Consider the following 576,716-nt stretch of genomic DNA (forward strand, 5'->3'; position numbering starts at 1 on the left):
TGGGAATTTCTTTGTCTCTCTGTTCCCTGGCTGTGAAAGGTACCAGAGCTTTAGCTGGTTTCCCGTTCCCTGCCCAGGCCATGCGGCCCGGGCGGGGGCTGGGCTGGGCCCAGCGGCTCCCGGCCGGGAGATGGGGCCTGCGGGGCTTGCCCCGGGCTCTGGCCGGGCCAGGCCGGTCCCTGGCTCGGCTGCAGTTTTGCTGTGACTGAATTCACCAGAGACTGCCGAGTGAAGAAAAGAAAAAAAAAGCTCTTGACCTGCGGCAGGCTGAGACAGTGACCACACTCTCCAGAGCAGCCATGAAGAATCTTCCATCGCAGACAACTCCAGCCACTGCTCCGGCAGAGATCACAGAACCATCTACAAAGCCTGGGCAAGATTTTAACCTTTTCATTACCCAGATGAGACTTGCAGATTAATCTTTTTATCCAGAGAAAGAAAAAGAGAGTAATCAACATGTAAAGAGATTTTATAAACTATCAGAGACAGTAAAGAAAAGAATTAAGCTTCAGAAGAGGTAGAGAATAAGGAGATGCTTTATAAGCTGAAATATTTTTCTGTTAAAGTTATGGAGATGGACAATAGTGTCCTGAAAAAACTCCTTTAATTCATGACAGAGTATATAGGGAGGAATAGAGTGTTCAAAGTGTAGATTTTGAGCAAAAGGTGGAGTAATTGTGATACAGTGAGGTGCTGGAACAGAGGGGGAGAAGTAATAGTTGAAGATTTGAGGCCTTGAGAGGCAATGAGAAAACTTCTGTTTCCAGGGAAGCTCACAGAAACAGATGAAGAGAACTTTTGCCTTTGAATAACTCATCCTTAAAATGGCATCCCTAGACTCATGACCCATACACACCTCAGAGTGATGTGAAATGGGAGGAGAAAATCTGATGACAGATTTTGGGGCAGCTGGCATCAGAGAAATAGAAAGCTATAACAGAAATAGTTTTCTCTTGAGAAACTCCATAAATTAGCAGAAGAAGATTTCTGTTTCTCTACAGAGACTGATGAAAAGACTCTAGCAGGAATTGGGATTGTTTAAACACCAAAGTTCCAAAGTTTTTTGTCTCTATGTTGTCATGTAAACAAAAGAATGGTTGCGTAGTGGGAGAAAAAAATGTTTTCTGGAAGTTTTATTTTAGTTTTCTTATTCTTGTAGTTTTGTTAATAAACTTTCTTTATTCCTTTTAAGTTTTAAGCCTGTTTTGCTCTTGTTCTAATCCATATCTCACAGCAAGAAATAAGTAAGTGTTCTAGTAATTTTTTAGTTACTGCTTTAAAACCACGACACAGTCACATAAAAATGACAGAAATTTACTGTTTTCAGAAAAAAATAAAAGAGCATGTTAAATTAAAATAGGGAAAAAGTAGGCTATCACTGGCAGAGAGGTAAAATAGAGCCACTCCTGGTAGAGATGACCCAACTCTATGAATAAAAAGAGATAACACAGAAGGGTAGTTATCTAATGACACTTTATTATGTTTTCAACATCAATATTTGAACAGGAACATGAAGTACCAAATGCCAGGACCACATGGTATCCTCACCCAGTCCAGCATAGCTCCTAGTGGATTTATCAGAACTCCATCAATGGAGACTCCATTCCAGGGCAGTGCTAAGTATCACATTTTGAGCTACTAGCCTGTCTCATTTTTAAGCAAGATGAAGAACTGCTCATTTCAGAGTATTACTACAGCACCCATGTAGGCAAAGGTACTTGTTGGGAGAGGCAAACATAAAACAAGAGATAACAAAGTTCAGATTCTGATTTACAAGTTAGTTACAAAAACTGGCAAATCCATAAGGAGAAACCTCTGGGGTAGCATGGATGGATTACCATTTTTTTCACTCCAGCATCTATTTGGAATTCTTGAAAATTCTGAGACTGTAGACTGTTGTGAATAAAACAGCAATTTTTAGACTTTTACTAAACATCACAAAATACTGATATTTAGCTATTATTGACAATAGCTTGGGATCTTTTCATGAAACTCTTTCCCCTTTACTCTTCAGTATTTGCATTTTGACTTGTAAAGTGGCATTAGGAAGATTGCACCAACACACAATATTCAATGGTCTGAGGAAATAACAAATCATGATTTAAAAACATGTAGTTGACGTATTGTTCATAAGACTAACAAAAATGGATTTAAATCCATGAGCCAAAAGGTCTCAACTACATAAAACTAAACCATTCACAGAAATTTAGATTATTTGTGGAAAAGATATGAAGCAAGATATAAATAAAATAGGATGGTAAGCAGAATGTGATGTTATAAAGTATATCATTAGTATCTGTTCAGTTTTGATGAAGAACAGAAAAAAAAAATTATTGAACCATGGAATATTTTGGGTTGGAGGGGAATTTTAAATGTAATCTACCCCAACCCCACCCTAAAATGAACAGCAAAATCTCAACCAGATTAATTTTCTAAGGCCCAGTGCAACCTGACCTTGAATGTTTCCAGGAATGGGACATCTACCACCTCTCTGGACAGCCCGGACAGCTAGATAAATTGTGTCCTTTGTGATGAGAACCACTTATACAGGAATTGAAAAAGGTAAGAATATTGCCAGAGGACCAGAAATGGTTAAATGAATTTCATATTGGATTTCCACAGGCTGTTGGAAGCCAGAAGATGAGGTACTGTATTGATTCAGAATCTTCCCATTCAAAAAGCAAAGTCATAAAGACTATGAAAAAGAAAACTTTTTTCTTTGGACAAATACCACTTAGGGAAAAAAGAAAAATTCCTCCACAAATAATAATGAGAGAAAAAAGCTGTTAAATACCGCTTTGTCACATCTAAGTGCCCTGTGGTCTAAAAACTTCTGGTCTTATTTAGTTGGCATTTTTGTTAATCATGCAGTCTCCAAAACTCTTGATTTCAAATATTTAAGCCACCTACCACACATATACAATATATTGACCTGTAAGGATACAACTGACACTGACCACCATGAGACTTTATTAATTCCTAGCCAAAGGACATAAATTAATCAAACAAACAAAACAACAATCCTACCCACCCCCTCCAAACATGCATATACATTAACTATTAATTATAAAATATTCCTGCTGTTCTGTGTAAAAAAGCTTTTAAATCCTACAGGTGATATCACAACTTTAAAACTTTGCCAAGTGCAGCTTTCTCCTCTTGCTAAGTAGAGATGGTAGCACAGAAACAACAGTCCTAATCTCAGCATGAGCAATTTCACTGCATTGACTTCAGACATGGAAAATACTGAGGCTGAAAAGAAGAAGCATCCTGGTGATTATTCATACAAGGAGTAACAAGCTGTCCTTTTCAGAAAGGAAAGACTTAAATTCTTGTTCTACATTCACTGCTTGACTTAATACCTTAATTGAACCAAGAATAAACAAACGTTTCAGACAAGGATGTGTGCAGAACAATAATTTACTAACACCTTTATCAGTGTAAAATTAGAGGGAAAAATGTGAGAAAGTCAGTGGATCAATTTTCCATCTCTTCTGAAAGTCTGCTACTAGACAAAATGTAACTTAACAGGTGAAGTTTTTTATAATCACAGCAAATTTGAAGTGGAAAAGCGTAAGGACCTATTAAAAAGCCATTAAAAAGCTAAGGGATAAAACGAGGCTTCAGGAGTTAAAAACATCTAGATAAGCAGAGTCAATGAACATCAAAACATTATTAAACAAGTGAGAAAATGCTAGGAATTTTTTAATGAAGTAATTGTGCAGAAGTTAAACCTTTTTTTTAAAAAAAATTCTCTCAGATGTAGATGAATCTCTGCAACTCTGTACAGAAAGGGCTTGCTGTTAAAGGTACCAGAATTTATTTTTATTGTGTTTTAAATCCTTTTTATTAATTAAAGAAAATCAGAAACTAAAATGAAAGCAAGCCTTCCATTGACATTTCAAGTCTGAATATAGCCTATACACATGGAAGGGAAATAGAACATAATATTTAACAATATTTAGTGGAATTATCAGGAATCTGGTCCTGTTTTTCTTTGCAATGAAGTAATACAATAAATCATTTGGAGGTTTCAGGAATAGGGCTATCTTTCCCTTTTTTAATATAGATGCTGTGAAAAAGATTAGTGAAGTTTAAAAAAAGGAAATTTAAACAGAAATATTAAAGAGAATTAGATAAGGAAAGGTGGTGGAATAACACTGATTTGGTTGCTTTGGTTTATCTGTGCTTTATTAACACTCATTCCCCACCCCCCCACCCCCCCAATAACCTTTTACCACCTATTCACTTTTGATTATAGGGCAAAATTTACAATTATATCTTTGTTTTAACCAAGCACTCTGGGTTAAAAAACACATACACAGATTTGTGCAGAGAAACTGTTTGCTTGGCCCTACCTGAATGTCAGGCACCCATCAAAGCTGCTCTTTGTCAGCTGTACAGGGGAGAGAAAATAAAATAAAATACTTGTGGGTTGAGACCAGGACAGGGAAAGATCACTCACTAATTACCAACATGGGGAAAAATTGCCTCAGCTTGGTGAAATTAGTTAAATTTAATAAAATTTAAATAAATTTAAATTAGTTAAATTTATTACCAATCAAATCAGCATAGGGTAGTGAAAACTAAAACACCTTCTCGCCACTTCTCCCTTCTTCCTAGGCTGAGCTTCACTCCTGATTTCTCCATCACTTCCCCTCAGTGGCAGAGGAGAATGGGAAATATGGTCTGAGACATTTCATCACATGTTGCCTTTTTTTCTTTCCTTCTTAGGGAAGAGACTCCTCAAACTCTCCCCCTGCTGCAGCATGCTGTTCCTCCTACAGGGGATAGATCTCAATGAACCTCTCCTGTGTGAATTCTTCCCACAGACTACAGTTCTTTACATAAAGGGTCACAAGTCCTGCTCTCAAACCTGGTCCAGCATGAGCTCCTCTCTCCTTGGGGCCAGAGGTGCTGCCTTGGCCCTGCTCCAGCATGAGCTTCCCATGGAGTCATGGTCTCTTTGGGTGTCCACCTGTTCTGCAGAGGGAATCTCTTCTCCAGGGGCTGCAGGGGCACAGCTGCCTCTCCATGTCTGCACCACAGCCTGCAGGGTGGTGGTGATGAATTTCCCCCTCTTTCTTCACTGACCTTGGTGTCTCCAGAGTTGTTTCTCTCTCACTCATACATTCTCACTCCTCTCTTCTCTTGCTGCAGTCACTGTTGCCATCATTCCAGTTTTCTTTTTTTCCCTTCTCAAACATGTTATCCCAGAGGTGCTACCACCATCAATGGGGGCTTGACCCTGGCCAGAGGCAGCTCTGTCTTGGAGCTGGCTGGCATTGACTATGTTGGACATGGGGAAAGGTTCTGGCAGCTTCTCTCAGAAGCCACCCTTGTAGCCACCACACCACAAAAATCTGGCCATTCAAACCCGATTTAGAAACACTTGTCTTTTTGGGCCATATTTTCAGAATCTGTAAATTTGCACTCTATAGTTATCTAAAAAAATTGTACTCTTATGTACTTCAAAATTGTATTCATTGTAACACCATAGGCATAATAACTGTTCATTTTGCTAAAGAATTCCTAATATTGATTTTGATTAAGAAAGGTAATTTCCAATGTCAATAAATTTAATAAAACGAGAATAAAAATGTCTCTTCAGAGAAAGTTGCATCAACCCAGCCAAATGATCAAGAGAATTTTTCTCATGGGCACAAGCCTTCTGTAAAAGGTGATATTCGTGGCCTGTTGATGCTTGAGCATAAGATCAATAACCCTGTAAATGCTTATCTGCGTAGTTCATACAGTTTTATACAGACTATTCAGATGGATCTCATAATTCAAATAGATCTTAGACACATGGAGTTGCACAGGTTGTCCATTGGTTTCTGTCATGTAGACTCTTAAATATCGCAACTACACTATGCCAGCCTCATTTGAGCACCTGAACCTAGACAATATTCATTCAACACAGATTCAGTCTCTGATAATACATCCTTACTCATGACCAGAGTTTTTAGACACAGCAGCAAAACAATATCAGACTCCCTTCGTTGTCACCTTATTGTCATGTTGCAGTAAACTCCAGATTTGGAGTGTAATAAATAATAACAATAGTATATTTACAATAAAAATTGCATGCAATGCTTTGTGAACAATTTGCAGGATAGAATAACTTGCATGATAGAATACCATTGTCATTCAATATTTTAATTTGCTTCCTTCCTAAAGCTCCAATTAAGACAACTAAAATCAAGTGGTAAGGTCTTATTTTGAAAAACAGAGGCTGTTTCACCATAGGTTTGTGTCAAGAGAAATGCCTCTGCAGATATCAGTAAACGAGAGACACCCCTGACAGTGCTATTCACAGTCAATACAAATATGAGCTTCTAAGAGAGACTTTTCAAGGAAAAAGAAATCTGATGCAATAAATGTCTGCACATTTACACCCTACATAAAGCAGGGCTTAGAAAGGTAAATGCCCCATTGCAGACTGCAAGTATTCTTTTATATTCTTATTATGCTAAAATATGTACTGACAATAATGTGACTTAAAATATCCCCAGTGACAACAAGCAAGTATAATGGAAGAAAATGTATTATTTATTTTATATTTAATTATTATTGGTTTTAATTATTAATGTTGATAATTATTATATTATCAACATTATTAAAATCTATTTTCTGCTGCTTTGATAAACATATTAGTCTTTATGTGTTTTAAGCCAAAGAACTTGAAAATTAGAATCAGCAATGACAGCTATGTTCTCTCACATTATCCTCTGCTTCTCAGAAAAAGTAATAATCATTTGAAAATTAATATAAGAAGGTAGTATTTATATCTCAATTGGCTCTCACTAAAATATGAGAAACTCATATCTTATAGGAAATGACAAATGCTTTAAATGCACTTTCTGTCTAAATAAGGGTGAAAATTAAAAATCTGTCAGGTGGTTGTTTTTTTTGTTCAGTTACAGAGAGTGTACAGTAATGAAAATATGTTCAATAGCAATTAAGAAGTAATTCAAAACCAGAAAAAAACCCTAAATGCTTCAAGCTTTCAACAGTCAGGTACAAAATGATATTTAAAATTTCATTGCAATCCAAATGTTCCCAATGTTTTTTTTTAATGGAATTTTCCTTTCCACTGATAAGCTTAATCCTCAAGTTCTGGTGATCTGGGACAACACCATGGAGTAATGGTGACTTAATCCATTGCTGTCAATAAACACTATGTATTTTACTGTGAAAAACACAGAGAGAGAACCAGCCAATATGAAGACCATAATGCAATCATTCATGAAATATGAATGACTATCTAGTATGAGGACAGCAGCTAAACTTGACATAAATAATGAATATTTTTATTTTGTAAAGAAAATTGATATAAGCTTATTTTCTATTTTGCAACCAAAAAGTAAGTTATTTAACATATTAGTTTAATCACTTCCAAATTATTTTTTTTCTTATCAAGCTGAAATTGTAACAAATCATTAAAGAGTAACTTTTAATTATTAAGCACAACCTTTATTCACTCAACACATTATTTTCTATTATTTACAGTTTTTCATATTTTATCTATTCCCATATAATCACCTTCTTTTACTCACTCCTTTTGACAGTCTCTATCTTTCAAATTCATGTTTGAATTTATGCTTACCTACATCTTAGGAATTGTCAGAATGTGAAGTTCTACTATAAACACAATTGCACTGATATAAAGAAAACACTCTGGGTGAGTTTCCTCTTAACAAACTTTATCTAAATAAATAGGCATCTGACCTAAGGCTCATTAAGAGAGAAATGAGCTTCCACAGAGTTATTTATGTTACTGTTTTAAGAAATTAATTTTAGAACAGGATGAATCACTTTCTAGAGTAGTCTACATATTTTTCTTAAGAGAGAAGTCTTATCCTATTACATATTTAAGTCTAGGAGAGCTCAAGTTTTGTGATCCATAACAGATGATCTACAGTTACTTTATAAACAAAATTACTTTGAGGACCAAGAAAAGGATCACTGCAGTCTTATCTGTACAATCTTGTCTTTCTCAAGCCTCTTCTGGATAGTAGACTGAGGGAAACGTGAGTCATTTCTGAAGACTGCCTCCCTCAGTGGGAAGGGTGACCTGCCTTACAGTAACAAAAATTTCTCAGTGAGCAGGTCGACTCTGTAATTTCCCTCCTGCCAACTATAGACCTCTCTCTACTACAGTCAGCTCAGCTTAATACCCAAAACCAAGTTTGTCAGCCAGTTGCCTTTTTCACTTGATTTCTACCCCCTTCCACAAACCATGTCATTTGTTGCGTGTTAGCCCAGGTGCACTCAGTTCTTTAAAAGGTAGTCTGTAATAGCAGTTGTGTGCCTAAGGATCAGGTGTTTATTGGTTCTTTTCCTAAGAATGTTCAGTGAGTCAATTCAGAAAATCCATGCAGGTTTTTTATCTTATTTTTTAAAACATAAAGCTTTTAGTGAACAACTATATGATAAATATGAAATCAAGATATAAAGTCAATAAAACCGTGGCAAATGGGGAAGATTGAAACAGAGATTGGCCATTATTTCAGAGGGAATGAAGGTGGTAAGCAGGGTCAACATGGGAGGAGAAAATGGTAAACTATAGAATCGTAATTGTAAGGTGCTCTTGTTGACCATCTCTGCACAAATTCAGTGGAGTTCTGTTTACAGCAGAACAAAAATATATGTAATTTCTTTGACACTTGCATCTAATTTCACCCTTTGTCTCTGGTGCCTGGGTTGCTCTCCCTAATGCTGGCAAGGGAGTGAGAGTGGATGAGATGACTTGATGTCCTCACAACTGACATGGACACAAACAGCAGACATAAGGTTAATTATCTAAAGAAATTCTGTTGAGGTGCCTCTCTGGCATCTCTTTCTTCTTTTACTAGCAGTTGTTTTTGTGTTTCACATTATCATGCAATGATTTATGTGTTGTTAATTCACACTTTCATTGGTCTGAGGTAAAAATCAGATGCCAGCTGAGTTCCTGTCCCACAATATTCCCCTAAGGCTTTGCTCTTCACCGTCTGTCTCTCCTGCAGCCAGGTATCCTGCTCAGAGTAAATGTTAATTGTTAATGTTTTTAAATGATGCAACTTTATATTGAAATTAGAATAATATGGAGTGATCAAAATGTAAACTGAGTTTTCACACTCAGTGGCAATGCTTTTCATAATTGCCATTCAGTCTTATCTGTGCTCTTGCCATTACCAGAGCCCGGTTGAGGATAACTTTATCTTGAATGTTCTCCTTTAATAGAAGAGATTCAGCATGGGCTGATAATTGCACAGGGAGTTATGTTATGTCTTTCAAAATTTGTGGTAAAGGGTTCCTTCCAGAATAAATGAGCATGCCCTTACCACATTCTCACATTCTGATAATTTCTGCTTGTCAGAATGGTGGACTTGGAGTACAATTAAAATAGTGACATGCAAACATAATTGGGTGTGTGTTACACACAGAGGTTGAATGGTGATAAAGTTCATTGTACAGTCAGTGAAAATTCTCTTGAGCTCCTGGTGTGTTGATGCTAAACCTGACAGTTGACCAGTTCAGCCAGCTGCAGTTTCCCTTGTCCTTGTTTGTATCTGATTCATTATCCAGGACTTCATCAATAATTTTCATCTACTCTATAAATGGATGCTATGTCTAACTTTTTTATTTTCTTTTTTTTAGGAAACACAAAGTGTGCTTCAAAGCACAAAGGAAGAACAGTGCATGTGAATTACACGCTTTGGATGGCAGGTGATTTATGAGTCTTGACAAGGCAATTTACAGATTTTCTATTTCTGCATTCAAAATATAGTTTGTGTCTAACAGGAACTCCTATTGCTATTAATTACTACATGAAACAAAAACATAGTTGCTGTGACATAAAATATGGAGGATTATTTTGAAAAGTACACACTTAATCATGTATCATAGTTGAATGGATTCAGAATCAGTGTAAAGGAAATTTGATAATCTTTTGCCCAAGCTTTTGGTATACAAACTGAAGCAAAATCCTGTTTCTCAGACAAGTAAAAATAAAGGGGACAATAAAGGGGAAAAAGAGAACATCCACAGCAAGTTAATTAATTAAATATATCTTGGCAGTTTCACTCATATTTAAAGCCAACTTTGGCAGATTACAGGCCTGGATTTGTTGCATTTCTATTCTAATAATAATAATGCAACATAATGTAAGAGGATTGCTTCACTGGAGTATCTACTACTGCAGAGAAAATTTGTTTTATAATTATATATCCCAAATAAAATTTACAGAAATGTTGAAGACCATAAAGGAAGTAATCAACAAATTATGAGGTTTGAATTCTTCCAGTTATATGTGTACAACACTTCCATTACTGTTGAAAGGATTTAGGAACCTACACTGAAGCATAAGTGTAGCTGATTGGAATTTTCATTGAAATTTGCATTGAAGTTTTTTCCTGCTAAGGATTTTCTACTGTAAAATTGTGTTTATTATAATTTTTCATTTTTAATGACTATAAAAACAAAATAGATATTAAGTCTCTGTGATAGACCATAGGTGAAGGGCTCCCAAGAACTTAATTTCTCTCTTCTTTTATTCACTCCATATGTAAAAACCAGTATTCCAGGCATGTAACATATTGTCTAACTCAAAAGGAGCTGTTTTTGGTGTATATATATATGCTAAATATTCTCATTCTGAAGCTGGAATAGTAATGATATGTAATTTTGAAGAGGATTATTGATTAGTGACAAAGGAATATTTACTGGCTGACCATTTGTTATATCCATGCAAAGAAAGGGGATTAGGTGCCACATTTGTCTGGGATGCAGAGGGATTACTGTGCTCTGAACTGTCGATCTGCTAAGTATAGAAAAGGCCACTTCTTGAGAGACATCTGTTAGTTTGGATGTTACTCAGCTTGTTTCCCACCAAGATCATTGCAAATGAGAGAATGGGTAAGTCACTGGCAGGAGATACTCTGGCTGTGCTAGTCTTACTCTGTTGAGCATATGGCTCCATTATCTGTCACCACTTAGACCCATGCCACTTTATTTTGTTGAAATAAATTAAAAGCTCCTTGATTTCTAAATGCTCACGGGATACAAATAATTCTCATGGATAAATTTGATCATGAGGGCTTTGTTTTATGGGCTTCATAAGAATATCTTTTTTTCTTGTAAAGCCATGAATTCAAATTAAAACATGTATAAAAGGTTCTAAAGGAATGTGTTATGCTTAATGCTATTAACTCTACTTTTTTTCTAACAAACGTCTCTAATTAACCAGGAGCTGCCCCTTGAGACAAAAAATTTTTAAAACTCCATTCAAGCACTATTTCCCTGCTCTGCCAATTCTTGTCTAGTTTTTCATGTGTTCATGGTTTTATAAAATAAGTAACGGACTACATTTTGTTCCCTAGGCATCAAAGCAATTCATTCCAGAACTAGTTCTGTAAAGAGTGGTCTGTAAAATAATTGACCACACAGAATGTGAAATTTTAAAGGATATTAGAAGACATTCATTATTTTGAACACCTTACTAAGTATACAACAGTGAGGAGCTGAAGAGATGATTAAGCCAATAAATAGTCACAGAGATGACCATATATTTGCAATATGTCATCCTGGCATGACCTTATGTACTCTTGTATTGATACAACATCCCAGTGAAAACATTGCAAGGCATTATCAAGGCACCCTGTTGTGCTTACTTTATAATTTTCCATAACTATTTTACACTGTTTACTTATCTTCCTTCTCTTTCCTCTTATGCACGACTTTTTAGAGGAGCCAAAGTATTTCACATTTTGTATCTTTTCCCCACTTTTTATAACCCCTTTTTCAATATGTTTTTGTGTTGTTGTTGTTTCTTGTTTTGTTTTATTTTTGGGTTGATTTTTTTTTTTTTCTTTTCATGGATGATTATCAGTGACCTGGTTTCACTTGTTCATCATTTTATGACTTTATTAAGGCAATGGCAGAGATCTTACTCTCTGGGTATTTTCTGGTAATAAAAGAAGAGCTTTATAAACTCCTACTGACTAATCAGGAATTATAGTCGGGGATCAAAAAATATACAAGTCCCTGTATTCCAGAAGGATCCAGCTAACTCAGCCCTTTGTGAGCCTTGATAATATAATTTAAGGAAGTATGTTGACTTTTTAAAAAGGCAAATTTCAAGCATTCAGTATCTCAACTTTCAGCCCAAATGTGAGAGGTACAGATTCAACATAGCATATGGATTTAAAGTTATTGCAGATTTAGAGCATCGAGCCATTTCCAGTCCTGTGAAATTACTTCCCATGAAATATAATCTTCAATTTGCATTTTTTCTGGTTTCCTCCATTATTTTATTCTCCATTTATATTTTAACTCCCACAGCACTCACTACTGGATAATGCCAGCTGATGAATCAGCATCATGAAGGCAGCACAGACACTATGATAACTAAGTTTCATTTTCTACTCTCTGAAGACACAGCCACCAGCCTTGTTGCAAAGAAAAATTATTCATATTGCACATATGATACATGGATATTCAGAATGAGTTTTATATGATGTTCTGTATGAAATTAAAAAGGGAATGTAATGATTTTATCCCACAGAAGGTGTAACAGTAGCTAAAGGTAAATTTGGGAGATTTGTGGTTGATGAATATTCAAATAAAAACAAGTGCGGTAAATTTTACTCTCTCTGTCTTTTGACATGGTAGCCTGAAACAGTCTAAACACAAAGACTGGAGAAAATTTGTGGAATATGGAAGCTATGAGTATCCTGGATGTCTTTCTGCCACATAAACATCAGTGCTGTTAAAAGGTCAAGACTAAACAATGATAATTTTGAGCTAGGAAGATTGTGGTTTGGATTCTAGGAGATTAAATGAAACCTTAGCTGCAGTAAAACAGGTTACATATCTGATCAAAAGCAATGGGTATAGGAGGATTGTAGAAAAGCAGTGAAATTATGTTTTTCAAAGCCATTCACATAAAAAAATACGCATTCCTGTTAGAAACTAGAGAAACCAGAGTTTGAGGCTGAAATTTATCTGATGTAAACCAGCTGACTTCTAGAGCTTAGCTGGTCGTCTGTGGTTTCATTTACTGTAAATGGAGATGAATCAGAATAACAAATTAATCTCATTATAAAATAAATAACTAAAATAGATTAGATTAATCACACAAGAAAAGCATTAATTTCTCTTTTTCAAGAAAAACAGCCCCTCTAATTAGCTGTTCTCTGGATGTATACATCACAGGTTTTTAAAGATACATCTCTTCAGTACACAGTTCTTTCATGAATGCTTGAAAAATTTCAGATATTTTTATATCTATAGCAACTTATAAATTGAAACTTGGAAGATTGAAACCTTTGTATCCATACATTTTTTTTGCCCACAATGTAAGAAATAGTCACAGATGTAAATAACAAGTGGGATAACTATTTCACAGATATATTGCACCAACAATGAATCCACAAAACACTTTCTGAATGTTACAGATAAGCAAGCAAATATTATTAATAATGGTAATGGTAATATATCAAAAGCTTCCTTCAGTTAATGTAAGAAAATCTGATTAAAATTTCCCTTTTTTTAATCATTTGCTAAGCAGAAAGTGATAAAATCTATCACCTGCATTCTTCTCTGTTCTTCTATGACATGCTGGCACCCCTTATTTGTTTGCTTAATATTTCTGCAACAGGAGAATAAGGGAAGCAGCAGTCCACAGGAAACCCACAGAGAGATAGTGAAAATTATAAAGAACTGGTTTTTTTTTTGGCTAGGTGGGAGAATATATCATAGCTTTATCTTCTGGTAATATATTTACACAATCTATTACAATATAATTTTAGGCTCAAAGCATGGCCTCTCTTGAATTAAACTGATATCAGTCAGTTGAACAATATTGTTTTCAAGGGTTAATGCTGTTAATTTTGAATATTCTCACAGGGATTATTTGTTCACAAGGTTTCTAAAAACTAAGGAAGCTTATTTTAATTTAAGCTCTGAAAAGTCCAGCTGATAAATTTTACATGTTTTAGCCAGAGTATGAAGAGTCAGAAGTCATCTCAAGGCAAAAGGCAGCAGAGAGAAATACCTACTGCATGTGTGTGTTAAAGTGAGCAACTAAAATTATTTTATTAGCCTTTAGTTTTGAAGATGTGCAGCAAAGAATGTTCATAAATAAATTTCCTAACACTTTTAAATTTAAAAGATTGTGATTCAAATCATACTTATCAAGCTTTCTTTCTTACTCTCTTTCTTTCTTATTACAACTTAGCTTACTAAGAAAAAGAAATTTATAATGTTTTGAAAAGTCTTGACACTCACAATTGTCCAGATGTTTAATTGCATAATCATGAAGATGAAATTTTTTTAAAAGAAATCTGGCTCTTGATTTAGCAAAGATTTAAACTAAGAAGCATAATTAGAGGTGCTAAATAATTGTTCTTATGTGAGATATATAATAATATGTGAGAACATAATAATAATGAATGCTAAATAAAATTTTCTATTACCTAACTAGTCTAGTAGAAGTTATGCCTTGTGATTAACTCACAGTTTACTCTCTTTACCCCGAAAAGCAGCAGTCTTTGATAAGTTTCTTGAAATCCCTATTTCCCTAGCTACTGGTAACTGACATCAGCTGAAATTTCCCCATATGCAAGACAGAGCAAGTGAGCTCTCTGGCCTGGCTGGGGTTTATGGTCTTTCCTATTTCCCATGGCTTAGCTGAGTCTAGGTCTCCTTTCAAGCAGGCTGTGACTGTTTTGCTTTTTGCTGCAGAGAATCATCTGAAATGAATTTTAGGTGTTTTCTAATTTGTTTTGCCTTCCAAATCCTTTCCTTTCTCTAGCATGCTTCTTTCTTAGCTGGAGATAAAAAGAAGCTAACCACTACGGTACCCATATTTTTGCAATTGTTTTGTAGACTTTAGTTCATCTCTCATCGTATCTAGAGTAGAAATGAAAGAGTCCCAATCCTATTACTTTTTTCAGTCATTATGAGGGAGGCAGAAGTAAAGGAATTCTGTAGTTTACATGAGAAAAATGTAAAATAATTGCATTTCTTAATAAGCTATTTCATTCTTTCATTGTCATGGATTAGTTTGCTCAAGAGACCAAGAAAAGACAATGCATGACCCACAGTTATTTCAATAAATCAGATAATACAGTGAGTTAATTAAGTCTGTAATATTAACAATTGATAATTTCTAAGGGTAACTGGCTCCTTAAGATTTGATAATGTCCTGGCTCAAACAAATAGGCGTTTAAAGCTGACCCCAGTTTTGGGGTCCCTTGGTTTTAAGTGTTTGACAGAGCAGCTAAAGATCTCTCTCCCTCACAATGTTCTTTCTTACTGTTCATAAGTTAACACTTCACTAAACATTTCTCAGATCAAAGCATTTGTTTAACCATAGTTCACTGATGGAAGTGAGAGGTGGAAACAGATAAAGTGGAAAAGAGTGAACGAGAACATGAGCATTGCTCTGGTTCTCAGGGAAGGCAGCAGCCTTAGAGGTAGTCCAGGAAAGAGATCTGTCTCATTGTTTTGCAAATGTTGCTACTGTCGTGTAAAATAAGCAAAAAACAGATGGATTTTATTATCACTCAGTTTTCTGTTTTAGGATTTCTTAGTCAGGAGAACTAGGTATGTTTAATGCACTAGTGTTACATGAATAATGGTGATACAACTAGGAGGCATTCCTAAAACTTCAAACAATAATACCTTCAAAAAGTAAAAGAAATTATAGGAAAAAAAAAAAGTCATGCAAAATCAAGAAAATAAGAGAAAGCTTTCTAACAGATCTGAATCTGCTGGGTCAATATATTATTTTGAAAGGTATATTTTGGATTCCATTGTCATTCCTAATTTGAGATCACAGTGTAAAAGGAAGTAAAGCAGTCAAATAGGAAAAAAGATTACTAGAAGTTCCTTATAAAGATTTTTATTAAAAGTATAGTAGGCTGAAGAACAAAATGAGAGCAGACTGGAAGTACTATCTGAGAAACTAGATGATATTGTGGTAGAATGAGGTACGAGAGGGAAAATCTGCATACATACATAACTCGAGAAAACCAGCCTGTTCTTTCCTTTTTACTTTTTTTCCAGTGATTCATTTGGAAATGATCAGAGGGACTTTTTTACTTCTACTGTTGTATAGCTTTGAGGGACAAATTATTTTTTAGTTAAAAAGACAGATGTAGCTTTCACAGAGTGTAGGTTTTTTAATTGAAAAAAGCCATGAAAAAAATTTGAGTTAGAGGAGCTTTTGTGTCATCACCACATAATTGATACTCCTCACTGAAGAATAGGAGTATTAATTTAAGCTTAAAAAAAGTCAAGATTCTAATGAAACTACAGGACACAAGTTGATTTCTTTTCTTTTCTTTTTCTTTGTCTTGTATCATTAAGGCAAAGGCTGTTACTGCAAAACCAATTTACAGAGCAAGAATATGCTGTTGATTAGAGAAGCTGATTTCTTTAAAGCCTTAAATACAATCTTAATATTTCAATGTCACTTAGAGTTGTGTCAAAGTCATAAGTTATTGTTCAGACAATGGGAAATATCAAGACAGATATTCCTGGGAGTACTGAGCTATACAGTTGTGACAATAAGCAGTTTTATGTCTTTGGTGTTTTGTGATGTCTATAGCATTCGCCTTCTCCAGAATGGGCTCCTCTCTACAGTTCTGCAGGTCCTTTTGAGGCCCTTGACCCAACACGAGTTTCCCATGGCTTCACAGCCCTCTTTTGGGTATCCACCTACTCTGGCATGAGTCTGCTCCAGGGGCTGCAGGTGGGTCTCTGCAGCCCTGTGATCCTCCATGGCTTCAGGGAACAGCTGCTTCACAGTGGTCATCACCACATCCTGCAGAGGAATCTCACATCCTCCCCCTCCTTGGTATCTGTAGACTTCTTCCTCTCACATCTTCCCATTCCAGTCTTCTCTGGCCACAAACACATTTGCACATGAACCTTTTTATCCTTCTTAAATATGTTACACTCAGGCTTTGCCACCATTTCTAATTGACCCAGTCCATTTTTGGAGCTTGTGGGGACTGGCTTTGCTGAACCTGTAGGAAGCTTCTGGCACCTCCTCACAGAAGCCACCCCTGTAACAGCCCCACCATCAAAACGTGGCCATGCAAACACAATATAGAAAACTTCTCTGGCTGGGATGTTAAGAATCCTAGAAGTTATAAAGTATCTGAGTTTATACCTGGGAAGGTAGACCCAGATCATAGCTTTGCCTGTTGAGCAGCTGGGTACTTGGAGTTGCAAATACAAGTTTTGGGGAGGTTCTCAACCCTCCACCAGGCAAACTGAGAGGAAGCCAAAAGCCTTGAAGCCTTGGCTAGACAGAGCAACCTGGCAGCCAGGACTCACAGCTCCACAGCATGCCATGTGGATACTGGAGAGTTGGTAGCCTGGAAGTCCACCAACAGGCTTCATAAAAAGCAGTTGGGTGAGCTAGCATTGCGGATTCCTGTTGGAAATGTGCCTTCTTTCTGTCACAGCTTCGTCAAAACTGAACTGTCTCCTGAAAACACTTTAGTTTTGATGAATTTGCAGTCTCTGCTCCATCTAACAATTTCCAAAACACTGATTCTGGAGTCTGTAATTTGGGGAGTAAGGCTCTTCAGCAGGAAAACAAACGTTCTTAGGAAATACATACAGTTTTGTACAACTGGTAAACAAAATCCACACTAAACTAATTGAGATATTCTTTCATGCATGACAAATGAAAGCTGCTTTGCCTGGCTTCTTTTTAACATTTTAGATTGTTGGGTTGATCAGCTACACTTTTGAAACGGAGAATATTGTTGCTCGCTTGTGCACTTATTCATCAGATATTTGTCTGTTCTCAGCATTATTTTGGAAGAGGTTGCCACTAGTAGAATTACTTTGATGAAGTAACTCAGCTAATGGCTCCATCATTAAAAAAAATATAGATATTTTGATAGATTAAATGCTCTATCTATACTGCAAGGAGGAAGTTAAGTACATTAATATGTATTTTTCTCTTTTTAATAATCTACATAAATATAGGATTTATTTAATCTATATTGATTTTTATTTAATCCAATATTTATACAAACTTGAAAGACCAGGGGTAAAGAAAAGAAATTGTTTAGTAAAGTCCTGATTTTTGAATATGTCATATTTTTAGGATAATTTTTTCCGCGAAAGAAATTTCATTTTTTTTATTGCCCTTTATTCAATAAATCTTTCTATAGAAGTTGGGAACAACATAAAGTGATAAATAAAGTGTGAATAACTGTACTCTTCCACCTTTAAACACAGAATGGCATTGAGATTTTGTGGGGGTTTTTATCTCTGGTCTCTGTAAACATTCTTTAAAAGATATTCTCTATCTGTAAAACAGATTTCAGAGAGTTCACATGAGTATAAATAAATGCAGATAACACAATGGAAGTATTTCAGCAGAGGTTCAGCTGTTCTCAAGAGTATTTTTCACACAAATGTAATGTCACTGCACTAGAAATGTCTGAATATTCTGGATTTCAAAAGGTCTGTGTGCTATTCATTATGGCTGGGAATTTCAAAGGGACAAAGGAACTGAATTCAAAGCCAGTTGTTGGTTTGGGTTTTTTTTATACATCCTCTCACAGCATTCAATTTTTTTCCCCCATAAATTATCATTTCCATGAGAACTTGTTTTTTTTTTTTGAGCTTTGGGGTTTATTTTGTTTTAGTTTGATTTTTTAGAATTCTGTGATTTGATCTAATTTGGATTTCACTGTGGTTTGTTTGCCATTAACACTGATGTGACCCTAAATTTTATAGTTATTGTGCATTAGTACCTAATTATATCAAGTGCCCAGCAACAGAGATAATAAGAGATCTTTGAAAAAAAGACACCAATAAATGCACAGATTCATTTATGTTATTTCAGTGACATTTTATTGGTTCTATCAAATCTGAAATCACCAGAAATGTTATCATTTATAGCAACATGGGGACTGTGCTGATTTTTCCAGTGCAGAAAACCAGGATACACTCACATAACTTCTAGCTGCCTAAACTTACTGTAATCAAAACTATGCTCATTTTTTCTCAGAGAGTGGCTATGGATCACATTTACTTTTCAACTGGTGTAGACTGTCCATTTCAAGAAGGCTGTCAAATCACCTGGCCAATCCAAGTATCTAGACCTTTCTTTCATGGTTCAAAGCACCCTTCCCTGAGAACGTAACATTTTGGATTAAACTCTGAAAAGATCATAAATGCTGTGCAAACATGCTGCAGAAATTGTGGCATCAGTTTGATATATGAGTACTTTAATGTTAGCTTCTGGTGTCTCCTGAAATAAAGAAAAGAAAAATGAAGGAGGAAAACCAGGAAACGTGGAAAAGGTGTGTAATACAAATATATTGACCTTCTTTCATGGGAAACAGAGAGAGAATTGGGCTGTTAAGGTCCTGTTGAATCAAAAAGCTTCAACAGGATCTCTGTAACTAATTATATATTCTGATCAGACAATCTCCTGTTCCATTTTTGATCTTTGAACAGTGAGCAATTTTCTGTGCGGGCTAAAAATATTAATTTCTTTCTAGTTTCTATTTGGATTTGATCCAGAGAATATTTTGTAAAATATGACTAATAGGTTTTGACTGTGGAACAATTTGAAACATCAAAACAGGGATAAAACTGATTGTCCTATAGGTAGTGGTTTTGGGAAACCCAATTTCAGGGCCAATTTCCTGTTGCTTTTGCCTTTTTCTACTTTCAAGAAAAAAAATCGAGGTATTGGATGGTCATTACAGAAAAGCTCCTTTTAATCTCTTATGAAATTTCAAGTGAGAAATATAAAGAAATAAATTTTGCATTGACAACATCAAAGGAGTTATTTAAAAAACCTCCTTAGTTACCAAGTTAAGTGTTTCATATATTTACTAATACTTTTCTGACTCTTGCATTTTCCACCATACTGTCAAATTTTGTCACTAAGTTGCACAGATCATATAATGTAAGAGTTTCCTAAAAGCTTTTGCCTGAATGCTTCAATAAATACTCTTGTATTCTAAAATTTAAAAAAAAAACCACACATTTTTTAGTGTAATTTTTTAGTTGTTTTTTTTTCTCTACCCTCTTCTCTTCATCCTGCTGAATAATTTCCTTCATAAACTAGGTGACTGTTCAGTTGTTTAGTAATTACTAAACAGCTTCACTCTCTTTTTGCATTTTCTTGATTTGTTTTAGTTTTGTTTGGCTTGGTTTGGTTTTAGTCTAGGAAAATTCATGCCTGGTTTTGGGATTTAAATTATGTGAACACAGGGTAAAGTAGATCTTGTGATAAGTATTCTGATCTAGACTTAATAGCCTATACAAATATACCAAACCATCTTGAAACATTTAAATATTTTTGATAGCATTGTCATAGTATTTGTTCTTTGCCTAAGTTTCCACTGCACTCATAGTCAGACTATGAAATGAAAGATTTTATTTCAAGCTTCTCCCACAGACACTATATATTTTTGCTGTCTATTCTATTTCTAATTTGCCATGCAAAGCTAAGTCAAAGTGAATTAATCCTTCCTTTCCTAGCTGAAGAAGGATCTGTTAAAAGGTTCCTAATAAGAAAGAATCCTCAACCTGGCTTTCATGAAGACCTTTCTAAAGAACTTCCAAAATTATGCAAGTGCAGCCAAGGAATCCCTTATCTGTTATTGAGATGTATCTGTAAACCCATTTGCCTAAATGTGTCATCCTATGCAACCACATCTCTCAGGTTCACACATTTCAGGCTTACAAAATGTTTGGACTGCACGTACAGCTGTTGAACATTTTGAAGGCTAAAGGAGAACTGTGGTACTAAAGACTAATTTTTCAGTGTGAACAGGTTAGGTCAGCATTTCAGAAGACACTGACACATGGTTAAATACTCTGTAATCAACTGGATTTCTCTAAAGGGCTTAGCAACCAGTAGCTCATGGATCCAAACTGACTGCAGGTACAGAACTAATCTCTGAAAAACTACTTCTAGTATCATAGAGCACCACAGTTAAAAAGCAGCTGAATTTCTAGTCCACATTCAAGTTTCATGAGTGTGTTGTCTTTGTTTTGATTAGAACTTTTCTAAACTGACCAAGAAACACAGCATTTTAACAATTGTGAATCTGTGCAGATAATGATTTGCATATGTAAATGATTGATAAATGACTGTATAGTTGTAAGAAAATTTTTGGTGCAATACCTATATGAGATGTATGCATATGAACTTGATTTGCTATTTTAACTTCTCTGTTTGTTTTAGTTAAATGTAATTCAGCTACTAAGTCCACCCTATCCACCTCCAGGCCCCTGACTTATGTAATAGATTCAGATTAAGTTTTTAGAATTTTTAAAAAATTTTGAAAATCATGTTTTATAGTATTGCATATTTATCTGGCTGAATGATCCTTTCAATTGTGAAGCATGTGTTCTACTTCAGCTTTCATGAAGACTCTTATGCTGTAACTGTGACAACATAGATAAACGGAGGATATTTTTTTCTAAGGTGAGTTCTATAATCATCTGTACCATATATTTGCATGCAACATTGAACAGTATCAAGCTACAAAAAAAAAAAAGCATATGTATGTATCCATTTAAAATATCTAAATAGCTTTTACTGGATAGTAGAATGTAATAACAAATTTTCATTTTCTTCCAAAAAAGACAGGGCGATGGGTCAAAATATGATCATGCTATTTAAATATAGGGAGTCAGGTAAAATCTAATCAATTAACCCTTTCTCACAGTGAGAAATACAATTATAGAAAAGCTTTAATAAGTTGTGGTGCTGGAAAAAACAAAACATTACTCATTTCAAATAACTAACAGTAAATACAACAGAGAAGATAAACAAGGAATGAGTTATTTCCAGCCTCAAACTATCCTGAACTTGTTTCAGTCTTACATATTTTTGTATTTGTTTCAAACTGGATTTAAAGGGACTTAAAAATAGTGCAGTCAAGGCGAAAAAACCAGGAAGAAAACCAGAAAATAGAGAGCTCTGCAAACAAATGTAAAAGTAGATCACGTAAAGGCTTAGATAAGGAAGTTTAAAAATCTAATAAAAAAAGTCAGATCACCTTTTACCACAACATGGATTATTTGTATTTGTTTTATCTATGAATTGTGTTTCATCTATATATATGACTTTCTCTTTCCTCTAGCTATCTTTAATATTAGCTTTAGCTTTATTGACTTCCCTGGTGGGAAATTAGGTTGGTTGAAAAATTTACTCTTCCTTCTTATTCTTTTTTTTCTGGAAAATAAGCAAGCAAACAAATATAAAGCCCTAACAAGATTTCATAGGAACAGAAATTCTTTTGCTTCACTAGTAGTTTAAAAATTATTTCAAGAATGAGTATTCCTGACTGTTATTTGATTAATTTCCATGTGGTGTTTTCCCCTTGTAAGAACAAATTAAGCATGTCACATATGCTGGCAGGTATATATTTTAAGGTTTATCAGTAATGTCACAGAATGCCCATAGTCTTAAATTTCAATTTTTCTCTCTAAGTGGGAAAGTACCAAACTACATTATTCAGTGCTGAGAAAAGATTAACTGACTTTATTATCTTTCTTAGAAGAAAACCAGAATGTGTAGCCAGATCAAAATATTGTAAAAGGTCTGTCTAAACAGCATATTTTCACACCTCTAAGAGTTCTTCAAAGTTCTCTGAGAAAAGAGTTCAATGAGATTTTTGTGTTACCTTCTGTCCACCACACAAAAATCTCCAGCCAAACATTCAGAACTCAGTTTGGGATTAGCTGAGGATGTCCATCCAGCTGTAGGAAATATGTTATTTAATTTTAACTGAATATTTTTATTATCTTTAGCACAATGATTTTTTTTAATGATGACTATAAAATCATATTACACAAATATGAATTATGTCCAAGGGTCTGAATTTTCTTACTAAGATGGGAGTGTGCTACAGCTTGAGATAAAGATTTGCAATTACAGATTAAAATTATTTTAAAGAGTGGCTAACAATTGGATCCATATTTCTATTACTGCTATTTGGAAGAAGAGGGTTGGATGTGTTTTCTGAACTTATTGCCAATGTTGAAATTAATTCAACAGATTTGTGCAAATCTATGCTAAAGTTTTGCTTTTCTGTTTGAAGTGTTAATTTTCTCCAAATGGGAAGTACAGAGGAGGACTTCAGAAAGGACAGAGGGGTAACTGAAGGGACTATTAATATATAAAGTGACAAAGCAATAAAGCAGTAAAATTAGCCTCAGTCTAATGAGCGATGATAAGGATTAATGTAACAGCATGTAAAAGGGAGGTGGGAGAAAAGTCTGCATGAAAAACTACATTTACCAGTAAGAAAGTCATTTTTTCATTACTAAAAATAAAATAAAATTAAATTAAAAAATCACCTGGGAAAAATGTGGGTGAAATTGTGTCCTGCTATTCTTGTCACTTCATCTCACTCTCTTTTTCATTACCATACTCAGTTCTGTCTCATAAGTGGCAAGTTTTCTGCCTCCTCTCAGTCCCAACAAGCTGTTCCTGAACATCTGACTGGTCATTAAGAACTTTCAGAGCTGTTGTGCTTTTCTACAAGGTCTGCCATTTTCAGTAATTAATATTTAGGGACTTTGAATTACAGAAGCCTAAACTAAACTGGACACCAGAAATGTCACTCTTGTTTCTTTCACTGCGGTACTGTGGCTAGAATAACAGAGCAAAGTTTTGGCAAAATGATGGAAAAATGATTAAAAATGTCACAGTTCAATGATGAGAATCTGAATGTGACAAGTGAAATTTTTCTTTCTTTATGGCTTACAATCCATTTTTACATAGAGATGACTGCAGATTTGGAGCTCCCAATTGTATTTACACAGCCCAAGATTCCAGATCAAGAGTTTCAGCCTTAACTTATTAGCCACTGTTTTGATATTATCTTTTGAACTATAAATAGGTAGTATCTAAGCATTAAATAGATCTAACTAGAAGTAAATACTTTTCTCCAAATCCACGTTAGGGCAGATTAATTGCATGTTTGCTTTTGGGTTATTTTTTCCCTCAATAATCTGTTAAGGTGTACATTACTTAGCATTTCTCAGCCTTGTATAACATGTAATAGGTAACAGTTAGCCACTATATTTAGTTTTTCTTATTAGCTACACTTATATCTAAAAATACTTCTTTGATATTAACAACTTTGATATTTCCTTTTTGATATTAACTTTGATAAAAGTGATCAGGTAACTTCTTAGCATCATTAGCAAATTTAAAAAGTCCTTAGCTGTCTGTCAAGCTTCTGAGTGAGTCCTCCTTGTCCTTCTCATGTTTGCTCCATTCTGAGCTCTTTTTTTCATGAGCATGAGTAACAAGAGTTTTATGTGCATTCTGCAAGACTAAGATGGCATAAATTTACAGTGAGATCAATATCTTGCTGCCTCCACTGGAAACCTTTGTTTTGCTTTACTGAGGTTTTTTTTGTCTTTTTCACAGACAGATCAAGTTTGCAGATGGAAATTATTCTGTAATCAACAAGCAGCACTAAAGTCCTTTCATCTGTTTTTCTATAGATAAGTTCCTAGGCTGATGTCATAGAAGTTTATCTTATTAAACCTGAAGCATATAATCCTGCATGATTACCAATTGCATTACATCTTAAATTTTCTGTCATTCCTATGGTTAGTTCCTTCTGTATATGTTAATTTTTTTTTGTAGACAACATTTTACAACTTTATTTAATCACAAATTCTCTGAGGCAAATCATGTCCTTTCTGTTTTAGGTAACAGTACTAAATAAATCTGTCCTAAAAATTGTTTCTTGTGAAAAACCACTGAACTGATCCTTCAAAATCCCTTGTCATCTCCTTTTCAGGTTGTTTTTCCTTTGCTTTTTAATTAAAGTATAATCCAATCTTTACTACTTTTTTTCCATTAAGAAATGAAATAGATGCTTTCCTCTGGTCCAAATACAAAATGTACTGCAGGTCTCATCTATCTAAAAAACCCCAGAAAACCACAGTAATTTATGTTAGAATATGTTATGATTGATATACCAATATTACATATTTCATTTTGTATTTGTTAAGCCTTTACATATTATTAATTCATTGTGAGACTATCCAAACTACAGAAGTCAGAAAGCTTCTGACTATATCTGTTGTTCTCAGACAGCAAAATCCAAATTTCTTTACTAAGCTGAGCTAAGTAATATTATTCTTGCTTCACCTGAGTTTCTGTTAGTCAACTCATATTTTTCTCTTATATTCAGTATCTTCCTCCTTTTTTGAGTGCAAAGACCAAACACGCTTTTAATATGCATCTACATCCTAAATTTGAGGAAACTTCATGATTCTTCCAGTTTTAATTGCACAAGCTACAACTTTCAACTGATTTGATTTGCTGGTCTTACTAATAATTAGAGGTCACATTTTTAAAAAATGGATTTTGCACACAGATTGTTTTGTTTTTCTAGCTGAATCCAAGTAATTTATTAAACTTGCAATTATTCTGTCCATTTTTTATTGCTCATTCATGTGTCTTATGAACCTGTGGAAGACAGGTTTATGCCACTGAGCTTTGAGACTCCTCTGTAACATAAAGTTTCCCTAACTGAGATATATTTTTGAAAGCTAATCAAGCTCAGATTCTTCACTAGAAACTGGGCTACTTGTTACTGAGAATGTATTGTCTGGATTTTAGATTGCTAGAAGAAAATAGCTATGAATAAATTTGTCTCTGGATATCTCAATTTCCACTTCAACACAAGAGAAAGATTGTAAATGGAAATTTAGGCAGAGTCATTGGAATGCTTGTAAAACATCCCTGTACAAATGAATCTGACATCTGTTAACTTGAGTACATATCTGGTCCTGTATTGAGGTGAGGAAGACTCTACCAGCACACTCTCTAAACCACCATTTGTTAAACTTTTTAATGAATATAATGTCCTTTTTAGAGCCAGGAACTTGACTGTTGTGAATAAACTTCATTTTAACTGTTTTAAAGACTGTTAAATTTCACTTAGTCAGACATATGTGTTTTCTGATATATCTGTCCCACAGGACCTTCTGGATATGAAACCTTATATTTTAGACCAAGGATCTATAGTTAGGCAAGATTTTTGGGAAGGAATCATTTTAGTTCACACTCTATATAATAACAGAAAACAATCACATGTAAGTGCACAATGCATATTCAACATCTTCATTAGCAGTGTCCAATTACAATCTACTTTAAGTTTATTATGGCACAGAACTATGAACAGAAATTTGAGCCAAAGGTGCCTGTAAGATTAATAAAAACACAGTATGTGATGGTATGAATATTTTTAAAGCAGTTTCCACACATCAACTCTATTAATAATGTGATGTAAAATATCAATATTCTTTATTTCCCAGGTATGTGAAACCCTTACACCCATTTAATAACAGCAGAGACTGTTCTCTATTACTGCAAGGTGTGGCCTAAGCATCAAGTAAAGATGTGTCATGGTTTAATCTCATCCCACAGCTGAGCCCCATGCAGCAGTTAATTCACTCCCACACCAGTGGGACTGGGCAGATAATTAGAAGAGTAAAATCTAGAAAATTTTGGGTTGAGATGTAGATCATGCATGACAGTGACTTGGAAATGAAAATGCCATCACTCCAAATACCCTCCCCTTCCTCCTTTTCCCCCCACTTTCTGTACTGAGCATATTGTCTGGGATAGCCCTTTGGTCAGCTGGGATAACCTGTCACAGTTGTGTTTCCTCCCAGCTTCCCTTGCACACCCAACTTTTGTGCCACTGCACAAAAAAGCTTTTTGTGGCTGCACAAAAAGCAGACACAACCTTGGCTTTGTGTAAGCCCTGCTCAGCAATAACAAAAATGTCTCTATATTATCAACCCTGTGTTCAGGGTGTTTAAATCCACAACATAACCCCATGCAAAGCCACTGTGAAGGAAATATACTCATTAACCCAAAACCAAGTCAAGAAGATAAACTTTTCTTGATTTTGATTTTAATTTTAGTTTTAATATTAATTCAGTTCCTTTAAACAAACTGTTTATCAAAGAAAGAACTGGTAGATAGTTGGAATAAGGAGAAAACACAGAGTGTCTGCTGAGGCAAATTTTTAGCAATGTCTTAATTTCTTTTCAGTTTTCATCATTATCAAGTGATTTGCTTACTGATTTATTAATGATGTTGTGAAAGTAATATTATTTATTTTCTGGACCATATAGTCAGTAATATGCTTTTCAATGAGAAAAAACACTTCCTAAACTATGACAACTTTTCTTTATAGAAGAGCATCGTGCTGTTTTAAGAACTGTATGTGAAAAACAGCCTTTTGCTCTTAATGTTCATTATAATACAGAACTGTCTCACACATCCCATGTGTAATTAGTTCTAGTGAAATTCAGCCATTTATGATATCCTTATATTGGGCTCTTCTTGTGAATGACCAACATTTTTTCTATACTCAATGTGGGAAAATAATTTTACGAGATAAAACTCTTATCAAAACTAAGAGTTACTTATTTACAAAAGTTGCACTAATTTCTTATGTTGTCCCACAACAATTTTTGTTTTAAAGCTTTTCCCACACACCTCACAGGTCCATTCTCCAACGGGAAAGAGCAAAATACATTTTTTTAATCTTATTTAGTGCCACCGCTGGCCAGTGAGTCCAAGAAAAATGGAGAGATTAGTTATAACTACATATCACTGCGACAGAGGTCTACTCACTTACCCCAGGGGTATTTGGTGGGACTACAGGGGGATGTGACCTCTGCAGCTAAGCCCAGTTACAACCACAGTCCTGTCTTAAGAGAGTCATAGTTATTCCTGCTATCAAATGGGGTCTTGATGCAGTCTACAGACCACCCAAACCACTTCTCTGTATATGTTTTTTTGTCACATCACTTCACGTTTACATTTACATGGGGCCTGGACTCACTAACTGAGTGAGCTCAGCTTTAGCTGAGGATCTGATGCAGATCAGCTGTACAGCACCAAAGAATCTGTCAACTGATGCATATTACATTAATCTTATGGGATCTGCTGCCTCCTCACTCAAGGAAGTCCCCAGTGTTAGCAATCCAGGTGGAAGGTGATTATACAACACCCCATTTGTTGTACGAATATTCCCTTGTCTCCTTCGTGGTTATTTGGGAAGGAAAGAGTAGGCTCAGACAGATAGATAGACATCACTTCTTCACCTGTTTTTTCAGCTTCAGTAGACACAGCTTCAGCAACTCATCCCATTCTACCATATGTTATGACCTATATCTAGGTCATATCTCTGGAGAGTCCAGCTCTGAGTGATTTTCTAAAGAACTCTGATTACAAATTTAAAATGTTTTTGTATTGTTTATAAAATAAAATCAATTGAGGACTGCTTCAGGAATGATCTTAAGATGAATAAGTCAGATAGGAAGGGGTCCCAAGGCCTCCAATAGTGTTAATATCTTTGCACCTTTGGTAGAGGGTCATCCAGAAATAAAATCAGATTTATTATAATGAACCCCAAGATATTGTCAAAGGTTTTTAGAAAAGAAATTATGTGTTTATCTATGAAATTTAAAACATTTTACTGAAGTCTCTAAATACACATTTATGCTATCAGCACACCAGGCCTTTAAGGAAAGTAGTGGTGCTTTTAAAACATTAGTAATAATAGTGAATATTTTTTCTTTGTTTTCAAGGGGGTTGTGTGTCTGTCCTTCCCCTTCCCCCTTGTTAAATAAACTGTTTTTAATAACACCATAATATACATTTTTGTTGAAAAAAAAAACAAAGGAAACAAACTGCCCCCCCAAAAAAGCCCCTCAGAAATAACCAAAAACAAAACAAAAAGTTCCAAACCACGTTAAAAACCCATATCCTTTTGAACCTTTGACTAGTTTGAATCTTTTTTTTCAGAGGAATATGTCACAGAAACAAAGGAAAAAGACTAGATAACAGCAAATTTTACAAGAACTAGTGGCTAAATGCTGAGAAGAGACACACTAATGCCCACAGGCAACACTGCAAGACAGAAAAAGCTACAGCAGTCTTTTGAGGATCCACACAGAACCCCAGTAAAAAGAAATAAAACCTGCAGTAATCAAAGTATTGCTGGTTCCACTACTGACAGAAAGAGCCATTTTGCAAAGCTTCTGTGAATGCATTGTGAGAGGAATTCTGAAGGTTTAAAGTGTGGATGTTGATAAAATAAACTACAATGTGATCTTTCACTGTTTTTGGCTTTTCATTCTTACTAGATTTTCTTCTCATACACTTGAATATTTATATTTCATTTGAAATAAAGATTTGACTGACTTCATTGACAGCCAGTCTCTTTAACAATAGAATGAAACAATTTACAATTGAGAGATTGAGGCTGATGTGCCAAGGTTGAAGAGTTCCACCAGTGTAACTATGTACAGATTATTACATGAGAGGCTTAAAACACAGGAAAAGTAATGTCATGCTCCACATAGAGAAACTCTCCTGTCATTTAAGATAAACTTTTTTTTGTGTGTTATCCACAATAGGCTAAATGCTTCCCTGTTTGCTGTTCTTAGCAGGAGGGGTAACTTCATTGAGGTAGCACTGTTTTTTCACGTTTTCTGAAGCACTGAAAATTTTCTAAAGCTATCCAAGTATTAAAAAATCAATCTGCTTTATACCTGGTTCATATAGATTCCTTTTCTTTTAAATCTCTGTTCATTCCATGACAAGTAACAGAATGTCAGCTCATTCTTAACATATTTAAAGTAGAAATAAAAATGGTTTATTTTGTACTCAGAATAATTTCATTTTATGTTTTATCCATATTACTTTACACTGCAGTAGATTAGGTAGGTAATTAGAGAAATGACATTTTCACTGAGAAATAACTTCTTAAGCTGTTCTCCAATGGTCACCTATAAATATCCAAATATCTCTTAATGTTTATTGCCATGGGTTATTAAATACCTGATACATTGTAATAGAGATTTGCCATAGAAAATTTGGTATGTATTAGATATTTTCATGTTTCTTTTTCCAGTCTAGCTGCACATCAAATAGATAAACTATATCCAGTCAAAAGAACATGCCAGCTAATGGTTAATTTGGTCTTTAAGAATATGCAGCAGTAAATTCAGAATAAAGTGTAAAGTCAAGCATTTTACTTCATAAACATACTTAATTTACATGTTCAAATGCCTGAAAAATTTGACTTTAAAGATATTTTGTAGCTTAGAAAATACTTCATAATTCATTGCTTATTTGATTATATTATCTTACTTTTCTCAAAATTTATTGATTGGTCTCCAAAAAAGCAATATTTCTTAGCATTTCTTTGGAAATAGTTTCTTAGAGAATTAATGCCTTTTGATTGGTATTTGATTTTTCATTCATGCACACACATGTGACACTGTTTCTAATCTTTAATAAGTTAAGCTTTATCTAGAAAAAGCACATTGAGAATTCATTGCTCATTAGTCAAAAAGGGCAAAGATTTAAACTGTTCTGTGAGGATACAGAACATTGATATCAAGTCATATGAATATTGGTGAATGTCTTGGCTGGTGATAGGACAGGCACTCTAAAGCTGTGTATGCTTTGCACAGTGCTTCCATGAGCAGGCAGAGCAGAGAATGCCAGGTAGGTGCCATGAGCTCCCTTATCAGCAAGTGTCTTTTCTTCTTTCTTTCATTCCACTGGTTCCTTTTGACTGACCCTGTAGATGGAAAGTGGACATTTTTAACAGGATTAATCTGACCAATGCAAAGCCTAAAATAGAGGCTGCTCTGTCTGAAACTGACATCTGAACTTCCTTTATAGTCAATAGGAACAGGAAAACACTTCTGGATTAAATTAATGCTATATCATCTGAACGTACTCATCTATCAGATGACACCTTCAAAGAGCCTGTTCTCTTCAGTAACTTTGAAGGGTGCCAGTGACTTTCTTGGATGCAGACACTTTCTAAATTTAGGTGAGTTAAGGTTTCTCTATTTGAAAATGCACAACAAGAGGAAAAAGTATTTTTATAATGGCAGGAAATTGTTTAATTGTCATAAACCAGCTACAAGCATAGCAGTCTGTAACAATTTACAGCATATTTCATACATCACATGGGAAAGGCTATACTTCCAAACTTTGATAGAATAAAATAACTCACATTGTAAGAACTTTATTGAAAAGGAAAAAAAAAAAAAAGAATGGAAATTCCATCCTTCTTTTTCATCAACAGACAAACATACACAAGTCTTCAATCTAACAAGAGTGCCGACTCACATTCACTAATAAATTGTTAGTTTTAGAACAATATGCTGTGGCAGATTCTTGTACATGTTCTCTCAGACCTATAAAATGTGAGCAGTCCTAGTTACCATGTTATTGTATAGTTCAGTAGGAGAGGGAACACAGGAGGGTTTTTTGCCATTAAAATTAAAGAAGTTATATTTTATTATTAACTGTAATTCAGGTTCTCATCTTATTAAACGATGCATGAAAGATTTCTGACAAGGACATATTTTGAAGCATTTCTAACTGGGTATTTAGTGAACCGCTGTAGGCCTACCTATCCCTCTGTTATTTCAGCTTTTAAAGTTCTGAAATGGAAATGATTTTCTGTCATGAAGTGCTAGATACTATTTAAAGTCAACAAAATATGCCCAAGGACATTGAGTGTGATGTGTTCCTCTGTCATCTGTTATACTCAAGCAGCAGAGTCTGTTTGACTAGCTTGCTGGATGGGAAAAGCAGAAATAAAATAGAAGAAAATTGAAGCCAATATTAGTCTTTTTTACTTCGAGGACAAGGTGCTTTCAAAGTTATGTGGAACTCTGTGATTCTGACACGTACCCACAATACAGAGTTAATACTAAGCAAATAAAAACAATTTTATCCCCAAGTTTGAGGAAGCTGTGGTCACCACCTTTTTTCATGTTAACAATCTAGAAATCATTTTATCCAATAGATGAAACTTCCTCTATCACAAAAAATTTACTTTATTTCTATAAATAGATATTTACTTACCCAAGAAAGGTACAACTGCACTTCAACTATTGTCTGGATTCTAACCTAATTTATATTAGTTAAAATAAGGTGAGTCACTGATGCTACACAGTGTGAATCTGGGGAGAAGCAATATGTACATAGCTATAGGAACTTGATATGCTCTCCAATACATAATGGGCACAGCATGCTCTTGTTTGAAGAAATAGTGTAGCTGTAAGATTTTGGCAATCTATAGACCAAATGAATGCTATTACTGTGTACTTTACCCTTAAAAGTCATATTTGGAATTCATTGCTGCTGAGGTACCCCAGACTATTTTCATTGTTTTGACAACTATTTTATGTATTTTGTGCATATACATGTACACTATAACATAAATGAAACAAAACCAAGCAAAAACAAGTTCAATTGTATATATAGACCTTATATCAATCTGTATATATATATATTTATAACTGTATATAATTATATACATACATATAACAGTGTTTTTTACTCCTAAAAGAAAAATAATTCAGAGGCCATAATCAACACCAGTATGTTCATATAGTGATATGTACATATGTGTTTGCCTCTGTGTGTGTGTCACTTGTTCTTAGAAGCCCTTTAAAGGCCTTGGATGAGTAATAACATTGGGAAAAGTCAAACAAAAGTTATCTAGTCCAATTCAGATGCTTTTTTTTTAGGATCAAACAAATTAAACTCTTTTTAAGAGGTACTTTTCCCACATTTTCAAATGTAAAGCATTTGTAGGGTGACTTGTTTAGCCTTGAATATCTACTCATTTAACTTTGGGAGAATATCCAAAACCATTATCAATGAATGAATTCCCCACCTACACATAAATATCAACAGATAGGGATACCAATAGAAACAGAGAGCAACCAATTCTACAGTAGCTACAGATAGAAAATATATAGATTTAGACATAAATATAGATAGAAACAGATATATCAACATAACCACCAAACCTTTGTAATCTGTTCTGGGAACAGAAATTTTTGACTAAAATTTCTTTGCCTGCAACCGTAAAAATATTTATAAAAAAATATCAGTCTTATTTACACATTTGAATTGCTGCATAACTGCTGAGGCACTTAAAACTGACTAAGATGTTTCTTCTTCAAACTGAGAGCTATCTAGAACTCACCTGTTTGTGACTTTTGAAAATCCTGGTCTGAACAGCAACCCCCTTGAAAAAGCTTTCTCTAATCTAAACACACCATAATTCCTTGGGTTGGTAATGGACAATACATCAGCCGTTTCAGTCGTTTCCTAGCAAAAGCCAGGGCCAAAAGTTCAGCACAAAGCACAAGGGATGTGGCTGATTTAAGCAAACTGGATGAAAGATCTGGACATGTTGGACAACAGCCTTTGGTTTAGTGCTCCCTCTGAGGAAGCAAGTGAAAAAAAATAGGTACAGAAAGAATTCAAAACTAGATTTCCTAAGACAGTGATCTTGTCTAATACTTTCACTGAGGAAGGTTGATCCTTTAGTATTGAGGCTATAGTTTTGGGATAAGGATATTATTCTCTGATCTTTGAATATATGCATTTTCAAAAATGTTAAAGATATTAAATATTGCAAGGCCTGGGAATTTAAGTCAGGTTGCCAGTGTATGCTTGAACAGTTCCCAGAATCCAGAACTTCTTTTTTGTTCTCTTATAGTCCTTTTTCATACAGTGTCATATACAGGAACTGTACAGATAGCCTATTCTCTTTTTTTCATATCTAGAAATAACATACTGTAATTGCTGTTCTGGAATGCAGTTCATTATTCATTTGAAAAACCCAAATATCCCATTTCTTTTATGATATGTAAAAAAGTGAGTACTATCATTAATATGCTCTGTTCAAAAACATATTTATTCTCCAAAGATATTTCAGTGCTCTGCATAGTAGGTGGCCCAAGATTTAGTAATCTAAGCTCAAATTAGGGTTGAATTTGAGAGGTTGCTGTGCCTGGTATCCCCTATTTGTTGCTATGCTGGTTTTCCATATTTCCTTTCACGCACTTTCAAATCCCCTGCTGCTTTGACAATTTTGTGTATGAAATCTGTTTTTACACTAACATCCAGTTTAGCCCCAAAACAGAATTTTTGAAATGTTTTGTTGTACTTCATAAAGAACTCTATAAACAAAACAGCTAGTATGAATCTGTGAAGATGCAAACAATACTGAAAATATCAAATGAGAAATTATTAGAGGGGACCTGTGGATCTGTATAGGTAGGTATTACCAACAGCTAAACCCTCCTTTCAGTTATGATGAGCATGCCTGTTAATAGGTTCTCCAAAAAAAATGCAAATGTCTGTCAAGACATGAAAGCCTGAACCTGAAACAACATAACCAACATTGCAGTGCTATCGCAGTCATAGAATTATAGACTGTATAGGTTGGAATGGACCTTTACAGATCTAGTTCAACCCCCAAATGTTTTCAAAAGTTATGAAATGTAATTTATATGGCAGGAAAAATAGCATAATTTTAATGTTCTTACGCTTTGATATAGTCTTCTCTTATATGGTCACATTTTTTCCTACATGTTTTCCCACCTAGCCTCTCATTCACTTAACATCATAGAAAGCTACATTTTATTAATACTAAGTTTTTAAAACTAGGTATTTTTCTGTTGCCCAGTATCCAAACCATGATTTGAAGGAAGAAAAAGAATTTCCTTATGTACTTTTTATGGCACTCATCACTTGCTAGTACGCTGAAGTTTTTAAAGGCATCAATACATCCACTTTTATAACACTACTTTTCCATTATCTCTCCAGTAGGTAAACTGAGATTGATGCTAGAATGAACAGTGTAATGTTCAGTCCTTATTTAAACAAATTATGCATGGGCTTTTGCACCTTACTTTTCTTTAAATACAATATGTAACTTAAAATTATTGAAGAACTTTTGTCAGATTTTCTGCCAGAAATATCCAGTTTTTTAAGGCACTCATAAGCAGCACATAGACTGTAGGGACCCAGAAAAATTCAAGTAACTATTTTGCCTAGAATACCATGGAGCTTCATGGCACAGTGAGTATAGGTCATTGTCCAACTCCCCAAACTCCATTCCTCAATTCTCTGTCTTGCTTACTAGAAAAACCACTAGAACCTCTTTTACTGCAACCTTATTCTGCCAGAATTTGTTGAGATCAAACTTGCAGAGAAATGTGATATTTCCATGAGACCTGCTAACAAGACAAATGAGTTTTGAAGTTCACTTTCCCATCTGTGTTTTACTAGCTCTCTTTTTGCTTGTTAGGTTTTGGCTTGTTCACACCCTTTCCTTGTGATTTCCTTAGGAATCACAAAAACCTCCATCCTTGAGTTCCCAAGGACCCTTACTTTTCAGCTGCCTCATCCCAGGCATCCTGAACTAGGAGACTAGGGATTTTCCAAAATCTCTTGTCTCTGTTTTGAACATCATTTCACTAAAAATTTTCCCCACCTATTCACCTGGAGATAGACCCTTAGCTTGCCACCAATTTAATCACATACAGGTGAAATCTTACAAGTTTAGACGCTCTTACAACGAGTTTATTGCCTCAGGCATGAAATTCAGCCAGTGGTACTCCAGTCCTCTCCTGCTCCCAATTGCTGGCATCTTCTGCAGTGGCCATGTGGCAGCCTCAGCCCTGCTCTGGGTGCCAGCAAGCCTCTGCATGCTGCTGGGAATTCCAGCTCCTGGAAGAGGTGTTTGAGGGCAGCAGAGATGACCTCCAGCTCCAGGGAGCTCAGCCAGGAGAGTTGGTCCCCAGGGGCAGCCCCAGCTCAGTGAATATGAAACTGATATATATGTATTTACAGTAAATCGTTTTGCTCTTGGTTTTGGATTGGGGTTTTGTTTCTTTTTTGTCTAATTTCTTTCTTTTCTCTTGTTTATTTTTTAGAGTTTCCATTTTATTAATTTATTTATGTACTTATTTATTTATTTATTTGTTCTTAGGTAATGGCTTCTTTTTCTTTGGTTGAAGTTTGAGTTACTCAGTGTCACAACAGCTTAGCCACAAAAGCAGCTTACAAGATGTGGAAAAAGACAGCCAGTGATGCCTTATAAACAGTCATTTTAAATGCTGGCAAGCTGTTAGAGAAAGTGAGGGAAATTAAATTTCCCTGAACACTTGCACCCGAAGAACATTCTCAAATGTCATTGATTGCTGCAGAAAAGACAACATGATGTGTCACATGGATTAGTGCCTTTATTTACTCTATTATTTTCAGTCTTGAAATCTCTGTGCAAGTGTCCACTGGGAGATCTTGGTATTAAGATACAGAGGATATGGATAAGTGGCGTTTGTGCTTATTCAGAGCCAGAACATGGGTCATCTCAGAGGTGGTGTCACCATCATCTGGATATTCTTCACAGTGTAGGGCTAACAAACATGATTTTAATTTGCATTATTAAAATCCAATAATTTTTCAGTGGACTTTCTTAGGGGAAAAAAAAGTATTTTCTGAGAAAAAATGTTTTTCTGTGTCTCACAACTTTTATAGCCATCTGTAGAAAGGAAAAAAAAAGGTTGCAATTGTAACAAATCAACAGAACTCAGAAAAGTCATGTGCAAAGTAGAATTCTCCACTTTGGTTATACTTCCCATAACAGAAGTAGAGCTGTGTGACATTGCTTTTACTAGCCTATTCATATATTTTTGCTGCTAAATCATCTATATTACATCTTGAAGTTTATTTCTTCAAGAAGCACGATTTATAGAAGACTAGTGGACTGAATTAGAGCTTCTGTAACACAAGGACATAAAAAATATACTCTAATACTCTAATAATTTCAGTTCTTTTGATGAAGTGGAGGTATTTGCTTAAGTTCAGTATTTAGGATTATGCCCATGCAGAAAAATATTCTCAGGTCAAGCATACTTAAATAATAATAATAATAATAATAAATTTATTTCTTGATTTTTCATTCCTTCACTACCAATACATATATTTATATATATACACATATATATATGAAGCTGAAGTTGTTAATTTTTTAAAATTTACTATTTTTATAGTATTTTAGAACACTATGACTACTGTGTACTCTAGGATGAGTAAATTAAAATAAATTTAATATAAATAATAATAAACAATAATTATTTCAGTATTAATAATAAATAATTTATATGCTCTACACTGTGAAAAAAGCACAGACAATGTGAATTTATATATTATTTAGTTACATCACTAGGAAAAACCCACAAAACTATCACTCTTCATGGCTCAGCAGAATACAGACATGTTAAGAAATATAACTCTCTAATCATATGTCCCAGTGAGCACTGGAACCTAGTGCTTTCCTAAAATGCATTGGGAAAATTCAGCGCCTTGTAATCTTCTGTCTCTCTAACTTCAGTTCTTGTTCAGAGCACCTGCTTATTAGAGGGAAAATGGTGCAAAGAGAAGAAATGCATATATGGTAATTCCTCATTTTTCTTAAGTATTTCTTTTAACCTTAAATGTATAATGTGTAAACTCATGTTTAGCAAGAAGGAGTTACACTAGGACATTTTTTCCTTTCCTTTTTTGTGTTGAAAGAATTGGTTCACATAGAGACCAAGTAGCTTGATTTAACTAGGTAGAAGTAATAGCTTTTATACTGAGAGAAAGAATGCAGAATTAACTGGTGTCTAAAATAAATGACATTTATGTATCTTTCAGATCTTCATACACAACCCTCTGGAAAGCAGGCAGACAAAATCCTGGGAATACTGAATAAAAACAGCAGTTGATGATCCGTCACAAAATCATTTCCTCTCCTCAGTAAAATGATATGATTAAAAGGTGATATACAGAGATTAAGACAATGGATGATGTTACTATCACAGTCAAAAAGTACTGGTCATAAGTGTAAGGATGAAAGTCACCTGGAACATCATCAGTTTTTGTCTCAGCGGTTTTCATACATTTTGTTAAAGCCCAACACAAAAAAAAAAACCCTTAAATTAAAGCAGCCATACACAATAATAATAATACTGATTTCTTATTTTTCATGTCACATCAGAACAGTGCTGACTGAACACTTAATAACTTCTTAATATAAACAGATGGACAAGTAATGATTCTGCTTCAGAATTATTTGCTACACAGAGAAACCGCTGTTTCTTATGAAGGCCCTTCTCTTTTTCCATTTTTGTTTATCTGTGAAAAAAACCACTTTTTTTATATTTTAACTTTTGTGATAAAGAGTCTTCATTAATGACTTGGGTGATGTGATGGAGTGCTCTCTCAATGAGACCGCAAGCTTGACTGGGTGGAGTGGTCACTATGCTGTAGGTTCAGAAGGGTTTTGCCAGGCTGGAGAAATTGGTCGATAGAAGAGTCATCAGGTTCTACAGAGGAAAGTGCAAAGCTTTGCATCTGTGATGAAATTACCACATGAACAATAGAAATTGGATAGAAAGCAGTGCCAAGGAAAATGAGCTGATGTACATGTTGAATGAGTTGAACCCTTCTATCAAGAAGCCAAGCTGTTGCCAGTATCCCCAGGGAGATGAACCTTTCCACATGTTTAACACTTGTGAGCGCCCATCTGGAGTACTGTGTCCAGTTGGGGTCTCTCCCACACAAAAAACACATTGCCATATTGGAACAAGTCCAATAGAAAGCCAGCGAGATGATTGAAGGTTCATTATTTGTAAGGAAAGCATGAGAGATCTGTTTATTCAACCTCAAGAAAACAAGGAAACCAATGAGGGGTGAGGAGAAGACAGAGCCAGACTCTCTGTTCCAAGGCGCACAGGGACAGGAAGAGAGGTCATGGATAAAAGTTGGAGCAAAGAAATACTGACTGAATACAAAAGGAAAATTTTTTCTCATAAGGATGGTCCAACACTGGAACAGGTTGCCCAAAGTTGTTGTGGCATCTCAGACACTGAATTAAAAACTGATCTGTATATGTGCCTGAGCAACCTGATCTAATTGGACCCTCTGTGACGGGAGGGTCAGAATAGGAGATCTCCAGACATGTCTGTAACATAAAATACTCTATGATTCTGCAAAAGGAATCTGTGCTTTGTCCTTTAAAAGAAAACACTGTTTAAGTGCGGTAACAGTCAATACCTTTCTAGATGTGTTTCCTTTTGGTACTTACAACTTTTTACTTCTGCAACTTTTATTTTTTCCATCATTCCATCAGAGCTGCTATATAGTATGTAAATACTAGTTGCTAGTCTTGAAATAGCCAACAACTCTTCCCTTTCCCTCATATTGTATCACTGTCTTCAAGCCTTCTGTGCTGCTAAATAATGAAAATGCGAGGGAAAAAATTATAACATGACAGCAATATGAGATCTCTGACTCCTGCTGACTGTAAATGTATATGTCTATCAAAATTTGGATCATAGTCACTTGCAGCTGAAATCCTCTAAAACACGAAATTCATTATTTTTGCATTTTAATAGACAAATTTGATTTGTGAAATCACATTACAGTGTCTCTTTACAGTGTGGCATCACATACACTGTCCACTTTATTAGTGTCCTTATAGACAATCAGACTTTTGAAAGTCTGTAGACAAGGAATCAGAAACCTGGTTAGAATTTATAGGTTTTGATCTTGCCAGTATTGTAGCACCACTGGTTAGTTACCTTTAAACTGCTACTGTCATCTCCTATAGTACTCATGCATACACAGATATCAGTGGTAGACATGCCTGCTGATGCACTTTTCTGTTCTTTGTATGACTGGACTTGATGGATTTCGGTCTGGATTTCTGCTGTTGACTGTGCAGTGTGAATATGAACTGTTGGTACAGAGAGATAAATGCACGAGCATCAAGGACTCTGGTATCAAGTCCCATTAGAATCAATGGGAATTTATCATCTGAAAGCAACAAAATTTCAGTCAGAACTAGGTCCTTAGAGTCCTAGAACTCAGACAAAATATTTTTCATCTCATGAAAAACTGACAGCATTTCTCCTCAAACAGACAAAACCTGAAAAATATGATTAACAGTACCTGGACAGAGATATTATGAAGCCATTCCTTCAGATGTTACAAGGAGCAGAAAAAGAAAAGGTGAGATAACACTATTACTGTGTTGCTGGTGCCCTATGGGAGAGTAATAGTGAATAATAATAGGGTACTGATAGCACTAATTAACTGGGGCTATCAAGCTGCTGAGTGATGTAGAAGGAAAAAAAGTATTGAGGAAAAATAGAAACAAGGAAGCACAATAGGGTAGAAAAAGAGCTAAGGAGACAGGCAGAGCTGACATGGAACATTATTTTTCAGGGACGAGAGTGCTTGAAAAAATTGATCATCTTGAAGAGGAAAATAAACCACTGATTCAAAAGCAAAAGAACATGGTACCAAAATTAGATTGAACATATGTATCCTCATAGAGATGAATGGAAGCAAGATGAAAAATGTGAGAAGAAAAAGAAAATTGTCATCTTCAAATTTCCAACTCTCCAGTGATACAGGGACACATAGAAATGGTATAATAATAGTCTTTCTTCCCCCAGACATACTAAAAATCTGCAAACCGGGGAAGATTTTAACAGCAAAGGCAGAAAACCTGGGCATCGATGGATGGCAGCTCATGCAGTTTTAAATAGTTTCAGCCATGTAAATGGCAGTTTCCTACAGATATTATTTAGCCTTGTCTGCACCTTTGAGTGTCTAAGCCAAAAGCTGTATTATAAAATCAGATACTGATTAAATGTAAAGGTTTGGAAAGAATATTAGAAGTAATTTAGTCTCAATTTCCACAGCTGAAAGGGACAGATGTCACTTGACCAGGTTGCTCCAGTCCTTATCCAAACTGGCCTTGAACACTTTCAGTTTGGGGCATTCACAATCTCCCTGGGCAATCTGTTCCAGTGTCTTATCACCCTCACAGTGAAAAATTTCTTCCTAATATCCAGCCTGAATTTTCCCTCTTTTAATTTGTACCCATTACACCTTGTCCTATTATCTATTACAATTATTCTGTATTGTAATATTCTTTCCAAATAGTAGTCAAGCTGTATTACATTTTATTTTATTTTATTTATTTTATTTTATTTTTTTTTAATTTTATTGTGAGAGTTTAATGAGACTAGCTGTAGTCACATATATTTCATCAGCATTTCTCTTATCATTGTTATGATGCTAAAGTCGGGATAACTTGAAGACTGAGACACAGGGAGGTTGCAAAGCTTTTCTTTCTGACAGTGTAATTGAATTACTGGGCTAGACAGGCCCAAATAATACAATATTTGTGTTGCAAAACAATATGGACTCCTGGGGTTTTATCAGTTTTAGTTTGGCTCTTGTTAGAGGCCAAGGTATGTTTCTCTGAATAGAAAACAGCTGAGGATCCTCAGAATGACACAGCATATTTTTCGTAGATCATATTACTTTACCTACTGATATTGCTAAGACCTAAAAAGACCTTGGGTAAACTTGAACATGTCCATTTTTATAAATAAACTTATAAAAATGAAAACAGGCTAAATAATGATTTTCAATTAGCCCTTATTTGGGTATTTTCTTCTATGATCCCTCAATAACAAACTCGATAATAAAAATAGATATAGAGCTGATTGTTAGATAAGGGCTTTGTGAAACACATCAGCTCAAAATGACGCATTACTTTTTCAGTACTTTGTTTAGTTCACATAAAAATCACGAGTGAAATAATGCAATCTAAATATATCATGCAGAGACTATAAAACTTAGAAGGGTGACGGACACGCCCCTGTTGGAAGTGGTCACACCTCACAGGTCATAGTCCAGAAGCAGGTCAGGCATGTAAGCAGTATATTTCTAATGAGTAATATTCCTCAACTGAGAAAATCACTTCCTACTTTGGCTGGATCTTTAAAGCTAATTTGGAAACCAAAATAGTCTTTGAAGTAGTTTACGTGTTTTGATTATCAAGTTCTTCAGAAACTCTGATACTACTCAGGCTGTGTTTGCTGGAGTTCAGATCCTCTCAAAATAATTAAAGAAAAAAAGGAATTAGAAATTTCAGATTATCCATTTACTAAAGCATAGGTTGTGCTCATTCCCCATCCTGATCACGTCTGGTTCAAAGGCTGGTGACTTCTTTTGGGTGTTTCATAGTCCAAAAAATAATCGTCTACTACCAGTTTCTCATATAGAAGATTTCCTTCTCTCATATTTTTGGTAGGAACAATTTAGTTCTGCTGTTGCTTCATGGTTGATCCCAGTAAATATTGGAGGCAGTACCTTGTGCTAGTACAAATTATTAAAGTGTTCTTTCAGACCGCTATGACCACTCAGTTGCTTGAAAGATCAACATGTTTGGATCGTTGTCTTCTGCAATATAGAAAACTACATTTCAACAGTACTTTTGTTTTACTTATGCTTAATTCCTCTGAAAGACAGTATGACCATTGTTAGTTTGAAATACTAGAATTTTCCACTTAATCTGGTTTTCTAAGAAATGCAGTACTGTAGAAAAGAAAGGAGGTGAAGAATCAAAGTCTCATTATTATTAATCAGTAACTTGCATATGTCTGTTCTTTTGCAGAGGCATATGTGTGCATATATGTGTATTCAGATTATTTATGATAGAAAAAATTTATTTATATTCAAATTTCTATGCCATTATCAAATAGCACCTCCCCATATTAAAAACATACTAATACCAAATGTATCAAAATATTGTCTTATGTATTTAAGACAGTTTAGTGATGGACTTGCTAGTATATGTGTTATATAGTATTATAAATATGGTTGAACTCAATGATTTCAAGGGTATTTTTTCAATTTTCATGATTCTCTGATTCTATTTCCTTTTCTTCCTGAGAGGGCAGCTGAGAGAAGTATTACATGCTAGATTTCTCACTGACAGCATAAATGACTGAAATTTACAGTAGCAAAATCTTGCACAAGTATTTCATAAGCAGCAGGAGCTGTATTTCACAAAGACTGAGTTACATCAAGTTAGTGATTTCAGGTTTCATGTTTTATTATTATTTTCAATTTAATTTTGTGGACATGATAATAATATATATCAAATTAATATCCATGCAGAAAAAGCTGTTTCTTATTCTTAGGAACTTATTATTCCTTGAAATTGTCTTTAGTATTATGAACTTTGTTTTTTAGTGATTTGTATTTTCCAACAAATTTTATTAGCTTACAGCCTTAAAAAACACATGCACAGAAGAGAGTTCTTTTAATATTGAATAAATAATATATTCTTATTGATATATGTTGATTATATCTTTGCAATATCTGAGTTTTACTTCTCTCCTTGTCTATAATATTTAATAAATCCCTCTAGTTTTATTAAATCAATGAAGTCGATCAGTTATAGAGACTAGGATTCTATTCCAGTAAACAAATATATAATACAGAGGAACTATCAATGTATTGAAATATCTATTGCTATAGCTACCTATAGGGCATCACCCATCTGGTTCATCTCTATGGTGTCAATCACTTTGTAATGTATAAAAACTGGAGCAAAAAAAAAGATCAACTTTTAAAAATTCTTGATTTCTTTACTAAGTGTAGTGTAAAAGATCACACTATGTATAATTAGGCAGAAAAATAGAGTACATGCAGATGAAAAAAAACAACATTCTTTGTCTGGCAAACAGAACAGAAGAATTGCTGCAGATAAATAGTGGTATTGATGAGGCATAGCCTCCTTAAGCCAGGGGCAATGCTAGAGGTATTTATATTTCCTCTCCTTATTTCATTCATCACCTGTTCCCTCAACATTTAAACTTCCATGTTATTGTCTTTGTTTTGACAGCATATGGGGTGATTTACATTGCTGCATGTATGTTTTTTGTTCTCTTCATTACTCTATAAACCAGCTCTGCCCAGCTTTCAAGACTGCTTTCCTCTAGTGATCAGATATTGACTGTCTCTGATTTGCAGCTGCATGTCCAGAACCCTGAGATCATCTGTACATATATTCTCAAAGCATTTGTTGTTATCTTGTGCTCACACACTTCGGGTACCATGTTACAACCTGTATTGTATCCACCTTGATAAAAAGATATGCTGTATTTCTATGTATGTGAAATTGCAATTGTTGTGGGTTTTTGCAAGTGTTCATCTTGTATTCTACCACTCTCTGCTGTCACAAAAACTTCTGGGTGTAAAACTGAGGCTTGAGCAAAAGAAATCTTTAAAGAGAGAGACTCTCTGGGTTTTGAGTGAGTAGGAGCATAAAAAGAGCTGATCTGCAGCATATGTTAAAAAAATGACAGAATTGAAAGACTGGAGTGTTTGCTGTGAGTATGCTCAGACAACTGAAAAGATATGCAGGTCAGCACTCCCCCTGGAATACTGTGAAGACCCATCAGCCTCTTCCTGCTTATGATTTTCTTTTAGCACAGAACTGTTTACTGTTTACAGAGCTGGCACATGATAGTGGATCCAGTTCCACATCCATGATCACGACCGAGAAAATACTGCTCTGTCTCACTGCATATACAGAGAATGAGCAGTTGTACTGTCCCAAATTCTGGACTGACTAGAACTCTCTCAGAGAACAAAGATGATTGCATGGTAAATAAAATATAGGAAAAAAACTCAGGAGTTAACAAAGCCATATTTCAGTGGAGGTTCTGGAGGTATTTTGCCACTGAGTTGTGTTACACACTTCAGGAGAGTGCACCAGAACTACTAGTGAATGGACACTGTTGTATTAGTCCTGTCCACATGCATCTGTAAAATCACCGTTTTTTATAGGATGGAAACTGGACTATTAGAGAAGTAAGAACTTGAAACATGATTACTTTTCTGGATGTGTTTTATATCTGCAGGAAAGACATTCATCTCACTTTGCTTCACTTCCTCATACTTTTACAAATTTTGATAAACAGCAAAATATTAGGTCTAGAATGACACTGTCTAAAAATCAGTGTTGATATGGAGAGGTTAAAAAAATGCCACAATCCATGTAGAGTTCCAAAAAGTAGTTTGGCATTGGTATTGAACATTACAACATATAATTTACTGGCAGGTGGTCAATAGAGCAGGGTTCACAGCTCACAGATGTCCTCAGGAAGCGTTGACTGCATAAACACCGGACAGGAAATGACTGGCTTGGTTAACAGTTCTTCAGAAAATATTTTAGCTCATGAGTCAACAGTATCATGCTGTTGAGAAATAAAAAAAGCATCACACAGATGTATAGGAACAGGGAAAAACAATTTCAAAAAAGGAAAAAAAGGAAAGAAAAAGAGAAATACAGGAAAGAGAGAGAGAAAGAGGGAAAGAAAGAGAGAAAGAAAGAAAGAGAGAGAGAGAAAGGGAGAGACAGAAAGGGAGAGAGAGAAAGGGAGAGAGAGAAAGGGAGAGAAAGAGGGAGAGAAAGAGAGAAAGAAAGAAAGAGAGAAAGAAAGAAAGAGGGAGAGAAAGAAAGAAAAAGAAAGAAAGAAAAAGAAAAGAAAGAAAAGAAAGAAAAGAAAGAAAAGAAAGAAAAGAAAGAAAAGAAAGAAAAGAAAGAAAAGAAAGAAAAGAAAAGAAAAGAAAGAAAAGAAAGAAAAGAAAGAAAAGAAAGAAAAGAAAGAAAAGAAAGAAAAGAAAGAAAAGAAAGAAAAGGAAGAAAGAAAGACTTGCTTTATGCAATTCTCAGAGGGATGACATCCAATCCCGAAGATGCTCCAACTTCAAGAACAGAAAATGTTTCCAAAAGTAATAGAATAATCTCTCATGGCAAATGGGAAATAAAAAACAGCTTAAAGTGCAGTAAGACAATACAAATCTTGCTAATAATAAGGGTGACAACCATTAAACAGACTGCATGGCAAAGCTATAACCTGTGTCACTGAAAATCTGATGGGAAAAGTTTATAAATGAGGGAGAAGAAAAAATAGCCTGAAAAATATATGGAAAAAGAAATGGAAATTAGAGACTGAAAAAGGTTTTTAGACCATATTAATTTTTATTAATAAATATCTGAGTTTTGCTCAAATTTCAAATATGTATGTTTCAGTATTGTATTTAGTAACACTATATCCAATGACCATTTCCTAAAGAACGTATCATTCTCTGTTTAGCATCAAACAAAAAGTTTCATGATTTCTAAAATAATGTCCTAAGCATGATCATAGAAATAATTTTATGCCTATTTCATCTCTGTGGTCAAATGAATCCTTAAATGTGTTTGCTTAAATAGAGTGTTATGTATACTTCCTCTTTATAGCCAGCCCCAAATCTGGTTGTTAGGGTATTCATATGGAGGACAGAGCTTTCATCTTCCTCTTTCTGGCAGAGGAAGATACTGAATATGGTCTCCTGGTATTTGAAGTTTGGATGTATGCTCTAGATCAATATGAGATATTGAGTTATATAAGTCCCAATTCTTTTATCTTTATTTTCCCATTAATTTATTCAGTATTACTGCTGTTTCAAAATGACACACAGACACAAATTAACACTAAAAATCCTACTGAAAGTACTGCTATTTCAGTGACATTTGCTGATTTTAGCTTGACATAGTCAGTTTACAACTCCTATTAACGGTTGCTGAAGTTATAGATTTGTAATCCAAAATGGTTTGACGTCATTGTCAATAACTACTCTTTACAGATGGTTGAAATTAAAATGTCATTCTAAAAAGTAAAAATTTCAATAATAATTTCCATGAAATGCTGATGTTTAAACAGAATGCCATTTTCAAGAATAACCTTGAGCTCAGCTTTGAAAAGAGAAAATCTTTCCTGTTTTCTGTGACAAATGTGAAGAGTTAATGCTTGGGAAGTGCTGAGATAAATGCTTATTGATGACTCAGTTAACATCTTGGAGTGAGCAGAGTATAAACAGGCAAAATATGTCCTCTTTTTTTATAGCTCAACAAGCAAGGGAATGCAGTCATAAAAAAGGAAATGTAATGAAGTGAAATCGAAACAAACAAAAGACAAACTCTCATTTGGTGCCGATGACTCATTTTCAACCTCTTTTTCAAACTGTCATTTTAATTTCTAGGTTGGACTCCTCACCTGCGACCGCTTGTGTGACATTTATAAACGAAAATGTGAGATTTAATTAGGTAAGAACTCCTAAAGTTTCAGGCACATCTTACGTGTATTTAATCCCACCTTTGGATGCTCAAGAGCAGCTGTTTCTGGCTAAGGCGAAGGGGTCCCAGGGCAGGTGGCCGGGGCTCCACGCACGGCCCAGGCTGGTGCGGGTGCCCTGTCCGTGCCCGGGGGAACCCGGCTGCCGGGAGCCTGCTCCACTCACAGCCTGAGACATCCAGTAGCTGCTAGACTGTTGGGAGGCAAAGATTTAGTTTCAGATAAGCATTGTTAAAATGGAGGCAAGGCTGTAAAGCCCAGTTAGCGCTAACTTTGACCTCCTGCATTGGGGGATGGGCCGTGTGAGGCCTGGATGAAGTTGCCCCACCCCAGACCCCTTGTGAGGGGCGGCCCAGGAGTTCTGATCGGGTTTGAGCCCCTGGAGTTCCTCCCTAATTGTGTTTTTAGTGGTCCCTGACCCTAAACTCCACCCTTTTGTCCATCAGAACCCCTCACCCTGCCTTTGTTTGGGGCTCTCTGTCTCTGAATGAGTTTGTTCCCAAATTTCATGGTTTCATGAAGAGAAGCTTGTCTCGTTCTTGTGCCCTGCTGGTTCCCAGTGACTGTAGCTTCTCCGAACATGATCCTGCGGTTGCAGACTGCAACACTAGAGCGATGAGTGAAGAGGCCGATCAGCCCCACAGCAGCCCGGCAGCAGCTGGCACTGCAGAGGAATTTCAATTAGTCAGGTGACAATCAGCTGCAGTCCCCAAGGAGACAGCTACCACCTCTTTTGCACAGTGCTCGGTCGCTGCTACAAAAAGCTCGCTTGTGACACCGCTTACAACATCAGGTGTAAAAGTAGCTGCTTGGAGACACTTGTCCTGTCTGCATGGTTTAATTTAAAAACTGAGGTCTTCTATTTTGTGCTTGAATATGAATGAGTCAGTTGTAAACAAAGAACTAAAATAGATGAGTCTGGCGTGGAGAGGTAGCTGAGTCATTCTATAAAACGTGTCCCTTAAATGTAAATGGCAGAGGTTTTCTTTTTTGACACAATAATTGCTATTTTAGCTTAATGAGCTATGAGGCTTTTGCAGCGAAATGGCTCCTGAAGGATGCTGTCCCAGTCAGTGCCTCCACTTTTAAACTTTTCTATCCATGATTTTACTTCTTGACCACTGTGAAGAGAAACTCAAAATATTTTCTTCAGGAGCTTTCTTTTCATTTTAGCTATTTATTTTAATAAAGATAGTTTGAATTGTGTACCTCTTTATCTTGAGAAGATAGCATTTCTTCATTGAACTGTGCCTCTAATACATTTAAAAAGGGGACACAATCAAATGTTGGTATTAAATCTTTGGAGTTTTGATTCAGAAGAAGAGGTTAGCACAGAAGAGGATTGTTTATAGTTTGGATTAAAATACCTAAAAATAGTACTAGAAAACATTACAGGTTTCATCAAATATATCCACTATTTGAATGAGAAAAACTTCCCACAAATATTAAATAAAATTTCTTTTTCCTTCCTCATTACAACTTAGTGAAAAGACACTATATTAATAAAGCAATATTATTCCACAGCAACTGATAAAATTTATCTTCTTAGTATTTTACTGATATGATATGTTGTACATATGCTTTAAAAATAAAGAAAAAAACCTATTTTCTTAAAATACCTTACCTAGATAGATTTACTGCTTTAAAAGGCTAAAGAAATTGTAATTAATCTAATGAAAATGTCACCTGGAAAAAAAATTAATACTGTTTTGGATGCATATTTCCACTAAAAAATGCATTGCAAACAAAATGAAAATTTAATCAGAACTTGTTCCTCCTGTTACCTTTGATAACATTAATAGTAGCCACATAAGACAGGATATTTAAAATAGGCAGAGAAAAGAATTCTCCAGAGCAACAGGTAGCAATATTAGTTGGCCAACACTCTTCTTGGGGTCCACAAGTAGAAATGTTGAGTATTAAACAGGGATTTTACTATGTTCAGAGATGACAAATCCTTGGCATTTTAAATATGGAGCAATGCAAGTTCAAAGGAGGGGTTCAGCTGAGGAGATTCTCAGAGAGAGCAGGAGGCTTTTCAAAGGTCTGGAAAAATCAAACACTGAAAGATGAAAGGTTTAAGTATATTTAAACTAAGGAAAGGAAAAGATAGCAGTTTTTATGTATGTAAAATATAGTTTCTAAGGAGTTTATTCCCTTTTCAAAACTCATTTCAGATCAGATATTAAATAAGAGAAGGTCTGTGTTGGTATGTACAGCAGTGAGGACTTTACGGTAGTCTAGCCGTTTCCTGGGAGGCTGTGGCAACTCCCTCAGATCCTCTTCCTCAGAAAAGGTTGTAAAGGTGTTTGTTCAGAAATGGCACAGATATAGCTGAACCAACATTTGCAAAGGAGGTGGGAGTAAAAACTCTCCTCTAATTTTGTTCAGCCTCAATGTCTGCTTTTTTGGTGATTTTATTATCCAGCTTCATAATACATATTATTATGCAGAAAATAACATCATGAAGTAATTAATTCTGAAAGTTGAATTCAAAGAAAAATTTTTGGAAAAAATGAAACACAGGGCTATACCCTGGAAATTAAAAACATGTTCATTTAAAATTTTCAACAATTATTTTCAGATAGCAATAATATTTTATCTTCAAATAAATTCTCCCATAATTACTATATTATTACTCAATATAATTATTTCATTGCTTTCACACTGGCTTTTTACACATCATATGTGAAAATACCAGTATTAGGCATTAACAACAAGGTTGATAAATGTAATTTCATGGTGCCAGCTTGGGTTAGTGACAGGTTTAGAAATTTCATGCCAATCCAACTAAATGCTGCAAAATATAGCTGTGAATTCTTTTTCTTTTTTCAATCTCCTTAAATATTTTACATGGCTCAATAAAGATGAGACAAATTATAAGTTAATTTTAAGAATTATAATGGATGGCAATTACATCTGTATTATTTCATATTTTCACTATTCTAATTATCCTTACAATAGACGTTCTGCCTCATTGTTCTCATGACAGTTTGCCAGAGAAGTGCTGCATCAGAATGCTAATAACTTGCCACATCCCCTGTTTGACAGCTGATAGTAAACCTCAAATATGTGATTTTACTGATGTTCAATAGTTTTGTTCAGTGGGTCCATATCACTTTAAAGTGGTAATAACCCACATGGAAGAACCAAGAATGGAATAGATATCAAAATACAGAAAGGGCTGGACCATGCTTTTTAAATTACTTGTTACATTTTTTTAAAATACTAAATATAGCAATTTAAGTATATTTAAGTTTATTTTTTAAAACTATAATTTTAAGGATATACGAGCCCATTTTTTAAAATAAAGCATTCCCAGCTATAGTTTATCTAGGAAATTTATGTGTGATTATTGAGGCCCCGTGTATTTTATCTGATAAATATTCTTTTCTATTATTCAACCAACTAACATCACATGTGCTTTTAATCAAAATCGATTCAACCTTTGTCTTGCCATGTACTTCCTCAATAATCAAGGTTTTCTTTGGCTAAATTCTGTTTAGAAATATGGTATCTTAGTATATAATTATATAATTGGTTTATTTAATATCAATATACTCATGTCCATAGTCCAGAGCTGTATCCATCTCTGGGGTCCCCAGCAGGGGAAGGACATTGAACTGTTGGAGCAAATCCAGAGGAAGGCCACCAAGTTGATTAGTGGGATGGAGCACTTTTCTGACAGAGAAAGACTAAGAGAATTGAATTGCTCAGCCTGTAGAAGAGAATGCTGCAGGGTGACCTAATTGTGTCCTTCCAGTACCTGAAGAGCCTACAAGAAAGCTGGAGAAGAACTTTGTACAAGAGCATGTAGTGACAGGACAAGGGGGAATGGCTTCAAACTGAGAGTAGAGTGAGATTCTATATCAGAAAGAAATTCTTTGCTGTGAGGGTGGTGAGGCACTGGAACCGGTTGCCCAGAGAAGTTTTGGGTGCCTCATCCCTGAAAGTGTTCAAGGTCAGATTGGATGAGGCTCTGAGCAACCTGGTCTGGTGGAAGGTGTCCCTGCTATGTCAGGAGGGTTGGACTCAGATGACCTTTAAGGTCCCTTCCAACCCAAATTGTTCTAAGATTCTATGATATCAATTGCCCAGGATAATTTTGCATATTCATTTCAGCATGCACATAAATGAAGCCGGTATATAATCATCCCACTCTGTAAAATATAAATATTCATTTGATTTTAAGTTCACTGTCTTAGACATTCTGGCTTTCTTAAATGTGAGAATTTATTTAAGTGCTATGCAGTGATGGGGTCCAAAATATTTAATGAGTCATGTATTCGTGTGAAAGATAAATATATGAAGTATGTTGCTAATCATCTAACCTTTATTTCTATGATTCTCCAAACCCCCAAGTTCATGAGAAACAAGACCTTGGAACCAGACTGAAAGTAACTGTTGTGGATCAAAAGTTGATTCTGTCTGGATGAGAATAAATTAACTGATCTTTATGCAGTGAATTATTATGGTTTAAAAGAAAACAGCTGAAGGAAAGGACAAAAAGAAGGATTCAATTCATCTTGGATTTGACAAAAGTTTCCTGAAACAATAGAATTGGTAGAAGACATAAAACTATCTTACTACTTTATCAGTATCCTTGTTCAGGGAAAATTTCAGCATTTCTTATGGGTTTACTAGAGGCTGTTGACATAAAACAGAGGGGTCAGAGGGGTTGCATAACAGTGCTGTGTTGAAGAATTGACTTTGAGACAAGATCAGGATATTCATCTACTTCATTCAGCTCAAGATATTGTTTTTGATGGAGACATCCTATCTGCCTAAACATTTTGCACAAACATTTCGTTTTATTAATTTAGTGTTATTTGAAAACAGGAAAGAGCTCAGGGCAAAACATGAGATATTTACACTTTTATAGATCTGGGTCATAAGCCTGTTCTCCTTCTATTTCTTGTCCTAACATAATTTACTTTGGAATATAATTCAATAGTACTAAATTCAGCCTACTGAAGCACTTCTGCCTGTTGAATCCTGGATATCAGATGAAGCCAAATGTCATAGGAGTATGAATTAGTCATGTTTCTGCACTCATGATCATCATGAACCTGGAACTCTTCGAAGCAGTAGTAGTGAAATAATTCATCTCTCTGGTCCTTTTGTCAGTTAATTCAAATGTCAATGGACAATTAGAGTTTCTGAACTCCAAAGTTCTTTACTATATTAATCTTCATGGCTCTTCAACAGTCTCACCCGACTGAGACTCCAAAAACTTACAGACATTTTGTGAATTCTTAATGAAAGAAATTGTCCAAATACTGACATAATTCACATAGCAAAGTTGTATATTAGCCCAACTAAAGTGACTATATTTTGTACTCAGTTACCAGATCCATCCTTTTTCTTGAGCAATAATGTTAAATCACCTCTTAAGTCTTCAAAAGTCTATGAAAACATCATGATGCTGTCACCTAGGAATTTTAGTTGTGTAAACTCATTGAACCTCAATGACTATCTTTCACTTTGTTCTATCTTTCACTCTTCATCATTTATCATGATGTACTTAATAACTTGGAGTAAAACGCAGCCTAAATCAAAATATTTAACATTTTCTACATTTTATTTCTGATATCTGTCTGCCTTTATAGGTAAAGTGTCTTTGTATATTCTGAAAAAGCAGAAATGCTGAGACATTCATGATACCAAGCTTAATATCTGTGGTACAACAAAGTTAAAAAGAAATACCAAAACCTCAGAATAAGAAAGCAGTCATGATCTCTTGCTTAAATTCAGTTTTGTAGCTATCACTTTTTCCTAAATTCCTACTTTTGAAATTCATTTGGAAACTTAGTTCATACTCTACAGGAGTTTGAAATTTTATGTAAAACTGTCCCAAGCAGTCTTCAAAATACTTTTTTCTGAAGGTGTTAATGAGTGATGAGTTATTACTGTGAATGACAACAGCATTAAAAGGAAAAGAAAGTGCAAGCAATTTTTATACATTATTTGATTCTCTAAAACCTGAAAATAAATAATACAAGAGTTCAAGGACAGAAATTAAAAGCTGCAGCACTAAATGCAGAATCCTCTGTCAAAAATTACTTGAATTGTTTCAAAAATATATAGTGATATTTTAATATTTCAATATTTTAAATTCAACTTCAGGGCTACCATTTAGACAACCTAGTGTAAATGTGATGATTTTTTGTATAAATTTCTAAAGAAAGGAGAAGATAGACACATTATACAGTCCTACTCTAAGTGTCATTTTTCATCATTTTATATTTCATTTCACATAATATGCCAAAGAAAAAATATGCATAGGCTATTATCAGCGGTGCTATTTTCTTTGTTCTGTTTCTGTGTATTTTTGTCCTGTTTCTCCTTTGCCAAACTGACATAACTATTACTGTAATTATGATTTTTAAAAAGATTTCTGAGTACTTTAATTGAATAGTCAGAATATTTTTACAACCCAACTCAACTTTGTATTATATATTATTTAATCCACGAGATGCTTTAGGCCATTTATGTAAAAAGTCAATTCAGCTGTTCTAATTTCACCAACAAAGGGAGAAATACTTTGTTTTAGTTATCGAAGAAAGCTCTTACATGCAAATTCCCATTTTAATTATGATGGGCTAAGCACATGTATTCCATTTTCATCTTTTATATAGTAGAAAAGGGTGGGTAGTAAGAGTTGTGAGTCTAGCCAGCAAAAGAAAATAGGAAACTTTCAATATTTTAGGTTAAACATTTTTTTCAGAGTTAGAAGGCTTAAGTATCTCTGATCAGGCTGCCTGTTTAGCTCCTTGTTATGGCTTCAAGACTTTTATCCTTCTCTGTGCAGATCAACACACATTTGGCAATGCTTGCTGTTTCATCTTCATGTCTGGATGTCCTAAGCCATACATTAAGGAAAAAAAGTCTCCCCTCAGAATATACTAGAAAGCCTTCCTGCAGGGGCAGATCATTAGGAGAAAACATAATAATCAGTCAGAAAAAAAGTCTTCTTTAATGAATTTCAAGGAGACACTTTTGAGGTAAGATCTAACTAGAGCTTAGGAAGCAGGCAATTACTAATGGAATGTTGCAATTGAAGGTAATGCTGAACAGCACTGCTCACTGTGCTTCTATGGGATAATTCCTCTCTACCATTAAGTGAGGTATATATATTACACAAAGAAAACCTTCTGCAGTATCTAGTAATAGTGATAGTTAAGGGCAGTGAGAGGATGTTATGAGCACTTATCTGTACACAGTAATTGCAGAAGAACAACTAGCTTTCATCCTGATAGCCTGTCTAAAACTTACTGCCTCAGCTGAGAGGCAGACCTTCGTTGTTTGCAGCATGACCACAGTCACACTGGATAATGACCATATAATGAAAAGTCAATTTGCATCACAACCTCTCTTTTCATCTGGAAAAATTTACTCAGAAGAGGTAATTTAACAAGACTTTTAATTCTTCTAGAGTCAGAATCTTGTTCTTATTCTGCTCTCAAATCTCCTTTGCAGAGAAAAAAAGGCTCACAGTTTTCTGGAGATCTGAGACTGAATGTTGAGAAGAGATAAATAATGACCATTCGTGCCTCTTGGGGAATGCAAACAAATTTATAAACACAATTAATTGGCTTTTTTTCCAATAATTTATACATTCCTAGGAGGCTTTTTTTTTCAGAATCTTTCTGTTCTGGCCATACAAACAAGAGTACAAGCATTTAGACTAACAGATATGATTGATTAATAACACATTTTTATTATAATATTATCCTGATTTTAAAAAATGTTTTTATTTTATTGAATAAAAAGCCTCATTTTTATTTTATAGAAGTTTCAGTTCTAAGTGATTCCATCAGCAAATAGTTTTAGCTTAGCCTTCCTACTAATCACATACTCACAAACCTTGATTTTCAGGAAAGAAAATTTATTAACCTGAGTCCAGTTTTCTTACTTTCTTGGATTTTATTTATTTCTTCTGAAAAGAGGTGAAACTCTTGCTCCTTATTTCCCAGTATACCTGTACCCTAAAGCAGTAAACTTCTCTGCCTGAACAAACTGTGCCATAGCTACACTTTTGAAAGGTGCAAGTAACGGAGTGCTAAACTGAAAAAGAAGAAACAGAAATGCTGACATCCATGAATCACAGTTCACTGAAGAGCAAACATGATAAATTGTTCACAGGAAATAAAGTGGTACTGAGATTCTGTGTGAGATGGCACAGATGAATCATCACCAAATAGAGAGCTTCTGCACATGTCTGTTCATCAGAAGGGACAGCTGAGCAGAGTACACTGTGAATGTGAGGCAATGACATATAGACCTATACATGGAAAAATGAGCTTTGCAATCGAGGCTTAAAGCTCCCTTTGGTGTAATAAAAGAGCGGTTATTTAGCTTTCTTGTGTTATCTTTAAGTGTTTTAGTACAATTTATTTATTTATTTATTTTTTTGTAAGATCACCCACACATGAAGGTCTCATTTATAAAGGATAGCATTTATTCAGTTGATCTTTTCTGGTATGCTTCATATATTTTAATTTTTTGAGACAGGCAGGTTGCCAAAGTATATTTTCCTCAGTAGTTTCACTTTTATAGTGGCAGCTGCAAACCACAGAAATGTTTTATTCTTTGCTCAGTGTATAACACAGGTGTTATAATATCAACATTTTCTACTCACTTGAGAGACCTATTGAAAGGAATATGAAAGGCACATTGACTGAATAGGAAATGTAATGCAATAGAACTAGATCCAAGCAGAAAATGTAGATATTTGTCTTCAGTGATTTATGCTTTGAAAGAGGGCAGATCAAAAATGTATGGGTTTATATGAGGACAAGCTATACCCAATATACACATATGACTGTTCTTGTAGCAGTTTGTACTCCAGTGTAACTTTGCTGGTTAACTGCAAATATTTTGGATTAAAGAATAGATTTTATGTTCCATATGTTCATTAAAAAATGTATTGACTCCCAATAAAAATGGTAAAATGTATTTCTTTCAAAATAATAACTGAACAGTCTCACTTTAAATATGTCTGATTTAAAGCGTTTGTGATTCTTCCTCATTTCTTGAACCAAACATTGACCAACTCAATGTGGATATAGAGATAACTTCAACAAAACCAGATCTTTGTCTTCTAAAGGACAAAATTGGTAGATAAGACCTTTTTTCAGCAGATTATAATAGTTGGCACGTGTCTGCCTTGCTGTTTAAACACTTCTGAAGTCTATGCTATTGAAGTTCTTTGCAAGAGCTACAGAGGAAGTTTGCAAAGAATTAATGATAAAAATACAATTTAGGAATTTAGTAGCATAAATTTATTAAAATAGGTTTGTGGAGGGATGAAAATATATGCCAGGTATAAATGAAATTATATTTAATGTTATTAAGGGGATTCATTTGTTACTGGATGTTCAGACATGATGATTGAAAAGAGCTGATGATCGAAAAGAGTTGATGATCAGGAGAATTCTCAGCTTTACACAAGAGTGAAGAATTTTTCTAATTTTGTTTAGCCTCTGAAATGAACTCTTAAAATGTTTATTCAGTCTCTAAAAAAGCAAAAAACAACATGACAACCACTAATACACACATCAGATTTTACAATTTACAAACACATAACAGACTGAAAATATTTTATCTGGATTCTGAAATCAATATATGTGAATAGTGAATATATTGAAATGGAACACCATGGGATTACATATTTGTAACAATATTAAATATTCGTAGACTCATAAACGCACAACTTCTAAAAAAACCTATTTTCTGTTTTTGGTTTCAACATATCCACATATAGGCAATGCAACTTTTACAGTCAACACTAATCCATGGGGTTTAGCATCACAATGCATCCAGTAATCAAAGTCCACAAAAGCTGGTGAAAAGGATTTTTGCTTTTCAGAAAGTCTTGAATCTAACTTTGGAGAAAAAACAACATGCATGATAGAAGCTGAAGGTCTTGAAAGTTTAAAAAATTCTTCAACCATAGTTATTTTTTTCCCTTTCTCAGTTCTATAACTCTACAGCAAATTTAGCTTTCTAAAAGTCTTCTTAAGTGTCTATGTTATGATATTTATTGTTGGACTATCTCTGGGATCAACTGTAGATCAGTTACTGTAATAAATAATCAGCCTCCAAGAAAAAAACAGACTGAGCTAGTAAAACTGAATTCTTGATTTGCCTTAACATTTTTATATTTAGTATTATTTATATTATTATTCTCTCTCAGATAATTGTGTTCTTGGTTTTTATTCCCAGAAGCTACTGTTCGTGAGCCTGTAAATGTTTCTATTCTATTATCAGCACAAATGTTTCTCATACTGCCAAATGTTATAGCTTAGATGTGCAAACCTAACACTGTAATTTTAATCAAGTGTGAACTTTAATAAAAACATTACTTCCATAAAAAAAGAGCAAAAATGTCTCTGTTTTTCTTTAAAAGCAAATTTAGGTGATTTCTTTTTCTAGCTTATTTTTTATTTGGTCTATGATATGCTGCCTTTGAAAGGTTTCTTACTCTGTTTTCTTGAGCTGTTTTAAAACTCCCGTGTCAGGGACTTTGAACTTTTATCAGAAGTGAACATCACGTATATCCTTTCATTTTTGACATCTCTCATTAAAGGAGTTAAAAGAGCTTTTGCACAAACACTTCTGTCTTTGGAAGCTGAAATTAGATTTCCATCATCTTGAGACCTGAAAATCCAAAAGTTGCTCTTTGGATGCCTCCTGAGAATAAAGACTGATGCTATCAGCAAAAGCTACCAGCACATCACAATGTGTTTAATAATCAAAACAAGTTTAAATGAAGAAGAACAATCAAACCGCTGCAAAATGTATTTTGGAAGGGTTTGGCATCATCTATCAAAAAGAAAAAGAAATCCTGCTTTTCTTTCCTAATTGGCATTTGAAAAGATAAACAGTTTTTCCTGTTTATACATTGCCAGCTACATGCACCTGAGAAGTCTGGGAAAGCATTTGGAAATAAGAATTTACAAACTGAGAGAGAAAGAAGTAAAAAAATTAATAAAATAACAAAAGTAAAAAATCTCTAAACAAAAAGTTAGTTCGTTAAGTTCACCTGAGATATTCATGACAGAGTGAAAATAAATGGAGAATCGATATCTGTATTAGCAAACTTTGCATCACAAAGACATTCCAGGTAGTGACTCAAGACAAAGAGCAATATCACTGTAAACAAATGCATCCATTATTGTAAGTAACTACCTAGATGGAGAGGAATTCAAGCTGATGGTGGAGTAGCAGCAAGCTGTTCAATTTCAATTAAATTCTTTTAAGAGAAATAAGCTCTCAGAGCACTCCTTTTCCTAAGACAGCCTCAGAAACACAGAAAATCAGACTCTCTCTTCAGTCCCTCTGTGGGTTGCCCTAGCAGTTGCAAGTTGCAAAGTGCAGGGATCAAAATGATGCATCAGTACTGCATTATATGTTAACTCCAAAAAGAAGTGACATTATTCTGAACTTATAAAAGCCCTGGATGCTATTTATGGTTAATGTTGTTGTTAACATACTTGTTAAAGTGTTTTAGCCCACATAATTGTAAAGATAGAAAAGCAAGAAATATATCTTATCAAATAGTTTATTTTGCCTGTCCAAGAAAAAAATCTAGAGGAAGATTGCTAAAAATTAATAGAAAAAGATAATGAAAGTGTTTTATCTTGTAAACAATTAAAACAAAGGAGGAGTTCTATGATGATGAGAGAGTTGGGATTTTCAGCGTGGAGAGGTGGAGGCTCAGAGAGTCCTCATTGTGGTCTTCCAGTACTTAAAGTGGGCTCTTAAGAAAAAGGAGTGATTTTTACCTGGGCAGGTAGTGACAGCACAAGGGGGAATGGTTTTGAACTAAAAGTGGCTTGGATTAAATGTTAGGATGGATGAATTACCCAGAGGGTAGCGAGGCACAGAAACAGGTTACCCAGAGAACTTGTGGATGGCCCATCCATAGAAGTGTTCAAGGACAGCTTGGATGGGGCCCTGAGAAACTGGATTTAGTGGGTGGCATCCCTGCCCATGGCAGAGGAATTGGAACTAAAATGGTCTTTAAGGTCCTTTCAAAACTGAGCCTTTCTGTAATTCTGTGATTCTCTGAAGCTATTTTTAGCTCTAAGTACAAACCAACTTGATCTCCACTTCCCTCTGGTATCACAACAGGATTTTCTTCCCACATTTGCAAATGACATTTAATTTCTCTACTCATCTTCCTACACTTACACGCTTTCATGTTATCTTGTATTTACTTTGGAAATAAAGCAGTGCAGAACTTCTTAAATGGGATATGTATTTATCATGATTATTTTCACTAAGTTGTTTTATTTTTTCTTTAATCATGTAATTACAACACTAATTGGACCATTTGAGGATTAAGATATTCTCAGGGTATTTTTTAACAGTGTCTTCTATTTAACTAGGATACTGAATGTCCCCTTGTGGACATACTTGCTATTATTCGGCTTTAGAAGTTCTTTTCAGTTCCAAAGTATAAAGAAATTTAAGACTGTGTATACTACAGGGCTTAGGTTTCATAATATTGAGCACTAAATTAGGTGTCCAGGATCTCAAGACAATGAAGAATTAGATACCTCTGTTAAGGAGTCACTGACATAAGCAAAGAAGGTTTTACATTAAACAATAAGAAATGTTTAAATGCTGATATTCTTATATCTTTAAGAAATGTGCCCACTGCACTTCAGCTTTGGGTGTGAGCTAAACTTGTATACAGATTTACATACTTCTACCAGTCCAAACAATGAAATTGACTGTCAACTGACTAAAAGGTGTTTGCTAAAATCCTTGCAAGGAAATTAAATTCTTTCATCCATCAGGAGAAAGTTATTAGAGTATGTGGGAATAGTTCAAATTCAGAATGTGATGATAAGTTTTTTACTAACAAAATAACTTTGGATACTGTATTTGAAAAGCATCTCAATAATCGTGAGTACTTCATGTGGTAGGAGATATTTAAATATGTGGTTCTGTGAATGAGCCCATTTATCATAATTTAAAATATATTAATCTCTATTTCTCTTACTTTAGTGCACAGAACACAAATTAAAACAGTGTTATGGATCTACTGCATTTACTCTCTATTTAGCTTCTTGCCAGTTCTCATTAATTTTCCTTCACCCATAAAAACTGATCTTAAGGAAAATTTTAATAATCTTCATATAAAACTTGGCTCAAGAAGCATTTCACAGAACAGTATAGAATAGTATATTTATTTACAAAAGTCATAAGTGGGCTAAAAAAGGATGGGAATAACAAGTTTATAAAGTCTGATTATGGCCACGAGAAGCTGTAGAAACATTTCTTAATCATTATCACTCTAATGCAGATGACATTCAGTGCCAATAAATTACAAGTAAAGTGTATGAGGAGTGGGTATTCTGAACTAGGTATTACTCCTTTAGAAAACCAAAAGAGAAAATTTATAATAATTCTTTGAAGACTGTTCAATATTGATAAAGAAAAACAAGAAAAAGTAAGCAAAAATCCCCAAATGAAATTACTTATTCTCAGTTTCTCTAAAAGTAAGCAAGTACCAAACAATATTTTATGTTGCAGGTTAAAAACAAAAGGTGAAAGCTGGAGTTCATTATAACAAGAAAAGCATGGAAAGTTTACATGGGTTCAAAAACTGATTGTACAAATTCATTGGGGAGATTCTGATAAACGTTTGTTTCAAGCACTTCAGACTCAAATCTTAAAAGGTTGTGTCAGAAAACTGTCTGCTTCCCTTGTCCCGCACTTTTTCCTAGACATTCACTTATGACTCAGTGTCAGAAATCTTGGACACAGAAAAAATGAAGAAACCTCTTGATACCAGAAATATGTTCTATTTTTATTTGTTTAGCTGTGAGTCATCTGCCCTGTGATAACTGTTGAGAACTGGCCTTATGGGCTCTTTTAGACACATTCAGGATATAAACTTACCTGTTGCTTAAGTAAGCAAGAACCAGTAGCTCTAGGAGGACAGGTCAAACCCAGCTTGTCCTGTGCCTCCACCAAGGAGCACAATCCCATGAGGTATTGGCACAACAGGCAGTGCCAGATGTTGGTAACAGCTCCATCAACAGATGCTAATATGTCAAGAAATGACCTAGGTCCAGAGGATATCCAGAGACCCAAGTTCAGAGCAAGCTAGATGAGGGCTGGGACATAAAAGTGAGGTAATATGACTCAATATACCTTAGGGAAAGAACTCCAAGCAGTGTCAATTTATTTCCCAGTTCAGATGTGATAGGTGACAACTCTAGCATAGCCTCAGGTGCTGGGTCTAGATATTAGCTCAGCCCTTTGTGCTTGCAAACTTGTGTCTCACTCAGCTTTGTACAGAATCGATAAAAGAACAAAAGGCTGGATTTCAGTCTTGCAATGTACATATGCTAAGTATTTATCTGAACATCATAAGCATATAGAAGCACAAAATCACAGTAGCATTTGGCATTGATATAAGTTTACTCTGAATTTAAAAATTAATCAAAAACCTTATTCTGCAAACACATGGAGATATTAGTAAAACTGACACTTTAAAGACTACTGACAGCTAAAATTTAATTTAGTTTCTATAATGTCAAGAATGAGTTGCCTTACATCTAAATAGACCATAAGAAATCATCTTAAACTTGAGGGAAGCCATAGGTAATCTTTTAGAGAAGAGGAAATGAAAATCAAATTCTCAGTTCTAGTTCAATTGAAACATCCCAGGCAAAGGTGACAGAATAGATAAAACATTTATATTAAAAAAATGCCATGTTGCCTGGAGCTTATTGATAAATGCTGCTTTATTAGACTCAGCTATTCCTGAAGATAAATGCATACAACTTTCATTGATTTCCTTCAGCTTATATTTTGATAATCATTCAGAGTACCAGTACAACGTGACATTTCATGCTACTGAGTCAAACTGGTCTTACTGAACAGTCATAAAAACTGTAGAATCACTGAATCATTCATACTGAAAGGAAGCCTGACAAGTCACCCAGTCCACCTTCCTTCTCCAAACAGAGACAACTTTAAATTCAGACGAGATTTAGAACTTTTTTCAGAAGAGCCTTGACTTGCTCAAAGAACCCAGACCTTCTCAGCAACCTATACAAAAGCTTATTAAATTTGATAGTGATTCTGTTTTGTTTCAGTTTTTTTGGTTTGGTTTGTTCTTTCCTAGCTAGGGTCTCAGAACCTCTTCTGTTTCAATTCATGTCCCCTGTCTCTTGTTTTTTCATTGGGTCCCTTAGAAGAAAGTTTGGCTCTATTTCTTTGGTTACCCACTTGTAGGTATTAGAAGGCTGCGGTTTAATGTACCCCTACATTTTTTTACTTTTTCAGACAAAAGAAACCAAAACTCTGATCAATTCCCAGAAAAGCAGAATAACATTTCTTAATTTGACCTATTGACAAGTCCTGCTAGCTCAGGAGTTGTTGGCCACCTTTCTTGCCAAGGTACTCCTGGCTCCCACACGCACACCCAGGTCCTTTTGGCAGCAGTGGCTCAGCCAGCCTGCCCCAGCCAGGGCCACTGCTCAGAGCACCACATCTGCAATGCAGACTGCTGAGAAGGCTGTGGCTGCCAGTTTTCCTGGGGTACTTTCTCCACTCACTGATGGGGACTGAGCCCTGTGGGTTATTAGCACCACTGTGATTTCACAATTTAGAAAATTATTTTTAGTACCATTATAGCTATATAATATTTATTACTATTATAATTATATATGACTATTCTACTATTATTTGTAACTATTATTATTGTTATATAATCTTTTCATCTTTATTCCTTGTTTTGCCAAAGTCAAATCACACAAAGCATCTACACATACACACTATACTTAATTTCACCTTCAAAACCCTAAGATTGTATTTTTAAAGTAGCCATTTACATTTTCTGTGATTATTGTTCTGTTTAGCGTAACAAGTGTGTGCCTCACAGGAAGAAGTGCAGAAAAAAGACAGATTGTTGCTTAAATAACAAGGTATCAGGGAAAAAATTGCCCCAGAATCTCTTGATGAAATTTTATGTCTAGTCAAGAAAATGGTAAAACTCCTATTAACTCTGATGATAGTCATAATTCCACTTCATCCCACCACATAAAGTCTGTGTCAACTCTTGGGCACTGTAAAATATTATCTTGGGAAGCAGCCAGTAGAGAGTTTTCTTCTGCCTAATGCTCATAGGGAAGGACTCAATAATCTAACCTAAACAATGTCCTCCTATAATGAGCAGCAGCTGGACCTTGTAAAAAGGTGGCTATACTTTAAAGCATCCTTCCTTAATGCAGAAGTCATGTCCCTGTACCTGTCCTGAGCATGCCTTCTGACAACAGCCAGAACTAAAAGCTCAAGAGGGGAAGACTGAAACATCTTCAGTTTAAAAAAAGAAACTCGGCTGCCAGGAAATGACACTAACTTAAAGTTTCCATATAAAATGTATTTATTTTTGTTGATGTGTTTTGAAGTATTTTTGCAAATATATTTTATAATTACAGGCTTTGAACATACTTATTTGTTTATATAGATAACATCCACATTAGTGCTAGGAGAGGGAAAAAATACCAAAATCAAGAGAAAAGTTTAAAAAAAAGTCAGAGAAGTTCAAGCTATAAATCAAACATTTGCCTGCGATATTTTACGAGATAAGAGGCAGAAATGTAACTTCACTTCCCATTTGGCATTCATATTTCCTGTTAAGCATCTAACCACTTTCACATAACCTCAGAGGTTCATCATTCTTTATGAGTATTTTTCTCTTTGTGAGCAGTAACCTATTATTGCTGCTACAATCCTTATAACTAAAGAGACTCTGATGACACAGCTGCCGCAGAAAAAGGTGGCTGCAGTGATTATGTAATGAGGTCACTAATTCTTGCATATATATGCCTTAAAACTGTTGCACTGCTTCATGTGTCACTAGCTGGGTTGATGAAGTATCTTGAACAAAATATGAAAATGTTGTTAACTCAGTTGTTATTTACTTGTATTTCAGTGGCACCTACAAGCCAGAATAAGCTGAGACGTCAGCCAAAAATATCCTGTTTCCCTATAAAAACCTGTATAATCAGACTATAAACATGACTTTATTCTCTCCCTCTTTGTGCTCTTCTACCCTTCTACCTCCCTTTTATAAAACTCCAGCTGGAATAGTGCTTCCAGCTGAGGTCCCCAGTCCAAAAAAATACACAGACCTGTTGGAACAGGTCCAGGGGAGAACCGGAACATTATCAGCAGGCTAGAGCAGCTCTCTTGTGTAGAAAGGTTGAGAGAGATGACATTGTTCGTCCTGGAGAAGAGAAGGCTGCAGAGAGAATTCTGGGGCTTTCAATATATAAAGGGATAAAGGGAATTATAAAAAAGACAGAGGAAGACTTTTTACAAGGACCTATAGTGATAGAACAGGGTACAATGGATTTGTTCTGAAGGTGGGTAGATTAAATATAAGGGAGACTTTTTTTTTCGATAACAATGGTGATACTCTGGAACAGGTTGCCCAGAGAAGTTCATCTTTGAAATTGTTCAATATGAGGTTTGACAGTACTCTGAGCAACCTGGCCTAGTGGAAGTTGTCCCTGTTAATGGCAGGTGGGTTGGAACTAAATGAACTTTACGGTCCCTCTCAAACCAGAGTTCTATGATCCCATGATGCTATGAAAGAGACATAAGATACCACAAGGATATAGAGATATAATGATCTTATCTACCTAAATACACCATTTAACAGACCATCAATAGAATGTTGGAATCCACTTCACTCCTAAATTTACCATGTAATAGGGAAAAAATATTTGTTGCAACATCAACAAAAGGAAAATCATTTCAGGATGCAAGCAGGTCAGTTTTCCTAACTGTAAAACTTAATTCCATGAAATATTCACCATCTCTTCTATCAATCAAGATACAGGAGAGATCTAGTTCATGCATCTGCTGACTCTGGGACTTAACAATTTCTTTTTTCATTTCTGCAGACATCAACATTTCGTGGTTAATTACCTCCCATAGACAAGAACTTGGGTTGTCAACCAGTCCACAGGACCACTGCAGAGATATATACATATAGATATATATAGATATATACAGGCATGTGATATAATTCTTACTTTAAAGACTTTCTTGAGTTGGCCACATCAAGACACAGTTTTCATATTCTTGAAGTACATCTGTTTTTTGATGACAAGAGTTTGTCAGGCTTTTTGCCACTGACTATAAAAGAAGCTCAGTTTGGACAGCTGAAATGTGTCTTAAGCTAGGTGACATGATATGCATATCTGCCTTTTAACAAGGGAGTATTAGGTTTATTCTAAGCCCACTTACCTGTTAGTATTGTTGATATATTCACATTCAAAACACAAACTTAGCCTAAGTTCCTTGGAAGATGACAGCAGTTACAGCAAAAGACTAAAAACTTACCAATCTCATCTGTAGGTAAGACTTCCAAATATTTAGAACTTTTACAGTTATATCCCTTCCAACTAAGCTTTCCAAAAAAATGGGTAGGAAACCAGGGTAGTTCAGCCATAGCCTGTCCTCAGCTAGAAATGTGATTTAGGTAGACAGCATTCATGGTGGGCCTTCTGCATATTTTGAATATGTACACTGTGATGTATTTGCAGAGAACATCAGAAACTTATAGAGCAAGTGTGACAAGCATGGATAACTGAAGGCAATGCCCATATCCAAAGATGAGCCCAAACAGAGATGAAAATCTTTATTCTGGTGTTTGCTGATTCTTGCACTTCTAAAAGTTTTTAGGCTTACTTTATACAATGTGCAAACACAAGCATGTATACAGACATAATCTAGGGGGCACCATTACCACAGAATCTCTTCCAATAGTGACTCTTTTCTATGTGTTATCTGTGCTTAGACTTTGGCTTTTAAATACTTCAGTCTGCCTCTTCAAAGATGTGATATTCTCAATTGTGATATTCTCCCTGCCAAAAAATTTGTGTAGCAGATTGTATCACCAGTTAAGTGAGGAAGACATATAGATAATACCCAGTCTCAAAGTAAATATGGAAAAATGAGAAGAAAAGTAGCAACATAGTCTGATCTCAAACAGCTGAAAAATATTCTAGTAAAGAAAAAACCACCATAAATTAACTGAATAAGCAAATCAGACGATTTGGTTTATTTTTAAATTAGTTTTTTTTCAAGTCCAAGTTTGTTCAGAAGTACCCTATGTACTTCTAAATAAAGTAGTCTGAGTCTTGAAGAGTACCTGTTCTTCATGGAGTTTTCTAAAGTTATTTTACCCCATTTCTGATTGATCCCCATGGGAATACTACCACAGCATTAGTCAACAGCTAAACTAAGTAGTTTAGAGCTAGGCCAGGCTGTTTTTTACTCTGTACTGGTCTGTGATGATGTCTTTCCTAATGTATTTAATAATTAATTTCTTGGCTACCTTCAGCATTTCAACCATTAGTGAGCCTCCCTGGAACTAACTATATGTTAGTATCTCCATCCATGTTGGACTCTTCTTTCAAATTTACCTCAAAATATATTTCAAAAGCAATTTATGCTGAATTTTTTTCAAGCTCCTTTTAGACACAGCTTCTTCAGTCTGAAGGATAGTTAGCTCTGACTTTGCACTGTCTGAGAGTACCTATACAGCATGCTATACATTTCCATCATATTTTGAGAATGAAGTCATATTTTTGCTGTAAAGTTTTGTGTCCTGTTAGAAATACAAGCTGAATGACAGAATCTCCCACTGGTAAAAAAGCAACTCTACAGTACTTCAGTACTTTACTGAACATTCAGTCCTCACAAGATACTACAAGTAACCTTTCACCCAACTATTCATTGTTTTTAGATTATGCAACCCTTGCAGTGAATTCACATGAACAATTCCAAAGTACTCCTATAATGTGACTTGAAAATTGCACAGTTGAGATGCAAATACATTCTGATAAAATCACACCATTTACTTCTGGAAGCATCTAAAATATAGAAATATAACAAAATATTTAATATTGGCATATTATTCTCTGACTTCAGTAGATCTGATTATGTGAGGCCAGAAAGAAAGGCAGGCAGGCTGAAACATAAGTTCTTCAAGTAAAACAACAGTTTGCTTCTTTTACATAAGCCTATTTCCTTGCAACTTACTGGAAATTGTATGCTCTCTGGTTATGGCAGCAGCAGAGCAGACTTTGCAGTGACAAGATAATGTGATTTATGAATTTGATGGTGTTGCAGTCAGATGGTTCATGTTTTCCAAAAGTTGTCTTAATAGCCCAGATCGGTCATTAAAAGTCAAAAATTGTAACAAAAAGAGCTAGAGAAATTTCATCTCAATATGGAAATAAACTGATGTGTCCTGCAGGTTAAACCATTAAATATTTGGATTACGTCTAAAATGAAAATAGAATTTTTTTGTTTGGATTTATAGCTCCAAAAATTCCATTTTAAAAACTCCAAACAATCATGAAAAGGCCATTGATTTCTTTAGTGAATCCTATTGTGCTATGGATCACAGATCCTATGCTCTTAATGGATGTTGAAGCTGACTACATGCCAGGTGCCCACCAAAGCCTCTCTATCACTCCCTTCACAGCTGGACAGGGGAGAGAAAATATAACAAAAGACTCATTGGTCAAGATAAGGACATGGAGGCCATTCACCAGTTACTCTCATGGACACCTCTCACAGGAGACCATCCTCCATGGATATCTTCTCAGTGCAGGCCCCTTCTCCTGACTCCAGCTCCTCATGAACTGTTCCAGTGTGGGTCTCATGCAGGCTCACAAGTCCAGCCAGAAAACATGCTCACTGTGGTCTCCTCTCTCCATGCACTCACAGGTCCTGCAGGAACCTGCTTCAGTGTGATTTTCCCACAGGGTCACAGTCTCCTTTGGGCATCCATCTGCTCTCGTGTGAGGTGTCCTACAGGCTGGATCTCTGCTCCACTGGGGACCTCCATGGGCTGCAGGTGGATATCTGGTCCACCATGGACCTCCACAGGCCTGCCTCACCATGGTTTTCATCACAGACTGCAGCTTCTGGGGAACCTCTTCCTACATCCTAATATTTGGCATTTGTATTTTTATTAATTTAGATAGAGAGCCATGTTTCTTTCAAAGTAATTTTTATTTTTCCACTGATGTTTTATCCTGTTAAAGTTTCTAACAAGATCTGTACAACAAAACATTCAGAGAACTCATTGGGAACCTGGTCAGAACCTGTTGCTGTTGTGCCTGAAACAGCCAAAGTTCTGATGTAGTGCAAGGTGACATAAATAATCTGCCAGAGCAGCATTCCTTTCTAAGGAAAGCTCAGTGATTAAGCATCTGATTCTATGGTTCTGTTGTATCTGTCTAAAGTTAATTCAGGAAACACTAACTGCTAATACTAACACTAACTAGGATGCACACTTATTATTAAATATTTTAATTATTATTAATTATAATAACTAGTTAATTCCAGACTTCTCTTTGTTTTCCAGAATTGTTGGAAATATCTGAAGTCTACTTGTACAATCTCCTCTGGAAACTCTGTCTGCTTCTTTCAGGTAAAATCAAAGTCTTTTGCTATCTGGGTTCCATTGGAACACCGGATACGAAACTTGATTCTTCTGTACTTTCTAAAGAAATGTGGTTTATGTTTTTCCTTCTTTTGACAGAAGACAATAAAGTCACTTTATTGCAAGGATCTTGACTTCAGTAGACCCTAACTCACTTTGATATCAAATTTCCTTTTATTTAGGCAATTTATAGTACTGGTATTTTTCTGACCAAAGAACAGTTAGGAACAGTAATTCATCCTGTATAGCTATAATTTCTATTTTTACATAGGTATAAAATTTTATCTTTCATATTTTACATTTTACAATGAGTGGATTGGCAAATTTTTGCTCCTTAAACAATTAAACATGAGTGCAATACATATAAAGCTACCAGCCAGCTTGGCCTGCCTTGGAAAATCACATATCAGTCTCAATTGCTGAAACCTAGAGTTTTGAGTACTTCCTTTTCTGTATTCAGGCTTGCTAATGCCTTCTTTTTTTTGTCTACATTCATGTACAGAGTTTATGTTTTTCTTTACAAATATCCTGTTTTATTTTAGGCGTTCTTATTGAGATACACATATGCTCATTTACAATTTGTAGACACAAATCAATAAAGAATCTGAGATTATTGAAGCAAACTTTCAATACATATATTTAGAGGTATTTATTACAACACCTGATCTTAAAAAAATAGTATTTTAAAATAAGTCTCTGCATACGTTTCCTTTCTTCCTTTCTGCTACTTAAATTTGATTTGTGGGCCCTGAAGGTGCTATTCTACAAGTTCAGAACCACTATGGGTTTAGACATTCCTATGGGAGAGTTCAAGGTCTTTTCCACTGTTTTCTCCCTCCTACTAGTTCAGTCCTAAGCTATATGAGATTTTATTTAGAGGAAACTGAAATAATTAGATTCTGTCATTTAGGATCATATCAAATTCCTATTTTGTCAAATTTATAAAGACAGCTGAATTTAAAAAAATTAAAGTTCTAAAGCAATATCTTTACATCTAGACTATTAACTAATATGATTAGCAATTTTTCCAGCTGAGACACTTTCCCACTCTATTAAATAATTTAATGTTCAATGGGACTGAGAAAGAGAAGGAGAAACTACAAACCTGAATGTACAGCTCGTTGTTTGGTGTTCTCCTTTGGGATATAAAAAAGTCAGGTTACAAGTTTCTGCTTCAAAATCCGGTTTAATTATTTATACAAAGAGAAATAGATTCAATTGTATACTGAGAGGAGTTCACACTAGGATATCCAATATCTTGATGATTAGGGTTCTCCCATGGGATACTGGAAACCTCTTCTTCCATTCCTATGCCAGTGAATACTTAATAATTTATACACAATAAAATTGCTTCAAGACAAACTCTCAAAAGGTGATCCAGTACCACAAAGATTGTAATACTTATTGGCAATTAAAACAGACATGATTTCAACCTTCTCATCAAATCAGGAGCCCAAAATGAGTAAGCACAAATGTTTGGAAAGAGATTCCTCTCTCCTAATGCTTTGAACTCTGGACTGCAGGGTAAAATAAAGAGTTTTTGTGGAGCAGAGGATTTATGAGACAGCTGAACTGGAACTGGGTATTTTTTTCCTGAAGAGGATACTTTATTGTGAATATATAACACCAAGTGTTCTTGATACCTGTCAGAGTGCTCACATATCTTGGCATTCTCATTTTGTAAACAGCTGCTAGCTTTTTGTGAGTCTTACTTGTAGACACCTTGTTTTCTATACTATGCATAAGAAGTCTGACCATTAAATTTGGGAGCCAAGGTTATAGCAGATTGCAGTGTGCCTAAAGGTTAGAAATGCTATAATCCAAAATGAATCTGCTTCATTGCTATGCACAGAAGAAGAGAAAATATTCATTTGTATCCGAATTGCTGGTACCTCTATATCGCAGAAGAAACAAGGCTACTTCAAAATGTGTAGCAGCAGAGACAAATTCCAGATGGCCCCCAAAAGAGCATTTTACTTAAATCTATTCTCTGTGTAATGATATGGAAATGTTTAGCAACTAAAATTTCTTTTAAGATTGTATAAAAATAAAAATAGGCTATGGAAAAGCTATGCTTTTTCTGATCTATTATGGCTCACTTAATCCTTATAGCCTTTATAATGTGGATTTATTTATATATTATTTGTATACTTATATATGCATTTACACCTATTAATTAACGTATAAGGTAAATTAAACCACCAATAACCTTGTTAAATACTGGAAAACAAAACAAAGAAAAGAAAAAAGAAAAGCCTTCTTGACTAAAGGTGAAATACATTTTTTTCTCTAGAGAATATTAAGTTCTGAGTGTCAAATTCATAGTATTCGTGAGTCAATAGGAGTCAGGTAATTGTATAGTCCATAAATATGCTTATTCCCCTTGAATACTTATATTACTTAAATATACATAAATTTTTTTTATTATCTAAATTGAGCTATTCAATAAGCACTCAGAGCAAAACAAGAAAAATGGAAACTTTGAGCACTATCAACATGAAAAATGTCTACAATTTCATAGAGAAGACCTTGGATTTTACCTTACATTACTGTTACAGAAAAAATGGAATTGCACAGCAAACTACTATTCAAAATTATCAATATCATTGTAAATAATAAAAGGAGCAATAAATATAAAATGTACATCATATTTTGTTTTTTTATTTCTAGTAGGTGTATCTGAAACTCCTAAATGAAAGAGAAACTGCTTGGAAGAAGCTGCCAATTTTAATACCTCCTATGAGAAATGAAATTATTTACTCAACAACAAAAAAAATTTGAAATTATCACCGTGAAACAAAATGTATAATCTACACTGTGAAGAGAAAAAATTGTAGTAATAATAGTAGTAATAGTAGTAATAACGTTGCCATCCATAAAATGTATCTTCCCCTTACAGCCACCAAAAAAATCTGTAACACTTGCTTATAGGGAAAAAAGTGCTTTCATTTAACATATTTTTTCCTTTGTACATGCCTACTGTGTTATGTCATAGAAAGTGTATAGCTCATTTTCTTTCCAATTGGTCTGTCACATAATTTTCAAACTGCATTTATATTTCAGGCTTTGATCAGCATAAAGGTAAAAAATGTAACTGGAGAACACAAATAATTAGAGGTGGATGTGATCCCAATACTCACTATCATCACATCAATTTTCCAAGAAGGCTGTGTCAGCACATGTTTAGAGTGCTCTTATTTAAAGCTTTTACTGTGTGACCTCCTCCCCACCCAGGAGCTGTTAATTTTTTTGTCACTTGCCAGGCAAACAGCAATTGAAGTACCTAAAACACCTGTTTATACATCTGACCATTATGTGTTCAGAACAGCCAGCAAAGGGTTGTCTGAACTGAACACATTAAGCGTGAAACTGCCTAGAACTAATTGATGAAGATGAGGGTAAATATTGACATAATATGGCATTTTATTAGCAAATCAAGGCAGCCAAGTGTATTGCTTTCTGCATTCTCAGAGATGTGAAAAAATCCACTGAAAATGTGTCAATATTTCTTTTAAATTTTTGAATACAGCTTGAATAGAATTAAAATATGGTCAGTAGTTCATACTACCCCTACAAAAACCCTTAATCTTATACAAAACTTGAAGGGAGGTTTATATCAAATAATTCTTAATTGTCTAAGACCAGAATGTACTCAGTCAAATAAATCACTTTTTACCACGCTTCAAAGTCTCACAAATAGACCTCACAGGGCAAGATCTTTGTGATGTCTTTTGTACAGCTCAAGACTGATGTCAATTATTACTTTATAGGGAAGAAGATGTTCAATAAGTGATTTCTGCCTTTAAAAAGAGAGACTATGCTAGATCAAAATTTCAAATACTAAATACCACAGTTTGAAATTAAAAATTGCCAAAAACATTGATCTTCCTTTGTTCCTTCTTCTGGCCTTGCTACAATCCCACATCATTCTTCAATGACAAAATTCTTTTAATATGTTTCTACCTACTTGGTCACCTGTTTCCATGAAAGCCATGAAATTCTCTGAGATACGAGAGCTCACTGTGCATGACAGATTTCCTCCAGAGCTCCTCAGTAAAGCTATGGCTATGGCTTACTTTGCTTGGGGAGTACTATTAAACAGCTGTTGAAAGATAAGCATAGCCAGGTGTCTTTTTTTGGCAAAAGCAGGTCATAAAATCCTTATGCTCATTCGGGTTAATTGTGCTGAGTATTGCCTCTGCAATCCTATCAGGAAGCATAGACAAGTAAAGAATAAGACCTAATGACAAACCTGGAAACATAAGCAGAGCTTTTCAATCAAAAATATGAAAATCAAAAATATTGATTTTTCTTGTGACAGAATATTCTGGATTGAATATTTTGGCACTGGGCAGGTAGTTTATATGAAACACAGTTTGGAAAATGAGCATCACTTGGAAATAAGCCTTTTTCTCATTTTGTGGCTAATGATGTAAAGCATGGGAGAAAATCAGTCCTTTACTTTCCTAGGTTAAGGAAACGGCAGATCTTCATCAAGAAAATCTTGCTTATCTCTGTGATTTGGCAGAGACAGGCTACTAATAGTGTTTAACAATCCCTATCGTGTTAATTCTTTAAACCGTCCAATAGAAAATGTACTTAACATCTTGAAGTAAAGTATATGGGAAGCTATTATTCAATAAGAATTGATGTCCAATGCACAGTTCAAAGAGCGGTTCGAACTTGAGTTTGAGATTTTGATTTTTTACTTGGGAGAACTTTTTTTGTATCAGTAAATTGGTGAAGTCATCAATTTAAAAAGAAAATGAGGGGGGAAATGGGAAAAAGATTTAAAAAAAAGAGAACTTGCAAAGAATCTAGCAAAACTCCTGTTTTAAATGTTTTCTAAATTACTCTCCTAAATAATTCCTCTAAAAATTCTAGAGTTTGCACAGCATATTCATACTATGGTATATACACACAGACTGAAAGCCACAAAACTATTTCAATGAAGAATCTTAAGCTCTATGATTCATTTGATTATGAATTTATACAGGAAGTTGAAGTGGACGGGGGAATATTAAAGTTAGTGGCTTATAACTTCAATTAATTATTTATTGACTGGCATGAAAGTTAAGGAGACATCTTTGTTCCAGGAAAGCCTACATGAAGACATATTGAAAGGTATTTTCAATCATAATTTGAGAAAGATTCTGAAATTCTTCTCATTATATGAATTTTTAACTGTTTCTATTGTGCAATCTCTCTATATAGAGATCAGCACACAAAATATCATTCCTTGTGTCTGGAGAGAAGTATGATCATCACAGCTGCTACAACCCTTTATGTTTTCCTGAAAATCTTAGCTGGTTTCCTTCACTATGCTTCAAAAGACCAAATGTTGAACCCATGTAAACATTGCAGATTGATAAGTGAATGCCAGCCACAGTTATGTTAAGTGCTTAACAGTTAATTGCTTCACAAGAGGATCATGTACTTTGAAAAAGTGGAAGTTGGGCATTTTTTTAGGTGTGAGGGTAATTACTTGTAAATAAGACTGGCAGAATTCACCCAAATGATCTCCTGAGACAGCTTTGCAAATGAGACACGATCATAGTGCATTTACCTTGCAGATGGCTACAGTGTGAAGAGCTAAACCAATGTCTAACAGGGTTAGGACTGGATGATGTATCACACAGCATTTTATATTGCTGAATACATGTACTGAAAGACACCAGCTTAAAACTCCCTGAAGAATCAGTGAAGACAAAGAGAATAGGTAATCCCATCTACTTCATGCATTTGATTTAGGGTATAAACTACCTTGTAAAGCTTCTTTGCTCTCCAGCAAGCATAGAGGAAGTTTCCACAGCTAGATTAGATGGGATACTCAGTATTCAGAAGATAAAGCTGTTTCATGATCCCTGTCATAGAGGTTTTAAGGTCTTCTTTGATGCAGCAGCAAAATGTAGTACTAGTTTGGCCGTTTGTATATTTATATTTACTAACTGAATATTGAATGGAAAATTGTTTAGCATTTCAGATGAGATGAGATTGAAACTATGCATTTCTGTTTTATTTGATAATTCATCTCATGTATCATTAACATTTTGTTTTAATGATATCATATAGCTCTATATAAGAGAAAATTCTGTGGCCTATTTTCTTGTCCCAATCATTTAAGAACCACTGTGAAGAAGGATAGTGGACTACAAAAATACATTTTGGTAAGAGTGTTTTCTGTGTCAAATGAAGGCTTTTGGCATGTCTCATGTGTCCAGTATAAGTGTTATCTCTGTGTGAGAACTGAATCAAAATCAGCAGGAAACAGAAAACTTGCAATAAGAAACACTGTCAGGAACAAAGGAAACCAATAACAATTGACCAGTAACTAATGAAAATGGATGGAAAAAAGGAGCAGAAAGAATTGACAAAAGAAGATTGCTCGTACTAAGGATAAATAATGAAGTTGCACTGTTTATCTTCATTTGGCTACCTATCTTAAAGGATAAACCCCCAATGCTGACACAGTAAAGAAAGAGAAAATATGAGCCCTTTCTAAAGTTGCTCTACATGCAACATTGCCTCCTGTTGTGGAATCTTCTACTGCTTCTCTTCTTTTTCCATGTTAAAAGTTATTTTTATCATGTGCTACAGATACCTCCTCAAAAAAATTTCCAAATAAACCAAAAAACCCAAACCCAAAAATGAATAACTAAGCAAACATGAAGATTTTCTGGGTTTGTTTTGTATTTTGCAGTTAAAAAAAAAAAAAAGTTCAGCTCACAAATAATTTTGTTAATTTCCTTTTCTCTATTCCATTTTTAAAATTTCTTACCTGTCATATCTTTCTAAACTTTTCTATGATTGTAATCAAGAAAAAAAAATGTTTTCTTTGTTTTCTAAACTGAACATATTCTTCGAAACATCTCATTTAGCAATTCTTCATTTACTTTGGGTGCCAAAATCCACAGAGAAATCTGCAATTTTGCTTTTATTTGGCTTATAATTTTAGGGTTGTCAAAGATCAGTAGAAAAGGCAAACAATTGAATCACATACTTTTATAATCTACCAGCTGCTATAGAATTACTCTAATACCTTTTTGTTATTGCTGTGCTCTTATTTTTCTTTCCTGATTTTAAATGACAATCTGTGATCACAAAAATTAAGACATAAGCAACATTTGAAATATGTCACCTCTTCCTCAAATATATATAAGGAGAAAAAGTGCACTGCGGACTAATATTCCTGGAGAAATTGGGCATCATCCTTTCATTACTCTAAAAATGTAATAATTCTTGCAATGACAGGAAAATGTCACTACCTAGGATTTATGATCCATATCTAAAGACCTGCTAGACAGATCTCAGTGGTTCATTCTAGTTGAAAAATAGGTCCAAAACATGAATTAATCATGATTTTTTCTTTTCTCTAAAAACCTTAAGGGTTATGTCCCTTGTGCTGTTTTTTGGCTGGGATGGAGTTAATTCTCCTTGTAACAGCTACTGTGGTTTGCCAGGGGGAATGAGTGAATGACTGGGTCATTCTTAGTTGTCAGCTGGTGTTAAACTATTACATCCTTGGCAACTCAAAAATTAATCAAGTTTGTCCACTAAATGTTTTTGAGACCTTAATAATCACCACAAAATGCTTCTGCTTAAATACAGGGTAGACCTCTATTCCCAGTGGAAATCTGAAATCACAAAAAAAAAGTTAATTTTTACATACTGGGAATATGCTGTCAGTTATTATCAAATCTTGTTTTGACTCATTTTTAAAAAATAAAAATAAGCACCTTTTAAAATATGACTACTCTTGAGGTATGATTCATCTCACCTAGACTTTGCTGTTAAATTCATACATTCTTTATTCTTAATTCCACAGTGTAGGTTATTCCAGTCCCTCAAGAAGCTACCTCCAAAATATCATTCATCCTACCAAAGACACATAGGTTAGGAAAGTATGAATTAAGATCTAGAAGTACCTGTGTTGTTTTGTCTGCTTTGAGAGGAAGACAGATTGACACAAAATGCAATGGCTAAAGATGTGGCATGAGTGCTACTGTTCTACCTGTTCTACCTTCCCATGAGAATCAGAATTTGAAATGTCTAATACTTTAGACAATATACACATACCTGGGCCAACCCGTGGAATTGATCTGTCTTGATTTTAACTCCACTCCGGATGGATCATTAGTTAATTTAAATTTAATTTAATATTTAATGTTAATGCTTGCAGCTACTGACTTTTCAATATATAGATTTCTTCTTTCTCAGATTCAAAAATGTATGTGCTGATCATTCATGTGCAGTTGTCAATGATGCAATTTTGTCCTAGATTTATGCTTCAGGGTATAGTTTTCTTTCATTTGCTTAGGACTTGCATTATGTTCTATGGCAACTGCTGCTGTTTTTAAAAATAGTAATCATTTAAATCACATTACCTGGCATTATTTGAAGAAGATAATACTATTAATAAGGCAAGCGATAGTTTGCTAGCAGTAATTGAATGAAAACTGATTTCTTACTTTATTTCTGAAAGATAACTCTAGGTTTTTATTTACGACAATAAATCAAAACATTTCAAGAAATCCATTAAAAGATTATGCTGTAAAAACTTCATAAAACTGAGCACAAACAGTTTGCAGTTTTCCTAAGTCAATAAAATAGTTTTCTGGTTCTATTCTGATCTACTGTATCAAGACAATAAAATCTCACAAAGAAATGCCATCATTCAACCACTATCTTCTGCTTAGCTTTAGGGCACAGCTTTATGACATCCAGCTTGGATTTAATGTGTTCTGACTTACAACAAAACAAAACAAAGCAAATCCCCAAAGATATTTAACTTTAGACTGAACTTTAAGGATAAAATTATTAATTCAGTGGAATGAACTGGACTTTTGCCACTGATGCCTTTCACATTAGTATATCTACAGAGAAGATTTTTACATGCATAAAACCATGTCCCAAGTCTGGGAATCAAACGATGAAACTTTTATGGTAGAATCAAATTGGTTCAAAGACCTGCTTTCTACTTCCTTCCAATTTATATACCAAAGATATACTGATAATTCTTCTGTAGTACCCTCATAATCACTGAAATGTTGTTACATCATGAAAATTATTATCGGCTTTTAAAATTCTGCAGAAGAACATCGGCTTTTAATAAATTTCATAAGACTTTACTATACCAACTGACTTATACAACACTGTGTTTTCTGCTGCTAATGAAAAATACTCAGTAGTTTTAAATAAGATGCTTTGAGACAGATTTTTTTACCTTTCCTGGTCTCCATTTAATGAATATTGATTTTTCACTACAGACTTTCTAATGAACTGGAAGACAACCTATCTTCCTTTATTTACCTTTCTCTTCTATATAGCACATTTGCATTCTCAAATTACATGTAGATATGTGTAGTGCAAAATATTATTTTAATTGAATTCAGAAAGAAACCCTTTTTGCCAACAAAAAAAAGATACAGTAACCCTTTTTTGTTTTTTAAACAGAATTATTCTGATCCTATATTAATTGTTAAAATTAGAATGTCCTTGCCTTCCATTCTGTTGCCTTTAAAATGGCTACTACTTAAGAATTAGCATTTTTATTCCGGACACCAGCCAGTATTGAGGATATTTTTGTACTCTACCACAAACAATTCCATAATGCAGACATAAGAGATTAAATGCTAACTCAGATATTAGCAAAACACCATGAGCAGTCTGGGTCTCAGTGAGGCACAACTGATCAGACAAGCTACACAAGAATTGCTGAATCCTGAGTTGTCACAAAATTTAGAGAGATCTATCCCAGCTCACTATTTTAGTTCTTGCCTTATATATTTACTTCAAACAAGCAATAAGGCAAGGACAAATGGGTATAAAGATATAACAAAAGAGCAAAGCTGCTTACTGGTGTAGGATCTGTATGAAAATATTCTGTTGTATTACAGAATTTCAATAGCATTTTCAGAAGTTGATGCTGTCAAGAAAAAAACAAATTTTTTTTATTATTTAATGTGAAGAAAACACTGAAATTTACAGAAAATGGAAATTCTAAAACAAATAAAGGTTAAAGTTCTTAATGCATTCAAAGTTTTATGTATTACCTGGCAGAACTTAATCCTAGCCTGAGAATATGGACAGACATTACCTAGATTACTCTAATGGTAAATTAAATCAAAGCACTAATAAATCTTTAATGGAGCAAAGTTTCAAGCAGTAATGCAAAACATGTTTAAGACTATTCTACAATTTAATAAGCTTCAGTATATTATTGACCTCAAACAAAAAAGTGGAGATTGCAAAGCTAATTCTATTTCTGTATATTTTGTTTCAATAGAAAAGAGAGAGAGAAACTTTGAAATAGAAGAAAGATTGTTGGGGACAAACCCCAAAGAAATGAAAAATATATTACCAAAGAAAGACAGAATTCTGAAGAGAAGTTCTGCTGTGTTTGTTTCATGTGTAGTTCAAGTGTCAGAACAATACCTGATAGAGCATGTCAGTGTAGGAAATCTTCATTAAACCAATTCCAGACCACACATAGAATTGTCATTCTTTAATAGAGATAGTGGATCACAAGCATTGACTTTTGAAACAAAGGAAATAGATTTTTTTGAGCTTTAGTTGTGTTTTTTTCCTATTTTTCTCTGCTTTGGACAGTAACAGAAATACGAGAAATTAACATTTGAATATCTTGTACATCTTTGATGCTATTAACTACTCATTTCAAGAAAAGTGATCATTTCAAGTGATCCTGCTTACCTTGTGTGTCTATCTAAAAAGCCTGTATCAAGCAATTTCAGAAAATGGATTCTCAAACTTTTGTCCTAATGGGATGTCTTTCTACACAGAGAACACAATTTGGTTTTAGACAAATAGGAGTTTCCTGTTACTGCCAGTGTGAAATCAGTGCTACACAAATACAGAAGGAGAATCTTTTAGCACCTTGAGTATTTAAAATATAGCCAATGTTGTGCAGTTTACACACTTCCACAGTCATATTTTAAGGTAGTAGACACCATCAAGATTACAGGATTAGCACTAGGTCCCTGAGGTCCCTCTACTTCTTTTGTCAGTCCTAATACTTGAAGAGTTAATTACTGAATTTCCTAAGGGAACAGATTAAGATATTTAACTTGAATTTTAACTTTCAACACATGCATGCGGTTTAGTTTACAGGTTTTCTACTTAATTAAAAAATCATCAGTATATAATTTTCATTATGTTGTGCTTAGATTTATTCAACAAAGCTTCAACCGGCCATTAAAAAGTGAATAGACCAAAATTCCACCCTCCAATACATTTAGTGCCAGACATTCAGTGTGCCATTACTAGAGCCAGTGACAACTTTACAAGGTTAAAACCCATTTATTATACCGATAGTAGAGATCCCATGTCCATCAGAATTTACATGTGGAAATGATAATTTGGATAAGCATATAACATTATAACATTTTGAAAAGACAAAAACTTATGGAAATTCCCTTCCAGGAATTCATCGAAACACCTCATATGTTTTATAGGAAGAATAAATTATTCAGAAAAATCACATATTTAACATTAGTCTTCATATTAGTAGCTTAAAACAACATGAAATTGTTTACACCATGAGATTAATAACTAAGATACTTAGATGAACAATGAAGGACATTTATCCATTAATGCACCTCCCATTGGGCTGTTTAGAAGAAGATTAATTGGAATTAACATCAAATAAGAAAAAAATATAGTTTTGTGTGTCATTTTTCTGATTAAGAAAACAAGCACTCTTCAAAACTTCCTTTTTTTCTTGAAAATATTCGGAAATCCTTTGCCATAATCTTCTGTGATCTTAGTGATGAATGCAAAGTTATCCAAGATCAAAACAGGCAAAAAGACACAGGTTTGGAAGTGTTACAATTGTGTTTTCACACCAGTGTCCATGGGTTTTTTCCCCAAAATGAATGAGAGCTGCTTGCAGTATTTTGACAAGCTTTGCCAGAACAGAGTATAAATGCACTTATGTTACAGTCAGGCAGACAAGAGGTGAGGTATAAAGAAAAAACATATGTTTGCTAGGACAACATGATTTATTGACTTCTAGAATAAATGATAGAAATAAGAAAAAGGAGAAGCAAGAAAGAACAAAAACTCAGATTGTAAAAGTGTTCTTGTTCTCTGTTGATATAAGAAACTAGGGACTGCCTTGCTATGAAGAGCTTTCCTGTGTGTTTGGGTGAATAATCTGAAGTAATTAGTCACTAGACTAACCACTAATAGTTTGGATTTTTTAAAAATTATATACAAACTTACACTTTTTTTATTAATTATTTAAAAATTTATCAACATCATGTTCATCTGGGAAATATGTCTGAAATCAGGACAAATTATTTGACTCCCTTCTCTTCTGTCATAAAATTTTGTTTTGTGAAACAATAAACATCACTTTCATATAGTATCACAGACTACATAAACAACATACTTTTTTCCTCTTCCATTATAACATCATATACAACTTATTCTATTGTTTTAATATTCAGAATTTCGATTCTAAAAACAATTGCAGCAGTTTTAAGTTCATTCTCTGAACATAATCCAGCAAACAGGTAATTGGAAAATTTGTGAGCAGAAATGCAAAGCAGTTTACAAATGGCATAACGGAATTTATTTAAAAAATAGAAATTAAAATTTGATGTTTTGTAAGTATGCAATTGCTTTGTTATATTGTTTGCACAATGCATTTTGAGAACTACACAGTAGTTATGAGTCAACATTTATTAACTTTTCTATTTTTCAGTTGTTTAATTGTAAATTTTAGACACTTTCTTGTGAAGAAAAAGGTCTGTTTAATTTTGGTATGTATGGTTCTTTTTCTAATACTCAGAAACTTCAAGTACTAGTACACAAAAAAATATATTATTTTTCTACACTGTAATAAGACCACTTCATTGAAAAGAATACCAGTGTTTTGATTTTTTTGCCTGTTTTGGGGACAAATTTAGCATTTGTTGTTAGTTTTCTAGTTAAGATTTATTGAATAGGATCCAATGCAAATTTTTTTCAAACACTGGGGCATGAAATTATTTGTATTTGACAATATAGAACCTAGTTCAAGGAAAAAAGAATGGATATACATAATATTCCCACAGGCTGCTAAGACAATTGGATAAAATATCCTCCATAAAGCAATATGAAAACACATTTTTTTGTTCAGGATCCTAGTTGTTCTGTTATTCCCGAAGAGGCTTTGTAAGGTCAGATGCCTTCAGCAATAACCATCGCCTGTTTCAGTGTCAGCAAAGGCTGTGCAATTCCTGTGGCCATAAAGGCTTTACAGTATCATAGTTAACAGGAAAGGTTAACCACAAGGTTTTTACAAGTTTGCTATCTACCATTGTGTTTGCTGCTGTACATCATTGTATATTGAACAACTTTCAACCCAAGGCAATGCTGTCAGCTCATTTGGAATGGCAGAAAAGTGACTTAAAGAGTGAAAAAATAACATCACTCAATATGAGTGACCTATACACCAGAAATTTAGAATTTGTAAGACAAAAGTCTTTTGCTTCACTAGGCTTTGGATTCACTGGAAGACATAATGTAGAGGCTATCAGGGGAAACAGAAATAGATCCATGTGGCAAATAGTGACACAAAACGCTAAAACATTTACATATTTTTTAACTACCTTGGTATGAAACTCTTACCTGAAAAGAAATTCAGATGTCTGTTCCCTTTATTAAACATATCTGTGGAATTGAAGTGTAAATACTCCATACTATTGCATATTTACATTAAAAATTGTTGCATAATTCTATATTAATTAATGTATAAAATCAGTCTGGCTTAATCTTCGTCTGTATTTTAATGTCTTACCTCATGAAGTGTGAGATGGAAGCCTGCATGCTACTGACATATTCAGTTCAAAAGATTATGCTAGTCCTCTTTAACAGCAAGGAATGTTAGAATTAATCATTTACAGCTTTTTAATAGGGTCAACTGGAACTATGCAATGGGAAGGAGAATATTAGCTTATACTTAGGGGATATCGCATTATCAGCCACATATTAGAGCATCAGCAAGAGTCATTTGCAAAAGTGATTGAACAAGAAAATTTTGCTGAAGTGTCCACAATTTCTTCTATGCAGAGGCTTTCTGACAACTCCTTAGATCAGTTTGACCCTTGACACTTCTCACTTGGAATTGCAGTTTATAAGAAGAATACTAAACATTTTTTTTTATCACTTTCCATTTTTGATTTCAGTTGAAGTTGTATTAGTTTAACCTTTGAGATCCAGTATCACGATGCTGGCTTTCATACACAGAAGTATGCTTTTTAGCATATGCTCAGAGAATGGAAGGATTTTTTTTAAAGTATTTAACACTTAACATTTTTTTCAGAATTAAAATTTATATTCAAATTGATGAAAATGGGAAGCCATAAAAGGAAGAATGAAAGAAAGGAAAAGTGAAATTTCAAGAACTAAGCTCAATTACTATTTTTGCTTATTTTTCCTCTTCTCCCTTTTATCTTATGAGAAAGAATGCATCAGCAAATATTTTTTGTGTCCTTGGTTTTGTGGAAAAGTTACTCTAAAGGGATTGTACTTCGATGTTGTTCCTGAGGTTGAGTTCATTGGTCGTTCTACTGTCTTGCAGGAGAGCAGTGTCTGCAATGTCCCTTACAAAGGCTGTAATGAACAGCACAATGTCAGTGATGTTCCTTGGGATGTCCATAAGTGCAAAAGCTGAAATCTGCAAAGTACTGTGGAAGAAAGGACCATTGGTACTGTAATAGTGCTTAGAGCACTCGGCACATGCCAAAGAGTACTCAGCACCTTCCTGGATTTTCCCAATGGTCAGAAAATAAAATAGGATGATAAAAGGCATAATTTAGCATATACACTGTCTGCAGCACTAAGTACTACCCAGTTGCTATTACATAGAGAATTTTGCTCTCTTTTTTGGAAGAAAATATACATTATTTTGATTCTTTGAACTGTCTGGTGTGTTTCTTTGACAGAAATAAGTTATTAGCAGTGTAATTCTTCTAGCACTAGTAGCATTACGACAAATGCAGCAAAATTAATTCTTTGTTCCATATTTTTCAATAAAAGAAAAATTGAGTTTAATCTTCTATTCTATCCTCTGTCATATAAATTATTTGATAAACATCAAAAACAGATAATTATATATTTGGCTACCATGCAAAAGATCAAGCAATCTATATGGCAAATTCTGGATAACCAGTGGCTGGTTAACTAAGGTTATTGAGTACTCCACTATGTTCTTGGGACACTGTTCTCAAGTTCTGATTTAAATGGCAGTCAGTAAATGTGTTTATCTCTACTACCTTTGCAGTCCTATGCAGCTTACAAGGATTATTCAAGTAATTAAAATGCTATGTGTTCTTAGGTAACATGTAGAGTCTGAGTTTAATCTTTGTTTTCAATACTCAAGTGGCTACTGAAAGAAGATTTTGGGTTTACATTATTAAAAAAGTAGTTGCAACTTTAATCCTTGATTAATTCTGAATCCTAATTCAAAAAACAAAAAAGAAAAACCAAAGGCCCACGCTTCTCTTGATGTAACTATCCTGAAAAATACCTCTGCACAAGATACCAGATTCACACAGCATTCTATTCCTCTGTTTTATCCTTTTGACTTTGCAGGTGAGGTTAAGCATTCATAATAACTTAATCTGCTCTTGCAGTTCCTTCTTTTTTTTCACTTTGGATAAGCGAACACTGACTAAAGGAGATTTACAGTTAGGTAGTCTTGGTCTGAAACTGCTGAAAGTTATTAAATATAAACTTACTTTTCTATCCTCTTTTATGGACCAGTGATCAGAATAATTGAGCTTCATGAGCAGAAGGTGTCTGTCTTCTTGTCTCCTAGATTCATGGATGCACCAGCTAGTAGAACATTATTCATCAGAATATTTTGGACACTAGTGGTAATCAAAGAACAATTGTTGTTTTCAAAATTTATTATCAGGAGAGCATGTATCCTAAAAATATCATAGTTTAATAAGTCATGCTATAAAGGTTGGAAGGCAGAAAGAGTGAAGCATTGGTTTAACACTGAAGTGCAGTAGCTCCTTACCAAGGAAAGGATTTTCTAGGCATTAAGTCAGCAATGTGTTCTGAAAAAAATACACGAGAAATGAGAATCAGTATTTTTATATTTCCTAGCCATGCAAGGGTACTCCTTTTTAGAGAATGCTGAAGTGATTAGTGAGAGGCTGGAGTGTTAGAGTAATAAGAGAAGTGAAAATGCCTGGGATTAATTAAATTAGTTAAAAGACAGTGCAATGATTGTGTATAGTGATATCTGAGGCAATTGGAAATGACCATTAAAATGCCTGGAATAACAGATGCTGAGGCCTGAAAATGATCAATAACATGACTGTGAGACAGCTGGTTTCATTAATTGAAGAAATTAGCTAACTGGTTAGGAACTTGCTTCAGTTAGATCAATTAAAAACAACTAATTGAATAGAAGGAGAATCGTGCTTCATTGGTTCAAATAAAATAAGTTTAGTAAAAGATTTAAGAAATCACAGATGGGTGTCTAATTAATAACAGCAACAGTGACAAGAAAGGTCTTCAGTGGTTAAATGAGGAAATAAAGAGTTTGAGCAGACATAAGGGCTTGAGTGCATTGAGGGCAGATACCTGAGGACCTTAGGGTAAAGGTTAGGTTAATTGAAATCCATTGGATCTGACTATAGAGGAACTGAATGGCTGTCTCATGTGCAGACTTTGGGGTAGCTTATTCCTCCTCTACTTGTCCAAGAAAACAGGATTTGGGAATATGTGTCACAAAAATAATGAGAGGCATGTTTAAAACATCTGCTAGGGTGAAAAAAAGTAATTGTGGACACCATTAGTTTCTGACTGGAAAAATATGATCCACAAAACTTCATACCATGGATTTCCTACGAGCAGCAGAGTTAAATAACAATTTTCACTTTGGTGTGAAAGATGTTTAAAACATAGAAACAGGTCCAGTAGGAGCTTAAAGGAGCCTGCTAGTACCTAAAAAGGGCTACAAGAGAGCTGGAGAGGAACTTTTTAAGAGGTTGTGTAGCAGCCTGGTCCAATGAAAGGTGTTACGGCCCAAGGCAGCAGGGGTTGGAACTAAATGTTCTTTAAGGTCCCTCCCAAACTAAACCATTCCATGACTTTTTTTAATGTAGCTGCCTATTGCCCTTATGAGTAGGTGGTGCCTGTGAGATATGAAAGTGTTTTCCAGATATTATTTACACATACATAAAGCATACAAATAAAATATAGAATATGTATAGAATACATTTTAATGTATATAGAGAGTATAGCATATAGTACTAATATGTTTTGAAAAGTGCCAGAAATTATTTTTTTCCATTTTCTATGTAAACCAATTAATAAAAAATAAAGAAAACCTTTTAAAATTGTAATGTGTAGAAATCTCAAGTAGCTGTTTTGAACTTGTTATTTGAGACTGGAGGATGGAAAAAGATGCACAAGTTTATTACTCCTCCTACTCTAGAAATAATTATACTAATTCATTTAACATTTGTGCTATGTTCTTTTGATGGCTCTATAACAACCTTCCATTTGCATTTATTCTCCTGGTAATTATGCTTATTATAACATCATATATTTACAACAACATTACAAACACCCATCTGTTAAGGTCACACCATATAATAAAAGTGCAGTGTTTTTGGGTTTGCCACATTGCAAATACTTGACTCCAGACTTGACAAAATGCATTTTGTATTCAATTAACCCTAATGATGAGCTATCTGTAAAATTCTGCTATACATTGCATTACCTAACACAGCAAATGAATCCAAATAATCAGCAACAGTGTGGTCTGATTCAGAAAATTTGCTCTATATCAGAGCTTAATTCTAATAATTGTTTTTATACAGAATAACCCTATCATGGCATTCTGTGCAAACCCAGCTATACACTAGTGTTCTGTTTTTAAATTCCAGTCTCTCAAAGTCATGCAAACAAGAAACGTTTCAAAACTCTTTCAAATTAATTCTGCATTTGTACCTCTGAGACAAGACAATAAGCCCTATGACTCACAATAAACTTTTTAGGTTCTAATGAGATTGTTCTATATCCTTCAGGTACATCTTCTACAAAAGGCTTGGAAAGTATTCACCTTGAGGAGGATAGAACGTATCTGCAAAGCAAGAACGGCAAGTCTCTTCTGCAGAGGGAATTTTATTTTTTCTTTTTGAAGGCAAAGGGAAAGAAGGAAAGACTTCATTCTGCATGAAAATTGCTGTGACACCCTGTCTTTGGCATCTGTTTCTAGAACCAACCACTGCTTGTTCCTATGATAATGACAATTTTGTATTGATCCCTTTCCAAAAAATATCAGCAGAAAGAGAGGGAATTAAATGGAGGGTCTAAAGTCAGAAAGTTGAAGTCTTCACCAATTAAACTCATCAGAAGAGAGCTCTTGCACTCTCCTTAGAGGAACTAGAACTTCATTCCACACATTCCACAATTACAAAGCCCTAAAATACTACCTGTGCAACAATGAATTTCATCACATCAAGTGAATTCTTTTAAACAGACCAGAGATCCCATGAATAGGAAAAGAGAATTTATAACTCTGAAATATTGCAGCTATTAAAAATAAAAAGACATACAAAGAAATGGACATTATTTTCAAGGACATTTGATTTCTGTTTTCAATATATCTGGATATTTCTACTTTCTGTTAACCACCTTTGTCCTTTTTTGCCATCTAAAAATATTTTTGGTTTTCCTACTGAATTTTCAGGTTAACCACCTATTGTTTTAGGGGAAAAATACTTTTACTACTATTTAGGCAGGGTCAAAATACTTTTAGTACTGAATTTAATTCCTCTTTGTCATGTATAATGGCTTCTTCACTCTCCTATGTCTCTTTTTGAAGTCTGTGAGTCTTTGAAAGAGTGGAATAACTCTTTTGACCTGTCTTTAATTTTTTTTCTTTTTTCTTGTTTTTTTTTTTTGCTTTGCATTTTCTAATCCCAAGGGTGATGAATCTCTTAAATTTAAATGTGAATAACATTATAACTTTTGATTTCATATGTATAATATTAACAGGTTAATTTTTTATTTTACCTTCAGCAACAAAGCATTAATTGCTGCTCTAAAGTTAATGTATTCCCCATGTTCTGTCTGTTCTAATATGTATATTTTAGCTATGTGTCCTCAGACCACTCTGGATACCAATTTGAAGTGCTGTTCATTAATTAATACAGGGTACTAATTACAATTGTTCCAACTAAGTTTTTTATGTTTAAGCTTGAAACTTTTTGCATTTTATTTTATGAGATAGACCAGGTGAGGGATGAAGAACTTACATTACAAAACATTTTATGACAAACACGTTTCTATGACACTAAGCATACAAAAACTGGAGTGGTTTAGATCTGCACAACTTCTGGAAAAAGTTATACATTTGTGACTAAATGATGCCATTTTGGTACACATACACATAGTTCTAAAAAATATACTGAACTGTGGAGGTTTTGCAATATGAATAGAGATTATATAATCCCATTTCTAAACATCAGTAAAGATATACTGTTGACACAGAATGAGGATAAACAAAATTCCCTTTCTGAAGTTCAGATATGTTGCTGACACTGCAGGAAAAGATCTGGTGAAGGTTCCACAGGTCTCATGCCAAAAACGCCATTGAAATCTTATTGGAAAAAATCACAACATATGTCCTGCTTGCATCTTCTGATTTGAAATTAGAAACTCGAAGTAATTTAGTAGTGTAAGAGTTTTTTTAGTCCAATAGGTTTAATCTTTTAATGTATTTAAATATCAATAATTTCCACCTTGGAAATTGGTGATGGTTTATCTCTGATTTCTAGGTATATAATTGAAATAAAAAATTGTATTTTGATTTCAGCAATCATTCTGCAAAAGCTCCCTATAATGTGCATATGCCTTCAGTTTTTCTAGTACAAACATTAGCAGGTACTAGCCTGGATTTTACACAAAGAATATTAGACCCTTTCATTAGCTCCCACCAGCAACACAGATATCCTTGGAAAACAGTAAGTGAAGTCCTGCAGAAACTGCAGATGCGTATTCTGAAGCATAATGATAAAGGAACCAACACAAACCCACTTTCTTTCCTCTGGCATTCTCATTGATTGCTCAACCATCAGAATTACCTAATGTTCTCTAAGCAGGAAATTTTATATGCACTAATATAATTAGATTCACTTAGCATAAAGTTTTAAGTAAGGTACTGGGAAATCCAGCTTGAGAAGATATATTAGGATTGGTTTTCATGGATATCTCTCTACCTGCGGGAACTATTTGCATGAAATTCAGTATATATTAAAGGATTAATGACATTATGTGAAAGAACCAACAGAAAAAGCTCTTCAAATATATATTTATTTTTAAAGGGTTTTAAAAATTGCTGTATGTCTTTATAAGTATAATAATAGGTATTTCAGCTGGGATTTATATACAAATTGGAGTAGCATCTAGGTGGGAACTTCAAAGAGGGAAAGATGCAAATGTTCATCAGTGCCATGACAGAAAACTAACCCCATAAGGGTTTTTCATCACTCTAGGTAAATGGGCATATGACCTCCTCCTCCTGGGAATGACTGAAAAAAATGGATCTAACTTTCCTGGTATGTCAGACTGTGTAATACATTGCTCCTTAGCCTAAACCTACTTTCTGTCCTTCCCAGTCCTTTGAAAAGCAATGCAGATTTTGTCAGAGTAAGGAAAGCAGAACTGATCTCATAAGTCCTGTAGTCACTTTTATTCTTCCATCTGATGACACTAAAACAAATATATATTGAATGTGCCATATTGCATTTAAAATAAAATAAAGTAGGGTGTTTATTTTTAATGAAGCAGCTAACAGGTGAAACTCACAGCCTCGCAGAATGGTATGAGGCTTCTAATTTTTAAATGTGATTCAGAAAATGGAATATTAATCTTTTCTAAGATTAAAAGAGTAACTATCTATAAAGATACTCAGTAAAATATCTTTGCAAGTTATACACAGCTGCTGTGAAATAGCTCTAAAAATCTATTCATCCTCATGGCAGAAATTATGATTTTCATCAAATGAAGAATGAATGACACTGGCTTTCTATATAAACTGATCTAAGCCCTATTACACTGCAAAAATAATTATATTTAAGTCATGAAACTTATTTAATTTTTTTTAAATTCTATTTCTTCCCATTTATTGATGAAGTGCGTCTTTACGTACAATCACTGATCTCAAAATCCTTTTGTGATTTCATTCAGGCTTTCCTCACTTGAATATTCACTGTTAAGAATCTGCTAGTGGAGTTTTCATCTCTTTCTACTCTATGTTCTTGAGATGCACAAAAAATTTGACTCTACCACGAAATATATGCACCCCAGTGTTGTTTTCTAATGCAGAAAGTGGCCAGCAAGCTTTCAGATGGGTCTAGAGTTCAGTGCAGCACTACTGGACACTACAGTCTGCTCATCACTGCACAGAGGCCAGGCTGGGAATTGCACAGATTTGATTTTCTCATTTCAATATCCTAAAACACACTAAGCAGTCTGACTCTGTCTTGTTTTCCAAATTGTGGAGGTGAAGTCAGTTAGTGATTTTTATATATATGTATATGGTAGTTATTATGGTATGTATTTCCATAAACCAGATAGACAATTTTAATTATTATCTGGTACCTGTCTACCTTATTGACCTGGTGATCTATCCAATCACTGTTAGGTAAGAATGTTCCTACATAAAAGACTTCTATATCTATTCTCCATTTAAGCTTTTTTCTGGTACAAAGTTGTATGTCTGATCATTTCATTTTTATTTGGTTTTTCACATATTTTATAGAATAATTTTGGTTTTAGAGAATAAAAAGTGATTTGTAACAATAAATAAATATCAAGAAGGATCTAGGCAGAAAAACCATATCATATGCAACAGATGGCATAAAATCTCTTGAAGGGCCTAAAGTCCTTCAGGAACAGAAAATTATACTACCAAATCTGCTTGAAAATGTGCCTGAATGACTGAGCATCTTCATGCTGCACAACACAAGCCTCATTGATTTAAGGCATCATATCAAGCTCTCAGTATTATATAACTAAATTTCTTTATCTATCAATACATATTTCTTTTAAATAATTAAATTTAAAATATACCAAATAATTTTTTTTCTTCAGTTATGTTTATTTAAAAGGTCTGCACTAGCATATGTTACACAATATCCATTTGGTATAGATATTTTTTATGTGTTTCTTATATGTTTTCCCCCATAGTTTTTGGTACCTGGGACACCTGTGTTAGAATCATTCAGTACTATACAGAATAAGGTTGACACCACCAGAAACAGGTTCAGGTCCTGTGGTTCATTCTCTATAGATCCCTTTCTCTTTCCATTTACTAGTTATACTCCTCAGGGTACCTAGAGTCTTAAAAAGACTGAAGTCTTATAAAGGAGTTCTTAATAGCAGTATATATGGGATACCTTAGGTGAAATAGGTTTACCTAGTTCTAATTTTTGCTATAAAGCTTCCTCAGTGTCGATATCTGTTCTAGGAAACCAGAAAAAAACCTATCTTTCTAAAAGTCACGACTTTCTCAGTTAGAAATCTTAACTGAGATTATTGAACTACATTTTCATTCTCCAACATATTATTACAAATCCTAAATTGTTCTCAAGACTTAGAAGTGATATTAGTTACATTAAAATTCAAAACAATAGTTCTCCTGATTTGCCCTTTTACCCTTTTTCTCCCTTCTGTGTCTGTTAGTAATGAAATGGCAAATACAGCACTGAAAGTTTTTCATGACAGAATAAAAATTTTTAGTCATTGGAAAAACAGTATGGGAAAAGCCCACAAGTTGAATGTTGATTTCTTTTTTCAGACAAAATAAAATGGATGTGTTTATACAATATGCTTATGTAAATAAAGAAGAAGTGATAGAGTATTAAGATTTCATCCCATTAAGTCAGAAATCCCTGATACTTTATTAAAGAATCATAAGGAAATTTGGGAGCTCTTTGCTCAGATCAGTTTTAACAAGTCTTAGCAAACCAGAACAATGATAAGGAATAAAAGCCTAGTGACATATGCTTAATCCTATAAAAAGATAAAAGAGGATAAACCAGAGGACAGCAGTTTGGTGTTACTCCTCTGTAAAATAGCCAAATGGTTGTTTTTGCACTGTACTAATAAAGATTTAAAGCCAGCATGGTTTCACAAAAGGGAGGTCTCAGCTATTTTGGTAGGATTTTTGTTTTGCAAAATTGCACATTCATAAAAGTAATTCTATTGCTTTGGCACACCCTCTCCTCCAAGGCATTTTAATTCCACATAACATTTTTATTAATAAGATTACATTAGGGAATAGTCAATAACACATCAGAAAGACTGAAAATTGTCTCACTGATATATCTCAAAATATAATTTTAAAAGAGGAGGTAATAATGAGCAGGGACAGTTCTGCTGGGGAACCTTAAGTGACAGATTTTTGGTTTACTCTTTAATACTTCCTCTTATGATCTAAATAAATATAGAAAATGTTAATTGAAAAAGTTTGAAAATTACACACTAGAGGATATAAAATATTGAGAAGGAAATGTTATTCATGCATACTATGTGGTCATTGGATTCACTGCCATACTCATATCCCTCCTAAAGTCATAACTGTTCTCAATGTACAATCATACTGCCTCTTACTGAAGTGCATGGAAAGGCACTGGGAATTATTTAAAATTGCATTTATACTTTTTTTTCCCACCTGAAAAAGAGAGGATTCAAATTTTGAGTTAGAATATTTGTGCAATATTGGGGTTGGAATAGTTTTTTGTATTCCCAATTCCTTTCTATCATTCACCACTGTGAATGGATTTGTGACCCCCTTAGTGTTTCTCTACATGGCTCCCAGGGATGATATCATCACCTGGGCTGTCAATAAACATAACATGCAAATGGGTATAATTATGGTTTGTGTTTCATGGTTACAGCTTGGCTCTTGTAGGAGTCAGGATTATTTTTTCTTGCTTTCCCTGCAGAAATGACTTGAAATAATCAGCTTTTCTTTCTTTCTGTCTTTTTTTATCCCTATGAAACATTACAGATTTTGGATTAATAGACTATCCTGAAGTTTACAGAGAGAGCAAACAACAGTGTCTCAAGAATTTTATTCCCTTGACCGACTCAGCAAGTTATGATCACAATGAAATCCCAGTCTGGGAATGAAAACAATTTTTCTTTAAGATTGGCAGAGAAATCACCATTTCAGTGACAAAATTTGGATAATTTTCTTGAAATTTTTTGCTGTATTGTATTCCAAACCATGATTTCATGGTCCTTGATTTTCTTTCTCTATGGTGCAATCTAAAGCTTGAACCTTAAGCTCAAGCTGACAGGCTTTAATCAAGATAAAAGCTTTATTACTTTCTAGCTAGCATCATACCAGAAATTATGATTAAAATATCCAGGTGTGCTATGCTTTTAACTCTATGAAACAGTCAAAATCTTTCTTAGTGTCTAGATCATGTAAATTACCAGTCTTGTGTTCATGGAAGAAGTTAAATTGTTCCAAAAAATGATATGTAAAAAAGGGTTTGAGAACAGTTAATTCTAAATAATTTCTAAAAATTGTATGAGTCATTTTGGTTCTTCAGAATATTAAAGTTTGCCATACAATCATTGGGGAGGTAATTACCCTCTTTCCTTGGCATATTTAAGCTAGAAGACACTTTCTGAATAGCATATGAAATCTGATTTCTACTGCCCCACCTGTTCGATGACCTTGGCCTCTTTAGAAAATCATGAAACTGCCGTCAACTTTACCTCTATAAACGGAGTACAAAAGCAGTGCTTTTGTATCCTGTATTCCATAAAGCAGAAGCTTTATGAATATAAAGGATACCTGTACTCACCATCTACAGACCAATAACTAATCAGCAAATTAGAACCAAATCAGAAATTCCAAATTAAAATCTTTTTGAACAAACATGGAAGTAGCTCTTAAAATTTAATTCAGTATGAGTCATAAAATGGATGTCAATGTTAATGGACAGAGAATCCTAAACCCACATGAGACAACCTAGCAATTTATTTAAATTTTGGGGGCATCATAAGGAGCTGAATCATAAGGACATAATTATGTATGTATGTATGTATGTATGTATCTATCTATCTATCTATCTATCTATCTACCATCTGCCTGTCTGAATAAGAGCCTTGGGTTCAAGGTGAAATCAAAGCTCTGTGTAAGGTTTCCTACATATCTGGGTTCTTTGCAAAAAGTGTTAACTCCCTCTCTTCTGATCTTATAATAACAGGATAAGTAACAACATAACATCCAGGCCTGTAGCCCTTTCATTACTTAGCATTGATACAGAAGTCTGAAAATGCAAAGAAAACATAAACATAGCCTACTTTTAAAAGAATGTAAAGCACGTTAGCGAACCATCATTGCCTCTCTACTGCCATTCTCTGTTTCCTTTGGAAGAAAATTCAGGGACATCATGATGTGATGCTCAGGGCAGTCTCTTCTCACTAAGCACTTGGGATAAGCTGTATAATTGGTCACAACTGGAGTTCTGAACAGGAGGACTCTGCTTTAGAAACCAGGTATGCCTATTACTTTTTAATATTATGATAATTTATACTGTGATTTTAAATATTTATGTAATATTGATTTTATAACTGTTTTCCTTGGACAGGACAGAGGTCAGTTCACTATATTAAACATGGCCTAATTTGGCTGTATTTTTTCTTCTCCTCTGCCTAGTTCCACCTTAAAAATCAGAAAAGTCAATATTATATATGTGGCTGAAATATATTCAGAAACATGAACTCCTGACCTGTCTGTTTTGTGTTTGAAGTAGTAACACAACTCCCACAGAGTGGATTGTGTGGAAAATCAGGCAGCACAGTATCATTAACACAGTGACACCACAACTGAGAATTCTTCTGAATATGACTTAAACTTCAAGTTATACTCACTTCTAGATAGCACTAAAAATTACTAGAACATAATTTTCTACTTTTTTTTTTGTAACAGCAAGAAGACTTAATTAAAAGTTTGTAATATATAATTATCTATTGCATGTCATAAATTAAAGCAAAGAGTATTTTCTCTTTGTTTGGGTTTTCCTTTGTTTTATCTGATTGGTTTCTCTCCAAAGTGATCATCAAAGAGTAAGGACCTGTTAATCTCCTACAAGTGACCTCAAAGTGTGGTACAGTGAATTTTCCTTTTCTACTTCATATATACTGTTCTAATTGTCAGAAAAAAATAGACTGTGTGATGACACGTGTCTGTGCTCTAGCTATACCTTAGGCAAAAGGACAGCTTAAAAGAAAAAGTGTCACTAAGTGATTACAAGCTAGAATGCCTGCAGTGAAACCTTCTTTTTTTTGTTCTTGACCCTCATGAGTCACCTAGCTGCCAGTAGTGCAAATCATTTATTGATTATGTTGTATCCAAGGTTTTTCTTTTCTCCTCTTTCACCTATATCAGAAGCATCTATGACACAGCATCTGTTATTTTGACTAGCATCATGAAGGTACATAAAAATATAATTGCACATCAGGTATGTTTATTACAGTATGAATAAAACACATGAAGACTCAACAATTGGAGGAAAATGTATTTACCTGAAGAAAAGAAATTTCATAAACAGTGAAAAATCCTCAAACACTAGTAATATCAAAGAGCCACAAGGCTCCCTAGTCTATTTTAAATGCTTGGTTTCTCAGTGGAAGTAGTACTCTATGTTTCATTTTTCATTTTCTGATGCAGAGTTACAGATGCAAAGCATTTATGAGAAATTTTAGATATTGCAGCTGGTTACAGTGTCATTGCTATGCACCATATACATGCATCACGTTACCTAGGCTGTTTGCTACAAGTATGCCCATCTCCAAAGAGCATTAAAACTGTTTATAGCATTTCTTCTTTATAGATTTAATATATTTGAATTTTTAAAAAGGCATGATGGATTTTGCTCAATCCAGTTTTTTTTTATTATTTTTTTTGAAAAATGGTGTGCAGAGAAGATCCACAGTGTTACACTTTAATTCTGAGATATAAAAAATAAAATACATTTATACAAATCCATTTTAAGTCTTTCTATCTGTCTTCTGGTTTCACACACAGAAGAAATCTAACACTACATTTTATTGAGGACCTACTGCAGGCTATTGCTAGCATTTTAATAAAGTCCACGCCTGGGTGTCTTGATACAGAAATACAGAGAGCTATGCTTTTAATACCTCAAATGAGATCATTACTCATATTTCTGTGTTAGTGTGAATCTCGTATTGCTTGTCTCAAGCCACAAAACTCCCCTCCTCTCAGGGCGCTTAAATCATTTATTGGCATATCAGTACTATTTTATTGATCTTAGTACAGTAGACTAGAGATCTATAAATTGGCATCCGTCTTCTTTGTTTAATCAAATTTCCAATAGTACAACATTCAACCATTTTTAAACAGTACTTCAAGACTGAAGCATTGTGCTTTTCATAAAGCAGTAGAGTGCCTTGTGTCATGAGAGTGAATATATACGTCGTTACCCCATATGTATGTTTACTTTAAAAATGGAACAATTTCCTCTTCATGGTGTACATTAATTTTCACATCCACTCTTGCAATATGAGTATATATATTTAATGACCATCATTTATATTTTAAACACAAAGAAGTTGTCTGTCTACACTTTCTGCCTTTAAAAAATTCACTCTTAGCTAGTTTTAAGTGTCAACCTCATCTATTTTCTCAGTGACAAAGAAACCAAATGTAATTCTGCAATTCTGAAATTTGTTATAACTGGTTTCCTTCATAAAAAAAAAAAAACTGCTTTCATTAATGTCAGACTAAATTTCAATCTCACACATATACAACAAGGGCCAAGACAATATAGTCACTTTGATGTCGATTTGGACAGATACAGAAACTTTCCTGGCTATTGCCATAGATATATGTAAAAAAAGCAGTCAGCATTTTCAAAATCTGGTGTAACCAATCTGACACCTTCAAGTCTGCAATAATCAGTTGAGTGCATACTTGTCAGTATTTTATTTGGTAAGTGCTTTTGCAAATGATGGTTTGAGATCAGCTTCTGCTCCTCTAAACACTGGAATTTCTTGCAAAATTGACAGAGGAGGTGCTTTAATGAGAAAATGGTTATTATGCTTAGAGACATTTGCATTTCCATGGGTGTTAAAGCTGCCGAGGGATGCTGTAAGGAGCAGCAGAGGAACAAGGGATTCCTTCAGCCCAGGTGCTGGGGCCCAGCCTGGGTGCCCTGCAGCTCAGGGTTATCCAGAGCTGAAGATGAGCACAGGTGCTGCATTCCCATTTACATGTCCAGCCAGCAGCAAGGCTGAGTGTCCCTTCCAGCCATGAGCAGAGGACACTGACAGAGCTGTCTGCCTCATTGCCAGGTAACAGTGGCATTTAACAACATCCACGGGCACTGGGTGTCTGTCAGTTACCACCACTGATGTAACACAGAACCTTACACACGCCTGTTCTTCAGGCCTGAAGCTCACACAAGTGCCCCTGTGCTCTAGATTTACACACAGACATGCACACACATTCCAGCATTTGAGCATCACTGTCCTCTGTCTCATTGCTGCCCTTATTGCTTTCCAGACACTCTAACCACACACACTGATGTTCCACCCACTGGCTGGTCCAGCCTGGTGATGTCTAGCAAACAGATGTGAACTCTCCCACTTTTCTTAGTCTCCACACTCATTTTCCCCCCCAGTACTAGCATGGACCCTCTGCACGGTCCTGAGACCACCCTCTCTCCACACCCACACCCACGAGCTCAGAGGCAGTTGTGTAGGCAGTGGTGCCTGTGGCTGCAGGTATGTGGGTCCTACCCGTACTCCACCTGGTGCTGGCATCCTCACTTGCTCCAGCTGCCCGGCACCCTGGGCACAAGAGCCCTGTGGTTTGACTCTGGTTTCTGGCACTTGCACCAGTCACTGCAAAGCTTTAGCTGCTCTACAGCAAACATGTGGAAATGTATGACCCAGGTGCCTCACAGCTGCTGACTCTGAGCTCCTCACTCCTTCCAGTGCTGGCACCTTGAATGCATAGGTTTCTTCAGCTACTCCTGTTACTGGTACTGTGTGTATCAACCTCTTAGACCCTGCAGTACCCACACACAGGTGGAAAAGGCACCATAGAAAGACCATTAAGAATTGGTTCAGAAAGAAGATTTGATGGCTGCAGTTATTGAGCAGACTGGTAACTGTTTACATTATCATCCCTTAAATATTTTCTTCTATCTGTTGTTCCTCACTAGTTACTTAAACATTTCTCAGTAAGTTTTGTCTAGTGTCACGGGCTCCCTCAAATATCCAAATCCTCATATTCATATTATTTCTGCCTTCTTATCACTCATAAAGCCCAGGTTCTTATCAGTTATAAAGTTCAGGGAGGCCTTCCCCAAACCTGTGCCACATCAAATGGCAGCTGAACAGTTTCCATTATGGTTTGTGACTCTGCAATTTTGTTTATTACTTTCCCTTTCACTGATTAACCCACTGAAAGGAAAAGTTCCTTGATCAGCCAGTCCTACTGAAGCAAATAGCCTCACAGACCACACATCCTTACATAAACATTTTCTCAGTTTTCTCAGGTGGGGACTATCCCTACAATTGTTGCGTGGTCGCCTGATGCTGAGAAGTGGAAGAGCAATCATAGCAACCATCCTTTTTTATTTGCAGTTTGAAATATACAAAACCTATTTGCTTTGATATATTGTAGCCCACCTGCAGATGATGGTGGCACTTTTTTTCTTAATAATAAAGGATGGGGTCATTTTATACACCTATAACAACAGTAAGTTGTTTCTGAGTATTCAATGATATATATCATAGATTTAATGTCTATTTTCAGGACTTCATTTATGACAGAGCAAGCTTGAAGCATGAAAAGCCTTGATAGAACTAGAAAGAAATTAATTTCTCATAGGAAATCCTTTTACAATAAGTACTTTAACATATAATTAGGAATTCTTAGAAGAAAGAATCATCCATTTCTCAACATAAAGACATTTTAGTGAATATTGTACATTTCATGGCAACAATAGTAGTTACAAAATGCATGTAGTGTAGTAAGTTCTGTAGAATTATGACTATTAATTTATACTATCATTTAATTTTGAAGCTATGGAAGTTTCCTTAACTATAGTTGGATAGTAAACAGAAATTAATCAATATTTATCTATGTTGCTGTTCTTTTCTATCAGTATCAGCAGTATTTTAAAGGCACTTGTGTTTATGTCTTCCATCAACATATAAGCTCTAAAAGCTGATAAAATATCCATAAGTGAAAATCTTGATGCTGATTTTGTGAAGCGCTGCTTTAGACCCCTGCCCCATATCTTCTCCATGTCCTTCCCATATGTGAATTGAGTATTCCCAAAAGTTCATTTGAAAAAGAAAAGGACAGAAACAAGGGTAACTTGTCAAAGTCCCCAGTCCATAAAGCTTTTCTAATACACAGAAAGAAATTATCCTCCCACACATAATAGCAACCTGGTGAGTGCCTGTGGGACTGTAGCTTTGCAACAGAGATTGGATCTGTATCTCCCTACACAAATCTAAACCAAAGACAAAATAGCTTGGTCTTTAATAAAGGCGTATAAAGGTTAGCTGCAGAGGTACAATGGCAGTATTTGTTTCTTCAGGTACAGGTGAATAAACATCCACTTCATAATATTTAAAATATATATTGAGAAATAAAAAGGTTATTTCTTTTTGACAATTCTAGATTGAACCTATTATTATTTCTCATCTAAACTGTAATATCTTTTTTCTTCTCCATAAATACTTAGGAGGTCTCTAATCAAAGCGTCCTGGAAAGAGTTATTACTGTGGTGTTTCAAAGCTTGTGATTATCTTTTGGCAAAGATAGTGTTGTGTTTATGCATACCATATTCTGCTAGTACATACATTCAAAATAATATTTCAAAGTGTCAAATGGAACAATTTCTTTTAAGTTTGAAATCAACACACTTAGTCCTTCATTATGCTGTATGGAACACATTTGATTTCTGGCAGAGAAAATAACATGTTACCGTAAATGTTTCAGGCAAGACCAATATGGAAATAGCACTGATTTAACATTTTAAAATTCAATAGGAGCTGTAGACTTTCCATATTCAAGACTCCCACTGATTTGGAAATGGCTGGAGACACATGGCATGAATGTAGGGATTTAAGAATGGTCTCTTCACTCTTTTTCTTTTTATTTTTTTTGGTGCCTATTCTATAGGCAGAAAAAAAACAGTAGCAAAAAAGTGTCAAGACTTCTCTGTGTTTTAGAAGATATTAACGTAGAGTATTTCTGTTATTGTCTGCTACTAATTTTTTTTTTTTAGCATATGCATTTTGGTACAAGATAATTGTGCAGACAATGAATGATGTGCTCACTTTTACACATTACAAAGTGAGAAAATACAATTTCTTGAACATTAAAACCCACTCAGAGCTTAAAGAGGGATAAAGAAAATGTTATGTTTAAACAGAAATTTCCAAGAAAATGAGACAAAGGTTGACTTCATCAATAATAAGAAATTTAAAAAAATATGAATCATCTGAAGCTATGTAAGAATCTGAGGGAAAAGAAGAAATTGTATGAGGATTTTTTCTTACTTGTCTAGACTTTTAGACCTCTGTCTAGCATATCAAAATATAGAAAGTGCTAATATAGTTTAAATGATAAATCATATCAGTAGAGTACAGAGCTGTAACATCATGTCAAGCTGTAATATCATAGTTGCCATTAGTCTCGTGAATTATGCAGAATGACCATCTGTTTGTTCCTTATACACTACAGAAGGAATCACACTGAAATGACATTGACCAGAGAAGCTGGACAAGCTCCACAAGTGGATGCCCCAGCCCTGGAGGTGTTCAAGACCAGGCTGTGTGGAGCTTTGAGCAACCTGGTCTCATAGAAGGCATCCCTTCCCATGGAAGAAATTTGGAACTAGATGATGTTTAAGGTCTTTTCTAACTCAAACCATTCTGTGATTCCATGAGTGATACTTGATCTTTAAAGGTGTTCATGGCAGCTTTACTCTTTTCATGGGTAACAACACACTTTCACACCTGATGGAACAATTGCACTTAAAAGCCCAACTCCCATAGCTTCTGAAGAAAACTAAAAATGAAATTTAGAAAGGAAATGAGATAGGGAACAAAAGAAAAATCCAGAGCCCTGAGCTACACAGTTTATACAATACAGGGGAAGAATCGTGTATTTCAGAAAAAAAAAATAAAAATCCTGCAGAGTCAACATGGTGAGCAAGAGCTGAAGAATGTGTTCTAATATGGTCCAGCTTGTGGCTTGAGCTGGAGGCTGATAATGTTTGTGCTCAGATGACTCCACCCTGCCTTCCTGCAGAGGAGCAAAGGAATACTGCACCTGCTCCCCAGCAGAAAATGTCGTGTCTTCCCCACCTGCTTTGCTGTGTGGTCAGAATCCTACCAACTCCTGTTGCATCCATTTGACAGGAGAAGCTGAGGTGGCCCAAGGGAGGTCCAAGTTTGCCTTTTTGGCTAATGGAACTGCAAAAATCCTCCCCCTCTCTGGGCATCTCTGAGCTGTAAAGACTCTGCACTTCACTCAGCCCTTTCATTACTCAGGCATCCCATAAAGGGCATAGCCCAAGTCTCCTCTGCAAAAGCAGAGGTCAAGTGTTCCCTTCAAATCAAGGCCAAGCGATTTTAGGCAACATTTCAACAGTTAGGAGATTTAGATAGGGAGTTGTATACCTCCATCCAAATTTTTTAGGTTTTGACAGGAATTAAATTCACATTTTTTGCCTCAGTAAGGTCAGTCTAAAACCATTAAGCTATAGTATATTTTTAAAAAGAGATAAAGCAGTTGTTCACCTTTGCTTGGCATATTGGAGGATGAACTGGAATCAGAGGAAGAATGAACACTCATAAGGACAATTGATTCTCTGACCCAGTGATAAAAGCACTTTTTGGAGAATGAACTGTGTTCAATTCCCCATTTTTAAGAATGATTTGAGCTTTTTGTAACCCCTGTCTCTATTTTTATATAATAATGCACTTTTGTGAATTAACTTTTTATAAAAAGAGGCATAATACCTACACATTGAAACACAAATTTGCAGCCCATTTTATTTCCTTACCAGGCATATTGGGTGAGCTTTAGCTGACCCAAAGGCATGAAAAAAATATTACTTTAACAAAGTGGTGGTTCATATTATGATTACAGAGGAGTATGCAAGATTCTTGTCGTAAGAATGTATATTCAGTGGAATAATAATATTATTTTGAATCTTGAACCATTTGTGTGTCTCCTCTGTGGTATTTCTGTGCCACATGTGCTTGATCTCATTTTTGAACTACGTAGATATAGCAGGCCATTTTTAGTATCTATTGTACATAGTCCCCTCATTGTGGTGAAAATGAGAACAGATACAATGCTCCTAAAATGAAACTGAGCATTCTCTCACTCTTAATTCAATTGTGTGCTGGAAATCGATCAAAATACCTGCTCCAAAACAAGGACTTCCACACTAGCTTTTGCTGAAATAATAATACACCAGAGTAGACATTTCCACACCTAGTCTGCTGCAGAAATCCTGAGACATATTAATCTTAAATTCCCTACTCCCTCATTATTATTTTTGATCTTTACTCCCTGCCTCCACCCCCATTTCCTCTAAATGATTAATTGGTAGAAGGCTTAATAGGATAATAGAGGTCTACAGAATTCTGCAAACCTGCTCTAAACAGTAATAACTTCAGGATGAGTTTAGGAGGAACACAGGAATGCAAAGAATTTAATTAACAAATCTTTTAATAGTGCTAGCAGAATAGACTACTTTTTCAAAAAATCCATCACTGATAATTACTTTCCAGCCCAAGCAAAAGCTTTGTATGTTAGAAAAGGTAAAACAGAATTGTTTATCTTTTATGATTATATGGAGAAATAAAAATATTTTCAGTGATAGGACTAATCACTTCTGTTCAGATAAAAAGGCAGACAGAATGAAAAAAAAAAAAAGAAGTGGGTTTTCTTACTGGAGTAATTGCAGTGAAGAGCTGACTTTAGCTAATAAGACAAGTAATAACTTAAGAGAGAAAAGAAGAAAAAGAGGAGAAAACCCAGAAATCTGTGTGATGTTAGTTGACAACAGAACTCAGACACTCAGTATTCTTATGTGTTTTCCCCAAACAATGTGTCAGTTATATAGAAGTAAACTGTGCACTAAAAGCAGAGGAATCCTAGGCCTCATTACATCTCAAGCTTCCCAGTTGCAAGGACACATATTCACTAGTCCACCCTTAAAAAACAAACTTGGTTTTTCTGTGCTCTTAATTGGAGCCCCCAGCAATTTAAGGTGATGGCAGCAGCACAAGTCCTCTGGAACAATTCTTCCAGCAGTTGGTTTCCGTGTGCTCTGTCTGAGCAAGTCACAGAAAACAATGAGGTTGCCTCCTGAAGCCTATTTTCTCAGTCTAGTAAATTCTCCAACAGCTACCAGATAATGACTTATTTGGACTCTCAATTTCATCTGTTTTCTGAATTCCAGCAACGTGAACTTTTTTCATTTATTAACTCTTGCAGTATTAATTTAATCAGTACTTCTTTCTCCCCTCTCCCTCTGTTTTTCAATTCATTAATGAGGAACAATTTGCTGCTTCTGGAACTTATAGGTGAGCTAGGCAGAAAAATACACCTATCCCTTTTCATCTGCATCATCTACCCAGAAACTAGTTCTTGTAACTGAACTAGTTAATGTTGTTTCTTCATACTGTCTAGAGCAGTTGGTTATTCTTCTGAGTTCAAGACACATAAGAATTTGATGCATTTAAAGCCTCCCAAGAAAAGAATTTGGAGTGAGTGGGTAAATGGAAGGAGTGTCAATTTCCCACCCTTATGTTCAATATCATACAGAAAAGCAGACAGCTGGGAATTTTTGCAGTGATAGATTAACATTGCAAATAGCCCTCCTTAAGTAGCAACATACACATCACCTTCAATTTAATGAAAATAAAAATATTGTTTGCTAATTTTAAATCATACCTCAAGTCCTTCTAAATCCTGGTCCTTCTATTATTTTTACACAGCAGCAATTCTGAATTAAGTTTGGACAAAGTAAAGCTAGTATGGGCCATTCTTGAGTGTTTTTCTTGCTTTTTGCAGTACCTGCTCTGCCACTGTTGAGATTGTCCCTGTGACCTGAGTGACTGCCTTCCTTCGTGTCTGGGTGCCAGCTAAGCTCTGAAAGTTAACCACAAGATGCTGTCCTTGGGGAACTGGGCAAGTCAGTAGCTTTCTTTTACATCCACTATTAAAACACACTTTCAGTTTCTCTTGGGGACAAGTCTTTCTAGTGATACATAACCAGAAGATGCATGTGTCTGTTAAAGTATCAAAACTGGCTCTTCCCCTAAGAACATAAATAAAATGTGTTGTTCTGCCACCAATGTTTTGGAGCACAGACAAGCAATAGTAAGCAGTTGGCAAGAAAAAAATGGTGCAACTCCCTCTTAGGGATAATAAAGACTTAAGATCTCCCAGGAAAGACAATTGATATCTGGGAGTTTATCACAGTAATTAATTTTCCTAGGCAGAAAGTAAGTCCAAATTCTCGAGCATGCTCCATAGAAGAGATGACAGATTATTCTTTGCACAGCTAATTGAAAAAATGCTACATAGCTACAGCAGCAGGATTAGCAATGTCAGAAGCAGAGTAGGGTGAATGGGTGAATTGCCCCATATTTACCAAAGTTCTTTACAGAGACTGGAAAGGTTTCTCTTCAGAAATTATGTTGTGGACTTTCCTGTTACTTCACAGTCAAACCTAACTAGCTATGGTTAAAACCATGAGAACTGATAGGCTTTGCTGTATAGCTGTTCTTCTGCTGCCTAGCATCTTATAATTTACCACATTGCTTAAGAGGAATCCCTCATGGAGTTCCTTATGGTAACAAATACTAGCAGAAATGTCAAATGTAGGATTGTAGCACATGAAAGGAGGTATTTGATTTGCTGTACTGATTTGTTTCTGAATAAAACCAGACTGTTTTCTATTTAAATGCAAAATATGACGTAAAGTCCAAGAAAAGTCAAAAACTTTATGTTTTGTTTCAATGGGCTTTTTTACCTACATTTGTTATGTGTGCACACCTATTATCATGCTGAGCATGAAATAACTCCTTTCAACCTGTTGATGTCCCCTTTCTGATCTTTCTCTAATCCCATTGCTCAAAAATATCATTAAGTACTTCATGCTGTCACAGAAAACACATCTTTGAAATTAAAAATAATCTTGAGGAGTTTACATACCTTTGGAGTTGTGTTCTGGCAAAATCTGTGGAAAACATCAAAATGGCAGTATAAAAGAAGAACCTTTACAAAGGACTGTTAGACTTGTAGAAGTGTTCAGGTACATAGAAAGTGTTTAGATACCTAGAAAGCTCGGATGATATATGGGATTTCCAAGAATTTTCTGATTTTCACTGTTTTAATGGAAAATTCCCTTCACAAGTTCCTTTGAAGATACATCTTTTAACTCCAACTGCAGTTAAACACTTTTGAAAATCCCTTTAGATACCAGTTTGACACTTCAGACATTTAACTAATTTTAAATTCTTGGCCAACACCTCTAGTAAACTGCAAGGAAAAGGAAGGGGGAAACAAGGAAGAAACAGACACTAGGAGCTCAAGGCTTTTTCCAAAGGTGACTTGACATTTGTTGTTTATAGAGCCAGTGCAAGTTGCTGCAGAGGGTGGTTCAAAGGATCCTGAGGTGGTTTGTTTTCACTGCTGGGATCCTGGCTGGCTACCTCACCTCGCTAAAGCAGGTAATGAAAGTTCCATTAAGTCAATAGATAAAATAAATATTTAATAAATAAAATACATATTTTTGACTATTAGGTTACAATACAAGACTGCTATTGTAACAATGGAAACCATTTCAGAATTTCCTATTGTGGGTAAAGCAATTCAGCATAGCATGGTAATTTTTGGTGTATGATTTAATTATTAAGGAACACCAGCATTATATGACCCATTACTATAATTGAAAGCATATTTTTACTTCCTTTCAAAGTGAGAAAATTAATTTTCAATTCCATCAAGAATAACTTTGTATTCTCTGTTCACATTTAATATATTTTAGATTTAATATAAATTCCCCTGCATGAAAATTCAGAGTTGAAAATAAGGTTACTGTGTTTTATATAAATTACACAGAAGCTTGTTGTCTTTCCATGGATGTAAAATTTTATTTCTTCTTAATCCCAATTCTTTTATTACAAATTAAAACATGGACAACATTTTAATTATGAGTTGAAATGCATAATGAACTGAAAAACTAATCTTACTTCTACAGCATTTGGCATGGAGTCCTATACATCTCTAGAATTTCATTATAGACAGAAGTAAACAGCCTACAAGTGACCCTGTGTTTGCCTCTGCTGAATTCCAGTATATTCTTTTAGATTTAGTGTCTTGAAAGCACAACAATTTCAACATAACTAGAGAAATGAGTGAAAATTGAAGATATATAAGCCCTGAGTAAATAAAATATATTGCTGAGAGAGGAGAAATGAGAATTTTATTTAAATGTCAGCAATATATACAGGGGTCCAGCCAGCTTCCTACAGGTATCAGAATGACTATTTAAGTATTTCCCAGAACAGATAAAACTCCATGAAGGGATTATTAAGGGTATTATGTCTCATAATACTCAACTCAATTTAATAGAATATAGAGAATGTAAGAAAAAAATATATTCTGCTCCTTCTCTTGCATTAGAGGAAGAACAAATTTGAACTTAGATCCTTTGCTTCAGGTGAACATCTTAACAGTCTTTCCATTCAGAAAATATTAAATTAGGTATGGGTGAGATGTCTCATATGGAGCAGTGAACTATCCTGGAGATTAGAACACACAAGTAGAAAAACTGAGTTCAAATTTTTATACATTCAGATTATTTACAGAAAGCAGAAAAGCAATGCCTTCATGGATCCAACAGAGAGGTTGGAGCCACTAACTCAACCCCAGCACAGAAAAAGAGGAGCAAGACAAGGTGGGATGCATTTGGCTGAGGTAGGTGGGGTTGTTTGAAGTACTGATTAAAAATGTAACTCTTTATTAATCCTAAATTGAACAAAAGTGTTGCCTTCTGAAATGCTGTATGAGATGTGTGAAGTACTATAGCTTCAATCCCAGCAACTTTGAGACAAGCCAAACTCTTTGTTTGATAGGGTGTCTTTTGGTGAATTAACCATTCACTAAGGAAAAACCAATCATTCAACACCACTGTACCTGCCTAGTATCCAAGAATACTGATTTGATATTTTCTAATACTGGGTAGCTGCCATTTGTCTTGCGATAACTTTTAGTGAGTGATGCAACTGTGAATTATATAAACACAAATGTAGTAACAAATGTCTCTTGCTAATGTTGATTGTTTCTTAGTAATTGTATGTATAATTCCTGTAATTATAATGTTATTTATTATGTTAATTTACTACAGAGTTCCCATTAATTATTTCTAAATGTGATTGGACTGCTTTCTATTTCTGATACTTGATGCAGTTAGGAATGACATGAACCACATTTTAATGAATGTTGCTCTTATTTTTTATGTGCAGCACGGCGTGCTTATTTTTCAAGTTTTTGTGGGTTTTCCTGTTTTGTTTTTTTCTGCCTTTCCTGGTTAAGTAGCTTGTTATAAAGATGCAGAATAGAACAAAAGCATTTGTGGAGCCTTTTTTTAAAAAGCAAGCAAAGAAACAGATGGAGCCTTAAAAAATTGTGTATGTATATGTATATAGATCTATTTATCTCAGAAGCAAGACATAAATTACACATGTAAGGTCTGACTCCTGAGTTTGGAAGTGGTGAATTAACCTCTTGGGGAAGGTACTGGAGGTGTTACTGAGCATTCTATTGAAAGGGTAGGAAGGGAGTACACATCTTGATTGATTCTCAAATAACTGGGAATAGAAGTAAAAAAGAGAAACTGCCTAAAGGCATTGCACTTTTCCATGTCTGATCCTGATTGTTCTTCAGGAAGTTATCTGGACAAGAAACAACATTAAAAAAAGATCTAGAAGGAAATCAGCGAGGCTGGACAAGCAAGGATAAGTTCAAGAGGTGAATGACAGCTAAAAGTAATGTGGATGACTACAAATGGAAGTTTTAACTTCAAGGATCTTAAAGTGTCTTACTAAGCACAAAATGTTTCTGGCCCCAAAAAGCCCCAGAAGACCATCTCCATGACAGGCCAACCTATTTAAACAGAAAGGTCAGACTGTCAAAGAAACTAAACTGCCTCACAGAGCTGTAGAGCAGATGATAAACTGGGAGGTAATTTAATGAACTTCTCCAACCTCCCATCCTTTGACATTTCACACTTGGCTCCACAGTTAGCAGTGCAACAGATATGGGTTCACTGAGTTCCAGGCACAAGTAATTATCCTGAGAAGTAAAGGGGGCAAAGCAAGCTTCAGCCCCTTTGTGCCATTAGGAGAGCTCTAGTTTCATAAACAGTTGACTTCCATAATCTGCTCACCTTTTCAGAGCTGTCTGGTTCATCCTTTGAAAACAATGACCTTTGATACTGGATACTGTGTTTGCTGCTGATACACAGGGAAGAGCAGAGCCCTTGGGGTAGAGCCTTCAGCTTTTTCTCCCATCACAGAGTTTCCCTCGTCAGGGGCTATATCTGGTCACTTGAGACAGTGAACATTGACCCTGGCATTTCCAGATGCAGCTCACAACCAATCATGTTTTCAGCTGATTGCATAGTCCACTTCCTCATAAAAACATGCACTGAAAAACACACAAGTCTTTTATTTTTTTGGTACAAAAATTGAGGTCAGTGACCAAAATTTAATTTTTTTTAACTCTCTCCTGTGAACTCTGATACTTTTTTTCATATTAAAAGTTTCCATTTCACCAAAATTAAAAATTATAAATGTTCAACTAAAATGCAGATTTTTATATACTACCACACTTTCTGATTAAATGGGCAGAAACAAACTTAAAAAATATGTGTGATTATAATAAATGTTTGATTAGTTACTACTATGAAATTAACAGTGACTTTTATCATCTTGCATGAACTAAATATCTGCTGGAGTGCAATAGATAGCTACTGTGATGAAATAAAAAGCACAGTTAGGAACACAAACTCCAAATACTTTCATCAATCTCAAACAATGTTACAATCTCATATCCCTGTATAATTTAAAATATTCAAAATTTTTATTGAAACAGTCACAAACATTTTTGTGCTTGTTTTCAAACTGACTCTGCATATCCTCTCCTATTTATTGCTTTTTTGTAGCTTTTAGCTATTGTGCTTGTTTAAGAACTATTTATTTTCTAAATAAAAATATCATTATCACTACCCTTCAAAATGTGAATTAGGAAAAAAAATGAAGAAACATGGGATTGATTGTGTTCTGAACCTTCTTACAAAACCTAATCATTCATCAATATGAAATTGTCTAAAAGCTAGCATTCAGAACAATAAAGAAGAATAAGAAGCTGTATCTTTATATATTCTTCTCCTAAAATGTATACAATTCATAAAATTTGTTAAGAAAATAAAAAGAGTTTACATTTTCTTTCATAAAATAGAGAGAGACAAGATGTAATTAGAGGTGCTCAAAATTACAAAAGGTAATAATTTTTATTATTTTATGTGTATTAATGTGTGTTGGGACCCTGATCAAAACTGTGTACCACAGTTTCATGCAGTCACTCACATCAGAGCAATTTTCACCATATAAAAGAGGACAAGGGTATCTGAAAAGAAATTAAATGTAATTAGAAATTGCATCATTGCCAAGGTCAGAGACACCAAAAAGCAAGTTAAATGTTATATGCTTCAAAGCCAAACTGGCCCTGGAGTACAATGGGATCTCCTGCCTTCCAGAAGAACCTGTGAGGAAAGCTCAGACTTTCACCTCAGAGACTGAAAGTTTGTTTTCTGAAGACTGACTGAACTGCAACTTATCTCCATTCGTCTGTCTGCTGACAGAGCTGTTACAAATATTCTGAGAAAATAATCAATCAAATAATACAAATGGTTTATGATTATGAACTCTGATCATAAGTAGAAAACTGTGAAGTGTCAAGCATAGAAATATCAGGAATGCTGTGTTAGGAGTGTGTAACTGTAGAAGCCTTGCCAAGAAGTTACTGGACCTCTATGTTTCAGTTAAGAAACTGTGAAGATTGTCATGCTCACCATCTTGTTTCTAACATGCTGCTTGGAAACCCACTACCCTTCCCATCCTGATTTTTATATCAAGGATTCCAATCTGTAGACCTCAGAAGAAATAGCCAATGATTGTTTTAGAATAAGAATATTGATGAAGATATTAACTATTGGAACTAATAAGGTAAAAGTGAAGGTTAAAGAATAGACATAGTATGTAAAAGAACTTATGCAACAATGATTTAGCAGAAAAAGGATATAAAAGGGGTGGGGTTTGTTTGTTGAGTGGGACACATCTCAGAAGATCTATCCCCCATGTCCCCAGTGCCCCCAATAAAGTATCTGCTTATTTGTATCAAATTGGTATTGGATTTCTTTGGCCCTGTTTGTTGACAGAGCTGCCTATGAAACAGGTGCCAAGAAGTTTATAGCCAAACATTTTAAAATCAACCAAAATAGGTGTGCTGCCCTAATCTGGCCTCAGAAACTCCACTTCTAATCACTAAATCCATGAACTAAATTCCAGTTCACTTAACTGTGGCAGTTCTAAAGCTACTTCAGGAGGGCAAACAGGTAAGGATAGAAACTCTATTATTCACCTCAAGGCAAGATATTCTCACCTGCAGAAAAAAACAACTCTATAGCTCTCTGTCTGCATTCTTCTTTTCATATGGCATGTTGGCTTTTATAACAATCTGCAGGGAAAGAGATATTCAATCAGAAAATTCAATTTTCCCACTTGCAGGGAACAGGGGAGGGAATTAGGATATACTTGCCTAACACAGTATGATGACTCTGAAGTCTAAAGGGGTTTATACGTCCTGTTGACCACACCTGCTGAATGTTTTGTGTGAGATACTGATTCTGCAACTACAGGTTCCTCTAAACATGTTAACTTCTGCTCAGTCCAACATGTCCATGCTATTTGTCAGTTTTCCTAATATTCTGCTTGTAGACTTGCATTCCCTAAGAGTCTTTGCAACACATCACAATCCCACCTAATCACTAGGAAATAGTGTTATTCAGACTGTGTAACACACTCATCACATTACACACTTATGTAACATAAGTGGTGAAGAAGAGAAAAAAAAGAATAAAAAATTGCGTGGAAATAACCCATTCTTACTATGTGAGCATAGGATCTGCCTTTTGATATTGTAATCAAAGAATATGATAGTGAACACTTAATGCTTTGAAATATCAATACTTTCTAGCCAAGGGTTCAAAACAAGAAAATGCTTTTAATGTATTCAAATCAAATCCTAAAAACACATAAAATTGCTAAAAATTCAGAGCTTAATATCAGAAAGGGGAAAATACTGCGAAACATTGATTTTTCAAGCCTTGAGGCAAAAAACCCCACTATGAAATCAGAAGAGATTATCACTAGTAACTAAGCGAAAAAAACTTACTAAATTGATCACATAAAAGTATATTTCTGTCTTTTATCATCATTAATTACCCAATAATCTGAAATATATGGGTGAAAGCTTTCACTCCTTCAGTAGGCTATATCTGATGCACCATTTTCTGAGAATTTAACACTATCACAGCTCTCCTGTTCATTTCTGGCAAAGCATGGACAGACTACATATGGAAAGAGGGCTTGAACCTATGTGTTAGAAAATGCAAACAGGGAAAAAAACAGAAATTGTATCTAATTTCGTTTAGTGGTAATTGAATTTACCAGGTGTATTTGGGCCTGTTAATTTCAAATAACACAAAAGACCTACAAAGCAGTACTACAGGAAACAAATCAAACCTGCTGATAATGCAGAAGTCCTTAAAACTGAGAGCCTAGTTTTTTTAGTAAGCAAAATTAAAAAGCAGTAGTAAACAAGCAGATAAGGCAATTTAAGTTGAAGTGATGAACATCAGGTCTAAAAGCAAATAAGCAGACATCTGTAAGACGTCTAAATTCAAATTTAAACCTCTACTTTCATTTCTGTACAGGTGAGGGAGTACACAAAACCTCCCACAGAAGGAAAAAATTCTTGCTCTGGACACAGACAGTTGTGCTGGAGGTAATTTCATTCTAGATGTGCAAAATGATGATGTTCTTTATTTGATGTGCATAGTTAATGGATCTCCTGCAACCCAAAATCCTGCAGCTATGGTAGGGACATGTTGCTGTCAATTTTTTTTCTTTGAGAGACAAGACATCCTCTGAATGCTTCTCTTCTGAGCTCATCAGATAGGGAGCAGGTAGAAGGTTCATCACAAAATTATTTTAGCCTTTGATGAAGCTGAAGGAAAAGCAACTTTCTGATTCCTCGTCACTACAGCTGGATTGTGGCATCCTTGGCATATAAATCAGCTCTTGTCACATAAATTGACATAAAACCCCGTGTGCTTCAGTTTTCAAGTGGCTAGAGTATTTTACTGTCATAAACCAGTATTTTCTGTGTTTGGTTTCTTCATTTGGTTTCTCAGTGAACTGTAGTATACTCTTATGGCCTTGAGCATCTGACAATTTACCAGAAGACCTGGTAACATGACTGCTTAGAACTGCTTAGAAGATTGAAACTGTTATGCTAAATTACAATAAAATAAATATAAACATTCTGTGATAAAATATAAATGAATGTTCTTATTATATATTCTTAAAATATACAGAGCTCAAGGATTTGACTCTGCTTTTAGTATGTTCTACTTTTAAACAGGAAGGCTTAAGAATATTAATTCTGAATGAGGTAGATAGTTTTCAGCTCAGAAATAACACTTGTGCTCATTATGTAATAAATGAGGAAAAATATAATGCAGCTACTCTTCTATCTATCTTACTTCAAAACAGAGGGTAACACTCTGGACCCATCCATTTAAAATGTTCTAGACCAATTTTTCCGTTGGACAAATAGCTGTAGGCTTTAACAAAGAAAATCAGTTTATTTAATAGAAGATTGTAACCTGTTCTCTAGGGTCTACTGGCAGTGTGTGAGATGCTGGTTAGAGAAGCAGTACTATTTTAGACTCTTAGTGGAGATTCTCTCTGGGCAAACAGACCAATACCATCCTTGAACACACAAGAACTGGCATGAATGACAGGATATAATCTAGATGTAGAACTCTCATTACTTTGCTCCAAGGACAATTCTGTGTAGGAAAAAAAGGAATGGAACTTCACAAAGTTCTTCCTACTTCACCCTGTCTTAGCCTATAAGGCCTACTCTGATTCTTTAGATTTCCTTCATGAAAGGAAAATAGGTACTAATTTTTTTACATATTCTTAATGTTATACCTGAAAAACAAACATATCACTTCTGAAAGCCAATGAAATACTAATTTTCAAGCACAGCAGCTTCATGCTGAGGCCAAGAGTGTATCACAGGAAATCCAGAAGATACCTTTGTCCGATACAGTGCAGTGTAACAGGACTTCATGATGAAGGGTTCATCACTCATACAGACACAGGAGATCTGCAACTCTTGGCTTGGAGGCCTGGGATCACTCCTGGACAGCACATCTTTAGCAGTTTAGTCTGAGTGTTTGTCACTGAGACAATGACTTCCACAGCTTCTGTCAGTATCTGATGCCTCCATTCAAGAATAGTCAAGATGACACTTTGTTCATGGCAGAATTGCGGAAATTATTAAAAGAGTAACTAAAAGTCACATTGTGAAAGACTCCAGAAATTCTGTCTCTTTAGCTTTACAAGAAGGAGGTTAAAAGGCAACCTCATTACATCCTATAAGTAGACACAAAGAGACCAGAGATGTCAGTGTGTTAACACATCTAAGCAGAAAGTAGAATATAGATATATTCAGGTTAGGAGAAAAAAAAAAACCAACACTTTTTTTTTTTAACAGTGAAGATATTAACCTTTAGAACATATTACTGAGAAGAATTCTAGATTTATCATCACTCAGATTTTTTAAACTGAGATAAGATTTTATTTCATTTTTCCAAAGGACTTGTCCTAGTTCAAACTGGAATTAATTTAGGAAAGTTCTTTCCTTCACAGAAGGTCAGACTATATGACCCTTTCTTGATGGGTAATCCATTAATCTAATAATATAACAGCAAATAATGCTGACAATAGAACTCAACCAGCCATTTGTCCTGTTGATAGGATCCATCCTCTGTAACATTTAGACTTATGATGATAGAACAACATTTAATTTTAATCACTAAAATGCTTCTTATTGGGCTGACGAACCATCTCTTTTCATTGTACAACCCACAAAATAACAGCATCCTAGTTCTGTCATTCCTACACATAATGCACATTTATTTCTATACTGTTACTGGGACTTGTATTGTGATACAATAAAAATATTAAATCTGTTTTAAATACTTTTCTTCTTTGTTATTTTTAGCTCAATTGACTCTACTTATCACCTTCAACATACTACCCTTTTTCAATTCAGAATTCTGGCCTACTCTGATGTAATAGTTGTTTTCCATTCCACAGCTCCCTTTTAATCACTTCTGTGTAGATCTAATATACCACACATAGCATGCATATTTTCTCTTCCTTTCACATTTTCCTCCCATCTTGCTAATTTCAGATTGTTCCTGCATGACTGAAAATCATCCAGAAGATGACATATCTTCTGATAACAGAAGAATTGATGTTAATATCAGATTACTAATTAATCTGGCACATGAAAACAAGATTTTCATTTGTATATATCTTTATTCATAATTTATCTCTCTCTCAGGGAGAAGTTAAAGAAGCATGTCTGAGTTTGCAGCAGGATAAAATTAAAGCATGGAAAGTTTAGTTTGCATGATTTAGAAAGGCTTGTGTTGAACTGATACAGATGACTGATAACCGTTGTTATCCTCCAACTTCCTTTCCTTTCGTGACATGTTGTGACTACAAGAAATCAGTTTCAGAAATCTCTTTACACAGCTCTTTGTTTTCATCTGCCATATCTCATAACCCTCTATATAAAGGACATTATATATGAATTACTATTCTGCACATGGATTTTCTATTTTCTCAACAAAATATATTAGCTTTGTCATTTACAGGTATCAGGAAAAACAGAAAAAAGTTTTGTCTGGCTAACTTGAAAACCCCCTTCAATTTCTTTTATAAATATAGCAATCAGACTTGATGTTTCAGAAATTGGGATGTAGTGACTGGATTCTGATATTTGTTTTTCTTATTTCACATTGTTCTATTCAAATAACCATAGAAAGAGGGATCTAAATTGTTGCAGGAATAGTCCATTTCTGTAGCAGAGATTCAGTGCATTGATTAGTTATTAGTTATTAGTGATTGAGTGCAGTGCTGTGATTAGTTTTCAGTGACATTCGTTTCGTCCATTTTTTCATTATGAAAGAGAAATATAATTTGAAATTATTTTGATTTTTTGATAGAACTTCTATTTTTTCTCTAAATATATGCAAAGGGTCCACACCATTCAGATTTTTCCATATCAGTCTAGTACATTGAGATGAGCATTATCTAAGATGTTGATTAAAATTATGTCTTTTTTTTTATTAATATAGTTCTCTGTAATTCTTACTAAGAATAATTTACAGGATACAGATACTACATATTCCATGACCTAACTACTCTTTTCACATTAGAATAAAACATTTTTTTCCCTCAGATGCACATCTTGAGTAGATTGGTGAGATTTATGTTCAGAGACTTTGTATTGCATTTCACCAAAGAATATTATCCATATTGATATTAGCTCTGCATTGATGCCAATTCAAATGGCTCTGGCTCATCCTTCATCTGTGTTCCAATACTAGTTCTGTAAGAAGGAGACAAAGAGCTTGTAGGGATTTATGACCTAGTAGTATCCATTTCTTTTTGGGATGGATATAGTACTGAGGGGCTGAACCTGAGAGCTAAAGTGTTAAGTTGTTGGTTGATACTGGGCAAGTGTGGAGGCAAGATTTTCTCTCCCAAAATAGCTAACCAGCTGAATATGAAGCAAAAGACAATAGAGGATATATTGAGAAATTGGTTTTTAGACAAAAATTTACACTTTCAAGATTCCTCTGCAGGAAATCAGTGTTTTTCATTGCATAAAACAATTCATTAGTATAAAACAATTACTCCCTAGCACACATACCAGGTTACAGAACATACTGATTTGGAAGGGTTTCACAAGGATCATTGTGTCCAACTCCTGTCCCTGCACTGGACCACCCCCAAGAGTCACACCATGTGCCCAAAGATTAACTGCTGGGTTAGTCATTACTACATTACTACATTGACTCCTTAGCCTGACTTTTTGCTTATCAGAATGTGTTATTCTTGAGCTTGGAGAAAGTGAACCTTATCAACTAACTTATTAATCAATATCAACCCATCCTCTTGGATGTAGCTTCCCTACACTGCCTCTTCCCGTAGAAGATCTTCCAAGAAGATGCCTGACAACACCAGAGTTAACTGCCCTGAAGTTCATGGTTGCAATCTTATTTGCTACCTTGCTTCCAGCTTGCCCAGTACTGAACTCCACAATCTCATGGTCATTACAACCTAGAATTCCCCCAACCTTTACATCTCAAACAGGGCCTTCCCTGTTAGAGAAGGCCATTACCTGTGGAGTACACCATTACTTGTGGGATCCTCCACCACCTGTGCCAGAAAGCTGTCATCAGCGCTTTCCAGGATCCTCCTGCTTTCCTGTGTACGTTCTCCAGCAGATGCCAGGGTAGTTAAAGTCCCCCACAAGAACTGTTACTGTGAGGCTGCCTCAAGCTGCCTGCAGAAGGCCTCATCCATTTCCTCCTCCTGCTCAGGCAGCCTGTAGAACATACCCGTGACAAAATCACCCTTACTAGTCTTCCCTTTTATCCTAACCTGTCAGATCTCAGCTCATTTATCAGACATCCCTAGACAAAGCTTGATATTTCACACAGAGGACAAGTCAACCACTATGCCCTCATAGTCTGTTTCTCCTAAACAGGCTGCAGTCCTTCATGACAGCATTCCAGGTATGGGAGCTATTCCACCATGTGTCTATGAACGCAGTGGGATCCAAGCCCTGTGACTGCACACAGATCTCTAGCTCCTGCTCTTTGTTCCCCATACTGCACACAAGTACAGGCACTTCATAGAAGCATTTTTCTGTCTCAGTATCCCAGTAGGGGTGCAAAGGGATGCTCCATAGAGCTGTCCTTTGGTTACATCTGTGGCTGCTTTTGTTTGACCTGAAGCATTCTGTAGAGTATTTCCCCTCTGAAACCCAAAAAATCTATCATTATTTTCTTCACAGTGAAGCACTTCATAAGCTCATCATGTTTCCTTCTGTCTCCTCCCTACCCCCATGTCCATAGCTCTCCATAGCCTGGGAGTTGTCACAGTGGGAAGAAGCATTGTAGAATGGAGTGCTTCCAAAGACAAGATCCTTACTTCACCAATGAGTGCCTCAGCACTGACATCTTCCTCTCGTGTCTCTCAGAAAGATGAAATTTAACTAGATTTCCATATCTTAGATTCCTAAAAAAATGTGTCTTACATCCAGAGCTGTAAATCACTGGCAGCTGAAAGATCCTACGCTGCCATGATAAGGCTTTTGGCGACCCTCTTGTTTTATTTCCTCTACTCTCTAGAATCCCCTACTAGTTAATGTTTTCATGTTACCTAATGGGACCCTGTTTTTTACAAGGACCATTCAGTGGCACTCTCCCAGTTCTGTACTTGAGGAATCTGTGCAGCTGATTTAGGTTTCTAGATTCTTCTGCAGAGACAAAAGCCTAAAGTGATTTCTATTATATACCATTTCATTTCATGGTTAATCAATGCTTACAGAGTTGCATGAATACTGTTTGTTGCAAATTATAATGTGGTTTTTTTCACCTTTATTTCCTAGCTGTGATTATTATCAAGATTGTGTAATGCCTTGCCCTTGTATAAAAAGATTTTATGTGGAATTTTTGTTGGTGTTTGATTTGGATAAATTATCTCCTGTACCCTTTTAGTATCATACTCTCGTCAACAGCTACTTAGGTTTGCAAGAAAAAGAAACCTCTTGCATTCCCAGATTTTCAGCTCTTCTGCTAAAATAAGAATTAAATTAGGAACAGAGTAATTAAAAGGTGATATATTATAGAACAAGCAAGTTAAAGTTATATCAACTCAATAGTCTTGAAATCATAGGAAATGACTGGCTCCTTTAACATTTTGCACAAGATTTTAACCTAATATTTTAAAACAGATGGCATACTTATTACAATTTCTCATTTAAATTTATGATATCTTTAATATTCTTAAGTGTTTGAGACATTAAAATGTACAAATTCAACTGTATATTGTATGCCAGCTAGACAGGCAATTAGGTGTTTGGGTTTTTTAATAAAAATATTAATGTTTCTTAGTTTCAAAATATCAACTGTAATAGAGAACACCTTCCTAAATGTTCACAGAACACGTGTCAAAAAGCTTGGAAATAAACATGACCCACTTCCTATCACCAAAGGGAAATCACAAATACCTACCTTCCCAGAGGAGAAAGGAGTGAGGGATTGCTATTCAGTAGAGAAATAAAAGAAGTATTATCACTGCAACCAACATAATAAAGAATCTGCAATAAATAATTTCATTTCTGTCACTTTCAAGCTTTCACATATAATTTGAGTACCCAAGCATATCTTCTATGGTACTGGAAACCATAATGCAATTTCTCCTGCTTTGGGCAAGCCTGTGACTTCACCTATTTTGCCTAAGAGAGAAATAATTATTCTGCCTCTTTTAAGTGAGCTTCCTTGAGCAGTCAGAAACATATTAATATGGCCCCACTTGCTATAGTATAAGAATGTCTTACAGCTTCTATGTTTTTGTCTTGTTTACATCCATGAAGAAACATGACTCTGTCCATTCTATGGCAAAAATTCATCAGATAGTTCCAGAAGGGTTTCTAGGTCTTTACAACCGACAGTACCTTCAATAAAATAAAGTTAGCACAAGTCTTTAAAGACCCAAGGTAGTACTCTAATCTCTATGATATGTCCAAGATCCAGTTGCACCCTGCCTTTCTTCCCTTTGGCATTGTGGACATCTCAAATACTTGGGCAGGTTCTTGATGAGTCATCTGTTTGTGTCATACAGTAAAATGTACAAGCCTACACGTAAGTGTGCAGCTCCTAATGCCTTCAGTGGAACAGCTTGCCTTCTTGAAGTTATGTACATATAGATATAACTAGCTGACACTATTCATTTATTTTCCTTAACACACTTACTGCTTTTCATGGTCATTTTTATCCACTATCTGACAGTTAGTTGATTTAATTCCTAAAGGCTTTTCTTCCACATATGAAAGCTATTCAGATTATGATCCTTCAAGGTTTCTAAAGATTTCATCGCTTCTTCAGATGAATAAGTGAATAAATAAATAAATAAATAAACAAATAAATAAATAAATAAATGACATTATGCAAAAATTAAAGAAAGTTTCGTTGAGTACTCCAGTTTATTTTGGTAAAATCCCACAGGATCAAGGTCTATTACCATCCCAGCTTTTAACCTGAACAATTTGAAGTCAGTCTGTTACTGATATTAGGTGTATATAACCATGTGCTTCTATGTTTATCAACAGCCAGAAATATTGCTGATATGTATTTTTATTGGAGATTTTAATATTGGTTTTAAATATTAATTTCTGCAGACTATAGAATTAGTTCATATGCTACTTTCCTACCATTTAAGAAAAATTCTCTTCCATACTTCAATTTATTCTCTCATCATATCCCCTAGCAAAACCTTGAAGTAAAAACTGAAGTCCAGAGACTTAAACCAGTCTTAAGCTGCCAGATGTCTGTTTTTCTGTTTATATCAGTCAGCGAAAGAAATGAAGCTTTAACAGAAAACTTGCCAAAATTTTACAAACATTTTCTAAGTTTAAAGATATTTACAAGATTTGGTTCCCAGGAATAGGCCCATCACATTTGTACATGTGAAACTACATTGATTTTTCTAAGTAGCTGCCTATGTAGGTAGTAGCTTGGCTTTTTAAAAGGTTGTTTTTGTGTTGAAACGGGTCTGTAAAAATTTAGTGGGTAATTTTTCACAGAATCACAGAATAGCTGACGTTAGCAGGCACCTCTGGAGAGGATCTTATTCACCCTTTTGCTTGAGGAAGGGTGTTAACCCTTGGCTAGCTGGCCAGGAACACAGTGCTAGAAGATCTCTAAGGAGGGAAGCTTCACAACCTCCCTGGGCAACTTGCACCAGTGCTTTGTCACCCTCCCACTAAAAAAGTGTTTCCTGGCGGTCAGAGGGACCTGCTGTGTTTCAGTTTGTGCTCATCACTTCTGCCTCTTTCACTGGTCACCACTGAAAATATTGGTCCTGTCCTCTTTACCTTCAAATTGGTGCTTTCTAGAATTTCTAAGTCCCCAGTTTTCTGAGTTAATACAGAAAAGTGGATTACATGATGTTGGAAAGCAAATAGAGTATTCTATTTTACCATGAATTTTAATATAACTGAACAGAAAAAATGCTAAAACTAAGCTTTTAAAGCAGCAAATATCTCTAAGTAAATGCAAATTACTAACAAGTTTGTGGCTGTGCTATTATTGTTATTATTATTTTATATGATTGCTTTCATCTTTATTGTTAAAGAAACATTTAGACAGATTTTTTTATCAACATTTTAAGCAAAATTATAACAAAGAGGTTGTTTAGAATGTGGGTAATTCATTGTGTAACAGCTGTGAGAGTTCAGATCTAATTGTAGATAATCACCTTCATAAAGGAAAACTCTATACACAGTGGGTAAGTTGAGAGTCTTTTTACTTCATTATGCACTTTTGTAATTCATATATTTTGTGTAACTTCTATATGCAATGGTACTTTCAGTTTGTCATTATAAACACAGTTGTGATACATTAACACACATCGTAGGCCTTCAAATTGAAACAAATTTTGGATTTTTGTTCTATAATCAAAATTCTTGTCAAATTTAAGACTTATCTATGTTTCACAAGCTTTATATTCTTAGCCATCATTTTATCATTCAGCTTAATTATAATATAATTTTTATACCCTTAAGCTGCACCACTTACTGAAAGAATATCTTATACTGTTCCAAAGAGAATGTTTTTGGTTTTTTTTTCTCAGACAAGTTCTATATAAATTAAAGATAACTGCATTCACAATGGAAATATCTGTCTGCACCAGATTTGCTCTCTGGATGCCTCTCAGTCTACAAGTATCTATTTTTATGAACAAAAGATATTTCAATTTTGCCAGTGAAACTGAAAAAGTGCATCTATTTGAGAGCTGAACACTATTTTACAGTTTCTTGGTAATATTTGAATTGCTGAACTAGTTCATTTATTACATATTAAAACCACAGTTCTGATAAAGGAACATCTTTGCAAATTTTTGCTTGTGAGAAAGGTTTTCCTTATGGAACAGAAGTGCATATACACACAGAGAAAGCATCCAGGCCATCTGCCCTTGGAATCATCATGTTTTCAGCTGAACTAGAATATTAGAGGATTACTGCAGGTTTAGCTTCAGTTTGTGTTCAATGAGGACCTTCAGTTCAGAGCCATTTAGAAACAATTTTTAGGCTGGTTTGAACTGGGCCTTAGTGGTTTTTAATTTTCAATGTGATCCTTTGAGTGTAACACCTAAATTGCTTTGTGTATTTACCTCAAAGCAGCAGCAACTCTGTGGCACTGCTACAGGTACCAGGCACTCTGCCCAAGTCATAACCTCCATCACAGCTCCCAGGTATTCATTCCCTTTCTATTTCCCAACTCTTCAGAAAATATTACTTCAGGATCTGGATGTGGCAGGCAAGCTATCGTAACAGCCAGGTTTATTTTTTTAGATGCTGATAATTGAGTGACTTGGAAATGATACCCTTCCTATTAAATTTGTATCCTGGACATTTCAGGATGGACTAGATGCCCCACTCTCTCAGGACACCCCGGGATCATACAGAAAGCCTTGGATTAACTCCACAGAGAGAAGAATTTAGTTGTCATAAATGATAAAACTAGCTGCATTCTAGAAAACATATTCCCATCTATAGAAGAATTCTATAGAAGAATAAGACATTCTATAATCATAATAAGAAATCATAATCAAAAAAGGTGACATATACATAGAATCAAAAATTTAAATTTTTCTCAGCTTCTAAGTTCTAAGCTTTCTAAGCTTTTCTTAGCTTTTAAAAAGAAGAAAACTCCAAGCAGAAACTACAAAGGATTTTTCATGGAAAAAATTTTAAGTACAAGGAGCATCCTAGCGGGCATTTCTATTAAAGCAAAATCACTGAAGCCATCCAAAAAACAATTACATTGAATGGCTCCCTGGGGGAGACTGGAGCTCTGAATAGGAATAAGTTCCTGAAGGAAGAAAAGTCTTCAGTCCTTAAGCTTCTTGTCGCATATTGTAGTTAAAAGTTAGTGGTTTACGTTATCAAAATCCAGGCTACTCTGACAAGGTCAGTTAATAAAAGTCTACTGCAGATAGATCACTGTGGCCTGACAAGCCCAGGCTGTTCTAAAGAAACAGGCAGGCAGACAGACAGACACATCTAGCCCAGCCATACAGTATTTGTTTGGAGAAATTCTTTAGTCCTGGGCTGTCTTGAAGTTTCTGATCTCAGACAAGCTAAGCAGACAGCGCTGATACAGAATGGAGCTGATGTTTGCCAATCACCTCTTTCCTGTTTTCTATGAATCACACACAGGGAGTTTTGCAAATCCATTCTGTCCCAGTTGCAGGCTAGAATGCTTCCAAAATCAAGTAAAATCACAGATTAGCCTCAGAAAGTGAATTGAAATCGACACATTACAGCAGTGATGAGTAATGGGATATGATCTGAAAGTCTCAGTATTGCTACAGTTATCTTCAAGTATAACTCACCAGTTGTGCTTCTCTGGATGCACCTTCTGTAAGCCCAAGCTTCTTCAGATACTGCTGACGAAATAGATTAATGTATGAAAGAGATTAATGTATGAAAAGTGCTGATGAAATACAGATTGATGTCAATAATAATAATAATAAATAATTAGCATATATTATCCTGACAAAGTATTCCAACTATGAGCACCTACATCAGAAAGTTAGAAGATACACTTCACTGATATGAACAGTGCATACCTCATTTGAAGCTCCTCTTCAATTTCTTATAGACTGTATTTTTTAGAACAGATTTTGTGGATTTATGTGCTTAGGTCAGCTTCTGAGAATGCAGACTGGGGACTTGTTGCCAGAACAAGACATTTTGAAGTGGTGATGGAGTCTATTATATAGAAGCAAAAACCAGCTTCTGATATCTCTAAACTTATTGTCTCTTGGAGGTCTCTGAGGGCTGACTTTCACATACTGATTTATCTTGATCCTTACATACACGGTAGTACCTGCTTGAAATTTTTCACCTCTGTATGAATCCACTTCTGCCTATGTCCTAGGCATCTGTTAGTGTCAGTTCTGCCACTAACTTATATGATCTAAAAGTTTTTTAAGTAAGGAGTAGAACTATAGTAGGAAAAAGTTGCTGCTTTATTGTGATTAAAATATTCATCAGGTTCAGCAGTATTTTAAATAAAATATGGAAATTACCATGTACAAAATGCCAACAGCCAGCAATTCTTTGTACGATATTCTAATTATTTCCCAGAATCTTAGATAATTTGTTTTACCTTACTGCAGGAGACTTTATGCCTCTGTTTTTTTTTTCAGGATGGTACTTCTGTAGATTTATGTAATTTTTAAGCGAACACCTGGCTTACTGAATACTTTGATCTCTTTGCATGTCAGCACATTGCTAGTTGCATTTTATATCAGAATAGAAACCAGGGACACCTGATATGCCAGACAACCTACATTTTTATACTTTTTACTTCCTTTAGGAAAGTCTGACTCAGTCTACCTAATGTAAAATTTGAAATCCTGGCTGTGTATTACAGATCTGATTGTGTCCAAATGCATCTTTCAGTGGAAAACAGATATGAGTGAAGACATTGCTGAACCTTGATAATGACCTTGAATACCAGTCTCTTCAGTTTAGTGTCTACATGTAATTGTGAGTTCATTTATTGTAAAATTAACTTCATAAACTCCCCTGTGAGGTTAGAGGGACTTATTGGAAATTTCATTATCCCACAGAAGGAGAACCCATGATCTACCTGTTACCATCACTTTATCTAATAAACACTAACATCTACATCCTGGGTCAGGATGTGCTGCAAGTCCCACTTTATGCAAATGTTTTTCAAACTTGTGTGGTTTCCCCACAGCAGAGAGCTGAGAATCTCATTTGCATCAGTAGCACACCAGCCCTTTGGCCCTGGCAGCTGGTAGTTCAAGTCCACTGTGCCAGGCAGGGAGGCTGACATTACACTTTTGCTCTCCAGAAAAAATCTTGCTTTGATCCCTGACTCCATATCTATGGGAAATTCACCCACATGGGAAATAGTTTCAGTGATGTTTTCTTACCACAAAAAGCATTCTGGTGTCATTGGTGCTGCATAGGGAAAAACTGGCTTTCCAGCAAAGCCTCATCAAACATAGGTCGTGAGCTGTGTCAGGTGTCTCGGTGTTCACAGATAGGATACAGTAGGATGCAGTGATGGAAAAAGTGCAAGCACGTGCCTCAACAATATTACTTCCCTCAAATGGACACGCAGGGTTGTCTGCATGCAAGCAGCAGTCTCTCCTTGTCCTTTAAAGGAAAATATGATGTATTGTAACAGAACTTATTACAAGTGATCATGAGCATCATTCTTTCAAGAATAAAATCCATGGAGGAATCTGTAGGACTTTGAGTATATGTAGCTCTGCTATGTGCATAGAAGAAGCAGAAACCATGGTGTGATTATTTCCCATGAGCATGTTATCTATACTATCTCATCTCTGGTCTCATGGCAAAGCAATATACATGAGTATAAAATTCCATGAATTAATCAGACTTTTTGAAAAAACAAGTGGTTCCTTCCTTTCACCTGTAATGTTCACAGTGTTGCCAGTGCTGTTTCTCCCTTTTCTGGTCTTATGTGCGGTCTGTCTCTTGGAGTAACAGCTCATTTTTCTTAAGTGAAACAACAGGTTCCGAAACACAGACATTTGAACCTATCTCTAGAACACACTTTCAGGAATCTATACTAAACTTCCAGTGCCTTAGACAGGCATAATTTATAAAGTGCCCTCAGTCTGGCATTTGAAATAATCACATTATTGTTATTTTATCTTTCAAACTATGTGCTCCATAGCTGTCATTTGGTGAAGAATATCCTGAATTTTGTATAAAACTAATCTTTCTGTCATTCCTTGTTCAGTCTTATACTGCAAACAATGACAGAGGATGGAAGCTCTCACCAGAAATGATAACCTCTATATCAAAATGATTGCAACTCCTTCTGTATTTTCAGGTAAGTGTATGAACCATAGAAATGAAGAAATAAATAACGTATTTTTTCAGAAATGTTTAGCAATTGTGATGAAAAACTATGTAGAGCTAGGACAGAATATATGGATACAGTTATATTTACTACTCTGTATCCTTCCAGAATTATGCACACAGTAAGAACTGAACTTCTGATTTAAAAAGAGTAAACAATATTGAGGTACTTTTTACAGCTGCAATATGTGAGAGATGTAGAGAAATGGATAGATAAATAGAAGTATTGATAGGTTCATCTCTGATTTACTGTTTTAATTATTTAATTTTTACTCTTTTGTAACAGGCAAGTCCTCAAAAATTTGGCAGTTCAATATATCTTATGCATCTCCAACACTCATTTTCACTTTTTCACTTTATTTTATTTTATTAAAATTCCATCAAAAGAAATACCATTCAAAGTCTAATCAAGTTAATATGATTTTCTAAGAAAACAGCCACTGAGGAAGACTTCCAGCTGCAGCCTATGGAAACTGTCTTTAGATATGGACAGTTATTCTGTTCCTCAAAAGAAAGAAATCAGATGTCCAGAGTTGCGTTACCTTCTTTAAGCAGTTTTCACTCTCTTACTCCTCATATTTGTCCTTTTCTTGATATGTATTTACTCTATTGATGTGTTTTCTTCCATGATACCAAAGCCAGTACTTAATAAAAAGCTCTAAATGGAGTAAGACAGAACTACTAGAAGCTGTATTGAAGAAAGACTGTGACTAGTCATAAATCAAACCATATCTGTTGAAAAGTTCATCAACTTGAAAGCAAGATTAGGAAAAAAAACTTGTAAGTTAAATAAATATAGTTTATTTTATTAAAGGTCATCCTTATTTGATATTGATGTGATAATGACCACAAAGACAGTAAAGATACTGCAGCTAATTTGGGGAGTACAGTAGGCTTCCGGAAACAGAGCAAATGCTGTATCAGGTAAACAGGAAGCAAAAAAAAAGCTTTCAAGCTAACAGTGTATATAGCACTTCTTAATGACACCAATCTTGCTGAAAAATTTTGCAGAATAATGCTTAACTTTGGCTTGTCACTATTCAAAGAACATCAAAGACACCTGTGCATGAAGCAGGAAGTAATACCAGCCATGCAATTTATATTTTCCTTCCTCTGAGATAAAGATGAGTGCACTTGCAGTGTTGTTCAATATATTGGTGACCTGGAAATTGAAAGTTAAGTAAAATAATTTCAGTTTCACAGGCAAATTTTCCCTTTATTTTGGAAAATATCATCCAGTTTCTTCTCAGACTAGGTTATGGTGGACCAGGAAATCTCCAGAGTTTTTCTGAAATCCTGGCACTGAATTAGTGATTGACAAAAGAGAATGAGCTAATTCATTGGAGGAAAGACAGGTGCTGTCTTATTTGTTATGTTGCAACCTTTGATCATAGCTTACATCTTGTGAAAAAAAATGTTAGCATACTTTTATTTGCAGGTCTTTGCAGAAGTTATGCATATTCCTTGGGCACCATCATAATATTTGCTTGAATTTTAAAGAAAAATTAGTCTATTTTGTCATTTGCTAGCTCATCCAACATTAACTCTGATGGCTTCCATTGATTATTTTGTCATGATTTCTCACTGCAGATCTGCAGAGCATGTAAGATGATCACCCACTCTGGGGATGGAATGTGCCCTTTACAGAGGTCACTGTCTGGAGTTGACACAGTCCTTCCACAGTGGCACTTTTCAGTATTTTGCACTGCTTAGGGAAGGCTTTTAGACACTGTGACTCTGCCACCGCTCTTTTTTCTTTCATGTCCATACTCCTCTTCTTGTCACATTATTCCACTTCTAGTGGAGTAATATGACGAATATCCCTCACTAGGAGACAAGGTATTTGTTTAACACAAACAGGAGCTTGGTTTGTCATTAAGGATGGTGTGCATCTTACTGCACTTCCAGCGTTGTTTCAGCTTTGGGGACAATATTATTTTCTCTTCCCTGCTGCTGTACCGCTTAAAACTAAGTTCCTGGCAGCTAGTGACCTGCTGTCACACTTAAATGTCAAATGAGAAAAAGTATTGTTCTCCACTATTTTAGTGTTTCAATGTGATAGAGGAATTTACAGTTATCAAAACATATGAAATGTGAAAAGACTTCTAGAGTAACCTTTTAAGACACTTTGAAAATCTTCATAAGATTCTGCTGAAGCAAGCTAAGCACACTCCTAATTTGTAGCTCATTTCCTGAAAAAACTTTTAATATATTCATTAGCAAGGTTTCCAATTTTCTTTTAAGTTATTATAACCAAAGTTATTATTCTATTCCAGAATAATTTTTCTTTCATGCCAGCCAGCTCATTTTTATTTCACAGATGCAACAGATTATTTCCACCAAAATATTTTTCATTTCTCATGATCTAAATTTAAGCCAAGAAAGAAGTTAAATTTTGAGTTAAGTAGGAGAAAATACAATTTACATATATTCAGAAGTATAGGATGCAGTTCACAGATAAGATCTGTTCCTTCTTGTATTTGCTGTAACCACTAATAACAATAATTTACTTTCCCAGAAAGCAGAATAAGAATTAGTGATATACATACCTTGCTCTCATATTAGCTACCGAAATCTCAGGAGAAAGTTTGAAAGAAATGACTTCTTGCTGAGAAAAAGACCTTTTCACATTTAGATTGCAAGAGGTAATATCCACAGCAAATGAAACACACGTGTGAAATAGTGTTTTCTGAATGCAAATAATTGCACTTTCACAACTGCTAAAGTTGCCATTAGATTAGATACCACCAAAAATGGGAAAAGTAATGCTTCCTTCATCTGACATTGAATTTTGCTCTTCAAAATTCAACCAGAATATGTAATTTCCTAATTATGCCACATGGCATATAAGTTAATTGAAAGCGTAATAAGCTATCATTTTATTTAATGGTTGATGTGATGGTGAAATATACTGGAACATTTATGTACATTTTCAAACCAAAGCCTAGTGCTCCCTACACCATTTTATGTCTTCTGCCTTCCCATTCTGCCTTGAAAGATGAATAAATGAATAAGTTGTCTTCCAATAAAATAGATTTACAAACTGTATCTCTTAACAATGCTTTACTTTCTTTATTTCCTTGTTTAGTAATAATAAAATATATATTGATTGGAAGACAGGCAAAATTATTAGTTAAAAACCCTTCTGTGGAAATAGTTATCTGGGCATTTCTGGAAGAGGGGATTTTAGATGCAGTGGCTCATTACTCCTTCTATGGAGGAGTTAAAGTATCCTCTATTTGTTCTGTTTGATTCCTGGCTCATTGACCTGATACACAGAGTCATTCAGATCTCATTGTATCTATCTTGCAGTCACAAAACAACATTAGGGATTTGTTTCTGCTGTCAGTAAAACACAGTTGTGTGCCCTGATGGAGTTGTTTCAGCATAATCGCACACAAATTATGATTAATAGCAATTGAATAGCTTGCTTCTCCATGAGCAGAACTAAACCCCAACTTTGTAGAATAAAGACTTTTTATAATTTTAGATAGAAAAAACACTACTGTACCTACACTAAAGTTTAGTTACTTCAAAACTTGAAGATCTCAGCTCCTGAATGACTGTGAAATGTGAGTGGACTGTTCTGTGCATTTTCACAAACTGCACATAAGCACCCTACTGAAGTAAAACCTGTAGATCAGTACTGTTCTGTAAATGTGTGCTCATTTATCTGATTAGGTGCATTAATACCTATGGGATTTATAGCCTTAATCTGCTCCACGTTTCAGACAGAAATACATGGAAAATGCACAAACTAATTTACATTCCATTTTTAACCTACTGTTAAACCAAAATAAAATGTATATTGATCCTGGCAAATCTGTTCACAGTAACATTTTCTTCAGACTACTGTGAAACTGGAAGATATTTATATATCATATACTAGTCTTTATGTATATGTAACATATGTTTATTTGTATATGCAATGTGCTTTAAACACGGTTCTCATGTACTGCTTTCTCAAATGCACGGGGTTATGCTAAAGTTAATAGGTACAGAAATTTCAAAGCATTTGAAACTTTTTGTTGTGTATTGAAAATTAAACTTTTCAAAGGCTTCTTGAAAAGAAACTCTGTCAAAATATTGCTTTTCAGATAAAACAGATTTTCATTCTCTTTTAGAAAATCCATCCTAGACATGGAAGTCTGTCTTGTTAAAAATTGATCTAATCAATTTTCACAAGAAAACTTCAATTTTATGAGAAATTGGCTAAAAAAATAGAACTAAAATTGTTTTATTTATTTTTTTTTCAGGTTTCACTGCATTACCTGCATCATCTATATACTTAAAAGTAAGCATATGTTCGTTTATAGTTTTGGCTTTGATGTGCTTGTGGCCTAGTCAAAAAAGGAAATTTCACACAAAATATCACTCATACCAAGCCCACAATACCACACTATTTTGGTATATCACCATACTTTGATAATATACCAAAGCAATCAGCAGATAATAGTTCAGACATGCAATTTCTGGGAAACAAGTTTTATCAAATACTTTGAAAATGGAAACTCACTGTCATACAGTTGGCAGGTACACTGAAGTTTAAATATCGGCATTGTAATAGAAAGAGATTCAGTTTCAGATACTCCAAATTTCATTCATGTAATTTAGGACCCATCACAGTTCCCTTAAGATATATTATAAAAATACATCTGCTGTGAGGATAAAATCAGAAGGAGCCATCCAGGCTAAGTCAGGAGACATAACATTTAATAATCAGCTGCATGTGAAGACCCATTGACTTGCTGAATGGTGAGTACTGTACAGAGTGGAAAAGTCTTACAGACTTTCATCACAGGTATAGTAACAAAGGGGACAGTCCCTATCTGTGTTTTTTTAATCATTTGGAGGGGTTCATTAACACCATAGATATAAATGTGATTTTCTCTTTGCATAGTTGTTTCTAACCTCACACAATGATGGAAATTAGAAGATGTGAAGAAGATTAGATTGTAGATTGGCATTTATTTCTTTGATTCGTAAGTGTTTATAAGGCAATAGTACATATATTCACTGGGCTACTGCTTTCCAAATTCTCCATTGATTTCTCTTCTGTTATTTCAAAGTCACCTTTATTGAGATATGCATCTGCTACATTCTCCTGTCAGAGACAGGGTACTAGGCTGAATAGACTTTCAGCTTAATCCAGTCTAGCTGTCATAAAGTTTTACAAACTGTAAGTTCCAGAAATGTAAAGGATGAAAATTATTAGTGGATACTCAAAAATAGAATACAATCATACAAAATAAATACTATCAGGACTCCTTTACTTTACAAACATATAAAATGAACTTACTTTGAGGGTGAGAAGAGGGAAAGAAATCCTTCCATTAGAAAATATAGTCACAAAGCTTTGAACAAATAAATTCACACACTGCCGAGTACACGCACACACGCATGCAGGCAGGCATGCACGTATGTACACACACAGGTGCACACATACACGCATACATACACACATGCTTAGAGTTTACACTGCATTCTTCTGATGCCATGATTATTATTTTATTTGTACACCCACCTTTACTGCACATTCTAAACAAACAATAGACAACAGTATAAGGACTCTTTTTCCTTAAAACTGCAACAAAACAAGTCTCAACATTTGCAAAACATTCCTTTATTATTAGAAATAAATTATTTTGTATAAAAATTAGCATGCATTGACCATTGCATTTATTTTAGCATAACCCAGGACTTAATTCAGTCAGCCATCACAAGAAACAAACTCATCTTCTTTTACGAGTTGAACAATGTAGGACAGGAAAGGAAATTGTCACAATCACAAAAAAGTACTTACAAATATAACATCAGACATGATTTATTTCAACAGCATTTTTTTTTTCACAAGCTAACATTTGTTTTCCTTTTGTGATTTGCTTCCTTTTGTGAGTGAACAGTTCAGAAGCTTGACACTGTCTCTGTGTTATAAAACTGGACTTTTCCTTCCCCTGTCTCTTTTTGCCTTTTGCTTTTGTTTAATCCTTGTTCTTTAGGAGACTGACTATTGATTTCAATGTAGTCTACTGATATTTTCAAGACTGAATTCTGGTGGTGGTAAAGTCTATGTTTGCAAGATCCAGTCCTGCAGATCTTCCAGTGAATTTCATCCCTGCTCAGTTTGCCTGATTGCTGTAACTGACATAAGTTGTCTTGGTAGAGGAGGCTGTAAATCAAAAAAACCAAAAACAAACAACAACAACAAAAAAACAAACAAAACCAAAAAAAAAAAAAAAACAAAGTTCAGGATTTTTAGAATCAAGAGAGGAGGAAAAAAAATTTCCATATTTAGCATTTGATCTCAGACAGTGTCCTACCACATTTCCAAACAATATGGTCCATGTTCATGGAATAAAGAATGTTTAAGGATGTATATAAGCAGTGTATAAACTGGATCTCAATTTCTGTGTTCATGCCCACTTATTTTGTTTATGAAATATTTATAATGTTTATTAAATGGGAAAGTAGAGGTCAAGAGAAGAGAAAAATGATGAGTGATTTCAGCATACCCACAACAGAATTTCAACACCTGGTATTATTTTTTCTGAATTCCATATAGACATTTCTTAATTTAGAGACTGGATTTTTCTTTCTCTTCTACCGTTTGAAGACAGCTTTGCAGCTAGTGGTGGTTTGCCCATGTAGAAGGAGGCTTATGGTCCTTGAAAGGAACAAAGTCTAACCCCCTCCAAATTAGAGAAACTGAGCAGACAGTCCCTACAGAACATATTATTTGGAGAAAATTAAGGTCTCCTTATATTGATGGTCAGCTGATCGTGCCTTCTTTTGGTCAAAGCTGATACTCCTTGTTCAGAATGAGGCAATATGTTGAGGGAATTAAACAGCTCTACTATTGCAAAACTGAGCAACTAGAAAACTTTTATGAAAGTTTGTTTCAGGTTCTAGCTCATACATCTTTGCTATTAAGAAATATAAAAAATATGCTATAAAAATATGACTCAAGTCATATCACGCAAGGTTAAGATAATGGTTGGAGGAGGGAAGTGGTTACATAAGGTCTCATAGTTCTCTAATTTTAAATCAATTGGGTACATGTAGAAACAGATTGCTGGGGGACTGAGTCTCTTTATTTCTCTATAATGTCTATGTTGCACTGCATAAAGAGGAATTTGACTTTCTAAATATGTTTTATATTCCGTCTGCTATAGACATGTTCTGCTTATGATAGTGAAGATTGCAGCTGGCAAGATGAAAATAAGGGGATGGCAAAAATGATGCCTGGTCTATAGATTCTATTTTCTATCTCCATACCTTTCTTCAATTTTTTTATTTTTTCTGTAGGGAGTCTGGTGAGAACAGCTGAGAGAGGAAAAGTATTCTTCATGCTAACTCTTAAATTCAGCCCAAAAAATCTGATTATTTGTGAAGAACAGACTACAGAATCTGAGAAATGACAGTTTCTTCTGCCTCATAGATTAAACTAAATAAAGGATCATTAAAATTGATGTAAATTAATAATGGTTAGTGTAAATAAATTTACTTCTGTATTTTTGTCATGTTTTCTTAGATTTTCTGAGCAATTTGCATCTAATACTGCATTTGCCACTTTTTTAAGACACAACAGAACCAGATCATTTAATTCACATATTACTATAATATTTTTTCCCTAAGAATGTATATATAAGAATGAATATTCAAATGCAAGCTGCAAAATATAATCTTTCTTACTTTCACTTGCATAGGTAGTTCCAGTACTTTGTGTCTAGAAAGAGCTAATTCATGAAAGGACTGCTTTTGGCACACAAAGCAAGTCTTTCTCATAGTTGATCACAATATTCAAGCACCAACATGAAATAGCTTTATTTGCATGTATTGGGACACTTGAAGCAAATATAGCCTCATCTACATCTTTCAGATCTTTCAGATGGGATGCACTGCTCCTGTCTGAACTCTCTCATGCTCCCACAGCTGGATTTCTGAGAGGATTCTATTTTTTCTTTTGGCCTTCCTACTCAAAATAATGCGGGACTGATGAAATGGCACCAAGAACTTCAAGCATAGAAGAATGTTTTCCCAGCTAATAAATAACAGATAAATGCACATCTGAAAACTCGGGAAGAAAAGGGCAGAAAGGTTAGAGCTTATTTTTTCCCCTTTCCCTGAAAGTAGGGTCACAGAGATGATCAGGTTAAGTTAGATTACCACATTATCCTGTATGAGCTGAGTTGAGTTCTGTGATCACTTTACATGTCCATGTTTTTAGCCCACAGCAATGTAACATAATCAGATTTTTCCCAACTCAGTAAGCTGAATTATGTGAGGACATTTGCAAGAATACAATACAAAATACAAAAGTAGTAGTTACCACACCTCAGCTGATATACAGTAATTTGCTAAATTGCTGTAACTTTGTTGCGCATGTGAGAATTAAACAGTTTTGATAGAATTAATCTAGAGTTGCTCAAGAAACAAAAATTATCCAGTTGATTTCTGAGTGCTGTTACTTTAAAAAATTATGGCACAGGAACTTAATGTAGAAAATAGTTTGAAATATATTAAAACTAATCTCATCTCCAAACAATGTTTGTGGTGGTTTTTTTTTTTACTTTATAAATATTGTATGTGTCTTTATAGTTCTGTGGAATAAGTCTACTGTTCATGTTTGGGGACCTGAAAGCTTCAGCAGCTGGTGTCCTGCTCTTTAAGACTGCTACCATTTCACAATAATAACATGAACAACATTTGGCATATCTAGATGGTAAGAAAAAGTAACGGACTTGGCTCAAAAAAATTCTGAGAATAAACATTCTTTTACAGCTGCAGTTGCTACTTTGCTGTTGGAATGAAACAAAAAGAAGAAAATAAAAGAGGATCTAAAGCAATGTAGAATGATTATTATTATCTGACCTATATTCATTTAATGTGTTTGTCATTCACTTCTGTAACCACATCTGAATGGGTTTTTTTATCCTGTTTCCCAGAAAAATTTGCTTTCCATTGAATACAGACCTATTTCCACAAATAAACACGTCATGTGGAAGACAACATAGAACAATGTGTATTATATGGAACAGGACAAACTAGATAGAGCAGAGTTGTCTCTGGATGGGAAGCAAAAGGGATAACGTGACTATCTCATCCTGTTTTTCACCTAGTTATGAGCATTGCTATCATGACTAGTGTTTGTGCTTGGTAAATGAGGGGAAACACTCACTGCCCAATGCGAGTATACTAGGAGTAGAATGATATTTTGTAATCAGTTTCATATGCTATCACTGAAAAGAAAGATCTATCTCACACGGAGTCAGTGCAAGAAGAAATTTTGTGGTGTCAAGAAGTTTGTTACAAGTGACACAGTGAAAAGGACTTCTGCTGCATTGTGCACTTAAAATTCAGGGGAACCTTCAAAAGCTTTGACAATAACCTTTCCAGGAAAGAGAGAAACCCATCTTGAGGCCTAGAACTAAATTACATAAGGAGAGCTATCTGGAGTGCAAATGACTGAATTGTTGCGTATGAAGCATTATGATGGATGAAAACCTAGTGAGGATATACTCCTATTGAGCTCAGAATTATATAGATGTGTTACTGTTAAAGTCTTGTTTAGAGCACAGTAAATAAGCATTACCCTGCATACACACACTACAGGAGAAGCAGACTTGCTTCCAGTAGCATCTGTTTCTATGAATTATGCATAAGCATAGTTTAAGGAATACCAGTCACAGCATTTCTTAATTAGGTTCAGTAGATAAACATCAGACTTCCATATTAACACTCTTTCTCACCCTACTGTGAAAACCCTGCTTTACCCTTTCCTTGGAAGTTTATCATTTTGCACACTCAGCAAAATCCATGTCTCTTTTCCTTCTGAGTTTTCTTTTGGTAACGTCTGAAGAGTTGCAGAATTACTGAGTCTTTTATATTCTTATTCTATTATTTGATCCACAAAGAATTTCTATGCCTTTCTTTGTCCTTTGTTACATGTCACAGTCTGAAGCCGTATAAACTCACAGCTCAAGCTAGCAGTTTTACACATTTTGAAGGGTCATGAGTTTTTTCCAGTGAAACAGTTTGTTCTCACTATCCTCCATGCATCAGCAACTGTAATGTGGTACAGTTATGGACTACTTTTATATAGTGTTCAATCTGGCAAACTGATAGATTTCAGTGTGGGGTTCATTTTCCAGAAATAAGTACAATATTTTAATGGAGACTTGGTACTGCCTTGTTTCAATGTGCTTAACCAAAACAGTACCATTTAAACATCAATATCATCCAAAGGCAATAAAAATTAAAAATAAACCATATTGTTTGCAGTAAAATGACTGAAAAGCTTAGCTGTCATGGCTGCTGCCCATCTAATGTAACATCTAACTTCCCAATAGAAACCAATTCTCCATTTCTAAAAACTAGGGACAAGATTAATGTCTTTGCTCATATTTGATCATTATTATTATTATTATGAAGTCTAGTATATAAAATGATATGTCATGTGGTGGAATGGGAGCTGTAACCTCTGTTTTCTTCTATATCAGAGCAACTTAGAGATGTAGTAAGGTTCAAGAACTTTCCTGACATGGGAAACAATTTTTTTCCCATTAAAAACCTACGATATATCAGAACATGTAATGATTTAGCTTCATATAAATTATGATTTTGTACCAAAATGAGAAAGACCAGAACAAAAACCCAGATGGGAAACATTATGCTGGGAAGTGTTATTCATGAGTTGTGATAAATGAACAATCCAACAGATATTAAGGTAGAAAGGTAAAAAGCATAATTTTCACTTCCATATCTGACTGCAAAATAAAAACAATGCTAGCTGTTTTCATTACAGATTTTTTCAACAGCCTTTGAGTTTTGAATATACAATGATGACCATAGATACACCTCATGAACTGTCAGGACATACCACTGGCACAGCAATGTACAACACATCAAAATAGCACTAGCTAAAACAAATAATTTTTAAAAGATGTGGTGTTTCAAAATCTGCTTGTGCTTATTTTTTTTATTTTTTTTTTCTACTAGCCTCCTGTGAAAATCAATTTCTTTGAAACAACTCTAGACATTCCTGCATTCAGCAGTACATGAATTCTGACACATCTCTGGATTCATGCAGAACAAGCAACAAAAATAATTAAGTTTATTATTAAAAGAAAGTGCATTCTTGTGAACGTACGTCTATTAAGATGTGCTGCCACTCTTGACCAAGTCTACAGATGACTTACTGTTGGTTTCAAGACTTTCACACAGTTCAGTCTTGACCTCGCCATTTGGTCTGTCGTTTCCTTTTTGTGTCAGTTTGCTTTGCATTGTAGCAGCTGTCACTACAGCCTTGAAGCTCCGCTTCCTTTTTTGAACATTCTGCTCTGGATGAAAAATGATAATATAAACCTTGGGCATGTAGAGCATGCCCAGAGACACAGAAGCACTTAAGCTCATGGAGATAGTAAGTGTTGTTGTCTGGATGTACATCTGGGGAAGGAAAGAAACAACAAGATAAAAATCATTGTTATATCGATTTAATATAAGAAGGAAAACAAAGTAGTAATCTTAGAAGTATTGCGTGGAAAGGGAACATCAAAAGGACCCTTGGCTTTGGTTGCTCTTAATTATAGCTGTTCTTTCTCTTTCTTGTTGGGTTTATAACCTTAAGAGTAGGTGGCAGAAACAACATAATATTCATGAAACTTCCTTCTCATAAAAGTAACAAAGATGCTGTAGCAAACACATTTTTAGAAAAAAAAAACCAGTATGTCTGGACAAGAAAACAGGAATGACAATAGAGCTAGCCTTGTGTCATCTATTTTAACAGACAGAAGCCTCTACACCAATATGCCACATGGTGATTCAACAGTATGTGCAGCATGGCTCGACTGACAGCAGCATAATGCAGAATCTAATGGAATCTTTTATATAGTCTGTGAGTTTCAAGCTGGAAAAAAGAAATTAGTTTTCCATAGTGATGCTTGAATATTCCTGAGTGTGTTGGGGGTTGGAGTTTTTTTGTTTGTTTGTTTTTCATCCTACTTTTGAATTCTAATCACAGTGCTCTGTTGGCACACAATAAAGTTATTAATATGTCATGGTCCTAAGTAAGAAATCAGGAAATTGAGGAACCATGAAATTACCTCACAGAAGACCTCAGTTCCCTATGGATACAAAGGAAAAATCTGGCATTTCAGAGCAAGTCTGGCTATTTTTTGTTATCATCTACAAAAAGAAGGTAATTCTGGTCTTCCATAATACCATAAAAGAAAATTACAATGATCACCCCATAAAAACAGCAGACAAAAATTTCTATTTGAAGAACTATTCAGCTAGTATATAAGCAATACTAATTGTAGCTCTCCTCAAAATTTATCTTTTCTTAGGAAATTATTTTTTATTAGCCATATTATGAACAAAAAATTCCTTTAGAGTTCTGTGTTAAGGAGGAAATCTCTCAGTAATCCTCGTTATACTGAAAAAGATACTGAAGTAAAATAGGCTCAGTGCCTTGGCAGATGACTCAGTGAAATTGTTGTCAGGCATGATTTTAAGCACTGGCCAACACTATCACATTAACCTAAAGATAAGGTGGTAAGTCTGTCTGCAATGTCAGCTTCAGATCATCATTTTTTATGAAGTGCCTTTGGGTGACTTGGCCCCTGGCAGAAAAATAGAGATATAATAAACTGTTGTGCACTATTATAGCAGAACATTTTCAATGTCTTTCAGCCTACAAAGTTTTTCCATTAGATACTTTCTCCTTAGAGATCACAAATAAACTCTGCTCTCTCACTTAAAGGAATCTTAGGTAAGAAAAAAACATGGGTTCTAAATGACCTTTTAAAGTAACTGTATAATTGTACAGAAATACAAATACTATGCCAAATACTACCGTAAAAAGATAGCCCAATCTACTCTTCAAGAAAACACAAAAAATCCTTCATAATCTGTAAAAAGCTCAACCTGCTTTCAGGCACAGCACCAGCCTGAAAAGAAAATCAGGGCTGTCTTTTTGTTGTGCTGAGGAAAGTTACAGGAGCAACACCTTCCTTCATTTCAATCATACATCACTTCAGTACTTGAGGAAATAATATACTCTTTTCTCACACAAGTGAAATAATTCCATTCCTTTCAATCTCCAAAATGACAGTGGTGTGCCTGAAAGCAGAGCTATATTGTGCATAAACATTTCTAATGAAAACATTATCTGGTCACATTAATACAGAGATTTTTTCAGACTTCTGTGGAATGACTTCTGTGCAGATGCATGATCACATGCAGACAGCACCAGCATAATTCTGTTTCTCCCTAAACCAAATTGACTGATCTCCAAACAAACTGGTACAGCAGTGGCTTTTAGGGTTAAGCATTGAATTAAGTGGCATCCAAAAGCAAAAGTATTTTGGTTCCTACATATGAATACATTTCCTAATGGGATTTTCAAAACTGAAATCATTGTAAGCAATACATTTTAAAAATTGTATTGTGTATGAAAGGTCCATTTAACATAAAAATTCTTATTGAACCCTTATCTTTTTTTTAAAACCCAAGTCATGGCAGTTAAGTGCTACCTAAGCCTCACCCATGCATTCTGTAGCAATGCCTGGCATTGAAATATTTTCAGTTTTTTAGTTCTTACCAAAGTACTCAAGTTCTAACACTTGTCTCTCATGGTTCAGTGAAAGAGTGACATGATAAAAAAGATAAAGCTCCAAAGGTTAGAGGATAAAATACATGCATTGCTTTATTAGTAACATTAACAAATCTATACATTAAATTATATCTTAATGATCGTTCTAGCAATAAGAGGTGTCACAGTGCCAGGATCTTCTCTTAGTGTGTCAGTGTCTGCTTGAAGGTTTACATTCAACTAAGCTGTGTGAAACAACTCCGAATCTCATTGTACACTGAAAAATTAAGATCCCATGGGCTTTAGCACAGGTATTTTTATGACATATGTCATTACATCTAATCTATTTTCTGTGCACTTAACTGATGATCAGTACAACAGCCTTTTTTAAAAAATCCAAATCACAGTTAGTTTCATATTGACAATTACAGTTCATATGCAATGGGGTTTATTTCTAATGATTGCTGTGGTTTTGAACCTGCCACTATAATTATTGAAATTTCAACTTTAGGGTGAACTGGGAGTTTTCAGATGGGACAGTTTTCAAATAGTGAATATAGTGTTTAAGCAGCTTCAGATTCAGGGATCCCCCTTACTACTTACTCTTTAATAAAGCCAGTGATAAAGAAGGGTTTCAAGACACTTGCTAGGCCTTGAGGGAAAGGCTTTGAACATATCCTGACATGCACACATTGTGTGTGTGTGTGCATCTATCTGACTTCATAGGCTAAAGCAATTGTATACTCAGCTGGTGGCGGAGTAGTCCATGACAGTCTGAGTCTGATTCCTTTTCCAGCTGTAATCATAGAATAGTTTGCGTTGGAAGTGACTTTTAAAGGTCCTCTAGTTCAGACACCCTGCAGTGAGCAGGGATATCTTCAACTAGATCAGGTTGCTCAGAGCACCTGACCTTGAATGTTTCCAGGCATGGGGCATTTACCACCTCTCTGGATAAACTGTTCCAGTGCTTCACCACCCTCATCATAAAAAAATCCTTAGTACTAGTCTGAATCAACCCTCTTTTATTTTAAAACCATTATCCCTCGTCCTATCTCAGCAAGCCTTACTACTTTTTTAAGTGGTTGTTTGCAAACTGAGACTCTGCTTATAGGAAAGGAATATCTCTTCCTTTTAATCCTTCCTGTCTTTGGAATCCCCATTCTTGCAGCCTGATGAAGCCCAAGTCTAGCAAACAGGATACCACACACACTTGGTTTGACTTTTGACTGACTTTTACCTTGTTTTATTCCTGACAAGAGGACAATGATGTTTTATGGCTGTGCATTCTGGGTAGTTTTATTATTCTGGTAACTACCTGTAACTTTTACAGAATTAGATGCTCTAAAAATCAAGGAGCAACAAAAGTAGTTCAGTTTAATAAGATATGAGGTCTGAATAATTTTTCATGTGTCTCACAGTGGTAGCTCACTCGAAGTTACAAGAGAATAAAGGTCCCTTTTTACAATGATTCATAGTTACACAGAAGTGAATTTCACACCTAAATCCCTTCTGAACTACAAACTTTTTGTCCAATAATGCCTTTCACAAATGTAACAAAGACTGCTATATCTATTCTCCTTGTTCTTGACAGTCAGAGGATATGTCAGAAAATGAAAATCACAGTAGTGCAAGGAGAAACACCCTTAAAACTATGGGAAATACTTGAGGCCTAAATAACTTCCTGTCTCTATCTTCCACCCCAACTCCAGCCCAGAACAGTTACAAGACTTTTTATGTACAATTTTAACCTCAATTGACAAAGGATTCATCACAATAGACAGGCTCCTGTGTAAAAGATTTAGATCCGCTCTCAGACACATGATTTCTCTATCCCACAAGTGACCTGGACCCTCTCCTCATCAGAAAGGTCCTACAAGCTTGGTAGTATAGCCTTCAGATTATCCTAACTCAGCAGCTATAATAGATAATGGCCATTGATTGCAGGAGTATCTCTTTCTACTTTGAAACCTAAAATGTTACATAGGAAACATTGGGCCAATGAAAAATGCTATTCTAGTAAAACACAGATACTCTAATGAGTTCTCCAGTTTGAAAGTACTTGAAACTGAATTGCCTCCTTGATAACCTGAAATAATTCCTATGCATCAAAGCAGATGTGTGCACTCAATTGTCCCAGTGAAGGTAGCTGAATGACTGCCTCTCAGCTAGGCTTCACTGCTTGGCAATCAAATATCCCCCAAATCTCCAGTAGTGTGGATCAGTTTGGTGCTTGCTGAGGCAAAGTTCAACACAAAGCAACTTCCTTCACTAAGGGAAAAAAAAAAAGCAATGCCACAGCCTTGTCCAGACTGCTTCCTTGTTTTGAGTCCTCCCCTATTTTTACATATAAGATAATCAGAGTCTCTCCAAAATTGTTGATTTTTCTCATGCAATTTATTTTTTCTTCTACTCAGTATTAATAAGTCAAACAGAGAACAGACTGTTACTCAGTCTGTTCCCTAATCTGGTTTTAATAGTACATACTGGAAAGGCGGGACATATGGCTATTGTGATGTCTTGAGTAAATTTAATCAGTTTTCCACTTTGGCACAAGCTCTCTAACTCCTGCTAGTTGTAACACAGATTAAAAAGTCCAGCAGTGAGTGAAGTGCAAAACCACTGAGGGAAGTCTTGGTACATCACAAACTGCAAGTGTGCCTAGCATAGACTCCACTCAGCTACTTGCAGTCCAAAGAGAAGTGGATGTTTGAAAAGACACAGCTGGTCTAATGACTCTCACTGGCTAATTCTATACAATTTGCCCTTTAGAAGCCTCTTTGTCTACAGGATGGAGCAATAGCCTTGGTATCAAACACCAGAGTTTGAACCATCCTGCTGAGACAAATAAACACAGGCACTCTTGAACATGTCCCACATTGCTAGTAATAGAGCAGAAGATTGAATTATGATTAAATTTTTCCTTTATTCTTGTTATCAAATTCTATATGTCTCTTAAGTGAGTCTTCTCAGCTGCTTCAGCCTGTTTCATATTATAAGGACAGAACTGCAGCAAGCTTTGTTTCCCAATAGGTTTTTTTGATCTCATTTCCTCCTTCCACTCTTCCCTTCATTCTCAGCTTCTAGAAACCTCTACCAGATCATTTCTATCCAGGAGATAAATGATACATCATAAAATGAAGACACATATCATCTCTCTACAGGCATCCCTCCTATTGGGAAAGACAGCAAAATGGGTCTTCTTTCTTTGTGGTAAAGACAGTATGAGTCTTTTTATTTCTAGGAAAACACTGAAAGCATTCATAGCCATCTTCCCTGTGCTGCAGAACATAGTAGGCTTAGAAAAAAGACAGTCCTTTTCTTCTTTTAAAGTAATGTGCATGCCATGCACTACAATTGCTTTCATGTGTGTTGCTGCTTGCTGAAGAGTTGACTGGCTGACAAAAATTATGTTTCACAGTCCAGTTCACAAATTAGAAAGAAATGCCATGCAATGGATTCCACACCAAAGAGCAGTGAGGAAAAGACTGGACACAGACAAATATATATGAAATTCATTTGAAGCCAGGAGAATGTAAACAAGAGGTAACAATGCTGGGAAGGTGCCAAAAACTAACCAAAGGATTCATGCTTCTCTGCAGAACCCCATAAACTGACACCTACAGGATTTTATTGCTTTCACTTCAAAGCATTCTTTTCTATCTTGACCTGTGGCAAGAAAATTTTTTTGAAGGAAAATAACAGGTAAGAGTCAGTCATTGCTTTGCTCATATAACAAGATTATTTCCCAGGCATAAGATAAACTTAACTGAATGAGTCTTCTTCAAACATTTGTTCAGTTAGAAAACATGGGAAGCTCTGGCAGTTATATATCTTTTAGCTTTTTAAAAACATTCCTTACCAAACTAGCAATTAAAATGAGGCTTAAAGAAGGAAGGTGAAAGTCTTCTCAGAAACATGAAAGTACAACATCCATAAGATGATTATCTCAAGAAGAAAATGTAGACTAAGTTTCTTCACACAGTAGAAGAAAACAAATCTTGAGAAAAATATGATCTTTATTTTTAGTTTTAAGTTTCTGCTGCTTTCAGAAAATTATGAGAAAGGAAAGCTCTTATAACTGTTTTCAATTAAATATGAGCCACATTTAAAAACTATGAACTTCCATTAAAGCTTGGATGTGAGAGGAGCTATAAAAGCTTGGAGGAGTCTTGGTGGAACACGCATATATTTGCATTTCAGAAACTGAATTATGGTAACTATTTCAGATTTTCCACTTAAGTCTAATTTTGACCTTACCTGCAATATTTATAAGGGCAGGGAGAGGGTCCAAGGAGACATTTTTGTGGTTTTTCAATGTCTAAAAGGGGAGCTGGGTGGGGGGTGGTTATAAGAGAGGCAGAGAGAGACTTTTTACCAAGGCCCATAGTGACAGCACAAGGGAAAGTGTCTTATCCTGGAAGACAATAGATTTTGATGGAACATAAGGAAGAAATTTTTTGCAGTGAGGGTGAGATACTGGCACAGGTTGCCCAGAGAAGTTGTCACTGTGCCATCCCTGGAAGTGTTCAAGACCAGGCTGGATGGGCCCCTGAGCAACCTGGCCCAGTGAAATGTGTCCCTGCCCACAGCAGGGGGGTTGGAACGAGATGTGCACTTAAAGGAGCCTTCCAACCCAAATTTTCTATGATTCCACGAGTCATAGCAACATGGTACCTTAACATGGCAGACAATAATGTCCATTGTCATTTCTATTAACAAACATAATCTCTTAGTTTCACATTCTAGAAAATCAAATTTTTTGATTGGTTTAATTCCTTGGTTTTTCTTGTCTTCTCTTTGCTTGTTTCAATCTGCCAGTTTCAGATGCTTTAGCTCCTCCAAAATTTCTAATTTCAAAAAGCTTTCTGTTGGGGAATAACCCCTGTAGATAGTTTTACAGATAACATCACAGAACACTGGCATCAGAAATTATGATGTTTTTTGCCAGAAGGTGGAGAAGATTAGACAAACCAGTGTTGCATTATCAAGCATTCTGCTCACTGGAAATAAACAACATTTTTGAAGGGAAAGAAATGTTTCAGCTTTACTTCATCTGCCACATTTATTACAATAATTTAAATATTAAACTAGTAATAAACTAAACTCTGATTCTTCACTGTGGTCCATCCTCAGGATATACATGTCAGGGAAAATCCTAAGTACTGCCTTGCAGACTTTCAAATTAATTTAAAATATCAGTATGTAAGTTGATTATTTTTTTTCTTCTCTTAATTTCTCATAATACAACTCATTTTTCTTCTCAGAAATCACACTATCATATAGCTTGCATATACCACAGCACACAATTTATTGCGGTTTTATGTTTTTTAAGGTCCATGTGAGCCGTATCTTTCATCAACATTATTGCAAATAGAGTCACAGTTTTCAGTAATTGACCAAAGACTAATCTATGTTATGTCAGTTGTAATGTGTATGTCAGTCCTGATATTCAGGAATACTGAGCTCCAAAAGATCAAATAGAAATTTAGTACTGATGTTTTGTAAAGCTAAGCTAAAAGAACTTCCAAATACATGTAAAAAAAAAAAAAACCAAACTGTAAAAATAATGGAATAAGATTGTGTTTCATGGGAAAACTGAGAAATGAGATTAATTAAATGAATTCTTATTTACGCATTAATTGAATCTTCAACATAATGTACAAGTAGGATTTTATGGTATATTGTGTTACACTTAAGATCTTATTGACAAAATGCTAAACAAAGAATTTATTGTTTGCCTAATTAAAATCTTAACAGCCTACTGAAAACCATAGCAAATCTTATTATTAATCCAGTTACAATTACACTAGCTTTTCTTTTCATATCATTTAATTATTACAGGAAAATCTCATTAATAATACAGCTAAATCTATATACACATAAACTTTTGAATATCAATCCCTTTTCTCCAGCTACACACACCTGGTCTCTGCTCCTCTGTTTTCTAAGGCCAACAGATTTAGCCCTCCACAAGATAAATAGAAAGAAAGGGAAATTATGTTAAAGAGACAGTATCCCAAGTCCTTGATGCTGATGTCTGGTATTCCTTCTCCCTTAGTCTTGGATCCAGCTGAGGTTGTATTCACACATTTTCTAATACCGTGTACTTATTTCCTCTTTTTTAAAATGAATTCTCCTCAAAAATCAGTCTATCTGCACCCATTAACAGCTTATTGATTGAAATTAAGTCCCAGTTGCTTTGTTACTAAGTGCTTTTACAGGTTTGTTAGATTTTTACCATGTACAGTGTTCAGAGACCTAAGCTGAAACAAGTTGGGCAGTACTCTCCCTGCTGCTGGACAATTGTTTCCACAGACATCATAAGCTCCAGATATTAAAAATTGTATTCCAAAAGCCTACATTGACACCACAACATAAAGTGTGAAGCCTTTTTCTAGTAGCAACACACACCCCCATACATATTTATTGAGCAATAGCTGGGTTCTCTGTAAAACCTTATTTCCTACTTTATTTGATAAAAAATACTCCTTTATTATAAGATTTCCAAAAGGCCTTCAAATTACTTTCATATTACTTTCAAATACATCAATATTAAAATTCTCTTTTGTCAAATACATTCTAACTTGCATGACCTATCTAGGTAAGATATTTATTTGATATTTATTTTATCTAGAATTTAGATAATAATTTTATTTTTGAATTTTTATCGGTTTTACAATAATTTATTTTGTATAAGTGGTTTATTATTAATTAGGTCTTCAGGTATCTACTTTGAATGCAGATTGAATTTACCCTAAATCTAAAAAAAGTAGCAAATGTGGCAGGTATACTATTTAAAATAAATGTTGATTGAAACATTTTCAATTATAATCCCTTTGAAAACCTGGGAGCCATATCTCAGAACACTTAACACTCAAGGACCCAGTTGGCAACCCCAAAATAGTCACTTTCATATGCACAATTATATAGTGATGAAAAAGAGAAAGAAAGAAAACTGCCTTATAGTGGTCTAAGGAAAGATGTTGCCAATAAAAATAAAAATATATTGTCTGAATTTAATTCAAATACCAGGATTAAAATAAGAACTAAATGTTCTGTATAACACAAAGGCCATTGATATTGACTGACACATTCTTATAACTAGAATATATCACTGAGTAGAATTTTTTTCTTGTTCAGGTTTGAAATACATAGAGTATTACATTTCTGTCTTTTTAAAATTCACAATGCTTACTGAAGATCTATTACCTATGCTCATGAAGCATAGAAAAAGGTTAATCCTAAGTGCTGGTTTATTACACTATTAACTACATTTAGTTTCTTTTTCTTCTGAAGTCTCTTAAATATGCATAATACCTGAGCTAAAGAGGTAACTGTGTCTAGAAATACTGTAAAACAGCCTCTGAATCTGTAATAATTAACTTACAACCAGTTGGTTTGTTTTTTTTTTTAATATGTTTGCTTATTTAGTGCACACAGCTTAAGTGTCAGAGTTTAAGTACCTGATAGAGACAAATATTAAGTGAAGTACACTTGCTCAGAAGATAATTTTATTTAACATCTTCAAGCAGGACATAATTAAGTTACTCTGTCATACAAAATGATGGAGGCTTAAACAAGTAACAGCTGGTTACCCCAATGGCTGTACAACTGAAGGGCAGCCTTTGGCAGGAAAAGCTGTGCAAACACAATCAATACATTATGCTAATGGGAACAATGTAATGAGCAAGGAAGTAGCTAAAACGGAATGACAAAAAGAAAAACAAACAATCAAACATGTCCCTGCAGCCCTTAGCAAGCATTTCAATTGCAATTTGTGAAAAGAAATCTTACAACGGCTGTACTCAAGTACTAGTCTTATCTAGAAATGTTTGTTGTGCTCATTCCTTATGTCAGAATAAATTTAATGGCAGCAGATGAATCCACTGATGGCTGCTCATTTGGCTTCAATGAATTTACACAGTATCATTCCAAGTGATGAACTGATCAAAACTTATAAACTAATAAAAATATTTTTTATTAATTTTCTCTCTGATATTTTAGAAGAAATAAGTTAACTAAATTGCCTTATAAAGTAGACTTAAAAATCTTCTTATTTGAAAACTATTTCCTCTCTGTTGCTACTAATTTCTAACGGTCTCACTTGAGTGTTTACTTGCCTTGGTGTCATTCTGATTTATTTTGTTCTGTAATTGATTGTGACATTACTCCAGTACAGATTTTCTGTTAGATTTATTCACTGCAGAAGACCCGTGTGAATTCCCTAGCACACTCTGGAGCAGGAAGAAACACCCACTAAGCTGAGCAGGATTTTAGAAGCAGAGGGTAGGTATGTTGCATGCTAAACACAGTATGTTCTGTGCTACAACTAACCCACAGCCCTTTCAAACTCCACTGTAAAAGACTTTCAAATTAAGTGTTTTCAAATACGACTTTTGAATGAACCTGTGTTGCATGCTAAACATGATTGTTCTGTGCTACTCTGATAAGTTTTAAATTTCTTCTTTGTCTATCTGGAGGATTCTTAAGCACAAAGCAGGATTCTGCTGACTCCCACAGAAATGTGCAATATTATCTTAGAGGACAGTCTCTGTACTGTCTCAGGAGGGGATGTCAGGAGAGCAACGAGGTAGAGCAGTGATGATGTATATACCTCCCCCCTCCACCCCTCTGCCCTGACCATGAAAACTATCCTTCTAACTTTCACCTTCTTTTTGCTATTAGTATGTTCAGGATAAATTAAATATAGGTTTTCTGGGTTGATTTTTTGGATTTTTTTTGGTGAGGTTTTTTTGCATATTTTTTTTGTCTGTTTTGGTTTTTTTTGTTTTTTAAATTTAACTGCAACCTTCTCTGGTGAAGTTTCAATTAGTTTATCACAGATAATAAAGGAGTGAATACAGTGTAGTCCTTCCAAAATTCTTATACTTTATTATTATTTATATATTTGAACCCTCAGAAGCTACAATCTCAGTTACCTATTACAATAGGTAATACTGCATAATAGGTACGGTAGGTAATTAAAATATGTAATGCTGCATACTAGATTCAGCATTAGAATATCCCTGATGTCAGCATCCAACATTTGCTTTTCCTGTGTCATTCCTACCTGTCAAGAATATTAACCCTGAAATAAAACCCCTAACATTTTACCTTTCCTGGGAGTAATGTCAGAAGATAGAAACATATCTATAAGGTACGCAGAAGTAAATGTGTATAAATTTCACTGCAGAACCAACACCAAGGTGGGCTTGTGACTGATTCAGAGCTGACACTAGAATGCGCTGGCTGTAGTATACTCAGGGGAAATATAAGTGACCCAAACATTTATGTTACTCTCACAAATGCAGTTAATCATACAAGGTGAATCTTCCACACTGGGATGTTCAGACATCCATCTGATCTTGCTATGGTAACACTGTACAGAGAAGATTACCCAGTGTATTTCCCTTTAGAGAGCTGAAATACTTCCTGTAGAGTCACTGTTATCATCTGCCACAAGACTAGGAGAGATTTGTTTCAGGAGAGCCTTTAAAGATGTTGTCTACAAGGGCAGAGCAGACCTAGATTCAAGCAGAATGTGAAGTATAGCTACCAAGAGATTTCAGTTTCCTGAAATCAGTTTCCAGCTGTTAAATTTGAACTCTAGACATGGGAATATGTTGGCCCGAACCATGAGAACTTGGTGTAAAATCATCTCTTATCTTTTTAACATCTTCAGTACTCTGATCTACTGTGTTATATCATGGTGTCAGCATTACTGCTGGAAGGGAAATGGCTTATCCCTTATTCATTTCTCAAAAGTGCTAAAAAGAGGCTTTGTACCAAATCAAGACCTGTTTTTTCCCTTGAGCTGAAAATCCATAAAACTTTACAAGAATCCAAATCAGTTTAACTGAATAATTTGATTGCATTCCTTCCAAAAAGACTTTGTTTCACTTATAAGTATAGTTAGTTCAGGGTGGAAGGGACCGTGGGTTTCTAGTCCAACATTCTCCTCAAAGCAGAGTCAGGTGGTGCAGTCAGACCTGGTGTCTCAGGTCTTCATCCAGTCAGGTCTCTCAAGCCCCCAAGGATGAAGAAAAGCTGTACAGCCTCTCTGGGCAACTTCTGGAACTTCACTGCCTTCAGAGGGAAAAACATTTTTCCTTTTAACCATACTAAAATACTTTTGTTTCAATTTATTTTCATGGATTCCTGCTCTCCTACCACCACCATTGTGAAGGGACTGGCTCCATTCACTCAGTGACCAAGATAAAGGCACAAGGGGCTGCTGTTCAATCTGTCCAAAGCTCTCTCTGCTTCAGGCTGAACAAGCCCAGCTTCATCAGTCTCTCCTCACAGAGCAAGGGCTCCAGCCCCACAATCGTGATGGTCCTTACACTGAACTTGCTCCAGTCTACTGCTATGTACCTTAGGAGGCAATGGGAGGTCAGTATTTCAGATGTCTCCAATGAGACCCAGGTGGAGAGAGGTAATCCTTTCCCTGTTTGCTTCTGTTAACAGAGCCCAGGAGGCTGATGGCCTTGTTTGTGACCACAGGTCTGTTAACTCATGCTGTTTGATGTCCGTGAGGCTTTTGTGGCCTTTTCTACAGAATTTCAGTCAGTTTTCACCCTGTACCACTGCAAGGTCTCTAGTTTTCCATGTGCCAAACTTTGCATCATGCCTTGTTAATTTTACGTGGTTTCCTGTTGGTTCATTCCTCCATCCAGTCTTTGTATGAAAATTTGTATTCCTCCATCTGTCTTTGTATGACAACCCTTTCTTTTAACAAATCAGCAATTATACCCCACTTTGTTACATCTACTATTTGGCCATTGGTAAAGATGTTGAGCAGGTCCCAGAACAGACCTCCTGTGGCCTTCAAATAAAGCATGACATAGATCCATGACCCTCTGATCCCTTTTATCCAAACTGACTCTTACCTATCTGATGTACACCCACCAAGACTACAACAACCTAAACCTAGGTACCAAAATATTGCAGGACAAAATATTGCAGTGTCAAAAGTCTTGCTAAAATCAAGGTAAATGACATCGCCAGCTTTCCCCTCATCCACAAACACCCATGTCCCATTGAAGAAGGAAATCAGGTTGGTTAGGTATGTTGACTATTTCCAGTAAATTTCTTCTCCTTCATGAGACCAGAAATTTGTTCTGAGAGGGTTGCTCAATGACTTTTCCAGGGACCAAAGTGAGACAAATTGACTCGCTTATATAGCTAAATGTTTTTAGCTTTCAAAAGTGTTGTTAAAATTAAGTGCTACCTAGTTACTTATCTGAAAATGTGAAAAGAAAAGGTGTCACCACAAACTAGATAATAGTAGTAGTTATAATTAGATGTTATTTCACAGGTCCTGTAATAGTAGTAATAGTAGTAATTAAGACATTGCTGAATTATCTGAAATTTTAAAAAAATGAGTAGTGTTACTGAAAGATCTAATGATTCTATTAATACTTTTCTTTCTTTGTCTCTGTGGGATATGCTTGACATTTTGACCTTCTTTCTGTCTTCTTGAACAAATAAAGAAGACTGAGATAAGGATCATATTTTAATTTGCTTTAATTGTATTCAATTTACTAATTATGGATATTTAAGTAACCTAAATAACAATTATCTCAATAATTTCTACTATAAATTAGTATTCAAAGAAAGACAATGGAATATGGTGAAACCTATGTAAAGTACACGGATTCTTATAAATTTGATTAATTATCCTTATTTTTATGGTATTTCTTAATGGAATACTTTACATAAATTAAGGGTTTCAAGTCCTCAAAGAATTTTATAAACGTTACTTATTAAAATTATGTCTTTTTTTCAGTACCACATATCCATTGCTCAAAGCCAACTCAGAATTCAACAGATTGTATGTTTTAAGATGTTGCCAATGTTTTAAACAGAAAATCCCTTTGGTTTATATTCCTATATATTCAGATTGTTGTTGCCCAGCTGCTGTAATGATTAAATAGGACATTCCATCTCTGGAGGAAAACCAACTCAGTTAAATGAAAGAACTAAAAGGTAGTTTTCCTTCCACTTCCTTAAAATAAATTTTAAAAGGCAGTTCTTGTTTTTTCTACTCTTAAACTATAATTAATATGTGCCACTGTATAACAAAATTACAAAGAGCAGTTGCATGCCAAATGGAACATGACCATGTAATTGCCAGTCACTAGACAGTGATTTTCTGTCATTAAAGAAAAAAAAGAGCCATCACTAGATTTGTTAGTTATGGTTCCAATGCATTTAAATACAAGGATCAACACTCTTTTTTCTTTTAAACTAATGACATGATCGATATGCTTTGCTTTCAGTGAACCTGATTCAACTGGATAGAATACAGCCTGCAGCCTGCAAAATGGTGGCCAGACAAAGCAGCCAACCTTGTTGGTTCCCTTAACTGCTTTCTTGGACTATTCTGACTTAAATACTTTATCTCACCAGATCACCCATTTTTCAATGTAAAATTTAATGCTTGTCTAAACTAAAAAGCCTCCACCACTAGCCAGTCTGCTGGGGCTGTGCTGTCAAATCCCCTCAGTGTATGCCGAAAAGAGATACTCTCCTGCCAGAACAGTTACATCACCTCACTGAATGACAGATGCAAAACTAACATTAGCTTTCCTCTTTTGGCATAACCACACATTGGGATTTTGCCAGTGTAACTATATTAGTCAGGTTTGGTATGTGAGTGTGAGTTGGTTAACTTTATTTTCTGCTCTCCAGATATGCTGGCAATTCTTTGTAGACATGGCCTAAGAATACTACTACTAATGGTCAAAATGGCAGCTAACAACTTCTACCTATAAGGTATTTAACTTACTAAAATGTCCTGGAAGATTAAAAAATGTACGCTTAAGAACCACAGATTTCTGTTTGATTTGGTCAGAAACAAACAGCTCACTGGAAATGTTTCTTCTAGATGTTTGATGAGAAATGCCATGTTTTTTATCTGAAGATTTTCCTATATTGGACTATTCATAGTTTTGGGGTTTTTTTTGTAGTGAAAGGATCCTACAACATCTTGTCAGGTGTAGCTCTCAACACAGCTTGTTTGTATCCTCTTTAGCTGTCAGTTTTGGAATTCCATTTGTACATAAATGTTGGCTGAACCAATTTTTTTTATATTTTTTTTCAATTGTGGTTGAATTGTGGTAGGGCTGGTCATATGTAAACTCTAAATATTTTTGATATACTACTGCATGTACTTTCTGTACTTTGTTCTGTCCAGCAGAACCTCACCATCCCTATGTTAGACTCACTGATTTTATTGTATTTCCTTCAATCATTGATATAAATCTGGAGAACCAACTAGTTGTCTCTGTTATTTTATCAATGATTAGTAAATCCAGCCTGTACTTCAGGCATCTACAATATTAATTTTCCAAAAGGAATGCAGTTGTTTTTTCATGCTTTGGAAATCAACATGAATAGCAAACAAAGAATAAGCATGGTGTAGTAAGATGTATGAAGTTATTTTATTCATTATTTAGCTTTATAACTGTATAAATAATCTGGCCTGGAGTAGGAGAAGTCAAATTTAGCACACCATTGTTTTTATGCAGTAGTAGTTTGTGTAAATTGTGTTTGTGACAGACTATTATAGTACTAGGCAATATTTTGTATGGAAGTAACAGATGACCCATGACAACTCTAACTAAAATATATTTTTGCTGGTGTTACATAGCTAATAAGCCCATCATATTCCATCTATTGAGCTTCACTAAGAGATAAAATAATATAAAATGCATGATAAAATACCTATGAAAAAGAAATCTGTTATTTACCAGCTACACAAATCCTCTAATAGCCACAAGTGATCCTAGCCACTGTGTCCCTGGTGAGCCTTTCAGAATGAACCCTTAGCTAGGGACACTGTTTCCCCGTGTCCTACCTTGTAACCTCTTCTGCTTTTATCTCTGAAGGCATTTTTAGATTGTTATTATCTGACCGGTTGCCTGCATCACTGACACAGTATCCTGCCTTCACTGCCTTCCCTGACTGGATGGCCTAATTTTTGCCAACAGGAGCTCTGACTGAAGTCATTATTAATGCCCTGAGACTGTTCAGGTGAAGGCTAAGAGAACTTTAGAATGGAAGATATAATAGGAGACAGGAAGTATGGGAACACTTAGAAGATTAAAAATAATTTCTTGTCCTTCCCCACAGCCTCTCCCCCCACCCCTGCAAAAACACTTTTTTTGCTTCTTTTGGGCTGTAAATAGGAACTCTAAAGTTTACATTAGCTGTGTTCCTACCTTTAAAGGGCAAAAAAGGAGAGTGAAATCTAAGTCAGATACCATATTTAGCAAATTTTGCAGACCCTTTCTCTTGTCATTTTCTTACCAATCAGATGCTATTTCTGCCACCATTCTCAGCTTACCTTTGCCAGTGTTTTCCACCCTAATCACTAGCAGCCCCTGTCTTTTACTCCTTGAATATTTCCAAGGCATGTTTAAAGGCTAATCAAAAGTGTTCATGGGGCACTTGCCCTCAAGTGATGAGTTCTTGCACCATAATACTGAGGAAAGGCTTGGAATACAATTTTTCTCTTCACAAGTAATTTTTCTATTGCTTGTACATACAGAAACCTTCTTTTATTTGATGTTGTATTGGAGATATTTTACATTAATCCACTTTTTTATCTATATTACTCATAATTTTCCTGCACTCATATGAAAATACAAAATCTAGAAAAAAGCGGGAATGCTAAAGAGGGGTTGAGAACCCGTTTAGTCTCCATGTATATACTCCAAGCAAAATTGCAGTTTTTGTAGTTGTAACAGAAATGAAAGAAAATAGGCAGAATGCTTACTGAATCACAAGTCAAATTGTATAAACGGAACCATAAATATATTATTCCACTGTTTACTCGGCTCTAAACCTGGCACTTAACAAGAAACGTTTAGCCACATGAGACAGGAAATTGAATCTTCTCACTTATCCACATTCACGCTCTGTCTCTTGCATTTGATTTGTGCCAGATTAACAGAAGAGAGTGAGGGATGAGGCTAAATTGTTCCTCCCTGTGCAGAGGGAATGCAGAGATCTCCCAACAGCCAGTGGCTTTCCTCACCATATGTGCTTCCTCATCATGGCCCAACAGGGCAGGAAAATGAATCTGAGGATTTTTAACACAACACGTTATGTAAGTTTTAGCTGCAGTGCTTTGCTCCATTTTGCTTTCAGTGCCTTACATGCATTTCAGAGAGGCTAAGCTCAAAATTTGGAAAAGATTCAAGCGTGGCAAGATCTATGGAATTCAAATTAATATGTTGCATGAGGGTGAAATTCAGGTTTACATATAATCATGATGTAGCTCAGTAAGCAGGGCTCTGTTTTTCTAGACATGAAGTATACTTAGTCATCAGTTCCCAAGTAGTCCAAAATAAACCTTGCAAAATGTGAGAATTTCATTAACTTGCTGAAGAGGTAAATCCAGAAAAAAAATAGTTCAGGGAATGTTATCCAAACCAGCTGACAATGCCATTGCAAGGAAATACTTGCATTCCCATTGCAAGGAAATACTGACATAGTCAGTGACAGACCATTCAGTTTGAAAAACTGCATCTCCACATGAGCATCTGCCTCTGCAACATGTTTCAGCCAATCAGTGGATTCTTAAAGAAGAATTCTGTCTGTGAAAGTTTGTAACACATGAACCAGACACTCCTGATTTTTATTTTTTTTTACTGGTAGACTATCATGTTGTAATCTCACTTGTCCTAATTTCAACATTTCAGATGCAACATTTAAAGTTGTTTATTTAAATGCTGGATGTTCATGTCTACACTGTTTACACCACATTGCATGATGGACAGCTTCAAATGAAGCACAAATCAAGTCATTGTCATAATTCTTCCCTGACTTCATCACACTGACTACTGATGATCCCCATTACAAGGGTGTATATATAGTATTGATACCAAAAGGGATGAGATGAGGAAGTGGCTATAGTTTTGCTGCCAGTTGTGAAGTCAGTGCAACTCAACCAATGCCCTTAAGACTACATGATGTGCACTGACCTTCCAGAAAACAAAACTGGAGCACTAGTCAGATAATGTGATGCATTTTTGCCTTTGTATCCTGATTCAGTACAAATCAACCTGCAACAGCAGATGCTGAAGCCTGTAAACCTTACCTCTGATTTCTGAGGAAACATTAAACTGCCTGCTACCATTTTTAGGAGCGTGTAAAGAAATTTTCTGAAGATAGAAGAGATCTAAGGGAATCCATCTAGAAGGTATTTTTACATTAATATATCTCTGCACCGCTTCATTCTTAAAAAAGCAAAATGTATTTTTTAAGTGGATCAAAAGAGCTTTCTTTCATACTTTATTAACACAATTTATAAAGCAATCAAATATTTGAAAAAGTCTTTGTTCCTAATCTATGGGTGAAGTCAATAAAGACATTTAATTTATTTATAATATTCTTAGGTAATTTCTTATAATATTTAGATCATATTGCATATAATTATCTTTATCACTTATAAACAAGTCCATGAAACAGAAAATGAAGTACAGTTCTGTTCAGAGTAAAGGAATTTACACATTATATTTGTGGGTTTATGCTTAAGGCTACTAATATCTTATAAATGATCCCACAAGTAATACCTCCTCCCTCAAATAAATAATCTATCTATGCCTATTCATATTTTCACATCTATTCAGAAAGGTAAACTAAAATTCAGACAAACAGAAGTACAAAATAAGGCTTATCTAGCTACCTATGCCTACATAACTGCTAAGCTAACTATATATACCCCTTTAATTAGGGATTCTAAAGTTATATATGAAGATTCCGAAATTTATTATTTGTAATTCTGGAAAACACTAAAGATTTTGATGGCACTGATTACATGACTGAAGAGAGTGTGAATATAAAAGTTTTTATTTGCATTAATTAATTGAACATTGAAATCAATTTAAATAAAGCAATAAAGAAAAAGTTTATGTCAGAACATTCCGAATCTCAAAGTTTCAACAGAATAGTGGTGCTATGTTATCATAAAACTCTCTAAACTCTCAATTGTGGCTCTCAGTGTACTTTAAAATCACAGCTGCCTCCTTTCTTCTCAGTGAAAACCTTTCAATTTAGCCATCATTTGAAGTTTTTATTTTCCTATGAGTACCACACTGTGAGGATTTGCTGACAATGCCTTTGGGGAGTGAAAAGTACCCTAATTTTCATTCTTTCAAAACCCTGTGATTCTGCAGCAGTCAGGCCTTTCTGAATACACAGGTAACAAAACTGGGAATTTACTTCCACCATCACCCTCTGACAACAAAATATCTTCCCAGTGTTCTGCCAAAGCTTACTCATATTTCTGCCACCAGATTTCTTCCATTGTTTCATTTTCTTTTTAACTTTTATTTTTCTTTCTTTTCAATACTAAAGTCAGATAACTCGGAACTACAAACTATCAGAAGTTACAGGTTGTTAAAGGATCTTGCAATAAAAACAGGACTTTAAATGGACAGATTATAGGTGTGCAAATATGATTAACTGAAACTGTGTGTGGAATAAACTATCAAAAAACTTATCATAGCAAAGTAATGCAGAATATCAGAGACATGCAAAAAAATTATAATATTTCTTAAAGCTATTTTTTTTTTTCCTGTGAAAGAATCCAACAGCCACAGAAATGTTCTCTATAAAAAACAGAAGCTGCAGGGTTGATACTTATGGCTTATACTATAATTGAAATTGAAAACATGATTGAAAAATTGACATAGCTAAGATATTTAGTAACATTATTGTACAATTTAGTAAGTGTTTGCTTGCCTAAAAGTCAGTTTCAGACCACTAAAGTCCTATGAGTGTAAAGACTCCAATTATTATACTTTTTTTTTTTTTTAATCTCAGGTAATTACTATATAGTAAACATTTTAGCAGATATAAAAGGGTAGCTCCTGTGCTATTGGAAAATTCATTTTATATTTGAAAGCTTCCACACACTGCATGTTCACATATCACACAATGTTTGATAAATACTGCACTTGTAAATGTAAAAAGATGACAGACAAGCCATTGGCAGGTGGACTCTGACATTTCTGTGGTCATTCTAAATGCAATTTCTAGCAAGAACCTGGACTTGGAATTCAGCATATTGACTAGAAGCCTAGGGTGACTGTGTTCACATACCCTACGTGTCTGCATACCATCAAATAAATCCCAGTTTATCTGTCTGGAGAAAAAATATTGCCATAAGGAAACTGCATTATCCAGCCCCTTTACAAGGGGCTCACTGTCATCTTGTGTTCCTTTATTTTTGTAGCTCTATCCACCAACTCTGCACACAAACCATGAGACCATTAAGAAGGGTGGGCGTTATCTCATGTACCTTTTCTGCTGAAATACACTGAAAACTGCTTTTCCTACAGTAATTATACATTTTTAATATTTTTAAAAAACCACAGCCCTGTAACAGCTACTGAGCAGAAGTTAACTGTACCCTAGGTGAAACCAGGACACAAGCCCTTTAACAAAAAAACCTCTGCGAGACAGACACAGCCAGAAGAAAGGCCAAGTGAGGGAGGCTAGCTGTCCCCATTTTACTTCCAAGGCAGTAACTAAGCAGTCTGTCCACAAGCCACACAGCACTTTTCTGTCAGAACAGGCCCCCAGTAGGAGACTCCTCTAAATGAAAAAGTACTTTTTAAACTGTTGGTGCCACAACAATTATGTCAGATTAGGAAATTTCATGAACTGCATAAAACCTAAAAGCTTCCACTAGGATGAAGAGTCATACATTATGCATTTGAAAGGTATTAAACCCAGTGGTTTGCATTATCAGATGAAAGCATCTTGGAGTAATCACAAATAATTGAGCATTTGTTGTCTCCTCTTAAAAAGTATACTGTTGCTATGGAAGTGGAAAATCACAGCATGTTTACAGATACATATTTTTAGCTGCAGAGAATACAAATTTCAAACTCCAGGATGAAGACATGAAGGAATGAAGACATGATTCTCTATGAAGAAATATTTTTTATAACCTCAGCTACCTAATGATTGTGGGTGAGGTGGTGTTTAGTTTTCCTATATTACTTTTGTATGGAATGATTGAGCAGGTCTCTCACAGAAAACAGGGCTGCAAAAAAACAGATGGGGAACAAAAAATTCAAAAGCTCATAAAAGCTTTTCAGGAGCTCATAAAAACTAAAAACAATGCCATATAATGGGAAACCAATAAGGAGAAAGTGGTGACATGAAAAACCTCCAGAGTTCTATTCTACTACCAACAGCTATTTTATCTTTAGAAATATATACTATAAAATGAAACTTTTTTTTTTTTTTTTTTTTTTTTGTTAATGTTATAGTATGTAGAAGTTACCAGAGTAGATTAGAAGTGTGATCCATGTGGTCAAATACCATTACTCAAAGAGTGACCAAAGCAAGGTGCTTTAGAGGAAGGTAAAAAAGAGACCTAGTCATAGAAAAAGGTACTCTCTTTTACTCTCTATTAAGATGAATAATCTTAATTATTAATAACTAGAGACTACACTAAGCCCTCAATATGTTTTTTTTTTCTCTTAAAATTTTCTTCTAGCACTAAAAAATGAGTCTATGCACTATATTTATCATATATTTATCATTATAATTTTTTTTTAATATCCTTAGATTCTTGGTTTCTGACAGATGTGTGAAGGTTTATCTTTGTATCTGCAGAATTAATAGCTGTTTTGGGATCTACCTCCACACTTTTATGAGTGCATAACATATTATGGTGGTGTGCATTGGCACTAAAGAGTCTGGCCTCTTATTCCTCTGCATTCAGGTCTTGTATTCATTATAAAAGTAAAACACTTATCCATCCAATAGACAAAACTCCTACCACAGCAGAATTCCTCCAGAGTTCGCTACAGCTGAGCACCCATTCTGTATTTTTATATTCAGGTACGTCTGGACTTTTGATCATGAAACTATATCAAATTGTTGAGGAATGTAGACATGGAACTGCTTGGGAATGCTAGGCAGAGCTGCAGGTGAACAAGTACAGCTTGGGCTGCCAGCAGATTTAGAGAGGGCTGCACTGAATTCTGTGTAGAATCACCAGTAATGAAGACTATTGTCTACTTAATGGCACTAACAGATTCAAGGGCAGCAATCATTTCAGTGGAGATATCCTGAGATATCCTTTATCTCCTGAGAAAGGAGCTGTGTAATTTTTCTATGTTAGTCATCAATTCCCATTTAGAGCCAGCTATAGCTGAAGGCTGTGTTTCCCCCTGTGCTCACCCTAGGCTGGTGTAGAATATTGTATACAGCACTCCATGATGGAAGGATGCAAGATAATGAACTTAAGTCACTGGCAATTTTTTTACCTCTAATTTGGCAAATAAGCTATCATTTTAAAATTGGTTGGGATTGAATCAGATTAATTTATTCTGGTTTTTCTCACATTAAAAACAAACTCAGTAATGTTAATCATTTTCAATTAATAATTATTTTATTTATCACTGCATAATATATTTTCTTTTCAGGCCCTTAAAAGAAAAACAAATTAAATCAAATAGAGCTACAAGAGACAGAAGAGGTGGTGGTATCCTTTCACATCATAAATGTTGTTAAGATTTTGTTGTTTTGCCTCATAACCATTCTTGAGAATGGAGGGACTTGTTCTAATATTTCACAGAATAGTAGCTTCATAAACTTGCTACAGAGCATCATGGAATTATATTTTTCCATAGAGACTCAAAAAAGCGGCTTAACATATCTTAAACCAACATGGAAAATTGTTAATTAAACTGAAATTTAAAAGTAGAGCTTCATGCCTGGACTTGTAGGAACACTGGCAACTGAGGTGAAGACCACTGACCTGGCATTCTTATGCTGTGAAAAAAATTGGGATCTATGTTCAAAGCAGCAACATTTTCTGTACAGTGATCATGTTAAAGTCTGTCCAAATGACAAACTTTCAGGATGATGACTCCACCAAATGTCCTGCCCACCTTAATTAACATTATAAGTGATCCAAACACCATTTGCTGAGAATTAATTCAATATTCCCACACGTAATTTTCCATCTACTGACAGCTACTTTCTCCTCATTTGCATAACCAAATCAGAACACAGGAATAAAAAAGAAAGCCATTACTAAAACATTCTCCCTGTGCAGTCCTAGGAGACCTCTCATAACAATCTTCAGCTAGTCACTCATTTGAAAAATGTCCAGGAAGGTTTTTCAGTGAAAACAGAAATCTACTGCCTCCAAAAACTTTCCAGAGCAGCTACTGAATACTTTGTTTCTTCTCAAAGTGATCTTAGAAGACAACTGAATATCTCAAAACAAAGACAAAGAAAAATATCATTTTTGCATATATTGAGCACAGAGAAACAAACAATATAAAGGAGCTGGACTTTGCACAATCTCTATATATCTAGTAGATAAAAAATTTTCAGAATTACGAAATTAAGTTCTAGATGGCTGAATTTATAGCAGACTATCTTGGGCATATTAAAATATTAGACTTCTAGCCTTTCCAAGAAAACTAGCTCCTTTTGTTAAGGTTTTCTCCAGCCATAATGGTTTCCTAAACACAACCTGAATGTTAAAATATTTTCTAAACAACTGTTCTGTACCTGTGAAATAGCTACATTTCCTGTTAGACAGCTGTTTATTCATCTGAAATAAGCAGACATGATACCTAAAACTGCAAACAAGTATACCTTTAATAGACTACATCAGGGGGACACTTGTGTAAGTGAAGAAACAAGACAACAAGGGCCCATCTTTAGAAAATGCATGGGCTCTAGTTTCCTTAATGTTCTCTGACAAATCTACGTACTTGAAACTTCTATGAAGTAACAGCAGGCTTTCTTTTCTTCTTCTCTTCCTTTTGTAACATAGGTATTATTCACACACTTAATTAGATTGTGAGCAAAATACAGTCATCACCTGAATAAGAAAACATGCACATTTCCTAAGGAAAGAGAGTGTGATCCTTCAAAATAAGTGAAATAGGCCTTGGTTACGAAAAGAAAAAAAAGAGACATGAGCTTTGACTATATTGAAAAAGTGATTTCAACAAGAAGTCAATAATGCATAGAGTTTGGGGCCTCTGTGAAATATACTTCACCCAAGTGGGTGGCTTTTAGGAGGAAGAGAGTATTGTTTACCAGTGCTGGAAAAACTAGAATAAAAAAGGAAAAATCACTGAGAAAATAATCACTCTGTTACTCAGAATCACATCACTGCTGGCTAACCTGACAGGTTAGATCTAAGTTACTTGCTTATACTCTGTCATTTTAAACAGCATGGTAGTGTTAACTGCAGTAAAAAATGGGTCTTGGCACTGGCTCTCAGGCATTGCATGTATTGGAGAGGTGCTGATGGCTTCATTTCACAACTGTAGGGGTCTGGTCTTCTGTCAACATGTGTGCACAACAACTTTAAGAGGAGTGCTTGTGTTCACACACAGGCAAAGAGGCCCAAAGAGCTTGTGTTAATATTCAGAAGACAATAAAAATCAGGCTTAATCCTTTCCTTCAATAGGTAAAAGTCTAGTATAATTTTACAAAAGCCTTTATTTCACTCATGTAGAGGAGACAGAAATTACTAATTAGGCCTATAGTCAAACAATGTTCTGCAAGGTATTAGTGCACTCTCTAAGATGAAACTGACAGCACTTAAAAATCTCTTCATTGCAATTAAAAGAAATCTGTCAAGTACATCTTCAGCCCACTGTCGCTGTTTTGAAACACAAATAACTTTTTCCAGCAGTGAGGTGTAGAAACCACATTAACTTATGTCATACAGAAGAGGCTTGCTCAACTGCAGTTTTGACATTTCCTTGTATGTTTTGGTGACCTTGAGAGGAAATGAATATAGCCAAATCCTAAACTGTCTGGCTCTGAACCACTGAACCAAATTACCTGCCAAACCACCATACAGAGAGACATGGGTACAAAGAGAAAGAGAAAAGCCAAAAAAAAAAACCCAAAACCAAAATTAAGTCAGTCAAAGAGATCTGCTTGTTACATCCCTGCCTAGGAGATTGGAGGAAGCGCATCACATATTTCTCACTCCTCCTTTTATGCCTCCCTTGTGCTTAAAAGCTTCTCCGCTAAAGCAATGTTTAAGGACATAACATACTTAACACTTACCCTGTTTTGGGTGCTTAGAAAACCAGAACTGTCTGTAATGTATTATTTATGCCTTCTCCTTTTGTGCAGGAGAATTCAAACACACATGGGCTGTTTCTTAAAACTACACAAAAGTACAGGATAGCCAGCTCAATTTTAAGCCAAATCAAATATGACCTATATTTTAGATAAAAAATGAAAAATACAATGTCAAATTCCACGGTTATATTCTTACATAACACAGATGCACAAAATTCCAACTTACACAGGTCTATTCAGAAAAACTTTTAGTAGCATGAAACATAGATAGGATACCTATACCAGACGAAGTATTAAAGGAACAGCGCAGGCATCAATGTTTCTTGATACCACTGGCAAAACTCTCACTCACTTGATTTTGGCTTTAACAGAACCTTTCAGAAGTAGAGCACTAAACAAATTAACTAGAACTTGGAAAAAATTGAGAATGTTGGGGAGGGGAGGGGAAGAAGGAAATGTTTGCAAAACAGCTAAATTTAAGAGTGGAAGTAGCAAACACCAATAACCAAAATGATATCATCTGTGTCAGTGAGGGAGAGGAGGGAAACATAGAGATAAGTTGAGAATTTTAAGTCCTAAGTCACACAGAAAAGGACTAGGAATTTGGTTATAAGACACTAAAGATATAAGATATTGGGATATAGGAGGAAAAGCAGCACTGGGTGCAGTGACTGCTGTATCTTGGACAATCAAGTAAGCAAGCAGGGAATCAAGAGAGGATTTAAACAGCAAAATATTGAAGGTTGAAAAGTTGGTGGTGGTTGGAAACAAAGAACTTACAAGCCTCATTGACAAAGCAAATAGTTTGGAGAAATAACAGAGAAATTTCCAACTTGGAATCTGGAAGCCTTGATGGAGGTATGTGATCTTTATAGATCAATAAAATTTTATGCAGTGTGATGGCTCAAAAGGATAGGAGGTGATGTGTTCTGGAGGAAGCTGTTTCAGTTTGTACAATAATCTAAAGCACCCTTTCAGTAGATAAGTTCTTAAGGAAAACATATGCTGCAAACAATTCCCTTACAGAGACTGTAAAGCAGTTTTGGGCTTTGGGACCAATTTCAGCATCATGCCACATTGGTTTGTCTGTGTGTTTTTGATGACTAGATTTAGAGATAGATGCTTTGCCTGCTGTGAGCTCTTCTGCTATACCTCATTCAGTTATGACTTCTTTCCAGAAAAGACATTTGCAAAATGTAGTGTATGCCTCAGCATCAGAGCTAAAAATCTTTTCCTTTATTTTCCATTGAACACTGTCTTGTAAGTAGTTCCCCTCTTCTCATCTAATCTCCTTCTGACTTTGTTTTGTAATTGGGAAGTGTTTTGCTGTACCTGAATGAATGGCATTCACAATACCTGTGAATACCTGCTCTTAATCTATTCCATCTGAGTTCAGTGGAGTTAGAAAATCAAGTACTTTGCCTTCAAAAGTACTTCATTGTTCAGTTATTCTTACTGTACAATTGTAGAAAAAAGGGATGCTTTCTGTAGAAAATGGATTTACTCAGATTCTGTGTCATCAGTTCTATCAATGAGCCTGATAACAGTACTTCAATCACGTCCATATGCTTCACAATATCAAATGAACATGACCTGGAAAATCACCATGAAAACAATCATTTGACCATTCTATTAGGGTTATGTTTCTGGTAAATTGACTGATTATGAAGTCACTCGCAAGTCTGGAAAGCACTGTTTTAGGAAAAGAAAAATTCAAAATCTATGTACACACCAAAAGTGAATGTCTAAACTTAAGATATTTCATAATTAATCTATTTTTACCTGGATTACTAAAAAAAATACCATGTTCTGATATGGTTAAATTTTCACTCTTGGATGAGCTTACATGGATCTCTCTATTGTCATTTCATTCCCTGTTGGGAAAATTCACCATAAACTGAAAGATAAACTTTAAAAAAAAGTTTATATGACCAATTTAAGACTTTTTTTTTTTAAATAGAAAATTCTTATATATGTATTAAAATTGTTGTTTTTGCTGGGATTTCTATACTAAATATTCTCATTTCATGCAAGAAACAGCTTATATAACATAACTATGTGAAACCTGTACACACACAGCCACATGCATATTCAGTATCAACAATCTAATGAAATAGTTATCCCATAATAGATTTTGTTTTGTGTTCTAAGAGTAAGGCATAAAGCTCACTAGTCATGGTGAAATCAGGCTTCCATCAGTTCCATCAGTGTATTTCTATCTATATGAGACATTAATTAAAAATTCACTGTTCCTTACATGAAATTTTAGAATTTTATTAAATTTATCAATTCTATTATGAATTTTACTGTGCTTATATCTCATTAGTTTTTTTTGTCTGGATCTTGTATTTTGATAGGATGTCAAATTTACTGTCATCTTCCCAGCTGTACAAATTATCACAATTCTTTACCAGAATGGTCACAAGGGCCTGAAGCATACATCAACCTACTGTGCTTAGAAAAGACTTCAGTTGAGTCACCATAATTGTGCTTAAAAATTTTATTTGTCTAAAGGAAATACAAGGTAATATGGCTTTCATTAGGTGCTGATCACCTAAGGGGGATCAAGTTTACCAGTGTGGTGGGGAACTGGTGTCAAGTTCAAGATGTGTTATGTGCTGAGCTTGTATGAGCATTGCTATTTAGGCTAAGCCTATCCATGACAACTTACCAGTCCACAGCATTTTATCCTGTCTGTAAGATCAAAATATTGATACTGGCATGAATCCTATGCAAAACTGGAATTATTTTAGGAGGAGGTAAGAAAGACAACAAGTTGAATATCTACAAAGAGCCAAGCTAAAAGTTGTCTTTGCTTCTTCTGTCTTTCAGACATGTGTTTACTTGCTTTCAGTAAGGTAAAAGCCTTGTCAAAGCTGCAACAAAGGCTATTGATGTACTGCTTCCAACCTGGCAAGAGATAGCAAGAACATGAAGTTTCCCAAGAGCATCCCAGAAATAGTACCAACACAATTTTTAGACAGTGTTCTATTTAAAGATTTTCTATTTGTCTTATAAGAGTAGAAGTGTTAAAGATATTTCCAATTAACTTTCTCTCACCCATAGCTTTTTTCCCCAGGATGTGGGTTTATCAAACCATTCTTAGCTGAAAAAAAATCCCTCTTCCTGTCTACTTACAAACATTTTTCGGTAAGTAATAAATTTGCTTAAAGATGTTTTCCATATGGTTTGTGTTATCACTGGTTTTACTTTACGCAAATTAAACCAGCCCTTACAGTGCCCAAAAAACCTAAGATTTTTTAAATGCTGGAAGGATTTATCTTAAACTGCACTTGTTGAAGACAAACAGATTTTTGGCACTGAAAAAATCAGAGCCAAAAAATCAATACTTTTGTGAGGTGAATCTGATTCCTAAAAATACTGTAGCTAAGTTATAATTTTTTCAATATTATCTTTATGAAACATTTCTGGTCTGTCACCAACTGCTTTTTGTGATTATTGATCATTTTTATACAAAAAAAAGATGATGAGTTATTTAGCTATCTGTGCTTCACAAAATTGTTTCTGCTTCTCAGTTAGGATTAATTACTTATCACAGAAGCCAGCAAGTAGCCAGAAAGATCTATTTAAAGTACTATTTAAAGCATGCAATTCCATCTTCATCTACATGTTAGCAACTCTCTGACATTCCCCAGGATGGGGTAGGAAGATGATCACAGACAAATTTAATTTTTCTGGCAGCTCATTCCTGACTTTGGGAGAAAAACCATCATTCATGATGGGGCCAGAAGCAAACATGTCAGACAAGTAAAATGCCAGTGTTTTCCATTATGTGGCAGGTGCACATCTTTTCGATGTATGCAACTAGGTATGCCACCTCAATGCTCATGCTGGAACAGACACGCAGATATGTAGAACTGAAAAGGGTTTTCAACCCACAGGTGCACACATGAGCACCTCACTGGGCTAAAAATACAAAAGATATATTTTACTAAATACTCCACTTCTTTCTTGGAGGAGCTGGTGTTGTCTCTCTCTGTGATATGTCCTAGAAAACTTATCATAGGTTGGACTAGGTGATCTTAAAGGTCCCTTCCAACCTAGATTATTCTGTGATTCTGTAATCAAAATCAGTACTCAGCATACATACTCTAAATCCTTGTAGCTTCATTAATATAAAAGTAAACAGGGAAATCAAATCTTGCTCTAAAGGCAATAGGCATATCTTAAGACAATAAAGTCTAGTCTTTAAAATTACATGTGCATTAACTTTGCACAGTCAGTCATTCAGCAAGTACACTTGCTGAAACTCAAGTACATGCTGTGCTGAATAACAAAAGGCAATAAGTTTCTGCATTCATAACGTGATTTCTAGTAATAAGGAGGGATATTTCTATCAGATAACCTGGTGAATTTAAACTAATTTTCTGTTCCAAGACAAAGAATAATAGAGTCATTTAGGTTGGAAAAGACCTCTAACATCAGCAAATCAAATTGTTGACTTAACACTGTCAAGTCCACCACTAAACTATGTCCCTAAGTGCCGCATCTATGTCTTTTAAAAACACCTCCAGGGACAGTGACTCCACCACTTCCCTGTTCAATGCTTGATCACCCTTTCAGAGAAGAAATTTTTCCTAGCATCCAATCTAAACCTGCCCAGCCACAACATGAGGCAGTTTTCCCTTGTCCTATCACTTGCTACCTGGGAATAAAAAAAAACCACCCTCCTTGCTACAGAAAGTTGTAGAAACAAGCTAAACAAGTTTGGTTTTCTGAGCTGCTCCTTATGAATCTTGTACTTTAGACATGCAAAAATTCAAATACTGATAGTTTTTTTAATAATCTTGCAAGCACTCCCATAGTCTAAAGATTCTGAATAAAACACCATTAGGAGCACAGAAATGGAGTTTTGAACAATGACAAACTGCTGAATGTGGAATATATTACTTCAGCAGTCTCCTAACTCCTGCTCCTGTAATAAGGAAAATGACGAACTGTTTCAAATATCCCTCAGATTAATTCTCATGCTATGCACAGTGTTGGCAGCAGAGATTCTAGTTTAATCAAGCCAAACATTATTCATAAGATGAAAGAAATGCTAAATTTATAAGTTGTCTTTCTGGACTTTTTCCTATGATGTGTACTGCATGGGCTACCTGCAGAGCTAGATCTCCAAGTATGATCAGGATTAGAAGAGAATGCTTTGAGGTGAAGAACGAACTCCGTGCTGTGCCCTTCATTAACACAGTCTAAGGAATTGTTAAGATGATGTTTTCTTGCAGTCACAGGAATACATTTAGTCAAGAATTCATAATGTAAACACACATACAAAAGATGATTTGTATAATTTTGTTTTAGAAATATGGGAGAAGTAAGAAGTCTATACTTGAACTATCATTAGTAGTTGTTTTCTTTAAGCTAATGAACATGTATTACTATTCTGATGGAACTACCTCTTCCTCCCACTGAGAATTTAATTTCTTTATCTTGACAATTACAGCAGTAATTTACAAGTCAAATTAATAATGTAATACTTTTAGTATTGTTTCTTATTTCTTTTAGTGTTACTAAAAAACAGATGGATAAAAGCATAAGATCCACTAAACAATAAATCCAGCATGAAAATAGCTGGGATAGTAAGATCATAAGGATAATAATTTATTGGAAAATTTCTATTATAAAGTTGGAATTTATCTATACTGCAGTTATGAAAAGAGAGGTCAGACTCTTCAGAATAATTGGAAATACATTAAAATTTATCTGCCTTGTTAAATTACACCTTGTAATTGCTTCCATTTGGAGGAGAGGAGAGAAATTATTTATTGTTTTTTTATGGTCTTTCCTTAGCCATAAAGTGAAACACCTCTTCTTTCACAGTATGGGAAACAAATATTCATCTTCTCTTTCAAGCAAAGTATTTCCAGATTAATATAATAAATTATGTCTGATAATAATGATATGTGATAATAATCTGTGAATAAACATGATTTATCCACCTGTCAAAAACGCTAAAAGGAAGGGAATTTACAAAGTTATGTTTATTAAATAGGGTTGTACTTCAGATAGCCATCTATCCTCAGAAGGTTTTAGTGCAGTCTGCCATTTTAACTTCATTTTACACAGGAATTCAAACACCTGTTGTAATCCCTCAGCTATTCAATATATTTTTTGGTGGCATTCTGGTCATTCTGACATTTCAGACGTCTTTATCCTAGATGATTCCAGTTCTTACAGTGTTGTTCCATATACATGTGCATGACCTACAGGAAAGCTATATTCACAGAATGCTTTCTCACAGGATTTCTCTCCTTTGTCTCTAAAGCACCTTACTGACATTAATGTGTCAGAAAATTACTGGTTTATCTCTTAGGGGGACATTTTTCATTCAGTTTCATGACACCCTGGAATAATTTAAATTTTTGTAGTAGGTTCCTTTCATAAAGAAGGGTCTGTCAAAACAGGCATGAACATGAATGGCCAAAATCATGGACTAGACAAAAAAATAAAAAGTCACACAAGACCTGAAGTCAAGGTTCATATTTTCTCTGCAGGACCTCTGTAAGAATTACAATCTCAAAATAGCGTAGTTAATACCATAGGGCATTTATATTCTGCTGCTTGAAAATAAGGACAAATTAAAAAACATGGAGATCAATGCCAGGCTATTTTGGATTAGTACTTTAATATGTTTTAAATTATCCATATATATATATATATATTTGATTTCTTCAATAATATACAGTAGTTTTCTCAATTTTACACTAGTTTCAAACTTACATGTAAACTGAGACAATACAAATTAAAAGTAACAGCATTTGTCATAAAGGAAAATGTTAAAAATGTTACAAATGTCAAGACTATAAATCAACATATTCCCATTCCATCTTGTCAAGTTACCTTAACTTTTACCATGTTTTTTCTTACAGATATGTCACTGCATGCAAATTCAGGCATTTAACGCAGCTGCATTCAGCAGCTAGAGACCCAAGATTTTTCATAAGCACAGAAGAAGGAGAGCAGTTTCTCATTCTGTGCTTCAAAGCAAGAACGTATCATCAAGATTCCTAGTCTGTCTGCAGATAAGTACTTATGCTTATTTAAATTACCTTCATCATGCATATTTGAAATTTGATTGATGCCAACACTCAGTTTATGGACTTGTGCTGACTCTAAAGGTTTACACTCTTCTAGACTTTATACAGAATCTCTTAGGACACTTATACTTTTGGGAGCTGATCCCCAAGGCCACTAAATGCAAGGCTAACTTTTCTAGGGTGAGCTTTGAGTTTTGGATCTAGATATCTGTTTTCAGCATTGATGGTACTTTTTTTTGTTCATCAGTGGTATTGACAGTGAAATAAAAGCTGCTAAGTAGGTTTGTTATTTAATTAGTGTTAGCTGAATGCTTAACTACAACCTCATTTTCAAGAAATGCTTGGTAACTTCTGCTATTATTGTAAGCACTGCTAAAGTCCAGGAAAACTGAAATTCCTCAAAACATTTTGGAAAAGTTTTAACTACTCGCTTTTCAAACAGAAGTGTATCTAAAGTTAGAAACTAGAAGTACCCCTGGCAAGCAATGAATGTCATGATAAATTATTGCTTTCAACATTTCATAAAGGAAACATTGCTTTAAAATAGCACTTTAAAATCCCCAGCTCTTATTGCTCTGTTCTCTTTGAGTAAGATCAAGCCATTAAAAAAAAAAAAAAAAAAATTTCAGGACTCTAAAACAACTGGAATGAGAGTAAGCACCAAAAAAAGTCCGTGTAAGTTTTTCATTTGTTTCATCCTCCACAAAAGATAATATCAAATTTCCAATAAAAATATTCTGGAATACATAAGCTTCTTTTTAAAATGCTTCTTATGGTGTTATGCATTAAGTGAGAAACTATAAGTTTATTCAGACCGTGCACATGTGTGCAGTAAGATACTGAATTTTTATCCCATTCAGAGAAGTATTTTAATTGTATGGAATATATAAACTGATGTAGAAGACATCTGTAAGACTGTGTGGAAGCATGTTTTTATTTGCAGAAAAAAGAAGAAGTACTTTGAAAATAATTATTTGAATTACAGAGCTACAGTATTAGCATTTTTCCCTCCATAAAGAAGAGGGAAGAAAAACAAGTCATTTAGAAATAAAAAATTGCAATTAACAAGTGAAATTTAGTGTTAGAAGCTGTGTGATTTAGCATCACTTGTGTGTTCAATCTTGGGTTTCAAAAAAGAAATGCAAAAGAGCTGTTCATTAATCTTGTCTTTTAAGGTTGAAACCAAATCATCCTTACTACAAGCCAAGGTGAACCAATGGTGTAAATCGAAGTCACTGCATGGTTGCCAGCAGAGAAATATTTCCTATTTCAAGACTCAATTCTTTTGCTTCAAGTATTTGCCATAAACCTGATCAGACCAAGCTGTTAAAAGTACCACACAGCAACACAGCATTTTTGTGACTTAAGCCTACCAATACAAAAAAAGTCAGAATTTAAGTACAATTTACCTAAACATGTGTTTCCTATGTCAAATGGGATTTTTTTAACTTTGTCTGTGCTAAGCCATTACCTTCGTACTCACTTCCTTGACTTAATCCAAAAAGCCATGAAAATAAGCCTGATCCAATTCAGTAAGCCTGCTTCAATTTTTAGTGAGGAAAATGTTTTTTCTGCCACACTCTCCGTCCCATACATATCTTCTACTTGAATTAGAAAGTGTTTCATCTAAGTGTACAGAACTGTTCTTTAATTCCACAGATGAGGCTGCCCTCTGAACTAGAGACATGTCAAACTTTTGCACAATTATAAGTGAACATGCTGAGTTTTCCAATTAAATTAAAATGAATAATTGAAAACATTATACAAAACACCTGCTAAAAAGAAAGTCAAGAATTTATGTGAAAGGCTGTTGACCTTAATTTCTTATTTTTAAGATTTTCCATATATCAAATATTTGCAGTTTTGAAGATTGATGCTAGTATCATTGCTTTTCCCTGCCTAACTTGTCATTTTCACCACTGTCACTTGAATAAATACTCGCACAGTCAACATTTACCTCTGCCTTCCATTAAAACTGAGAGGAGATTTACATGTTTTGCATCCAAGTATGAATCATTTAATTTCTTATTAAATTATCAGGAAAGTGTTTTCCTTTTGAATTGATATAATAATTAGTGAATTGTGCCTTATATTAATTTACACACACTTCATTCACCATTAATTTCTTCCTATTCTACTTTTGGTTCTTCTAAATTTTTTTAAAAGTTTTGTGTGTCAACCAGAGACAAAAGTAATTCTTTTCATTCTGCCCCAGCATTTTTCTTCATTATTTTTGACAAATGTAAGCTGATCTTCTTAGACTTGTGGAATGCAACCAGTTCTATCAGATCTGTGGATGATAACAAAGATTGATAGTGTTTCATGTAATAGGCCACAGCATCACTGAAGGGCAATAACAAACGTTAGAAGAAACAGTCATTTAAGGTTATATTGAGAAATTGTCAACATTTTTATGCCAGTCACACAACAGTCACAATCAGTTTCTTGTGTTAATGTATAGGAAACCTACCTTTCGACATATATACTTTATTGTCTGTGAATTCTGACCGTTTGTTCACCATTCAGAATTATTCATTTGTAAGAGTGAAAAATGTTTTAATGCTGTAATTATCAAGAGAGGAAAACAGAAAAAGAATAGTGTTTTATATGTAAAAACATCATCACTTACCTTCTCTGCTGATTGGGCCGTACCAAAAAAGATTGGAATAAAAGCTAACCAAATTATGCAGGTTGTGTACATAGTAAATCCAATGGGTTTTGCTTCATTGAAGGTCTCTGGAACTCCTCTTGTTTTAATAGCATAAACAGTGCATGTGACCATCAAGAGAATACTATATCCAAGGGAACAAATGAGAGAAAGATCTGAAATGTCACATTTGAGAACTCCTCTGGCATTTTCTGGTTCAAGTGTCCTCTGCTCTCCATAGTCTACAATGGTGTGTGGTGGATCGATAGCAAACCAGATGAAGACTCCAATAAGCTGCAAGGATATGAGGCTGAAAGTGATCACCAGCTGGGAAGCTGGGCTAATAAATTTGGGAGCTGTGACAGATTTTTTACCTTGTTCAAATATTCTGTGAATCCTGTTTGTTTTGGTAAGCAAGGCAGCATAGCTGAAACACATGCCAAGTCCTAAAAAGATCCTTCGAAATGAGCAGACCACCGTATCAGGAGCTGCAATCATTAAAAAAGTAATGGAGTAACAGAGAAAAATCCCAGTCAGGAGCACATAGCTGAGCTCCCGCCCAGAGGCCCTGACGATCGGTGTGTCATTGTACCGGACAAATGTCACAATCACAAAGGTGGTGGCAATTATACCGAGAATAGCTATGAAGACAGGCACGATGGCCCAAGGAGAATGCCACTCCAGTTTGATTATAGGGATAAGCTGGCAATCCGTACGGTTGGCATTTGGTCTTTTATTAATGGGACAGAGTTCACAGTTGAATTCATCCACCTGGTAATGGTACCCCTCACAGCGCTCACAGTGCCAGCAGCAGGGCACTCCCTTCACCGTTTTCTTTCTTTCCCCAGCTTTGCAGGGCAGGCTGCAGACAGATGCTGGATGAGTGTGCTCTCTGTTAGCCCACTGCATGTCTTCTACCTGTGGGTATAAAAAATTAATGAGACTTCTATTTTCCTTCATTTATAATATCCTAATCCTGGCCACAGGTTTGTCATAAATCACTGCATGCTGACAGCACAAATACAGTTTGCCATAATAAGAAACCTGTTTCTTTCCCTTGCACTGACTTTAAAAAAGTGTTAAACGATTGTGTCCAATAAATCATTCATGCCACAGGCTTGATGAGTGTCATTAGTTTCTATTTACCTCTTTACTGCTGACCAAATTGACATCTGTAAAGATATTTATTGACTCCAGGCTAGTTTAAAAGCAAAAAGTCCCATACTCAGTGATGTAAAAAGTTAATCACATGCAAATATAAATCAGTAGTTCTCAAACATTTAATTACAAAATGAGTCTATTTTCAGAGTGAGCTTCAGAGCAATTTCTGGTACAGTAAAGAAATAGATTAAAATCTCCATGCATCAGCCCTAGCAGAGCAAAGAGTGCCAGAAAAGAAAGATCTGTGATGCCACTCCTTCCACAAATGTGGATATTTTATACTTTTTCACCCTTAAAGCCTTGAAACGCTTATGTGTTGTGTTTACATTTCTAGAAGATTAAAATAAGTATATACTGCTTTCTGAATAATAATGGAAAAAGATGTCATGACTACTGCTTTAGTTCTTCTGATATAATAAGTCCAGAGATCCTTTTGTAGTGCAGAACAATGCAATCTTGTTTTAGAAATCCTAGCTTTCTCCACAGCAGCACATTAACAAAATATACTTTTTTTCATCCACTTATATATTCTTCCTGCATGCCCTGTAAATGAAATCTGAATAGGGAACTCTTGGATTTAAAGAATTTCCTACTTAAAATTATCACTCAGTTTTGTGGTAACTGTCCTTAGTTACTGAACTGTCCTTATTGAAGCCCTGTTCTGCAGAGATCACTGTGAGTGAACTGGGGCTGTGGGTAGAGCAGAGACCCTGGTGGGCACCAGAACCACTCCTTGTGTCTCCAGACCCCACCTTTCATTCCTTTGTGAGGCAGTGAGCACTCCAGGACAAAGCACTTTCCTTGTTCTTGCCTATTAAGTACTTAGCACTTTTGTTTCATTTGGAGGCTTTATTCATAAGCAGAACAGCAGTAACAAAACGTCAGGCGTCAGGAATGTTTTCAGTTCCTTCTGGAGGAGGACAGAATGAGGACAGCTTATAAAAAGAGGTAAATTTGGCCTTTAAAGTTTATTTTTTTCAGCAATTTTTCAACAGACTTGAGAGGAATTCACAATGTAGCATTGCTGCCCTTATTTGCCTTTCTCAGAGAGCCAGGGCACCAGTTACATCAGTGTGTAGGGTGAATAAAGTGGCAACAAGCAGCCAGACTCCTCCTCTCTTCTGTGCCCCTTCGGTGTAGGACTTTGATGTGGTTCTCCACTCCAAGGGACCACAGAATAACAAGGAGACAAGAATTCCTCATAAAACCAGCTCTGTGAACCCTCAGTCACCAGAGGATTTCAGTGGGAGAGGATCCTGGATCCCCAGAAGTCAGCCAGATTTTATATCAAGGATAGTGATGACTATGCAAAATACATCATCTGATGATTATGGAAAAACAAATAATTTAAACAATTAGCTCCTTAAAAAGCACAATAACCCAGTTTTGTATGAAACAGCTTTGATAGAGCTTCAGCAGAGCACTTGATTTACTGAGAAAAAATTCACCACTATTACAATCTCCTTGTTTTAATCACTAAAATCCTAAAAATTCACATAACCTCTTATTATTTCATCTACTAGAAAAGAGAAAAAACATACTATGATGAAGTCAGCATGATAGTAAAGACAATTTGCCTTCACGTTGTTGCTAGGAGAACAAATACAAGTTGTGATTTAGTCACAAACTACAACAATGAGGGCAAGAGTAGGCTGTGGTCATTAATCCAGATCTGTGGATAAATTTGGGACGACTGAGAAAACAACAGTATTACATATTGGCTAGATTATAGCACACAATACAGCATCACCAGGAGACAACACCATATCCAGCATAAACTAAGAATAGTATGGGCAGGCAATATCTCATCCAGCAGAAAGTCTGACAGGATAAACCTTAGGTGCCCAATTTTTAAACATATTTGAATTAGCAAGGTGATTTTATACCAGATCAGTATTTAGTACCATGAGGCTACAGTGATTCTTATCTGTCATTAAACATCCTAAGGTCACTTTTACTAGATTGTGAATCAATGACTTAGGTAAGTACAGGACTCTTTTGTCTTTTAGAGCTTCTACCTTACTAAAAAATAATTTAAAACTTAAAAAACCAAAACAAAACAAAAAAAAATACCCTTTAATTTTACAGCTTTTTATCATTTCACATACTCCTGCCTTGACAGTATTTTAATTGACTAAAAACACACTTAAAATCTCTTTGTGGTTTGCAAAACATTACAGTGGCTCAGGTTACCCTTCACATTGGCAACAACTAATAATAAGTTCCTACTTCTGAAGCTAACTGGTAAAGATTCATATACATTTTTCACTCTGATACATGTTACACAAACTAAAAAATATATAATTTCCAGCATATAAAGTTATATAAAATCATGAATGTTGAAAAACTCACTGGATAAAGATTTTTTTCCCTAATGAATTTATTATGAATATAAGCACTACTAACTGGTTAGCGATAGAAAAAGTCAAATACAAATAGAATCTTAAAACATAAAAAGTTCTAAATCAATGTAGAAAATAACCGGAATGAATGGCTGGGGCAGGTGGATTTTACAAGGTATAAATCCTATGTTTTAAAATCTGGATTGTCTGGATTAATTTTCTAGGCAGAAAAAACACATTTAGGGTGACCTAGATTTATCAAAAAGCTTTAAAGAAATGTTATGAGTTCTTGCTCATTAGTTTTTTATTTCATTTTTTATTTAAGAAGAAAAAGAAGATAAACTCCCAAGACACATTGGGCGGTGATTGAAATTGAAAATCCCTTCAAAATACTTGTATATCTGAGAAAATTCTGGCATTGTAGTATAACTCTGGAAGATTGTGGAAAGATGGGATTCTCCCATGAACACAACCATCTCTCAGTTTATAGCTACATTAACAAGCAATATGCAGCAGTAAGAACCAATCTGCAGAGCAAAGTTGTTCATTCTAAAGACTTGATGTTCACATTGGTCTGAACTTGAAATTAGAGTCTGCAGAAGGAGGTTTTATTGACCTAATTTTGACATAGTTCAATGGACTGAGCAGTGGTAATCATTAATGAAGATTAACTGTCATCTGGAAAGCATATTCTCTTTTCATTTCAGCCAAAAGCAACCCAGCCCAAGACCCACTCCACAATGAGCAAGTGTGCTAAGTGGGAATAATTAGTAGATTCATTTCACAAGCTGACTCTTGACTGAAACCAAAATGTTCATGTGTGTATATCCTCAGGCTGCTACTTAGACAATAGTGTAGTAGAGGCAGAGGATAGGGCAGGGGAAACTCCACCTCAGAGTGAGCATTGTGCTTTTATTACACTTGAACAGGTCTGTTAAAGGTTTCTGTATATGCAGACCTTAATAACTGAAAAGCCGTGCTAATTCTGGTCATCTGGTTCACTCCCAGTTGTCCACAACCTGCAGCAGTCTTTGCCTGTAATGTATTTTTGAGCTATTTCGCATAGTATAAAACTAATAAGCAAATGTAGTACAAAACATAAAGACAATAGTCTTAAATCTCTATCAGCTTTTTCACTGATTGTATGTATCAAAGTTTTCTAGTTTCTTGAACTTGTGCAGGAGATGTCATTACTTTTCTCTCTTTATGAGCTAGTACTGTTCATCCCACTTCTTCTCTGAGATTAGCCATATACAATTAATCAGAGCAGGAACTGTTAAGAACCTAGAAAACAAAGGAGGATCATTTGAGAACATAGGACAAGGGCCAATTATAATTTCCAAAACTACTGAAAACCTGCAATAGTCAAGCTTTAAAGGGAGTTGCTGGATGCTCATACTCTTCTGAAAATCGTAATTTTTTTATGTAGACATAAACACTTAGCAGTGGAACTTTCAAAAGTGCCAAGGGGAACTTGCTCAATATAGCTAATTAATTTAAATGAGAGTTAAGTGCCTTGTCTGTTTAACTGCTTTTAAAAATCCCACTATGCTTCCATCTGCAGTTTTCACAATATAAATACTTTGGAAGACTTGCCCTAAAGTGATCCAGAAGTTCAAATGTTACAAAATTAACTTCAGGGGATCTTAACTTTGGGGCACACATTTCTAAAGAAGATTCTCATGTGGGAAAGAAACTGTCAAAGTGGCCAAAGTCAGACAAAAGAAACACAGAAGAGAAGGTGCTTTTTGACATTGAAAAAGGATTAAGTTCTGCATCTCTTCAGCTCTTACTGATTAAAATGTCTGAGTCTGCAGCATTCTTGATACTGCTCAGACCCGACCAAGGCTGAGCAGGTCTCAGATTGTTTAGTAGCCTTGGGTAAACATGGTTTCTGGAAGACTATTTTGTCACCTCATTTTCATGAGGTGCAAACCATACGTCCTCTAGATCCAGTTCACTACAGTATATTACGAGGCCAAGTTCATTGCTAAATGTATCTGACATCATCTAACTCAGCTGGACTGGGATAGCCTAGCTCTGTACCTATTATTAGCAATGGTTTATACATTATTGCAATTTTATTTGAGTAGCTTCTCTGAATTTGGAAAGTGTCTGATAGGCCGATGTGCTATCATGAAATACCTCACATTTCCCTAAGATGCAGTTCCATTTCCTACTATTCCAATACTTACCAGAGTGAAAACATCAGAAACACTTTGACAGCATGTCTGTGAGACATGTATTCATTTTCTATGAAATGCATCATGATACAAAAAGAGAATGGCTTCATTGATATTTTCAATGGGCATAAAAATGATCTCTACATGAGATATCTGCCTGATGGGGCTGCAATTTGCTTTAATGTGCAGCATTAAGATTCACAGTTCACTAAACCATTAAAATACAGACAAAATGCCATTTCGTATCAAAACCAAATAAACACCTCTGTCCTTCATGAACATTACAAACATAATTCACTCTAATATCTAATAATAGAGCTAAAAAATTAATGATGTGAGAACTCCGCTAAAAGAATACAAGATTGACATGATGCAATACAAATAACACATTCACATTCCTGGAACCCACATTCTTCCAATAATCAGGCAACTCATTCATTTAGCAATGCCCTCCAGCAACTGGAGGAGACTGATCAAAAATGCTATTAATAGGTCAAATATAATTTCTGAATTATGTGTCCAATATATATGTACAAAACCACTCTGTTTCCCATTCCTAATTATCATGGAGAAATTTTTCACTTACTTAATTCAGCAACCCATGAACAGTACAAAGACACCTGGAAAACCATCAGGGAGTTTTTCAGAGTGCATCGCTTGGGTAATATTTAAATATTTTTGATTATGCTATATTATCACTTGCAAGACGTTTCATTTCTCTTTCAAATCTTAGAGCCAGATACTAATTTAAAAAATAAAAAATGAATGTTTAATTGTCTTATTGTAACAAATGAAATTATGTGATTTCTGGATAGGGAAATGCAAGTGGTATTGTGGGAGCCGACATTTTATTTTGTAATCAGTTTCAGAAGCATCAGGAGTCTCACATATAAATTCATATTACTTTTAGTAGATATTCAGGTTCTTAGCTATAATAATGACAAAGAACTGAAATATCACCTCCAACTATCACCAGGATTTTTTCTTATTTTTGTATCAAGCTTCTGGAAGTATTTACCTTCTGAAAAAAAGGTCCATCATAGGAGCATAGGAAGTGAGTGAATTAAGGGAATTTAATCTAGTATTTAGATTTTTTAATTATCTTATATGTCTATTCTCACAGTTAAAGTCTTTAATGTACCTTTTCCAATCAAGTCATCTGAACCATTAAAGTCCAAAATTAAACTGAAACTGGTTCAACTGAAGGATTTCATTATGAGTCTAAATATAATGATCATTGCATTCCATCAGCCAGACAGACTTATCCCACTAGAGAAAAGCTGGGTATAGTTACAGACTAAACTTACAACTATTTAAGCAGGCATGTGCAGAAGGGAAATAAGTCAATGACAAAAAATACAATCTATATTAAAATAAAACAAAATAAAACAAAACTGAGAATTATTCCAGATTGCCATGCCAGTATAAGATCACTATCATTACCAAATTTGCCATAATTGCTATAAATTGTTTACAACATTCACCCTATACAGATGTTTTTCCTAACAACTGAGATGTCATTTTCTGGAATTTTAGGCATAGATATTCCAAGAGTTCTGCAAAGAGCATGGAATTATATCTCTGGTTTTAACATGTACTGGTTGAAAAACAATGCAGTCTAATATCAGTTTGAGAAGGAGTCTGAGAAGCCTGATGAGTATTAAAGGATCAGTCTGAAATATTACAAGACAAATCATTTTTTGTGTTTTTTTTTAAGATCAGAAATACAGGTTGTTGTAAGAATCCAGATGGAAGCTGATTTCTCCTAATTGTAAATCCACCTGCTCAGATTTCCTCCTAGGCAAACCATTTACCTCTCTCACAGGTTTCTTAAAGGAAAAACAATTAAACTTAGCATCATTTTTATTTGAATGTTTACATTTGAATATTTACATATTATTTACATACATATGTATATATAATTCTTTTTATGCAAGTATGATATAAAATGTTCTGGAAGGAAAGAAGAAAGGAAGAAAGGAAGGAGACAGTGGTAGTTGTGCAGCTTTGGTCTCCAAGCCAAGACACAGCCCATATGACCCTGTGTCGTGGTTTTAAACCAATAACTAAGAAAATTACTTATTTCTTGCTGTGAGATATGGATTAGAACAAGAGCAAAACAGGCATAAAACTTAAAAGGGAAAAAAAAGAAAGTTTATTGACAAACTACAATAAGAACACCAGAATAAACTTCCAGAAAAACCTTTTCATCCCCTGTCTACCCACTATTCCCTTGTTCACATGACAAAAGAGACAAAACCTTTGGAACTTTGATGGTTAAAACAGTCCCAATTCTTGCTACAGTCTTTTCACCAGTCTTTATAGAGAAACATAAGTTTCTTCCTGTTAATTTATGGAGTTTCTCACAAGAAAAACTATTTTTCTTATAGTTTTCCATTGCTCTAATGTTAGCTGCCCAGAGCTGCTGTTATTAGAGCCCACTCCTCCCATTTTCACATCACTCTCAAGTGTGTATGGGCCATGAGTCTAGGGATGGGATTTTTAAGGATAAGTTATTCAAAGGCAAAAAAGTCTTCTTCATCTGTTTCTGTGAGCTTCACCAGAAAACAGTTTTCTCATTGCCTCTCAAGGCTTCAAATCTTCCAGCACTTCACTGTACCATAATTACTCTACTTTTTTACTCAAAATTTACACTTTGAACACTCTATTCCTCCCTATATACTGTCATGAATTAAAGGAGTGTTTTCAAGACCTTATTGTCCATTTCCATAGTTTTAACAGAAAGATATTTCAGCTTAATTAAACCATCTTCTTAATTCTCTACCTTTTCTGAAGCTCCTTTTCTTTCCTGTCACTGGTAGTTTATAAAGTCTCTTTTCCTGTTGATCACTCTCTTTTCTCTGTCTGGATAAAAAGATTAATCCGCAAGTCTCATCTGGGTAATGAAAGAGTTAAAATCTTGCCCAGGCTGTTGTAGGTAGTTCTGTGGCCTCGGCCGGTGCAGGAGCTGGAGCCGTCTGCGATGGAAAGCTCCTCATGGCTGCTCTGAAGAGTGCAGTCGCCGCGCCCAGCCCGCTGCAGGCCCAGAGCCCCTCTCCTTCTTCACTCAGCAGTCTCCAGTGAATCCAGCCACAGCAAAAAACCTGCAGCCGAGCCAGAGATCGGCTCGGCCCGGCCCGACCGGAGCCCGGAGAAAACCCCCTCCACAGGGCCCGCATCCCCCGGCCGGGAGACGCTGGGCCCAGCCCAGTCCCCGCCCGGCCGCATGGCCTGGGCAGGGAACGGGAGGCCTGAAGCTCTGCCACCCTTCACAGCCAGGAAACAAAGAGAACCAAGAGAGCTCTGGTTTTACACTTTAAGGTAGGGTTCACAAGTTGATCCCACTTTTCAATGGCCTAAACTGCTGTCAATTCTCAGCAATGACCGATAATTGGTCAGGAGAAAAGACGCCAGGCAGATCCCAGCAACTTAAACTTTCTTAAAGGTAAAGTAACTCCATGACACCCTGATACAGTCTGAGTCCACAACCTTGGGCAAATTATTTAACTTTCTTGAACTGGAAAGAAGCTGTCATATAAGCAGGCGTGGAGACACTTTAGTTAAAAATGTGAGTTAAAAGTTCAAATGAGAATATAACTGATGTCCATCTCTCAGGTTTGGAAGGGTTTTTGCCCAACAATTACTTATAGTTTAGAAAATTTGACTAAAACAACTTTTACTTTTTGAACTGAGAAATATGTTGTCAAAGAATCAATACCAAAAACATCATCATAATTCTGTACTTTCTCAGCATGTCATAATCCTTCTTGTCATCTCCAGATTTTAGAACTGCAATATCACCAATCTCTGGAATTACTAAAACAATTGCATTTTATTGTTCTAAACTTATTAACAAGTCATTCTTAGATAGGGAAAAATAATTATAGGGAAGGATGTTCCAAGGTAATACATAAAAATTAGAAAGAATGCTATGAAGATATAAAGACTCTTATGTTCATAAATAGAAAAGTTTAAATACTTGCCTTGCTTTATTAATGCAAATATGTTATTTAGTGGGCTGATACTGTAATTTTACCTCAAAGAAACCAACCCTACTAATTAAGTCATATAATTCATGAGTGCTGAATACTAGAAAGAGGAACACACTGTGTTAATCTAAAACGGGGAATAATTATACCATGGTATCACAATATACAGAGAGTGTTTATTAGTGCTATGCAGTCTTAAAACGCTAGCATTTATGTGACTTGGGATCTATCTTCCTTTTTTCTTTTAGTTGGTTTTGGCTTTTTTGTTTTTTGTTTGGTGGGGTTTTTTTGATGCTTTGTGTTTTTTGCTGTTTTGTTTGGTTGGCTGGTTTTGGTTGTTGTTGTTTGAGTTTTTTTTTACTTTTATTCTTCTCACATGATTTGGTTTCTTCTTGCTGAAATGCTGGCCCTAGCAGGTACTTGGTACAAACATAGGAGGAGCTGCAGTGTAATACCTTCTTCAATTTGCCAAACAAGAAACATTAATGTGAATGGAATACTTGGGAAACATAATTTTATTCTCAAATGCCTTGGGGAATAGACAGCACAAAGTGCAATGATTAGCAGGTCATCAAGTAAACAGCTACTGCTACTGAACTGTGTAACCATCAAATGGAGTTTTACAGAAAATTAGTAGGCACTTCTATTCAATATAGGCAATTTATTTTTTTCTTTACTGAAAGCATGAACCACAATTAATTTTTAAGCACTTGCTTCTGAATATAGCCTCTTTATTTACAAAGGAGACAAAAAATTACCCCAAACCCAACCAAAGAATCCAAACCAAAACACACCACCACAAAAATATCTTATTCTAGATAATACTGGCAGGCTTTAGATTTTTTGAAAACTCTTTCAGTGATCTACTTTCCATATTTTTAAAAGCATATAATTAGTATCAGTGTATCAGACTGAAAATCAGGTTTCCAGGGTTATTCTTTATGCAGACTACTTTCACATAGACAATCTCATTGCATATCCTTACCTAGAGGTCCTTGATGACCTTACATGTCCCCAGCATGCACTTGAAGAGAATTTTATGAGCATTTATAAATAAAACTCACAATGTACACACAGGGATTGAAGTCATTATGTGGTACCAAGAGCAGACTGTGCCATAATTTTGCATATATCATTAAACAGATGTTTAAGAAAAGACTGGATGTGGCACTAAGTGACACGGTCTAGTTGACAAGATGTTGTTATGTCGTAGGTTGAACTTCATGATCTCAAAGGTCTTTTCTGACTTAGATGATTCTGTGATTCTATGTTCACAAATACTCAAATTGAAAACAAACTAACTAACTAAATTCCCCCAAAACTTGTCAGATTTAGATTTGAAATAAATGGGCTTTTGAGAGGAAATCTTCTGCCATCACAATTTTTTGTCAGCTGGTTGGTTTTGATCAGCCCTAGTACCAAAGCCATGTGAACCATAATGCTTGAGGTACTTTTTTTCTTCCTACAGTTGATTCTGCAGAAATATCCTGCAAGCATACCTTAAAAAACTTAGTGCTTTGAGAAAAGAAAAGGAGCATAGTTTGGGCAAAGAGATTTTTATCACTTTCTTTGTGCCTGGAGAATCTCCTCACTTCTGCCCAAGGCCCATCACTATTTTAATAGCTTAGCTGCATTTCTTGATGAAAGTTTTAATACCCATAACAAACATGCTCCTTCCCAAATCCAGTTCCTTTAGCTACAGTTACCTAAGTTAGAGCTGGCTTGTCCCAAGCCCAGTGCTCCATAGCTGCTGTATATCCCTTCAATCTGTGCCAGGTACCTTTCAAACCCAATAGTCCCTAGATTCTTCCCCACTTCACAGCTCAGTGTAGAGAAAAGAAAAGATTCTTCCCAACTTCACAGCTCAGTGTGACACAAGGGGTTCAGCACAGCTGCCATTTGAATTTAAAGGAATTTAATACAGATTTTTTTTTTAAGATGATATCAGTTCAAAAATCCCATTGTTTCATGAAAAATATTCACCATGGCATGCTTTTAATTATTGAATTGGTTAGAGGTGAGTCTATCAAAACATGAGCTGTTGTACACAAATTCCTTCATGATGGGCAGTTAAACAAATGCACTGGGCTAGACCTTCAGCTGATTTAGTTCAGCCCAATAAGTTTAGTACCATTATGCTAACAAGCTATTATTTCTTAAGGGGATGACCTGTCAGTTTTTGTTGTCTTTAATTATTTTGAAATTAGGAATCAGCCAATCACACAAAGCCTCAGTTCAATATGAAGAAAAAGATGCTGGTAAGTTTAAGTTTTAATCCTCCCCCACTATTTTTAAATGGTTTAATCTTCTTCCTATTTCTTGTTCAGAGCAAAAGATGCTGTGTACGTGCAATGAAAAGTGAATGCTTCTGAATTCCATTCTGCACAACCCTTCCTACAAATTAATACCAACACATAAATAATATGATAATACATTATTTTTATTCCCACACTGCTCACAAACCAAGATGTCAATTGCACTAAGGGCTATACAAATCTACAAGAAAAAATTATGGTCTCAATCCCAAAGAATTCAGTCAAACTGTAAGACAAAGGAGAGCAGAGAGCAGAATACAGAACAGACCTTCCTAAGACTAATCAGGAAAACAGATCAGTATGAGAGTCAGCAGCCATCTCAAACTATCAAACAGGGGCTTTCTGAAGAAATTTTGCCTAAAAGGATTTTTAACTATGTAACTGAAAGAAGAAATCAGGGCAATTTTGTGTCTATTTACTGAGCTTTCCATCCAATCATATGCAACACTAAGACAGAGCACAAAGGCATTGGCTTCATCAGTGACCATACAAAGAGCAACATAAAACAGAGATGAAATATCCTGTGCATCTTAGCTTCTAAAAAATGATTCAGCAAAGCGAAGCACTTGAAATTTTGGGAAAAGTTACCCTCACCTCAGCAACCTTCATTGACTCTGACAGGGGAGCAGACAAATTCAGCTGAAATAAAGGGATCAAACTTATTTACTTGTCTCAAAAATAAGAGGCACTATACCTAAACAGCTCCTGACACATTTGTCCAACCTGTTTTTAGGAAAGAAAAGCTGTAGTACATTATACCCTGAAACACATCAAACTCCTACACCAGGACTCTAAGATGGTTTCCCACTTTAATGGCACATATCTTATTTTCCACCTCTTCTTCATGAAGAGTCAGATCTTTTCATGCTAAAGATTTTGAATTTTCATTACTATATAAACAAAAGAAATCACACTGGCCCTTTTAACACAGTTTCAGACAGGTAGCAAAATCACATACACAAAAAGCTTGAAAGTCTGAACTAACTCAGAACAGGCAGAAAACAGACTGTATTTTACACTGAGATTTCTAGCATCAGGGGAAGAGCTTTCACTGCCAAGTTTGTGCTGTTGTTTAGAATGAAGAGTCAATAATTAAATTTAAAATTCTGCAGAAAGACCTAGTGATCTGGCAGGAACAAAAACAAGCATGAGGAAGAAGTTTAAGCTAGAGAAAATGCCACACAACATGTTTAGTCAGGGGGAAAAAAACCAAACCAAACCCAAAAATACTTCTTACTAAGGAAATAATGGTGAAGATTTTCAAAATGAGAGAAAGTGAGGGGGTTTCATATGGACTGAAAATATTGGGATTTATTTTATAATATATATAGAAGAACTGAGTAGATAGAAAATTCTTGAGACTTTATGGGGAAGTATGGAGAATTTGCAAATGGGAAACCTAGTGCTTACATGCTGAAAAAGGAGGGAATGAGGAAGCCAGGGAATTATCAATCATTCATTTTGACTTGGGTTCCAAGAAAAATCCTGAAAGAAATAAACAAACACATTTCAAAAACACAAAGAAAACAAACAAGACAAGTAACAGCCAAAAGGGATCTGTCATCAATGAGCTGTCACATTTCCTTCAGTGAGAGGGTAACAGGCAATGTGGATGAGAGACAAGCAGCCAGGTGTCATTTATCTTAACATTAGAAAGATTTTTGACAACATCTCAAATTACACTCTCAGTCATAAGCAACCTAGTGAAACAGATTTAGCCCCTAAGGGCTAGGTGCAAATTGTATCAGAAAGATAAAATTTGTAGTTGATTTACTATCAGAAGAGAAGGGGATGGCACTGGGTGTGGTCTAGAAAGGTTTATTGCTTGTCTGCTACTATTCAATATTTGTAAAAACCACTCATTTTGTCTGGATCATAAAATAGAATATATGGTGACCAGATTTGGGCAGTAACACTGGAAAAGGCTGAAGCTATGATGAAGGTCAGAATACTTATTTCAGATGATACTGCAGAGTCTGAAAAAATGAAGCATACAGTTTAACAGGGACAACTAGCAGTACATTATGGGTCGGGAAGGACGGAGGCGGCAGCTCTTCCGAAGAAAAAGAGATCTCAGGGCTCCAGTAAATTGTGATACATTGAACCAATGTCATGCTCTCACAGAAGGGGCAAATGCCAGATAAATGCAGATAGATACAACAGTCTTCCCCCTCTGCTCTCCACTCATGACTACACGAAATTATGTTTCTCCTGTACTCTGCACTAGTGAGACTGCAGCCAGAACACCTTCTGAAGGTTAGGTGATTGTGTTTCCCTTTAAAGGAGAATCAAATGGGGAGTCCAGATGAAATCTGCAAAGATCAGAAGCACGTCTAGAAAACACGGTCTGTGTGACTAAATTGAACAAATTCCTCTTGTATAGCCTGAAGAAATAACATAGCCTAGGAGGTAAAACAGCAGTCTTCAAGTACATGAAAAGGATGAGGATGTGCACAACGTACACTGAATAAAATAAGCTATAGGCTTAAATTACAGCAATAAGAAGTAAAGTTAGATATTTATAAGACATTTCAGAGAGATAAGAGTAGCTAAAAAATGAAAGACAATGCCTTCAGAAGCTGCAAAAATCTTCACCCTTAAAACAACATAAGTGTAGAAGATGTTAACTTTATCCAAGGACTAGAAAGTCTCTTGAGATCCCTTTAGCTGTCTTCTCTAATGCAAAGGAAGATATCAAGTACTAAATATTTTGAGAGCAAATAAAAATATTGTAACTAGGCTAAGTAAATAGGAAAATAAAAAAATTTACTCTCTTAGCAGCTAAATTCTTTAGGCTGTCTTTTGTGATTTTACAGAATACCTGTTTAGGAAAAAAGTATTTACAAGAATAAAGTAAACAAGAAATTGTAATGCTCCTACTTTTCCTATATCTTGCATAATTAATGATGCATTTTAAATATTGTGCAGTAAATTGCTTTTGTTTACAGGAAAATGCTTCTTTAAGTGTTAGGGGAAGAAGGTCTCAGTAAAAGAAATCACCACTGCTGCAATAATAAACTGTTTCCCACATAAGGGAACTTAAATCAGTTTGGGATATATTAAACATCTAGCATGAAGTTCAGATTGGAGTCCTATATGTGAATGGAAAACGTGTAGAGAAGTTGTCCTTACCTAGTAAAGTGATGCACAACCTGAAGCAAAAGATCCTAAATAAGTAACTGGGTTTATAACTCAATAAATCTTTCATGGATTCCGTCTAGAGCCCTTGTAAAGACATAGACAGTCTTGTTTCACTCGCAAGACCGAGTATAGGAGTCCAGTTGATTGTATGCCTCCTAGCATTTGCTCAAGGGATACAGGACATTGCCTCTGAGGGGATTATTAGCAGATCAAACCCACCAAACAAATGAAAACCAGAAAATTTTAGAAGTGATGCCCCAAGTCTGAATCACTTATGCAAAATCAATATTTACAGCTCACCTGCTCTAACCAGCCCACAGTGCTGGAGATTGTCCATCCTCCCAGGGCAACCCAGTATTTAATTATCCTCATCCTTAGAATCTTCCAGCATGTCTCCATTAGATATCTCTCACTGTAATTCAAAACCACTACTTCTCCTAACAGCCAAATTAACTATGTCTAACAGTTTGTTCTTTTCCTGAATAATCCTTTCTGTATTGGAAGAGATTAACATAACAGCCCTCAGTGCAGATTTCTTCAGACTAAACAACCCTAGTTTGCTCAATCTTTCCCTAAAGGCATACTTTTAGATGGCTGATCATTATAATTGCTTGGAGCTGGACTCTCTCCAGCTACTTTACTTTTCCAAGTGAAGTCACAGTTCTGCTAAGGAGCTCACAGCACTGAGGAGAACAGATGAATTACATCACAAGTCTAGGAGCTCCCTGATGCAATGGCCTCTGGTGATGCAAATCAGTTAACCATTCCAAAGCTATTGCTTAGCTTTTTGCCTAAGTTTTCCATTAAAGGAGAGTTCACTTAAATTCCTGCAGTTACCAGAAAGAGCACTGCAATCCTCCTTTTTTGACCTAGTCATTTCAAGTGTATTTTATTGACATATCCAACACTAAATCTTTTTACTGCAAGCTGAAGTTACAATTAAATTAACTATGCATTCTTTATTCCCTGCCTTAAGCTGTATTAACATCACCACTAGATCTAGTGATACCATTTTGGATATTCAGAAAATTCTTTAAATCTATTTAAATTTAAATCTATTTATAATTCTTAATTTATAATTCTTTAAACTTATCTTTAAATAATTTTTCTTTTTTTTTTTCTTAAAGTGTTTGGGAATTTATCAGGATAAAAAGACCTGAATAAATATTAGATGACTATCCTAAAGTAATTAAAATAATATTAGTGCAAGATGAAGAGAATTGCAGCAAAGTGAACAGAAAAAAATAATCATAGAGTAATATTCTGCTAACTGCTGGTTATTCTCTTTCATTATATAATAACCATTGAAGGCTTTCTTCATTTTCCATTTCATGTTTTTTCATTTAGTGGTAGACTTCCATTATGTAACACAAATGAACAATAATTAATTTTATCATTTAATCTACAATTTTTTTGAAAGGACTTTTAAACAATTTGCTTCAAGATTTATAGGGCAGCTCAATTTTCATATCACAAGACATATATGAATTTCAGGGTGGAGGGGAAGGAGAAGGGGGAAGAGGCTGGGGAAGAAACATGCTCATACTCCGGTTTCACCCTAGAACCTCACAAAAACAATTCCCTGCAGACTTGCTGAAACTACCTGCTCTGCCAAGTAGCTGTTTGCCAGTGCTAAAACTCACATTAGCTTGTACCAGGAGAGTAGCTAACCCTGCTCTGAAGTCCCACACATGAATGCAAAACTCTCCAGGAGTTCCTTTAAAAACTCCTGAATTTTTATTGTTCTATCACTTCACACCTTTTTTTTTACTGTGAAAGAGAAAAGAATATTTTCAAACATAAGTGCTATGTCATTCCTTTCCCGTTGGTTGAAAAAACAGGAATACTCTTGGTCCTGTTGGTTATGGCTATTCAAAGAACAATTCATTCTAATCATACCACTTTTACAAAGGATGAACACAAAAAGCTATAAAGTTTCTACCACCCACTCAAGAATCCTGTGACAAATTCACAGCCAAACATACAACTGCAACTTCATGCTTCATTTGAGGAGCCTGACTTTCGCTCACCGTGACAAGGTGAGAAAAAAGTCACTATTCATCCTAACTCTCAAGCAGAGACTGTTTCACTGGCAATTTACTATCATTCTAATGAAGAAAAAATGGTTATTCAATTCCAGGATATTTTCTCAGCAGCTATCTTTTATCCATTTTCTTTTTTGTTTTCTTGTTTGTTTTTCTCCAGAGGATCAATCAGGAAGTCTGTTTCATTGACGGGGAAAAAAGACTATTAGGACCAAAGAAGTGAAAAACTTCAGAAGGAAGACAAGTTGTCATTCTTCTTGGGTTCTACTAACGTCATTGGTTCTTGAATCCAGGTTCTGTTTTGATTTTCAGTCATGTCTGAAATAGCTTCTGTATAATATAGCCACTTCTTAAAATCATTTAATGCTCTTTCAACATCTGTATTCAGCCTATTTCCTCTCTATTACAAAGCTTTTTATATCAATACAGCCTGTAACCTTTCAATATCATGAAATCCCAATTTTATTAAATGGTTCTTGTATTTTTTGTCTTTTCTCCACTTCTCGTCTACTGTAGCCTGTTGACTTATTTTTTTAATCTAGAATTGATCCTTAGCAGATTCAATTTTCATATTGACCTTAGACACCAACAGTAGGGAAGAACAAATCCTGAGTCATACTACTTGACCAGTGCTAAGATGAGGACTAGTTTTGTGAAACCTAACTAGTCTAAAAACTTTAATTGTCTCTTCTATTTTCAGCCGTGTGTAGAATAAAGGAATAAAGGAGCAGTGTAATTTTGAGAAGAATAAAAGAATTTTTGCTTGTCTCACTGAGTTTTAACCCAGCTTCAACAATCTTTAGTCAGATAACATGGGTTTGTTAGAATGAAAGTCTGAACTCTACTGCCCTGTTACATGCAGGCAGAAAAACATCCTGCAGGCTGTATGATTGTCATATTTTGTTTATAGATATAATCATATACAACACTAAGTGCCTTGTGTGTTTCATTTTACTGTGTTCTTTCGTTAAACACAAGGCTTAGGTTCAGCATTTTAAAAACATCTATCAGTTATATAATAGCTACCACAGGAAAAAAAAGAGGCTTTCTGACTTTTTTTAATGAAAAATAGTGGCCTACAGCTAAGCTTGAGACTTATTTAATACAGTTATGGAAAACATCAGAAGTTTTTTGAGTCATTTTCTTTTACCATGTCTCAAGAAAGGGAACTAATGCGTTTTGAATCTGTAACTTCCAAAAATAATTAACTAATTTCAGTGTTGATGGCTTACTTCAGTATTAGATACAAGACATGAGGCCTAGAAAAAAAGAGAAATCAAATACTGATTCAAATCTCTTCAATATCTGGCTGCCTGAAGGGAAGCTCACTGTCTGTGTGAGGTTCCCAATTTTTACTAGTTCACCAATCACTGTGCTTAAGGCTGATGATGGTTATGGCTGTCTCTCTGATAGTTCATCACATCAGTGTAATTTTAATTTATAGTTTTCATCATAAATCAAGATCATTATGGAAAAATTCATGCCCCTGAGTCATTTATATCCTCAGTGCATACACTACATAAATCTGAAAGCTTATGCATATTATTATTTCTAAGAGAACGTTAGAAATCTGCTATTGTAAAATCTCTTTTTTATTTTAACAGAATTCTTGCGCTCTGGTGCAAAACAAAACAAAACAGAACTTGCAAAAATCCCAAACCAAACAATGAAACTCTCTTTAAAATTCACTGTTTTCACCTGAAACAGTCCTGAGTTGAAATCAACCTGAAAGATCATCTAGTTCCAGCCTCTCTGCAGTGGGCAGGGATACCTTTCACTGTGTTGAAACTCTGAGGTTGCTCAGAACCCCATCCAACCTAGCCTTGAACAGCTCCAAGGAAACATGCAGGGTTTTTATATGCTTTGGATTTTTCTAAAGCAATAGTATCATAAGTTGATATCTACTTGAGCATTTTAACTGCATCAGCTAAATGTGTGATTTTGAAATCACCAATAATTGTGTCTGCCTGAAGACTCATCAAAATCACTAACGTGGAAGAAAATGGATTTATATCTATATATTTCTTCATATTGGGGTCTTTAAACACAGATTTTGGTAGACAAAAACAATGTATAAGATTGAAATGCAATCTGAGATTGTTTCAACCTGTATTTAAAAATATGTGGGTGTTTTGTTTAAAAGTCAAATATTAGATTTTAAAATTCTTTAACCTACCAGCTTTCCTTTTTCCAGCTGGTATTTATCTTTAAAAACTGAGCATTTTTAAGAGGAGAAAAAAAAGGTTCAGAAATGAACCAGAACCACCTGAATGGGTTTCTAGGGAAAGCAACTCAGGAACTCACTGTTAAAACTTTAGTACTGAGACAATTTCCATCTACTGCCACTGACAAAAGCCACCAGTTGACATCTCAGTCTAGCCCTTATAACAACACGTGCAATGTAAAAAACAGTTTCTAAGGGTGAATTCATTATTAATCATAAAAAGAACTTTAATTCAAATCATACGTGCAAGGAAAAGCAAGCTTGTTTATAACAACTTTCCTTGTACAGGTATTACATGGTTGAGAGCTCAAATTTTCTAAATGCACACATTTGTAGAGAACTTTTACGTGTGACCTGGTATGCAAAATCCTGTTACAATATGAATAAAACATAATTTTTGCAGGAACAGCTACCTTCGTCTGCATTTTTATTAATCATAAAAAACAGAATATTTATTTTGGAAAAAAGCATTTTAACTATCAGAATTCCCTGAAAATTAAGATAAAGAAGATAAAAGAAAATTATGAAAGTAAACAACAGAAAACACTGACAGTTAATGTATCATCAATAAGCAGAAGTTATAAGGCAATTATTTCTTCCTTTAAAATCATACTAAAAGTTTTAAAGGTTGTTTCCAGTACATTATGATCACTTAGTCAGGAAACCTTGGAGAGTAAAAGGACTTTACTAAAAGAGGCATAAATTTACATGGTCAGAATCATCAGACAATCAAGTTCTTTGAGATAATTGTTCGACATTTCTAAATACTTGCTTTCAGAGTTTCCTTGTGTCTGTCAAAGACTGAGATACCTTATTTGAACTTGAGAATCATGCAAAAATTTAAATTTGGAAGATCATTATTGTTTATTTAATTTATGTACTGTATCAGCATTGTCATGCATGTGTTTGTTTTGCAAGAATTACAAGAGCAGGACTGATCAGTAGTCATGAAGTGCCTGTATCTGGGAGCTACAGTTGCTTCAGAGGAAATGTAAAAGGTCAGTTAGCCTAAAGGAAAGCATTAATGCTACTGAAGAAACCAGCATCAGAGCTGGAAGGGTCTCTGCAGCTGGTGAAGCCTGCTGAGACTGAGCCCCTTGGGGAGTGTGATACAGAGCCTTTATCCACACAAACCCAGCACTTGCTGCCCACAGGGAAATCAGCACTGCATCGAGAAGGAACAAGTCTGAAGCTTGACAAGGACCCTGCAGAGTCAGTGAAACTTTGAGGAGCCAGAGACATCAGCAGAGCAACCCTGAATCCTGGGGGATGGTGGCCATAGACAGACGGGGGCTGGCTACAAGGTGAAAAGCCACAGCCCAAACAACAAAGCTGCAGCCAAAACCTGATATAAAGTAGCAAAGAGCATATTAAGGAAAAGGAAAATTGAAAAACCTAGCTTACAAATATTCACTAAAAATAATAGTTACCTGTATCTTCATTAAAAAGAAACTAGAGGAGAAAGGATACAGAGGGGGAAGTGTTATATTTTATAAGCATCTTCTTTAAGGAACAGCAGGGTAAAAATTGCTCTACCATCTTAATACTGCTTCACTTTCAATAAATATAGATGTTTTCACAGAAACTAATGAAAACATCCACTGTGCTCTCTATGATTCATTGGCAATCAAAAGCACTTCCTAATTTGCAGTATGATGATCTGGAGTATTGACAATCATTCAAAAAGATTACTTGGTTTTAATATATTTTGTCTAGTGAGAGGAAGTAACAGTTTTGCCACAGCAGATCATCATCTGTCATAGCTGCCATCAACACCTGCTAAGGGTTTGGTGAATGTAGAAGCAGGGGAGCGAGCCCTGGGTGCCTGCTTGCATCCTGGCCCATGTGTGCAGCAGAGCAGGGCTGGTGGAGCAAGAGCAGGACCCTGGCACAAGGCTGGGAGCAGAAGCCTGCACTGCAGGGCACTGTGCCAACCCGCTCACATGCTCGCAACTCCACACAGCAGACAGCGCTTGCATGAGAGTTTGAACAACCCATTGGATCCAGCACATGAGCTCATGGAGATGAAAAAAGAGAGCTGAAAAACATTCTAACACATCCTTAAATAATGAGAGTTAATGAGGGGCATTCTAAGATAAATCCTTTTGATTGGATTTGTGGTCAATATGGTTAGCATGGTGTGGTTTCGGTAGGATGAGAAGCCATCAATCCAATCATATTTCAGAGTTCCCCTGAGTACATATACATGAGGCAGAAATAATGGAACTGAAAAACTGCAGCCTTAATGAAAGATTTAGAAACCCAGGGGGAGAGAGAAAAAAGCAGATCGTAATGGAAGTAAATCTGAAGCAAATTTTTTGGTAGCTTTTAGATATTACTATATAAATGTTATGTTAGTACTAGCATTTTTCCAAAATGTGTGTATCAGTTTTTGAGTTCATTTAATAAACACTAACTTTTCAGAAAAATGTAGCAATTATCCAAATCTGGAATGTATTCCATAATAGTTATGATAAGGATCTAACTGTTTTTCAGAAATTAATGTTTAATATTAAACTTTTCCAACCAGTTTTGTTTTCTTTAATGCCTTTCAACAGACAGATATCAGGTTAGTGAAGCGAAATAACACTGCCACACAATCTGCAACACACAGCTTCTGTTGGTAGGATTTTTTTCTGTTTGGGCAGAATAACTAAATAAATGAGTCCCTGACAAGTAGTTACAGATATTAAATCGTAGATATGCTAAAGTGGTTTAACAGCTGTGGATGAAAATGGGGAGCTATCATATGTGCTATTGTGGATAGCACTCAGATAATTATTGAAAAATAGTCTGAACAGGAGAATAATTTGTAAATATTTCCTACGCTGTCTTTGTTACTCTTCATCAGGAACCACTCACATGGAAAACCAGAGATATTTGAAACCTTTTTCTGGTTTGATTGAATTCACTGCATAAACTCACTTTGGTGTATCTAGTCATCAATTCACACTGTTGCCCTTCTCATCAGCCTTTAGCAAAACAGCATTGGTATTTCACATTTACAGAGGTAACCAAATGGCTAACACAACTCAAGTATATTGCATATCTAATAAGGAAAGAGATTAACTTCATTTTTCTTTTTCTCTCTTTGCATAAAGATGTCTTCCAGAAAGAAGTGCTTTGACCCAAAAAATTATCAAATTAAACTTTGATGCCTATCTGTCATACAAATACTATGTAATATATCCTCTGAATTTTGTTGGGATGGCAATTTTCATATAATATATGCATATAATATATGCATATAATATATGCATGCAATATAACTCCATGCACAGGTAAAAGTTAACTACCCCAAAACTTGTAAAACACATTAAGACAGCAATTAAAAACACCATCTAAGGATGGGTAAATGATGTCTTTTTATTCCTTCTGCTATGAAGAAATAAGGGACAATACAAATCCTAGTTATTTATACAGAAAAACACCAAAGTCTCCCTTTATATTCAAGGAAGACTTTTATTGCAGTAGTTCATCATCCCAATGTTTTAACTAAATCAGAAGTGGTTAGAATCCAAACTTGTCTTCTATGAAATATATTTCCTTCCTCTTATATTATTTGAAATACCTGGGCAATTTACCTGTCCCTATCATTTTGTCTGATACCTTTTTTTAAAGGAAGAGTTATTATTTTCCTGCCTAACTTATTAATAACTCTGAGGAAAAACAGATGTAAAATGATTCTAAAATATATTCTGAAGGAGCTGACAACCCATCTGACTTGAAAATATAAAGAATTTGGTTCAGATTATTGTGCTCTCTTTTACTGTCTTCTCAAGAACCGAGGCGAAGTGCTTTCTTCTGCCAACTGTCAGAGAAAAAAATAATATTTTTTAAGAGTTTAAATTAATTTACTACTCAAATGAGCATTCTCCAATGTCAGTAGCACAACCAAATTGGTAGAACCATAGAATCATTTAGGTTGAAAAGACATGTAGGATCATCAAGTCCAACCACTGGCTTAACATGGCCAAGTCCACCATGTCCCTAAAGGCCACATCAATATATCTTTTAAATACCCCCAGGGATGACAACCACTTCCCTGGGCAAACTGTTCCAATGCTTGATCACCCTTTCAGTGAAGAAAGTTTTTCTAATGTCGGATCTAAACCTCCCCTGCTGCAACTTCCAGTTTCCCCTGTCCCATCACTTCTTTCTTTCAGGTAGTTTTAGAGAGCAGTATGTTCTCCCCTGAGGCTCCTTTTCTACCTAATAGAATAATGAAGCCCATCTCCCTCAGCTCCTCCTCACAAGAGCTGTGCTCCAGACCCTTCACTAGCTTCATTGCCTTTTCTGGACATGCCCCAGCACCTCAATGCCTTGTAGTATTCCAGGGGAACCTTATTGCACTCTACCAGAAAGAAGGTTGTAGACAGGTAGAGGTCAGTCTTCTCTCACAGGTAACAAGTGATAGAACAGGAGGAAATGGTTTCAAGTTGTGTCAGGACAGGTTTAGCTTTCATAATAGGAAAAACATTCTTCCATTGTAAAGGTGGTCGAGCCATGGAATAGGCTTCCCAGGGAAGCGATGCATCACCATCCCTGAAGATATTTAAAAGACTTGTAGATGTGGCCTTTGGGACACAGTTTAGTAGTGGTCCTAGCAGTCTTTGATTGATGGTTGGACTCAATGACCTTAGGGGTTTATGCCAACCTTAACGATTCTATCAGCTGCAGCTTCTCCAGCGTCAAGTACCAAGGGACAACCTGTTCTTGCTGGCCTCACTATTTCTGATACAGCCAAGATGCCATTGGCCTTCTTGGCTGCCTGGGCACTCTCTGTCTCTTAATCAGCTGTGTCAACCAACACTCCCAAGACCTTTTCTGCTGGACAGTTTACCAGCCACTTTGCCCCCAGACTGTAGAGATGCCTGTGGTTGTTGTGACCCAAGTGCAGGACTTCACCTTGTTGAGCCTCATGCAATCGGCTGTGGCAAGCAATCCAGCCTGTCCAGAGCTCTCTGCAGAGCCTTCTTACTCTCCAGCAGATCAACACTCCTGCTCAACTTGGGTCTCATCTGTAAACTTACGGAGGGTGCACTTGATCACCTTGTCCAGATCATTGCTAAAGACCTTAAACAGGACTGGCCACAGTGCTGACCCCAGGAGAACACCACTGGTGACCAGCTGCTAACTGGACCTGACTGCACTCATTGTCATCTCAGGATGGCTTGGCCCTCCAGCCAGGTTTTTACCCAGTGAACAGTGTGCCCATCCAAGCCATGAGCAGCCAGTCTCAGCAGGACAATACTAAGGGAAACGGTGTACTTACGTTTAGATGAAGTTGATTACTCCACTGACCAATTACTTTGTATTCTGTACTCTTGTTGGTGATTTGATACTGAAAAATATCATAGCGCCCAGGAGCATCTCCATTTTCATTGAAAACAACAGGCGTTCCAGCACTCCCTGAAAAAATATTAAAAAGCAATAACCAACTTTAAAGCAATTTTTAAAATATATATTTTTAAAAATACTAATTAGAAATTGAACAGGTTCTTCATAAAGCAAGATAGTATGACAATAAATTCAAAAACCTCCCAGAGACAAAATGTATGCTATTATCATCATCACAAAACCTATCCTATGATTCTATGAAAATAATTTTAAAATATAATGCTTTGCAGTCTTTTTCTCTGGTTGTTTGGTTGGGGGTGTTTTTTGTGTGAATTATAGAACATTAGGAAATTCTAGGATAAAACAGAAATGAAGAAATTTCTTTTGATATGAAGAAAGACATAATTTCACTTTAGGATGTGTATACTTGGCAGTAGGCAAAATATAGCAATATTGTAATGAACTATATTAAAAATTTCCTCAGTAAGTACAAAAATATAAATATGATCAACTTGGGAGCCAATACTCATAAAAGACCTTGAGGTACAAATGTTTCTATTGTGTCACAGTGAATATGCTGTTTCTAGCACTGACCACCTATGCAAAAGTATTTTATCAAAATAAATTAAGTACATCAGCTGTGCTTGTAGCTCTCTCCTCTATACATGACACTACCTGACAAAAAAGGCCATTGCTGAAGCTGTCAAAAGTTATAAATTGACACTGTTCTTACTTTGATCAACAAAATGTTCAAAGATTGAAAACTACACATCTACCTTGGCAACCAGACCAGCCAAATTAGAACACATTTTGATGGATTCCCTCAAGGTGACATCAAGGACCTGCACTCCTGCAGAGACTTTTCAAAAACTGCACCTCTTCCCCAGATTTTTATATATAGGTGAATCATATTCATAATTGAGGTCCATTGAAGATAAATTCAAGTATGCTAATGTTCTATTTCAGTGACTGGAAATGAAATTTATCTTTACCAGGGGGAAAAACCTAAAACACCACAAAATGCCCGCACAATGTTTCCATGTTTCTCCATGTGAACATCCAAGAAAAAATCAGCTAGCTCATAGTAAATTCCTTCACTATAACACGTTAATGTATCACCTAGAGGCAATAGTCCACTGTGAGTGGTTTACAGAGAATGAAAAAAAAGCTTCAATATCTGGGTACCTATCAAGAAGAAGTAAGCCAGCAGAAGTAGAACCATCTACACACTCCAGGATTTCAACATAAATTCTTCTTGTGTGTCTGTCTGTCTCTCTCCCATGAAGTATTTTGTTCTCTAGAGCATTTTTCTTTGTATAACAGCTTTCGTGTAAAAATGATATCCAGTGAAATAAACAGTGTTTTGAGAGTGACAAGTGGCACATTAAATACTGTGCCAATGTCACAGTTCTGCCAGAAAAATTCTGGCTGCAAAAACTGAATGTGAGCAACCATGGAAGAGTATCAAAAATTATGTGTGGCAAAGACTTAAGACCCCATGAAGATAGAAGAGACTCAACAGAAATTTTTGGAAGGCTCTTCATGCTTTGCTCCCAATTATTTTGACAGAATGAAGGGCAAGAAAAATCCCAATCTACAATTTTTCAAGCAATGAAATTATTCCTCACTGCTCACACAGCAGATTGATGCAATACATTTCTTCCACCCAAAAAACACATACTCAGCTGTTGTTGGTACATAGTCATGGAGGTAAACATTACTCTGTAGTTACAATAGAATTCATCTTTCCACTCAACAGCATTTGAAGACCCCTTGGAAAAACTGCCATCTTTATGAACAGATAGGAAATGTCCTTGGTATCCCTTAAGACCAATGGGAACTTAAAGCATTATTATGCTCAGCAATAGGAGTGTGAGCTTTTAATATATGGCTGGCATTACAAATCTCTTGTGGTGGTTATGGTTGGGATAAAGTTAATTTTCTTCATAGTAGAGGGTATGGGGCTCTGATTTGGATTTGTGATGAAAACTGTCGATAACACAGGGAGGTTTCAGCTATTTCTGAGCACAAAATCAAGGTGTTTTCACCTTTTTGTCCCACTCCACCATTCAAGAGTCTGGGGATGCAGAAGGAGTTGGGAGGGGACACAACCAAGACAGCTGACCCCAGCAGACCCAAGGGATATTCTCTACCATATTCATGTTCAGCATATAAAGCCGGAGAGGAAGAAGGGGACATTTAAGGAAATGACATTAAGTCACTCTTATGCATGATGGAGCCCCATGTTCCTGAGGATGACCTGCCTGCCCACAGCGTGTGGTGAATGAAGTCTTTTTCCTTTGCTTATGTTGGCAGCTTTTGCCTCACCTATTAAACTGTCTTTATCTCAACCCACCTGTTTTCTCAGTTTTACCCTTCCAGTTCTCTCCCCAACCCAGATGGTGGGGGAGAGAGCAATTCTGTGTGATGCTCAGCTGCAGGGGTTAAACCACAACACATGTACAAAGAGAGAGAGACTGACCAGTCCAGATCAGAACCATCTTTGTTTTTTGGTGTAGTGATGTTCTCAGCGCACAACAGCATCTCATCCAGTGCACCACAGTCAACAGGGACATAGCAGCTTCCTAAATTCAGCACCCTCTCCAACTGAGTCCAGCAAGATTTTTCTCATGCGGCAAAAGTCAAACAACCTTTGTCAAGTTAATAAAATCAGGCTTGATAAAAGCTGGAATAAATGATAGAAGATTTACATCCCCTAACACTGAGAAAAAAAACACTATTCCTTTGTTAAACAGCAGATTTTAGAAAGTACAGTAACAGTCACAATAACTGCTCTAAAGTATATGTGATTGTGTTTTAGCAATGCTGCTGTATATTCTGTTAACAAGGAGACTATTACTTTAATCCATGTCTTATTATATTTGTGTTCCATTGTGGAATGAAACATTTAATGAACTATAATTAGGAGGTATGCGTGACTGGATTGTGCTAATAAACCATGAAGAAAACCTGTGGATTTGACCAGGGGTTTCCAAAATAATGAATGCAAGATGGTAGCAGGAGTCTTGAAAGTGTAAGAACAGAATGAAAGTGTAAGACAAACTAGATGTCTCAAGGCTATAAGCAGACCACCAAGGGTTAAATGGTATTCTTGAAAAATGTTAATCTCATCTGAAGAAAAACATGCTCTGGTGGATGATCTGAATGAACAGTGCATCTGAGAATGGACAGTCCTCAAATTGAAATGGTTTTCTAAGAAAATATATTTTGTTGGATAGTCCATCAAGTGGATTAAAGTGCATACTTCTGTGGCAAAACTGATTAACACCGTATAGAGATCAGATAATAAATCATGTGGAGAAACACTGTAGCTGACCATAACAACTCCTCATGTGAGGAGGCAAACCTGGATTCAGTATACAGTACTAACAAGTGCCATGGAAATATACAGATGTGTCTTTTTCTGATAACCAGATATGCAGAACTGAGCAGTCTTAATATGTGGTACTGCCCCATTCACTCTGTCATTGCCATTGCAGGGAATTGCATCATAGTTTAAGCTTAAGATAGAAAATATTTAAATGCTCCTCTTATTGAACATTGAGGTCTGCCTGCTGAACTTAAATTTAACGCACTGCAGAAAGTAACACAAAATACAACAAAGACCTGTGGTAGTGAGCCAGGACTACATAAATTCCAGCTTAGATAAAAAGTACTTTGGGAAACCACAACAAGCAGTTCTTGAGTCGAGTATTTATATTAGAGAATGAACTTGGCTAGCTTAATTTTGGAACCATATTCATTGGAATCCATCATAGGAAAAAATGTTACTTTTGCTGAGGATAAATGTTCCTGTAAGGCTAGTGTAGACCACCATTAAGAATAGAAAGCAGGCTACTTTTTAAAAATCAATTTCACTGATTAAAATGTTTAATATATTTTTAAAGCAATCATTTAATAAAATAGCTAAAGAGAAGTGAGGGAACTATGTCTTTGAGCCTTTTCATATTTTATTCTACATGTGGTTATGTTGCCATGTGTAATTTTAACTCATGAATGACTCAGGTAATTGTATTCAATCTGTCACCATTTTAACTAAATTTTATTTACTCTGGATGTCTAAAACAGAAGGACCTGGTAGAATTTCCACTCTATAATTCAATCTTGGCTAACTATGGAAAATCACATGTGAGCTTCTACATTCTTCATCTCTCCTCCAGGCCAGTCTTTTTTGGTTTGGGTTGGGTTGGGTTTTTAAATATAAACACATAGTTTTTGAGATTCTGAAACTGATTTTGAGATCAGTTTCAGAAGTATCTCTTTGCTGAGCAAAGGACATATTTACAATTTTTAGGTATAGAGTAATGAATGCTCTGGTACTGAAAGAAAGTCTCCCTCCTCCTTCCCACTTTGCAGCAATCAGTGTTAAACAACCCTGGGTGTTAAACTAGCACCTCAGCTAGATACTTCAGAATGTTCCTGTGACCTCAGCTGTTTGTGAGCCTTTCAAAATGCAGGTTAAGCTAGCCAGAAAAGTTATTTAGAGAAGAAAAAATGGTAAAATGTATGAGGTTTTTAAATCAGATTCAAGGCTGTGATGGACCCTTTTAAATTTTCACTTCCTTACACAGATAACAAGGAGGACCCTTTCTGATAAGCAACTGTTGCAGTACAGGTCCTTTGAGCACTGGACTTGAAAATTCACATTCTTCTGAGGAAATCTTTAAATACGTACCTTGATATTCTGGAGATGCTGCTCAGCAACTACTTAATCCTTCATGTGCCTACTTTGTAAAGCTACATTTCACATGATTCTAAAATATCTCCTCTTGTACTGCAGACTGTAATACTAGATCCCTGTGAGGTTCCAGTGTGCACTTGGCCAATGCCTTCCAGAGAAATTCGCTTTACATTTCAGGAAGTGAAAAAGAAGTGGATTGACTTGTAAACCACTAATTCATATGTAGTACTGGCCAAGTGCATATAAAAGTTATTAATATATAAAAGTTCTTAAATTAAGAACAGCACTGAGCCTTATTTAAAAAAAAAATAATTAAATTCAATCAAATCCACACACTTGGATTCTTATTATACCTTTAAAATCTTCTAAAATATTTCTTTATTATGAGGCCCTGTTACTTCAGAACTTTGCCAAATGTGTAGAAAAGTGGTTGTGCTGATAAGTCTCACAATTGCCATTTACAGCATATTCCAACTCCAGTGGAGCAGATTTCATTATAAAGCTTGATACCAGATACAAATCTTTTATTTCTGAAATCATATGTCAATGGAGTGATACTATTTTTTTTTCTTAATCTGAAATTAAAATTACTTAAAATGAGTCTTCATCCTTTGAGCTGCTCCACATAAACTACTTTATCTGCTATGAATCTAAAGTAAGCCTGGATTCAAGGGTAGGCTTAGGAGAATTGAAGTCAAGCAGTTATATAGTGCACTATAACACAATTAATTAATGTGCATTAAAACGTCAGAATACATCAACTCTTAGCATTCAGCTTTATGGAAAGAATCTTCAGATTTATAAATCAACTCTTATTTCATTAATTCGTGCAAGTAGTTTCAAGTACTAGAGTTAAGGGTTCAGTTTTTTGGGTTTTTTTATGTTCATCTCATCCTAACCAGCTTTTAAAAGGGTAAAAGTACTACAGAGATGTAAATGAATTAAATTGGTCTCAGGAAAGCATAAAGAGGGAGAATAACTTTTTGAACTTTCAGTACCACAAGTTCCCATAAAAGAAAAATGAATTTGTAAAATTAAGCATGATGTTTGTCAATGAGAAAAATTAAATAGGTTGAAATGGAATAAATAGAAAGAGAAAATACAGGCTTTTATTTAATACAAAAAAGTAAAAGCTGACAGAAAATTATAAACAACTAATCAGAACAAGCAACAGTTAAGTTGTGATTGTCAGGTTGTCAGAGAAAGAATACCGAGCTATGTGAGGTTTGTGATAAATGAAATTATTTAGCCATTATCTGCTCAATCTCCACACAGCAGATATTTTCATACAATGAACAACATGGTTACTAAAATAAAAAACAATGACTGTCTTCCAACTATTCAAAATCTGAAAAGACTTCTTTTCATGCTTACCCTACATGTCTCAGTGCAGGATTAGGACAATAAAACAGGATTTCATCCAGTTGGAGTTAGCACAGACCTTTACTGACATTTTAAATATCCTAAGATATTGGATACATCCACGCAGATATGCAGAATATGTATATGAAAGAGAATCTGTGCCTTTCTGAGGCAGCAGCTGGAGGCCAGATGGATACCCTGGGGTATCTTAAATGGTATTTGATGCCCATGTTTAGGCAATTTATCTTACTTACCACAGGGTAAATTCTGACTGTTCACGTATGAATGCATAAAATAGAATGAAAGAAAAACTAGAAGTGCTACAAGAAATTAATTATATACAGAGTTGGGGCATATGTAATACAAATTATGGGGGTGCCTTTTACAAGGCTTATAGAGAAAGTAAAAAAATTGGTATTGAAATAAACTGATATAAATCCATTCCAGGTCAGGCAATATAACTTTACATTTTTGAAGCTGATGAATGACACCCTAAGCTGTGATTTTGCACAGAAGTGTATAATTTATTCGGTATCTTGGTCCTCAGCATAGTGAAGAAATTAAAATTGTGTATTTCTGTGAAAGGAACAGTTCATTCCACTCTTGTATAACATCAGCCAGAGTAAGTACCATAAGCACATGGTATTAAAAATAACAAATAACAAGTAGAGCTTTTTTCCTTACAGAATCTATTAGAGCTTCTTCCCACATCAAGCACAGAGACATGCGTCATAAAACTTACCCTGAAATGAATAAAATTCTGAGATGAGACTGAACTCTAGCCATCAACAGTATAGGAGTAGTAAAAAGCAATTTGCCCCATCATTAATTACTTGGTGTAACAGTGGTTATTAAAAGCAGTGATCTAAATGCAGACTCTGGTTCATGCAGTCCTTCAGCTACAACTTAAAAGAATTTACAGGAGAAAAATTCATCTACATTTTCCTTGTTCCCTACATTCTTTCCCCCAGCATCTGCTATTTGACACTCTCAGCAAATATACTACAGTGCTGAAATTTTTGTTCTTACCCTTTAAGAAATAACCCAGAATACAAGAACACAGAACTCTAGCTCCTCTACTTACAGAACCTCGAGTCTGCTACCAGAAAATATGTATGCCTGTAATATGACTGAATCACAGATTAAACTTTGAATTTTGCCATAGAATTGGGAGGGCAGTTTTGTGTCTCCCAGTCTGGACTCAGCCTGATGTCTGCTCAACAGGGCTATGCCTTGATCTCTTCCAGTGGTGGGGCAATGCTATGTGAATGACCTTCCCTCCTCCACTGCTAACAGGGAGAGGTAGGAGATGCAGATGAGCTACTTCACAGGTAGGAAACAGAAAGGCAGGAATTATCACTGTGGCCTTGACAGAAGCCTCCATCAATCCTAGGAAAAGAAGGTGATGAATGAGGTTCTGATGGGGAAGGAGCTACTGAAGAACAGAAAACGAGCCCCTTTGAACCTCCCCTGCCACCTTAGCTTTGTTCCTTTCACCTCTGGAAAAAAACCAGCTCTGTCCACATGTGGGAGGGGGTTTTGAGGAGGAGAGGAGGGAGAGAGTGAGACAAAAAGCTTGCTATTCCCTATATGTAGCCAAAAAAGCTCAGTGCTACCAGCACATTTGAAAGAATACAGCCTTTTTATTCTGTACTCAAAAATCCATAGAGACAGGTTTCATCTTAAAATCTACAGCATACATTGTCTGCCAGAGAAGATTGATTCAGTTCTACAGCTGAAGAATCCAGCAAGTCAAAAAAGCCGACAGGCTCAGGGAACAGATATTGTAAGGAATGGGAACAGATCACTCAATCCCCTAAAGATCAACACATGGTATAAAATTCAACTGAGAGATAAATACTACTCTAGTAACATACTAAAATAGTAGCAGGGTGATATGACATTATCTAGTACAAGCTAACAGCTTGTACCGAAAGAGGAAGTTATAAGAGGGTGGTTAGGTTTCTCATATAAAAATGTGTGAATAGATGCATAAAGTTTTGTTTGCACTGTATTACAGACTGGATAGTATCAAATACTCTTTGGTGGAAAATGGTCATTTTAGTGTTATCAATTACATGTGCATATTTTGGTTTTAAATGTTGTGTTTGGGCATTCTTTCTTTTTAAATATATTTTGCAGCACACATAGTAACAAGCACATTTCTTGTAGTCCTTCTGAGAGTTCATGGTTATAATCTCCACAAAAAAAAAGAAAAAAAAAAGTAGCTGACACATATGCTGGGACATATGTGGGAGTAAAAGTGTGTGGAATCTTTTCCACAAATACAAAAACAAGTAATTTTTTTTTTAGTATTACCAAAATGAATACACTTTAAGTAGACATGAATTTCTATATTAAATAAGGATCACCTGCAGACCCCAGAAACACAACCATATTGTGGGAACAATATATTCCCAGACCAAAAGGGTTTTCATACCATTTATGTTGTCGTGATTCTTCTGGCAAAAAACTTTTTTCAAGAAGCTGTTGCTATATGAAGGCATTCAAAGTGATCAGAAGATATTGAGGACATTCAGGAGTGTCCAAGATATTCTACAACTTTTTTACCTAAGACTCTAATTAGTATACTCCTAGGAAGCACAGAATAATTGTCATCTGATCATAAACCTTCAGCTTATCTCAGTGTGTACAAGGACTCACCAAGACATATTTGAGAGCTACATGGCAAGAAGGGCTTGGGTGCACCCTGCCTGTATCTGTCTTCACCATTAACTATCGTGAGATACTGAGGCTCCTTCTTATCCTACTTGTTCCATTTTTCCTGCTGCATGGCACTGTTTGGTACGGGTTCTGTTGTGCTTCAACCCTCCTTCCTTTTATTTTTTTTTTGAGGGGCAGGGGAAGGTTGTTGTTTTGGTTTTGTTCTTTTGGTTGGTTTTGTTTTACTAGTCACAGAAAGATGTACTTCTTTCACCACCACTGGCCTCAGTCACACATTTTTGCCAGATTTCAGGTAAAAGCCTATCAAGCTGACAATTGACAGTATCTTTCAGATGATAGCAGACTTTTCTCATCAGCTTGCACATACTGAATGTGAGAAGGCAGAGATGAGTTACAGCTGTCCCACTTCAGACTACAATCTGAGCATTTTCTTCACGCCAGGATGAAAACTTCCCAAGTGGATACATACCTCTGTGAAATTCTCTGTGAATTTCAGAAGTCAAAAGACACTAAGAGTTTCTGATAAAGAAAAAACTTAATTAATATTAGGAACTCACAAGTGCCTGTACAGTCTCAGAGAGAAGGATTTCTTCCCTTTCCACTCCAGAAGAATCTCCCTGCTATGGAACCACATGAGAGAAAGGAAATGTGGAGCTCAGTGAAAGTTGTGCCCAAAACGTAGTGGGGGCTCCTACAAGGAAGATGATCAAAGAAAGCCACACACTACTATAGGAATCAATGCAGACTGTGATGTGCAGGAACTAGTTAAGCTGCGAGGGCTGTCTGCAGAAAAAGTGAGCATCTGAAGAGCCATCTATATTTCTAGGTGCTTTTGGACAAATGTTTTTAGAGTTGGTCCAGCCCCTCAAGCAACACCTCTGTATTAATAGGTTACTGAAGCCAGTGAAAAGCAAATAAAAGTTCTTTGCCTCAGGTAACAGCTGCCTGGGGAGCGAGGCAGCATCCAGGTGAGTAAAGATAACCATCGTTAGAGTAATTGTAAAAATGTCATCGAAATGGGAAATGGTCCAGCTAACAGGCTTCATCCCCAATACAAGGATTGCTCTGCCAGCTCCAACAGAGCTTTTATTTCTGATTTTTTTCCTCTTTCTCCAGGCTCTTGGAAGTCCTAGACCATGGCCATAGTTCTCAGATATCATTATTGACATCTTCAGATTCTGTTATTTCTTTTCTAAGCCTTCATCTTTTTCTAGATATGATATATTGCTAGAATAAAAATGAACAGAAAACAGGCAAACAAAATCAGTGTCACATTATCATAGTTGAAATAATGGATTGCAGAGAGAATGAAGGAACTAAACAAGTTCATATTTAAGGCTGGTATGAAGTGTAGTTAGTTTACCAAAAAAATCCGACACCCAAAGTACAAACCCACAGCCAAAAGCAATTAGCCCTAAGAATGTTCTGAAAGAACATAAATAATTTAAGATTTCTCAAACAGGACACATCTGCGTTCTTAACAGTCTCTCATTGGGATTGTCATTATGTAACAGACATTAGTCCATTAACATTCAGTTAACAGACACCTGAAACATAAATGCCATTTTCTTCTCTGTCTAACCAAGCTTCACATGCAGCTTATTATGACCAATGTACCCTCAGTCACCCATGAGGATAGTTCATCTTGCTGAACAAGATCCTATTTGACATTGAGCTATTTCCTGTTTTTCCTAGACTGCAATCAGCTGTGTGTTAATTAAAATAATTAAACAGGTTAAAAGTATGTCAGGGCACTTCCTAATATTGATTTCTATCAGTTCTCAGGGATGAAAACCAACCTTCCTTCCAGTGATTCAGCTCAGGCTTAAACTCTGACATGTAGAGAGGACAAAGCTCCAAAGAGGAACTATTAAATATCCATAAACCATTTTGTAGCTTGATTTCTTTTGTGCAGTCTGCATCAAAAATGAACTAAGTCACACAACTGTACGCACATACGCACACACGGAGCTGCAGGCCATGCTTCAATTACCACAAAAAATTTGGAAAGGCATCAAGCAGAAACATCACTGAATCACAGTTTTAAATTTTCCAAAGTATCCAAGGTAATGTTATTTCAGCCTTATGACCTTGTCATGTCTTATTTTCTGATGTTTCTAGAATGTAAAACCATCTAATGCAATTCACAACAAATGCTGCGTTGTTCATTAAAGCATTACCTTGTGCCAGAAGGAGGGACAGACTACAAAGCAGTTACTGAGAAGCCTGATGTGCAAAGAAAAAATGCTTGAAATTCCTGAGTCCTTCAAGTCTGCACAGCAATAATTAATATACTGCAATCAAAGGATAAGTAATTTATAGCTTTTTGCTATCTTCTTTCTTTTTAATCACAACAACCATTAGTGAGCAACTGATGTCCACTGAAAATATACTCTGTTGCCATGGTTAGTTTAAGGCAATTGTAAAGCTACTAATCTCCAAAGACATAAAATTATATTAATGCAATAAAACATTTAAGAAGTAATATTAGTTTACAATGTTTTACAATCTGTTAATAGGTCACAGTTTTGGAGAAAAACTGACTTAAATTTGGAAGTAATTTAAAACACCTATAACCTATATACTCACTCCCATGCTCCCCACTTTTTAAAGACCTTACTTTAGAGATCATACTGACTATCTGGGAGGTCAGTCTGTTGAATCTTTCAGTATTAAATTTTCAGAAACTTATATATCAATGTCTATACTAACTTTATATCTTTATGGTTGTTGTGAAGGAGCATAACTGGACTTTTTTCACTGATTCTTGTCTAGGATAAAATGTCATTCACCTGTTTAAATGGACCATATTTGAAGCTATTGATATCTGGGGAAGTAATTTATTTTTACTGAAGACAAATTAAGACAACTTTTTAACTTGAAAACAAGTCTTTATTAGAAGAATAATATATTCTCTGAACAGCTGATCTCTCCATTCTCCAAGGAGACTGGTGATGAGTGTTCTTCAGTGAGATATTATTTACAGGTACTGTTCTGTATTAAGATTAGGGAACACAGGCCATATTGTTAATGCAGTAAGGCTTGAGGCTGCACATCTCAATCTTATCTACCAGTATAAGAAATTCACATTCCAAAAACTGTTAGTAGAAATAATAAATACTAACATTTTTAGTGTTACTGAAATTCTACAGCTAATGTCAAAACCCTTCATTTTGGATTCAGATACTAAATTCATGTAATGCGAGAGAATCTTTTTAGCTTGCTTTAAAAGTTTCTGAATCCTCAGGACCATGGAGAAAAGCTTTCTTTTGCAGCCAAACTCCTAGTCAAAAAGACCCAGATGGTGCAAAATAAATTCTCCAAGAGTATTTTTAATCTTAAATTTTAAAGGCTTCTTTGGGGGCCTTGCTCAAGACATCTGAGCTCATGGTATTGGAACACTTAGGTATAGTGATCTATATGATGAAAAATGATAATATTAGACATCCTTCAAATCTTGGCATTATCTTCCCTATATAACTTAAATATGTAATGACTAAAAGTCATGTTCCTTAAACAATACTGATTTCTTCCTTCAGTATGATAAGGAAGACAGTTAAATTCTGTTTAACTAGCTATTTGCAACTGATTTTCATTATGGAGAAAAAAAACCCAAAAGTTAAAAACAACCTCAAACCCAAGAGACATCTTTTATAGATGTGTTGTTTGGCTTAAAATTTCCAAAATAAGTCTTTCTAGTTTATCACTGTACAATGAGAGTAACATAAAAACATACATCTTTTTTTTTTTTTTCTCTTTTGCAACTGTCAAGTTTTTTAATATTTAATACACTGGTTTGGTTTGAAGTCCTTAAAAAGATACTATTTCCACAGTTGGGCAAACCAGACACTATTCTTTGAACACATACTCAACCATAGTGAGTATGACACTGTCCTGATTACCTGCTTGCCACAAAGGGGTTGTTTTTATCTGATTTAAATGTCAGCCTATCGGAAGCTCATGGAGCGCAGGGACCTGTTGAATTGCCAAGTGATGAAATCACACACCTTGAGCTGGCAAAAGACATGCTTGGCAAGCAGTCTGAACCCAGCAATACTAGGCAGAGAAAAAAACTCATACATGAACAGAAGTCAAAAATGAAGGAAAGAAAAAGAGCATCTTGCTTCTGGCACTATTCAGAATATCAAAAAAATCAGATTCTAGGACTGACTTGAAAGTAGTTTTAATTGGGTTATCAAACTTATTTGATTATGCCTGGGTATCCAAAATCTAAGATCATGGCATTTAAAAATTCATAATATAAAATTTAGTGCCCAGGTTCAATGAACGACTCAATGCAGTTGGAACTCACGTAGCCATAGTTTCTCATGTATTTAATATAACCAGAATTTTGCCAGCTTGTGAAGTCTCTAATAATATTCACAGCAAACAGCACTGTGTGCTTACTTATCATCAAAGCACAAGTCAGATTTTTTAAATGTCAGTAAACCTAGTGTTCTCACTGGTAACTATGATGCAATATGAAGATCTAACTGCTACCATTATTTCAAAGACCACATAAACCCCCTAATTTTCTTATTGTAGCTCTACCTGCTTAAAATAATTTAATCATTCTTGCAGCTTGTTAGATATGCTGTACTAATTTGTTATTGCACTAGGTACCTGGCAGACATAAACTGGAAATGGCCTTCTATAGATTCTCATTCCCTTTTGCTGTTTCCCTATAAGAAAGTTTGACTTCTGTAGCCCATAACAGTAAAAATCAATATTGTCTCTGCAGTCTTCAGAGCAGAGCAAATCCCCTTGCAAAAAAAAAAAAATAAAAAAAGGAAAAAACAATTAAATTGTCCAAATCTTGGTGTGATTAAAACACAGTAAAAGTAAGGTGTGATAGTGGGAATCTCTGCTTACTATAGCCTGAGCAAGTGCAATGAGACACAGCCTGTGTTAATTACTACAGCTTGAACAAGCTTCCTTCACAGTTATATCTGTGTATTTATACAGGACTTAACACAGGTAGTGTTAAGTCCTAAGAGAAGAAGATTTAGGATTTGATGATCCCCTTGTGTAAATTACAGCTACCACTCTACATAAGATGTATTTGAGATTTTTAATCCCATTGAATGATTTCATGAAAAGATGATTTACAGACTAATTCCCTCCCAAATACTTAGACAAGATTCTAGATGCTGATCTTACAGAAACTACCTAAGAGTTACAAAAATTGCTTCAAGGAAGGATCCTACCAAAGAGAAAGAATACTTTGCCATTACCACAGCCTGTCAGATTTCTGTTGCTTTCTCTTAAAGTAAAAATTCCAACACTTCAGCCCACTCAAATATTGCTGCTTTCTGTCCACATATAATACTCCCATTAAAACAATGGCTTTATCATCCATCAGAATTCCAATAAAATTAGAATAACAAAAGTATGATTTTTAACTTAGGAAAATATTACAAAGTATTTTCAGATTCTTAATTCTATCTCTGCAGTTATCTGGGCCCTTTCAGATTTGTTTCTTTTGAGGATATGTTGACATATGAAAGAAATAGTTACAAACGCTAGTTAAATTTAAAAAAGTAATGCATATAAAATCCTGTTTCCTTGAAACTCATCATATTTTTTGCTATTTTTACAGTCTGAGGAAGTATTAGGTCATTTTGTAGCTGATTGTCTCAACTCATCTAGTCAGGAAAGCCTGGAGGAAGGTATCCCTGAGCTTCTTCAGAGGTGCCAACACACCCACTCAGTATAGTGCACTGCCCCTTGGCAGCACAACCTCCACTAGCAGCAGAGCTTTCCAGCAGCATGCAGGGTCAGGGTGAGGCACCCACATGTCACAGTACTGCATTCTCACCTGGACTCTGATCTCTGAAAGCATTATATGCAGTTCTGCAGAGTTTTCATGTTTATTTCTTTGCAACCAGTGTGAGTCCTCCAGGCATGCAGGTGCCAGACTGAGAATTTTCACCTTTCTTCACCTTTCTTCACCTTTCTCTTGCAGGGAGAGTATATGCATTCACATGCCAAGCTTCAGATGGAGCGGTCTCACCTGATGTTTATGCAAGATCGTATCTCATACCTGACTGATATTTCACACTTTGCCTTCTATCACTCCTTTTCCATCCTCTTTCTCACCATGACATTTTTTGTTCTAATATAAAATCCTGTTATGGTCATTGCATTGATTTTTTGCTTTGCTTTAATTTCTTGTTCCTTGTTAATTTAGGATGAACAAAATCACATCATGGGGTACAGCTCAGCTTCATAAAGAGTTCTTGAATAAATACAAATATAAATACAGGTAATCACCAAAATCATGGTGAGCTGGTTTCTTGAGAAATATTCTCTTGAAATTCATCCATCTAAACTGATTTCTACTATGTGATAATCTGATGGGCTCATTTGAATGAAAAGAATCGTGTTTATTGTGAAAAGCAAAGACAATATTTTCTGATAGATGACTCATAACCCTTTGAAAAGTCTGTCCAGGAAACAATTTATTCATAGCATCATATTTATAAATTGTGTCCAGAGGTTAAACTATTAAAGTTAAAAACAAAAAACCCCAAACAAACCAAATTAAAACAACAACAAAAACAAACAAAAACCAAAACGAAGACAAAACAAAGCCAAACAAACCCCAAACCTACTTTGTAAAAAGTCCACTTACAAAAGTCTGCTCATTGAGAAGATTTTCTTTACAGATATAATCCAACATATTAAAAAGGCTTCAAACTTTTTTATACAGACTCCCCACAGTTACTGTAAGCTCTATAAAAGAAGATCCTTATTTGCTCCAGTCAAGCTATGCATGGGAGCTAAAATCCACCTGTACACCATCTGTTCCAGGACTGAGAACATGAAGTAATGAAGAACATTTAGAAGAGCAGGATAATGACTCAAAACACCATGAAGAGAGCATCACAGTATCCATCTAAGTCTATAATGATCATTTCCTAATACAGTGACCTAAATCTAATCAATGATGCATGGTAATATATGAAAACACAGTCTTTAACATCTGCAGCAATACATCTCACCTGTGATATGATGCAGGTACTAGACTCCAAGTCCTATTTAATTAATCATATTCTTCTCATCTAAATATTCCCTCAGTGTTCATATAAACTGTTTATTTCTTCCACGTCAAAAATTTTGCTGGTGAAATAAGGAATTTTTGCCATTTACTTCTGCTGAACAGATTTCAGCTTTTTTTCTGTGAATTGTCATATAATTTACATGTTAAAGCACAAAAAAAAAAATATTTTTCTTCAGAATTGCTTTATATCATGATGAGAAAAAACACTCTTTAGCAATATATTCTAAGTTTAAAGGTCTCTAAGTTTAATAGAACAATTCAAACAATAACCAGATTTGTACTTACTTATTCAATTAATATTTTCTAATATTTCTTGATTATTTTTAATCCCATAGTAAATATTTTTAAAGACAAAGGAATACTCATCAAATGATTCTTCATACCAGAACTTAAAAATAGATTTAAAGAAAAATATTTTTTACTAAAAACCTATCAACCAAAACTCTTCTTTAATGAAAATATTTTTGTGGCTTTTCATTGAAAATTTTCAATTTTTTTTTCAGTGAAAACCTAAAATTTTTATGAATTTGAAAAAAAAAAAGGTTTTATTAAGATAACATCAATTAATATAAAACTGTGTATATTTAAAGAAAAATAAATCTATTCAAGACTGGTTGCACCTCAGAAAGCAAGCAAACAAACCTCATCCTTACATGCTTGAGATTTCTAGGCCAAACCAAAGTGCAAAAGGCTGAGCTAATCTTGGAGTAAGCAGAATAAAATTTGGAAACTTTCTTGAACTACAAATATCATCTAGCCCTCTAGCTATTTACTTATTACCAATTTTAGAATCATTAGTCAATTTGTGTGAAATTTTATCAGGAATTAGTACACAGAGACTGGTGCTTAGAGACATGAAACACCACAGAGGCCATTTTTCTGGCCTTCTAGCGCCCAAGGAATGTATTATTGAATGTGAAAGCTGCTTGTTAGGACCTAAGTATTAACCCACTTCATATTAATGCTACGTGTACCATATTCTGCAAAAACTAAAAAGGACTGAATGAATTTTCAGTCCTCTGGTGTTGTGCAATATAATGGAAGTTACTCAAACAAATCCCTTTTCACCCTAAGAAAACACAGGAATGACATGGACCTGTTGGAGGGGCGCAAGTCCAGAGCAGCCCATGAAGGTGCTCAGAGGGACAGAGCACCTCTCCCATTTGAGACAGACCGAGGGAGCCGCTCAGTCTGGAGAAGAAAAGGCTCCAGGGAGAGCTATTTGGAGCCTTCCAGTACTTAAGGGGGGCAACAAGAGAGCTGGAGAAGAACATTTAACAAGGGCATGTGACAACACAAGAGGAATGGCTTTAAACTGAAAATGGTTAGGTTTAGATTAGAGATTAGAAAGAATCTATTCCCTGTGATGCTAGTGAGGCACTGAAAGAGGTTTTCTGGAGAAGATGTGAATGCCTCGTCCCTGGACGTGTTCATGGGCAGGTTGAATGGGGTTCTGAGCAACCTGTTCTAGTGAGAAGTGTCCCTGTCCATGGAAGGGGAGATGGAATTGAATAATCTTTATAGTCTTTTCCAGGACAGACCATTCTATGATTCCACAATAAATTCATAATTTTATCTTAGCTGAGAAATCCAAGGGTGTGGTTTTCCTGGTGTTTTAATGTTTGGTTTATATGCAATGAATTATCAAATGCAGAAAATATATAAAAATAATCAATATAAAAAGGTAAATAAAATGTTATCATTTCCAGGTACAATTTTTCAAGTGCAAATAAAAAAAAACCTTTCCCTGATATTATCTTTTAATATCAGCATATTTAATAACAAATTGCAGAAATAGGCACATAAAAATCTCACAGAAAGGCTGATAAAATATGTCCTAGTTAGATAGGCTTCAAAATTCAACATCATGGTTTGTTAAAATTTACTGCATATTTCCTCTTTGCAAAAGGACACTGCCAGCATACTGCTACAAAGACAATCTATTGGTTACTGAGCAGTTTCAAAGACATCCTGTGGAATTTATCTGTGGGTATAATAAGGGACAAAGCAGCACTCCTTAGACTGTGCTTTCCAGGGACTGCTGGAATAAGCTAATGATTTTTTTTTAACTTTTTTTTCTGGTAATGTCAATAGAAGGGAAAAGAATAAACATGTTTTCCTGGAGCTTTAAAGGACAAAGAGCTTTATACTGAGACTAGAATGCACTTTATGTTCAGTGAAGAGAGGAGGAAAATGAATCCATATACACATAGAAATGACTGATATTCGTGTGCAGCCTATACTATGCCGACTAACATCCCTGTGCATTGATCAGTATATTGATAAAAGATGGCTTTAAACTACAGCTGAACCAAATACATTGTGAACAGAAACAGAAAGGCTAGACAAACTATCAAAAAAATGAACTGTGATATGACACATGCATTGGAATAGGTATATTTTCCCCAAAATTGTTAAAATGGATAAATGAAACTGATAAAGCTTCTATCAGAAGTTTTTTCTGAATACAGAATTTGTGATAAAGCAGTTTCTAATAAGGAGCTGTTTCTCATTTGGCAGCACAGACTCTATCATCTCATGGTAGAAAAACATGATTTCATAACCAGCTCCAGTCTGTGGACAATGCCAAGTTCACTAAAACAGAAAATCAAATCCAGTTACTTTTTTCGCATCTAGGTCTCTATCTCAAATGTGTTATCAGAAGTTTATCTAGGCAAATTGGTTATCCCTTTTTTCTACCTCCTTTTCTTTTCTAAGAACAGACATTTGTCTGCTGTTTAAAAATGACAGCCATGATTTTTGATGAACATTTTCTGCATTATTCCAGGGAAAGGCTACAATTTGCTACAAATTGAAAAACAAGTAAAGAAACACTGCCTGTTTTACAATAAAGTTTGAAGTAACTATAAAAAGAAGGAGAAGAAGAAGGGTAGAAAATTTCACTATGCACTTAAGATAATATTAATTGCTTAAAGACAAATATTTCAAATTATACTAGATATCTCCAGATTTTTGTAGTAATTTTTTATTCACATTGATTTTATCCCAGAGAAACCAATTGTCTTCATTCTTAAATGGAAAATTGTATAAATGAGGACAGAATGATACAATATCTACTTCTATCCTTAATGCCTTTGTACAATTAATGTTCTACAAGACAAATCATTTAACTAAAGTCAAAAGTTTTTGAGTGAAAGGGAAGAGAGTAGGCTGTAGTAAAGAATATTGCTAATAAAATTATTCTGAGTCTTTTAAAGTCTTTTTGTTTTCATTTGTGTTTTCAATTGAGCTTTTGGGTTTGTTTACAGAAATCAGAAAGTTGCTATTTCACCACCACAAAAAATATGCAGAATTTATAACTTTTATCAAGAAATTTAAAGAAGTTAAAATTAAAAGTATTACCATGAAAACTGGCACATTTTTTACACACCTAGACTTCTACCCAAGAAAGTTCAGCAATTGCAAACTTCCCACATTTCTATCATCTCTCTGGCCATTCTGCAAGGTATACAATCTATGACATAAGGGAAATTTTAACACTAAAATACCTATCAGCTCAGGCTAAATATTCATGAGTCTGAAATACCACTTTCAGAAAGGATTCAAGTGGCAAAATATAAGCCCACTGAAAGAAGGGATTTGGTTTGCCTAACTTATTTAAAACACAAAAGACCCCTTTAGGTTACAGTCAGGTGTCTTAAGTCAAGACGCAGGAAGACACTGTTTGGTTCACATTTTTACAACATGAAAGTAACTTCCAAGGTCAAACTTTAATTTACCTTTGTTTGCCTTAAGAAAAACAACAAATTGAACCGAAGAATAAATTAATAAAATGGTAATGCATTTATCTTATACACAGCAAACTTCCTACAAACTTAATTCAACTGCTGATGAATGGAAATGAATAAATGCCTAAGCCATTCTTAATCTGTTCATAATTGAGTTAATCTAGTTAAGTGAATTCACCTTTAATTTATAGCAATGGAAAACTATTTCCTAGCTGAAATAATGTTGTCGAAGTGATTTACCAAGCTTGAGATGCAATGTCATAGGATGCACTCCATTCTTCTCTTTTAGCTGAAGATATCCTGCTGAGAACATGTTGTCTAAAAACAAAAGCAGTGAAATCATACCTATTTTCATTATCATTGTCTTCTACTTGAGCAACTTTGCACTGAAAATGTATGCCACTGGGAAACATTCTGTAGGTGTCTATAACAAAAATTCATTTAGAAAAGCACACCACAGAGAGCTGGAAGAGCTAGAAACATCCACTCAGCAGATGAACACAATGCACCAAAAGAAAGTTATTTTGGAAGTGGCCCTGAGTAACAAGTACTTAAAGGAGGGGTGACATCCTGCCTGACAAGTACCAGAATACTTGAACATGTGATTCCTGCCTCAAATCAACAATTATTGACTGGAGCATGCTCCTTAGGCAGAAGCCTGATTTTGGTTAAGGAATTCAAGTGGTGGGAAAATGCCCCTGTTCTCCCAGCCTTGTCCAACAAAGCAGAGCAAGATTCCCCTTACCCTCCAACCGAGCAGGGAAAGCCTTTGCAGCCTACCCATCCTGTCCCCACATGTCTTATCTATGAGTTTCTGGAAAACTGCTGATGTCTCTTCAAGATCAGCTTCCCCCCTCTTCACCTGTGGAGATGTTCTCTTTTCTTTTGCTGCCCCCCATTTTCAGCTTTTACTTGATTGCTTCCCAGGTTAGCTGTTTTCTTGCAATTAGTGACTTATAAGTAATTTCAAACTCTAAAAATATAATAGCATTTCTAGTTTCAGCCTGTCTAGCTTCAGTATTCAAACTCTTGCATGATTGCAAGTTTACAATAAAATTAAGTTCTTATCAGGGTTTGTTTCTTCATGAGACAAGAAGAATACAAAAGACCTCTTAACTTTTCATTAGGTAAAAGTTCTCAACTTTCTCATTGTACAAAGTGCTTGCTACTTGTAATCTTGTAAATCTTGTAGAGCTTTTTTTAATTTCTGCAATATACAAGCACCATTTTTAAACAATGAAGACTAAAAATGGATAATGACTTTCATTGATAACACTAAAATGCCAAGAAGAGTAATTTTAATTACACTTTTCATTCTGTTATTTATACACTCAGAATCACATTTGTTTCCTTACCAAAATTCTCTCCATTGAACTGAGATTAAGATGATTATCTGCCTCATGTCCTAAATTGTTTCCTGGTTCCTGACTCACTAGGACAAAACTTTATATTCATTAATAATATATTTGTGCATTTTTTTATTAGAAATAAATAAATAAATGTACCAAAATGGAAAAAAAATCACAGAAAAAATCATCAAAGAAATTGGGGTAATTGTTTATTTTTTGTAATTTTTTTCTTAAGTATACAGAAGTTAATAAATTATTAAGCAATGTTAACAATGAAGTAAGGTTACTAATTGATTAGTGCCCTGGTAAAGTGAGAGAATTGGGTCTTTTAATAACAAAAACTGCATAAGCGTATTGCAAAAATGTTGATGAACTCATTAGCTTGCTTGCTCGAAAAGTGCTGTTAACCATACCAAAATGCAGTGTAATGATTCCACTGATGCATAATGGAAGAGTGAATACTGAAAGGGGGTAAATACAGATACACCTGCTCAATGCCCAGGGTGACTGCTTAGATACTTTTGATTCTGTTAGAGCATAACCAAAAATTCCTTCAAGCGTGATTAGATTTGCCCTCACTTTTGCATTTTCCTGTGAAATATAAACTAGCTTTGCTTTGCATGTTTTATCTGTACTTGCATGAAGGGAGTATCAATAGAATAACATTTTTGTTAACCAGATAATATAAAGTGTAAAGAAAATTAAATTAATAGGAAACATAAAATGCAATCTAGTGATTCATTTGAAAGTTGTTCAAAAAAGCAAACAGCATCAATTATCAAATTATTAAAAATGTCATATACATTACAGCCTAGGTAAGAAATTATCAAAGGAATGCCTTTGAAAAAACCTGCCTCACATATGCTGGGCAGAAGAGGCATTTTCATCTGTACAGCAAATGATGAATTAGTTAAGGGAGTATGGACTCAATCAGTACAGGCAGGATTCATCACTTCACTTAGCTATTTTTAATTGTTATATATAAAGTGGAACAAGATAGCCACTGTGATTCATGTTATTCTAAAATTGGTTTTAATACAAGTGGGCGAATACCACTCTGAAATTTCCTACATTTTTGATAAGTTGTTGAAAGATTCTAAATGCCTAAGTAAACTGAATGCCTGGTTTTGCTGTAGTTAGGTGAAATAAAACTGGTGCCTTAAACATTTAAGATAATGTTAAATATTTTTTTTAAAAAAGCTCATTAGACCTACATTATGGCTAATTTTCTCTAGGCAAAAAAAAACGCAACCCAAAAACGATTAAAATTAATCTTAATCTACTTTTGAAATAAAAAGCTAATTTGAATTATTCAAATAAATTTTCTTTCCTGCAGATGAAAAAGAGATCTTCCATACAGGAAGATAAGGTTCAAGCATATTATATTTTCTGATTTCTTTTTATAGGATTTAATTTCAAGACAGTATTTTGAACTGAGCAAACCCCTTATCAGTTAAAGACTTTGCTTCATTATAAATGGCAGTAGTTATCACAATGTGAAAAATTCAAGTCTTGGCAATCATTAATGAAAAATCCTAATTTAATGGTTCTATCCATTTTTCTTTTCTAATTTAGCAGATTCCCCCCAGATATTTACTTTTCTCCTGAAAACCAAAGTTATTTTTCAGTGTAAGAAGAAACATTTGGGGCATTTTTTTGAATCAAAAGGGAAACTTTCCTAATAAAAAAGCTAACAGTAATTAAAGGAAATTGGTGCTCCAGTATATATATACATTTTCTCACTATACATTGCAAAAAGCTGCAGATGCTAAAAGGAGCAGGCAATCAAATGTAATGCTGCGTCTCCAGACTTTCTTATGTAATTTCATTTTGTACTGGATATTTATTGTCTGGGCAATGCAACCATACCAGCAAATCACCAGCCAGTTGTTATTGCCAAGATAATTTTCATGGGAAGTTATGTCCAACAGCAGCTGCTTCATCAACTCTCTGTACTGGACTTGCACAGCCAAGCTTTGGTAGTGGGGGAGATACAGGGGTGGTCTCTGTGAGAAGCTGCCAGAAGCTTCCTTCATATCCAGCAGAGCCATTCCCTGGTGGCTCCAAAGATGGACATGCTGCTGGCCAAAGGCTGGGTCAATTAGAAATGGTGGTAAGACCTCTGTGATAACAGATTTAAGAAGAAGAAAAAAAATGTTATTGTTGTAATTGCAGCCAGAGAAGAGCAGAGTGACAACATGTGAGAGGAGCAACTCTGCACACACCAAGGTCAGTGCAGAAGGAAGGGGAGGAGATGATCCAGGCCCCAGAGCCAAGATTCTTTAATCACCCATGGTGCAGACAGAGAGAAGCAGCCGTGTCCCTGCAGCCCAATGAGATCCATGGGGATGCAGAGATCCACCTGCAGCCCATGGTGGAGATTCATGCAGGAACAGGAGGATGCCTGAGAGGAGGCCATGAACCTGTGGAAGGACCATGGAAAGAGAAGCCCATCCTGGAGCAGCCTGTCCTTAAAGGACTGCACCCCGTGAGAGAGTGACCCGTGCTGCAGCAGTCTGAGGGTGCTGCTGCCTGTGGGATGGACTCACATTGCAGCAGTTTGCAGAGAGGTATTGCACATGAGATGGAACCACGCTGGAGAAGTTCATGGAGAACTGTCTCCCATGGGAGGGACCCCACGGTGCAGCAGCTGAATGATGACTCCTCTCCCCGAGCAGCAGGAGAAACAAAGCGTGATGAGCTGACCATAATCCCCATTCCCATCTCCTTGTGTCATTGGCAGGGAGGAGGTAGAGCTGGGAAGGAGGCAGACGTGGGAGGAAAGTGTTTTTAAGGTCTGACTTATTATGTTTTGATTTTGTTAGCAAAAATTCAGCTAATATCTCTAATTTGAGCTTGTTTTGCCCAAAACAAAATGACATTTGATGAGTGATTTCTTCCAGTCCTTATCTCAACCCATGAACCCTTTTTCTCTTCCCTGTCTAGCTGCAGAGAGGAACAGGTGAAGGGCTTTGCTGGGAGCCTGGAATCCAGAGTTGACCCACTACACACTCCTAGTTTTGTTGCATTCAATTTGACTAGCAGTCATAGGTCTATTTTTCAGTGCCCACGTATTTCTACTTGTCTCTCCGGTACACATCTGTAAATTAAAATTAGATTTCACTTTGAGGTTATATAAAAGCAAGCAAGATCTGATTTAGCCTATCATTTATTAAAGTGCCAAGTTTCACTCTGCTCCTTTTTTTTTTTTTTTCTTATGGTGATTCTTATTGTTTTAAGGATTATGACTTTCCTGGATAAAATGTAGTAATAAATATAAAAGTCAGACCCACTGAACATGAAATTCAGGACTGGTGTACTGCTCTAATAGATCTCACTTTATCTGTTTTCTCCAGATGCACTGAAAATGCCTTCCCTAAGAAGGCAATAGCTTAAACATTTGTAAAAACTTATTAAGGAGACACAGCATCCTAATTCCTTTAGGATACAAGCAAAGGTTAGCTCCCAGGCTGCTTTTAAAAAGAAAGCTTAGATTACGGTATTTCAGGAGTGCATATTTTCTGATCTATTTTAACAGCCAATAACTATCCCAACCTCAAAGCTGCCAGTCAGCAGAATGACAGGATACTTTTCCTTGTTGTGTGTTTAAGAAAAAAGTTCGGGGTAATATTCTCACAGAATCTCCAAACTTTAAAAAATAATCTAAAGGTAAGAGTTGCAAGGCTAGTTAATGGGAACCAGATTCCCAATCTGCGCAGAAAACTGAAAAACACTGTTTGATCAAGCTCTGAAATTAGAGAATGGTGAACTATCATATTCTATATATCTAATATTTATATATATATATATGTGTGTGTGTGTGTGTATGTATGTATAAGAAATTGTTGTGCTTGTTTATGAAGTATGGTGAGTGGGTGTGTGCAGACACAAGAAAATCAGTCTGATCATAAGCTAAGTACAAGTGAGTAAGAGAAGTATGCTCCATTAATTGCTGTAAGAAATATTATACCAACCATGCATTATTGACATCGATTTAACTGGCAAGTGTGATTGCCAAAAAATTTTATGAGATTTTTCCACATTGCAAGTAATTTTTACAAAAAGGAGCTATGAAATTGAGCACTCATTGAACTCTGATTGTAGGAGGATAACAACATAATTAGGTCTTAAATCATTACAGCACATATGAACACATATTTTATATCAGCCATTTAGCAGACCTGGAAAAAATACAAGCATGGCATATTAATATATTTTTTTTAAGCACGATCTACTATCAAATTTATATCTATAAAAACCCCAAGTGTTTAAGCAAGTAATGACATAATGTCAACTGAGCTCTCTGCTGTTGCTCCCTCTGTTTCCCTGGAGGCTCCTCTCACTGTTTTTCTGCATCATCCAATTCTGTAAAAGCTCATGAGGGCCCTGGCTGAAGCAGCAGAGAGACTGAGAGCCTCAGCACAGGAGGCTGTTAGGACAGAATTCCATTAGCTTTGACATGAGCTTCCCAGAAGGGAGCCAGGACAGCCTTAAGAAAGAACAATGCTTTCGATACCTCATCTGTCTATCAGAACATATATTTACTTCTGCTTGATCTTTTTTTTTTCTCCAGAATTTATTTTTGTTATTTAATTTTGTAAAACTAGTGGCATGTAAGAAAATTGTTCTCACATTCATCTGGAATATTCAACTGAATTATTAATGATAAGTACAGTACTTATGTAACCTGAATCCCACATAGTGCTGCAGTTTCACCTCCTGACCTCATTTAACTAGAGAAAAGGTTAAATTTCAGTATGAAATAAAAATTTCTGTTAATTTCAATGACATGTTGAACAGAGTTATACAAGAAAATAAATCTAGAAAACAAATCTAAATTTAGAGTGTCCAAAGTTAAAATTTTGTTTCATTTATCAGGTCTTGATAATTTTTTTAAACTTCTTTCTTCCTCTTTTTGCTCATCCTGATTAATAAACATCTCTCATAGTTTCTCTGCTTAGGATAAAAGTAAAACTAATTCTGACTCAAACAAAATTTGCCATGAAAAAGGAAATTTTCAAGGCCCTGTCTTAAGCAGGCCTTTAACATGCTCCTTCTGGCTGGTAATAATGAAAGTTTTGACTTCCAAATGACAGCAATGGCACAGTGGGATTGTGAAACAAGTTTAAGGAGTTAATTATTCAATAACAGAATATTACCATATTTTTCAGGGGAAGCAACTTAAATATGCGTATTTAAAAACCCAAAACATGTACTGCCTGTCCAGACTAAAACCTGTGTTTCAGATATTAGTTCTTCTCATTAGAGTAGTAAAAGGTTGTCCAAGCAGGCTGAGAGAAAAGAGAAGGATGACTTATATGCTGTGGTATTTTTTAATTAAAAAAATATTAAAATAACTGCTTGGAAAAGATTGTGGGATTGCCAGACTTTTAAACACATTTTTTCCTGACAGTACTAGAAGAATAAACAACCTTTTGAGGAATCACCTCACACTATTTAGAGCATGATAAAGGAAAAATACAATGATGGTAGCATAAACACTATCCATAAGTTTACAATTACTATTTTATTTCACATTTAGATCATAGAGGCAAATATCCACAGATTAGATACACTATCCACATACTTATTTATTTTCATAACACTCAAAATTTCATTCATCTGTGTTCAATACTACCTTGGCTATCAGCAGATGAAAGAGCCATAGCAGAATATTTACCCATAAAGAAAGTATATCACAATTGCCAGTGCAAATACCATCTTCATTAATCCTGCATTCTTTAAAATTTCCCAAGATATTTTATATAATTTTAAGCATTTAAGCAGAGTAGCCCAGCGTACACATTAGTTTATTACTGGGAAATAAAATTCAGATAAAGAGATCATTACATAAGAAGACAGAAAGAAAACACAACTGAAACCATTGATCCTGATTTTAATGTTGTTTAAGGTATTATTTGGACAAGGAAGAAGCTTTCAGAAAACAAGAGGATTCTTACTAGGAGTCAGGAAAAAACAGGAAAATAGAAAAAGGGGGCTTATATTGACATTGTTTTAACTCACTGTGATGCCCAAGGGAGTGTATCGAACCTTGCATTTTCAGGTAAACTGTCGTAACTTCAGAAGAACTAACTATGATTGGTAAGTAAAATTGCTCATTGTCATAGAGTCTAAAACAAATTGTCATAGAGTCTTCTATTTTCTGCAAAGGACTTCCAGAATTTTTGCCTCTAGAAATTCCTTGATTTGGCGTCAAAGTAGGATCTTAGGTCATTAAAATTGCTTTTTACTCTGAGTAAAAAAATGCATATATCAAAACAGTCCTTAATTTCCCTTTAAGAGACCATACTCGATTTACACTGATTGCAAAACTGTTTCTGTATCCAATCTGGCCATTGCTATGAGAAAAATATTTATCCATCTCTTTTCTGAGCTTTGCTGACATCACATAGATGAAGAAAGTAAAGTAATTATGATAACTTATCATACCTTTCTCCACAGAACTCTGTGTCTTGGAGACCTCGGCAGTATTTAATTAATTGTAGCCATATACACAGTATATAAATAGATCATACAGCAAACAAGTAAATTAGCTTTGTGCAGGCATTGTTCTTATTGAAATCACAGGCAGAAATAGGACAAGGTCAGGCCTTACAATCCTTTAACAAGCAACACTGACAAAACATTGATATAACCATATTGATTTCAATAACTATATTTTTCTTTTATGCTGGTGTCAGCACAAAAGCAAGTCTATACACATTTTCATGTCTGCCTCAGCTTAAACAAAGTCCATTGACAGAGTTTTTGGTACCAGCAGCTATTTCACATCTTCACTGTGGACTGCTAATTGCAAGAGTGACCCCCCGCCATGGCACCAGTAAAACTTTGTACTAACATACTATCAATACCTACAGTATGTCCATAAAAATGGGCAAAACTTTTCAGCAAGAAGATGCTGAGGTAAAAGACAGTCTCATGCCTAAAAAAAAATCAAGGAAATTGTGAGATAGCTGAGTTTTCTTTAGAGATTTCTAATTTGGAGAATTTAAACCTCAATCCCAGATGAGGAACCATTAATAAAATTATCTTCACTGGCATCCTTAAAATCAGTTTCTAATATCTGTTTCTTCATTACTTCTGCTATCTATTCAGTCAATGGCTATTACATATTTCAGTTTGTTTTTTAAAATGTTTATCAATGACACTGCTGACATCCCTTTTCCTATCTGTGACACCAGGCTTTTTACTTTCTGTGTGGTGAATTAATGAAAGCAATTAGCTCTGTGCCTTGACAACACAAAATTCTGCCCAAGGGCTTCTTCAAACATAAAGGAGGAGAAGATTGATTAAAGCAAATGCAATTAATTTAATTGTCTCTTGAAGATAAATGGTCAGATACAATACATATGACATCTTGAATATCTAGATCACACTCTTGAATAATATCACTTCAAGTTTAGATTTTCATGATCAAAATTAGGCCAGGCATATGTTTATAGGCTAAGGGGAAAGAAATGGGTGAAATGTATATATTTAGTTTGGCAACAGATCAGCTAAATGAATAGCAAATTTTTTATTTTTTTTTTTTTTCACTACCAAATCTATTAGCCCCGATACTCCATAATGATGATGGGGAAAATCTCAGGATTTCCTACATTGGAAGTGTAGTTACACACCTGTTGCTAAAGCCTCTAAAGAAAATGGAAGATCAAAAATCAGTTTCTATGTTTAAAAGGACAGGTTTTATGGGATGCACATACACAAACAAAAGGTATTTACAAGCATGTGCAAACTTGAGTGTGTGACCTCTGAGCAACACACATCAATTTCAAGTGTGAATTCAGCAAATGCAAAAACCCCACAGACAGGCATTTTTAAGCAACAAGATGCAGCTTTAGAAAAACAGCCAGGAGACAGACCATGAAAGTCAAGCCAAAAAAACCACACAAGTAATAATTTTATAAATTACTACAAAAACTGTGTTCTGTTTGATCTGCAAATACCATTTGCAGCCTGAGAAGCAAATTGTGTCTTCCAAGTATTAGCATCATTGCATAAATGAAGATTTCTAGTACACAAATCATGCACAATGCACAGCTCTGTGCAGATGGATGAGAATTTGGATCTAAATGTTCAAAGAGACAACAGAAAAAAGCAAAGTATCTTATGAGAAGTACAGAATTGTGATAGCATACCATCAGTCACACATAACCATTAAAACATTAAAGGAATTCTTGGGCAATTCACATCCCTCATACAAGATCAGAAAAGCTGCTTTCTAAATTGGAGCAAGATAATTGATTCCCCCCACCACAAGATTGTTTCAGACATTTCCTGTCATGTTGAATTTCTGAATTTAAGACAATGATGATATCCAGTTATATTATTGTTGTTCTTTTATTCAGTGTGACATAAATGATATGAGGCATCTCAACAACATACAGCTGAACACCAGAAAACTTTACCAGGGGCTTCACATGAACTCAGTTTCAGCTCCTTAAAACAAAATATACTTTGTGCCTTCTTTCAAAGTTTTTCTATAATGAAAATGAACTACATTATTGTTACGCAAACACAGTTAAGTGTTGCACATCTTTAGCAATTAATATTTCATTAGAACTTGATTTTCTGTAAAACTCAGAAGATAAACAACTGCATTTTGTATTTACAAATTTAGATTGGGTGAGGGATGAGACGGTAAGGAATACTCCACCAATATGACAAGTAGCACTGCTCAAACTGAACACATTTGATCACCTTCAGAATTGTACTAGGACATCTAATATAGCACTAATGCAGTGCCACAGTATTTTGAAGAGTAAAAAGTGTTAGTCTTCCAAAAAACACCCTTCTGCCAAATCCCAAGTAAATGGCTAATTAAATCAAGGTTCCTCCTGGACCTGTACTGACCTGAGCATAGTCTCTGCTATAGCATTGAGGAGTTAAACCTCTGACATTAAGCTTGTCTAAAACTTCATGAATTTTATGAAAATATTTCAGATTCCAGCATTCACATCTATCACAAAATGGAAAGTTGTGGGTTTGTGGATTCTTTAGGAAGAGCAAGACAGAAAGGTTAATTATTATGGGATCACAATACCTCACCAGTTCTCTCTTTCTGATCCAAGATCTCACATATTCCAGTCAAAGAGTTATTTCTTTATCTGTACATCATGGTTTTTTCTCATCCCACCCCCTTCTATTACTTTTATCCATCTGCATTTACTGTGAAGTGAGTATAGTAAAACATCCTGGGGAAATGTAACTTACATTTTTCATAGGCAAGGATTGATGTTATATTGCTAAAAACTGGAAGGTCTTGTAAAAGGAAGAAACACTCTGTTCTAAAACAGAAGCCTGAGTCTTCTTATTAATCTCTGTCTATTTGACACTCTGTATTGAACCCGACACATCTAATTAATGAGTTATTTTTAAAATATGTAAACTAAAATGCTACCTTAATATCCTAACAGCTTTGGCTTCTATAAGCCCTCCTTGTCTCATTATTCTCAGGATAGTGGAAAAGCTAACATAGACTGAAGGTTTGTAGGTTGTTTATTTTTCAGATAAAACACTACCCAGAAGCCAAAGAAGAGAGATCAGCAGAAGTGTTGGAGTATCAATACAGCACTTTTTTTTGTGGCACGTAATTGGTGTATTTGAGTTTATAATTTCTTTTTTTCCTCTCAAAAGATACAGCTGTATCAGATAGGTAATAAATGATTCTAAGGAGAAGCCTGTTTTGACTAGCCAAAAACAGAGAAACAAGAGAAATACTGTTTTGGTGAAGACGCATACATAGAATAAAAAATCCATTGAAAAATTTTTTTCATGGCAATGAAAGAACAAAAAATGCATCATTGTGAGCAGGATGAAATTGACTTTTAAAAACAAGTCTGATGCTGACTCAGTGTTGAAGGTACTCTTTTCCCCTGCTTATATTTACAAGAGTCTGCCACTTGGTATGAATTAGATGGGAAAAAATGCTTCAGTCCTTGGCTTGCTAGGTCGAGTCTGACAGGAGCTGCCCTAGAATTAGGAGCCTCCTGCAGTGCTAAAACACAAATTGATGCTAATCCTTCCTCACCTCCAGCAGGCTAGCAGGTCTTCTTATTAGTATGCAAAGCCATTTACTACTGGAAAAAATAGGGCTATTCCTCCTCTGGATATATTCCTTCTTGTTTATTTGTTAGCTTTAGCAGAAAGTGGATTTGGCTTTTATCACTATTCTTTAAACCTTTAGGGAGATTAAACCCTGGCATGCATACTGACCACATGCTCCTAATCCCTCCAAAACATTTTTGGTTTTGCACCAGTTTTATATGTGCTAAATAGGAATGGAACAAGTAAAAGTTATATCATTAAAGGATTGAGTTTTATTACTTTGAATTAAAATTACTACATGTGAAAATCTAGCATGTTCCTCATGTACCTCAAATCTGTGATTTTTGTGATGAGTACAAATATATGCAAAAACTTACATATTGATTTTTGCTTGAGACAAAACCATTAAAAATCTTATCTATGTACATCTCCAACAAACTAGCATTTTTAGGAGTACAAATGTTGTAAATCCTGTGAAAATGCACAGCATAAAGGCAGTTAAGAAATTATTAATGGTGATATCAGCTCAACAGTAAAAGTGTACCTATTATAAAGTGCTTCCTACAGAAATCCAATATGTTGCTTTATTTTAATAATTCTGTCAAAAAATCAGACAATACACAAGCAAACTCTCCTAAAACATCCACCTAAGAACAATTTGGAGCTCCAAAATCTACCTGAAGCAATTTTCAGCCCTACAGTTAAACCAGGTTTCATTCCTTTCAGTTCCCTTTTAATTCTCCCTTTGCAGAGATAGAAGGTTGATGACTTTTAGAGAAAACTAAGATGAAAATGTGATACAGAAATAAAAATGTATTTAAAGACAATCTACTGTACATTTCAATGGTCCTCAGTTTGAATTCCTAGTACATCACTTTTATCAGGATGACATCCTAGCAAACATTTCACATGGAAAGTTTGACAAAAAAACAGTCATACTAATTCACATTGAAAACTCTCTAAAAGCTCAGATCTTATACATTTACATGAAATTCTAGTCAAACATGATCTAGATAAATAGAAATTTTCAGTTATCTTGAATACTGTTAATAAGATGAATTAATGCTACTTCATTTCCCCCACCCCACTCAACCTCACCCCTCCACCCCTTCTGATACAGGTACATGCATAATTTTGGTCTGACATCCATATTAAAATTCCCAAGCCAGAAAGGTCCTGGATATGTAATGTAAAGTGTTTCTGACAAAGGTATTAATTCTAATTATTTTATTCTCACAAATTGATTATAACTGTTAATAATAATAATCACCGTCATCATCATCTATAATAATATATTAATAATATTTTTTTTCTTTTCCTATTTAATTTTCTCATTTTCAACCACAAGAAACATAAAAAAAATTACCAGCACAGGACTTGCAATAGTGAAGGGCAAGTAATAAGGAAATTTAGAATAAAATGAGATTTAGAATAAACAGATGTTCATTATGCAGGTCTGGTTGGTTGGTTGCTTGGTTGGCTGGTTGGTGTTTAGTTGGTTGATTGGTTGATTTTTTAAACTAGACAGATTTGTAATGGAATGAAGTCATAAGATCATTTAGCATTATCAATTTGCCTCAAAATATTGTTGAGCATCACTGTTGAAAAGGAGGAATGTTCCACAGCAAGGAAAGAAAATGGTGGTTGAAACCTTATTTTTCATTCCTCCTAAATTCCCCTTGAAATATTCCAATGAATATTTGTCTAAACAGTACTTGAGAACACTGTAGAGATGCAGTAGGACAGCACTGGCCAGGTGTCAATCATTTCACTCCTTTGCTAATTCACTGTACTCTCAGGATGTCTGTTACCAACCTTGCTTTGTTTTTCTATTTTCATTACTGATTAATAAATTTACTATTCTAATTTTATTCTCTTAATGTTAACAAATTATTAGCCTACTTCTTCCATAAAAAAAAGACAGTTTATTCAAGAAATAATATTTATTTTTATTAGATGCCATATAAAAGTACAAGTTCATAGGGACCAGCTGGTCATTGCTGAGCCTTTGATTATCCTGCATTATCCACTTATCAGCCTTAAATATGAATATTCTGGAAGTTCTCTGTAAGGAATCCAAAAAGAAATTTTTTTCAATTAGCATTGAAATTTTCTGGAAAGGACTGAGAAAAAAGTTTTCTCACGGAACTGTTTCAAAACTGTTGGTCCCAAAAAGCAAATTGATGATAGTTTTATGAGAACAGCAGATGTTTCTGCCTTTTTAAAGATCACACCTTAAATGTCATTCTTAATATTGCAAGTTTTCAGCTTTGGCCCTTTTATTGCAACTTCCATGATTCTTGGATTTCTCCTAAATATTATATTGTTCTAATACAATTCCAAATTTTCCAAATAATTGATTGTGTATAACAATATGCTCTATAGAATAGAGACATTAGATCACAACTCCAAGTTTTACCCACATTTCATAAGGGCACACTTTATACAACTACAAAAGAATGATGAGTTTAATTTTAAAAAATAATTTCAGTTCTTACAGATTCTAATAATCTTAGCAAATTTCAATAAATAACTCTTTACCTCATTAAGAGACAATCTGTAATAAGGACAGAGGGAAGATAAAATTGAAGGAAAATGGAATTAGATAAACATAGTTCTTATTTTAAAGTGAGAGAAGGAGAGAAAAGCCACAAAATTCAAGGCCAGTTAGTTCAATTTCAGTTCCTGAAAAGTGGTAGAACAAATAATCAAACAGTGTTTGAGCACTTACAAGATAAGAAAGTTGTGAAGATAAGTAACAGTGACAGTGGATTAATCAAGAACAAGTCATGTCAAAATAATTATTTTTTTTTCCTCATGATAGCATAATAGGCCTTTTGGATACAGGAAAAGCAGTCACATTGTCATTGTGCTTCCCTTTAGAAAGCTGCCTGATGCTCTCTCTCACGACCTTTTGATAAGCAAACTAGGGAAACACTGCCTGGATGGAATCAGGAGTGCTGTTATTAACAGTTCAGTGCCAGGCTGGACAAGGGTTTGCAGTACTGTTCCACTGGGGTCTGAATGCACTCATTTCATTCCTTAATAGTTTAGATAAAGAAATCAAAATTTGGGTTATTACACCCAGAAGCTGACAGACACCAAGCTGAGAGAACTGCAAATGCATTGTTTCAAAATAATCTCAACAGATTGAAGTCTGAAGAAAATTAGGTACAAATAAGGGCAAGATCTGCATTTCATGGTAGAAAAATTAACCAGCTCATTGCAGAAGTGAAACAACTGGCAGAGAGCAATAGTATCCCATTAGTACCAGAGGCTGTCACAAGCTGAACAACATTTCATGTAAAAATGGAATTTTGAAATAGATAAAGATTATTTTTAAACATTCTTCCATCCTATCCAATACTAGCAAGACCTTCAGTGGAATATTATATCCACTTTTGAGACCAGCATTTTAGGAAAGATATGAAACAAGAGAATCTCTAAAGGAGGTATTAAGGAAAGAAAACCTTCAGTAAGTGGGTAAAGGAAGCAGGCTGGTTAGGTCCAGAAAAGAAGAGACTGAGGAGCAATATGATATATCAAAAATATTAAAAGGTAGGAATAATAAGAAAGCAAAAGTTATTATTTTTGTCCCTTGTGGATTTGAGTTTTAAATAAACAGATAAATTAGGCTTGGCTTGTGGTGAAACCAGAGCATTTCTCAAGGTTTGAAACTATAAAAATCATTAAATGAGTGTCTGAATTTAAAATATACATATGAGGAGTAATGATGTGAATTTAAAATCACATATAACAGGCTTCTAGTAAAGCAGTTAAAAATATCATTCTTCCTTACATTTACACATTACTGCTTAATGTACTGTAATACTGACTCCATTAAAATGAGAGAAACAAACAAGAAAAATCAAACAAGCAAAATCAAATACCCAAACCAACCAACCAATACAAGAAAAGTCAAAACACCAACCACAACCCAAACCCTTTTTTCTTTCAGTTTTAAATATTCAGAAACTCACAATATTATGTGGCTGGAAGGGAAACAGAAATATTCCAGTTCTCACATCATAACCTGAAGAAACCTATCTGACAAGTTTTAAAAGTGATTCTGAATGAGATTTCAGTCATAACCAGACTGCTAACTCAAACACTTCTGTCTGAGGTGAGCCCAGGGGAAATATGTAAGTCTGCGCAAGTGATTTAGTTTTGCATTAGAACTCAAGGCTGAAAATCATACATCTGAAATCAATAGGAATTTTAAATTTAATTCTGTCACTTTTTTTGGTCATCTTTCTGGTTTTTTAATAGGTTTAAGTGACTCTTCCATAAACATTGTTATTAAGTATTTATATAACCAGAACAAATATTGAGCATTATGAAGATACCAGTTTGATGTTCTCTCTTTCAACAACAGAGCCCATGTCCTCTTTCAGAAGATGAACTCCTCAAGCCTGCAGATAAGAGTGACTGACAAAATATCCAAGAACATCTGAAACTGTCAAGTCTTCACTGCACTGCCAGTGCCAGATTTACAGTGGGTAAGGAGCCATAAGACAAGCAGTTCAAAGCAGCAACTGTGATTTACAGCTGCTGCTTTTCCTCCTCCCCTCCTTCATTGGGCTCTCTACTCTTCCTGCTTTTGGTGGTTCTGACTCTGGAAACCTCATTTTAACAGCAAATGAGTATAATTCTGCACCTGTCATTTCAGAACCCCAAGCAAGTTAATAAAAGGGCATAATTTTAATTCTGAATAAAGTTCTTTAGTTGTAAATATCAAGCAGATGACACATTTTTTTAGAAAGGTTATATGTTTGTCAACTGAAAGCATGTAATGATCTCTACAACTTATGTGTCATCTCTACTGTTTATACATATCTCTTTTGTTCTTTAAAACTTCTAGAAAGAAAAGATGTTCAGATCACTGCCTCCAGAAAACCTCTTACATTGTCAAATTTATTTCTATTTGGTGTCAAAGTAGTTATTATCATCCTTATAATGCATCTTAATCACATTTCTGCCAGCTGAGTGCTACTTACAATTCCATTAAAGGTGGCCACTAACAACACAGTAAAGACACATGTGTAAATTTACAGGGATAATGCCAATAAATTCAGTGAATCAATAGATGACTGCTTGTTAACTACAATTTTATGCCTTAAGAAGATTCTTAAGTGCTTGCCAAAATGAAAGGTTATAACCTGGATTTTTAAATCTGACTATATATTATTTGGTATTCCTCAAGAAATGCTTGAAATTCATTTTCCTTCAAGACCGTTAAGAGAATTAGCAGGTGAAATAAATTATCATGATACCACTGTAACACTCAAGGACTGCACAACAATAATACTGTATTATACACAGCACTCATGTCTCAACATTTCATCTGGAATATAGAATAAGAAAAAATCATAATATCTTTATGTACATTACCTGGTTATTTCTGTAGAATAAGACATCTCTCCTTGTCAATAAGAGTACTATTAGTAGTAAATAAGAATGAGCTAGTGTTTTTCCATGTAAATAAAAGTCCATTTAGCAATGCCCTGTAATTTCTAGAGGCAAGAACTACCATGTCCTCTTCATATACATGCAAAACTCAGATGCTTCAGTAACACAGAAGTCTGTGTATTACCAGATACAAAAAAATGATACGACTTTCTTTTTCCATCTATTTTCAGAGGCCAAGGGAACAGGAATGACAAGGAAAACAGAGATAACAGAAGCAGGCATCAGACACAGCAGGGGTTGCTCAGTGTTTTTAGGGTTCTGTTTGTATATAGTCTGTGAATTCCTTCTGGGATAGCCAGGGGTTTCTGGGAACTCCTGGAGGAATGTCAGGGCACCTGCTTCATCAGGAAAAAAGGCAGCCTGTGACTTCCAGCAGCTTGCAATGAGAAGGAAGTCAAAGGGTGCTTTAAGCTTTGATCAAGGAGAGCCAAGTATCCATTCAGCAGGTGCTGGGAGAGGTGAGTTTACAGGCCAGGCCAGCATGAAGTTCACAGACAAGCATTTTCTGCAGATGATGTGCAAAAGCCTTCTGGAAACCCTGCTGCTGAGGAGACTGTTTGTGTGGCAGCAGTGGTGGGGAGTGACACAGCATGTCCCCAGCACACACCAGAGCAGCCACCCCAGCACATCAGATACCAAGCTCCCAAGGGATGATGATGCATCTCTGCAGGCCCTTCACTGAGGGGGCAGCCACCAAGGAGAGGGGAGCTGTGACAAAGCAGGGACACGAAAGGTCTGTGCTTATTTGGTGCAGAAATGGAGACTTGCAGCATGTCCAAGCCAGAGACTTAATAAATTCAGGAAGAAAAGTCCTTTCTCTGATGCAAAAAGGTCAGTGTGGTGGTAGCAGATGAGGTGCTGAGGCTGAGCAGCATGCTGAGGAAGTGATCCTTCATGTCTCCTGAGACAAAGACGGTAAAGGAGCATCTTTTATGCAAGAAGAAGCTGAGAACTTTTCAGCTTGGAGAAGGGAATTCTTGAGAAGGGAATCTTATATCAGTGCGTATAAATATCTTATTGGGTGGAGGCAGACTCTTCTTGGTCATGTTCAGAGACAGGACAAGAGGTAATGAGCGCATACCAAACTAGAGCAAATTACGATTAAGCATAAAAAGAAAACCCAACTTTTCAGTGTGCAAGAAGCCAAACAGTGGAATAAGTTGCTCTGAGAGGTTGAGTAGTCTCCATCCCTGGAGATACTCCACATTCAACTGGATGCATACCTGGGCAAGCTGCTGCTGTAGCTCAGCCTACTTTGAGCAGAGAGGGTTGTACTGGACATCTCCAGAGCCTGGTTTTGTGAGCAGTAGCTGTTTCTGAGATCTAGTTATCCCAGACTTTCAGAGTTGCAAATGACCGATCACAATGACATGATATTTGCAACCATTTGGCTGCACCACCAAGCAAGAAGAGGTGTAAAAGAGCCAGAGGCAATGCTTTTTGATGACCTATTTCTTGCCAGTAAATACCAAAATGGAGTATCTGAAACATCAACCTAATACGTTTCATGAGCCTTATCCTTAAAAACAAAGGGATATTCTATGTGTGTGATTCCACATGTGTATTTTCTTATGTGTGAACCTGTACAGTGCAGACTACACAATCCTGAACGGGAATGGAAGATGACACATGAAACACTTGCATTATTAATTGTCAGTCTGGTGAAAAGGCTTCAGGAGCTCAGCCCTCAGTAGCTTTATGTTGGAGGAACTAATAAAGGGTCAGGCATTTAAAAAATTGCACCTGTAGTCAAGGCACTCATGATATGCATGATTCTTATGTTCTTATTCTGGCATGAAAATTTATAATACTTTATCTTTAGAAATAAGTACGATGGAATAATAAACTAAATAGCTGCAGATATGTGTAAATGGAAACTAATCATGTCTCTGTAAAAATGCAGCTCTAGATTATAATTAGAAACTAATAAGTAATTTTCTTCTAATTTTGAAAGTGTATAAAACATAAATAATAACACATCCAAATGAAGTTTAGAATGACTCTTTCAGTCTCAGTTAAGGCAACAGAGGAAGAAGCAGAAAATACAATACATGTAAAAGGTCCAGTGAAATTGAGAACAAAACACAGAGAGAGTGAAAACCTTTGTTACAATTTCACAGATCTTGTATGTTACAGATGAAGGTCTTTTCTAGCCTTAAGGATTCTATGATTCTATGATATTGCACAAAATATTCCCAGAAATTAACATAAGTAATTTTAATTAACAGAGAGAAATTTTTTCAGAAGTGCTACTTTTTAAAAGACATGCTTCCCAGAATGAGATTGGACAGGTAAATGTGAAACTTGCACAAAAATTATATAACTTTAGGATATACACAGTGGAATGGGCTGCAAAAACCTTCTGTTAGTCATTTTTCTCATTCCTGTGAACTCCTCTTTTAGGATCCATTTAGTAATTAATTGCTGTCCTCACTAGATGTTAATATTGCAACAGAAATCTACAGAATAAATTGTGCCAGTGCAAACGAGGCAGTGATTGGCAGGCCTTTCTTAATTATGGCAGTAGGTTTAGCACTTGTGTTAATCTGAAATTCATTAACATGTCTCCAGATACCACTAGTTAAATCCAGTTTGCCAACAGGCAGAGTCAGCTCTGGAATTAGTGCTTCAGAAAGCCTTCTTTATTGCCTGCTGTCCTCTGAAAAAAAATCACTGAGGTCAGCTTTCCTGACATATTGTTTGACTGGATTCCCAAAACAATTCCATGATATTCTCAAGAGGCAACTCTGAACACACAAACCCTAGAATGAGGTTTGTGCCAAAATCACTTATCTGTAAGTAAATCTCTTATTTCTTCAAACAGATCCTTAATTCCTCTTTTTATACTTTCTTGATGTGTTTTTTCAGGCTGCATTTTCATGATCAATAGTTATTCTACCCATTTAGAAATCTCCATAGACAAAACAGACAGAAATGCAAATAAGGATAAAAGCTACATAAATTTTTCAGAAATGGATCATGCCAAAAATCCTGGTGTCTTCCTTTGACAGACGTTATTTACTTATTTACAAGGAAATCTTGACAGATACAATCTCTCTGGATTTCAGAAATGTATTCCATAGGAGATAACTGATTAAAATTGAAAAGGTGGGGATCAGAAGCCAGACTGTAAAGTGGATCAAAAAGGAGATCAAATGGTTTGTGCTGAAAGTGTCCTGGTATTGGTAGGTTTCTTGTGCAGTTCTTCAGAGCCTATTTTGGAAAGTTTTAGTGTTTTCACTAGTGTCTGTGCCCTCAAGGGGCAAAAAAATGTCCTTTTGGGACATATATGCACTAAAGAAATGTAATAGCATGGATATGCATGGGATACACCAGTAACATGGAAGGAGATCAAACACCACATGGCAGAATTTGGGTGATTTTAGGGACTGAGGCAGTAAAAATAAGATTATATGTGTATTCTGAGGCATTTTCAGGCTAATAACAAGAACTTTGCTAGGAGTACTGTCGTTGTAGGACACAGAATGATTCACACGGACACAGTTCAATGTACAATAGGGAAAAAGAATATTTTATTTCTGTGACTCCAGTATTTATAGATTCTCCACAATGACCAAGGATTGGATAGTTAAGTTACCACTTTCCCAATTACACTGGCCATGAGAAACATCCATCAAAATACCTTTCTTTAAAAGAATGTATAAACATTTATGTTTATAGTTACTTTCCTGGGAAAGTGGTTAGAAACTATGAAAACAAGATCAGGTTTAATTTTCAGGGTAACAGAGTACAGAGTGCCAGTGTTTCTAGAAACGAGAGAAAAGGTGTAAATTCAGATAAGTCTTACACTGGAGTCTTGCCTTTCTCTTCAGTCTCTTTCTTCAGGCAAATTAAGGATTTATAATCTACCTTTGCAATGCCATAAAATTGTTTTTATCTCACATATAATTACATTGGGATACACTATATTATGGAAACTTTTCTTCAGTGTTATTGTGTAGACCTTCCTTATTACAATGTCAGAGTACTAAATCTTGCAATGATTTTATATAGATCTCCTCAGATCCCTGAATAGGCCATCATATGAAACCATGAAAGACAACCTCTCATTAAACATTTTAATTAATATCTCCTAAATCTAGCATCCAGCTTTCTGTATGTATCTTCATTCTTATTTCTTTTTCACCCATGTATCAAATGATTTTACATATATTTCTTAGAATATGCTGCATTCTTTCTTGGAAATGCTCAGTCATTTTGTACTTTTTGGACAGATGCTGTAAAGGTGGAAAGGGTGAATGCTACAGAACAACAAATTATATAATTCTTTTCCCCATCTCATTTCTCAAGCCATGATTATCAAAGTCCCTCCCTTTCTTAGCAGACTGTTGACAAATGACAACTGAAAAATAACATTATCTCATTGGGGTCCCCAGAGCCTCCAGAATTAAATAGAAGACTTCTACCACACTCAGTCCTTTTCCCCAGGTAACTTCTCCAGTTTGCTTAAGTTCCAAATAATAAACAGCTTTGTAAGTACTGTCGCTTGCTCCCAAGCAAATTTTTTTTTGGTTTTGTTTAACATTCAATTCCCCAGACTCTTCAACCCCTGTTACAGTCGGAATTACCTTCTTAAATGTATTGCAGACACACAAATGTCTACATTTACATCCTTTTATCCACCAGTTCTTCCTACCATAATGATAGGCTTTTTATGATCAATTTTATTTTTATTTTTCCTAAATTGGTTTTTTATCTTCCTTTCCCTTTGTAAACTTTGCAAATGGCAGATTATTTTCATTTTTAAAGGTGTTTTCATACTGGTATATTTGAAAATCTTGTTTCACAAGATGCATTTAAACAATCTTCTTTAAGATTAACAGTTTTGCTGTAAGGAGATTTTAGTATTTGGTTATGTCTTAATTAGTCTATACAACCCCTGTGCATGCAAGGCAGAATTCCATGTGGATTGTTCTTCCTTTGATTGCTTTTAAAGCAGACACAAAATAATAGTCTAATTTTTTTTTTCATAAATAAGTTATGGTTATTATTACTGCATTTGTTACTGATAATTAGATTAATACCTCTCTGCAAAGCAGTGTTATTATATGACTTTTGCACATATTCTAAACCCCTGCCATTTCTTTTTTTTATTTGGTAGACATCTTTCAGGTGATTTATAATAGACTTTATTCCTAGCTTCTATTCTCCAGCTTATGTTTTCTCCAAAAAAACAGAATAATATTTCAGATCTCTGACCTGTTTTTGGAAATAGATAACTAAAACTTACAGAGTTTTATAGATTTTCTCCTGTCTTTGGAGGCATCTATACAGAGCAATTCATCCGGCATATTTTAGAGAATTAAATGATGAGGCAAACCATGCTCCACTAAATGACTTTCTCACCATTCACTCTAAAAGCTCTGTAATCAACTAGTTCATGTGTAGACAGCTGCACTCATCACATTTATTGTGAAACAAACTGAATTCTATTCCTACATTGTTTGGCTGTTTGAATATCTGAAGTCTCTATGTTCCTGTATTATTCCAGTTCCTTACTTGTCCCCTCTTCCTCATTATCTATTGCATGACACACACAAAATAAGGCAAACCCAATACATCATGGTAGTTTTGCTATGACCTTTCACAATGCTAAGAAAAGCTGCACCTTTTATCACCTACATCATCATGTGTCTGTACTGTTTCTGTTATTTCTCATGGGAAAAAAAAAACAAAACAATACCATATAAGTATTTCTTGTCTCTAATCTATGTACTGTTCAATATTTGTAGTGTGTCAATCTGCTGAAGTTATAAGCCCTTCTGTTTTTCTGTGCCTAACCTTATTACTTTCCATTTCCTAGCAACAAATCATATGGTTCAGGCACAGGCTTGTGACCCTCTTCTATAGGAGTCATGTTCATTTGTTTTCACCCTCAGTGCTTTTTCCACAGTCTTCTATTATTGTCAGGTTTCTTCCTCCAACATTTACTTACACAGAAACCCTCTTGTTACATATCTGTCCAGCAATTCATACCAAGATGTGTGCACATACCTATTTAATACTCCATTAGAAACCATTATCAAGTCAGGACCATGAAGATATAAGATTTACATTTTCAGAATTTTTTTTCATTGATCTGGTTGTTATTGATTCTGACAGAGGGATCTCTGAGGGAGGACAAAGAAGCAATTGTAGCACTAGCAAGGAAGAAAATCTAAGGGAATTTATAGCCATCTTTAAAACTTTAGAAGTGGCAGAAGGACATAAAAAATCAAGAAAATAAAGGCAGATAGAATGTATTAATTTTTCATATATGATCCTTAATAAAAGATCTATACGTGATCTCTGAAGACACTGAACCCCATGAGAATTATTCCCTTTTTTGATCACCTCCCATTTAGCCACTGTACATTGACATTTATAGGGTCTGTGATGTCAGAGACTCCAAGGGCTTCACAATCTGAAAATCATCTACATAAAACAGGATGACATTTTTACAAGACAAGGAACAATAGGAACGGCTGGACTCCAGATTACTGTTTTAGTGACCAAGATCTGAGTTGAATTTAATTATCTAAGAACTGTCCATGTGGCACCAATTTGCATCTCTAAGTTACAGAAGTACAAGCACTTACACTCCCCTTTTCAGGGGCTCCTTAGCCCAACCAGTGAGGCACACAGCTTCTCCACCCACACTGCAGCTTGGATCCAAGAGGGACAGGCACACTTATGTTTTGTCTGTTTCCCTGATCTGAGTTGTCCCCTCTGGACAGAAATCAAGCGAAAAGCAGCTACAAACTGACAGGGATCCTGGATGCTGAGGGAGGCAACTCTCAGCTCTGCTGCCATGGCAGTGCCTTGGCACAAGAGAGCCCTGCCCAAACACAACAGCCAGTTGTGTCTATGTTCCACACAATAATTCACTGAAGCACTATAACTAAACCACACCTTATCCCTTCATATTTGCTGTGCAAACTGATGTATGCATTAGGAACTTGAATCAACTACTTGGGTTTAGGAATGTCTGCTTGAACATTATTTTCTTTATTTTAAACATTATTCAATTTTCTGTTTCACTATACAAGGTTTAGAAGAACTCACTTATTAAAACAAGAAACTTATTAAAATCATCTGTGTTTTATGCCTGGGTAAGAAAGAAACCTTGCCTAAGCATACTGTGCTTAAACAATATCCCTTGCTGGCAAGAAATGGTGAAAGTGACAAACAGAAAAAAATTATCAGTGTTTGAGCTGTAATTAGTCCATGCATAAAAGAGGATCAATACAACAATTTGTAACTATCAAAAGCTGGAGCCTTTAAAAGCCAGCTGGCTTGGCAGAAACTTTCCCATAGTGGCTGTATGTCAATATATGGATTATTTTCAAGCACCTTTAGTTGTTTTTCTCTAACATGATAAGCGGTGGACTCTAATATCCTGAGGCTTTCTCCTCAGATCTCTGGGTAGGACTTGGAAGAACCACACCAGAGACTGCACTAAATAAGCCTTTCAAGTTTTCACAGTCTGGCATGTTTTGAGGAGTCTAACTGCCCTGTAGCTGCATATCCTGCATGCAGATGATGACTTGAGGTTCCATATATCATTTTTGCCTTCCCTTAAAGTGCATAATAATAATCTCTAAAAAGTGGGACACAGCTACCATAACTGGCCATATTATGAGTTGTGACTTGATGCTACCTAGGGATATATTTATAAAATGTGATTATGTGTGACACAGGAACACTGTCAATACATTTTTGTCTCTCAAATCAGGATCAAGCTATATTGGAGCAAGTCCAGGGTAGCCCTTGGGTAGCTGAAGAATTACACAGGAAAACCAAACATTGATCCAGCTGGAGCTCAGGGTGAACAATAACACTTCTTCTGTGATTGGATCTGTTTCCTTGGCCTTATTAAGACAGAAATCTGTTACTTAGGTCTTCATAAGATAAAGAATTTTGCAAATTTTTTTCATCTTTTTTTTCATCTTAAAGAGTTTGATGAGTATGTGTTTTTTTGAAAAAAAAGGAATTCTGAGCAGGCAGCAGAGTGCAGTACATGTGTGATATAGAGCTACTTCCTTTCCACCAAGTCTGTACAAACTCTGTCCTCTGCCTGCCACAAGTAAGCACAAATTCCTTTGTCTTTCCACTGAAAAACATACAGCTCCCAGGGAAATATTAATTTAGTGAATGTTAAGGACTATCTCTTACTGTGAGTTTTAGGGTGATTTTATGATGTTTGTATCACCAATTGTCTATTTTGCTTATGCTAGATATTGAGTTTCATGTTTTAAGATTATATCTGAGAGTGAAAGGGGTGAGAAGGAAAAGCAGTGGAATTTTTTCCCAGCTGCATTCAAAATCATAGAGACAAAATCTCTCTCTCTCTCAGTGTGTGTCCCTCCAGCACAGACAGCAGGACAGAGCCCTCCTTTGCTTTTAGTTAGTTTTTAGCTAGCTGAGGCAGAGAAGTTCCCCAGACTGTGGCTTTTATTTTTCTTGGAATTGTTCAGCCCTTTTCTGGGCTGAAAAGCCAGACAAACACCAGGAGCTCACACCTGGGGCCCACTGGGGCCTGGGACATGGAATCTTCCAGCTCTGGAGGGACTGATAAGAGACTGAATGAGCCAAGCTACACCCCATGAAAAGAACTTTCTGAATCATCTCTTCAGAACAATGACAAGTTCCATTGTTGAATATTATTCATCTTCTCACGTTTGTGAACACTTTGCTTGTGAAATAAACAATTTTTTCCACTTCTCTCAAAGACTGACCTCCTGAAGTGGTTGGGGGAAGGACCACTTTAATTTGCTGTCTAGAGGAACCCCTTGAAAGTTCCCTCCTTAAATTTTCCTTAAACCAGAACAAATACACTGTGCTCCTGTTCTATTCTTGGAAATAAACATATGTGGCACAGAGCACATCCATAATCAGGATATTTCGTATTCCTCAGACAACTCAGGTAACCACTATGTTATTAGGGTGCTTTCCAAGCTCTTAGGATCTTCCTTTATGCAGCAAGTGCAAGACCCAAACTAAAAGCCACATCTAAGTGACTAGATGATACACATAATAAAAATAAATAATTTTAAATGCAAACCTTTTTCTATCTGTTTGCTTGCCAGTTGACCTGGATTTTGGGTTTTCCTATCTTTTTAAGAATACTTTAAAGCTTTTAAAGTAATGACTTTTTTATAGCTGGTGTCCAGTACAGTAGATGAACACTGGTATTCCAGACCAGATAAAATAAACAATAAATTTTTTTCTGAATATGATATGGTTGAAAATTTATAAATCTAGTGTTGATAAACATAATATTTCTGAGATTTTCTGTACAGAATATAGATTTTTCCTTTTTCCAACTAAACAAAGAACAGGTAAAATTCAATATCTACTTCTCAAGAAATATTTGTGCAAACTGATGATGGTGCTCCATTTCAGAATGTGAAATAAAAAGGGTGAGTCAATTCAATTCACTTAAATACTCATGATTTCAGAGCATTCACATTGGCTTATTGGGTTCATTCCTCCAAGCACTGAAAAACTCTAAGCAGTGGTAACTAGGCTCAATTTCTCTCTGCTGTGATATTTGAATGTGATTGTGCTTGTAGGACAAGATCACAGATTAAAGATAAAATTATTGCAATCATCCTCTAAGAACATTTTTCCTTAATTAATTTAACTTGAATAGACCCATTTTCTAATTATTTATTATTTGTTATATTGGTGAATTCTAATTACAAATGTCTTTAGCAACCCTGAATCCTTCTTTGCTTTAAGTTAAAACATGTGGGAGAATGTTACAAGAAGATATGTAGTTAGCACATACCTAGAATTGCAAGTACAAAAAAGTACTGCAGGAACAGACATATTTTGGGTCCAATCTCTTCAACACAAAACATAATGTGCTATGTGGCACATTATTTGATGCCTTAATCATCATAAATAATAAGAAATACTTCCTTTGCTGGGTTAGGCAAGCTTCTAAGATACACTATCTTCCACATACTTAATATTTCATACTATTAGATATGCTCTAACCAGCCACTGAGAAAACCTCTCGCAGCTGAATGCAGAAAACATACAGAAGTACATGAGGGTCTGCGGTGCCTAAATGCAAATGAACAGGATTTCTCTGGTAGCCTTGAGAGGTACCAGCCTTCCCCAGTTTTATGAATGTCCTGGGGTGACTTTATGATACTGATATCCCCAATCGTCTGGTTTATGTTATATATTAAAGTTCTTCACCTTTAAGACTGGCTTTGAGAGCAAGAGAGGGGGAAGAAGAAGCCGCAGTTTGTGTTAAGGAAAAACATCACTCCCACACATCCCGCTCCTGGACTGTGGTGTCTGCAGCACGGACAGACAGCGGGACAGAGCTTCTCTCTGGCTTTTAGTTAGTTTTAGCTAGCTGAGGCAGAGGAGTTCCCTGGACCTTTGTTTTTTTTTCTTTTTTCCCTTTTTTCTTGGATCTGTGCAAGCCTGCTCTGGACTGAACACCCAGCCAAACCCCGGGAGCTCACGCCTGTGGCCCACCGGGGCCTGGGCCTCGGCACTTTCCAGCACCGGAGGGACTGATAAGAACCTGAGCGAGCCGAGCTACCCCACATGAAAAGGACTTTTCTTCCTAGACTTGCCATCCCATCGAACAGCAAGAGGTTTTATTATTTAATATTATTCAATTTCTGTTAAATAAACAGCTTTTTCCACTTCTCTCCAAGGAATTTTTTTTTCCTTTTCCCGGACCAGTTGGTGGGGAGGGGGCATTTCCCTGGGGAAATCCCATTTGGAGTTTTCCTTCCTAATTTGCCCTAAACTAGGACAATGAAGAACAAGACACTTATATTGGAATTCACCAACTCCTGAAACAGGGAAACCAACTGGCCTGTAAGGGATGAACAGAATCCTGTCTCTTTCTTCTTGAATACCTTGCTTGGTTTCCTCAGATTCTTCCTATTTTTGCTGAAGGTCACATCTGGTAACAGGGTCTAACACATCTAACTTGCTCTTGAATCCAGTAATCCTTTGATTACACACCTGAACTTGGTTGATTACTGCTGAGTACGTCTCCCTAGAGCACAAGAACTAAACAGTGCCATCTGATGATGTCAGTAATTTTAAAATTATTCTCTCCTCACTCTAATTCCTATGCTACAGTATTTAGCTTACATTATTTCACTGCCATTCCTTTTAATATAGAGAAATTTTTATTTTTCTCTTTATATTAGAATGTAAGATTTGTCAAGATAATTTCACTGACAGTGACCCTCCTAAAGAATAATTCTATTTATTGAGTTTATCACTTACAGGCAATTATTGGATAGATCACTTTTTACATAAATTAGTTAGAAATGAAGCTTATCTATACTATAAAACGTCATTTACAAAATCTTTTTTTTCCTTTTTTCTTCCATATTCTCTCTAATGTGTCATATTTCACTTTTAAGTAAATGTTGTAGGAAAACAAAAAAGGCTCCTATTATTCAGTTACAGAAGTATTAAAACCAATCCATTTCCCCTCATAGCTGCCCTGATGGCTTGCAGAACAGTTATGTTACCAAACAGGTCATAAATCAACAAGTGGGAAAATTATAAATTTGTACTAACATTCTCATTTCAGTTGCTGGATTTCAGGGGAGATTTTAAATTTAAACATTCAAGTTAGGAAGCTTTCCAATGTATTGTTTTCCTCAAAATGTGTGTTAGGCTTTCTTCCTATTAATAAAGGTAAGGATACCTGAAGGGCTGAAAAATGCTGCAGAACTGAAACTGTGACATTTCTTACACAGACTAAAAGGTAAAAAAACACAATTTCTTTGTACTCAGGTACTTTTTTGCTTGGAATGGCAAGGGTTAACTTTTTCTGCCTCTTTGTTACAGCTTGTGATTTTCACTTGATCATATTAGAAAGGGTATCTCTGGATATCCTTACCTATCAGGAGATGCAAATCAATTTTCATTGAGTAATGAGAGTAAATCCTTTATCACCATCCTTACATATTAATTATTTAAGTACCTTATGAATTAGACCTTGTTTCTCAAAACAGAATTGACCTCAGTCAAGTTCTGCATCATGAATTTTGTATGTGGAGCATATATATTGCTCAATTAATCAGTACTTAAGATCCATCCATAAGCAAAAGCACAGCTACAAATTGCAGTTGCTTTTAGGTTCTACATCCTAATTTCACACAGAGAATTTTCATAATCGCTGGTTTTAATCACATGGATTCATGAGGTACCTCAGGATCTCAGCAGCTCCAAGCTCTGCTTGCTGTGCCTGCTTACATTATGGCCATGCATTACTTAAATCCATCAAGAGTGATTCAGATCACTCTGCAATTTTAGTTTCTTGTACAGCCACCTGGATTAATTCCATTAAAATAATTAGAATGCTGAAGCAGAATTTATTTTAAATCATTCCCTGCTAATTCCCAATAATAAATTAACACTGGTAACAGCTCTTTAATTCATTTAACATAAATGCTCGGGAAACTAGACATCAGGATTTTTTGTTACAAGTGGTGTGCCATAGTCCCCAACACATTTGCAAACCAATCAGACTCCTGCAAACCTATGACAAAAGTACATAAAAATAATTTTGAATTGAATTTTATGAATTCAGGTCTATGTTTGTTTAAGCTTTAGCCATGTTTTCAGACATTTCTCTGTACCACCAAGATTTCTAAAAAAATTACACAGAATTATGACATGTGATGTAGGTGTGCAGAAAAAAAAATCACAGCTCTTCTTAAAATTCCAGCAGACATTCCCCCTGCCACTCCCACTCCTGCAGCTGAAAGCTGTATCTATTTTTTTTTAGCACAGTACAGATTAGTGAAACTAGATTTGCTACCAGTGAGTCCTAGCCAGGTCAGCAGAGTTCAACCCTTCCCATCTCATTGTTAATCTTATTTGTCCATATCTGATCTACTCATCTGCTATTATCTCACATTATACTTAGAGAGTTTTTTGACCCTATCAGAATATGGTACTAGTGGCATCCTATGATCCTAAGTATTTCTGATAGTAAAAACTTCTAATTCATGAGCTGCCTGTAAGAACTCATAACTTGCAAAAAAATGCAAGACATGCCAAATTTAAACCATTTTTAAAAGGGTTTTTTTTTTTCTCTATGGGTAGTTGTAGACTTGAGAGGAGCAATTTTAAAAACCTGAGTGAGGAGCATAGCACCAGTACATTTTAAGTGGGACGTTTCATTTTATTGTGCTTGATTCCTCAAAAAATGTCAAAACTTATCAGCCTGAAAGTGCACCATTTTAAAGCTTCTGTTTTAATGATAAATAATGATTTGAGAATGCAAATTTTGTACTCAGTGAAAGAATAGAGAGGTGTCAGCTTTCTTGAAGAAAACATTTAAAACAGTCTGAGCTGAATATTAACTCAGGAGAGTTTTGCATAGATTGATGTCTTAGCAACTTCAAAAGATAGCAGAAGATTAATTTTGTAAACGGCTGATTCCACGATAATGATTCTCTAGAGGGTTCAAAATTCTTTATGAGAAATCTCATTCTTCTGGGGTTTCTTTAAATGTTCTGTATAGATGCTATTTTCTCAGAAAAAAAATATTACAATGTAGAGTGATCATTAATTTTTATTTTAGTCGACACCTTATTTTGAGTTAGCCTGCTAGCTTCTGTTCTTTTATTCTCATTCTCTGGTATTATTCTGCCCTTTCAGGATGAAATTTTTTGATGTTCCCTTTTTAAATGGGGTTAATGCTGCAGTGTGTCTCTGTGTGCTCAGCCAAAACTAATCTTTTCTCAAAGGCATTAAATTAACATATCTAAAAAACAAATAACAGCAAGGTTTTCTCATCCACTCAGACTATGAAATTAGTTCCAGAAGGATAAAGTAAAACATTGTAAAGCAGGTTTAGGCAATAATATTTTTCTTTCTTTTGAGTCCAGATGATGTTACAGAATCACAGCAAGATTGAGGTGGACAGGGAACTCTGGAAATCACCTAAGTTCAACCCCTCTAAGAGCAGGCTCAGCTAGAGCAGGCTGCCTGTGTCCAGGCAGGTTTTGAGTGTCTCCAAGGATGGAGATTCCATGACATTTTAAGTAGCCTGTTCCAGTGTTATTGTAGAATTGTCACAAAATCCAAAAAAGCAACATAGTTGCTGTACTTTGTCCAGGGAAGACTAAAGAAAAGGTTGCACACTTAGAATATATTTCAAGTATTCATCAGGAGAGTTAAGTGATGTTACAGTGACCTCCTGAATAAGCAGACAGCATTTATCTGAGTATTGGTGGCAGAGGGGAGTCAGTGCTTCCACCTATTTTCTGCTCCATTCTCAATAAAGCCTGCTTGCATAAAAAAAATCAAATTACCAAGTATCTCTATTACACCCCAGGATAAATAGCCCACCAAAGCAAATAAGATATCTGTTTTCAAGTATGTGAGTAGAGGTCAAATGCTGCCCTTACCTTCATAAGTGTAAAACTCATATTGTAATATCTGTAAATACATTTTGTTACAGAGTTAACATTTATCCCTCAAAGTTCTAAAATGTGTAAACTTAAATATAAATACAAATGTATGACTAAAGGTAGGCAAAAAACAGCTACACTACACTACCCATAAAGAGAGTTTGGGAGGAGAGAGAGACACACACAAGAGTGCAGGAAGAGTTTTTTCCCATCCAAGAAATAGCACTGTATGCATGCTGCAATTCTTTGCCTGGAAGGAAGCACAAAGATAAATCTTTTTCTTAAAATCAAAACAAAACCACCTTTAAAACACTTCCATCTACTGCAAATGCATGCTCAAGTCCTGTTCCTGTTAACTGATGAGCACTTATGTTGAATTCAACAGAACACTTCTCACAAAGCACTCAGCACATGCTGAGGTAAAAACTCTTATAAAACACCTACTTGTTCTGTAGACAGAATAATGAAGTTAAATAGAATGAGAACACTAGAGTAATGTGATGGGAGAACATATTGAATCATGACACAATTACACTATTGTGCATATCACCATCTATAAACTTAATTAACAGAAAAACTGTTCTCTTTACAAAACTTTAAATACAAAACAACAGTTTTGCATAGATATCTCATTTGGATACAAAGAGTGATAGGAAAAATCTTTCAAATGTGGCAACTTATTAAAATAAGAGCATCTTAAATGACAATATTCACTTTTTGCCTGGGAAAAAGAAAGATAAACAGAACCATGAAACTTTCAAAAGGTCTAAATATTCGTTGATCAAAGAAACAGATGGGCTGGTTATGTTCTACTGAAAGTAACCATCTAGAACCCAAGGTACTAAGTGTGCCATATCTCAGAACACCGCTTTTCTGTTTTCATTTAAAAACCCCTTAGATGTACACAGTAATAAACTGTATTAGTTATATGTTAAAAAGTTCTTTTCCTATTAAATTAATTTTAAAATGCCCATTATAAATGAAAACTAATTGACTCTAGAGACCATTCTTTCCTAGCTCTCCTATGAAAAACACAGACAACGGTAAAACATAAATCTACAGTAAGCAGTAACTCATATCTTGTGTACAAATAAACTTATTTCTATTACCAATCAAGTTCTATTCCATTTAAAATCATGATGAACTGTGAGATTTTCTGCATTTAGCATACAAGTGAAAGAATATCTAATCAGAAACAAATGTCTTATCAATCACGTCAATTCAACGTGCGCTGGTGGTTATGATCACCCTTCAGTCATGAAGGTGTCATGGAATATTACACAGATGAATCCTTCAGGGATGAAAATCTTCATAATTTGTAAATTAAAATAAACAAAGTAAACAAAAATAAATACTCTTCAGAGTGATTCTTGCAATTAAAAGCAAATCAGTTATTCCAATAAACAGAAGTATGTGTGTTTTCTTACCCTTGTAAAAACCCTCCGTAAGACATCCAGAGGTCCTTCAGAATACAAATCACACTTTGTGAAGTGAAAACCACTAAGTTGAATGTGTAAGCATATTAACTGGACTTGAACCTACTCACTACTACATGAGTGAAAAGAGATATACTGATTTAAGTGAGGTGAGAAGTTGCTTTAATATGCATAAGGGTAGGATCATGTGGGGAAATTAATACTGAAGAAAAGGAAAAACTGCCTTTCTCAAAGATGCCGTTTACTTCTTGATTTTTTCTTTTTTTTTTTACTGTGAATATGATTATATATTGTAATTAACTACTGAGAGAGAATTCTGGAGGATTTTCCACCCATGTAGATATTTAAAACCTGGTTGGGCATGGTCCTAAATAACCTGATTATGCTGATCCTGAACTAGGCAGAGGGTTGGAGTAGGTGGAGGTCCTTGACAGCTTCAGATGGGCTGTGATCCTGTGACTGCTAGGGTAGAAAAATGATATCTTGAATGATTAAGAAAGGCAGGGTTTTCCTTTCATTTATCAGTTTATTTTTAATATATGACATTATTACTGATTGAGGCTAGGATGCACGTCAAAAGTGAAACACAGCATTACTGTTTACTCCCAGCCCAATCTATGTGATTGTAATCTATGTAAAATATTCACCTCAGACACAGCAGTAGTGCTGCCCTGAAGAACAGGAATTTTGGATTAATGGGTAAAGGCAAAGTGTTTAAGACAATCTTCTTATGCCTCTGAATGCATAACTAAGAAAATAAAACATTTGGGCATATAGCACACCCAAAAAATTGGTACACTGGTACATAATGGGAAATAGCCTAGTACAGGGAATATTTAACATATCCCATGGGAAAGGAAGCTAACCTCAAATAAATGTTTCTTTTTTCTTTCTTCTTTTTTTCCCCTCTTTCTCAGTAAATCACTTATCAAATACATTTTCATTAGTGTCCAGAGTGCTTTCATCTCCATTTATTGCCATACTTAGAGTCAGCAACAGAAATTATGACAGGTATTGATGAAATATAATTATCTAGGGAGTGGAAGCTTTCATATAAAAATGTACAGCTTATCTTATTATGCTAAACTTTCATACTCACCAAATGAAAATAGATCACTTTGTGCTTTAACAACACAGACTCAGAAAAACATCAACTGGAAGTGTAGCTAATTATCACTGCAAACCTTACAATATACTGCCTACCTTTGCCATCATCACAATATTTCCCATTTTCCAGCAACATACTATTTTCCAGGTGTTCTTTAAAATCACTAAAGAATCATTTAGACTTTTAACTTTATATTCCTGGAGGCAGGGATTCCCTTTTCATGAAAATTGCATAGGAAGGGAAAACTGTGAACTATAACCAACATTTGTATCAACCAAATGGTCTGGTGTTATTACCTAAAGCAAAAAAAGCTTCCACTCAGAAGTTAAATTCAAAATGACCTTGTGCTTTTTTTCAAAAGTGCTTGCAGCTGAGGTCATTGGAATAAATTGTGATAAAGAGTGCTTCTCTCTGCATAGTTAGAAGGCACATGTTGTACACGAATTATCACCAAGTAAGGAAAAAAAACCCAACCAGAACAGAGGAAAGTGCATCACTCTATTTCTATGTAAAATAATAGCAAATATTTTCTATAATAATTATGACTTCTAATTAAATAATTTAGGGTTTTGGAAAATTTATTTCACCATCAAATATGTGCTACACTTTTCAAATCTATATTTATCAATTAATCCTCTTTGTTATTGGCTTCTACTGTTAACAGCATAAGCACCTGTAACTACATTTCCCCAGCAGGCAGATCCCAGCTCCATAAACCATTATGCAGCGTCGTTTAAAAATATGTTTTTAGTTGATTTAAAGCTCATTAAATTTCTGAGTCAAAAAAAATGAAATAGAAAATAAGTTGGAACTGCTAGTGAGTGTTTTAATTGAAATTTAAATATGTAATTTCAGTATTTGCTTATGTAAGGAAATTATTAATTAATTTCAGAAGATTTTCAAAGGGTATTTTTTAAATTCTTCCTCTTGCAAGCACATAAGCAACCACTGTCAAATTATTTTACTCTGTCAATAAGATTGTACGAGTCCTCAATTTGTTTCCCTAATAGCAGCTCTTCACTGGAATATTTTGATCGACAGATTTATATTTTTAACATCTGCCTCTTTTGGGAGAAGCTTAATGTTAAGATGAAAAATGTTAAGTTGAAAAATACACTGGAGGTTTCAGAGCAGGTGGAAAAACTCACAGTTCTGATTAAATGAGAACTGCTTCTAATCCCGTTTTCCACTGTGCCTTAAAGTATCCTATATAAAGAATAAAACCCAACTTGTCACTTATGGAACATTTAAAGAAGAGAGGGGCAAAAAAAGAGTACATGTAACTTACCATTAAAATTTACTGCCCGGATATAGCTGAGTAGTTCTTTACCATCAGTTGTGCTCATCCTTGGGCACAGCCCAATATATCCAGGACAGAGATCTTTATGCATGTTGTGCAGGGCATAGGCCATGGAATATACTGCATCAATGACAAACTGAACTTTTCCCTCTTGTTCATAGGCTGAATCTCTCGCAATTCTTTCTAAGCCTGCAGAAGAAAGAGAAAGAGTTTACTTCTATTTGTGTGTGCACGAGTGCGTACCTGCATGAGCACTTGCATGCAAAAATTCACACTGGAACGTAAGTAATTACAGCTGGATTGACAGATAAAGTTGGGATTCGTCTATCCATCACCTAAATAAATAAGACAAGGAAAAAATATGGCCATCTGGTTTTGCCTCTAATCATTGCACACTCTGCCAGGTATGTAAACAGTATGTTGATTGCTGGGCTAGGAAAGAGGACAGAACATTTCATTACAAGAAAAAGATATGTAGATATATGTATTTCTATAATCCAGTAGAAAAATTCTCTTCTCACCTTATTGATTTTCATTCAAGACTTGTTTATTGTTATTTATAGGACAGTTCTAGAGCAGCCTGCTGTTCTGTTTTAGATAAATTTAAGGCTATCTTGATTTTTATCCCTGTCTATTGTTTGATAAACATTATTTAAACATCTCAGGGAAAAAAGCTGAATGCTTGCCAAGTGATGTGACCATCTGTCTCCATAGTGAAAAGTGCTTATTCTAAGACATTTTCATGTATTTACTAGTGAATTATGCTTCACATTGAGAACCATGTACTCTTTGTTGTTTCCTACAGGACATTTATCCTTCAGAGGGAACACAGAGCAAATCAATACATCATATAATTTTTATTCTGCAGGAATTGCCCAAATTCATCATCTATGTCCAAGTACAAGGGAAGTTTTGCATTAATAGGTGATATTACTTAGTGGAATTGTTAAAAATAAAGCTCAGAAAAAATATATTTAAAGTAAAGAACCAACATGAAATCCCATGTCCTATATAGAAATTCAGATGCTGATTTCAAAGGCTCAAATCTTCATTTTCCAGGGAAAATATGATCGGCAAATCTTGATATGAAATTTGCCCTGCTAAAATCAATTGTACAATTGCTCTTACCTCAGTAAACAGAAGAACAGACACCTAGGTTATCTACCAGGTTACCAACTCATTCAATTTGAAAATAATCCAATAATATTATTTAAGATTATTTAGATATGGGGAAAAAGTTTATGCATATTTTTTTTAAAAAAATTAACTCTATCCAGGGAGCATGCTCAGAAGCCTTTCTTCTGTTTGTCTGCTGCACTTCAGTACCTCCATCTTGCACTACAGTAATAATATATGAACGAATCTTTAATCTGACAAGCAGTAGTGGTTTGTGCTTTAAACACCCCCTGAGCACTGGAAGCGATAGATAGCCTTGAAAAATCATGGTGCGCTGTTATTTCTCCTCAAGGATTAGTTACAGAAAAATAAAATCACTACTTCTTGAAAAGATAAAACCCATTTTAAAAGGAAGGCAGAGATCATTTTTGTGATTTGTACAAGTAGCTTTACAGACACTTTTTAAGACATGCTCGCTAATTAATTACAAATAACGAGTGAATAACGCAACTGTACTGCAAATAAATAAACAGGAAAAATCTTTCCTTGAACATGCTGAAAATTACACAATTAGTTGCAGTGTATTGCCCAGACATAAAAGAAGACATGAAGGATGGAAAACATGAAGCTTAATTAGTTTACAAATTTACTGATTTTTTCATTTGAGAACTACCTTCCAACAGCAAATGATGGGTAGAGTTCATGCTTTCCACTTTAATTGTTCCTGCCTTGTTAAGGACTGTGGGACAAGTGAAGGACAGAGTTTACAGAACTGCTGCAGACACAGAGCTGCCAGTAACCTGAATGCACCCTCAGAGCTTCCACATTCTCTAAACAGGATGGTCAGGACAGGAGGAGTGAAAAGGAGATCCACTTTTATTGACAAGATAAATATAATTCCCATCACATAAATGGGATATATGTGTATGCTGAGGGTTGTGGAGTTGGTGGAAAAACAGAGTGGAAATATTTTATGTAAGAAATTCTAAGTCATAAAACAGTAAAGGTTGCAATCACCTAAGAAAGTATATTCTACTAAGTGACACAGTTTTTAAAAGGAAAAAAATAGAGTTTTATTCTTCCTTATGTTATACTATAGCTTAAATGCATATAAAATATTTTTGCATAAATTTGTTCCATGACATAAGATTTTACCTTTACTCTTCACAGATACATTACTATAAACTAATTTATCATATAAATTATGGAGGAAAAAACTCATTTTTTGGGGACTGAATGTGTTTTTATGCATACAAATGGGTAAGGGCCATCACAGAATTACCATATTTAAACCAGTCAAACCCAGAAGGCAATAGGCAAGAGGAGTCTCTGCTGCTTAACTAAAAAACACAGCAAATGGGATTATGTGGTCTTCTTAACTTTTCATTTTCTTTTTCTGGAATTCTCAAACATCTAAACTAACAATTTATAAGGATGGCAAGAACTCATCAACATACACTGCACTGATCTAAATAGATGTTAATGTATAGCCACAAAATTATGCATATTGTCTAAGCCATAAGTATGGTCAGCTCCTACAGATATAATATTACTTGAATGAAAGACATGATTATAATTTTTCTTTAGACTTGTATGCCAAGTAATAATTGTTTCATTTATAGCTTGACTCTCAGCTCTACAAGGCATGTTTCTACACACACTGGTGACTTGAAGGAACATAAAAATTTGTGCCTCATGAAATAAATGTTTTAATGCTTCCTTAATGACTAGTTCAATTTCTTATCACACAGTTTTTCCTCTGGAAAAATTGCTTAAACTCTGTCATTTTAAAAAAAGAATGAGCAGGTATTCCCAGTTCTCAAACCTGCGGCTGTCAGACCCATGGTCTGACCATGTGTCAAGAACTGAATCGAGAACCGGGTTCACCAGTTCCTGACCATCTCTTCCTGATCTCCAAAACAACAGAAATCCAGGGAAATGTGCCATGGTGTTTTCCAGCAGGTCTCCCAATCGAACTGTTGAAAAGTGCAAACTTGACATCAGCAGGATGTCAAGACTTTGTCCAACCAATGAAGAAAATGTGTAGACACAAGTACTAAAGCTTTCATCTTGGGCTTGAGAAGCTCTAGGAGAGCAATGACACTAGCCCAGGAAATGTCAGCTGTTCCTGGATCAATCCATTGGAAACCTCTTTTGGGAACATTGAAGCAAGCCACAGGAATGATCCCATAAAACCTGTAAATGTGAAAGAGTTGCTACAGGTACTCTTGCAGCTCCTGAGCAAGAGTGAAAAGCTGGACTGTTGCTGGAGGTATTGCCTCCATACCTGCACATCACTTCCCCTTTTCATCCTGTATTTCTTATGCTGCAGGAAAAAATGTGTATCCTGTTCAGGATGGTGTAACTCAGCTATGACAGGGAAAGATAAGGAGCATTGTGATAGGAAGGTGAGATGGATCTAAGTGGATAGGAATGTGACTGGGGCTACTTGTTTGAGGGGGAAGAAGGTGAAGCAGGTGGTATTGTCAATTCCACGGGTATGAATTTGGAATCAAGAGATTTTGGATGTCTAGTAGTATATTTTTATTTCATAGTTGCAATTCACATCTTTTACTTACTGCTAAATTATTTATCCTCATTACTTGGCTCTCAAGATAGTTTTACTTAAGCTGCACTTGGAAGCAAACAAAGTCAAAGATAAATATTATGTTCAATTGATTGTTCCTGTGGGCCAATCCCAATCACAACTCAAACACAGTAATTTGGTCCCTCAGTCTTCAGCTCAGGCATGATGATCCTCTCTTTGTCAGAACTGGTTAGAACTCCCCACCTTTGCAGCAAGTTTTTTCCACAGAAAGCCAGCATCTGTAACTAAGCCATTTCAGCAGGCTCAGCAGGAAGCACCAGGAGCATATGTTGCTCCTATTGAAGTCTTCCCGATTATTCAGCTGTTTTCCTCACACATTATAGAGTTTGATCTCTCTGAACAAATAATGCAGATCATCATCTTCTGTTACTGAAACTTAAGGGCATGATATATGTTTATGGTGGGGGAGCTGAGTTTTCTAATAGCTGTATGGTAGCAGTGATGCATGAGTTAGTTTGCAGAGAGCATCACAAAACCTGCGGCTTCTCTGTAATAGTGTGATATCAGTTTAGGAAGCAATTCAAAGAGGAAGCCAAGGATTAGATCAATTTTCTCAACCATTTCAAAAAAGAAAATTGAGAATGTAGAAGCAGAGACAGTGAAATGAAGCAGTTTAACTGTCTGCTGTTCTCCAGCAACTGATGGATGTGGATTTGTGATTTACTGAATTGTCCCTTGATGCAACTTTCTGGGGGTTGTGCCTCTTTACAATGATTCACAAAAACCCCAGCAAAACAAAATAAAAAAAACCTACAAGACAGCAAGACCAATTAGAAAAAGTCTGAGAAGAAAAGTTTTTCAATTCCTAGAACTATATAGATATTTTTTAAAATTTCCTATTCAAAACCCAACTGAAACTTCACATATTTTAACATATTTCAAACACCTTTAAAATACAAAATAGCAAAAAAAATATTTCACATTACGTGAATATGCTCCAATAATTTTAACACCACCATAAATGAAAAACTAACTTTTCTTTTTGCTTCATCCTGTAACTGAAGCATAAAAAAATTCTTGGCCTGCAACATTTTTCATTGGACATATCATAATCTTTTTGCTGACTTTCACAGTAAAAAGGACTCTTGTTTCAGCAAAACACTTCTAACAAATTCACAGTAATATGTACCAAATGGAATTAAACCATTTCCATAGTTATATTATAGTGTTTTGCTCCTGTTTCTATATGTGACATTTACTGGTGTTTGCTCTTAGGAAAGCAAACTAAGGTTGCATTGCTAAAAGAAGATTCTCTATTTTCTCATTTATTTACTTTGAGAGAGTCCCTAACAACAGTTTGAATGTTGTTATCAGAGTGAAAAATTTTCCTTTTCCTAACTAGTGCCTTAATATTGCTTAATTATAGCTCCTTGAAACAGTATACAGGGTTGGAGAACACAGGCACTTAGAATTCTCATACATTTAAAAAACAAGTCTGCTACATCCAACAGTGAGAATTTTGTGTAAATTATCTTCTGAGCCAAGATTTGCTATGATGAATATGGTAAGCTAAACACTAAACCATAGGATATGTTGTCTCCTTAGCCAGCCACACTAAGAACCATGCATTTAAAATAATACAGTGGAATAAGTGGAATATTTTTTTAAGGCACATTAGTCAGTATCTATGTAATTGCCCATGTTGGAACATAATATTTAGTGTGAATAGAACTGAATACTGGGTATAACACTTTCAAAAGTTATATTTCTAGTTAAAAAAATATTGTGACTTTGAAACTACAAAAACAGAGATCTGTTCACCTATACTGGTTCACTTTCTGACTACAACGTGTCTGACAACCTGAGAGCAGAAAAAGAGACACTTTGGAAGTTTAAATAAAAGGGAGAGAGATTATCATTACTAAGAAAGGATGCAGAGTAATTAATAAATCTGAATCACAATAGTTTTCATTAGATTTTGTCCAGCTTTTAAGCCACAGAACAAACCACAGCCAATTTCACAAATTCTGTATAATATTTACATGTATTCTGAAGGTTCCCTAACTATTTACATGGTCATTTAAATAGCACTCATTCCCCTTTAGCTTCTTCTGCTTTTATGTTAGGAAAGACACCAAAATCAGAGATTTATTAGTTTTGCTCGACTCTTACACTTCTGCAAATTTCATACCATATATCAGTTAGAAGTATTTGGGATCCACTTTCTCTTTCATTCCTCTATACTTCTATTTTCAGTAATGTTAGACAGTTTCTATTAACATTAGACAGTTGTTTCTATCTTATTATAGTTAAGATAGAAATGTAACACTTTTTAAAATCCTCTTTTTAAATCTATTTTTCTTTACTTGTAAAAGTAAAAATTGAATGCACAAGGTCAACATATATAGACATCACATTTAAGACTTTACTGTACATACATCAGTATATAGTAACACATTAAATTATGTTTCAAATCTAAAATGTTTGGTTTTACCATTAACATTCTTTAAATTCTAAGTAAAAATAGGGAATTTCAACCTCAAAATTTTTTCAGCTTGATTTGTGAATATGAAATGTTGCTTCACTGATTTTTCACCAAACTGAAAGAGTTTAGAAAAAATGCTTTAAATATAAAAAGAGATGGATTTTTCATAATGAAATCATGCCAAAAGTTTTAGTTTTGCTATTTCTGAACAAAATAAAATTAAGATAAAGGAAAAAACTTGCTTAGTGTTCGCTAACACAAAGATCTAAGGACTACCTTAGTGAAAACAGTTTAAATGTTGTTCAAACTTTAGGTGCTTTATTTCTCCCTCAGAATAATGTCAGTATTAGTGTTAGCCTGAAAAGGCAACCAAATATTTTTGCTGAATTTCTCATGTTTGAAACTCATAATATCTCGAGGTAAGTATGTAGATAGGATCTACATTTTTCTAACATAAATTACCCATGGGAATTTCCAGCTGTGGAAGAAATTGCCAGTGTAACTAGACCAGGCACATAGGTTAAAATAACCATTTTAAAACCCCACAGGCTGCAAGCAATTCTATGCAGACTTCAGTGAATAACTCCAAAGCCTACAGCAAAGGCTATAAGAAAGAGTAAAGATTCAGTAAAAGCAACTGAATTTAATAATTTTCTGCTAGCATTTAAACTCAGAGGACCTTCAGCACATACAGCAATATGTATAAAAATCCTTTTTTCTGCTTTTTGACCCTGAGAGCTTTCAATTGTAAGGCTCAGACAAGCACCTGAAGGGACTTTTGTCTTCAGGAGTATTTTTAGCTGCAAATTTGATTGACATCATGCTTAAGAAAGGACTTTCTTGCAATTAGAAAGCAATTTTTGTGGGCATATATAGAAAAAGAGGTATCCAAACACATCACTTCCTGAAGCATTTGTGGCCAATATTTGTTATGAGTTTAATTGGAGACTTAAGAGCAAAGCTGCACCAAGTCTTCACCAAAACTATTGCAACATCTAAACTAATAATATTAAATACTACTAAACAGAGGTTTAAGCCTTTAGTTTGATGAGAAGCTCCAAAAGAGCAGAACGATGGAGGTTGCAAACTCTTTGAGGTCAGCTATTTATCAAAGTAGTAGATTGAGATTTTTTTTTGTGCCCTTTTCATCACCTGTAGATACTGTAGAAATTTAAGGCATCTTCATCTGGAGCTCCTTCAATGGAAGGAGCTTTATGTAAGGGTCCCTTTTCTGATATCAGAGTGCCTGAGTGAATTATCATGAAGGTAATGTGGGCTGGATGTCTCTTCTGGCTTGGCTTGAAGTCTGCAAGCTAAGGGGCAGCAACATCCTAACAGAGTAATTTCTGCAATGAACATTTGATAGCTTTTTGATGAAGAGAATTTAAATATAGTTTTGGAATATACTGTGGATTCCCACACAGGTTGTGTTTTGATGTCATGATTCACATGAAGTAATGAATAATTTGGTCACTCCTGAATGGGGGCTTTCATCAGCTCTGTGTATTTGCAGTCAGTTGCTGACGAAGGATGCATCTTGTGCAGCTTTAGCAATCTCACATTTAACAGTCTAACCTAAAGAAAAGCTTTTTTGTTCCAGAGAAAACACTTACCCTCTCCAAATATAAGCAAGTTGAAGTGCTTCCCTAACAGACTTGCTTGTGTAACTAGTTTAAACTACATAGTTAACTGGTAGAGAACTAGGGTTGTGCAAGATAAATATGTATGCTAGTTAAAAACAGTATCTCACATACTCTCTGCTGTTTAGTCTGATGTTATGAGAATAAGAAAAAATGAAGTTGTTCTGTTTTCCTGCAATTGTTGCAAGGACTGACTGTAGCTATATGTCACATTTGAATTCATTCACAGGACTCCATGCTACTGCTAAGGCAAAAAAAATCAGGACCAATTCAATAAAAACCAATGAAAAATGAAAACAAATTTAATAATGAATCTTAAAATAATTTCACTATAAGTTGTTGCTTGGTTTCAAAGTATCAAACTTCCATGAGGAAATTTTTAGAGCTAGATAAGATAGAAGTATCCATGACAGAATTTTTATGTGAAAAAAGAGTATTTTTCAGGAAGGAGCAGTGGGAGAATTTTTTCAACAAAAAAAGTAAGGCAATTAAAGCATACTTTTTACAGCAGAGGAACAACTATGAATTTAAGCATATAAAAGATTCAATAGTAACATTTTTCAATATTAAGAGCTGAAGAAAATGTTGCATTAACTTTTGCATTTGCCCTATCCCCTGTCTCCATCTTCCCTGTCCCATTTTAATAAAACCATCACACTGCAAGAAGTAGGGCATGATGAGGAAAAGAAATAGATTTCACTTTGTGTAGCCAGTATGAAAGATGCCACATGGTTATATAAAATTAAATACTCTTTTTGTTTCATATCTTTCTGTATGACAAGAGGTAATTTTTGACAGTCAAAATGGAAAACAGGGTTCAAGAACTTTGTACTGCTATAGGGTATAATTTTATCATGTATTACTGTCAAAGTAAACCTATGTGATTTCCTGGAGATGGTGAAATACAATTTTCTTCTACCAGATGTGTAGACAACTGCTAAAATGATTTTCCACAGGTAAAAATCTGTAATTTCGCCACTAGTCTAATTAAAGGTGCTTTTTCAGGACCTGATAAAAATAAAAGCACCATCAATTAGAACTAAGCAGCTACTTAATGGACTGCTTGATGGCATGAACAGGACACAGACGATTGCCTTCTGGAAGGGGATTTCAGTCCAAAACTGGAAGACAGTTTACCCAGTACTCTTCGCACAGCCTAGAAGATAGCTAGTTCTTTAATCACAAACTAATTAGAACTGATTGGCTTCATTGCTAAAATTGCTAAATTAGGGACATTATAGATGCTTGCTCCTGGAGCAGGTTGGCTGTACACACTCCATTGGCAGCACTCCTACAGCTGCACATATCCTATCCTCACCAGGGCAAAACAGTGACAGTAAGCAACGTGAAGAAAAGTTCCCTTATGGGCAGTCCTGTCCCCTTCGGATAGAAAGAATCAATTTGCTCTACTTGCTCCCCCTGTGAGAATCAGGACAGTTATCTACAAACAGCTGAAGAGAGAGAAAAGAGGCTTGTCTGGAGACGGTGTTTTGGAGTTGGAGGGAAATAGATATGCTGTCAGGGCTTTTGCAGCAAAACTGAGCATTACCTTGGCTGAGACATGCTAAATTAGATGGTTCTGAACAACATGCCTGTGACTAAGCAACAAACACCCAGAAAAGGTCCCCACAGTACACTTTAGGCATCTAATTTAAAAAGTAGTCAAAAACGTGTTTAGCCACGTAAATGCCTTTAAAACTCAATACTCTACCAAAATATCTGAAGTATATATTTCACAAAACAAAAACCAAAGCCATCTTGAGAATCTGGGGGACTTTACCCTCTGCCAAGGGCCATCAAGAATTCATGGTACAAACAAGTTTAATTCTTCACAGGGGATGAATCCAGCTAATAAATCTGAGTTCACCAAATTCACACTTGGTTTAGCACCTGATTGATATTCAACTTCTGCTTAAAAATGCTTGTGATTAAGCACTTTTTCACGAATCAAATCTCTCCTTTTTAGGTGCTAGTATGCTAATAATAATAGCAATAATAGTAACAACAACAACAACAACAACAACAACAACAACAACAACAACAATAATAATAATAATAATAATAATAATAATAATAATGATAATATGCAACGTACTGTTAAAGGCTTTCTCTTGACAGGAAGCACACACATTGCTGTATTTTGCATCTCTAAATCAGCAAATCCCCTAGTATGAACAGCTATCAGCACAGTAAGGTTTCAGTCTTGCAATTCAGTGTACCATCTTTTAGCAGCATTCTAAGCCTGCTGGTAATATATACCCCAGAAAAGCAGATTTTCAATCAAGTGTGCATGTCACTGTAACACTGAGACAGTGAGGAGCTGCTTGATTGTTTTCATGCACTCAAAAATCTATTGAGAAAGACAGGAATTTTTAGGTATTCTGCTACTATAATTTAAATAAATAACACCTATGATAATTTTTATATTGTCATAAGCTTACTTTAGGAACCTAAGGCTGGTAAAAAGTCTTGATCTTGAACAAAACTAAACTGTTTCCATATACTTTTGTACAACATATTTTACAGTTATGGATTTACATTTGAATAAATCCAAACTCATCTGCAGAATGCTAAAATCTTGTGCAGTTCATGTTCCAATCTACCTAATGCAATTTGAACTCATTTTACCCAGGCTATTTAATTTCTCCTTATTCTTATCATTTGTATCATAACCTTTAATATGCAGACTGATGGGAAAATTCACCAGTACATTAGATGTGTAAATGTGTTTTGAGCCCTTCTATATAAGAAATACATCAATAAACTGGAGCAAGTTCAGCAGACAGCCATCAAGATGTTCACAGGGATGAATCACATGCCCAGTGAGGAAAGGATGAAGGATAAGGGTTTGGCCAGCCTAGAGAAGAAATGGTAGGTCAAGTCCTTCAAAGAGCAGATCCAAACAGGGAGATGAACCAAATGATGTAATGATGTACAATGCAGGACATTATGGGCATAACTTGAAACTCAAGAGTTTTAGACTGGTTAAAGTTTTTTCCAGTAACGTTCCTCAGACCACAGAATGGGCTTCCCAGAGAAGATATTCAGTTTCTCCTAATCTTCAGAGGTTTTCAAAATCTGACTGATTAAGCCCTAACTCACCCAGATCCAACCTCACCTGTGTTGACCTGCTGACCCTGTGTTGTGGCTTAAGCCAGGATGGAAATTAGCATCCTGTTTTGAGCATGAGGTTGGACTACAGACCTCCTGAAGTTCTTTCCAACCTGAAATATCCTATGATCCACTATTAAGATGCCACTGCACCAGAAATGTCTTAGCCAATGTGACTGAGCAATCTCAAGTGCCAGTGTGAATTTGCATAGGTACAGGTGCACATGCTCTTGCAGACAAGTATGTGGAAATCCACAACAAACAGAGTTCTGGGGACTTTTGTTGATTACTCTCTCAGTCCTTAGGTGAATAAGAATAGTTCATAGCAAAGAGAAAACCAGGCGAATTACCATTTTTGAAATATTGTTATATTTGACCTCACCAGGTAAGGTATCTGCATCTTTAAGGATGTTACTTAAGGTGTTACATAGATAGGGACACACTACATTTGGTTTTGCTAGCTTGGATGCCTTTTATTTTGACTACTATATCACTTAGTGCAAGAATTGTATGACTGACTTTTACATTCACTCCCATGAGCCTGGAATTCTGTGGCAGAGGAAAAAAACGTTTACTGATGGAAAGTGGTGGTGAGAACTCCGGTGTCTTTTTAAATACATTTCAAACATTTTCATCAGTAGAGAGCTTATTCACTGTCACCTCAGTGGATACCAGAGTTTCAAAGAACAGAAAGAAAAAAAGCCAGAATGTACTTTGGTAAGATCCTTTTTAAGCCATCCTAATGATCTGCAAGTGACTTGTTTCATGACTGAAAGCATTCAAAGCTCTTGGCACTGACCTCTTCTACTGGCTTAAATCAGCACAGTTCCAACAGAAGTCAATTGAGTAAGGGTGATCTACAGTCCCTCCAATTTTTTTTCAAAATCTGGAGTAATGGAAGAATGTCAGAGAGGTAAAGAAAATAATTATTAAGACAAATTGCACTATTTTCTGTTAGGGTACATTTATTGCCATCTTACAGGAGAACGATTCTGATGTTCTCTTAATTTAATCAAAGAGAAGTCACCTGAAGGGATAGAAATTCAAACACAACTTCGATCATGTAGCTCAAGGAAGCTGTAGTCAGCCTTTCATTTTAACATTCTCCAGTCCCATGGGTACATGCACAGTTACAGTAAGTTAATTAGTTAGTAATATATACTAGCTGATACGTAATTCACAAGATGACCATCATTTTAAGGAATGTAAACAATAATTTGAAATTTATGTTTCCCAAAAGCCATGTTAAAACCTAAATTAGAGCTGATAATGGTCAGAAAGAGCAAAAGAAAGGGATGGGAGTGAAACACAGTAATGCAGTAATTACCATTCAGAATGAAGAGAATTTTTTTTTCTGGCAGTAATCAGTTTGTAATTATGGCCCCACAAACAAGGCAACACATAAAGAAACAGATAGAAAGTAGTGCCCTGCTCTATGCTATAAATCTGTGGCCTCTTCAGGCTTTTTATCTTCATTGCCTTTGTAGAATATAGAATTGTAAATCTGTATTTCTTAGGCTGAAGCTCTCTTCACCAGTGACACAAGCCAAAGGTACTGCTGTGGTGAAGCCAGTTTACAAAAAAAAGCATCTTGGAGAATGACAAAATTATTTGTTTGCTTGTTTGTTTGTTTGTTTGTTTTAAATAAGGCAAGGCATGGAGACAAAGTGATTCCATTCTGTTCATGAGAACTAATTCAACAGAAAACCAAAAATAAAATATTTGTGGTTTTTTTTACAAAATTCAATAATAAAAATACATTGCAGGTTCTTAAGATGAAAACGGCATCCAGTTATCTTCTATTATGATTTCAACCTCTTAATGCCTTGACTTTGAGAAAACTATGTCAAACAAAAAGGGACAGGAATTTTAAAAGTAGGTCCTTCTGATTAAAGGAACATTTTCAGAATTCTATTTTCTCTGTTGATTTATGCATATTATTTTCTAGGACATTAAAGGAAAACAAATGAAATCTTACTGTAATCCCAGTGATGCCATTCTAGATCTATCAGTGGAAGACTTGGCCAATAATATTTGCAGAAAACAGTGATAGTTGAATGATTTTGCTTCTTTCAAGTTAATAAACCGATTGATTTATTTTTTATTTTTGATATATTTATCAGTTATCATCAGTATTTGATGTAAAAATATAAGAAAACAAAATGTACTCTACACAGAGAGCATTAAAACCAGTTATTCTGGCAACTGGCAAAAGAGGATGTAGTCAGCTTTCTTACACATTTTTCCATCACTGTAAAAAAATATCATTCTTAGAAATTCAAAGATATAAAGATAAAAATGGCACTATCATTTAGTATAGACTGACCCCTTCTCAAAAAGATGAAAAATAAATGTACATAATATATATGAACACAAATTGAGTGAATCATATATACTGATTATTTGTTTACTTCTCTTTTTCTTGCCTGGGAGGAGAAGATGCTACTAAGCTTTTTTTTTTAAAGCTTCAGAGTCTTTGAACAATATCTTTATTATGCATTTTTTGGTGGAATATATTTTATAAAACAGATTTTCCAACAATAAATGTATCACAAATCAAAAAATCAGCTTTGCATATGTAATGGCAGAATCTGACTTGTATTTATTTTACATTATTCGAGGTTTCTGGAATAATTGTTGAGATGTTATTTGCTCATAAAAAATGAAACTACAACTAGTTGTGATAAGAATGATGACAAGAACTATGAGTAAGGAAGAGTCAGCTCATACTCAAAATATATGTGTGCCAGCATGACACGGAAAATGTATGTGAGTGTCAGGCTGTACATAAACTATACAATTGCCGGTACAAAAAACTATAAAATTGCCAGTACTACTGTGTAGGTAAGAACCAATTTTTTCTGCCCCAAGATGAGCCACTTTTGCCACAGAAAATCAGAAAGAGATGGATAGAAACCTTGTAGAGCTCTGAAACACTAACCTTGTTCCTAACATTCTCCAGCAGATGAAAAGGATGAAAGCAGCATTTGCCATAAACACAAATGGCTTCACACATTTGTCAGCTGAAGCCACTGTTTCCTACAACTCTCAGCTTGGGTCTCCAGGCTGCTGGGCTGTGGAGACATGGATGAGTCTCCAAACACTTGACTTTGCCTAGCTCATATTTGCTGCTATCTCGCCCTTGCTTCCTTTAGGAAGTTTGCAGGCAGAAATGCATAAAATCATTTGGAAAGGCAACATAAGGAAGGCAGCTAAGCGGGGACAATGGGAGCACTGTAGTTTAAATCCATTTATTTAAAATGAATTCCCACAATATCTGAAAATAACTTCAGGTAGACTTGTAAAATTGGTCTTGTTTCAGTGGTACAGTTTCAGTGAAACAGTAACAAAGATTTTATTATTCAATGCACAAAATTAATATAATGCAAGGACTTGGGTTTAGGTAAAACTCTCCCTGAGTGTTATCAATAAAAATACCTAGCTAATCCTTTTTCAAGATTTGATCTTCAAAATTGTTTTCTGAACAACCAGTCTGCAGAAAGCACACTATTAATTAATCCTCTAGCCAAAAATAAAGGCTACATGTGAGTATGCCAGCAAAGGAGAGCTATGGGTGAAGAGGCCTTCTTTGAAACACAGACTTGGTGTATAGATGAGAACTGTGGCAAAAAGATTGATGACTTTTTATAGTCCCATCAGTCTCTCCATGCTATTAGAATATAACTGGTTTAGTGCACTCATTGACATAACTTGTGGTTTCATGGGATTGAGATAAGGCTAATTTTTTTTCAAGCCACTGTTCTCAATTGCTAACTCAAAAATAATTATGTCTAATCGACCTGATGATCCTGATGTAACAAGAATATTGATAGCTTTTCATTTCTACACCATTCAGAATCTCCTCTGGCAAAAATCACACACACACTGAATAAAATGATTCACAAGATTCACCTTTTTTTTTAAGTCTTCACTGTTGATAGCTGTTCCTGATACAACTCAGTATTTAAGAGAGAGAATACAATGGGGACTGTGGACTTTTTGTTTAATTTTAGCATCCTTATTAGTAAAATCAAAGCATCTTACTATTTTATTTCACTTGGTTCTAGACTCTTCTTAAAGGACAACTGTAGTCTTTCTTTAAACTGCATAACCATTTATTCTTTTACCAAAAATTTGAAACTAATTTATCATAACATATTCACCCCAGCACCCCAACATGACTGTAGATATAATTATTAATATTGATAATAATATAAATTGTAAATTTATTGTGCATTGTCCCACTGATGCTAGGAAAGAAGCACTTTAGGAAAAGTTACCAGGCTTGCTACCAAGAGACAAAAACAGCTCACTAGGTGGGAGTTCTAGGATGCCTCTCTGCTCCTCTGCTGTTTAACTGCATTAAGTTCACAGGCAAGCATCGTTCTGATTTGAGCCTTTATAATTCATCAGAGCACAGACTCTCAAAACAGAAACTGTTTAGTCTATCTCTATCATCATGATGACAGTAGGAACACAAAATAGCCTTTGGCTCTGGGTGAGTTAATTATATACTTTTTTTTCCCTAGGACACTGTCTTGAAGTACTAACACATTAACCTTGCAGACTGTTCACTTAGACCTTCTGCACAGCATGAGATTACTACTAGTCTCAACTGGTTAGTGTCAACTTCCCTGCTCTCTGGGGTTACCAGGTCACTACTCATTGCCTGGAAGATTAATTTCCCTCTTAGGGACAGAATAAGCTTAAGCATACAAACACTTGAATTAAGTGATGGAACATATTCTAGAAAGAGGAAAAACTACATGAATCTAATCTACTGTTTGTTCTGATAAAAATGGAACACTATCAGCAAACAAGATCTTTTCTTCACTAAAATATATATTCATACCTATTCTAGATGTGTATCAAAAATACCTATTTAATGAGAAGGACTGGAACTTTTAAAAAATGTGCTTTATGGTTTTCCAACTCCATTAAATGTTATAAAAGCCTGTTTCTGTATAGATACAATATATTTATATACTAAACAAGGGGTGAACCTTCATCCACTGTAAGTTGCCTGTATTTATAATTTCTTTGCAATGCATTATATAACTATCCTTCTTGTAGAATAGTGATTTTCCAAGCTGAATCAAATGCAAGTGCAGTAAATATCAGAATATTTTTAGCACAACACAAAGATTAAAATATATATATAATTTCCTGGATCTGACTATACATTTTCATTTAAGCTTTCACTTTTCACTTTCTCAGCTACTTTGGACAATGTAAATGGATTCAAGTAATTTACACTTTGTTTCTTACTGTAAATACTACACTATTGAGGAGACATTGATTCATTTAACTATGGAAATATTTATTGGGAGCATCAAAGAAAACAGGAAATCTTTTAGTTCTTTCAGTTCCAAAGGATTGCTTGGGTTTGTCTTTTATTAAATACTTTCTGATTATATTCTTGATAGTGAAGCCACAACAACACTCTAGTTAGTAAGTTTTGTATGACAGATATAGTGTATTACTAATATAAGTATATTCCAGCAGGACAGAGAGAACTTGCATTTAGCTTCATTTCAGAGTCCTCATTGTTTTTTTAACCTAAGAGTCTGCTTGTTGGTACAAGTGGGGAAATCACTGATAGCTGGTGAGTCCTGATGCAGTCTTCTGAATAGTGTCCTTCATCAAAAGCCTACAACTTTATCAACCTGTCAGAAAAATGTTATCAAGACATCTGACCTTATACCTCAAAAGAAGAGATAGACTGCTTCAAATATGGACAGTGGTTTACATTCAGCCCTAATAAAAACGACTTTGCAAATTTTAGAAATTTTGCTTCCAAGCTCTCTCAGCACATACCTGTCATACAGTTTCAGAGAAATACACTAAAACTTGTATCATGTCTCCTTGAAGTTTAAGTTTTTCAAGTTTCCCAGTGAAACACTCGGTTATAAATAGCCATAAGAGGCCCAAAATTCTCATAAGGCTGCCTGAAAAATTGATCCCAAAGTTGTCTAGCTTCAGAATGAGCAAAATTTGGTCTTTACTAGGAAGAATTTTTGAAAACAAAATTATGCAAGGCTGAGTCATATCTAAGTACTGCATGACACCTATGGTGACTTAAAATAAACTCTATCAAGGACACTTCGGTAGTCTAATTCCTGAGTTTAGGTGATTTACTAGCTATACTTTAGCTAGCCTTTATATGACATATTTCTGACAAATTCAGTAAAATAAACAGCAAGTCCAGCCATTTACATGACATATTGTGAACAAGCAGGTAGTTCAGCTTTTACTGAAATTATTACTGAAATATCTTCAGCTTAAATTCACACAAATATTTTTATAGTATTTTAGAGGCATACTATTTCTCCATTCCAAAATGAAACAGGGAAAGATAATTTTTTTCTCTTAGAATAATTTCTAATTATTAAGTGATAAGATAAACATTATTAAACTATATTGACAGGTCTCTCATTTCACTCAGTTCTAAAATAAAATTTCTCACTCATTAAAATCAAGAAGTACCCTATTAGATCATATAAGTCAACTGACTAGTCATAAAATGAGTTTTAAAATAATGAATTACTGATTTAAGATTAATGCTTGATTATCTCTGTGAAGTTGATAATAGTGACTCCTACACAGACTTGCCAGAATTAACGGGCCATACAAAAGTGACACAGCAAGGGCAGCTATTGCTCAATTATTTTCATTAGAACTTCCTTATTTAATGATGGAGTGTTATGTGAAGCATGCTATGCTTCACTTTCACTTGAGATTTGGAAAATATGACTGTCAAAAAGTAAGTATCATGGTTCTTTCTCATCTATATCACAATATTAGCTTTCTTTGTGGTTTTTAATGAGGCACATATATCAGAGATTGTGATGGGTAAAGGCAAGCAAAAAGATTAGGAAGGAAAAATTAAAAATTGGAAAAAACCACAAATTTTACACAGCCATATAAATGTCTCTGTATTTCCTTCTGACTTGATAATGAATCAAAGTTATGACATAAATAAACCAGAATTTGCCTTCACAAGACCAGAATGAGCCAAGAATGCATTACAGATGTCAATGATACAGGGCTGGGTGTATCCACTCTATCCGATCAGGAGACATACACAGTGTGTTCTTCAGGTGGGAGGGATTTCACTTCACCTTTCTTTACTCCACAAGGCTATTACATTTATTACTGGTTTGGATTCATCTCAAGTTCACAGTCAAGATGAGACACTTAAGGAAAGGAATTACACCATCCCCATTTCATTACTTCCACAGACTTAGACTTACAGGGAATATAGAAAATCAGTAAAGAGCAGAGAAAAAGAGACTATTCCCTCTATGGTATCTGACATATCCTTAAAATACCCACCTTCCTCACTAACAAGTTTCTTTCAGATTCAGTGGTCTAGATAATTCAGCCACGGTACTCTGAATGCTATAGTAAATATATGTATACATATATATACACACATTTGCATTCTGTTTCCCTGTGTACTCTCCCAGAGGAATAAGGACTTTTAGCAGAAAGACAGCGTAATTAACCTGCTTTTATATAACAGGATTCTGTGTAAAGATTCCAGCCCTGTAAAAATCAATGTAGTTGTACTACATATAGAAACAAGGCGAGTGATAAGCACATAGCTTTTTAGTGTATTGAAGTGCTGAATTTTTTCATTCCTTTCCTCCCTATTCCCATCCTGCACGGATTATTCAGACTGACACAAACTATGGCAAAAAGAAGACAATTAAAAAAACAAGGCTCAGATCCCCAGTAGCTGAGGTACTCCCATGAACCCCTACAGCTTCCCTGATCTCCCAAAAGCGTTGGTCTGGCACAACTAAGAAGTTGCTGTCGTTTTTCCTATGTTTAGGGAACACCGAATGAGAAGTAGCCCATGAACACTTCACCTTCTCCAAGTCTTCATCCCAAGTAAAATACTGTTGTCTCAGTAGCATCCTAGCATCCTAAGGATTCTGTAGGATGACTCCATAAGCAGGTAGCTGAGTTGAGTTTATGGCTGCTTTCTACTGCAGAGCAGTGATGGTACCTGAGGCAGACAAAAGCTCTTGCAAAAATTCTAGTGCCATCTATTTAGCTTTGATAGAGGGAGAAAGAAGCTCAGCCACACTTAACTAAATTGCACTGAACACTGATATGTGAATATGCTGTCAAAGTTAAATGAAGTGTTATGCAGAGATAATATTCACTTTCTTTGCAAAGACCTAGAGCTAATCAAAACAATTAACTAAGCTATTAACCACACCAAACATACTGACTAGTATTGTTTATTACTCATCTCAAAAGAATTTCTAATTTTTCTATGATTATGGAAGAAGGAAATGCAGTAAGTGTGGCAATTGAAAACTGTGATGATTCTGGAACCATCTCTGATGAGTGTGTAGGAGAGCTAATAGTAAAGGAATTATCAAGAGTAGACAAGTTGGTACCAAATGTGTCAGCCTTACACTGTTCACGAGGGTGAGCTGCAGAGTAGGTCAAGAATTAGTCCTTTTCAACACAAAATAGTTCAATTTCCACTCCACTTAAATGTTAAACAGAGTACTTTCCTCACTAATATTCTGTCTTTGATTAGTAGACAGCAAAAAATTATGTGGTGCCTCTTGTCCTGACTCACTCTAAGATCAGTTAGAGGACCCTGTTTTTAGCAAATGGCACTGTTTATCATCAATTACTAATTTATTAAAGTTCTGTATGGAGTTTCAAATTCTTAATAAACATGCAGAAATCAAGTTTTGTAAATTATAGACTCATTTGGATGCCAAGTCTTTTATTTTATTTTATTTTAAATATCTTCAGCATATGCATAACTTGGTGAGGTTCTACGGGGCTCAGCTAAAAAACTTATTTCCTATTTGAATAGGAAAAGACAGAACTTGGCAGTTTTTTCACATCTCTGCCAGATCATGACTGCACCTGAGACTAGTGTCTGAAGTGGAGGCTCTTTGCACTTTTACTGTTTATCTTCTCTTGATCTAATGCAAGACTGGATTTTTAAGTGAGCACCTCTCCTTAAGGGAGAATTCTATTTCAATCATATTGTCACTATTGTGATACAAAGCTGTAACATGGCCTTGTTCTGACCCAAAAGCTGGAGTTATTTTGGGCACAAAATGCTGTATAACAAAAATACTTTGGCAATACATTAGTGAAATTCTAGGCACCTTTTGAGCAGTCCTGTTAACAAACCCTACCCTCTGTAATATTTTCTGTCTCCTTTTTTATCAGAGAAATTACACATCAATGAAGATACTTAATAAACTAAATTGACATATAGCCCTTCTCCATCAATCACCTCACTAATCTGTCCAAAGGTATGGATAACAGGAAAAATGTGAAATCAACCCCACAGGGCTCTCTTTCCTTTCAAGAACCATAAACTTTCTCTGAAAATTCAGATTGTTTAGTCTTCTCACATATAGACTGACATCTGTAAAACTACAAGTGGTTTCAGAGAAGCCTCTTGACCAGTCATTCTCCTGGAAATTGGATATTCAGGTCTCAAATGTAGCTCCAAGAAATTCAGACACAAAATACAGAGCTATCAAGTATGATTTTAAATGTGTCTGGTCTTCCTTCATGGAGAATGGAAATTGTAGTTTATGCAACAAATGGATGAAAATAAATGTTGAAAAGACTGAGTCACAATGGAGAAGTTGAATTATCAGATGTATTTTTTTAATAAATAGGACAAAAGAAAAGTAATCTTGATAACTTCATTAATCTATCCTGTTCCTCTTTATGTGTCATTTCAGTGATAGAGGCCCTGTAAGACATTCATTGTGTCACTTTTATATTAGCATGTAATAACATAATTTCAATCATCAAAGTAAAAAGAAGAAAATATAAATACAAAAAATAAAATCCAAGGTCCAGGAAATTATGGTACTTTGCAGGAAAAAAAAAAAAAAGGCTTCAGTTAAATCCTGAAAGTTGCAGTGTCTGAAGGTCAAACAAGTAGTGCTGCACAGATACTGTTGGTGATGCATAACAGTAGCACTGTTATCAAAGTATTTTATATTTAGGAAAGCAAAATGCAAAGACTCAAACTTTAAGAGAGGAAGGGCAGAAATTGTCTCTTTCTGCAACTTTCAGTGTTATGGGAAGCTGTGTGCCCCCCAAAGAGTGACAGCTACAGAGACTTCTGAAAAAAAAGTCAAATGAAATCAAGTTGTCCTGGGGTGACTTTATGATACTGATATCCCCAATCGTCTGGTTTATGTTATATATTAAGTTCTGCACCTTTAAGACTGGCTTTGAGAGCAAGAGAGGGGGAAGAAGAAGCCGCAGTTTGTGTTAAGGAAAAACATCACTCCCCCACATCCCGCTCCTGGCCTGTGGTGTCTGCAGCACGGACAGACAGCGGGACAGAGCTTCTCTCTGGCTTTTAGTTAGTTTTAAGCTAGCTGAGGCAAAGGAGTTCCCTGGACCTTTGTTTTTTTTTCTTTTTTCCCTTTTTTCTTGGATCTGTGCAAGCCTGCTCTGGACTGAACACCCAGCCAAACCCCGGGAGCTCACGCCTGTGGCCCACCGGGGCCTGGGCCTCGGCACTTTCCAGCGCCGGAGGGACTGATAAGAACCTGAGCGAGCCGAGCTACACCACATGAAAAGGACTTTTTTTTTTCCCTCCTAGATTTGCCATCCCATCGAACAGCAAGAGGTTTTATTATTTAATATTACTCAATTTCTGTTAAATAAACAGCTTTTTCCACTTCTCTCCAAGGAATTTTTTTTTCCTTTTCCCGGACCAGTTGGTGGGGAGGGCATTTCCCTGGGGAAATCCCATTTGGAGTTTTCCTTCCTAATTTGCCCTAAACTAAGACAAATACAGTTTTTTGGCGCCTGAATAGGGGCAAGAGAAAGTGGAAAAACCTGTACTGATTGTTGGTTGTATTTATTCTGTATTGGGATAAAGCAGTCAGTAGCCATGTTGTTTGGATACATAATGTCTCTCGGTCCAGAAGGCATTCAGTTATTAAGACTGTTTCAGTGAAATTGGCAGATCTCTGAGAATCCATTGCCTTTTTCTACTCTCTAGTCTATATTAAACATAAAACAAAATGGTATTTTTTGCACAGATTACACATTGGCACCCAGCATGCAGTACTTGAGAGCATACTGATGATAGCTGGCTGTGCAGATCAGATTAGTCTGGAGCATTCAGGGAAAAAAATCTGCCAGTCAGTTCATCTGTAGAGAGACTGCTGGAATGAAGACAGGCATTAGCAGGATGCTAAAGAGAAGAAGAGAAAAGGAGAAAATAAGTTAATGAGAGATGGATTGTAGCAGATGTAGTGGAAGAAGCAAGAAGAAATAGAACTGTGCTGCGAGGCTGAAGAGCAAACAGAATAGCAGCAAGGATACAGCTGACAGTGGGAGGAACTCTTGAGTACTGTAGTTCAAGATGTTGTTATGGATTTCTGTGCTACTTAAACATTTGAAATTATTGGTTGTAAATCTGCATCTGAGTTTAAATTATATGAATGCTGCCATTCAGATTCACAGCTTGTTAGAACTGAGGAAAAAAATACCATGTCCTATGTACTAAAAGGGATGCTATATATTTTAGAACCTGTTTCTACTGTTAAAGTGGGGTTTTTTTTCAGATTACATTATTGCTGTGAAGTTCCAGACAACATTAGAACTTAAAACCAGTACAAAATACTTAAAGTCACAAAAAAATTAATTTAAAGAAGGAATCTCAGAAAGTGGTACATCCCCTTGAAAATCCTCATAAGCCCAGCAAAATGCTCAGCCACCTAATATAACCACGTCCATGCCCAGAAAGAGGAATATACATGATCCTAATGATTAAAAACAGCTCACTTAGAAATCTGCAATAGTTATAAACACTATCAGCTGCCAAAAGCAGCAGCAGCCAGTTACAACGCTGAGTGGAGGAATGAGCCAGAACTGTCCATTGGCATCTTCTTCCATTTTGCTTCATCTTCAAGGTTGAATATTCTAAAACTGCTTTTTTCTTTCAGTACCTGCTGGTGGTGCTGTTGCTCCTTGCTGTACAGTAGTTTCATCCCCAGGTTTTCACCTGGGATGTGACCTCGAATATATTAGTTTGTTATCTAGCACACAGTGCTGGAGTAATATTGGTATATTGCCCCTATTCTTGGTGGGCTGTTAACTCAGGCATCTCTGCACTTCCATAGGTATATGTTAAACATTTGAAAAATCTCCTGGAAAACTACCTTCTTTCAAAATTAAAAAAAAAAACAAAAAAAACCAAAAAAAACCAAATAAAAAAGCCAGCTTGAAGAAGGAAAATTAGATAGTAGGATGACAGCAGAAAGAACATGAAGTGTTCAAAAGTGTTTGAGTTGGAAAAAGAAGGTAAGCTTACTGTATTTGGGGCAGTATCATATCTAATCACTCAGGCAGTTTCCCATAGAAGAATTTCAATCATGTAACTAGTCCTATTTAGTTCAGAGAATTAAACTTGCTCGTTTAGGTTACTGTAGAGATCACAAAAATGCAGAGCTGTAAATATCCCCCAACCTGCTGTGAGTGTGCTTATAAGCAGGAATTATCATTAAGAAGACAAGTGGCTGCTATGTCTGAAAGACTCTTGCCAGTGATAAACACAGTATAATTCCTGCACAAATTTACAGATCAGAATTTCCAGCATTTTATAAGACAACTGAATTCTAAGGGAAAAATTTATTCCTTTGACTTATTGTTTATTATGAGTATCAGGTATACACCACAATAGATGAAAACTTGCTTCAAATGTAAAATAAACATTGCAGACTGAAAATGTTAAGCCATAGCAACAAGAAAATATAAAATGAAAAAAGAAGCAGTTATGTAAATTTGCAAAATCCTGCTAATGATTTAACCTTTTTTAATAAAAAAAAACAACATCAAAGTTCTGCTAAGATAAATCCCATTTAAAACTTCTCATATTTATGAGCTAAGGGGTACATAATTAATATGTATAAACAATTACGAATTAAATTGTAGCAATGGCTTTTTCATGCTTTGCAAATCATCTACATGTCAAAATAGAACTATCTTACTGAAGAAAGATGCAAACACAAAAGACAAAAACATGACTGTGTCATGCAGGACCAGGTGAGCTTTTATGGACTATAGGTTTGAGATTAGGTCACCAACTTTGGGAATAACATTATGAGTTGAGAATCTCAACTTTCATTTAAAAAAGGACTTCCACTGATAGGAGCTTAAAACCAGAAATGAGACTTAATTAATACCCATATATGCAGATAACTCCAATGAATTTAAGCTGTAGCACTGAAATCAGTCATCATGGAAAGAGCAGAGTCATGCTCAAGGAAAGGGAAACAAGCAAAGATGAACTTTGGTGTCCTGTATTATCTAAGACCCTGAATTCTGTTCTTCAACTGTTGCTGACTTACATCATGACTTACATCTTCCTTCTTTCTATTTCTCAGTAACAAATGCAGTTAGAAATACTACACTGAGTGATCTTCACTTTAAAGCACATTTTTTCCTCATAGACACACACACACCCCACCCTATTTCTTTGCCGATGCACATTTCCTATCTACACAACCTAGACAGCCCTGAAGCTCTAATAAAACCAGGAAAACAAAAGTTCAGGCAGGATGAAGGAAATATAAAAATTGGAGGGATAGGGGCATAAAAATGCCCATGTAGCTAAGGGAAATAAAAACAGAAGAATAATGACTTGTAAGAGGAAATGACTGTAGTGATCATATTTTTCAAAACATTCAGTGTTGAGACAAAAGACAAAGCAATAAATGTGACAGTAGCATCATGAACAGGAATAGGCATGATGTGAATGGAATGGATCTGTACCTGCAAAATTGTATCTATATCACCTGAGAAAAAATTCAAGCTCTGAATGTGCCAGTGTTAATTTGAAGAAAGGAGATGCACCCCTCTGTATTAGTCACACTCAAATCCATGCTTGTGTAGTAGTATCCCTCCTTGTTCTGAACATCAAACATGAAAAAAACCCCGATTTCTTCTGGCTTGTGACTACATGTCTATGTCAGGGCAATTCTTTCCTAAAGTGAACTGGGGTGATACATCCCTTCTTTGGTAGTGTAATTGCATAATTTGCACTGCAATGTCATGATTTTTTTTTTCATCACCTAAATAAAGTTCCTAAAAAAGAGTAAGGAAATAGAAATTTTATAGTCACTGACACCCTTTCCAAGCATTTTCTCATTCATTAGCAAAATAATCATAACATTTTTAATGCAAAAAAACTCACTGGAAATTTGATTCAGAATTTTATATAAATAAATAATTGAAAGTAGTATTTTACATTAATAAAGTTTATGATTCTTGTGATTTGATTCATTTGAAGTGCAAAGTCTTGCACTTGGAGAAGACCACTCCCATGAAGCAGGGAGTGCGTGAGTCATGAGTCATAAAATAGAATATAGAAAATTGAAAAAAGAGTGTTCTTTGTCCATGGGAGCTGCATTTGCAGTGTTCCAACATCCCACTTCCTCAGATCATGCAAAACTGAGAGATGGAGGAAACTTTATAGTTGAAAAAAAAACCCATCAAATTCATAAATTAGATTCTGTGATCTAAGAGTCTGCATTTACCAGGAATTTAAATCAGTGACCCATGAGATCTCCTCTGAGCTTTTATCTTACACAGATATTTTTTTCTGATTGTTATGAGTAACTGAGGATTGCTGCCATGCCACAGAACAGGAACCAGTATAATGTAAGGTCATTTCCTTTGATGTATATTTTTATATTTCCACATAGTAAAAACATTGTAGGTCTTTTGAAGAATGAAATTTAAATGAAAAATACCTTGTGATAATTATCCATAAAGCTTCCAACTTATAAAATGAGAAAATGTTCAACATCAGACCTCAGTGCATGAGAAAGTGCATGGAATAGCCTCTTTTAAAGTGTAATTTTCTCTTAATGTGCTTTCTTTTAGCTAGGCTTGCCAAGCCTTTCAAACAAAAACATTTTTTCACTGTGTGAAATAAGTCTCTGCTTTCCAAATAAAATTATGAAAAATGTCAGGTAAACATAATAAAACAATCATATTTTTGTATTTTGATTAAGGTACCTCAAATAAAATTTCAGTTCAATTACCTCATTTTCTTGTAATCATGTATAAGATGGATTCTTTAGCCTCCCCCATGATGTGCTGTGGCCATAAAACTGACATGAGAGTCAGAATCTGCTTACTCATTTAGGAAGATGATGATATTGTCCCATTAGGAAATCATATCAGTGTTGGTATTGAGTATGATACATCGTTCTGTCAGCAGAAAAGGATGTGAGCAACAGGTGACTGGAAATGCATGGCTCTAGAGAAGTGTAACAGAAATCTCAAAGCAAAATATTCCTGAGATCAGTGCAGTGTCATCCTTCCCTCACACACTGCTGCTTGCAGCCACTCTGGATAGTTTCATGATTGGAACATGAATGCACAGCACCAAATCACCTCTTCCCCTCATTCTAGGCGGGATCCAGCACGAGCTGAGGCACTGCTCACAGGCATGAGGGGGAGCTGGCAGCAGCTGCTCTGGTGCCCAGAGTGAGGAGAACACTCCCAGCTGCAGTCTCTGTTTGCTGATGGACACACAGAAATGATTTGTGTGGTCCGGGGAACACGCAGACAATGGTTTGGTAAACCTCTTATCTAGAAAAATCAATCTCCTCTCTCCTGAGCAAACTAACAAGCACCTCACAGTACTCAAGGTGTTGTGTTTACCTCTTCAAACACAGGTGCTTAGCATTGAACTAAATCCTATTTTCCTTCTGGCCCGAGGTGCACAACAGGTCTCCCACATGAGCACTGATAAGCTGTGAAGAGTTCCCCATGTCTTAAAATGATACATACATGTTTAAATCCTTACCAAACAAAAACTTCAGTCAACGGGAGTAACTCACAAAAGCTGAAGAGCAGATGTCTTTGAGTCTTCACTGGGGCCAAAGCTGCAGAGATCAGATTCATCACAAATTCGTCCACAATGACGCTAGGGTTTTTTTTCACAGAACACTTTGTGACTCCACACAAAGTGTTTGCCCCTTCCAGTGCCAGTTGCCATTCTGACTAGTGTCAATTCTTCTGTCAGAGAAGGCAAGTGATTTCATGCTACCAAAGATAATTATTTCAAATTTGTTGCTAAATGACTTCTGGTAAAACCAGTGTGATGAACTACTGAACACTCAGTTCATTAGCTGTCATCCAGCTTGACATTTCCATCTTTCAAGCAGCATTGCAGAAAATCAGAGATACACAAGACTTGCTTCAAAAGCTGCAGAGGTAGCCATACTGTCTTCAAGAAAAGAAGACTATGAAGGCTACTGCTAATGGGATGTGGAAGATTACAGTAACCCCTAGGCAGATAAAAAGTGCTTCAAAATTAATTCTTCATGAGCCCTTTAGAGAGTTACAGAACTAACATTAATTAAACAGAATAAGAACATAATAACAAAAGTTAAGAATAAAATAAGAATGTAATATTCTGGAGAAAGAATAAGAAAAGTAATCTTGGCACAAATGACTGTTCTTATGCTGTGGCATTTTAAAAGTCATCCTATGTAAATATTGTACTCTGTATCCATGTGACAGTTACTATTTATAGGTGAAAGTAAATAGGTGGATAAATGAGTGCTTGTTAACTGAACCCATTTATGACAAAATTCTTAGGCAAAGGATATAATCACTGTTCTACAATACATTCTATATGTTATGTTACAATTCTTTAATTACTGTTTACATTACCTACTTTAATCTTTAAACCATCGAAGATAATTGAATCATCTTCTGCAAGAGTTTATCAATTGGATTCCTACCTTAAGTACCCTCTGTAAAAACTGAAGAAAGTGTTCTATTTTCTTCCTGTCCTTTTAGTTGAACTAGTTAAATATATATTAAAAAAAAGTTTACATTTCCTAGTTTTATTTGTTTCTTTTGAAATTTCTCTTTGCTGTGGATTTTAAAATCAATACTTGGTCTAGTTAAAAAACAAAATCTTCTCTAAAATGCTTTAAAATCTTCACCCTCTTTCAAACTTTTCCAGTGTTCTCCTAAAAGATAGGTATGTAGTGTTTGCCAGTACCTGTTTAAGTGTTAAATTCATCTATTGCTTCCAGTCACCCTACCTACTTCACTTCTTTTGTATTGTCACCCTGTGTACGTGACTTGACAGGGATGACACAGAGATCAATGTATTGAAAGAAATGTTTGATGCCTGTGATTTAATCCCTGGATCAGAAATTGTGTTCCTCTGTGCACTGTTTATACTGATCCACTCAGGGAATTCCAATCCATTGGTATTATTAGATTTCAAACTGACTCCCACAGCTTTCTAAGAATATGATTGCCAGCTCCTGAGACCCTTCAGAAATCACTAGCAGAGCAAGCATACACACTGTGGCACTCTTAAATTTGTGTTGCTCCTTGAGCAGAAGAGGTCTCAGTGTTAGACAGCTTCTACAACTAGTTATGGTTAGGCTTTCATTTAGCAAAGGAAAACATTGGATACTTCAATAATAATCGGAAACACAGTTTTGAAATTGATATATACAAAATACATAAAACATTCTCAGGACTTAACAGTCAGTTGACAGTTTTGCTCCTAGTTATTAACTGGTGCATCTATATCAGTGATGAGACTTTCGAACAATTCTACCACTACTGAAATTCTGTTTCCCTTGACCCTCCTTCTCTGACCACTGTACAACTTTAGTGTCTTATTGAGGAAGCTAAGCCTGCAAAACTGCTGCCTTCAGCCCAGGTCTGTTCAGATCAGACCCTTCTTCTAAAAATTCGTCTTTCATCAGAGATACTCTCCCTTCTTTGTTTTTTGACATATTTGGGTTTTTTATCAGCAGGACAAGTAGTCAAGATTTATGTTAAAAATTTGTGAGGAACAAGGCTTGGTGAAATCTCAGTCTACACTGAGTACCCAACTGCTACCCTCAGCTTATACGAATCAACGTTTCTACAAGTACCTTCTTAGCTACTTACATTCTTTGCAAAGGAAAAGGGCTGTGTGATTCCAGGATCTCTGGTGAAGAACTGCTTGGGAATTACAGGCATCAAAATTACAGTCACAGGATCTTCAAATGCAAACACCATTGCCATTAAAGAACTGTGGCATTTTTTTAGGGGCTAATTTGCTAGCCACTTAGTGTTCCAGTAGTTAACTGTACTGAACAGAGAGAGCTCCAGTCTCAATTTCTCTCCTGCTTCTCTTTGGAGATGGATTATAAAAACTCTGATTTCACAGAATCACAGAATATGCTGAGTTGAAGGGGACCCACAGGGATCATGGAGCTCAGATCCTGGTCCTGCACAGGGCCATCCCCAGGACTCACACCATGTGCAGGAGAGCACTGAACGCTGTCAGGCTGGCTCTGTGACCACTTCCCCAGGCAGCAGTTCCAGTGCCCAACCACCTCTGGGGGAAGAACCTTTTTCTAACATTCAACCTAAACCTCCCCTGACACAAATTCTCTCACTTGCACTATAAATGAGGCTTCTGCTCCCTCTTTCTAAACAACTTTGAGGTTTTCTATCTACAACATAAGTGTGAACATACTGCCTGTTTCAGACTTCTTTGCAGGAAGGATCACTTTCAGCATAGTAGGACCAAGTGACATGCCTGTTATTAGATTCATACATTTGAATTCACTGTGAAATCTTCAAAGAGTCTGCACATGAAATGCTAGTAGCAAAAATGACAGATTTGGGACCCAACATTTTCTTCTTTTCCTCAAATTTTGTGAACATTGTAGGTCTTCAACATAGATTTCAGGAGTTGCTAAGATTTTTTTATATATAAAGTAATTTACTTTTGAATAATTTGATGGATCTGTGATCTAAAACATATTTGTAGATTTTTTTCAGGGATGACAGATCAGTGATTTCCGCTGACACTAAAAAGTGGCCATTATCTTTTACAGTTTAGTCATTTTCAATACTCAGAGTCTGCATTCATCTAATTCAAAGAACAGACACATATCAATGAGAATCTCTAAACATTTCTACATTCCTGCTAAGATCTCTTTATGTGACTTTGCATGCAGTTAAGTTTATTCTTATCCATATAAAAGGTTGATGGTTATATTTCTGCACAGTAAAACCCAAATAAATACTGAGAGTCATAAAGAGTTCCTTTTATTTCTTTAGGCAGTGTACTAAAGCAGTGCAGAAGAGGCTAATAGGTTCTGCAAAGCCATTGCTTTTTGCCCTTGTGCAAGTGAGCAGGACAGGAGAGAGAGTGACTGAAAAATTATTGTGACAGGCTCTCAGCTGGCCATAACTCTGAAATTGGAACCACTGTACTCTTCTGTTAAAAGTGACCAGACTAAAGACACTAAAATAGCTTGCAGCATCAATGATTTATTAAAACACACACTAAAACAAGTCACTTTTGCATGTCCAACTAAGGATAATATGGCGAGACAGAGTAAAATAAAAGGTTTTACAAACAAATCTTTCCCTTATTCACTGTACCTCACAGAGTAGGTACTTCCATTCTTGTTTTCTAGGTCAACAATTTTTATCAGCCTCCTGGACTGCAGCAAATTTTCTGTGGCCCTCATCAAGTGTCCCCTTTCTTCGGGGAAGCTTCTGCAAGCCCTCCTGTAGATTTATTGCAGCTCCATGCTCCCCTCAGGAGTTTCTCAGCCTGTCCCCACTCATGACATTTATCATTCCCCATCTGTCCTATCTGACTCTCTCCCATAACCATGTTCAGTTGTCCCCAGAAAAGAAGGAGTTTCCCCACCTGTTGCTGGTACCATGATACTGGTGCTGTAGCAGTGTGAGCACTGGTATCAGGCAGCCCTCCTGCCTGCTGTTCAGCTACATTCCTTCATGTACACACACAATAAAGTGAGTGGGAGAGGGTATTTATCACAGTTATTTCCAGTGACTGATGTGGCCTGTGTGAAATTAGCACACAGTTGCATGACAATTTATCATACTTATTATTTTGAAAATCAACATATCATTGACTTCTTCAGGGCTGGAGAGATGGGCATTTACATAAAGACTGACTACAGGAACACAGTCATATCTTGTCCAAAGAGCAATCATCTGTTCTCTGTAAGTTTCCAAGGGTGGTGTAGGGCAAACCATGTTGGAAATCACCGTTTCTCTGAGGCAAGAAGGCTACTGTTCATTGTCTTTTAACACTTCTCTGTAGCAAGAGAATGACTTTGGACAGCCTCAGAGTGGGACTCCAGTAGGAACAGAAGCTTTTCTTTGGAAGGACATAAGAACCTCATTTATTTTATGTAAATAGAAGTGCCTCATATTTCAAGCAGCAGGAAATACTCCCTCACAAAGAGGCAAGGTGCCGTCAGTCACCAGTATCTTCACTGTTAAAGAAGGAGGATTTCTCTGGACTCAGAAACATATGAAGGTACTGGGGGAGATGGGGGCTGTCACTTGAAGTACTGGGTTTTATCAACAAACTGGACATGCCATGAGAAATTTCAACCAGCAGCAGGTTTTATAGGTTTTCCCAAAGTAACAAAAAGAGAACAAAGACTGTGACCTACAACACTGCTCTCCTCCAACTGCTCCAGAGCAGAACAAGTCATACATTACTGCCAGCTACCCTGCAAAGGAGATGAGTAAGACAACATGATTGGAATGTGCTATGCTGATGTAAAAAAAATGGCTGTATTTATTTTCCTTTATAACCAATAGATATTTTGTACTGAAGATTATCTTTCTGGGTATTATTTTTAAGGATCTGGTGGCTTTCTGCAATTGCTTTGAATTGAAATATTTCTTTTATGATGAGAACTTTTAACTTTAAAAAAAAATAGTTTTACTTGCTTTTTTAAGCCCAGTTACATTTTTTCCCTTAAGCTGTTTTGCTCTTTTGCTCTCCTTTATAGCTGCAAGGAAGGAGGAGTACATTATTAATTTTGGAATCATTGCCTTTTATATTTTTTCTTTATTACTTAACCTAGTCTCTTAATCTTTTCTGGATATGTTTGGGTGTTGTTTTCATCTGGAAGTTTATTTATTTTTTTCTCTGTACAATATGTTGTACTTCCAAACCTGCTAGACACTAATTTCACTTAATTGTCTCTCCTTAAACGTTCACCCTCTTACAATTATTATGTTTCAGTTTCTGAGGTTTCACAAAATATGTTAAAGCATTCATCACATTTTCACTTTCTTTTCTGTCTCAACATCAAATTCCCTTTAATGGAAAAAAAATGTAAAATTAAAGGAAGACTTAATATCTAAATTGTAAATGGAAAGGAATATAATACATTTAATAATGTGTTAATAGACAGCACACATTTTTAATTAAATTGTAATATGGGAAAAAGCACAGTATTTTCATAGTACATATGGAATTGCAAATTTTATTTATGTATCAGTAGCCAGATTTACTGAGCTATTTCTGAAAAAGCTTAAAATTTTAATCTAGATGGTTTGTTTCATTTTAGTGAATATTTGTGTATGAGATGATTAATTAGACTAATATAGCATAAAAATTAAGTTTAGTGTTTGCAGTCAGGATCACAATGTAGTCATCATAAGCAAAATTTGCAAAGTGTGAATCAGCCACATAAAGGCTCCCATACCTTTCAGTTATTTACCTTCTAAATTTCCATGGAGCTATAAAAGCGTTGCCCAAGCACCAGTTTAGCTCTGTGCTGGAATATGACATTGTGGGATCCCACCCTGGAAATCAAGTTGTCTATGAAAGGATCAGGTATAAGACACAAGAGATCGCAGCATCCTGGACTGTTTTTGTTCCAGGCAAAAACTGATACTTGACAAGGGAGAAACAGTATTTCTGAGTTAGAAATGCATCTTCAGTCCCTGTTCTTAGCTTTGCAGTACTCTGTGGTATAAACATAGGTTACACTTAAGTTTTTATGGATTACAGATAAGTTTTTACTGGAGCCCATAAGTTGCATCTCCCCTGAACATGTATTCCTTGTTTGTCAACAGTGTAAAGCACCTCCAAACAATGAGTTTTGTTAGATTTCTGGAGGCATTTGTCTTTCTTTATGTCTATGAAGGTATCTAAACAGATCAATAGTGGTTTCCTTTCACTTAGACTGTCTTTATGTATATTATGAGTCACACAGAGGGTTAGGTGTGTAAAGTCACCTAAAGACACTTCATAGGAGGCCTTGCTTGCAGTCTCTAATTATTCATGAAAATCAAGGTTATTAAAATTCTCCACCTTCTTCTTATTCACAACATTATTCCTAACAAATTTTAAAACATAACATGAACTGAGAATGAACCATGGACTTTAAAAATGCCAAATATTACAGTCTGTATTCCTAAAGTAATAGATCTTATATCTTCAAAGGCTCAAGACTAAAATATATCTTATCATTGGATAGGAAAAGTCCAGCATTTGATTCAACCTGAACTTGAAATTATCAGTTCCATTCATGGGTCACAGTTTATAATTATCTTTTCTCTCTCAGACCTTATTAATCACACAAACCATCTATAACAGACTTTATAAAAGGCCTTATTTTGCCTGGTTTTGCACATAAATACTGTGTTTGTATTTACTTCAGATACAAATGGTGCCACCTGCTCCTCTTAGTACCCTGACATTTGGTGCTAATTAGATGGACTTGCATTATCAACAGCACAGAAATACAGCACTGCAGCAGGCTTGGTTACCATGGATCCTAATGCACTCAGCATTGCACAGGAAATTTAGCAGAGCATAAGAAATAAATCTATTCCTGTGTGAACCTGCACCAGTTCTGTGACACTATTAAGGTACATCCTCAAAGGCTTCTAAATTCAAGGGTAAACACCATTATTATTTCTAAACTTTTATTAATACATTCTACCACTGAGTCACCATGTAGGTGAAACAAAATTGCAAGTCAATTTTAAACACCCTGACAGTGCTAATGGAAACAAGTCATGCATTCAAGCTGTAAAGGAGAGCATGTCTCAACTGGGGATCAGCTGCCACAAAAGACTACTGGCATCTGTAAGTGAGAAAAGTCAAAACAATTCTTACACATAGGAGTGTCACACTGAATAGTTGCTGTGAAAACTCATGCTATTTGTTCCTTTTCAAGCCTACCTGAATGTACCTAATTATTATACTCTAAGACCTAACAAATGGGCTCATCCAAAAGTTACTTCTACAGAGTGATTAGACACAGCTCAATAATCTCAACAGATGAAATAAAATTAAAAGGAGGAAGAACACATTATGGTGCAAGCAGAAGGTGAAGAAAAGATTAAAAAAAACCAAAGAAATTAAACAATTAAATAAGAGACAATATAAAAATAAAATTCTTTCTCCCTTTCTCACAGTGAAATGCATATAATTCTCTCCATCTGTTCTAAGGCCCAACAACTCTAAATTTCACAGCTCAGGTAATTTAGCAATTTCTGCTTCAGGAGTCAAATTCTGATGATGTTTGGCGTTCCTCTTCCTTTGTTAGAATTGTCTGTATTTATGTCTTGTACACATCTTTGAGTGCTACGGTGCCAGAATTTCAGTTTCTTTTGGAGTTTTACCCCAACACTCACATCTCCAAGGAAAAGTTCAGCACCTGAATTATGAACTGCACGTCCTCTGTTCTCTGAATGGGCTTTTCTAACAAACTGCAAAAGGCAAGTTTGAAAATTAATGCCTTCCCCATGCAATTACAATGATTTGCAGTTTTGTGCTGCAAATAAGGTAAAACCAGGGATAGAACCACTTCCTAAAGCTAAAAGCCTAGTAGTAAAATGCTAGGAAGTATGAGGTATCATACACAACCACACAAGGCTCAGGCTTCTATCTCCATGCAAGTCCTTTAAGCTTCATCACAATTGAGTTCTATTGAAAATACTTAACTTTTTAAAAAGAATCAACTCATTAAGGTCAATTTTTGTAAGTGACATAGCCCAAGAGAAGTGGAAGAAGATAGGGCAGGCAGCCCTATCTAAAAGCTTTTTGTGGGGTAGTACAAATAACAAACCACAGCATGCTAGAGATAAACAATCAAGTGGGTAGGCAACACATGATTTGGGACAGAACATTTAATCTCCTTTTTCTCTCTCTCCTTTTTGGAAGGTATGAATGGGCAATGGATCTAAGTTTGCATAGCATACTTCTCACAGCCTATATTACTAATCTGTCTGTATTTGAATTGCCAGTTGTTAAGTGTGGGAATATTTCTGGATCTAAATTATTAACTCCAAGTGGCAGTGAAACTTCACAGCATGAATACAATGCACATTTCAGAAATAAAAAACCTCACAGTTTGTACATCACCTAAAAAAAAGTAAAATATCCTCCGATTGACTGAAAACTTTGCTTTGTTTTGAGCCCTGAAAACCATTCAGCCTCCACAGTCACCAGATGCTTCCCCTCCACCAAAGCCTTCCAGCTCTCATAATTTCACAGCTGGAATGGTATCTGTGTCCACACAGCTGAATGCATTCTTACCCCAATAAGCAAGAATTTTTCTGTTGTATGGCATGAATACTGCGAAGTTAAAAAAGAGCTGATTTAACACCTGTCTGAGGAAAGTCTGTTGATCAGAAATGGGGACTTGGTTTTAATAAATGCCAGAACATGCACCTGGCTTAGTGGTGAACATGTCAGCGTTGGACTAGGTGATCTTAGAGGTCTTTTTCAACCTTAACAATTCTCTGAATCTTTGAACACAAGAGTCCTCTCAAATAGGGGAGGACATTAAGAAATCTTCTAAACTAGGAAAGCATATGTTAAAGATGAGATTTCCAAAACTACCAAAGTACTTTGAATTAAAAATAAACCAAGGAAATCATATTTTTCTTGAACAATAACTCATCAGGAACCGCATATGGTCCATTTCAGATGTCATCATACTGCCAAAAATTAGTCTTTCAAAAAAGCTGAATAACCCATCCCTGTGATACACATGCAGTAACTCATTAAAGTTTTCAGCCTTTTTTTTTTCCCCCAAGGGACAATAGGCCAGTATAAAAGAAGTGGCATAAATGTTCCAATTTTTGGAAATGTTTAAAATTAAAAATTCTACAAGAGTATTAAATTTGTATTCTTTACAGTGTTTCATTCTCTTTTAGGAAATAATATATCTGGGTTTCAGGAAATACATAACTGTTATGTAATGAGTTTACGCAGCTCCCGCCTGACATTCTACTTCTACAATAATATCTTTGATTTTGAGGAAGAGGTCAAATGCCCAATTTAGATAGCTTCTGCTGAAAAATAGCCCTATAGAAGGATAAATCCATTTTCCAGAGACTTTGAAAACTACTGGACATCAATGTCAATGTTTTTATCTGTGTGATTCATCACAATCAGTGTGTCATTCATACTATCATTATTGTCTCCATCAACTGTATGCTAGATAAATATTTATTGTTCATGCATGTACTGTACCCAGTAAAATATTATATACTTCTCTAATGAAAAATATTATTTTCTAGGTCCCAAATCATACATTTTTGTCCTCCTCTTAAGCTATACACTTATGGAGAGGGCTTGTAACAGAGTTACACTTCACTATAGAATGTAGTTCCATTACAGTAAATATATTTTCTATGGTAGAAATGGTAGAGAAAACCAGGACTATATTGAAAATGGGACTGTTGCATTTTAGAATTGAACTGAAGTTTGAAACTTTTGGTTACATGCATATGATTTTTATGTTAGATAACACACTATAGCATTTTCATTGGATGTAATACGGTTTAATTTTATTTTCTTTGAATTGTAAAATGGACTGGTTTAATTTCAATTCCAAATGCCAAAATCCTTTTTAAAATAGGAGATTGATTTTTGCAGTCCTGCTTCTCAAGAGGATTTCCTGAATAATAAATTAAGAATAAAGGTTTTGACCCTAATTACATTTTTCCTGCTTTCCAAAATAGGCTCTTAATGTGTAACAGCAGTTATTTAAAATGCTTTCCTTCACCTAAGACTAGGAACGAGGGAGAAGGGACTGAGAATGGCTCTCCCGTGGCCTGCCAGTGCTTGCCAACACAAAGAAGCCCAGCCCTAAGGCCCAAATCCACTGAGCTACACAAATCCAATGAGCTACACAAAGATTACAGACAGGACAGGGCATTGGGAAAGGCAAAAGCTTTGGCTCCAAAAGTATCCTCTGTAGACCTGCATAAGGATTAAGGGAAAGGAGATTTTATATGGGAGATTAAGGCATGCTGAGACACATACACATGCATGCTGTAAACTATGCTAATATTTAAAAATTTAATGCTCAAGAGAGTAGGTCTGTATGAATGTCAAAACAATAGGGTAGTATCATCATCATTTGATCAGAAAGTCAATCACATACAAAGCTGAAGAGCAAATGACCAATGAAAAGTTTTAATAACACATCTTTTCTCAATAGTTCACGGCTCTCTAGAGAGGTACCATAAGAACACAAAGTGCAAACTCTTAGTATGACTATTCCCTTGTGGAACTAGCTATGGAACATTTCTCCGTGGGTAGAAAATATATTTAAGACATTCTTCACATAGTTATAATAATTCATAAGGACCTTGAGCTGTGAAATGCTCCTGAGTTCAGTGCAGTCCTGCACAGATGCAAAAGAGGCCCCCATACAGCCTACCTTGCCTGACTGGAGCTGTATTTCTAAATATTGCACAGCGATTTATTTGAATGCATAATTACACCTGAAACTCATGATCATAATGCAATGAATCACTCACACTGAAATAAGAATTATTTTAAACTAGCATTAAAAACCTTTTTTTTTCTTTTAGAAATGAGAACTTGAGAAAAAAACAAAAATAATCATAAACTTGTTGATAAATGAATCAATAAACCGAGCTATAGAAAAATGTATATAATCTTACGAAAGAGTTACTAAGGACTTGAGCATCATTAAAATATGATTGTTTGATATTTCACATAGCCACATTTCAGGAAAGCAAGTATAATAATGAAGCATCAGCCAGAGATAGTGTAAATGACCAACAAGAGCAGAGAACCCCAAGAAGAGAAAGGATGCTCATTTTTATGTGAGTGAATGCTCCAGACACAATTTGAAATATGACTAAAAATGAGCACCTTGGTAATGACAAACAATATATGCTCAGATATACCTTTCTAAATTTGAAAAAACAATTAAATATATAAACTAAGGAAAATATTAATATAGGATTTTTATAAATTATTATTTAAGGAGTACTGTAAAAAGGTGAGGAAGGTGGTAAAACCTTCATAAAACCTTCATTCATATTCTAAAAACACACTTTTTTATAATGTCACTGTCCTGAGTTGATTATGATGTTAAATTGTATCCCCATTCGTCCACCTAACCCAGACACAAGTTTTGTATTCTTAAATATTCCAGTAATATATGTGACTGTCTTGGTTTAGGGTAAATATATTACTGGAAGCAAACATAAGGCATTATGTTTCCTTATGTTAAAGACTCCAAAAGCAAAAGCCAACCTGATTCAATACTATAGTGAAGGAGGGTACAAGAAGTTTTAATTCTTTTTTTCAGAGAGAGATTCATGTTAAATGAGGAAAAAATAAATAAATATATTTATATTTATACATACGCACACTGTGGAAAACAGACCCTCAAACAGCAGACCAAAAGAGTAATGTGCATCGTAGTCCACTCTCACAAACAATTTTGCTTTCACTGATACTAGAAAATTTCAGAATACAATATTGCTGAGATCAAATTTTTGGTTGGCTACCCTTTTCATAGGATGTTCAAACTTCTTGTCTCTATTTCAAGATTCTGTTCAACTTGACTACAAAGCTCCACTTATTTTCACCCTGCTCATAAGATCTAACTCTTGTCTTCTGAAGTGAAAAGCAATGTAGCTTTCCTTCTGATCATTCCTTTAAAGCTTTTCTTATCCTACTCAGCCTTTGATTACTGACCTCTCTGTGATTTCCACAAAGAATCAAGTTATTACTCTCATTTGGGGGGCCATATCCTCTCAAATCTCATAACTCTTCATATTAATAAAGCAACACTCATGTACAGCATTGAAGATCTGGCCGCTATACATCCTTTGTATTTTATCTCTATGAAACTAAGTTGCAAAATCTTTGGTCTGGTGTTTCAAACCCTCTGGTCTGGTGTTTCCTCTATTATCATCATAAATTACGTGTAAGATTTCACAGAGGAATGGGTAAAAACATTTTGGATAAAATGGAAAGCGACCTTAAAAAATTTCAGATTTTTATATGCAATACAAAAAGTCATTTCTGAAACTGAAACGACAGGACATGGTGGTGTTTGGTCAAAGACTGAACTCAATGGTGGTGGTATTTTCCAGCCTTAATGATTCTGTGATTCTAATCTATTCTTCACAGTGGTTCTGTGAATTGCAGAGATTATACTATCACTCTTCAAACCAGCACTTAGAATGCTCCTAAAACTTCCACTTTCAGAGACCTGATCAACTTTTCAAAATTTAGAAGGAATAAAATGAATTTGTTTCTTGTTTGCTGCAGTTTCAAAAGCCACAGTCAATTTAAAAAGTTACCTTGAAGTGCTTCTGGTGGTGGAAATTATTTGTTCATTTCAATATGAGAGAGAGAAATTGTTGATCTACCTGAGAGTCTTTGAAGAACTGTTCTTTCTGAAGTATGGCTCAGGAAAAGGTCTACCAATAGTCAGAATCTAGCACAAAGTGTGAAAAAGCACCCATATTTTCTGAGCCAAACAATGCTTACGTTGCACTTAAATTCCAGTGGACGCCTACAAACAGGTTGATGATGTACAAATGCATCTCTCTTCTTCCTTGTTTGAAATAATAGAACAGGAAAGACTGTTCAACAACAAAATCTGAAAAATTCAATCTCTGGCCCAAATATATTATATTCAAGCACATGGGGAAGTAAAGAACAGATTGGATGCAAGGGAACCCTGAAGAGCATGACCTCAGCACACCACCTGCCTCATCAATGCAGAGCTTTGAAGGCATTTGGATCTTCTAATTCTGTGGGGTCAGGTGGAATATATGTAGTGCACAGACTTTCCCTTTCACTGCTTTACATTTTAACAAAGTAAAAAATCAACCAAGACCACTTTTGGCTGCCAAAACTTCAGTAAATGCTGAAGTGAGAGTAGAAAAACCCCAGAGCATTAAACATCCATTGTCTATTGATACAACCAAAGATACCACTAAGGGAAGCACACCTCATTCCACGGTATTGCTTTAATGAACTGAAAGTAATTTATTTTCCACGGGGCACAATACCAGCTGTATTGTCTGAGTGACAGATCACATGCATTATGTAGATTTATCAAATATTTTAAATCCTTAATTTCTCTGTCTCCTGGTATCATCTCTTCACAGCATAAAAGGATTTCAGCCAGAATAATTAAATATTTAATTTTTCAGCAAAACCTAAGTATAAAATAAAAATGTAAATGTCAATCTTTTTTCAAAAGTAATTTTAAAATATTTTTGCATAAGTCCACAGGATATTGCATCCTTGAAAGCTGTGATATTATCAATAAGAAAATGGTCAAATATTCAGATCGGAATATTTTCTGATAATCTGTGTACAGAGGACTGCCATGTATTGACTGCCCTTCTGTTTCTCTGTGTGCAAGTACCTGTAAGAATGCAATATTATCTCTAAACATTTAATGAATACAGTCATAATTAATATAAACAAATATTAGCATTATCACTGGGCTCTTACAGGAACTGGGAAAGAAGATTGCTTTGTTGAGAAAGTGATGATCAGTGCAACCACGGAATGGTTGGTTTGAGCAATCTAAAAGTGGGACACCTGATCCAATTTAGTCATCTAGGACTATTTGCAATCTGTAAAGAGAGATGGGCACAGGGTAAGTCATACCAGTCTAAGCAGTTTACTGAGACATATGGAGGTGGCCTGCCAGAAGTTGGAGAATTAAGTAAATCCTTTGTCATGAGCTCCTTCCAAGTGCAAGCCCTAAACAGGCATTAGTGCACAGTCCAAATCATTATGCCCAGTCATGCAGTTAAAGCAATGTAAGCTCCATATAACAAATATACCCTTTTTCCCCTGTACCCTGATTTTAACACAAATTAAGGACACCTGTGCTTCTGACCTTTCATAAGAGCCCTTCATACAAAAGCACCTAACTCAAATATCAGATACAAATAATATTCTGGAAATACTGAACTATAATTGGTCATTTAATGGCTACACTTGACCATTGAAAGCCAAATTCTGACCTCCTTTCCTACACTGAATTATACTAAAGTTCATTGTGTATGTCCCATTGATCTTGCAGGGACTACTTTTGCAATAAAATTCTATTTTGTAGATTTAAAAGCATCTACATTTGTTTACAGGTGACCAGTCTGAACTCCCTTCCACAGAAGATGAGCAATCACTTATAAATCAGGGACATTTCATGGGTGAATAATTACTCAATGTATTGAAAATATTCAAGATATAAAAGCAATCCTAGGTATTTCCATTGCAACTTGATGAAATGATGAAATAACTTGTTTCCCCTTATGAATTATATTATAAAATTAATATAATTATTAAAACATATAGTTCTACTTCTGGTATTGGTGGCATCTAAGATCAAATAAGTTGAAATACATTTTAATATCAAACATAATTAAAGAGTAAAGACATCACAACAGGAAGACAAACTATTTCCTTTGTTTTACCATCTGCTTTGCTCTTTTTATAATTTTATTTTTCAATTGTTTATATCCTGTAAATCAAGTACTAAGACAGAAAAACCTGTTTTGTGGGAACTTTTGCAACAGTTTATTTTGCAAGTCGCTCCATATTCTCTCAAACTCTTTTGTGTCCAGCTGATGTGATTGTTAGCAAAGATCCAACAGCCAGCTTGGCTCCTGCCTTATGCTGCAAATCCGACTACTGTGATTTTTATGAGATTACTGTTCTCACACAAAACAGCAATAGACATTTCAGAAATATAAATAAAATATTAAAAACTACTTTTTGTTTATGCAGAAGATACTTTTCAAATGGGAATCAAGAAAATGGCAAGCAACAACAAAAGAATAGAAAGAACAAGAATTGCCCTTTATAACACTTATGCCTAAGCATCCCAGTTACAACTCACAAATCACAAAGAGGGAGAGCAACATCTATTTCTGTGTATTCCAAAAGAGTCCCTCCTGAGACTTGGTGTCTCTTGAGAATTGTAGTAAATTCATGTATCTCAACTGCATCTCTGCTGGTTTTCTTAATTTTCTGTAGGTCTCATCAAGAAAAGAAAACACTTTAGGAGTGATTTGATGGTAACGGAACCATTACTCAAACAAAATAGCAAGTCATCGTGCCTCTAAAAGATTCACATTCTGTTTTTCAGTTTGTCTTATAAACTTTACAGAATATGACTGCATACACACATGAGTAAATTTACTACTTTCTATTAATATTTTTAGGGTCAATTTTTATTTGGAAGAGGTTAGTTAAGAAAATAAATTGTATCTCTGCAAAGTTCCTAGGTATGCATGGTTTTTATTATACTGCACCTTGACTTTTTTCCAGTGAAACAAACAGCTCATTTTGGTAGAGCAAATTGAAATTAGGCTAATTGACACAGGTCTCTCTACTTTTGAAAACTCTTCCATCTTTATTTTTAGCAGCGCAGTCAGACATTATAGACAGTTAAAGGCTGATTAAGTTTGCAGAGTAGTTAGAATTCTAACTATACAAAACAGGGGGAAGGCTTCTTCTGTCGGGATGTACATGAAGAAAATTTATAATTAACATTTTTGTTAAGGTTTTATGAAAGCACCACATTACATTGATGTTTTATTAAAGGACCCCATTTTGCTGTTCAAAGACCATAATGGATGCCTTTAAGGGATTCTGTGGGCAAAATCCAGAACAAATCTCAATGGAATTGTGATTCTTTTGTCAAATTTGAAGCTGAGGCTATGATATTTCCCATTAAAACGATATAGTAAGCAACTTCATTTCATGTTACATTTCTGTTTAAGCATACAAACACAAACACATATGTACTTCTATAAACACACAAAAACATACAGACACAAATACAAAAAGAGGACTTCAGAAACTTTTGTTAACTTGAAATCAAATATTAGCAGTCTGTGAGGTTAATGGAAGCAAGTCTAAGTAGATTTCATTTAATTCTTACCTTCTCTTTACCCTTCATCATTAATGCTGCTTTCTTTTACTATCACTGTTTTGCTTTTTCTGAGAGTGATGTTGTATATTGTCTCTATTCAATGCAATTATTAAAAGAGTATTCTGCAATATCTTTGTTTGATTTTCAAATACTTGTAATCATACTTTTGTAGCCTTCTTAAGAAAGACAAGATCTAGAAATCTACAATAAGATGGCACTGACAAGTAACAGCTCAACAACCAAGAGCTGGAGCTAAGAACAAGTCTGGTCAGTATTTCTAAGTAATGCTAAATCTTCAACTACCAAAAACTGGCCCACTGGTAAAGTCAACTGGGAAGCTGAGGGTATGGAAAAATTTCACATGAGGACATGAAATTTGAAGTAGAACAAAAGTCATAGAGTCTCTGCCATCTCCTGCAATCACCATGCAAGCCCTTCCTCTTGAAGAATCATCAGGAATCAAAGGATGAATGAATACTGTCTCTCTCTTTACAGTTTTCTGCTGGGGCACAGGGATGAGTGAAAACCTTTCCATCTCCTCATTTCTCCCCACATAGGACCCAATGCTAGAGAAATACTACTGAAGATCCCTGAAACAATCATGTGTCACTAAAGATGTTTTTATTGAATGTAGAAAACCTACACTGTGAATAAATATGTAAAGTAAGGCTTCTTATAACCTCTACATATGATTTAATCTTGGTAGTGCTCCTTTCTTTTCCATTTTGTTGTAGTAAGACAAAAGAGTTTTCTCTGCAAATTCCTTTCTTCTTCCCCAAGTAAAATAGTTTAAGGGTAGTCATTGAATTATTGGTTCATGCTTACTAAGTTAATGGCCCAATTTGATATTTTTTTAATTCCAGAAAAGTCAGAACAAGAAATCTCTAATATTTTTCAATGAACTATTCTAATATTGAGGATTTGATCAATGTACACTCACACTCAGAAACACACAGAGCTAGCTTCAAATCAATAGTGGCAAAAAATTACTTTCTCAAAGTTTAGGTGAATCATTGCTTTCTGTAAAATGGCAAAAATCAGAAAAGAAACAAACAGGCAAATTCAAAAGAAACATTACTTTATGTATCTCCAGAGCACAAATTCTTTTAGGAATAAGAAGCAACAGCAACCACAAATAAACAGGATTTTAAATTCAAATAAACTGTTCAAGTTATTACAACGCTAGACTGATAGTCAGTAATGTATAAGAACAGAAGAAAGTAAAAAGGCTTATGCCCTTGTAATTCTTAACCTTAAAGGAAGATAAATTCCTTTCAGACTTCCAGTGCTTAAAAGACTGTTGATTTTACAGTCTTTAACAATAGAAAAGAGAGAAAGGTTTTTCACTATTAAGCATTTTCTAGTATCTTCATAGGAAAAAAAAATGCTTGAGATTTGATTAGATCAGTAGCATCCTCACTGCAGGTAGCAAAAGTTTAAAGCTGTGAATAACTTGACTAAATAGAGAACACAGATATCAGGTTTGTTGTTGGGAATTACAAATGTTGTATGAGGAAAAGATTCAAGAACCTAAGATAAACAAGAAGGCATAATAAAATACATCTCAAGCCTGAGAAAACTTTATACCTATCAATTTGCCTTTTAATATCATTGGAGAGAGAGGTTTTCAGATTGTGGCTGTATCTCAAGCTTTTGGATTTCTTTCAGTGTTCCTTCTGCCTACTGACATCACAACATCACAGAATCACAGAATCATCAAGGTTGGAAGAGACCTTCAGGATCACCTAGACCAGCTGTCAACCTGGCACCACCATAATCACCTCTAAACCGTATCCCACAGTGCCACCACATCCAGACACATCTTGAGCACTTACACAGACAGTGACATGATTTACAAATTGAACTTGTGGGCAAAACACAAAGAGAATCTTTTCTCTGCAGTGCCCAGCTAAAAATACAGGAAAATTAGAATAAATGGTGTTTTTATGTTCAGTCTTCAAGTTCTGAAATAGAGATGGGAATACAGAAGCACAGAATCACAGAATAGGCAAGGTTGGAAGGGACCCCAGTGGGTCACCTGGTCCAACCTCCCTGCTCAGGCAGGGTGATGCCAGAGTACATGGCACAAGACTGCATCCAGACAGCTCTTGGATATCACCAGTGAGGGAGACTCCACAGCTCTTCTGGACAACCTGTTCCTGTGCTTGGCCACCTGCACATGCCCTTTAAGGATTGAGCTAAAAATCAGGACTGAGAAACTACGCATAAAATATTATAGAAAACCCACTGCAAGCAAAAATGGCAATGGGGATAGGCTGAGGTTCAAGGCTTTCAATATTAAGTTATTAACAACTAAATGTAACAGCTCTTATATTCTTATTGAAACTTGGGGATTCATTAATTTTTTCACTTACCACCATTATTTCAGACCAGATTTGGCCATGAGGTATGCCTTTTGCCTCCCAAGGAAAGGATAAAATCATGGGTAGGATGTTCTTTAATTTTTAGCAGACATAGAAGATCATAGTACACACTCAAGTGTTTTGTGGGCTCTGGTATGAAGAACCGGACAGGATTTCATTGCTTTTTCTCTTTTGTGCACAAGAGGCCCTGACAAATGAACTGGGGTGTTTCACAGTATCATCTGCAATTCTCTGAGTCAAAATTTGGCTAGGGGTCATTCCCCCCATTCTCCACCTATAATTTTACTTAAATCACAGGAGGTTTATTTTGAATTTACTACCACCACCACCATTCTTGATTTAGTTTACTTAGAATGAACATATTTTGGGTAGTTTTGTTACCCAGTCCTTTAAACTTGAGTTAGATAAGCATAGGGATCGTGATGAATTGCCAGTTTGTGTCAGGTCTGCTTCTGTTCAAATGGGGATTTCTATTGTGGCACTTAAAACCACTTTCAAGTGGTTTTAGTCAAGAGTCCTATAGGTGCTTCACAGAAGAATTCAATTTTTTTCCTGCCAATTAAAATGCATGTGCAACTCTCCTAAGAGACCTCTCATGTCTTTGTTCCATCACTTGGAACCATTTAACTTTCTGGTCACAGAAAATACGCTTTATTTCTATTTTCAGTTTCGGGGAACATACCATATATATATATTTTTTTTTTCATGAAACATACAGATAACTGTTTCAAATTAGAAATTATTTTGGATCAAGATACCAGCTGTGCATTTCATACACTACTTTTCACTTTGTAATTCAATTTGACAGATCTGATGAGGCTGAGATAAGTCATACAACCATCTGTGGTAACATTTAGAGCTTCCCGAAGTAAAACACATACACCAGTCATTCCACCTGAAGAACTTAAAAAATACCCATCTATTTTCTACTTAAAATAGTAATCACAAAATAATCCCTTTCCAGACTTGGGTAGCCATCCAGCCATGATTTACTGCAATATGAATCAAGGCCAAGGAGTAAAGGATTAGAGTAATGAGCTATCATTTAGCTCAGTGAGGAACTGAATGTTACCCTTTTTTTGTGAAATATGTGGTAAAAGACAGAAGACAAGGCATTGCTGAAATGACAGAGTGAATGCATGGCTCTGATATTTCTGTGTGAGTTGTATCTGTGACTTGTGAAGTCCAGTGCAGTAAGTGTTTGAATTGATGGCACAATACACATACAATAAATCTGATGGTCCAGAAAGTGCACGAATGCATGTTCTTGGAGACTTCACTGTGCTTCTGTCTGACAAGCCCAGGAGAAGTGGGGTGCTGGTGTGCAGAAAGTTTGGAAGGGCACCCCTATAACAAAGGCTACATGAAAGTGTCAGCAAGCAGCCAGAAATCTTGGGACAGCAAGTGAAAAAAAAGTTTGTGTTCCATGGGGAAAATATGATTTGGTGAAGGAGACCACCAGGAAAATCAAGGCACATCCCAGACAATTTATGTATGTAGTACAGCAAAACTGTGTACTGCTGTTGGCACTACTCACAGAGATGGTGGTCACAATCAGCAATGCTGGGAGTGGTGGCAGTAACTAAGGAAAGGACACAAGGAGCCCTGACATAGGTAAAAACGTCAACACAAAAAGTAACATAAGCAATCTGCTGTAGCCACAGAAAGCAACACTCTTGTAATAAACTTTTCAAGTAACAGCAAAAAAACATCTCATACAGAAGATCAAAGCCAGCTGCTGATGTGTCTGCTGTATTAGGTGTCATGACAATTGCATCAGGGTATGATGCCTGAGCAAGCAGGTTTGCAAAAACTAGTGACAATTACTTCAAGTTTTTGCTCAAACTTTATAGAGGCTTTCAGTTTTATAATATGATATAGGATCCTTCTTTTACACATGGGGACAAGTAATAAGAACATATTGATTTGCTTTTTCCTTCATCTTCAAACACAGATTGTAAACTAAATAAGGAGTTCAAGACTTGACCTTTCATCTAGACCTCAATAGTTTAAACAGAAATTTAATTTTCACTGTATGTACTTCAGGGTTAACAATATGAAAATTACCATGATGCACACACTTGCTAAAAAAAATCATATCGACAACTACAGATGGGGTGAGAGAGGAGGTCATTGAAAACATAAATGGAATTGAACCACTGTCACTGGTCTTTAATAAAATCTGTACCATCACTGTATTTGTGCAAATTAACTACTAAACTTCTCATACATTGTCCATGAATTTTTTTCTTCCAGTTTAAGAAAAAATGTCACACTTTTCTTACAACTCAGCAATATGCATTGAGAACTGAAGGAAGACAGAAAAGTGATGAAAAATAGGTAGCTCATTTCCTGCACTCCTATAAAAATTTTAAAGATAATGTTTTACTTTCACAGTTACCTGTGCATTTCTTGATATTGCTATTTCTTTTTCCATGTGATCCTAACTTGCATCCAAAATTCTCCTCCCAAAATTCTGCAAACCAGACATTTCTTCGATTGTTAGCAAGTGTTCTGCTCCGAAAATATCTATCAAATCCTGCATTGAAGAGAAATGAAACAAGCATTAAAACGTGATATGGTATAAAAATAGTAATTTAAAGACAATATCAGATTTTTTTATAAATATAAGAACAAGTAAAAGCTTTAGGCACACACTATTGTATGATCACAGAAGCATCTAAGGATCAGATTACATTTCAAAGCCACATAAAATCATGGGATACCTCTTTGTTGAACAAGACATCCAGGACACCTTTAATTCTGCTTCTATTTATATAGCTAATGACACCAGTTGATAAATTAAGATTTCTACTTAAACCTGATGATCACCAGCCTTACTCCTGCAATCTAGCTGCCATAATGAAATAGTGATTAACACATCCCATCTGGATTAGCTCCTTACAAGTATTTCCCTGTGGCTCAGCTCTCTATGTAATATTAATCATGTTCATTTTTCCTAATCAATTACCAGTTTAGCACACTTACCCAGACACTAAGAGATATTACTATATCCAGTACCCTCATAGGAATAAGGTACTGCAAACCAACGTCCACGTCATTCTCCAAGAATCTTTCTTAATACAGTAGCTTCTTAAAATAAGTTTAGGAGTGGAAAGCAGGGCACAGATCATTCTCCTCCCCAGAGAATAAGCTGATTCATAATCATTCATCCAATACTCTTCTTATTTGTCCCAAAGAATGACCAGGCTATGGTTAAGAAGCTATCAACTCCAAGTGTCATCATTATTAGACAATTACAAGATTGCCTAATTGCAGGTTCAGCATCTCCTCATCTCAACAGATATATTAAATTATTGTTGGATCAGGCCAACTCAGGTAACTTGGTTGGAAAGCTTTTCCTGAATTCCCTGTAATGAAGGATTACATGCTTTTAAAATTATTTTTAAAGAGAACTAAAGTACTTGAACTTTGACAGAAAATGAAATGCCACATGTGTCCTTACCATCTATGGATGTTCTTTTGGGTAGAATGGTTACTGCTCCTTCTGCAATCTCCTCCTGCTGCTGGACTGGTGAAATTTTTGACCCCCAGCTGTCTGAGCCAATCCAGAGGAAATGTCCAGACTGATTAGCTTTTTTGGCTGCTTCCAGTACTCTCCTGCAAGCAAACAACAAATGACCAATTAAACAAATTCCATTTACATAGAACTTGATATACCCAGCATTTATTTTCTTTATGCATAGGCTTAAAATAACTAATTAATCTACAGCTTTCACAGTCTAAGGTATATTAAAAACAGCTGTAATGAACTCAAGATATAGTAACATACAAATTAATTTGTTTCATCTTTAGCCATATTTTTCTAGCATTATTATTGGTTTCTTCCTTTTCAGTCACCAAATAATTATCTATTGGCACTGTACTCCTAGGAGCAGGGAGAAGTTTGGAACTACACAGAATAAAGGACCAGCACACTCTATAATTACAACTCAATTTCTTATTATCAGATATCCAAGAATTTTTACACAGGATTTTATCTGAAGCTTTTTTGTTAGTTTATTTTCTACCAGCCAACCAAACATCTTTGTGAAGAGGAATATCTTCAAAATACAAAATTAGGAAACAGGCACCTAATGTCATCTTCGTTTGCAAACATGATCACTGCTCGAGCATTTGGAGTTTCCAACAAGCGCTTAATGATCTTTTCAAATTCTCCTGGTCTTGGTTCCCGAGGGATTTTGAGGGACTGAGCAATGCAAACACCTCCTAGGAAAAATTAAAAGGATAAAAAAAGAATTTGAACACAGTAAATATCCACATTTCAAATAATTCTTAGCTAACCAGGCAAGCAGAGAAAGCAAGGTGCTAATCTGAGATACAGCAGCACAGTCAAAAGTAACATTATCTATGTGTTTTGAAACTTGCTTTGTACAGGCTTACACACTTCATGCTGCATTAAAGAGTATAACACAATTACCTGTTACTTTATATTTTAAGTACATTTTTAAACAACATTCTGAGGCCTGTCAAGCACCACACTCTGGATCAGCTGGACTGAGTTCCCCAGACCCAGACCTACCAAACCTACGGCAACTGAGAGCCCAACCTTGCCACAGTACTGCATTGAACCATGGATCTACAGGGGTACAGTTACCTCATGTTCATGATGGGCTTTTCGGTGTCACACACCTCTGTCACACCTCTGCTTTGTCTATTTGAGAGAATGTAGCAGGGAATACATACAGATCTCTTTTAATTGTTATTCTCACATTCTTAAATGAGTTGTCTTAATTATTTAAGAAGCTGTCATTGAGTATTCTAAATTACTAATCAGCAAATTAACATAAACTCAGAGATGATATTTATATTTCTCCCTGACAGAGGATACTGATTGAAATCTTTATATTTTACCTGTCAAGAAAAAAGGGCTGAATTCTACAGAAACTTAGTGATTTCTAATAGCTTTCAGAGACCATTCAGGGGAATCTCTGCTCTCCAATTACAACACTGTTATCTGTATTTGAGCATGTAAGAGAAAAATTCCTTGAGCCTGCTTCATGAATCACTGAGTCCATATTGCCACCAGTTTCCAATACCATAGTGATCTTTCTGATTGTTTGCTGATTTCCTTATTTAAATTATTTTTTTTCTCTAAGAACTACTGCCTGATTCTCATTACTCCATCGAGTGCCCACCAATGTTTGTTCTTCAAAGTTGTTATTTGGAACATAAGAGTCTATTGTGGGGAATCTAATCACTAATAAACCCACAAAATTAAGAAAATGAGAAAATATTTAGCTCTGATCAAGTGACAAGTTACTAGACAAATGCAAGCAAATTGTACATTTTACATCCCTTTATCTAAATACTTCTACACTGAATATTGTTTTCAGTGAGAATAAGAATGTGTTTTAAAAGAGATGGTTCCTTTTTAATGAGTTTTAAAAGAGGTATTCTATTTTTAATGAATGCTGGTACTTATCTACTGATGTATAAGATTATTTGAGACATGTATGTTTCTTTGCATTAAATACAGTTAGTCAAGTAAAGTCACAGTTAGACAGCTGTGTAGTGTATGGGGAGGCTTTCCAACTTTCTCATCTGTCTTGTCTCTCCTATCAAAATGTTAGAATCCTGTTTTTCCAAAGTACTTCACAAATTAGGTTGATGCACACCTTTAGTGATAGGATTTGAACCAGAACAGGGGTCCAGCCAGGTGAAGCTTGGTATGTAGATCTACATAAAGGTGTTACCAAGGTCTCTTGGGTAAGCCTTCTTAAGCTTAATGTATTTAATCTTTAAGCAAAAGAAACAAAATAAAGGTATATCTGAAGGTATTTTTCTTTATTTTATTCAAAAAATGAGTGGGAAAGGTTCAAAGCTGCCCCAAATCTGTCAGTGATTAAGAGGCACTAAGACAATGCACTTTATGACCTGCTTTAACCTTGGTCAGCTTTGATTTGGTCAGGCAGTTGGACTACATGATGATCATAGGTTTCTTTCCACTGAAATACTCTATTCTAGTCTAGTCTAGTCTATTCTATGTACTATTTTAAAAATGCTGGGTATTCATTATCAGATTTTGTGCTGCCTTTGCAGAATCTCATTGACTTCAATAGCTCTCTGAACAGGAAAATCCTAAGTTTGTATCAAGTTTAGACATGGCATAAATGAAGCATGGAGTTATCAACAGCCAGTGTAAATACAACAACTTTCAAATTACATCAGCCAGTTTTAGTCACAGGCAAGCATATCACCTTTTTAAGTTATGCATCAATTACTTTGGATGTTACATTATTATTTTATTCGACTGAGATATTCATTCTATAGTGCAGGCTTGTCCTGAATTCTTCTCTGCTTTACATGAAAGAGATAATATTTGCAAATCAGAATACCTGCCATTTCTAACAAAAATTGTTTGTATATAGGTCTTTACCATCCATAAATAGAGCAACAAAATAACATAAATAATTTACTCTTATCTGCTATAAAATGGAATATAGAACCTTTTTATGACAAAAAAATTTCTTCACATTTTTACAAATATCCTGTCTCCCCACGATGAACAACTAATTTGCCAATAACAACAAATAAGCCTTTATAGAAGATAATCCTTATATTCACCGGGTATTTTTGAAAATCCTGTAATGAAAAGAAGGACACTTTACTGTGAAAAGCTTTAGCCAATAATCTAAGCTGATATTAGGCTATAGTGATAGACATTTCAAAGTCCTTTACTTTCTTTCTTGAGTACCAGGGCTGAAATGTAAGAGAAATATTTAGCAGATATCCTGTAAATTTAACAATCTGCAATTCACTGTTAAAGAAATACTCGAAAAAAATGCCAAGTTCTCAGATGTCCCCAAAGTCATTCAGCATAAAAAGTAAAACAGATCTTAAAAATGATATAAAGGAATAATTTGTTACCTCATACATTTTGTAAGTGCATTTTTCAACTAGTTCTACTCATGCAATGGCCCTTAAGGAAAAAAAAAAATCAATCTATCCACATAAAAATCAAATGTAAATATTACAAAATGCATATATGTAATAAACTACATACATCCATCTACAATTTGTGTGAAATGGATATCAAGCAATGAAGAACTGCAGTATCTAAAAAGGCTATTTTCAGTGAAAATAGTGTAGAAGAAACATCATTCCATCATTGCAGCAGCAAGCTCAGTCATGACTGTACTGCGTATCTTGGCACCTCTGTACTGAAGAATGTGTTAAGTACTACCAGGAACAAAACAAAATGCATTTCAGCCTTGTTGCTACATTTATAATTAATTGTGTAGGCGATCTCCAGCTCACAGAACACTTTGTATACATCCTTACCTATATATTGCATATACAACTGTTGCTCAAACACATAACAGGATATCAATTTTCAGCTAATGATGAATTGCTGGATCCACAAAGGTATTCACAACATTACAGTGTCTAACCTCTTGGCACCCTGCTGCCTTTGAAATCTACAGCCTGGGCTAAGTGCCCAGACACAGAGAGAGGTAAGTGCCTAGGAAAAGGAATCCTATGAGCCAGCAAACTAAATAAGGAATAATTATTCCTCCAAAATAGGTTGCAGAGGTACTAAAAGGACAAGTTTAAGGCCAGTAGTTAGGATTAATCTTATGAAGTGCGAACAAAAGAGATTTTCCCAAATCAAGGATAAATAGGGCTTGAGAACAGATGTCTCTTACGTGATACCAATGGCTTTACCATTTGCTGCAGAGGTGCCATAGGGCAGATGGTTGAGACATCTAACGTCTCAAGAGAATTTATGGCTCTGAATTGTAAGAAAAAATTGTGTTTCACTCTGTCAGCATTTCTGACTGATTTGGCGTGATGACTGCTTGTCTCTGTTGCTGGTTTCTGATATCCTTCATTGTACTTTAAAAACTCACATTAGTCTAAATTTCCCTTGGCTACAATGATGATAAATCTAACACCTGTATAAGGAAATGAGAGCTAACTTTCCTCTTACTGAGAAGAAAATTATACGTTTAAGCCCCATCAATTAAAAGAATCTATAATGAGGCTTCAGAGAGGGCTGCACAAAAAAGTTTTTGAAGTAAAGAAGGAATAAGCTAGACACTCATTTCAGGTAGCTACTACAAACAGACATCAGTAATTGTACCCACTGCTATGGTATCTATTCCCTAATTCACATATGACACAGGAGATGAAATTAAGAGTGTGCATCTATCACACATTTCAAAAACATTAAGATGGCACTGAAGGAAAGTAGCTCTTTGGCTACTGTGGAGGAAGAGAAAGTCTTACACCAAATTCTGCTAAGCTTCTTTCACCTGCTTTCAGATTTGTAAAGCCAAGGTTGTCCTCAGTCAGCCCAGAGCTTGAATGGAGGAATAAAACAGTCAATATGAACTACCTTGTGTCAGTGATGACAACTACCCATTTGTCTTCTGTCCAGCAGCTATGAAGTGCCATACCCAGTGCCTGGGGCAAGGGGATGATAAAGGGAAGGAGAGCAGAGGTGGGAGCTGGAAATCAGGCTTATGGCAGGAGCTGCCCTATTCCTGATAAGAGGCTCAGTGCAGCCACTTTGCACCATGGTTACAGCTGGAAATTCACATGCTTTTAAAAACAGAGACATAACCAGACCTGGTCTACAACAACACATTTGTATCTGTGCTGAGACAAAAATCATATATTAAAAAAATTGTTCCAGGCTAGGGTTGCTTTTCTTACAGCTACTCTGTATAATACAGCTTGTGGGAACACAGGTTATCAGTAAACATACAAACCAAACTAAACCAAACTAAAAAAAAAAACCAAAAAAAAAACAAAACAAAAAAAAAAACCAACCAAAAAAAAACCCAAAAAATCCAGTCAGATATTGTCAGTACAGTGGATAAATAACCCTTTTTTGGTGGTCTCTCAACAGTGAGACAAATGGCAAAAAAAAATGAATAGGTACTACCCGCATAATCTTAGTAGATAAACATAATAATACTTATAATAATAAACTTTGATTTTTGCCTGTGTGGGTTTTGAAGTCACAAGATGCCATGCTGATTGTAAACCACTAAATACTCGACTATATTAACTTGTGCGTCAGAAGATATTGAAAGCGTATTTGGAAAACAGCAAGCAGACTTGGTAGAAAACTTGTACAAACAAATTAATTTTCTTAAAAAAAGACCGAATGGTGAATCTCAATACAAATACAAAGGCTGAATTGTCTCCTACGCCAGCTAGGATTCAGCACAGTATTACAGATCAGCTAAGTAGGATATATAAGAATGGTCCCTGTTTTTGTATCGAGAAATTTGAAGACAGTTTTCAGTTCAAGCGATCTCTGTTAGGACCTCAATCATACTACTCAGAACAATTTTACCCTCTAAACTATTTCCCCACATGACTATAAATAGCCTAACCATTGTAATAGGGAAGGGACCAAGCTATGCACTTTGACAATCTATGTCTAACAATCTAGCCATGATTTGTTAGCATAAGGAGGTGTACCTCACCCGACCGAGTACACAGTCCTACCTGGCAGTAATTTCTCAGCTGCCTTCAAGTACACATGTCCTTTTTTACTATGAGTTATAGGTCACCAGTCATTAGGCCAACAAAATTTTAATGTAGGTCTGTGGAAAGTTTCCAAAAGACATTACAGAAATATGTGAAGGCAGATCCTATTCCGAGCAGGGGAACAGATGTCAGAGACTCTGAAGAAGCCTCATCAAGAAACTCCTGTGAGACCCACAGGGTGCTGCTGCAGGCAGACAGAGCCTCTGTCTGACAGCAGACTGCACACTTCTGACAATATGACATGACACAGAAGAACATAAGGAAAAACACACAAGTGCATTTCTCCTCTTCTTCCAGTCATTCCACTGGTTATATTAAAAGTCTAGAAAATCTAGACCCAGTTATATTGAAAGACTTTTCCAAATGTCAGGAACCTAGATCAATATGAAGATTATCGAGGATATTAAAAACTACAAGATGCTCCAAACCCTGCTTCTGTTGACAAAAATCAGAAGAGTTTTGCAATTTAGTGAATCCATCAGAACATTCTTTTTAAGCAGAGAGTTCATTATTTCTCGAATGTGGATGGTAAGAAATCAGAATGTTAAAGAAAAATAAAGAGACAGTTCTGCATGTGACTTTTACTGTTGTTGATAATCAGACTCTTCTAGAAATTATTATTTAAACTAAAACCAACCTGCTGTCCTCTTGTGTGTCCCTAGATTCCCTTAGGAATAATTTTCTAGAGTATGAGCCAACAGGGAATGACACCTAGGAAGATATAATTACAAGTTGAAGATAAAATTTCTCAAGCAATAATTAAAAATTAAATGTTTCCTTAATGCCAAAGTGCTGCTGGGAGGTGTGAATGCAGCCATGCATTTTGCCCAGAGCTACCTTTGTGTAACTCCCCCAAGAAATGATACTCCCACTGACGCTGCTGTGTGGACTTTAGGGTAGCTTAGCTTAACAAGAACCTGAGCATTCAGCATGCTCTGTGCTTCCACCAAAGCCAATGCCACAGCATCATGCCTGCTATTCATGTCCAAATCTGGTTAAATAAAATCCCATTCCAGTGCATCTCTTTTGTTATCGTCACAAACTATCTGCACTACAGAAATAAATCAAACTCTTGTGGTTTTTCATTTCCTCAGAAGATCACCAAATACCTCAGCAAAAAATTCACTTACTTCTGCAAAGGCAGTTAATTCTTCAGCTGACAGTGGCAGTACTTTTTCATGTAAGGCAATAGAAAGAAAATAGTTTTTAAAAATAAATAATATAAACAGGAATTTACTTGGAATTGACAAAAGTGACACTTAATATCCAGTACACTTAAATATAATGGAAGATGAGAGATTTTGCTATAACCTTTGAACAGACAAAACATTCTGCATTTCAAACCCATATATTGGTGTCTTATTTCCTTCACTTAAGTAAAACTGCATCTCCTCAAAATCCCTTAATATTTATGACAAAGATTTTTTTAATTGCACAAGCAGGTTGGTGATGCTTTTTCACTGACATGTCAGGTACAATTATGAGCTTTTCTACTCAAAACTAACAGCTGTTAGGAGATCAAAGTCTCTCTTTTTTATTACAGTGTTTTAGAAAAGGCTTTTGGGCAAAGGGTTTATTGTTGGTTCTAACATTTATTAATTCTTTTGTAAAAAAAGAAATTAGAAAGCATTAAGCAAGACTATGAATGAACACACAACATTCTGATAAATACAACTCATCCATTCCTTTTCAACCATTTTTTCATATTCCTACATGTACTCACAGGCATACAGCCACGCATATTTCACAAGCACGTGTGCTCACACAGATCTTTACACTGTGGTTGAAGCAGATGCTAATTCTAAAATAGAAAAGGAAGAGAGAATAATCTGGCTCTACCACTACACAAGACCACTGGCTACTGGCTTCAGTCATCAGAGTCATTTTCTGAGAGACATGAAACAGGAGAGATTGGCTATTTTGAATTTCCATTCTGAAAAGTAAAACTTTCTCTTTCTGTTTTTTCTTTTTTTTTTCTCCCAGAAAAAAACAGTTCCAAATGTAGCACTACAGATTCTGTTAACACCAGCATCTGATGGAAAAATAACTGCAAAGAATATTTCCCACCATACCATATTTTCAGATTTGAAAAAATACCCAACCTACAAACAACACAATTTTTATCCTTTGATTTTAGTGCTATTTATGCAAATGAAAGCCAACTTTCACAGTCTTGAAAGTGAAAGGCTAAAAGAAAAATCTGTAGTGGAATAGTTTATGAATGGGTAAAAATCACCAGCCACTCAAAAAAAATTCTGAAAAGAATGAATCCTTGGAGGTTGTGAGAGAAGGTGTTTCCCATGCACAGTGATTCCCTGGATAATTGCTTCATAAAGGATATGGGATGCCCAGTCAAACTCCAAAACTATGTAATTGAAATAGGCCTCTGCTTACATTTACTGGCCAGCTGTTGCAATGCTTTCATAGCTATGTCTTTTTACCATCACACTGGATATAAATATTTCCTTCTGGGGAACAATTGCTCTTGCTACTTAGAGATTTAGAACTCGTAGAGGCATAATATGAAGAAATAAATACACTGTGATTTTCTGCTTTCTGGCTACATGCCAGGTACATCATTAATGAGGAAAGGAAACAATCTATAATTTGGGTTTTTTTTCCTTTTTTAAAAATCTGGGAACCTAGGTTACGAAAAGAAATTTCATAAATTCTAAAATATTTTTGAATTTTCCTTTTAAAGTAACATCAGTTCTGATTAATATAAAACTAATAGCATGAACTCAAAGCCTGGAATGTGATTACCTAAAGTATTTTCCTCTAAAAGCAAATTTGCTTAAATATGGCCCTAATTCTTTCCTCCATCTCTCTACAATTCCCCATATTAATGGGCCTGACTGGTTGCAAAGATTTGGATTTGATATTCTGGGTAGTTGAGATGCTAATAGCCAATTCAAAGAAATTCTAGAGAAGGTTCAGGCATAAAAATCATCAGTTCACTTTCAAGTATAGGTCCCAAGTCATAATCCACAACAGCTCTGAGAAGATCAGGAAGATGGCACAGGACTTTATAGCATTCCTAATAAATATGTTTAGGCAGGAAAAGAAAGTCCACCACAAGAAGGACTGAATTTTGTTAAAAGATTTATTTCTAAATAAATACAATCTTTCTTCTTTTAGGATATTTGCTCCCTGCACGCCTCTTTAGTTTATCAGCTTTTATTCCATTCACCACCATGTTTATTTTAAATATTTGGTGGTATAAAAGACTGTTTTCAGTTCAGCTGTCCTGGGCTGCCCGATTTTAATAGTAGGCTGCTATCCTACTTCTCTCTTGCACGCTTCTTAATGCTATAATGGTGTTCAGGGATTGCATTCAGTCACCTCTGAACTGAAATTCCGAGCACAGGCAGGGGAACCCAACTTTTAATCATGCCTTCGAAGAAAAACAGCAGCTGTAATTAATGTTCTCCTCCTGAAACTTCTTGGTCTGCTCTGCAAAGTGAAGACATTCTTCTTCTTTATGGTCATAAAATAATCCCAGTTTCCTTGTATTAAAAAAACCAAAACCCTTCTGCATTTTGCCTTCTTCAAGAAGATATGTAGCAAAATCAATTTTTATATTTCTTCATGTATTTATGTAACCCTAAAATTCAATATCAGGAAATTATTCTTAAAATTAGGTGTATGTTATTTAGATTAGGTTATCTCTATTCATCCAATATTTATTTTTTTGTAATTTGAATTATCAAAATGGTTTACATATAGAGAATTACTTAACTTTAATGAAGATAAGTCTGAGTTTGACTAGTGCTGTTTGAGCTTGAGTGTGACATTCTAAAAAAGCCTCAACTTGGAAATTAAAAAAAAAAAATTGCCTCAAAAAGTAACTGTCAGCTAATTCTTTTTCAGAAACTGGAAAAAGACAATTCTGTACTTTTCTCAACATGGAATTATAAGCACAAAATTGCAAGGAAAATCAAGAAGGGATCACTTCTGACAGGGAATCTTGTACATAAATCTAATGCCAAGAAAGTAAATATGGTATCGATTCACAGTGTCTTACAACTAAATGGAGATGCACAGGGATAAAACTGGGTTTACTGCATAAATTCTCTACAGAGCCTACACTGAAGTTAAGCCCTTGCTAACATTATTCAAGTGCCCCATTGCAAGCTGGTGCTCAAGAGGCCTTGTCTACTTTCATGGAAATTTTCATCAGGAGCCATGATGACTTCGGCCTTGCAGGAACAAGCTGAAGTTTCCTTCTGTGTCACAATTATCTTACAGAGATAACATCATATATGAGGAGCTCAGTTGTCAACGTCTACCTTGGTCTCTTCCACTTAAAGGTGATCAGAGTAATTTTTAAAGGTCTAACTTAGCTTTTTGAGGGGCAGTTTGAGCTAAAATTAAATATTTTGCACTTGTTTGAAAATATTTTGAAGTATGAAATTACTTAGTGGTTGGATTTCTTAGTATTAAAACATTAAGATAAAATGGGATTTTTTTTATGGATAGTTTTGAGGGTTTGTTACTTGTTTATTTTTTAACTCAGTACAAAATAACATGTCAGCACTACTGAGACAAAGCAATTAAATACTTGAGAAATAAATGTTTTATTTTCTCTGTATATTTCTGAAATTTAAAAAAAAACAAATTTCAATATTTGTTTTAATTTATTTTAGTGTCAGAGTTTTCAATACAATGGAAATACAATTTCTGAGTGGTTGCATATATAGTGAGTCAAAGAATGCTACCCTGTAATGTCTGGATCAAATGGTTTCCATGTGAGCTGAAGTGTACATAGTTAAAAAAATAAGCATTTTAAGGCATGAAGGGTGTCCCACACAGCTGTAGAAGTTTTTGAAGTTATTTATAATCATCTTTACTTGGGAAAAAAAGTCCCTGATAATCAATATAATTTTTAATGGTTCAAACTTCAGTTTGTAAACAACTCAGTCTGGTTACACCTTTTTCATCAAAAACAGATGAAACACCTCTCTCATTCTTCCAAACACAATAACTTGAATATCATTAAGTTTTGTTATCAAGTTAAATTTAAAATTAGGAAGGCTGGCTTTATTTTGTTAAGTATCTAGGCTGCAAGTTACATTTATAAAATTTATATATCTATATATATCTATTTTGATGTTAATACCTAACTACTTATCTGACTTCAAAGCTCTTTGAGAGCTGGACACTTGGGTAAAAACACAATTAGGATCTAAAAATATTAAGGAGGTTTATCTGCTGACTTCTCACCATTGTGGGTAATAAAAAAATGAGAGAATAAACCTAAATCTTATATATTGCTTCAGGTCTTTATGTTTCTTTACAACAGTTGAAAATACAGTGATATTAAGAATCAGCAATACTTCTTCTGTAACACAGTAGTAAAATAAAGGAGTTAGTGACTCTGCGGCTGTCCATATATATAAATTTACACAAGTCTACCTTAATCTTAAAAATGTAACTTAATTCAAGTTGGCTACACAGATCCTGTATATTTAAGAAAGTTTGGTGCACTGTTTCTATGCATTCATTACCAAGAGTCTTCTGCATCTATGCATTTAATAACAAGTGGTAAAACCTGGTCTCTTGAGAAGTTCAGGATTGAGCAGATCAGCTAATTGGTCATTCCCTGAAGCATGTTGGGATAAAGATTAACTGAATTCATAAAGGCCTAACTGAATTCATAAATGTCTAGAGGAAAAAAAAGCATTGGGACATAAATTTCTAACCAGGAGACATCCTCAGGCAGCTGCAACAGGCCTGAGAATTTATAGCTGAAGGAAGCCACTGGAAAGTGTTCAGAAGACCTGTTCATGCAATCAAAGAAAGACTGAAAGCTGAACACAGGCATGAAACAACAACAAAGAAACATTGGGACAAGAGTAAAAGCACTGGAATGATTTTAATTCTGGAGTATAATAAATGCTGAAAAGGTACTTGCCTGTTCTTGGACAAAATGTACATGCATCAGTGCAGGTGGCTCGGTGAGCAGCTGCACAGAGAGCTTCAGGTTAGCTCTGGGGGGTAGGAACTCGAGGCAAGAGGCTGTGAGCTGGTGCCAACCTTTAGCACAACAAAGGGCATGGGGACCTGTGTCACTGCCAGGTGACTGGGCACTGAAAATATAAAAGGTAAGGAATCCTTGTCTGATTGTGGAGTGAGCATAGAGAGTGAAGCAAGGCATCCTGGAGCTGCCTGCTGCAAAGACGTTTCAGACCTAGCTCAGGTGGTCTGACAGTGACTGCCAGACAGGCTCCAGGATGGCCAGACACAGAAGTTTCCTCAACATATAAAATAACTTGCAGAAATACAGCAGTGTTTATTTTTATTGAATATCTAATTGCTCACGTCTGATTTTTGTTTGAGGACACAAATTAATCTTCTGAATTAATCCCACCTTGTAAATGATACAGGAGACATATACTAAGGATTCTGGATAGGAGGCCTGATGAGTTATCTGATACAGATCACTATTTCTGTAACAGTGGGGATGCACTTGCCTTATTGGGAAAGGACCAGCAAACAGAATCAAATGTTATATAGTCTCTCAATAGTTGTGTTAGAACAGGATTTAACCCTACCTATCCTTTTTTCCAGATGCTAGAAATGTGGCTTTATTTTCACTATCATGAAAGGAACAAAGGCTCTGCGTAACATCAAGGTCAGAAAAACATGGCAAGAAAGCTGCCATCTATGCAGGGAGAAAGAGAAAATCCTGCTCTTTCCATGCAAGTGCATAGCTAATGTAAAATCCCCTGGAAAAAAAAATGGGTAGCCAGTGGGAATAAGAGGTTTTGCTCTCCTAGTCCAAACATGGAAAGTCTCAGCTAGACGATATGGATCTCACTCAACCCCAGCCAAGCTGCTCAGTGACATCAGATGAATGGATGTAACTCAGCTCAGAATTAACACTACAGTAAAAGGGAAATCAAGATACTCCTACTAATATGCCTATCAAATAAAAGAAAGGCTTAAGACAAGGAAAACAGATAAAACACCAGGAAGGTGGTTGGACCACAGTTTCATCTTTGCCACAGAGCAGAACTCTTCTTCATTTTACCAGGGGTGAAAACTTGCAAGTACTCCATGGGTTTATTTCCATCTGATTTAATATTAGAATACTCCAGATCTAACTATTTTCATGCAAATAATACCTGTACTACAGTAAATTGTCATTAGCTGTAAAAGAAATGGAAGGAAGTGGTTGCTTTGTCATAGATACAGTAACTGACAAAAGATGTCTGCATTTCACCCCCTTCTAATAGGAGGTTTGATAGATCTACCACATTTTTTAGAGAATGAGATGAAAAAACATGCCTACAATGACACAAAAAATACAGCCACCAAGTACAAAACTGCTTTTATGAGCATTGCACAATAGTGGACACTATTATGCTGTTAATATAAAATGAAATAAAAGCCTATTTCAGTGTGAATCTAGTCTCCTCCACACAAACCTTTGATCAACAAACTATCTTCAGTGGCCTGAAGGATTTTTCTCTATCCAGACTACTCATCTGATCACATGGTTTCAGTAATCTGAGACAATTCATAACATGTAACATTTTAAGCATCGTTCATTATGTTTTTCTTTTTCCCAAAAACTACCAAAAATTATACCAGACAAAAATCTATTATTCATGGAGCACTTATATCTCACATATTATAAAAGTAAAATACAGAAATACATGTTTTCAAAATTAATAATTCTGAAATGCAATGCCCATCAAATCTGTCAAAAAGATGTAATGGGAAAAATGAAGGTACTTAAATTTACTCTGGGTTATATCTTGAATAAAGATATGTGATTAGTCCCATGGACTCATGAGAAAGAAACTCCACCTTGCAGTAACAAAAAATCCATTCTATATTTTTTGGCGAAAATAGCAAGTGAGGATAAAAAAAATGAAGACAACATAGAAGACAAAGAGAAGATAACAAAACAAGTAAGGACTGGAGAGATGTGCTGCAATCACTCATTGTTCAGTGTAATGCACAAATAATAGTGCTGATCCTAAAACAAAATCTCTGGCAAATGCCTACTGCTAAAATAATAATACACCTTTGTTTGCAATGCTTTATGATTAATCACTGTCAAGTTTTGAAGTGGGGAAAAAAAGCAATAGGAACAAATCCTTTATTCTCCAGACTTCCAAAGAACTTTCTTGCTCTGCTTATTTAAAGAAGTTTCCCCAGTGAAATACATATTTCTGCTACAAGAAAAAGTAAAGGAACAAGGGTCTTCCAAATCCTTCATAATAAACCTACTATGAGAGTTTGCATAGAAATTTTCAATTCAAATTTGTATTTTCAAATCCCAGAAGAATTCAATATAAGTTACTAGAAATTTAAGTATTAAAATTTCTACTTTTTCATATTCTGATTTCTGTTGGCAGCCAAAATACAATTTTGAGTATATTTTTCTCTGCATTAGAAAGATCACAATCAGCCAAAGATGTACAAAGTTCCACTGGATCCATTGTTTGAAGAGACAGTATCCCTTTCCCACCATTTAGAAAGTTTTCAGTGATGGAAAAATGGAAAATAAGGAAATCAATTGTTTGCAGGTTTTGGCTGGAATATAGTTAAATTTCTTTGTAGTAGACTGTGCAGTGCAGGTTTTGGATTTAGGACAAGAATAATGTTGATAACACAGGGATACTTTCCTTATTGCTGAGCAGTGCTTGCTCAGAGCCCAGGACTTCTGCCTCACACCCCAACCCCCCTGGTGAGCAGGCTGGGGGTGCACTAGGGGTTGGGAAGGGACACAGCAGGAACAGCTGAACCCAAGTGACCCAAGGGATATTTTAGACCATACTGTGTCATGCTCAGCACATAGAGCTGGGGGGCAGAAAGAAGGGCATCTGGTGTTTGTCCTCCCTGGCACTGTTACCCATGATGGGGCCCTGCCCTCCTGGGGATGCCCGAACACCTGCCTGCCCATGGGAAGTGGTGAATTCATTCATTGCCTTGCTTTGATTGTGTGCATGGCTCTTTGCTTTACCTTTTAAACTGTTTTTATCTCAACCCATGAGTTTTCTCACTTTTACCCTTCTGATTCTCTCCCCCATCCTGCTGTGAGACTGAATGAGCAAAGGGCTGAGCAGGGCTTAGCTGCTAGCTGAGGTTAAACCACAACAAATAGTAAAAAGCAAAAGACAACTCCAAAGAGCACAAATAAATTCTGCCCTCTTTTCCCTTGTGTTTGTTTCTTGCAGAGGGACTAACTTATTTTAGAACAGAGTAGCCAAAAAGTGAAAATAAAAGGAATATGGGAGGAAAATTAGAAGACATTAACTGCAGAATACCACTCCTAATATCTTGTCTGAAAATAAATTTAATTCCAATGAAGAAAGCAACATTACATACATATACCAGTTTAAAAGACCCAAGCCATGGTATAGAACATCTGTTTACAAGAAGACAAGTCAGGGACAATGACCTTGCTCTGCTCGTGCATTTCCACACAGTGGCAGGTGCACACAAGGTCTACTGGAACCCATACCAGACATTTGTGTAAAATCTGCAAGACATGCTCCAACTTCAGGCTTCAGATTTGGGGTCCTTTGGTGAATGCATAAGGATCTCAGTGTCCAAATATAACTCATCTGAGTTTTTGTAAAACTGCAAAATATTTAGCCTGAGCTAGGCCTTTTCACAATGACAATTTTACTTCTTGATGTATAAACTAATCATTGGCAGGTTTTCCATATGAAGTGCTTTGCTATCCTAGTAACCAAAGTAGCCATTTTCCACTCAGATTTTCACAGTTTTTCCTCTCCTGTGAAACTTCTCCTCACTTGACTTACGATTCATCTCTTGCATAGGAAGAAAAACATGAAGCATGAGATTACAGTTAGTAGGAAGGAGAGGACAAGAAAAGGGATTCCAAGGATCTCCAGCTTCTCTTTTAGTCTCCTATCTCCAAAAAGTACATTCACAATACAGCATTATTCTCTGGAAAATCCCTCTGGATGAGAATACCTACAAAACTTACAGTACTTCACAGAGCCTGTGTCTGTTTCATAGCACAGGTCCCCGCTGTCCCACGAGAAAGACACTGTCCCGTGCCGTCACTTGTGAAACAGCAGGAGTGCTTAGTCTCCACACCACCAGAACTGCAGTCAAGACCAAAACTACTTAAGGAAGGAAATGCATCTGTCATGAACCTAAAGAGATTCCAGCAGCAAGTCTTTGTTGCAAAATCCTATCTGGAAAAGGGACATTAAGAGCACAGAACTAAGTGCAATAGAATTAACTATTGATTGGCTTCTTTTAATGCTGAATTTTTCATTGGAAAATAATATACTAATATCCTAGAAATCACCTTTAACCATCTGTGTGGCTGTTAGATTCAGGTTAGTCCTTTAGAAGCTGAAGGGCAATACTGCAGATGACAAAAGTCCAGAGGCAATCCCACATGGGACTTCATAAATTGAATTCCTGCTCTCCCAGTGCTGCTATGCTTTCCTTCAAGTTACATGCCTCAGATTGGCATTGAATGCCAAGATCGACTAGGGCACAGCGAGTGCCTGATTTAAAATCAAAGCCAACAGACAATTTATATTTTTTTTAACAAGACACAGTGAAATGATGCCTGTGGCATTGGAGAATTTACAATCAGTCTAGGTCCCTGAGACAGAGGCAGTGAAATTAAACAGGCAAGGACCTATCAAAAACTAACACAAGGACATGCACATAGAGCTGCTTTTTGAAGTTGTAAATTCTGAGAAATTATCAAGATCATGTCTTAATAGATAACTTAGATTTTATTCTCAGAGTTAGCCAGGAAGAAGCCCAGCTTCTCTCAAGTGCTAAATCTAGTGACTAACAATGGAGGGTATAACAAAATATTTTAATTATACCCCAGACTCCTGGTATTTTCCTACTGAGCCCCTTTAAACTATTTTCAGAATATTTCTCAAACTCTCTCTTCAATTCTCCTCAGATACTTCTGTCTGAAAAGCCAGGGTCATCCTTCCCAAGCATGAACCAGTACAGCGGGACTTAAATGACTCACAAAAAATCAATTTTCACAGACAAGATGCAACTGGAAAAAAATTACTGTAATGTAAGTTTGGGTATGCAGAGTTCCACCTCACTAAGAGATGGATACCAATACACTGTCAGAAATAAGCCCTGTTCATTACAGGAAAACAGCATGTCCCTGGGCAGTTACAGTGGAATTTGAACACAAATTCATTCCTTGGCTGATTTCACAGAATCTTCACAAAGAGTTGAAAACTCTCACCATCATTCTCAGACCACATATGGGCATCAATCACCTCTACAAACTTTGTTGATAATTAATAATGAAAAATGAGAAATTCAAAGAATAAATGATTTTTGTCACTGAAGGGACTAGGAAAAAGGCCTATTATAATAATATTATTATGATTGAAGTTTAGAATGGACAAAATTCTTTCCTTCTAATAAAATTGTATATATGACAGGAAAGGATACTTTTTTGCATCTCTGCTGAAGAATTTAGTTCCATATTCATATTTGGAATAGTCTTTCTTTTTTTTTCCCACAGTTGTTGCTGGAAGTTCCCTGCCAGCTGTCATTTAATTAAATTTTGCTCACTGAGCTCACTGGATTTCCATTTGCAAGGGAATCTCTACTGGAGAACAGCCGTTATGGGTCTGACCAAAGGTTCATCTTCCCTGATAGTCCTTTTCTGGCTATGACTCATAGTGGAAGAGTGGAAGAATAAACATATGTGCTGACATATTGTTCTAGCCTCCAATAATATCCAGCTCAAGGGCTCTTTGAGAGAAGGTGCCCTTATGCTCATCAAAAGTCCTTGCTAGAATTTTTCTTCACTAGTACACTTAGTCCCCCTGCACACAGGTGAAAGCTATAGTAGATGGTCCAGGGGTTCCCTCAACATCAATAAGCCTAAACTTTACAGCGCCTAAAGATCAATTTTTTTTTTTTTACTTTTTTTGTGATTACAGTCTTAAGCTCCAAAGAAACATAGTTTGATCCTAATGCCATAGCAAAGTCTTCCCAACATTGCATGTACTTTGCCGCTTTGCTTTCTTGTTAAGCTGGTGGTCTTATTCATCATATATATCCAGCACTTTTCCCCCTCTTTTAGGAACAGATCTGCCAAGTATATTTAGATACATTTCTATGCAGCATCCCAGAATATTCTAGTATCTAAAACTGTAGATATATTTTTATATCCCCATATGTGCGTCTGCAGATTTTTTTTTTTCATGGACCCCAGAAAACTGGGCAAGAAAAACGGCATATGCAAAAATCTGGATGTACAGGCATATACACACATCTCTAAAGGCTGCATGAAAGTATTTTTGAAGTAACAAGTTCTTTAGTTTCTAGGACAACTGAAATCAAGGATCAGATATATTTGACAAGCAATTCAGTGCTCTGGAATCAAGAGAACTTTATTTTTTTTATGAATGAGAATGACTCAAAACAGTAATTACAGAATAATCCCAGATGTATTCTCTTAGTGACTTTTTACCATAGCCTAGCAGTTATCTGGTACATACTGAGCCCCTTCTTGCTATATATTCAAATATGGTGATTTCCTACATCTATTTCAGTTTGTACCTATCCAGTAACTGCAGTGTTTTAAAGTAAAGTTCTCAGACGCTGAAAAAATCTTTTCCCATGCATCTGAAATAATTGTGTTTGTAACCATAAATTTAACAAGACAAAATTGGTTACTGATTTGAGTTCACCAATTTCATTAAGTTTGCTTCTAGAAGTCCTATTTCATACTGCATAGCTCCCTCTGAAGTCACCGAAAGGGTTTCATTTTTCATAGTTTGGAATGTTCATTAGATATTTATATGAAAAATGAGAACAAACTGTGCTACAGTAGATAGAACAAAAACAATTTCATAGGGCAGTAAACTCTCATACTCCAGGGCATAACCCAACTAGTAATTTATATGGTTAGGCAGAAGCTTTGCTCACAGATAGATTATTTTGAAGAGAATATAATTAAATGTTAAGTATCTTCCATCAAACCATCCATTCAGTTGTAAATTGGAAAAAATACAGTATCACAATTTCTTTACCTGTATCTTTGTGAAACCAGCTCCCTGACTACCACCCTTGTTCAAGTGACATCCACAGAAATCTTTCTCAGTCCAGACTGCCCTCAGTGCAGTTCACATAGTCAGACATCAATTGAATTATATATATTTTTAGGATTTAAAATGTGTTTTCTAGCCTATTTACTTCTTTGTTTTAATTTATCCTATTTCCTACACCATTTTTAAGTTATGGAATGACTGTTTTATTTCAAATTAGCAGGGCAAAGCCTCTGTGTATTGCTTTCATACTTTGTATACCACCCTGAAATACACCTACATTTGAAAGCATAAATTATCTTCTTCCCTCATTTTCACATGGACTCTTATGTGCAGTATCTAAAACTGTATTGATCAAATTTATCCAAGGCTTGCAATAAATGAAGATAAAGAAGACTCCTTTTTAAATGCAGAAAGGTTAAACATATAAAATACATACAATTATCTACTTCATTATTAATACTCTTCTGAAAAAATGTTGGAATAAGCAAAACCTTTTGCTAACCACAACCACTGATAAAAGACTTTTTACAAGTCCCCAGATTTAACTGTCTCTAAAGTGATCATTATTCTGATTGTGATTTTAATTCAAAGGTGCATTGCATTTGCTTAAGCACAATTTACTGTCCAAGTACCTTATCATTTAACATCATTACATTTTTGCAACAATTTTTCAGTGAATGTATCTCACAAAACTCCTCATCTATAACTTCCTTCCCCTTTGGGTTGTATCATACTTCTGTTAAATAGGTTCCACTTCATAGAGTGGGAAAGGAATAAAAATAAAGGAAAGGAGAAAGTGCTTTAAAGTTTCCATGAGACTCCAAAGTGAATGCAGGCAGTAACATAAGGGCCTTTCACTCAATATACTGCAAAACCACAATCCAGACCCAGAGTGCAGCACAATGAACTGTGAAGGCTTGGCCATTAGAAGTAGAAACATCCACTCTTCTTGTTTCTCCTCATTTCTTGGAGAAAAGAAATTAGTTTGTCCAATTTAAAATGCAATAAATGAGGATGTAATTTGTTCTTATCACTCCCTTCCATCCAATAGCCATGCAGTGACCACAGTGACGCAGTGAGAGGGCTGGAAGCAGGCCCTGTGGACCATTTCATCTGTATCAAATTGAGCTGGTGTCAGCTCCTCATGAAGAAACAAGCACGAACTTCTAGTAAGATAGAGCACAGGGGCAGCCTGAGATGTCAGGAGTGACAGCCATACCCTGGCCTCCTCCCTGCCTCCTCAGAAGGCACATACCACAGTGGCAGGGGACCAGCATTACAAGCATCCCAATCCTGTCCAGAGCCAGAAAATCCACCTTGTCCAGGTGGGCTAAGGTCAGAGCCTGTATCTGCACCTTCTACTTACCTCTACTTCCCCTTCCCCCAAAGCTGAGATTCCTCTGAGAGAAGGAATAAGAAAAGTTTGCTTTAACAAGTCCATCAGCATAAACTGCTTGATAACTTAAATCAGGAAGATTCTGCCCAATAAGAGAAACAAAATTAAATAAATGCTGCACAGATGCAGAATGTATGTTTGATTAATTGTGACTCTTGAATAGTGTTTAATAAAACTGTGCTTTCAGAATGAAGCAACATGATTTGATTTCTGAAATACCCTTGTGTTTGAGATACCCACTTACTTTAAAAGCAGCTACTCTACTCACTGGTATACAGTATGCAACTATAGCTCTATGAAATTAGGGCAAAATCCTACCATCTGAACTTCAATCAAAAAAATCTGCTAAATAATAAGGGAAAGCATTTGTCACAGAGCTGTATTTTAAGGAAAGGAGGTTCAAAGAGCCTTCTTTAGGTTCACTGTGGTTTAGAACAATTAATGATAACAGCAAAAAAGAGTTCCCAGTATGATGACAAATTACAAACAAAAGTCATTTGGTTATTTTTTTTACTGAAAATCCAATATCAGCCTGCCAATGGTAAATGAAAGCACAAGGAGAGGTATTGACATCTTGTATTTCTGAACCCATCCCTGGGACAGCAAATTCTTTCTTTGGCATTTCTTTCACATTTACTTAGAACATGATAAATATATCTATCCAAGCAACTATATCAACACTAGGAGCTTATTTTACCTAAGTTCAGGCGCCTTGTGTTGTTATGTAGGTGGAGAGGCAGATTCGTTTCTCCTTCTTCCTCGAGATGAGTAGGTGTGTGGAAAAATGCCATATGAATCAAATTATCTTTGATTCATCATTATAACATTCATACAAAATGATTTGTGCTTAGGAACTCATTTTTTATCCATGCATTCCTGGCAAGTATACAGTATACAAAAGAAAAGACAAAAACCCAAGGACTCCACTGGTTCAAAATTCAGTTTATCTCTGCATTTACTCCACATTGGTCTTTTTATTACTCTTTAGCAACAATTTGTATAATAATAATTAATAAAATCTTATTGCAGTCATATATTTTTGGTAAATACCTCCTAAAGGACTTTCCCTTTCTTTAAAATACCTACAATTAGAGTAAATCACATTAGCTATGGCAGCCAGCTGAGCTCAGCTCAGCTGTGAATGCTCTCTTTTAGTCCACCTGGATCTCCTCTACTCCTCCCTATACATTTTGTGACCAAGGAAAACCAAAGGCCTTGATTACACAGAATGCCCACAGTATTTTCTTCCAGAGAATTTAAGCATAATATTAAGGACACGTTGCACCACTCCTTCTGAGGTCTGCAGTACTGGTATTATCATAAATCTGAAACTGACTTCCTTATTTGATCTTTTCCCAGCATGTGAACATGCAGGCACTGGAAGCATCTGTGGGATTCTGAATACATCTGAAGTAATGTGCACATCAGTCTCCTGCTGAATGGGTCTTAAATCTACAGTTTTATTGTTCAGGCCATTGCTTCAAGTTGACTTGCAGTGCAAGAGGATTCCTGCAGAGGCTTTATTAAAGTCCAAATTCTGCAGTCTGACATAAACAAAATGCAAATTCTCAGCTTTTTAAATGCAAAATGTATCTGCTAACAACTCTCATTCATGTAACATGCAAAACCAATTGGGAGGGTGATCTGTGGTGGAAGAAATTGTTTGATCATGTCATTCCAGTCAAAACTGAGGGTGTGTTTCTAGCTGACCCCTAAGCAACTCTCAAGAATCATATCCTCTTCTTCCTCAGTCTGTAGAAAAAAAGATATTTCCTATTTCACTTGTAGACCAAGCAGGCTAAAGTTTTCTTGATTTCTGATGACATAGAAGTGAAACAGAGTATCAACAATAAAAATATTAGTAAAATAGCTTCTTCGTCTGATTACTTTTTTAAAAAATAGCAACAACAAAAACAAACACTCAGTTTTCCCAGGCTTATTCCATCCCACCACAGAAACCACCAGAGCATTGCAAAATAGTAGAAAGATACTGGTGAGTTGGGTTTTGGGATTTAAAAGCAGTTTTGCTTAATTATTCATACAGCAAATTCAGCGAAAGGTATTATTAGTTCTCTTTTTCCTCAGTTCATTTAACACAGGTCTCTCTACTTCTTCACTTAGCGTTATTATTTCTAGGTGTGAATGTCTTTTCTGTCATGTGAAATTGAAATCCAATCTCATTAACATACAATTTCTTTTTAGATTGCATTTTCTTTCTTGTCTATAGCTAGTATTCACCATTTTGATTTTTTCTTTCTTTTTTTGTTGCTGCTCTTGCTCTAGAACATCTTTTGGAATGTAGTTTACATGAAAGATGTTATACAAAAAGCAAAGGATAATCTAATTTCTTTTTACCAAAGAAAACAAAGTCCACCTCATGCAAGGCTTATATCTATTATTGTTATTCAGGGAGGGTAGATGAAACTTCAGAATAGCTAGTGAGGGTGTATCCTGCATTATTGCTGCTCTGTAACGACAGAGGGAATGGAACAGAAAACATTGTTTTGTTTGCGGTCATTAATTTCTCTGCTGCAAAAAAAGTAACACTGAGCAGATGCACCTTTTTTCTGAACAGAAGTGTTTTCTCTTCCTAATTAATTGGGGACTTATTCAATACTGGCTCAGCAATACAAAATTGACCTTTGAAGATCAAAGTGAAAAGCCATATGGGGCTAAATCTTGTCTCTCTTATGCATGCTAAACTCTCACACATTTCCGATGAGTCTGCATCAGGATTTAGACAAGTGAAAGTGATCATCGTACACCATGAAAAACAGCTCTGGGACAGTTTAATTGTACATCCAAAACTTTTGTGTTCCTCTTTATTTTCTTCACCCCATCCTCTTTTTTTTGGGTTTCTTCTGGGAAAGTTTCGCCCCCCACTCATCTCCCTCAATCATCCCATTTTGCTTTAGCACAGTTGGCAAACTTCTCACAACACAAAATCTTGGGAATATTAGCACTGCATAATTTAGGAGTGCCTCCTCATTACACTGCTTCTTCATTTCAATTGTTTGAAATTCTTTTGCACCTAGAGGCACATATAGAAGCCAAACCAGGATCCAAGTGTGCTTACATTATATTATTGTTTTTTGAATACCAACAAATGGAGGGTTAAACTATTAATTCAGAATAAATCAAATATTTTTCTTTCAAAATTCCTTATATATATTATATACTGACAATATATATTTTTGTAATGCATAATATAGTTTATATTGAAAATTCTTATTACAATAATACTATATCTGCTGCCATAAGGACTGTTTTAACATTTTTTCCCCTACAATACTCTTAAATTTAAAGTAAGTCCTGCTGGTATCAGAAGGTTATAACTTGTAAGACCTCAACACCAACAACAATAGCCACAAATATTTTAGAGATTTATGTATTCAATGTATTATACTCCATTCTCACTACCAGAGTTTAATTTTATGATGATCAACTATCTAGGAGCAGAATACAGCCTATGGTCTACAGTCATTCTAGTCTGGTCTACATTCATTAAAAAGAAATCTAAACAATTCCAGGGTTCTGACATTGTGAAAACAGCCAAATAACACAGGTTGAAGATGTTTTCAGTGGTCTAATAATTCTTCAAATGCATGATTACTGCATGACAGCTGCACTCATGGAGGGCTGTACTTTACCAACCACAATCTAAGTAGGGGAAAAGTTCTTTCAGTTTCTAGAAAAGTCCTGCACTGATATTGTTTAGGCAAAATGGGAATAAACCCTGGATGGTGTCAATCAACATAGTTCCTTGATTGTCAATACAGATATGTTCAATAACACAACTGTGAATATAACTTCTTTAGACTGGTTGAAGTTGGAAATAATGCAGTCTCACTGTATGTCATCTTAGAATCAAATAATAGCCAGAAAGAATTTGATTATATTCATCAGGATGTTTTTAAATTAGGAGATGGAAAGACAAGACAGATGGTAGTTCATCTGCAAAAGTGAGCAAAGCTTTTTAAGAGTTTTCTAATGTCAGGTTCTTCTTATTTTAAGACATCTTTCTGGAGGCTGAAGGTGTAGGCAGCCAAAAAAAACTACCTAAACTCACAATCAGTGACCGTAGAAGGTCATATATTACAGGACTAAACATAAAATCAGGTACAATATGATATTCAGATCTTGTACTCTGTTATGCTTCTAGGTTACATATTTAAAAATCCAGCACATTAAAGTCAAATATGGAAGGCCTTTCAAGGGTGAGACACAAGAATGCTGCATTTGACCACACTCTATGAAATGATAAAATACTTACCTACCAAAGGGTAAAGCTGACAGGATGTCATAATTAATATTTTTGACGTACCTCAGATCTCTGTCTACACAAATTCTGCATAACAGTTGCAAAAAGTACTTAGGATGAAGTTCTGCCCTGAATTAAACTACATACATTCAGTCCTACCATGGTGATCTGGTTATCTCAGAAGTGACAGAAAAAATATTGCAAAACAAAAGAGATATTTACATAAATTTTAATGTTAAGACATGAAGAAAATGAGCTATGACCATAGTTAGGCTAGAAATTAGAAGCTTCTTAATTAGCTGTGAGAGTGTTATTTCAGTAGATTTAGAGAGAGCAATAAAGCCCAGAGGTTTTAACAGAAATCCAAGCCACTTTTTGCATGGGATCATACACCCCAATCACCCTAACCAGTGCCCTCTGTCTCTTCAATTGGGTACTTTGACGGCGTTGAGAGTTGTTCCCAAAGCTCAAGTCAGCATTATAAGCAGTGAGAGCCATAGTCCTTCACTGCAGACCCAGGAGGACTTGTGATGCTGCAAGCAAACAAAGGCCATGCTCCTGGCTAGGGAGCTGAGCTGTGACCTGGATTCAGTTCACTGCTCTGCTATTCATTTCTCATGTTTCCTCAGGCACATCACCATCCCAGAAGCTTTTCATCTGTGACAGAAATAAATACTTATCACCATCAGAGGTAGGTTCAAGGATCAATAGTGTATGGATTTAAGATACCAGAGTAACAGGAAACATTCAACTACCTTACAGGGTGCTTTTAATTCCAAAATCTGAATTTTTACGGGCACAGTCTCCTCAGCTCTGTTAGCACACCTATCAGGCATTTGCATTTCAGGCCAGGTGACAGAAGCACTGCTGAGAGGGCAGAGACCAGCAAGTGAGGAAGCTCACAGCAGAGAGCAGGAGGCAGCCAGGGATGACGCACTGCCTGTGGTCCTGCTGCCTACTGACACCAGCCCGGAGCCTGGACCGCACTGCGGCTGCTGCACCGAGGGGAAAGGCAGCGTGTGTGCCTGTGTGGGGGTGTTAGCGGGGAGGGCCAGGCTGGAGGGCAGAACTGGACCCCTCTGAGCACACGGGATTGCTGTTCTCTGCTTCCCACAGCCCCCAGCATGAGAAACACGGCTACTTCTCTGGGTCTTTCTCCTCTGCCTCCTGATTCACGCGCATCCTCCTCCACTCCTGCCCATGCCAAGAGAAGCATGGCTTTGGCCAGGGCTGTTCTACCATCTCTGGTGGAACAAAACCTGTTTCACCTGCTCTCCTGGGAGGCATTGAGCTGCTGCTGGCTGCTACATCAAACAATGGCTCTGTCACTGACACCGTCACAGCTGCTTTTTAGTTCAGGTGCTGGCACACTGCACGTCTGCTGCTTTGTTACTGCCTGGTGGATGCTGTCTGATGATTGCATCCCCAGAAGAAAGCACTGGGATTAGTATGCAGCTTATCTGTATTTAACAGTCAACCAAAATATCAAAAATCTATGTATAAAATTGTATCTCTTTTGCTACCCAAAGGAGTCCATACTCTTCTGTGTTTTTCCCTTGAACACTGATTCTATAGTATGTTATTCAGTTAAGACTTTTTCATATGTATTTTGCAGTTGAAGTCATACATCCAGCTTGTTAGCCTAAAATTCACAGATTGCCTCCAGTGTTAAACTTTCACTTTAAACAGGATACTCAGATTTCTGTTTCTAGAAAGTGAAGTTAAATTACAGCTCCCTGTGGGGCATTTCAGAGGATGACTAAATAAGCCAAAGGCAATATATTAAAGAACTGATCTTTATTACAAAAGCTTATAAATTCACAGTAACTGGCAAGAAAGGAAGACCAGAGAAAATTCAAGAAAATACACTAAATTCAATAAATATGCTTTATTGATGTGTTAGTGGAGAGTAGACAGCACTGCAGAAAAAGCAGCTTAGAAGACAGATCACTGTCTGGGCTAATAAGAGTTCACACCCATATCTTCTCTTATCCCTATACAGAAATCAGGTCTAACTCAAACAATCAAAATATCACTGTAGGATTTGGATTCTAAGCCCAAAGTTGCCAAAAGCTCAAGAGTATAGAAGGGCTTAGCTCTAACTAGCATCATTGAGGATCTCATTTACATCCACAGTTTCTGCATGTGCATAACAATAGGAAAAGAAGGAAGAAAAATTTTGCACACCAACTCACTGGATTGTTTACCTTGGAACACATCCTGCTTCAGGGCTTGTTTAAGTAATTCTCGCCACAGGGCCTCCTCACCTTTACAGAATTGAAGTTCAAGTATCTTAAATGCTATGTGATTCAATGGCATCAGTATTTTAAAATCCTTTACCCTCATGTTAAATTAGTAAAGTTTAGTGACTGCATTATGAAACCGGTCATTTAGGGGTTGTGTATCTGACAAGGTTTTTATGATTTTTTGTGGTTTCCTTTTGGTTTTTGAGGGGGTTGGTGAGGATTTTTGGTTAATCACTTGGGCCCCATCAATGTTTTCATTTTGCTTAAGTGAGAATTTTCTTTTGAATAAAAAATTCTGACTAAATTCTTTAATCAGCTTTTGCTCAGAAACTGTTTATTTCCATCTGCATTACAAACATAGGATTTAAACAACCTAACAACTCAGCATAAGCAGCAAGTCATCTTGTCAGTCTGTCCTTTCCTCTCAGGGATGCATCTACTGTATTCTGTAGTTCTGAAGAAAGGAAATAATAGGATTAGGAAAACATTGAGAAGAAGGGGATGTCAAACAAAAGAAAAGCATGCTGTGGTTCTAAAGCAGTCTCATCCAGTATTGGGAATTGTAATCCATTTGTGCTAAAGATTTTGCCTCTGCTAATTAAACAAAAAAAACTATGAAAGGCTTCTATAGTTTGATACTGTAGTGTGGCCTACAGGGAAACATAATTAAAACATGTTTGAGTGTGCTGGTTTTTGGCTCAGATGGAGTTAATTTCTTTCATAGTAGCTACCAGGGGCTGGGTTTTCGGTTTCTGCTGAAAATGGGATTGATAATACAGAATTATTTTAGCTATTGCAGAGCAGTTACTACATAGAGTCTTGGCATTTTCATACTGTCCTGCCAGTGGGGAGGCCAGAGTTGCATAAGGTGGAAAGCAACACAACTGGGACATCTGACCCCCACGGACCCAAGGGATATTCCAGACCGTATGGCATTGTGCTCAGCAGTAAAACTAGGGGGAAAAATCTAGGAGCTGGCTGAGGGGCCACTGCTCAGAGACTGGCTGGCCATCAGTCAGCCGGTGCTGAGCAATTGCTTCCTTTTGCATCACTTGTCTTTTTGGGGTTTTATTCCTGTCTCTATATTATTTTTCTTATTATTACAATTATTATTAAAAGAAAAATAATTAAACTGTTCTTATCTCAACCCAAATTTTTTCTCACTTTTACCTTTCCAATTCACTTCCACCAGTCCTGCTGGGGCAGGGATTGAGTGAGCAGCTCTGTGGAGCTTAGTTGCTGGCTGGGGTCAAACCACAATGGAGTAAATGCAATTGTAGTCATTAATAAGCAGTCTAAAGTACAGTCCGTCATACAAATACAACATTATTTAAGGATTACAGTGTGTGAGAAGGGCAGCAATCAAATAACCTTATAGATCCCATACTCATACGTAGCATACCAAAAAATAATGCCCAATTACTTTAGAAAAATTTTTCTATACATTTTTGAAGGAAATGCAAAAATGTGATTCAACAGGAATAGCTAATTTCTGTAAGCGCTTTCAGCTCGTATGCCTTGTATCACCATTTGACAGTTTTATTAAAAAAAGAAATACTATTTAAATAAGTCAATGTAACATCAGATATACAGTGTAATTTTAAAAGAAAAGCTTTGCAGTCTATTTTCTTCATCTTCAGAGACATAAATCACAGGGGTTTTTCATGTACTCCTGTATTGGCTCAGCTTCAAGTACTAGGCTAAATAAGCATTCACTTAAAACTGAGTTCTGTTGAGTGAGGGTGGTATTGAGAAGAATGACCTTCTCTGCATATTAAAGTTTACATAAGAAAGGTGAAAAACTGTTTGTGACCTTGTAAAAGGCCATTCTTTCCATTTAAACAGAGCTGCAGGCAAGCACAGAGCATCCTGAATGGTGTTAGGGTTGTGTGCTAATCATGCTGAAGTCTGTAACTGTGAGTGAATAGCATCTGAATATTGGTCAGGAAAACACAAAGAATTAGAGCTGAAACCTATGTCTACTGATAATCCATCTGCTTTAAATCAAAGACAAAACTTTTGAAACTCAAAGCTTAGGGCATTTCTCCTATCAAGCCCAAACAAATATCAGTAAAATCAAACCGAACCAAAACAAAACAACCCACACCACACCTCCTCTCTGCCCTACTCTCACTCAAAAAAAACCCCAACCACAACTGAAAACAGACAAACAGAAAAATCCCAACCACTTTTTGCTCAGAACGTATTTTCTGATTCCTAGAATATGAGCTGCAAGTCTCAGAAAAGAGGACAACTGGGATTTCAAACACAGAGAGTCCATTGAGACTGTGAGATGTGAGACATCAGTCTGTCTCTCATGTAGATCAAGGTAATTCAGATGAGAATTCACTGTTTCGGAGATGAGCTGAACTCAAAGTGGAGTGAGAGCAATTTGACATTCCCACTTGCCGCAGTTTGCAAAGAAAATCAGTGTTTACAGAGGTTTGCTTATTGCTCTCACAATGCCTTTTCTTGGCCAATTCTTGTGTGCAAACACCATAACAACACAGTATAATAAGCCAAACCTGCTTTAGCCCCTGCATTCCCCAGTGCACAGTCAAACAAGGCTTATGCATTTTGGCCCAGATGCGTGCACATTTCCATGTATTGAGATAAGCAGAGGAAATGCCAAAATCAAAGCCTCTTCTCTCCCAGGTGAATCACGGAGCTACAGACTCGCCCTCCCACCCCACCAAGCTTATTCATGAGACAAAGGAAGTTAGTCCTATCAGAAAATAGTACTCAAGCAGGGTAAAGCTATGAGTGAATACCTTGGAAAATGCTGCTGGAAAGTACTGCAAACAAGCACTTGTTGTTGTCCCTCTGCTCTCTACAGAAAATGGATTGTTGAGGTGTGGAGATAACACAAATGTTCACAGAGAAATACAAGTTACTGATTATTTCTGACCCTTTTGTCTGCTAAATAAATATTAGCAAACATTAGAGTCATTCAAGCTTGCAGCATTCACTAGCCAGTTCCATCAGTTCCATTAGCTCTATCACTGGTCTGATCAAGCTCTGCTTCATATGATTTCCACCAACCTAACCATGCCTCTGGAGGTATTCAACACCTAGAGTTAAAATCAAAACTGTTCGCTATGTAAGTATGTATGTATATATGTAAGTATCTGATTCTGGAGATGGCTAAGTCTTGCAAACATGCAGAGCTTCTCATCCTTTTAAGCTGCATCTTAAGTATCTTCACAAGATTTCAGTGCATCTTGAGTTACTTCTGAACCCTGGAGCCTTTTCAGTCCAGCTCACCTTAGCAAGACCAGCAGTAAAGCCACGTACACAGAGATACTCTCTTCTTTCCTGCAGTGTTTTTTGACAGGTTTTCCAGGCAATTCTGGGAGTTTCTCTATATATAAAAATCTTGGCCTCTCTATTCTGTGTTTAGTCATATTCCACCCTCTTCCAGCAGATTGATAAAGTGTATTCATTTTGGACAAGGGACAGTCACTAAAACTGAAGTATTGTCCGGAGGCTGAAGGGTGTATGTTGGAAAACTTGTCAGTAAATGTAGATAAATATTTGCTAAGAAATATTCACAATACAGTAATTTTCCTAACTACAGAATAATTCTGTAATATTGATTGGAATTCATCTAACGCATGCAAGCTCCCCTGACCATCCTATGTACCTACTGATGTCTCTTTGAGCTGCTGCAAGGACAGGCAGCATCCACAGTTGTTGCAATTTATATAACAATATAAATGTATACACTCTAATTTTAGCTCCTGCTGGCAGGGGAAAGTGTTTGCAGCTAAAATACAAAGTTTGAATTTTTTCTAAACAATTTATTCTTACTTACTGTGCCACCAACCATACTCACACATGAATAAAACGCAAAGGATTTATTTTCCTGTTAGTGTTTTCAGCATATATTTAAAATCTCAGATATGTTCAATTACAACTTAGCTGATTTTCTACATTTCTCCTGACTGTTCTGCCCCTGCACTGCACATGATGAGAAGCTCTCTGCTGTGACTGCAGTATAGACTCTTTCCTTTCACCACTAATAATCCCTTTGAGAAATACGAAGCAGCCTTGCAAGATTTGTTTAAGCTTCATTATTTTCCTAATTTTCCAAAACTGAGCATTTCCATTGTTACTACAAGGATAGGTTATATTGAATATTACTCCTGTCAATTAAAAAAATATTTTCACATTCAGAAATATTTCCATGCTATACAGTAGCAGAATAAAGTGGCAAAGGAGGATGGACTATCCCTCAAGATAGACACAAAATTGCTTTTTCATTCCTTCAGTTTATGTTATGTTCAGGTTTGGGATTTTTCTTTTGTTTTGCTTTAACTGGTTGCCATGTGAACTGGCAATAAAGTATGCAGCCTTCTATACCTGCTAATGTCTTCACATTTTGAGAAAAAAGAGGCAGCTTTTAATGCATCTCTCTGAGAACAGATTGTGTTGCAGAATCGACCTCATGCAGAAGGAGAATTCAAAATATCATAAGCAATTCAGTAAAACTGCAGCTTGCACCCAGAAAATCTGCCAACATGCTTTAATTTGAGAGCAAAACTCCTGACTTTATTATTCCAAATACAAAATCATCACTAACAGAACTAATAGCAAGTGCTCTTGAATACTGGGACTTGGTTACTCATCTGAGCTTCAATGAAAATTGGGCATTTATCAATGAAAAACTTTTATAAGTAGTATTCAACCTCTGCACAAACCACATTATCTTGTACATCAAGAATTCAGTAAAATGTATAGGAATATAAAAATATTTGTGATTGAAACGGAAGAAGGACAGAAAGAAACACTCCTTACAGGAAAACAACACTTAGATTAATGCCAAAAAAAACAGGATTGCTAAATATGATGGGAAGGAACTCGTACATTCCAGCCATATGCTGAGACTAATCTCTTCTAGAAAAACTGCATTCAATACAAGTGTTATCTGGAGAAGAGCTCTTAGCTGGGTACAAACCACAGACACTTGTACTCTATTTGTAAGGAGAGGAAATGGAAGAACAAGAGGGAGAGGAAAAGCTATATTAAGAAGTCAAATTGCAGGAGCCCTTTGACTGCTATTACAAACTGAAGAAGATCTTCAAAACTGAAAACCTGCCATTAATCTCTTATTTACATGGAAAGCACATGCTTCTTTTTATCTGAAATACTTACAGTAATGACAGGAGCTGAGACTAGACAGATAAACACAATATGTCTGGTTATCAAGAAATTTAAATTTCTTATCTAAATTTGGGGTTGAAGCTGATATTTGCTTACTGTGAGAAGATAGTGCATCTGCTCAGTGAAACTTATGTTCCCATCATTTTTATTCCTAATATCAGTAGTGAAACAGCATTTCCATGGGGCCCATTTTTATAGGAACCAGTCATTTCTGAGGGGGAGGAAGTCCACTTACTGAATCAGTCCCAAAATCAGAGATTATAAACCCCAAAAATTTACAGTGGTGAAGTCCAACAAGAAGCTAGGCACAAATCTGTAACATTCACCCAAACATTTTTAAGCTAAAATTGTTCTGAATGAAGCATGTGAGCTAAACAAACAGACGTTTTATGATGTAATGGTTCTGAGGAAATTTCCAGGAAGGACTGCTTTTTTCTGCATTTTTAATCACACTTGGTAAACACAGCAGCTGTATATATCTGCTTCTTTCTATGCATGTCTGCTCTAAAAGTGAGTGACTGTGAGTGGCCATGTTTATTTATCAGTTTATTTAATTTTTTAAGAGTTCTGGAAGCATGTGGGACCTTTAACAGAAAATTGTGTGGTCCTTTCAGCAGTTGTGCTGCATAAAGAACAGCAATGTTTTTGCTTTACTTAACCAGCTAAGTCAAAGTCAGGGAAAATAGGAGGCCATGATACTATTCATGCAAGAAAGATATAAAGTCATCTCTAGTTGTTTTTGGTCTGGGGTTTTTTGGGGTTTTTTTTCAGCATACTCTGCCTTGTAATTTGTTGGCCTTGTTATAGGTTATCATACAAGACACACCTCTGCTTTGATCACAGCATTGATTTTGGTGGTTAGTTTGAAGTCTGTAGGAGTACTTATGGTGTCCATTGCAGCACTTTTGAAAGCAAATGCAGAAGACATGCAAACAGAGCAATTCAACCTTAATCACATAATTCATTTTAAACATTTTTTTTTTCACACTCTGCTATGTGTCCATCTCAATTTCTCTCTTATTTATATAAAACTCCCACTGATTACACAGATGATGGTAATTACACTAAATCATTCTGTGAGCGTGCTGCCAAAGACACATAAACCCAGGTTCTGCTGTACATGTGTCATATATGGGGATATCAATTACAGCGGCCAAAACTGAGCACAGAGTTTATATTATTTCAACATACTCTTACATTTATGAATTATTAGGCCACAGTTTATCCACTGATTTACAATCAAATTCATTGCAGTGGGGTAGCATTAAGTACGACCGCTAGAGAAGTGTCTAGGCACATCTCAAGATTTCACTCATTTGTTCTTGTTAACACCACAGAGTTATACATAAAAAGGAGGGAGGTAATGTCAGCATCATGTTTTGAAGAGTCAACACATTTCTATTCCTAATACATGAACAAAACATATTGATTCTTGAAATAATTAGTTTTGTTCTTTATTTTGAGTACACACTCTTCACCAACAGTTGAATGTCATGAGGCCTATGAAGGTGTGAGTCAGGATTGACAGGAGGACTGAGTGACTACCTACCCCTCATATTTTGAATGCAAGGCCATTCTGCCAGCTGCTCATGTCACTAAGGTGACATTGCACCTCTGAAACAAGTTTGTTTATATTTTAATGGTACCCTACTGCTTGACCCCAAATCTTACATTTGCCGAATCAACACTATCACAAAACAGTGAGGTCTGTCTGACATAACAATGTTTTAATACGTGATGATTCATCGTGACAGGACACTGAAAGCCCTGTGGCATGTGCAGAAAAGCTTTAAATAGTACAGAGTTGTTAACTTATTTTAATTAAAAAGGCAAATGCACAAGAGAGATGAGAAGAATCTTTCTGTATCACATCACTTTTATTTGCTCCACTTACCAGCACAGAATTGTTTTGGTTCCATTAAGAAATTCTATTTAAAACAAACGTCTTCTTCCATACTTTCATATTTTCCTTTCTTTTCTGCATGGCATATCTAAGGGCATTCAGCTCCTGGCTGCAAATACTACAGAGGATCACTAAATATAGGACAGCATGAAAATATGTTGAATACATTTGTCAGCACTGTATTAAAACAGAGCTGCATAGCAGAAAGATTCCCTCATTGTTAATATATACTGGCTTTATCACCTTTCCAAGGTGAGAGTACCCACACAGGTATCATAATCAGTGACATTTTTGCAAAGTTCTTCAGGATATTTTATTTTTTTCTCCATAAAATGTATGCTGGAAATGTGCTAATGAAGGTTACACTACTTTTTAATTTTATATTATTAGCAGAAATTCAGTATTTCATTTTATACTCCAGGGGTCTGAATCTCCCTTGTTTGAAGTGCTGCCAGCACAGCTGCAGAGTGCATCTCAGATTAATGGAAGCCACGACAAGCAGAATGAGTTAACCCAGTGCAAACTTTCCATCAAATATGCACAGTAGGTAAACAATTGCAAACTTCCATATTTTCTCTGCACTGTGAAGTCATTGCAGATGACATTATGTTGTAGTGTAGCAGGGGACATCAAAGCAGTATGTCACATCAGCAGAAAAAACAGAAATAGCACAAGAAATATCTCCACAAACTATTTTCAGCTTTCTCAGGAAAACTACTGTGAAGCTGCATGGTAGAGCTAAAAAAATTACAACAGTTTGCAGAAATGGACCAATGTTTCTTAATGAACAACCTTTCAGCTTAGTAACAGTTCTGCAGAACAGAAGTGTTGTAGAATTCTTTATTAAAAAAAAAAAAAAAAAAAAAAAAAGAGAAAAATTTTGCTAATGATACAACCCCATAATAGATCTTTTATCTTTGAACACAACTGTGAGATCCACAATGCCTCCTGAAAATCTCGCATTAAGAGCAAAAGTGCCAGAAACCATTCCTTCACCAATTAAGAGCAAAAGTGCCAGAAACCATTCCTTCAGCAGACTTTAAAATAAACTAGTTACTTTTATTCCTTACAGGTAAGAGAAGCTCCACTGTGCAAGCCAAGTTGAAGCATGTTTTAGCACCATGACTGCAAGGGAAGGCAACTCTTGGAACACATATTTAATCTGCTCTGTGCTATCAACTGCTGTTTCTTTAAAATCTGTTCCAGAGATTGGCAGGGTTCACTGTCTGCCTACAACATATTCTACAGCCCTTGAACAGCTAACAAGCAGTGCCGGGAAATCATCTTACTGGGATTTTTGAAGTCACTACAAAGGAGTTTGTATATCACCAGTGCCAAAAAGCTCAACCATGCTCAGATCAGAAATGACAAATTTCATTACAACTTGGGTAAAAGTACTTTTACTTTGGAAATATACAATGAAATACAACTTGTTGTGGGTTATAGTAGAACAGTTTATGTTTGAACATCTCAAAAATAATCAAATTTGGGTATATTAATTTGTTTTCTTAACATTGGCTACTTATTAAAGACATATTTTGTGGTTGTAATAATAATAAAATAAAAAAAATAAAAAAAAAAAATCCAAATTCTCTTTCCCTTCATGACCGGATTTTTGTATTGACTCTCCTGTTCCCAGCAAATTACTTGGGTCAAGTACAAGATACCCTTAATAGCATTTGTTATCATGCAGACTTCTGTCAAACAGCAGTATCTTACATTTCCACTGGCATTTCTTATCATTAAATGTCCATGTAAGTCTCCTGGTTTTAGCAGATATCTTGCCTACTGTTTTTCCCTTCTGACATTTAAATCAATAATCCTCCAATCAAATTAGTCATACTTAAAAAGCTTACACCTATCTGCTAATTCACAATGCTAAATGACAGATGAAATGCAATGTTATATGAAATATCTTACACAAAAGACAGTATATTCTCTACACCCATGGTACAAAGGACACAAAGTAATGGGATTAAATTGCAGCAAGAACAATTCAGGTTACAAACAGGAAAATCACCCAATGAACCAGGGCACCAGAAACACTTATGCAGGGTGCTTAGGGGTGCTGTGACACACCTTTCATTGGAAATATCTAAGAGCATAAACAAAAATCTCCCTTGAAGTGTTACAGGTCTCATCAATCTTGCTGTGGGTGAGATAGACTAAGTAATTTTTTGTAGTCCTTTCTACCCCAGACATTCTAGAATGTGCAAGAAGCATGGAAAACATGAAGTTCAAAAATTGGGCTGAAAAAAGCTTATACTACCATCTAAATTACTATTTGAACTTATCTCTAGAATTTACTTCATTCTTTAAACACCTGTTAACAAAAAGCAAACCCCTCTGGAACAGATACTTCTTAAGTAGAGTGGGACAATGCAGGGGAAAGCAAAAGCATCCAGTATAACAAGTAATACAACTGATAAGACATTAATTTTTATTCTTCTTGCCTAGTTGGGATTTAAAAACTCATAAAAGTTATGAGTCACATGGCTTAGGTGAAAAGAATTATAAAGAAAAGCCACATAGTGCCAAATTTCTTATTATTTTCATTCATAATAGCAAGATCTCATTAGAATAGTAATGAAAATGCCACTGACATATAGCAAAAAGTCTTAGACATATCTCCCATATTCATGGCTTCAATTTCTCCAGGGATTATGTTCATACCATTAGCTACATATTTTGATATCAGAAGCATCTGAAATGTAGTAAGGCAAGAAGAATCTTAAAAGCACACACATGTCCAGGAGGAGAAGTAACCCAAAGAAATCTGGATCTATGTTCCTGGGAGCCAAAGCACCACAGCACCATGGCAGCAATGACACAGCTTGCTTCACTCCAGCAAAGAGGATCACCATGTGCAGTCATCCCCACATGCACCCTTATATCTACGTATCTAGTCACTCAAGCTCCACCTAAACATAAAGAAATAGTGTGAAAGTAAGTCAAGAATTGGGGAAAGGTCAGGAAAGACTCCATAATAGCTGCTGGGATCAGTTGATGGGCTGAACCTGTGTTGTGCCCCCTAGGGATGTCCCTTGGGTAAGAACCACACTATGTGTGCTGAATACTTTTTGGGGATTAGAGCTTGCTGTGTATTGTTTTGAATACTTTTTTTTTGCACTCAGTACTATCACCAACAATCCTTGAACCTTAATCTGTCACAATTTTATGTTAATAAAGAGTGCTGTTCCATAAACCATTGGTGTGAGTCCCTCACAGGTGCTGGAAGTCACCTACAGCAGGAAATATACCCAAATAAAAGGAAGACCTGTAGAGGTGTCTCCTTTGTGCTGTTGGTGTTTTTCCCTCAGTCAAGCCACCCTCCAATCCAGCAGGACTGCACAGTGAAGGGTCCCCTTCACACACGGGTCAGACACAAGGATCTTTTCCAGCTTTCCTGGGGTGCTGAAACCCCATGACAGACAAGTTAAACACTAAGGGTGAGGTAAATCTTCCCACACAAAGGGTGATGGAAACTTTCCCTTTCCACATGACATACCACCCTTTTTCTTTATTCTTTCATTGCTTTAGAATATTTTACTGAGAATTATTTGGCAAAGAATAACTTCTTTTAGTCTCTCCTGGCCCCTGTCACTTAAAAGCTGCTATAATCAAATTCTAACTCTATTTTCAGGTTACAAAGTAGTACATAAGATTAAAAAGTAAAGAAAAGACATCTAACCTCTGTGCTTAAAAAAAGATTAATGGACAAATTGCCTGCTTTATGGGGACAAGGAAGCTAAGAAAAGTTCTCTGATGACAGTTACAAAAGAAGCAAGGTTTCTTCAAAGCCGCACAGAAAAGATCAGTAAAACGCTCTGGTATTTAATACTTTAATGTAAGCCTCTATAATTAAATGTTTGATTTTCTATTACAGAAATGATCAGATTAAAGATGAGTTGATCAAAGACTCAAATTAATTTGGCTACTTTAAATACTCTAATAAAGATGTTCTGTTGATTCTCAAACTACTTGCACTTACATTAAGAGTATTTCAGGGAATGCTTCTTCACATTGTGAACTACTGTATGTTCTTCTGTACTAAGCATAAAATTCCGCTCTTCTAGGGGGGAAAAAATAAAAGCACACAAATATTTTCTGCTGATCTCTGCAGGCTAAAAGTGTAAGAAAACTTATACTCTATCTTTTGAATTTTCTCAGCTTAATTGCGCACTACACCCACAAACTCACTTTCCTAGAAAATGGTATTTTAATAGACTTTAACCCATACCTCTTCAACTGCACATTTTATTCATGTTCATGTTGAACGTATTTCTCAGCAAAGGATCAAACCTGACTCAACAATCCAAACTTCACCTTGTTTCCCAACATGTGTAGTGTTGATGCATAGGCCTATCGGGACAATAAGGACATTCCCTCTTTATGTCAGCTAAAAGGAGAACTCCTTGGATATCATAAACAGCTTACTTCATCTTACTGTGTAAAAGAGTAAATTATAAGAAATAACTAGAACACAACAGCTTTAGTAAAACAACAATACAGTAGGTTGTATTCCAGACACCTAGGAAAGAAGAAACATCAATGGTATGAAAAAATTAGTTCATAAAAATGCTGAAGGTGTAAAGCTCAGCTAATGGACAAGAATGAAGCAAGTAACACTCTGAAACTTTGTTCCTGAATGCATTAAAAAGACTTTTTTACAACAAAAAGAAGATTTAAGATAGCTAAGTATGATCCTTAAAATCTAAAGACAGTACAGTGGAAAAGATAAACAATTTTAGAGTTTTCTGGACAAGCAGAAAATATCAAAAGCACAAGAAGCTTGAAGAAAAATAAAAACTTCTGGAATCTGGAACTAAAAAAAAAAAAAAAAAACCAACAAAAAGTTTAGCCAGCTGGGGAAAAGAAACGGTACTGCTCTTTCAAGTTCTGCAAACTATAGCAAGCACCTCCAGCAAAAGGTAGCTGCTTTCATTTGCAAGCATGCACTTTACTTAGGAGTCCTAGGAGTCCTTCATTTTTTAGTAATTTCAAACACTCACAGGAGTATGACTAGTGTTGGGAGGGTTTTTTGCTTTTTTTTGGTGAAGTGTTTATCATTCACTTTGTTACAATTCTGGAGGTGTTATACTTCAAAATATGTCTATATTTCAATATTTGATTTCTTTTTTCAAATTTTTTTCCATTACTACTCCATCCTTGAAACACTTTTACAACTATTATCTTCCCTATTTCCTCCTCTTTCCACTTGCTTGTTTTCTAGACAGCTGTTCTAAGTGTGAACTCTAAAAATGTGAAGAGACATCTGCTGTTCCTTCCTCATGCAACAGAGCCTTGGGTGGATCTATCAAGAATTTCTCTGTATTACAGGGTTATAAAAAGAGAATTCACATCTTTCAGACTCAAAAAGGCCAGGATCATTAAAATTTCATCTATTATAATTAACTCTTTATACAGAGAAAACTCAAAGCAAACAGATATCTCAGCATATAAAAAAAGGGAGCTTTTAAACAACTCTTCCACCAGCAGGTCTTTGATGTTAGGCTTGACTTCAGTTTGCTCAGGAGCATAGGAAGGGACAAGGCATTCTGCCAAATCCCTGATGGACTCTCAGAAACCTCTCCCAGCCCACTGGGGCTGATGCTGCTCCTGGTGGCACTCAGCCTCCTGGTAACATCTGGATCATTGTCTCCCTCAGCACCCAGGAGTCAGCAGTAACAGAGAGTTGTGACATCCAGTGAAAGCTGCAAAACACAGATTTCCTTATATCTTGCTCTGAACTTCATTGCATGAAATTTTACCTTAAATTCTATAAATATATTAAATCAATATTTTACTAACTGACATGTGTCACCTATTCAATATTTCCCCAACATATAGTATCAGTAATATCAGTATTTTCTACCCACTTATTGACAACCACATCTGTTATTGCTGATTCACCAATTTGTGTCAATCTTTTTGGCCAAAATTGCTATTACTAAGTCATTACATAATCAATCACTAATTTAGAAGTTTATCTCTATTTTCTTTATGAAGTCCTATGAATGCATTGAATCCAATAAAGAAATCGGAACATTTTCTGAGATATTCAGAATTCATTATATAGTATGATATTTTTTTTCATATTCTCAGTGGATCATAATAAATGAATAAACCTTCAAGATTCCTGCTCAGAAGGAATATCCTGTCACCCAGCCAGTGACCTGTTGCAATATCTATTATTAGATGCACTATTTAATTAGGATATGCACTCAGGAGATCTGCTTAATCAGGATGTCTCCCAGTGAACACATTTAAGTCCAGCAACATTCATTGGCAATGACTTTCATAATGGGAATAGTAACTTCCCTTAATTGGGATACCTTAGTGTGAGTTAGTGTGATAACCTAAGTCTTGTAGTACTTCTGTCTTCTCTGACAAGTGCTTTCAGATTTTCTCATGCTGTGACAGAAAACACATGAAATATGTATTGCCCTGGTTTCAGACATGAGAGTCAACTTCTTCCTAGTAGCAGGTAGCGCTGCATTTTGGTTTTAATGTAACAATAAATGTTGAGGACAGGTTGATATTTTAGTTGTTGCTAGGCAGTGCAGACCCAAAGTCAAGGACTTTTCAGTTTCCCATGCTCTAGCCCAGTCTCTCCTTTCTGTAACAGGAGGTCAAGCAGTTAATACTCAGATGGTTTTCCTTCTACCTTGCTGCTTCCTGGGATGACCCTTTTTACTTTCATGGATGGGTATTGAGAGAAGATTGTAAGCCAGCTCACATAACGCGCAGTTATTTGGTTTCCCGCTTTTCTCTTCCACGCCTTTTGAAAACCCTCTTTTCCTATCTTGAGAGCCACTTTAGGGTCATCAATAGGGCTCAGTTGTGACAGCTGATGATCAGAACAGACTGAAGGCCAAAAGCCATAATTTCTCACAGGAAGTCAGAGTTTAGAGCTGGCTAGAGGAAAACTACTCTGTATCCACATATTAGAGAAAGAAAAAGCAAGCAGCTGTGCTATGTGCCTTGATTAAACTGCCTCTTTATTCATCACCAATTCTATCAGCCTCAGTTGAAGAAACCTTACCAACAGGCAATTTTAAAAAGAAAAACAAACAAAATCTGCAGCCTTTATGTGCATATATTCAAGTTCCATCTCCAAGAACATCTATTGAAATATTTTGAGCTAGAAATTTGCTGCTCATTGACAATCTAAGATAACCAGGAGCTTATTGATCTCTCCTTCTCCACTAAGAGAAGGAAATAATGATAAAGAGCTGCTGTTGAGATAAAATGCACCATACTTAACATCAAGTATAATGCACAAAAATTAAAAGTTTAGGAATAGCTGAGTAACTGTCAGCACAACATCAGTGAATGACTTCTCCTTTGTTCTCTTTTTTTTCCTGCCCTACCTTTGCTCCCTAAATTCAACAGATGGAAAGAAAGCATAAAATATGAACATCCTGGGAATGCAGAAAATCCTGTGTGATTGTACAAGCATATCCATATCCACAGAAGCAGATGCAGTGCTTGTTCACTTGAGGTCTGAGCTGGCTGGATATAGGCCAGCTCCAGTCCAAAACTTACAGAACCATGTTACCTGGTTATTATTTTAGGATTAGGACTATGGTAACACATGCTGCTGGCTTGCACTCAGCTGTCTGAGAACACAGGTGGAATGGGAGCACAACTGTCCAAACCTGTACATGTAAACATGGTCTGCATGTCACTGCAGATCTCCATTCAAGGAGCTAGGACAGGAACTCCATGGGCTGTACACAATGAATCCAATCCTCCCTTCCCTAGCATCCATATAGGAAGTAATGACAAGAAATTGTTCCCATGAGCACAAGTATTAAAGCAATGAAAACCTAGATTACAGCATCTTCAAAGTATACTAATTCTACCGACTTATATAGTGCCAAATTTTATCCTTTCCCACCTCCTGAGGGGTTTTTTCCTTGCATTTAACTATGTCCAGGATAGGATCTGATGATGCTACAATTTGTGACCAAATACATACTTCATGCCTGGACAGTTAATACCTGGCAGCATATTAAAGCACCACTTCTTGATTCAAATATTCCTGATATTTGAAATAGAAATAAATTACGTTACAAATTTCTTGTCAAGTCACATTGATATCTTGTATGGAGGTTCCCCATGTTATGCCCCTATCTGGCATGGTGCTTGAGGAAGTTCTGGATGGAAACAGCATCTGGCCTCTGGTATCTGGAGAGTGGGTGGCAGTTTATTTAGGGAACCTACTTGATCAGAAAGTCTTTCATGTCTGATCTCTCTCCTCTTTCAGCAGTCAGTGTTGAATATTTTGTAGAATGAAAAGGTTTATATGGCCTTTTTCATTCAGTTCCTATTCTGAGATGCAATTTTTAATTTTAAAGAAAATCTAGACCTTATTATTAACACCTGGTATTATCTCTTGCACAGTATACTATGCATCACCTAAAAGTTTCCAATTTAAACCCACAACTTGAGGTCGAAATGGTGAATTCTATTTTCTTTTGTTTTCTGCTTAGCTTTTGAATTCCCAGATGCAGAAATCATATTTTTGCATAACAATTTCCACACCACTAGCAGTCTAGAGTATTCAGTAAAAAAATTTCCAGATATGGTTGATAGTATTCAGCAGTGGAATTATCTTATATCTGCTGTACTTTTCATATCTTAAAAAGCCTTCCTGAATTTCTGCAGCACTCTTTTAGCTATTAAATAATGCAATGCTTTTTGTTCTGCAAAGGATATCTTCACTTCCTGAAATGAAACACACAAACTAGTTCAAATCACCCCTTGACCTTCTCTTCAGTGAGCTCCTTATGTTTCCCATCATACGATACACTTTCCAATGTCTTAAACATTTTCTTTCTCTGAATCATCTATTTTAACTGCAGGACTCAAAGCTGAATACTCTATTTCAATATTAGTCTCACTAGCACATACAGAGGAAATATCTCTTTGCTAATTCTAATACTTCATTTATATATATGTATATATATATATATATATATATATATATATATATACACACCTAATGATGCCTTTAACCCAGATAGCCAAAGCTCCTTATTGGGTATTTCAATTCTTGTACTATTCTGCATTTAAATGACTCAGAATCATGTGGTTTAGTTGCATATATATTTTCTGTTTGATCAACATTGTTCATTGGTATAACTCATTCTGAACATTCTAAAATTTATATTTTTTACCATTTCATTATCCTTTGCATTACCTATAAACATGAACAGCTCTCCAGCCAACAAGTCCTGCCCACCTCAGTCTTAATCTTTTATATTTATACATTGGAAGTACATCTCTGCTTCTGTCCAAATTATGCATAGGGTCTTCATAACAAGTTTTCAATAGCTTATTCACTGACTTAATTAAGTAGGCTAGAGCCCATTCAGTTATACACTGTACACCTTCCATAATGCCTGAGTTTACACACCAATGTAAGGCTTCTGTCCAGGAGGCTAAACTCTCCAGAATGAGACAGAAGGCCTTCCAGAAGACACCAGATGTTTTCCAGACTTCACAGGCCACCTGAACAGATTAGCCTTGCACCTTGACTAAGATGAAAGCCAGACCACAGGATTCACCTTTCTCCATCCTAGCTCCACGTGCAGTCTGTTTCATCCACAGACATCCACAAAGTAGCATCACAGTTCTGTGGCACTGTCTGCACTCCTGTTTCTGCAGAGCTAGATGAGAAAGGAGTTATGGCTTGTCTGAAGGAGACTCACTGTGAGGTGCAAAAGGCAACATCAAGCATAAAAACTAGAACACTGAACTGTCTCACCAGACCCTTACTCAATTTTGCACAGCTTATTAATAAGACAGATCTTTTAGGTACTTTTTCTGACTTGAAAAAGTCTTTAAATTCATCATATTGGAATGAAAATTCCAAGTTCAAGCCCTGATTAGTATTTTTGAAGAATATTCTTGCAATATCCACACACTCAAAATATCTGCAAATGCCTGTGCTATGTGTATATTCTTATGTGCACAAACACACACACAGAATGGTAACATTTCTGTAGAATTTGACAATTAAGCTTCAGCAATCACACTGGGGGGTCTGAGGTTTACTACAATAAGCCTTTTATATACCAGATTATTAACCACCTTTTATATATCAGATTGCTAACCTGATCAAAACAATGTCAGCACTGCAGGAAACATCTTTGATCATTTCATCAAGTGAAAACAGTTGAATTAGATTTAGGAAGACAGGTTGCCTTACAAGTTTTCCCAATTCTGGATTCCTATTTTAACTCTTAAATACGAGTCTACTCATTTTGAGGAGCCTAAAGCATTGCTTAAATGCTGTTCAAGCCAAGACCTTGAGCTTGAGCTAAGAGCTACTACATGTGCACATGAAGACATGGATTTTCACAGGTTCTACAAACATGTCTTCCATCCAAGAGCATTTGTTCAATCACAAAACAAATTGGGAAGACATATAAATGGAGAATTTATTAAGCAAATACACTTTTGTTGGGTTTTATCCAAAGATCAAAAGTAAGGTTAAAACTTCCAAAAAACTACGTTTCTCAACATCTCCTTAGCCTTGCTCATCACAGTGATTCTGACTGGTGACATATAGCATTTTACAGTTTTTCCTGAAGCTGAGAAGCTTCCTGAAGCTGAGAAGATGTCAGTGGGAGTTGATGATGCTGAATGATCTTACCAGCACCTTAAATAATTATATGATGCATTGCAGATCTTAAGTCTGGTGTAGTTACATAAAATTATATGAACAGATTGTGAATAAATGGTAAGTAATACAACAGATTGTGAAAAATTGTAAGTAAAATCATATTCATCTTTTGATATTGCTGTGCTGGGTTTGGCTTAGATAGAGTTAATGAGCTTCAGAGTAGCTAGTATGGAGCTCTGTTTTGGATTTGTGATTTAAACATTGATAATGCAGAGATACTTTCATTATTGCTGAATAAATCTTACACAGAGCCAAGGCCTTTTCTGGCCTCACCCCACCAGTGGGGAGGCTGGGGGTGCACAAGAAGTTGGGAGGGGAGAGAGCCAGCACAGCTGACTCCACCTGAATTAAGGGATATTTCAGAGCATATGGCATCATGCTCAGCTCAGATAAAGCTGGGGGAAGAAGCAGAAAGTGAGGGGGACATTTGGAACAGCTGCCTGCCCATGGGAACTGGTGAATAAATTCTTTCTTTTGTATAGGTTTTGTATAGGCTTTCTTATTAAACTGTATTTTCTCAACCCATGTGTTTTTCTCATTCTTACCCCACTGATTCTGTTCCACATCCCACTGCGGAGAGAGGAGTGAGCAGCTCATTGGTGCAGCTCATTCTTGGCTGGGATTAAACCACAACAATTGTACAGTCTGATTATATAAACAGCTCATGTTGCACATTACAAAACATATAAATATAACAAAACAATTGCTTTTCCAGTTCCTGTCATAGACATGAAAACTTTTTTAATTAGAGTAACATTCCATTTTGTTACAATACCCTTTGCATTTTTACAGTTCGATTGGGCACTTTGTCACAACTGATCATACATCTTGATTTTTTTTTACATTTTTTAAATCAATGTGAGTACTTCTTCCTTGCATTAATAGCATTTCATGTAGCAAAACTGGTGAAGACATTTCTATTTTCATCATAGTTTAATCCTCTTCCCCAGTCCTCATCCATGGAAAGATTCTTTGGCTGAAGAAATATTTTTCTGTTAAAGAAATTTAGCAAATATGATTGCTTTTATCCAAAGCACATATTTCACTGCTATTTAGTCTAAATAACTTCTATTATAATCATTTGCCTCAAGATTTTCAAGAAAACAAGTTTATATGCTGCTGATATTCATTTACAACCTCTCCTTCAGGCACAAAAAAAAAAAAATTAAAAAAATAAATCAGGATCAACCTTAATTCCCTTTAAAGAAAAGAGGACAAAACATTTGAGGTTGCACTCACATAGAGAATTCAAGTGAACATAACTTACATACAGAGAAAGAAAAAAATTTTTTCTCAGTAATTCATTCATATCTCAGAATATTTTTCTTTGTTGATGCTATCCTGCTTTTTTTGAAGGGTTTTCCATAAAACCTATGTTCTTAAATTGACATCTGATATGATAGATGGGTTTGGAGGAAAAGGAAAAAGATGTCACATTGTCTCTGTGCACATAAAATCCTTTAATTCCTTTATCACTAAGTTCCTGGTAACACTGTTACAATCTCTTCCCTTCTAATACATTGGAGTATTACAGATGTAGCAGTAGGGTGGCCACTTCCAGTCACCCAGAAACCCTTGTCAAAGAATCACTGAACAATATTCCAGATTTCTGGCAGGTGAAAAACAAGGGCACCTGATAGGGGTGTCTATCCCCATCTTACCTCTCACCTTGAGCAAGATCCAGACAATCCTACATCTTCCTAATTTGAAATGCAGATATTTTAGGCACTTAATATCTCAAGTACAAATACCTCAAGAACAGCCAAGAAAACCAGTTTGCTTGGACTCTTACACCAAGTCCTGTAAGTGTACAGAGAGGTCAAAACTCCTTCCATTTCTGAAATTTCACCCCTTTTGAGCATGTTTACGCTCAGCACTGGGACATACCTACTCTAGACCTACTTATGGCTCCTGTGGTCATCTTAAAGCAGTAGTAAATCCACCTTTGAAGTCTGCTTTGGCTGGCATGCTCTAGGCTTATCAGAGAAGTAACAAGTGAAACATAAAACACTCATTTAATTCCAGTATTTCTTCCATCTGATGGCTGAGCAGCTAGTTCAGGTGGTACTCTAGGAAGGTAGTCATTCTCCAAGGGTATCCTAATAGTCATCAAAATCTTTCTCAACTCTTAGACATCCTAAACAACCTTCTTTGATTCTATGTTACAGTCTTAATCTTTCTTACTTTCTGTATCTTTATATGATTTTGTTATATGTCTATCAGAAACAGAGACAAACGCTGCTCTTTGGAGATGGTTCTTTTGACCATCTTCTGTAAGAAAGGAAATTAAGAAAAAAAATAGGAATAAATTGAAATTATTTTATTGAATTCTTTATGTAGAATTCAGTCACCAAAAATGGACATCCGGAGCTGTTTTAGGGGCTGCAAATGCCTCCTCTCCTGTGGGCACAGCAGCACCTGAGGTACCGACTCTGCCCTTGGCACAGGAGCAACAGGCAGCCCATGTCTTTTCGTAGTGACAGCAGGAGGCAAAATGACCTGCCCAAAAATACCTAAATATCACCCAGTACCTTTCTTTCAGCCACTGAATTCTGCCTTTTTTCTGATAATAGGAAATCACTGCACAGAATAATAAATGGTAATGTAACAAATAAAAATACCACATACCAATGCAATTTCTGTTAATGTAGTAATAATATATACTACTTTAACAAAATTAAAGTATAAGGAAGCAATCAATGGAGGAAAATAAAAAACTTCCATTTTGATAAAAATAAAGATTTTGTTATATCAACTTTTTTTTCCAGTATCTGTAAAGCTATTTTGGGGGGGCAGGGAAACAACACCAACAGCCACCATAACCACCACAAAGAAAGTCCAAATTTTCCAGTTGCATTAATCAAAAAACAAATTTCAGTCTTTAGTGTTCCTTCCCACGGTAGTAGTGTTGGGTTCCTAAAGACCTTCCTGGCTATCCACATGACCCCTGTGATATTTTTAGTGTCTTTCTAGTTCCAAAGTACCCAGAACTGTAACATTTTTCTAACTGTAGTGTTAGCATCTCTCAGAAAGGGGCATTGTCACCTCCTCTTCTAGCTGAGATACCTCTAAATCTAAACGACTTTGACTTCTTGCTGCCATATTTCACAACAAACTTAAATCTAATTGTCTATTATTGCCCATGAGTCTGCTTTTCAACATTATTGATTTTCATCAATCTTCTTCCTGTTGTTTGGGACTATTTTTTCCCCAGATATAATCAATCCTATTTCCTGCAGATTCTTTAAATCTTGTCTAGGATCCTGCCAGTACATTTCTGTGAAACACTTCTTCAGTGGTTTTACATGAAAAAGTCCACAGAGTATGTGTATGTGTAATTACCATTTCCTCATCCTTTACTGGTAAAATAAAGATGATTGCTTTAGTGAGGAACAAAAAACCATGATTGAAAGGCATGGAGAAGGATTACAGTTACTTGCCACCAACGTCACCTTTTTGAATTGCACAAAAACCAGTGTGACTGCTCCAGTAGCTGACACACCCAGATGAGATCAGGCTCAGTGCGGTAGCAAAGCTCAGCCCACACCGAGTTTGCACGATGGCATTGTCCCTCTCACCAGGTCATGGCAGGCACAGCACTGAGTAGGCAAGAAGCTGAGAAAGCCACACCAGAAACCCACAGGTTTCTGAAGTAAAAGTGGGAAATTAGGGGACCAACTGCTGAGGCCAGACAGTCCCTTCATCTCTGGAACCCTCCTACTTAGAAATTCAGAAGTTATACAGAATCCTATTTAACACCATGAAATACAGAACACATTAGTTTTTGCATGCTCATTTCCATAAAGACCAGCTGGAGTTGCAATGTAAAATCAAATTTTTGCTGTTGTAAAAAAAAATTCTGAGTATTTTTTTCACTTTTAGACTGTGAAAACCTTGTATTTTTGGACACATGTATTCTTATACAATAACCAAAATCAACCTACTCTAAGAAACAGATTTAACAGGTTGGGGTTTTATAAGTTGTTTCTTGATGTGATGATATTATCATCAAATGTATTACCTTGACAAATCTCTATGGCAAAGCAATTTTGATTTCAAGCTTTACTTTTCTAACTTCTCTGCATCTTGAACAAACAAGATAATTCTTTCTCCTTTATTTGCTTGTGATTTACTTTCTGAACTTGGTGAAATGAAATTATTTTTCAGTATTAAAGTTTTAAAATTTTCTACAGAAAATCATATATCAATTTTTGTCTTATAATGAAGCATAAAAATCAACCTGAACTAGAGTTTCCTTACAGATTTCCACTGCAAGACTCTTGTGATTCAGGTCATCCTGAAGCTTCAATAATGAGCACAGAAAATGGCAGCATTTTTGCTGGGCAGGTTCAAAATAAAACACTGACAGTCTTCACCTTCTGAAAAAAGGGCATTTCAGAAATTTTTCAATTTCTCAACTCCAACAAGACATCCAAATTTTGCTGTTCATTTCAAAAAGCACCCTCTAAAAAGAAATGCTTCAGTCAAATTTTATGATATTTTTTACTTCTCCATAAGGCAAGAAAACAGAAAACTTTCTCCCTCTTCCCTGTGGAGGACCTTCTCAACATATACTTTTGTTATAACCCCTGTGAAATCATCTGTTGACTATCAATGCAAATCTCAGTAGACAGGCTTATCTAGCTATATTTAACTAAAATGAAAAGAGCTGAAATGTAGTAACAGTGATTATATTTCTCAACATTCATTATCATAATTTATCCTGTCACTATTTATAATAATTCACATCCTGTTTCCATATACTATGAAGTCTTTTGAGAGGGACATTCTTTGTTCATCAATACAGTGAGCAATATGTGAGGAACCTAACTTTCAATGAAACCTTTGTGAATTATTAGGAGTTAAAAAGGAACTAAAACTAGCTCATAGAGTTAAGATAGAAAAAAAACCAAGACTGCATTGTTATTAAGTAACAGAAGAAAACCAGCAGTTTGATTATGCATAAAGGTCATAAAAACATATCATGCAGATCTTTCTTGGGTTTGAATGATTTGGAAGAGGTTCAGAACAGACTGAGGGAACACAACCGGCAAGTTATGATGCACTTTGCTTCCCAGACGACATTAATCATACCTTCCATCACTTCCTTCTACACAGTACATTTCATACCTGGGTTAAATGTGTTAATACAAAATGTGAGATCCCTGAGCACAATTGCAAATGGAAGCCATAAACACTTCAACCAAGTGTATGTCCTAAATACCCTCCAACAGAACTCAGAACAGCAATAAACTTTGTTAGCTGTTGTTTCAATGCGAATTTTATGCATTTCTAAGATTCTTTTTAACTTCACACTCTTTGATCCCCTTTTTTTTTTTTTGGTGTTATCTACAGATTCTCACACAGATGCTATCAGTGCTCCCCAGTACAGAAGCAGGAGAATGAGTGTTTCTCACTTCAAGAAGAGAACTGTGCCAGGCAAAAAATTAGAATGCAAACAAAGCCATCATGACACTAAAACCACAGGAATTAGAGTAGTGTGAAAAACCAGTTTTATACAAAAAGTTCAGGCTTGGATTGTACAGGTCATTTGGCTTTCTGTGGAACTGCTACATAGACAAATTACAATCAGATATGTTGGTACACTAATGTAAAAAAGATACATATGTGCTCTGGAGACAAGTTACATCACGTTAGGATAGAAGCACATATCCAGGCTGATACTGAAGTATTATAAGTGATGCATTAAATTTATGTCCCCTCATAATTTGTTAATGTGCATTTGCCTAAAGTGACATCTTGTAAATGATGAAATTACAAAAATGGAGAGTCTTGCTGGAAAGCTCACAACTCTTCCAGGAGGAACTTCATCATTCAAATCTTGAAAAACACAGTTAAGAAATTTGGACAGATTTGAAAGACAGAGATGGGAAATTTGCAGAAGTAACCTAAGGAAAGGTTAGATGTTTTCAGTTTCCAAGCACAACCCAAGAGTAATGTTCATCATTCTAAGAAAATGGCTCCTGAGTCACATCACCATCCTGTAACTTTAAACAGTAGATTTTTGATAAAATGCAGACACTGTCCCACATGAGGAAAGCAGTCCTTTTATAACTGTTCTTCAAAAAAATAAACTCTAAAGGAGTAAACAAAACTAATGACTGACACATAAAGGAACTCTGAGAATTTCAGATCTCTGAGGATTTTCAGATATGTTAAGTTCTATCACTATTAAAGGCTTCACTTGAAAATTCAGGTTCTCAGAACTGAAAATCAGTCTTGCAAATCCCATTCAAAAATCCCAAACTGCTCTAAAAATGTTATTATTACATTGAAAAAAACAGTATGAAAGTTCATTCTCTTTTGTTACAAGAAGTTCAGTCTCTTCCTACACTAGAAGATTGGAAAGTTACACAACATGGTTGACAGTTATCCTGGTAGGAAACTGGGACTGATAGGCTCTGCTGCTGGCTAAACAGGACAACTCCTCCTACACAGGCAAACTCACAAATAGCTCAGTGACAACTTACCACACTTTACAGCACCACTGTACATACCCTTCTTATTCTTTCTCCAAGATGCTTCACTGATCTTTCTTGACAACTTCTGGCACTTGATAAGAACTACACACACTACTTCCTATCATCCTTTACTAGCCTATTAGATCCCAGCACCATCCTAGTTCCCAAACTGGAAACATAAATAATTTATTATAACCCATAATGTGATAAAAAAGGTGAAATATCAGGTTTTATCCTCAGCTTAAATCCACAAAGAAGGAGATAAAAAACATTGGCATAATCTGGATGCAAGCCAGTTTTTCTGAAATGACAGAGGCATAGGTAGCCTCCCAATCGATCTCATCTGTCCCATAGGCAACTCTTCCAATACTGTCAATACAATACAACCCCGCCTGTGTTGTTACTTCTAAAACCTCATCACAGGGCTTCTTAGCAGGGTCTGTTTCTTCATGATTCACACTTTAAATATATTTTAAAACTCCTGCTTTGATGTGCCTACCTTTTGCTCTCTCTGGAGTCCATTAGAGGCCATACTGTGTTTTTCACTAACTGGTGACAGGTCTATCACCTTGAGAATACATTGCTCAAGGTAGTGTTCACCTCAAATAAACAGGATACAATTTCTGCATCTGATGAGATCAGCAGAACAGAAGTCTTTATTTTCATGAAAACATCAAAAATACCATGAAGTACTCTAACATACATCCTCTAGCAAATCTTGCTGTCAAATTTTAAATATTTTCCTATCTACTCCATCAGTAGTCTCCAAGATTTTTTGATCATGCACCTTTATCAGTAAAAAATTTTCAGCGCACATCCCAATATATATTTATTTATAAACTATATACATGTACTACTGTACATGTATATTTGTGCTGTGTGTGTGTATATTTAATATATTATTAATAATAATATTGTATTATTATTTACAAATACCCAGAAAAAACTATTTTAAAAGGGTAAGTTAAAGGTAAAATATAACACTACTGTTACATTTGGTGTTTGTCGTTGTTGTTTTTTTTCATTTTAATACTAAAAAAAAAATAATCTTTTTTCTCCCCAACAGGTGTGTTTGCACATCCTCTGTGGTGTACAAACCCCACTTTGGAGATCACTGCATCCTTCTTCTCTGCCAGATAACATGTGTTTGTGCTATGCATGTCACTACAGAAATAAAATGAAAATACAATGCATATTAATCAGAAATTTATTGATATGGTACCCTAGAGGTTACTGAGACACAGAAACACAACCCTTTCTATTACCTTTATTATGGGTACTCTGCTGTACAGCAGTAGGGTTGGGCAGACAGCTGTAGAAAGCAGGAGAGTGCATCCTAAGCAAATCAAAATCAGAATCACTACTGAACATCTGTTAGTGCCAAGAGGCACTCATGTGATTTTTCCATGTAGACCTCATTGCCCTTATTTTCATTGTGCTGTGAAGCAGTATGAGTGGAACGAGACCATATAGGGAGCAAAAACAAACTGTCAAAATGTTCCACTAGCCTTAGGCCTGAATATTTTGTCTCTTCTCTAAAAAGTATATATAAATCAGGTAATCACAAATGACAGCAGCATCACTGAAATTTCAGTGTCTAAAAGTTAGATAATAGAATACAAAGTAGCCATTCAGGCTCTGTTTATCATCATTGGGCAGAAATCAGCCCCTACCAGAGTGGTGCTAATCTCAACCCCCTTCAAATACTTAAGCTAAGTCAAATAAATTGGTTTCTGAAGCTGCCCTCATCTTTCTGAGATGAATGTGAGGCAGGTCATGGTAACAAGCACCATCACAAATACACAGTGTTTGAAACCTTAAATTAGGACAGGTGAAACCACCCTGACTGTCTACCTGTTCTACTGCACATGCCACATAGACTTACACTTGCAAATGCTTGAGATAAAGTTTCCTTTACTATATATATAAGCAGTTTCATTTCTTAGCCTATGTGCTGTTTTTGTCTAGGTTATAGTAGTTTTTTTCCATAGTATGAGAAGATGTTTTGGATTTGTGCTGAGAACAGTACTGGTAACACAGAGATGCTTTTGTTATTCCTGAGCAGTGCTTACACAGAGTCAAGACCTTTTCTGCCTCTCACCCCAGCTCACCATTGAGTAGCCTGGGGATGCATAAGGACATGGGAGGAAACACAGGCAGGAAGCTGACCCAAATTTACCCAAAACATATTCCCTACCATATGGAGTCATTCCTAGCATTTAGAGCTGGGTGAAGAAGAAGAAAAGGAAGGATTTGGACTGATGACATTTACCTTACCAAGTCACTGTTACATGTGATGGTGCCCTGCTTTCCTGGGTATGGCTGAACACCTGCCCACTCATAAGAAGTGGTGAATTAATTCATTGTTTTGCTCTGCTTGTGTGCACAGCTTTTGCTTTACCTATTAAACTGTCTTTATCTCAACCCACAAGCCTTTTCACTTTCATTCTTCCAATTCTCTCCCCCATCCTGGTGCAGGGCAGGGGAGTAAGCAAGGAGCTGCATAGGGCTTAACTTCAGGTGAGGTTAAACTACAACACCCTACATTCTCCTGACAGGAACACCAATGACACACAAAAAAAAGGCTACCACTACAATTTTGTCACTGGCACCCTGTTTTCATACTGTTTTCTATTATAGCTCTTATTTAATAGTGGCATTTAGAATACATTGTACACCAACAGTATCAGTACCCAGACAAATGTCTTGTGCTTTCACAATGATCACAGCTTTCTGACGTTTAGACAAGAAATACAAGAATTATTATTGAAGTTATTATTTACATTTTGGTAACATCTACAGGATTGTACCATCTTACTGTATACTTTGGACAAACTATCTGCCTTGTCAACCCCTGAGCCAAAAAAAGATCAAAAACATTAAGAATTTATACATCATACAAAAGAGCTAGTAGCGTATCAACAGCCTTTGGTATGCCAATCAGGAGGAAAAAGAAAAGTTAGAAGGAAAAAACCAAAGAGTAGGGAAGGAGGACAATGAGGGAAGGGAGAGAGCAAGAAGGACAGGCAGTGAGAATAACAGGACAAGACAGCCCATAGGAATAATACACAGTCTGTCAAATGAAAACAGCAGTTTTCACTGTTCAGTGCATCCAGAGCAGCCTCTTACCAGAAGTGAAATGAACAGTCAGTGGGCTGAGATAGTGGGTTTCTCTATCACACAAGACTTTTATCTACAGGTGAGACAAGTTCTGGCACTTCCAGATATCGGGTCTGCTCCAGAAAGATGTGCAGAAGACCTTTCTGTTAATATGCCTGTGATGTGAGTACAGAGAAAAAGGATATAAACACAGACAGGTCTACTGCTATACCTGCTACTCTCAAGTACTCTCTAAACATCAGGATGACCATGGGCATGGTATACACTGTTGGAAAAGACAAAATATGTCCCTTGGGAAACAGACGTGTTTACTACTCGTATTATCTAAGGCATCTTTTCCTCTTTTTGCAATGTAAAAAATACCTTTATCTGATATAGACATTCTCAATACCCACAGCAACTCATTTCTCATTTCACTGCTGCAAGTTCTTTTCAGTTTTTGGCAATTTTTTAGTACTATTAACACAGTGAAGCTGAAGATTAACAAAATACCCAAATATTAAGGAAGACAGAAGCATTTTGTCCTTCTTTCCTTTCTCAGCTCTTAATAGATCTATCCTTCTGCTGCCAGTTCTCTGCCACATAAATTGTATTAATTGCAGTAGTCATGTACCTAAAAGGTCATAGAGCTATTTTACCTTAGACCTTTAAAAATAAGCTTCCTCTTATTACTTTTGTTTTTATTAAAAATCTCTCTCAATGTCAGAAATAACACTGTCTATCCTCTTTCAACAGGTAGATTTTATTTTATACTTCTGATTTATGCTTGAATATGTGCTATTAGGTTACCTATTCAACAAGTAGTTTGGCCAAATTTTGCTATAGCACCACTCCCATTGCTTCAGGAATTGTTTTCCCATCCCAAGAGTACATGTTATCTTTTGCTCCTAAATCATTGATTTAGGTGTTGTAATTATTAAAATATGGCAGGTTCCACTCCTGAAGTATCTGCATTCTGGAAATGTAAAAATTAGCTCTCACACAGGCAAATTTCTACCACTGAAAAAGACTAAAACTTTCCAGAAGAGTACCCATATGATCATGAAACACATAATAAATCACAATATTTCAGAAAATATTTAAAGGTCCCTTTTTGAAGAGAAGATATTCTTAAAACAGATTATCAGTTGGTTTTGCTTCAGGGAACTTAAAAGCATTGTCTGTGTTTAATTTTCGTGTGTCACTTTCAAGATCTACAGCCAGGAGTAACAGAAGGCACTCCAAATGGAAACATTTCCACTTGAACTATACGAGTGACCTGATGCTTCAACAGCCTCAAATTTTTGCTTGTTGAAACCATTTATAACTAACTCTTCATGTTCGTCAGTAATTCATACCTTGCAGCTTTCTGTAACGTACTACAAGTAAAACTGAAATAGCAAATCCCTTAGGTTTCAGGCTATATTTTTCTGTCAGACAGAATCTTTGTAGCCATTGTTCATCTGCCTGCTTTAATAGCCCTCTTGTTTAAAATAGTCTTAGCAATAATAAAAAAAATAAAATTATAAAATTAACATATGTTACAGGGCTTGTTTTCTCAAATATTTTTTTAAGAAATCAAGTAAATTTTAAAAAGGACTAATGAATTTAACAAATTACAGAAGTAATTTTAGGCTTTCACAAAGACCACTGTATAAAGATTTTGTATTTACTGAAGTCTTCAGTACATATTTCACCTTCTCACCTGCAGACATTTTAATCTCCATCTTCTAGGAATTTGGTTTTGGAGAGACTATTTCAAAAGAACAGTTACCCTATCAACAGGTAAGAACTCATGTATGTGTTCTTATGTATCATACTGGAAGAACACATATGGTCTGTTCTTCAGAGAATTTAAGGTATTTTCTTGCAAATATTAGGGCTTTCATCAGCATTTAAATTTTATCACTTTCAGGTTCCCATTTTACTAATTGGAAGAGTGCTTTGTTTCCATTTACAGTCTTTTCTCACCTCAAAGGAAGATTATTTGTTCAGTATTATCAAAACTTCACCATATTTAAAGTACAGTTTGAATCCCTGGCATTTGCTTTGCAGCCTGGGAAAACATGAAGTAACTGCAACAGACACAACTTATCTGTGATTAATTGCAGTCTCTAAAAGCCTTATACAACCACAAATAACAAAACCACCACTATTCCCTACACACAGGGGGTTGCCACTTTTTCCTCTGAGTAGGCAGTGAGAATGTAAATATTCTCATTTTCTCAGTAGACCAAAGGGCTGGAAGCTGCATTTTGTTATAAGCCAATAGAGGAGACAGAGGTGCAAAGGCAAGATGGTCAAGTGTCCTCTCACAGTCCTACTCAAAACTCAGATGGATTGCCTCTAGAATCAAAATATCATCACACCAGGCAGGGGTTCTGTAATCCAGAAGTTAAGGAAAAAAAGAAAAAAAAGGGAGGTGGGCTTTGTGGTAAGGACCATATTTATTATCTTGATACAGCCCAATAGCCATCAAAAGATCTAAGATTTTCTGAATTCAGAAAAAGATGTACAAAGTTGCTTATTACCCTTATAACTGATTTATGCAAGCAATGGATGAATGGGACCTCCCAGTTATTCAAAAGAAGAGAAAACATTAATATGCTCTACAAACTGATTCCTCTGTTAAAAAGTTATTCCTCAAATGTAGTAGTGGAGAGCTTGGCACGGTGACCAACAAACTGAGCTGCAGCTCAGATAAGCCTTTGGGTTATTACTGTGCTCTATGGTCATCCCAGTGGGCCTGACAGATGGGCACCTTGGCTGATTTCTGCAGTAGCAGATATGACCCCAGTTTTATACAGTCCAGCAGTCTTTAATATCTCTTAAAATGCACTCCCATAAAGATTTGTAGTTCTTAACCACGACATCTTCTTCCATAGTCTTTTTTTTATGGTTCAGTTTAGCTGTCTCAACACAGATTTAATACATTGTCTCCATTCGTTTTTATATCTTAATTGCATAATTAAACTGAAAGGCCAGGATTTAAAAATGTAGAAAATGTAACTTTTTTCATCATAGTCCATAACCCAACCAGTTCTACTTCTTTACTGAATTGTTCCAGGGACTGCCATAACAGATTATAAAGCTCTAAATCATCTGTATGTAGTATACCCAGAAAGCAATTTCAGTTTGAATTAAAAGATACCAACAGGTGCACAATTCCTCTGACTGCCAGAAAGGACTGTCCAAATGCATCCCAGTTTGTATTTTTCCAGATACTCAGCTCCACATTTTCTTTAGCTGCAGTTCATGTTCTACAGTCAAAGGAAAATTTGTTCCCAATGATATTATGTGACAGCTGCTACGCATGGCATCACTGCATGCACTGTCTGTAATCACTAACAACAAAATTTAATGCTACAGAGTGGTACACATTTGAAGTGCATGTAGCTGTTCATTTTTTTTCAAATGACACTACCATTAAAGACAGTGAAATATTGCAATTTGCGACATTTCTGCTCTATAACCTTGTACCTGCTATCAGGGAAGGGCTTTGAGACAGCTTTACACAAATGCAGAGCTTTCAAGAGCAGAAGCTTCATTAATGGCACGAATCTTTCAACTAAGTATATAATTAATCTCTAAAAAGACACAGATAATGTTCCAATAATGTTATTTTAAAAAGATAACTGTATGAATCATTTTGTAATGTTGGACATACAACACTAGTATCCCATAATTCTGAAAAACCCATTTCTTCTCCCACATCCACAAAAAAGATTGTACATTCAGCTACATTGCCTTGATTCTGAAGGCATGAACTCCTCACAGAATTGCAGAAATGTCTCAGGAGGGAATTTGAAAGACCAGGTGGGCATATTAGAAGAAACCAAATTAGGTTGGGTGAGGCAAAAGAGATCATTGATTTCAGAGAATAACTGTGAGATTTAGATTGAAAAAAGGCTAATAACAAACTTCTCACAAAAATAAATGTTACTACCTCATTACTGATGAGGCCTACACCTAATATTCATGTATTCATCAGAACACATTCTTTTTTATCAGATGATTTTTGGGCAAAGGTTTGTACATCCCTATCATACTCTGAGTGCCCATGAAATGGCAGTAATTAATGATGAATCATTTATTCATTGAATTTTATCTCTTCTTGTTCTTGAATACTGACACAATTAGTGTGCAGTTCTTAGATTCATGTTTCAAAACTGGTGTATCCAATTATTTTTCATGAATATTTCTTGATAGGCAGATTGAAAACTATTTGTTCTTACTGAAAATATCAGAGCATCAGAGATTCAACAGGCAAAGGGAACAGATTATTTTCAACAAGCTTTGAGGGAAAATGTTTGCAGTATGGCCCATTTCATTATGTCAGACATCCTAAACTCTAAAGTGTTGAGTTAGGTCATTCTTGCTGTCATCAAGAGGTCGCAATCCCCAAGAAAGCAACAGGTGACTGTGCACATAATATTATGTGCCTCTGCAGGAAGGCAAATGAATGTCATGTGCCTGCTCTTCTGCAGTTATCAAGTCAGGGGATATCATTATTAACATTTGCCATGCTGCCTTCAAGAGTCAGTTACAGGATGTGCCTTTTAACTCAATGCCATGCTTGGATCCCATCATGACAAGCTGAGAAAGGCTTTTAGCTATCCATTTTCTCCTCTCATTTCAATAAGGCTCAGAAGGCCCTTTTGATCATACATTGCTTTCTAGAGAGTGACTATTAGAGGTGCTTGTATCTACTTTGGAGCAGCACAAGAGTGCATTGTGTCTCTTGTTCTTTACACTACCAGAATAATTAGTCAAAAAAAAAAAAAATCACCCAGACAGCTAAGCATCAAAACTATTCTTAATAAAACTAAGCAGTACCTACTTTTATACTGCAGCTCTGTTTTCTACTAGCTTCTGAAAAGCAGAATATACTTGCTGGTCTACAAAAACTGAGACAGACATATCCATGTTGTCTGGCCAATTTCTTCAGTGCTGTCATGTCTTGGGATCCTAATGCAGCAAGAAGTATTTGCAAAGCCTATTCAAATATGTATACTAGACAGTCTGCTTATGACCCAGATTCCAACTGTAACCCACAGAATACCATAACATTACTTCTGAATTATTTTTTCTCCCTCCATCTGTCACCTTATAGTGATCATCAGCCTGTTTCCTTCATAACTTCCATGCATTTTATTAAAAAGAGCTTCTTCTAAAGATTCATTTCCATAATTGAATATGAGTGCCTAACACAGCAATGTGCTGAAGTCACTGGGGCAGAATTATAATGGATGTAAATTCAAACCAGCTCTTCCTCTTCTCCTAAAGTGTAAAGAATTAAAGACGTTCTTTTCTTTCTAGAACAAAATATTTTGGTATGGGACTAATTCAAGCATTCATTTCATCCATTTCCAGATTTCAGCATATATTTTTCTATGCAGTCAGATGATGTATAATGCAATTAAGAGCTCTGGAAAAGGAGTAATACTATCACTTAAATGTTATGAAAAATCTCACAAAACACTAACTTGAAAATATGAGCAACATAAGTATTACTCTAGTCACCTGTAAGAGACTAATTCTCTTCAGAAATCCTAACAAAGCTGGAAAATCTCTGCTTGCCTAGAAAAGAACAGCTTTGCTACATCTCTCTGTCATTCAGAGGACACTATGCTCGAGCGCACAGGAACATGATATTAGATGGAATTGGATGGGTCCTCAAGCCCATTTCTAGTGACAGCAAACTGTCTGGCAACAGATTCACTGAACATCACTTTGGGCCCTCATTCAATAACAACCAAAAGTTTAAGGCCTGTCTCCTAACACTTTCAAAAAACCAGGAAATGGAAGAAACAACAGCCAAGCATTACAGCAATTCACAAAATACAACAGAATATAAAGTGCTTACAGAGCAATCTTGCTTCTGGAATTAATACCCAAAGCCCACTGACAGAGCTTGAGAGCTTATAGGGAAAATTTTTTCAACAGCACAGTAGCAAATTTGCTTCCTAGGGCATCTTTGTGCTGTGGTTCAGGTCTGGGTTTTTTTACATCCAGAGCTAACCTGCAGCTCTCTGTTAACATGACTGGAGATACATGCAGGGAAAGAAATACCCTTGAGGGAGAAGAACCAGCTCCTTCTCCCTAGGTTTTGTCCCAGCAAGGAGCAAACACAACATAACACACTGGTGCTCCACAGCTCAACACTCAGACTCTTGCTTTGGAGGAGCTGAGGCCACGTATATGAATTGCTACTACAGGAACACTGGACAGCACATCCTGAGCAAATGTGAAGGAGAAGAGGGTTAAGCAGCTTAGCCCCTCAACAAATACATGCATAAGACAAGATCAGTCCAGAGGAAAACCAACCATCACACTCCCTGGTGCTGGAAAATTAAGTCAGAGAAAGTTACTGTAAAAATGACTCAGATAAGAGTGTTTTCTCTTCTAATCTGTGGTGCCAGAGGAAGGAGATCACACTGAACCTGCTGCAACTCCACCTCAAGCACCCCCCTACAATGAATGCATCTTGGGCATTGGTAACTACAGCAGATGGACTGATGCGGAAGCTTGTGCTTAGCACATCACTGAGACCTTTTACCTGCCCTAGTCTAAATCGACCAGCTCCTCAGGCAGGTCTTGGACTGTCTACCTCTTTGTAAAAAATGCCCACAAATGTCATATCTATAAGGGACTGAGTCAGACTTGAATACTAAGAACTAATTTCTGTTCACGGTTGTTCACTCTTAAACCAGCTGAAAATAGCACAGAGTTAAATTCCTTCACTATTTGTTTCCATTTGCAGTTTGACAATGGCCTCTTTATTAATATCCTGCAAAGGTTAGGCAGCACCTAGGCAAAAAACCACATTATGGTACTGACAATTTATTTAACTGTGGTGATATTAAATTGCTGTGTATGTAGGATAGACAGTATAAAAGAAACACATTTCTCCTTTTTCAGGGTCTGTTTTTTACAGCCTAAAGCTACACACTAACCACTCCTAGAGCAGCAGCAGGTAAACTATGTTGATGAATCCCTTCATCATGTAACATCCTGGGGAGATGCTCATTACAGGCTTCCTCCAAACAAGCAATAAGAAGCCTATGGCTTAGGTGCGATTAAAATCTTGGCATTCACCACACACAGCACTTACACCTACTAGGATCTTTGCAGTATGCCACATTGAGTTCTGAATGTTACAAATACTTTATGAAGGTAAATATTGTCATGCGTGAAAGTTGTAGGCACTGATGGTGTCGTATAAACAATGTATAAATCATCAAAAATAAAAGCCTTGACTTGATGCCTTTATTTTTCTCTTGGGCAAGAGGGGGAGAGCAAGGAGGGGGATAATTTTGGAAAGACACTTTTTTCCTCTTTTTATTTCAAATAGTTACTAAGAGGAAAAAAACCCCAGTATTTACTGTAAGAACCCCAATTTCAGAGGTAAATAAGGGGCCATTCATTTAAAACCCCAGACTGAGCTCTGACCACGGTATCAGCATGCTTAGTACATTCCAGGTATTTTCTTTTTTGTTTGTTTCCTGAAGAAGCAAAACCTATACAGTAAGGCTATGGTATTCTGTGTGTCTCAATGTACTCTTTTCTGGCATATTGCAAGACGTCTACCAGCTTTTTTCACAGTTTTGCCAAATTTGACAGAGAGGCAGAGGTCCAAAAGCTTATTAAGTACATTCATCTTTTGTGAAAGCACAAGGCTGATTAGAGATGAGATTCAGTTAGGTGGTCTCCCTTGGGGAAAGGCTAATCTCAGTTTTTGGTAGACACTGTAGCATCCACACAGGACACAGTCACTTCAAATTCTCCAGCAACAGATAAAACTTTGATTAGAGTTCTCATCCAATTCAACCATAACATATTAAGCCATGGTTAACAAGACTACATTATGCCCCTGCTCCTTGGAACTCTTTGTACTTTAATTTTAGAACCAGGGATGTTTGAAGCCTAGAAAATCCCAAAGCCTTTTATATCCTCAGTCTCCTACAAAAAACGAATAAATTCAGGAAGCATGGATTGATCAAATGGCTATTAAATAAAATGGCCCAACTACACTTCATGGTCTAGGAAATTCTGGTGAATCACTTTCTACATATACCCACATATACAAGACCTTAGAGGTTTTTTTTCTGCAAAATGCCTTTGCCACAGACAGAGACCTGAGATTTCTGGTCCTTTTATTAGGATCCATTCAGGTGCATTAAAGCTCTTATGTTTTGTGAATTCTAGATAATTACTTTAATCATAATTAAATTTCACTTACTGCTCTTACAAGGAAAATTCAGGTACTTGCTACCACATCCCTTAAATGAAATGGTGTCCACATTTTATAATATTAAATAAAGGATTGCTCAAAACTCCCTCATTTCCTTCCTATAATAGTTCTTCTATTGTCACAGAATACACATGGGATGAAATACTATCCTGTTAATGGGATGATCAAGTTAGGCACTGTCTGACTGAAATTTTAAGTTTCTGGACCCAAATGAGGACTTCTCAGTACACTTAAATTGACTCCAAAAAGTCATTAGAAAAATGCAGAGGAAGATTTCATTATCCTACTATACCTCCCTCCTTCTGTAGCAGATCACTGTTCCTCTTCTTTTTAAACATATATAAATCTAAAACCACTTCATTTGAATCAAATGTCAGTTTTTCATATGAGGTCTGTTCATAACAAAACTGAGAGAGAAATGGGAAAAAAGAGGTAAAAGAAAAAAGAAAAAAAGGCAAGCAGGTGTCCCAACACCAGGTACCTCAATTATTTAACTAAATTATTTAACTAAAAATAAACAAGAGGTACAATTCTCCTTGTTTTAATCACAGACATAAGAGAAGCTATAGCTCTCTCACAATCTCTGTCACACTTTTTCAGTCTCTTTTCCCAATGCTCTCAGAGACTTCTATCTTTAGTTACTTATCTTTGTTGTAAATTTCTTTAAACTGTAACTGGATGATCTTCCACATATTGGTTAAATCCTTTGCCACAAGGTAATCCCGGAAAAGTCCTGTTTGATGAAACTAAGAGGAGCTAAATTATCAAAGGACTGAATACAGATGTGATACATTATTCAAAGTGGAAATCCTTTTTAAACAGCAACTATTTTTAAAGCATGCTATGAGAAAATAAATAAGGTTGGAAAAATAAAATAAATTGTTGGTACATATTCTTGTATTTTATTTTCTGCCAAATAAGGTTCTGAATTTACCAATATCATTTTTCTATTTGCATATCTGAGACTGTGGGATTAAGCCTGCACATCTGCTACTCTCACTCTTAGAGATTCCATATTAAAAGGCACCACTTGAATTTCCCCAAATAATTTTTAGGTTTTGAGCCTTCTGTGAGTGTGCATGTGTACAACCCTACAGGTAAAGGCACCCTCTTGGACACATAGGCTCTGGCTGCAGTCAGCCTGGGAAGGTCATTCACACATCTCCAAAAACCAGCATCCATTGGTGCTAGAGTAACCTCACAGAGGATCACAGCATTAAATGGTGTAAATCAAACTCCTGATCATAGCCACTGTTTGACTTCTCTGAGGATTTTTGAAGTGTTGAGGACATGGCATGCTTGCAATCAGAAGCCTCAAGCAGGAAATTTCAACACAATAATTTGGATATCTAAGAGTTAAGTTGGAAAAAAACGACAGCTGGAAGGCCATCCGGGGCTCTGACCTCATGTCATACTACAGAATTAATTATCTATTATTCATCCTTAATTCTTCTTTATCATCAAGCAACTGCATTTCTTGTTTTCTCTTTAACCCCCCTTTCTTTATCTGAAAGGCTGTCATGAGCAAGTTATGAGAAGTTAAAGCTTTTTTCCCCACAAAGATCCTGTGGTAGCATATAGCATCTTTAATGCTTTCCTTTCACCTAGTATTCTGCCATCAGATTTGGGACTTTGATCTCTGTCTCTGCTTTTATACAAGGACCACTCATTCTACTCCCCACTGCCACCACAAATATGTGTATTTATACATACCCTAAATTCTGCAACTCAACACAATCAATAACAAAACCTGAAAAAGCAGGAACCACTCAGTTATTGGAAAACACAGCACAGGATGTTGCATCTAAAATTAAATCAAAAGTAACTGTTTTCTGGTAACTAGTTTAAAGTATTAAAATAGTGCAAGTCCACAAGATACCTTTGCTTCCTTTCTTTCCATAAGTCTGAAATGGACAAATACCAGGTTTGTTTCTGCCTTCCAAAAGTTGTTTTATTTCAATAATTTTGTTCCTCTTGATGCATAACATCGATCAATAATCAAGAGATTAAACCTAATATTAAGTTTTATAATGAACTTATAATAAATGCAAAAGATAAGATGAATACGTGCCATTTTAGTGTTATTATATCCATTATCTTATTCTTACAGATTCAGTGGTATTGGGATTACTTTAATACAAAAATTACAGGTTCTTGCCCTCCATCCCCTCACACTGCTTCTCTGATAGAATGATTGCTTTATTTTTTATCCGGTCAGCAGCGAAAGATGATTTAAGTAAGAATAAAATGTTGATGGACCGAATTGGAGAAGGGCTGAAGCCAATCTCAGTGTCTCATCATGCTGTATTTTAGTGGTGTCAGTCTTATTTCAATTGCTTAATTGTCTCAAATCTATTTATTCACATGTATGGAAATGAATTAATTAGAATGGTGGGAAATTCACTGATTGTAGAAGCAAAGAATTAATGTTGGGTAATCAAAAGCAAGAGCACTATGTAAATTCTCTTGCCATGCTGTCAACTGCACATGGCACAGTCTGCTAAATGGTGAATCATAAAGGTCTCGTAACACTGGGATTTCTGTCCTTTGGAGATAGCACAGGAGTTTTTGCACAAATAACTAAGATTCGAGCTCAGTTGCACAGGTGAATGTTTGGTATTGCATTAACCTTTTTACTGTTTCATGGGGTTTTTTTTTAATTAATTAACCAGCATTCAAAAAAAGCAGTCACATCTGATATGCCTGATAATCTATAAAGCTACAACTGATTCAACAGCAACCTTTTCTAATTGAAACCGTGATTTAGTATAAAACACACTCTCCAAGCTAAAAGGTGCACATTTTTAATTGGATTGGAAAAATCATACCTCAAAATTAGAGTGAAAAAAAAATATTTGTGGATGTATTTAATTTCTGTTATTTAAGACAGTGAGGTATAGCACACAGATTTTGTGCACCAACAAAAGAAAAATTTACTCAATACTTGCGTTTCATTTGAATAAATCCATTTAAAATGGAATAGAATTACAGTCATCACCCAAAATACCATCCTAAAGAAGAGATAAATTGCTTGAGCAAGAAAGGATGATTTGAGGGGGCAGAGAGAACCCAAACTCAACTTGCAACCTTTGAACCTGCACAGCTGTTCTGTCCCTGAGCCTGAGCAAATCCTAAGACCAAGAGAATGTGCAGAAGGATTATCTGGGTTTCTGAGTATGATTCCACTCTGTCTCAAGCAAATGCATTGAACAGTCCCTTTTATAAACTGCTCAGGTCCACTCTTGAATCTTGCTTTGTTTTCCCTCTCTTCCTGTGCAAAAATTAAACCAAACTGGACAGAATTCAGGGGCTTACTTCCCTGTTCAGCAATATATTACACTGCCTAGAGTATCACTTCCTAATAAAACATAACTGCATTTTGTTAAGCAATTTATTAGACTGAACATAATATAAACTCAAAGCTGATAACAGATAACAGAAGATATACACTAAGCATTCTTTTTCTTTATGTTCTTTCTTTCCCTTCTTTCACTTTTCATTTGCCCTGTTTTCTTCTGTGTAAACTATGCAATTGGGAAAAAAGCATTTGAACACTATGTATTCTACCATTTAAGCCTGTACATAATCTTTTTCTTACACAAGGTATTCCACGCCTGTATAACAGAAATAAAAATTAGCGAAAAGAGTTATTTACAAGGAAAGAGAAAGTGATTCTCTAGCAAGCACAGTAGTCCTTGAATGCCTTTCACCATTCCTCCTGAGAGACACCTGATGTGTAGGTAGCCCAGAGGGGCTTGTCACAAGCTTCCAGTGCCTGTGGCAAGTGTACATACGGGAACTGATGCTCCTCAATCACTAACACATTTCCTGAACACATCCAAATGTCCTCTTCCTAAAAGCTGTCTCCTTCGAAATTGTTTATCACAGAAAGACAAAGAAATATAAGACAACCCCAGTTAAATTGACCCTAGTTAATGAAACTTACAATTTCATGGATATTATTGTGAAAAACTGGACATTACCATTGCTATCTCTTTGAAAAGTCATTCTACATCTCAACTGAACATCTGCCATCACATGAAATCCTTCTCTCCCCAGCCAACCAAGAGTTTTGATGCTATCAAGGTCCACACAGGAGGAAAAGCATCCTCAAGGCTCCGTGGCTTTAAAAGCCTCTGCTAGTCATCACTGCCAGCTCATGTACATCTGATTAATTAAAATATCAAAACAATTAAGGGACTTAACAGCGAAATGCACATTAACTACAATAAAAAGTTCATAACTAAGTCTGTAAAAATTTATGCCATGAATACCACTCTGTAGGTTATTTTTTAATTATTAAACCAATTTCTTTGCACTTAACTGGAGGAAAACAATTTTTTAAAAAACACATATTTTGCATGTATTTTAACAACAGAAAGAATTCAGATTGGCTTTAACAATTCACTTCTGTGAAAGGGGCATTATAGCTTACAAAGCTAATGATCCTGTAAAAAAAATTTAAAAAAAGCTTTGAAATTATTTAATCCATAAAATACCACAATATAATGGAATTAATTATGAGTTTTGATAATTCTTATAAATTGAGCAGCATGATTATCTGCACTTTGTTAAGTGCATTACCATATTAGGTAAAATAATTAGTCATATAACTCAATTTACTGGCCCTAGCAAATGTTGTAATGTGCCTCACAGCAAATGCAATATGCCAGCAGAATGTATGACAATGCACAAGGCATGCAGACATACTGCCTTCATCCGGCTCCTGTCTGCACACAGCAGAAAAAGGGGGCTCAGTTTGTGCTTTATTCCCCTGGATACCATGGATACCATGGGAACTCTGCAAAGTCACCAAAGACATGGGCAAGCTCTGACAAGTTCTATAGCCTCCCATTCTACCATGAAAGCAGGGTTTCATGGTACTCATACCAAACTTCAGCTTAAACTTCTGTAAAATGAAGGTTGCTTATTTCCTGGGGCTACAAAATACCATTCCCTCTCATTGTTTTGGGGCCTAAGATGTTCCAGGATTTGCATGCTGTATCAAAGGGATCCATACAGAAGGTACATAGACACCCACCCATCCACCTAACCTCAAAATAAAGGGAAATAGGTTAACAGGAAAATAGGAATCACTACAAAAAATAAAGAACTTAGCCACAAGTTTAGTTCAGACTTTTTGTTCTCATTTATAAAAAAAATTAGATCACGATTCAGTACTCCTGCAAACAGGTGTGGTTGATCTTACCTCAGAGAGCATTAACATCCTTGGGATTAATTACATCATATAATTCTCATGGATCACTGAATGATAGTTAAACATTTCCAGCATAAGTGTTTGTAGGAATCATCAAGGTGTTGAGATATTTTTGATTTTCTTAGCCCTCCATCGCTCCCCTAACACCTACAAATTACACAGATGCATGCATTTCAATGGACTCAGTCCTCAGTTTTGAAATCTACAACCCCTTTGCTCCTGTGTTTGCAAGGGGGTTGAAATTTTGTTCTCTCTGTGACAACCCGATCACAGCACTTCAGCAAGCATCCCAAGGAGAAGGTGACTTAGGAAGGCATGTGAAGGGCAATCTGCATTCCTGTATGCTCCTGTAGAGTACGCTCCGGATGGATGTGGCAGGAAAATTTTGGGATGTGTACAGACACAGCAACACAGGGATTTATCTACATGACACCTGTGCTACTCAAGGGTATTGTTTTGTAACTCATTCTCTTGATTAATTGTCTAGTCAAAATATCCTGCTTTTATGAAGAATATTAAAGACAGACTGGCATTTTTGTTAGAATGTCAGCATTTTAAACAATTAGTTCTCTTTCAGTATCTTCTAGAAAGTGATGAAAAGTCTTTAATCATTATGTATTTAAGAAAGTAGATGAATAAACAACTCTGTTTTCATCATACAAAACTCTGTCCTTGGGAGGACCTAAGAAACACTTTGTTTTCTGGCAAGAGAAAAAAATATTACCTTTTTTCATAAGTTGTAAGTTTTCACAGTATGCATATTTCTGCCATCCCAGTTTAAAGTGGTGGTTTCACAGCTTGCAATTTGCATAAAAATCATGCATTTATAACAGAAAAAAAAATGCAGGAGTCTTTCCAAATATTAGCGATGTGTACACATATGCCTGTTTTTTCTGAAAAAAAAATAAGAGCAATTCTTTGAAATACTATTCTTTGAATAGAATTCTCTGGAACTCTGTGGAAAGTTCATTAGGTAATAGAATTGAGGGAATGACTTGTACCTGAAGGGTTACCCCAGTCTGAACATCCAAGAGAGAGCTGTTACTGCTAAGTTACCCTACTGCATGTTTAATAGCAAACACGTCCTTACTGTGACTCAGGGCACAATATGGGCCCCTGCCCTTCAACAACAGAAAGAAAATAAGTAAAATGAAGACAAAAATATCTCTTTGACATTTACAATCAGACATTCTTTGCATTTAATCTTGCAAGAATTCTGTCAGCATTGTAACATTCAACTCAGTCTACCCTTCTGCATCATTCAGAAGAGCAAAGCTCAAGAATCTCGTGTTAGCATGGCATATTAAAAATAGCAGCCAGTGACAACACAAACAGTAGAACAAATAGGGAAAGTCATAAAGGAATAAAATGAGAAGTGGAAATACCACTGGTAAAGCGCAGAACACGTTGAAATTTGCCAAAACATGAAGGAAGATAGTCGGCATCTCCTATTATCATATAGCTACTATTGAGGTAGATATATCACAGTACAGTAAATAACAATGGGCATAAAGCCACGTATCTGTTACATAAACATTGAATGATGAATAGCAGTTTTCTTGCTTTGCTTTCTCTTCAGAGAAAAAAAAACAACCAACCAAACAAAAAAACCCAGTACTGTCTGCTTTAACAGTTTCCCAGATATCCATAGGACTGCCCAGGAAAGTAGACTATATATCATGTACATACACCATTTATTAACAACATTTAGTCTATGGAAGGAAGGAAAGATAATTATTCAGTAGCATTAATGTTTATTACTTTTTTTTTTTCTGATAGATATTACTATTCAGACAAAATTATTGAAAAATCTTGAAAACAAAATCTCAGTTACATTTGTTCATTTTTTCTTTTTAATATCAGAAGGCATAATTGCAAAGCCATCAGATTAAATATTCATTTTCTGTTTCATTTTATAGCTTTCAAAAATAAAATTATAATGAAATCTGAACAAAATATGCTTCAGCTGTAATACAGCAGTTTGTACAAAAATCATAATGGAATTTCCCTCTGTCTCAATTCATAAACTATCAGTTGTCAAGAGTTCTGAAGAAAGAGAAATTCCAAGTTTCATTTTAGGCTAATCTAATATTTGAAAGACCATGGGCTATGTGACTGAGTCAGTGGCTTTATGTACAGCTGGACGATAACAAAAATTCAACTTAGCAAAGTTTCTAGCCTTCAGCCTCAAACTACCAGTACCACAGGCTCAGGAGCAGATATGAACCTATACAGTTTAAAGCACCTTGAAGAATACATGCATTCAGTAGAGGCATACAGTTGTACAAGATACATTTATAATGTAAATTCAAATTTCTCTGCATTCTGCTCTTAGTTCTTAGATGGTATGCAGCAGTAGTTACTACCAAAACTGATAAATCAACTTTACATAAAGAATATTAATATTCATAATAAAGTTTTTAGAAGATTTTTGGACAAACAGTTAGAAATTGAGAAGTGGGGAGAGGGAAGGGACTCCCGAGGATCAAAAACAATGAGCAGAAGGAATAGAAAGAAACAGTGAAAACTCATCACTAGAAAAGGCTAATAAACGTGTGCTCTAGAAATGCCTACTAGGGTTTGATTTGTATAACACAATTCACTTCAAAAGAAGAGGGAGTGTATTGAACAGAAAGATTGGAAATTTTGAAAATGGTATACACTTATTTGAAATAAACAAGAGCAGAGAGAAGAGACAAAGTATTCACAAAGATAGATAAACAAGTATGACATAGAAAAATATTGACTACTGACAAATACAGGCTGGCAGAAATACCTGGAATTGTTCACACACATCATTGGGTTCTAAATCAGCTGTTGCCATTTGTTAATAAACTTTAAGTGTCAGAACAGATTGCTTTTGGAAATAATTTGTTTGATACCCAGGAGCCAAAAGAAAAAGCTTACAATTTGTCAGGTTACATAAAGATTGGGGCTGGGAATAAAAATGAGATCACAATGACACTACATAAATCAACAGTAAAGCTTTACTTGGAGTGCTGTCATGGCTACTACACAGTTTAACAGAGATATAAATGAAATAAAGGATCCAGGAAGTGACAACAAAAATCATTAAACTGCAGTTACTTCATATCTTATAACCCAGAGTTAAGTAAGTGGGCACACTATGGAGGAGGTTAACTGGATTCTCCTGTATACCATTTGTAGCATCCAAACAAAAGAATATTTAACAAGTCAGGTTAAGATGGTAACAGAAAGAAATTAAAATGGATATAAATTTTCATGCTTCAAGAAATCTAAGAATCAACCACTAAATACCTGGGGTTACAGAACACTCCTTGGATAAGTATTTCTTCCAGTGACTATAAGTAAGATTTTGGTGTCTTTCTGTCCCATGTATTGAGGCTACCACTGGAGACAAGATATTGACTCGCAGCTTCTGGTTCAGTCTGACAGTGCCAGTGCTTCATTGTTTTAATGGCAGCCACAGATCACAAAAGAGCTGATACTAAGAGTATATTGCTAATATCAATCATGATGCATTGCTCACACGATTTTTAAAACTTACAGTTCTCCAGGTAGAAAGCAAAGCCTTCTAAAAATGCTAAATATTTAAAACTAATAGAAACCATTTCAAGACAAAAAGCATACAGAGACAAGAGAAATCTTAGAAAACCCAAGAGCCTCAACAATTTTTCTTTATCAGGTGAACCTTCTTAACATGAATAAGACTGATTCTAGACTATAGAAGACCCTGAGATTGGCTCAGCTGGTGAGAGCATGATTCTAATAACACCAAGGCTTTGAAGGCCCAATCCCTGCACAGGACATTCACTTAAGAAATTGATTCGATGGTCCTTCCAACTCAGAATACTCTATGATATCAGAAAAAGTTCTTCCTGATAGGAGCATAACCAAGACTATAATTCAAATGCTGTGAACCCTTTGGTATGTTAACAAAAGGATCATGTAAATACAGCCCAAGTCCATGTCACCGTGGGCCTTCCTGTCAGTTTTACACAGATGGTGCCCCTAAATACAGGCTTTCCTTACAAAAGTGTGTTCATGCTGGGAAAGCAAAACCATTAAATGTTGTCAGAGTTCACTCACACAGGCTCTGGTCAAGGTTATGCCATAGTCTGCCTGTTTGACCCCTGGTCATTCACACTGCTGCAATACAGAAGGTGCTTGGCTGAATTGTGTGTGAAAACAAGCTTTCTGCTCAAGTGACAATAACAGAAGTTTATGTAAAAAAAATAAAGGACAGAGGAACTCAGTTCTTGATAAAGGTGGGGGAAAATCTCACATGGCAAAATCTGTAAAGCTTCTGGGACTTATTATTAAGAGACTTTTTTAAATTAATTTTTAAACAATTAAGCACAACCACCATGGAAGATAAGCTGTCCATTTTTTTCCCAATAGTTCTCCTGTCTCGTTCACCACAGAATTCATAATACAAAAACAAAGCAAGGATAGCTTTATTCAGATCACAAATCCTACTGGGCATCCTTGATGATTATCCTTCTGGTGTCCACTTTACACATACTTTTCCTTAACACAAATAATCTACTGATATTAATTGAGTTAAAATCCCCTTCCTGTTAATGAGACTGTGTGAAATTTGGTCATAAACAACTAGAATAACTGCATTTTGATTTAGACATTTCCTAACTTTGCTTTCACATGAGTTTTTTAATGATGTGGGAATTGTTTGCTTTTGGACTCCTAGCAAAAAAAAAAGTCACAAAGTCTGTGAGGAGCTACTAACTCAATGGCAACACATACCAATATACAGAAGAGCAGCACTAGAGAAATTTTATTCCTGTCATCTCAGTGATCAAATGACACATTAAAACCTATATATTTATCTTCCTTTTTATTTCAGAAATTTTAATAACTGTTTATATGGCCAGAAAAGATCCTTCATAATCATAGCTGTCTCAAGCATAGTATAGACTACAGTTAAAGCAATGATTTCTAAATTTGGCCTTTTCTTTTATAAAGATCTTACCTAATGATTTAAACCTCAAATAAATACCACTATCCCTTAGTACTTTTAAGATGTCTTTTCATATCTAGTATTAAAAAAGCACACCTTACATCTTATTTTAAATGGTTTCCCTAAAACTGCTGACTTCAGATTATAGACACTAAGGCTTTCCAGTCTGCAAGGAGGAAAGTGCTCTTCATTTGAAAAAAACAGTTTTCTTCATGAAAAAGTATGTTCATTATGGGCATCACACACTATATTTCAACAAAAATATTTTGGTTGAGTCTAATTTTTAATCTAATAATACTATTTGCTGAAAATTAGTATCACTTTTTTTTATTTATACATTTTAAAAATTTAATTAGATATCATGACTAAGAGGTTTGAAATTGCTACAAACAAGCCACAGCACTAAAAGCACTGATGAAATAAACTTTCCTGTGTCATCTTTATTATTCTTTGAATTTGTGTTCACAACCAATGCAAACATCTGGTGTTCACATGAAGCAAAAGGAAGAAAAAAGTCCTGCTACAGAGACCTCTGTAGTACTTATGGTACTACAGCTAATGTGCATCCTATAGGACATCTTAAAAGTGCCTTAAGTAATTGACTGAAGAAGAAACACCTCAAGAGTATTAACGTTTCTCTTCCCACAATTACTGGAGGGTCAGAGAGCATACACAGAAAGTATGCTTACTGCTCCAAGATATCTCTCTAAAACTATAGAGAAAAAAAATAATTATAGCTAAAGAATATAACATTGATTAGCGCCACTGAGAGAAATTAAAATAGTCCATTTTAAATCCCTAGAAATTATACTGTTCTTTATCAGGTACTAATTGGTACAAATATTAAAAACTGCCTGAGTAATTTTCAAGCTTTTGCAATATTAATACCTACCATCTGATTTTGTAATTTTTCAACATTACTTTGAAGTTCTTGTAGCCAATTATATAGTGTTAATTACAGCTTGCAGCTTGAAATACAGTGCTATCAATAGAGTTTTATCTGCATAAATATGAAAATAAAACTTAAAATTGAATTAAACTGTTTACCCTTAGTGAGGGTATGTTAGAATATTATTAGTTGTGAAAATTAATTTTTTATGCCTGAAAACAGACTTTAAAGCAGAAATATCTCTGGGGAATAGGTTATATTTCATGTATTGTATTTCTTTCATCTTCATGTTGCAAGATTTTTTAATCTTCTATTAAACACTATCTTGGGGGTGTGAGAGAAGTCCATTCATCTTACTTAACAAAATGCAAAAAGCTTTAGCTTTATATGAAACATATGCAGAGATTGCTTCAGGAAATGTGAGCTAATATTAACAGTAACCCATCTTATTTCTAAATCATCAACCAAAATCTGAGTGGAAAGGAAATGTTACAGTCCTTAAATTTTATTTTCCTGCTCAAAGCTTCCTTGACACTTCCCAATAGACTTCCACTTTCTCCAATGTAAATTTGAAGTCCAAATATTGTGCAAGGTAATTCTGCCTCTCTGGAGACATTCAAAACCTACCTGGACATATTCCTCTGTAACCTGCTCTAGGCGACCCTGCCTTGGAAGGGGGTTGGACTAGATGATCCTCAGAATTACTTCTAACCCTAACAATTCCGTGATTCTTCCATGAAGAAGTAATCCAATAACTTGGATAAAAGTGGAGGTACAATGCACAACTGTAAACACCCTGAAAGAACTGACAAGAGACAAACATGATTTAAGAACCATGTCAAAGAAATGTCACAGACCATTCCCTATGTAAACAAAATATAGCTACCTGTGTTGAAGTCAGAAACAATCAAAGCCACTGTAGCATTCACTCAACACATGTATTCATTACCATTAATATATAGTTTTCACTGTCACTGTAAGGATACAATATTATGAAAGATCATAAAGGAATTGTAATCCTGCCTCAGAAAAATGCTGTTAACTGCAATGTACCAATATAAAAGGAGCAGGTGAAACTACAGAACCTTGCTCCTAAAAACATGTATTCAAGGTCGCACACTGATATTAAGTGCATCATTCTCTTCTGGAACAAAGCTGCTACGAAGCTGTTAATTTGACAAGTCAAAGATAAAAAAATGCTCTTTGATTAAATGCTCTTTGCTGTCTTCTTTATACTTCTGTCAAGCCATGCAAAATCAACTTACAAGCAAAAAGGGGCAAGAGGTGGTGAAGTTTCTCACCTGTTCTTAATGATCTGCTTCACTATCTGCCTTTATCATTTCTACCTCTTCTTCTAAGAGTTTCATAAGTGCTTCACTGCCAGTACTTATCAGCAGTTGACCAATAGTGGCAAATAAGATTTGTCATGTAGCATTTCATATATTATTTGTAGATTTGTTACATTTTCCAGTACAAACATCGCACTGAGCAAGTATTCTATATTCTGAACTCAAATAGATAAAGAAATTTGTGTGAATCAAGTGGTTTTGTATTTTGGGAAAAAAAAAAAAAAAGGAAAACCATCCCATGATTTTCTCTCTAATGGTAAATTCATTTGGATTCATTGGTAATAACAGGCGAAATGAACCATTAAAATAAAGTTGGATCAGAAACTTTCCAACATTTATTTGGTCAAGGATAATGAACAGAAAGTAAATAGAAGGCTAATATTTAGCACGACAGTTTAATGAAGACTTGGTAAAATGTGCTTCCTTTTCTCCCCATTTTAATTTGTATCAGTGAGTCAAGTTTCAGTTTAATGCTTAAACTCTTAAGCAATTAGTATGAATTCATTCCTTTGGTCAATGTACCAAAATGATTTCATCATGATGTCAAACTGATTACAGTTGTATCATTAACTTTTTAATGGGAATAGAAAATTCTATAAATTTAATCATTGTCTTCAAACAATGTGTGGAAGAATGAGTTGGAATAATCTCCTTCCAATCGTTGTCATGTAAAATATTTAATTTCCAGTTCTGCTTTGTCCCAGACAGGATCTTTGTCATTAAAATGAGAGCAGATTTTGATATGTAATATATTTGGTGACATGTCAGGGTGGCACCACTTTGACCTTTTCAGTTTTCTACATTTCCTTTAGAGCCTGTTTCTTCCTTTTGCTTTTATTACTGATCAAGAAATAGAAGTTGAACAGAGGGCCAATCAAACTGGAAATTAAAGACAAAGGGTCAAAAATTATATTAAATAAGTTCATTAAATTAATCTGTCCATTAAAATTAGGTAAAACCCTAGCCCTTTTTCCACTCCCCTTTAAAACACAATAAAAATAATAAACCAGAGAAATGAGCTTTCCTATTTATATTTTCAAATCTGCTATCTCACATGTCCTCTCATACACTACATTTTTTTCAGAAATTAATATATCAATACTTTTTACATCCTTTTCTCAATTGTTTTGCTTTTCATTATGCTGATCTTCACATTCATTTTGTTTCCAGTAGTTGGCTACTTATCTTAAGCAGGACATGAAGCACTCAGCAAGGAGTTGAGCTGTCCTGTACATTTGTATGCCAGCTGCACAAGAGGCACAGTGTCCCAATTAAGTTCTCTTAACTCACAGTTTATTAACACAAACCTGTCCAGTTTTGCTGTTGTGTGCAGACTTAAACTATGATTTTTGTAAACCTATGTAGACTCAAACATCATAGTTAGATGCTATTCAGTTTCCATTTTAAAAGCATTTCTGGCCCCATGGCTCAGATGAAAAGTCTGAAGACAGTGGATAATAGGATCAAGCTGGAAGGGACATTAAGAAATCATCCATTCCACCTCCCAGCCCCAAGCAAGAGCTAAGTACACTTACATAACCACTGGGCAGGTGTTTGTCTAATACATTCTTGCAGATCCTTATCAATGGAGGCTCCAAAATGTCCCCAAGCAAGCTGGTAGAATATTTAATGTCTTAAATATTAAAAGGGGCTTTCTTCAAACCTAGACAGAATCATGCTAGAGATTAATTCCATTCTTTCTCTGTACATACACTGTATTTAGATGAACAAGTGGTCCTCTACATTTCTGCAAAAGACTATTTGAAAACATTATTTTCTATCACCTCTTCTTAGTCAACTCTTCTTCAGGTGAACTAAGCCCCCTGCTCAGCAGTTCCTCACAGACCACATTTTTGAGATTTTGTCTTTGTTCTTGCCTGCTTGAGGAGTTTCACCTTTTCTGAAGTGAGGGACAAAACCTGTACTGAATCAAAATGATGTTCCACAACTGACAGACAAGTTAGAGGATCACTCAAATTATTTTACAGATGGTATGTCCACCTGCATGTTCCATTAAAACATGAGAAATGTATGTTATAATTTACTATCATCCCTGCATCATTTTTTAAAATAGTATTTTCTGACCAGTCTGTCTGAATTCCTCACTGTATAGATCCTTCTTGCAGAAGCCAAATGCCTTGTTGGTGTCTTAAATCTGTCCTTTTCCAGACAGTGTTTTCAGATTTGGACTCTAAGGATTTCTTCTAGATACTCTCATAGTCCTAGTTTTAGTCCTTGAGACCTTAAAGTAACCTCCAGATATTACAGTAATCTTCATTCCAAGTCTACCTGGGTTAAACATGAAAATATTGGCTAGTACCTGATCCAGCTTAAACAACTGCCCAAGAACACACAACCCATTCTTTCAGTTAAACGGAAGTCATTGCTAATTGCTCTCTGAGAAAAGTTTTCTAAATAGGTCTGCATCCAGCCTATTTACACCTAGATCACAATTGCCAGATTTGCTCAGGAGAATACTGTATGTGACAATTGAGATAACACTACAAAATTTGAGAGATGTGACACATCAAGTACTTTTTCTCCAGCTATAAGCTGTTATCCTGTCAAAGAAAATTATTAGATGGATTTGATACTATTTGTTCTTAACAATTCTGCACTGGTTATCAATCATTTCCCTGTGGTTACATATGATTTCCCTGATTGTTTACCTGAGTATTTTTCTAGGAAATAAAAATTACTTGTCTGTCCTGCCTCCCTCAGCTTTTTTCCTTCAGAACCATTAGAGTCCCTGATAACTACAATAGTTGGTAAATTGCTGGGAGCACAAAGGTTACCAAAAATCAAGTTTTCTAATAGAAAACATAAATCTCAAGGGGAAAAAAATCAAACCACTAATCACAACTTACCATGCTTCTTGGTGTTACACTGATCTTGTAATGTTTAGGACACCTACTCATAATTTTAACTGCTTTGGATACACAATCCTGTTAATAATATTTATTTATCTTATTCATGTTAATTATTTATCAAACTACAATGGTCTTCTTTATTACAGGATCAATGAAGATCCAGCTAACACAATCTCAAGTAATTCTGGTTATAATGTAATTACGGTTTTTGCTTGCACCCATCTGAAGTTCTCTCACAGTCCTGGAAATGGAAAGCAGTAAAAAGTCCCGTATTTTATTTGCTAGCTTTCAGAACTCAGAACTAGCTGTGTTGCAGATGTTTTCAAGAAAAGATGATTTTTCAGCCAATGAATTCAGTGAGTGTCTGGAGAAGCCAATCTACTTGCCATAGACAAACCATTTATTTTAAATATGAACTGTGAAAGAATTATCCATGCCTTTGCTAACCCCAGAACAAAGCAACGTACAGTAGACAGCTTTGGCTCTCCCATGAAGACACCTAGGAGCTGACAGCCATGATCAGAAGCTAGAAAAAAATGTTTATCAGTTAAACGAGCGAGCACATTACATACACTGGTTCCCTGATTTCAAGAATGGCTGTAATTTTCCTACAACTTGCAAGTTCTTGCAAGTAATCACTTACTTTTATGGTTCAAGCATAAGTACCTGAAACACACATGTGCCTTCCTATATGAAAGAGATGCTCTCTATATTCACATGCAGTTAGTGAAAGTGGAAGATAGTATCATATTTTCTCATCCAGGTGGATTCTAAAGAACTGGAGTTTATATGTACATGCTCTGAAAGTCTAATCTAGTAGATTAACCCAGACTTCCTGTCCCAGAAAGGACAGGAAAATTGTTTGTGGAGGGAGGGGAAGGCTATGAAAGAGGGTGGAATTGCTCTTTCACCAAGTACAGCATTAAATGACAACATTTAATGCTGTACTTGGTGAAAGACCAATTCCACCCTCTTTCAAACCACCTGCTACTCAACATCTTATTCCTTGGTATACAAAACCTACTGTTCCTGAGAAACAGCCATTTTTTTTCAGGCCAGAAAAAAACTATGGAAGTGTGAAGAAAAAAAAATTTAAAAGCATCACAGGGACTTAAATATACTTCTCATAGTGCCTGTATTTGTACAGCATATTTTATTAAGAAGGAAAAATGGCGAGCTTATGTCTTTTACTTCAGAGTAGAGGGGTTTTGCTGGTTTTACAATTCATCAAAATTAAAACCCCTAGGTTTATCCATGCTGGAACATGGAAAAAGCTCTCACTGGACCATAATTCTTAAGATGAATCAAAAATTGCATTTCCTCAAATCTGGCTGTAGTCCAGCATGTGGTTCCTTTTTGTCCCTAAGTCATCAAGGAGCTGCCCCTTTCCAAAAGGGTCAAGAGATAAATATTTTTTGCCTCTCTTCTTAAATTGCTGCCAGAATTGCCACCTTGGCAGACATGCAAGAAGCAAAATCACCCACTTGAGTCCAGGTAACACATCCCTGAGTGTTCTGACCACCTAATCAGATCTCAGCGATGCTCTGCGACTCTGCAGCTATAAATACCAAACCTGATGAACACACACTCACCAATTTCTCTGGAGATCTGGGTGAACGCCTCCACACCACTCTCTCCGTAGTTGCCTTCAGAAGCCAGCGTTGAGACATAGTTCCACCCAAGGGCCGTCACGATGTCAACCATGGCCTGTGCTTGGTAGGAGTCTGGCGGGACCACTCGAGAGAAGAAGTCGTACCTGGTGTTATCGCTCAGTTCTGGAGCTGTAGATGCATAGCTGATTTGAGGTATCTGCAAACAGAATGACAAGTCATGCAAGCCAATCTAATAACATTTTACAGTACACACTTGTACGTTTGAAAGGCTTGTAATAGATTATACACAGGCATTGTGCGGAACCAAATATCTCGGTTTAATTAAATCAGCTGATCAGAAAGCGTCTCGGATTTTGTATAATGTCAGTCAAGCCTTATTGTGTAATGCTCTCACCAAGAAATAATGCATTCAGCTTTGGTCCAGATGTCACGATTCTTGACATGTAAACATAACAACTTCTTTTTTTATTCTGGCCCTAATAGAAACAAGTGGAGTAAAAATAAATGGAAGAAAAGAAAAATTTCTTACTATTTATACAGAAAATTAAAAGGTCAGTTATGAAGACTGTGATTCTTTAAATTTGACAAGTAAAATGTAGATTATTTCCATTTCTTTATTTTTGTTCAGGAAAATGTGTGTTCCCATTTTATAACTATTTTTCAAGCTTTGTCTGCCACAGGTTTTTCATTCTCCAGTTTAAATAGTTCATTTTGTATGATTTAAGAACATGAAGGCTATGTGTTAAATAGCAAAAGTTATCTGATGAAAAAAAAAAAAAACCACACCTTAAAAAATTTCCTGTACATGACATCCATATACAGAATGAGAAAAGTTACAAGGATGGTAAATTTTGTAGAAGACACCTCAACATTCTTAGTGGAAATGAACCTAAGTAACTGGATTTATTCCAGTTTTATTATGGAAATTCCAGTCTTATTATGATTTTATTCTCCTAGGAAAAAAAACAAGGGTGGTTTTCTGTTAACTCTTCTCTTTAGAGATGGTTCATCAATGCCCAGAAGAGACATTGTAAGCAGCACTCACTTACTTTGAAGAATAATTTTGGTGCAAGAAAATTTAATTAACATTTATTCTAACTTAAAAGGGGAATTGTTTTCTTATTTAAAATGGTAAAACTGATTAAACAGTCCTTAGCTTGAAATAAAAGATACTTCAAATTTGCATTGCATTGTGATCTATATTACTAAGAAGTGCTTAATTCATGTCACAAAACATATAATAGTCTTCAGGAAAGCAATCTGAAAGGAGCTCCTAATTTGATTCTGTCAAGAGCATAATTGAGCAGTGCCAGGCAACAGGTGCTCTGGTAAATGCTCTCTGTGATATTAGATGTTAGAGTAGAAGGTTTCAGTGCAACTGTTATGGCCTGTTCAGTGCTTCCTCATCAGTACAAACCAGAACAGGGATCTGGGGCAAATGTAAGGAATTCAAGGAGTCTGATCATTAACCAAACCTGCACAGACAGTGCAGATATATTCATACAGCCTGAATAAAGAGTTAATTGCCTAAGGGTTGGCACAATCATTTCTCAGTCAGAAACTAACAAAATTAACTCATGTTTCTTGGCTGTATTCTTCTTTAACAAAGTTTCTACACATGGAAATGCCTCAGAATAAAAATCTGAAATGTTGTTATAATAACAATCAAAGAAAACAGAAAGAAGAGAGGGAGGATAACAGAAAAAGAGCTTATATTTAATGGAAATCAATTACTAACAAAGAAAAAATACTCCAAGTAAAACTAAAGGATATTTTTTTCTTACAAAACTTGCCTCTTTGCCTTTCTTTCAGAAAGTTTTTGAAACATCTTTACCTCTTTACAGACAAATTATTTTTGGCCTGTAATAATATAATTATGCATATTTAGAGCACAGATCATTGCCTTTCTAAACTTGTTCTATTACTCTCTAAGACATTTTTTTTTACAGATGTGAAAATAATAAAGACAATCTTTGTGACTTAACTCATTTTGCTCCTTGGTGCTCTGTTTCACAAATATTATGCTATTGTTCCTTTGCTGAAAGTTATTTCATCAATAACATCAACACAATACCAGTAAGAAATCTTTTAGTTTGTTACTTTGACAGTGATAATCTTGAAGCCTAGACCACAGACTTATATCCATTAACTCTCCCAGTTCATTTTTGTTCAGGCATGAGACGAATTACAAATCCTAGATGTGTGTTTGTGTTGGTTCAACCACAGCAATGAGATGTTTCAGATCAACAGAGATATTTTATGTACTACGAATACCACTCTTTTTTGAAGCCTTGAAAAATGAAGAAAAGAGATGTTCCTTTCCTACTTTTCAGCTCTTTGCAGTTCAACTTCTTCCCTAGAGTTATTTCTAATAATAGTGGAAGAAAACAGAAGGCAAACACTACACAAACACAATACTCTGAAATCACTGTGCACACTAGAAAGCTTAAATCACCACTGTTTTATAACATCTGCCAGCTTTTCACTAGCAGGAAAGAACAACACACCATGTCAAAGTAGGGAGAAAGACACTCTCTAAATAGCAAACCAGCCATAAGTTTGGGGGAAAAAAAATGGTTTATGCAACAAAATATATAATTATTTTCCTCATTTCTTTTTGTATATATTCGTCATGGTTATAAGCAACACCATGTTCAAGAGTTTTCTCCCCAGATTGCAGAACTCCTACCCAGAAATGCTTCATGGACTTTTTTTGAAAGCAGTTTATGCAAAAGTAAATAGCAACTTCCTCCCTTGCCTGCTTTTAAATGTATTATTTTATATAGGGTAGCTCTGAAAAATATCTTTAAAATTTGAGAATTTGGTTTATGCTCCAGTTACATAGGAAGTGAATAGACTGAGAATGAGATTCAAAGAAATTTTTTGGCATGAGGTCAAATTCTTTGGATTTAGTGATTCAATAATCCATGAATGAAAAATATATACATTAAAATGTAACAACTCTAGTTATGGACTGTAGGTTTAATAAACCATTTTACATTTCCCCAAGTACATTTTACAAGATGGAGCATAATGCTGCCTAAGCAAGGGAACTGTTATGCTCTATCAATTCGGTAATGTGTGTTTTTAAAACTCCCTAAATACAGACTGTATTTCTACTTTAAGTTCCACTGGTCTCTTGAGACATAAATTTGCATTTTGAAAGAAACCTGTAAAGAAGGAGTTTTATTTTTCATTCTAGATTTCTCAATCTAATTTTCAAAATTAAATACAATTAAATACATTGTATTTAAGTGGTAGATATCAGTGTTAATAGTGTATTTCCTTGTCTTTGGGGGGAAAAATTGATTATGTAACCACATTTGAATTGGTTCTTGCACAACATCTGTCACATTCACTGACAGTTGCTAAAAGCATTTGTGTTTGACTATTCATTGATATGATTTTTCTATTCTTTCCTAACCTATGGTTTGGCCACTGTTTCCCATTAACCTATAACCTGCTGATAAACTCAACTTCTAGTAGGTGACAGACTTGAGGTTTTTGAAATTATTATATAGATTAATTCACAGAAGTGTTATTTTTATTAATTTTAAACCTTAAGCTCTCTATTAAATGCTGAAAACAAAAAAAAAATCTTTGTGTGATGTTTTAAAATCCAGTTTTAGTTTTGTACTAGTCTTAAATGGTCTGATACTTACTGAGCTACTGCTCAAACTACTCATGATACCTCAGTCCTTTAACCTAAGTCAGTGGTGGCTTCATTCTATTGTTCAGTCACTGGCATCAGAAAACTATTCAGTATGCTTAAAAAAATAAAACAATTTGGAGAAAAACAAACCAAAACAAACCCAAAACTAAACCCAAATACACACACACAAAAAAAAATCAACCAACATTGCTGATAACTAAGCAGATCACCTAACCCTTGAAGATACGTTCAAGCCAAAATCAGCAGCCCAGAAGTCTGTTTTTTCATGCATCTATCTGTATACATCTCCTAGCTGACTTAAAATCTGTCTCTAAAGATCTCCCCTTCCAGAAGATTAGAGAAGATGGAGCAGGTACTTTCAGAAGTGACCGTCCACAAGCATGACTGTAGCAGCTCTTCAAATAAGGAATGACATCAGTACAGGACAAGCACCAAGCGTTACTACAAAACAGAATTGTACTCCCTTACAGAGGAAGTGTGGACAACTTCAGGAGTGTCAAAGGTAGCTAATGTAACTTTCAATCTATTTCAGCCAAGTGGTAAACCACTTTCAGCTTATCATACACTGAAAACAAGAGCCACCCCCTACTCCTGAATCCAGGACTATTCGTAGAGGAACATTCCTATGGATCTGTCTGGAGGGTCTAGTGCTGGGGTCCAAACCCAAAAACACAGAAGAGTTGCACTGAGGATAACAGAGGTAACACGACCTAGTTGTGCCCTTCCAGCAGAGTGTCTCCACCAAAGCAGGCAATTTTTAGCATGCTTTCTTTTGAATTACATGCTCTCCAAGTTTAAGGCAAAAGTTCACTAGAACCCTTTTACTGAGCTTTCAAATCCATTTGCATGCTACATTTGACAATGTAAAGCATCAGCTGGCCATTTCATATGCCATCTTCCTTTACACAGTCTTCCAGCTGAAAGCATGATTTGGAAACAAAATAGCAGTGAAATGAGCAAAGCCCATAAGGAAAAAGACTTGAAAAAGGAATTACTATCAATTTTAAAAATTAGACATGAGTTCCACTCACAGCAGTAACTATGTTGTACTGTCACACAGAGTAATGGGCTTAAATCACTCATCTTCAGTTTCACTACCCACTCAGTCCTAGCACTACTAATTTTAACATATCAACTAGCACTTTATTACTCTTTTCCATTCTCTCATCACTGAGCTGTCTTTTTTTTTTTTTGGTTTCTTTTGAGGAATATTAGCAATAGCACATTAAAAATAGTAATAATTGCAACTAAAAAATTGAGGTCAATAAACTTTAAGTTAATGACTACTCAATATCGACTGGCATTTTACCACCAACTAATACAGCTTGCAAAGCTGTTAAAGTACTCAGAATAAAATTTGACTGTGGAAACATGTTTTCAACTTGATGAATTTTTGAATGTTAAATGTCTATCATTAATCATTAATGGCCCTGTCTTTTCAAGATTTTTATACCCTCTTCTGTATGGCAAGAAAGAGTTCTTTGTGAGTACAAAAAATTCACAGCAGTGAAATGAATCCTCAGGGCCTAGACTGAACTGTTGCAGGAGGAGAGCCGAGGTCACCATACTTAGGCTATTAGTGACATTTTTTAATTGCCATCAGCCAGAGTTTGTACCATCTTAGTTTGCTTTTGCCTCTGGAAAACGTCAGCCTGCAACACAGTAATGCCAAAGTCATTCAGGAAGGGCTTTCAAGATTCAAAAGAGTTTGATAAAGCTTAATAACATCCTGCAGTATACCAAACAATACTGAAAATGTCTTTTATTATTACTAACTAAAGGAGAAGGTGAAATGCACCCTGGAACATTTCTCTCCACTGACTATAAAGGGAGCCTAGGAGATTAATTCAACTGTTCTGTACACTATGAAGAACAATAATGTAAACAACTACATGTCTTCCATTGAATCTCACAATCCCACTCACTTTGGCTACACATGATTATTAAGATGCCTTATGTTCAATGTCCTCCTATGACGTCCTCATCCTTCCCTCGATGACAAACACTCGGGAGGCCACCCATGCCATCATTACATACCTCACTTCATTCATTTCAGAATAAACTGATATTAAATCACCCTGTGAAGACCTAACACAGTAAGACTCAGTAATGCCTTTTACTGATGTGAGAAGGCCCATTCAATGCTCAGAGCAGCAAGAGTGGCATTTTGACAACTCCACCAACTACAAATCAACTCCGCTTAGAGCTGATGTTATGGAAAAGTTTCAACATATGAAGTTTTTTGAATCAGCCTCATTCCATGGATTTTACTCTGAGGAGGAGTGATCTACAACAATAAATTTTCCCAGTAGATAAATTCATGTATTTGTTTATATTTATTAACTCAGACAATTCTAATCTATATTTATTTAGATTAATACGTTCTCCCTGGAAGTTAAGGACCCTCGATGACAATATTTATTATGTGTCAAGCAATGCATGTTGTTCAGAAATTACCACTGATATCTACCTTGACCCACAAAAAATAGGTTGATATTAATTTGAGCAAAAGCAAGAAAACACAAGTGTGTTTTTCACCCAGATAAAGACAATTTAAAATGCATTTAGTTAAAAAAGGTTTAGTAGAATTTAAAAAGCTTTGGAAACAGAAAGAAGAAAAGTATAATCAGCTGTCATAAACTGCTTTGACTTTGTAGGCAGGATTTCTTTAAAGCCATTTGAATTATTCCAATTCATTCTATTTGCAGCAAATATCATAGCAGTTTCTGTCAAGGGTGCTTGCAATTCGTACACCTAATGATGAGGAGGTAACAGATAGGACGTTTGAAATGTTTTGGAAGTTCCACATATACTTGTATGTGTTTTGTGCAAAGATATGGGGTTTTGTGATTAAATGAAACATAGCTATTTTTTGCCCCAAATACAGAAAGAAAAGGCATCTCTCATACTTAAATGCTTGTAAGCAGGAATAGATAGATTATTTTACTTTTTTTCTTTCTATTTGTCCTTCACTGTGTTTGATTCTCTTGCCAGTTACCCTCTGAAGACATATTCCTGTATAGAATATGACTTCAGTGATCAGCACTGATATTTTCATGAAAGCACATAAATGAGGATCAATGCAGCTCCATTTGTTGCCAACAAAATTATTTATGAAACAATCATAAGCTGGTCTGGTATGTGAAAAATTGCAGAGACAGATGAAATTGCTAGCCCAGTGGAAATATGGGGGTTAAAATCAAACATGCAAATCTTCTCTTTCATTAGTGATTTCCTCTTTTTTTTCCTCTCCACTACAAACACAGTAATTATTCATCACACTTATTTCTGAGGATATTGCTGGTGGTCAAATGGAGTAGTAACTAATGTAGTCTGAATAAATTGAATTACCCTAGTAAACGTATTTTTTTATGGTTAATACATGTAGTTGAATAGTGTCAGATAATGGGCTGACAAACTATTGAAGCTCCATTGCATCACCACCTGCCAGAAAATATCTTTCACAAAGTTTAACAAGACATGCTACAGCAAGTGTATTTTAGTTTATGACCTGCTGTTCTGCCCTGGTAGAACAGGATATGACAAAGGAAGGATGTGTATAATATAAACCACCAAATAAAAAGTGTTTGAATTTGATTAGGTTCATTCCAGTGGGTTGAAGTAGGTCAGGAACTCATTAGAAGCCATTACTTTTAATTATACACAAAGGATACTATAGAAAATAATAATATGATATCCCAGTCTCAAATCCCACAATAGATGCAGCATCTACAAAATATATTCACCACTACAGAAAGTATGGGGCACACTATAGGGCAAAATATTAAAAGAATATTTATGCATTAGGAATATTTTTACAACCAAAGTACATCTTGTCACACACTGTGTACAATGCTGTGTAACTCCAGAATAGATGAGAATCCATCTAAGGACAGCTCAAAGTGTCATCAATATTCTGTGCAAGCAATTCTATTGATAAATATTAAACAATGTCATTTTCTCAGTATGGGAGTTCTAGATCAGTATTTCCACATCATTTCAAATCCTGGGGTTTTCCTTGGGTTAAGCAGTTGCACATTACTTATCCACCATCTTTAGGCAGGCTCTTTCTAAATATTTTAAGCCCAACTGAGGTCCAGGCACTGAATGATAAACCGAAGAAGCAGCAGATCAAATGAGAAATATTCATACTGAGATCAAATCACAAGGAGGGGGGATGGAGGGAACCTTGAGCTTGGGAATTGCTGGTAGCTCTTCCTTTACAGAACCTTCTGTTCTCCAATCATCAGATCAAACAGAAAGCCAAGGATGGTCAGATAGCTTTAGGGACTTCTTAACTATTAAAATTCCCTTTCTACTTGTCGGTGAAACCCACACTTAATTATGTGTATCAATATATTAGACTTGTGTCAGACTCTGCTGAGCACAGTGTGAACTCTGATATTTCACTTTTTCTAGCTCCACTTTCCTCATTAGAGCTTGTCACGTCAGTGACTGGTGCTCTAATCTCTTTTGATGAGTTTGAGAAAAATATACAAAAAATGTGCATTCCTTTTAGTCTGAACTAAGAAAGCTGAGTTTTTATTATTATTCAGCAGTAACAAATGTTCCTAGTAGGTCAGAGTATCCCTCAGCCAAAATCAGGTTTTCTTTACATTCATTTGATAATTTGTATCAGAGAGAGCACAGCAAGCAATTTCAGAGACTTGCCCAGGGGGACATACACTCATCCATGGAAATTTTTCTGATTAGGAGACCATCACTATGGAATGAAGTATGAGATACAGGAAGAAAGGGAGAAGCATTGGAACAGACTTCCCAGGAAGGTGGTGGAGTCACTATTCCTGGGATATTCAAGACACAACAATGCGGCACTTAGTGATAGCTCTGGTTGACAGGGTGGTGATCAAAGGTGACCTCAGTGGTCTTTTCCAACCTTAATGATTCTGTGAAGGGGACAGTGCTCTCAGCAGGATGCAAGACGGGACGCTCTGCTAAAGGAACAACTCTGATGTTTGCGTTCACTTTTTACTGCTGCAAGGCCACTCCAGCTTACACCACCACCTGAGCAGTAGTGCCACTCTTTTGCTATCCATGCTGCCACCTTATCATGAGATACAAGCGATCAAAAAATATCATGAGGAGGAAAAGCAAATTTTGTATTCTTGACAGCTGTCTCCACCCTTGTGGACAACGTGATGATGTGTGAGCAGGGCTCAGCTGGCCAGACAGATATGTGCACTGCTTTAGTGGGTGCTTCCACATGTTCTACAGTGCATTGCCTACACTTCAGCTATGGCTCAGAAAGCCCAGCTTTCCTGTAACCTCTCTGTCCCATGCTAAAGACTTGGATACCACATATCAGAATGCATTAAGAAAATCCCTATGAATCACCATAGCTATTGATTCCTTTCGCAGCACACACAATTCATATGGGATTATAAAGCATCATCTTAAACCCATATACTACAGACTTAGAGGAAGGAAAATTAAAAGTATCCCTGCTTTTTCTGTGTCCAGATTAATTTTCTTGCATTCTTAAAACAATCAAACTTGGCTGATAAACAGTTTTACCTTGAGTTTTTAACCTTAAAATTTATAAAACATTAGCCAGTGTCAAGCGGTTTCCAAAAAATTCAAGATTTCCTGTATTACCACAGTGAAATGCTAAGTCCAGTTGCTACCAGCAGAAAAGTTAAAGAAAAAAGCAAAACATTTATGGATGAGAATGAGGTGGAGGGAAACAAAGCAACAATAATGATTACTTTAATTATGTGATAAAAATTATTCAGATGGAAGAAATAACCTAGTGTTCTCTTTCCCTGTACCTAATTGTCAGTGTCTTGACAAAGTACAACCTGGCTGTCAAGGGGGTAATCTTACTTGTCCCTTTTGAAAATCTCAGGTTTGAAAGACAGAAAAGCAAATGTCATTATCCAAAGCATTATCCACCACCTGAAGATTGTTCAAATGAGTAACTATCCAATCTTAGACTAGAAAAAAAAAGCCTTGTAGTTCGGGCTCAGAAGTACACTGCAGAAACAAAAACATGCCTTGTCCTCTACCCCCACCAAAGAGCTATGTTGAAAACTGCATGTCCAAGCACATAGAGAGACTTGGTACCCACCATTTCCACCAAGGTATCCTGCAGACGGACTTTGGGGTTATGATGGTGGACATGGTTCTCTGGAGACTGCTCCACAGCCAAAGAGGAATAGCACAAACAGTCCTAAGATTAGCAAAACAATCAACTTTTACAAATACCTATATTTCATATATTTTACCATTCTGATAGGATAGGTACAGCCTTATAAATCATATTCAATGCATAAAGACAGATCACAACTCAAGGAAGCTGTGCACATGGACAGAGTGATAAAGGGATACCTTTAAAGTCTAAACTTATCCACCACATTTTGATCCTGTCAGCAGCCACGAGTAAAATTTTCAAAAAAGTAATGATTGTCATAAAAGTCAGAATTCAGAAGAAATTATTATATTTTTATAAATGTACTTTATGTATGTACAATATACATATACATACGTGCACACACATTCCATACATTGGGCCCTTTTTCTTTCTGTTCTTTCTTTTAGTGTAATTAGCAGTTTATACTTCCCCACTGAGGAGGCTACCCAAATTTTATTTCTAAGTTGACATTGTTACTGACTCAAATTGAACAAGATTAGCTTTAAGAAGAGCACAGCCTAAGGGGAATAAGTTCACTTGAAGAAACAGAAACCTTGCAGAGGTTTCTTACCTGTACAGCAATGTATTCTCCATTTAAATAAGATACTTATAATATGGAGGAAATATTTTTTTTAATAGTGCTATTTCTTATTAAACCTATTTCCATATATAGTTACATATACCTGACATTTTCTCCTTTTTTTCTTATATCTCATTCTTACTTATTTTCCTGAGACATTTCAACAGCCTCTAGTTCCCTCCTGCTCCCTTCAGGATGGTCTCTCTCTCTTTTCTCTACATGAACACATTCTTCCCAGATATCCCTTTTCCTTCCTTCACTCCTGTTCTCCTTACCTCTTCTCACCCTCTCTTCCTCAGCCACAACTTGACTGAACTTAGAAGGAAAAGTAGACAGTAGTTGGCTTCTAAAGAGTGATTTAGAATACTCATTTTGAGCTCTGCTTCTCTCCTTTGTTCATGTTCAGAGATACTCAGCGGAAAGGGCAAAGGGAAACTCGTCTTCTGTGAAATATGGCTGGACAGGGTCACTCTTGACTCTCATCTACTGAGTACGGCTTCCTTTCCCACAGTAAACACTTTTGCTCCCTGACTGCATTGGGAATATGTCCACAAAGTCAGCAAAAACTGTATTTGATGTAGGAAAAAAGCCTATATTGGATGAGCATTTCACAATTTCTGCAAATTCTCCTTTTCCCTATTTTTATTCATTGCAATTTAACTACAAATCAGTTTACTGTTATCACCACCATACAGCCTTGTTTGAGTGTGTTAGCCTTAGCCTTCCTGGCTAGTGCAATGGAGATTTCCTCCCTAGCTATGACTCTCCAATATCTTTAAGTCCAAATAGAGAATGATATATAAGTCTTTTTGAAGGTTCTTAAAAGTCCTCCTCAGTTAGCTTGATCCTGTAAGTCTGGCCACACCATCAACATCCTACTTCAGCAGCTCAGCAGGATGATGAAAGAAGAGGGCCTGAGGAGCTTTCAATAAGTTCAAAAGCTCCCCCACTCAAATTTTTTCCCATGTCAGCAATCCCAGTAACAACTCAGATTTCTGACAGCATGTCAGTAGTCAGAGGCAGAGCTTGCTGATAACCACTTTCCAGCACCCTGAGAAGCAGCTCTCCTGCCTGCTTTCCCACCCGCAGGGATCAGCTCACCTTTCCCATTCAGCATGGCCAGGCAATGCTTCAGTTGGCAGCCAAGTAAATCTTGGCCTCGGGGCTGCACATAAACTCTTTTTTTCCCACCTAAAACAGTTGAAATATCCATGTCAGCCCACAATGTATTTCACAGAATTGTGTCTTTCTTTAGCAGAATAAGAAACCAATTGGTTCTGTTCTGTCCAAATATTGGAAACCTTAATACTCATCAGCTGTTGAAGATTTTTGCTATGACTGATGCAAAACACCACTATTTAAACACAGCTTTAGTACAGATCTTCTGAAGATAACCCCATGCTTTCCTGCCTGTGTTCCGTCTGCAGCTACACAGTGCATCAGTGTAGTTTTTGGAAATCTCTTCTATACTGTGCACAAATGATTTGTATTAGGGACTAGAGTGCCACTGTATCACTTCTAAATACTACAGCAGCTTTTTGATGAGTGAACATCTTTTATTTTGAAATTGTCCTCCCTCAGTCTGTTGCTGCATATGTTAAAAGACCCCATCAAAAGCAAAATTACACTAAACTAGATTTAAAAGTGTCAAGTGCATTGAATAAACATTGGAGACATCAAAAGCCTGAGTGGATGCTCCTGACAACAAGTGGTGTGGGAATGCCAGCCTGTGCTGAGCCTGATACAATTCCATTTCTGTCTACTTACTGAAATTGCTTCACAAATATATTTCTGCATATCAGTGTCACCTATCCAGTTCCAGGCACTGGAAGAATTGGTTTAAAATTGCCAACTGTAAGATATCAACTCTTTTTTTTTTCTGTGGAATATCAATGTCATCTACATCTCTTTCAAAGAAGAAGAAAAAAAAAACCAACCCACGCAACTTTGAAGCATTTGTTTTTGATGTTTTTAGTCTGTCTTCTCTTTCACAGTTTGTAGATTTTAGTTTTTAATCACAAAAGCTACAAAGCACTGAGGTTTATTGAAACAGAATTTGTGGGTTGCCTACATGGCAGAAGTTCATTACCTCGGAATGGGATTCATATGATATTTAGTAGCCAGTTGAAATACCATGCAAGAGATGTGTCCAAGATCATGTTTCTTTTTTAGCCCAAAGTCATCTTCAACACATCAGTGTGGTTCAAATATCTTCTGTAAAAACAAGTCTGGAGATGAGTATAATGTTGACAACCGTATTAAGAAATGTTAGTTCCACTAAGTCCACATTTATACACTGCATCTTCACTTGAGATGCATTTCTTCTGTGTAGGGCTAATGGGAGATCATTAAGTCCCTTTCCTCTAGGTTAGAAACCAATATAGACAGTGTTTTAGCAAAAGCCAAAGTGTGAAACACGGCTCTTATGTCACCTTTAGCATGCACACAGCCAGAACCAGATCTCCCAAAGGATTGCTCTAACACTGACACTGAGATAGGAAGGACTCTCTGACTCTCCCATGGTAGCAAGGCCCTGCATGGATTGGTCACATAAAACTGGAACACAAGTCCAGAATTGCAGAGCTCCACAGTGTATCTGACCTGGTGCAGGTACCAGGATCTGGCCTTGACTACTTGAGGAATGTCTGACACTGAATAAAATATTTGCCAGATATGTAGGAAATAAGGTAACTCACAAGGAGACAGCCCCCACGGGGAAATACAGCCACAGAGTAAGAAAATTTCACTGGCCAAAATCCAACAGCAGAAGTTTCACAGATCCAAGAACATCTTCACAGAGATGAGATGCCCAAGAGCCCCTTTAGGCACATAAGAGGGTTCTATGAGGTCTGACTTTTTCTATCTGAGCTTGATAGTCCAAATATAACTCTTCGGATCTATGAAAACAATTAAGGAATACAGTTGCATTATGCCATTTCAAAATGAACCTGCAAATCTTCTGTGTCAGATTTCTAAAGAATGGCAATTTCATTCCCTATTAGAATAAGAATTTTTGTCTGACAGAACTCCCCATACAGGGGAATAAGTTATTTTCTCTATGTTTGTACAACAATCAGTTTCTTATCTCTGAGCATTTTTCCTTTTCCATTTTTTATATTTTATAGCACATATCCTTTCCACTCACTTAAGACAGCTGAGCCAATAATTAACAGAATTTCACTTGAGAGAGAAAAATTTTAGCTTTATATACACAGGTGTCAGAACAATCAAGACTCTAACAAAGAATGAATTGTTTCAAATGTACTTCTGCATGCACAAACGAGATTTTTGTGCAAAATAGGCAAGAGCAAAAGCAGAGATACTTCCAGTGCCTTTGCTGGAGGCCATTAGCTCCAATCCCCTCTACCACCCTAGTGTCAAAGCCAAGGGCACCTTCAGATCTGACCCTCTGCACAGCCTGGTGGACACAAACCTCAGAGCTGCATGGAGGACCTGAAGTTTCCAGAACGTGCTCTGTTCTGTAGCCAGCTACAAAACCTGATTGTCAGACAGGCAGCTGGCTGCAGAAACCCAGGCCCTGGTGCCCTGTGCTCTGCCCTGCTAGCCAACAACTGGAGAAGCAGAGTAGGGAACAGCACATGGTCCCCCATCCCAGCACAGCCTGGCTGCAGGCACAGCACACCCGCAGCGCCGCAGCAGGCCGGAGCCGCACGGCTCAGCCCACCAGAGTGCAGCCAAAGGCTTTGCATTTTTCTTAGTGCCCTGAGAATGAAACCTCCCTCTGAGCTGCTGCCCCTCCATCCAGTGCTGTGGGACTGCAGCCAGGAGCCGCACGCTGGAGAGAGATGCTCTGTGGGACACACGGGGCTCCTCACATCTGCAGCGACAGAAAGACAGCGCTTCTGGGACAGAGCACTGAGAATGAGTCACTAAGTGCACAGCTAGTATCATCCCTTTTAAGGCTTATAGAATAAGTTATAGGGGCACAAAAAACCTCTGCAGCTACTGGTAGCTGGCTAGACAGGAGATTATTTGAATCTTTGCACAGGAGCTAGACCAAGCATATTATACCACCACTTTCACACATAGTGATTTTTATTTCTCCCCTCCCACAAGAGAACTGCTCACTCCAAACCACAAATCATTGCTATTACTAGTGTTATTTTCACATCTTTTCCTGAAAGAAAGGAAACAAACAGAAATGCCCTCTTCAGACCTCTGTTTCTGTTTGGATGCATCTGGCTCACACAATAAAAATAGCAGAAGAAGCCTTTCTGCATGGGAATTACTGGGTTTTCCTCATGCTGCCATTTCATCATAGACTGTGGAAGTCTCAGCTCTATAGAATAAACTTCAAGAAATATAATTAAGAATCAGGCTCTCATATGATGTAAGCATTAACTTCTCCTTACTATAATTTTTGAAGATGTAAAACAAAACAATGCAATTTTCCTATATTCTACAGAGAATAAGATGCTCAAGTCTCAAATATTTAATTTCATTATTTAAGTGTTTATGAAGGTCAAGGAAGCTTTTCAGATGTGGAACTTCACCTGAAAGCAGCAGTTAAAAATTCAAAATAAAACAAATTATCAGAGATGTGATCTTCTCACATCTTTTTTCTTAAAAACTTCTATATCCACACCTACATATTGTAGAGAAATAGGAAGCACTTGAGATTCTTCTCACACTACATCAATTTCCACATCTTATCTTACTTCAACTCATACCTGCTGTAGAAATCAAATCTAAAAAAAAAAAAAACATGTCCAAACTTTCCAGTTAGTAATAAATTCTTGATGTATAGTCAGAACAGATTAATTTGTTTTATCTGTTTAGAATGCAAAAAGCAGCATGTTAAATATTGAACTCTCTCTCAGAACGTGAAAAATATATTCTCCTTTTTATTGACTTCAAATATTAAATCTAAAGAACAGTTGGAAGGTAGAGCCTGCAATACCTGCTTTGATTAGCCAACAGATGTTCTACGGAGTCCAAACTTACTGACTCCCTGAGTTTTGATTTTTACTGTTAACTCAAACAATAAGAAAAAAGAAATCTAAGCTTTCCCCCACAACTAACTACAGCCACAACAGCTCTCTAAAACTATCCCTGCTCTAATACTTCATTCTATCTGCTTCAGGGAAAGATTCCTATATCTGAGATAATTTGCACCTGCTTGTATGAGTCACCTGTTAGTACAGCTGCTTCTTAATGATAGTGCCTTGCAGCTGAGATAAGAATGAATTCAACAACTAAAGATCAAGAGGTGATTTGAGAGCCTAACACGTCACTTTCTTCCACTGAACAGAAAACTTATTTCCTTATGAAAATAAAATCATTACATGATCCAATAGCTAAAATGAGGAAAAAAAAAACATTAGGACTAGAAATAAGAAAAAGATATTTAATGTTGAATGTAACAAATAATGGCAAAATTTTGCTGGATTGTACTTGATATCTAGGGTAAAACAGCAGAGTACAGAGTCCAGACTTCAGGTCAGAAGTCTTTAACTTACTCAGGAAATTGTCAGGTGTGATCTTATGGGAGGTCTGAAAAGTAGAGGAGTTCAGGAAGTTGGCAGGTCTGTCAGACAGCCTCCTACAAGTGCAAGAGCAGCCCTCGAGAATATTCAGGAAGATCACCAAATTTATCAGAGAATCTGCATGACTGAAGAGGGAACTTAGGGCATTGAAAGATTAAAAGGCAATACTCAGGAGGAGAATGGAGGGAACAGGAGTTTAAAAATAAATCATGCCAGACCACCCTCCTATATCTCTAGAGTATAATGATGGGCTCTCTAGTCAAGGATAGAGCAGGAGATGTAATTTACATTGGCTTTAGCTTTTGACTCTGTCTCACACAGTATTCTTGTGTCCAAGTTACAAATTCACAATCTGCTGGTGAACAAATGGACAGGTAAAAATCCAATCTGGGAAGGGTCACGACTAAGTGGACATACTCTTGTCTGGAGGCTGGTTAAAATTTGACTACCACAGGGATATATTCTGGAACTCATCCTGCTTAACATGTTCACCAGTGATCTGCAGGTTTCTGAGACAATGGAATGCACTTTCACACCAAACTGGGGAAAACAGGACAGGGCTGTCATATAAAAGGACTATACAGTTTGAGGAACAGGCCAAAAGGATCCTTATGAAGTTTAACAGGGCGAAAAGCAAATCCCTGCATTTAGGAAGGAAATGGTCCTTGCAATGACGCAGGCTGGAAACTGATACATGGGGAGAGGCTCTGTGAAAAAGAACCCTGAAGATAGCAGCATGAGACAGCAGCAAAGAGGACGAGAAATATCCTGGGCCGTAGTAACAGGAGCAGGACACAGAATGGATTGTCACTCTCCATTCATCATGGTGGATGATGATGTACACTGGAATACTGTGCCAAGTGTTGGGTCCCAGGTACAAGACAGAAACTGATAAACCAGACCAAGCTCAGCAAAAGGCTGCCAAAATGTTTGGGAGCTGAAGTCCTTGTCCTGTGAGGAGAGGTTGAGGCAGCTGGGATTATCCAGCTTGAAGCAGAGCTGGCTCAAGAGGAAGTAAACACCAGTCCTTCAGCATCAGAAGATACAGCCAGACTTCCCAGCCATGATGCGGCAGTGTGAAAGACAAAAAGCTGAAAAAATAAATGTTCAGACTAACATTAGCAGAAACTTTTACACAATAAGACAGTCAGACAGTGCAACACACTGACAGAGAGTATCTCTCCATTCCTGAGGATTTTCAAGATGCAGCCAGATAAAGACCTGAGCACATGGTCTGATCTCATAGCTGACCTTGCTTTGAGCAGGAGCCAGGGTTATCCTTCCTTACTAGTGACTGGACTGAGCTTTGAGTTAAGTGGTTCCTGTAGTTCATGAAGAGAGACAAGAACCTCTGTTGTGCAATTCACCTTTAAATGGACTAAGCAACCTCTACTGGAGACCTATTTGTCTCCAGTAACTGCAAAGATTAGATTAAAGTCACAGCTTCAATAATATTCAAATATATTTCTGTGTACGAAAGAAGCAGCAAATATTTGCCTTCTCATTTAAATATAGAAGTTAAATGGAAGTAGGCATCATCTGACCTAATTTTAGTCCTTTGATATGTCCTGACAGAGGAAAGTAAATATAACACAGTCATTGAAAACATGCAAGAACTTAAACCTATGAAGATTTTGTTGCTGCCTTAGGAATGGCAGCTGCACAGTCAGATTTTGAGGTTACTTTCTCTAAGGCTTCCTGTGCAGAAAAGAAAATATATAAAATTTCATGTAGTAACTCATGAAATTGTAAAGGAAATTTACAAAATATTGCTGATCCTTAAAAATCAAACACACATGGAAGATTTCATAGTAAATTAAGAGGCTTCCAACTGTATGGGCAAGAATAGCATGCTATGACAACACAAAAGGGGAAATTTGCATTGAACCAAGAAATATACATCCATGATTACCTAAAATATCCATATATGTACATAGTGTAGGAATAGACCAGAGCAAAAAGTGAGGTCCACTTCCTGTTGGTAAGAATGGTCTCTGCAGCATCCCCAGTGGTATTCCTCACTAGCAAAATGCCAAGGAACTTCTTGGCCTCTCATGCATCCTGATTTTGATTTTATAACATGGGCAGTAAAATACCATTAGGCAGGTGTGCACCTCTCTCTGCTAAGGTCCAGTTCCCAGAGGTCCATGGTGTTCTCCCATGAGTGAGGGGCACCACTAGCCCTAAAGACCACTAGGAATGTGAAAGATGACTTCTACATCTTCCTTCTCTTTTTCATATACAGAAGCAGTGTCTGACAGTCTCCACCATACCAAAAACTCAATGTATTTTAGCAACATGCTCTTTATTTATTTGCAAAAAAAAAAAAAAAAAAAAATCCACTAACTAGCTAAAAAGGTCAATTTCACTGCAGTAAAGGGATGAAAAACCGTATCTTTATTTCTGCCCTTTCCACATCATTTTGAAGATGTTCTTTATAAAAAATGTCCATCTCATATAATCAATTTATTTTTTCTTAAACACTACTGCATTAAAAAGCTCTTGAAAAAAATATATTAATTTTCATGAGCATTTACCTCTTCCTTCAGAATACATATTGTCAGATTTATTTTGTTTTCCAATGGCATCATATACAGCTACCTTTCCAGCACAGGTGCCACTTCAGCTCTAGCCTCTTCAGCATGATGAGCCTTCCTTTGTGCTGTGTGTCCTAGACCACAACAAAAGCTCTTTGACTGAGCTATTGTGAAAATAAGTCAGGGGTCTGATTGTTAAATATTTCTGCAGGTAAGAAAGAGCATTTACTTGTCATCATGCTTACCATGTATAAAGCAAGAATAATCTCATTAAGGTATACTGTTCCCTTTGCCCATTATCCATTTTTCAATAATGATAGAATTCCATATTAACAAAATGGTCTCAATTTTTTCAAAGGAAAATATTTCAAAATGCACACTTTAATAAATCCTCAGTCTTTGTAATTAGAAATCAAACTTCTGCAATTTCTTAAATAAAGCAACATACTAACTATGCCACAAATAAATAAATTACCATTTTTAATTAGGCAAAACAAACAATTAATCAGATGACATTTAAAACTAATTTTCTCTACAGGAGAGAACATGATTTAAATCTGTGCTGAGCCTAGCACTCTCCTTGTGGATATTCCTTCAAATGCAGTGACATTCAAAATCATCATAACATTTTCAGAGACAAGTCTATTTCCATTTTCCAGTATTTGAGGTTTCACTTTTAAGACAGGCTTTTTCAATTACCAAACTTCCGTAGAAACGCTTCATGTCTTAAAGTTTCTGCTCAGCTCCATAGTATGTAATTGCAGAACAGCTGCACAAGTCATACCCACCACTGATAAAAAGGCATTACAAACTTCTAAGCAAATCATATTTATAATGCATAATATTAAAGGCCAAAGAAAATCAGTAGTACTTCAAGGAAAACTTCGGAAAATAGGGCAAGAGCATCTTGGGAAAGCGGTAAATACTGTGCAGCAATGAAAAGATGCAGCTGTCTAAAATGTAACTCCCTTACAGCACACTGAAAACAGAATTACCTTACTTTTGGCTGTACTTTGTCTCCCAAATTAAAGTATTATCTACAGTTAACTGCTTCAAAAACTGGAGTAAAAAACTCTTAGGAGTCCAGTCTTTGAAGGAGTAGGCACTGATTCTAAGCACACGAGTCCTCTCCTGGATTTCACATATTTCAATACAGGAAAGATTTGCCCCTCAGAGCTATTTCAGGTGATCCAGAAGCCACAGAAGAAATGGCCTATTTCCTACTCTGAAAGTGTTCTGTAATTCTTCATCTGCAATGGTGCAAGTAGAGTGAGTCTGTAGGAACCAGTGGATTAAGGCTTTGTAAGAACGGTCAGAAAGGAAATACAGCAGGTGCATATTTCACTTGCAAGCTTTGCTTAACAATTGTCATCACATGTATACACAGTTTTGCAAAGCATCAAATGGTAAAAACACAGCAAAGATGTTTCATATTCACTAAAAGGTGAAAGAAGAGTTTCTAGAAATTGCAAAATGTAACAGAACATTTCACCCAGACCATTTTCAAGAAAAATCAGAAGTCCAAAATGATACCATGAATTTAATATTTTTTTCTGTTGCCTGAAAGAACTATATGTAGTATGGTATCTTCCTTGCTTGGACTGTGACTCCCATCAGCAGAAATTAGTTCAGTGTATGTGAATTGAGGGTAGAACAAGTCTGGCTCTATATATGCCGTCTGGAGTGTGAGAAGGTAGCAGTAAATTTGCTCTAAGTGAAAGAAGTGGGAAGCTGAAGTGGCCATTTTCATAGCCAGCATATCGCTGTTGAAAAGGTAGTTGGAAAAACCTGTTCGTGACATATATTACATCCATCAGTTAAAGACTATAGCAAGTCTGTTTTATATTGATACATATAAAAATATGTAATAAAAATACAAAAATAATTTGTTGAAACATTTGAATTATGACATAAATATCACTTTCTGCTTGGGAAAAAGCCTCAGGGGAACAGTTCTACAGGCAAGTCCCTGCAAGGGAAATGCTTCCAGGGAATGCCTCCCTAGACAAATCTCCTGCTAAGCAGAATGCCTCTGGCAAAATGCTTTTGGTAAAATGTTTCTGAAAGGTGATGACTCTCTTGACAAAACCTGTGCTCTCTCTCTCAGAGTGCCCAAAGCCAGGCTTTCATCACAGCAAGTAAGGTGCAGCCCAAAAGTGGGATGAGCTCACTGTCGCTAACCAATAAAAATAAAAACTGGAACCAATTACTGCCTGTATCACAATGATTATAAAGCCAGAGATTTACATAATCACAGTTATTACAAATATTTATACTCTGATTAGGTAATAGTGACAAATAACTGTCAGAACTAAGGGATTTATGTGTGATAGAGTTACTGAGACATAATCATACTGGAGTTATGCAAATTACTCCTCATCAACCAATCTTACTGTAAGGATTTGCATATGTGATTCCAAATGTGGAGTAATTTGCATGTAACTCTGAGATCTGCCACCCTGAGAGACGGCTTCTTCTGAGGAGTATATAGTTATCTGAAAAATCCTGACATTACACTAGCACTGAAATTTGCTCTTGTTTTTCACATTCATTGTGTTATCTGGTACAAGCATATCTGTTAAGAAGTTCTTGTGCCACAGAAATCTTAAATCACATACAACAAACAAGACTACTGGACTTCCCCTCTTCCTCACTAATCTATTTAATCTCTCACTATCCTCTTGTTGTGGCTACATCTCTTGAGGACAGCCTTTTCAGTCCCTGAGTGCTACCTAAGAGTGAAAAAGCAAAAAAGTAGGAAGTGTCCATATTTACTAGAGCATAGAATAAAGAGACTAGAGCACAAAGACAGGTAAACATGCTGTACAGATATTCAGAAAATGTCATTTTTTTAAAATAGATTGATCATGTTCCAAGCATTCTGCCATAACTAAAATTAGGAGCCCTGCTTTTTGTATTAAACTGCTTAGGGCTAGAAAACTGACATCTCTCTAGCTATTTCTATCAGTTTCTTCTATTTCAGATTCCTTATCTCTTCACAATGGTCACTTCACTATGATATAAAGAGCTTTGCAACACTAGCTTTTCAACACTGCAGTAAAAGGTAGGGTGGGGAAAGGAGTACAACCTTACAAAAGATTCGGCTTTTTCACAACTTTTGTACCTAAAATGCTCATATATCTGTTTAATGATCCATCTGAATATATTTGGTACATGGAATTTTCTGCACATAATAATGAAAATGTTAATATATGCTGACAGCCTGGAATATCTGATCACATCATAGTTTAGACCTGAGGCCAGATCCTGTTTGCCAAATCCTGCCAGAATGCAAGTGTACCAATTCCCCTTATATTTCCAACAGTGACCCAACCTTCCAACCTGTATGCATAATCCTTTAAGTATTTTTCTGCTTGTCTAAAATTTTCTTTGGAATTTAAAGTATGTCTTCCATAAGAACATATCTATCATGAAATAGTTTGTTATTATCCCTAATGACCTTGTTTAGGAAAACAGCATTTATTCTCATAATGCAAGGAAATTTGATTTGTAACATCAGCTTTTACAACATACATATTTCCTAATGTCACTCCAAAATATGTTATTCTTACATGGTCACTGTCTATTTGCTTTTCTGAATATATTGTGCCATTCTTTTCTGTTGTCAGTGCATAAATACAAGAAATTATATGCACAGAGATCTTTACAAATAGAAGTATCATTGATCACACTTGAAGGTAATAACAAAAAAACCCTAAGGAAGGCACTTTTCAATACTAAAGACAATGAATAAAGCATTTTCAGATACTATTCTTATTCAAACAGTTTAGAACTAAGTGCTATCAGAGATGGGTGGGAAAAGGTTTCTCTACCCTGGCAACAATTTCAAGATTTCAAAATATTTTCTGTTCTGCATCAGGACGGAAACACAACATGCCTGATTTTCCCACCAAAAATAAAACAAATCTGTATTTTAGCATAGGAGATGTTTCTAAAAGTTGTAAAATCAAAATTTAAATCTCTATGTAGGAACCAAAAACTGTTCAGTTGGGACCGGGGGCTATTTGGGAGTTATATGTGTTTATAAGCACAGAAACTGTTTAATAGATCTGGAAAACTTACCATATTAGAGTTTTAGTGAAATTATACAATTGCATTAAAAATTTTGATTCAACTAGTTATAATTTTCAAAGAAAAAAGGAAATGTTCATCACAAAATTCCACACAAGGAGTAGTTGCTAGTATCCAAATATTGATGTAGTACTCATTTTATTCCATTTTATCTTTGTGGGTTTTTTTATAATTATTTTGTAACAAATGAATCATTTGTCAATCAAATTAAAATTACAGTCAATGTCAGACTCATTCAAACCAGGTATCTAATTAGATGTAGTAAAAGTTATGACTCATAAACTGATGAGATATCCCCTTTTGATTCTTTCAGAAAGGAATAGGGATTACCTCACTGGAGAAACCTTTTTCCCACTTTGAACATTAGAGCATAGTAATCATGAGATCAAAAGTAATTTATTAAAAGGGTCTATTCAATAGGTATTGTATAAACTTGCCGCATAATATCCTATTAGGAAATTGTGAGTTCTTGTATAATACTGGAAAAACATTTTAAAAAACACTTACAGAATTGCTCTTTCATTTATTTCTTACATTCAAAAGAAATAAAGACGGTCATTTTATCCTTGACAAAGGCTAACTTGTAGACACAGCAAAGCCTGACTTTGGGCACTTTTTTCACAAGACTGAAAAAGTTACAACTCTCATGCCTATACACCAAAAAAAATAGTGGGGATAACACCAATATGCCATAGGTTCTTGGCATCACCAATTCCTGAAAACAGATTTTAGTTCAGATTTTAGTTCATTTTTCCTATCATTTTTAATGATAGGAAAAATTCCAGGAATTCATGAGGGTTTCTGTGTTTTTCTTTTTAGAGAAAAGCTTTAAGCTTTTAAAATCAAGCATCTAGAATACTAATGCATAGTTAATATTTTGAATCTACTTCTTTACACTGATTTATTTTAATCTGCTCCTTTTCTGTTGTAGAATGTAAGCCCACACCCAGAATGACTAATTTAGGCACTGGTGTACATACATTTCTAAGAGCTGCTGAACCCAAGTCTAATCAGCGTGACTAGGTTTAAACACAGCTTGTACATTAAGGTACATTTTTTGTACCTTATTGCCTCATTGACCAAAGGACCACACTCTACTGTGTTGAAATGGCTTTGCCCCATAGACTCATAGAATTATTTATGTTGGAAAAGACCTATAAGATCACCAGTTCCAACTGTTAATCCAGCACTGCCAAATCCAGCACTAAAACAAATCCCTAAGAACAACATCTACACATCTTGTCAAGAACTCCAGGGATGGCGACTCCACTTCCTTGGGCAGCCTGTTCCAACACTTGGCAACCATGCCAGAGGTTTGGCAAACACTAAAGATGAAGAAAATGTGTGGACACATTTTCTTACCAGGTTAAGTTCTTACCAGGTTAAGACAGACTTGTGGTGCCCCATTTTTCATGCTTCTGATCCCACCGAGTCCCATCCCCAGGAAAGAGTGAAACAAACTGGGATATTTTGGAAGTTAATTTGTCCTAAATTCTGCCAGTCCTCTCTGCCTGCCTCCTTTGCAGCAGACTCTTAGCAGGGCACTGGTGTTTAGTACTCCCAGCATCATGGGATGGACATGAAAGCAGGAAAACAGCCACATTCCTGGAAGAGATTTCCCTTCAAAATACTTGCAAAGTGTTCACTGCTCCTTTGTTAGCTTTCTGCTGCACATGCAAGGCTCATGCTAAGGGGAAAATTTATGAATCCCACTGCATAAAATTAAATCAATGTACCTGAGACTGGGCACACAGTCTGGCCTGGGATGACCTTATCAGTCTTATACAGACTTGAGTCTCAAGGTAACAAAAGAGCTAATAAAGAAGGCTAAAACCTCCAAACCTGACATGTCAGCTACAAACTACTCTGGTAAGTCTCAAAGTCAGTAATTGTCTAAATTCTTAATCTCTTCTTTATTTTTAGCATCTGTTATGCTTCTATACAACACTCTTCCAAGCCTCTTTTGGTTTCACTGATGTTTTTTAGAAATAGTACCTATGAAGGACTTGACAAAGTATGTTAGCTGCAATCAGTACTTCCTAAGTGAAAACTTTTATGGCTTTGAACTCCAGAACAGAAGGTTCATGTGACAGCTCAGCTTGATTTGTAATTAATAAATCCACAGGTCACTCAGCAAGAGTTCCTACAGCAAAGGATTGTTCTTTCATATATTAGGACAGGACCTGACTCCAGCAAGGTTGAGGCTGCTGGCCAGCTAATTTGGGTAGCACATGATGCTGAGCATCTGCTCTGAAACAGATGCTAAAGCTTTCTAAAGCTAGACACACTTTTCTGTCTAGAGGTCCTAGTAGATGGTGCAAATAGAAACAGCGGGGGCACTGGTCCTATTTATATCTATTCCACATATCTCAAGTTCATAATTCCATCAAAATACTAAGGATCTGTATCAAAGGACATCCATATATATGCATTCCACTTCAGACGAGTGGTCTGATTTGTGGAAGCCTGGTCACCACAATGGGGCAGCTGATCACTCAGAAATGCTGCAGAACAGGCCAAGAAGAATAAACAATGGTCAAGATGATTCCATCAGTCGTGCATGCTTTAAGAGTGTCCTCACCCAAATTTAAAAACCTGAAAAAGCTGCAAGTCTGCTGACCCCAGTTATTCAGTGGTATCTCTGTGAGCTTTCTGGCAAAAAATTCAGAAACTTTCTGGCAGCTTGTCTACTAAATCTTCATTTTGACACAAAATTTTTTTACAAGACAGAAACAATATCCTTCAATAGTTTTTTCTGATTAACTCCTAACCTACTCTGCTGAAATCTTAACCTGAAAATATGATAATGTCTCAAAATCCAGTTAGAAAAAACAACTCAATGGGCAGCATAATAGGGATAAATCTTATTTAAACAAATTCAGAATAAGACATCACAAATGAAAATAATTTTACTACAGTTTTTAGTACAAATTATATCTATTCAGTCTAAAGACAAAGAGCTTAGATGTTTTTATGTAGACAGGTAGGTAGGTAGGTAGGTAGGTAGATAGATAGATAGATAGATAGATAGATAGATAGATAGATAGATAGATAGATAGATAGACAGACAAATAAATGTAAGTTGAAAGTCCTGGGGATAAAAGAGACCCAAGGAACACACACACTCTTTCAATCCTTGAGTGCTGAGAGGCTATTTTTAATGTTATATTTTGCCTACTTTTTCCATCAATGTTTTCATTTGATCTTAAATGACCTGCCAGAACAGGGGCCAAGTATCACTTCTGTGTTGTAGACATCTAAAAAAGTGAACTGAAAAGACCATAGTTACTTCACATACACTAATTAACTATCACAAGTGAAGAATTGTGAGTCACTACAAACAGCAACCAGTTTTGAACTTGGAGGTGAAAGTGCACATACTACAAAGCTCAAAAATGTCAGGGAGTTATATTAACATCTGACTCTCAATTGAAATAGATTACTTCTGGTGTTGAGGAATAGCAGAAATCATTGCCCTCTGGTGGTCAAAATGGCATTTTTAGAGCATCAAAATTAAAGCAGCGTATATAGGGACAATAATATACTATCCCGTTTACACAATGAAAAATCTTAAAGGACACTAATTTTATAGATAATTGGAGAATAGTATGGTCCTGTCTTTCATAGTTTCAGGATAGAGGCTCTTATCAAATCCTTAAGCTAGATGCAGCTTTTCTCCAGAAAAGAGTTTTCTCTAGTTCAAATTCAACTTGTATGAACATACACCCATGAAATGTACTACTTACCTTCAGTGTCAGGAGCAAAGCTCATTTTCAGCACCTCATCACCTCCATCAACAATAGTTTAAACACAACATTTAAACATAGTAATGCACTGTTATATCTGTGTCTGAGAATGCTGTTTTTTCTAGACAGCCCTACAGATGGATGTGAAGTACAAACTCAAGCAACACAGCCAATCTAACAATGGTTCTCATACAGGGAACAACCACACAGGCTTCCCACAGCCCACCCACAGGCCAGGAGCAATTACTTTGCTGCTGCCTGGGATGCTGGGGTGAGAAGAGGGATTTGTTGTGCTCCACGAAGAGAGAACTATAACTCCTTCACTCTGCTGAGGGCATGTGCACACTCTGTCCATGTGCCATATGAGTGGGTTCAGAAAGGACACTGCCTTCTGTCACACAGACTGCCCACATGCATGCTCTGCCTTTGTGCTAGCAAAGACTGGTACAAACACAGCACACTCCTGACCACCACCACATATAGCAGAATCAATCACACGATCTTTAATATGAGCTCTGTGATCCTCACCAAACATCTGTTGATGTCATGGCTGCTCATTTGACAGACACTTTAATAAGAGACACCCTTTAGGTTGGTTCCTTGTTAAAAGTCACAACAGTTCTGTAGACACAGCAAAGGAGAGGAATGATCTGAGCCTCTCACTTCTCTCACTGACCACCTGAACAGGTCTCACTGCAGCTGAGTGCATCTTGAGGGTTCAGTGCTGAAAGTGAGGCTCCCAACCACCCTTTTATGTGCCAGTTGTTCTAAGCACCACTCTTACACCTAGAAAACTCCCAGGAAATCTGTATCCAAGAGTGAGTTTAGCAACATACGTTCATTTTATCCATGGGGAATTTAAAGGCTCCTGGTTTAGCCCACCAATTTTCTTAGAATCAATGCTTTCATTTCATTGCTTTTTCTTTTAACTTCATTCCATCGCTGAATTGCAGATTTTTATCACTATTTTAAGCAAAGAATAGAAATGACAGCTGAGCAAAAACATTTTACAAGAGGGGATAAAAGAAAAAAATGAGAATCCTAGCCAAAACAAAGCAAATACAGAAAATGCATCAGATCATCTAGGAAGCTGCCTATGTTAGAAAGGAGTCAAATTAAGCAAGACAGAGTAAAGGTTATAGTCTTTCCAATCCATTGGGTGGCTTTATTGAGTTCTTAAAGGAGATAGAAACATGATGGAAAACTCCTTCCTTAAAGGAAGGGTAAGATCTTTATCCTCCAGTCTTAATGCTTATTCACATAAGCAGTTACTTATTTATATCAGAAGATGCTTTTTGTGTTGCACAACTGACTTCCGTGTTCACACCACTTGTAAGCTTAAGCTGTTCTTACTACCTATATAAATATGGTATTATTAACTAAACAATTCTTGTACTAAAACCTGTTCATTTTATCTAAGCCCAAGTATAAAAGCATTAAACTTCACATACTGCACCAAGTAGAGATGTGAGGTATCAGCCTGTGGTTTGTTTTTGTCCAATTGTTCCAAAATGTGACATACTTAAATTGAATCTCAATTTCTGTGAATGTAATTACCTTTTGAAGGAACAATTACAAAGGCTATCAACAAACACAGAATGACAGAATCAGATAAAAATTATGAATATTATATTCCCTACAGCAGTGAATAATCTTTTTTCAAAAAACAATAAAAACTGTCATCTCATAGTGCTATTCATTTCATTAGAGAATGATAAGCTTATTGCACTTTGGAAAGCACTTTTTAATTTTACAGCAAAACAACTTAGATTGTTTTCTTCTCTCAGTCTCAGCTATCAAATATGCTTTATTCTGGCTATGCCAACAAAGTCATAAGTGCAAGCAACATTCCTATTGATTGCAGTGCATAAAAATAGTAATCAAGCACTTTAGGATGTGATCCAGTATCTGAGGTTTCTGGAATATTGATATTGGAGTAGATGTTATGGAAAGGTTGTGAAACCACTAGCATTTTTATAAACATCAATGCAGTTTTTAAAATTGCTATTATTTCCCCTAATTGTCATGAAATTTGATGTGAATGATCAACTATTTCAAATTTATGGGGGTCATGCTATAATATAAGCATGTATCTTCCAAAAAAGCAGTGTCTCTTTTTAAAATGTTATCCACAGCAGATATATACAGAGATAATTTTTGGAAACACTATCTTTTATCTTTGTTCCCAAATACAGTTAATTTTTAAATCTAAATACAGCTATTTTTTAAATATTTTATGAAATTGTCTTGTAAGTGATTGCAAAAATTATTTTTTTTCTGTCATCTGATCCTGTATGGGCATATTTCTTACAGTAAATATTAACAGAAGCTTAAAATACTCATAAAATTATCTCTATGATCCCATCCATATCATGTAAGTTTTGCTCTGGGAATTTCTTTGCAACATATTGTTAAATCTTTTCCTTATGGTAAAAGGAGTGCCTTCTGCTTTAAAACTGTGTGAGATGCTTGTGCTAAGGAAGACTCAGCAGAACAGAACTGCACACATCAGCAGGACCCTGAGCATTTCATCAGGAAAATCTCCCAGGGAAACAAGAATTTCATCTGGAACAGCAAAGGCAAGATGGGGCTTTAATAAGGGGATGTGTGCTGGTGTAGCTGAGATGGGCAATGGCTGATGGTGTGGGTGATATGAGGGTGGAACAGCCAAAGCCCTCATAGCTGCTCCAGTACCGGCTGGCAGAGTTTATCTCAGGTAACATACTCTTTCTGAACTTATTGCAGCAAAGACAGCATTTAGCAGGTTCACCAGGCCAGACGGTTTGCCCCTCAGTTTAAATGGATTTTCTTAAATACTGTACATCACAAACAGATGCTGTTACACCCAAAGATATTTTGCTTTATTCTAAATGTAACTCATATGGACTCCAAAAGAGTTCTCATAAGATAATTTTAAAACTTCAAAAGATGAGCCAATTTTCAGAGCAGTCTGGCACCTTTTAACTGGCAATACCCCTCTTGCAGCAGTGCTGAGTCCATTCCACATCATGTGGATGTGGATGTGGAGACTCTGGTTACATCACCCACACACTCTCACAAGGAGCTGCTACGTTACTTAGCGAAGAAGAGGTTAGCTGAGGTCCCTGGTTTAGGTTAGCTGCTTATAGATGGCACTGCTTCTCTTTACATTTCCAAGTCCCCTCACAGGCACTTCAAAATGAGCCACCTTATTTAGCTGGACAGATGAAGTCTCAGTTGACAATCCAGCTGCTTGCAGGTGGTTTGTCTACAATGGCAACACCATAGAAACACAAGACAAAATACTCAATTTGGAAAGTTTATGGAGAGACCACTGTGAGGGGATGAAAGAGTGAGATTTTAGAATTCAAGGCTAAAATGTCATCTGAATATTTCTTTTAAAAGTATTACTGCTTATGAGCCAAAAGCTATGTAAACTGCTGGGTAAGACTCCTCAAACAATTGAGAGTTAGGATTTCTTCCTTCCTTTACTGGAATTTGTTGTGATCAATAAAAAGGTTTCTATTCACATTTTCCTTCAGCTTTTTTTTCCTTATATACAGAGTCTACAGCCACTCTGATTAGGAAACTTAAAAAGCTTAGACATTAGCTGCTTAAGAATTAACTTCTTAAGATTTAACTTCTTAAGACCATATAAATTTAGATCCTCTCTGCTGTGACATTTGTCCAACAATTCAATCAAATGCATTTTGATTTAAAAAAAAAAAGAAGAAATTAATGCAATTCATGTAATTATGCATCTGCAAATACTCAGAACTGTACTTTCTATTTTCTTTCTTTAATCTCAAGTATATAATACACATTTATTTCCAATAAAAGCCTTACTAGCAAGGTGAACAACCTCAGAGAAAAGCTGATCAACTCTAAGAGTCTTCCAGACTTCATGTTTCAGCCACATCTGTTTGCTGGATCATTAAACCAAAAGAAATACAGAACCAATGGTTCCTTTCCCCCACATCAGGACTCACAATTGTTTTCTCTGATCTACTATTTACATGTACATACCTTCCATGAGAAATAGTCATAAATCTTCTGGGAGACTGACAATGAGCAAATATCTGGTCCAGTTTAAAGGCTTAAAAATCATAAATAAATTAGCCCATGTCATGCTGTTTTCAAATACTGAAACATTTTAAAAGAAATTTGGGTTTTATTGAAACACTGATATTTTAGGCCACTGCCAAAATTTTGAATGCATTTTTATTTCTTAAAATTGATCATTTCTGGGTCTAGTGCTTTCAGACAATTCTTATATCCATGTTGAGAAGTACATGCCTGAATATGATTGAATTTAAGCACTGTAAACACTGAAGACAGGTGACTAAACTGAACAAAAGAAGCAGGTTAGAATAAGAGGGCCTAATTCTGTCCTCAGGATGGCCTGGGCAATCCTCTGCTACTTCAAGAGCTGAATTATACTGAACTGTAAGACTTGGATAAATTAAAAACAAAAAGAGCTATTATCTGTTATAAGAAGATCATATATCAGTAAAAGTATTACTATCTATCTAGTCCATCCATCTGTCATGACAGGATTTTAAAGGGCATTTTCTGCCACTTTGCTCAGTCCAGGTTAGATGTCACATGAGATATGACATATTCCTTCCTCAGAAGGCCAGTTGGCCTCAGAAAATATTGCAGACATAAAAAAAATAGTCAAGGTCAATGATTATTTACTTTATTTCATTTAATTACTTTTTATAAACTCTAAAACAACCCTAAATCATTCAGAATTATTTTTCTGCAAATACATAGTTCATGGAATCTTGTCTTCCCCATTGATAAAGAAAAAGGGCCAAAATCTCATCCCATCACATGGATTCAGTCACAGGCCTTCTTGGAATTACTGCTGCATCCAACCAGTTTCAACATAGCCTGCAATGACTGACTTTTTTGACACACACTATTTAGAACTATAAACTCTTTTAATAGTTAATTTCAATTTGATCAGCCTTATGTTTCTATGATTCCTCCTCTTTTCTAAGTGGGGTTTCCATGTGTGCAAGTCTCTTGTGAAGACAACACTCCTGGAGAGGCTGCCAGCCACACTGCTGAAACAGGACCAGAAAAGGAGACATCATACTCCCCTGAGTTATTTGATGCTGTTCAGTCTCATGTTGTACAGACTGCTTTTGCACTTTTCCAACACTGCAATCACTCATCAGATTTTCTTTCTGTTCCATCCTTGTGTCTTGCAAGGTATTTAATCTTGTAATTATTTTGTTTTGCATCACAAAGAATACCAGTATATTCCTCTGAACTACAATCCATTAAATTTTGAAACGCAGGGAATGAAGCCTAATTATTCTCATTTTCATGCTCATTTTCATAATATCTCTGGCCTTCTGCTAGACAATTACCCCTAATTTATTATGTATAATTATAACAAATATATGTGTTATTTTTATATATTTTATTAGTTTTCAAATACATTTGTGATTTATGTATAATTATTTTATATATTTATTACTACTTATTATATTGTTGTTGTTGTTATGATTCACCAATATCTATTACTCATATCAAAAGACTATTTCAATTAGCATGAAAATCAGGATTTCATGAGACATTGTAAAAAAGCTTACTAATACCTATCTTCATTGTACCAGGCTGTAGTTGTGCCAAGATCAACAATTGCCTTTGTGAAGCTGTCATTACAAGATCTCTTAAACTTTACAGACCATTAAATAGTTTTCAGTCATTTAAGTTGGAAATTGCAGATCTGCTGCACAGCAGAAATACAACAGCCTTCACTGAGAGACTCAGTAAGGATGAGATAGAAAGTGTCTCCCTTTTGGGAGCGTATATGGATTTCCCAGCAGCTTTCTAGAAGCTGGGATCATTAACCCTATCTGTATGTGCATCTATCTGACCTAATCACACATATAATTTCTTTTCTTTCACTCAGAAACGCCCACAAATTCCTTCCTTTTGCTCCCCAAGAGCAGTTACATGACACAAAGGTGCTCAACACCATCCAAAGTCTGGATTCTATTATGCCAGTTCCTCTTACTTAAAAGTCTATTTGCAGCTTTTGGAATAAACACAGCAAGGCTAAGGATAGATTCATCCTGGCATACAATCATGTATGTGGAAACCACAGCAAGTCCTGTGGCACAGTCTTGGCTTCATTCAACAGCTACCAGCTGTGTTCAGTCTTGGGAATAACCAGGGCTGGGTACTGGCCATCCAGAGCACCATGCTTTGCTGTATAGGTGTGAGCTACTGGCACAGAGGACAAAGACAAAAATATAAAGGTTGACAAATAGAGACAAAATAGTCCAAATGAATTTTGAATATATTTTACAAGGAACAAGATCATCCAGTTTCATTCACCATCAGGATTTATGCTTAATCCTGCTTTCCAGAGGTCTATATTATTTGCTGGTTAAGCTGAACTAAACATTGACAGATCTGACCTGCTAAAAGTAGGGATTGATGAGATTTATGGAATTTCCTTATCTGTTTCTCAGCCAGGACAAAGACTCATGGTAATGTTCTATGACCTTATAAGCTCCTATAAGGTGACATACCTCTGTTATTCTTTCAGTGTTCAAATTTTCCAAGTAGTCATTTTTTGCTTCCTTTTTTTCTCTCAGTCACTGTATAACTGCTGTACTACTTTAGCTCTTTAAATCTTTCCTAACAATGATTTCTCCAGACCACAATAATTTCTGTTGTTCATCTTAGAAATGTTGCTCTAATTTGTTCACATAATAAGAAAAATATAGGTGAAATATCATACAAAATTTTGACACAAACTGCTGTCTCTATCCTTCGTGTTGCGATCTTTTCATGAGAGCACAGTGAAAGCACCCTGTAGTTTTCTATAGCTTTATCACATAGCACACTTTACCTATTTGCTGTCCTTACTGCATAGTCATTTCTACTGTCATTCATCCTTTTTTTTTTTTCTGTCCTGGTACTGGGAAATACCTTTTCTTTTCCTGAGTCTCCAGAGCCATCCCCATTGCTTGTGGTCTTTGTAAGTTGTCAGACATTTAGAGAGTCTCAGTGATTAAGCATCATCTGTAATGATTGATTTGTCTCTGCACTTTCCAAGTATTCCCAAATCTGGTTTTTTATCCGTATCTGTTGTTACATGATCTCAAATGTCTTCTAATTGTGAAGCCTTCCTTTTCTTTCCATTTCTTGCTAAAGGCAATATTAAGAAAGGACTTCAATCCCCAGAGTCTTTTTAGGTCACATTTAATTTTATATGTGTCTTATTTATTTTTTAGCTCCCTTTGTCTCCAATGTATTTTTCAAGTTATCTTAGTTTCTTCTGGAAAGCCTTGTGTAACTCTGAGTCATTTCTGAGAGTCAAACTGCATAGCTACCCCTTCCAATTCTCTACTTTTTCCACTTCAGATCATTTTTTAGGATCTCACAGATTTGAAAATTGGAAGCAATTATGCTATTTGGAAGGAATACATTTCTTGCTCTGCTTTTCGTATGTGAAGCTTCACCTGCTTATCTTTCAATGCCATCCTCAGTTCAATAGCATTCCTTTCTCCAGCTTGGCAACCACTGCTCCAGACAATACTCTCTTTTTATTTCACCTTTTACTTATTGTTTCTTAGTACTGTCTGTCTCCAGTCTGGGCTTTTGTGCTGCAGCAATTACAGACATGTTGGCAAGGGTGAAGGTAATAATGATGCTAATGCAATTTAACATAGCTCCAAAATAGATGTCAGAGATTTACAGGAATTTAGTAACACATACTATTATCCCTGTCTTATTTGTATAATATCTTAAGTCAAAGAACACTTGCCTACAATCTACCTTTCCCTTAATTTTGTCCTTCTATTGGTGTTTCCCAGAAAACATGATTGTCAAAAAAAGAAAAGAAGTTTAAAAACAACTTCATTTGTGAGACTGGCAGACTCTATGCACATCAGCAGTAGAAAATGCAGTACCTTTTCAAATCACATGCAGCAATGCAAGTGCAAACCAGCCATTTGACTAATATGGAAGGCCTAAAGCTATCAAGTGATATTTTATGGGGAAGGATCTCCTAGTGTAGAAAGACTTTTTCATTTGATTAGGGAGAAAAGCATAACAGATATAAAACCAGAGGAGAACCAGACATTGCATAAAGCAGAGCTTGCAGAGTCCCATTGTGCTTCTATTTCAGAGACAACTTCCTTTGACAAGAAGAGCCCCAGACAGTTCAGTGAATAACATTTCTCGACGAAATGATAAACAAGTTACTGTAATAACCTCACAGCATCTCTGAATGCTGTAGGATATTAAATCTGCTTTTCTGCTTTTGCTGAGATAAATCTATTTTCAAAAGGGTACCCTTTAAGGAAAAAACTTTACTCATGTCAAAGACACAGCAACTTTAATTTCTAAGCTATGTCATTTGACACAGTGACACTTGTCCCATTGAAATTGCAGCCATAATATTATCATTTCTATTATTATTATTATCAGAGAGTAAACAAAAAATTATCCTGTTTTCTAAGATGTGTGGATTTAAATTTGTTCCCTCTTCTTTAGTGCTACATCCATGTCACCATTTTCTTCTCTTACCCTTCTCTGTGTTTGAAGCTACCTTGCCCAGAAAATACAAACCATATCCTTCAGCATGGTCCTGTGATATTCACTTTCTGGGTGGCTAGCTGCCACCCAGAAAGTGAACGGTAACATCTAGAATTTCAGTTCATGTGGCAGCCAAAATCCCTACTGATACCCATTCCTCTAAAAGAGAGCAACATCTTTGGTCTGTACCTTTTCCAAAGCCATCATGTGAAATATAAGGCTGAGAGAAGATGAAAGCAAAAACTTTCAAACTCCTTCCATGTCTTTGAATACCTGAGGCTCCCAGACTACTTTCAGAGCTACCAACCCCTTTAGCATAACCCTTGGTGATGACAAGAGCATTCCCAGCCACACTAAATGCCCTTACAGCATCCAGCCAGAAGTTCATCCTAATAGGGCTGTTACTGAGCAGTGAAACCAGAAAGGTACCTGAGGATATTGGCAAGGAAAAAATGGGTTTGCTTATTACAAGTGTGTGACTCCAAACCTTTCCTCTTGATAGTAACCCATGAACTGCAGTAATGCTCAAATGCCACTCTTAAAAATTTGTCTCAAGAGCACAGAAACAATCTGTTCAGAAGTACTCACAAGTAAATGATCACCACTACTTTTAAGTCTAGGCAGAGGGTCTTCAAGTGGTCTGTCTCACTCCCTGCCTGTGGCAAATCTGACTTCATTGCTTCATTTTGCAATTTGCAAATTTGAATTGTAGGTCAAATGCCTGCAATTAATGATTTCTGAATTTTTCTAATTTTTTCTATTAAAATCTTTTGACAGCTCTGCCCAAGCAGTTATCATCAGATAATGAAGCACTCACCACCAGATAATAAAGCACTCTGGACAAAAAATACCTGAATGATTTTTTTGCAGGTAATTAGCAGGTCAGGTAGTCTATCAGATTGGGTAATTCATAAGCTAATTTTACCTTAATGGATCTGCTTTAAGTGTGCATAGCCAAGGTCAGCACATTAAGATAAATTTCTCACGTTCATGGAAGAAGACAATATTTTTGGAACTTAACCTTTTCTCTAAGACAACTGAAGCTAAAGTTCCTCTCTATTAACTAATGCAGGAATATTTGAAAGGATACAAGGATACCCATCTCCCATCTTGCCATGATGCCCAAGGAACTATTTCAATATATTGTAAGAAAAGAACACATGTATTAGCTGACAAAGTACAAAGTTAATTTTACTTGGAGTGTGACTACAGTAACTATTTGGTCTAACACTTTGGATACCAACTCTCATAAATTCCATCTTCATATGAAACACAAATCACCCACAAAATATCTGCAGTTCCTCTTACAGTAGCATATTGGGACAAAGCAGAGGTCTTTCTTTGGCCATGGTTAGTAACAAATACTTCATGAAAGAGCAAGATAATCAGCACATCTTCTGCCTTTACATCTCAACAGATTATCTCAGACCAAGCTGTTATAGGGTATAAAGGGGTTTTGGTAATAGCAAGGGGACGTATATTGTATTTTGCTTCACCTCCATTAATGACTTTAAACACCACTTTGGAGGGCAGAATGCCGCCAAAAAAAAAAAAAAATTAGCAATTGACACTTTGTCTTCTTCAGAAAAAAATCCTTACAGAGAACAAAATTCACACATACACAAGAAAAATCACTACCAAAGCTCTACCTAATTGTGCAATTAATGTTTACTTTCATAAAGCCCTGATCTGTTCTTCTTGTATATATCGCTCCAGCAATTATTTATTTGGAATACCATAATTGTACTACCTTCATCACAGAGTGGACATTTACTTGCTTCAATAGAATTACTGTAACCAGTAAGTTAATGTAAGCTCATAACAGAGATGCCATCATTACACAGATTTATGAGAAGAGCACTAAACATAAAATTGAGGTAATTGCCTGTGTGCTGCCAGGCTATTTTGCCACTTAATATAAATAATATCATTCTCAGCATGAGCCACCAGAAGGACATCATCCTCAAAACTAATTCCTCACCTGCCACTGTCAGAAATTTTCACTATAAACTTGATGAAGAATGTGTTGCTCAGTGCTACTGAAAATCATATATTATCAGGGAAAGGTGGTTACCTCAAGTACCCCAAACAATCTGTTGTTTTGTTATGTTATCACATAAAATTGATTTAATGTTGCAATTTTCCATTTCTCTCTGGACCACAGACTGCTAATTTATTAGTCACATACATTGAAATTTCTCTTTATCATTCATGTATAAATTTCCATGAGCAAACTAGACAGTATTTGGTTTGGTTCATTTTTAAAACTTAAAAAAAATAAATCACATGCGGAGTTCTGCTACGCAAGCTATTCAAATGGGTCTTACGAAGCAAGCAAACATTAAAATCCATACAGAAAATCAGAGATAGGAAAGGTTGGTACGGAGGTAATAAAGACTTAAGTGTTTCCTTGGCTTATGAGAAAAGTTAAACAGATTAGGTTTTTGTACTTTCTTAGTAAACAGAGCAAGAGGGAATTTGAATGGATACTACAGTATGTTGTTTTGGTTTTTTAAATTCAAATTTAATTCCTAGCTTCTTTACTTTTTTGAACTGAAAAGGAAGAAGAATCAACTGCATGTCTGAAACAGGGAGTCAGAAAACTTTTAACTGACAAGATTTGCACAAGAGCAAAAGCAGCACACAGGAATGCTTGTCTGTGACCAATCCCTTTACCAAACAGCCTCGATGTTTATTACCATGAAGTCTAAACATTGTTTTAGCTGAACAAAAGAGATTTAAAAGCCTATCATATACCAGTGCCTCTGAGTCTTCTGAAACACAGGATGATGTCCTGAACACAATCACTGGATCATTGTCATGCTGTTGGTTGCAGTGAGACCCAAACTGTGGCACATACAGATGAATCCAGGACTCACATCATGGATTTCTTAAAAGTAGTACTGAGGCATACCTCAGGTGTAGCCCTGAAAGATCTTGAAGAGCTGAAAAAGTAATGAGCCTGGTGGCAAATTACACCATGCTTGATTGCTCTGCAGCCAATTCCAGAGTGGTGCAAAGTGCTTTAAAACCTAGCAGCTTTTAGGAGAACAGCTAAAGAATAGTGAGTAGGCCCTGTTAAAGCTAGGGATTCCCAAAGCAAATTTTGTTTGTTACAACAAGGTTCATGGTACTGGAAAAGGGCTGATATTATCATCTTACAGGGAATGGATTAAGACAGATACCTTAGTAGTACTCATTCCCTTGCAAAAGAAAGTTGTGGAGGGATTATGATTTTTGCAAACAATCTCCCCATCACCCTGCATGTACCAGAAACCTCCCAGGTTAAATGAATAATCAAATGAGATGTCAATACCCTTTTCAGGAATAACTGTATTCTTGAAAACATCCAATAAATGTAGAAAATTTCAGGGCAAATAACTTTCTGATACCTGGTCCATCTGTTCAAGACTGTAGGTGTAGTGAAGAAACCATTAAGCATGCGAGTTTGTACCTTGCTATTCCATTACATCCTTTATAATATTATGTTTCATTATAAACAAGCATACTGTCTGTCTGTTTGGGGAAATGGAGTGTTTCCAGCCCAAAAAGACATTTCAAGTGCAAAGAATCTTGACACTTTATCTATCTGAAAGTCAAGCAGCAGAGATAGATTTCAGGTGCCGAATGCTTTCCAGCCAATTAATCTTTTAAATAGTCCTCTGGCTCAGGACCCTGCAGGCCACAATATTGCAGTAGTAAGTTAGCATTGCTCACATGGTGGTTGCAGGCTGAAACAGATGTGTCTTCTGTCCTCAACTTCCTGCTGCAATCACAGTGTCCTGACAGTACCATGCCCTGATAATTTTGCCTTCTATCCTCTGAATTTCAAGAATATATTCTATGATTCTATGACTAAATTTCAAATATTCTTCCAGACTACTCTTTTACAACTTTGCACATACTACCAATCATTAGGATTAAAGCACAAACTAAGCAGTAGCTGTTTTCCTAATCTCATGATAAATCACCATGATTTTGATAAGATTCACTATGGGACAATTTTAGCAACAACTTCTGCATCAAGTCAGTATTTGCTTAATCACTTTTGGTTTTAGTTATAGAGACAGAATTTTATATTGCAGGATACATAACATGAATAATTTTGACCCACAAAATTTTTGTTTTTTCTCAGTGTGCATACCTTGAAATAGCTTTCAAACTAACAGTAAAATAATATATTCAAATGATACAACTGGTATCATCTTGCTAAACTGATGGCAGGAATGTAAGATAGCACAACCAAGAGAGACCAGGTATATTTGCTGTAATTTCCTCTGTAGGTTTCCTCCCTGACACAGTCTTGTTTTCTTGCCTTTGACACATTTTTTCCTTCTTCCTCCCAACTGCTCATCTCACTTGAAGACCCTCAGAGACCTTCTAGCTAATATGGAAATTTCAGCTCCCACCAGCATGCCCTGCTTATGTCTCACAGATATTCCTTGAAAACCTCAGAAACAAATTAGATAAGTACAAAGGTTAAAGGAAAACTGGCTGCAACAACCCTTTACTTTCTGGCTAATAATCAGGAAAGGAGTGTCCAGAGTGGCCGTAGAGGAGCACTGGCAACCTGGCAAGAAAATATTTCCTTAACAGAAACAGGCATTTGCATAAGAGCAGTATCAGCAGCAGCTAGCAGAGAAGGACTTTTCCCTCTGGACCTTCCTTCCCATCCCTGAGCATAAGCTTATCCAGACAAACCCCTAAAAAATCTGCCTAACTTACTATCGATGTAAAGAAATAACACTGAATATATATATATATATAATTATGATGATCTTGTTAAATAAAGTATGCTTAAGGTACTTCACAGAGTGACAAATGATTCTAAGAATCACAGAAGTCAGTGCTGTTACCTTTGGCAAGACCTATTTTCCATCCCTCCGTGGAAAGCTGGCATTTAATATATTTCATTGCACATTGATACTGTTTTATATCAGTTATGTTATTTTGCCCCTTGTAGGGACTGGTTGCCAGATTCGCCTTCTTTTTCCCTCCTTTTCAAAATATTGGCTTATTCTAGTTCCCTGGCAGTGCTCATGGAATAAAGCACCACTTAGCAGGAGGGATAAGGCAGACAAAGGCATTTCCTGACAACAGTAAATAAAAATAAATGTTACAATCTATACAATATAAGCAACCCCACTGCCTTCTAAGCACTGCAGTAAGCCAGAGGGTGTGGAAGAACGCAGCTGGGAGTCTGAGCCCAGCCTGCTCCCATGCTCACACCTGGGATTACGCCTAACATATACAGCACCAGTCTTTTGGGGACATCTCACCCAGCACATCTCACTCCTCGTTTTCTGCTTCTCCTCTTAGCAGGATCTCAAGTGAACAAGCCACCAGCTCTCTAGGGCTTGAGCCTTTTTTACTCAGTTTTCTAATTTAAATTATAGTGAATGTTAACACATAGTGTAAACAGGTGAAAAGGGCTGTTGCTATTCAGGTCCTGTATAATAATCACCTGTGGGAGATTAATAATAATAATATTAATAATAGTTATGACAATGATAATAATAAGAGATAATGATAAGAATGATAAATACCTACATAACTACATGCACAAAATGTAACTGAAAAATAAATGCTGCATGCATGTATCTGGTCCTTTGCTTTGCAAAATGCAGTAATTGGCAAGTATCTGCAGATGTGCTGTGAGTGCAACTCAGGTACATTCTGACTGCCGTACTGAAAGAAAGATTTTAATGAAATAAATGTCAAGATGATTTCTTGGATGACTGCTTACACTAGGATTTGATCTCTTGTTTATACTTGCTTAATATCCATAAATTATGGCATATGTTTCACAAGCATGTAATTACACTTGTCATTCTGTGTGTTAAATTCCTAAGCACTGCAGACAAACTGTGCAGTGATAGATGGCCAGTTCAGACATCATTTGTGGCAAGTTAAATCATTTTCAAAAAAAAACTCCACATGTAGCACTGTAAAATGATCAAGCATACCTAGAAGTAATGTTACTTTTGGTTTTATCAGCAGCAGAATTTTACTAACTTCACTTTTCTGCTGGTGCTTCCTTGATAATCCTTTGATTAAGAATATATTAAATGCTCTTAAGATTTTCTAGGACAGGTCTGTAGCTGCATTTTGCATTTTGCAGTATTACTATCAAGGTTTGTTAGAGAGAATTTTAAGTCATTCCTATGATCATCATCCACTCAGAAGTGCTACAGTGGCTCGTGTGATGAAAAGACCTAAGTATTCCTTTCACCTTTTCCTAAGGTAACAATAAATGCTTCTTAATTTACACCATTCTGTAATGCTTTCCAGCAGTAACCAAAGGCAGAGGAGACTTAACATATCATTTTGCACTGAATTTCAGTGAGTCACTTAATGCCCTTACACCAGCTTCAGACATTCCCATTGCAGTGGATGGAAATTGAGGCTGTACCCACAAGAGAACCCTTGGAGATGTGTGTCCTGCAAAGGCAGTGCTCAGCTGCCACAGGCTCTCCTGGCACAAAGGACAACCTACCACTGTTGGCAGGGTGGATGGCTTTCAACTCATTGGCTAAGGATAGGCTTCTCCAGCACATCAAAGATCACACGTGGCAGGTTCTTGTAAACCAAAGCAAGGACCCTATTTGATACACTGCCAGGTAATATTTGGTGTTAATATTAGCACCTGTATAAGGTGGTTTGAGGCATAGGGCAGCTCTATTTGTCCAAATGTATAGCCACTTCGATCTAGTGATATTGCATTTCCCATGTCCTCAGGTGCCCCGGTGCAGCGCCCAGGGGTGGCAGCTGGCACTGCAGAGCACTGCCTGCACTCAGTTCTCAGGCTTCTGCCATCACTTTTTGTTCTCCTTGGCACAGACATGGTGCAGGTAGAGCAGAATTCAGCTCTTACAAAGTGGGAATAAGTATGTGTATAATGTTTTTTTCACTTTTTGCCCCCCTTAGTGTTTAGAACAGAATCTTTTAATAAAATCAAGAAGATTCATATAGACATCCAACTCCATAACTTCATTATTTTTCAGTCAGTGGATCTGAAAAGTGTCCCAAATAAATTCTACTGATGTATGATTTAATCAAGACTTGCAGAAATATTGGCTGTATGCTGCCCTTGCCTCCTCCTGATCTCTCCACATCCTGAGTCTTCAGTTAAGGAATGCCAATCACTGTTTAGAAAGACTAGTATGTCAGATTTGGAAAAAAAAAAGCTTCCATCATAGTCCAGTTATTTGTTTTATTTTTCCATTTTGCATTATTGTTATGATTCATTTTTTGTGTGTTTTAATATTTTAATGGTCTGTAGTGTATTATAGCGAGGAATCTGGAGCACTGCTGCAAATAGGAACTGTGAAATTAAATACATTATTTATTGTTATGAATCAGTCTGCCTAAATAACTGTAGTAACTACAATATTCACAACATATCACTGTCAATAGCTACTGTGGAAGTATCCTCCAATGTTCTCTATTCATATTCAAAAAATTTCTACACTCCTTCTATAAAGTCCTACATGTAAAACAAATCAAAGCCTATATGTCAAGAATAAAAGCCAACTACATTTTATGAGAGTAAGTAAATAAGACAGTTCATGACAAGGGTTTTGCACTGCAGAGATATCAGCCCTAAATACTGAAGGAGCTGCTTGGCATTTAGACAGTTCAGAACTGAGATTGTCAGTGCTGTACAGCAGGAGGTGGTTAGAAACTCACAGTCTTTGAAAATCACTGTGTCTTCATCTATGTACACATACATAGGCTCCTCCAGAAGCCCACTGCACTTCAGAGTCACATGGGATGATTCAGTCATTCATACAAATCCAAGGGTCTGTCCTTGAGATCTATGTTCAGCTAGGCAGTTGAAGATGGAAGTGAGATGAATTTCATATTACTGCTCTGGCCAAGACCTTCAAGCTTAGTATTTAAGAGAAATCTTGGCAATCCATGGCTAAAGCACATAAAGGATTGTTTCATATTCAAATGTGCTTTACTCTCAGGTCCCCCCATGGCATTTATCAGGACTTCTTAAAAGGTTTTCCTTTGGTTCTGGTCTCTGTCATCATGTATCTGTCAATTTTTTTGGTACTTTATCCTCTCAATGCACAAGTGTGTTCCAAAAGGAAAAATGAGGCTGCAGTAGCTGCCTGAATTATACTTGATAGCCTGGTGGTTAAAGTACTCAGCTGGGAACAACTAAACATTGAGTTATAGGGGTTTTGGACATGAAAGTCTCTCCTGCTGAAGCTGTTCATGTTTTCACAAACAATTAAACTTCCATTGGACCCGCCTGAGAGTAATTCACTGTATAGTCCAGTACTCAGTGAGGAATGGGAATAGCTAAGTTCAAATCATTACTCTAATGAACATTTAATGAATTTTAGCATGGATGAAGTAAAATTTTCCCATTGTGAAAGCTTATCATCAGTGAATAGACAGCATCTGGCAACAGCAACGTTCACATGCATCCAACTGTCTAGAGGTAGAAGAGCAGGAAAGAGTTTTCAAGAAGATGCACCATTAGAGACCTGTTTGAACAAACAGCTCTGAGAGTAGAGCTCTCCAGGGAAAGTCCTGCACACAGCAGACTGGTGAGAAAAGACCTGTTCTGGCAGAAAGAAAAGTCACAGGGTGGAAGTTCACTGCATACAGCATGCCCAGTCAGCCCTGTTACTGCAGAGCTCTCACACTCTGTGACCAGAACTCAGAATTTTACTATAGAATAGTCTTGTCTCTGTCTGTGGGGTCTGGAATTGAGCTATCCCATCTCCTAAGCTATATTCGATTTCCTTCTCTGAGTTCAAAAGAATTTTTCCAAGAGCTTTGTTTAAGTCATGAGTAAATAGTGGGGTAAGAGGGGCACCAGCACTTAACAAATGGTACCCAAGACTGACATTTCAAACCTAGCACTTCCATTTTACATTATAAAATCTCAAAAATAGAAAGAAAGCAAACAAACAAAAAAAGAAATGAAAACTCAACCCATAAAAGAAGCCCCCAAGTTTCATTAAACATGATCATTTTGGTTCAGAATAAAATGAATGTTTACTTTCAGTTCAGCTGTCAAATTAACTAATTATTTGCCGAGCCTTGCTCACAATATTGCTTTCATTCTTGGGGTAGATTAAAAACAACTGAAAGGAGGAAATTTAAAATTATGAATCACCTTTTCTAAAAGGTATGGAATCTCCTCTTAGCTCCTGGCAAACAGATGAGGCAGTTATTCACCACAGAGCTGCCAGAAGTTGCCTAATCTTGGGGATTTTACTCAATTTAGAGATAAGTAGACAAACTTCTAATGAAATTATCATGAAAAATTAAAAAAAATGAAATAAAGAAAAGGTTCCTGAGACACCAAGAAGCATACTGGCGTAATGTTCAGCTAGCAAGTCTTCTACAAAACTGTTTTGATTGCTTCTTACCTCAAACATTTAAGAACACAAGAAGTCTTCTCAGCTTAGTAGAACACACATTTGCACACACCTATCTTAATTTTCTTTAATCCCATACTACTTAATTTCATGCTTTGTCAAAAGAATTATAAATATTCATTTCTTCCCAATCACTCTAATATAGGTTGCAGATATGAATTTTAACAATTTTAATATTATTGGGCAATAATCCAGATACCTTCTCCTGACTCTGGAGCTCTCTTTCTTTGACTGTCATGGTTTTCTAAGGGGGGATGTACAGCCTCTGATTACAGGTCAGGCAGGCTTCACCACTTGCTCCTGAGACCAATGACTTGCATATTTAAATCATACTGTGAGTTGGATAATCTCCTTTCATAGTAAAACCCAGGGGAGAGAGCTATGCAAGAGGATACAAGGAATCCCTCGTTAAGGACTAGCTATCTGAAGTACTTATATGCCCCTACCCCTTACTCTTATATCTGATTATCAAGGAGCCTTTATATTCACAAATCCCTTCAGCCACAGAAGTGCTCTAACCAGGGAAGCAGGGGCAGTGAGCCCTGGCCATCAGTCCTCCAGAGCCCCTGGGTACTCAGCTCCACAGGCATCACCCACCAGGCTGAGGATTCGCTGCTGTGTGACTTGCCCAAGGTCACAGAGAAAAACTGTACTGAAGCAAGACAAAGGACGTAAGGCTTCAACGAGCACTACCACACAGCAAGGGGAAACTGTCACACTCACACAAAGCTCTGCAGCTTGCCATTGAGCCAAGCGATTATGTGATCCATACCAAAAATACCCTGCATTCTCATCAGCTTTTTACATCTTTACTCTCATTCTTTCCTGCAGGCCAGAATAATTATTTGATGTGTATGCAAAGACACAACAAAATAAGTATAACTAGAATGGTGAATCTTCATTCCCAAAGCACAAGTTCTTTGCTATGCAGCCCAAAAATAGAAATAAGGAGAGAAAAAAAACCTCACAAGCTTTGAAACTTGGCAGGAATGGCAGGAAATCATACCTTGAGTCACAGGGCACTCTCAGCATCTGTTCCAACTGCAAGCTTTTGATGCTCCCATATACAGCACAGCTATCCTCCTGTCTTATTCCAGTCACCAAGACTAGAACTAGAAATATTATTTGTCTTTGCAGTCTCTAATATCCTACAGATTCAGTTTGGAAAATGCTGTTAAGTTAGTACTGGAGATGTGAACTAGCTCACAGATGATGAGTTCTTGTTGTTCAGATGATATTTGGCAAAACAGTTCCCAGTGGGTTGAAACAACAGCTCTGACTGCACTTAGGATTTGAAAGTGGAAGTGTTTGCAACATGCACAAAAGAAATGCTAGTTAATAAGACAAATGTTTACACTTAAAACTTTCTAGGGGCATCATCAAATCCTATCCAACAAAGAAGACATAAACACGTTATTTTTCTCTCATGTTTCATGCTTTTTAATAGCTTTTACTTTCATTACAAACACTTCAGTTCTGCCTGAACTGAGCACAAAGAGAATCAGCCCTTTAATCCTCAGGACAATACATGTTTTCTTCACACTTTGGAAAGCAAATATAGCAGCTGGTAACTTTTAAATCCTGTGCTTTGTTGTGCAAAACATGGCAAGCAGAACCATCAAATTCAGGAGTGGAAAACACTGGCTACTTTAACTAGATCCTGTTTTTTTCCTGCTGGTATAAAAAATGTATATTTTTATACTTCTACCCAGTCTAATTTTCAGAGAGGAAGTAGAAAATTTGGCACTTTTCTTATCATACACAACTGTTTCAAACTTTAGACAACATATAAGAGAGTACTTCTTTTCCTAATGAGAGTACTAAGAGAGTACTAAGAGAGTACTATCTTTTCCTAATAATCAGCTCATATTTTCATTCCAGAAACAATATCCTAGCTCTATATATATATATATATATATGTATATGTCCGTGCTCTACTAAATCCTCTTTATGAGTGGAATTTGGAGTTTTAGGTTTGTAGTTTATCTATATTATAAAATTATTATTTGGAGAGGCATGTCTGTGGAGATCAAATTGCCATCTTCCCCCCAAGATCATTACTGTCCCATATTGAAAAAAAAAGAAAAATCTCTTCTAACTGAACATATCCCTATCTATTTTCAGACTGCTACCAATAGTGCATCAACATGATCGTGTCTGAAAATTACATAAAGCAACAGAGGACCCATGTTCACTTTTTCTATGTGCTTGCTGGACAAACCCTACTCAAATACAAAGCCTACTAACAGTGATGACACAATATTTTAATGGACATAGGACATTATTTGCCTCTGGATAAATCCAGTTTAAGAGAGATATCATTCACTGGCTTCCCTGGAATTCACTGTTCTCTCAGAAATTCTTCCTCACCTAAGCAAGACTAAAAGTCACACAAAAATCAAGTTCTGTTTCCCTTTTGAGCAGAATTCAACAAGTAGGTCCTATCCAGCTGGATATAGAAAAATTAAGCTACTTACACTACTTGTCTGCGCCTCATGAACACAGAAGAAGCCAGAAATTCAAATACTAAAACAAGTCATGCCCCTGCAGCAAGACATCCACAGTCTTGGGATTCCAAGGCCTTTGCACTTTCCATTCAGTGTATGATCCCAGCCCTGACAGCCTATTTGTCTCTTTCTGTGGTTTTGGTTTGGTCCCAGACACCATAGCAGTAAGCACAGACTGAATTCCCCAGGTTTTTTTATGCTGCTCCTAATGATAAATTTGTTCCTGTCTCAGATTGCCAAGATATATTCTCTTCTCCCACAGCACTATCTTGAAAGGTTGTTTGGACTATGTGGTCCACAGCCAATAGATTACAGTAATATAACAACAGAACAAACATCCTTTACAAAAGCACACGTATATATGCTATATATTCTCTCTTTTCTATTATTAGCCAATAGGTATTGTCTTAATATAGCACTGAATTTCAACATGCTCCACTTTATTTAATAGTCCATTTACACATCATCCAAATAGGCAGATCAGTCTGGAGACCTCCTGCAACCTCACCTACATTCATACCACACACCTTCTAGACTGGTATGTTCTTGTCTAACTCTCAAGGAAGTCAGCTCTTCTGGGACACTCTATGTTTCAGCACTACTCATAAAACCAAAGCATAAGCATGATACCCAGAGAAGAAACCACAATGGCAAAAAAAACAGCCCTTTCTTCAGTTGGCTTCCTGGGCTTTGTTTCCAAAGCGTCAGGCCTAGAGAATCACTGTAGGATCAATAGCTTCTCCAATGAATTGCCTAAGTAAAACTGTGGTCATAAGTTTTCACTAAGACCTTAATATTCCACAGCACTTTGCAAACAAAAAAACAAAGAAAATTTATCTGAAGAGTAACCATCACTTCAGGGGATCATTGTTCCTATAATGTAATGGAGTCGCTTAACAAAACTGTGCCCTGCCTGGAAGACAATTGCAATGGCATTTTAAAGTAACAGAGCCACTCTCAAAGTAAAAATCTTATGGAAATTGTTGGGCACTTTTCATAGAATGATACCCAAAATGGGCTATCATACTTTTCCTACTTTCCAATTTCTGGAAGAGCTATGTGCAAAATGCACTAGTGAAGAAGGAATAGAGATTCTGCCTCTACAAATACCATTGCTACATAACTAAATGCTGGAGGCACCTTTAGTGAAAAAACATAAGCCAAAACTCAAAAGATTAATTATTCCAGCTCAGAAACATCACTTTTGTTCATGTCCCACAGTCTCAAGCTGAAAAAGAAAAACAATATGAAGCGAGATCTCACAATACCATGGAATATCTCAGCATTGCTATCACAAATAGTTTTCTTCAGAGAAGAGTTAGAGCCCAGTATCTATCTGAATTGCCAGACAAGAAGTCCTACAGGGAGGTAAAAAAAGACAGAGATCCTTGTCCCTTTAAAGTTCAATCTTTTCAAGCATTTCCCTTTTTTCCTGTTATCCCCACAGATAGATCCCTCACATAAGTTTTCTAATTTACAGCTCTTCCTCCTGCTGACACACTCATCCTCACAACCTGCAGAAACCGAGACTCAGTCAGAGTCTTGCCTATTCAGCATGTCTGAAAAATGTTTTCTTTGAAGACTATAGAATGAAATAGCCACTTGAAAAAATACTGGCAACAGTGGTCAAAAAGTAGCACTTCTAATTAACCTAGGGAAATAAATAAATGTGTGGAGAAAGAAAGAGAAAAGAAGAGGACTAAAATTCCTTCCAAAGGAAAGTGAGGAAACCAGCACTACTCATGTGAGTGCTTGAAATCTTCATATAAAACCTCCTATCAATTCCGTCAAAGGATTCCAAAGCCTTCCAGTGAGAAGAGGTTCTATCTGATGCAAGTGCAAGCATGTATCAACCCATAACCTTTCTGTAAACAAGAAAGATGCATGCACACTCACAGACCTGATCCAGTCCCCTTCTGAAAGCATTTTATTCTTTCTATTGAGGACACAGACAGCCAAGGGCCAACAGCCTCCTAATTTTAAGGCCTCACTTAAATGCTTAATTGTCCTGTCAGAGGCATAGGGGACATAATATCTTGCTGGGAGTACATATAGATTCCAGCCCAGAGGAGTGTTTTGCTCTTGGCTATCTAATTCATTCCTGTGGAATTAGTGTCCTCCAGTACGACTTTTGTTCTGATGACTACTTTGATAAATGCTAGGAAGCAGAAGGATATACATTTAAGCACTCTAAACCAGTTTAATCCTAAAAGCACAATATGCTTTAGGGAAAATAATGAGAATGGAAATAAGTAAACACACAAAATCTACCACTTGGCTGTAACACAGTAGTGCCTGGTTTCTGATGACAGTCAGAATGCAGGACTATTCACATTGCCCAACTGCTACTGTACTGAAACAATTAAACACCAGGGGGGAAAAGTCATCTTAATTTGGTTCTCATTGTAGCTAATAAAACTAACATTGCTGTAGTAAAGCACTGAAAACGCGTCAGTGACCGTTGCAGTGTCTTGGCTTCCCTTCACTGTGACGTAGGAGCAGAGGAGCTCTGTCCTGAGAAATCAGCAGCAATGTCTATGCTGGTAAATCACATTATTTCAGAGCACTTCTCTCAGCAACAGCTCAGCTGTCTCCACTGTCAGTCTGTCAGGACAGTCCATAACTCGGCCATGACCTGTGCCAGCCAAGTCTCCCAATTTTCTGACAGGCTTCAGAAGCCATCATGGGTCAGGAATCATTCCCTCCTGGTAATTTGCATGCAGCCCCATGATTTGGGGGAAGAAAGGAGAATGTGATATGGGTGTGGATTGTCTGTGTCACCTGGCCTCAGCCATGAAAGGATGAAATTATTTTCTCTGCCTATGCAGTTTCCTTCATGTGGGGGAAATGTGTATGTATATATATATATATAGCTATATATTCCCTGCCCTTAGGGAAGTAGAAAGAAAATCAGATTGTTGGTCTTTAACAGCTACACTCTCTTTGAAAGGTGCTCATGTCTTGTACTTATGGAATGACATAAAACCCTCAACATTTCAGGCAGTTTCAACATGCCTACAAAAGCAGGGGAGACATCTCAAAATTTAACTAATATTAATCAAGCTTCTGATTGTTCCTGTGAAATGCTTCAACACAAGCAAATCAAAATTACAAAAGAGAAAAACAAAAAGATCAGAAGATGCTTCTCAAACCTTGTAGCAAACCAATGACAAACAAATGAAGAAAACAGAGAAAAACAGATTACCCTTTTACTCTAACCACAGGTTATAGTTCCATCTAGGAGTGTGAGAAACCAAAATTCTTAAACTTTCAGAGGAGTATTTATGGAACTAATATACTGTAAAACAATGAATGAATGCATCAAGTTGGTTCTGTACTCTCTTGCCTCAAGCAGCTTAGCACAAATAAAATTTGACACTAATCAGTGCTAGCAGTTTTCACAGAATCTGAAAACCTATTATTTCTTCTGGCTGCAACTAAAAAAATTTGGCAACTGTTTCATTATTGATGCTAGCAAAGTACTTCTAGTACCTATAATTTTATATTGGTGTTGACCTGGTATTTGCCTCTCTTGACCACACACATTTAACCTGATACTGACAGAAGAATTTTGGTTGAATTAAAAGGGGTTTTTTGCATAATCAGGTGTCTACTGCCATGGAAATATAATGAGAGATGAATGTTTCTTCTATGCAAAAAAAGTTCAATTATGAAAAAAATATATGATCATAATAAAGGTATTTTCCAGCCAATAACAAGATGCTCAGGCACTAAACATATATATGCATGTACTAAGCTACAAAAAAAGCACTGTAAAATTAAATGGGATGTATTGGTTTCCTTTATAGATAAAAATTATTTAGAAAGTGCAAATATTATCTAGAATGAAAGCAAAATAAATATGTTCATCTTAAGACCTATTTCAAAATGTTTTAGTCATCTTCTCCCTAAATACAATAATTTTTCTTCACACTTCACACAAAATTTTCCACGTTTTAACCACCAGGAAAAAAAATCTTATTACACATTTCAATGGTATGCAGTGGAAAATATTGACATATGCAGCAGGACACAGTGAACAGAAAATGGTTATATTTTAATGAGTGCATCACATTTTTTTATTAATGAATACTAATATGTTAGGTAAAATTCTTGAGCCTCTTCTTTATTTCTTTAAAGTACATAATACAGTGTTTCCATTATGGAAAGGGCCCGCAGTCACACATGGAACAGACTGACTCCTGCGTCTTCCTAGAGCCTTTGTAGTCTGTAATGCTCACGAAGTGCAAATACTTCTGTAGATATAGTCTAGATCAGGATCTGTGTATGCCTCAGGTTGCCTCACAAAAATACGTTTCTGCTCTCTGAAATTAGGTGGTAAAATGTTATCACATTTTATTTACATCATATTCCTTTCATGAGATGCACTCCATTGCCACAATTTAAATTCAAATCCCAGCATTTATGAAGTTCAGTGAGATAAGCCTCTGTACTATGGTAATGCCCTCATTTCTGGGAGGCCTGTCTGCTGCTCAGTGCAGGTCTAGAGCACAAGGCAGCAAAAGTGCCAAATGGAAGCCAAACATAAAAAGACCTGCAACTAAGCATAAAAAGCATCATACAAGCATAGCCCTAGTAGCTGTGTAAAGCTACCAGGCAAAGATATACACTAAAATCCAAAATGAGGCAATGAAACAATCAAATGAATAAGCAAAATGCTAGTGGAACTAATATATACACTTCTAGACATACTGAAAGAAACTACCCCTTGCATTTTGGATGGTTACCATAAAGTTGAAAGTGCAAATGTCATTTGCACTTGTACTTGTATAGGGGTAAATGTGCATGAAATGTATAAGGCAAATGTGCATGAAGTGAATACCAGTCCCTTCAGACAGCACCTATTAAAGTGGATTACAGCTCCACAGCAAAAAGGAAATTTGATCAAAAAGAGGAAATAAGTAATTTAGCCTTGGGAAACTGGTGAAAACAGAAGGCAAGACAAGGAAAGGCCAGGCAAGGCAAAGTAAGGCAAGGAAGGAATAAAGCTGTTGATGAATATTTGGCCTTATACACATGTACATAAATATATACATAAAAAGCTTGAGATCACAATCCACCAAGCATACTGTCCACCCATCCCAATCTGCATGCAAACCATCCTCCCTAGGCTGCTCCTAGTGTGACACCAGGTAGAAGATGTGTGAAGGTGACAGGTGGAGTGTACCAAGGAGTTCAGAAATAGTATGTGGGTTTTAGATGTGAGGACACAAGCATAAACAAACACCTCTCACTTCCCAGAAGATTTTAACCATTGACATAAGTAATTCAGACATTAAACAAGTAAAAGCTTTGAATACAGGGAACATAACACAAGAAGTAAGCTAAGCTACGTAGTCTCTCATTTCCTCCAGGCCAAGTTTGGGGGGCCTGGGAAACAACCCAGATGCTCCTAAGTGTCACACAAAACAGATAAAAGTTTCCATCTAGTCATGCCTAATCACCCTACAGGAAAACATAATTTCTGTAAAACAAATATAAGGAAGGATGTAAGACTAATATTTTGACAGATTGAGTCAGTAGAAAGATTTTCATTGTGATAATGAGAGCTGCTCAACAGAGACAGCCAGCTCCTCAACAGATCCTACCATTCTATGGTCCCTTGTCTCTGTTTTCTTTGTGAAGCAGCCCACTCCTGATGTTTCCTGAAAAAGAACACTTAAAATTATGGCAAAAAACAACAACCTGATGATAATCAAGGAATAAGAGGTCCACTTTCACACAATTAATTCCATGCTCCAGTGTTTCCTGTATGTAAAGAGCCTCTGGAAAGTCTAAAACCATCAATCAATGAAATTTAGTCTGTCCAAATTTGTACCTTAATGTTTTGGACCTTCTATGGGTAAGACCAATAGAAAATCACCTGTTAAGCACCAATGCACCTCAAAATTCACAGAAGGAGAAAGGAGAGAGAAGAATACAAGGCAAGCCATTTGATTAGGAGAAAGGCTATAGATAGAGGTCATTTTCTGTGGTGGCCTCCCTCCCCTCTTCTCATGGAAACACTTAGATAAAAAAAATACATTTACTAGAAGTTTATGGTATCCACCAGATCTTCAGATAGAACTATTGACCTCTATGTTTTCTGTTGTAAAATAAATAAAATAAAGAAAAAAATGCAAGAAAAAGAAAAATAGCATAAAATTTCAGGCTGCTAATAGTAGCACTTCTTAGGCTATCTTTGTGTATTCACATTGAGAGATATAATACACTTCCCACAATTTCATTACAAATTAAAATTTTGCCAGATAATAATGTTCTTAAAAATATATAGTCCTGGCATTTAGGAACTTCAGAACAGGTACTAAGGCAATACTGAACTTCAAATTACAGGTTCAACTTTTTAAATAGTACTTTTAAACAGAAATATGGATGAATCACACTCATCCTGGATAAAATGGAAAGGCTTTTGCATGACAGTGATTGCTGACTTCAATGAAAGTACAGACATTTACCCCAGCTGAGTGTCCCACCTTGACCAAGATACAGTAAACACAATTCCGTGCCTGGAGCCTCTATGAGCACAGGTCAAGGCCCAAGTCCTCAGATACAAAGCTGTGGGGATGCATCTGCTGAGAATTTCAGCCTATGTCTTTGGTCTGAGTACAACACAAACTGGATTATACATCAAAGTTTCTGAAAAATTACCCTTTATTTTTTAATCCTCTTGACTATAACCATTGTGAGTGGTTTCTGCCATGCTTCTAACCCAGAACCTTATCCAGAAGCCTTTACTCATGAAGAGATCACTTCTAAGAGGAAAATGTGAAAACAGATTTCACAGGCTGGTCCATCATCAGACATTAAAGGGTATAATTTACCATTTTTTTACACTATTAGGAATATTTCTACAGGATCTATATTTAAAACTAAAAGAGATGTCTTCTCCTTTTGCCAGCAGCTGTGTTACATCAATTAAATGGGTAAATAAGATCTTTCCCCAGAGGGGATATCACATGACCCTCTATTGATTAAGACTGCAGTAGAATGTTATTTGCAATCTTATTGCATAATGTAAATCAGGAGGTAGCTGTCAAGGTTTCAGAAGACAAATTGCCGCTATCTTAGACAATTCATAGGCCTCTCTCCTTCTTGCTGCTCTTAATTCACAGTTAATGCATGTCTTACCAGGCTTAGTTTCTTAAATCAGTCTACAGAATCCTATTCAACTCAAAACTGGGTGTAAGTCATAGTCTACGTGGTCCTGCATTAAAATGGGTACTAAAGTGACCATTCCATCTATCATTATTTCAGAAGTATGCATTATTTAATAGGATAACACAGCTTCAAGATAGGATGTGAACTGAAAAATAGACACCTCCTGCAACACGCCTGATAGTTCCCAGGACAGATAAACTGCTCCACCAGGCACAACTCCAGAGGTGCTCTCCATATAGAACATTTTTTAAGTCTTAGCTGAGTTTTGTGTACTTGACTTTCCAAGTAAATCATATGGCTAGAACTAGTCCACTACTCTCAAACCTCTGCAGTAACTGGAGCTAGCATCAGTTTTGAGACTGAAAGGAACATCTGACCACAACCCAGCAGTCACTTTGCTCCTCCACTGACCTGGAAATCCTTCATTATTTCCTTCGAGGGAGAACCAAAGGGAAGGACTAAAATCTCCATTCAAATGACTGAACTGCACTATGCTGAGAAACCATCAGAAAAGGCCAAACTTTCTCTACTACTAATCAATCTCAGTTACAACAATTAAAAAACAAGTGCAACACTTTTCAAAATACATAACAGCAATATTAAACATTACCAAAATCTTCTGCACCAAAGTCAAAGAAATGGTCTTTAAGTGGGTTTTGGTGATTGTAAAATCGTATGAAATAAAGCAAGATTTCTGAATGGATGAAAAAAACAGTGGATGGTAGGACAGTAACAGATTCAGACATAAGTTACAATTGTTCTGCACATAGGAAAAAGTTCTCAACTTAACATCATCTGTTTGCCATTGCAAGGGATTAAAAATTAAGCACCTGCTGCCTGATTATTTCCATACAAATTGATTGATAAGAATGTGTTCATCTTCCCATCTGACTTAGTAAATTTAAAAGTGGCAGGTTTACTTTTCCCTTATCTAGAATGTCTGAGCTTCATAAAGTATTTGGAAACATATGCCACTAGTACTGTTGCCTAAAAATAATCTTTCACAAAGTGATAACAAAGTCTAGAAAAAATATCACCTTGCAGAAAATATGGAGGGGGTAAAATTTCATGAAAATCAAAGATATTACAGTACATTTCATTTGGCTAGACATGCACATCAACAGCACTAGATTATTATTGGCGTACCTTTCTATGTAAGGAAATTATCTGGTCCTCCAAAAAATGTATTTGTGTTAAAATCTTATTTTTCATTCTCCTGGAAATTTGGGAAATTAATCCCAACCCAATCTTGATGAGCATAAATGTTCAACATGCAGCAAATTTGAGTAGTAGAAGAATAAGCATACAAATCCCTAAAGAGTAAATATGTGCACAGATTGTTCAGAACTTTAAGAGAAGCAGTTGGCACCTTAAAATAGGGTCTGCAAACACTGCTTTAAGGTATTTTTTCCCCCTTTGCTTTGAAAGAGCAAATCAGCCATTTCAGATTTTTGAATGTGAAAAGTGTCCTTCCTTTTATCGAAAGTATGACAACACAATCACTTCACTTATTTCATTGTTCTTGAAATAAAAAAAAAAAAAAATAAAAAATGTTACTTACCTTAAAGAGTCTTAAAATATTTGCGACCATAATGGACACAGAACTTGCTGCAGCACCTATCACACCTGATATCTTGTCTGGCTTAGTGAAAATTGGTGGGTCACCGTTTGCACACTTCACGTCTGAACCATCTTTTTCTATCAATGCTTGCACAAATGTTAAGGACTGCTCCAATGCATAAGTGTCCCTGGAACACGTATCAAGAATACGGACACCTAAGGTGATATTGGCAAGAAGATCAGGGTCTTTATTGATCTGATCAACTGCATACAGCATTGCCTCTAGTCTGTGGATCCCCTTCTCCTTCTTGAGCTCCCCACAAGGCACCCCTCTATCCCCTTTTGCATGAACGGGGAACAGTCCTCCCAAGATGATGTCCCCATCCAATCGAATGGAGTGGGCATATTCCTGGCCGTGAGTTCTTTGCATCAAAGTGAGCATCCAGTAGAATTTGGCTGTTAACAGGAAGAAACAATGGCAGGAAACCAATCGTTTGCCTTCGTATACCATTTTCTCTGAAGACGTTGTTGCTATCCAGTACCCAGTTTTTCTTCTTGCTAAAGGATGAGGCTGACCATTTGAAGCTGCACTTTCTGGAGGCTACCATCAGTGCCCAGTAAGTAATATAGAACCATGCGGTAGGTAGGTATTAAAAAAGATCTCAGCAGAAGTACATGAAGTGTGTTTTATAAAAGATGTCCACCAATGGAACGGGTTGATCAGCTTTTCTGAGGCGGTTTTTCAGTTGCTCCTAATCGATGCTGAGGAGTAGGGTCGTATGTCTGGTCCTGTTGCTAAAAGGAGGTCAGTAACGTATGTCCTTGTATTTTGCCCTACAGCTGAGGTACTTCTGAAAAACAAATAAAAAATAATTTTTAAAAACAGTAAGAAATACCATTTACTTCAGCAGTTTTATACCTGCCACACAGTGTATTTACTTTTGAATAGTGGTTGAATAGGTTACATTACCTAGGTTTTACTTTCAATGTTCTTTAAGTTAGCAAATCTTGGCCTTCAGTGAATTTGAACACCTGGCTGCACTGTACTATAAGCCAGGAAATTGATGATGCCAGCAGAGCAACAGCCGAATCAGGAGAACTAAACTTAGCTTGGTGTTCAGATTCTGAACAGTAATTCATATTTACCTTCATGTTGCACAACACCCAGAAACAGACCTGATCCATAACACATTGTATTTTCTGTTTTCCTGCATTATTCTGTTCAACTTTATTATTCTGCTCCAGCCTACAGAAGTGCAATAACCACTTACACTGTCACCCTTGGAGAGGTCTCATTTATGACAATGGAGTAATCAGGGTACCTGAATTTAAGTACACCCTTCAGCCAATGCAGTACAAGCACATTCAACTCATTTGGATGTCAGACTGATTATTTCTCCCATACAGTTCACTTGGCGGGGGGCTAACTACCTATATCTAAATCTCCTTCAAGATAATGTCTAACACTAAATTATTTTCATGAAAAGGTAGTTGAATTCTCAAATACAAAGAGCACAACATATTATGTTAGGAAACCAGCTGAACATCCAACATTCCTTTTCCAACATTTGACTTGAGCTGAGGTTTAACATTAACAAGGTCTCTATTTTCTGCTTGCATTTGGACCACATTAAATAGGAACAATGTTGTGCCTGCACTGACATTTGGAGAGATCCCACTGATTTTAACGAGATGAGGATTTCAGCCTACATATCTAAACACCTGACTGACTGTTATAAATATCTCCAAATTGCCCACACTTTAATTCTCAAGTGAAGGCATTTATTTATTTCAATTCTTAACAAAATTATACATGCCTGAATAAATGTTTAAACCTCTGAGGAGAAGAAAGGAAGGGGAAGTAATTTTACCTGATACTACATAGGCATACTGTGGGCAATTGCATTTGAACCAGTCACTCAATACATCTGTTACAGTCTACAGAGAGCAGTGGACATCCTAGGGTACAATTTACGTTATCTTTTTCTTTACAAAAGTTTTACTTACTATGAAATTGATCACATTGAACAAGTGCCTGTACAGAAAATCCAAGCATCAGGCTCATCTGTAAATATCTACTTTGTCCGTAGTGATCTGACTTGCTCCTACCAAAAATATGGTCACACTGGAAGACCATACAGACAAAACCACAAAACCTTTATAGATCATGTAGTAGCAAAACTCAAAATTCACTTTGGTAATGCTTTTTTTACATTGTTTTTGTTACGTGTTTTTCTTACATGATAACACTAAGCTCACAAAAGTTGAAGCAGAGTCTTCAAATGATGGCTATTTGAAGACCTGAGAAAAAGATTCACAATGGAAAGTCTTTTACTGAATGTGAATCTCACTGTGATCTGGTGTTAGAACCAGTTGAAAATGAAATGTTTGATGGGTATAAATAAAATCACTGCAGTTGAGAACAGCACACAGGACTTTCCATGCCCCATTTAGTTTTGCTTGAATTTGGCTCAGGGTTCAATCTAAGTGATACAAAATCTGTGTTGTTTTATGTGATAATCCCATCGTTCTCCCTTGGTTCTTTTTAGGCACACAGGTTATAAAGCTGCCTAGGCTTCAGCTCTGTGAGCCAAACTCAGAGTCATCCACAAACTCAACAACTTGACTCACACTACAGTGCGATTTGATCCAGGCCCATGGGATGCTTCTCATATGGTCCACACTGTAGAGAAAAGACTGGACTACTAACTAGCCACAATTATCTGTTCTTTTGATTGTTTTAGTAGGAAAAACACGGTTATGGCTTCAAAATAGCAAAGAGTAGACCTAAAATAGGTATGGAGGCAATTTCTTTATGGTTCCACAATGAACTCATTAGTCCATGCATGGATGTACAAGCCAGGCAGGGATAAATTCACTAAGGGAATAAAAGATAAGCCTAATCTTATTTAAAACTATATGGAGAACAAGAAAGTACCACTGAAAAAGGGAAAATATTCCTGAAAGAAAAAAACACTGCTTTTTCTCTTTTTCAGCCACAGGCTAGTTCCTTACAGCCAAAGAATGCCCAGAAAGTGAAGCGTCAGTCTTCATGCAAAAAAATAAGGATGAATTCAACTACTGCAACCCCAATTCTAACAACAATACAGAAGCTACAGTGAGCCAAAGATCATCAGTCTAATACTTTATCTGCAACTGACTGAAAATCAAATGAATTGGCAATTAGCATTTTTCAACATTATAGTCTTCATAAGCATTAATTGCTTTGCCTCAGTTTGCATGGTTTCCTGAAGAAGTATGTTTCTTAGCTGCAAGTGGCCACAGCTTGTCTATAAAAAAGAAATAAAATTTTAAAGTGTTCTTTTTAAAAATTTAAGACCTTTTAGTCTTTTTTTAATGTTACCTAAGAAATAAAAGCTTCTATTATACTGCTTAATTTATTCATGGCACACTGCTTTTTATATATTGATTAACATTACCTTTTACAGAACATTTCAAGTCTGTGTAGCTAAGCAGAAAGCATATGATCTAAATTAATTCCATTTTTATCAATGAATTTTAGTGAAAAAGCAAGGCCTCTGGGCTATAAAGCCTGAATGAACTTTTCTCATGTGCAGAGATTTCATTTTAAGTAAAATGCTGTCCTTTTCCAAGTGACCATAAAAGTTTGAATTAATGCAAATATATTCTTGATTTACCAGGTTCCCCACTGTAGTATTTGGTGTTCACTAGAAACTTGAGTTCAGAGAAGAAATTCATATATTTCCCCAGCACAGCCCGAGAGTAAGTGCACCACAAAGCATCTCTTCCAGTCACCTTGTAATACGTGCTTCTCTTGGGTTTATTTCATTAAAAATATCTGGCATTATCAGAACATATTGCTATTTTTAAAGTCAGTATTTCAGCACAAACCTCCACTTGTTCTGCTAGAATATATATTTATTTTTAAACCTAAGGAGGCGGAGTGCTGCAAGACAGTGGAGACGGAAACTTCTGCATGTAGTGTCTGGTTCTGAAATTACTTCCTTCATAAAATCATTCAGCTTTATCACATATTTGGTACACAAGGTTGTGTATTTTTGTACCACACTGCCAGAACCAGTTTGTCAGAATGAACCCAAACCAGTTGTTACTCCAACCACAGACTCATTACAATAAAAGACAGGCTTATTACGGAACCTCTTTATGTTAATGAAAAGGTCTAAATAATGAGTTGAGTGACAGATAAATACTTAAATAAATATAGGAAATGTTTCTATTTTGTTAACAAGGTTCCTGAAACAGCCATCTTCAGCTGGCACTGAAGTTTTCACTGAAAACATGTAAAAAGATTCAATATATTCACCAGGAAATACAGTTTTAAACAATTTTACAATTACAGACAGCAGCAGGATGTCTCTGCAGCATAGTCAGGATGGACATTTTACAGCTGACACTGCTAGACAGACATACATGAACCCTTTACTGAGGGACAAAATAAGCTATCAACTGAGTGGAAAAATACCTCAGAAAAAATGTTTAAAATTTTGTTTGAGCCATGGTTGGAACTGCACTAAGATAAAAGAAAGCAAATATTCAGTGAATTAGGATATGAGAAGTTCTAGAGTGAAAACCCATTCACAAAATATCAGATTGTCCGGTCAGTACAAAACTGATCTGGTTTTATTGAATGAAAACAAAACAATGGCAATGTCCACTATTATTAAGTTCTGAGGAGGAAAAAAAAAAAAGGAACAAATTTGATTATTTTGACACTTTACCTCTGAACTATGAAAGAATTCTCTTTCTAATGTTCATTTAAATGTTCACAAAAGTTGTTTCTTTCTCCTGTACAGCATTCCACAAAGAGCAAATAGATGAATGTCCACACAGAACAGGTAAAGAGTTGCCACCTGCACACAGTAACCCGACCCATATAGAATATTAATGGGTTTTGCTGACAACAAAAGGGAATTTGGAAAACCTTTGGCCTTGACATCGCAACTCCTAACTTGCAAGAGAATTCTTCACTGATGTAATTAGTCTTATCTACCTCGCCTCTTCTGTAATGGTTTGCTGTGCCCCTGCCACAGAGGTAACCTTTACACAATAATCAGGACTTCAAGGCGAATCACTCTCACATCTCGTTTACAGGAACTATTTCTTCCCTGTGCAGTCTGATGTCTACCATCAGCCTGATCAGCCCCTTTTCAAATACCCCAGAACACCTGCCTTCACTTCCTACCCTGCAAATATCCACTTACCAAACAAGCTACCCTGTGAAAATCCAGCACAGGTCCTTCTGCTGGGGTGAGAGTAAGAGGAGCCTACAATTTTTAAAAAGGAAACTACATTGAACATTTTCCTCTGCCCTTGGTTGGACTTAAAACTTAATGAACACCATCAGTATTAACACCTTCAGAAAAGGTTTCACCTCTGGTCTAGCAAATGATGATCAAGATTTCCCCAGGCACCCTAGGAGAGCTTTCTCTGTTGATTCCGCTTTCATCTGACCCTCTTCCCACTAGACTCCCTCTCCCCACTCCCCACAGCTGTATTCAGAGAAGGCGCTGCCGGTGCAGTCCGGTGCTCTGCAAGAACGGCTCTGCCCCCAGAAACGCGGCCGCCCCCCGAAATCGTCCCGGGGCACCCTGCAGGAAGGTCCCTCGCTGTGTCCACGCCCGACTCCGGCGACGGCCCCGGCGAGCGGGCGATGCCCCGGGCGAGCGCCGCTCCGCATCCCGCTCTCCATGTCCCGCTCTCCGTATCCGGCGCATGGCGCGCCCGTGCGTTCCGCACAGCACTCGGAACAGCGCTCCGCGAACCGCACCCGCGCCCTCCACACAGCACAGCGCGGCCAACTCCGCGGACCCTGCACAGCATCCCGCACAGCACCGCGCACCCCGCACAGCAACCCGCACAGCACTCCGAACAGCACCCCGCACGGCATCCCACACAGCACTCCGCACAGCATCCCGCACAGCATCCCACACAGCGCTCCGCACAGCATCCCGCACCGCGTTCCGCACCGCACTCCGCTCTCTGCCCCTCCACCTCTCTCCGCCTGCCCCCGGCGCGCACCGCCGGGAGCCGACAGCCGGCCACGCACCGGCTTTCCGCGCGGCTCCTCCGTGCTTTCCCGGCTCATCGCGTGCTCGGCACCTTTCCCGGCCCGTGGAAGGGCTACCGCAGCCAGGCCGGCCCCGCCCAGCGGAGGGGCCCGGGGAGCGCCCCCGGGCTGGGCGAGCCGGCTCTCCCCGCGCAACTCCGCGACCATCGCCCATCACCGCTGCGCTTCTCCCTTGAAGGGAGCCCCCTATTGTTCTCCACTTTACTTAGCCGAGCGATTTATTATTTTTTGTCTCTTCCCAGGCTCATCCGTACCCCAGCTGGCGTGTGCTGTGAAAGGATTCCGGCACAGCCTCGTCGCGGCTCTCCCCGCAGCCTCGCTCCTTCAGCGAGCGGCCGTAGGACGGGTTTGAGCTGCCTCCCGCCGCGGCCTTGCAGCTGAGGCGGCCCGTGGGCGGGGAACGGAGGGCACATGCGGATCTCCCGGCTGGAGCCAGGGCTCCGCCGGTCCCCTCGGAACCCTGCCGGGCCGGGAGCGCTGCACCTCCGTCAGCGGCGACGCAAAAACAAGCGTCGCCTTTTATTTCCAGTCGCCGGTGATTCCTTCCTCTCCTTGCATACACTGGTCAGCTTTAATGCGCTTCTGCTCCCCCCTCGATGCAAACCTAAGTCTCTTTTAATGAATCCCTGGTCTCAGAGGTCAGAAGCTTGCAAACTCCAAAATGCCAACACCGGGTTTTCATGCACTTTTTGTCACTGATTTTTTATTACTTGAGTTGTGTTGTACGTTTTTGTGTTTGGTTTTCTTATTTCTCTGTTTTTTGTTGCTGTCGCTGTTGATGTTGGTTGGTTTGTCTGGTTTGGGTTTTTCGACCGTGTCATACATTCACCTGCCAACACTTCGCATTCCTGCAACCAGCACATGCCAGCGCTGGGGATGCTGCTCCACGGCGAGGACAGTTAAGTCTTTGCCTCGTGCCGGCGCAGCCTCTCGCCTTCTTCCTCGGGGGAAGAAGCCCCCGGAGCTCGGCGGGAATCCTCCGGCCGCTTCCCTCCCCAGGGGCGCGGCGATGTCTCCGGAGGAGCCAAGGAAGCTGAGCCCACCCGGCAAGGTATGGGCGGGCTGCACCTCGCCCGACCCTGGCCCCGGAGAACTTGGCGGCGGCGGGCAGGGCTGGCCCGTGCCCCCGGAGCGGGGCAGCCCTCTCTTCCCTCCTAGCCAGAGAAACGTGAACAAGGTGGCGGAGAGCGCGGGGGAACCCCTGTGTCCCCCTCCCCCTGGGGCTGGGAGAAGACCCGGGTAAGACGGCCAGGGGGAGACCTCACTGCTCGGGAGCTCCGAGATTCTCCCTTTTTGTTCGCTGCTGTGACGGCACCGTGTCCGGGATCTCTTTCGTTAGATCTGATTGGGGGAGGATATCGACAACAAAAATGATAAATAATTAACGCAAAAAAAATAAAAGCTCCCGGCGCCACGAAGCAGGCGGAGAGGACTGCCCGGGATTCCCAGCCCAAAAATCTTAATTGAGGCAAAACGCGCATTATTTGCTTTCTCTTGTCTGCTTAAAATAAGAACTAAAGACGACACACACAGATACACAAATACCTTGATCGAAAAGAGTTGCATATCCATATTACTGTGGAGGTCCCTGGAATTGTACTCGGTGACAATCGGGAATAGCATGAGGTAATTTCTGTACAAGCCTCGTCTCAGACAGCTTCCCTCAGCAGCGTCAGCTTAATACGCGAGAGCTTAGCCTGGGACAGGTATCCAGGAGAGCGGTTTCGGTCGTGCTGTTTAACACTCGCGAAGAGCCAAGCCGAAGCTGCTCCACTGACTCCTTCCTCACTTCTCCTCCCGTCGCCTAAAAAAAAAAAAAAAAATCCACAAGGTAACTTCTTGGGATCAGTGGCTCAGCCCCCGTGACTATACCAACCCTCCGTTGCCTTGCCGCTCAGTCGCAGCGGCGGACACACGCACCGGCCCGGCCGAGCCGTTCCCAGCCAAGCAAGAAAACACCCCAGCCCCCGCCCCCGGCCCGGCCCCCCGCGCCGGCGGCGCGGTCCTCGCCAGGAGCCCACGGCTTGGAGCCCCCGGGCTCCGGCGGGAGCGGCACGAGGCTGCCTGCGCTTACCGCGGCTCTGGCGGGACGGGCACGGCACGGAACCGCGGGGCACGCCAGAGAACGGCTCAGCACGGCGGGCCGCGTCAGGGCACGGCTCGGCTCGGCACGGGGGGCGGGCGCGTAGCCACACTTGTAGCTGTTCGTGGTGCTGAAGGAGGTGACGCTCCTCTGCTCGGCACGGCTCGGCTCGGCTCGGCTCGGCTCGGCTCGGCACGGCTCGGCTCGGCTCGGCTCGGCTCGGCACGGCACGGCACGGCACGGCACGGCACGGCACGGCACGGCTCGGCTCGGCTCGGCTCGGCTCGGCTCGGCACGGCACGGCTCGGTTCCACGTGAATGCCCCGCTGGTCGCGGGCTGCGGCTCCGCCCTCCCCGGCACAGCCGCTCCGCCCGGGGCGCGGTGCCGCGGGATTTCGGGGCAGAGGAAGCGCTGTGGGTAAAGGCTGAGGCTGTGGCAGTGGGGAGCGGGAGCGAGGAGCGGGACAAAGAGAGGGGCACCGGCGCCGGCCGGGTCTGTTTAATGCGGTCTCCCCCAGGGTGCGGAGCCTCCATCCCCGTCCCGCCTTCCGCGGGCGGCGGGGTCCCCCGCCACAGGATCGATGACACAGGATAAGATTCCCGACGCTCTCTGTCCCGTCCCCGGTTTTGGCTCGCGGCTCGGATGCCGGGTGGCGGAGCTCCCGTTTCTCCCCCGACACCGGGGAGGTTTCGGCCGCGCGGAGCCAGGGCCATCCCGGAGGGTAAGGGACACAGCCGGGAGCAGCTCGCCGCAAGGCTCGGGGAGTTTGCTCCGCTCCCAAAGGCTCTGCCCACCACACGAGCGCTGCACAGGGGCGCCCCACGCCAGGCGGGAGCGCCCGGGCCGGGCCCGCGGAGCCGCGGGAGCGCCGCCCCGGCGGGGCCCGTCCGCCCGCCCGGGAGCGCCCGCTCAGCCTCGGTGAGAAGGTTCCACCTCGAGGGCGCTGCCCGCAACTGCACCCGCGGAGCCGGCCCCGCACGGCTCGGCCCGGCCCGGCTCGGCCCCGGCCGTGCCACCGGGCTCCAAACCCCACGGGCAGGATGGCTGGTTCGTCAGGCTCCTGACATCAACCAGATCTTTTCCAGCTTCCCATTTCATGCTAGTCTGGACTACTTTCCTTAAAAGGAGTAACATTTTTCTTTGCTTTGCCCGGGGCTGTCTCATCAAGGAATTCCAAGAGCGCCCAAATATGTCCAACCAGTGCTTCCATGATCATCTTTGTTGTGTGTTACTGCTCGTGTTTATGTTAAAGGTCTGTCCCAAGCAAACCACAGGATTCAGACAATGCTCGATGAGTCGTTCAAGCCCATAATTTCTCTTATGGAAAAGGTCTTTTGCAATTGCAAAATGGCACTAGGAAAACAGCCGGGTCTCAGGCAGGATATATTATCTCATGTTTGCATTCGTTTTTTCTCAAAACCTTCCGTGACAGAAGATGCAGGAGATGTTGTTTCAATGATCTATCTCAGAAATCAGAAATACAGTCATGTAAGTGACTCTATGTCCTGATGTTCAACCATGAGCAAAATTCCATTCAATAGCAGATATCATCCTTTACTCCCATCAGGAAAATCAGAAATGCATGAGTTATCATCCGTGTTGAACAGACCAATTTCCAACTGCATTTATATTTTGCCTCTCCAGCAGCTTAACAGAAAGTGCAGCAAAGCGAAACCAAGTGATATCCTGAGGGCACAGGTGATGCCGGAACTCTTATGTGAATCTTGCAGCTGGAGAAGAAGGCTGAGGTGAAAAGACTATCATACAGAAACCTCCAATGTGCTTCCAACTTGGCCACCAACCTGAATGTAACCTAATGTGTCCCCCTATTTCTTCTAGCCACATCTTTTCTGTAGTACCGTTTTGAGGGCCTTAGGGGTATATCTTTTACACATATTTACAGTGAGTACCACAATGGCTTTTTTGTGGGAATATGATAAATAAATGCATAACTGAAGTTTGCTATGTTTTAACTAAATGTGAGCAGAGAAAATTAATTGGCAGGGGGATGGGGGAGGGGGGGCGGGAAGATATTAAGAAGCTTCACATGAAAATGGCCATTCCATGAGGATAGATGACACAGCAGAGAGACAAAACACATCCATGATTCTCTGAGCAGGATTGATTGTGAACGAAACCCAACAGTAGCTAATGCCAGTTTGTACAGAAAGCTAATGTCTGGGCTGGTGACAACTACTACCTTCACAAGTAACTTGGAAGGCCAGAAATCCAGTTCTGGAGACCAAGCTGTCATAGAGGAGATCTTAAATTACCTTTTTTAATTTGTGAACTCCTGGCTGTCACAGGCAGCATCTGACATGTTACAAGACTGGCAGAGCCTGCAAAAATGGATCACAGGGGCACGACCTGAGAGGCTGCAGATTTAACTACCATCTGTAATAAATGCTTACTGTAAATATCTCTTTAATGCCAAGCAAAACCAAATGCATCAGTCAATCTCTGTGTCTCTTTTTGTCTTCCACAGAAGATGTTGAACCTCTGGATATCCAAGCAGGTATTTCAGCAAAGTAACTCATGTTCCAATGGCACTCTTCCATAACCGCAATCAACAGCACAGTTCTTAATGACATTTAAATGGAGCTGATTTTTTTTAAACTTTCAAATGGTGTGAAGACACTCTGAATTCTGGATGAGGTTTTTGTTGCTACTTGGATGAGAAACGTGACTTTCTGAGTTATTCAAACATGGGAATTAAACCCACAAAGGCAATAAAACCTCTTGAATAATCACTGTTCAGCAAAAGCTTGCTGATTAATAGCCATTAAAGAATACAGAACCACAAAGTCATTGACTTCCATTAAAGTGATAGTGGATACTGCTGGGTTCTGAGTTACAAGGTGCTACAGAAAAAGTGTGTTTGAATTTTTCAAGAACCATAATCATTAAAGAAAAGAACTTGAAACTTGGGTGCTTTGTGTGTACTACTTAAAGACTAATTTATTTTTACAAATTTTATTATAGTGGAGAAAAAAGAAAAGGTGGAGAAAAGGCATTTCACAACAGTAACTATTTCAGAAAGCATTATCTGGAGGCCAAAGAAAGTGTGCAACCATCTGTTAAATAGAATATACCTTTAGATGGTCCAAACTGTGGCTTGTTTCAAATAAAAGTTTTAGCAGTGAACAGGAGATGTAAAAGCTTAAACTTTAAAAAGAAAGATAGCCATCATGTAGGAAAGGCAGCCTGGTTTCCAGGCAAAATGTTTTCAGAATCAGAATATTTTCAGTTTCTAATTTCCAAATCTGTCTAACAAACTCCAGTATGCTAGAAGACTTTAACAGCTGGAAACCAATGTTCTGCTGGAAGGAGCAGCACAGGAACACTGACAAACAGGTTTTTGAAAACGCAGGACACTGAGTCCCACCACAGCCAAACTATGGACCACAGCAGAACAGGTCTGGTGGCAGCAACCAAAGTCAGCACATCCCAGAGATTGCTAGACAAGTCACAGTGCTGAGGCAAGTCTGAGGTCAAGCCAGGAAGTGAAGCTGGAAGACCAGAATCTTCATTAGAGGGGCACATGGCAAGGCACAAGCACGGCTGTAACAGCTCTGGAAAGGGCAAAGAAGGAATATCAGAGCTTAATAAAGCTCTGGGGAGCCCAAAGGAGATTTCTTACAGCTTTCTCACAAAGCTGTCTCCTCAGCAGCCTCACCCAGGGTCACACCATTGCGTTGTGTTTGAGTTGCCTTGACCACTTGCCAAAGCCATGGGAGCAGAGTCTTGGCCCTCATTTATATACTGGTCAAAGTCTTGTGTCATATTCTCTTATGTCTCCTTTTTCTGCACAGAGCTAGAGGATGACAGTGACACATCTCTCCCAAACATGTCATAAGACTTGACAGATTTTCTTAATGCACGGTATAAGAATTTGCCTCTCAATGTGATTGAAATGTGAAGGAGACACATCTGGAAGCCAAAAATGCTGGACACATACTGCATTTAAGTGAAGGATATAGTATATTTATGAATCAAATACAGTGTTTCCAAAACACGAGTGGATGATGAGCCTGCAAAATACTCTCCCACACCAGCTAGAACACTGAAGTCAGTAGTGAGCGTTGTGAAGCAAAACATTTGCTAAGGAGAAGAGACCTGATGCTAATTTACTAAAAATTACAACACCCCCAAATGAAGTTATTCATTCTTACACCATTATAATGAGGATAGTTTCCACTGGCATGTCCTCTATTATAATGACTATACGGTTTTATATTGATAAAGTGTCTATAGAGGTACTAAGTTCAGCTGCCTCTAAACCCCTAGTCTTTCGTTTTGTCCTTCAGTAAAGGAAAAATGAAATAATGTTTAAGAATGCCTTTCACTCTAAGCCATTTTACAAAAACTGATAAAAAGCTATATATAGTGATTAGTTCACCAGCCTTTGAAATGCTGACATCTTTGAGGTGAGGTACAAAAAAGGTTTATAAATTAGAAAGACAAGCCACATTACCTTTTCAACATGTAAGCCATAAACTTTCCTCTTAAATGACAGCAGATGGATACAGCTATTTTACACAGCTGTAAAAAAAAATTTAAAAATTGTATTTATATACCCTTCTTTGCATACAATGTCATTTGCCAAAAAGCAAGTGGAGCTGATCAGGCTCTGCCTTGTTCCAGACACCTTGTGGGCTTTTGGCAAAATCTCCTCAGTTAGCAATGCATGGAAATAGCTAATTTTTAACTCTGGTATTCCTATAATTTTTATGGACAGCAGAATCTGGCAGAAGACTTTTCTAAACGAAGTGTGCAAAATCTTTGTGTACTCCCTAGATTAAAAAAAAAAACAACTCAAGGCTTGACATAAAGTAAACATTGATTCTATTTTTAATACTACCTATTAGACAACCAGAAAACAAACCATTAATCTATTGTCTAGACTTCAAGGCGTTATTTTGCACAGCCATTTCTTTTCATGGCTGGTTGCAGAAACAACAGAATTGTAGCTCTAGGAATCATTAAAATCATGAATGAAGACTCACTTGAAACAAAAAAGAATCCTTTATTTAAGTGTAAGTTTAAATGTTGCAAGACCCACCCTCATGCAGCAGGGAGAGCATTTTTGATGAGGCTCTGAGGATTCCCCTAAAACCACAGCTTCCATACAGTGTCCATACAGGCAGCACATATATACCCAGCATTTGGCCTGAAGTTATTCTCTAAGCGGATATGTAAATTCACAAGGTTGATATAAGGTACATTATGGTGTCACTTCATGTGCCCAGATCCATCAGAATAAGCACATGAGTGTGCCCTATTAGCCAGTTCCTCTTGAAACTGTAAGATTCTGTAAGAATCATGTAAATATATTTTTTGGTTCTCAGAGGTGACTTCTTGAGCAAAATACATAGGTCTCCAGGAGAGATTCTCAAACATCTAAGATGTAAACTCCTGTATTTAAAGCATTCCTCTAAGCTCCCTGTGTAAAAGAAGAATATAGAAATGGAAAGAAAGAGCTCCTTTCCAGGCAGTGAGTGACCTGATATTAGCATAGACGTCTAAATAGACCACATAAATTGTGCCTCAGAAGTGTCTTTTTCTCTGCATGAACTATAAAAAGAGTCTAAACCGGCTCAGATGTAAATGTCTGCAGATGATCAAAGTGAGGTGAGGTACATCCACCACTGGAGCACGGGAAGGTGCAGTCAGACAGCAGGTCAGGCTCAGGCTCTGAGAGCACACACCATGTTCACAACCAGTTTCCTGTGCCTGTTCTGGTGGTAGCTAATGCTCCAGCATTAATGAGCCCTTCCTCTACCCTTCCCACACTGAGCTACTATTCAAAATGGTCTTAAGAACTCAATCAACTCTGTGCCAAGTATATTAAAAGCAAAAAATTGTATTTATTAAGAAGTTACATATTTATAAGGAAACAGTTCTGCATTTTTTTTCCTAAAACTTAATTGGTGCAAAATCAAACAATCATTTCAATTAACTGCCTGTGAAAAAAAGTCAGGATTCAGTGTTTTGCTGACCTTTACATGAACAAGATGTAGTTAAGCTGCTGCTTAGATTCACACATGATGACTTTTTACATCCATATGGTACTTTGTAGGGGAGGTCATGTTAACATGAACTCTTCATCATAAGCTTTTGAAGTAAGCCTTCCAGTTGTCCCTTCTTATGATGTGCTTTGTTTAATGTAACAGAGCAGTCTAAGGGCTCATGGACTGGATTTCTCTCAAGGAAAAACAGAAGCTGAAGTTGCACTCCAGGACTGCACCCAAGGCGTTACAATGACTATCAGGTGATCCACATGTGATGTGGACATCAACTCATCAGCACCAAATATTTTGCTCTATAGACCTGTGCTGGCCCATGTGACTTGTTAAGATAAATATAGCCCATGCCAGATTGAGGTTACAGTCTTGAAAACTGTCTCAGTATTGCCCTGAGGGCCAGAGCTGAAAGACTGCACTGAAGCTTTAAGAGAGCTAGACTTTGTAACTAATTAAAGGCTAGCATGATGCATGGCATGTTTCACAGGGAAGTTTCACACTTCATTTAATAGTTACCAGCTGTAAATAATGTACACGATTCTATCTTGTGTTTATAAAGTGAAGGTAGAACTTTTTTAATACTCTGAAGGATCAGAAAACTTGTGTGTAACTGTATTTGCTGTAGGTTCTGTGTGACTGAAACAACAAACTCCCTATCAATGTTGTTGGGAAGCAGATTAACTGTACAGTGGACACAATATTCATCCATTGTTGTGCTCTGTATTTCTAGTTTGAGAATTACATTAATTTGTCAATGATCAGGTCATCTTAATAAAACCCTTCATTGTTTAAACTGTCATTAAAGTACAAAACAATGAATGGTTTATATGCTCAGTCAAGAATGACCATTTGTAATGTACTCTCATGATAGTGACATTTTCTTGTATTAAAAAATAACCTAGGATATCTAAAAGCCATTTAGTCATGTCATTGGTATTAAGGTTAATGATTTATTTTCCTGTGCTCCATTGCTTAACTCTGACCTGAAGACAGGTAACCAACAGGTAATGGTATAATTAGGACAGTATTGTACCAGACACTGATGATGCTTCTGCAGCAGAAGCATCTCTAGTTCTTAAATGCTACCTCATTGTTCTTGTTGGGCAGCTCAGGAATGGCACAGACCTGTTTCAGTGTGAAATACAACTACCACTTGTAAATACAACTACACTTGTAAAACTTGACAAAGATTTTGTGTATTTATTAATGTCTCTAGCTGTTTCTCCTATATTGCCTTGTGTTTCCCCTCAATATTAACTCTCAATGCCCACAAAGATGTTACTATAAAAATATGTGTGCCTATCACCCAATAAAACAGGTAAAATTGAGGAAAAAGATTCTGAACTCAAACTGAAGCCGTTTCCCTCAGTAGAAGAATTAATTCAAGAATCCAGCCAAGAGCTTTCAAGAAATAAAACATTCCTCTGGGAACATAGTATCTCTGTATTTAGACTGAGGACAATTTAGGTGCAAAGTCCACAGTCTAAATCTTATTTGGCAGACTAAATTAGAAATGCTTGAACATTAGAAGGAAGATGAAATAAGCAATGAATGACATAAACATCAAATAAATAATTGAGGATCAGACAAAATATATTTCTTCTTCGTTATTTTTTTTACCCTAAGTGCTATTACCTTGCTTTGTTATTGGTTTTGTTGGTTTGGGTTGGTTGTTATTTTGTTTATTTTAGTTTGTATTAAACACGTTTAAAAAAGGAAATTTGCAAATAAAGGGCTGGAGTTATGTAAGAAAATAAACTGATGGAAGCTCCAATCCTGTAGCTATGCTATTCATTTGCCATGACAGAAGCACATGTAGGCATCCTTTTCCTGACTCCTTGCATCCAGTGATTGAAACCAGCACTCCCTGAAATCAAGACCCTGCCCTAATTTCAAACATGCTCCAGGATGGGTTTCATTGCACATGTCTATATTTGCATCTTTGCTTAGGCCTGTTATTCTGATGCAAGCCTCTTTTTCACCACTGCTCACACCACTCAGATTGGACCACAGAGCTGTCTTGGACCAAACTAACAGGATCACCCTGGGATGAAGCCAAAGCACAAGCCATGTCCCAGCTCCACTGGGCAGCCAGACCTCATCACCAGACCGGTCCTAGTCCCAGGTGACACCCCTGGAGTAAGGACAGTGTAGACACAGGGCCCTAGTCCCCACACCAAGGATCTGCTCCTGCTGTCCTAAATGACTTGCTCTGCTCATCTTCTCACCCTCTCTTGTGCAGTTTCCTGCTTCAGGTCAGAAAACACCCACTAGGCCAGAGAGTGTGTTCAAGAAAGAGCCCAAACAGATGTGCTGACTTGGGGCAATATTCCTTCTTTTGCTCAAGCACCTCAAGGAGGCTGTAGAGAATGCCCCAGTTCTCTTCAGTTGCAGAAATGCTGCATAAACATTGAGAAAATAATAAAGATTTAAATCAGTTTCAGACCAGGAGAGATATTTTATCCTATAATGATTATGTATTGAGGTGTCCCTAATATCTCTTTTCATTATTTTTGCTTCACAGAAAAATTTAAAATCTTGTACTCATACTCATTCTAAATCAGAGAAAAAAAAAGTTTTAAAATATCAATAATTTTTTGTGAGGATAGATCCACATAAGCACTATTGCTAAGCTTTGGATGAAAGCCCATAGAAAAAATGGCTACAAATGACTTCTGCCACTTCTATTTCCTAATAGCAGGGGGAAAATCATAAAAACAGTACATAGTGGTTTATAGAAACACTAGTTTGTTGATCAACAGAAACACTATTAATCATATTATTTCAATGGATTTATGAGTAAAAGACTTAAAATTACTTTTCTTTCCTGCAGTTGCACTGTATTCCAGTATAAGTGTAAACTGTAATCACTAAAATCTTAAGTTATACTTCAGAATTAGCACTGCAACATGCAATGCTTCATGCTCATTTTAAAATGCAGAAAGATTGGATTAAAATATGTTAAGCATGTTAATGTATCTTTATTGCTTCTGAGCTTTTAAAACCTTAGCACAGACTCTTGTTTGAAATTTTAAACTCATGAAGCAATTAGCAAAAATAAACTTTATTAGCTTTAGCACACACTGAATGAGCGTGTCCATATTTAAAAATAACTGGTTTTACAACATCTAACTAGCATGTGTTGGTTACACCAGTGGTTTTCAGGCTCGGGTTTGCAGGTCACAGGTGATGAGATGCTAAATGTATTTATCACTAAACTGAATAGTGCACAATGATCTGTGACAAGTTTTGGAGTTTGACAGTGATCCTCTAGGAAGTCCAGGAGCCACAATTCACATGCTCCACTGGATTAGGCATATAACAGTAACCCTAAACATTTTTTTTCAAACCAGGAGGAGAAATAGTCCTCTCCAAAGCAACCACTTCATCCTGAAACAGATGACTTAAAAAAGGTGGTAAATGACTTATAGATGTCACAGTCTCTCTCCATTCACTACAGAGGGAGTCTCAGGAGATTAGCTTTAGTCTAGACCTCACTGCCCTCAATGTCCCCTTCCATAACCTCAGAACAGACAGCTCAGATGCTCCTGCTCTGAGCCTTGGTTTCTCTGCCTCTTCATGTCAAAGGGCTGCCTCTCCTCCAGGAGCTTGGGAACAAAGAGGAGAGCATAGTCTCACACCACCCAGGACCATGCATGGGGCACACCCATCCTCTCAGTGCAGGGAACACAGTCTCAGTGGTACCAGGGCTGCCATTGCACAGCTGGGCTGTGTGTGCACTCTGACTACATGGCCCTAAGTGTCAGTGCCAGTCTGGGCATCTTATCTGACCACTTCCACCTAAACCCAGCCTCTGCCCCATCTAGATCACTGTCAGCACAGATATATTGGTACTCACATAGCTGAAACAGAGGATCTCTGCAGCCTTACATACTCTGGGGAAAGGAAATACCAGCACAAAACTTAATTGGAAGCAGGGTTCTACGCTGATTCAGCACGAGATTTTCTTCCTGCAAGCCCACAGGGGCCATGAAAATCTTGCACAACACCTTCCAGAGATGAATCTGAAATTGAAGCAAGCTTGTGCTGGTGTACAACACATCCATATTCTTCAGCAGATTTCCAGAAGAGGGTCCATTTGGGTCCAGGTTTCTCAGTGCAATAAAGCTGTATCCCATGAACTACGTGTTGGATAAAAAGGATTTTAATGCTTAACACTCATAACTGCAGCCTTATGGAAGAACGTTTGACTCAAGTACACATCACTGGGATTTTGAAATGCTTCTGCTTTTGAACTGAAATATATAAAGTTGTCACATCAGCCATGAAAAGAGTTTAATTGACTGAAAGGAATTTAAGACTAAAACATATACACATTTGCTAAAACAAAAAAAAAGTAATTTAATCTGTTATTTTCCAGTTAAAAATATGCTTTTACAATTAAATTTAAATTCTCTAGAGAGTTTAATTTGGTTAATGTAGGTAATTTTTAAAGCTCATTCTCAGTGAAGCAAATTTTAATTTTGTAATTAAATGAACAGTTAATAGAGACATTCAGATTTTTCCCTCATACATTTGATGTTTGCTTAAAGATTTTTTTCTTAACAATCATCCCTTCAAAATAGCACCGCCTTCAATGAGTATTTAGAACACATGCAACTTATTAAAAACTTAAGCCCCAGGTTATTACATTTGCATCCATTACAACCTTGCTTTGAGAAATGGCTTTGCTAAAATATGTTTTAATCAGCTGGTACTACTTGCTTGCATAAAGACTAGAGGGGTTAAACAATTTTTTTAATTTAAAAGTTATGCAGTCATTGGTAGCTATTGAGGACATACTTGGTACTAACAAGACTACTACATCCTGATGCATTGTATTTGATATCACAGTGCCTGCATGTGCCATGTAACACAATATATATAACTCAGTAGAAAAAAGCATGAAATGAAAATGATGTAAAATAGTGTAGGGAAAGGAGAAAACTTTTCTGTGGATGTTGACTCCTTGCAAAAATCACCCTGAAATATTCTCTTAGAGTTGAAAAAGTTAACAGGCTTTTTAGGTTGGCAATAAAGCCTCATTTAAAAGTTTTCTAGACAGTAGTTTATATATGATTAAGTGATCTGTAATGCCAGGTGAATGAATAATTGATCTATTCTGGAATGACCTGAGAGATTTCTTGTTTTCAAGACTGATCAGCCTGATACCCACACCATCCATTTACTGCTTCTAATGTTCAGCAGACTGTTCTATAACTCTGCCAGGTTCAGTTCTGCAGCTACAATTCAATCAAAAAGTCATGTCAGGGCTCAGAGTTGTATTAGCTGAAATTAGGAATGTTGGTCATTTATTACACTTGGGGTCATATTTATCTTCTGAACTTCAGCTTTCCACTGAAGACAAATTCTCCAGGTTTTTATACCAAGTAAAGAAAAAAATATTTTTATTTTATTTTTTTAATGGAAACTAAGTGCATCCTGGTTTTCATCCACCTTCCAGGTCTTTACAAGTGGTCACATATTTCACAAGAGTTATGGTCCAAATCACAAGAGCTGTCAGCACTGATATTTACCCATCAACATTACAGGGTGAACAACTGCAAAGATACATATGAAATCATTAGAAGTATAGAAGAACAGTTCCGATATTTTTCCTACCTTTTTGGGTTAGATCCAGTGAAAGATTTAAAGGTGCCAACCTAACTTTTAGGCTGACTTCCAGAATGAAATTCAGAGTCAGATACCCGAGTTCCTTCCATAACTTGAGATAGGTCACTTTTACTGAGAAGACTCTCCCTGTTCCATTGCATCCTGCCTCTTCACAGCTAAATCCTTGTGAGGCTGCTGAGCCACACCCTCTTGGCTTCACCAGGACACTTCAAGCTGCCCCATGACTATGGTGTTTTGCTACAGCAAAGGGACTGTGAACCTGAAGTCCCTCAGTTGGAAGAGAGCATCCCATGCATGTCTCTGTCTCCTGGGTGAGTGCTACAGGTATAAGTCCGCATTTTACACATAATTACTATGGGAGACAGTTTTGGCAGTGAGCCAGGCAGGCTCATTTCAAGGGATTTTGCATGCTCTTCTGCCTACTTTTGGGATGCACTGAAGCTTTGGTAGGGAGGCAGCATCGCAGACTGAGTTGAAGAAGATCTCCAAAGACATTTAGAAACTTTCAAGGTTAAGCAGCCGTTGGGCAGGATGGTTGCATAAAAGGCACCAAGGGCTCAGTCCAGTTATCCAACTGTAAAAGGTGTTTAGGAATGTTTGTCCTGTCCAAGGGAGGTGCAGGTGGGAGATCACCACCGGCCACACGGGAGACATTCTCTCCGGAGTGGCAGCAAGAAGCCAGCAGGTACACTGTAGCATCTTAAATGGTGACAAAGTTTTAGCAACTGAAATAAGCCTATATAATAACTAAATCCCACATTAGGAAGAGCAAACTTTTACCATGCTTTTGGATTTTGGTACACTGAGAAGATACTGTCAGCAGCAGTAAATACCAATTAGTTAGAAGTGACAACCAGTTGAAAACACAAGCTCACCTATATATTCTGCTATATTAATAAAATGTTATGGAAAACATTCCATGCCAAAGCACAGACCTACTTCTGAAGCTGCACATTGTGAAGTCTGTGGGAAGTGGGAATAGAATAAAGTTAGATGTGGCTGCCTCCAATTTCACTCTCTTCTTAAGGTCAGTCAGACCATATACTAATTTACAGGTGTAAGGACAGAGCAATCTGTTCATAGGTCTGTCTGAGAAAATCCACTAGTTTTAGAGTGAAAGCACACCCAATGAGATTTGTAAGCAAAATAAACATCTAAACAATGACATGACTAAGTGCTTACCACAGCAGGCTGTTTGTTTTGGACACAGGATGGAGAAGGCTTTTGCCAATTTCTGTTTAGCTTGGCAAACCCCATGGCAAGTGTAGTCACAGCAAATATATTCCCAAGCCAGATGACACACACAATTCCAGAGCTGATACAAAACGGGCTGTGGAAGACTAGAGTATAATAAAACAAGTTGAAATAGAGTGTGACAATGATAGCTTTGCATACTACTGCCCTCAAAGAATCAAAAGGATCTCTCATCTCTTTCAAAGATATGTATTACTGATGTAGTGAAGTCAAAGATGAAATTATATCCAATTTTATACATAGAAAATTGGATTTATTTTTTTTTATGTCACAAATGCTGATATTGCACACATTTGCTACAACAGACAAATTCAATCACAAAACAGAAAGCACGACATTATTTTTTAGTGACTGCATTATGTAAGCAGGAAGAAGGAGATGATATCAACTTGCCAGCTGGAAATCAATAGGAACTTGGCCTACTAGCCTAAGGCTTTTTTTTTTTTTTCTGTTGTCTTCAAGTGGATCAGTTTACTAAAATAATAATTTAATCCCATGTGCTTCAGGAATACTGGTCATTTGAAGATCTAATCATTTAAATCCCGGGCACTGTAAAACCAACATTTTATGCACATTCTGAAGTCCAAAGCACAGCATGCAATCTTTATCTGGTCAATCATACTTTCTGTCGCGTGCAATAAATTGTGCTACGATCAATTCAGATACTTATGACTAAAATGCATTTGTTTAACTTAACAGACATTCTTGCTTGTGGCTTTAACAAGTCACAAGTCCAGTTCCTTAGGCCAGAGGAGATTAAGAAGGCTGTATTATGTATGGCTTACAAAAACAGTAAGAAAAACTGGAAAATCATTGCACATTTCTGCCATGTGCTGACTTTGTGCTGTACGTGTTTGGCCTTTACATATTAACATACCCATTCTGGTACTTGAGTCTAACAGGGCCATCAGCTACCTCCTGTCTTTTTAGTGTCATCTTCTTACCAGTCTCAAACTGCAGGTGACAGTGAGTATACCCTGACTTAACACAGCAAAGGTCCTTGCTGCAGCGGGTCAAACCAAATTCAAGGCTGCAAAGTATGAAAAAGTTTATTAAAACTGGAAGTAAAGCAAATTCCTCTCCCTTACTGTCTTCATGCCTTTGTTGTGAAAGACAATCTTCAGCCAGGTTCTCCAAGTATGTGCACACATTTACTGACCGCATGTTTTCCCTATTTTCCTACCATAGCTGAGGTAGTGGGCTGTGGCTCAGAAGCCTAACCAGACTGAAGAGGTAGACATATGATTTTACAATTTTTAATCTGTAAAACTCTTTGCAAAATTGTAAAATTATTTATAAAATTTTCAGCTGTTTGGAATATAACAAACAAGCACAGATGCGATCCTTTGTTTTTCAGAACCAGAAGCAGGGAGTTTGTTACCTGCACAAAGTCCCACAGCACAGGCATGGCAGGGTGGGCTGGGACACAGGACAGTTCTTGTTTCCCATCTTGGGGCCATGCTCAGGAACTTACCACACACTGCCTTTCACACTGCTTTACCCTTCTGTCCAGCTGATCGCGTGCCATCAAACATGAGAGGAAAATGTGAAAGGTCTCACCAAGACCACTCAGACTTTACAGAGGTTACAGTCTAACCTGTTTCTCCAAAACACAGTTAAACAAGTATAAAGTTTCACTTGGAACACCTTTCCCCATTGTGTATGTACAGGTGTAACACAACTTTAGCTCAAACATCCTCCCAGCATCTGAGAATAGGATGTGTGAGTAGTTCAGACAGCCTTAGCATTTCTCAGGAGCTAGAAGAGCCTTGTCCTTGAGTTTCTTCAAAAAACAAGAAAATTTGGGAGAAGATTAACATTGATTTTTAAGAAATATTGGTATAATGTGGAAGGAAGAAAAAAATAGCAAAAAGCTAATTAGATATTAAGAAGGTTAAAAGGGATGACCTAAAGGGATAGACTGGTATTGATTGCTCACAAAATGATAGAAGGCTGATAGGGATGCCATTTGCCTTGAGTATGGTAGCATAATTAAGGTCATTCAGTGAGAATTATACAAAACGGGCTTTGTCACACAAATACCATTACTGCAAGAGATTAGAAGTTTAGGCGATAAAGTAAATTATACTGACATAACAGGCTTTGACAAACTATTTTACATCATGGTGAAGTACCTTCTGTTTTAAAACAAGTTATAAGAGTTATAAGAAAAATAAGACGAAAAAACTCCATATGAGTATCTAGTTCATCACCCACTTGCAGACTCTTGAATATAAAATGGATTTCAACTGAAAATTTGGTTTATACATTTCTAAACAGTATTTCAAATGGTGTTGCACACAGCTTCTATTCACAGCTCACTATAAGAAACACCACTATTGAACTGAATACAAAAGGATCACTGCAACTAGTGTACAAACCCCAGCAGCATGCCAGAAGCGATAAGGATGGGTCAGTTCCACACAGAGGCTTTGGTGCCTGAAGTGCTAGTTTCATTCAAACAAAGAATACACGTCAAACATCCAGATCTGGAAAAGCAGTATCCTGTAATTCAATGACTTAGAGAAGAGCTCTGGTCTAAGGGAAATAGCCAATGGAAAAAAAAGCTCATAACTGTGTGATTATGAGGGATAGTATGATCTTCAGATGTGTACGTAAGAATTAATCTCTTACAGGTAGGACAATTGTACAGTGCCCAACTGATATGAGCTAATTGGGGTTTTTTCCTGATACTCTTCATCAGAAAATTCAACATTCTCAGAGGAAAGTGAAGTTTAAGTAAGAAAAGAATTTTAGAAAAGAAGATGTTTTGATTTTCATGACACTTCTCTTGTGTTTTTAAATATACAAGATTTGGTTTTAAATTTACTATGCTTTTTTGCATCTCTGGTTGGCATCACATCATATTAAAAATTTAAAAAATAAAACCCATTAAAAGTCAAACTGTAATGAAATGTCTCAAGTTTGCTGTAAGATTACTTTTGAGCCTACAGCTATAGAAATTGTCAATGTCTTCTCTTTATATTCTGTTTTTGGGGAAAGAATTTCTGAAAATCCATACATTCTGTCAGCTGAGATTGTAATTCAGATATTGAAACCTGAGTCCAATGTCAGTATTTTATAGAAAGCCAAGGAATGTTATAAACAAACCACAAGAAGGTTCCAGAGTCACATTTCTTAAAAGCACAGTTTGAAAGTAAGGGCTTGGATGTTTTCTTAGCTTATTAGACCAACAAAAGCACAACAAAACCTAACATGAAACTCACTAGCCAAAGGAATTCAAATTAAAATGAAGGGAACATTTATTACCCATTGAAATAACTACACTGGCATTACTGTAAATCAGTAATTTTTTGCAGCCTCTCAGATGATGTACTTTCCTAGAAGGAATGCTTGCAGCTCAGTTACAAACACAGGACTCAATTCTGAACTTCTGCAGGGATGTCCTGCAGCTTCTACTGTGTGGGAGGTTCTCACAGCTCCTGGGTTTAAGCCTATGAGCATGGGAAAAGAAAAAAAGCAGCACTCAAGTCACTGCTGTGCACAGCCAATACTTGTTACGTGATGCAAGAATGAGCATCACTTACCAAAGGGCCTGACAGGGAGGAAAAGGGCCATGGTCTGAAGAGTGAAGCCCTCACTGGAGACAAGAGATGATGTGCACAGGAGATATTGTGCAACAAGCACAGCCACACCACCTACCATACCACGGACCACCTAACCTTTCTATGCAAGTGCTAAAAAAGAAAAAATATTAGCATAATTTTTTAACAGTAATGAATCATATGATAGGGAAACTTGTCTGAACAGGACCCAATGGGCAAAATTATTCCAGTTCACAACTCAGTAATGTCTCTGAAGGAGCAGAGGACAAGCCAAAACCTGAAGTACAGAGAACTAAAAGGGAAAGAGAATCAACACACACCTTGCTCTCAACACACTGAACACCTGACATCACAAAAAAGACTCCTTCCTATACAGATCACCAGCACATTGCTTTTCCTCCCCACCAGTCAGTCTTTCTGCAAGTGTAACTGCAACCTTATCTTTATTTAAATATCACACCTGCCTGATAAATTGTTCCTCTTAAATCCATATGGTTTTAAAACAATGGTTTTACCTCAGAGCTTCAGATTAAGATATACATTTTTGTACATTGCTAATCTTTGCATAACTCATGTTTCAGGAAAGCAGACCTATTAGTAAATACAGATCAAATTGTGAAACTTTATTACAGTATAAGAAATCTTTCTTAATCTAGGTAAAAACCCCTCTTCTTAGATCATCATTCATAAGCAATTTTTTTCTATTAATATCAGATAAGCAATCATCTTCCTGATTTACTAGGAATTCAATAAATACAGCTAACCTGTATATATTCACCCCTCTCCAGCCTTAGACTGCAATTTCTCATGCCAGGGACTGTCTTTTCCTGAATGTATGGAAAGTGGTCAGCTAAGTGTGGGCACTGGCATAAAGAAATAATGACATCATAGTCACCAGGGACACTTCAATAAAATTATACTCTGATTTAACTGTGAAGTTCCTCTTCCAAAATCCCAGAGGAGTAATGACACTCAGAATCCTGCTTTACATTTATTTTATCAGGAGCTTCCTTCTAACAAAACAACTGTAATCATACATGTCCTGCTCATCTACTCTTTCCCCATGCACTTATCAATGCTCAAGACAATCCCTCTGGCTCAAATGCTGTGGAACAGGTTATTTTCTATTTACTGTTTCTGTGTTCTTGTAACTTTTTTTTGAAAACACAGTATCAGCCAGAAATTAAGAGGAAAGAACATCTTTGGAGAGTAGTTTATTGTGATTACAAGATGCTTAAGGGAACAGATGAAGCAATGAAATCATTGCATGGAAAGAGAACATGCCAAGGAGCACCAAGGAGCCTGCCAGCTCAGGGAAGAACAGAAAGAACTTCCCAGGTATGAGGAGCCTGGATAGAGTTTGCCATAACTGAGAAAGTTACTGAATTGGCTAAAGCAAGGATTCACCCAAAAGCTCAAAAATTGTGGGGATTTTTTAACTTCCTGTTTGCCTTTCTTAAGAGTTCTAAGTTTGCTCAATTTAAAAACTTAATTTTCTAGTTTTTATTCAAATAAAATTTGTCTTGTTTGAAATTTAAAAAAAAAATTAAATCAACTTCAGTCTAACTTTAGTTAGAATACAACATAATATAAAAAAAGACTGCCTGATGCAGAGTCCCATCAGGGATGGAAAGATGACTGCCCTTAGTGCTGTCCCCACCATGAGAGCAAGAAGGGAGGCTTTCACACTGGGAAACTTCACTGCTGTCAGAAGTGGATCAGGAAGTGTGAAAGAAGGAAAGGAGTGGAAAAATACAAGATATTTTGACTGGTAACCGGCCTCCTCACCTCCCCACACACCAAATGTCCTCCTGCAGGGAAGACAGGTGCAAAATAGAACAAACAAAAGAGAATGAAGAGCAAAAGCAAAGAGCAGTCAAAAGTGAAATGAAGGGTAAAGGAAAGCTGGGAATCATGACATTGCTGGTAGCAAAAGAAAAAAACAGAGTAACAGAACTACACAAGGTCTTCCCTTCCCATCATCCAGGCAACTCCATCATCCTAAACTGAGTCAATTCTTGTGATGCTGAGTCCCAGAGCAATGAGACAGCTATTGCTCTCATGAGATGACGTGAGAACACCCAAGACAAGTGACAAAAGTCGGAGAAAAATGTTCCTCTGCAATTGGAAATGGTAAAAAATACACATCACACATCAAAAGAAGTAGTCTTTCTTGGAAAATTGTATTTAAAAAAAATAAAAAAGATAAATGCTCAACATAAATGCTCAACTCCTCCTTAACCCTCAGCACCTGGAAATGAGAAATGCTTCTTAAAAAGTTGTTTCTAATGCCTCTGATCTCCCCATGAAAAACAAAAGTTAGAATGGGCCAATGCTGTAAGGTAAAGACAGTTGTGGTTGGTACAACTCCGATTTTAACTTTAAAAGAATTTGTTTATACCAAAAAAAGAGTTACAACTGCCTTTCTTTAATCATAAAGCTTGTCTTCATTTAAGTTTGCAGGGCCTGCTGCCAGTTGAGATAATTTGTACCTTAAAAAGGACATTATAGTTGGGGGTAGTACAGCATCACAGTCATTCTTTCCTTTTCTTCCAGTATATCAGCCAATACTTCCTCTGCAAACAGACCTGAACAACAGGCAATAGCAAGTCACAGTTTTCAACTCCTGCATTCTTTTAGATGTCATTACTGTACACATATTTCCCAAAATTAAGTAGAGAGAATGTCATTAATGTAATACATTAATTTATTAATTAAATTAATGTACTACATTAATATAATTAATGTACATTGTAATGTAAAATTACATACATTGGCAAAAAAATTCTCAAATTGGGAATCTAGGTTTGCTTTTTCTCCCAGAGCATTGCCATACATGAGTAAGCATCAGAACAGAAGGATGTGTCACATGGGGTTCACCAGGAGTCTGTCCTGGCTGCAATACACTCCAGCATTTACTCCATGATTCAGAGAGTGCATATTAAATTTACAGATGGCAAGAACCTAGAAGGAAATGAACCTATTGCAAAGGAAAAAATACTGTGGAAAAAAAAAGGAAATAATGTCTGGGAAAAAAAACAGAATGCACCACAACAGGGACAAAGTTGAAGATACTGTAAGAGCAAATGAACCACACAAATACAGAACAGGAGACAGCCAATTAGAAATCAGTTGTGTAGAAAAGGACCTTGAGTGATATAAAAGAGAATTCAAACAGAAGTCAACATCAAACTGTAACAGGTTTCTTAAGGTACCAACAGAATTATGCATGAGCCAGAATACAGAATGCAAAATCTGTAAAAGCTCTCTGCCCTGCAAGGCACAGCTGTGATACTGCTTTGTTCTCACAATACAAAAATAAATAAGTAAAAATTCAAGTGGGCCTACTGGAAGGAATGCATAGGAGAGTTGCAAGAACACTTCCAGGAAACATGACCCTGGAGGAAATACAGAACAGTGAGCTTTTGAGTCCAAACAATTTAAGACTAAAACATGACATTCTAACAGCCCTCAAGCACATAAAACACTGATGCAGGGAGAGACTGAATAGTTAGTTTCCTACATTCATCCAGGAAAAGGAAAGAAGTAACAGGCTTAGATTTTAACAGCAAGGTTTCCACCCAAGCCAAGAGAATTTTCTGTTGGTAAAAATAATGAAATGAACTGCCTGAAGAGGTCAGACAAACCTTCCTTGAAAAAGTTAACTGACCTTGCCACAGAGTAAAGATAGACTCCACATCTTCCTTGCACCCCCATCATTCTCAGCTTGCTTAAGTTTTCTCGGAAAAAGAGGACGTCATCCTGCATCCTTAAAAGCAATCTCTTCATCATGACCAGCAGGCCTCTTTCACAGGTTAAATAACCATGCCTTGCAGTGTTCCTGTTTCTCACCTTCCCCAGATCAGCACACAGGCTGCACCTGGTCCGCAGCGGCTGCCTCCCCTCGCTGGTACCCTGTGCGTGTGCCCGGCCGTCTCTGCTTTCCCTGAGCAGCGCTCTAGAGAGGACACAAAAGCCTTCGTGGATGATTAATAGCTACCTTTCAAGGCTTAATGATTTGGCTAAGAAACTACATCCTACAGATCAGTCAGCTAATCTAGACCTTGGCCAGCTCTCTTCTGCTCTTTTCAAGAGGTAGACAGAATATTCAGCTCAACATGAAAACTCCTGCTTTCAGTCATTTTTCTCCATTATCAACCACCTATTCAGACAACTATTCCCAAGTTGCACCACTTTACTCAACAGATCATCTCCATCACATTAACAATGGGTAAGCAGAGAAACCCTAAACCTTAATCAAAACAAACTATCTCTAAAGACTCAGAAACAATTCAGGAATTAGTCCTATTTTACAGTTCTGCGTGTTCTGTTTTCCAGTTTTCAGCTCTGCGATGATGAGACTGCATTTTATCTAAGAAAAAACACACCAATTTACTACACGTTAGGTAATGTATACAATTCCAAACAGCAGAAGTTCATTCCTTCTGTTGCTGGAAAAAGGATGAATAATAATGTTAAAATTAGTTACAGCCAGTATGTGGTAGATGGACTGTTGCCATATGGTGGTTATGTAAATTAAGTGACAAAATAAGGATCTAGCATTTATAAGCAACTTTAGCACACTTCAAAAACCCAGCCTGCCTGTGAAATACCTACTGGTTTCCACTTATGGGGAAAGATAACTTCAAAAACTTGGGGTTATTTTCTGAGACTCTGAAAAATTATTTCAAGGAAAACATAAGCCTCTTATTTGCCTAACATATAAAGAATATCAAGTCCAATCACCACTCCTGTGCATTACACGAAGTAGTCTTGTTCTCCAATTAAACATCTACTTTCACTTGGTAAAATTATGTCCCAATTCCGCATCGCTGCGCTGCCTGTCTGGAAAGGAGCCTGACTTAAATGCCCAAACTCAGGAAAAAGATAATTTTCTAAATGCTGTCAAAGCCACCCATTTTTGCTGACTAGATAGGGAATTTAGGACCAGCTTTAGGAGTCCTGACACTCTATGTGCTTGTCATTGAAATATAAAATGGGGGGAGAGGTGGTCAAGGTATTTCCCAAGTATCACAGCTCAGAAAACTTTAAATATGTTCAAGAGGCAGGATTTCAGACTCCATGTGTAGCTACCATGGAGAAAAGTGACAATTTGAAAGTATTTAATTTTTTTTTATTATTTCAGCAGGCAGGGACATTAGGTACCAAACAGATAATTGGATCAGAAATCAAAAAACAGTTTCTTCTGAAGCTGGGTCACTATTTTAAAAAAGTAGTTCTCATTTCTCAGGTTATAATGAAAGCACAGCTCCTGCTATGAAAAATAAAAGTTGAAATTAATTATGGTATATAGCTTCACACATCCTTGACATACAGCACAGATTAGATTCCAGACTCCTACTGTCCCACCACACAAAAACATTAGTATTTTTTCTCTAACCATATGCATAGAGGTTAATTAACACAAAATCCTTTTTCCTTACTGGAAAAAAGAAGTCTTCAGGCTTTATTAGAATAACAGGAAAGCAATTAAATAAAGGGGCTCCATCCGCATGAAGCATGATAGAAATTGCCAAAAGGAGCAGGAGACAGGTAACAGAGGATATAACAATAGGGGGATGGGAGAAGGAGAGAATGAGCAAGAGAAGGTTAATATTAAAATCACAACTGGAGATCTTTTTCAGTAACCTGTTGGAAGTCAGCCAGTAACTTTAATGTAGGCACAAGCTTAGACAAAAGTGTGTGGACTCTGTTCAGGTTACCTGATCATAACGGTCCTTTCCACCCTTATAAATCTAAATTACACATGTATGAAGACAAAACTGAATACCAAGCACAAAATCAAGGAAAAGTTTAAATCTAAGTTGAACTAAAACCCTTACATTATTATCATGATTGCAAAAGGCATATGTAAAAGGAGCTAACTTTACTCTTGACATTTCTAGCTAAGTATCTATCTTATCCCTCTATCGGTCTTCACAGGAAGTGCTTTGTCTCATAGGGAGTAACTGTTTGGCATCTTTCTGAAAAAAGACTACAACTCTGCCGAAATTATCATCCTCTTTGACCCTCCTATCTTTGGGTAACTTTGGGCTTGTAACATATAATCTCCTCATACAGATTTCTAGCACCAGAACATTATTTAAAAGCCATAAAAGTAGCACAGTTCTGTCTGAGTGTACCTTATAAGCTATATTCCAGCACAATCTGATGGAGGTGGAAGTCTCAACTTACTCATACAACCTGGCCTTTTGCCCTATGACAAATTGCAATACATCTTAACTGGCTTACTTTTGTCCACACAAAAGCTGACATGTATCTGAAGTCTTCCCTTGCAGCAGTTACTACAGGATCAGGAAGGGTCAAAAAGGGAGGTATGAACCATTGCAAGGTCAGTAAGTCTCCAGGTGTCCCAAGGTCCTGTGACATGTTGGCAAAGGTCCTGTCATGAGCACTGGTATCATATGACATGTCAGATCTACTTACAAGTCCATTTTGGCTGAAAGATGCAAACATGAACCACACCAATAAGCATGTAGTATACTCCTACAACACCTTGGATGGATTCTTCTGCCTGTAGCTCCATGACAGACCACATCCAAAACCAGCCTCACATGCTCTGAGTGACTGGAGGGAAAGCTAACACAACAGAGCTACAGAGCTTCTCAGGGATCATAAAAACCTAAGAGTTCCCTAAGGACAGTGACTGATCTAGTGGATCAGCTAACAAGGAAAACATGACAGTCAATCTGACAGGTTTTAAGCATCCTGTTAGTTAATCTCCACTGCAGACAAGAATAGTCTGTATGTTGGATGAACAGGTTCTCCCTAATGATTCTATCTGGCCATCACTGATATTACAACTGATCTCACCAGAATCACAACAGCCCTAAAAGAAGAGCCAATTCTCATATAAATTATTTTTTCAGACAAAACAGAATTTAATGGAATAGTGTCATCTTTGTTAAAAATTGCAGGGTACCACTTATCTATAACATAGGTAAGTCTACTCAACTGCTGTTTTCAGCCAAAACAGAAAGATCTGCAAATCCCAAGTGAACAGAAAGGACTCAAAGTTCATGGTGGTACTGGTAGCATTTCACTCACCTTAAGAATACAGAGACTGCAGTAAGAAAACAATACACTAATCTAGCATTGATGCAACTCAAACACCTTCCTATGCTGTCAGATGTCTATTAGAGGTATCTGGTTGCCAGGTGTATGCTGTAATTGCAACAGCTGTACAGGGACAAAGTGGGGATGGATATAAGGATGGATTGATCTAAAATTCTTCTGGGCCTGGAGCATACTCTTTATGGAGCTGAAACCTGAACTACTTGCACGCCTCCAAGCTTATAAAGAGCAATAGATATGAGATGGTTGAAAGGGGCTGTTTGCAAGCAGACATCTACATAAGGCCAAAAGAGGAAAGGCATTCCTGGGAATAGCAAATAACACATCTTTCCTTTTTGTCAGAAAGGGTCACAGGGTCAAGGAAGCTGGCTAAGATATTGCAATAATTGCAGGTGTTGAAGAGCTGGGGTACAGCAGGAACACCACAGGAAGCAGCACAGGAGAAGCTGGGACCTGGAGTGATCATGACACCAGTGAGCTAGGCAGTCTCCTCACTGACTCAGTGCACTCTCACAGTACCTCGCAATACTAAGTTCTGGCATGCAGTTTAGGCATTCAAGACTTCTGGATTTCACAATTGCAGATAAAACCACTGCAGAGAGCTCATTTGCAGCAAGCTCATCATTTCACATACACATTAAACTGTGCACTGTGTGAATCCAATAAATCTGACACAAAGAGCTACAGAATGCTTGCACATGTGAGTCCACAGACAACAGATTGGCACCTACACATTAAATTATGAATATCCTGGAGAGGTCTGATTTGACTGTGTACAACCAGAATAACCAAGCTCACTGCAGATGTTTTAGTTGGTATACATACACATTTCCTTACAGGCAGAATTAGAAGCTATGAAAAAGATGGACTCTGATGTGGCACTACTGATTTTAGCCATCATCCAAGACACAGAACAGTCACTATACTGTATACTGACCTGTATATGCCTCATTATAGCTACCAATATAGTATTGTATTCCCTGCAGTTACTGGTCAGAATATGAAATATTTTCCATTTTGAAGAAGTAAAAAAAAAAACAAACAGCAGTAACAGAAACAACAACCACCTCAAGACAGAATAGTACACCAAAACCACACAAATGCTCATTTGGAAAACACACTGACTGCTTTTCAATTAATATTACTCTCTTTCTCTTTCTTTTGGCCGAAGCTGTGTTAACTTGAAAATAGGTGGTCATCTATACCAAAATTATAAAAGAGATGGTATGTATCTGTAGACATGACCCATGTTTCTCCTTTCCAAACAATAAGTCTGGGAATAGAACAGGGTTCAAGGTCTGAAAACAGCATGTTAACAGATGCTAAATAACATAACAGTGCAGAAACTTCTATTTACGATACATCTTCCACCATTCCCAAGATAAATGCACCGTTCTGCACTTTAAAAGGTGGAGGTAATTTTGTGTTCAGCATTTTGCTTTTTAAATATAAAGGTAAGTTAAATGAAGCTTAGAGGAGGTGAAAGACATTAGGAAAGTACAATTCCTCTCTTGATATTCAGTAAGGTACTAAATAACAAAAAAAGGAGCTTAAGTGCTGTTGAGCTGCACAGGGTTTGTGCTTACATGTTAATTTTGAAAGAGCATCTTGGTAGATAACACCTAGCCCCACTACAGTACATTGTCCCCAACTATTCCACAGCCCTGGGGACAAAGAGCAAGTGCAATCAAGCAAACCCCACGTCTTCATAATTACAAATATCATTCAAGAATTTCAAATGTCAACCTACGAACTGCTTACAGATATCACACTAATGACTCATTCCTATGTCAAAGGCCTAAGGCCAACCTTTCCACAGTGACCTATCCTCGATTTTTGAATGGCCACCTCTTTTTCTAAGGATTTAAAGGATTTAAGAGTGCTTACAGGCAGAGGCTGTACTGCTTGCAGGGCGACCATGCCGCAGCCCTGGCCCGTGTCTGTGCCGCTGCCAGGCTGTGTTGCTGCTCTCTCGCGGCACACCGCCCGCTCAGCCCCGCACGCCGGGCCTCAGCAGGCGGACAAGGGCAACGGCAACATCAGAAAGGCCTGCTTTGGAAACAGCTGAAACTGAAATCACTGGTTAGCATTCCATTCTCTGAAAGTCAGAGCAGCAGCAGCTCAGGCAGTGCAGGGCGACTGCCCAGCTCACCCCTTCCATCCCAGAAAAGAACCAAGGTGTGCTCCAGGCATTGTTGGGTTTCCTTGGCACTGACTCCCCACCGATATTCAGGCTCCATTCCTCAAGAGCCAGTGCAAATCTGAAAAACCTTCTTCTTCACAATTCTGAGCTGCCCGCCCTGATCTGCCCGCACAGAAAGGTTTTTTTTTGCTGCTCTGCTTGCATCCACCACTCCAAAAGTAAGATTTCTTCCAGGCTCAGGGTCTTCTGACTTCTCTTCCAAAGTATCCCTGGTCCAGGGAAGAGGATGTGGCATTATGGCAGTGTATAGTCACAGCCTAATAATAGCTACAGCCCTACTGCCCTTCTTGCCCACACATGAAACACTTGCCCAAAGCATTTCACTCTTTATACCAAGGCAAAGACAAGAATTGTTTAAGGCAGTGAATGGGGTACAAATTACCCTGCTCCCCTCACATGCACTTAGTATAAGGCAGCTCAAAACAAAAGCACAAGCCTCAAGTCTTGCCATAGTTATCTTGTTACTCTTACTAATTTTATTTATTGACTAATTAATTTTTGTTCCAAAGTTAGAAATTGTAGCTCCAAAGGTAGCAAGCCCCCTTGGAGCAGAGAAACCAGTATTTGTTTGGTAATGATTTGAATTTAATTACACATTACCTTTGACCTCTCCAAAAAACAATTTAACAACTAAGGAGAAAACAGTTCAAGAACACCAAACTGCAAATGAAAAAGAAAGAAAAAAAAACCTCAACAACAAAAATCAAACAAAAACAACACCAGAGAAAAATAAATACTTCACTTCTAATTCAGGCACACAGAAATAGTGAGAAAATAGAGCTGGACAGGGCCTGAGGTTCTGGAGCCATTTATCAGGTGTTTAGTGCAGGGAGAGAAATATTACTTCTGGCAGTTGTTTCTCTAAACTATTTTTAAAAGCATAAATATAAGAGGCTCCACATCGTTCCTGCCTGGATCTCTTCTTGTCCTTTTCAAAATCACTCTCTAGAAGACTCCATAACCAAAATCTGAACACCCAAATCAGTGGAGTTTGGATCACCTCATCCTCCAGAAAAAAAAAAATCCCAAAACCACTGACCAACACTATCGAATGCCAAGTGTTTTTAAAGCGGCTTTCAAAGCAGAAACAAAAAAAAAATTCTCCTTTAAAAATTAGGGGTTTAAAGAAGCTAACATGATATGCTTATCAACCACAGCCAAACAGGAAAATATTAAAAATTTTTACTGGTAATGAGACGGGTTAGTAATGGAAACAAAAATTACAGCAAACACCTTCCACAAGGGAAGAGGCTTTTTATGAAAGAATAATAAAATTGTCTTGCAGCTGTGCTAATATAGCTATCAAAGTGACAGTTTTGTCCTTCTTTAACAGAACCTTACTCACATATTAAGCCTTACCCCTCAAAAAATGTTTAAAAATATATTAGGAATTCTACTACTTTTAGATTATATTGCCATGCGTTATATTGCAGTAGGCAAACACCTACTAAGATGAGAAAATTAGCTCTAAGATACTAAAACAGGTTTTTTCTGCTCTTCAGAGATGCAGAAGTATCTGTTACCAGTCTTGTTTTGAAGCCAAGAATGCTAACAGTTTGCTGGTCATTTCCAGCCTCCATGGGTCAGTCCACAGCTGTGCAGGCACTCAGTTTCAAAGGTATCCTCCATGCTTCTCAGTACATTTCACCAAGATAAAATTTCTTTATGAAAGTCTCATTCAAAACAAAAGCGAGCACCTGACTCTGCACTGCTGCAATCAGTTACTTACCTTAACATTTACAGAAAGAGAAAACAAGAAAAGCAAACATCCTACCACTGCACCCAGATAAGGTAACTGTAAACTGAAAGACAGCATACTAAAAACAAAAATTTGAAAATAACTCTTCAAAGCAGAATATCTCCAGTATTACCTTGAATAGCAGAAAAGCAAATTCTGTAGTTAAAATCATGAAATATGATAATTAAACAGTAACTCAGAATAGCAAGTGCCAGATGAAGTACAATTTATGAGATGCCTGCATGTTGTTATACTGCAAAAACAATGACTTGCACAAACTGAACTGATTCCAGCCCAAGCTTCAGGACTTTATTGACACTTAAGGAAACTTCAGTCTTCAGTCTTTTCAGTGTCAAACACCATTTTTACAATGGCTAATTTGTTTGTACATCCAAGGGTTCCCTGAGGAAGCAAATGGCAATATTTATGTAGAGATTTAATAAAAAAGACCAAAGTCACATTCTGTTCAGTTCTAAGCAGGGTCAAACCCATGCACCTTGTTTTCCTCACTTATACTAATGGGAACAAGTATTCTGAAACAGCACAGACACCCCAGCCTAAGCCTTGTCAACCCAGCCACCACCTGATCTACTACCAGTTTGACACCATGCAAAGGAATGTCTCACTGAATTTGGAAAGCTATTACCACTCTTATATCTGAGACAAATTATTGATCTTATCTGTCAATATCATGAATGTATTTTTTTATGGAAAATGCAGCTTTACAGATTTAAAGAATGATGCATCCATTTTAGGCCTGTTCATTCTTAGGTAGTTGTTTCGTCAAAGAGAGAGGAACAGTTGAAGTTTAGATGTATGTTATGAAGGAAACGGATTACAATTTACACATCTATTTCAGTCTAAGACTCACCCCATCTGCCTTGCCACAAGACAGTAACTTCAAACAATCACATTGTATGCTGCAGAAAGTCCCAAGGTGAGAACTGTAAAACCACAACATCCTGGAGAAGAAAACATCTGAGCAACAGACTGAAAAAATGTAAGCACATATACTCATAAGATCTGCTGCAAACCCTGGACTGCACTTTTTGGTCTCTGCCCACTCAGCTCTTTCAGATAACATCAACAGCTGTGGAAGATCATCAATGCAGCCTGTTTTGCCTCTAATGGAGGACCTGACTCTCAAGCTCAAAGCACATAAGTAATGTGAAAGAGTAAATCCAGCTCAGCCAAGAGAGCTTAAGCAGCTAGCACTGGAAAGGCTTATGCTGAGAACACAGACCAGGTACATCCAAGTTGCCTTAGACTGAAACAGCAGGAAAGCATCAGAACAAAAAATACCAGTATTACCAGATGCTAACTAATTTATTGCAGTAGATTATTGACACAGAGAACCTCAATCCCATCGATAACTGAGGCAAAACCACCATAAAAACTACTTCTGAAGAGTAATATTAGAGCAAGATGAAAAAGGACATTCTCATCACCCATCCAGACTTTGAAACAACCATGAGAATACTGTTCTGGCAATGCAGTGAAGCAGTACATAGCTTCATCTGTTTTGCAGAGAAATGTGTTTGGTCTATGTGCTATCAAAGGCTCAGGTGATCTTCATTTCCCACTAAATCTTCCAAAATCAATATTGTTTCCTAATTTGAGATATTGCTTCAAGTATGCAAAATTTCCATTACAATGATCAGTATCTTGATTAATACCCAAGGAGATGAATGAACTCAAACAACTAGCTTTTCAAATTACATTCCATCTTGTGTCTATGAAATCACTACTTTAAGACTGTAACTGATGGATACCGTGAAACAAGCTCCCTTAAAAAGGGAACTAAAGCTTCCCCTCTGATGCCCTTTCCATGATAAGCAGAGAACCTTCATACCCAGCCAGCAATTCTCCTCATTAATACAAACACCACAGCTTCTCCATTAATAAAATCATTGAAAGCCTGTTATTTTTACCCATCACACTCCAAACAACACACTGCTCTATTTCTGGTTAATCAACTGCTGTATTTCACTATTCAGCAAAAGGGAATGATTTAAAACACCTACCCACAATTCTTTCAGCCACCACTCAAAACTGACCTCATTTTCTAAGCACTTCAAATACCTGACCAGTTACAGAAATCCTTCACACAGTAGATTTAAGTTCATCCCAAGAGAATCCAATTAAAAATAAATGGTGGTAATCATCATCAACTATCTAAGCCAGATTTCTTTATTCTCCTACAAAACTGAGGAAACCAAGCATTACAAGGACTTCAAGCCTAACATTTCAGACAGAAAAGACATGTAAAACATAAAACCGGAAACCACTCTAAAAATAAAGACAAACATAAATATAACCAGGAAGACCAACAACCTCAGCTGAAAGACAATTAAAGAAAAGATGATTCTGAGACACACGCCAGCATATTAAGACATTAGCAAGCCTGGTGCAACTGTATCAGTGAGATTCCCTCATTGGTAAATAAGAGTTCATGCCCCTGAAAGCTAGTCCCTCAAGCCTTAGCATTAGAAGACTTAAAAGAATCACTTCAAAAAAAAAAAAAAAGAAATTTTATACAAAATGTTTCGATCATCCAAAAGTTTTCTATAAAGTATCTAACATTCACTCCAAATAAAAACTCTTTTAAAAAGACTCAATATTAAATCTGAAGGTCTACAAAAGAAGCCACATTTGTCTTTGGCTAGCCTAAATTAAATGAGCCAAACCAATGCACCCTATCAATGATGCAAGACAGCATCTTAGTTAAAAACTCATATGCAGTGTGCTGGTGAGTAGAAAGCGTACCTTCAATATAGGAGTAACTTCATCTTCACATATTACAAAATGCAGATGACACACTTATCCAGAACAGACAGCAGATAAAGAACAGACAAGGATAAACAGAGAGACAAACAGTTATTCTATCCCTATGTTTGCATTTTAATTTCCCAATCTTAATCTACAGGTACTCAGGAACATGATTTAAAATGCACTTACATTAATAGCCTAATGTCTTCTTTTATAAAAGAATAAACAATGCTTATGGCAGTTCCTCTTTATATTCAACCATGAAAAGAAGGAACCTTCAGCAGCCAACAATGTTATTTCCAATGGAAATCTAGGTAATCCTATTTTCTTGAAAAAAAAAAAACTCAGCATAGCCTATCTTCTTCAATATTTGTTCTAAAAGGCTAACAAGAGTTCCTCAGCTAAGGAAGAGATTCCTTTACAAAGAACAAAAGGCCAGTATGGGCAGTGTTTGCCAAAAACACAGCAAGGGTTGACCACCAGTGTGAAGTGTTCACTCCACAAGTGCCAAATTTTTAATAAAAAAAAAAAACACATTTATTTTAACAGAATATTACAAACAACTAGCTTCAATGATCAACAAATAAAACTTTACAAAACGCAAACAATGTAATTTCCAATTGTGGAGTGACAGATACCCCAAGTTTACAAACACATCTTTTTGTTTATGCCCACTTAAAAATCATTTCCAGTCTGCTTTATTTTCCATCAAATACAGTACATTTACCCAAACAAAAGCATGTACATTCAATATAGAACATTTTGAGCAAAGCTACAATCTTAATTCCCATTCACAGTATTTTTAGTGCAATGCACTAACAGGGCCAAATAGTTCTCTATCCATAAAAGCATTTTTACTCCTGATCTTGTGATCAACATTTAGATATATTTTATACAAAAAAAGTATATATGAACACGAGGCACCTCCCTAAGTAAGGGAGTGAACCGATATAAAAAACATGGTATTTCTTCTGATGTACAATACCTTTCAAATTGTAGCAATTTGACACAAATCACTAAACAAATTATTTTCTAAAAGGTAAAAAAATAAACAAAAAACACAAACAAAAAAAAAAACCCCAAACAACAAAAAAACCCAAAATAGAACCCATGATCAAATGAAACCTGCCAAGAACTTCATCATGGTAGGCATGCAACTGTTTTACTATAATCTTAATTAAAAGGTTAAAAAAAAAGTTATCTAAAATATTTTCCAATTACACAAAGTCAAGTACTACCCATAGTGGTCATTTATGATTTTGAGAGAAAATATATTTTGAGTTTCTCCCAAACTATCCTCCCTTTTTATTAATATTTAATGAAATAAGCTAACATTATAAGTGGTTGTGCACAGATTGTCTATAATACATCAGCAAATATTCACTACCTTCATATTAACATTAGTGTGTTGATCTTTCAAAAATAAACTGAAAAAATAAACTGCAACTATCATTAAAGTGCTTGTGTATAATTTTTTTTTTTTAAAAATTAAAGAATAGAGGAATGTGGATATTCTTGTAAACTTCCTAGATGTTTACAAAGTTTTCTTATGAACCACATATGGAAACAAAATGGAGGTCTTTGAAGCAACTTCAGCACAGTGAAATTCAGAATGTCCTTGAACTAGGAAATTAGTCAATATGAACAAACTGAATTTATGGCAAATACTAAAAATTAGTAGAATTCAGCCAATAAACACTACATTGTTTGCTTTTATACATTCATTTGTAATAAATTTAAAACAGTATATAACACAACATTTACCAAAGTAGGATATCACATCAAAATTTGAGCTGTCCATCAATTAGCACTACCAAGGAGGACCAGTATGCACGATGAGTTTTCTGAAGATTTCCTAAATGAGGAAAAACCACCTTCTTCCAAAGCTGCTGTTCATTAACTTGTCTCTGGTATACTCTTTTTTTCAGTTTCAGGAAGTTTATTCTATACTGAGTCAAACTACAACTGCATAGAGAAAACTGCTAATTTAGAAGCATGTGCATTTCACTTCAACTACTTCAGTGTTTTGGGAAGTGGTATTGTCCTACGAGCAGTCAGAATGATTATTAATATAATAAGAAAAAAAAAACACCTTATGAAAGTATTTTCTCCTTATAGTACCATTATCAAGAATTAGCAGTTCCAACAACAAACTAAAGTCTTTTTCATTCAAATGAACTTCAAACTTTCCGAACATCACTTGAACCTATCTGAAGAGAAACGGGAATAAATTAATACTTTGAGTTTACCCATATAATTCTGTTTTAAACTACACAACATAAATAATTTATAAGGTTAAATGTTTAATTCTTATTCAAAATGCAGAAGTCACTCCCCCTCTAGAATTCAGCATAATTCAGGGTTCAACTCAGTTCATTTTTGAAGTTCTGCCTAATTTGGTCAGGACTGATTAGAAAGTCACAAAAGCACCACATCACAATTTAACATAACGAGGTGGTTATTCACTGTGAAAGCTGAACTCAAGTCAAATCACCTCCCAGAAAATAGCTTTTCAGAGTTGAAATATAGAACAAGGCACATATAACTTAGTTTTCTTTTTACCAAATATGCTAGAAAGATGATTCTGAATAAAAACGTTAAAAACTCCTACAAGTATCATTACAGTCTCTCCTCATTATGTTTTTGTACAATCCCCAACCTTCAGCCACCAATTGGTCATTCTGGAATACAAAGTGACTGCACACAAATATTTGCTTTTTTAAAAGGTCCTCTAAAAATAGGCCACCTTTAACATGAAGGCTGTGGAAAACTGAGTAGCTACAAATACAATCCCTCGAAGTCTAAAAAAATTCTCAGAACACCACATAAGCAGAAGTTTAGAAAATTCTAGGCCAGACTTCAATACATTTCGATGCTTAAAGCAAAAACTTTGATAAGATTTGAACAATTTAAAACACTACATGACCACAAGTCTCCAAACACAGGCTTATATAAATAAGCAGTAAAAGAATGAAATTCTAAATTTAATGACGTCAAAGGTATCTGCAGGCACCTAACCCATATAATGATTTTAAATCAAAGCAACTAAGCAACCAAATTACATAAAAAAAAACTGTTCTATGCACTTTTGTTGACAGTGTGTAAGAAATACATATTAAAATAAAAAATTTAATTCACAAATGCTAATTCCAGTAAGTTCATAGAGATTTTTTCTGTTATCAGCTTTTACTTTAGTACTTTTAGTACTTCTTCAAGTGGTCACAGTAAAGTTAATTGAGTTGAGTTACTCAAACAAAATTATTGCTAATTTTAGAAAATTACTATTTTAAAAGTGTATGCATATTCACTTGATTACAACAGATGCCTTAAAATATTTTAAACTTAGTATAAACTACATTTCATCTTTCTACAATGACAATATTTAGATTTTAACTCTTCTCCAAAATGCTAAAAAAAACCAAAAAAACACCAAATTTGACATCTACTTTGGCATTTAAGCCACTAAATGATAAAGTCTATGAGAAAATACATTTTCGGCAATAAATCAACTGAAGCAGAAGAAAATGAAGTGGTATTGTTGGGGTTTTTTAAAAAAATAAAAAAAAATAAAAACAAGGACAAAACACTTTTTCTTTTTCCTCACCAGACAACAGCTTTAGATCTTGTACTTCTGCCTTTGGTTTTACTTTCTTCAGGTGAATGAGATACGTTTGCTTTGTGGGTTTTCTTATGATGTTCCAGGAAAGCTTTTCTGGCAAATGCTTTCCCACATTTATTGCATCGGTGCAGAGAAAAGTTTTTTGTTACTTTTACTTCAATACCAACATCAGCTCCTTCATACTTTTTATTGGGAGAATTAGAGGTGACATCCTGTTTTGAACCCATCTGTTTTGTTTCATCCCTTTGAGAGCCTCTTTTTGTCACCTTATTTAGAACAAGATCAATTGGCTTCTTTATTGCTCTTATTTCTAAACTTGCCGTTATTTTCCCAAGGTAGCGTGGTGACTTTTTATGAACCACAGTTATGTGTCTTATCACATCACGCTTGCGACGCGTTTCATAAGAGCAGAGCGGACACCTGTAGTATTTAACATAAATATTATTTCCATCTGTGTGTAATTCAATGTGTTTCGTTAAATTCTGTTTAGAAGTAAACTGGCGCTTACAGAGTTTACAGTAAAGCTGCTTGAAGTCAAAGCCAGCTGAAAGTTTTGGCTTCCTGGTTTTTTGCTGGCCACCTGCAGCAGATGCATTGGTTGATTTAGGGGTTGATTTAGTGGTTGATTTGCAGGTTGATTTAGTGGTTGATTTAGAAGTTGATTTAGGGTTTTCAGGGTCCTGTTTAACCTTATTTTTCTGTGCTGACGGTGTGTTCTTTTTCTCATTTGAATGATTTGTTCCCTTTAATTCATTCTGCGGAGAAAGCGCAATGGAAGGGGGTGAAGGTTCTACAGAATCTGCTGGTTCGACTTTTATTTCTGTGCCATTGGTAGCATTGTTGGGTCCTTTCTCTCTTTTAGAGTTCTTCCCAGAAAGAGTTATCTTGTGAACAATTTGCATGTGCCTTTTCAGCATTATTTGTGAACTATATTTTCTCTTGCACAGAAGGCATTTGCATGCACTTAAATTGTATTCAGCCTTTGAAGACGACTTTTGTTTTCTGGTCTTAAAAGATTTTTTAGCAGAAACTGTATCCAAGAACAAAGGTTGCCCAGGCTTTGTAGCTATATCAGGAGTAATGGAATCCCTTCTTAATCCTCTATGAACTTCATCAAAATGCCTCCTTACATTGGCTTTTGTGGCAAATGATTTGTAACACACGGGACAACTTCTACCTAGTGTTACGAGAACATTCTTATTTCGTCCTTTTGCAGAGCACTGGTTTAGTTTCTTTTTTGTTTCTATGTACTTCTTTAGCTCTTCCATCTTTTTTTTGTGTACTTTTCGAATGTGCCGGCGTACACTCCGTCTTGAATGAAATTCCTTCCTACAGAGGCAACAAATCAACTGGTGGCCATAATCAGAATTATCCAGAGAGTCTAAGTCAGGATTTACTGCTGGTGGCTGCTCTTCAGGAGTAGGTATCACCTTGTTTGTAACAGGATCAGCAGGAGGTAATTCTACAGCCTCCCCAGCGGGGACTGGGGCTGGGGCTGAAACAGTCTTGGGTTGCTCAGTGCTGGGTTCCTGTATCTGTACTGGAGCTTGATCAGGGGTATGGCTACTTTCTGTGTTCTCATCTGGGCTATCAGTCCTTGACACATATTGAAATACAGCATTTTGATTAGTTTCTATAGGTTCCAATGTAATGATATATTCTTGCTTATCTACCCTTGGATAAATTGCTTCAAGAAGGTTATTTATGGCTTGACTCTGCTTATCTTTTGTATCTGGGAGGTCTGTAAGAAGAGGAAAAGGTATTTTTTAATGATTTAGCAATTTCCAACTATTTAAATTTCAAAGTAGCTTTTAACCGCTATGTGAATTCAGTCTCTAAATTTCCACAAATCCTCTTTTGTACTGTCTGAACATTCAAAGGCTTTGAGTAATCATTACAAGTTGCCTTTTTATTAAAAGCCAACATCGGAAATAACCCTCCTGGTGTGCTAATGTGAAAGCCACCTGAACTAAAAATTTGTATGGCTGGAATTAAGCTGGTCTTTAAAAAACTGTATCAATTGCAAAAATAACATCATTTGACTGAGCTTGTTCTGCAGGCTTGCAACTAAGCCTGAAGTATCATTAAAAACCAATTTTCCTACTGTGGGATACAGGCACTCTTAATAAAGGAACCTAATTCTGGAAATAAGCTCTTCTCTGTGAATTCTGAACAATCCTTACCAAAGAATGAAACATCTGTGTAACCTGAGCATTGCACAAAGATAAAAGTAGATAATATTTTACAGGTCTCAGTAATCTCTTTTTAAACACCAAATTAGTTCAGTGCTCCAGTTCCCAGTGCGACACTCAAAGCATCTGCAATGGCACAACTAGGAAGTTGGGGTCCTACAGCAAAAAGGTGAGGCTCTGAGATGACACAGTTCAAATTATTGTGGAAAATTTTAAAGATGTGAGTCCTGGTAACAGCTAATTAAAAACCCACAGTCAAAGTTATTCCTTCCACACACCCAGCAACACATGAAAAGCGTCAGTACAAAATATAGGCTGTTTTGCTGCTCCAAACCCATTTTTAAACACTGAATTTTTAACAGCTTTTTCAGTCAGTTTCAAATGAGCCTATCTATATAGTTTTTACCAAGAGGAAAAAGTCCTTCCTATTTTATAGCATCTTTTAAGACTACTTCATGACTATACTGAGTGCATGAATTTTTCACCATAGTGCGCTGAAATTTTATTCCTGCCTCTTGTTCACTATCTTTTATCTATTGAAAAAACTCCCACTTAGTTCAACAACTACTCAATTTTATATAAAGCACAAGTATTTATACAGCTTTATTCCGAGCGTGTAGTATTATTCCTTTTATTTGCACCTCTCATAGTGAACAGTGGAAGTTATTTTATTTGTACATTACTTCATATTAACATATGAAAGTTAATCAGAAAGTTAAATGAAGGCTAGAATGCCAGGAGCCGGACATGAAGTCTCTCCTCAGGATAACCTTACTTTGCTTAAAAACTATTGCATCTAAAGTCACATGCACTTCTAACCTTGCTTTCAAACTACGAGTCACCCCTTCACACAGAGAAGCTCTGTGACTTGAACTGGCCAAGCAAGCTCATTTAAGGAAGGTGACAGTACCAGCCTTTTCACCTTCTCCTTTCAGCTGATACCATGTGTGAAAATAATAATTAAAGTGCATCTCTGTTCCTAATTTTTGAAATATTACGGCAGGAAGGCATTAATCAGGAAAGAAAAAGCCTCACTGCAACTATATTGATCTAGTTAAGGGATCAAGGTAATTAGCTTTACAAAACATTTTTTAATGCTGACACATTTCCAAATTAATCAGCTTTACTCAGATCAACAAAAAGTTATCACTGGAAAGAGACTGCAATAAATTTCTTTTTCCATAAAAATATCATTCTTGGCTTATTCCTCATCATTTAAGTTACTGCTTTTAAGAATAAAGTTTATTTTCTACAACAAAGATCTAGAGCTATGCATGACCACATAGATGTTAAAGCAGCACACAGTGAAGTGAAGCAGGGGAAAAGAGACAGCATTATTCAAGCACAGATCCTTAAATAAAAGCATAAACTTTCAGTCTGTGTTTCACACTGACTAAGACCAGAAGACTGCATCCATGACACAAGCACTGTAAGGGCTTCCTCAGTACAGGAGAATATTAAGGATATTGACCTTTCACTTCACAGGAGCAGCCCAAGTCCATCAGAACTAAAACTGAAACACCCTGTTAGAGCCACTGTTTTCTATGAGATTAATTTCCTAGTCTTTGACATGCTTTTGGTATCCTCCACAGTAAAGGACAGACAGGAAAGAAAAAGGGGAAGAAAGAATAGAAAGTGTTAAGAGTGACACTTAATTAAAAGGCTAGATGTACAAACTAGCTATCTAATTATGATATTGGCATGGCTCTTGGCTGTCAATTCATATAAAATCATTGCTATAGCTCCTCCATGAAACATGAAAGTGTTATGGTAATACATGTTACCACAGAAATTTAGATCAATCTATTTTTTGTATTTTTGTTTCAGGTATATTTGTGTAAATGGTAAAGAAAGATATATTTTTCAACTTCACATAGCTTTATTAAACATATAAATTAATAAGACTTACTATCATCCATCTGAAGACTTGGAGGACAATAGAACTTTTTATGAGTAATTAAATTTGGTAACCCCCTGAAGAGACTCCGGCACAATTTACACTCAAAAATGGTGTCCACATCCTTTAACAAGATATGTTTAAGTTGTTTTGTTCCTGTAATAAAAGAAATATTACACTTAAGGAAGGCTTTCTGTTAATCTCTTAATTCACATCATCCCATGAAAGTGGAAACATTTTAGACCATGAATAATTATAACAGCATTTTATCTTTTGTTAATGCTACTTCACTTGTACTGTAAGTTTATGATACGTGCTCCAAATTTCACTATGCAGACAAGACTAGGGTGAAAGCCCCTCAAGGATTACACACATTACAGTTTACAGAGAAAGTGCAATGATTTATAATAAAAACTAACACCAAACATCAGGAAAGACTTCTTACTATGGTATTTGGTTGTTGCAAGACAATTGCCCAATAGGAAAGAAGAAGTACCCAGAGCATTTAAAGAAGCCTGTAGTATTTTTCTTTAGGGTTATCCTACAGTGCTAAAAGAACAAGACACATACAGCTATTTCACATAGAAATGGCACCTGGTAAGGCAAAAAACTCAAGCATAAAATAGATAAAGAGAATAACTAACAGGTCAAGAAATGTTACTACATGTAGATATCTGACCCAACTCCAAGATGATGATGCTTAGGTCAGACAGTAGAAATGTAGGCATATTTTCAGCCTGATGAAAGGAAAATACATACAACTTAAATCTGAAAGATCTCCATTAAAACACAGAGAACATGATAAAATATGCCCGTTTTCTAGACTATTATGCATTGTATACAAAGGTAGTTAGATCTAGCATTGTTGAAGTATTCCAGCTCCTGTCATTTTTTTACACTTCAAACTTACTCCTTCATTTCTCATTTTATGAAAATTATGAATGTAAGGCCTAAAATCAGCAATAGACTATTAAATTATGCTTACCCACCCCAAATTAGAAAGGAGCACTAACTAACAAAATTCAGCTAATTTATCTATCTTGATTTTTCTTAGAATTTAATTACTCAAGACTTATCAAGCAAGCAAAAATATAACAAAACCAGACCATGTATAAATAATATCAAACACCTATGGAACAGCAGCAGCAAGACATTCTTCAAGCTGAACTACAAGGTCAAGCGTTCTGTCATCTCATTACACTTCTCTTAAGAATTCCTTTCAAAGATCAAACTCAGAGTCACACTGCAGAACTATTTTCTAAATTAAAATCTTTCAAATATTAATGATCTCATGATAGGCAATAGTTCTTCAACAAAAAAGGGCCCCCCAAAAAAAACTCATTTCTTGGTGCAATAATAGTACTACAAAGCTTCCAGCAAAGCAGTGTCTTCTTCTACAGTTCCTCAAAAATGGTATCCAAACTTGACTATCTGAGGCTACCACAGTTCCTGTCCCCTCCTATGCCCTCCCAAGCCATATCCACTGCTCTTTCTTTGAGTGTTACTAACCTCACCTTCATTTGATCTGCATTTTTACAGACTACTGGAAAAATATTTAGATACAGCAACAAATAAAAATTTTACAGTTTCCCCCAAAAGCAGGTTGTTTACCCAGATGTCACCAACCAACATTTGAATTTCTGCATATAAAAATTCAGCTGAACAAAACTGAAGATGCTCCATGTAGATAAAATTCCACGCTGTTCATGCATGCCCTAACCACAAACCTCAGTCTCAAAAAATAAAAATAGTCTCCACTATTACCCAATCAAGGTTACACTGGTATAACTCCCCTGTTATACTGGTATTCAGTCTCCTGTTCAGGACTGAAATGTTTTTTTTCCAATATAAATTACTGGATTTAAGAACTACCAGATGAGATTAAAGAATTTATTACATATCGGAGCTCATACTATATGACATGGTAGTCACTCTGGCTTCAAATCATCCTTATGCAATTGTGAAACTTTTCACAGCTGGGAGTAAAGAAAAATAAGTGGTCCTTTAGAATTAAATTGTAGACATTCAGAAACTTCGGGATACAGCAAAAAAATGTAAAATATCCAATGGTTGTGTGGACACAGCAGGCAGAGGAAAACAAATCACCTCCTTCACCAACTGCAGACAGTGGCAACAAGTCAATCTTGTGTCAGTAGATGCTGCCTTCAGGTTACTGGAGATTTACTGAAGTCTTCGCTATTTTGTAGCTACATCTAACTGTAAATTGTGATGGTAATGCAGATGACACCTTGCCAAATTCTATTAATATTTGTAAATGTTGATGCTAGAGTAACATCAAAGTCACAATAAGTCAGTAGAGAACACCAGTCATAAATATCTCTCCATGAAATACCCAAATTTATGCCTTTTGCAAGCAGTTTTTTAGAAAAAAATAGATTCAAATTCACTTTTAATTCTTAATGCTCTGAATGACAGAAGCTTTGGATAAAATTACTTATACAGTAATGTACAATACTCTGTGTTAAATTTCTGTTCCTTTATCACAAGAATCAAATACTCTCTTTCCGTAACGAAATGCTGCTTGTTCAAAACTAGTCAATAGAATATTTCTCTAAGACCTCTTGCCTTCTGCCCAATCTCCCTGATGCAGGTGACTGATGACAGCAAAGTAAGGTATCAATTTAACACCTGCCAGTGAGGATGATCTGGAAGTAACTCAGAGACAAAGTACCTGCAACTACTTTGTGCTATTACCAGTAGCATTAATCTGCTTCAAGCAGAAGAAGCCTGTGTCACGTATCTGAGGCCTCAAGCAATCTCAAGCAAGCTAAAAAATGAATGAATATCAGTGAATATTAATGAATAATCTCGCAACCTGTTTTTGTATTAGGTTATTGAAATGCTAGTGGACAACTTAAACACTGTACTCTTTTACAAGACACAGACCAGACATCCATCTCATTGCACAGCAGCAGTGCTTTTATACGAACATATTTCATGTATGTAAAAGTTCTATGTGAAAAAATCTAGAAATGCATAGTGGCACTAAAGACCAAGAGCTGTGAAAATAAAATCTTTAGTTTGCCAAAGATCAGAAGTGTGGAAACCCTGGCATACCTCCCCAAATGTTTAGCTGTTCATTGCTATGTATTGCAACTCCCAAAACCAATCAAGGAGCACCTCAAAACAATTTAGGATATTCAAGATAAAGCTTTTTCTTCGCCTCAGGAGTTTTACGATAAACTCCCTGATAATAGCACAAAGAAATGACACAAAGCAGAAAAACAAACTCAATTTTTAAGGTTTTTGAAGGATACCTATACAGCAAGATTTGTATCTTCATTACTTTCTATAGAAGCCCTTATTGAAAGGAACACCTAATTTCAAAAATCTACAAATATTTCGCAAATATGCATAAAGTCAGGTACTGGTTATTTTAATACACTGAATATAACTCTTTTAACACGGTAATGAAATTCTTAAGGGTCAGGCATGGTTTCCTACCTGATCGAAAACACTCAATGATTTGTTGTATACCAGATTTTGATGTTTGCAGAGGCTGCTGCAATAATGGAGGATCACCAGGTTCCAACAGATGCACTGAAATACATAAAAAGATAATAAGCCATTACAGAATGCTCAAGTGATTTCTGTAATTTAGGAATTTTCCATACATACAGTAAACTAGCTAGAAAGACAGGACTACAGTAAAAGTAGCCTTGCTCTAAAATTTTCACTTATACTGTATTACAAAAAAGTCAACACTGTATTTTCCAGCCATGATACCTTCAGACAGCTTGCTGTCTTTTTGATCACTTAAAAAATGCATATTCAAAGCTCCCATTGTTAAAACCAAACAACATGTATGAAAGAGAATTACCAAACACTGTATTACCAGCATTACCAAATACTTCATAGCACACTACATTACTTCAATGTTGCCAGGATGCACCTAAACACTGGAGCCAAATTTAAAGTATCAATGATCAGAAAAAAAGCACAAGCATAGCTACATAGCATATACCAAAAAAACCCTATCATAGTATTTTTAACCATGAAAACTACACTCAATATAACTACTCAGGCTCAAATAAACTGCTGAGGGAATACTTTATTCCTGATGTTTCATTCCACATTATATTCCTTCCAAAAGCTATTGAAACAAAAACATATATTAATCAGAATTTTTAGCCATTCCAATATGCACTATTTATGCACATAAAACTTAACAGCACTCCACTGCTCTATACAGATATGGCAATTAAGCTTTGCCTATAGTGAAAACAAATTTACAAGAATAAGAATACTTCTTGAAGCATGTGTTTGCAAAAACTTCAGTTAGGTCTTCTTTTATACTTTTGATTGACTAAACAGACAGCCTTGTACTTCACAAACTGGCTCCCACCTTAACCACTTGGTTTGATTTTAACCCCATTTTAAGGTTTTTATTTCTAAATGAAGCACTGAGATCTCTAAGAAATATTTTTAATAAAGGTCAGTTGAATTATAGTATGAAACTAGTTAGAGATAATAAGTGCAAAAAGAATAAATTCTGACAGGAACGTTGAGCTAAAAGATAAAAGGTTATAAATGAATTCTAGCTGAAAAGAACATCAGAAAACAAAGCACTGTAAAAAAGGACAACAGAATGAACACTGCACCCAACTATCCTGGTCCCATAACATACTATTATATATACAAACATGTAACAACCATAACAAATCAGCTCATCATTTGGGAATCTCTAACACAATGACATATTGTATTCCACTAGCCTACTCCCTACACTTCAAAATACAACATTTTGGTTTGTATACAGCCTCTAATATGCATGTACAACACCTACTGACATCAAGAAGAGTAACACAGATGAAGCAGACCTAATACATCATTGTTAATTTGTCAGGAAAGAAAAATATTTTCATTTTTTTGAAAGCATTAGAAAACTCAAAACCATTTCATCGTCAACACAAAGAAACGTTTCTACTCACTGAACAATATCTACTCTAAAATTACATATCACAAAAGAGGCATAATCAAAGCCACTATGCTCACATTTTCATGTTAATTCCCCAAACTGATCCCTTTCTTGTCAAAACAAAAGTGGAAGCATCCAAACAGCACCTTTCTTTCAAAAATATAAGTGAACACATCCAAATAAACTCTGTAACAAGGCAAAAAGAAACAAAATTGCCTTCAAAAATACCGATTATAACAACAAGCAGAATAATTTCAAAAGCATCAAAACCTGATGAAAGCTAAACCTTCAGAATATTCATTACCGTTTCCACTGATGGCATCTTTCACATCACTCAGCCATGGAATGTAGAGTTGTTCTAGGACTTAGTCTCAGAGGAGAAAAACCCCATCAAGATCTTAAATTTCACCAGAGCTCACCAGAGGAGACAAGGTAAAAATATAAACAACAAATGCAAATGATTGCCAAAAACACCATTTTACAAAAAAAAACTGAGAACACCGTACTTTTTTGGAAACAAAAGGGTTTGCTGTTTTATACAACTTGCCTTCCTCTGCTCACTGCATACAATGCCCATGTGTTGGCCTGAGGATTATCCCACATCCAGGAAGTAAAATAGTCTCTTCCTGAAATGATTTTAAGGTGACAGCTCAAGGATACCAAAAGAAAAAAAAAGAAAAATAAAGAAAAAAAAATTCAGAAACTTTTCATACCTAGAACTGACACTAATGATACACATTTGAAATCCTCACAACAGTTTCTGCAAGCTTTTAATGAGGGAGATATGCAAAACATCCGAATCCATCGGAAAAACATCCATCACACACCACTATACCTGGTTCACAGCATCCATGGTGATGGTGGTCAGTCTGACAACACTTGTCCCTTAGAGGCATTTTCTGTGCGCACGATCTACTTTCCTTCTACATCCAGCAGCTCGTTTCTGCTAAAATAAGGAAATTGGCTGTCACCGCCGAAGCACAGGCGGCTCAGGAGCGCGCCAAGCCCGCACACCCACTTCCTACGGCAGCACGGCCGGGCAGGCCGGAGGCAGCGGCACCGCTGGCGCAGGAGAAAGTTCCCATTGTTTTCGGCAGGTCTCACGACGCCCTCTGCAACGGCCGCGGCGAGCACGGCCCCGCTCCCGCCCCGCCGCCACCTGCGCCTCGGCCACCGCCCTCCCCACCGAGCCCGGCCCGGCCGCACGTCCTCCCCACCGAGCACGGCCCCGCGCCCCTTCCGTGGGCGGCCCTGCCGCGTTCCGTCCCCACCTCGCAGCCTCGTCCCGCAGCCCCACCGATAGGACGGTGTCCCTGGGCTCCCGCGGGACAAACCGTGTCCCCGACAGCCCCGGGGCTGCGGCGCGCCCGCCGCCGGGCCGGGCGCTGCCGCGGCGCCGCCGGAGCCGGGGCGGGGCGGCCCCGCCCCCCGCCACGCGCAGCCCGGGCGAGAGGGGCGCGCGGCCGCAGGTGACAGGGGGCGCCGACACCTGGACGGGGCGGGCGCGACGGGCGGGTGCCGCGGGCCGGCCCTACCTGGAGAAGACGGGCGGCTTCCCCCTCCCCGAATTAAACTTTATTCGCCCCTGTCCCGCCAGAGCGCCGGCCGCTGACCCCGGAGCCGGATGGGCACGGGGGCAGGAAGTGACTGCGGTCCTGGCGGCGAGCGCCCGCCCAGTGCGCAGGCGCCGCGGCCGGCGCCCCCCGAGCCGGCCGCCCAGGTGCCGGGCAGCGGCTGCGGGACGGGGCGGCGGCGGCCGGGCGGTGTGGCCCGCGGGGCTGTGGCGGCACACGGGAGGAGCCCCGGGCGGGCTGAGGCTCGGCGCCTGCCACAGGACCGACCCGCCGGACGGAGCGCGCGGCGGGAACCGGCTCCGTCTTTGTCCCGCGCTGAAGAGAAAGGCCCGCGCTGACCGCCGCGGACGCCCGTGATGCGCAGCGCTGCCCTGAGGGCACCGGTGCCCGGACACAAGTGGGAGCAGCCAACGTCCCTGTAGCTGGCATTTCTGCCCACTTTCAGCCTGGTCTGCGCCATTACATTAGTGTAAAAAGAGATGAACCAAACCACCGGTTGTTCTAATAGACCTACCAAGGAAAAGGATAGGTTAATGTTTTGAACACCCGGAGGAAAAACTCGTGTTCTGAAAGAGAACTGTGTGATCTGTATGGTAAATACCGGCTACAGGACGTCGGTGCAGTGCAGTGAGTGGCAGGGCAGCCGGTGGCTCCAGATACGTTTCCACAGGGTCCTGCTTAGTCCTGTGCTCTCTTAGTGCTCTTCTGTAGGCTCCGCGGGTTGTTGAGAAGGTGATTCTTGGCTTTTGCCGAAGGAAAGGATAAGATTAAGTCTTCATACACTTAAGGAAAAACTTACGCCGTTGAAGAAAAATCTGTAAGGTAATGTCAGGAATAAGCACATCATTACAGGAAAAATGCTAAGTGATTGTACTAGCACAGAAACATGCTGTTAAGTTCTGGATTGTAATAGCATCATTTCATGGAGATAGGACTGATGGTTTCAGACGAAGTTCCAGTCACAGTCTGTGTGAGACTAAGATGTCTGATACTTTCTCAAATCAGACATGGAGAGAGCTGTGGTCTGTGGCCATTAACTTGAACACAATTACGTCTTCTTTTAAAATATGGACATTGATTTAATCAATAAGTCTTCTTTTTCCAAAGCAACATCAGACCAAATTCAAACTCCATCAGATGCATTTGGATTTTGGTTAATAAAATGGAAGCCCCTTAAATGTCAGAGAACAGTTCAAACAGCTGAGTGCCAAATAGCATCTTAACTCTGAAGTACAGCAGAAGTCGCTTGTTAGACAAACAAACACAAGTCATTGTATATGTCCAGAGGTTCTTCCACCTTGAGTTTAGCTACATCCTGAGCTCTGCTGTGTTTTAGACACACAGTCAACGAGATATAATCTCCATCAGCCATGCAGCTGCATTCAGCCAAAAAAAAGGTCCCTTGGGTAAAATTGTAAAGCTCATGGGTAATAAAGTGCAAGGAACACATCTGTCAGCTCTAGCTCTGCACAACAGCCTACTGATTGTTGCCTGAGAAGTATCGAATTTAAAGAATTAACATTCTCCACCTCCCAGGAGATGTAGGAATCAGGCTCAAAGATTATTTTATATTCCTACTGATGACACTGTGCTACAAATATTGAAATAGTAGTGTTATAGCAATTTAACTATGCACCTTGGACATTTACTGTGAATATTGGTAGTCATGTCACCAATATAATTCTACTCAGTGATCAAAAAGTAAGAAAGGAAAAGTCAACTGGCAAATCATAAACCAGCAATGGAAATTCAGAATCTTTTCATTATATTTGGGCTTCTGTGTTTAGCCACTTTCGACAGAATTTTCTTCCTCCTTCCAATCCAATGAAAGTTTCTCTTTTTGCAGCTTATGGCCTATATTGTGCTTGCATGGCAAGATTTTGGTAGTGATTGGCCTGTAAGAGTGGCTTGTCTGAGAAGCTTCTGGAAGTTTCCCTTACGTCACAGAGCTAATGCCAGCCAGCTCCAGGATGGGCTCACCACTGGCCTAGGCTGAGTCAGTCAATGATGGTAGTAAAACCTCTGTGATAACATGTTTAAGGAAAAAAAAAAGTTTGCCACTAAAGGACACGAAATTATTCACACAAATGCTTCTGTGTTTGAACAGGAAAGAAGAAACTTTATTCTTTGACTTCAGCATTTATAGATTCTCGACAATGACCAGGGATTGGATAAAGTTACCACCTTCCCAAGCACACTGGTCATGCGAAACATCCATCAAAAGACATTTTGTAGAAGGAATGTGATAAACAACTTACTTTTATAGAACTTTCATGGGAAAGTAACTAAAACTATGAAAACATTATCAGAAGGCTTTAGTTTTCAGGGCGACAAAAGTTAGTGCACAGAAATAATTGTGGCCAGAGAGAGAGAGGAGTGAGAATATGTGAGAGAAGCTGCCCTGCAGATATCAAAATCAGTAAAGGGAGATGGGGAGAGAGGAGGGAGGTGCTGCAGGTACTGGAGCTGGGATTCCCCTGCAGCCCATGGTGAGGCAGCTGTGACCCTGCAGCCCATGGAGGATCACAGGGGAGCAGAGATCCACCTGCAGCCCCTGGAGGACCCCACAGCAGAGCAGGTGGATGCCCAAAAGAGGCTGTGACCCTTTGGGAAGCTCACCCTAGAGCAGGTTCCTGGCAGGACCTGTAGGTGCATGGAGAGAAGAGCCCATGCTAGATCAGGTTTGCTGGCAGCACTTGTAATCCCATGGGGAATACGTGCTGGAACAGTTTGTTCCTGTTGTAAAAAAAGGACCCACATTGAAACAGTTCATGGAGAACTGTGTCCTGTGGGAAGGATTCCTCTCCCTGAGAAGGAAGCAGCAGCAGAAGTAATGTGATGAAGTGACCATAATGATAACCACCTGGCCCCATGCACCACTGCTGGGGAGGAGGTAAAGATATGGGAATAAAGTTAATCCCTGGGAGGAGGGAGAAAAAAAGTGAGGAAAATGTGTTTTTAAAATGTGTTTTTAAAATACGTTTTAGTTCTCATTATCATACTTGGATTTTGACTTGTGTTGATTTCTCCAAGCTGGGTCTGTCTTGCCTGTGGCAGTGACAGATCTCTCCCCATCCTTATCTCAACTCATGAGATTTCATTGTATTTTCCATCCCCTGTCCAGTTGAGCAGGGAAGGGATAGAGCAGCTCTGGAGGGCAACTGGAATCCAGACAATGTCAATGGCCATTCTTTCTTGTCCTTTTCCTATTCATCTCCAAAAAAGTGAGAAGTTCCTCCTTCTTAATAACTCCCCATTCAGTGAAGCATTGGGATTATGTCATTTCAGTGTTCCCTTCCGAGTTCCTTAGCCTCCCCCTCTGTCACATGCCCCTGGAACCACGTTGGTTACCTTCTGGATATTTTCTGTCTTCTAAGTATTCCTTGCATACCTAGGAACCCATACTGGACACAGTGTTGCAGACATGGCCTCGCAAATGGCAAGTAAATAATAATCATCTGCCTTCACCCCCTGTGATGCTGATGTGGCACAGTATAGGTGTTAGTCTTAATTTCCCCAGAGTTGCAGTGTTGACCCTCGTTTCACTTTTTAACTGGGACCCACAGGTTTTTTTTGCAAAGCCACTATCTCATTAGTCAGTCCTCAACCTCTACCATTGTTAGGGGGCTTTTGCCCTGGGTGCAAGGCTTTGTCCTGCCAGGACATTCTTCAGCTTGTTCAAAGTGTCCTCACAGAGCAACCCTGTCCTCTAGTATGTCAGACACCCCCTGGTTTCAGCCACTCATTTCATCATAGAAGACCATGACATGGGCTATACAAAGTGTGCCTTTCTGCCTTCCCCCTCTCCAATTTTAGAAATTCCAACTAAGGTTAAGTTCTCTAGTGCTGTATTTTTTGGGAGGTGGAAATGCATATTTTCGGAAGATGGCCAAACAACTGAAATCTTATTCTATTTTAAATGCATTTTCATCACTTTTGTGTTCCAAACTTAAGGAAGCCCTTAAATGGGCATTGTTGCATGCATGTGTAAATCCTGGTAATTTAGCTGACCTTGTAATGTGTGAGTGGAAGACCCTAATCTGTATATTGCTGTTTAACTTCTCATGTAGTTTGCAATGTAACTAATTAGTAACATGGGCAAACGACCACACCCAAATTTTGGCCAGTCAGCCAGTCACGTGCAAAGCGTTTCTGGGACTGATAAATGCTGCCAGCCTAGATCAGGCAGTTCCACCTCACCTAGCAGGAGGTGCCTTCAGGAGGGTGCTTGCAGAGTGGAGTCCTTTCAGCCAGAAGCTGGCCATTGAATAAGAGAAATTTGGATCAGGGTAGCAAAGACTCCGATAAAACTCACTTCACAATACACTGCTGCAGTTGTTCATCCAAGAGGTTAAACTGGAACTTGGATCCAATTTGAGTTGCATTGTGTAAAAAAAGAACAAGTAGATGATGTTGCCTGACTTCAAAAAATAGAATATTCCTCTGTAAAATATGAGCAATAATTGAAATTTATAATAACTTTCTTTTTGTCTTATGTAGATATGATTCAATGAAAATGAAAAAGATTTTTAGAACAATATATAATTCTTCATACAATCCATAATTAGCTTGTATCCAGGGAACATGGAAATTCACAGTGAAACCAGATACAGTGTAAAATGTACAAGATGTATTTGCATATAACAAAGGTAAGGATGAAAATACTTTTGATCCATTTCATGTAAATTCTAGGCAAAAAAATATATTATTACGGGTGGGGATTTGAGTTTAGCTTTCATTCTCTGGCTAGTGTTTTCAATATAACTTGCAGAGTTTGAAGCAGAATCCTTATTTATTCATTGTCTTCTAGATTATGAGGAGCTGGTGAGAAGTTTTGAATTAAGGCTTGTGTTGCAACTTGATGATCAAATTATTTTTTGTTTCTTGATTGTGAGTATGGCTTTGAAATATGCAAAATTCAGGACAATTTCTTTTAGTTACTGGATTGTGCTTCCAAAATACATGAAGTATTCTAGCAAGGGAGTTACATTTTTGGTAAAGGATATTGAAGCATTATCTCAAACAGTTCTGATAGTAGGTTTAGTATCCACTGAGGTTTTGTCTTGCCAAAGGGCTGGTAGTAACACCTGCTGAGATGCCTTGCCATCTGTTTGTACATCTAAAAGCTGTAAGATTTGATTACTAAATGTTTCCTCACATGCTATGACCACTAACATTTTTTTTTCTGTATTTGGGATGCATTTTGGATGAAGCACCTGGCTTCACTGTCATTTTTCCCAGGAGAAAATAATTGTGAGCTGGAGTGAATTAACGCTGTGATGCTGCATTGAACAGAGTTCTTTTTTTGCAGAGGTGAAGGTAAAGTTGCATTAACCCTGAGGCATCTCATGTATATGTGCTAATCAAGAAGTATCACAAATCATAGTCATAAAGCATTTCACTGCAAATACAGATAGTCCAGCATTCCTTAATATATCGCTCTTAGTCTATTTATTGATTTGATGTGGATTCATATAATGTCCTTGCTGAAAGCATCTCATGAAAACTGTATATTCAGAAACTCCATATTAAACAAATTTTAGACATAGAATCCTGAGAGAAATTCAGACTCCTTCAAGGGCAGAGAAACTCTGCAGAGAGACCTCAACAAACTAGAGAGATAGACAATCACCAGCTGTATGATGTTTAACAAGCACAAGTGCTAGAATCTGCACCTGAGACAGGGCAATTCTAGTTGTGTGTATGGGCTGGGGAACAGGAGGCTGGAGAGCACCACCAAAGAAAGGGACCTGGGGGTCCTTGTTGATGCAAGTTGGATGAGTCAGCAGTGCCCTGGCAGCCAGTAGGGCCAGCTGTGTCCTGCGGAGCATCAGGCACAGCATCGCCAGCTGGGCAAGGGAAAGGATTGTCCTGCTCTGCTCTGCACTGGGGCAGCCTCACCTCGAGTGCTGTGTGCAGCTTTGGGCACCACATTTTAAAAAAGGTGCTGAGTTATCAGAGAGCGTCCAAAGAGGGGCCACGAGGATGGTGAATGTTCTGAGACGGAAGCCAGATGAGGAGCTGCTGAGATCTCTTGATCTGTTCAGCCTGGAGGAGACTGAGGGGAGTCCTCACTGTGGTGTTCAACAACCTCACAAGGGGAAGTGGAGCAACAGACACTGATCTCTTCACTCTTGTAAGTGCTGAACAGGACTTGAGAGAATGGCATGAAGCTGAGTTGGAGAAGATTTAGGTTGGATATCAGGAAAGATTTTCACCAAGGGGGTGGTCAGGCACTGGAGCAGGCTCCCTAGGGAAGTGGTCACAGCACCAAGACTGACAGAGCTGAAGAAGTGTTCTGCCAACACTCTCAGGGAGATGGTGTGATTCTTGGGATGTTCTATGAAGAGACAGGATTTAGGCTCAATTGACCTCATAGGTTCCTTGGAACTCAGCATATTCTATGATTTGGGCACATTAAGACTCCTTTGTTAGCATCCCTGATCATGATGGCCAAATGGATAGAACTCTTGCCAAGGAAGTAGAATACCTTGATTTCAAAATCCTTAATTACAAGTTAGAGACCCCTTTTAAGCACAAGGCACAGTTAAATTCAATTCACACAAGGAATTCAAGAGCTGGGGGACTGTAGATAAATTAAAAAAGACAGCCTAATTCTATTGAGAGTGAGCTTAACTTGAGGAAGGGGAAAAACCATATTGAATTCTGGTTGCAATTCCTAGTATTGTTAATTTCTATCCTAAGATGCATTAATGGGAAATGAATAAACTAGTCTTTAGAGCACAGATACATTAACTTTCAGATAAAGGTGAGATCACTCAGACAATTCTATATTGTTTTTTTCCTGTATCAGTCACATTAAAAAAAGTACATTAAAAGTTTTCTATGTACTACAAATGAAATTATGTGAGCTGGTTATCATGATATGATTTTATAATCCAATGCAACTTGTTTACTTTAATTTAGAATTTAAACTGTACATACTTACATGCTGCATGTTTGTGGTGAAATCTTAAAATTAAATTCAGTTATATTTGCATCAAATCCACATTTGCATAATTGCAATGTTTACACTAATCTTATACCTTAGCCTTGACAGTATCTTACAGAAAATCCCTGGGCTAGAATAATTCTGAATCTTAGTCAATGTGTATTCCAATCTAACAAGGAGCTGCATCTTCATGCTCTGTTCCCCAATTAACATAAAGCTTCATTACCCTTTTGGGATAAAAAAAAACCTGCTATGTGCATTGTCTTACCCATAATTCATTTGTTTATAAAGTTATTAAAACTCATAATTAATTAGACTTCTCATGAGGTATAATTCCCTTCTGGGCTTTCTGGTGCATGACTATAAAGTTTAGCAAGGGGAACAATTTGCATTGCATCTCTCCCCTGGAGGTCCTTGTCATCATTTGATCATGGATTCAACCTATTCTGTTGTTTTCCCTTTACACCCTTCAGCTTTGATTCCTGGTTGCACAGTGACACAGCTTCACACAGAGGCAGGAAAAATTTTCTGGCCTAAAAGCATTTAGCTTTTGATTACAGCAGTTCTGTGGAAAGTATGAGCTGGTGGTTCAGTCATCAGCAAGGCTGCTTGGGGGCTGGAATCCAGCCTACCCATTTCAGTGCTGCACCTTCTGACAGTAGGTTCTGGCAGGAGAGTTAGAGAGCATACGGAGCAAATCCTCTTTCTGAGAAAAGTCTGTGCATCTGGAAACAACTGAGGTGACAAGAAGTGACCATTGTAATGTCCCAAGAAGACATTCTGCATCATCAGCTCAGTGCAGTCAGTAACCCTGTCCTACAAGGGAAGAAAAGGTCTAATTGAATTAATATAGTTGGGGTGTGTTAAGTGGGATTTGGACACGTGCTGTTGGGAACTCAGCTTCAACTATTCAAGTATTCTTTCCTCCTCATAGATCACTAACGAGTACTACATGACTTGCCACTTTAAAATAATTTGTCTTGCATACCTTTCCTTAAGAAAGGCATCATTCTGTGTAAATATTCTCGCCTTTTTGCTTATGTGCTTGGCTGGGTAAAAAAACAAAACCAAATATGCTTCTCACAGGACAGATATTTTACTTAACAAAAGAAGTAATCTAGTAAAATATATTAGGAAAAATGAAAGATTTGCTTACAGTATTATATAATGAATTTGCATCTTCTTACCGCATTCAGTTTTCTTCCAGTCCAGTGATTTTTTTCCAGTACACTCTTCCTGTAGAGTGAACATAAAGTTAATTTAATTCATGTTCTCATCCCTGATTAATCTGATTAATACAAAACACATACAGATATGCCACAAAATCAGCTTCATGCTTTCAGAAATCATTTAATTGAGGCATATATATTCTAAGGCTTTGTGATGTGCACTAGGAAATGGAGGATAATGCATCTGGATAAGCAAATTGGGGCCAAATGCAGACCTGGTCTAGCATGCTGATTCACAAGATGATCATGTTTTCTACCAATTAATGTATTTAAAACCTATTCCTAATTATGAATCTAGTGAAGTTTAAAATAAAGTGTTGCCTGCTGTCTGTTTCTTATGTAGGTGGAGGCAAAGAATCTAGACTGTTGAAGAGAGAAGAGAGAGGCGTAAAGAGAAGATGTAAGAATTTTTAAGTCTTTCAGAGGAAAATAAAAAGGACCATGTTCCTAAACTTATCTCAAAAAATGCTGGTGAGGGGAAAGTCCTGCAGAAATGTGGACATGCACTTCTGTTTCTCTATGTATACATATGTGGTGTATGTCTGCACACAGTTGTGTGGATATAGCATGGGGAGGGATGGGAAGCTGTAGAGTGAGAGAGGTGAGTGAGAGAAATATGTCTGGAGGGAGGCCTAGAGAAGGAAAGGGAGAATGACAGATTCATGAGAAGAGGGGAGAAAGAAGGCACAGGAAAGATTCAGAATGAAAGGATGCAGTAAGGTGCAGTAGCTTAAAATTAATGCAGACAAGACTGACAGGAAGAAGTATATCAGAAAAGGGGAGGATGAAGGAAAGAACAAGCAGTAGAATTCATTAAGCCAGGTTTCCTGGGGTTCTGTGACTTGCAATGAGGTTATCTCCTGTTTGCTGACCATTTTCCTTGGTTTTGTAGTAAAAGCAAGGAAGCGTAAACATAAACATCCGAGTCCTGAGTGTAATCAGAGCAAAAGTGCATAGAAAATCCAGAAATAACAACATTTCTATTCAAAAGGATGCCACTATTTTTGTAAGCTCTTTTATATATGTGTCTATATGTAAGTCAAGTCGTATATTGCAGGGCAATAGGAACCTTTCAAATTTTGAGATATTATGATTCCAGAAGCAAATTTGCAAGATACTACTCAACATTGAGGAACATATGCAGGTATTTCAAGTAATCTGAGGACATGCCATGAAAACAAAAAACAAAAACAAACAAACAAAAAAAGCTGAATTCCAGAAATAATACCATCAAAAGTACCAAGAACAAGTATTTGTAGAAATGCAATGTACAATTAACCCAATCAATAGAAATTACTCTTTTATATAAAGAAGGGCTACAGATGATGAATCACAATCACAGAATGAAATAAAAGAAAAATGAAAGGTTCATGGCCTAAGGAAAACTGGTGATAGGCAGCTAATGAACTAGTCTACATTGTCTAAGACAGAGAATATCCATATAAATGAATTGTGGTACAGCTCTGCCCTCAATGGGAGACTGATTGGGTTTCTACACTCTGCCTGGCTCTACTCAGCTTGTGGGAATATTGTAACACTGAGACCTTGAGCACTGTCAAAATCAGTTGAAATTTTCAAGAAGGTTCCAAAGCTTATTGCAAGATTTACACTGACAGAATGTGCAACAGAGTAAATTTTGCTTCCTTAGGAAGGGAGGCAAAACCTGTAGAAAAGCAAAAAGAGATAGACAACCTGTTGATTTCCACTACATTAAAGCTAAATGCAGTTTACTTTTGCACTGCAAATTGGATTTGTTTCTTCGATGGCAGAACATGACATGCCTAATTTGGAGTGTAAGTCCAAAATAAAGGACACATTCATCAAAATAAAGTCAGTGACAATAACCTAAAGGTACAAATAGGAAGTCCAATGCACAACACAATTAACTAAAGGTACAAATTGGGAGATATAAAGCACAACACGATTCTGGGTGAAAGAAAACGTGCAGCAAATGTGACAGACAAGATTGTGGCACAAGGCTGCTCCTATTTCAGTGTTCAAAATCCACAAATGTGTAAGAAAGATATGCACTAAAAGATCAGGAATCAGAAAATTAATAAGTGATTACATAAATAGTATTCAGTATATTATTCAGTATATTCCAATAAATACTATTCAGCAATAAAAGAGAGCAGTTATATCTGTGTCAATATATTTCAGCAACCTCCATTCAAGTTGAATATGGATGGCAATGACAAATAGTCCCAAGGAATCAAACTTCAAACAGAGAATCAATCCCTGTAATGAGCAGGACTGATCTGCTCTGATGCTGACCTACGGGGTTTCTCTTCCACATTTTGACAGTACTTGAGTGAATGAATTTTTTGCTAATGAAACTGAACTGGACTGAGGTTGGCAGAGGATATTTTGGCACAAGATATTTTGTCAATCATGGTTCTTGTTAAAACTTTTTATCCCACAACTTCTACTAATTGTATTTTTTAATGTGTTAGAGAAAAAGTTGGTGAGCAGATTATCATTTTTCATTCATCAGCTTGGCAAGCTTTTCTGTTATTTCCTTCAAGCTAACTTAGTATGTGATATTTAGTTGGCTACTCAGATATTGTCCAAGCACCATTCCAGCTGCCTCTCAGGTGAATTATGTCATTTACTATGCTTATAACGTATCTCCTTAAACTGCTGCAGAGTTAGTAATCACATAGTATTAAGCAGTATAGAATGGTTCTGAAAACCATGTGAATTTGGTCTTATCACTAGTCTGGTAAACTTTTTTGTCTTACAGTTTTTACAGTCGCATAGACTATGTAGCACAGACTTCATCCTAGAGAGCTAGTGAGTTCAGTGCATTATGTGCAAAGGAATTAGCTACAGCCCATAGAGGATTGTGGTAGCCCTGGGCCATTGCGCAGCAAACTAATAGTTGGATTCTGTTAATTCATTATTGGTGTTAACGCATTCTGTTTTATAAGATATAAGCATTTGGATAGGGTGAATTCACTATTTATATTTTTAAGGAGAGGAAAAAGGTAAGAGGAGAATTTAACAAACCTGACAGTTTACCTTTGGTTCCCCCCAGATAATGAAGCCAGTAGTGAAAGACACTATTATTAAGCATTTAGAGGATAATGGGGATATGTAAAAGGAACTTATACCTGCCAGGTAGTAGTCATAACAGGTCACCTAATTTCCTTCTTAATGAGTAATAGGCCTCAAGAAACAGAGAAGTGGAATCTAGCAGGATTTCAGGAAGGCTTTTTATGTTTCCTTATGTGGCATTTTCATTCACAGGCAAGCTAATGTGATTAGAAAACCACATCTGTGCAAAGAGAATTTATCAATAGTTTGCTATCAAACTAGAAAAGCGTTTTAAGACTCTGTCTTGGTTGAATACCATTAAATATGTTTATTCATAACTGGGTATGTTTGTTTAATTTATAGATGATTTCAAGTTGAAGGATCTGCAAGCTTGCAGAAGGCCAGCATGAGAACTGAAAATTATATTAATTCAAAGAGCAGTCCACAAAAGGAACCACAGAATAACAGAATGGGTCATGTTGGCATGGAATACAGTGGTTCGTCTGGTCCAACCTCCCTGGTCAAGCAGCTCATTCCAGAATGGCACAGGATTGTGTCCAGACAGTTCTTGAATATATCCAGTGAGGGAGACTCCACAACCTCTGTGGGCAACCTGTTGTCAATCACCCACGCAGTAGATAAGTTGTTCCTCATGTTCTGGTGGAACTTAGTGTGCATCAGGTTTTGCCTTTTGCCTGTTTTATTGCTTGGCACCATTGAGAAGAACCTGGCTCTATCCTCTTGACACAAGACATATTTCAAGTTTGGAAATATGAAATTCTGCTCTCAGTCAAGAATGGATACTGTGTGGGCAGAGGGCAGCATTAGTAATTAAAAAATAATGCTGAGGAATTAGATAAGGATGCTACAGAGTATGTGTGTACATGAACCTCTGTGAATTGCATTCCCAAAGAGAAGTACAGTATTAGTGCCACGGTCTATCATATTACCAGAATGGTCACAATTACCACAAACTTATGAAGAAATTAGTGAGGTCAAAAATTATAATAGTGACAGTCTTCAATTTTCTGCTATCATGCTGTTAAGATTTCCAGCATTCAGGAGTGAATAGCCCATCTTGAGATTGTAAAGGCTATAGGGAAAATGAGACAAGACTTCTTCAACAGTAACATTCTAATTTTTAGAGGAAAAAAATTGAAAGAATAAGTTTAAAAAAGTTTACATTGGATTGGATACTACAAAAATATAATGCAATACGCCAAATGTCAATAAATACCCTCTACTTGGGTGACATCAAGAGCATTAAAAGCATTTAAAACCAAAATAACATTGCTGTGATTCAACCACAAAGAAAGATGCTAGAATACAGGATAACTTCTAAAAAATTGTATTCATGTCCAAAAGAGGGGGAAAAAAAGAAGATGAAGAATCTCTATAATGCTAAAGGTATAATCACAGAAAAGTCCAAAAATACTATTATGAAGCCCTAGATAAACGTTCACAGACCACAATCTTAACCACATTGGAAAGAAGCAGCTGACCAGACCATTAGTGCAATGGTGACCAGACCTGTGATCACAAGCAACACTCAACACAAACATAAATAATATCAGAAAAAGCTAAACTAATTTTTTGCATCAGTTTTCACTGAAGAGAAGGTCACATCAATTCTCAGCACCACTCTTTATGAGTGATTAATTTGAGGAACTATCTCAATTCAAATATTAACAAAAAATTGTTTAAAACAAACCACTTAAATTAACCATCCTAAGTAACAAGGATAGGATGGTTATCAACCCAGAGTTGTAAAGAAATTCAAACATGAGGTTACTTTGCAGTAGTATTGAAATATATAACCTGTGGTTTAAATCAGCCTCTTAGGACCAATGGTCTGGACAATTAAAAAATGTTACACTGAGCTTGTAACAGGCTCCAAGAGAAATTCTAGATACTGCTGATTCATAAATCAGTTTTCTTTCTATTTAATTAAATATTATACAAGTAAATGCATAGATAAATGCAATGTACTGACAGACAACCAGCAGAACTTCTGTTTGGGAGTCATGCTTTACCATCTGTTAGAGATCTCTGAAGGAAATAAAATACCTGTCATCTGTTTAATATTTTTTTCATAGATATCCTTATCCAAGGTGCCAAAATAACTTACAGTGTTATAAATAAGATATAAAAATAATAATAAGGCTAAATAATCAGATTTTAAAATGAGAAGAAACTATGAGAGGAGATCCCCCAAAGAATCTGAGGTAGAATATTTTATGTGTAAAATAGTCATAACCGTATGGAAAAGGAGGGAATTGTGAAAGAACAGAATTTTCAGGTGATATATTATGCATGCTAGACAAACATAAAACTGACTGCAAAGAAATCCACAGAGATCTCAAAATACTGGACGTCTGTTCAGTAAAAACAACCAAATAAAATTGTGACAAGTATAATAACATGCACATGAGGTAAAAATACCATAATTATAAATACATAACAGCTGTCTCAAAGTGTGGCATCTATTGTCTTTCAGACAGAGATCTGAAACCACTGGAGGTGGGGAAAAAACAATGAAGAGAATGTTAGAAATTACTAGGTACAGGGAGAACAAAACAGAAAATCCCATTTATCACTGTCAACTCATCCTGGTCCTCCTTTTGAACAATTCATACCTAATAAGGTGTTTTGAAAAGAGCTGTTAGAGAATTTTTTTAAAATCCTACAAAAGAGGGACAGTCACTGAGAAGAGCAGCAGCTTCTGTAAAGGGGCAAGAAAAAGACTTTCCATGCTTGGAGAAGATAGGGAGGTGATATAGAGCTATAAAATTGCAAATGGTTTGAATAAGATGAATAAGGAGTGTTTATTATTTTTTTTAAGCTCACAAAAACTATCAAGCCCTTAAGGAAATTATCAGGTAGCAATGTAAACATTACAAAATCTTAATAATTACAGGTAAATTGTGGGTCTCATTGTCACAAAATACTTTGGAAATTAAAAGATCAAATGAGTTCCAAAAGTGATGGATTGATGGATAAATGGATGCAGAAATGTCCATTTGTAGCTCTAAAATATTATGGCCTTCAGTGCAGGAAGCTCTTTTACTGAGAAGACATAACAGGTAGGATCAATGTTATGCTTTTCTTGGCAGTTTTGCATTCTGGCTTCAGCTTTGAATGTGGTTCTGGGTTGCACTGCCTTTCAGACAAGCACAAAAGGCCACAGGTTCTTATGAAATGCTTGTGACATTCTACACAGAAAAAAAGGTTCTTGCAGATACAGTATATGCCAAGCAGAGAAAGTGTCAGAAATGTCAGAGAGAAAATGGAAAGTATCAAATGGTGAAGTAAAGACATGGATTTGACAGAATATTTCTCTTCAGTTCAACTCTGGTAAATCACTAGCTGGAAAACTGGCCAGGTTTTGGCATCGTGTTTCAAGCAAAATTATCCAGAAAAAAAAATCTATAAGCATAAAAATAGTTCAAGGAATATGACTTATAAGAAACATGAAAAGCACTGTAGATCTTTAATGTATACCGAAGACTTTCGATATGTATTAGGTAGAGTCAAAGAAGGAAGAAAAATTGTTTACTAGGTCATAAAAATAAATCATGAAATGTAGAAAGCTGTTGCAAAGAAGATTTGAGCTAGACCACAGAGAGGATTTTTTAACAGGAAGATCCCAGATACTGATGTAGATTGCCTAAGGAAGTGTAGAATCTATCATCTTTGGGTTTTTAGACGTTGTTTAGACCCGTATCTTTACAGTTTGAGTGCAGTAAGTGGGCTATATGTGTTTTATGTTCATTAGAGTGCTATTTTTTCCTGACATTTGAGGAATGGCTTGTCTGAAATGTGTGTGATCAATTCATATTATTTTGACTGCATGCTGGCATGCAGCTATTCATGCTGTCTTTGTGTATATTTATTTTCTTTCTCGCTCCATCTCTAATCATCTATAATTTTATTTACATGCTCAACAACTGTTTCTCACAGTCAAATTCCTCTCCATTGGCTTGACACTCACTGTTTAGTGTTATTCCCTATGTTTTGTCACATTCTCCTAGCTCATTTTTCAAACAGTCTGTGGTAATTTGTTCTCATTTTTATAAGGACAATTTCAAATTTCTTTTTACTTATTTATTTTTAAAAGCCTGATATGTAACAATTGAGCATGTTATACTAGGATCAATACCATCCCTTGATTCAATGCATTCTCTCAGCAAATATTTATTCCTGTGGTAAAAAAGCTCCGGTCAAGTTGCCCAGATATTTTTCTTAATCATGCTTGGGGGAGAAATACCTTTTGCTTTAAATTTATTGCAATATGTTGACAGCATTTGTACTCTAAGGGTAGAGTTGAGGATGAGGCAAGGAACCAAGATGACAAAGATTTATATGTGTTTCTTTATCCGTGACACTGGCAGTTGCCACCTGTGGCTGTAGCACAGCAGACCCTGCTCTCTTTTGGCATGCTACTTCCACAGGGGTATGTTCTTCTCTGCCTGGGGCTGAGCCAGCCTGTGCAGGCAGAGCCTGGGCAGGCAAGGAGGTCCTCCAGATTTCTTCTTCCAGAAAGTTTTAAAACCTGTGTCCACACTTAACTAAATGCTTGCTTGCAAACAAAATACCTAATGGGTCTTGAGAACACAGCAAGCTAGTATTCATGGTGTTCTGGATGACCACATCTGCACACGGGAACAGGTAGAAATTTTTGTGGATTATGGGCCACTAGAGCAGAGCACACAGGATGATCCACAAGAGTCTACTTCCTATTACTTGTATCAGCAGATGTAAGAATACAAAAGTCCAGCAGCAGAAGCAAGCCCCATATATCAGCTAAGGAGGAAATGCATCTCCTGCCTTCTTTCACAGAAGAAAACCTGAGATAACCTTTAAGAATCTTCAATATCCACTATTTCTTTTGGGTGCAAGGCCCTTGAAGGAGATGAGTTTTTCAAATCTCTGCTTTATGAAAATCTAGCTCTGAGAGACAAAAAAAAAACCCTACCTATATATATATCCATATATATTAATCGTGACTATTATTCAAAACAAGTATCCATTCACTCAGACCTGTCTACAGAGTAAAGGCCTGAGTGAGTCATTCTTACAAACTGTCATTTAAACCAACAAGGTTATATTTTTGTGCAGAACTATTGGGTGAGTAACAGCTCTGTACCTGTTATATTCCAAAGTGTTTCTAAAGTCACATATCTTTTTCTTCATAATTGGACAAAGCCTTCAAATGGCTTGGGACAAACTTATCTCCTAGAAACAAAGGTAGGGAGACACATACTCTACTAGCTCGTTAAACTACAATAGGATTGTTCAGAGATCTGTGTCACTTCATCCTTCCCCTTAGAATAAACCCACATGCAGAAAATGAGGGGAAAATAGCTGTGAGGGATTGAGTGGACCAAGAGTAATCTGGGTTAACTGCATCAGTATCAGAAATGAGCCATCAAACTTGAAACTTTTTATCATTCCACCTTGAAGAACACTATCACCAAACTTGATAATCAGAAGGACTTCTTTTGTAGTCATCCCTCTCAATGTACATAATCCTTTGACATGCTTAATGTTCCTTGATTATATATGCTGTTTCTGCCTTTTGGTGATTGGCACAGATATTGTTGTGCCAGAAGAGGTTTAAAGTTTTTTGCAATTTGTTCCTGTTCTAATGGCAGCTATGATCAAGGTCTTTGTTTTCTCTTTGATTCTCTGAAGCTGGGTTTATTTAACCCTAATGTTTTCACCCCTTTTTTTAAAAAATGGCTTTCATTTAGAATTCTTGTAGATGTTCCATATGGTTTTATGGCACCACTTCCTTCCTTGGCTGCACTAGCCAGCCCTGTAATCACTGAAATACAATATTCTTAAAGAGCTGTCCCAAACAGGGCTCTGATTCATTTCATATGTGCCCAGGAAAAGTGTAACTGTATACATATACTCCAAGACACTGCTTCATGTTGACTCTCAAAGGTAATAAAGATTTTTATTGTGTTTTCTCCTTGTTAGTCCTGAAAGTTTTTAACTACATTTGTTGTTGTTTGATTTTAAGTGATTTAGAGACACTAGTAATATAAGTATCAGTCCTGGTGTTGCCTGATTCTGCTGTAGAATAGAGAGGATATAAAAAGGCATCGAACCTTCCCCTGAAGTCTGTATTTGTTATTGGAGCTATGTAAATGGGGATTATTGAATAACAATATTAAAAGAGTAAGAGTAATAAATAGAAATAAAAATGCTCCTTTGCTTTGTGACTGTTTAACTTTTTCTCATTTACTAACATAATTCTACTTACAAGTGTCTGTAGTTGAAACTAAGAAAATTTTCAGAAATTTTTTTTAAGAGAAAGGAATACCTTTGGTTTTCTGCACAGATCACAAAACTCTAAGTATGTATAGACAATAAAAGGTATTTCAGAAATTGGTTTTACAGTATAAAATAGCATTTTCCATACAGTAAAACAGGTAATGAAATTATCTTCCGTCATTTCTATTACCTAAAATTATTGTACTCTTAAAAAAATTAGATTCTAAATATAATCTTCTAAAGCCCTGGTCTTAATTCAGCTAGAAGTACTACAGACTACTGCTGCAGATACTAAACATAAAAACTATATTAGCAGAAAAGTGAAGTTGCAAAGCTTGTGTGCACCCAGTGCCTGTAATGCATGGAGCTCTTTTAACAACCAGTTCTCCAATAAGCTGTTTTTAGCTCCTTGTGCAGTGTAGTTTATACCCTATTTGTTGTACACAATTCAACTCCTGCTCTGAATTAATAATTTTCTTCCTTTCATATTAACATCAGTATAGGAGTTGAATACTTCCCAAACATTTATTTTCACAAATGAGATTAGAGATTACTACTCTCCTTCTTTTACCAACTATTAAACACACAGAGACATTAAGGTCAAAGGAATTTACTAATTTTCACTAGTCATTTTGAGACTCTCTTGATGTGAGTTTTTAGTGTAAGAAGCAGAATACTGACTTCATTAATGTTTAAGTGCATTTGTTAACTTCAGAGGTTGCTGTGGGCACTCTCTCAAATGAAATGGCTGTGCTTCAAGTCCAATATCCAGAAAACAAATGCAAAATTGATGATCATGTAGGATAAGAGAAGCTTGGATAATATTTAATTATGTGACAGAGACAGATGGTAAAAGTAACTTCCTAAGATTATCCAATCAGACCAGTCCAGTTTTTCTTTCTTTCTCTTTCCTGTACTGTTTCCCACTGCTGATTGCTTATTCTCTATCATTTACTGCAAGAATAACCAAACTTCTGGATTCCTTAAAGTGAATGCCAACAGTGGTTGAGTAACAACACTTGTAGAACTCTAGGATGGCTGACAGGCATAATAACAGCTTTCTAAGGATCCCATTAGTCATTGCAGAATGGGTCTGAAGTAGGTTACAGCAATAATTATCCTGACTTTGTTTCTCACCACATCAAGGACTTGAAGAAACACCTGTAACAAAAGGTTTCTTCCTCTGATAATATGAGAGTTTTACTAGTCAGTCTTAGGCAACAGAATTTGAGAATCTGAGCCCCAGCAGTTAATACTTGCAATGTGATAGAGAAATAAAACCTGAATGTTACAAGCTGGAAAACTTCAGACAATAGTATTGGAGCAATGGGAAGCACTGCCTTTACCCCATCATTACAGAGACAGAAACTTCCTTAATCCCATCAGAGTTTGCCTCCTTTTCTTCTTTCACTGAGCTGGAAAGTGGTGTTTTACCAATGGAAAATGTTATACAAATTCCAGTACTATGAAAGAACTTAGAAGTGACCTAACAAGGAACTGAGGAGGAAGGTGTGAGGAACAAGGACTGGTTGCCTCTGCCTCACAATCAAGGTGTTTCCCTTTGGTATGAACTAGCTTGGACAAATAGAATATGCTTTTATGCGGGACTTGGAAGAAATATGAAGATCAGTTCCCTCAGTCACATGGGAAGTAGCCACCTAATCCCAAACCTTGGAAAATATAAGAGTAAACTGTAAAAATGTCCTTTGTTTTACTTGGTCTTTATTTAAATTCATTTTAACTGTATCTGCATGCAAATGATTGTATCTGCTGCAAAAATCTGCAGGCCTTGAGCCAATGAAGACAGATCCACTGAACAGATGACATTTAGCTGAATGACGCAGTTGACACTGCCGAAGGATGGGATGCCATCCAGAGAGACCTGGACAAGCTCCAGAAATGAGTCCATGTGAACCTTACGAGATTGAACAAGGGCAAGTGGAAGGTTTTGCCTGTGGGTCAAGGAAAGCCCCAGTATCAATACAAGCTGGGGGTGGAGGGATTGAGAACAGCCCTGCTGAGAAGAACCTGGAGGTGCTGGTGGATGAGAGGCTGGACGTGACCCGGCAATGTGCACTTGCAGCACAGAAAGCCAGGTCTGTCCTGGGCTATGTCCAAAGCAGTGTGGGCAGCAGGGAAAGGGAAGTGATTCTGTCCCTCTGCTCTGGTGACACCCCACCTGCAGTGCTGCATCCAGCTCTGGGGTCCCAGCACAGGAAGATGTGGACTTGTTGGAGGGAGTCCAGGAGACCATAAAACTGAACAGAGGGATGGGAACACCTCTGCTGTAATGAAGGACATCAGGAAGAACATCAGTATAGGCTGAACACCTCCTGTATTTTCACAAATGAGATTAGAGATTACTATTCTCCTTCTTTTACCAACTATTAAACACACGGAGACATTGAGGTCAAAGGTATTTACTAATTTTCACTAGTCATTTTGAGACTCTCTTGATGTGAGTTTTTAGTGTAAGAAGCAGAATTTTAATGTAAGAAAGCTGAGGGAATTGGGGGTATTCTGCCTGAAGAGAAGATTCTGGGAAGATCTTATTGCAGCCTTTTAGTACTAAAAGGTGGCTTCTAGGTATTGCCTCTAGCAATTGGACAGGAAGAAATTGTTTTAGACTAAAAGAGGGCTACTCAGACATTTTATATGACGAAGCACTATAACAGATTGCTGAGAGAGGTGGTAGAGGTCCTTTTCCGAGAAACATACAAGGTCGGGTAGGACAGAGTTCTGAATGACTTGGACTAACTGAATATGTCCCTGGCTTCTGCCAGATGCTTCATGAGGTGTTAGACCTGTGATGACCTTCAAAGGACCCTTCCAACCCAAACCATAGTATGATTCTATGGGTCTATGTTTCTTTGATTCTGAATGAACAGTGTACTTGTTGGAGGTTAGTAGTGGTAATGGTCAGAACTCCAGAGGGATGGAGAGGAATGGAGGCAGAAATCCTACCTTCTATCCGCACCAGTGAGTATAACCAGCTGGCACAAAGAGCTGTGCCTACAGTACAGGAATATTCACTGTGATAAATAGAAGTAGTGCTGATTTACTCTTAGCCTGTGCACCAGGGATGGATTTCAGAGTGGATTTTGAAGGTGAAAATCTTTCCTCCCTTCCATTCTCAGTTATGTATGTGACACAGAGGAGACAACCCTTGCCTATATTGCATGTGCATCCATGCTGTACTAGTAGTCACATAGCAGGAACAGCAAAAACCCTAAGGATTCACAGGAGACACTGTAACAGAGCTCATATGATGGTGAAGATCTACACTGTTCACACTGCAGGTCAACGTGTATGGGCTGTAGCACATAATATCTTCACAATTAAAAGACATCTGACTGTGTATTTGCAAACTACAGATTGTTTTTATGCATAAATATTTTAACTGACATTTATGCCAAACATATTACATACTCATGTCAAGAGAATAGAACCCATCTGTACTGCAGAGATGTAATTAGCATTAATTAATATGTTCGCATTGTCTGGTGCTCATATATTTTGCCCTGAAGTCATAAATGCGGCATGGCATTTAGTAAAGCAGTATTCATAAGTCTTCATCCAAATTCCAGACATTTGGATTTTGTGATTTGCTTTTAGTGCCCTTTGTTATTAACTGTTTCTTAGCATCTATGGAAAGGGAGTTTTGTTCATGGCAGGTTTGAGTAATTGCTGTTCCTGGTAAGAACTTGTTATAGGCAAAAAAGTTTCTTCAACGATTGACTCTAGCATAAAAGTAAACTAGAAGACTCTAGCATAAAAGTTAACAGTTACAATTATCTTGTGGCACAGTAATGAAGAAACTTGTTTTTTACAAACGTGAAGCAATTAACAGCAAATGTTTGAATAGGTTATTAACAAGATACAATAAAATCTTTTCACCCAAGCCATTTGGCAAACAACATGTATATATTGAAAGAACGGCAAGTGATTCAGGAAGAAATGCACGTCATCTACAGTAGCGCTGTTTTTACCATTTCTGATTCAGCAGAGATCCTCAAACTAGTGAGCCCACTTGCATGCCCTACTTATGATCAATATGCATTTACAGAAAACATGCTCCTGTTCTTACCAAAAAAACTTTAAAGGCATGTGAGATCCTGTATTACCACTTTTTTCTGCCTCTGCAAACCTCTCCTCCAGTTCTAGTCATTCTGAATATTGATGCATAAAACCTGAGGGCTTTGGACTGAATTTCTTCATTGGAAATCTTTTAAGTATTACTGTTCCTTAACAAGTCATAATATATCGAGTCACATGTACTTTCTGCATAGTCTTCTGCAGTATTTCCTTTATCACTCCATTTCTGAGGGTGTCTTCTCCCTCATGTACTTTTAGCTGCAAGCAGTTTTTTCTTCTGTTTGATGCTTATTCATATATTAACAACAATAGCTGAAATTGCTGCATATGTGTTTAATTGGATAGCTTTCACAGAATCACTGCTTGAATGCCCTGATAACTGAAAGTACCTGGGCTAGGCTACCTTAACAGTAGTTTAGTATTCCTACAGTGAATACAGCATCCACAGATCCAGCAGAAACCATGAACGTGTGAATGGATTAACTAGTATTTTCAGCTGTCCAAATTTTAAAAGTCACGAACAAGATTCAGCCTCTAAAAGCAACATGGCCCTGCTCTAGGAGTGACAAATTTACCTTTGGATAAATCAGAGGTAATTTTGTCACATTTTAATTGTATGCCTCTAACTACACAGACAGTTTATTTCATGCTTTCAGATGCACAGCTTTACTGTGAGCAGCTGCCACAAATGTGATTTTCTCCATTTTTATACATCAAGCCATCATGTATGTGTCTGTTAGCGCCATAACCTTGATGGGATTTGACTGGCAGTTTTTTGATGTTCTTAATGCTCATTTAGAGTGTGACCCCATGCACCTTTTTCTTTCAGCAATGAGGCCTTTCAGAATCACCTTCACCAGCCTTAGACATTAATTTACAATCTTTGTTGCACTGGCCCAATGTTTCATAAGGCTGTGTGGAAAACCAGACTGTTCATCACTGTTTGATGTAACTTAAATACAATTTGGCAGGAAGAACAGCTATTCAATGCACTAGTCTGGTTTACCATGAGAACCAAAAAATCCTAGTCACAGCACAAGTGAGAAACCCACAGAGGATGGGAAATCATTTCATGGATATACTGCAAAGGAGTAGGTGCACAGTAATATGAATGCACATACTGGGGTTGTACCAGCAGGGGCTACTTGAATCCATCTGCTAACATTTTGAGCTGCTAATCAAATGTCTCTTTTTAGTTGTATTATCACAAAATGTGGTGACTCTAGCAAGACAGGTGTAGGTCATTGCTCCTTACTTAGAGTACGTAAGCTGCCTGGAGGAAGTTAAATTTATCTGAACTGACTCTTTCAGCAAGATAAACCTTAAAACAAACCTTCTGCAGGTCAGGGGAAATGTATCACTTGATTTTTCACCTGTCTTTTAATTTGTGGTACAATATCACATTTAGAGAGTAGTGTGATTTTTGTATTAAAAATAGAGTGGAAAAGTCAGAAACAAGTTGTACCTTCAGCACAGCTGACTCTTCTTTATATTGGAAAAGGAATCTGCTTCCTTTTATCATTATATTTGCCGGCATGCTCAGAATCTAAACAGGGTGAAAGTCATTCTTAATAAGTCTTTCCTTTCTTCCAGCTTGGACAAAGTCTATATGGGGAGCTCGAAAATGAGGACAGTTCAAGCTGTTGTGCTGGGGAAACACCTATGGTGTAATTTTGTTGCTAAGAGAAGAACAGTACCTCCTACAAGAGTTCTACCAGCCAAGCTGCTCAGGCACAGTAATAAGCTTACTATTTGCCTCTCTGTGCACAGTTACGACTCTGTCATGCATCAATATGTGGGTATCAGTGCCTGCAGAATCAAAATCTGAAGATATTAGTAGATAACTACATACTGAGTGTGTAGAATGTGTTAGATGCAGATACTGGAAGCACAGAGTTTGAAGGGGTTTGCCATATCAGTTTAAATTTAGTAAACCTCATATTTCAGCTCAGTAATTTTGTTCATTAGAAGTTTCAAGAATTACATTTAACACATTTCTGAGTTACCCAGGAGAAAAAAACAACTGAACAATTTTCTGTAAATAAGAAAACCACAGGGTTTTCACAATATTCAGATCATTAAAAACCAACTGAATGTATTTCCTTTTAACTTTGGAGAAATATGCATATCTGAGGGAAGAAATATGAGAATTTTATTTATATAGTCACATTTTGGAAAAATTAAATTGCTGAAAATGAAAGACTAAAAGTCCAGGGTGCTTTTATTCAGAGGTCTGTAATTGCAACACAAACTTTGCAATAAATCACATGCAAAAAAAAAAATTTAAAAAAATGTTGCATGTCTGCTATTTCAAACGGTCACATTTCAGAAAAGTATATGCAAGCTGCTATACTACTTGAAATTTATTATAAGATCCTATCTTATAATACTACTGGATAATTATAATACTACATATTATAAGTGGACTACTGATGCTTTCATATACAAGTGAACACAGGCTACTGTTTTTAAATGGAGTTGCAATTCTCTGAAATTCTTTTAAATAACCTCTTAGTTGTATGCTCACTAATGAAAATAGTAGTTTCTACAGTAGAACAAAGAAATCACAATGAAAATGACAGAAAGCACATAAAAAAATTAAATTTTATGTGTACCTGTGTGCCAGATGTTTACCAAAATAACTGCAATTTTCTGTCCTGAAAATCAGCAAATAGGCAGTGTTGTTCAGAAATGTGATTTTTTTTGTTAGTTTGTTTCATTACATTGTAGAAGGCTTATATTAGAACTGACATTCAGTCTTATCAATAGTAAAAATTATCTGCTAAAGAAGAAATTGCTTGTTCCAGGGGTTTTCAGAACTCCTGTTTGTTGTCTTTAGTGCAGAAAAAAATAAAAGCTAGCAAGTTCTCTTCCAGTGAGGATCAGTAACTTCTTGTGTGTTCTTTTAACCTTATGTCAGAAAATCAAAAGATGGGGGGGTAATATAATAGGCCTGAACTTGAATATTAGGCACCATACCTCCTTGAAAAAACTGGCTGAAAAAAGCACTGAAAAATATAGGTTTTTGCCTGCAAGTATGTATCTTGTTATGATATTTTCAGGAAGACAGTGAAGAGGAGATTGTGTTTCCCAAAGAAAAGCCTAGACTCACAATTTTCCCAGATTGTTGGAGTTTTTTTGTTACAAACTGAACAGAAAGAGAACTGGTGAGGAAAGCATACAAGCATCCTATCATTTGAATGCAAATGTCTGCTGCCCCTTTGTGGCTGTTTTTAGTCTCTCGAGGTTTTCGAATAAATTTAATGAATATCTAATTAAATTTACCTAACATCAAGAATTAGCACAACATATATGTACCATTTGAATCACATGTAATTTTTAAAAGCTCAATCTAGATCATAAACAGGTCATGTTAGGGTTATTTCAAATGTAAAAGACATTACAGTAGTAAGAAACACAGCAAGATGCAGAAACAGTAGTTGTGACATCCTAAAGATAAAAATGAGTATCTAAAGTGTAGGATGAAGTGTCATCCTTTGATTTTGAAAAAATACCAGGGTATTTCCAATCAGATTGTACTAATTTTTATTTATTGATCTAATAAAAATTGTTATTTTTTGCTGCAACCTGGGATTTTAATATATAGCCACAGTTTGAGGGATTTGTTTAGACCGTAGGATTTCCTTAGTCAGAGAAATATTACTACAGACACGTCTGGTATCCTGATTTATACAAGGACAGTGTGGAAAACAAAGTGTCAGCAAGATGTGCAGGGGAGAGGATACACTGGCCTGGATGGCTCCTGCCAATTGCTTCAATAGAGGGAAGAACCTGGAATCCAGGCAAACCTAAAGACAGGCAGAAAGAGACCAGAGTAGCCATATGAGGTACCCAATAAATATGCTGCATATTGGCAATATGTTTCCACATTAACTTTTGGTTTTCTACTTTCATTTATAAAAATTCTCTTGCAATTTCTCATAATACACTGTGTTAGGTGCTGAGTTCCTTCAATACCTTCTAATTGTAATGAGAATCAAAAAATGTTTCCCATTCTGCAAGAAAGGACCTGAAATTCAAAGACAACCCACTGATTGTTTCTGACTACAAGCAGCCTCTTTTCCCCTACCACTGCAATGTGCAGGGCTCAGACAATATGAGACACGACTCCAGGCCAGCTGGCCACATTTTTATATATATCCACTGCAGGAGCCAAACTCGTTCTGTGGTGGAAGCCAAAAGGACACCTTCCATAGCAGTCCATGAATCAGGATGGAGAAGTTAAGCATAATTTGAAATTTATGGAGCATAAACTCTTACACTTGGCATTGCCAGGAATCATGTCTTGATGTATTCGGTGGTGGTGTGGTTTAACCCCAGCTGGCAGCTCAGCCCCACACAGCCCCTCACTCACTCCCCAAGTGGGATGTGGGATTGATTCAGAAGGGTGAAAGTGAGGAAGATCATGTGTTGAGATAAAGAGAGCTTAATAGGTGAAGCAAAAGCTGCACACAAAGCAATACAAGGAATTCATTCACTGCTTCCCATGGGCAGGCAGGTGTTGGGCCATTCCCAGGAAAGCATGGCTCCATAACACCTAGTGGTTACTTGGGAAAACAAATAACATCACTCCAAACATCCTCCTTCTCTCTTCTCCCCCAGCTCTATATGCTCAGTATGGTCTGGAAAATATCTTGGGTCAGCTGGGGTCACCTAGCCTGGCTGTGCCCCTTCCCAGCTCCTTCATCCCCAGCCTCCTTGCTGGTGAGGTTGGGTGTGCAGTAGAAAAGTCCTTGACTGTGTAAGCTCTGCTCAGCAATACCAAAAACATAAAGTCATCCCTGTATTATCAATACTGTTTCCAGCCTAAATCCAAACCACAGTCTCATACTAGCTACTAGAAGAAAATTAACTCTATCCCAGACAAAACCAGCACATGCCTGCTGCTCTCATCAAGGAAAATACCTTTAGTATCATTAAAGGCTTTTCTTAGTAGTTCTTTATTGAAAAGCTCTTCACTGATTTTTACTGATTTTACCTGAGAAAAACCCAAAATTACTGTGCTCAACAGTACAGTATTTTGAGTTACTAATTAACTAATGTAGTTAGTAATTAATGTAATTACTAATTAATTAATGTAGTTACAAAGTAACTACACCTCAGGTCTATCTGTAGATAGTCTAATTTTTAACATCAGTCTAACATAGAAATGCTATTCTCGAAAAGCTGTTTGCATAAAATAAGCATACATAAAGCTTGTAAAACTCTGCGCTTTTATTCTATGCAAATGGAACAGTAACATTTTGAAAGATACAGGATATTGTAGCTCTTCAAAATTATGTAATGTGTTTTTACACTGAATCCTGGCAGAGTTTATTTGCTTCCCATATATAACTTCCCAGTTGAATTTGAGCCAGTCATATGTATAAAATGATAATTATTTTTTTTTTGCAAGATCACACAAATTTTTTAAGATTTTTTTTCTGATTTGGTGCTGTGTTTCTGAAAAGCATGCAGCTCCCAAAGATGTTTGTTGTGGTGTATTGTGGACAATATAGATTTCACAGCTGGATTCCTAGTCTAGTTTAGCTCCTACATCCAGGTAAGAAAAGTTTCATAAAGCTTTAGGTCTCCTTAGACTGTATTATCTTTAATTTTTGAAAAATGTCAACGTCCTTTGAAAAACCATTATTGCAACAGATTTACAGAAATTCATCCTGCACAATATGCAAATTGATATCCCTTATCCTAAATATGAAGAGAAATTCCATTAATTTTTTTAAACATGTGAGACATTTCGACCATTAAGGACCATTTGCTCTTGCACTATGGAACTTCTTTTATGAAAAAATACAAGAGGAACTGATAGCTTTAGAGAGCACATCTGTAAATACACATACCACAGCTAAGATACTCTGAATCCTGTGTACTTCAGCAATATGGAGATGTATACTATGTTCCTGAATTTAAACAGAAAAAGAGTCACCTAGTGAAGTATCAGGGACTATTAAATATCACTGTTTGTTATAAGTACTTTTCAAATGTGCACAGACAACATCTCTAGTATATAAAGCAATAAGCACATCTCTTGACATCCTTGCTATTTATACAGCAGCACAAAGGCATAGCTACAGTATCACTCAACTATTTTGACACAAGTTGTCAACACTTTTACCTCAGTGCTATTGATGATAGTCGTTACAAATCTAAGGACTGTGATATCTCTCAGGAGTCCATCCAGCCTGTTTCCCAAACCTGTGACAAGGATGATTTGGTGTTACCAAGAAAAGATGGGCTGTGAGTTCATTGAAGATTGCCCTCAGACAATGTGTTTATTTTGAGTAAAACCTTTCTTCCAAAGGATAGGCTTTTTTAAAATTTATTATTATTATTATTATTATTATTATTATTAATTGGCTTTACTGTTTAGAAGCTTAAACACCACTCACAGGAGAAAAACCAAATGAAATACTTTGTCATGGAAAGTTGGACTTGGAGCTAGGTACACCATGTGCGCAATTCTGATGAGTTCCACTAGCTCCAGTAGGATGAGGTCTCTGCAGCAGTTCACCAGAGGTAAGAATTCTTCTTTTATGTATAAATGGCTTCAGTTCAATATGAACAAAGCCAATACTGGTGTCACACTAAAGGAGTTCACAGGCTGAGGGAAAAGCAGAATTACATTATTTTTAGCACCCTGTATCCCACCTTCTCAACTGATGAGCTTTTTTATCAAACCATAGCATTTTCCAGACTCCAGAGGGAAAGATTTGGTGATACTTTGCCTTTCTGACAGTAAGCTTATACTTTAACATATTTTATATTTCTGAATGCAAACAATTCATTTTTTATAAAGCAAGTATTTTGTCAAATATCCTCTAGCCCTTTAATTAATAAACCACACAGGGAATCCAGCACCATTTTTAATTCTATCAATAAAATGGCGCAAAAGAAAAGGAAGTCAGTCAGGTAGGATTTAATTTTTTAATGAAAGATTGTATACACAAAAGAACAATAAGGCTTTGAAATAAAAGTCTCAAGGCCAATACTTGTATTATTTATACCTGCAATTATACTACTTATGCCAGTGGAATAACTGATCTGTAAAACTGTTGTTAAAATCAATCTTTGTGAGGACTGCATATTAAATATGTTACATATTACATATGTAACATATTACATAAGTTACATATTTCTGTGGTAGACCTGTAGCGTATTTTAATAGTCTATGATGTTTCACAGAGGTGAGTTTGGCCAGTTCATCAAACTTTTCCCTATATGAAGAGAATATCTTACTAATTGTTGCTTAGTTGGCAGAAATCATATGAAATTACATATTCATGTCATATATGTTCAAGTCTCCAGCAGGCTCAGGATTTCTCTTCCTCCCTTCCCAAATGTGTTTTTCACAGGGCAGTCGTGCATCTCCTTACTCTTCCATTCCTTTCTTCTTTATTACAAAAGTTATCTAAAGAGAGAAAAGGAAATAGAAATCAAGAATTACAAACATTAAAAAATAAAATCTGTATGGGATTGGATGGACCACCTACCTCATTAATTAGTCCTATAACAGTTGTTCTTAAAATACCTTGACTCAGTATTCAGAGTTAATTCACGTGGTCTCTTTTTCCTGCTTTATTCTTCTTTCATGCACCAGGGAAGGAAATCTTTCTTCACAGTTCTTGCTTTCGTTGACATCATAGAGAGATTTTTAACATGGAAATTTTCTTGTCAGCAGAATGTAGCAAACCTCATGTTGCAATATTCGATGAAGAGTAGTTATGTAAATTTTATAGTGGAAAGACATGCCCTTGCCATCTGTTTTTTTATTTGAAAGCAGATCTTCAAATTGACAGAACCATGGGAGGAAGGATTCATTCAGTAACAATTGGCAATTCTTTCATAAGTAGCATTATAAACTTGAAGAAGTCTGACAACTCAAGTGGGAGAATACTCAAGTGGAGAGTGAAAACATGGAAGATCCATCCAATCCACAGGAGATCCTAAAGGTATGTAGATGTTTTTATATTTAAAAAATGGCAGTCATAATCTTACTTTCAGTGTTACTTATATAAAAATGCTTATATTATGTAAATAACTGAAAGTAGTTTGGCTTCATGAGATTACATGTGTTGTGAGTTGACTTTGGCTGCCTAACAGACACTCATCCAGGTGCTCTACCCCCCCTCCTCCTCAGCAGGATAAGGGAAGAAAATAAGTGGAAAAAAGAAACCTAATGAGTCTATATAAGGACAGGGGGAACTGTCACAGGCCAAATACATTTGACTTGGGAGCAATTTGGTTTATTGCCAAATAAATTAGATTTGAATAGAAAAAAAAATTTAAACAGCACCTTCCCCCACTCATATCTTTTTCCTAGGTCCATCTTAATTTCTTTATTCCAGTTTCTTCTACCCATCCTAACCTTCAAACTGCACAGAGAAATGGAGAGCTAAGGACTGTGGTCACGGTCAATCCAGAGCAGCTCTTCTTTGCCAATCCTTACTCCTCACACTTTTCCCCTGTTTCAGTGTGGGTCCTTCTGAGGGGCTGCACTGCTTCAGAAATATCTGCTCCCATGGGGCCTCTCCAGATGCAGTCCTTCAGGAAATATCCATCTGCTCCACAGTGGTCCTTCACAGTCTCTGTTCCAGCATCTGAAGCACTTCCTTCCATCCTCTTCCTTCAACCATGATGACACAGGGCTGTTCATCACTTTTTCTCTCACTCCTCATTGCCATGAAGTGTTTTCCCCCTTTTAAAATATATTTTCCCAGAGTCACTGCCAGCATGGCTGAGAGGCTCAGCTATGCCATGTGTGAATCAGTTGGAGGCACCTGGAATTGTTTGTGTCCATCACAGCAAGCCACAGCCTCTCCTCACAGACACCACTCCACAGCCTCTATGGCCAGGGCCTGGGCACCTGCACCTAAGACGACTTAGAGTTTCCAGAATTAGTAGTGTCTTCTGCTGCAAACACAAGTAGCTTCTTGTCTTCTCAGGGTGATACAACTTCCATTCAAACAGTGGCAAAATGAAAAGAACTAGGAATTAAAGGGCAGCAATAATGAGCATAAATACCAGGCTTCAGATCATGACGTCAGACAAGATAACCAAGCAGAGTAATGAGGAAACAAGTTGATGTATGTTATCTTGAAATTATAAGAAAATTATATGGTTATATGATCTAAACATTTATCAACCAGAATGAATACCATTAGAGTGAACTATGAATGCATGAAGTGCATTTCTGATGTGATAGAAAACAGTAGAAAGTTGATAGGGCCCACACCAAACTCCATCATTTGGAGTTAGAGCAGATTTACTCCTGCTGACAGACCTAGAACAGTCAGGAACCAAGAATTAAACATCCTACACACGATTCCCTACAGATCAGGTACACAAGTGGGTCCACATGGCCCAAGTGTGCTGAGCATGACATCTGGGCCTTTGAGGATCTCAAAGACTGAACTTATTGCTCACACCTCACCTGTGAAAAGCACAGGAACTTCCGATATGCCTGTGCTAAATATGTAACATAATTTAAAAATAAAAAAAGGAAATATGGAAGCATTGCAAAGAGAAGAACATTCCTAATCTCTGCAACGATGAAATGCACACTGTAGAAAGGCCTGACAATCTGTCACTTATAATGTCACATGCTAATCTGTCACATGCTAATCTTGAACACGAATTGCATTTGTCTTGTCTGCATATCTCCGTCACAGCCACAACACCTGAGGCCCCAGCCTTGGCTTCAACTTTCTGTAGACATAAGGAGATCATAGAATCATTTAGGTTGGAAAAAATTCACGATCATTTAATTGAACCTTTGACCAAACACCCATGCAACTAAACCAAAGCAATAAATGACATGTCCAGTTGTCAATACCAGGGATGGTGACTCCACCAACTCTCTGGGCAGCCTATTCCATTGCTAGACCATCCTTTCAGTGAAGAAAGTCCTCCTGATCTCTTATCTGAACCTCCTCTTGCACAGCTTGAGGCCATTTTCTCTTGTCCTGTCACTTGTTGCCTGGGAGAAGAGACCAACACCCCCCTTCCACAACCTCCTTTAGGGCAGCAATGAGGTCTCCCTTCAGCCTCCTTCTCTCCAGGCTCAACATCAACAGCTCCCTCAGCCACTCCTCACATGACTTCCTCTCTAGATCCTTCACTGGCTTTGTTGCCCTTCTCTGGACATGCTAAATATTAGTAGAAGTTTTTTATGTGTAAAGTTAGCAGGCAATGGGCCATCATATTAGTGGTGCTATAATTTGCTGCAGGGAACCTCTGCAGATGCCCCTCCTATTACAGATGAACAAATACATTGTGAATAACTGGATGAATCAATCTTGTTTCTGTTCAAGAGTTGTTGAAGGGTGGCTTACAGTTTCTTTAATTACATAATTATATTTGTTGCTCAGAGTCACACAGTGAATAATGAGATGAAGGAGGTTTGCTCTGAAGGTTCACATGAGCAGTTTCTACCAACATCTGCAATTTTAAAAGTTTCAACTGGATTTCATTGCTTATGTAGGCTGTGTGCGATTGGATCTGACTCTTGCCAGTATGAGTATTGCTCTTAGAACCAGAATGTGATGTGAAGATTTACTTACAAATTCAAAATATAGATCGATCAGATATTCTCCATCAACGTTTCTGTGAACATTCCTGCCTTTACAAAAGATTATAGAGAATAATCTCAAGGCAACAGCAGCAAAAATTTCTTAATTTTTCCACCTTTTATTTAACCATATATTCATGGATTAGATGTGAGATATTTGTTGACATGAAATGCTAAATTTTAACTGAAAAAAGGCATATAAATAATGTGAAAATATCTGAACAATTGTCTGTTTTCCCTGCACTCACTTTTTATGCACTGTAGACACAGTTAAATCCTGAAGTACTCAAATGAAGTGCTTTGACAATTAAAATTATATAGTTTTTTCCCTCCTACACAATTTTTTAAAGGTTTCAGGTGCCATTTTCATCAAGAGTACATGGTGTACCCTACATTTAGGAATGGAAAATTTGTAAAATTTCTGAAAGCAGGAAAATGTGAATTTTTTAAGGTTGTATTTTTTCAAAGTTTAATATTTGAATTTAAAATGCAAACCCTTCCTCCTTGAAGCAAGTCAGATCTTAGGTCTTCATCAAAGAAAATCATAAATGTAGATGAAGCCAAGAAAGGAACCAGACTTAATATTATTATTATATGATAAGAAATTATTATTATATGGTAAGGAAAAATCACTTATCTATGAGGACAACTTTTTTTTTCTACTTTGTCCTTTTCCTTTTCTCATTTCCTTTTCCAGAATTATCCACGTGTGGTAAGAATATTCTAATACCTAGAATAATGCCATTAGAAAAAGAAAAAGAAATTAAGCACCAAGCTACCAACGGATGAAGAGTTAGCCTTAGAAGATCAAGAAAAAGTAATACAAAAATGTAGAATCTACCTCACTTCCATTATTATTCTCTAGAAAAATTCTGGAAATGTGTTTCACATAAGTCATCTACCAGTGGCAAGATCATTGCTAAAATTAAACTGTTGGCAGTATCACAGAAAAGATGAAATTTGGGATAACACACCTGTGGTATAATTTCCTCTACTCCATGCAATCATACCACCTGCCCAGGAAGAGTAAATGCACAAGCAGCAAATCTCAGCCTGGAGAAAAGGAAGTCATTTAAGTCAAGGAATGTTTAAACTGCTGTAACTTTCCATTTTTTAAAAAAATATCCTCTGAGGAAGTAGACAGGTGTTTTAGTTCACTGAACTTTCTGTTCCTCACCATGACTAGATAAAAGTTCAGGAAAAAACCCAGATGTTCAGCTCTCGAGCTACCAGGCCCCAAGATCTCCAATTTCTCTAAAAATCATAGCAACAAAAAAGTAAAGCAAAATTTTGATGCTGAAAATTTCCACATTATGGGTGACTCTATTTCTCAATAATCAAACATGCATGTTTGTTGTGCAGAATGAAAGGTGTGAGACAAAGACTGTGTTCTTTCCTACGATGCAAATTCTCAGAGCCAAAGAAATAATGAAGTGTAGGTTAAACATATTTAACTCTGATAAGTTTAACCTATAATACATTATAGATTAAACATATTTCTTTTTAACTCTGTCCCATATTCTGGTTTACATTTTGCTGAGCTCTTGGGTCAAAGACATAGCACAGAAATATCCCCATTTTGCTTTCATTTAGGGAGACAGGGATTTCCAGGGGCAGTCCTAAGCCTGGAGAGAAGGAGCCTCTGATTAAGTCTTGTCCTGGAAGGACACAGCAATAGACAGAACAGCCCTGTCTGAAAGTGTTTTCAACAAATAATTTTAGACTCAAATTGGCCACCTACTCAACCTAGTTCTTTCAGCAGAATCAACTATATCCAAATAATTTCTTACAGTTATTTAATCTCATCATTAAAATTTTATCCAACTGCTTTGAACCTTTTATCTAGCCCATGCTTAAAAATTCCTACCACCACAAGTGCCTTTGGCCAACTTTCTGAGAGTTTATTTGTTCTGACTGTTAAAATTTCTCCATGTTGAATCCAAATTTCCCTTGCTAGCATTTATGGCTATTTCTTATCACCAGTGAATATGGAGAATGCTTCCTTCCTTTCCTCTTCACCTATTTTACAATTTATCTTTTATGTACTACAAGACTGATTTCCCTTCAGATTCTTTAAGCTAAAATATATGCCCAACAAAATTAAAGGGAGAATCCTGTATTCCAGTAATTTATTTTTTGTATTCTGCGTTTTTAATTAGCAGCTCTCTGCTTCAAAGCATATGTTTCATCAGATTATGGACTTTAATAGACCACAGTATCAAGTTGGTCATGTCACAATCATTAGCCATTAAAAAAAAATTATTACATGACTTACAGAGGATTATACACTCTAAAAATAGTCAAGATAAAAAGACTTGTCAAAAAAAATTATATTAACACAGATATATAGGAAAGAAAGCATCTCAATTATAACTAAGTTTTAAAAACAGTACTATTGTTACCTTCTTTCAGCAAGAAAATGAATCTTTAAAATATATCTCATCTGATGAAAGTCTCTTAAGGCTGTGACCTATTCAAGTGGCAGTTTAATCTATAAAGATTGCTTTTAAGTTTAAATAAACCATTTTTCTTGCCCATGTAATAGACTAAGAGCTCATGGTCAGTGAATTGTGAAGAGAAGTAACTTACTGGAGAATGAACTGTTATTTCTCCATTTGCATTAACTACTTGCTTGAATTTGTGCCAGTACAAACTTCAGTATAGACTGTTCAGAATATAGCTCATTCTCTAGCACCTCGGCTTCATGTTTCACATCGCTCTTGCTCATATAACACACATCAAATGCCCTTTTGCATTCTCACTATTAGCAGGTGAGCTGTGCTTGCTCTGGGAGCTGCATGTGTGGTGTTGCCTTTGGAGAACCACTACTGACACTGCAGGTTTAGCAGCCTTGCCATTAATAACATTTAGATTCAATGCCAGCAGGTAAGAGAAGAAAAAAGTTGTTGTTGTTGCTGGAGACTTTGGGGGCTGGAAGGGAGGTAGACAGACTCTGCAACTGATCTAGGGTTAAGCTATGGTTTCTGTGCCCAGTGCTGGAGTTAGAGGTATTATCTATGCAACTGCTTTCTGCCCCTCACTAGCAATGATTCAGGGTTTTTTAAACTGTTATCCTGAAGGACTTCAAAATCCTTCTTTCAGGGTTTTGCCCTTGACATTTTAAGTTAATTTCTTGCCTTTTCCCTTGTATTTTTCTGCAACCAGCTAATTTTGCCTTCAATCTATCATCTTCACCTCAATGTTTCATTTCATTTTTACCTGGTCAAAGTAGCTGATTACAACCTTTTAAAGGTAGCTGAAACAAGAAAGAATAATAAAACTAGTCCACATTAACAGTTTGCTGACCAGAAACAAGGTTGTCACCTGGCAGCTTTTTTAACAAGCTAGAGGAAGCAGATAGATCAGGCTCTCTACTTGACATCATTCAAGGCCAGCCTGTAGACATGACAGAGCAGGAGTTAGGAATGTATTGCACTGATCCCAAAGGCAAATACCCACAGAACCAATCTAACTCTCATGGGTAGCACCTTGAAGGAGATGTCTGTGAAAGCACAAAGCTCCTGGCTACTCGTGTCCAGAGAGCTCTGGTTTCAGGAGACACTATTTACACACTTGAGGGTTATTGTGAGTGAAGTGATCCCTGCTTTAAGAAGCAGCACTTCACAGACTTCACTGTAAGTTTGAAACTTTAATGATGTCAAGGGCCAGGAACAGACAAAGGACTACTCATCAGCAATTTGCCTTGTGATCTTGTGTTTTCACATGAATTTTAACTAGTTAATTTAATTGCTAATTTGAGAAAAAAAGGAAAATGTTTTCTAGAATGTAAATTTTGGGGGATCAGATCTGTTTCTGTTTGGACGATGCATTTTGAAACCTCAGAGGAACATAGACCTGGATGCTCCAGTGGTAGACTCTAGGAACAGGGCAAGGCTATCCTGAGTACTGTGCCATCAGGGAAGCCCTAGGTGGCACAGCCAACTCTAAGAAGGGAAATTCAGTCCCTCATATTACATTGGCAATGACATCATATTCCATTTCACAGCAGAGTCATCTAAAAAATAGTCCTGTGTTAATGCTTTTCTTATATTTGATTTGATAAATGATTTTCTTATATTTACACTCAACTGTGTCACTTCAGACACGAAGTGCATTATGCCCCAATAGATTGTGCAAAGATTTAGCTAGTATTTGAGTCCTTAAAATAAATAAAACCCACTGCTAAATCGTAAAACTTATGCTTTATCATCTTTTATATTAATGTGAATCATCTGTAATAATAATTAATACCATGACAATCATATTTTATACTAATATAATAAAATGACTGATGCATTTTACTTTTGCTGAGCATTTGCAATTTCGTGTCTGTAACTTCTAGCGACATGAGTAAGACTGGGGTTATAGATGGTATCTGATTTTCTTTCATACACCATATAAAGTATGACACATTGCAAGCGCTTTTGCCGTTTTTTTTATTAAAGTTGAACCTACAGTCCTGCTTAATTTGCTTCAGCATGTCCTATGGAATTACTGTTCTTCTTCAGAAGAGCTGTGACATATGATATTGCAGAAAGAATTTAGATGACACCAAACAGGATGTCTTGCTACAACAAACCTGTATACAGCCCTCTGTCACTTTCTGTCAGAGAAGTGTGATAGGTATTGATGAGGACCATGCTTCTTTTTCTCCAGACCACTACTTTTTTTAAGCAGCAGACAGTAAGGGAGGGAGAGGCAGTCAAGGGGAGAAATGAGGGCACAAATTTCTAATTAGTCCTTCATGCCCCACATTTTCTGTCTTGATAATCTATATTTGGTCTGGCTGTGATAGAGTTATCTGTCTTCATAGCAGCCTATATGCTGGTTCATTTTGGATCTCTGACTAAACTGATGACACAGTAGTGTCCCACTTTTATCTGAACAGCTCCTGAACAGTGAGTAGGCTACAGGTAGGTGAGAAACTGAGAGGGGTCTAAGCCAGGACAGCCAACCTGACCTGGCCAAAGCAATATTCCATACCACATGAAATTGTTTTTAGCAATAAAATCTCAAGAAAAGAAAGACTCAGGGGTGATGTTTGTATTTATGGCATTACACATGCTGAGATTCTGCTTTCCAAGCAGAAAAGTACTGAAAAGTAATGGATTAATGCCTGTTTTTCCCCTTCCTTGCATATTCAGCTTTTGCTTCAACTAGTATATTGTTTTGATCTCAATCCATGAGTATTTTCACTGTCTAATTTTTCCTGATACTAGGGGAAAAGGGGAGTGAACAAGCAGGTGAGTGGGTTCTAGGTTACTGGCTGGGGTCCACCCGCTGCATAAGCTTTATAATTTTCATCTAAGCCAGAGCAACTCTGATACTGGGCTTCAGTTCAACCATGGCTTTATTTCTGTCAACAACATAAAACAGCAACAGCTGCCATTATATAAGCTCAGTAAGACACTTGCAGGTATGTCAGAAAGCCAACATTTCTGTGACTAATTTCTTGCTAAACTTAGCAATAGTGTTAGGCTCTCATGAGTTAATTTCTGTTGAATGCATACAATGCAAATATGCTCTCCATCAGCAGTGGCAATATATACCTGCTTATTTCACATCTTTCTTCAGAAACATCTACACTAAACAATGCAGTAAAAATCCTTTGTTATAAACTTTTCTCATGTTCAGCTTTTTCACATGTCCTGTAGCACTGAATCAGAGATACTTATTCATTTACTTTACACAAACATGCAGCAGGCTGTCTACTTTTCCTTTCCAAGGAGCCAAAGCAATAGAGCACTGTGCACATGTAGCACTTACATATTTTGCTACATTTAAGAGACAGGTGCTTTTCACTTCTTTATAACTATTGTATACAGCACCTAGTCAGCACATTGCAGCAAGTAATTCTTGGGCAGAAGTGATTACTTAGTTCCCAAATGCTCCTGAAAAAGGCAATTTTAACTAGATGTCCACCATCTTACTGCTGTGCACTTATCTACTTCTGGAGGGAAATAAGGTATCTTTTCTGCTTTGCATTGTAAAGTGCAAAAATCTGATTGCTGTTTTAATCAAGTTTTTCAAAGGGACAAAGACCAGCTTTAATAAGTTAGCAAATATAACCCTGTCCTGGCTTCAGGGTAGAGTTAATTTCTTTTCACGAGCTGTTACAGTGCTATGTTTAGGATTTATAGTGGGAATGGTGCTGATAACACAGTGATGTTTTGGGTTTTTGCTAATTCATGTTTATTCTAAATCAAGAATTTTTTTTTCCCTAGTCTCATCCTCTGCCGGTGAGGAGATATAAAAACAAATAAAAAAACCAACCTGGGTGGAAGCATAGGTGGCACTGCAGGAAGGTGACTCTGACTAAAGTGATATTCAACACTCTAGACCATTATGCCCAAAATATAAACCAGGGGAGTTACCCTGTTACCCTCAAGGGAAACCACTCTGGGTTTGGGAAGGGGGTCTGAGATCAATCAGTGGGTTGTGAGCAATTGCACTGTGCATCACTTGCATTTTTTTTTCCTTTTTATGATCATTATCGTTTATATTTATTACCGTATTTGTCTTTATTTTCAATTATTAAATTGTTTTTATAGCAACATACAGGTTTTACTTTGATTCTCCTCCCCATTCCACCAGAGTGGGAGGAAGTGGGGGAGTGAGTGAGCAGCTGCATGGTGTTTCATCTGCAGCTGGGCTTAAAACCACTACAAACCCATTATCTTTTAAATCACAATTTTAAGACAAGGCCTTGGGAACTCAGCTTCTAGTATTTTAACAACTGAGACTGACAGTACTGCATCACACAACTGCATAAAAGAGGAAGACTTGGTGACAGATGAATCATTTCTCAGATTATAATCTGTTACACATAAACCTTTTTTCTTTTTCTGAGTCAGACACTTTTTTAGATATAGCTTTCACACTTCCCAGGTTCAAAAAATTATAGCACAAAAAATATTGCCTTTATGCACAATACCCAGTGAAATTTCTGATTTTTTACCCCCACCTAGGATTTTCCAAAGTCAGTCTTTAATATCTTAAAGAAACCAGTCCCCACATTTTTTTTCAGAACAGTACCCTCAGCAAGTAATAAAACTTGAAAAATGCATAGTACCCTGACTCATCCTGACAGAAGATTGTTAAATGCTTGATAGGTCATAGCAGATGGGATTAAAAATGAGGACAGGTGTCTCAATATGATGCTGAAGTAAGGAGAAAATTCTTTTGTCCCTGAAAATGAAAAAAGATAAAACAGAAATCTCTTTGCTCTTGCATATACAAAATATGTGAAATGGAGATGTCCTTATCTTTTGCTTTCAGTGCTGCCACTGTGGGCTAGATATGCTCACAACATCCCTGCCAGACAGGGTGACATACAGACACCCAGTGTGTGAGTTTTGAAGGCCTCTGGACAGAAATAGATGCTGAGGTGTTCTGCTTAGCTAATATAGGCATTTATCAGCTCATGTGTATTAGACAAACCAAGTTTCTGCTGCAAATCATAGGCTCTACGAGTTTGTGAAAACTCAGTAAGGAAAATTTTTGTGAGGAGGAGATGAAGGCTCTTTATAAATCTGTTGTTTATGGGCTTAACTGTGAATACAGATGTTTAGTTTAGACACCACTGTTAAAATATTTTGACTTTGATGTTAGAGAATGATCTAGCAAATGTTAGTCTTGTCATACGTAGCCTTAATTTCACTTAAAAGTCTCTATGACTAGATTCTTGTTGTCACTATCAACAAAAGAAAAATATATATATTTACTCGTTGCTAACAGAAAATAAGGAAATGTTTTTTTCCATAACCATTTTAAAGCAACATACTTAAGCATTTTCCTTTGATGGATCAAACCAAGATACTATAGACAACTTTAACATTTATTTAAGAAGGCAGTAGCTGTCAGTACTGCAAGTTTCTTTGCCATCAGCTAGACTTACAGTGCTTAATATCCGTCCTTTCACTTCCCAAACACTGTCATTAACTATTAGTGTATCTAATGAGCTTAGATGAGCTTTGTTTAATTTAGCAATCTTCAATATGAAACATTCTCCAAACAGCCTTCATTATCATGCATGACCAGGAAAGAAAGTACTTTTTTTTTGTAGCAGTTCTTGAGGACAGGATGTGCCAAAGCCATATGTGCATCAGTTTGTGTGGTGCTGCTGAAGCATCTGAAGCAAAGCTTCTCTGGCAAAGCAGAGCAGGAGAGACCCTGGGCAATAAAAACACACTACAACACTGACACCTGTTGGTAACAAGTATGCTAAACTGTGACAGCATCTTTACAGTCCTGTGTTTTCAGAAGATCCAAGAGTTCAATCTAAATTAATACACCTACATATCCACATGCAAGTCACTCGGATATGAAAACCAAATGCAAGACAAAATACAAAGGTTTGATGCCCAGTATTTCTGGAAGTAGATACCCATATCTGCTGACATCCATGTGCAGCTGATGTCTAACACTGGTTCCAACAAATAAATACACACCAGCATTTATCGCGTGTCTAGAGACTGTTTCCTGAGATCCGCATGTCAACTAGTGCAAGCAATGCTTCCTGCAAAGCACTGAAAGTCTTAGTGGAATTTAAACACAAAAGCTTTTCCATCTGGATCACTCTAAGGGTAAGATGGAACCTGGAAATGAAATACCAGTCTTCAGGACAACAGCAGCTTAAATGAAAGCTGTCTAAGAACAAACTAGCAATGTATCTTTTCCACTGCTCCCTTCCTATAAAAAAGTGAGATGAGTGAAGAGTGAAGTTGTGCTGTGGCATTCCTCCTACCCTAGCAGTGGGCTGAGCTGTTTTATGAGGAATTGCTAGAAGAGGAGGCAAGCTTTACAGAAAAACAAACTAAGAGGCAACAGGATCTGCTTGCTTTTTAGCATAACGACAAGCTTCTCTACTGCCCTACTTACTGGTTGCCCTCACAAATAATAAACACTTATACTTACTACTTATACTTACTACTATAATCAGCTATGATAATTACACTCCAGAACAAAGATGTGTGATTTGAGAACTGAAGCTTTCCAAGTTCAGCACCTAATGACAAAGCCAACTTTCATGACCCTGTTCCATTGTGTATTTAGCAAAGCAAAGTGACACAATAGTAGCAGCCATCTAAACTCTTGCTGACCTAAAAAGCAATGTTTCAGTATGTGCCCTGTGTTTTCTACTCTACGGCTCCAGCATTTTTGGAAAGAAGCAACATCAGCAACAAATTGAACACTAAATTGAATTGGCAGCAAATCCTGTAGTCATTCAAGGTCACAATAGTCTCGTCTTTACTTGTCTGGTGATTGGTAGGCTCCTTTTCAACAGTTAAATAATTAATTCAGCCTTCAGCACATTAAAGAACATTTCCTCTTCCAACATAAATGAGAGTTCAAAAAACGTTCCAGTTCCCAGTTTGTGTCATGTATGGGCTTCAGCACTCTCCCTGCGACCTGTGTGCCCTTCTTTGCTCAGAGAAATGGTGTCTTGATCAAAGAACGTTACTACATCTCCTCAACACATTACTAACTCCTAGATGTGCTTTATGCACTGCTGTGATGCCAGTACTTACAGGAAAGAAAACAAGGGATAGAATCAGCCTAGATATTCAAATCTGCAGAAAGCAAGTTAGATTGGTAGACCATGATTAGCCAAACTGAACTGTGTTCAGTGTAAGATCTAAGCCTGATTATCTCACAGGGCTCTTCCCCTTCCAGCTATGACATGATTTATTCTGAGGTAATTGTCTGTGCTAGTCATTTGTATCTGAGATAGGAAAGAAAAAATGGCTAAGATTCACCTGAATTCAAGGTGATTAAGACTTCAAGTAAGATTTTCTTTGTTGTGGTTCAGTCTGTTTCAGAGTTCTGGAGTATAGGATCTGTGAATGATACCAGACAAAGAAAATACTGAGTTTTGTAAGACAGAAGGGTGAGAGAGAAATGGCATAACCGCTTCTTTTTATTTTTTTTTTTTAATTTCTTTACTGGAAATATATTCTGGTCAATATGGATCCAGCATGATGCTCTGAGTCACAAGGGGACATGCACCAGATCACAGGAGTCAGTAACTTTAAACCTATTTCTCTCACCTTGCCCATTAAAACAAAAAAGCTTCATTCACAGCAGAATAAACATTTCAACAAAAACAGAGAAAAGACTGGAGAAACTCCTGGTAACGTCTCCCATGAAAAGTACTAGTGGACTATGCGCTGAAAAAACACCCTCACACACACTGACAGCATTAGCAGAATTTTATACTCATCACTGCAGGGACCATGTATTCCTACATGTTTGTGAAACAGCTACAACCATAATTTATCCACAAATCTAATCAGAGAATCTGGAGATTAAACCAGTGAAAATATTAAGTCCCAGCTTAATATTCTGCAGTTCTTCCACAGCCTTCCAACTCCTCCAATACACAACAAATAAATTGATGTAAGTATTTTGTGTAAAAACTTTCACCACATTTACTGCCACAGGCTTTTGAGGTTGTGGGTTTTTAGTAAAGGAATGATGCAAGTACTGTATTAAAGGCAAAATGCACAGTTCATGCTGAACTAAAATAATTGAGTTATGAGTGACAAAGTAATTATATATATCCTGGGTATTTAGCTATTTTTATATTATAATTACTAGCTTTGCTGCATCAGGAAGAATAGAGTGCTTTCAAAGATTAAGAATATGGTGTGAGTTGATATACAAGAATGCAAATTTCTTCTTGTAGATTGTCCACCAAATTAAAAAGTTGCTTGTCACTAATCAGTAAACTCATGTTTCTGAGACTTGGTGATGTTACTAACCTTACTTATTTTAAACCTTTGACCAAATGACCATCTTTCTTCATGATCCATGACATTTTTTTTTAATAGTCACTCCAGCCTTTAAGTCAGAATCATTATTTCAGAATATAATATTAAAGGTCAATATTGATTTGTTGTTGCTATAAAGTCTCTTACAGCTGATTTAGTGATGAAGCAAGCTGAAGTACTAGGTGTTGCTACACCTACATGCATTTTGAGGTGCATGTTTGCATGTTTACACCTGCTGCATCGTGCAATAGTAAACACTACTTTGATATAAACACCTCTTCTGCACATACTTTGCCGTCATGAATATGGTAGAAATTGAAGCAACTGAATTTCTTAAAAAGCAGGAAAAAAAAACAACATTGAAGAATGATTATCTGAGATTCATGAGATCAGGTCTGCAATTTGAAGTGCAAGATAAAAGAATATTAACCAGAGGCTTGGCTGCAGATGTATTACAAAATCCATTTAGATATTTGACTGATTCCTCATTTTATTAAATTTTATATTATATGGGCATAATAGTATTCTATAAACATTTCACCTTTATTTTTTTATTTTATTTTTTTTTTATTTTTTTATTTTTTTATTTATTTATATATTATTTATTTATATATTATATTTATTTTATTTATTTATTTTATTTTGATTTTTAGAAAAATCAAATTATTTTGTGGATACTCTTATATTAAGCTATCCAGAGCAATGAATATAGTTAATAGTGTTGATGCTGCCATTGCCTGACTTAAAATAGAAGAATAATGTTTACCAAATGGCATGATCATATCAACCTAAAGCACAGTGTTGGATTTCCTCCTGTTCTTGGGCAAAAGAACCTCATTCAGAATGGCCTCAATAAGCTGGTGCCAGGGGCTGCCTTCCCAGAGTTTCTGCACACAGCAGCAGCGCTGCTGGCCAGGGCCTGCTACTTCTCAGTGCAACAGAGCAGTGATCAGCCAAGCAGCTGACCCTAATGGACACTGCCTACTGCTCCTCACCTTTCAGGATGGAATGAACTCAGCAGAAAATTCTGTTTCTCGTATAGTAAACTTTCCTCTGTGACTGACAGCACATTCTGCTTGGGTTTGTTTACCAGTTCCTTATGTTTTATTAGCCTAATTAAGGCTGTATTCACTGTGAGGAGGAAATTTTCCCCTCCACTTCTAAAAATGGCATTCCTTATCCCTCCTGCTATTCTTGTAGTGGATTCTGCAATGCCAAGCCATGGCTATTCTGTATCTCTCCCACACTGAGCTGTTATTATGAAATATTTAGAATATTTATAGCAATAGAATTTACCTGCCAAAGCAAGAAGGATTTGCATTTTCTGATAGGGGATTTTGACTAGTCATCACACTAGTCAAGTGCATTGGCACCTTGTCTTCTCTGGCAAAACTGCAGTCATTTTGTTTGGCTGAGGACCTAGCCACAGTTAGCTGTGTCTGTGCTGTTGCCAAATGGGACTATTACAATGCATTATACTTGTGGCTGGTTTGAAGACCACCTGGAAGCTTCAGCTAGAGCAGTATGTAGTTATCCATGAGATTAACAGTGCTGGCTCTGAGGCACACAGTACAATAACTTTCCCAACACCAAACTTTCCACCTACTTTCATATGGCTGTGAAGTGGAAGTGACACTCTCTAGAGCTGTGTGAGAGGCAGCCGCAGGCAGCCTGTTTCTGCAGCAGAGGTAGCATTTTAGATCAACTGAGCTGGGCTAGCTTGGAATCTGAGACTGCAGACATAGGGCAGTCTCGCTGCAATCCTTGACAGAACAGTCCTCACCTACCTGGCAGAGCCCACAGCAGAAAATCAAATGATCAGCACAGTGGAATACATGTCAATTTTTCACAAGCCTCTGCTGTAACAATTGATTTTTAAGTTTTTAGTACAGGGTGACTGCAATCCATGTATAAATGTTGACACAGACTTGTGGAGTGGTATACTAATGCCCCTAGCAGCAACACTAATAAGTTCATGGTTATACATTTAAAAATCCCATATTTAGAGATTAGAGCATAATCTATTATTCCCAAGAGTAATGAAAAATACTAAACAGCAAACAAGGAAGTACAGATTTCTCTATTTTTAATTTTCTCTATTTTCTTCTATCAAAGATCAAGCAGTTGGGCTTCTCTGGTCCTGCTCTTTATGTGTGTCCCCACCATAGCTTGCACATTATTTTCCCGACAAGCCTCATCCCTCATATCACTGATGGATTTATATTCTGCTGAGCTCAACTGAGTAGTTAGATAGTCAGAATCTGATCTCATTGCATGTGTGTCAGCAGAACTAACTCCAGGGAAGTCGATGGAACCAAGCTGATTTACAAACTTGGAGCCAAATATTTAATTTAGTATCCAACATCTGTCATAACCTCAAATTGAAACTCTCCATGGACATGACCTACATTCCTAAAACTTACAGATGGTATTTTAATATTTCTATAAAAAGAAAAATCTTGTGTGCCAGTGTACTCAGTTCTTCACATCTGAAACATCTGATATGCACCCTAATTCCTCAAGGACCATTTATAAGGGCAGCCAGTTGGAGCTAAGACAAAAGGGATAGGAAGAGAAAAGAAGGCAACTGTGCCAACTGAAATGTCAAGGTGCTGGCTAGCCTAAAGCTCAGTTCCAAAACTAATTGGGAAGGAGAAGTCATATACACATACATACATATATATATATACTTGTCCTGAAAAGTCTGGAATTATCAATGCTTGCTCCGAATAGCTTTGAAACGATTTTTCTTTCAGTTTTTGATGAAGGAGTCTAATATATATGCTGCTTCAGAGTTAAACATGGAAAGAGTTTTGATGTTTGGACATACTTTTTCCGCTTAGGCTCTTTCTCTCTGCATTTTACCCTGCAAAGAGCATTGAGTAATGTGAATGTTTTAGCTGTAGTTGTTGTTTGTGTATAAACTTTTGTTAAAACAAGTACTGCAGAATAAATGACCTTTATACAGACACCTATTAAGGCACTAAAAGGCTTGGCTACATTCATCTGAGACGCGTATACATAACGTTTGGAACAATAAAAGGATCAGCAGCTGCAAGGGGTTTGAATTGAATTCTTTAACAATAGAAAAGTTTTTCAGCCCCAAATACCACCAAAGAGAATTTTTTGCAGATAATCCAGAAGAAAGAAAATAATAAAAAAAAAAATGCTAGCCAATTTTGCAGCAGTTAGCATAAGGGTGCCATCTGAAACATGTCAGCTTAAGAGTGTCCCATAGTACCATTCTTTTACACAACCATAGTATTCAGAACTGTTTCCCCAAATAATCCCAGATGGCAAGCCACAAAATTTCAATTCATTTTAAAAGCTTTCTTTGCTGTTATTATGTGATTGAAAGTGCAAAAGCAAGTTGCCATTCTCATGGCACTATTTGCATTGGCTATTATCCCCTAAAATCCCCTTTAAACAGCTACATTGTCAGCCCATAGGCCTCATTTAGAACTACAAAAAAGACCAGATTAATTCGATCAAAGGGAGAGCCAAGTACAAAATGCACTTTTCAAACTGTATCAGAGTAGGTTCCCTTTACAGATCACTGCGTGGCTAGAGCAATGCAAAAAACCCTTGCCTGAAATAAAGCACTAACAGAAATAGCTGTGCATGTTTCACATGAAGCTTTTGGGGCTCTTCCAGGGTAAATCTCTCACTACAAATGATTACAATAAAATATATTTTAACATAAGTAAATTAAGTAGCCAAGCATCCATTTTTGTCCATTTGGCTTTCTGCCACCAATTTCAGGAGGCACTGATGTAGTGCTTGGGTAATTTAGCCAGCTATATACATTCCTGAAGTCTCTGTCAATTGGAATTCTTAATTAATTAATTAATCATTGAGCAATGAAACTTTCAAAAGATACAGTTAAGTCCCCCCATGACTATTTTTTTTCCTAGGGTAAAAAATCATCACTGATGAAGCAAATAAAATAGAAAAAGCTTTTGGTATCATTTCTGCAAAATATCCTTTTTCTTAATCTAAGGTGAATCATTTTGAGTCAAGCACAATTCAGGTTCATAGATCTACAGCCAAAAGGGTTCTAGTGGCTTTCCAGTCTCACCTGGGTTTGATGACAGGCAATAATGCTGATATTTTTGTTTTTCACAGAAGCTCCTTCAGTGTCTCTGCACCCTCTCGTTCTCTCAGTCTCTACTGGAGTTTGCTTAGTGATCCTGCCATCAGTTCTCTCACCCTCGGTCTGAAGCAGTTTCTTCAGCAGCTGCTTTTGTGTACTGAGAAGAACATTTTACAGGGTAAAGAGCTGCAGCACAAAGGTAGAGCAGCTGAACACGTGCAGCAATATGTGCCATTGCCTCTTAAAGGACACATCAGGCTGAGAGAGACAAGCTGAAAAGCTGAGCACCTGCAACTAATATTATACTCATCTGCTGTAGAATAGAGCTGACTGGATGCTTTTGTTTGCCACTTCCAATGGGGTTTAGATTTTTGAACAGTACCCTTTTAATATAGCTGTTGTATTTGTTTACTTCTTATATATTATGAAATGTTTGTGAAGTGTTAGTAATAAACACTGTGTAGCGAGAAAGTGTTCCTGTGGAGACAAAAATAGCTCCCACTAAGACAAAAGGCCTTGACAAATCTATATAAAAGATGTAGATTTGTAAATATTATTAATTTGCTAGCATACAAACCTTTTTTTAATTCATAATTATGAAAGCCATTATTTGTAATATTAGGAAAAATAAAAGAGAAAAAGTTAAGGTAAAATTAATTATGTCTTTCAAGGGTTCCCATTTTTTAAAAAAGCATACAGTTAGACTGTAAAATAATATATATGCAATTTGAGGTACAGTTTGAGCTTTTAAAAATCTGTCAGATGTAAACATTTGCATGTCATTCCACCTCTTCAAAGGAAATAAATGCCAGAAGTCAAAATCAGTCAAAATTAGGGGTTTAGGACTTTGTTCAGAGTAGTATACAGAAAAGCACTTTAAATAAGCTGCTTTGTCCTCAAAAAATAACTTCAATTAATATTTGTCCCAGACATATCTTTACCATAAGAGATGGATTATTACGCTAGGTTTGTAGAATCAAGTACCCATGATGAGATCCAAAAACACTTTCAGATGTCCAATTTTCTATGAAAATATCTATTTTAAGCATGAAGATCTTCAAGCACATGCTTAGGGGTTTTTGCCTAGTCCTGAAAATGCCTAGTCACTCCTTAATTCCCAACAATAAAGTCCCGTTAACTGAGTGAGGCTGTAAGTATTCCCAGAGGAGGCTGCATTATCTGGAAGCAAAACGCAGCTCCCAGTTAGATCACCTGTAGAGGTTGGACACCTTGGACAAGCTCTAAAATCCTCACATTGCATCAAGGGTGTCCATGCTGAAATCCAGTCTTGGCTAGCTTTTACTAGGAAACCAATGCAACTTCTACAGAGATACACTTTTCTTGCATGTTGAAATTGTTTCTATTGTGTGTGCTTAGAGCAGACTGAAGTCAACCAGGACTTTACAGATGTCAGCAGTTTCAAGTTTCTACCTAATTCACTCTCATTCATATGAGTTACAGACACCTGTAATCTGTTCCATCCAGTTTAAACTGCCATATTTTCAAACTGAATAACAGAATACTGAAGAAAGGATAGTGATATACCATGTTCTAACATCACATGCATGCAAATCCAGAAGAGCTTTGTCAAAATCTGTGGAATTAAAATGTCATACAGGAAAAAAATGGTTCAGACCAAATAGTTTTCAGTTGTTTCACATTCTTCCAAGATCCAAAGTCTATAAGCATTAAACTCAGTCTGAGCTTGAGACACTTGATATCTGTCCTACAGATGCACTTTCTTTTTTAATTTCCTTTGCTGTTGTTAGTGTGAGAACGTTAGATTTCAAGGCTTCTAAGTGTTGTTATTTCCTTAGACTGCGTTTTCATAAGTCACCCATTAATGAAATCCCTGTCAGTGAAAGGTTTGTAATAGCATTATATAGTTTTCCTTCAGTATTAACAATCAGACTTCTTCTAGCAGAAATTAAGCCATAAGAAGGGTTTTTTTCAGACAAACCTACAGCAGAGAAATAAGGGTTGGTAGCATCTTTCAGTTTCACAAACGTTTTGATGTGTAGGAAAATAGTTGTTGATAATCTTATTAACAGACACAATGTTTTTATCACTGAACACTCACATCCATCCAAATCTTGTTTTGATTTCGCCATCTGTATGTTTACCACATTATTCAGAAGATTTCAGAAAGAAGCTTCTAACTCAGAGCTGTAGGAAGGAGTATAATCTTGGGACCTCTTTATATAGGAAAGTTGGCAGAATTCAAGTGTTGGTATGAATTTCATTATATTTGCTACTTTGCACTAACTCCTTATTTCAAAACCACTAGAGCAATGTATGGTGATATTTGAGGCTGCTTTCAGCCAGCCACCCACTTTGCCAGAGGCTCCAGTGGGGCAGCACAAGATCCTTTCTGACTATACAGCCAGACAGTTACAGCAACTAAAACAGTAGAAAACCATTATTTTCTCTTTTTTTCCTTTTTTTTTTTTTTTCTGGATTCAGTATCTTATTCGCTGTACTGCAGCCATCATCACTTGGCTTCTGGTTTTCTACATAAAATGAAAGGAAGTGAGAAGTCCAGGTATTTCCTGAATTACTTCCCTTACATCATTGCTAACCCAGGAAGTTCTTGAGGACCAGGGGAACTACCAAAGAGGCAAGGTGGAGCCAAGGAAGGGTTTAGCTGCCATCTCACTGTGTTGAGGGCATGCCAGCCTATAAAAACCTCACAGAAAAAGCCTTTTATTTAGGCAGGATGAAACAGAGAGGAGCAAAGAGTATCTGTTACACTAGGAAGACACTGGTTTGTGCCTACTCAGAGGATTTGGAGAGTCCATTGGGTTTCCCTATGTAAATTTAAAGAAATCTCAGCCACATCTGTTGCAAAGTATATGCAGAATTCCTTCCTGACACATGAGTCAGGAATGAGCCATTCCAGTCAGAGTCTATGTTTATGGTGCTGATTCAGTCTGCATAGGTACACATCAAATACAGATTCAGAAGGTCTGGTGTGTCTACACTGGACACATATGACACCCTTCACACACATTCAGTACTATTTTCTATGGGCCAGGGTAATTTGGGAAAAAGCACACAGCTGTTGCAAGCATATAACAAAAATCCTTTTGCCAAGCTTCCTAAAATGGAGCAATTTCCAAAATTAAATTGGATTTCATTGTATAAGATTGGACAACAGATCTTTCCCCAGCTGCAGTTCCGGCTGACAGATTTCAGGCACATGGAAATGATACTCCATGCTTTGTCACTGCATCAATATAGTTTCAGGTGTTCCCATTATTTCACTTATATTCCATTATTCTTATAGAGACAGGAGCCCTGTGTGACCATCCCCTGAATGGTACAGGGCAGACACATGCAGCAAGTACCAAAATATTCATACAGGATTTTCAGAAACACTTGTACTTGACCTGCGTCTGCTTTCTCTTGAAATCTGTGATTAAACCTTCCTTGTGAGAACATTAGTTGTTTCTTTTGTTGGGGTTTTGGGGTTGGTTTTTGTTTGTCTGGATTTTTGGTTTTTGGTTGTGTTTTTGGGTTTTTTTTTTGGTAATTAAATGAAAGAAGCCCTAAACACTTTTTGAAATCTAACTTTTTGGAGGTGCAGCCTTGCCCCCCAATAAAGCAATGTATTGTAACAAAGGTAAAGCTGCTGTGAGAGGGTTGTCTGAAAATTGTTTAACTAGGGGTATACAGAGAAGGAAAACTTGGCTTTCCTTGTCACTACTGCTATTTAATTCTCATTAATTCAACTGCCTGATAAAGCATTTATGGGGCAGCAACAGCCTACAGCTCACACTGAGGCTAACACCATCAGGGCATATGGACAGCCCTCGTGACATGGTCCTGGCCTCCTTTTCACAAACTTCTTTACACAAAAGGGCAACCATCTTCCTGCACCTCTGGAAGAGTTGAAATCATGAGAGGTTTGCTCTTTCCTTTCTTTGTGTCTTTCTTGCTCTGTTCTTGGTCCAAGAGACCAAGCCTCTGTTTGGCACCACAGAACCACGGGGGTCTTGAGGGATGCAGCTTCACTGTCCCTGCACAGGGGCTGTAAGGAGCTGTGTGCACCCCAGGTAAGGAGCACAAGAAAAGTGAGGAAACCAAGGAAATGGTTGACACAAGGTAGTTTAAAAGTTAGTTGAGACTGGGAACTAGGGAAACTGCAGTTGACACTCAAGAATCTCACCACCCAAAAGCAGGCAGCCAACTTATTGAGGAAATGGTTGGTTGCAAAGGTATCACAATGTCATCTGGTTGATTAGCTCACCACATCTGCCAGCACATTTAAAGTGATTTTTTAGTCATTAAAACATTCCAGGTAGTGTACATAGCTGTTTCTTGACCAAATTTAAACCCAACAGCAAAGTCAGATGAAATGTAAATCACAGAATCACAGACTTCTGTGTTATATGATGTGTGTTATATGATTCTGTGTTATATGCTCCTCCTGAGCCCTGTCCAGCAAGGGCATCCTCCAGTCAGCAGCTGGAGGAAACAGCCAGCAGCAACTCGTACATCTGGGGAAGTGAAACGTCAGCGCTGATAATGGCTGCAATTTCCTGGCAGTGTCTTTTGAGGGATTTCTGTTTCTGCAGATGAGAGCTGCAGCTCTAACCTGGGGCTAAGCAGCCTTCTTTCTGAGACTGCTTTTCATCCACACATGGGGGCAAGGGAAAAATCCAATATAATAGAAAGCACAGGAGAGCTAGAGAAATCCTCTAGGAGCCTAAGTCAAGGCTAAACCAGGGGCAGTGGCATGAGAAAACATGCCAATGGAACCTTTCACTTATTACATAGTCTTGATAGCTGTGGTTTGTGCATTCCATTACTATGATATTAAACTACCCTTATTGTAATTATTAATTAATATTCATACATTTGTAGTTTATCTTCAGAAGAATTTCTGTCCATTTTATAGCAATAGAACTGAAAATTTTTTTAACTTGAGGACAGAAGAAGTCCTGCCCCTGTATTTATATATGTACATTTGGATATATTTACTTAGCTAGTAATTAAAATAAATTCTATGCCAGTAAATTGAGAATGCTTTACATTTTTTGCATCTTTACTATTTTTTTTTTATAAAAAAACCTCCTTTTCTTTCCAAGTATACAATAAGTAAAGGCTCTGTGCACAGCTATGCCAAATTAAAGAAAAAGTTTGCTGTGGTTGTTTTCTTCCCCAGCAATCTGCTAAATCATCAACGTCATTGATGCTGCAAATAATTCTGTACAAACTTTGTAGTACACGGAACACTTTCTTCATAAAACTCAGCATTTATGTAACTGATCAGAGGGTTTTTATTATCCATTACTCATTTTCTGTCTTCATTACAAAGCCCTGGTCAGGAAGGGGTTTAAAGGAAAGGTAGGAAGAGGGTCAGGTGGGATCAAGTCAAGCCTAAAAAAAAGGTTTAGTGATGTGAACAGAAAGAAAGCAAATTGGGGACAATGAGCATTTTATGCTCATTAGATTTAAATGAAGAAAAAATTTTTATCAAAATCAGATAACAGAATTATAGAAAAGCTGAAAAAGTTTATGACTGTAAAAAAACTTTACAATTGAAAAGAAACTTCCTCTCTGGGCAACATAGTGGATAGTAGCATAGTAGAGGGTTACTAAGACTCAGAGGTCTGTCCTAATAGTTGGGGGATGGATTATAAAGGAAAGAAGAAGCAGGGCTGGGAGGGGTGTGTTCCCTTTCTGCCCCCCTTGGGTGCTCTGTGGTTTTTAGTTTGATTGTTCAATTCCCTGAGTGCCCTCTGGACAATAAAGCATTCTCTGAGGGAAAGTCTCTAAAAGAATTTGGGCTGCAACTTTACTTTCTTTCTCTGCAGAAATTCACACAGACTAAGGGATTCTTAGTGTTTTGAAATATCTCCTAGTGGCTGCTGCTAGTATTAGATATTGTACTCCAGTAAATTACAGTGTCTACTATGGAAGTTTATTTGTGCTTAAAGCAGCAAAGGTGATTGTATCTATATAGGGTGTTGCTGGGAATTTATTTTCATTGTGGTGGCTTCTTTTGACAATGTGTGAAAATTTAACTGGCTACAGTTTAAGATTGAAAGTGTAAACCATACCACTCACAAGAGTTGTGTTTTACAATACAGATCTACTAGACAACAAACACACACAACTGTAGGAATTGCTGATTAAAATTGATGGGGCGTATAAACTCTGTGTTTGGCTAGGGCAGAAAGAGGTTAAAAGTCTGACCTGCAAACAAATCTGGTGCTAGCTCTACCTCACAATTGAAGCTTTTTATATGGAAAAATATTTAAAGTAATTTAAATGTGCCCTCAAACAAAGGATCCAGCTTAGTAAATCACAGACTTTCTGACTAAACAGCCCACAGTTTTTCTTGGGTTTGCTTTAATCATAACATATCATGGAACATAATTTACTCCAAAAGTAGCCACAAAGATAGAAAGAGGTCTTTAGAGGAACTTTTGTCAACTAAGGCCATCTAAGAATGACACAAGAACATCAAATAGACATTCCAAACACCAGAGCTGGCTGGTTGGGTACCTGTGTGTTCTGCTTTGAATCTTTGCTCATGTTATTTTATCACCTGATGTGAAAAAAATCTTAGGATTTTTTTTAAGTCCTAATTATTAAAAATTCTTAGAATCTTAGGCAATGACTTAGAAAAAATATGGATCTTGTCATTTAGCAGACTAGACACAGAGATGAAGCAATTTCCAGTGAGATTTTACAGGGCCTGCTGCTCCCAGGAACTGCACACTTTTGAGCATCAGTTACCAGTGCCCTATGATATCTGAGATGCCCTAATTTGAAGCCTTGTCCGGCAGACTGGGATTGCACTCATGGTAGTGGATTTGTTTAAATTACTTCAAACTAAGCCCAAACTGTTCCTTGTTCCAGCTGGGTCTGTAGCATATGGGTTGGTCAATGAATTAATTAGATGGCAGCGCTAGCCGTGAGGTGGGAGAGTCCTGGGACCTGTAGCTGATGCGCTGGCTGCAAAGGGGGAGCTGGAGCAGCCTCCCGGGGGCTGCTGGTTCTTGCTGTACAACAGCACCATCAAGCGCCTCTGTGGCACAGCACAGCAGGATGGAGAGCCCTACACCCCTTTCGACACGGCAATAGTGTTACTGAGATTTCCAGGAATCTAATGCCTCAAACGTAATTGAGACTTTCCCTTCGTTAGTGTTTAACAGCTCCTCTCATATGACACATTCCACAAACATTGTTCTTTGATCAAAAACACCACCGAGTTATTTCTCACATTTGTAAATACTTGTAATTAAACTAGTTTCATATAAAACATAATATTTGGGTTGTACATAGTCTCATTAGACAGGTCCTTTTAGAAATTATTCTTCTTTCTCATTTCCCAACTATCTATATAAATTGTCCACATGAAAAATGAAACTTAAGAGCATTCTTAATGCTGTCTCAAGGCATGATAACCTACATTCTCATTACTGACTTTTCCATGATGTCCTGCAGAGGATTGTGGCTTTAATATTTGTCTATTTTTTCCTATGGATGCCTACCCACTGGTGCCCTGTAGAGAATTATTCCCTTGCTCCCTCTATTTGAAGGATTTGGATTCTTCTTAGTGTTTGGGTTTTGTTAGTTCCATTTTCCTTTCTGCTTGGTAACTTGTGATACTGCTTTTTTACTCTTGGAAATGTATAGTACTGAGCCAAGTAATTCAGAGCACTTCAGACAGCATGTGTTAATGTGACTCTCCTTTCCAAAGCTTCCCAGCCTCTCTCTTTCCACAGGGAAAAGATACTATGAAAGAATCTATGCAGCAGCTTTGTTGAGTCACTTAAGAGTCAATATATGTAAGTAGAAGTCTAGGCCTTGACTTGATCTTACACAGCCTGGCAGTTTTCTTGGGGGTTAGCTGGATTCTGTTTCTCACCAACTCTCAGCAGAGGGGAAATTGCCACCATTTTCAGTGTAAATTACACACTCCTCCTGACATTTCACTGATTTGTCCTAAATGTTCTGGTTTGAATCTGCAGCACATACTGAAAACAAATATATGGATCACTTAAATGCACACCTCTAAGCTTCTTCTTGAATTGCACCTCCTCCCTTCATTCTAAGGTTCCTTATTGCTAAGGGTTGTCCTTGCTGATTGCCAGGTGTCCGTCAAAGCTGCTCTGTCTACTTTCCTCCTCAGCTAGACTGGGAGAGAAAACATAGCAAAAGGTTTATGGGTCGAGGTTAGAGCAGGAAGGGATCACATCAATTATCATCATGAGCAAAACAGACTTGGAAGAAATTAATCTATTACCAATCAAATCAGAATAGGATAATAAAAAATAAAACCAAAACACTCTCTCCACCCACTCCCTTCTTCCCATGTTTAACTTTACTCCTGAGTTGTCTATCTCCTCCCCTGCAGCAGCACAGGGGGATAAGATTGTGAGCTGTGGTCAGCTCATCTCATGTTGTCTCTGTTTTGCCTTCCTCCTCTAGGGGAGGGTGCTTCACCTTCTTTTCCTGCTCCAGGGGGAGAGAGACTCCATGATCTTCTCCACTGTGAGTCCTTACCATGGGCTGCTCTTCTTCCTGGTCTGCTCCAGTGTGGGTCCCTTCTGCAAGGTGCAGTCCTTCAGGAGCAGACTGCTCCAGCGTGAGTCCCAAGGGATCACAAATCCTGCTGGCAGCCTGCTCCACTCTGGGCTTCTCTCTCCATCGGTCCAGAGATCTTGACAGGAGCCTGCTCCATTGCAGGCTTTTCTTGCGTGTCACAGCTTCCTTTGGGCATCCACCTGCTCTGCTGTGGGGTCCTCCAGGGGCTGCAGGTGGATCTCTGCTCCCCTGTGATCCTCCATGGGCTGCAGGGTCACAGCTGCCTCACCATGGCCTGCACCATGGGCTGCAGGGGAATCCCAGCTCCTGGAGCCCCTCCTGGGAATCCCAGGTACCTGGAGCACCTCCTCCCTCCCCATCTTCCTTCACTGACCTCGGTGTCTGCAGGGCTGTTTCTCTCACATATTCTCACCCCTCTCCCCAGCTGTAGTTGAGCAGGTGGGTTTTCCCTCTCTTAGCTCTGTTATCCCTGAGGTGCTGAGGGCCTCAGCCTTGTCCAGCTGGAGGTCTGGCTTGGAGCCCATGGGCATTGGTTCTGTTGGACACATGGGAAGCTTCTAGCAGCTTCTCACACCTGTAGTTCCCCCTGCCGAAACCTGCCATGCAAGTGCAATGCATTTATATAAACTTATCATTTTGTCCAAATTTAAATTGCTGCATAGTAAATCAAATGGCCTGAAAATTACTGAGGGTTCAAGGTGTCCTCAACTAGACATCACAGAATTAGATAAGAGAAAGGGTTAAGGGGGAATTTTTTATCCAGATGCTGGAGATCTCATATCATTCTTGGGCTCCTCTGTTTTATCATATTAATTAGATAGTTGTGTCAATAGAATAAAAATTATTTTCTTATTTTTATTATCATCTTCTCTACTAAAAGCTGTTTTACACAGTGGAAGACTATTTTGATAGTCTTCATTTGATCAATTTGATTTTTCTTCCATAGATTTAACTATACCACTTCCTTCACATTCAGTTTCTAAGCATCTTTATCTTATTCTTCTTTGGACTCCCAAATACAGGCATTTGAGAGAATGGGTTTACTTTCAAGTAAACTTTCAACAGAAAAAAAAAAAGCAGACAAATAAAAAATAATAAAAAAAAGATGTGTGGTTTTGAAATTCAAGTATTAATGACAAGAGCATTTGGAAGTGTGCCACAGATTCTGAGGTACAATGAAATTTGCTTAAATCTCACCCACCACTGTGTACCTGACACCATATGTTTTTAGGACAGTGCCTGTTATCTTCTTTTGGGAAGCTTTTCCAATGTTCTCTAATGTACCTGTAGTCAAATTATTTTTCTATTCTTCTTTTCTTTTTGGTGATAAGGATGTCTATCTGTCTCTTCTGCCCACTCAGTTAAGTATTGTCTGATTATATGTGTAAAGTCTAATCATAATTTTGTGCCTGCCTTAAGTATAATCACAAGTAAAATAGGCGACAGAAATATAATTTGAGTTCCGTGTGTCACTTAGGCAAAGAAGGATTGATTAAGAAAATATATCTGTTCATCTATTCTTTACTACAAAGTCAGAATGACCACAAAAATCACAATTATTCTTTAAAAACTGTCATTATATTTGGCTGAGAAAAAATGGGGAACTTGACAGGTGAAATCTTTTAATCTTTAAGTCCTAAAATATGTCTTTTCCTTATACACAAGCCTTTCCCTTAATAAAGCTGAGTTTGGGTTTTTTTTTTTCCTGAAAGGGATTATCTGTTTATGAATACTGCTTCTTGAAGGACAAAAAGCTTTATTAACTTACTATAACCATAGAGAATATAGGCTTCATTCCCTTTTTATAGCTGGAAATCTCTGAAGATCTTGATTCATGTGTGTCAGGTGATACACCATCAGCTAGGGCTTTGAGAAATAAGAACTGTAAGCCTTTATGCTTATATACATCTATCAATGAGCTGCCATTATCATGCTGTACTGAAAGAGTCCTTGTAAACATAGGATCAACCATTTCAATGAGCCCTTATGAGCAGCAAGATCCAAATGATAAGCAGCAATTAACTAAGCCACCATCTCAGCCTCCTCAGCCAGCAGTCTGGCTGTCCTGAGGGTAGCATGAGGGCAGGGCAAGAGGCTCTTCCTGAGAATCAGGTCCTGGTAGTCTCAAAATCCTGAACCAATTTGGACAATGGAAGCTAGATATTGTGGGGTTAATCCTTAATCCTTAATTCTTAAAGAAAGGGATAGAAAAAGGTCAGACCACAGTGTTATGTAAAATGTGAGAATATGAAAATAAGGGGGAATGAATGTTCAGTACTTACCAACCAATATTCTCTTATCACGTTCCTGGAGTTCAGAGACCTACAAAAATATCTACATGTAGAAAAAGAAAATAAATAATGCTTAAATGTTATCCTTCCTGGATTTTAGTGAAAACAAACATGAGAAATAAACCTCTTAATGTCTGCTACCAGTTACTGTTCGTTCTATGTGATTTTTTGATAGTGTTGAACAATCATCACAGATGGCCTGGTTACACTTACTCATTTACATCCCTGAATATAAAGTGCACTTTATATTCATTTTATATTCATAAAAGTTCATTAAATTTGTCCATATTTGAAAACCAGATGATGTGTTAAAGGAAGAAAGCAGAGGTCTTGTTCTTGGGTGCATAACAAGCGTAGTTTTAATACTGGTACTCAAGATGGCAGCACGAAAACATGAAACAAGTGCTTCAGTGGCAGCTTTCCAGAGCATCATTGGCTCTTCCCTATTCACTTTATTGAGTCCTGTTCGATAGGACTGAACAGTTTGAAGCACAGAATGGAGAGCAATGAACACCCAGAGAGTAAATATTCAAGAAGAGGGGGAAAAAACATTAAAATTTGTGTTATTAAAAATAGAATAATGGTGAAATAATGAACCTTCTGAGAGAAGTTCATTAACAGCTAAAAATACCAAATGAGAAAAATATTATCATAAACTAGATCCTGCTGAATTCCCACCAATCTCCCAGCTGTAATAAATGCAATTGTGATGAGTGGCCTCTCCCATCAAAATGACAACTATGATATTCTAAAATAACTTCTTTGTTCTTATTTTGAGTGGTTATATTTTCTTGCATTTAAATGTATTCCCCACCACAGATGTATCCCTTTTATCCCTTTACTTCTCTGTATTATGAGTTAGGCATGTACATTTTTCTATCAATGCACATGCATTATCTAATTTTTTTGTCCCAATAAATATCTAATGTGCTTAGCTACAAACCAACATAGTGTGTGCTTTGCCTATAGAGATGAAAATTACTTAATTTATTACTCATAGATTATATAGTGCTTGATGCCAAGAATATTTGGTACCATAAACTCCTATACATTAAAAAGTGCTTGTTAGGTATCATTATGCAGAGATGTTGTGTTTTATCACATAGAAGGGATGATTGCACTAGGGTAAAACAGAAAGGGTAAAATTAGGGAAAACCAGAAACTGTACAGTAAATCACTGTCCAACATTAGATGATTAGAGAAGAATACAGGCTGTATGTCATCTTTTGGTGATGTGAGAGTGTGCATCTCTCTTTGGGAAGCAGAGGGGTAACTGTTAAATTGGTCTAAGGGAGAGCTCTTAGGAAGTAGCTAGAGCAGGGTCTGCTGTATTCTTGAAGATAATGTAATATTTATGGATTTTCACAATAATTTCAACTTTAAAACTGTCTCAAGTTTGGCAAAATAGGATAGATCAAGTAAGTAAACTAGTCATCATTGTAATTCTTGTCCAATTTGACTCTGGGTCAGCTTTTTTATTTTTTTGCCTTTTCCTAAAATGGGAAAATGATATGCAAACACTCACAAAGTCTGACATTATTTACCAGAGGGGATATAGTATTGTATCTTCTCTCCCTACTAATGGAAGGCATGGAAAAGAGAAGGAGGTAAGACTTGCTTCAGTTTCTTTGTCCCCATCTGTAGCAGCATTTCCAAAGAGTCACATGTAGCCATCTGGTTACCATCTGGGTTTTATCAAACAGCATGGGATATTTCCAAGTAGTTATGTGGAAAAAAAACTGAGCATCAACAGTTTGTGTGTAAAAGTACCTGAAAGAAATATGCATAGTCTGCCATGGAGGCTCCATCACACAGAGCATATGACCAGCTTTTTATCCTGTGCTTTCTTTGAATACCTATTCATTCTGATGACAGTAACCCCGCTGACTTTGTGCAGACTGTGTCTGGACTTTGCTTTCTAAGCTATAATCAGTAATATAGTTGAATCGTACCTTCTGCTATCAATGACGTAAGACTGGATTTTTATAGCATTTACTCATTACAGGGAGTTATATCCCAGTTAAAGGCAGTTGCACATGCTGAGCATGGCTTCATGGACATTCTGCTGAAGAAAGAAGGCAACTTTGCAACTCTCACATGATTTTGCATTGCAACAGTACCTATTCCTTGGGCTTCTTTAGAGCCACAGAATACCCAAAGGAATGTTATACTCTAAAATCTATTTCCTAGCCATATGCCTAGATTCAGCATGGAATCATAGAATATCCTTAGTTGGGACGGATTCCCAGGGATTATCAAACTCCTCATCCTGCACAGGACAACCCCAACAATTACACCATGTGCCTGAGGGCATCTAACAGGAATGCAGTAAACCCAGCAGGAACGTTTGAGCTTAGAGCCAAAGGAATGATTACATCCCTTTGCAGCATCCATGGTTGGACAATAGGTCATCTCTTCATGTGTAAAGAAAGTAAAAATCTGCAGCATCTTTTTGTAGCATGTCTTGGTTGCAAATGCTGGTCATTCTGCCATTCAATTCCTCTGCATTCTTGCTGGACACACAATTTACATGGCTCTGAAAACAGCAATATAACATGAATCCTCTAACCTCTAACTGGTTTTGCTGAGACTACCACATGCAAAAAAACCCAAACAAAACAAAACAAAACAAAATTAAAACAAGCAAACAAACAAAAACCCAAAGCAAAACAAAACAAAAGGATCAATTAACAAAATAAATCAGATGTCATGGCTTTGATACCTCCTGTCCTCTCTCCACATAATATTTCCAATTCTGTTAAGCTACTATTTAAAAGAGACTCTAATGGACTGATTCTTCCAGTTACATACAGTGGTGTCATTTCATTTAAGTAATGAGCCCTCAAATTACACCCAGTTAAAGATTCTTCCCTAGGCCTATTATGACTACTGGTAGTTCTCCTGGCAGAACAATATTTTACCATCCCTTCCCTGAGATCAAGTTGAAAGTGTCTTTTGAAATGGTTGAATCTGTTAATTTGGTTTTGTTATTCATCTTTTTTCATGACATTTGTTGCAGTCATATTACTCCTCTGAGGGATTTCATAATCCTAAATTTGTATTTGTCTTGAGCTGTAAAAAACAATACTCTTGGGAGGAAGTAGGAAGGAATTCTTCTATTCCTATAAACAAAAGTTAACAAGTTGATAAAGATGAAAAGACAAACTAGCAATATCATTTATGGTCATTTTGGGTTTAGCTAAAGCCAAAAAGTTGAAAACATGCCAGGACATTTCAGGAGGGCTCTGTATAAAACAGGGAATTTGTCTGTCCTCTTGCTTTTCAGTTTGGATTAAAACCAAAATAAGAAAGCACATACACACGCAATATTTAAGGTAACTGAAGATAATAAATGATCTGAGATCTTTATAATGATAATGATAATGATATGGGAGGAAAATAGGAGACGGGTGGATGAGAGAGTCCTTAGAAAAGCAAAGAGTTCAGCTCTGAAAAAAATTGATTCTGAAGTAAGTATATGGAGATTCCTTTCTTTCCTCTCTTGCCAAAGGAGATGCATGTTGTGGAGACACTACAAAAGAGAGGATTAGGGAGTTAGGGGCATAAAAGTAATTAAAATAATGAAAATGATCCATGTTGTTGTTCTGTAGGAGAACACCCAGAGCTGTTTTGATATATATCATAGCTTAAAAATGATACAGTAATAAAATCTCTGGAATTCAGCAATAGGTTAGTGACATTGGTATGTAAAGTACTTTTGCCTTTACGAAAATGTATTTGCATGTTTGGTTACTTAAGGCAAACAGCAGTCATCATAAGCCAACCAAAGCTTCAGCTTCCACCTAAAAATCACTGATCTACCACCAAAAAAAAAAAAAAATTGTATGGGAGCTGGAACTTTAAATTTACTAGCCTAAAAAAAAAGAAAAAATATACAAAAAGCCTTGTGGCAAAAAAACACACTCTAATGGTCTCAATGATTTATGAAATATTATTCTCTGTTATTCACAGTTTTATAAATGTTATGATTGAGTTAGTAGAATATTTTATACTATTTTGCTTTTTATTGAATTGCTGGCTTTTGTACCTCTCAGGTAATATGCTTAAAGCTCCCTTTTCTGTCTCTTTTCTGATAGTTTGTTTTGGTTTTGTTGTTGTTTTGTTTTCTTTTAATATACCCAGCATCTCAAATCACAGCTTTCTTTCATGAGTAAGAATTAAGCATTGCAGCTAATGGTGTTGAGATCTTCCTGCTTTTGACTGATCACAGCTGAGAAATAGCTAACTGCTGAGCTTCAGTGAGCCAACAGCATTGACCCAGACAAAAGCTTATACAGGCGTGAAGATGGAAGCATGAAGGCTAAGCCAGAAGATGTTTCTTTATGTTTTTGGAAGCCATCATCTTGTAGGAAAATACAGTAATAGTGGCTAAGCATTGTGGCTAAGCACAAAAATTTTAAGTTTTGCTGAGACCATCAGGTTACTGGATGTGAAGGTTTTTTGGAGCATCTCTTTTGTCCATTAGTGGAACCTTCACAGAGTCTGTTAAGTCATGAAATATCAACAGACAGGACTCCTAAGAGAAGACCTGAGTGCTACAATGTAGGCAGTGATCAACACATACGTAGGTTTGACTGCAGGAAGAATCTCAGGAGCACAAACAACTCTCAGATTTTCAAACCTGCATTTGGTAAAATCTGAAGTACAGAAATAAGTGAAGGAGGTAACATGAGACCATGGGGACAGAGGGAGATGAGGCAAGAACATTTGAGACACAGACTTGCTCCATTAGAAAGTGAATAGAAAAGGCAAGATGGCAATGAAAAAAGAAAAACTATTTTCACTAAAAGGAAAAAAACCTAAACTGAGAGGCCAGGGGAAATAGAAATGATTTTCAAGATATTGAGAAGGAAACATGACTCTGAGACAGAAGAGAGAGAATAAAGAACTGAAGCCTCTTAAAATCATAGTGAAGATGGAGGTTTTCATTACTCAAGAGTCCTGGCTAAGATATTGTAGATTCATCATTTGAGCAGATCCAGCAGAAAATGTGTTGCTTGTCAGGATGCATTTAGTAAGAATACAAATGAGATGAAACTGTAAGGTTATAGAGACTTCTGATACAGCCAGAAGAATGAATTCATTATCTTTCACGCTGGAACAAGTGACACAAGTGTCCCATTAGGTGGGTCTCTTGGTTGAAGAATGCATTCAGTAATTTCATGGTAGTTACTGAATTACTGATGTTTTCAAGTCCATATGAAGAAAAGCAAAAGCATGGCAAGATCAGGAAGCAGGATCACATAAGATAGAGAGTACTATGGAAAAGATCAGAAGGAAGATGGGTCCGCAAGGAGTGCAGAACTGTGGTGACAGAGAGAAGCGTATTAGAGTAAAATGAATGACTTCAAACACAGGACATTTAGTGTAAAGAGAGAATGAGACAGAGTCTTGGCAAATTACAAGGAAAAAAACAAACAAAACCATTTAGCCATGACCTTCTCAGTTTCTTAGAAAACTATGAAAACTACATGAAGTATCATCAGTTTTTATTAATGACAGTAGTTCAGAATGCAAAATGAAAGGTATAATTTCTTATAGAAATTCAAGGAAAGAAAAACACAGGAGCTTTTTTCTAAGAAATTAATTAGTGATGCAAAATTGGGAAGTCTCTCCCATACAGAGAAGGATTCTGTTTTCATGCAATGTCAGACAACATTGAAGACTTTTTTAAAACAGTAATTGAATAGCAGTTGATGTTTCAAAACGCTGCAGTTACAGAGCAATAACAAAATTTTTCTGCTATAAATGGGAAGAATTTTGTGGTTGGGAGGAAATGAACTGAGATGCCTAGCTAATCAGCTGAGGCCTCTGATTTGTTAGCACAGAGAGGGCTAAGAACCTAAGACATAACAGGAAGTATTTCCAGAAGAATAAATAGAAAAATGTTAAGGTCATCAAATAAATTTCGTAACTTTGAGTACTATGTACAGTACTGATCAACTGTGTTGCAGAATGACAAGCTCATAGTGTGAGAGAAATTCTACCAAGTTGCTGCAGATCTTAGAAACAGAGCTATAAATAGAGCTACAAGAGGGACTTGCATTGGGCAGTATATTTTTGTGCATGTATGTGTGTTGATGACCTAACTTTCAGAAGATTAGCAAGGGGTAAAATATGTCATGCTTGGTTTTACATAGCATTTGGATTTCATTACATTTTGTAGCTATCCAAAAGTGCCTGAGTGAATGTAACCTCTCAAATTCTTTTCCCCTTCCCTATGTTTTTCCTGACAAAAATGCAACTTAGTTTTAATTGGATTCTATTGGAATTTACAGAACTAATCCTGCAACTTTCCAATTCTTATAGATTAGTGAATTTTCAAAGTGTTGAAATATTCTGATCCTTATGATGGAAATCCCAAAGGAGTACAAAACAACAATGCAGGTAAAAAGCAAAAAAAATAAAACAAAAACAACAACCCAAAATATTTTAAACCAAGTTTATTGTACTATCACTGTAAACTAAGTGATGCAGCTGAAATACTTACCTGCTTTGTCATTCATCACTGCAATATTTCCCTTCTGCCAAGTCCAGTTAGTTGTTTCACACAACACCTTCAAGATTTATTGTAATTCACATATCCAGTCTACCAGCATCACTTCCAGAATTATGAGCTTTTCTGATATCTTTAGACAGGTTTTTTATCTGATATTTCTAGATATTAAGAAAATGGCTATATAGGGAAGAGGGCTTTATTGATAATAAAAGTCTGAGAGTCTTAATGTGAAGAATTCTAAGAAATAACTCAACCTTAATTTCAGATCTATGTGTTAAAGAAATTCCTTTTGCTTAGCTTTCTGACCACAAACAGAGGGAAAAACTATATAAACATAAAAATAGCACAGCCCTTGTGTCACAAATTTTAGGGCATCTGGATACAGCTGTGAAAACGTGAAATAATTACAATGCTAAATTGCATCTTAGTGCTGTAAAAATCTCAGCCTATTTAGTACTATTAGAATCTTGACCTATTTTTGCATAGGTTCCAGTCTTCAAATCTGTTGGAATCCGAAATAAAAGCCTGAGTACCTCAGAGAGAGAAAAGAATTAAAATATATTAAGCCACAGATACAGTTAGTGTGTAAGTTTTAGTTTTAAATAGGCAAAAATATAGCTTAAATGCCTTAAGAGTCTGTGTTAGTTAGTGAAAAAGTCCTGTTACTCAGTCTGAAATTCAGTAATAATACCCTTCACATATTAATCTTAGCTCGAGACATAATAAAAATATAGAATTATAAAAATTCTTAGAACATATAAAATGATTCACATAAACAGGTAATACCCTATACATAAGATTTAGATAAAGAGAACGCTGCTTTCGCATGTTAGAATTAAGTTTGGATTAGTGTAGAAAATTTTGTTTTAGAATCATGTTTTTAGCTGGTGGGATGATTTATGAATTTAATCCCCTGTATTGGGAGACAATCACACAACCACACCCACACACACACGAAGAAGAAGAACAGCAGCACCAAGAACTACTGCATCTGCTTCTGCCACCCGGGACAACAGAACTCCACACCGAGAAGCTGCTGCCCAGGACATCAGGACCTCATACCAAAAGCTTTTAGCAAGGACTTTAACTGTCTGAACTCTTCGCTTTTGAGCCTGATGCTTTTATACAATAAATATCTTTCCAGCAATCGACAACTGCTCATGTCTCTTTGAGACCTGGTAGTCTTCTGAATCCCCATTGAAGCATTGACACAAATCCACATGTAATGTGGTGAAAACATTTAATTTATTATAGATTTCAATGGCTGACTACTTTTTAATAACTTGTGACATAGTGATAGGCTTCAATAGTGTTTAAAAGTTTCAGTGCAGACAGAAAAAAGAAAGTTCATATTCTCAAAGCTAAGAAGTTCCTTGACTGTTCTATTTTCCTCTTCTGTTGCCAATAGCTGAAGTCTCCTTATTGCCCTTTTCTTCATTAAAACCATTGCTCAGACACAGTTATGTTTTTGTCGCTGTGCTGTCTGTTCCTGTTTGTACTACAAAGATGACATCTCTGTGAGCTGTGGATCAGAATGATACTCAGGAGAAGAGCTCAGGGCTATAACCTTGGGGATTTTTTTGAGTGCTGTAGAACTCTTGTGTTTCTCACCTTTCCATTCTGACCTTCATTTTGAACTTGGAGATGTGTAATGATGAACCTCTGCACAGGATGAAAGAAAGCATGCTTACTGCTGTTAACATTTGCTTGACTGGTAACAGATGTTCATGAAAGAGATAATTTTTTTAACTGTCTTGTGGTCTAATGCACAAGGCATGGCGATTATTAACATTCTGATCAGTTACCATACTTTCCATTAATCCATTTTTCTCACTGTTTATGGGAGCCAGTGGTCACACATTTTCACAAGATGTTATCAATTTAACAGTAGCTTCTATCCAAATAATTTAAAAATTAAATGTAATCCAAGGATGTAATACTAGAATCAACATTTGATCTATTTTAATTCTCTCTCTGTGGCCTATGTCAGTTTATGTGTTATATTCTATTCAGCGGCAAAAAAAGGAAAGACGTGTGATTTTTCACTCTCAAGGACACAGCAGTTCCACTGAGAGTCATCTTTCCTCTCTCATCCCTGTAGAAATCCCTGCACCTGTGCTTGAAGTCTTTGAGGTCTCGGCTAATGAAGTAAGTGCTATTTATAACTCTCCAAATCTCCAACAGTTTTTGATGAAAAACAGTCAGTCCTGAAAGCATCTGCCACACAAATAGTTCCTCAGACTTGAACTTTAGACCAGCTCAGTTCAGAGAAGACAATCTGTCCTTTCTGCCTTCTCTTCATCATGTCAGATGTTGTGTACCAAGATAATTCCACATTTTCACTTTAAAAAATAGAAGGAATCTGAGTCATAATGCCAACTGAAAACTTAGTAATAATCGCACCAAGTTACTCCTGATGAAGTTTCTGTGGCCTAACAACTTCTGCTCAGCTGGCATACTGACACTGGTCAGCCTACATTGCCAAAGTGTTGTGTGAAGTCGTACAGCTTCAGCTGCATTCACAGCTACCGCAGCTCACTTCAGCACAGTAAGCTATTGAAACACAGTATTTTGCCTGGGAGCCTGAGTCCTAAACCTTTATGCATTTGTCAGTTCTCCTTCTACGTAGGAAATCTGTGTCAAGAGAAGTTTTTGGAAATTTGAGCTGAATAGTGTAAGTACAAATGTGTCTTGCCTTGGCCCACATTCTCTGTAGAATCACTATGGTTGTGAAGTTTCCTATGTGGTCATACTCATCCTTTTTTTCCTTTGTCAGCCATCGATAATTTCAGTCACATAAATTGGCTAAATGACTCTGCAATCAAAAGTAATATATTCCAGCTATGGACAGAAGGCATTTGACTATTTGCAGAGAAGTTGGTTGCTGCCATAAAAATTCCCTAAAGAGTCCAGATCCAGGCATACTAGACCTGATCAATTTTCCTGTGGACATGCTAGCCCTTGCTGAGGGAGGGAACAGAGGAAGGAATCAGTGAGGAAGAGCCAGCCTCCAGAACAAACTACCCTCTTTGTAGTTATCCAAGAGCTGGTAGGACTCTAGTCAGTCTCTGAAAGAGAAATATTCATGGGAACTTCACCTTGTGTTATAAAATGGAGGACTGGAGCTTCCAGTCTCTACAAAATAGGAAAGGAGTATGGGATCATTTCCTGAGCTTGCATTTAGCACCTTTTTCTATGGAATTTTTCTCAGATTAAGCTGACTGAAAACCAAATGAAAAGGATCCATGCAATTGCTCTGGGTCTACAGAAACTTGCAGTTGTTTCATTCTTCCCTCCAATTAATATATTCCATGCATTCACCTCAGCAGCTCTGCTCATAGCACACTGTGGCACCAGCCTGTTACAGCACAGAGAAAGGACTGAAAGGGTCCATTCTAATGAACACAAACTTCAAGACTCAGCCCTTCTGTCACTGACTCTGATTTCAAATGAGGGAGAAAGCACTACTGTGTAGGCATGAAAATGGACAGCCTGAAACAGCCACCTGCTAGGGAAAGAGAGAGAATGTGCTCATCACGCATGATATAGGAGCATCTACACTGCTAAGTATATGCCTCACACATAGTGCCAGTGGACAGTCTATGACCCCAGAAAGAAATCTGTCCCATATTCCCCAGCTGAAGAGAGGACAGAGGGCTGAGAAGTGAGAAGCTTATTTTAGCTGACTGGGTTATTAGAATATGGACAGAATTGACAGTTTTGCTGATGTGGCAAAATTTAACTTATTTGGCTTATACAAACAACAAACAGAGAGCAATGAAAAATGAGAGGAGCCAAGAAGACTCTCAAGACAAGCTGAAATGACTCATGTTAATTTATTCTGTGGCTCTAATGTTTTCCATTTAATAAGGACTTTGTTTGGTCCCTCTGTTACCAATTAAGCTTGTAAAAGCTTTATGTCACAGAAGCAGGGTCTGGGGTCACCCCAGATCATGCAACCTGGGAAGCATTAAACAGAGGTACTCTGGTGCCTCTACCCAGGACCAGACCTACTCAGACTATTCACTTGGTATGTGTGAACTCCACTCTCCAGTACTACTAACTCAGGGAGGCTTCTTAACTCAGACACAGCACAACATCAGATTTGCACTAGCACTGTCATGCTTCTGAGTTCACTCTGACAAGCCTTCTCAAAATCTGAGGCTGTTAGGTTTTGCAAAACTACCCTTAGGTTCAGTAGTATCAGCTCTGAACAGGAGCTAAGAATTCAAATTTGACCAAAGACATCCAGGTGAGTATTGGCACTTCACAGAAGACAACAGGAAAAAGAGAGACACCCACACCAAGTCTGCATGTAGCAGATCAAGTTTATGCATGCTATTGGTATTGGGTCTTTACCACATGAAAACTGATTAAATGCTCCAACTGCACCTGAGTAATCCAAACCAAAACCAACCAGCTGTGCAGAGAGCCAGCTCCATTCTCTTACATCCATGACGTGGTTAATTGGCAACATGGATAAAAAGTCCATGGATAATTGAGAGTGAAGTACGCAATATATCAGCCTTCTCTTGGCACATTTGAGTACTGACACATCATTTATTTCCCACAGACCATGCATACAAAGCTGAAAACAGAATGTTCATCTCTCACAGAGAAAGTGGGAAAATTCTCCATTTTTTTACATGTTTATACAATTTTGCCTATAAATACCTTTTTTGCCCATAAACCAGCTAATTAAACATCTGATTTAGGGAGAACCCCATGTACTACAGTACTGCTTTTGACTCCATGTCATTACAAACCTTACCTCAGGATAAACTGTGAGCAAGAGAACAAATACATGAGGGTTTGGGTAGTTGGCTAAAACCTGGAAAATACCTAGCATTAGTTTCTGTGCTCAAGCTGTAGCGGTTCCACATGTATGCTTTAGCTTTTGAGGATGGGGGCCCCCAGGGGTATGTGGAACAGTCTTAGAACTACTGATTTCATTTTCTTTCTCAATCCTTATCTTACTTGACTCAACTTGCATTGAGACATTTTGTGTTATTTGAGTTTCAGAGATTTCACGGCTTCCCTTACCAGATCTCCCAGCACTATCATCTGAAATCTCTCTGCAGGTTTTTAATTCCTGGAGCCTTCTTACTGGGATTGCAGATTCAGCTCAGCTTTACCCTAAAACACGCTTTCCTCCAACAGAGTTGTAATATAGATCTCCTTCAGCTGACCATCTGTATCCAAAGACTGCTGCTTTATGAAAAGATAGGTAATTGAGTTCCTGAAAATGAGTACCCTATAGGTATCTCTGTCCTGGAAATAGCAAGGTCTCCACAGTTTATGAGACTAAATTCTAAGTTCTTGTGTCTAACGTTCCATATCAATTGGTACCTTGTCTAGCTCTTGTAACATTATGTGAGTTTGAAACATTCCTCTGCTGACAAGACACTTGGGTATAGGTAGAACCTATGCTGTCTAAATATATCCTTAAGCACCAGATGCACAAGGATATTTCAGGACCTAGCCTCCCACTGATTTCGACAGATCCAGTATCTGCTTCCTGTTTAGAAAATTAGTCACCTGTGTTTTATGCAGATAGATTTTAAGGGTCATGTTTTCCCTGTGTCCTCAGCAGACTGACCTACAGACAGGTCAAAAACACAAGCCAGTCTTGCCAGCACAGTCTTATTTTGTACTTGCTGATGTGGCTCTCATTTTGTACTTCCTACCTTCTTTTAAAGTAAGTAGAATGCATTTGCTTTCTCTAGTATAATAATAGCAAACAAAGAAGAAATAATGTAAATTGAATGAAAAACAGCAAGCTGCAAAAATTATATGCAGTATGATGGGAAATCTTTTATCTAGGAAAGTGAGAATTAAAATGGGAAAATGGAAAGTATTACTATGCTTCCAAAAAATTATTACTAGAAACTGCCAGTTTCTAACAGGATTGGGATGGGGGAGGAATGTCTGTTGATTCAGCACTTCTGTCATGTGAAGCTATTCTATGGTAGTCAGACTTCAAAACATAGAAGCATGCATAAGAAAAAATTAAATAGCTACATCAAGTCAAAATTTAAAATTCATACTATGAGTCATGTTTGTACAGCAATGGACATCACAGTTTTTAAGATCAGATAAGTGGCTAGATAAATACATCTGCTGGCAAAGAAACCAAACTGTGTAAAATTAATTCATCTTGAGAGGAACAGGAGTGTAGATACTAGATAAAATCTATCCATATCTTGTTTCCACTAGAGAACATCCTATACTTGATATCACTCAGATACATTGCCATTTAGATTATAATGCATCCAAAAAAAGAGCAGCAAAGCTGGAGAACAGTCAGGAGCACAAGACCTATAAGGAGCTGAGGGAGCTGGGGTTGTTTAGCCAGCTGGTGAAAACGAGGTTATTCACTCTCCACAGCTACCCAAAAAGAGGTTGAAGCCAGATTGGGGTCAATCTCTTTTCCCAAGTAACAAGCAATAGAAAAAAAGAAATGGCCTCAAGTTGAACCAGGAGAAGCTTAAATTGAATATTGAAAAAAATTGCTGTACCAAATAGTTACTGAGCATAGGAACAGGCTGCCAAGTGAAGTGGTTGAGTCACCATCCCTGGCTATAATTAAAAGCCATGTAGATGTGGTATTTAGGAGCACAGTCTCATGGTGGACTTGGCAATATTAGCTCTACAGGTCAGCTCAGTGATTTTACAAGTCTTTTCCAACCTAAATTACTCTAGAATTCTGTAATGCCAGAAATAGTTTTGCAGACAAATATATCAACATGAAAAGTAAAAGTCTGTTCTAAGAACTCACATAGTCTAGGGTTTAATGGGGTAATGGTGATATAGGCTTTAAAGTCTAGTTTCACAATTCCAGTATTTATCACTTATTTCCTCCTTATTCACAGGACCCTCCATGTTTATGCTTTCTGCCAATACTCTACTCTGATCTGAGAAATCACCATGTTTGTATATAACTGCTAATACTTCAAGATAGGAAAGAAGTTAGCCCAAATAAAGCCTTAAAAATGAGTTTCCAGTTTTCTATTACGAACTAATGAAGTTCTTCTTCTGAACAAAGGCCAGTCAGGATCATTCTTTGTACTTCAATTTTCCTGGATATCTTATCCTTTTTTTCTTCTCCATCCCATTATTTTATGAAGTGTTGCCATTTGTTTTCAATTCAGTTAGTACAAAAATTGCAAGTAGGCCCAACTGTCTGAGAAAAGATAGCTTTCATTCAGACATTAGTTACAAGCATGTAACAGAACATCAAGTTCTTCAATCCATCCTTCTGTCTTCAAAGTAAAGCTGTTGCAAGTGAAAGTTCCAAATATCACATCTTTACTCCCAGACATAATTGACACTGAACAACCAAAGCACCATTTTGGGCTTGGAACTGTAGGCACCTTACTGGCTTAACATACTAAACTAATTATTTCAGGAGTGCCTTGTGCTGTTTGGATACTAGGTTCAGGAATCTGTTGCTTAAGCAGATTCCCTCACATCATGCCATCTGAGATTCCCTAAGGCAACCAAGATGCGTCAGTGAACCAGATGGTCATTGCAGGCCCTTCCAACTGAAATGATTCTATTCTATTCTATTCTTCTCTATTCTATTCTGTCATACTGGCAGCATGACGGGTCTAAAAGGAGACCTTCACTGGAGGCAGGGGTGGATATACACATGCAGCACCGTGTGCCTAATTTTTGTCAGCTGACTCTGTCCCCAGTGTCCCACAAGTCATGAATGTCTGACCTGGCTGTGTACTGGTCTATTTGACCTGTCACCTGTTACATTTTGGGGCACAATCAGCTTTACTTGTTCCAGTTGTGGCCGGTTAACAAGCTTTCTGGTGCAAACAAGCAATGTTAGGCACTGTTATGGAAGGTGGAGAAGGTATTGACTTAATTTCAGATGTAGTTCTTTATGGCCTCAGAAAAACCTCACGTGACTGCCTGCAGCCTCTGACTTCTATCAGAGATGTGCATGCAACATATTCACAGTATTGTAACAGCTAAGCTTAGTGAAAGGAGACAGTACATTTCTTCAGCTTTTCCTGTTAGCTCTTTCTTCTGTGAATCCCAAACACTTCTTACATTGTCTTCAAAACTGCAAGAATTCTAAATCTTATATTAAACAATATCTACAGTAGGCAAACTGTGGTTCATGGGTTATGAATCTGTACTGCATTTTCCCATCATACTGAAAATAATAGAGATTAGGAATTACAGGTTGAAATCCAAATGCCATACCTATTTACAGTCTTTAATATGTCCAATCTACTGTATCTTGGAGAGAGAGCATTAATAAGCATAACTCTTTAACCAGTTATCATATCTTCTAGTGCAAAACCACATTTGCACAATTAAAATAGCAGCTTAGAAGGAGCATATGTGATTTAGAATGGAGTTCTTCCTTGGACAATACAAACAGATAGCTTTCTCCTGAGAGGTCATTTTTTTCTGGGCTGTTAGGAGAGTTCATTTGATTGACCTAGTTTATGTGTTTGCTATAGATGACAGGCATTCTTAAATTCCCCAAGAATTCTGTTGGTTTCTCAGAAACTTAAGACATCAGTATTCACATTCTTCTCCAATTCAGTTTAATTCTTGTACCCTTGCTTTGAAAACACATTTCTTGTGTTTCAGTGTTATATGGAGGGTAGCATTGTATTTTTGTAAAGGGCCAGAATTAATCTCCTTTGCCTGAGTTGATTAAGAGTCATTAAGGACATAAAGTGCATTAAAGGCTTCTACTGTCAGAACAAGACTACTTTCTATTTGTATTTTTCCTATGCCACTGGAATTTATTTTGTGGATGAAGATGGAAGCTAAGGTGAAACTCTTTCATTTTTTCAGAGAGCTTCCTGTGGTAATAAAAATAGCCTGTCTAAAGGTCCGTTTGTTTTCATTTTCAATAAAAATGGTTTTATCGCCTTGAACCATGAAAACAGTAAAGAAAACAAATTCTTTTTCCATTCCAAAAATTCTGTAATGGAACACATTTGCCATTGCAACAACTAAAGGCAGAACATTGCAATCTGGCTTGTGGCTAGTCCTTGTTGACAAAGTATCCTTTTGTATCTCTCTAAATATTGGTATTATATCTGATTCAGTTACAAGCTTCTGGTGTTAATATTTTATAAAGTCAAATTTATTAAGTGCAGAGCTGTTAGTTTGCTACGGAATGGTGCGCAGGCATATGTATGGTTATCCCAGCTGCATTGTGACAAATGTAGAAAAAAAGTATAGGAAATGGGTCACAGGAGCACAATCAATAAACTAGTACTTTTTCTTTTATTTTTCACTCCCAGAGTCCTGTTCTGCAAATACATTAAATTCCTAACTGCCTGACAGAGGATGGTATCAATCTGCATGTTAGTGCTTATTGATTAGCTTTGCTAGGATTTGTGCTGCTAGCTGTAATAACCAAGAGCATTTCGAGTGAAATTGATCACATCAGTCCTAAAAGTTAGAACATTTTTGTGGGAAGTCCACATGCAACCATCTGATTTAAAACTTTCTAGTTTCAAAATCAATATTCTCAGACCACAGCTGGAGGAAACTGTTTCTAATGGATTTTTTTTTAAGCTGTTTGTTTCTAAGTACAAATACTAACATAGTACAAGTGAAGTTGAGGCCATGTTGATCATATTTATTTTATTATATTTCTAAACAGCCCAAGATTTATCTGCATTACCAAATAATTCATCAAAGTAGAGGCAGACTGGTAGATCAAAGCAATTAATGCAGTGACCATCATATCTATCTGTTACAAGGTTTTGGATAGAGATGACTACATTCATAACCAAATGTTCCAAACACCCATGTGAGGCAGGGCTGTCCTAAGACCTATTGATCAGTTTTGACCTTTTGGTTCCCACTGCAGTGCTGAGTCCATTAGATACAGGTCTCAAGTAGACTTTTGTGGTTAGTTTTCTCTGAAGGTGTTCTAGCTGACACACACCAGCATGGCTTTGCAAACTAAACCAGTGCAGCAAGTGTTGGCGATCAGACATTTCACTTCAGAACTGTCATGCCACTGCAAACCAAGATATCATTTTAAATGGAGAAATCTAGCCTTTATTTTCTCCTTCAGTTTTTTAATATATAACCATAAAAAGAAAGAATATATATATATTACCTTAATAAAGGAAAGAATCTGAAGATACTATAAATAAGACTTTTCTTTTACAAAGGAGAAGTAAAAAATCCCCACCTTCCCATGTCAGAGTTACACAAGGAATCTAAATTTGCCCAGTTATCAAGCTGTGACCATATACCTACAAAACATGAAGCAGCTCTTGCTCAATGCCACACACCACTGTATCATGAATAGTAAGCATTGTTTTGTTATTGCTGACCATATTACAAATACACAAAAAGGGAAAGGGAGGCTGGCAGCTGCTGCATGATTAAATGTAGGAAAAATACTTTTGGGAGAGGTTTGATGAGAGAGCATACTATCAGTGGAGGAAAAAAAATAATGCCTGAATGCTCTATCAGAAATGAAAAGACAAGGCAGAAGCACAGAACAAACGAAAAACTAAATAATGAATAGGCAATGGGACATCAGTGAATATGCCAGCAGGTTACAAAGACTTCCATAGCATCACAGATTTCAAAATGGAAAGGCAAATTAACAGCAAAGGCTAATTAAAATTATATGTGCCATTACTTGGATATTGCAAACTAAGCAGAATTTTAAATTTTAAGTTCAGTCCAAAGTTCTTGAGCCATTCAATGGGGAAATTCCCATTTCTCTGGGAAAATATGGAGCATTTCTTATGCTCCTCCCTGCAAAAGAGTGTAGCATTCAGTTGGTAGTAAGTTGGGTTACAGCCTAAGAATCATTGCAGTGTAAGCAAGGTGAGTCAGTGCTTTTTCACAGAGGTATAAATATCTTCCACAGATTGTCTGAATGTGGCTGTACATTCACCAGAATAGTCCAGGAAAGGGGAAAGTGACAGTTTTCTGATGCAGTTCCCAATGGGAGTTCCCTCTTTAGACAATCACAGGCCATGGCTACACTGATTTAAAACAGCTTACACCAGGGAGACAGAGTCCCAAGGAGAAGAAGAATGAATATTACAGATACAGAAAGTCCCACTGAGATAAATTAATTATGAACATATTTAAACTATACAGGGAACAAGTCATTCATACACTAGATACATAATGAAAACAGAAAATAAATCCTGGCAATACACTGCAGCATTCTTGTAGCAAGTTCCATATGAAGGCTGGGATATCTCCTGAGCATAATTTGCTTGGAAATAGTTAAAAACAACTCACCAACCACACTGTTGCCTCATACCTGTCATTCCCTTGTGAGGGAAAATATATAGAAATAATGGAGTGGGAAAAGGAGGAATTAATGCTAAACTTGGTTAAACTGCACTTGGTTACACTGCATATTTACATATACTTAGGCATTGTTCTCGTGTACTTTCAGCTAAAGCAAACATGACCTGCCTGCTCTGTACTATTGTTGCCAAAGCCAAGAATTACAGAAGTGAATGGGTACATTGCTCAATATTGCATAGCATTGGGTAGTTATAGATGCTTGGGAGCATGACTAGGAATCATTTTACAAAGGAAAAATATCAGTTTAACCAGCAATAGGGCCTGTTAAAATTCATGGAAATCCAAATGGATGCATAGCATTCCAGTGTATTAATGTGGAGACAGCTTTGAGGAATTTGCAACAGATAGCAATGACACCAAGTGTTATGATCAGCAACACCAGGGAAATAAATAGAAGTCTCTCTGGCAGAATTGCAGCTGACTGCAGTTCTTGGGACACTTGGGAAGAGATTCAGCTTTTCTAACTTCAGGCATTTCTAGAATGCATACACTTGACCTATTTTGGATATCTATATTAGGATGAAATGAATCATACATTGGAAGTGTTTTTCTTAAAACTGACTTTAAAAGAACCTGGATGAATTACTCCAAGGAATAAGTTAGATGAACTGTACTGCCCTCCCAGGAACTCTAACCTGAAGAAATAAAGCAACCTGGCAGGTTCTTGTGCATTACAAAAACACTGGAAGACCTAAATAGCCAAAGATATTTCAGTTTCAGCAAAAAAGTCTCAGAGCAAATTATGCAATAAGAATTAACAAATGCCAGTAGATACTCTTTTTTTTTATTATTATTTTCAGAGGGACCAGAGAATATACACTATCAGTCTTTGAGAAATGTGGACATAATGGAGATATCTAATGTGTATTAGAAAGCAGACATTCAGATCACAGATACCAGTGACATTTGCAAGACTTATCTAGAAATGGAAATTCTGTAAAAATTGTAAAAATGTAAATGTAAAAATAAAAAATTCTGCTAAAGCAAGTTAGTCATTGAAACTGGTAATACTGAATTAGAATGCTGCAAAGAAGGAAGAGAAGGGGAAGCTGTGTTTGGGAGGAAAACATCTGTAGTCTGGTGATCCAGTCAGAACAGATGCATGTCTGATATCAAGAGATACACTCACCTTAGAACTTGTTGTCTCAGCTATTTGAATGTATGTGAATTAGTACAGATATCAGTGGTGGAAAATACAACATGTATACCAAGACCAAAAACCACAGCAAGTATACTTCAACTAGCTTTGCCAATTTTCTTTGAATAAACTGTGCGTTCAGAAGTAAGTCACATGTTTTGAGCAATAATGGAACACAACAAGGGAGACAGGCATGAATGAAAGCCGCAGACACTTTCATCCACTAGGAACACAAGCCATATATACCTCTGTGGAGTTGGATTAAACTTTTATAACACTCAAATTTGATCAGCAGGATGCAAAAGAAACACTGAATGCTGAGTGGCTGATACATAATGGAGCCGAGCAAATTGCTGCAAGGTATGCACAAGGCTTATTGTACAACAGAGAGCCTTACAAAAAGCTCTCCCCAAATCAGAATAAAATGCCTTACAGCTTTGATTCATTTTCTTTGTCAGGTTTAGCTTCACCAGGCTAGAGAGGTGACCTTCTCCCATAGCTGGAGCAGTAGCTGTCACAGCATAATCCACCAGGGATCATGAATCAGATGTTTTAACTGCTGCAGTTCACAGCCAGTGAGTTAACTTAAACTGCCATTGACTTTAGGTTATGTACCTAAACCAGATGTGAGTTGTAGTAGCTAATGATTAAGCTACCCGTTTTCATCATTGCTACATGGCACCATTCTGCCCCCTCTGGCAAATCATAAAGCATATTCATCTAGTTTCTCTTCAAACACTGCATCTAAAATCTAGGGAGACTTGCTGGCTCCTTAGCTGCCAAACAACTTAATAAAATTCAAAATTGTTGTTCTTGTTATGCCCAAGATGGTGTTTTTTTTATGAGGTGTAATAGAATATTAAGTAAGAAGTTTATGATATTCTTGCTTAATTCTGTTATCTCAAGAAGCACAACAAAAGAGACATTACACTTGATTCTCAAGGCATGCTTATGCAATTCTTCTCCAAGAAACAGCTAAGCAGGGGAGATGATTACTTACTGAGAGTAAAGGTTTCTCAAAAATTAGTCAAAACTAGCTTCAATTCTCACACACAAATCTAGAAAACAGCATTGTGGTCTAGGGATTCCTGAGCAATATCTGACATCTCTCAAACACTTGGTCCTAAGTGTTAAACCACAGAGCTTTATCACAAGGAAAAGGAAAATGTAATAAGCACTAGTGTCGGAACAGTGGGTAATAAATCAAGAATCAATGAGACTAGAAGGCCTAATGTGGAAAACAAGTACACATAGTCATGTAGATACAACTATATCACGTTATTCACTGCTGCTGTGCTGTATAAGGCTCACAGAGCTACAGTCTCCTTAATATTTACCTGGCCTACTTGTTAGCCTGTAGCTGGTGACTTCCAAAGTATCCTCCCAGTAGTGCAACCTAGCCTCTCACCAGCGCCTGAATGCAGGTGGGCAGCTGTCACAGTCCCACTCCTCCCTAAAAAGCAGCCTCAGAAATCTCCAAATGGGGACTAGACCTTAAAAAAACATTGACACCAGGGGAGTTCATATGCCAGCTGAAGTGACTGATAGATTCGTTACCAGGCAGGGAAGTCCTCACTTACCTCTCTGCTTTAGGCCGCTGTTGTGTGGTCTCATTTGTTTGCCATTCCTCCTGCTCTTTGACCCTTCCTGGCATTCTCTGGGTACTGTCCAGACCTATCACTACCTTAAGTTTGACAGCAAGCACGCTGAGGTTCATTCACAACTTTCCTTTACTCAGTGCAGACTTTTGTGCAAAGGTGTCTTGACACAGTTGAGCACTCTGACACAGTTTTCTCCTTCAGTTTCTTTAGCAACCAGAAGGATATCCTCTGTTCATCAGGACTTTTTGGAGATTCTCAGGCTGTCCTTTTCCCCACCCATCTGCAGCTGCTAAAAGCATATCCCTTGTTTTTCAAAAACATCAAATCACTGACCTTCCAGATTGTGTACAGAAATTAATTTGATGTGAATGAACCAACTGGGTGTAAGAGTACTGTAATGTGGAGAAAAGAATGAAGACCTAATAGTCTGTGAGGGTCTTATTTCTTTCCTCTTTCTACATGCACACTGAACCTTCCAGTCTTGATGGCTTGTCCAGCTTTACTGAAGTGGCTGACTGTCACATCAACAATTTCTAGCTTAGAAGTGGCACTGTGAAAGATCACCCTGAGGCTGGTAATGCTCAATAATTCCACCTTTGATGGTCAACATACTACAAAAAATCCATCTATTATTTCTGTTATATTGTGAGAGACCACAGTATGCTCAATGTTTCCTTGACACGCTAAAGTCTTCACTTTCATTGGGTTTTATCCCCAGCATTCTTCATAACTAAAGATGTCTAATGATTAAAGGTAAAAGTGTCCCCTTAATGCTATCATGTTTCATATCTGCTCAGGCATAGGGCCTGTATCTATAGTCATCTTATTAAGCGATAATTCAGATGGTAATTCAGCACATAAATGGACTCCACAGCCTCCTAAATGTCCCTACCTTTCTCCAGCAAGTAGGTGAGACACAAAGAAATCTTGTTCACTCACTAAGCTCTAAGCCAAGAAGGATGAATCCAGTCTAAAATCAAGATAAACTCTGCACTCCTGCCCTGGACTCCCTGTAAAGCACATTTGCATCACAACTGCTGCACCCATCCAGGCTGCAACTTCAAATTTCCCTGAACTTGTGAGCTACACAGTAAAAATGTTACTAAAGTTTCATACTGAACTTTATCAAAGTACATACCAACAGTCGCATAAAATGCATCACATACATGGAGCAATAACAGTTCCCACTTTTTGACTCCAAGATTTACCTAGGTTGGACACTGAAGTGAGTCCCAGGGCAACTTTCTATCTCAGTTTCAGCAGTTCTTTAACTCTCTTCCTGCCTGAAACCGAGATTACATGAGTACAGCCTTTGGTTATGAAATGCATCCCCAGCCTGGGAGTCATACTGGAGCTCTTTGTGAGTCACATGGGGCCCAGAAGGCTGTGTGGCCTTGTGCTATTCTGTAAATGTAACAGCTGTGATTGACATCGAAAAATGAAGTAAAAACACATTTATTATACTTTCTGGGCTTTTTATCTCCCAATTGAGATGGAAGCATCATTGGCTGCAGCCCAACAGCAGTAAAACTGTTCAACTTCTAACCTCACTAAAAAGTACTGTCAAAACGGTATTAAGTCAATAGTGAATGCCTGAGCCTGTGAGAGGAAACAAAAAGTAGTTCATAGATACATAAGTGAGTTTATTGACAACTCTGAGACTTGCAATACCCTGACTTCAGAGTCTCAGGAGTGATAAATAGGCTGTCAGAGTGAACTGTTTGGGCACAAAAGAATAAAGAATATGCCAGGGTTGGGGGGGGTGGAGGGAGGTAATTTCATGTAACTGAAAGAAGAATCAGATGACCTGCCATAAGCTTTTAAATATTATATCACTAGGAATCATAAATTGGAATAGAAATTATCAAAACTCCTATCCAGATAATGTCATCTATCTATATTTCTTTACCACACATCCTTCAGTTTTAAGCCAGGAACTTCACCCCAATGTTACAATCTTGATTTCTCATACTTTTCTGCACCTTCTCAGAATCTCAGCCCTTTTTTTCTTCCCTTTCCACCCTTTACCCTACTTCCTCAACCCTGTGCTCCTTATTCTCCCAGACCTGTCCTGCCCCACATCTTTATCTGGAAGCCACACGGTAACCAAAGCATGTCAGCTTTCTACTGTTCCACGTATCACAGATCAGCTGATGGAAGGTGCCAGGTGGGCAGGGCAGCAAGGACCTTCAGCAGGTACATGAGCAATATGTTCCTCATTGGCTGGGACAATAGAGTGTATCAAAAATCTCCCCGGAGGATAGGGACAAGAACCAAAATACAAGAAAACTGAAGGCCTCTAAACAGGTACTCTAATCCTCCTATGGATGCAATGAAATGTACAGGGAAATACCAAGGGATATGGCATAGACATAGGAAGAGTCATGTTTTTCTGTGCTACAGAAAAGAGTCCTTAGGGACAAGACCTTCTTTTTCTTTCTTCTAGAATTTTGCATTTTTAGCTAACGCCACCAAAAACTGAGCAATCAAGAACAAATCCATTTTATTAGCCAGATGTGAGATTTTCATTCTTGGCAGCGACAGCTGAGAACTTGTAAACGTGCATTCACCTACTTAATTTTTAAGCAACATCATTGCCAACTAGCAAATTTGCCCTGACACTCAGTAATTCCTTTTGACCACCTTCCCGCATCTCTACCTCAACAATGAGGGCAATTTGTTAATTGTTTTTTGTTTTGTTTTCATTTCCTATTCTTTAAACCATCAGGAAGCTGCTTTCAGAAAGCCATCTGCACTTATTCACTGCCAATACTAGGCACGATTTTAATAAGCCTTGTGTGGTTTTGACTTTAACGTTTGTTTCCCTGTGCATAAAGCCTACTTCCTTAGCTGTCACAATTTGTCACTTCAATAAAGTTTCTCAGTTGCCTTCTAAGCAGGACAGTTTTTACTCTTGTTTTCTTAAGCAGCAAGTTAAATCTGAGCACAACAGCAACACTGATAATTATCCAAACTAGTAAATGTCCATTGTTTGGAGCATGAGTTTCCTTCTGAAGAGAATCCTTCATAATATAGATGCATATATCTATAGAAATACTAAACTTTGAAAAATTATACCAATCATACTTCATGGTTTAATGACAGCACATATGAATGACTTTGGAATCAAACAGGATCCATTCACAAGGTGATTTAATGATCTTGCGTCTCTCCAAAGCTCACCTGGGACTGGAAAGTAAAGTCTGGTATTTTTCTTGCTCACAACATCACTAGCAGTGACAATTCTTAGCAAGAAGGGGATTTCTGCAAGACTGATGATAGATGTTGGAAAGGACTTCTGGGTGTTCTCATTGCTCTCCTGAGTAGCGGCAATAGCAATCTTCATTAATAATAGTAATACTGGAGAAGTAAAAATTAATTAATGTCATCATTTGGGTGCTGTTTGACAGGGAAGACAGAGCTGCTCTAACAGCTTCCAGCTGCCAGTCTTTCTAAGCTCTTCTGCTGAAGGTGTATTTTACCCACATCTTGCACCGTCTCTGCTCCCCAGTTCATTTGCCCTCCTGCCTGGAGGGTGCCCATGGAAAACAGAGCTCTGCCCTCCTGGCGGACTGCGTTCGTCTCCTGGAAGGTGAGAAAGTCCCAGGGGAGTGGGAGAGACTGTGCCACCAGCTAGACAGGATGTGGGAAGAGGATGGAAAAAGGAAAAGAATAAAAAATTATAGGAACAGGAGGGAAGACCACCCTGAGCAAATTGCTGGCCAGTGGGTAACACTGCAGCCTTAGTGTTTCCTTCCAGGCTACAAGTTTTTTCCTACTGTGCTTAGATTGTAACTGCTTCTGTCAGGGACTATTTCTTGTTAAATATCCTCAGAAGATAATATTTTTCACTGAGTGAGTCTTGGAGCTAGAGTTAGATGTCCTGATTGTTATTCTTGCTCTGGCCCTTTTGCCACCATTTGCCAGACATTAGGAAAATTGTCTCATTTTTTTGTGTTTCCGATTTCCCATGCCTATACTGTCTGTTTAAATCTGATGTCTCCCAGGCAGAACTGGAACAATTAATCCTGATCCTTGATTATTAGCACCTAACCCAATTGCTAATAAGTATATAATACTTGTAAATAGTACTCACAAACACCAACAAAAATTTAAATGACAAAACAATCCCTATATTTAACACTGAATTCATAATAGGCTAAAGGAATGCAAAGAAAATTAAATCATTCTTCTGTACCTGAGAAAGCTTTGCAGCAGAAATAAGAATAACGCTACAGTGAAAATTCTAAATCTCTAGAGTAAACATCAAACAGGTGCTGTATTTCGTTTCCTCATACACACTTTTCAGCCCAGAATCTCATTTTAATCTGAAAGATTTTATAGTCCAGAGCTTCCTGCAAATCTCTGTTAAATGTAAATTTTAATACCTTTGGCATATTTTGGCTGCCAGCCTATTATTCACTTGATGCATCTCGAGCAAGTTTTAAATTATGCTGTTAAAACAAAAACTATTTCAGATGTAGTAGACAGTAAAATTATTTTGTAAAACAATGTTGTAGGAACCTGCATTATGGATTATGCATAATGGAACTGTCCATTACTGATTTCTCTGCATTCTGTTCTAAGATGTGTTTAGTTTATAGGTAAAATGTGGCTGGGTGGGTTTACTAGAAGGACTTTGGCCTTGCTAATCATGGACCTGGAAGATCAGGCTGGATTTACATAGTATTATTACAGCAGATCCAGGGTAAGGCTGGCCGGAGAACAGGGTAAATTATGCTTTTAAGATTCATCTTTTCAGAAGTCTGTTTTACAGGGAAGTCATGTTAAAAAATGTGCCTAACTCTTACTACAAGAAAGAAGAGACAAAACTGAGAGAAAACAGAAAAAAATAGTCCTCTTATAATTACTTGCCATCAACAAGTAATATATATCCTCAGTCCAAAATTTGTTCTTTTTCTGCTTTAGGCTCCGACCCTGGTCTTTCTCTCAAAGGCATTGAAACCAGATGATCTTTAAAGCCTCCTTCAAACACAAAACATTTCATAATTCTATAAATAATTGTCTTGGGCATTGAATTACTGATAATGAAAGGCAGAAAAAGCATTAATGGAAAAGCAGACTTTAATGTGTGAGAATGTGAAACAAAGTATTGAATAATGAGAATTTTCTGGTGTTTCTCTAGTTCTGCAATTAGATTGCTACAGCATGCACCCTGTCATATATTTAATTTAGAAATCAGATCAGTAAATCAGCTAAAGTAAGAATCCAAAGGAAATGAGCTCCTGTATCTGTCTCACAATAGAGGTTGTAAGTGAAGAACCATGAGGCTCATACTGCAGCATACCAACTTTGTACCGCTGCAGGTGTCTCAAATCAGATGATGGATGGGGCTGGATGAACAAGGCAGGAAGGGCATTCAGTGGGCAGGTGTACCTTGCCTGTTTGAACAAGAAAGTGTATCAAAATTCTTCCTGAGGGGGGACAAACAATACACACAGGAAAGCAGAAGGTAATTAAATGGACACTTTAATCCTCCTACAGCAAAACTCTTCTAAGGACACATTGAAATTTACAGGAAATTTCATATAGTCATAGTAATCTCTCATAATACATGGATGTGGGAAGAGTCACATTGTTCTGTCTTAAAAGTCAGAATTTTAAGGGAAAAGATTTTTTTTTTCAATTTTTTTCAGTTGTTTTACACCCATAGCTATCACTATTTGAAATACGGTCATTAGGAACCAATATTAGCCAGATATATACCCATTCCAAAGCAGGTGTAGTGAGTTGACACTGGCTGGATGCCATACACCCACTAAAGCCTCTCTCACTCCCCTCTGCAGCTGTACAGGGGAGAGAAAGTATAACAAAGGGTTCATGGGTTGAGATTGAGATGTTAATTGAATGTATTACTAACAAAATCAGAGCAGGATAAGAAGTAAAATGAGACCTTAAAAACACTCTCCCCCACCCACCCCTCCTCTTTCCCAGCTCTACTGCCTACCCCAAAGACACAGGGAGATGGGAAGGGGGGTTATGGTCAGTTCATCACACTTTGTTTCTCCTGCTGCTCAGGGAGACCAGTCACTTCCCTTCTGCACCATAGGGTCCCATCCATAGGAGACAGTTCTCCATGAGCTTCTCTGACATGGCTCCATCTCATGAGAAGCAGCTCCCTACAAACTGCTGCAATGTGAGTCCATCCCACAGGCAGCAGCACCCTCAGACTGCTGCAGCACGGGTCACTCTCCCACGGGGTGCAGTCCTTTAAGGACAGGCTGCTCCAGCATAAGAGCAGGGCCCCTCTCTCCATGGGTCTCCCACAGGGCCTTAGCCTCCTCTAGGCACCCACCTGCTCCTTGGTGGCTTGGGGCTCCTCCCTGGGCTGCAGGTGGATCTCTGCATCCCCATGGCCCTCCATGGGCTGCAGGGAACAGCTGCTTAGCCATGGTCCTCACCATGGCCTCACCATGGCCTGCCGAGGGATCTCAGCTCTGGTGCCTGGAGCACCTCCTCCCCCTCCTTCTCCACTGACCTTGGTGTGTGCATGGTTGTTCATCTCACATGTTCTCACTCCGCTCTTCACTGGCTGCAATTATAACTGTGCAATAACATTTTTTTAATTATTCTTAAATATGTTACCAAAGAGGCATTGCCACCACTTGTAGTTGGCCCAGCCTTGGCCAGCAGTACATCCAACTTTGGAGCTGCAGAGAATTGGCTCTGCCAGACATGAAGGAAGCTTCTGGCAGCTTCTCACAGAAACCACTGCTGTAGCCCCTCTGCTGCCAAAGTCTGGCTATGCAAACTCAATAACCACACCAGATATTAGGCCCCTGGGATCTGCTGGTCAGTGGATAACCACTCCATATCACAGGTAACTGTGGTGCAGATTGACCAGATCTGTTCATATTGAGCTAAAAATAAACCTCTGCCTTGTTTGACTGGCTTATCTATTCAGTCTTCAATTTCTAAGTCCCAGTGTGGGATTAACATCATTGCTCAGTGTCAGGAACAGAAGAGTTCTGTAGCAACACGGTTTAAGACAGTTCTGGCCTCATAGGCCTCATCACTTGCTTATAAACAACACTGTTTTATGGCACCATGTGATAACTGAATGGGAAACAAGGCTAGCATTAAAAATCCCTGCAGAAGAACAACAACAACAAAAAAGAGTTTTTTAGTTCTTAGTTTAGCCAGCATTCAAATTTACATTTAAATTAGACGCCTCAAAGTCCTTTCATAGTCTATAGAAAGAAAATGGCATTTCTAGGATGCATCTCATGTCATCTCATTGTAATGTAGATGTGATCTAAAATAAAGCAGACAAATCAGACCCTGAAAGTGCCTATTTCCCTCCACTGCCTATAAAAGGAGCACAGGCTGGCTAGCTCAGATGGAAACGCCTACACCCTGGATGTCTAAAGATAGGTGAGATACATTCTGCCATACATCTGCTGCTGTTTCTCATATGGATTTCCCCTCTTTGTTGCTCTTACACATGAGGTTTCAGTATAATATTGACATGCCTGTGAATGCGTAGGTGAGGCCTACACATGCAGTCTCTCTTGATCTCCATCTGCAAAAACTGTGTCTTGGGATACAAGGACATTTTTTCTGGTGGCATAATCAGTTTATGAAGTTTGCATCTGTTGAGCTGAATGATGACATTTGCTAGTCAAATTGTGTTTTAATGTAATTTTTTAATGCTGAAAATCTCTCTTCCAAGAAGGATGATTGAAATGTTTTTGGGATATCAGTAGAACACTCCTGATATTGCCAGACAGAGAGCTCATTCTGCTGTAACTGTTGCCTGGCATTTCAAACTGTGTCTAGATGACCAGCTGGGACACACTCCTGTCTTTTTGAATAATGCTTCTCCCGGCAGTTCCCTGTCAGACACTGATGGCCAACAGCAACATCATTGCCCTGACATGAGGCAGGGATGTGGCTCAGGCCTGGGGAGCCAAGTGTTCCCAAATCTGTAATGATTCCCTTTATCAAGGAATTTTACCAGACTTGTTTCTTCCTGCACTGAATAATGCTGACACCTTCCCCTTCACCACTCCCCAGGAAATGAGTGCTAGTTTTCTCCTCAATGCCTCAAATGTTGTTAGCACTGCTTAATGCAAGCATACCTTCCTCTCTTCTCCCTATCTCTTTACAAGCTTTAATGTGGTAGGTACATCCTACTTTTCAGGAAATCCGGAATATGTTCAAAATTAATTAGAAATGGGGAAGTGGAACCAAGAAACTTGAAACCACAGAAAGCAGTAGCTTTCATTAGAATCTGAAATGTGGTAATGTATTAGAGCATATCTCAGCTTTGTAGTGGAAAAAATATGCCCTATCACTACAGGATTTCTGCTCCCTTATCATTTATGTCATTTATCTTCTAATATTAGCAGGCTTCCAAAATCTCCTGCTCTGTCTTGCATATCTGAGGCTGTAGTGTGCTGCACTCTATTCTCTCTCCCCTCAATTTCATATCCTGGCTCTCCAGACTGATCAAGAACTATGCCTAAAATTCTGTGTCTTATAGTTACATTGACATGGCTGTTGTACATGGCTTGTTAGCTGGCCTCAGCAGCAAAACTAGGTGGTCCTAACAGGTTTCATACTTAGTTCTTCACAAAACTGGAATGTTTCCATGTGTTTCATTAAGTTCATGCCTGTGATAAGTGCTCAACTTTCTATCAATACCTATGATTTCTCTTATAAAACTTTGGTAAAGGCTCACACACATATTGGAAAGGAGCATTCTTTCTTTGTAGGATATCCTACAAATAATATTAATTTCCTTATTTTTCCAGACTAGTGAGTGCACAGGTAATATGGGAGTATTTCCATAGTACCAAGACAGCATTTTTTTCGTTCCTAGTCTGTAGCAACTCACTCCATAGAGACAACATTTCTTCAAGTCATCAGAAATGTTTCTACAAAATGCTAATGTTGATCTAATTGGTTCAGGGTTTTTCTTTCTTTTCTCTTATGTTTTCTAACTTTATTCACATTCAATCACCTGATTAACTGCATGGTTTTCAGTTTGGTGTTAGGCTTTTTTAGGTAATAACAAGAATTATTTTCTATATTTTTCTGCTGATTTCTCTTGTTGTACTGCTGTTTTCTGCTAAGAGGACATGAGTTTATTAACAGAAATGATAACTTAATAAGGTAATACAGTATTTCCCACTGTTGTGACAGCCACCATTATGCCAACCATTTGGCTATTCTTGGTAAACAGCTTGAAGTTGTCATTCAGTGTTTACTAGAACATTTGCAAAAGCCAAGAAAGCCTGAAAAATAAAAATGTTATTATGCAGGCTAGCAAAGAGGTAAATAGATGGAAGTGGCAGCCACACTCCTCATAAGCATATTATTTCAGACTTCTTGTTCATTAAGAGCCATTGTTGACCTATGGCCAGCTCTGCAAGGCTCTGAATTCTTTCTGGGTAAAGAATGCAGAATCTGTTATAAAAATGACACATTTGCTTGTCTTCCAGGAAACCTTCTTTCTCCTTAAAAAAGCTAAATATATTTTGAAACATAAAATCAATTGCCAAATTGATTTTTTTATCTCACATGCTCACCTAGGTATATGCCTAAATCATATGTAACCTCTCATTTACATGTTATGTCAAGCTCTTTGCTCTCTGGGGCAAGCAAAACTAAGAGTGATGTCCTATAAGATATTGCAAGATATGTCTTTGTAACATCTGACCTGCTCTGCAAGCTTGCTTCAGTAGCCTAGGACATGAACTGGTAGCTGTCTGCTCCTACCACACCAGCAGCCAATGTTGTCCCATCTTCATGACTGTGCTGTAAATGCATTCAGACTTCACACACCATGTTGGAAACATGACATTGTGGAAGTGTTAATTGCCTGGTTGATCCATGGAAATTATTTGTTTTACATGGAGCTTCAGGAGAGTTTGGAAAGGTAGACTGTCTCTTGTAATCTAAAATGACCTTACCAGAAGTTACATATTTTCAAAGCTTATAGTCTTTACATTTTGTTTCATACTGTTATCAACCTTATCCTTTTTCCCTAGCAATTGTCATGGCATTATAGATGCCAGTAAAGCAAACTGAGACTGTTTCTTTTTTGAATATATAGGTACACAAACACATATGCATGCATGTACACAAAGCTATATAATTCAGAGTGCCTAAACTGAGGGCATTCCTTTATGTTTATTGATGTTAAACTTGAATGCCTTGCAGATCAGATGCAGAGCAGTTTCTGACATATTTTGGTTTCTTGAAGAGGGAAATAATGTTTAATTGTTAAATTTGAAATGTTTTAAGCTTTACTAGATACTGATTTATGTTTCTTACACTGCAGATAACATAACAGAACCACATGCAAAAAATATTCTGCTTTGGAGCTATAAAGAGCTGACTTTCCCTGCTAGGTCATAAACCAGAATTAGTTACATGTTAGTAGCATCCTTCTATTTACAGGAAAAAAAAAACCAAAAAAAAAACCCCAAAAAATATAGCAGAGGCAACAGTCAAGTAATAGAAACACACAGCTTACCTTTCTGGTTTAGAAAACATTTGTGCTCTGTATCTGATCCCTTGTTGCAGCAATTGAACAATTTACTTTTATTTTTTTGTTGTTTTTTTTTTCAAATTTGTTGTAGTGCACTGGTACTCATTTTGTGGTGATGGATTATACAAATATCCTATGGGGCTTTCCAAATGGGACATAGAAGACTGTATGATGACCCACATGACAGAGTCCATCAACTTTACATAGGCCTAGAGGAGCATAGGTTCTTTCTTAAAGAAAGTATAGACAAGGGTCAGGACACAGCCCAGACAATCAAGTTCAAGCTTCTGAATTCTAGATTTCTTCATCAGAAAAAGTGGAGACTGATTAACTGCTGGCTTTGCCAAGAAAGTTAAGGACTTTACTTAAGAGTTGAGTGGTATGAAAGAAAGTTTTATTTATTTATTGTTCTTTTGAAATTAAAAATAGATTGCAAGGTACCTATATTGGAGCTGTTGAGGTGTTTGACAGAAAGCAAGGCCAGCCTATGAAATTTTCCCCT

At 36.6% G+C, this 576,716-nt stretch overlaps 2 protein-coding genes across 10 annotated transcripts; both read right to left on the reverse strand.

Moving 5' to 3' along the window:
- Positions 1-130,616: 130,616 nt before the first annotated feature.
- On the reverse strand, positions 130,617-442,551 carry GRM8 (glutamate metabotropic receptor 8). Of its 5 annotated transcripts, none has more exons than XM_088054854.1 (12): positions 442,536-442,551; positions 442,161-442,419; positions 434,547-435,396; positions 379,042-379,258; positions 300,184-300,319; positions 299,556-299,710; positions 298,491-298,628; positions 250,749-250,949; positions 195,985-196,121; positions 171,292-172,227; positions 136,115-136,361; positions 130,617-131,085 (listed from the first exon to the last, which is right to left on the reverse strand). In XM_088054854.1, the coding sequence occupies exons 3-12, from the start codon at positions 435,054-435,056 to the stop codon at positions 131,036-131,038; spliced, it is 2,727 nt and encodes a 908-aa protein (XP_087910980.1). In that variant the 5' UTR covers positions 435,057-435,396; positions 442,161-442,419; positions 442,536-442,551; the 3' UTR covers positions 130,617-131,035. The 5 variants fall into 5 exon arrangements, with proteins under 5 accessions (XP_087910980.1, XP_087910982.1, XP_005519276.1 ...); XM_088054856.1 differs by having other exon boundaries at positions 136,066-136,361; XM_005519219.3 differs by lacking the exons at positions 442,161-442,419; positions 442,536-442,551 and adding an exon at positions 440,870-440,944.
- Positions 442,552-473,466: 30,915 nt separating this feature from the next.
- Positions 473,467-487,272, reverse strand: ZNF800 (zinc finger protein 800). Of its 5 annotated transcripts, none has more exons than XM_014249081.2 (6): positions 487,164-487,272; positions 486,464-486,574; positions 484,155-484,250; positions 480,702-480,845; positions 476,586-478,341; positions 473,467-475,187 (listed from the first exon to the last, which is right to left on the reverse strand). In XM_014249081.2, exons 2-6 carry the CDS (start codon positions 486,522-486,524, stop codon positions 475,178-475,180), a joined length of 2,067 nt encoding a protein of 688 aa, XP_014104556.1. In that variant the 5' UTR covers positions 486,525-486,574; positions 487,164-487,272; the 3' UTR covers positions 473,467-475,177. The 5 variants fall into 5 exon arrangements, with proteins under 5 accessions (XP_014104556.1, XP_014104557.1, XP_087911782.1 ...); XM_014249082.2 differs by having other exon boundaries at positions 473,467-475,191; XM_088055656.1 differs by having other exon boundaries at positions 486,464-486,571; positions 487,164-487,221.
- Positions 487,273-576,716: the final 89,444 nt, after the last annotated feature.

This window comes from Pseudopodoces humilis, chromosome 5 (genome assembly GCF_049639895.1).
Source record: "Pseudopodoces humilis isolate 2021_Gansu_Grassland_sample_001 chromosome 5, ASM4963989v1, whole genome shotgun sequence".
Taxonomy (NCBI): Eukaryota; Metazoa; Chordata; class Aves; order Passeriformes; family Paridae; genus Pseudopodoces; species Pseudopodoces humilis.

What these genes read in the sequence shown, in the direction of transcription:
- ZNF800 (XM_014249081.2), bottom strand. Translation starts at nt 486,524, where the DNA reads ATGCCTCTAAGGGACAAGTGTTGTCAGACTGACCACCATCACCATGGA. An exon ending in CCATGGATGCTGTGAACCAG is followed by an intron (nt 484,251 to 486,463) that starts GTATAGTGGTGT and finishes TATGTATTTCAG; the next exon opens with TGCATCTGTTGGAACCTGGT. An exon ending in CATTGAGTGTTTTCGATCAG is followed by an intron (nt 480,846 to 484,154) that starts GTAGGAAACCAT and finishes CTTTTATTACAG; the next exon opens with GAACAAAACAACTTAAACAT.
- GRM8 (XM_088054854.1), bottom strand. Translation starts at nt 435,056, where the DNA reads ATGGTATACGAAGGCAAACGATTGGTTTCCTGCCATTGTTTCTTCCTG. An exon ending in CAAAAGAACATCCATAGATG is followed by an intron (nt 298,629 to 299,555) that starts GTAAGGACACAT and finishes TCTTCAATGCAG; the next exon opens with GATTTGATAGATATTTTCGG. An exon ending in CCGGGCAGTAAATTTTAATG is followed by an intron (nt 196,122 to 250,748) that starts GTAAGTTACATG and finishes ATATTTTTTCAG; the next exon opens with GGAGTGCTGGAACGCCTGTT.